The sequence below is a fragment of the Neodiprion pinetum genome, chromosome 2 (assembly GCF_021155775.2).
Source record: "Neodiprion pinetum isolate iyNeoPine1 chromosome 2, iyNeoPine1.2, whole genome shotgun sequence".
Taxonomy (NCBI): Eukaryota; Metazoa; Arthropoda; class Insecta; order Hymenoptera; family Diprionidae; genus Neodiprion; species Neodiprion pinetum.
This window is the reverse complement of record NC_060233.1, coordinates 903,385-1,476,594: the sequence shown is the minus strand read 5'-3', so window position 1 is coordinate 1,476,594 and position 573,210 is coordinate 903,385. Positions and strand designations below refer to the sequence as shown.

The following is a 573,210-nucleotide window of genomic DNA, read 5'->3' as shown; positions in this document are numbered from 1 at the left end:
CCTCTTAACGCATTTGCGGGAAATATCGAGGTCACAAAGTGATGACTGCCCAAGGGAATAATCTTCGACTTTATTCCCTTGTGACATAATGTACTGTTAGGGCTGTGCGGATGTTTCCCCTATGTATACATGTATAGGTTATTCCATCATTTATCCCCCGTGCCGTGCACTGTATACGTATACACGCGTGTGTTTGTGTGTGTACGATATCGCACTTCACGTATGCAGACGCGTGATACGTACGCCAATGCACGCGTTACACGTCAGTGTGTATTTGACGCGGTTCGCTGACCAATTTAATAATTGTTGACTGATTCACTAACTGCCTATATCCCGGTCCCCGTCCATGCGTGCACCGAGATCCGAGATACCCGCTTATTCGTGTAGTATGTTCAACATTATACCTATCCTACCGCCTGGCGTCGTGATTATTTAATAGCCTGACCTGCAAATTTCGATATTGTGTTACTAGGATCGTCGAAGAATCCTTCCGCTGTAACTTCTGTCTTCTCAGTGTAAACGAATTTCTTAATAAGTCGAAAGGATTTTCTTTTTTTTAACAAAAAACGTGATTAAACAATAGTTATAAAAGTATCATCGTTATTAATATACGGAAGCTAGATTGGTTTCATGTGTTATGTAAGTAAAGAATTTCTCGTGCTATGCGGAAAACGATGTTTAATCAACGAATTTTAACACTTCAATGTATACTTCACATCGGAGAAGATCACGTTATTCTATCATTTTTTGTTACGAAAACATTAATATTGCTTTTTCGATGATTCTAATAGTTAAGCAAAATCTCGTATTTCACATATGCACCTGTAAATTGTTATATACTTTACAATCTGCCGATGTGGAAAACAAATCTGTCTCACGGTACGATAAAAGAATTCATTTACGAATGAAACGATTCATTTTATTCTTAAATTTTCAATGAAAAAATAATACACTAACTATACGTTTCTGACGTTGTTATTACGTAACAATGTGCGTTTACATTTAAAATTTAGGTTTCGAAATTATTTTTGTTAGCCTAGTTTCAACTTGATTATAGCTTCAGTCATACTTTCCGAATATTTCTTTCATCACGTTAACGTTTTTGCATATTTTTCACGAAGACTTGTACGACGTCCCACGCATCCGTGAGAAATTTTTATTTCTATTTTTTTTGTTTGTATTCGATATTTCATTTACGATTGATCGTCGAGTACGCCGAAAATCCGAAACTCATCCTCAACAAAATATACAGGGTGTCCCTAAATTGCCTCCCACGGACTAGCCAGCATGATACCTCGTTAAAATCCAACCGAGAATTTCTTTTCCGGAAGCTCGTCCGACGCATAGTTTTTGAATTATAAGCGATAGCGCTAGGCCAATCAGAGTGCACCATTTCATCTAGATTTGCCGCCACGGAAATTGCTGTTTTGTTCGGCTGGGTGAATTATTATTATTCGTTTACGAATTAAATATCGGCACCTCCCCTCTCTCCCTGTTGTACCCCTTCTCGGGCGCTGACCTCGGTATTGTTGCCGCGGACACGCTGCCGGCCGCACATTCATGGGCGCACACTTGTGTGAGTAAACAGAAGCGCATCCTCAAGCATAAGGGGTACAGCAGCGAGAGAGGGGAGGTGCCGATATTTAATTCGTAAACGAATAATAATAATTTACCCAGTCGAACAAAACAGCAATTTCCGTGGCGGCAAATCTAGATGAAATGGTGCACTCTGATTGGCCTAGCGCTATCGCTTATAATTCAAAAACTATGCGTCGGACGAGCTTCAGAAAAAGAAATTCTCGGTTGGATTTTAACGAGGTATCATGCTGGCTAGTCCGTGGGAGGCAATTTAGGGACACCCTGTATACCGTCTAACCAAAGAATCCAGCAAGGGGTATTATTCTCACCTTCGACACTTTTGATCCTTGTTTGAATTTACGTACGAACGATAGGCACGGTGTAAAAAGAAACGGTTTCGTTCTTTTCTTTATTTCTTTCATTTTTTTTTTTTTTTTTCTTCTTCTTCATTAAAACTTTTTTGCCTCCTTCTCGAAAGAAACGATTAGTACCTAATGAATCGTGCATTACTGCACATTATAAATACGAATCTCGTATACTCTTCGCGAGTGATTGGCGCGTTGGATGGCGGTGAGCAATTACGTACCATACATACCTTGTTGTTCTATGTACCTACGTATGCATACGTACACACTTTGCACGTAACGTGTCTGTATACATATACATGTATATATATATATATACACACATATATAATTATGCATGTATGAATGTAAGTAAGTATACCTAGGTCTAGCATAGGTTCATATAATAAATGATGATACAACGTTGCGCCAGCGTTAAACATATTCAGCTAAGTAACGCTAAGTGGGTCGAATTTACTCGTCGACTTACTTATATATATACATGTATATTCCACTTCTACTTATTATTTCTTCCACTACTTTATATTCCCCGCCTGCGTGTCCAACGTATAACTACATTATAAATACGTATCCGCACCACCGGGTATCTTATCATCGCGTATATATATATATATATATATGCACACCTAGTGACAGCTGTATACATACATACATACATATATATTGTTAGAAATGTTAAAATCACCAGTTTTAGGCCCCTTTCTAATGATCCAGTACAGTCGTAATAGATAAAAGACGTATAAAAGCTTTCGTATGTCAGAAAATGCATAAGGTTGCTGCGTAAAAATTAACATTATTGTAAAATCAGTCCTGTTTTAGACATTAAACTGATAACACATATCGCTAATGTGTAAAAGCATTTTTCTCCATCATTTAATTTCTGCTTGTTTCGGTCACTTCTTTATCGCTCCACGAATCGGTATTTATTTTATAACGCCAAGTCCGTTACATTATATTTGTACGAATATGTACACGCGACTATGCACGTTACGCAGTGTGCAAGTCGAAGAGAGATATAAAGAGAGAGAATATAGAGCGGAGAGAAAAAAACAGAGAAACAGTATCATCCTGTGAACACACACACACACAAACATTTTTATTTTTTAAACATAATTATATTCGCGTTATATACACAGATATATTTATAGATAAATTTAGGTAACGTTAGGCAGCTTTTATGACTAAAAGCTCCAGAAGTTTTGCGCCTTGAATGTGTAAAACTTTGATGCAAAAAGACACTCTACTATTGCTTAACTTTACACAAATAATTAGAAATTGGACAACACAATTTCCGAAAGTTAGTTTAATCAAATTTACGAAGCATAGCTGAAGTTTGAAGAATTTTCCCTGACAATTCCCAGTTTCTCCGATCTGTCGCCACCCTCCATATTCGATATTTCACGCTACTGGCGGAAAAATTTCCAATAAAACCGAACCGAATGGACGCGTGAAAACAGTGTTAAACACGACGAGTGCCTCGTAGAGGTAGGATCCCTTAAATATTGACGGCTCAATTACCCACCAGTCATTAATAATCCACCCCCGAATGAACAGACCGCAACTGCAAGCCGTCCCGTCGCTTCGGCACGCTGCAAGTATTCACCCCGGCTTCCTAACGTTTCCTTTTCCGTTTCCACGACCAAGACCGTAAGACCGTCCAGGTATAATTCATTCGTCGTCGCATCGACTTGGATTGGAAAAGTGAAAAACGGAACCGACTGTGCCTGATTTCGAACGAATTGGCTGTATTTTCGGTATGTAGTATAGTACATGTCCTACCGACCCGCAAAGTACTTATGATCACAAGTCCCAAAATCACTAGTTTCCGAGATACAAGCTTCGGAAGGGGGGTGGATGGATTTTTTGATATCCATGGATTATGCGATTTGTACGAATTGCAAAGCTTCAAGGGGGACTTGAAATCAAATATATCACTCGAAAACTGCACAGTCGATTCGCAGAGAGTCCGCATACGCGTGAAAAACAGGACAAGTCGATTGTTGCAAGAATCGAAGCGTCTCTTTCTTCAGGCGAAATCCGACGTTGCGTTTCCTTCCGGTAAACCAGCGAGTTCATGGATGGAATCAAGCACAGCTTTCTGCCTATCTTTGAGAATCGTCCGTGCAGTATTTTGAGTGTCTTGTTTGATTTCAAGTCCCATTGAAGCTTTGCAATTCATGAAAATCAGGAAATCCACAGATATCAAAAAATCTGGACACCTTTTTTCCGAAGCCTGTACCTATCTCCGAAACTACTGAATTTTGGGAGTTGCGTCGATGAGAAATTTTGCTCGGTAGGATGTGTACTGCAATACACACTGAAAATCCAACCAATTCGACCAGGAGCCAATTTCCATAAGAATTCTACGGGGTTATTTGTGCTAATCAATCAATTTCCTGCTATTCCTATCCACGCTGCACTTTGGTAGACACAATGAAACTTCTCTTAACGGACATTATTAATTATCCTGAATAGCGGACACGTCTCGATAACTGACAATATTTTGAGTCCGAATGGTGTCAGCAATTGGGAAGTTTCACTGTACCTGGCAGGTTGAACACACTCGATTTGAAGTTTTCGATCAGGGTGACGAAAATTCGGTATATGATAAGGTGTACAGCGACTGTGAGAAGAGAAACGTGACGGAAAACAGACTCCTGACAGTTGACAGTCTGTCGCAACGGTCAACATTATCTATGCCTGTGAAGATTTCCGACTGAGCCCTGTTTCTGAACTTTCGAGCATAACGAGGAATATGCGAGACTAGCGTACGTCGGAGGATCGATAGAAACACCCCCGAGGTCGTATACCATATACATATACATATATGTGTTTATGCTGTCATTCATCGGTATTATATATAGCGCGGAAGATAGGCTGTCCGACGTGTCATATATTATAAAAGTTTGTAGTTACGCCGGAGGTTATTTTCCCGTAGAATCGCATCACGGACAGGAAACGAACGGATTGAATCGCGTATTGACGATACCCTTCTTCTTCTTCTTCTTCTTCTTCTTCTTCTTCTTTCATACTGTATACGTATAATGCTCGGATGACTTTGATATTGCGTAAAAATATAACGATCCGAACCGCGGCTTGATCACCCTGATTTTGACAATCGGTAAACGAGCCATGACATCGCGAAGATACAATAATTTGAAAATTCATTCATTCGATGATCAAAGGAGAAAAGCACCTCATTCATTCCCTTTACCTATACATTTGAAACGGCAAAAGAAACCGTCAGAGTCTAGAGATAATGTCTTCATCAGGCACAGTTTACACGATTCGAATAGCTGAGAAATTAAGACTTCACAACGAGTCGATATGATATCCGAAACTTAGAATCGCTCTCTGCACGAAATTCATCGGCAAGGATTGTATTTTTGGACTACAAAGTCGAACGCGCGGCGAACCAACGTCACGATTCCTTACTAGGTATAAAAGTGTGCACGTCGTTGGTTCGTGATTTTTTAATTCATAAAAAAGGGGGCGGCGGTTTCCAACACGTCCCGGTGTTTTAATCGCTCTTGAAAGTCAACGCGTATAATCTCGATGAAGATGGAAAGAGAAAGAAGAGCAAAGCTGGCGGCTGTGCGTCTATTCTTTTAATTTCCCGCGTATATAAATTGCTACCAGCAGCAGCATCACGTTGGCACAGTGACAAAGGGTTTCCTCTGCTTCTTCTTCCTCTTTCTCACCCCTTTATCCACCCCGGCATGGCTTACTCTTTTCCTCAACTCCTCCCCCCGCAAAGTTTTGCGCCTCGTAACGCGGCCGGCTGTTAGTGGAGCAGACCAACAGCCAGCGCAAGACGCAAACACAGACGGAAGAATCTTGTAAAAGTAAAAGTGTCCGCGCACCGAGGGTCTCTCAAGAGCTTCAAGGCGCTTGCTTCTGTCCCTCTTAAAAACACGGAACAAGAACCGAAACGCACACAGCGTCAACCTGCAATCCCACCTACGATAGTCACGGAACCTGAAGGTACGTACACACCATCCAGAGCCACTCGTTGGCTCTCTCTCTCTCTCTCTCTTTCTCTCTCTCTCATTCCACAATAGAAGCAGCGAGTTAAAGAAGTTCGCTGCTGTCCATCGTTCGTTTTCTATTTTGAAATTATCATCATTTCTCTTTCCATCACGCTTCTACTATGCATCATCGCAAAGATTTAGGTCTTTGTTTGAAACTCGTGACGCCGCGATAGAAAGAGAACCGGAAAATCACTGGATGTAGATCGTTTTTGCGCGAATATATCGCTGAAAGCAGCAGGAATTAAAAGCATTCGTACCAATGAGCGTTACTTTGCTGCAACTGTAGATTAAGAATTACATGGTGCCTGGTTAAACATCCGTAAGAAATTCAAGGAGATTAAGAATAGAATATTACCAGGACACAAGAAAATTCGAGGATAGTTGCCGGGAGTTTTTAAGGACAAGTAAAATTCAAGGACATTTTCAAGACCACTAGACATCACGAAAAACTGCAACAAATAGTACAGTACAAACTTTCCAGCAATTCGAATTACACTATAGATAATGTTTCTTGATAAATTGGAGCTTGCAACAATTATCAATATAAAGTTTGAACCAACCATAAGATCAGGAACGAACGACTGCGGATAGTGTGAAAAAGCACATCATACCGCGGATAAACTTTTCCATGACCGTAAGAATCGATAGGCTCTATGAACTTGAACGGCTGCTAAATACCGCGTCGTCGAATTAGTATCGAAACTTGAAAGAGACAGACGATTCGCGTCGGTTCGTCTACCTTTACCACAGTCGAAACAAAGTCCAAGAAGTCGTACCAGCAGCATATACCGGGACAATCTCTCGATACTTGAAAATCAACCGCGCACGCGCCGAATAATTAAATCTCATTGGTCCGTGAAATCTTCCCGCAGCGATATTCTTGTCCGCGATGCAGGCGAGCCAACGTACGCAAAATGTGTACGTTTGAATTTCCAAAGAGCGTAAGCGTTAAATTCCGACCGTTCCTTGAAGAATCGACGTTCCGAACCGATAACGAATGCTTTCCAAACCTTTCCGAGTCACTGCCTCAATTATTCGAGATTCTAACCTCGAAAATTCGTATCAACTAAACTCGGGATGGCCAGCCTGCACGAACGGCCGATAAAACTCGCGCATGCGCGGTTGATCTTCAAGTTTCAAGAGATCGTGTAGGTATATATAAGCGCGTTTCGTCCTACGAGGACGTCTCTTCGTTCGTTCACGACGAGTGTTGTCGACGAGGACGTTACAACTCGTGCGATCGTCGATCATCTCGAACATCACCGCGCAACGACTACTCCAACCATGCACCGCAAACCATCGTACCGCTAGTTGTTTTACACGCGACAATATCGATGAGCTGACTCATATTTTGTCAGCGGGGAATCTCGCGGAGTTCTTTGGTCGCGTGAGCAATGGTCTTGGCTAACGATCAGCCGGTCTTATCGCGTAGCCTGCGGCGGCGTTTTTCATGATCAGGGTAACAACGCGTGCTACATACACGCGTACAATACAACGTCGTCTCATCGTTTCTATTCCTTTTCTGTTCTTTCGTTTTTACATCTTTCTTTCCTTTCATCCGTACGCCACGAAGCACGACTTTCGTTTCTTCACACCGCGCCAATCGTCGGTGTGATAAATAAAGTCGCCAAGTGATACAAGAAAAGGAAAGGAAAACGAGAGAAAAGTTGTCGGCACGTGGGAATCCCCACCCGAAATCTCGAATCCCGCGGCAAAGCGCAGGATTGCGAGTGAAAAGCCACCAGCCTTGAAAGAGGATATATAACGGGAGGAGAGGAGGCGTGATCAGACAAACTCGGCTCGACGCAAAGCGTGTTGCGGGCATCGGCAACGAACGTCTGCTTTCCTATTTTCGTCACGTTTTTGCCAATTGGTCCGCACGTTATGCATATACATCCACACCGTCCCAATATCCATGGCGCCAATCAACGCCCGTTTTGGCCAAGCGCCTAGCCGCCTCTCTGCACACACACACACACGGACACACGTGATGCCTGCCCGTTTAAAGCTCGCGTGGAAACCGCCCTCCCGCCCCCCAAACAATGAAAAATTAAAAGGAAGAACGCAAAAGCCTCGCTGCGGGCGGAACAGCGACGCTGCTCAAATATTCTTTTTGTACCAGAAACCGTAATATTTTATATATAGGCTCGCGATGTTCTCGTACACCTACTCGAGGTACTTTTTTTAAAACTTTTTATTTCCTCTCCTATCCTCTCCTCTCCTCTTTCTTCTTTCACCCAGCAGATCCAAAAACCCCACGTTCTGACTCTCCGCTGTGCGCACCCTTTATAACGCGCTAAAATATTCAAATATAAAATAAAACGGCAAGGGGTGGGGGGTGGTGGATGCCTGTGCAGTACGGGGAGAAGAGCAGTGGCGGTGTAGTCGCAGTAACATCGTTGTTGAATCGCGACGCGAGGAGGAGTACAGAGAAGAGAGAAGCGGAGAGGAGAGAGAAGAGAGCGAAGCCGAGGCAAATTGCATTAGCCAAGATTGCTGATGATAAAATGAAAATAATACAGAATGATGCGACGCGATAGCAGAAGCAAAAGCAACAGCGGCGGCAAAAGCAGCGTCGGGACTATGAGGCGAGGAGATGGGTGAGAGAAAAAAAAAAAAAGGAATTGAAAAATAAAAATAAATAAATTACAAGCGATGAGAGTGGAGGAAGAAGGAAAGGAAACGAATAAAAAATAAAAATATATAAAGACATAATAATAACAGCAATTAACGAAGAACAGTCACGCCTGATGCAGCAGACACGTATAATTGTACATGAGGAGTAAAAGATTGGACCGAGATAGGAAGAGAAGATAAAAAATAAAAAGAAAAATAAAAATGATAAAAACATATTTAAGTGAATAAGGTGCAAAAGGCAAGAGCAAAAAAACGAAGACGAAGAAATGACGGGGGATGGGGGGTGGGGGCGCTGTATTAAAATCGCGTTAAAAGTCCCCTGCACTTTAACGATGTACAAAAACATCGAATAAAGAATTACTTTCGAGGTGAGTGTACATATATATATGTATATAATGTATACGTACGTTAGGTTGGTCCTCATTTAGGGTGTTGACGAATTTTTCCCGTCCCACCTCACCAATCAACTTCAAATAATTCGAAAACAACCGCCTGATTTTTTCAGACTTTTTTACATCAGCTCTAAAATAGTCCGCTTTGTGATCCAAGTTTCTCACGGAAATCAACATGGTAAGAACTTTTTTTCTCGGTATATATATATTTTATTGTGAGAGGAAGAATGTTGAAAAAAATGTGCAACTGTGAGGTTATAGTCGGCATTGGTACTGCTATCTGAAAAAAAAAAAAAAATAAAAAAATACACATCATCGTACCAGCCAATTTCGACGAATTGCACACCCTCGAAATCTGGTTTTTTTTTTATTTAGAGGCAGTGCGATTCGTCTAGATTTCCCGGTAAGACGATGTGTATTTTTTTCAGATGGTAGAACTAACGCCGATTAAAACCTCACAGTTGCAGATTTTTTTCTACTCTTACAGTAAAATGTATACTGAGTGGAAAAAAGTTCTTACCATGCTGATTTCCGTGAGAAACTTGGATCACAAAGCGGACTTTTTTAGAGTCGAGGTAAAAATCTGAAAAAATTAGACAATCGTTTTAGAATTATTTGAAGTTGATTGAGGAGGTGGGACGTAAGAAATTCGTCAACACCCTAAATAAGGATCACCCTAACGTGAATAATATATTATGTATACTGAAATTGTTTCGAATCGGCATGTAATAAACAATTCGAAACTCCTGCGTGGTCTCGGCGAGGGAGGACAAGGAACCTCGTGCACCGCACTGCACGTTGAAGAAGAAGAAGAGAGGAATAGGCACGTTGATACAGTTCCAAAAATAACGATCCTCCCGCAACGCCTCGCACCGTAATTCCTACATTATAACACGTTACACGTACGCGGATATAAGAGCTACGCGTCACACGGTGCAAGGTAAATGGACCACGGTAAACGGAGATCGTGTAACGACCCGAGTTATCGGGAGTCTCGAATATCAGGTTTAACACCCAGATTATGGCCACTCTCTGGATTCGCTAACTTCAACGGTATTAACTCAGCACCCGAGCTGGAGATTTTAATTTTATAATCCAAAGTAGTTGCGAAAACGGAGAAAAACTTGATCGTGAATAAATCTTGAGATTGGATTCACGACGAGGTCAGAGGTGGAAGGAACATCCGTTGCAGGAGGATCCAACAACGAAATGAAATGTTTCTTCGGACTGGTGACGATGAGCGGCGACGATGATCGAAAGATAAAGGGAAATGCATCGAGAGGCAGTGCTGCAATGCTCTGTACTGATTGCGAATCCACAATACACCTGTTATCGGTCCGCCAATAACTATCGAGGTTTATTGTCGAATGCACGTGTGCCGTGGAGGGAGAGAAGGAGCGTACTTCGCACCACGCGGCATGATAATAGGTTAGTTAGCCGTTATCGATGCTTGGTAATAGACTCTACACGTTCATCACCAGATATTAATATTCTAATCGCGGTGTTATTACCGATACCTAGTCTGGCAGAATTTTACCCCCTGGATCCAGTGAAACGTTCGTCTTTCTTCGAAATTGGGTACGCAAGGTTGGTGTACCGGTTATTGACACGTTTATACCCACCTATCGATCCTTCTCTAATTTCCAAAATTGTCAAATTTTCGATGACTAACAAACCAATTGCTAGACCTAGAATTTTAGAACCAAGGATCGAACGGATATGTACAAACCAAGAAAGGTGAATAATTGGGACAGGGTCAATAACTGGTACACTTGCCTTAAACTCGCGTCGATGAAACGTCCTCTTCCTGTGCTCTGCGATATTGATAACGCGTCTGCACCGTGTAATAGTAAACTATATCGAGGGATAAACGGATAAAGGGATCAAGCCGCAGGAGTTACTTAATAACGGTATTAATTCGGGAAGGGTCGACCGTGCGAGAGATAAAATAAATTGGTTGGGCTGGGCAGCACATTGCCCATAGCGTGATGATCGGGGTTGCGAGATACGCGAGTCGACAAATTTCACCCTATAAGTACCGTCCTCTTGGAAGTTGAAGACGACGGAGAGAAGGGTGACGATATCACTGCAGAGTTTCTAGCAAACGGCGAGTGAATAATTAATAAGAAAAGAATCGGTGAGCTAAATAAATTGCTAACCGTCGAGAATCCCGCTGGACAAAAACATCTCTTGGATAAAATTCCCCCAAATAAATAAATAAATAAATTAGGTGTTAATAAAAAAAAAAAAAAAAAAAAAAACACGCATTCGCGGAATAAGGCTGCAATAATTTCGACACAAGTATTATAAATATAGATTTTGAATATCAGAAGGTTGGTTGCCGCGTCGCCGCTCTCTACGGCAAAGACATTCCGCGAGGACAAGCGCGGCCCTTTTATTCCGCTACGCGTAATTGAATACTGTATGATTCAATTTCTATCGGCCGGTCCCACCGTTCCTCCCATCCCAACCCCAACCCAGCACTCGAGTTCACCTTTCATCAGTTCCTACCGCTTTTTGCAACACCGACGTAGGGGGGGGGGGGAGAGGACAGACAACGACGGCGGCGTCGGCTGCTAACGAAATGAAATTTATTTGACATTCATACATTTGACAAAAGGAAAAAAGGAAAGAAAGTAAAAAAACGGAAAAAAAAGAAGAAAAAAAAAAGAAGGAAGGAAACTGGGGAGGGTGGTCCATCGACCCACGCCTAATCGCCCGGAGATGGATTGGCAGAAACGTACAACCGTATACGCGTACACACCGTTACGTATCACCATTGTTCGGCTCAGTGGTGACGGTGAGGTTGCGATAAAAGAAAAAAAAAAAAATCGTCGAAACTGCGAATCGTAAATTCGGGCATTTTTTTCCCAACATTTAGAAAATTAAAAAACTGGATTCGGATCTCTGGTCTGACGGTCCGCTGAGATTGTATTTCGGTAAATTGGAAATTGTATCTTTATTGTCGAAAAGTCACGCGAAACCGTGTGTAAGAAATATAATCGTATATACGCGTAGTGGGACGTGCAAGTCCGATGCTTTCAAGAACCTGGAATTCTTCTCGCGGCCATCGGGAGTCGCGGTTGCGGAGGAAAGGCAACCCGAAAGACGGCGTCGAGCCTACTTAAGCTGGTCGTAAAGACGACTCTGCAGGGAGTGGTGTGGTGGACGCGCTCGGCGCGCACCCGTCGATTATTCTAAGTATTGCTATTACAGGGTTTCCTAGAAGGGCAATTTTCTAAATATTTAAAACATACACCGCGTGCACACGTCAGTTCGGCTTATATTACAAGGCTCGAGAGAGAGCCTTCGTCGTCCTTCGAACAAAACCGCAAACGCGGATGGATGCACGTTATGCGTAATATTCCATAGTCTGCATCAGGGTGGTTCGTTTTTTCAACATTTATTTTTTTTTTTTTTTTTTTATCAAGGTGCTACTCGAAAAGTTTAGTGACTGAGAAAACAAAAAACCAATATATATATACAAGTCCGTAAGGTGTACGAGTAAAAATAAATATAAAATATTACAATAATTGTTCGCGACCTGTAAATATTTTCCTAATTTCTCCAAGTTTTGGTACAATTTTTTTTTTCAAGCTTTTGCAACAAATTTGTCGACTGGCAAATTAAAAAAAAAAAAAAATAACACAAAGTTAAAAATTTAACCACCCTAGTATACATCGTACCTCAGAACACTTTTGCAAACTCACAATAATTCTGCAACCTCTGATACAAAGTTGTTCCTTCACGCCGCCGCGTACGTTACAAACGAAATTAATTTTCCTCTGTGACTAATCGTAAATGTTTTGTTTTGGGTACAAAATGGCACCGGAACACATCGATCGTGCAGTTTTTTCTTTTTTTTTTTATCGTTCAGGCATACAACGTTTACATAAAGAATGGAGCAGCGGGCGCGTACCGAACATTCGTAAGTTACGGTTGCAGTTGGTGGGTATAATCTGCGATACCGGGTTGAGAATAAAAAGAGAAAAGGCTAATTCAAACGAAAACCGCGGGAACGAAGGAAATATGCACGAACGAAACCGTATCTCGCGTATTCGTGGGATAATATACGCTATCGGGTAGAGTTTGGTGACTCCTGTTCCAATCGGGGAAAAACGGACAAATTCCGCTTACCTGCGACAACCAACAGCGCGCAGGTTTGTACAAGCAAAGATTTATCGTTGAACGGGGTAATTTTTCCTGACGATCCTTTTTACCTTTTTACTTAGGAAAATATCGACAGAGGTATAAAAGTTAGCAACTGCATGTGAGTGTACACATGTACACGTATAGAAAAGGTTCAAACACGTTTCGGTTGATTGGATTCCCGAATGACGGAATCACAAATGAACCGCGCTCTCTCCTAATGTCTTGGAATGAAAAATCACCAAGCGATAGTAAAAAAAACTGCTCAACTCCAAATCCGAGTGAACATTTACAGTGATTTTATTCACTCCAAGTACTAGTTGCGTAGTTTTCTCTCCGGCGGAAATTTAGAAAGCTATTTCCGCGACGATCGTCACCGGAAGTTGGGAATATTCTGGACTGATAACGTTTAACCCGCGCTGTTTAACGTGAATCACGTGACCTCCTGTACGATCGGCCGATTCGTAGTCCAAGTCAAGGTCCGAGATATCGAGCCTCTCGACTTCATGAATAACAAATGAAAATCCCAGTCCCGATGTTCGACCCCAAGAAGCGATGGATTTCTGTGAGTCTCCGTCTTATCGTAGACGCTTTCGAACGGGAAATCGAACGATGAAAACAATGTATTGCAAAAATTTGTAAAAACTCACTCTTTCCTCCTCGCGTATCATCTCGGCAATCCCAGGTTTGATCTCGAGGTCATCGGCACCGGGAGCTGAGTTCTGTCCAGTTTGTTGATGATGCTGCTGTTGCTGCTGCTGATGCTGCTGCTGCTGTTGCTGTTGCTGTTGTTGCTGTTGCTGTTGCTGCTGCTGCTGCTGCTGTTGTTGCTGCTGCTGTTGCTGTTGATGGTGATGATGATGGTGAACCGAAAGCTGCTGAGATCCGATCTGAGCGTTGAGGGGGGGATGGGACCCGGAAGTAACGTGAGCCGACACGTGGTGGGCGACAGGATGGGATGCCTGGCTTGTCGGTAGGGGCAAATTAGCGCTCGTTGGGAGGGTTAGGGAGGCCGGAAGATCGTGGAGGCTGAACTGGGGTGTTACGGAGATACTCGGGGCTGTCGGTGAGCCGAGAGACCTCGGTGCCGAGGGATGAACACCGGATCCGGAATTCTGACCGTCGCCGGCTGCCGCGGCAGCGACCGCGATGCCCAGATGATGATGCTGGTGTTCGGAGTGCTGAAGATGCTCGTCGGCCTCCCTCGCCGGGCTGTTACCATTAACCGGAGAACGTTCGCCGACCGATACTCTGCGTCGTTTTTTCCTCGGTAGACCAGGAAGCAGAGGAACGGTCGTTGAAGACGAATTAGTCCCAGAGGCGGTTGGGCCCGATGATACGGACGAGTGTTCGTCCTGAGCATTGGACGGTCTCGAGGTGGTGAGTTCCTGCTCGTTGTTCACGTCCGCCAATCCCCGTATCTTGAGGCTCTCGGCAACCTTCAACAGAGGGCCGATCTGCTCCTGAGAGACGTTTATCTCACCCTTGTACATGAACTCAACGGCGGCCTTGAGCTCCGGCCACTTTATGTCCTTCATTATGACGATCGGATGCTGGCACGGGTTGTCGAAGAAGAGCGCCTGGAAGTACGGACTGCACGCCGATAGTACCATTTTGTGAGCCTTGACAGAGTGACCGTCACAGGCCAGCGTGACGTCGACGAAACTCTCGCTCTGCAGCAGCTGATCGAACACGTTCGTCAAGTTTGTCTGATAGTTGTTCCATCTGAGACAGAATTGTTGCGGCGACCCCGCGCCGCTCTGCTGCGTCATCTTTCGACCGATTTCAGGAGGATGTTATCGCCCCTCGGCCGAGGCGGTCCTTGATCCTCGTTCGTTGCACTCTGTAGCTTTGGTGCGGCAGCTGCGGTTCGAGATACTCGCCCTCTCTCTCTCTCTCTCTTTCTCTCTCTCTCTTTCTCTCACTGTATCTCTCTTTCACCTCCGATTCGACGACGAAGCCGGCGGTGGTGACTCGCCCATCTGTAACACGGTTCAATCACGTCTATAGGCGACGACGAGTCCGTTTAACCCCCGATGTATTCCCCCCTCTGTTGACACCCTCAACCGCGGACAGTCCGTTCAACAACACTGTAACGACATAACGTCACCCAGTTACCACGCATACGTACAAATATATCTCTACAAACGTCAACGATCCCTGTCACTCTTGTAGCAATTTTTCACAATTCGGAATTCACCGTTTCCGACATGCTTCGCAGATTTTTCATTTTCCGTGATCGTATCTTCGACCCGACTGGGGTTAGAAGAAAAAAAAAAAAAATTCCAAGTTTCTCACTTTAATAAATAATCACAAGCACGAATTCGCCAATGATGATAACAAAGTGAATATTATACTGTCCGAAAATGATATCGTCCTTACGAATACTTCAAGTTACACGAAAACCGAACGCGATATATATATATATATACACATACGTACATATACATATATATATAATACAAACGGCAAGCAAAACGATCACGATTTCTGATTAACGCGAGTCTCTCAACCCCTTCCCCGATACGTCTTGTTACTTCGCTTTGTACAATAACTTCGGTATGAAATTTTATCGTAATCTCGTTTACTGTCCTACAGTTTTGCGGCGTACAACCTACTGCGGGACTGCAGAAGTTTAATAAAACCGCGATTGCGAAGGAGGGAGACTGTGCGGCGGAGGTTAACAACGATCGACGATACCGACTGATACGGTCCTCCCCGTTCGACGAGCGCGCCGCGACTGAGCCGGGAGTAAAAAGCGCGCGGCGCTCGTGGTTCGCGGGCGCGTGGATGCGCGGCTGTCCTCCCCCCCCCCCCCCCTACCCGACCCGACCCGACCCCCTCCGCCCCGCGCACCGCTCTCTCAGAGAGGGACCGAGGGGGGGAGCAAAAGAGGGAGGGAGGGAGGCTGCCGCGGAGGGACGGAGGGCAAAGCCCCGCCTCCGAAAGACCGCCCCTGACGGCCTCTCGCCGGCGTTGCTTGACGCTGCTGCCTGCTTACGTGCAAGTTTACCGGCCCGCGATCGGAAAACGTGAACGAGAACACGGTTTATCAACTCTCGCGATACGCGTTCTTTTAATCCTTTCAATCAATGGTCGGGTGCTCGGTGTACCGTCTAAAAAAAAAAATTCAGATTTCCTATAGTCTTGTCAGAGTTTATTGTACAACTTTGGATGATATTTGTTTGTCTTTTTGATAACACCAAAAAGCCCCGAGTAACAAGTTTCGGTCAGAATCGTAGAGTTTTAAGTGGTTGCTTTTTTTTTTTTTTTGTTTTTCTTTTCGATTTTACGTCCGCGACGACGGATCCGCCATTTTGGATTTTAAATTCACGAGGGAGAAAAAATTCAGGCGAAGATATCGAGGTGAAAAATGTGCGACTGAAGGGGTTGAACCAAATATCTATCGCGACTGATTTTTGCTGATTGTAATATGCTGATTCGACGAAAATACGTGCATGTAATTTAGAAATACGGAAATCAACGGTGTAATTCATACATTTGAAAGATTTATGTTCACATGATTACGTACGACATGATTATTTACAATTTATAAACTTTACTTTGACTAGTTTGATTTCTAACGATATCCAAGATTTTCTATGACTTCTTAAGATTTCAAAGAGATTTCTGTTATAACCTAAAAGATTTCTCACGAATACCAATGATTCTTGAGGCAGAATTTCATTTTAATATTATTCTGATTTCATCGCGATTTCGGAGATTAGGAAATCATTTCGAATGACATTGACACCGTGATCCCTCTAGTGAAACACCCCCCTTGTATAGATTAATATTCCAACGAGGCAGGATTAGTGAAATCAGAAGCTGCTGAGAGAGGGGATTAACACTTCGAATAAACGGAAAAGAATTCAGTTAATTACCCGAGGAATTGCTCATCCGAAGTTGCAACTACGGCGGGATATTTGAATCACATAGTTTTATACATCATGGGTAGAAGGCAGTTGGTGTATATGCGTATTGTATGCCGCAAGAGCGTGCAAGTTCTGTACATTGCCTAAAGGTTTATTACAGCTTTACGATGTGTTTTAATAAAAATTTTGTGAATAAATTAAATCCGACCTAACCTGACGATTGTATTAACTTCATGACGAATTAAACGCAGAGTTGAAAAAACAGAAATTTAATGCGAAGTCTTTGGGTTATCGGCAATTGTTGAACGATGATTGTTGTCGTATTCCGTACACTGGATAAAGATAAAGTCAACTATTTATATAATTTACTCGACGCAAAATCATGGGGAAAAACAAGTTAGTTCGCAACAAAATGAGAATATTAAGTGGCGCGGAAGAGGGTGGAGGAATTTGGTGCCGCGCGACGTTGCATGAAACGAACGAAATGACGAAAGTAATGGAAACTTGTAGTATAAAGGTGGTACCTATACGTTGCTCGGCTAGTCATTACAGGCCAACGGTCATAAAGCGAGGATATATAGGTATTGTATGTATAACGAGAATAAACAAGAAAACGTCGTTGCACTTAAATTCTTGAGCTGTAAAACACAAGCCGAGCTATAATAAGTATAATATAACCTATTGTAGGTGTGCGCAAGTGTGAATACACGTGTGTGAAATAAATCCTCTGTACCTATAATCGGAAATATATCGTATGGAAGTGGGTACATACACAGAATATCGCTGCTCAAGCTTATAAGTTATACGTATATTTGTTATTCTGCAACGAAGACGGAGTTCACCGCCGTTGCAACAGCAGCAACGGCAGCAACAGCAACAGCAGCATCGGAATCGTTGTTGGAAATGTGTGTAAAGGTACCCACGTACGAACAAGGTCGACGAAATAGAGGAAAAGAAGAACGATGTTGTTTTTCAAGAGTGATTTGCAGTCTGTAAATTCGCGGGAAAAACGTCAAGAATGTATAATAATAACGATCGACCGTATATCACTTGGCTTGGGTTGAGTTTACACGCGTGGGTGGATATTATAGGTGTGAGTATAGATAGACAACCGGATCGAGACAGTCGACCATCGTCTCGATGGTTGTGCAAAAGTTGAAGAAAAGAGAACAGAAATGAACAAAAAAAAAAGAAGAAAAAAGAAAAAGAAAAAAAAGAGAGAATAGAAAATAAGAGGAAGGAGAGAGAGAGTTGGACGGAATAACAATCCACCGAAGATTCTTCGTCATGCTTGTCACTTTGAACAGAATTAATTACACGATCTTTTGGCTTGTAAGCGAGTAAATTCGGAACGTCATGCAGGATTTTCGGGGATTTCTCGATTTCGAGGCAACTGCAGTTATATTGCACTTCGAAATACTGCAGGCGCCAGCTTATGCGTCGAACTAGCGCGATGAAACTTCGTTATTAAAAAATTCATACCAGGATGAAACAGTACGCTGCTGCATATCGGCTCTCGAAAAGAGTATAACACGTTAAGGGTTTAGGGCTGGTCGGCGGTGTTAAAAAAAAATTGGCTATTTTAAACGACGTTTTCTTTCTTTCTTTATTAGCACGGTAGTGGAACGTATTTTTTAAAACAAATAATACCAAGTTATTGTACAATTTTTTGACTTTATTTTACAAAAATTGAAGAATTGCAGACCAATTGTCGTATTGTTTGTTTCTAACCCGTTTCACAAGTGATTTGCGATGACCGATGTAATTTAAAAACCATTCGATGGATTTAAATGAAATTTATACAGTTTATTGTAGGCATCAAAAACCAGTGCCTGATCGTAAGATTCTTTTTTACATTTTTTTTATCGAAACTTTTATTTTTTACAAGCAACCAACGAACGTTGGTTTTTCCCTTAAAACTTTTCAAGTAAATTATCAGAAGAAAAAAAAAAAAAAAAGAAAAAGCCTCGATTCTATCTAAGCAGTAAAATCGTTTAGTAAGGATTGAATAATAATTTTTCAATTATTGTAATAAAGAAAAAATATCGTTTCAATGTGAATTAATTTTTTTTTTTTCTTTAACGAGGAACTTTCTGTGCTTCCAATTAATCGGTAAAAGGCAGCTAAAAATTATCTCTGAAAATCACTTCCAAAGAATATGGAAAAAAAAAAAAAAACTAACCAACCCCTTTTTGGTTTTTATCTCAATTTCGTTTTTTTTTTTTTGTAGCCTAAGACTACTTTTTTTTAGCTACAACATTACAGGAAAGTGAAGAAGAAGAAGAATAACAAGAAGAAGGAGGGAGAAGAGGATGAATCGCAAATCCTTTTTTTTTCTTAATCCTGAATTCGCAGTCGACACGATTACAACGTCAGTCGAAGCGAGCAAAGCTAGGTTATACCTATAATACAGAAATGCGATCGTAAATTTTACGGAACCTAATATTCTTTGACTGCAAACAGTTTATACCTCACAGCTTTGTAGGCTATGAAGTTTGCTGTATTGTACGCGGCGTTTTCTTACAGAACCTACAGAGCTCTAGCTCGGCGACAACATATCCGTTAAAAAATCCTAAATCAATTTTCGCTTACACCGTTTTTCGAATTCCTTCTATGCAAGTTAGAAATCATTGATGACCCGCAAGGTTTCCGTATCTGAATTTTTGAACGTTTGGTCAGCGATAATGTACAATCTATAACCCCTGGGACAAAAACGTACGAGGAGTTTTGTTTTCCACCTTGTTGAATTCTCCAGATGAACATTTTTCGAAAAACTGAAAAAAAATCATACTCGATTTAAGGGGTTTTATTAAAAGTTTAATACTTTGGATCGCGGTACACTTTAAACTATAACACTGAGAGAAATGTTTCGATGAGTATTTTTGTTTCCGTTTCCTTCATTTCTTTAAATGTGCGTTATTTTTTTGACAAATTCTACATCTAGACGCAATGATTTTTTTTTCACCATGAGAAAATGGAATTGAGCCTGTAGTATGGTTCTATTTTTCAAAAAATCCCAAATTCGAAAAATCTTTATTTGGGATGGAAGAAAATGATGAAAGAAAGAAAGAGAGAAAGACGGAATTAAAAAAATCTTTGAACACGGTTTGTAAAAAAACTGAAAATAAATGAGATAAAATAAAACAAATTCGAAATTCCCCGGATTTTCCGATAATAAAAGAGGCTGCTCGAGTGGCTATACTATAATGCAGTAAAGGAACAACGCGGCGCGTGCTGAGCAAGTTGAGCAGCCAAAGGGAACGACGACGCCGCGTCATGACGGAAGTGCTGCAGGTCCCGTCGTCGTCTGGGTAAAGCTCTGCGAGAGAGACGTTGCGTGGGTAACGCACGAACACAATTTAATATAATCACCGACACAAGCCTCCGGCCCACATGGATGCGATGCGCGATAACATCCGAGGCAAGACGAACGAGCTTTGAAGACGTCGCGAAGCGAATTGTCGGATCAATGGGATCGCCTTGCGACGAATTTCAGTCTTCTGATCTTATTCAAGAGATCAGTGATATATAAGAGGAACAAGAGGAACAGTGACTCCTTTAAATTTAAACTTCCTTTAAATCTGTACAAGCTTTTCTTCCTCGCGAGCGACGATGATTCGTTAGCGGAAATTTTTTGCACAATAATTTACGACAAACGGATGAATAATCTCGTAAAGTCTCTGCAGTGACGGAACGTATTGAGGCGGGAGAATAGGTGCAGGTGTATTATTTTACACCACGCCGCAGCACACCAGCAACATAACGTAACGTGACGTAACGTACGAAGTGAATAATGAAAGAATTACGTCAATCATACAAAAGAACGACTGCAGCTTATACGATATTATACATAATATGTGGGTACACCTACTTAACGTAATCTACGTTGTGTACGTACACGCGTTGTAGAGATAGTATAGTATAGATATGTGCGGATAATAAAGCAAGGACGGAGTCAATCTATGCGATGGGACTGTCTGTACATGTATGGTTAAATTAACCAGCGCTATTGATGTGTTGGATAACGGATGTTGTACATTGCTGTATACGGAACGGTATCGACACCAAATTGGTAATCGGTGTATCGTCGAGTCAGATAACTGACTGGATGGAAAAATGATCGAGAACCAATAACGATAAGCTTGGAAATAAAAAATTGAGGTGTAAAATTGATTGCAAAGGAGCCCCTAGAATCCTTATGGAAATTGGCTCCTAGTCGAATTGGTTGGATTTTCGGTATGTATTGCAGTACACATCCTACCGAGCAAAAGTTCTCATCGACGCAACTCCCAAAATTCAGTAGTTTCGGAGATAGGTACAGGCTTCGGAAAAAAGGTGTCCAGATTTTTTGATATCTGTGGATTTTCTGATTTTCATGAATTGCAAAGCTTCAATGGGACTTGAAATCAAACAAGACACTCAAAATACTGCACGGACGATTCTCAAAGATAGGCAGAAAGCTGTGATTGATTCCATCCATGAACTCGCTGGTTTACCGGAAGGAAACGCAACGTCGGATTTCGCCTGAAGAAAGAGACGCTTCGATTCTTGCAACAATCGACTTGTCCTGTTTTTCACGCGTATGCGGACTCTCTGCGAATCGACTGTGCAGTTTTCAAGCGATATATTTGATTTCAAGCCCCCCTTGAAGCTTTGCAATTCGTACGAATCGCATAATCCACGGATATCAAAAAATCCATCCACCCCCCTTCCGAAGCCTGTATCTTGGAAACTAGTGATTTTGGGACTTGTGTCCATGAATACTTTGCGGGTCGGTAGGACACGTACTATACTACATACTGAAAATCCAGCCAATTCGATCGGGAGTCAATTTCCATGCGGACTTTGCGGGGTCCTTTCAAAAACAACATTCTGATTATTTTCTCCTGCAAATACAGTATTCTTCCCATTCTCGTCATTATTATTATCATCATGATCGCGATTGATTTTGGATCCTTGGTAATAGCCGAGCACCTGGATGGCCGATCATCGTTGCCACCACCAGACTGTACACTAACTGTAATCAGAGCTGGGCGCTCTAGCGTGGTTTTGTTCGATAGATTCGAAACCAACCACCCCATCCGAACCGAGAGGAGCAAAGCTATCGCACCTCAACGCCGACCCTCGTGTGTCTCTACACAGTCACTGCTGCGGCGGAAACACGCTTCGGGCAAAACAACCAACCAACCGACCAACCGACCAACCAACCAACCAACCAACCAACCAACCGGCCTTGGTGTCAAACATGATGACGATGCACAGCGCGGAAAGAAGTAGGGAAGAAAACGTTGCTCACGAGTCAAAAATCCAGAAGACCCCAGAGTATTCGAACAATCGTCAAGAAATATGAGGCTGAAATTGGCAACGAAAAGTCGTTATTTCACAATTGCAGGAACGTTTGAAATTCAGTAAATCGTAATAAGGCAGAACGTATATTCATATTTTGCAAAACTTGTCCAAGTCTTCAAAGTCGCTATAAACTTGCAAAGTACATAGTAATTTTTCCTCCAATGTTTTGTTACGTTAACGTTACTAACTTCAGCCTCGTCAAGGAAGAAGCCTTTCAGTATCCATCGATCGCTAACTGATAGACTTTTCGACCTGTACCTACCCCTAATTTTTATAATTAAACTGCAGAGAGAAGAAGTGACTCGTTACCGGTGTAAAATGATAAGCAGGAAGTCAAAAATTCAATAATCAGATCATAATTGCAATTGGAGCCGATAGTTTAAGATCGGAATCGCATCGGTTTTTGATACCTTTGAAACTAAAGACGAGACCAGTAAGTCATGCGATGACGATGCTTCGGGTACCTACGTACGTACACTGAGAAAAATGTCATTTATGTTACAGTAACTAAAAAAATTCAGTAAAACAGGTATCGTTAAAAAAAAAACTGTTTGAATATTGTTGTATTTACGAAAAACGAGGTACGCGTAACGATTTTGCGCTATCGTCGATCCTTTTTTGGTAATCGCAACGCAAAATCAGTTTCTTCGGTTTACTCTACTTTTTTAGTTGAACAAGGCTTTATCGTCAATTTACGTTGCACCAGCATTAAACTTTCGCAACAGCTGCAAGAAAACATAGCAACAGTGATCGTAATGAGAAAGAATAGTAACGGATACTAGACTTTCCTGTAACAGCTAGAAATCTAATTTTCATTTTCTACCTAGAACTATATTTTTCGATTGCGGTAAAAAATGAAAACATTCAAGGACTGACCTCTAACCGGAACTAAAAATTTCCCTCCATGTGTGCGTACGCATCGACATCGCAACCGTCCGACAACCGGAATCTCAGTTGAGTATTTTCGATTTATCGATGTAAATTGTACACAATATACGGGGAGGAATATCGTCGAGAGGAGGAGGACGAGGAGGAGGAGGATGAGGTTGGAATGAAATACGGATGGAGGACGTTACGCGGAGGGCAATGTATATATGCACACGGTGCACAGGGTGATGCAGGGGGTGTGCGAAGCACGGTAGACGCAACGAGTCCCTCGGCGATCGGTGAAGAAAATGCATTACGCCGCTCGACATAGCCGATCGGTAATGTAGCGGGCAGCAGCAGCCGGGTTGCGCCGAGCTTTGCGCTTGGTTCGCGGAACGTGATTCCGGTGCAGAATCGCCGGCTGGCTATCCGCACAATGTGAGAGAGCATAGCTGGCCTCTGGGCGCAACGCCCTCCTCCATCTATTCACCCCCCCCCCCCCCCCCCCAAAGCCCCTATTCACCTCCGCACCCACCCACCGCAAGCCTGTGTTAGATAATGACTGATTAGGTAATTAGTTGGCCAATATTCCCCCAGCCCCGAAACTACACAACCTTGTAGAGAGAGAACCCTGCACACCCTCGACTCCCTCTAGACGCCGCCCCGAGGCTGGTCATTACTATCAGAGACATGGTTCGCTTGGTGCAATGCTTATGATTAAATTTCGTCGCACACCGCGTACCCCTGACGCATATTTTCGCCAGTTTATACGTTGTACCGACCGTATGTTTGTTCGGTGATGTTTTTTTCGCTGTCGTATGTCAATCAAGAACCGTAGTCTCATTTTTACGCCCGCTTTAGAAGGGGAGGGGGGCTCGAATAAACAACTAATACAAACGTCAAAGAAAAAAAAAGAAGGGAAAAGAAGAAATTTAAACAACTAACGTATCATGCTTACATTGAGCATACGTGAATCAACGAGTGAAATAACCGAATCGTAACGCAGTCAGTGGTGAAAGAGTTAGGTTAGGTTTACCGTTACCGTCGATATGCAATCGACAACCAAAGAAGGGATTAAATTTACTTCGCAACATTCTTACCGGAGTAAAAAAAGCTTCTGGTATTCGCTTATCTGGGTATTTCGGTAACATGTTAGCGTGTACAAATCAACGAGTTTTTCGGCAATTTCGAAAACCGTTACACGCACTGAAAACGTGGTGTCGTAGATAAAGAGAAGTATCAAGGAAGAAGAACGGTAACGGAACCTCGTGTAGACTAAGACTAACAACTAAAAACATGGCGTCTGTTAAACGGCATCGTCATTCCACCCGTCATCCAACAAGGAAAGTATCCCAGATCGATATCTCAGATTCGATTTCTTTTGTAACATGTTATAGTAGACTGAAAACTAAGCGACACGTATTTTTTTTTCATCCGCCATTAAACATTTCAAGGGGGTGAAACGATCTTCGAAAGTAAGGCAAGTCAAGGCATAAAAATGAGACTCTAGTTCTTGATTGACCTACGAAACCGCAAAAAAAAAAAAAAAACAATATCACTATACAATAAGAAGGTCGAGAATCGTTTTCTACATGTATTTGTCCGTTTGTCTGCACGATTATGATGATTACGTACAGCGGAGCAACGAAATGAAACATATTTCAAACATACTTTTACCGTTACAGACATTTGGATCACCTGTCGCGGGTGAAGCGAAACGAGGCAAGAACTCTGCTGTAAATAGGCATTTGAAAAATCACACCAGAAATCCTTCCATACAATTGTATATATCAACGATGTGGAAATTTGAGGATACGAGTCGCATAAAGAAGCCCGACTCGTGCGTCCCACATCGTGCTTCTCGTTATCCAAACGGCAATTCCTTGAGAATGTGTTGGTGATAATTGACAAGGATACGACCATTCCTCAACCGAAATTCATATAGTTACTAAAAGATTGTCAACTCCTCAATTTAAAACCCATCGCCTGTTCTGTTTGAAAGTTTCGCAACGGTAAATTTCTAAGTCACTATCATTATATGTAATTCTTACGAAAAACTAACTGTTCTTAAAAGATTTCAGTAAGAAAATAATTGTAAATTTGACGAAATATTTAATAAACGTGCAATAATTAACAAGACTGACATCGATATTATAACCGTAGCTATACTGAAAATTGATCGTATTCGGTTAAGAAATGTTGTAATAATCTGTCGATGCATGTCGATTTGATTCATCTAATTGTAAGAAAGATTTTTCAACGTCACTTAAAACTGTTTTCCTAACCTGCGCATCATACGTTTTCAAGCATACCAATGCACCAAAAAAATTGAGAATAAAGTCGGCGTAGGTGGATAAGTCGATTTACGAAAATGGCGGGGCGAATTTAATCCGTAGAAATTAAGGAGGCAGCGGTTTCTATAAGTAAGTGAGTAACTATATACTTAATACGTACATACATGTATGTATATATATATATATATATATATATATGTATAATAGTGTATGTATACATATATGTATATAATATGCGTGGTGATGAAATCGCTCCGTCATTCAGACGACTAGGTCATAACTATTTAAATGGTGTGTATAGTAGAGAATGGTCCGACTAGGCGTCTGCAGGGAGGGGACTCCTGGGATAAATTATTACGTTAGACACGCCAAGTTTATATTAATAATACAAGGTACGTGACGGTGCTCGTCGCCTTGCTCGATTCTCCAGCCTTTATCCATCTCTCTGTTCACGCTTCTCTCATTGTATTCTGGTCATCCAGAAAACTGGAACACGACGATCATCCGCGTGGCGTTGGGAAATTTAAGGTGTCCAGTCATCGTATCTCTCTTACGAGACGCGCGATTCGTTATCCTGATATCGACGCCGGTATGGAAGAACGTCGCATATCAAATTGTGAAAGAAGAACGTGACGTCTCGACCGAGATCAAATTTTTCATTGATACGGCACTGGAATTTTTTTCTGTACGAATTATACGAATCATTTTTTTCCAACAGATTCAACAATCGTTTCAATCATTTTATCATTTATTTATCCTTCGTAATGAGTTCCATTATATGTGAAAGTTTCTGACCATTCCGTAAGACCAATGTAGGATTCTGTACAAATATCATTCCAATTCCGCAATGTGTATAATGTGTGTTTTCATTTCATAAATTGAAAAATTCAATGCAATTATCATATTATAGTTGACGAATATTCGTTTGTTCGATTTTATGTGAAAGTTTCTGGATCCTCGTTACGAAGGCTAAGTAAATGAGAAAATGATTGAAACAATTATTGTGTCTATTGGAAAAAAATGCTTCCAGTGCCGTATCGATGAAAGCCTTGACCTCGGTCGAAATGTCACGTTCTTCTTTCACAATTTGAGACGTCACGTGCTTCCGTACTGCGATCGATATGCACATAAATATCATTAAATACTTACCGGCATTACGAAGAGTCCTGTTCGAATATCCTCAGCGATTTTTTCGTTCCGGATCTCGCCCCTGCCACGTTACGCGTCTCATCTTTAATGGTTTCGATTGATGGAACGACCTTGAGCCGTTCGAATCTGTAACAATCAAACGATTCATAAATTCTAACGCATTTTTCAGTCGCTCGAATTAATTGTTTATTAGCGCCGATGATTAACCCTTTCAGTAACGCAATTTTTCTTGCCACGAAAGTGCAATTATACGTTTTCTATGTATTTTTCGAGACTGAACGCGAATGTGACGTCAAAAATTTTATAAAACTAAAAACAACCCCTAAAATGAAGCGAAAATGGGGTAAATTATAAATAATGTTTTAGATGGTGTTCTTGAATGATATTTATGTCAAAATTTATTTTGAGACAATACGATCTTAGTCCGAGAATAGATGCAACCCCCAATACTATCTATATACATGCAAAGGAAGGGTGAAAACTACCCCTATATGTATTGAATTTTCTAAATTTAATGGTCACTCTCAGATCTCTGTTTTTCAACCAATGAATTCCAAGCGTATTTAGCATACGCGTATTATCAAATTTCTCCGCTAACGAATTACATTCGTGAAAATACTTTTTTTTTCATATCTTTATTTATAACAATTGTAAACAATCAGGAATTCACAAAAAATCCCAATCGTTCCAGCCTTTGAGTATTTTTTTAACCTGAAAATGCAAAAAAATTCAGGATTTTATATGGAATATAAGAAGAAAAAAAAATACCAAAAAACGGTGGAAAAAAGGGTGCCATTATAGTGGCTTGTGTGACTGAAAGGTCTAGAAGCGTTTAGCATCGATTCCAATTTTCTTTTTCATCCCTACATTCACACCACGAATAAGAAAACCATCTTCAACTCATAGTTTCACTCGTAGTCTTCAATGCAGTGTATTTAAACGTTACGCAAATGGTACAATCAGGGTTCGTACGGTTTTTTCAAGTATTCCAGCCTGAACGTAAGATTTTTTCATTAACCTTTCGGGAATATGTCACCGCGATTGATATAATTATTTTTACACGTTAATGCCAATACCTCCAACATAATCTAGTGTGTATCTTTCTGCCTGATTATCAGTTTATAAACAACAGCCTGCGATTTTCCGTAAGAAAAAAACGAAAGAAAGTGTTGTTATTATTATTATTAAGTAATATACACAGTACATTGTCCAAAAACGAGTTTATATCATCGACAGAATAAAAATGTCAGTTTTGTTTTCGAAATTCCCTGAGTTTTCCACTTTTTTCCTACGCGTACGAGCAAAAATAGCAAAAAAAAAAAAAAAAAAAAAGAATACGACCAGCAAGTAGGCGAAAACACAAAGTTCCGCTCTTCTTTTCAACAGTTAACAGTTTTCCTTTACCATAGGTATAATTTCTCTGATATTCACACAGATAGACCGTTAATTCAACGTATATCAAAACGCTCGGTGCCTAGTTTGCGGGGTATTATAACGCGAACGCATTAGACAGCGAAACTAGGAGGGAACAGGAGGATAACTAGACGTAGGAGAACAATGCAGGAGTTCGCCGGAACACGAGGGTGGAGGTGGTGGTGGTGTTGGTGGTGAGTGAGTGACCGACCGGGCGTCGTAGGATCGGGAGCAATAGAGAAGGCGGTGTGGAGAACAGGCAGGAGGAGGAGGCAGGTTGTAACCGGAGTCGCGCAGCAGCACCGGCAGAAGCAGAGATCAATACGCATAATAGGGCCTATCTATATCGCGCACACACAACCTGTGCTCATTTACTTAATTGTGTTCCATACACCGGTGTGTGCATATATATATATATTATACATATATATATATATATATATATTAATGCATTATTCGACGTCGACGTGGAGGGTGGGTGTCGATGCGCAGGCGTTCGGCCACCGCTGCAGGGGTCAGGCCTCGAGGAATCGAATGCATGCTCGCATTTGGTGTCCTTCGACTGATAATCAGCGTGCCGGCAGAATGTCGAGGAAATCCGGAAGAACGGGAATTTGCATGGGTGTGAAAAAAGCGGGAGATATTTGGGGTTTTTTTTTTTCATTCTCTTCCTCACTGCCCTCACAGAAAAAACCCTCAAATTGAGGGTGAATTCGTACGCTCAATTTTTTTCCTATCGGAATTTAGCATTAGTTGAGGGTTTTTTCTGTGAGGATGTTGAATATTGATAAATTATCGATGTTGAGCGCTGTGTGAAGTTTATGAAAAATATAAACAAGTACTAGAGACAGTCGATACTCTTAGATCGATGTTTCTATCATTTAAGATTCGGAAGAATGACTGATCCTGATCTTCCATTAGTTTCGCAAAATTGGAGTGTTTGCTGGTTGTGTTCGGTAATTGAATTTTTCAGCAATATTGAACTGAAGGAAAAATTGGACTACTTTAACTTACGACGGAGACAACTGATGTCTAATTTTTAACTAATTTGTGTGAAACAAGTAAGTTTGTTAGTAACGTTAGGTTTAACTGAGTCGTGGAGAGTGTCTACTGTTGTCTGACAAATCGAAAAATGTCAGGAAATTTTATATGTCTTTGACGCTAGACACTCTAATGAATTACTATTCTTGCGAGTAAAGTGTCACTTTTTCGACAGTTGTGGCGCGCTGTAATTCGTTGTAAATTCGATTGCTGATGACAATAGAAACGCGGACGTCAAGAGAGGAAGTAGGCTGGACTGTGAGGGGAGATGTACTCGTAATTACGCTGTTTAATTACAGTATATTTCCATCTTTGGTCAATATCGTACCACCATCACTACCACCACCGTCGGGACTCTCAACATCGATAGGCATGGAAAGAAGAATAAAGAAAGATAGATTAGGAGAAGACATCTACTGAATTCCAAAATCGAGACCTATCCACATATCTTTGAAAGAGAAATATAACCGAACGATACTCGAATTCTGGCCACTCGATGACACAAGTCGAGGAAAAAAAAAAAATAATTCGAGTTTCTATTGAGATAAATAAATTTAGATTCTATACATCGAATAATAAGTAAGACCTTTATTTGTTACTTGTCAAGTTTGTCGAGACGAGTTTCTGGTTGATAGCTAATATGGGTGCCTGTTCGGAAAAAAAGCGATTTCACAAAGATGTGATGGACTTTATCGTTATTAAAGTTATCAAGGACGGTACGATGAGAAAATGATGGGAGGATTACGTTTGAGGTTTGATACGAGAAGTACGAAAAATATTCATTTTTAAACTTTGTTTATCAACTTTTTTACGTTTCTAATTTATTATTAATTATTATTTTTGAGTGAACGTGATTTAAGTACGAAACTGAAGTTTGCTCAGTCGTTATTTACAATAAATGTTTGTGAAAATATGTAATTCTTCTTAAGATCCTAAACATCGTTCTGGTTTCTACAAAAACAAACTTCATCTAATAAAACTGTTTCTTCATTTGTTATTTACCTACGTAGATGTAATCGAAATTTTCACATCTCGAACCGAAACTGAAAATTCGTGTTGACCGATGTAATTTTCCACAAAACGTTGAGAGTATGAAACCAGAATTAAAACAATACGACAAATTGTATTTACAAAAATCTACCGATCACGAATTCCGATCGGAGAATGTCAGTGCCGATGATTGTGGTTTCGGTTTGTACCGCGGTATAACAAGGCTCGCGTAAAAGATCGAAAGAATTCGTACGTGTAGATGGAAAGCGCGTAGGACAGGCACAGAGAGAAATGGCTTTCGGCCGCGAAACGGCAAAATGTCGACCGCAATTATGCCGTAATTAACTTGGGGGAACACACGTCGTTCCCGGAGCGCGTACAGGTGGTTGGGGATTTTTGTATTTAGCGGTCGACACCGCGGTGCTGTTGCTGCCGAAGCTGCTGCTGCTGATGCTGGTGTTGCCGGTGTTGCTGCGTGTCGATACAGCTGAGTTTACACGCGCGGCTCGGCTGCATTATGCATGTTTGCGGTGACAGAAGAGAATTTAAACCAAACTGGACCCCTCGCGTAGGTGTATACCGCCACCCGCAGGACGAAACTCGCACTTTCCCACTTTCCCTATCACCGCAGAGGGAGCGATGCATGCACGCCTAGGATCGAAAAACGAGACGGAAATCCGTTGATGTGTGCGTATGTTATATAATTGATTGAATTAACGGAAGCCAACTGTGCGAAAGTTACCGCCACTGTTTAGGTTCCTTCTGCGGGGCGGGGTTGAAATTGCGATTTTATTTGTGGCGAAACCTAAAGTAGAGTTATCGAACTTTGACAAAACACCAAAGATTCGAATGGTCCGAAATCCAACGTTCAAACTTCCGAATGGACAAAATGCCGAAACGGCGTGACTCCGACGAGTTAAAGTTCCGAAAGTGTGAAGGTGAGAAAATTCAAAGATCCGAATGTTCGGTGATTTTCAGTTCCGTGAATTTTGGGTTTGGTGAAATTTCACCGCTTTGATCTTTCTTTGTTTTGGATTATCGATATTTTTACGTTCGGGTTTTCGGTGTTTCTGATTTTTTACACCCACTCGCCCAGTAAACTACGCGGCCTGATTATATTTTAACTTTCGAAATTTCACTCCATCGAAACCTTACTTTTCGAAACTTTGTTCTATCGTAACTTGAATTTTCGCAATCTTGCATACCGGAACTTTGATCCGTCGGTTTTCCAACCATTCGAAACTTTGTTGTTTCTTCAAAGTTTGATTTCCCTATTTCAAGTTTCGCCACCAAATAATTTGGAACTTTAACGGCGTCCCACTCCTTCACTCACACCAAGGGTGTCAAGTCACTTTAATTCAAATCTGAGAAGTGATTTACGGTCCACGACGACTATCCGCTCTGCCGGTGATGCATACAAAGAATGACCAGTCACTGAGGCTACTCGGTTACACTTTGAGTTGCGTTTCACGTAGACATTGATTGTGGAACGTGTGGAATAGAGCGATGCTCGACAACGCAGCAAGGTAATCTAGTATCGAATCAAAATGCACAATCCTGTCGAATGATTTCGAATATTTGATAACGGGAGTGGAAAACGTCGTTAGCTCGGGCCGATGTTTGAAGGGTGCGGAGGTAGGTAGGTAGGTAGGTAGGTATACTACATAGCAGACGGCAAAACGACCGCATATTATATGCGTGTCCAGGACCATAACCTGAACGTGTATGCATAATACATCCATACACATTATACCCTACAGATTACAGAGACACGCATGTATCCCATTCCATTTCATCCCATCCCCGTGTACATATACAGGTATGTATAAACACACAACGTGCACAGTTACAGATGGCTGCTCACTGTCCACACCGGCAGAGTAGGCGTCCAGGGTACCGAATTATGATCATCGTCAGCGTAACGCGTTTACTACCGAATCACCACCGCGGCGCGGACGGAACCACCAACGGTTTTCAAATAAAATCGACCAATTTTCGAACGATATATATGAATACGCTTCCACCGGATGCCGATGCTCGCCCAGTGCCAACCACCCACGGAAATCACGACGAACGCGTGTCACGGATAGTAGTTGACTTGGTCTCTTCAAGGTCCTCGCATGGTTCCCATTTTTGTTTTCTTTTTCAAATTTGCGTATGGTGTGTAGTTTTTATACTACAGTGCGAAAATGCAATCGCCATTTTTGTTCCTACGAAAAATTCCTCATGCACAGACCTCGTCCCTTATCCGTTCGACTATCTACGAACCTTGGGATAGACCAGATAGCCGAATGGTCACGACTCCGGTTAATTTGGTCTCTTATACGTGGTCTCTAGAAAAGTTTCAGCATCGGGACGATGAAATAAGGAGGATCAGAATCCGTGCAGAGCGAACCGGCAACCCCTGCATTAATTTCCCGCGCGCGACTGGAAGTCAATGATATGGAAACAGTGGTTGGATTATTGTAGTGTGGTAGTCGAGAGTTAATGATTAGCGTATACCGCAACGTGGGTGCCATGCGAGCTGTGTGCAGGTACATCGTACACCTATCGGACCTTTGCACTCTGTTTTGCCCCCTGCCCCTCTTTGGCTTTCCTCCCTCCCTCTCTTTCTCCGCCTCTGTAAAGCTCTCTCTGGTTCTCTGTCGTGGCAGCCAATTGTGCATAGACCTACATACATCATCAGCAGCACCAGCAGCAGCAGCAGCAGCACCGCGAGATCAGGCGAGCGGAAATGAAAAAATACCGACATTAGCATATCAAACGATACGCTTGAATTCTTGAAAATAACGCAGACCTGCTGTACAAGGTACTATATCGTCATGTGTATAGTGATGCCTGTTTCTCCTCGCATATTATAGGTACCTTACACATAACCTATCCTCAAACATACGTATCCCCACGTATATTATAATATGTAACACACGTGCGTCGATAGTACAATATAGAGGTATAACTAGGATACGTAGGTAGGTTGGTATATGTAATATGTATAAACGACATTATACCTACCTACCTACCTACCTATCCTACCTACGTGATATTAGTTGAATTTTCCATTGTTAGTTGGGGTAATATAAACAATTGGCCTTGTCCATCTACCGGCTTCCGCCCGTCGCTCAAAACCTCCGACATTTTTATGGATCGCGGAGCACAGGCTTGCACCTACTCTCTCCTCTCCTCTTCTATACTCTCCGCTCCTCTCCTCCCCGACCAACTCGATTTAATTATTGTTTGTGGTCCGACTGGTTTAGCCGCGATTCCAGTTCTGCTACACAAGACTGTAATAAAAACCACCAGTTTTGCCTTCCTTTTCTGATTTTATTTGGTCTGGTCACTCGCGCATCGCCGGCTGGGAGAAAAAAGATGACGTTTCACGACCGACATTATTTTCATAATTTTTAGTTGCCAACAAGCGCGAGAAACATGAATAACTACTTCAATTGTATGAAAAATGACTATTTAATTTTATTTTCTGTATCAATTAAATTCTTACTCTTCTAATAATTCACACAATGGAATCGTTGGGATGTTGGTGTCATACGACATACGATTTGGGTCCTAAATTCGGTCCAGGATATCGTAGCAAATTAATTGACTCGATTTCTTTATATTATTATTATTTATAACATTAGTTATACAACATTGTCTTTCTTACCTACGTCGACATACATCAGGAATGACAAATATCTATACTTGGAAAATTATTATCCAAGCATGTGGCTGTAGGGGAGGTTGTAGGACGCAAGGCGCGTCTAACTAAAATATCATTCGTTAAATTTTCAGGAAATCGAACGGCCAAGAGAGAGTAGGTATAGGTACATATACATATACATATATATATACATATATATATATATATATATATATATATATATATATATATATATATATATATATATATATATATGTATGTATGTATGTATGTATATATATATGTATGTATATATAGGTTGGTTGCCAAGCCTCCCCCTCCCCTCGTCTTGCTTCTCCTCCTACACCTCATCCTCTGCCGTGCATCGCAAAGTAAAGCCTATACTATTACATGAACTATACTGTATGTACACATAAATGCACACGTATAAATATATATGTATACATATATTATATATATATATATAATACATGTATAGGTATACGGTCGAGCAGCTACAAAGCAGCATCCATTAGATATTTATTAACTTTACGAATTTATGACCGCCCCCTGGGCGCGGGAAGCTCGCGAACAGAACGAACGCGCGCGCGTTGCGCACACCGAGTAGAAACGCTAGTATTAAAATGAATTATTTAATATTAAACTTTGTAATTTTTAACCATATTATACGTGAAATAATTCACAAACCACTCTGCCTCGTTCTCCTTCTCCTTTTCCTTCTCTCTACCTCTCTCTCTCCTTTTCTTTCCCACCTGGTTATATTTCTGCTCTGTTATGTTCTATATATATCTGTACTAGGGTGGTTCTTTTAATAGGGTTGTTTCTGAATTATTGTACTCCCAGGGGCTTAAATGCGTACAAATTGATGGAAAAAAAAATCCCTAAAAATTTGAGCTCTCTATAAGAGATATAATTGTAGGATAGTCCGCTTTGTCATGGAAGTATCTTGTGGAAATGAAATGGGAAAAACTTGAGTCATTATGACGAATATACCGACTTTAATGGAAAATACATATTTCTGTAGACAATTGAACGCTCTGCAAAGAAGCTCGGATGCATTGAATTCGTAGATGAAAGAGTTCATACGTTAATTGACGTTCAAAGTTTAATTTATATAAAATTATCATTCTGTCAAGTATAGCTACGAAATGAACAATCGTGTTATAAAATATGTTGCATATTTCTTGTTGGTTACCAAATGCAATTACATTATTCCAAAACCTGATTGTACAATAAACAAAAATCAAAACTTATTTTCTACTAGTACTGATCGATAAGTAGATCTAAAAAAACATCTGAAAATTTGAATCTTGGTTGACATTCTGACCTGATTACAATTCTCTAAAAAAAAATATAATTTCCATTGTGAACGACCGATGAAAATTTCGAAGAACAAAAAAACGTTTGTCCCGTGTCATTTGATCACAAAGCGGACTGGACTATATCATTGTCAGAGTTGATATACATAGAGAGGTCAAATTTTCGGGGATTTTTTGTAATGCTTTTTATTTTATCAATTTGACAGCGTTTAATCCCCTAGGAGCATAAAAATTTCAAAACAACCCTATTAAGGACCACCCTAATCTCTCCATACGTATAATACATGTACCTATAGGTATAGTATAGGTATACTACAAGCCACTGCCTCGAGTTACATCTTTTTCACACCGTGCCGTTACATACTATACAGGTTGTACAAGGGAGGCACAATGCTGACGAACGAGCATCAAGCCAGCATTAGCAAAAGAGCTCTGAGCGTGGAGAGTTCGCCTCACAGACATACGATACACGTGCATAGGCACCCTGACACACACGCGCGCGCACAATGACGCATATAAATATACTATCGACGCAAAAATTCGTGGGTGCCACCCCCCAACGTTTCGCGAATAACAAAAACGTTGACCGAGAGGGTTGAGGCTGATAATTCGTTCGGCAATGGGGGAAAATTTTGAAATGCACGGTTCGGTTAGGGGGAAAAAGGGGACCGAGGAACGAAGAGAGCGGACAAATCAATCGCAAACATACTCGTGTGGCGCGGGCCGTGACCCACCTGCGTAGGGTAGGATAGGGTAGGGTAGGGTAGTCGGACAGACACACATCTCCGACGATTATAGGCGGGTTATACGAATCGACGTGCGTGTACAGTGGGTCACTATCTGCTGTAAGGGTGTGCAGGTTGGTTGGTTGGTTGGTTGGTTGGTTGGTTGGTCGGTTGTTTTCGGAGGATGCCAAATAATTCCCAACGTGCGTTAACACAACGGGGCGGAGGTTACGGGCACCGATATACCTACGTACGTGGACGCCTATAGGAACGAGGAGGCGGTGTGTCCCAGTGTTGTAAATCCGATGATACAGGCATATATGCTGACATTACAACGCTTTTAATTACGCCGACGTAAACCGCGTGTGGGCATCGGATCGGTATGTGCAGGCAAACGGGGTGAGGGAAAGGGAATCGAAAAGCCCGCCTACACAAGCAAAAAATCGAAGTATGATCGATGAATACCGAGTTTCCGCGATAGTCGACCATCATTTTTACCTGGGATGTTATCACTGGCAACAATTCATCCCGTTGCACGATACGGTACAAGAGAATATTGCCGACCTACCTGGAGGTATAAAGAGAGAGTGGAATCCTCGGCAACCTAGCGGCCTGAAACACTTTCCGGATGTATAATAACCGGGCAACAAAATTTTCATCTGTAATTTGAAGCGAGATAATAACAACGCCAATCGTACGCGGATAGGAGGAAGGAGAGCAGCGACGGCGTGGTTGTAGATAGACATGCAGACGCTATGTTCGAGTGATTAACCATTCAACGCAGCAATTCAAGTTGCAAATGTATTTATGAGATACATTTCGCGCGGTCTTTGTGTGCGTGGATTGCAACGCAACGTGGCGACGTTTGCTTGTGTGTAAAGGGTACCCGATAGTATAATGCGACAGCCAGTCACAATCGACTCGGAACAAGAGTTAGGTACATACCTACCATATCTGCGCACCACCCCGCATCGCATCTCAAAAACCATGAACCTGATTTCGATACCGCACTTCGTCAACTCCAGCGCACATCGTATCGATGATGAAATTTTCACACACCGTGATCGTTTGGAAATTTACACATGACCTTACAAGGCCAAAGAATGATTTACAAACGATCACGATCCTGGTTCGTAAATTTTGAAATTTTAAACCATGCCTAAAAGCGTTTTCTTTCTCTCAGATACACCGCTGCATGGTGGACAATTAGTCCGTCACGAGATTTTCCGAACGAAGAGGAAAATTCGTCTGCGGGAAAGAGAGGAGTCGCCTGCGCGACGAGAATAAAATTCCGATCAAGTGGAACGAGGATTCCAAGTGGTATGTCCACGCGCACAAGCTTCAACTATGACGCTTCTTCTTCCGCTTGCCGAGTTAATGAAAACTACGTCAGAACACCGACCCGAGTCGATCCTGTGCAGCAATAACGTCCCACGATCACAATCGGAATACATATCCAACGTGACGTCATATGGGCGCCAAATTCAAACGTAAATAACAACTCACTCTTTGAAAATAGTTCTTTCTTTTTCATAAATCTCTGTTCAGGTTTGCACATAAGCTCGATCTAAAAGAGAACTGTACTAAAATAGTATTGAACGATTTTGACAACTTTCGACTAAACAAACTGGCATTTTCAGCGAACAGAATATACGAAACTAAATAAGTAACCTAAAGTAACCTATTCACGCGGTGTCAGCTGTCAGATACATGAGCGCCATGTTACATTTCCGTGACGTCATCTTGGACACGCGCTGCAGACTGAGCGATAATCGGTTTTCAGTTCAATTTTCTTACATCATGCTTGTATTAAGCAAAATTCGTCTAAATCTATATACGAATAGATAGTTGTACATAAGTCTATATCTAGGGTATCGATGGCCCGTTATAGACTTTCTGTCATCCGGGACCTGCAAGCCACCCTCGGCATTGAGGTCGTCCAGTTTTGGCGTAACGGAAACACATATAACTCGTCGGTAGGTAGGTATATTTGCGAAAAGGGCCCCCCCTCGGCGTAGCAGCCCCGGACTATCTGGACGCGGGGGTTGCTGCAGGTTATATTGGTTGGCACCCCTGCGTCACCCGTGTGTCACCCCTCTAGTATTTTAATCCCACACGCGCGTCGGCGGTGGCCATGTTTTTTTATGCTCACCGAGCGTGTTTGCAGCCCGTCCCGATCGGTGCTCGAGCCGCTTTTGTCAAATGACAAATGGAATTGATTTTTTCGTTTTAGGTTCGCGTGTGTTTCATTTTTTTTTTTTTTTTTTTTTTTTGTTTTCTCTTTCAAATATGGTTGTTTTTTTTTCTTCTTTCCATTCATTTTTTTCCCTCCCCATACTCATCTGCATCTGCCCTTCAGATAACCGGACAACGTATCTCTGTACCCCTTGCGTTGATATGTGCATATATAATTGTGCACATTCAGTTTATTACGGTTTGATCAAAATATCATTTCACATTTTTCAGCGAAATAACTCTTCCCGTTGTTATTCTTCTTATTTTGATCGGGATATAAAATTGATTTCAAGGTAAATTTGCGTATACCGTCATTTCGCATTGTGTAAAATACATATTAGACGACACTGACATTGGTTGTGGTTGTTGGTGGTGGTCGCTCATGAATGCGAAACCGTAATTTTTCCTGCATTATACCCAAACGCATAAATACCTACACATGTAAATGTATACATATCTATAACGCGGATTGTATACCAACAGCGAATTATGATGAAAATTATACAATACACGTATTATTATTAACCTCATCCCGCACGGTTGACTCCACCTTATCGTGAACCTGCACTTGCAGCAGTGACGCGATTCCGTATACGTTATACCATACGTTGAATAACCATTGCGTAGGTGTGCGTTTGCCTGAAAAAAAAAAAAAAGAACAAAGTCCACCGGACATGAATATCTTGCGATTCGGTTAAAAATCGGCACGGAATTGTTCGTCTATCGGAATATATAATATTCGTACGCTAACGATTTACATTCTTAGAAAACCGTAACAAACTGTTGTTGAAGACCATGAAGAGTAGATATAAAGTTAACGATAATGTCTGGAAGAAAAACAGGAAACGCGAGTGAACAATGTACGTATACGTGGTGCGGCCTGCATAACATAGACGAACGAATGAATATGAAAGTATCTTTTAGCACAGAGCTAGAAAGAATTCATTGAATCAATAAAGCATACGGATTTCATAACTTCAGCAGAATCATTTGTATAATCAAGTATTCCGAAAGTCTAAATAATAAATTCTCTTCCTCTTCCATAATACAATACCGAGTTTCTCCTCTGTACTCTTATAGGAATATGGAAATATAACCTCAATTACTCTTTCACGAATTCGAGTTTTACTTATATCAGAATTCAGAGAATGTTTTTCTCCGTTTCGGTTTCAAACTGGGGATAAAAAATATGTCCTAAAAGCCGCGGGTATAATTCGGATTTACATTGCAAGCGGAAATTCTACGTAAGAAATAAAGAAAAACAAAAAAAAAAAAAAAATGACAAAAAGAATCAGAAAACAAAGAAATTCGTTGAAATTGTCCGAACATTAAACCAGCGCAAGAGATTCTACTTTTCCATATACGTGATATAATATTTTGGTAAACACAGGATTTCCCGGCGACGAAACCAGACGATACATGCGATATAGAGTCGCAGTAGCGTAGAACTATAGTTCGTCCTTAGCAATAAAATGTACAATAAGTATATATTTTTATTGCATACAGGAACGAGAATGACATGGTATATTTTCCCGTAGACAATATCACAACGACATCTTACCGGGGTTATATTATGTGCATATATAAGGTATAAGGTATAAGGTATATGGTATACTACGATTCTCCGTCGGAATGAAATGAAATCGGCGAAGGATCTTTATCCATCACTGCATACGTATATACGTATGTATAAAGTAGGTATAGTTACATTATACGCATAGATTTGAATTGACACAACCCTCGTATATACATACATATATAAATGCATATATATTTATTTATACGTACGACCGACTCGCAATCGCGGTCTGCTTCTCCTCCTCCTCCACCTCCGTTTATTCTTTCCCCTCTTCGCCTCTTCCCCTATTCGTATTCGCTGTGCAGTCGCAGCGTACGCTGTTATTATTTCCAACTTACATATTATATGCGCCCGACGACTGCATCAGCAAGTAATGCATTGGAATCATTCTAATGACGCGATCGTATACTATGCACAACGTCGAGTCCAAGGTTGGAATATAGTTCCTCATCGTCATCATCATCATCATCATCATCATCATCATCATCGTCATCATCATCGTCATCATCACCACCGTTATTACATAAAGTTATGACTATCAAAATATGGTCCAAAGTTTACAGAAATTATGTTTTTTAGCCAATACCAAAAAAGTGACGAATACAATACCTATGCGTATTATACTTTGTTCTCGTACCTAGCGTTGACTTTCCATCAAAAGCTCTGCTATATTGTATACATATTTTCAATCGTCACATGTCCACGGGCTCAAATGATTACCACGGCATCGTTGCATGTACACACACAAGTTTATACATACGGCATATATGAGGCATTCCGCGCCAACTCGGTAAACGGTTGACAATGTATTTTTTTAATTTCACCAAGGATTTTTCCTACGTTGGTACGATCCCTGAAAAACTTTGTGAAACCCTGAAAATTTATAATAGAATTTTGTAGAAAAAATCGCGAGTGTATTTTAGAACCAGTGAACCAATAAAAAAAAAAACATCAGTAATCAACTTGGAGATGCGGTATGTATTATAATAAATTTTTAACAGGTACGAAGATAGAAAAAACGATCAAAAAAGTAGACAAAATTATTGAAAAAAAAAGATATAAAAAACGACGTCCCGCTCTGAATTTTACGTGAAATTTTTTTATTTAGGGAACCAAATGTTTTTTTCTCTTGTTTCACAAAAATCAGTTTGGATGTTTTGGAGACTGGTTTAAGAGATCATAGGGTAAAGAGTAGTGATTAATAAAAATTGAAAACTTTTTCGATAAGCTTTTCAGGAGTTATACTAACGTAGGAAAAATTCTTGGTGAAATAAAAAAATGTGATTGTCACCCGTTTACCGAATTTGCGCGGAATGCCCCATGTATAAAATCGTTAGTACTGTAGCGTGATATAATATATTACACATAGATAGAGTGAATCGACGTATATCTAAATGCATACATATGTGCACGTATATACAGCATGGACAATGTATGATAGATAGGAAATATCAATAGGCAACGGTCGAGGTCGCGACCCCGTGGGAAAGACTGCCGTTGTATACGTTGTACACATGTTTTAAAAGGGAATGAAAGAGAAACAAAAAAAAAAAAAATTAAAAAATAAAAGAAAAACTAACGTACATGTATAAATAATTATATATATGCAACATTAATATAATGTGTCGGTTTGTTTTGAACGCCAAGTAATTTCCATTCGTTTCCTTTCCTTTCCATTCCTTTCATTTCACTTCATTCCTCGTTTGGAATATTATTATACACGTAAGGTATATTGTGTGTTTGTACATACATATGTTCAGGGTAATATACCTAAATACCTAGACTACAAATGTAAAGAACGGCAGGTCCCTGCGTCTTCATTAATTAATAGCTATACCTGTACTGTAACCTGCACCTGCCCCCTATACGTATACCCTGTAAAGCTTCGCTGCTAACACCGCGTTACGCAAGACACAAGCGCTATACGGTGCACTGCTGCTGCTGCTACAACAAAGTATAATCGACAAAACGATTGAACGTTAAAAAAGTAACGTTATTATGATACTACCGAAGCCAATACCGTTCGACGAGCTATTGCGACGCGTTACTTTACAACTCGATATGTACTGTTAATAATCCACGTGAACCTGATCGAGAGTGCAGGTACAGGTTATACCATTGACGACGAATTCCTAAGTGTATCCGGTAATAGAAATTTTGCCCTAGTTGAAAATCGTTTCGGAAGTTTGCAACATACTGTACTTTGCTGATAGATTGAGAACCACGGTGAAACTGTATAACTTGATCATTCTTTTTAAAGTACCTTACGGGGTATGGTATGGCTGTTAGACCTTGTGGCTTCTGTCTCCAACTGCATGTCGTCGACATCGCAACCTATTCATGAAGCGTTGATGTAATAAAAATCTGAAAGAATCAGCAGCAGGACTCGGATCATATGTACCTACCATCCTCTCGGGGAAAAGAGAACGCGAGAAGACGGATAGTCATAGGAGGACCGTCGAGGACCACCCGCGCGGAGAACGTGATCGTCTGCACCGTTAACCCTTCCTTCCAATTCTGCCTTGCGATGTATAGACAGGGAAGGAGAGAGTGAGAAAGAGACATGCGCGGACTCAGCTTCAACATCATCACCGTCGTCATGATCATTGGTCCCAGCAATGCACCTGCGACGTGGTAGTGGACGATCTTCTTCGTGTAACTCAAGTTGAAACGAACTCGTTCCAGGTAGATAGATGTAAGGTAGGTACAGTCTTACAACCGATCTCGTTCGAAAAATCAACAGTACAAGTGGTTTTGGAGAATGGAGAAGTCGGTGTCAAGTCAAGGCCATAACTCGCAACTGATGGTAACATGCAGACTGGGTAGACGTTTCTGCAGGACGCAAGTGTAAGTATGTAAGGAGGAAAAAAACCACATACCTACGGTTAATGGTAACCAGAGCTGCGTAACTTTTCCGTTGGTGTGATTGTAGAACGGACTGTACCACCGTCGGGCGTACGAGCGAATCACGCATTATTATGATGGCCATTCGCTAAATGATTTTTTCAATTTCTCACCGCCCACCCACCCCGCACTCACCCCACGATGCAGAGATGCGTTATTCCTTCGTATTCCTTGGAGTCCGCACGTTGCGGATGAGAGTCGACAAGCGAACAATCTCCGTCTCTTTCTTATTCCCGTCTCCTGCACCTCCTCGTACCCCGCATTATTATTTCATTATACACATAAGAACGTAATGGGAATAATAAGGAGGAAGTTATCAGAGGCATAATTCAAGACTTGCGACGCTCGACGATGAGAAACCTTCTGCACTGCGGCGCAATGGGCAGTCTTTCTTTGCGTGCGGGTTACACAGGCCTGATGTTTCACTTTTACGATCTTCCGACGCAATTGGTTCCCGAGTCGAAATTTAGCGCCAACTTTGAAGGAGCTCCTACGTAGGACTTGAAGATAGTAAGGTAGGTTCTACTTCAATGCAATATCAGACCTTAATTTGACGATAAATATGTTCGAAATTTACTGATTTGCCAAGTTTAGGCTCAAAGTGGGGTATGTTTGGAACCGCCTTTCACCCTCCAGAGGTAGGATTAAACTTGCTGGTTTGAAACCCTCCTCCAACTCAAAATCCTAGCCCGATGATAAAGGTCCATCGATTCTGATTGATTATGATTGAAATACAAAAAATACGATTGAACCGTATGAAATCAAATTAAAATCCCAATAAATACGAATTGGTTTACACTTGCGTTTAATCGTATTTTCTGTATATTCAATCAGTTTAAAAGGTTTCTGTATTCGTAAGAACGTTGAATAAATACAGTTGAAATGCGATACTTAATTTCCAAATGTTATTGAAACTCGTCAAAATAATGTCGAAATAGCCCTTGGATTATTCATTGTTTACACTCGAATTTCGCTGTAATAATCTATGTATAGGGGAGGAGTTACAGCTCCAATGGAGGAGCCGTAGATTGAATAACGTCAAAATATCATTCAATCGTCTATTCAAAGCGTAAAATTAGGGTTTGATACTTTAATTTTAAGGAGTGAGAGATTCGATGTACGGTTTGTTCTTAATTTTTTTTGGATTTCAAGGGTCAACGTAGGATTTATAGGCCCAGTTTCCTTCAGATTAGGTTCATACGAGTCTTGGTATGGAGAAACGTAGGCGCTAAATTTCGATTCGGGTTGTATCGTGGATATGAATGGAATCACAGATCGAGTTGCACAGTTTCAAGATCAATTTCTAACCATGCAGTTAAAAAGGTTAAGAGTACTTATCACACGATTCTAGTAGAAAATCCACGGTGACAAGATCCACACAAAAAAAGGCCTAAGAATGCATCGGACTTCGAACGATGAAATCAGTGGTTAGAATAAATCGTAACGAGGTGTCAAAACGACCAACGATAAAAAGGACATGCGGCACAAACACGGAACAGCGAACTTCTCCACCTGTAAACACGAGAGCACGTCCATCGAGGGATGAAATGGGATAAAGGGGATAAAGGGGATGAAGAAGGAGATAAGAGGGGAGGCGCGGGGCAACCCGGACCCTGCTCAACCCGACCCGCCGGCACCTCGAGCCCCGAACCGAACGAACTCGTTGACTCGACCCTGAATTCTAGACACGCCGCATCAGCAGCACCAGCACCACCAGGAAAATCCGTGAAAACTGCCACTTGTTGCTGGTACTGGTTGTGCTATACGTGCAGAGTATGTCCGGAGGGTGAGATGGGAGGTCGGAGGAGCGCCACGCGACGTGGCAAACGCCTTCTTATTTCTTTTTCACTCTTTCACTTTTCTCTCTCATTCAGTCTCTACTTCCGTAACGGTACCGTAACGCTAAGAATGGTTGTTCGCAGGTTGTAACTCACATACCTATTCCTTCGAGCACGTTGATGACGTCTTAAGGGGTTCAAACGGATGTGTCTCGTCCAGATGGTGACGTGCGTGCAACGGAAACTGCAATTGCCTCCGATCTCTGTTTCTTTTTTTTTTTTTCTCTTTATTTCCCCTTTTCGTCCTGCAACAGTAATGATTAAAAATAATTTACATTAGAAGTGTAAGGTAGGTATGTTAAAATTGAAAACGACATTTTTCTCCATTGTTTGTTCTATTTTGTTTAGGCGATATGTGCAGAGTTAATGTTAATCTGACTTTCAAAATGAAAATTGTTCGCTCTGCATTCATGATACGGGTAATGAATATCATGAAAAATAATTGCCCGGAAGGTAATCGAGACGAATCACCCTGTGTATAAAACATGTGATGAAGAGAACGAGAGAACGTTCGTTAAGATGGAATAAAAATATGGATTCCAGCTCTTCTCGCTGTGGAATTGAGCCGATCACTGCGACATCGTCACGTCAGTTCTGCGTCGGCTGTGAAAATAGTGAAAAAGAGTAACATTTTACTCGGTCGGTAAAGACTGACTACAGCATCCTATTAATGGACGTGAAAAAAGAGAAAGTATGTATAAGAATATATAATTGGAGATTTTCAATGCGTACATGAAATCATCGACGAGTATAGCCGGCGACGACGACGCGGGACAGACGCGATTTGCATGATCTGAATAAGGTGATAGCATACAATTTGGTATAAGATTTGGTCGAGTTCATCTTTTTTTTATTAACGTATATATACCTGTAAAAGAGTGAATTAAGACGATACGAGAGGGGAGAACGAAGAATTTTTGTAAAAATTCAAATCGCTGCTGCGTTCGAAGTACCCTGCACTTATGCGTCGGCTAGACTTGATAAATTCCCGATGCTTCGGAACGGAAGAGGCCCGCGGGCCCCTCGCGACGGCAGCAATCAACGAGTGGGTAATTCTCGTGCCTTCCGGGCCCTGATCCAACTGTCTGAAAGGACCGCCGAACCGCTCGCTCGGCTACCGGGTACCAGGCACACTGAAATTAGGAGGTAGCCCGGTGCCCCGGGTCCCCCAGGAACGGGTGCTCTCCACCCAATGGACGCACACACCTCTACATCGTGCAAGCAAGATGCACTGAAGTGCGTGCGATTGAGCCGCGTCGGACGTGAATTGAACGGCAACAGAAGTCAAGGAACATTAGGGGTGTCATGTCGTCAGAGTAGAAGTGAAATGTCAATGAGACACGTCTTCGTTTTGATCTCTGTACTAACGGGATGGCTGACTACCAGAATCGAAATTTAGAGCCTACGTTTCACCGTACCAAGGTGCATATGAACCTACTTTGAAGGAAACTGAACATAGAAATCCTACATTGACCCTTGAACTCCAAGAAATTTGAGAACAAACCGTACATCGAACCTCCAATTCCTAAAAGTTAAAGTACCAAACCCTAACTTTTACGCTCTCAATAGACGATTGAACCTATTTTAACGCTGTTCAATTCACAACTCTCTCATTGGCACCTGCAACTTCTCTTCTGTAGATATGTTATTACAGCGAAATTCAAACATTCACAATGAATAATCCAAGGGCTATTTGGGCATAATTTTGACAAGATTTGATAACATTTTAAAATTAAGTATCGCATTTCAAATGTATTCATTCAACATTTTAACGAATAGAAAAATCCTTTCAACTGATTGAATATACGGAAAATACGAGTAAGCGCATGTGTACACCAATTCCATTTATTAGGATTTTAATTTGATTTCATACGTTTTAATCATATTTTTTGTATTTCAATCATAATCAATCAGAATCGATGGATCTTTATCAGGGGGCTAGGATTTTGAGCGTTGGAGGAGGGTTTCGAACGAGCAAGTTTAATCCTACCTCTGGAGGGTGAAAGGAGGTTCCAAACATACCCTACTTTGAGCCTAATCTCGGTAAATCGGTAAATTTTGTACATTCTTATCGTCAAAGTAGGATCTGATATTGGATTGAAATAGAACCTACTTTCCTATTTTTAAGCCCTACGTAGGAGCTCGTTTCAAGTAGACGCTATACATATTTCGACTCGGGTAGCGTCCTCAGCCTGAGTCGATTCGAAGCAGACGAAATCGACACCAGCGCTTCAAAAGCCTCAATGTATATGTCGTTGGTTGAAGTGACAGAATCTGTTTCTGATAAGCTATCACTCACGTGACCCGTTAGTTCAACTTCATTGCAGCGTTAGTATCGGTCTTTGGGGGTTCTAATCGACACAAGCTGCCCCGTGTGCTGTAAACATCAGCGCATCTTCGTGATCCAGTAGCCGCGGTTTTCGGTCACTTTATCGTGTTCATCGTCGATTTTCCCACGGTCGGTAAGGAGGATGAAGATGAGGAACATCCCACCACGCATTCCACATTAACACCCCATCGTCTTGGTTCGGTTTCGCAAGGAGGCGAATCGGAGAGACTCGATACTGGCGTACATAGCGCATATGGTTCGGGGATGATTGATCTTTTTGAGGTTAGGGTTGGGTGCGGGATTGATGTATGCAGCATGCGAGGTAAAGCACCGCGGCGCAATGCAGTGCAGTACACTGGGCGATCCCACCGGTTCGTTGGTTGGTTGGTTGGTTGGTTGGTTGAACCGTATGTTTATGCCATCTCGCGCGAACCACTTACACGTGATTTATTATAAGAAATTATCCGAATGCTAGAAATACCGTATGATTATCCTCCCGTGATCCCCGCCGCCGTTCGTTCCTCCGTTGCGCTGCAACGTGCGTCGAACGCAACATCCAGTATATCGAGAAACAAGAACCTGATATGCACTTCTTCGATTTCTCGAGTGAACGAGTATCACTTTTACACGTAGTTCAAGGAATCAATGAAGAGTACAAGAGTTGTCATGAAAAAGTTGAGAGTTTTCACCTTGATCCTCAAATCCAAATATCAGGTCCAAATTTCATCATTTACGATGTAGCCACTCCCGAGTCCAAGTCAGAAAACCACTTCAAAACCAACTACAACCCTGAACAATCCGTCGGTCCGGTCCTCCCAATTCCCGCTATATCCGGTAAAGTTTCGTCTCTTCTTTGATCCAAAGTCGAGTCAAACAAACTGTCAGCACTGGGTACAGTCAATAAAGTTTGGCGTACTAACGCACGATGTGCACAGCAGATTGCTTCATCCTCTTTCTTTTCTTCTGTCTAAAGGCCAAAGAATAGAAAAATATAAAACGATTTTAAAAAGAGGCAATTTCGCGTCCCGAAGACGTTTGTCGGACCGACTAGATGTCCATGTACCTAACGATAAGAAACTGGTTACAGGTCCACAAGACAATCGAATATCTATTGTGATTCCTGTTTGTAGATTACTTCTACGAAGCAGCTGGACTTCAACATTTTACTCCATTTTTATTTTTCTTTTATTTGTCAATTTGAACAAGAAATTGGTGGGACTGTATAAAAATATTCTGGGTGCTTTGCTTTGAAGAAGAAAACTACGCGAGAGTAACCTTTCGTGAGGGAAAATGGATTTCCAGCTAACGTTTCCTGACAAGAAGATACCAAGGAGGCGTTCCTGTTTTCAACCCCGCATGCGACTTCATCTGACGACAAATCGAGACGAGCGCATTGGAGGTCCGAAGCATATTCGCGATGAGGATATAATATACTCACATACACAAACCTCGACGACGTGTTGTACATACGTATACACACATACATATGTACATACGTACGTACAAAAACGTACATTATGCAGCGATAGCTTTCCGTGGCATTCAACTAATTCTAGGCTCGAAGCGTTCCATTAAAGATTCAGCATGTAATTGCAGATGACCGGCGTAAGCCCGTCTCCATCCGGACAGACGAACGAACCTGAAACAGACGACCGTCGGACGGACGGACGGAATCGCAAACCCTTGCACACTGACTCGCTCTCTCTCTGTCTCTCTCTCTCTCTCTCTCCCCCCCTCACCCCGGCCGCTACGTGAGGCAATCAGACCACTGCGTACCGGAAAATCTATCTTAATCGCTCCTCTCATACCTTTGTGCACCGGTTGTGTACAAACCCATGTTCACGTACACTGGATAAAAGCTCCTCGAAGACAATTTCGCCGCTTGCCTGAATCCCACGATGATGGAGAACGAATGCCTACTATATGTATAGTCGACTCTCTCAACAAGACCGGTCAAAGGGACGTAGGGTAAGATATTTCTAAGAATTAGTAGAACCCCACAAACGAGCTCGACGTGCAATTATGGCACTTTGAACCAAGATTCTCGCAATAGGGCCGGCAAAAGTCCATAACAGCTACGCTTTTTTTTCCCAACATATCACTTTTGTTGCCGGCCATATTGCGAGGGTATTTGGAAAAATTGCTGCTACGCTTTGTTCAACCGAAGTTGCAGGGGAAGCTGCTGAGATCTTTTAAGGGGAAGCGACCCTGTTGAGAGAGTCGGCTGTATGAAAATTTGAACCTACGAAATAATCATGCTCGTTCCTTCTTCTTTCCACTTTTGATCACCTCTAGCGTCCAAAAGTCTTCAAGTCAACTTTAAATCGACTCTAATGGAATCAAGTTCAACGAACGTATGATCTACGGTGCGTCTGTCGTAGATCAAATCATTTTCGAGTATCGTATAGGTGTACTTTTCTTTCTTTCCTTTTCATCTATATACAGAGGAAACTTTACTTCCAACTTTGGAACACTACAGCGCACAGAAGACGACGTGATGATTAACCGTTGACGGCTGAAAAGTTTGAACGTGCCTTGAGATTTGAGAAGACCGTGTCATGTAGTCGCGAGCCGAGGAGAATCGTGATCAAGATATTGATCGGTGTTCGTGGATTCTTATGAACAAGAAGTTTAGTAACGGGGTATTGTGACGAACAATCGAAGAAGAGTAGGTAGAGAAAAAAGAAACAAGTTAATAAAAGAAGGAAAAACGTGTATCTAAATACATATCGCGCTGCTGCTGCTGCTCATAACGTTCCGTCGTCGTTTTGTTCATTACATACCTATAATACCAATGGCAGCCTGCAGCGGCATGCGTGCGTGCAACCGGCGAAAGTAACCCGCACACGTATGGATATACATGTGTGTACATGCGTGTGTGTATAATCGTTACAATAGAATAGTTATTGTTTCGCGGGTGCGGGCATAAATACCCATTTGCTTCATACATGCGGCAGCATACCGTGTTGTACTTTATTCAAATGGCACCAATATGTGCGCGACGCGGTGTGTGTACGATATAAAGTTATGTACGCATGTACAATAGTCGCATTCCGATCCTCCGAATAATCAGCATTGAAGAATACCACATATAATAAAGAAAGAACGAATAAAGGAAAGGAGTATATACCTGAAAGGAATAAAGTGGAAAATGCACTGCACTGCAGGCACGACTGACGGAGTATCAGAGGTAGAGATTTTGGGGCGGAGTTGACGTTTCGAATTTGAAAGAGTTCCGGAAACGACTAATATTCCGAATTATTTGGTGGGGAAACTTGAAGTAAGGAAATCGATCGTTGGAGGACCGAGAAAGTTACGAATTGCCGGAAAGCCGACGAGTCAAAGTTCCGAAAATTCAAGTAACGACGGAGAAAAGTTCCGATGCACCAAAATTCCGATAAGTAAAGTTTCGATGGAGTAATATTCCAAAAAATAAAATACACTCAGACAGCGTAGTTTACTCGACGAGCAGATGTAAAAAATCAGAAGAACCGAAAATCAGAATGACCACGATTCCGAACGTAAAAATATCGAAAATCCAAAACAAAGTATAATCAAAGTCGTGAAATTTCACCAAGCCGGAAATTCACGGAACTAAAAATCTTCGTTCATTCGGATTTTAGATGTTTCAGATTTTTAATTTCTTCACTTTCGCACTTTCATAACTTTGTCTCATCGAGTCTCGGACCATTCAAAACTTTGCTGTTTCGTCAAAGTTTGATTTTTTCACTTCAAGTTTCGCTGCGAAAAAATTCCGAACTTGGCGCTCTCGGAACTTTTCAAATTCGGGCATTTCAACCTCAACCCGAGATTTTGGAGAAACTTTTTCCAAAAAAGAGAAGAACAAAACTCATGCCACAGAGTTTATTATGCTATGTACCATTTTAAACGCTACTACATGTATAATCTAGAACATTGAAGATATAATTTGTAACAACGTATATATTATAGGTAGATACCTATATATACGACATGCAGCTGGTTGTTTTGTCTTTATTCGTCGCACGATCTTCCTTGGACTGCGCCTTTTCCTCTTCGTCTTGTTTCTGTTCCTCTTCTTCTTCTTCTTCTTCTTCTTCTGCTTCTCCTTGTTCTTCTCATGACATAAACAAAGTTATAACCACCAATTCCGAAGATGAAATATTATAAGTAATAACGTATAGTTCCTCTCCTCGGCCCGACTCGAGGAGCCAAGATAATAACACGATCGCTAAACTACAGCTGATATACAGGTATACGTATACATATATGTATATAATATAATACCTACGTGCGCGGCTATATATTGTATATACATATATATATTATATACATACGTGCCTACATATAATTGTATAATTATTATTAATGATATCGGACCCTTGTGCCTGCCCTCCACTCCCCCCATCGAACAACTCGTCGCAAAGCGCAAAATCGTAGTTACAGACAGTAGATACATGTTCAGGGTGAGCACTAAATCTCCATCGCGAAATTTCCTGACTTTTCCAGGTTTTCCAGACAAAAAAATCTTATAATTTTCCCTGACAAATTCGAATAAATTGACAAAAATGTACGTATTTTCCGTATAATTTTCTTTTTTTTTATGAAAGTACGAACCGTAACTTGGGTCAGACTGTCCCATATAGCCGATGAGCATAATATTTAGGATCATTCAAAGTTTGAAGAGAACCTTCTGGCGATGGTATAAAAATTTCTATCCTTAAGCTTAAAAAAATTGTGAGACGTACTTGTGTGAGAAAAAAAAATATAGCAAACGATTTCCCGACTTTCCGCGAAAACTCCTGACATTTCCTTGGCTATTAAGAGTTTCGAAATTCCACGACATTTCCAGGTTTTCCAAAATTCCCGGATATTGTACGGGTATAAATTTACCATGTTGAAGTTAGTAACGTTATCGTAATTATTCGCGCCGAGGAAAAACCGTTATTTCGCAATTTTCGAACTGTTTGAAATTCATTGAATCATAATAAAGCAAGATATACATATATTTTTCAATCCTAGTTCCTTGAAAAAAGTCATCGTAACAGTACGAAAATAATGATTTTTTTCTATCAACGTTTCTTTACGACGACGTTACTAACTTCAACCTCGTATAAATTTTCTCTAAACATAAAACGCAAAACGTTCTCTCGTCGTCGCGCTTCTTATTCTCTATTCGTAATCCGAACAATATTCAAACAGTTTTTTTAACGATGCCTGTTTTACTAAATTTTCTTTAGTTACCGTAACAAATGAAATGTTTCTCAGTGTACGATTCGCAAATCTTCTTTCCGCGGTAATTCGTAGATTCGAGACCGCAGACAAACGCGTGTTTTTTACGTCCGATCGAGAGTGCGGGCGCAAAGTTATAACTTATAATGTTTCATACGCCGGCCTGCAGGCTGCAGTATACGCGGACCTGCACCGATTAAAAAATCAAATAACAATATTACATAAATCATAAATCCCCGCAGGTAGACAGGCAGGTGGGTCGATCACGCCTATCGTTATAACAACCACTAAACGGCGCAATGGATATAATTACGCACGTATGCAGAAGCGTACAACATGTATAATACATATGTCCATGTGTGTGCATGCATGAAACGTATGTAAACCGATGCCAAAACATTGGGCGGCGATAATACTGCTCTACGATGAAATAATAATAACCTTATCTTTGAAACTTCGCGAGCGAATTTATACACGTTGTTATACAGCGATTCAGTGCAGCTATATAAATGCAGATATAATTGTATATGAGTGATTTATGAGTGAAACATTAGAAGAGGGGAAGAAGGATAAGATTTTTGTATAGGAGAGATAATTGTTTGATTAAAATTGATACATTTTTGAAATCCAAGACAGCAAAAAGACTTAAACATACGTCTAATGTTTTAAAAAGCCGGACAAATGCGAGTAGGATTCACGTCCTGAGGGTTCCATACAAACTTGATGTTTTTTTTTTTTTTTATTTGATATAGCTATAAATTAACTATTTTCGAACTTTTTCCTTCGCTTGTGCTACGAGAACTTGCTCATCTCCAAATTTCATGCTTCCAGGTCAACGAGAAGTTCCCTACAGATTTCGACGAGCGACTTTGCGAGTGTAAAAATCGTGACACAAATGGGCGTATCTTTCGATCGCGTTGATTTATAAGCTTGAATTTTTTACACCTCCAAGGGAACGTGGACCTCGGTACTTGATATTAATTTCAACTCGATACATCTACTCGTTCCTGAGAAAAAGGAGACGGACAACGAAACGATCCTGATAAAGGTTCCGTTTTTTCCTTTCCAGGTAAGGAACCCTAAAAGTTCCCGCAAACCTAAACCAGCAAAATCTACGAACGAACATTCGTTGAATACGAATTGTTGTACGATGCGCAAAGTGAGAAACAGGAAGAATGACGGTGGAGGGTGGAAAATGGCGGGCACCCTTTACTTTCCATTTGCCAGCGCGTGTTGAATTTCCTGCATCTCATCAAATGTATCTCTGCAGCGTGATCAGATATCGAGGTTGAGCATATATAATAACGGTTCTACCGCGTGGTATTATATGCCCATACCATGCAGAGATAGAGAGAGAGATAGAGATAATACAAGGGGAGTAGTTATTCAGCGGGGCTGGCCAACCGATCAAAATGGTATAGGAACGAATAATAAAGTATAAAGGTAGTGTAAAGACTGGTAGCGATCGTCTCTCTTCGAATACGTCTCGCGGATCGTTCGAGGATCTCTGGGATCGCGGGAACGAAAACCCAGAATTATCCACCGATTTTACCATCACGAGCATCTCGCAAACAGCGCATTAGCACCGCGTTTCTTCGCTGCTGATGCCGATGCTGTTGCTGTTGTTGTTTTGAATTTGAAACGGTAAGGCCGATGTGAAAAAAATCAAGTACCTAAAGGAGAGAAAAAAAATTTGCCAAGTTATAGAGTTAGGTATAATCTCTTCTCTTGCAAAAGCCAGACTCGATGGATAATTTCGTGTAATCGTTGCGGATCAATAAGACACCGCGATACAGGATTCAACGAATCTTACGGACCTCTGTGAACTTGACCTCTCATTTTCCAAAAATCCTCATTAAATGTTGCCCTCCGATCGAAATTGACAAAGTTACGAGAGATTTTCAGCAATCATTCTCTAATTTCAGAAATTCTTTTTTGTCAACTCGAGATCCGGCAGTTCTGACGGAAGTTTTGGGTATACGTCTCTGAGTTCTGTCGACGATTCTAACAAAATTTCGTAATCCGATGAAAATTGAGGAAGTTAGGAGTAGTATCTGGATTTCCGGATATTTTGTTTGTTCATTCTTTCGAATTTTCAAAACCTGCCAAAAATCGAAAAAAATTGCGTCGGTTTTCTGAAGTTGGCCCACGAGTGTTAAGTTCCATTTTCACTACCAAAATCGACAAAACTATTTTTCAAGCATCTAAAATAAGTCTAGAACTATTCGAATGGAACCTAGAATTCGAAATAAGAATTCGATTTTCGAAAAATAAGGTAAGCCAAGTTTACGATACACATTCGCCTACAATCATTAAATCATCTTGAATATCTATTGACCGGTTAAAGTCATGGAAAATTCCGTCTCTGTACTTTTTTACATAGAGCGTGAAATTTCCTACAAGATTCTATATTGAGACAGTTTATAAATTACCCAATTTTTCTACACATGTCAATTAAATGAAAGATGGAAAAAAAAAAATTAGGCACCTCTAAATATCAATATTGAGAGCTCATATTTGACTGAGATATTCTATTCGAGATGCTCCACCGAAATTTTGATGCGAGTTTGAGAAAAAAAAAAAATGAAATTTCTTTTGGCACGCCTAAATATACATATATACAAGACTGCGAAGGAAAAAGAAGTAGAATAATAATAATAATAAGAAGAAAAAGACGAAGAAACATCAGCATGAGCTCAAGATAGAAGCAGCAGCACGAATAGCTAATCAATAATTATTACCGTAATACACTCAATTCTTCCAACCGCCCCGCACTCTTTTCCTCCTCCTCCTCCACTGCAAAACCCGCGTCGTCGGTTATTTGCATATTTATAAGCCAGTGCAGTGTGCGCGGTGTAATCGCAGGCTAGCCTTTCTGCTGTTTTCGAGCTTGCTTCGAATCCTGCTTCACCAGCACCACCACCACCAGCAGCAGAAGCAGAAGCAGAAGCAAAAGCAAAAGCAGTATGGTGCTTGCTTGCTCGCTTGCCGTGCACAAGTGGGCGGGTAAAAAATATCGATGAAGAATTGTAAGGAAGAGGGGAAATAGAAAGAGAAGATATGAGAGAAAATAAGAAAAAAAAAAAATTGGAAAGAAAAAACGGGCATGTAAGTACTAAAATGAGAAAAAGAAGAAGAAAATACACCAACCGAGCAAGCAAAAGAGAAAAGGAGGAATCACCGCAAAATGGCGTAAGATTCGCAACGGACACGCGATCTCGTTCGAAACGTAACGATCCCCTCCTTTCAACCCCAACCATCCCAACCAATGTTAGCCCGATTCTGCACAACGATATTATACCTCCGTATGATAAATATATATACACGTATTACATACATGCGTATATACGATGAGGGGCGTTTCTGATCGAATGCAGAAAGAACGAACCAACCTCCGAACCCAAGTTTTGCCGCTGCTGTAATGAAACGCGTTTCGTATTTTTCTTATCAAAAAAAAAACCAAAATAAACTTGTCAGTAAGTCAATAAATGAAATATCGAGAAAATATTGTATGTTTTATACAGATACGGTGTTGAAGTTCCGGGATCGGGTGGTAAAAAATCTGAAAAACCGTAAATCAGAATCACCGGAATTTCGAACGTAAAAATACCGAAAATCCAAAACAAAGAAAGATCAAAGTCGTGAAATTTCATTCAGAATTTCGATGTTTCGGATTTTTAAATTTTCTCATCACCGAACCATTCGAAACTTTGCTGTTTCGTCAAAGTTCGATTTCTTAACTTCAAGTTCCGTCGCCAAATAATTCGGAATTCAGCGTTTTCGGAACTTTTCAAATTCCTATAATTTCAATCCCGCTCCAATCTCCCAACATTATACAATGCAAAATGAAAAAACCTCCCCAAAGGGAGAGAGAGAGAGAAATACCTCCTACTTTCAATTAATAACAATTCTCTAAACGAGACTGAAGAGCTCGCTAAACTCCGGAGGTTGTTTTACCGTATTCTAGATTAGGATGGAATTAGATGGCTCGGGTCACGAGGATCAGTGATACCATCACACCGCTCGCTCTTCTTCTCCCTACAGCATCTGATAGGTAAATCCTGCGATTATCCTTACTACCCTCCGAACCTCACGCACGCACACACACAGATATATATAATACAATAATATATATATATATATAATATATATACAACATGTATATAAATGTATAATATAGGGAAAGGGACGAATGTATTCGATATTCCGCGTTGTTAACAAGAAGGTGGGTACCTACAATTCCTACGGCACACGTGGATACTCGCCTGTATTGTATTACACGTATATTACACGCGTGTGTGTTACATACATACATATATATATATATGTTTGCAGGGGGCGAGGCAGGCAGCCGCTGCTGCTACTCGGCGGCCCCGATGCATGATTGCCGTTTAGATTTCCCCGGGCCCCGGGGCTACATACCCCTCCAATCAAACTTTTATTTCCGTTTCGCAAAAAGTGATTACAACCCGACGATTCTATACGGACAGCCGGGCTGCCGGGCGGCTCTGCATAATGTAATACACGCATCGAAATCCTGCCAAAGAACGTCGCTGTTCGATCGTAATCGTTCTGCGGGTATAAAGTATACGAAGAGAAACAAAAAACAAAAAAAAAAAACAGTTAAACATATATCAGACATAGAAGGCACGATTTGATTTTCAACTTCCCGTTTCGTTGCGTTCAGCGATAAAAAGAAGTTATCGCATTCGCTCTGAAAGTGAAATGTTGAGTTTTTGCTAAATCTCAACGTTTTTAAGTTCAGAAAATCACTTCCGATCATTTCAATGATTTTCGTCTCAATCGACGCGGCTTCTCCAGAATTGGAACTGATTAGATTTTGACTTTGATCGGAACGGTGCTTTTCCAATTGTTTAAATAAAAAAATTCCAAAACATAAAATAAACATGATATCTTGGGAACGGATCGATAGATTTGAATGAAAATTGATACGGTGAGATTTTTTGGCTCGCTGATCACGAATCTAAGGTCAGATTTACAAAAATTCAATTTCGCGTATTCGATAAAAACTGATGAAAAAAAAATTACAAAACATTTGGATTTTGATGAAAATTGGTACTCTTGGGTTTGTTGGGTGGCTGATGACGAATCTGAAATCGGATTGCGAAATCCGAAATGGTGATCCAATATGGTGGAAAAAGATCTAACAACGTTCCGATTTTGATAGAAATTGGTAGGAGGAAGTTTTCTGAATCACCGATAACGAACCCAAAATCAGACTACCAAAATTTGTAACGACGGATCCATTATACTGGTTGAAAATAAAAACAACACGTCATATTTTCACGTAAAGTGGTATTAAAATCGTTAATCGCGAACCTGAATTTGTAGTTCAAAATTCGAAATGGATATAATTCTTTTTTTTTCTCTCTCTCTATAAACTTAGAATCTGCAGTGGGAGAACGGGAAGTTCGATGTTGGATGAGGAAGTTTGTTAATCTTATATTTAAAACGTAGAAAAATATCTCCGCTACTTTTACATACAATTGAAACACAAACAGTTGTACAAATGTCATTAATTAATTTTCAAATGGATCCGAACTATCGAACACGTACCGATTGATTTTATAAAATTATTTCGAAGGAATATATACGACACGATCTACACCACGAGTTGCGTGAATTAATTTCATATTACGTATATAAATATCATGTACATAAATTAACTCTCTTCAATTCGACGTTGAATATACTTGGCAAGTGTTTATAATGAGCAATTTTTGGGTTTTTTTTCTTTTTCTGCTCACGTCAAATATAAGACTAAATTATTGAGAAATACTTCTCTCGACGTTTAAATAGCTACCTACTTACATACGTATACATACATATATAAAAAGATGACATTAGATAATTAATACGGTGTATTTGTCAGTGTCAAATCAATGTCAAATATAAATACTTTTTTTCCAGCGAAATAACTATAAATTTTGATACATTTGTCTTGAACTCTCGAGTTTATAATATATACGTAAAGATTTTTGGTAAACCGTACGTGCGTGCATGTATGTAATATATGTACATGTAAGAACCTACGTATGTACGATGTAGAAAATTACCGTCATAAATCCTCGGGTATATGTATAAGATTAATTATTCTTTACGATTATAAAAAGACATCTGCAGCGATTTATTCCTAATTCTTGTATAAATTGCTATATATTTGTCTAAATGCCGAATGCGAACGTGCCGTTTATACACGATGTAACGCTATTTGATCGTAGAAATTTATTCTCACGTAATAACAATAATGGCAATAATAAAATATAATTTACGCATCTGTTACACCAACGTCATTGGTGCCCGATGATGATTATGACGTATAATGAATTAAAATATGATTGAAAGAGAAATGATAATGAAAAAAATAACTGTCCGAACACGTCGTGTTGTTCAAAATCGGTGTAACGAAAAGAAAAAAAGAAAAAAGATCCATCGTGTATGTTCATTATGGGACCGTCCCTCGAAATCTGACTTTTTTTTATCATCTAGAGGAATTCCAATTCGTGTAGATTAGTTGGTACGATGATGTGTATAACTTCGATCACAAAGCGGACTGATTAAGAGTTGAGGTAAAAATCTGATAACATCAGGCAATTGTTTTTGAAATATTGGAAGTTGATTTTGGGGGTGGGACTTGAAAAATTCGTCAACACCCTAAATGAGGATGACTCTAGTGGCACTCTGTAGTATAGGAAAAGCCTCTGGACCTATTAATTATTATAATAAGTTCGCAATGCTTGATAATGACGGAAATGAAATGCATTATACGTGAGTATGTATAATATATATATACATATATATATATAATTCGCGACGGGGTGCAGGAGACACGAATATAAGAGAAGAGAAGAGAAGAGAGGAGCGAGTGCATCAGAGATGAGATGATATAAAGGGAGCCGGTTAAAAACGTGATTACAATATCTATCCCCGATCTAATAACCAATAGGAAATTCAAATTTAAACATCGCGGGGGGGCTGCTTCAGGCACACCCGGGGATGATAGAAGAGCCCCCAATTTCCTCGAGGGCACTACTCGCCTCCCGTGCATCTGTCGAACAGCCATCGACGAGAGAGAGAGAGAGAGAGGAGAGCGAGTCCCGCAGGGTTTGCCGAATCCCTATGGGGTCCCCTTTGCGGAGGGGTGAAAAATATTCCGTTTGATAAGGAGCGCGCGTTTCCAATAAATCGGCACACGCCTCGTTTCACATCGGCATCGTCACGTCTCGCGGTTTATGCTACGCGTACAACCGAGTGTGGATGCATTCACGGTATATAATATGCGGTTGGTTAGTTGGTTAGTTTCATCGAATTCAATTTATACGTCGGTTTTATGCCTTGTTGGGTCCCCGTGATCGTTCATCCGGCTGATGAGCGTACGGAGGATGAGGAGGCGGTTAAAGTCGGTAACCGTTAACGCAACGAATACCCAAGTCGGGAGATCAAATTTTTAAGGCATCGGGCAATTTTAAGATCACTTTTCACAATTAGTGTACGTATTTTGTTTATGATGGTTTGCTAAATTTTGGAAAGTCGTAAAGATGCGAATTGGCAGTTTTTTTTTTTTTTTTTCTAAACGTGCATCGTTACGGTAACGTTACTAACTTCATCCTCGTCATAGAAGCTGATATTTCTGGATACGTATACGCACCTATATATATATATATATAAATTGCAAAATGCCAAAAATATATGAGATTATACCTTGGAAATTCGATAGTTCACTTAAATGTTCCTCTGTTTCTGCGCGCGTGTGTGTTTTTTTTCTTCTAAAGACCGACCCAAGTTTTAGTTTCGATTTCGGTTATGTTCGAAATTAATTTTGTACCTACATTGCATTCTACAAATAAATTTATTTCGTAACAAATAGAAGTCTTTTATTTAATGTAATCGAATAATCTGTTACAAATCTAGGTAAAACACTAGATTTCAGGGTATAATAAAGAATTTAGTTAAATTTTAACTCAACTAGACAAGCTTTGATTTCGTTTACGGTTTTGGCCGAAACTAAAAGAGAAGGAACCGAATATTCGATTATTGTTTTGATTTAGGTTTCAGTTAAAAATCGTGTATCGTTCGGATACTACTTTTTGTCAAATGTTCAGCGGTACAAACTTTCCTAGGTTCCCGTTTTTTTTATTTTTTTTTCTTTTAGTCGATGCTAACGAAGGTCCGTAAAAGTGACTTCGTCGGAATGCAACAAAGTGCGCATTTGCGAGAATAAGTGAGAGAGTGAGAGGGAACGAGACGAGAACTGAACGTGTTAAATTCTAATATGTGTAAAGCTGACACAACCACTTGGGCACAACTAATCGAAACTTGTAAAGGTATTTAGTGCTCGTTCGTAGCTAATCAGTCGCCGTAATCCCGATTTTGTTGCTCCACTCCGCTAGGTACAGATCAAGCTAGAATGAGCGCAAAAACGCGTGGACAAAATATTTTTACAAGCACGGTATATTTTGTCGCTTATCAATTGCCATTGACTAAATTTTCCGCTAATCAGGACTACCTAATATCATCGCAATCCCTATTTCCGAGGATCTGTACCAAGCGGGGTGGTGTTTTGTCGCAGAGGTTGGAGCAACAAATTCGGCGGATTCTTTTTGTCACAAGAATCTACGTCGAAGCTTGATATTGAAATGGAATTTCGGCGTCATGCTCCGTATGATTATTCAAGGCACTTGGGAAGATTTTTTGCGATGACATCTCGCCGTCCTAATTAGCATAATTGAACAACAATTAATAAGCAGCAAAATACAGCATGCTTATCGGATATTTCCTCCGGCTTTATCCTTACCTATTCATCGTGACTGTTTGCTCGCGAACGGCTGGAGCAAAAAAATCGACGTTACGTCAACTAATTAGCAACAAAAAAAAAGCGCTAAATACCTGCACAGGTATACTTCGACTGGTTGATACCCAAGTGGTTGTGTCAGCTTTATATGCGTCAAATTCCACCCACCTTTGTACATCGTAATACGGATGTTCAAGAGATATCCGATGCATATTCGCGTCATGCGCTACAGTATTATACGTGAAATACAGGCCGATACTCCACTACACTGTACAATACACCCTCATATTTGTACAATCAGGCGCAATCAGTGGCATTATATTAATATTTATACGTTCATCTGACACCACCGACGTGTTTCAGCCCTCGTGCGAAGCCTCACCTCCATCTCTATCTCTCTACATGTATACATCTATCCATCTGTCTATCTCTCTTTCTCTATCTATCCATCTGCAGCAAGCCAATCAAAATCATTCGACTAGCATATCCCTTATGAGTAATGTCTGTAATACACCCGTTATACGCTGCAAGCATGGAATACGCAGGTCCTAAACTGTGTTAAAAATGATTGTTAATTTACTACACATTTACCGTAGAAGACGGTTTAAATTTACGAAATCAGGTTGCAAATTTACAAATTCGATGCAGCGATGTAAATTATTACGTATTTGTTTGAAATTTACGATAAAAATTTTTGACTTCGATAAAATTTGTAGGAAAAACACAAAAAAAAAAAAAAAAACAAGTAATTTCAATTTGTTTAAAATTAAATAAACGGCAAATGTATGGTGAATTCACTGTTCCGTTTACGAATAAAACTTCCAATACAGTGTAGGAAATTTTATACAGAAATTTTTAACAGTGTACGTATACCGGTGTTGCCAACCGTAAAGATCCTTGTTCAGATCTAAAGAAATTAAATTCTGTTCAAAGAAAGAAAATTTGTTTTTTCATTAATAAATATTATCGTTTAGGTTTGAATCTAAAGAGAATCCGAAGATCTCTGAACAAAATCTCAAAACCAGAAACGAAATCTCTACATATGGTCTGTGAAAACGAAACAATATAGACTATTAATAATCAACCAATTTTAAGATTCTTGAAAAGAAATGTGCACCAGTTACGTCGACGTCTGTTTTAAAATTATGTCACTGATACAACGGTTTTCAGATTACAGTAAACCTCTCTTCTTACCTCTCTTATAGATATAAAGAGCAGCTTAACTGTGCAAGTACGAAGGAAAAATATAATATAATAGGCATAAGATGCAATGTGTGCAGCTCCTACCTATAATAGAATTATAGGTATTATAAGAGAGAAGAATAAATAAATATAACACACAAAGCTCGCATTCGCATTCCAACCGAAATACCGCGCCGCTTTTTCTACATAATATAGGTTACAATATCTTTACCGCCGTTCTCCGTTTGTCAAAACAGTAAAAACTGTTTATCATCTCCCCCCTTCCCGCCTTTCTTCACCATCGGCGAATCGCCGATGAATTATCACCGGATTATAAGCTCGATGATGAAAACGGAGAGAGGCAGAAAAAAAAAAAAACATAAAAAAAATTGTATAAATATCTACAGTTTACGTAACAACTACAACGTACAACTGAAGACGATCGAAACGCAAAATCACCCAACGAAGAAAAAAAATTGGATTACGTTTCGACACGATCGTTGAGCCAATCATCGTATGATCGCAAAATTGTTAAGATACTGAAGTTAGCTACGAAACATCAGGGATAAATTCATTATTGCGCAATTTTTAATTCATTTCAGAATGACTCTCGATAAGTTGTCCTCGACAAAATACGAGTGCTTTTTGTTTATTAATTTTTTCACCAAATTTTAGACAGTCTAAAATTTGCGAAGTAAAGTACTAACTTTGACTTCGGAAATTATTTCACTTCTCAAACTTGGTCGCGATTTAACAAAAATCCTGAAATTTATTTCAGCTGTATACCGCTGGACTTTCAAAAGTTGTTTTAGATCTTTTGTTGACCTTTGACCTTAAATAACTTTTGAAAGAGTGGATTTATCGTAAAATCATAAAAGATCTTTTTTTTTAGAGCGTTCGATTCTCTAAAAAAGTACGTTACGGTTTTATCGGTAGACTAATAACGCTTTGAAGAGTTATATAAAATTCCAAAGTTTAGAAAATAAAAACAAATTTTCCCGTGTTATTTGAATGGGAAATAGAAAACCGCGATTAGACACGTCTAAATATTAATATCAAGAGCTGAAACTTGGACAGCATAAACTCGATTTCTCTTACACAGTCGAAGGTTTACCTACATATTATGCAACAGCAGGGATATAGCCAACGTGTTACGGTATAAGCTTCGTATTACATTTGTTGCTCGAGAGGGTCGCGTATCGATTATACCGCCCGGGTAATAACAGAACGTGACGTGAAAAAATAAGCAAGATTGAAAAAAAAAAAAAACCAAAAAAAAAAAAAAAAACTACAAAACATGAGTAATTTACTTAGTAAAATATAAAGCACGCCGGTGCAGAAGCGGGAGCAGAAGCGGCAGAAGCAAGCGAAAACGAAGAGAAGGCAAACACATTAAACATTCAAGGGGTATAATAACCTAACCTGCACCAAACGTGCGTTATGCACTATGCATATGCACCTAGGCGTAAATTGCACGCACGTAACTGTGTGACTGCATACTGTATACGTATACCAACTGAGCCCTGTTATTATACGTGTAAAAGTGTACATAAACTGAGCCTCCTCTGCTATAGAGGTTGGTTACTCCTTTTCTCTTTACCCGGCGCATTTGATCGTGCGTATGCAGGTACACCTCGTATATCTAGTCTGCGACAACGATTTGAGGATGATATTATTACGAGGATTGGTGCAGTTTCAATATTATTTATCATATTCGTCAACTCTGTTAGATGAATGATTATATAGAATGGCTTGGTATTAAATTGAAAGGCGAAAAATTGGCGAGGGTGAAGTTTTCAAACATGCGAAAATCTAATTCGTTGAAGTAATCGAAATGCGAAGAGTCCTCGGGCTATGGAAAATTGAAGAGATGGAAAGCCGAAGTACAAATAGACGATGTATAGAAAGGTGAAGACATGGAACGTTAACTGATTAACTCAATTCCTCCGAAATGGTGTCTGAGAAGATACATAAGCCTGTAGGATGTCAAAATTTTATAGGTAATCGCTTTCTCATTATCCAATAAGTTTACCTTCCTTGTATTAATCTTTTATTAATTTTTCCAAATAACCGATGTAACGTTGTTCATAACCTAAACATGTCGCGTAATCCAAAATAAATATTGTGATTAACATGATTCAATTAAAATTAAATTTTAAAAATTGTTTCTATCGTTCATCTAAATATATAGAAAATTGGGTAACGAAAAATTTTTTTTCTCCAAAACGTTGTCACTAACAAAGGTAATAGTCAAAACTAACCTACCTCGACGAATTGGAAATTTTTTACATTATTTTATGATTCTATTCCTGTACTCCTCGATACTTTTGACATTTTACACATTTATTTCAACACAATGCAAATTTGATCTATTCTTAAAAAATTTGATATTATAGCCTTTCTGTACTTCGATATCTTTAGTCTATACTCTCTAGCCCGATTTGGAAGAAATCATCATGATATTTACAATACAACGCGATGTTAGAGGATTTGGAGGAGCGTCGAGAACGACGACTTTGAACGATCAAGAGGCTAGAGAGCCACTCGTGGATCGGAACGGGAAAAGAGAGAGAGAGAGAGAGAGTTAAGGGGGCAAGAAGACAGGACTAAACAGGGGCGGTGTGGTGGATGTTGGGTGTGGAGGAGGACGCACACCGCCGCCCACGCCGTGAGGGGTGAACCGAACCAAGTAAAGCCAAGGAGAGGAGGGAGAGAGAGAGAAAAAGGGAAAAAGAGAAAGAGAGAGAGAGGCAGGGTGCGCGTGAATAATATACGCGGCAGGAGGCATTAATTGACACGGAGTAAAAAGTATCGAGCGAAATTGTAATATCCGTGCCATGGGGCAGCGGCGGAGGCAGTTAGAGGAGGGTGTGTTGCATATACATGCCTGCAGAGCTGGGCGACTTGTATTGTACGTAGTGTCTGAATGTAGGTACAAGAGCGAAAAGCCGCGGAGGAAATGTTTTACTAGCCTTAATTTCACTCCCTTCGTAGCCAATACGTCCGGGCAGTAAATTCAAAAGTTAGCCAGTCGAGGCGCCGCCACGCCCGCGGTCTGATGTTTCTGTTTTTAAACGCTCCGCGCGTCAACCACTCCGATCGCCTTGCTAATGTTTCGCGCCTACCGAGACGACCTTTGACCCCTGCCTTGCACCCTGCCAAGGAGCTCGATTTACAACCTTATCTGCACTTCTGTTAACCCTTTCGGTCGCAGAAGCCACTGCAGTGGCACTCTTTGTTTTTTGTGATTATTTTTATCATTTTCTTTGATATTCCACGCAAAATCCTGAATTTTTTTACATTTTCAGGTAACAAAAATACTCGAAATTTGGAATGATTGAGATTTTTTGTGAATCCATAATTGTTTATAATTGTTATAAGTAAACATACGGAAAAAAAAGGTATTTTCGTGAATTGTATGTATTCTAGTCGTTTTGGTGAATAGTATGAATCGCTTGGTCATCGGAAGTCGGATAATATCTGCATCAGGAATCAAAAACCAATCATCAGCTAAGAAAGGCGATCGATGTGATTACCGTCAAAATCGACTCACTTCAACCGGTCCCTTGATGTAAACAACAAAGTTTGAAAACTTCGTCAGTACGATGAAGAATTGCGATTCGAATGAATTGCATCTAATTTTTTAAACTTCCTCGACAAAGAAACTGAGAACTACACGGTTGATTCGACGTTTTATCTCTCACTTGACGAATTTCGCGTTCAAACGGCCTGTGGTTGTAGTTCGAAAGAAACCAGGAGATCGCGACATCTGTGAGGGACGACGAGAGTTAAGAATAGCCGGTAAGAAAGGGCGCGGATATGCGACAGGCTCGAACGATAAGTCGGCATCCTTAATTCGTTTGTTTATTTATATTGTTACAGAGATATCTAGAAGGGTTGCACGGTGACGGATAACGGCGTCGTTTTCAGTTGATAATAAACAAAAATTGGAAAAAAAACCGATCAGCTGAAACAGAGCGTGGACGAAGCCAGAACCGATAAATAAATAAACATACCTATAAACTGACATTGACAGACAAGAATATGAATAACGGTAGCGGGTAATATAATAGGTAGGGGGTTTTCAACTCACCAAAACGACGAAAGGGCCAAGCCGTGAAGAAACCGAATTCTTCCTAGATTTTTCTGGCGATAATTCTGCAATGAGAAATAAAGAAATGAACAAGCGTTCAAATAACGAAAGGACAAATAACAAACAAATAAAGAGGCGGAAAGAAATCTCAGCAGTGTCAATCGGCTCGACGCGGCGCGATAACATTACAAGGGGGGTCGGAGGGCGGGGGGCGAGAGGTTCGCACGCGACAACCACTTGTGGATTCGGATGGGGAGGGAGGCGTGATTTTACATCTAGTAGCGCCGGGTCAGAACAGAACGACGCCGAGGAGGCAGGCAGCATGTCGGAGGAGAGAAGAGAGAAAGCGAGAAAGAAAAAGAGAGAGAGCGAGAGAAAGAGAGACTGCCGTATAATAATGAAATAAACCGAGAAGCGGACGTGGGCGTGCTCGAGGACGGAAATTTCGCGTTTTCTTTTCTTTGCTTTTCACGGCGAAGAAGGGAGAGGGGCGAGAGAAAAATAAACAACATTGTCGCGGGCCGTGTCAACGCCATGTCAAATTTGTTTGGTCGTCGTCTCTGCGTGGGCGGGTTGGATGGATGCAGGTTGTATTGACCACCGCGATATTATAGCGACACGGAGATTAGATCGCGACATCGAGTATACGTTATTTGAAAAATTATCCAGGATTTTTCAACTTACCGGCGAACTGCGCTCACCACGAAACGATCTTCGCACCCTTAGATCCTCCTGGACGTTTAACTCGCCGGATTAACTCACCACACGACACTCTCTCGTCATCTCACAAGTGAACGAAAACACCACGCAATCACAGATCGATATACAACAAATGCAATTTCACGCGAGAGAACAACCGCGAATCGCGATCAGTTTGCCCTTTGCGTCGCTGATGTAGACAACTGCATGTACAATTGTACACATACGAACCAGTGCTGCCGTCCCACCATCGCACGTTTCGTTAGCCAGCCTGACGATGCGGACGAATCCGGAACTAAACAGCGACGCGGCATTTTCAACAACCTCGCATCGATCTCTCGGACACGTGATCCCCATTGCGTACCGCTGGGATTTCAAATAGTCGGCTAGCCGAGACGACTTCAACGGTTGATTACACTCGGATCTTCTTCGTTCTCACGAGGAAACCCACGGAACTGATATGAAATGGCGGTAAACAGCCTTGAATAGCAGGAATCTCGTTACTTTACCAAAAACAACGTCAAATGCTCAGCGACGAGTGCGCCGCGTTGTACGCGACGTCGGCACCCCCCATCCCCGAATTTCCACCTGGCCTTGGCTCGGTCTAGTGCCAGTCTGCAGTACGATTCGTTCGGCAGTCTTGCCTGGTTTACTTCCCGCTGGTGCCCCGTAACAACGCGGTGTTGAAAGCCGGTGGTCCAGCATAGCTTGCACCTGTCGAAATGTCGGTTCGATCGGGAAAATCATCTACTATGTACTGAGTACGTCGACCGTTCTGTTTATACTCGTAGCATTGACCCTCCATTCACCAACTGCCCCAGTTACGAGTTATGTACTGCGGCTAGAACCAGACTCTAGGCACACCTCGGCCAATTTTCAAACGTACATTAATTACGTAACGAGCGTTCGACGTTAGTATCGCTGATAGTTAGCTTCTGCCTGACATAAGAGCGAGAGCTGTCCTTTCGAATAATGAACCTATAGCTTCGAGCGAAGCGGCGCGATTCTTTGGAGGTGGGACAGACAGCTAGCGATCAATACCGCGATGCAATTCGCGATCGCAGTACCTTCGAGGTGGTCGCCGCTACTCCGAGCGCTGAGAGAGTTGAACTCAATCTAATTCGGTTACCTACCTTACACGAGCCAATAATCTCTCCGCCCTCCTCTCCCCTCCTCCGTCCACCCGTCGTACGCTTGAATAACAGTGATTGCTAGTCGCGTGCGTATTTTCGGTGCGACACAGCGGTGATTGTCACGCATGTTTACGCATTCACGAATAAAAGTAAACAAAGCAGGATCACGCGTCCGTTGCGGCTCCGAGCCGATAAATTCATCCCCTAACAATAAGTGGCAACATCGGCGATCTTCTTTTGTCACTCAAACGTTAAAATACCCCTTTTATTGTTAGCCTGCAGCGTTCAGCTTCAGAGTTTCTTGCGAATGACGAGCCGGCGTCTGACTCACGGAAGGGGAAGCCACGAGTTACGACAGCTGTCATGGAAAACGTTAACCGGGATGCAGGTGCGTTTGACTGATTAGGTACACTGCTTTGGTTAACGTGTCGTACTACAGTCACGGTTTCACGCTTCTTTTGTCCGTGTATATTCTTTTATTCCTATCTTGTATAATTGGTTTTATTCCAATCCCTGTACTTCCAGCGTTATCAAAGCTCCTCGCCTCCTTGGAAAAGAACAAGGCGGAACTGCCAAGCTGCACCGACGAAGAATTTGGCTTTCTGAGCGAACTGCTCAGATCAAAAGAGCTCAATGCGCTGGTCAATGTTCACAACAAGATAACCAGCAACTCAAAGGATGACAAATTTTTTCCTGTACTCTCTAATGCCATGGATGTCGACATCGATGTTTTGGATCTACTATCGACAAGGACACATGTATCCGAAGATTGCAAGGAACTCTTTCATCTATTGCAGAAGCCTCATATCCAGGTAGGATGTCATAACTACATTTGTAAGGTAGACAATTCGGAAATCAAATATCCATGTATACCCTCCTTTCCAAATATCAAGGCTTCGTGCGCGAATAAATTCAAGATCGAGGGGTGCAAAATTGTTAAACCTGTCCACTTTCCTTCTCGGGATTTTTAGTTTCTTGGTATTTTCAAAAATATTCCATTTGCAGGGCTTGCTGTGCGCTCACGACTCCGTTGCTCAAAAGGACTACTACCCAAGGCCGCCAGAAATACACGCGGAAGTCGACGAAGATGAAGAGTACGTCAAACTTGTACAGCTTGTTAAATCCGACGAGCCTTTGGTACGTTCAATTACTTGATTTGCTGGGAATCGTTTAGTTTCAAAAGAATATAAAGAGGCGAGATTATAGTTAGGGTTCATTTATTGCGACTGCTTTTCTACTAAGAAGACGATTATACATTAGCTTTCTCTCTAAGAGAAACACAATTGTGATTGAAAAGCTAAATATATTAACAAATATCTTTTATCATTGACAAACTTGCGTTGAAGTGTGGTGCTGAAGTTGAACCATTTGTGGTAAGTTCTTCACTGTGCTTTGGAAATGTTATTCTCGTTAATGAAAAAAAAAAAATATCTGAATCAAAATGTTTCAGAAATTTTGCTTTTCGTGTAGTTTTGTTTTACCAAAAATAAACTGGCCAATTTTTTTTTACCATTTGGCAACCTGATCGCATAAATATTTTACAGTACGTGCATTTTACAGTACGGTTTCGAAACCGTTGTGCTGCCAAGTTTATTACCCTTATAAACATAACATTTTACAGTCAATTTGAAAAATTCAAAGAATGCTTTGATAATATTGAACGATCGTTAAATTCTTGCGCTTCGAGAGACGAGTTGTGTTCTCTGATTTCACTCTAAGCTGCACAGTCAGCAGAAATAGTAACCGTCTGGTATGCCAGGCTCTTGTTCCAAGTGGAATGCTTGAATTTTAAAGCTGTTTCTCTTTTTGTTTATTCAATAGAATTCAATGCATGGATGGAAAAATATAAAACAAATAACCATACTTGTGCAGCTTGATCAATCGCATATTATTTACTTGATTAAAGGCATCGCCTAACAAAATAACCCTATATATCAGATTCTATTTTTTTATAGGGGGCGACGATAAGAAACTGCGAAGAAACCGGCAAGATCATCTTTGTTCGGATAATGCTGGGAGGCGCAGCGGATAGATCCGGCGTTATTCACGCCGGCGACGAGATTTGCGAGGTGAATGGTATCAGCGTTGAAGGAAAGACACCGAGTTATGTGCTGGAAATTCTGGTGAGCACACTTTTTAAGATTTCGTGATATTTAATAAGTACACGTCTCTATTTTTGCAATGTTTTCTTTTTCTCTCATTTAGAAAAATACGAAAGGCACCATCTCGTTTGTGATTATTCCAGCGGATAGCAAGTCTGGCGTCAGGGAAAGCAAGGTAATGAGGTATATTCTCAAACGAAAGCCTGGAACGCCTTAAATTTCTGTTCTAATTTCAAACTGTGTATATGTTGAGCCTAGAAGTAGTTCTTAAATACTCATTCGCAGGTTCGTGTTCGGGCACATTTCTCATACACCGCGGCTGATGATCCTTTCATACCTTGCAAGGAAGCAGGCTTGGATTTTGTCAAGGGAGATGTACTTCATATTGTTAGTCAGGACGATTCTCATTGGTTGGTATCGTCGTCAGGCGAGAAAGGCTGAAACAAAAAACTCTAATTTTAGGACATTACTTCAATTTCTAAGTCCTGAAAGCACGAATTAAAAAATGTCAGCAATTTCTCGAACTCCTCTATTCGCAAAATTGATAAAAACTCTACTGAATAATTATGATACAACATTGTATTTAAAGGTGGCAAGCACGACGTGAAGGCGATCGCAATATGCGAGCTGGTCTCATACCGAGCCGAGCCCTCCAGGAGCGAATCATCGTCTTACAGCGTCACATGAAGGAGCAGAATGACGAAACTGACAACATAAGTAAGTGGTACACGTTGCTGTCCTATTAATAGTTTGATTATTTAGATTTTGAAGATCTATAGGTATTTTTATTTATAGATGTATTTCAAAAAAAGACTCAGAACTTTGTAATAGTTTTATAAAACTGAGTGTATTCAAGTATGGATGTATATAATTTCATTGTCCCCTGGTTTATTCTAGTTCTAATAAAACTTCTTGTATATATAAAATATCAGCTGCAGTAGGTTATTGATCGTTACCTTATTATAGTCGAATGTGAAGGACGTGCTGCTGAATTATTATAGTACCTTTGGTGTTGCTTAAAAAGTTTTACAATCAAAATAGTTTCACCCGAGTGTTATTTCATTCGATCATCACAATTTGGTAAAGTTAAAGATTCTGTATTTCATACATGTGTGTGCCCGAATTTGTTAGAGTTTGTTTGATCACTTTGACACGTTCGAAAAAGTCTTCCAAATATGTTTTGTTTCTATATAGGACATGAATTTTGGCTAACTAATATATTTTGCATTTCCCAGTTACAACGATGCTTGTTTGTAGATATAAATGCAGCAATCAATCCCCTGCTTCCTTGTTTCCTAACTCTATCGATGGAATTTATAATGAGAGGATAAAATAACGTTGAAGATATTTGAAAAAAAAAAATAATTGAGAACTACTCTTAACAACAATTAATCACCTCAGATCCCTAACATTCGATTAGGTCTGTGTTCTGTTCCAGTGCCTTTGCCTGCCCTGTGCCCTCGTCCCCAGACCTCCTCGCACGTCGTGCCCACAAAGTGCAACTTGCAAGCTCTTAAGACTAAAAAGATCATGTATGACGTGGCAGAAAACGATGACTTTGACCGCGAGGAGATGCCAACTTACGAGGAAGTCGCCAAGCTCTATCCGAGGCCCGGGTCCTACAGGCCCATCGTTCTTGTTGGGCCTCCTGGAGTCGGCAGGAACGAACTGAAGCGCAGACTCATTGCTACTGATCCAGAAAAATACAGGACGCCAATCCCCTGTGAGTATATTGAAGAAAATAAATTTGATTACCATTCTGCAAGCATGCCTCTGCCAGAAAATCAATGAAATAAACAAGCCAGCTTCTGAAGGTCCGCGGATTTTCGAAATTACAGATAACCCTAATTACAATTTTATATCTCCCGTAAACAAACTGTCTCTACTGTGTAACAAGCACATTTATCAGTTTGATCCTTGCAATAGCCCTCCCTGTATTGTATTTGTGAATTTTAAAATATAAACAAGTATTTTTTTTCCTTTTTCTGCTATCTTGTTGTGTTAATATTTTATTATTCTATCAAAACTTTTTTTTTTCTTGTATCATTCGTGTATTAAGGGACTTCCCCTTTATTATGAATAAATAAGTAAATAAATAAATGACTCGAACAATTGTTTCCATCAAACAGACACTTCAAGACCACCCAGACTTGGCGAGGTGAACGGCAAAGAGTATTTCTTCGTGACGCGTGAAAGGATCACCGAAGACATAGCCTCTGGGAAGTTCGTAGAGTATGGAGAATATAAAGGAAATCTTTACGGCACAAGCAGGGAGAGTGTAGAATCCCTGGTGAATGCCGGATACGTTTGTGTGCTCAGTCCGCATTACCAGGCCGTCAAGATGCTGCGGAATCCGCAGCTCAAGCCGTTCGTTATCTTCATCAAACCACCTAAATTCGAGATCCTTAAAGAAACTAGGAACGAAGCAAGGGCAAGATCCACATTTGACGAGAAAAACTCACGGGGTTTTACGGTACGGAAATGAGTAATGACGGTCAACTCTACGATATTTTTCTCGCTTGTTTTAGCACGTTATTCCTCTTAATCGACACTGTTTCAGGACGACGAGTTCCACGAAATGATTCACCGCAGTGAACGAATAGAATACCACTATTCTCATCATTTCGATGAAACTATCATCAATGCAGACCTGTCAATGGCTTTTGAGCAGCTCGTAAACGCAATTATAAGAGTAGAAACTGAACCCATGTGGGTTCCGGCCTCTTGGGTCCAGTGAGAAATTTTGGAACGAAGAAGCCCAAGTAGCAGAAGCAATCCGAAGAGTTTGATACTGAGACGCGAAATCGAGCCGTTGCCGCAGCCTAACTGAGGTATCGTTTGAAAACAGCAAAATTTGGTGGCAGTAGTGGTGGTGGTAGAGAATTATGAATTACTAAAATTGAGGATGGAAACGGGTTGAGTCACATCTTGAGAATAGTTCAAAAGTTCGATCGTCAGTTTGGAAAATGATTCTTCTCTGTACAGAAATTGAATTCGCTTGAAAGATGAAAAAAGTGATATTTTCTGCGAAATTTCTAGGCTGCTGGCGTGCACGATTAATTGATCGGATTTATCATCGTATCCTGGATTTTTCTTACTATTTCGAGACATTTGCAAAAAGGGAAGAAAACGTAGTACACGTTTAACTAGACAAATACATATATATCGTATGGGAACATTCCATAACTTGAGGTTCGACAGAATCAGTGAAAGGGCGTTAAAATTAGAAACGTGCGAGATTAATTCTTTCAATTTACGAGATCGCCATTTGTTCGCGAGTTAACTAATTTTAAACGGATGCTGCGCTTAAAACATCGTTTTATAAATCAACGGTATGCTTAAAGTAATCCTAAGGTAACGTGTTGATATTACCAGCTGTGTTGAATCGTCTTGCAGTAAAAAGTTAACTAGTTGAGTAATTAACAAACTCATGCTAAACTCTTGTCGTTAGAATCCTCAATTATACCAATTGAATCATAACCCCATGAAAGAGTGTCAGGAAATTTTTGGGTACTTGATAATTTACCTATTTTCCCATCCAACTTTGCGTGTTAGAGCAGTTTGAACGGTAGCACGACGTTCCCGCATTATACGTATGGGTATTGAAATACGGATTAGTTGAGTCCGATGATCGCTTGTAACACATTATAAGAGAGTAAGGGGAGAAATATGAAAAACATTTACGTCGCGGTGTGTTTAACCAAATGCGAGATAAATTCATATTGTATTACTATTACCATCAGTACTATTATTATAATATAAATAATAATTAACTGACTCCATTGTTGTTGACTGTTGCCAAATGGATAGACAAAGAATTAAAACAATAATAATGTTAATAATAATAATAATATCCTACATTGTATTTTCCACTTGAAGTATAATTAGCTAATCGATGTTCATACATGCATAATGTGTCGCAGTATCGCTATTTTCCATACCAAACAATTCAAGAGGAACAAAAACCGATATTGCACCTTAATTAACTTCAAGTTTCGTCGGTATGACGGAATTCGTTGACTGTGAAACTCATCAATATATGCACGTTATCAATTGAAATATACAATTACAATTTCAAATATCTGACGTGTCTCGATTTCTCACTCTTCGGTTCGTTCTTCTCTTTAACCCCCAATCCCAAGTAATCTGTTATCTTCAAAATGCGCTACCATTCTTATTGTTACTGCTGTTGTAATTATTGTACTGATTGTGTTGTACCGCTCCACATTATAATTGAACCGATCGCATCTGTGACATATCGAGGGGGGGGGGGATATAAGAAGGAGGCCTAATAATAGATGACCTAGACACAGTTGGCCCGTGGTTTACGGGCAAAGGCCTCCAACGACCCGTGACATGAAAAATTGAATAAACTTTCAAAATCGTTCAGCTGATACTCGTTGCATCTAAGCATGTGTCTCTTTGCACACATGTATCGACTATTCAAGCGCATAATTTGCATTACAAACACCGTAAGCTCTCAAGCTATTATAATTCATACTCGTGACACAATAGCGCGGCGGCCTTTCCCCTCGCGATCTTGAATAAAAATCAATAAGAAAAAAAGCAAAGAAAATACCAACTTCGCAATGCACGCACTGGCCGCAAGTTAATCGATAATCGAGGCACGATACGGTCATTACAATGACAATTAGGTTTAAATTGAGCGCACGGCGAAAGAAGCGAAGTCCAATACGCGTTACGACTCTGATTGTGAGGCGTGTGTTTTCTTATCACCTCTGTGTGAAGAATTTGAAAACTGTTACCCCTGGTAGCGATGGCCACTAAGCTAAAAGTGATCGATTAATCGGGTCCAAAAAAATATTCGTACGTGACTCGATTGAATCGGTAAAAATTAATCGATAATTTCGTATTTTTTTGAAATGGCGCGTACGATCCCAAAATTTTGTAAACAGCTTCTTTTATCGGCGGTAGCCATTTAACTCGAAATCCCATATAACACACAAAACCCCATTAGGATAAACGTCTTCAACAGTCTTCAGTCAACGTATTATACCATATCAATTCTTAAGTATAGATCAAGCATGCACGGAAGAGATTGTCGACTTGTGTAGAAAAGTGAATGATAAGTGTGTAAACGAGAGAAAAAAAATTTCACGGAGCAAAGGCTCGCGTTGTATAATTACGCACGATCACGAAATGCGGCTGCGGACTATTCATAAGTAACCCATAACAATAAACGTAAACACACCGATATAATATTTGTATAAATATGATAACGATACAGTAACGCAAACTAAAATTGTATTTACGTATGTTATTATTTTCGGCTCACAGTATAACGTACATAGGTACATACTTATACACGTATATTATATTAAGAAGAGAATGGGATGTACGGCAACATTATTTTTATCCAACATTCGTACTTGCATACGGTACGTGTAACGCGGATTGCGCAATTTGCGCATCTTAAAAGATGTTTATAAACTTGGAGCCGGGGGGCGGCGATTTGAACGCGCACCGTGATTCCCAGATGAAACCCACGTATGTACCTCAGTTCTCGATCCTAACCAATGCCAACTGTTGTGTATGGTTTACGAATCGAATAAGAACGTGTGCTTAACGTGCAGTTAAATTACACGCGCGTATGCTTACACGTACACATGGACGTGTAGGTATACTACTCGACTTTTGGCTGAAAATAAACCGAAACTAATTTTAAACCCGCATCCCGAGTTGTACGTAGGTACAACGTACGTGTATTTCCAACGTACGTCTGACGTACTTATGTGTGTACAGCTGTACACAGAAGAGGTTACGCATCGTCATCCGGAGAATCGAAACACTCAGGGATTGGCAGCAACAGTCTCGCATACTCGTGTACGCTTATTTTGGTTTCTCTTCTTTCTCCGATTTAGTAATAGGCCTCTGAGCGATCGCGTTAATCTACGCGATATAACCAGAGCTGCGTGAGAATTTATTATTATTATTATTATAAAAAAAAGACTAAACCCGGGAACTGTTGACTCTAAGATTATCTGTCTGAAGATATTCGATTAAGAATGATCAAGAATAATCGATTATTTTTCAAACTCGACTAATCGACGATTCGATTATTTTTTCTCACAATCGGTTTTTGTTTTCTTACTCCTATGAACGACGCTATGTGATTAGAGTCAATTATTATCATCGTTTTACATACTAATTGTAAGTACACTTATTTCATGTAACTAGTGAAAGATGAATGAATATTTTCACCTGAAATTGAATAATATTTCAAATGAAACTATAAATTATCAAAAGACTACGGGCTGAAGTTTGCGAAACTTTGGTACCATATGCACCGTTTGAAAATAAGAATACGAAATAATCGACTAATCGATTTCCTTTTACCGATTCAATCGAGTCGTGTTCGATTATTTCTTTGGACCCGATTAATCGAAGCATCGATTATTTTTAGCTTCTTATTAGTGGCGATCGCTATATTCGATAGAAGACAAAATAGACTAAAATATGATGAAAAAAAAAACGATGAAACAACCGTGAGAATACCTCTATTTTCTCACCAACGTGTATCACAAGCGTTATTTATGTACTCGCGATGCGATTTCTCCCTTTTTTTTCTCACCTCCTTTCTTCCTTCCAGCCTACGTATGTATAACTATACTAGCGTACAACACGCGGAGTTGTCACCGGTTATAAATTATTACGACTCCCTTCTGCATATATTTTGGCAAACAACACATCTAGGCGTGCGCGACTCCGGCCACGGTCGCGATTTGAATATAGGTACATGTATTCAGACACGAGACATACCTACGTAAACGCATGGACGGATAGGTTACAGGCATACCTAACGTATTATACCTACACCCCGGTATTTATCTGCCTAATTAATATTCCTTCGATACAACGCCTCTCCCCGTTTCGTCCCTGGAACTCCTTGGTCGCCCCCCAAGGTCGACCCCTGGAAAACTCTCGGGGTCACCGCGATCCTATAACTTCCGATCTAGCCTTGCGGATAGCCAGCGGGTGGCTAAAGCGGGAAGAAAACCAATGTCCCATGATTCGATCTGATTCAATGCAATTAATGTACGACAGGTGAAAAATCATCTCGATGATAATATAATCCTACGCACACGTGGCTTTGAATGATGACACAGGTCGATGAAAGAAAAATATTTTTTTGTGGAGTGTCTATTGAGATGATACATTTCTATTCTATACATCGAATAATAACCAAAATCATTACTTATTACTCGTAAAGTTTGATTCTGTCTTTTTTACGATGATAAATAAGTCTTGAAGAGTTTTTGGTTGATAGCTAATATGGGTGCCTGTTCGGAAGAAAAAGGAAAACGTTTTCACCAAGACGTGATGAACTTTGTCGTTATTAACGTTATCAGGAGCAGTATAATTAGAGCACGATGGAAGATTACGTTTGGGGTTTGATACGAAAATGTCCGCATGAAGAAGAATAGAAGAAGTACGAAAAACATTCATTTTTAAACTTTGTTTATCAATTCTTTTACATTCCTAGCTTATTATTAATTATTATTTTTGAATAAATGTGATTTAAACGCAAAATTGAAGTTAGCGCGGTTATTATTTACAATAAATATTTCAGAAAATAGGTAATTTTTCTTTAAGCAAACTTTTGTCTGATAAAACAATTTTTTCATTTATTATTTACGTAGAAGAAATTAAAATTTGACAACTAGAACCCAGACTCAAAATTCGTATTGAACGATGTAATTTTGATTTAGAATTGTTTTTTTTTTTTTCAAAAAATCATACAGCTACATGTATCACCGTAATTTCATGTTTTTCGCCATAGGTATACACATTTCCAAGTGATCAATATCGCGTCGTTGGCATTCTCTTGCGTAAACTCGACTCCACCTGCAGTTGCGGAAGAAGGAAAAGAAGAAGAAGAAAAAGATGAAGACGGGGGTGACGAAAGGAGAAGAAAAGAGGAAGGGGAGGAAGGAGAGGAAGGAAAATAACCATCCCAGATGTCTATTTCGGGAAAGGCGATATACGCACGTTGGAGTATAGGTACAATATACTTGCATACCTACGAACCCAGCGCATCACGCGTGTGCTTCGCGAGCTTTATTTTGCTACACGGGCTATCGTAAATACTTGATACGCAGATGTGCGCAGAGTGAACCTACAACGCGACGAGTGAAGATTTAAATTTAACACGGTCGGTACAATACTCCCGCATCCTCGTGATGGACACTCGCGTGACTCCGGGGTCGAAAAGTCTGCCTGAAAATAGAACCATTTAGTTCGGAAAATTATGTAACTCAAGCTGTTGATGAAAGGTTTTATACACGCGGTACCTGCAGGCGTTCCTCGAGTTTAAAGCGTTGTTACAACGTCTATATTGCAGCCGATCGGCGCTTCTTTTAATTCATGACTTACCTCGATTTCGAATGAAAATAACAAAAATATTTATCAAAACGCCGTCGTACATATTCGAACAATTTTCTCAGGTGCGGCGCGAGAATATCCGAGATTAATTAGAACCCGGCTTCGTGTTTTATCGATAATTTTACAATGGAGCGAATGTAGCTTGCCGCCTGGCTCGAGGCGAGGCACCTGTTCGCGGCAGGCACAATGGCAGCCCATTCAGGATTCTAATTATCCCAGCTAACGGTTGTTGGAAGTTAGAAATCGACTCTGGTTAAATGTGAGGACGTTAATTGTTGTAGAGAAACCGCGAAAGTGTGACGAAAGGAAGTCTACGAGGATGTAACACCTGTTATCTATGAAACGAATGTATAGACGAATTTTTTAAGCGTAAAGAATTCAAATTTCTGACTCTGTCCTTAACCCCTTAACAGTCAGGCGAAAATGAGATTTACGTGCCACTTTTGTGTTGCAAAAAAAAAAAAAAAAATGTGGATTTATCCTGTTATTCAGCGACCTAAAAAACTATGATTTACCAAATCGCAGTCAAATCGATGTAGTAAAAACATGTTTTTTGTTTCCAATGCCTACATATATGTCATGACACCAAAGTGGTACGACTTTTTTCTGCCCATATGTTTCTGACACTGACAGTCAAGGGCTTAAAAAGGATGCCTGTACTTATGCATATGCTTATGCCTGTAATTTTCAGATGAAATTAAAGAGCGTCATTGAAATATTGGTAAAACATTCGTCAAGGATTGAGCAACAAGTTTGACTACCCGAGAATTATTGTACAGAGATGTTATCACGAATCCCCGCGAATTAGGAACACATCCCTGGGTTGTCCGTTCTGTATTTTGTAATTAAGTGAAACATCATCCTTGAGGTTGGGATTTAGGACAAGCCGTGTAGCACACCGAGACCTACACGCGCCCGTAAAACGTGGGTAAAATGTAGCAACTAGTCGTGCATGGCGATTTAGTTATGCCGAGAATGGCAGGCGTGTGCCGGTAACAACCGTCTATAACAATCAGGCTCCTGTGTATATATGCAGTATGTATAAGCATGATTACCCAGCAGTCAGGGAGAAGTGGGTTGAGTGTAACTTTGCATATCTACACACCTATCCATCCATCCATCAATCTATCTATCTATCTATCGTGGCTTTATACCCTGCACGCCCATATTTACACGTGCTTGCGTGCCTACGTGCCTCGTGCGTGCGTGCGTGAGGAAACACGCGGCGGTGGTTGCGTAAAAAACGTCCGACACGCCATCGAAGAGGGTATATTACTCACGGTACGGAACGCCAAGCATCCCCCCCATGCACGGCACGCCATGTGTCAAAAGGTTCGAGGTATGCGACGGTTGGGTGTTGCACTGAAATCATAATTAAACGGGCCAAAATGAGGATAAACTTTCAAAGAACGAATAATAAATTGGACGTGATAAATTCATCCGCAGATGTCTGTACGACACCGAAACAAACTGGCGTTAACAGTCGGATGGTACGAGGAGCTAATCAGCTGTTACAATATTTTGGCACCGAGATCAAAAGAGGGCAGACGGCACAACTGTTCGTGATAAACCGCAGTTCGGACCCCGAGATGGGCGTGCGGTGCAACGTAGTTCGTGTTTAAACTTGGAGAAAGTCGATTGGGAAGTTTTATTCAGCAGGAACTAATGTGGATCCATCGGAGTCTCAAAAATCGGCACACCGTGTGCAGGAATTCTCGAATAGGAAACGTTTCATCAAGTTGTGACTAAAGTGCGAACCTTACGGATCATTTGGGTCACGGGGCTGATTAGAAATCACGAGTTCTTGACCTGTGAACCACGAGGGCCATGCTCCATAAGTCAAGGGCCTCGGGTCACCGGGTCGGGTTGAAGGACCATCGGGATCCTTGGAGAAATGCAAATCCTCGCAGGTTGAACAACGGTACAATAAACGTACATGCGGATAAATAAGAGTCATGGATTTTTTAACCCTGGATTGAAGTCGAATTCGAGGAAATTTGAACGCCATAGTTATTCGAGAGAATTGAATACTCGACTAAAATATGCCCCACACTCCTGAGTCATCTGCAGTTGTGTCACCGAACTTGGCAGCGGTTACAACGAAGTCACAGCTAATCAAGTGGATCCAGGTTTATCAAACTTGGAAACTCAAGGAAAGGAGAGTACATATCTGAGTCGAAATTTAGCGCCTACTTTAAACCCTACGTAGGGTTCATAAATTTTCATAAGAACGTTGAATGAATACAGTTGAAATGCGATACTTAATTTTCAAATGTTACTGAAACTTGTCAAAATGATGTCGGAATAGCCTTTGGATTATTCACTGTCAACACTTGAATGTCGCTGTAATAACATATCTATAAAGGAGGAGTGACTGGTTCATTGGAAGAGCTGTAGATTGAATGGCGTCAAAATATCATTCAATCGTTTACTGAGAGCGTTTAACTTTGAGGAGTTGGAGGTTCCATGTACGGTTCGTTCTCAAATTTCTAGAAAATAAAGGATCAATGTAGGATTTCTGGGTTCAGTTTCCTTCAAAGTAGATTTATATGACCCACGATAGAGTCAAATTTAGGCGCTAAATTTCGACTCTGTTATATTCAGTTTCCGGAAGGGTGCAGAAGAAATCGAGGAGCCTATTCCTTAACCGGGATTCGATGTTCTAACCCGATAGGTAATAATTCGTTTTCTCGAGAATCGATAATTTATGGTACTGGAAGTACAAGGCGGCGTCGTATCCGCACCCTTGTTGAAGGAAAGGCGATATGACGTGTGTGCGGAGAGAGGGTTGTTTAGAGAGAGGGTCTACATACAGGCGCAGCACCTTGGTGCTAATCGCGCGTGCGTGTCGCGTGCGGCGGGCGCGAATTCCACCCTCGTAGACCAAGGGTAGACACCTCCGTACTTCCAGAGCTGCGAACAACAATCCAAAGTATCGCCCCTCAGACGCGGAGTGCCGCAGAGTTGCTCACCCTCGTTGTCGGATTGAGGTTCCCTCGATTCCGTCTCTCGGAGTCTTCGGTTCTACGGTTACAGCACAGGTCTGCAAAATAATATTTTTTTTCAGCTGCACGGAATGTTTTCGGCAAATATTATGTTTTCGAATGTGGTGAATCCAAAAATTACTTACATTTCCCTCCGTCACGTGCAGTATTCTTGCTAAATACAAGGTGTTTGCATAAAAAAAAAAAAGCGTAGCAATAATGAAAAACAAATTTAAACAAACAATTTCTTTACGAAATTTATTTAACAATCCGTGTTTATTCTTTTCGCCTATAACGAAACCTTTTCGTCTTCTCTTTTATACACCTCCGAACACGCTTACGCTTTCCATTTTCTCCTTCCCTGGTTGTATTTATTCTTTACATCTCACTCTAATACACATTAAATGGAAGTAAGATATCACTTTTGCACAGGACTTTTAGAACCAAGAATAAGACACTAGATTTCGAGTTAAACGAGAGCTTCACTCTAAATGAAACTATGAACGCGAGTTGAAGCAAAAACCTTACGCGATGTAACTTTTTGAATACTTTTCCCTGTTTCAGTGAGTGAAAATCTATAATAAACGGTATAAAAAAACCTGTGCACTTTTTTCGTTGCAGACCTGCGAGAGGGAAGACCTGAATCGTAACCGGCCTCCGTCGCGACTCTTCAACTCAATTACGCAATTGCCCTCGAAGCCTAACGCGATTACCATTCTCGTATTCAACGTCAACAATTTCGACGCGATGCGAAAGACAGTGGAAGGCTCCTTTCTCTACGATACCTCAAGTTTCGGATGTTCGTTCACGGGAATCACGGAGCTTTCCTGAGACAATCATACAACCAACGGAGTCGTTGAAAGTTTTCTCGTATAAAAATTGTCCGATCGAATTAAGCAGTGCGGAGCTTGATTTATCGTCTACTCGGGTTGATTCGCAGCGCGCAATAAAAGCCGTTCGCGATCCAACCTCTACGGATGTTTGCACCGCAACGGAAGAGTGTTTATTATTGCCTCGGAGGCGCGAGAACGGCTAATTAGAAACGGCCGAAGCCCCTCGGGCTCGAATTATCTCGAGGTATTTACTCGATCCAGACGCTGTGCGGGTCGGCACCCATTGTACGCGCAGCTCTCAATCAATTGATCAAATTTGCTCAGCATTACGGTAAACCTGTTATAACGTAAACTTTTGGCGATTTCGATGCACGTGACGTAGGAGGTGAAACGCGTAATGTCACATCGACGCGCGCAGTGCGTCCTCCGAAGTATAACAGGTGCTGCATCGAGACGCGCTTCGCTTATTTAAAAGGTCGAGATGGTCGTCAGCGGAGGAAGAATGAAGGAGAGGAACAGGTTCCTGCCTCCCGAGGGCTTCAATGATCAATTGAAAAGGGTAAGTCGTTCAACAATCCTTGCGTAAAGATCCACGGAGAATCTAGTCGTCGTAAAACAAGCGTGACCATTCATTGCCATTGCCTGTCGTCTTGAAGGGTTTAACCTGGTCGCAGGAGGCCGAAATAAAGCGAGTTTTCGAGGATTTTTCAACACGTTGGGGTGACATTTAACTTCATTCTGATATTTTTTATTTGCGAAAATAATGATTTTTAAAGCTGATAGAGCCGATCTCCGGGAGCACATCTAAAAAGGCGTCTTGCGGTGATGAAGATATCTGTTGACCGGATCGTGTAAAATAAGAAAACAAAAACTATTTACTTAATGCGAGGTATTATCTGGTCTTTGATCGAAGGAATAAGAAAAATATTAATTTTTAACAAAACGGCGGGTTGGAAAAAAAAAATTTCGATTTTCCATAAAAATTTTCACCTCAATTTGCTTATAAAATGAAAAATATTTACCGGCTATAAAAAACCTTCGATCGAGGACTGAAAAATGTACCTATTCATAAAGCATGTGTAGAAATTTGTGACTGATCGGTTCAGCGGTTTCCGAAAAATCTTGCTCACCGACTTTGAAAACATAGTTTTGAGAAAAACGCGTTCTAAGTTTCAAAAACACTTTCAAGCACTCCCGGGTGTGTTTGCAAATGTGCGCGTAACTTTGAGAATATTTGTCGAATCGACATGAAATTTCCTGTGCATATACTCGAATGTATGTACATTAGGAAAATGAAAATAAAAAAAAAAAAAAACGTCGATTTGAAATCGACTGAAAACGGTAAAGATGCGTTGTTTCTCGAACTCGGACGTCATTCTCCCCACATTCAGGCTCTGGAATCAGTTTCCGTCGCGTGAAGCTTAATAATTGGCGTGCGCACGAATATCGCCTGGTAGGTTCGTACATAAAATAAGCTGTTTACACCCGATGTTGGTTCTCAAAAGAACCAGGGCTCGACCGAGAAGATCGTCCAGCGACGGAGCGCGACTGCGAGGTTTCAGGAAAATTAAAATATCCAATTCCCAATAACAAACCTGGATCGATCCCGAGACCAGGTCCCGAATCCTCTCCTATGATCGGCTGGAATCTTTCCTCAATCTTATCGGAAAGAAAACGGAGCCTGGTCGCAGGTTCGAGTCCTTGAATCGTGACCTCTGACCCCGGTGGTTTAGTTCCCGCTGATCTTGGCACGGAAGAAATCCTCGTTTCTATTTCCAACTCCATCTACTTGGCACGAGAAGGATTTCCGATCGGAGCGTGCATGCTTTTGACTTTTTACTGCAGCCCGTCGCTCGTACGCTGAAAGTGAATTATCCCTGAAGCCGGGTCTCGGGTTCTCCCCGGATGAACTTGGGGGAAAATTTATGGTGCAGGTTGCGGGTCGACGTGCGATTTTCGGGGAGGATGAACCCGGAGGAGGAATCGCTGGTGTCGCTTAGGCGCCGGGGAGAGGAGAGGAGAGGAGAGACAGGCACGTGCTGAGCGTGACCACAGAAATAACGCGCACGTGTTCGCAGGCTTAATACTAAACCCGAACGTATTATACGAACAGAACTGGGCGCGACTCGCGATGCCAATGTGCAGCGTGGTAATTATAGGACATGTAGGCATGACGGTTTGTTTGCGAGGGATCCGGTGAAAAGGTGCGGTTTTGTTACTCGGATCGCTATCTTTCTCGGCAAGGGTATTTCAACCCGAAAATCCAATGGGGAATAGTAATTACATTTTTCTAATCAGTCGTGGACAAGCCCGTTAGGATGATTAATTTTTTAACTTTATGTTCCTTTTTTTCAAGATGCTACTTGAAAAATTTGTGACCAATATTGAGAAAAAAAAAATTGGCGTCAAACCTGGAGGAAGTAAGAAAATATCTAGAGGACCAATTATTGTAATATTTTGTATTTATTTTTATGTGCACACCTCACGGACTTGTGTGTATATATATATATATATATATATATATATATATATATATATATATTAGTTAATTTTTTCGTATCGTGTTCCAATTAATCATTGTTCATAAAAATCATTACCGAAAACGAAACAAGGACATGATGGTAATGCGATAGTCCTATTTCGGTAACAAAAACTGTTATCCAAATTTCTACCAGACGATTAATCTTTCGGATGAAAGACGAGAACAGCCAACTGCGGAATTGTTAGACGTAGTTTGCCGTTGATTGGTGAACGATTAATTGGACCACGATGCAAAAAAAAATAAACTAACATATATATATAAGTCCGTAAAGTGAACACGTAAAAATAAATAAAAAATAGTACAGTAATTGGTAGCGACCTCTAAATATTTTCCTATCTCTTCCAGGTTTTACGACAATTTTTTTCTTTCAGTATTTGTTACAAATTTTTCGATTGATTTTTGATTAAAAGAAAAGCTCAAAAATTAACCAATCTAATGCCCGTTCCAGATACTTTTGAAAATCTTTTCTTTCTTATATGCATCTATATCAGTTAAATCGGTGCCAAAGTTTTTTGTTTTCTTTCCACTTAACCGATAACTAATCTACCGTACTTCATACAGTCGGAAGTTTCCGTCGATTTGGTAAACTGATATGGAAGAACGAGAAAACCGTTTAAACACAGTTTTTATACGTAAATTTAGACCGATATCGATCAGAGAGACTGGGAGAAGACGCGAATTTCGAGATACCGATCCGATGCACGCTGATCTAGATAATAACAATCGTTTGCATCACGCGGTGCAAAAATGACGACGGTAGCGTATATTAACCGTCGTTTATTTTCGGATCCGTGTATGTAGTAGCATTAATCCGGCACGAGACCGCGGGGACGAAATCCGACAGGAAGAAAGGTGCCAAAAAATAAATGGGGGATCGGAAAACAAAACGAGAAGAGGAATAAAACAAAACAAAATACAGACAATAAAAATAAAAATACAACACCAGAGAGCGTGATGTGAAAACGCTGCAAGACTAGGATATATTTAGTAACTAAAGGTAAACAAATAAAAATTAAAATCGCTCATAGCTACGGTATTAAACGCGTTCATGTTGCAGCGCAAATATTATACAATATCGGCACGTGTATGCATACGTGTGCGTTATATCCCGCGGTAATAACCTGTTGCAGATTGAAAAAATAAACGCCGCTACTCTTTGGCAATATAAAATCGCAGATTATAGCTGCGGATGTTGGAATTATACAAGATGGATATTTTGTTTGTATAAAATTCTTGTAAAAGCGGCGTAAGAATCAACTGACGTACGGATGCAGTTAAAGAATACAAGAAAAAAAATTTCCCCCAATACATCCACGATACCCAATATCACGTCGTATCCGAAACTGTTTTAGCGTATCAGGTCGAGCTGCGAGTTGACCGATTTTTTGACGCTGCTGGGGGGGACGCGACGGAGGTTGAAATTGCCAAGGTTTTCGCGGTCTTCACGGGGGTCCGACTCCTTCTACCGCGGTCCCAAGAGCGGTGGAAAGGCCCTCGATTCTGGGACCAGATCGGGGTCCGACGGCACTGCTGAGCCAACAACGTACCAAGTAAGACGCCTCGATCCGTCTCGTTACAATTTACTTCCTCGCAAAAGTCATTGTTCGACGTTTGTAATATATACTTGGAGCGAGAAAACGACGCGTGCGCAAAAACCGAGGAGTTTCGAATTGCTTCTTTTTCATTCTTTGTTTTTTCTTTGCCGGCCCGCGATATTACACCGAGTTGCGCCTTGTGTAAATATAGCGCACGCTGAGAAGCGCTCGGCCAAAGAGAGAGAGAGAGAGAGAGAGAACCCACCACCGAAACTACCTACTACCTTCTCCACCTCTTCACCTCGTCTCGTCTCGAAGACGACGACGCGTGCAGAGTCGACCAGCACCCGGGGGACCGGAGTCAGATACTATCTGCAAAAGCGACGATACGCACGAAGTGCGCTCGCGTTTCGGTCCTGGTACCAATTTTTGTACCACTGTTCAAGTGCGTCCTGTGACACGGTACCAGTGCGATAACTTGCGGAGGCTGATTATTTTCTTCTCCTCCTAAGTCGTGTAGAAATTTGAGGAATTACGGGCGGCGCATCAAGCTCGAATATCCTAAACTTGCAGTTCGGTGTGTTGTAACTCTTCCGGTAAGTGTTCATTCGCTCAATGACACGAGTGCTCGTCGACTATTATTCGTTGGATGTGATTAACATCGTCCGAGTATTAAGTATGTTATAGACGGAATCTAAATGCGAGTGGGTGTAGAAATTGCGAATAATTCACAGTGCTAATCTCGTTGTAGGTACAGGAATTGTGGGTCGCACTGTTTGGTGATGAATTTAAGAGTGTTTTAAGGTATTTGACAGTGTCGCGAGTGTCAGCTGCGAGGAACAACACTGTTAATTAGCATTTTTCTCAATCTGTCACTTTCGCATTGACTAGCCGTTTTTTTTTTAATCGTCTTTGTTTTCAATCTAACGGATGCAGTAGGTACTTGTTCGAAAATGAGAATGCTGATGTTATGCTAATTCTTTTGTATTACAATGACATTAATAACGCGGTTTGAACTTGGGTCGTTAGTTCGTTGAGTGTAAAACTCGGTTTTGCCGCGTCTTATGACTGAGCGAGATTGATGAACGTAGGTGTTATACCTACGCGGTATTTAATTCCGACAATTTAGAGTCTCGACGTGAAGCTCATACGCGCACATATTCGCGGTAAGTACATTATACGGTGTCTCCGAACACGCCGGTGCTTTCTTCCGTCGTTCGGTATCTGCGAAAATTCGTGTCTTCGGCTCTGAATCACGGAAAACGCGTGAAATCGTAAAGAATTAAGTCGAGAAAAAAAATCAAATTTATCATAATAACCGCGTTTTTGGCACAGCCGCTGCTGGGAGTTTAATCGTCTAAGTTTGGCGGTAAACAGCTGGTGTTATTGTAGCGTAAACGTAATCACGGGTAAATTTTCATCGATCTTTGTACGTACACAGTTGCCTACGGATATCCGTCTACAGCTGCTCATAAATTCTGACATTTGCAATTCCCATCGAACAGGAATTCCAAATTCTAATTACTTACCGAATGCTTCCCAAGTTTCTATATCGGCTGAAATAAACCTACCGATGCCACGCCCGCGTGGGTTGCGGTGGTTATACATTACATACCCTATTCTTCGAATCGAGTCCCTCGAATTAACCGCGACACTCGTGTACGAGTCGGCGGTACAATTTTTTTTCCTGGTTTTATGATAAACTGTCTGGGATGGTCCTTTGAAAGGTCATTTTTTAATTTTGACACGCTCGTCCCTCAAATCGGCACCACATGATTCAAAAATAATTCCCTCTTTTCTTCAGATTTTTATCTCAACTCTAATCCGTGCCTCAAGAGGGTCGATTTCCCCTTCAAACTTTTTAGGGGCACGTCAAATCTACCGATTGGATTTAGATGAAATTTCGTGTAGCGGGGCTTTTTAGATCGCTGATTATGAATCTGAACTCATAATTTTTCAATTCAAAGTGGCGGATTCGATATGGTGGACCGACACCCCAAAAGTCACTAAATACTGTCATAATGGATCCACCATTTTGAATTTTTTAATTTCGAGTTCAGACTCGTAATCAGCCACTGCGAAAACCCCCGAGTACCGAGTTTTATCGAAATCAAATGACTTTGGATTTCGCTCTACCATATTGGATCTGTCATTTTGATTTCTCAAATTTTGAGCTCATAATCATCGTAATCAGCGACCCAAGAAACAAATATCCCGTGTCAAATTTCATCTAAATCCGTTCGGTATGTTTGCTGTACCCCTGAAAGGGTTGAATGGAATTAAAATAAAAATCTGAAAGAATCAGGGAATGATTTTTGAATTATGCGAAGCTGATTTGGGGGGCGAGCCGGTCAAAATTCAATGATGACCTTTTTAAGGTCCACCCTGAATTAAACAGAAGCCGTAATAGCCTATTTTCGATGATCCGAAGTGCCTCGGCCCATTTTCATCAGCTCACGATCCGCTCAATTTGCCAATTTTTTCGCCCAACTTTCACTTCGTCGTTTAAACGTTTGCAGAAGGTCCGCCGTATCATCGCCGAGCACAGCGAGCGGCAGAGTCGCTCATCCTCGCGACCTAAGGTTGGTCCTTCCTCGTCCTCGGGAGCGTCGAAGTCCAGGGAGTTGACCAACTACAGCATAGTTGCCTCGACTCGTTACGAAAACGCGCGGAACGGCCGCAACGGTTATACGGGCTTCTCCAGCTTCTCCGTCTGCGAAACAACAGCAGCGTCCTGCCAATCTCGTGCCGCTCTGAAAACCAGCGGCGGAACAGCCACCGGCCGAAGAAAGTCATCCAGGGTTAGAAATCACCAGGACATCGTTAACCTACCGAAAAAAAATTCCAACCTCCCTTTCGTCCCGGAACCGTCGAGAAGAACTCGTCAAGACAGCGTCAAGGTGACTCTGGTACGCGCCAAGGAGTCCAGGGACCTTCCCTGGGGACCGGTGTCCGTCGAGGACAGGAACGGTGAGTCTGAATTGATATCTGAAACGCAATTTTCATCTAGCCCTGGACTTTGGGAGGATATACGTTCCCTGTGCTGCTTCATAATTTTCAGGGTGTCCTATCGGGTACCAGAGAAGATTGCTCGACAAGGTTCCCCCGGGATACTTTCAGAGTAACGATATTAGGGAGCCGGCGGGAAGACCATCGTCTTCGAGAGGGAAAACGGCGCAGGTATTGCGGGAGAACGGAACCTCGACGGTTCTACCGGAGAGCTACAAAAATCGCGTGGAACTTCGCCGGTCGCCGAGCACAAGTCTGCCGAGTAGCTGGAAAAAGCCGACCCGTGTTGGCGTCAAGAAGTCCGTCTCCTTCAGCTCGGACACGAGCTTTCAGGAGAAGAAGTCCCTCTTCACTTCGAAGACTCACGCCCACGAGGCCAAAGTCTATCACAAAGGTGTTCTCCAAGGTAATCAACTTGGTCTACTCGAGTCGAAATTTAGCGCCTGCGTTTCACCCTACCAAGGTTCATGTAAACTTACTTTCAAAGAAACCGAACCTAGAAATCCTACATTGACCCTTGAACTCCAAGAAATTTAAGAACAAACCGTACATCGAACCTCCAACTTCTGAAAATTGAATTAAAGTACCAAACCCTACTCTGACGGTCTCGGTAGACGATTGAAACCTATTTCGACACTATTCGATCTACGGCTTCTTCATTGGACCTGCAACTCCTCCTTTACAGATATGTTATTACAGCGACATTCAAGTGTTCACAGTGAATAATCCAAGGGCTATTTCGACATCACTTTGACAAGTTTCAATAACATTTGGAAATTAAGTGTCGCATTTCAACTGTATTTATTCAACGTTCGTACGAATACAAAAAGCCTTTAAACTGATTGAATATACAGAAAATGCGATTAAACGCGTGTGTAAACCAATTCGTATTTATTGGGATTTTAATTTGATTTCATACGTTTTAATCCTATTTTTTGTATTTCGATCATAATCAATCAGAATCGATTAGGATTTTGAACGTTGAAGGAGGGTTTCAAACGAACAGGTTTAACCCCACCTCTGGAGGGTGAAAGGAGGTTCCAAACATACCCTACTTTGAGCCTAAACTCGGTAAATCGGTAAATTTTGTACATTTTTATCGTCAAAGTAGGATCTGATATTGGATTGAAATAGAACCTACTTTACTATCTTTAAGCCCTACGTAGGAGCTCGTTTAAAGTAAGCATTAAATTTCGACTCAGGTACTCTCCACTCGTTTAGTTTTTTGTTTTTACTCTTTATCTCTCATTTTTATTCCATCACTGATTCCCAATCTCGATCGGAGATCTATTCTCCTCGTGCACAAGTCAAACAGTCGATGAATTATTGCCCGTCGATAAACAAAGCCTCGAGGCTATTGACAGATCGTGTTAGAAAAAGACTGCCGGTCGAGACGTGTAATGATCAGTCTTGTCGAAGTCGACCCTTGATCGTTAAATTTCTTACGTCCGCAGATCGGGCATCGCCGATTTTCGAAAGCCTGCGAGACGCCGTGGCCACGTCGCCGTCGCCGACGGCCACGACGACGACGACGACGACGACGACGACCAGCACTACAACTGCAACAACGACGAACCTCGGAGGACCGTTGGCCCTTGTCAGGGCGGCCCGTGACGGTAGCAATTCGGCCCTCCGGCAGATGATGGCGAACGCAAGAACGCCGCAAGGCGGCAGGGAGATAAACATAAACGCGCTTGACGCCAGCGGCAGGGTGAGTGTGCGTTTTTTTTTTTAGCCCCCCGCCCCTCCTCCTCCTCCTCCTCATCCTCATCCCTTTGTTAAACGCGTCGCTATAAATACGGACCGATGAATAGCGGGTAAAACAGCGCTTTCGGAATCCCCACCAATGCGACACGCGGATTAATTCACATTAACCGAAGCCACGGGCCGTTTAAATATTCCGATCAAAGCGCTAAACGTGCTAAATGAACCGTGTAGCTAATTCGCGGGTGATCGTTGCAAAATCCCCACAGCATTAGTAGTCGTTGTAACGACTTTTGTCCAAGGATTACACGATTCGCAAACCGCATGCGGCCTCGTTAGGCGTATTATACCTATACACCATACGTGATTTTTCTATAATATGTACCTACTGTTGCTCATTTCTGCAGACCTTAATCGTCGTTCAATATATAAATACGCTCATTTCAATACCATGTTGGTCAAATTGTCGTACACCTTAATTATTATTCTGCAATTGCGCTCTGAGAGACCAAATTAATCTACTCATTGCTCTTTATACATACCTACCTTCTATTTACAATCTATGGTTCTTGACTCTGTGTAAAATTTTATCTTTTCAACTTATTCTGTTGCACACTTTGTATTCATTGTATTTTTGCCTTATGATCGTTAGAGGCCTTTGACAACTAAATAAACATTACATTACATTAAATTTTTTTGCCCCGATTTTAGACTGCCCTGAGCTACATGGCTGGGGATGGAGCTGCGGCGATGCTTGAGGCTGCCCTCAGCTTTCCGGAAGTCGATGTCAACCTGCCGGACAACGAGGGTAACACACCACTGCATTTCGCCACTCAGGCCGGTGAGCGTCAGCGTTATTCAATAATCATTGAATTAGTAATCTACAGATTGGTTGTATAACTATTTTGCAAGACATTGCGAAGAAACGATGTAAATCTTGCTTGGTAGCTTGGCGCAGAAAATTTTTATTGTGAAAAAATCCAAGGATATGTGAAATAGAAATGGGCCATTAAGAAAAAAAAAAAGAAAAAAATCACAACAAAGAGAAAAGAAAAAAGAAGAAATCATGTCAACAAGAAAACTGTGCTAAATTCGTGATCTGTCAAATTATTCTTGGCCAGGTTTCAAAATATACCTACATAGATTGGCTGCCCCATTTACGAATGATTTTACACACCGATCGCGGTCGCCTTCTAATAATCAAAAAGCGGGTCCGCGAGTTAATTTGACATTTCGTGGACTCTCGGGGAGCCCTCCCTCCCAGGTTGCCAAATTTGATGAGGCCTTTTATCTCGACGATTTTATAGACAATTTTCTTTTTTTCTTCGATGAGACCTTATATTTTCTTCGCACATTTTGTTTCTGAAAAAATATTTATATTCTAATGCCCAGCTGGGAATCGTTGACGGTTCAAGAGTTCCGCGAAAGCTCGGTTATAAACCTCGGCGCGGAGCGTAAATCAATCAATTTAGAAGGTGTTATTGATGTTTCCATCCCTCCTGCCTCGAGCTCTCTCAACGCGGTTCCTGCATGTAGTCTAGGCTTTCACCTCCTCCAATCGAATTGCTTTGTCGGCTATTTTCAGCCCCCACCAATCACATCGCCACGCGACTATCACACTATGTCGAGCAAACATTTCCCTGCATCTGTGTGCGCCTGTACAATCTGCAGACGCTTACCAGCCTACCTTCATCCTTCGTTCTTTTTTCGGCGCCCCGATAGCTCTTCCAAAAACGAAACTATTCGGCCCTGAAAATGCTCCCACGCTTCCGTTTTTCCTAGGACGGAAGTCATCGCCCTTATTACGCACATACTGAGAAAAAACCTATTTGCAACTACTCGGGTTTCAACGTTTCACCGATTATTCACAATGTTTAATCGATTTCAATTCTACCTGCGATTGCGCCAGCCTGTTTAACTTAACATGTAAATTGTGGACTAACGTCGACAGACAAATATCATTTTTACAATGTCAAGTTGAAGTGATGTAATAGGCGGTAAAAAAAATTCTCGTAAACATAAACAATAGACATGCGTTCGAAACTTTCTTGGCTTGACCTGTCTACGATGATTCCTTTGTCTGAATTTTGTTTAAGCTGTTTTTAGATTGTATACTAGCTAAAACAAAAAAAACTTTATTGAACACACTTTGCATGATTATTTCCCCAGGAAAGTAATTTTGGAGTGAAATCCTGGTAATTTCCATAGTTTATTATGTAATCGCAGCCCTCCGACGGTTTGTGCAGTTTCAATTTCTTGTCCCCTCCTCCGAGTACTTTCGAAGCATAACGGAATTTTACGATCTTATATTGTTCTCCAGGCCAATTAGAATGCGTGAGTATCCTTCTGCAAAGGTGTCCGGGGATAGAGGTTGACGCTCGAAACACTTTGGGATTCACGCCGTTGATGAAAGCCGCAATTCAGGGCAGAACAAAGTGCGCGAAGATCCTTTTATTCGCTGGTAAGTGGTACGGGTGCAATTAGATTATCTGAAAAAGAAAGAAGATCAAACGTACTCTTGCGCGCTGCGTATAAAGATATTTTCTTCAACTTTCTACACTCCAAATAAATTCCAGGTGCCAATCCAACCCTCAGAGACTACGGACGAGGCTTGCGAGCCGAGCAATGGGCAAGATTCTGCGGTAGATACGTTTGCGCCGAGGTAATCGAGCGGTTCGCGAGGCACCGACTCCTGGAGCGAACGACCTCGTGTAGATGGGGAAGCGAACCTGAGCTGGCGGCGAGAGTACTCCAGGGCAAGGTGAGTCCCTGGTGAAGAAGACGACGGGCTAGAAGAAAGACCTGACCCGCGACTTGACTGTTCACAGGTGACCCCGGTACCCACAAACCTGCCCCCACAACCCTCGACCCTCAAGTCGAAAATACGGAGGGTTTTCAGGACCAGCTCGGGTCCTGACAATCGCAGCTTTTCCCTCGTCTCTCAGCTGACCAGTGCTGCTCTTTGTGCAAGCAGCCCTGCGCTTCCGAGACCTGGTGAAGTGCCACCTGTTGTGAAGAGCCTGATCCGCCCTTTGAGCGTCCCTCAGCTGAGGTAGGACGATTTATTCAAATCAGGGTGACCACTGGTCAGGGAATTCTGGAAAACCTGGAAGTGTCATGGGATTCTGAAATTCTGGAATAGTTAGGGAAATGTCAGGGGTTTTTGTGGAAAGTCAAGGAATCGTTGACTAATTTTTTCTTCATACAAATGCATCCCACAATTATTTTAAGTATTAGATAATTTAGATGGAATAGAAATTTTTTTACCATCGCCGGAAGATTCTCTTCAAACTTTGAATATTCATAAATATTATATATGGAAAATACGTATATTTTTTTCAATTTTCTGTAAACAATTTATCCAAATTGGTCAGCGAAAATTATAAAATTTTTATCTGGAAAACCTGGAAAAGTCAGGGAATTTCGTGATGGAGATTTAGTGACCATCCTGTGGAAGCTGGTTTATTCATCTTACGATTTCGTTCTTCATGAGAGTCTCTCTAAACTTTTGATGTTTACAAGTTTGTCGCCAACAAGATCGATTTCTATCTATCTATGTCTCTCTCTTTCTTCATAACGTGTGTGATATTTACAGAATCACACTGGTGCCGTCGTCCGACGGCGCGCCGCTGGTGGGTTGTCGGGCGGGTGAAAAAATTCACACAAACTTTACGGAGAAGATTGTTTCCGAGAAGATTGAATCATCCGTGTCAAAGCCGCCCAGGTCGAAAAAAAAGAGCAAGTGAATCGCTAACGTTGCTTGTCTATCTTGCTGATTCTGGCGAGCAGCTCGGCCACCCAGGCATTACCACCTACCTATGTATAATACGGAGAGACAGCCAAACGGTATATGCCTAATTCACGATATATTACACCTAGTATAGGTTTACACTTTTATGTATTGTATTATAACTACTATTACTCTTATTGTTAGTCCCGTGCTCACTATGCAATATTGCTTATCAGTATCCAGCGAGCCCGAGCTACGTTGAGATAACGACTCGTATCGTGGTCCCATTATATGCATATATCTTATTGTATACCGGCTCGTTTTCAAATTGTAAACAACGAATGGCATACCTTTCGTGCCTTCAATTAGCCGTGGGTACAGCTTATACGTTTGAAACGATCAGTTATATGGTGCCATATATCAATTTACTCGTTATTTATTTTTCTGTCCTATCGATTTAATATTGTCGCAATGTTATATTACGCTATCTGTATATTGAAAATTTCGAGGTGACCTAAACACACCGTTATAAGAATTTGAAATAAGATTACCTCAAAGTTTCTCCAAGAGGTATTTTATAGTTGTACAAAATTGGATATTCTCTTAGGAAGTGAATGAATGAAGAGAAAATCGATCAGAAATTCACCCAATCGTAACGGATAAACATGAGTTCGCGTAGACACATCAAGTTGAAACACTGTCTTTGATCACAAAGACCCTTGATCTTCATTAAATGCGCTCTTGAAATGTGTATTCGCAATAAACTCCTCACAGCAGAATGTAGAGAGCTAAGATATAAAATAGTTTGCCTAAGCAAAAGTTACAGTATATACCTCAACGTTTTATCGTTTTGCGTAACTGAATAAACAGCAAGTATCTCGACATTGAATCCAAGACGTTCTTCAATTTGATTGAGATTGCCGTAAAATATCCGTTACAAAGGGTTAGTCATGGTGTAATAATGACTGCGTGATCTGAATGCGTAAATTTTACAGCGTACATCAGTTTTAAAACCGAGAAACGCAAAGGTATAAAAACGCGTGTGCGGTTGAGGGGAAAATCGAGAAAACGAAACAGGCACTCGTAGGGTAAACAAGAGAATTGCATTATTTTATAAACGGAGTCTATACGCGTGTGTAAATTGAACTTTTTATAAGAAAAAAAAGAATGGAAAATAAAAACAATTATGTTAAAATTAAAACACCGTGTTTTACAATACAGTTTAACAATACTTTATTATCCAACAACACGTCATCGTCATAAAAATAATTGTCGTTATTATAGGAATGTCGGATAGTGTATTGAGCGTTACGATTTTTTGCCGGCCTCCCCCTGCCGCAGTTGCATTCTTCGCAATTCTCAAGCAGGTTTTCGGTTCCGGCTCTGTCTCCGATTCTTTGCACTCGAGAGTATCTCGTAGGCCTGCTGTATTTCCATAAACTTCTCCTGCGCGACTCTCCTCTCATCCTCCGAACCCTTCACCTTGTCGGGGTGATTCTCCCGCGAGAGGCTTCTCCACTTGGCCGTCACCTCGCTCTGCGAAGCCGTTTGCGACAGACCCAAGACCTGGAAAGATTGGTTTTCCAAATATCAATCATCTATTAATCGGTGTCGAAGAAATCGATAACAATTATCGAAAATATCACAGAAGGTGGCGGAAATTTTCGGTTTCAAGTAGGGTGTGCCCACCTTGTACGCGTTTATCTCGCCCCTCGGATCGGTAAGGTCGACCAACTGTCTCCAAGTAGCCCAGAATCCGTGATGCTGGGCGTGTCTCCAAGTCTCATGCAAGCTGGCCTATATCAAATGCGAATAAAGAAGATGGTGAAAGAGTGGATCGAAAAAAGGAATGGAAAGAAAAATGCGGAAACTCACCTTGAGATCGAGCCAAATGGGGGACGTTAGGAAGTGCTTGACGGCTTCGGATATCTTGATCTCCTCGCCCTCGCTGTCAGTGAACCTGGCGTTAAATACGAAGTAGCTCCCCCACAGGGACGAGTAGAGGAGAGCCGCGAGACCGAGGATCGTCAGTCTGCGGACAAGGCCTCGCTTCTTCTTCGGTTTGAGTCGCCACCGCTTGCTCCAGGTGTCAAAGGAAAGCGCGGCGGTCAGGACCATCGCCGACATCCACGTGCTGTCGTCACCGAGGTAGGTCAGCGTCGGATAACAAACGTAAGCTGCGACCAAGGGCACCCAAATCGAACCCTCCTCGCGACCGACGTTACCGACCACCCATACCCCTGGATTTTGAGAGAAGATAATTGATAGTCTTTGTTTGATTGGAGAGACAAAACAAGAAAATCATCTTCGCGCAACTCGATTTACATGTACTCACCTAATGCGACGGCTGCTGGAATCAGGATCATCAGTGGCTTGAAGTTGATTCCGTATACCTCGTCCTCGGGGATTGCCATGTAGACCAGTTCGCCCCATAAGTAAGATATGACGACCCCGCCGATGAACCGACACGTCGAAAACGGTGGCTGGTTGCAAGAAAAAACGAGAATATCGCTGTACTGAATTTGAAAAATTTATCACTCAAATCTGTTATCGTATAAACGACCACTCTTTCTATCGGTCCGTATGAGACGGGGAGATACGCTTCGAAGGAAAACAAGCGCACATATTATTGCATGAGTATGTATAACGGCGTCGCAATTTCTGGGGTGGATGAGCTCGCGAGCAAAATTCTTGTTGGATCGTATAGAGTTTACAGATAATCTACAGATTGAACGAGAGAATTTCGATTTGAAACGACACGAGTTATGCCTAACAATAAGTTACCATCGGATGCGGATACATTTATATATATGTATACGTCGAAAACAAACAGACGTTCAAGAACATCAATCACTCATTATAATCTCGTAATATCATTTTATATGTACAACTCTGTAACGTCAAGTTACGGAAATTAGCATTTTCGCATCTTGTTTTCCCGGGTATACCAAGTTTTTTACAAACTGAAAAAACATGCGTTGTCGATAACTGCGTATCCACAGACGGATATAGATATCATATGAATCGATCTATATCGATTGTTTTTTTGTGTCTTACCTACAAATACGATTCAGATGCAGTTGGAGGAATTATGATCGCGAATGAAACGTAACTTGGTCACTGTAAACTGTTCGAGTTTAAAAGAAATGAAAGTTCGTCTAGATTTCCAAAACGGATCCATCCGTTCAAGTTTCACGATCACCCAGTGAAAAAAAAAGTGTATTCTTTGACGTTGAATACAAGGACCACATAAAATGATGTATTATAAAACTTTAAGCGAGGACTACCTTATTGTTGGTTCGGACTTGATTTTTGAACCACTCGATGTACTCCGGTTCGTTATTTGCGTCCGAAACGTAGCCAGGTATTTTGAAAAGATCCCTCAGCCAGCCGGCCCCAAAGTATCCGCCTAACGAGCACCACCATAAAAACCCATGGTCGTCCCTGCCGAGATAAAAGTGGTGCGCCCCGAAAATTCCACCGAAAAGCCAGAGCACGTAGGCCCTAAACTTAGTCTTGGCGCCAAGATTACTAGCGTTTACCTGCCGTTTTACAACCCGAGTACCATTCGCTTCCCCCATTATTAGTCCGTGCAATTAGTGTGCCGTTTGTGCGTTCTGTTTAATAATCCCCCAGTGAATCAGACTTTTATTGTCAAATGTGAAACCCGCTGACCTGCAGATTATTGTACTATTCTGTACGCGGTATTCTGTGCATTGCTTTCACATGCGTTCAAATTTTCGTGGGAAATGACAAATTTCGATGAATACTTCTTTTCGATGCACTATTGTAGACGCGCTGACAATTAGATACTTGTCGGCAGTTCCGATTTCGTTCAACTGGAGCTACCTCATCCTTCGTTTCAATTTCGCACTCACCTGACACACTGCGCTAAATGTTGACCGGTAAATCAGTTTACCGTTATTACAACAACCGTTCGTCGGAGCTGTATGTCATGTAATTATCGTTACTTTGGTTAATCGGGGGTTTGCAGTTTTCGGATGGTCTTCGATGCACGAAAAACAGAAAAAGTGAACAGCCCCGCACTAAGTACAAGCTACCGTCCTCATCCCTCGCGCATAGCGAACCGCATTTTCTTGATATACGAAACACCGTGCTTTGCGACGCGTGGCACATTGACACATAAGTGGTTGCTGGTCATTTCATAGAATGCACGGAACGTGGGCCGATCGCACTGGCTCAGGTCTGCTGCCGTTCGTTCATCGCTCCCCTTATGCATAACGGTGCTTTTTGAACTCCCCGCGTGACTCCAGGTGGCAGCACTGGTCGTGGAGTGGCAAGACCAACTAGGTATTTTCGTTGACTGATGATTCAGTATCTAGCGCTCGTTCATGCTTGTTAGAAATGAAAGCTTTTGATATCGCGGCCCAGGCGTTTCTGATTTTTTAAAACTGTTACTAGTGAACGAATACGGTGTAAAAATCGTTCGAGTGAGACTGATTGTGAGTGAATTTAATTTACCGCGCGGTAATATGGCCGCCGTTACAAATCTAGCCCTCCATGCCAGTTGTGTAGTCTGCTAGATGAAACTGTCAAGCCGGAGAGATGTCTCGCGAGAATAATTGAATCAATTTGTACCGCCAGCCCCGTGTTGAAAACGACACAAGTTACTCACGATGCTGGATAATGGAACCAGCGATCGTCGAAAGGCTCAGTCATAAGACTTGGCGGCGCCAAGCGAAAAAGGAACGGCGCAGAAGAATCCGGACTAGCCAAGCTCGCGCTCGCGACGCTGACGCCGAACGGCTTGACGCTAAACTAAAGGAGACCTCCGAGTATTTAAACTGGCTAGAATTCCAGCGCGCCGAGGAGGAACGCAGAGACAAGGAGGAAGCCAGGGAACACGAGATTCGGGAACGAGAGTGGCTCGAGGAGGAGGTAAATCATCTATTTTACACTTTTTAATCAAACATCTACAGTTTTTTTGTTTTTCCTACACAAGTATTTACATTCTCAGCGTAGGGCCGAGTTTCATGAAGCTGAAGTTAGTAACGTTAACGTAATGAAAAATTGGGCAGAAAAATTACGATTTTGCAAGTTACAGTGACTTTGAAGGTTTGGCTAAGTTTTCAAAATTTGAATATACGTTATACCTCTTATGATTTACTGAATTTTAGACTTTCCCGCAAATGTGAAATAACGATTTTTCGAAACTTTCATCATTACCATAACGTTACTAACTTCAGCCACGTCGAGTTTTTTTTTGTATTGGCGCGTTCTGCGATCATTAAAAATTTTGAAGATCGGAATATTTGTTTCTCTTTTTTTCGCTACTAGATTTATGTTAACTGGCGAGTAAAAATCGTTGTGAAAATCGATGAATAGTTATGATGAAGCTATTGCCGAGTTTTTGCGTTTCATGTGGAGCCCAGTGAAATCTTCGTGTCAATTCGTTGATTAATCAGTATTTCAGTCTCCTGCAATGTTGCACACGTGGAAAGACTCCTCGGAGTTAACGAAGCTCGTAGAAATATTCGAATCTTGAGATTTGAAATATTACAATATAATTATAATCATGTGGACATCCGAACCCGAAAACTATTTTATTGTGAGTTGATCAATTCTACCCACACGAAGTTTAAAGCGAGACGCAATCTAAGAAGTTTTATCCTCGCAATCAGTTGCGAAATATGCACCCTTTACACAACTTCGTATAACCTGAAAAAACAAACCAATGAAATTAGTCGGCCTTACAGAACCCTGAATGTAAAAATCAGATTATTAAATTTCATAGATTTTATTGCACTTCGAAAGAATTTTTTCCAAATGTCAGTGCAGTTTGAATTATTTTCCTGACGAGATTATTTCCATCGCTTCTGCGACATACCACGCTAATCGTACTCTAAAATTTACAAATTACAGCTTCGAGCGCAAAAAGAGTGGAGAATCCAGCAGGAGCGGAAGGCGAAAGCCCGTCAGGTGCAGCTGGACCAGGAGACGCGAATCCGTAAAGAGTACGAGGCTAAGCAGGAGGTGTTGCGCTTGAAGAAGGAGGAAGCGCGTCGTAAAGAGGAAGAGGAATCCGAGAGGTTGGAAGAGGTTCACCGCAATATCGAGGCATACATCGACGAAGGAAGATCTACGCCGGAAGTCCTTCGAGAAGTGACGAATTCGCAACCTGGAAAGGAACCCTGCCCGTTTTTCTCGAAGACTGGAGCCTGCCGGTACGGCGACACGTGTTCGCGGAACCACCAGCGACTCGCGCTCTCCAGGGTGCTCCTCATTCCTGGATTTTACTCGCATTTTTCGCTGGAGAAAAACTCAGCCGAGTACGACACGGACATCGCGCTCGAGTTCGGGGGCTCCGAAACGCGGCACCACTTCCGAGAATTCTACAACGACGTGGTGCCGGAGCTGGAGACCTTCGGCAGGATTAAGACCCTCAAGTGTTGTCGCAACACGGAGATCCATCTCCGAGGCAACATGTACGTCGAGTACTATGAAGAGCGGGCCGCGGCCAGGGCGCTGCGCAGCCTAAAGGGCCGCTGGTACGCGGGCCGGCAGCTCAACTGCGAATTCGCGAATGTCCAGTCGTGGCGTAACGCGATTTGCGGCATGCCGAAGTGCCCCAAGGGTAGGTCCTGCAACTTTCTGCATACCTTCCGCAACCCCCGTGACGAATACGACGTCAAGAGCCCCCAGAGGTCCAGGACGAGGCGGGGATCCAGTCACCATGACCAGAGAACAGCCTCGGCCAGATCTTCGAGGCCTGATCAGGAATCGGCCAGAGGCTCGAGCTGGATGCGAGAAGAAAGCTCGCGGAACTGGCGGTGGTCCGATTCCTCCGACTCGGGGGGAGAGACGCCAACCAGAGCGTCGAGGGCGGAGGAGAAGCGATTGAGAAGCCCACGGAAGAGACCGAGGGATGAGAAGTCGCGGGTAAAGCAGAGTAAGAAGAAGAGGACGCGTGGAGACAGGACGGAAAAAGAATGCGAGAGAAATGGGAAGAGTCGCGATACCACCGAGAAACGTAAAGACCGCTCGAAAGAAAAGGACTCCGCGAAGAGAACTGAGAGAAGCAAATGGGACGGTAAGAACTATGAATCCATGGACACTGAGAGTGAATCGGGCTACTCCGATTCTGGAATTAGCAGACGAAGACGACGGAAAGTTTCCAGGCGTAGCCGAAGTCGATCCTGGAGTCAGGATCAGCCCACCGAAGTATCGGCCTCGGAGGGCAACGAAAGGAGCAGCAAAACGCCGCACAGATAGTCGTGCACCTTGATCAAGGAAGAAAAAGATACTGTAAGCTGTCCGCTATACTCTACAAATGAAAAGTTTGTATAGTTTCGTGTTGGTTTTATATCGATATAAAACGTACATACGAATGGCTTCGTATGCAAATGGTGCTCGGCCAAACTGTTAAAGGTGACGGAAGTGCCGCAGAATCGGCTGCGAGGACACGGTGAAATGCCAATTTTTTGACACTGTATCCTCATGCAAACTTGGAATAAAGAATTTTTTGATTACACGAATAACCAAGGCAATAAAGCTTTCTATATAACCCTTTAATATTAACACACAGAAGAAACTGGAATACACTAAAGCCGTTTCATTTACGCCGAAGAGTAATGGGTTTTTAGCGACTTGTTTTATCAGCATCCCCACTAGAAATTCGAGTCTGCGAGTCTAAGTGTAATTCGCTTGACTTCTTCCCCTCCTCTCAGCTTACCCCAAAAAAGTGCTATCAGATGTCTAGATATTGTATCGTGAAACGTTGGAGTTATCAGTAATTCTGTCACTCTAGTCGAGGTAAGTAATCGTTCGCCCTTCTTACTACTCCTTCCGCGGTTGTACAGGAACAGGTATGTAATTATCACTATCAATTGCAATCTCTAATACAAAACTTGATCTGTAAATATAGAGAAGGGTGGACACTCATTTTCCTAATCCTGCCAGACCAGTCAAGAAAATGAGACGCCCTTCGGTTTGGCTGCTCTCCGTGGCGACAGCTGCGCTGCTAATTAACTCTGGAGATGCCTTCGGGTCCCGCAGTTTCTGGTTCGAAGGACTGCCGGATCCTCCAGCTGCCAGATCCGCCGGGACGCCAAGCATTGCGTGGATAGAGCAGCCAGTCGACCACTTCAATCCCCGTGATAATCGAACGTGGTCCATGGTGATTAAAGAACACTCTTTGCGTACTGTCACAGAGGAAAGAGTTCAAAAATAGAATTGGGGCCCTTCTGCTACCCTGAGCGATGCAGTTCAACTAGAAAAGCCTTTTGGAAGCCGCTCATTTCTTATTAGAACCCTTTCCTTCACTACGATTGACTCTAAGCCGCGAATAATGAGGTTCTTTCGCAGAGATACTACGAGAATGATCAGTTCCTTTCCGAATCGAATGCCCCAATTCTCATAATGATCGGTGGAGAGTGGGAAATCACTCCAGGGTGGCTGCGATCCGGTCAGATGTACAACCTTGCTTCGACTTATGGTGCGATGATGTACTATACGGAGCATCGATACTATGGTGAAAGTTATCCAACCAAGTAGGTATAACGTCTGCTGAAGAGATTAGCTGGCTCAAGAGAACTTGTTGTGAACTTTGTTCCACTCATTGATCATTACCATACTTTTATCTGGCCTGAATTTCAGAGGGTAAATAAGCACCGTCTCTCTCTATCTTAATATCCCAGAAAAATAGCAGCATTATTATGAGGCAAATTGACCTCGGTGTAATTGGTGTGTTGTTCATGTTCGACCATGAAATTGCTTCGCTGTCGCAGTTCCGTATTATTAGGCTATCATCAAGCTCGTGATTTAATTAATGCAATTTACAGAATCGCAATACGGATATGATTTGACTGTCATGTGCCGCACATGATCTGACACTTGATGCGATGAGCCGAAGCTGAGTTTGATTGATTAAAAAAAATTATACTACGGGTACCGACCCGCGTTATCTAATCGTGTCAATCTTGTTGCTTAACGTAGACAAGGCCCTTGCAAGAATGAGATCGTAATGATTTAACCCAGATTGTTTTATAGATACATATTGTATACTTGTATCATATGCAGTGATAGATGCGATACGAATCTGTATTTATCAATGAATTCTTAATGCCTAATGAAAATCACAATTTTGATCCAAATTATTTCAACCGCAATTGAAAATGGATATGCAATTAAAGTACTTTCCCGCAGTAACACGAGCTCCGAGAATCTGCAGTACCTAAACGTGGACCAGGCCCTAGCAGATCTGGCCTACTTCATCGAGATCGTGAAGAAACAGAGAAACCTTGAAAACAGTACGGTCGTGCTTTTCGGTGGTTCATACGCCGGAAACATGGCAGCTTGGGCTCGAATAAAATACCCTCATCTGATAAAGGTTGCTCTGCCTATAAAATTATCATCTTTACTTGACCGATAAATATTAACATCCCTTTGACATTGTTGACAGGGTGCTCTGGCCAGCAGCGCTCCCATTCTCGCGAAAGCTGACTTTTACGGTAAGCCCTCCAACTCGACCACTTCAGATCGTCTCAATCTACCTTACAATTGTTTCAGAATACTACGAGGTTGTCACGGTGGCTTTGTCCAGGTACAGTAGTCAGTGCTCTGTAGATGTAAACGACGCCTTCCTGGCCGTGGAAGAGCTACTGCAAACCAGCACCGGTCCCGAGACGCTGAAGAGATTTTTCAAGTAGGTGACAACCGAAGCCGTGCTCTTTATTTCCTTCCAATTCAAATATTACATCTTATTCCTCTTTCGAATTTGCAGCCTCTGCAACGACATCGATACGTCTTCCTGGCAAGATGTGGCTTCCCTGTTGAACACGCTTGCCGGGGTGAGTAGGTGGAAACAAATACAACGAGAGTTCTGGATACAGATTCCCATGCTGACATTTACCAACACTTAGTCAAGACACAAACCTTTTTCTAGAATCTTTCAGGGCGAGGGTTATTCGCACTCTGATGAATAAGGTCGGACAGCTAAATGATCGGAATTAAGATAAAATCAATTAGAGTGCAAATGCACCCCATCCTCGAACGTTTTAAAGAAAGGTTTGTATCTTGGCAAAGTGTTGATAAACGTCAGTATGGGAACATGTATCCAGAACTCTCCTTGTATCCCTAATAAGATACCCGTAACATATGTGTTGCGATCTCGTTTAAATTCGGCAGGTTTTCGCTGGAGTCGTTCAGTACGACGCGGTTGATTCCACGGGGCAGTCGAGCGTCGGAAGGATGTGCGACGTTATGACGGCGACGTATCTAGGCTCGCCTCTCCAGCGTTTGGCGTACTTGACGAGCTGGTCCACCTGCGTCGACACCAGCTACGCGAGCTTGGTTGAGGCTTACATCAACGAGGACTGGAACTCTTATGCAGCTACCAGTGCAAGTCAGTATATAGTTACTGCAGTATGCGCAATGACGCGATAGCCTGAGTTAAACATGTCTTCAATTTCCAGTGCGGCCATGGTACTACCAAACATGTACCGAGTACGGCTACTACCAAACGGCAAACTCCGACAAGTCCGTCTTTGGCACCCTGTTTCAGATTGAATTCTTCACCGAACTCTGCAAAGACCTCTACGGTGACTAGTGAGTCGGACGACGTAACTCGATTGATTCTTATCTTGGAACCGAAAATGGCAGATCTCTTTAAACGTTTACCGTGTCGATTTTCAGCTACAACGAGTATCTCCTCGACTCCGCCGTCACCAGGACGAATATCGTATACGGTGGGCTTAGACCGGAGGTGACAAACGTTATATTTACCAACGGAGATCTCGACCCTTGGCACGCGCTCTCGGTCCTCGAGGATCTGAACGAGTCGTCACCAGCAATTCTGGTTATGGGTAAGAGCAAGCGTTCAGGTTCACGATCATGAGCGGGCTGCTGTTTCGCAATTGTATGTTTAAAAAACATTGTGCAATGTATGTACAAACGTGGCTGTTCATATCATTGCGCTACCTCGACCCGCAAAGTTAATTCTTAATCTGATCGAACAGGAACCTCTCACTGCCAAGATCTCTACAGCGACCTCTCAACGGACTCCGCAGAGATGACCGCAGCCAAGGCCAGAGTCCGTGAACTAGTTGGCCAATGGTTATCCTAAGCCCTTTCTTCCTTTTCTATCGGCACTCCCTGGCACGATTTTTCGGCTTATCGTTATACATCTTACAATTTGATTTTTCTGTTATACATTGCAAAAGAATGTAAAGTTTAATATACGTGGAAAGAAGTTGAAGAGTAATAAATTTCTGTTCGACTGAGTACAAAGAAGATCATCCTCTAGTGGTCGGAGAAGAAACACTGAATTAATGTGAAATAATATGTAATAAGTCATGATGATTAAGTAGGTGGGTCAAGAAAGTTTTAAAGACACACCGTTGGAAGAAAAAAATCTTTTATTAAATCTAAAAACATATGTAAAAACACATTAAGTCGTTGTATTAAATTCTAAGCCTAATTTTACCGCGCTTCACGGAGCGAGACTTCTGTACAAATGCTTGTCCGGTGTGCTGCGATAAGCATTAATTATAATTCCACGGTAGAACGATGATATCTAGAGCCAAAAGAACGTACGTAACACTACTGCTATCACGCCAACGTTATAAACATACCTGTAATTACTATCTTATAACACAACAGTGTCAAGTTCGTTCCCAATTTACCGACCGATCCAATGTTCCGACGATCTATTTGGCCCTTCCCTACTCGTGAATCCAACGAAAAAGTAACGATTTTACCCGCTAGTTCTTCGTCATGATGTATGAAAAATCAATTGTTAGCGTCTAAGATGTTACGGTGCTACAGCGTGCGTGTATCTTTTGATTTTATGAAAGCCGTGGCTTTCTTTTGCTTTCCTTTACGTCAGTGAGCGAAGTCCTCCCGTACTATATATTTACTATTATGTGCAGCAATTTTTGGCGTCGACCCGACGCGGCGAAGCTAAGGCATGTCCTCCTATCTCATATAATGTTATAAGGTACAATACAAATGATATACAATTGTGATCCGTGAAAAACAACAAACTTAAAAAATATGATAATAACTCGTGTGATGTAAGTCTAACTACATTGTACTTTCCCTAGTCTACTTCAAGCTTACGGAACGACCCCGTTATCCCTTGTATCGAGTCGCCAGAACCAACTGCGGCACAACCGAAGCCCTGCTTCAGGGCCGACACTGCACCTTCCCTTGCCTTCTCGGAAAACATTTCCAGACGGACCCTCATCTTGTCGTGACTCAGGAGTGTGGGTCGAAGGGCAACGAGCTCCTTCCTCCATAGGTCTGAAATGTCATGAAATTATACAACTCTAGAAGAATCGAACGAACACTATGTTGAATTAAGATTGAAACTCTCGGGAGAAATTGGTCTCACCGATCATCTCCTTCATGGGCATGGTGCCACCGTACTCCTTCGGGAGGATACTCGTGTCCATCTTTTTGTTCGAAGCATCATTAAGGCTGGTGTAGATGTTGACACGCTTCTTGATTTTCTCCGATATCAGCGACATTCCAAAGTCCAGAGCGAACTTGACGGATGAATGGATGTTGATGGCATTTATCTCCTTGTGCCGCATCGGAATCGTACGCTGTGTTATCGGAAACAATTATTGAATCTTATAATCTTACACCTGGAGGTAGAGGAACGCAGAGAGAAGAGTTGGAACGAACAGTACCTCGCCGTTCTTAACTATGCGGACTGCTTCCTTGGGGGTGAACAGAGTCAAGTGTGGAAAGCTGACTCCGGCACCATCGGCAAAATGCACAAAGCCTCGCACCTGGCTTTCCTCATCCTCCATTAGCGCCTCGTAAGTTATCGCGTGGATGCGGCACATGTCAGCGTTGTTGTATTTATACGGGTCGAAAACCCCTGCGTCGGAAAATAAACGGCCAGCAGGATAAGACGATTTCTCGAACATGGTTAAACAGATTCAACAACAAACAAAAGAAGAGACTGATTCGTACCTGGTCTCGCGACGATCACTCGACGTCCCTTCCTGTCGCGACCGGGAACCGCAAAGAGGTACCTGCAGTGTGAATTAATTTTAATGTCTGGTCGGTAAATTAGCGGTTATTGCCAAGTATTAGCTAAAATTTCTATTCGTTTCCCTGTCTGAAAATGAACATTTGGAAATATGGGAAAAGCTACGTCGGTACCAATTACGGAAGGAACTTTTGGAATTAAATTGCAGTGACGCTAATCGCGCAGACCACCTACCCAAGTGCCAAGAGATCCTCGAGGACTGGATCAATGATGTCCAGATTGTTGAAAGCCGGGTGGTAAACTTGTCTGAGCAACAGGTATCGTTCGATGGCCTCCTGGGCCATGGGAACGCTGTACTTTTTGCACCTCAGGAACTTCAAGAGAAACTGACTATCTGTAAAAGGGTAGATGCGAAGAGGGAATTGAATAACGTGATCGTTCAGATTATCGTAAAAATTCAGTAGGACAAAAGTAAGCAAACGCAACAAACATTCCACAAGCTGTCTTACCAAGACGACAGTTCTCGATCCTGGGATTAAGCTTGATCCATTCTCTGATCTGCCTCAGTGCCTGGTCCCTGGAGTTCTTGTCTTCCCGAAGTTCCTGCTTCGCGACCTCCTGCGTTTCCCTAGACAGGGTGCAAACGTACTCATCCTCAGGGGTTACCCACTCGACGACCACCATTGTTCCGGAGTTTGACGGTGCTTTTGGAATATCGGCGCTTGGAGTTGGACGATTAGCTGTCAGCCTGAAAGTACAATGGAACATTGATATTAAGACTACTGTCTCATCGACCGCGAGCTGAGTCAATTTGTGCACGCCTACGGAAGTGGCATTTGCGATATAATGCAGAGGCACTGGCCCCAAAAGACCTACTTTGAAGCGGGCATCAGCTCCTGTTTTACCGCAGAACGAGTCGACTTTCTCTTTCCCGAAGGGAATGCCGCGGCATGTGCATGGCGAGTCTCGATGTGTATTAACAGAGTCCAGTTTACGACCCAAGGACAGGTACGAAAACACTTGGCGAAAAGTCCCGATAACGGGCCTGCTGACGCTTTTACTCTACCAGGGCTTGCCGATTTTTAATGACGTACGGAGCACGATTTACACGCGAATTACTAACTAGGAAATGAAAGTCCATCACCTATGCAAGAAGGTCTAGGCTGAGTATATTACTGAGCATCAGTCACAGTGATGTAACATCCCCTGAGCAATTCATGCATAATGTCCGCGAAGGTTATATGCAAAGGAAATTTCATGCCAAATGGCGCATGCAATACCATGAAAAAGGACAAGTGCCTCGGAAATTTCACTCCAGAATTTCTTCTCTCAATTTCTAACGCGGTAACGGATATGAATCTAAAATTACAATTCAACCAACAAAGGGGTCTCAAGTTCTCGTGCACGTCAAAATCGAATACTTATTTTGGCTTCATCAAGAAAAAGGAAATTGAAAACAGCAAGTCACATACGACCCAATTACACTTGCATACGTAATCTTTACAGGATAATTGCGCAATTCCGACAGTAAAATGCATCCTGCAACGACGCGTGGACTGTCAGCGAAGTACGAGAACAATGATAGCGTGTAAAAATTAACTGTTACGTGCTTCATTCATATGGTCTAGGGTACCTCGTGGTATTTTCGAAAGAAGACACGCTCAGCAGGCCTTAAACGCACGCACTATTCACGTAATATGCACTGCGGCGGGTAAAATATACCTACATATGAATAATCCCGTAACCGCTTGGGCTGATATAATATCTGTTGATTGTCTAATTGTGCAACAACTTTCTCCCGGATTATACAACCGCTTATGCTATAGACGTTCGTTCCACACGTCTCATATATACTCTAACGTGCGCGTCCGACGACAAATGCATAACCGCACCTACAGGTTTTGGCGTGTATTTTTTTTTTTATTTTTCTCTCTATCCTTCTTTCCCTTTCCGCATGATGAAACACTCGACTGGACCACGCAACACCTGACAAAGAAGGCACGCACCCGATCCCGTATGTAAATTTCTCGACGCTAACTTCGAAAATTATCATCTCAAAGCGGAGAGCGACTCTTGCCTTTTCGGCAACAATCCAATCGGCCGTCTCCTCAATCATGCAACAATACTGTCCCAGCTTTCGCCTGAATCTTCAACTATTTTCTATGCTATTGGTTTTTTTTCGTTTGTTCAAAAAATCAACTTTAACGTAACTTAATTACAATCCGAGCCATTAACTAAACCGCATTTTGCTACTCTCATCTTGTTGGGCCACCACCCTAAGCTCACGGCGACGATGCCGTGTGGGATTACATCATTGTTACGCGTTAATCTATTCCGAAGTCCTAACTTGCGGTCTCTGATACTTTCTACGCGGAAACAGGTAACATGCCCTACTTAAAAAATCGTGACCCACATTCTCCGGACAAGGATTGAGTTCATTGCAGCGTTTATAAAGAACGAATTAATTAAGCGCGATCATTAATCATGATTCAAGGAAGATACACCTCTGATGCGCTTTGTCACATCAATTAGGCACCTTGAAAGCGTAATGAAGGCCTTATTGGACAGAAAATCGGAAGGGATACTCTGGGATACTCTGTAAGTGTGATAAGACCGTGGTGGATTAGACGGAACGTCAACAATCGGTATCGTTATTCGATGCACACCGATTGACGCAGAATGTGGGCGCATTATGATGCAGGATACATCGTCTTAATTCAAATAGTCGCATTGTTTCGTGATTCGATTGCGAATTGATTTCGCCCTATGACGTTCATGCAGACATCGATTATTCGACAACGGTGAATAATTTATTAAACTGCCGTCAGGTACCAAAGGCTGTGATGTGCGATCAGCTCTACATTAATGGCTTCGAATCGTATGCTATTCATACGCATGGATGGTATCGCTTCATGCATGTATTGCGGTACTTTAGTCACGATTCTGCAGACAGCCGGTCTCGATTACGCAACCCATTAAACGGCCCGTGGTTGAATTTGCATGTTTCCGTAATAGAAATCCACGAAGATGAAACTGGGCGAGTGTCTTTGAGTGTAGAGAAAGGATTTCTTTAAAAAAATAAAACGCAGTTACAGGCTTGTTTACATTCGACTAGTTTTCTCAAACAAACCCATCTCTCTTAATGTTAACAATGTTTCACATCAAGCGATTAAATTGCTTCGATGTATTAAATAGCTTTTGATCACACTCTTTTCGTACTTGAAACAAAAATCTTTTTTCGGATCAAACGAATCGACCTCTATTCTTGATCTATATGGTTGTGATGAAAATCGTTTGTATCGTTGGACAAAATCACGATTCTTAATGAATAAAGGCAAAAGACCGTCTTGGGAAAGGTACCAAAATTTTCTTCGAAACACGTTTATATTTATAAAACAAATACTGACAATTAATTTTCTTCCTTTCGAAATTCTTATGTAGGACAAAAAGTTTCATCTTCTACGTTCATAATCCGTCAGTAAAGCATCACTGACCATAAAATGTCGACTACAGCGAATCACAGTGAAAAAGTGAAGCAAAAAAAGGCAGTTTACGCACATCGTATATCACACACGAGATTTGAACTGTCATACGGTATCGTCACGTTGGCCGTACTACTTCTATGTACCAAATAACGATATCCCGAAGGTGGCGATAAAATATTAGCAAATACTGAAAAATCACACCCCCCTGTACTGGTACATCACACTCACGGTTGTAAAAAATGAACCGGTGAACAAGTAACGATTGTGGAAGATGATGCCGGAGGTGAAACTATGATATGCAAGGCATGCCAGTATGGAACGTGCTTATCTATATTTTTCTCCCAGTGTTCACCTACCTCGTAACGCGCACTTTGACTTTGAAGGAACTTCGTAGCGAGTAGGAAGCGACTGCCTCTTTCGCGGGCACGCTGGACTCCTTTTATAATTTACCGGACTCGCCACCTTTCTTTCTTCCTACCCAGCTTTGACAGAGCCTTCCTATCCGCGGTGCGGGGAGCAAATATGTAGTAATTCGCTCTTCCAACTGGAGACTTAGCCAACACAAGCTCAGCTCCGTCGTAATTTACGGACACTTGGCCATACCGATTACGTATTCTCCTTATTACCCGTCGTCCGTTACCCTCGCACGTAAACATTTACACTTGTGTTACCGGTTTATTACCTGCCTTTGCCTCCTAGGGCAGCATTGTGCTCACCGCGCTTCCACCAGTCGGTTTAAGCATACTAATACATACTTGTTATGAAAATCTTTGACATAAATTCTGACACGCTGACTCAACCGGTCGTCGAAGTTTTAGCTAAGCAAGCATTAATTATTATCGTTTCACGGAGATTTACACCTAAAATTCAATACTCAATGCAATTCCTGCAACGAAAATATAACTTTACGCCTAAGTAGCGGCAACTTGATTCGCGTCGATGTTAAACTGGTCCAAGCTCTGCGTCACTTCCGTTCTCCAATAAGGGGCTTCATCCGGGCACCTGATTCCGAGTTTTTAAACAAGGTAGTATACATTTCTTTTTACGGAGATACCGTATTTGGATTTCAACTGATACGAAATCAACGTTCGTGCATTATTTTTTCTCTAACTTACATTCGTTATTTTCACGTTCCGCAGCTTTGCTCTTGACATAACAATCGTACTGCAATGCGGAAGCGAGAATCGGTTTTACGTTTCCGTATTTTCTTGTAATAAATTTGGGAAAGCTGTAATGATTAGAGAATTGAAAAAAAAATAAAAAAAAAAATAGATCGCAGCAACGTCTGGTCCGAATAAAAACCTGTGGGAGAATCCACCCTCGTATCGAATGTCGCAAGAGCGGAAACAGGCCGAATGATTACGAGTTTGAGGAGCATAATCGTTGCATGCGTAATATACGCGTTAGGTCAGCCTGTCTGCCACGCACAATATGGACTTGCCCACGTATCTACATTACGAATCTTACGAACATAGGATCCTCGGTTACGTGGATATTATAAACTCGTGCATGTGGATCATGGGTTTCTTTTTTATTACGCTAGCAATATTCTAGTCCGGGTTACCTAATCATTATAACACTGGAATGGACATATCATTTAAGTATGGAGGTACGGAGTAACAGCGTCAAATGACGGTGAAAGTTGACCGATGCACCGTTAAAATCTCCCATCACATTTTACTCGACGCCAAGATCGGATGATCCTGATTATAGTTAAATTAAACACAATCAGAAGTTTTGGGAGTTCAAACCCGATACAGAAATCCATGAGGTGGCTTCGAAGCAGCCTTCAAGAGGATTTGAAATCACTTCGATCGCAAATTGTCCCTCCAAAATAAATCGAATGGAACAACCGACAACAGGGTGGTTTGTATATCAGATAAGAATTAGAAACTCGAAACGCCGTATACTGAATTATCTACGGTTATACAGATCGATTTTGATCTCATTGATAACCGGAGAGCGTATACGCAAAGACGTACGTTGAGAAAAGGCCTTATTGACACCTCGGTATAAATTCGATGGGTAATTATACTATGCGCGAATGGAATTCGCTCCTGCACAAGGCGCGAGTAACCGAATAATCATTCTGCTACGTCTTTATATTCACGGTCAGGTTTTCTGCAGACTGCTGATCGTCGCGTTAGTTGTAACAATTAAGTAACATGCGTAGACAAGGCAGACGGGAGGGAAATTGGCATGCAAAACAAAGTCTGCACTCTTATGAATTAGTCAAATCGTTTCTCATTATCAAGTCCTGCTGCCCATTCCGATCTCGATATAAAATCATTCAGCAAGCTCAATTGGGCACGCAGATTTTGCTTTTGAAACGTGTACTCGAACCTTATAACCTTCAGTTTGTGTCTGTTATACAAAACGTCATTGATCATCATCAAGCATCAAGTAATCGATCACAGCTAAGTCACAAGCGATGAACAGCTGGGATCGAAAGCCTTTTCAAATCTAAGGGTCGATTATTTGAAAATTACGTAATTCCGGGTCTTATGAGAGAAAATCTTAGATCCATGTGAACTGTACTTCCTAAAAGTGCCGTACTCGTTTACTTCTGCCACATGATATCGGTACATATATATGAACAGTTTGTTTTGCCATCCGTTTTCTTTCCGATGGTTTGAGAAGCTGGTTTGGACGAAGTGGTAAGTAAATATCAACTTGATTCACGCAACATAAATTTTGACCGCTTATTACCAAAATTAACTGCCTGGAGAAATTTCTCGGGCGACGTGGAGAAAAGGGTTGATCCTTATTGTGGCGCAAAAAAGACCAAGTATAATTGAATTACCGCGATCGAGATTAGCATATCGGATGACAGTGACGTGAAATTAGGTGACTGGAGCCGCGGGCTTCTCTGGCGATCTGATATAACAGGCTATGGACAATTAGGATCTTGGTACATAGATAAATACTGGTCGAATTTCCGGGGTGGCTAAGCTGCGCGATTATGTTAGACCGTCTCTATCTATACCAATAGACCTTTACGCATGATATGACTAGGCGACGTTATTCAACTGATTGTGAGCAATAAAAATTACGTTACTCTAGCTCTCGAATCGCTCGAAGTGAAAGGTTCGCGAATATTATTCTAGGTATGCGTGTACCCGGTTCTTTCTTTCTCGGTCCTTGAAATATCCATTCGGACTTGAATCTCGTTATTTTTATACATACCGGCACGGTATCTGTGTCCAGATGAAAAATAAAAAATTGCAAAAAATAGAAATTGCAATATTTACGACTAACATAACACGCGCGTTGAATCTGAAGGCTCGTTAGCGTCTTAATTTCCGCCTTGCGAACTTCCAGTTTCTTTACGAGAGATTCTTTGTACATTGCATCAATCTTACGCGACTAAATTTTGAAGGAAATAGCGTTTATACTTGAGCTAGATAATGACGAGTAACTGTTGAGGTAACGAAGTAATGGGTACGGAACGCAATGATTGGTTTAAAAAAAGTGACGTTTTTTATTTATAAGAATCGATATTGTATTGTCGATAACAAACAACTTAGTTCACAGCTATACTTAAACTTTGCTTAGAAATGTCTTTTATCACTCTTTATGATGCGCACACGCAGTATCAGTATAATATCACCTAAATTCTATTTAGAAAATATACCCAAAAATATAATAATTGTACAATCTCTATGTTAATAAGACCACACATTCGCCATTTTTTTTAGTAGTAACTTCTTTCCAATTCGTCTCGTTCGGTTTCACACAAACATGAGGTGGATAAATTTCTCACAATCGCGTTAAATCAGGCAGGAATTCTTAACAAGTTGTATACTTATATTAGTTATATTAAAATTCCAAGTCTTTGATAATTGAGCAACGTACTTTAATTTACTACTTACAATTAGTGCATATTGGATCGCGAATTGAAAGAAACTGATCAAGATATTTAAACGTTGTTGAGTACGTGGTGCTGAATAATAAACGGTTATTACTAATTTCTATAATTATAATTAGACGGAAGCTCGAACACTTTTTGTGAAATCCTTGATACGCTTTGGCACAATGCTTTCTATGGATAAACTGATAATCTGGAAAAAAAACGCCGAAAAATATCTTAATAACGGACACAGAATTAAAAAGACCTACACGGCTCAAGTAACGAAAAATATTGTTCTTCAAAAGTTTGAAATATATCTAAGAAAAAATTATGCGTACGTCTTAACTGCAACGTAGAACAACCCTGACTTGCCATTATAACAATTTATTATCAATTTATACGTACTTGATTTTAATCATTAATTATGTAGCATCGAATCTTTGGTCAAATAATTGAACCTTCGTGTAAGCTTCCTTGCACCTGTTGTCGACAATTTTTAGACCGTTCTTAATGTGGTCGATTTCGCTGTCAGCAAGGATAAGATTCTGCGAGTATGTTCCCTGAACTCCACTAAAAAAGGACCCTGATTTTTTTTTATCATATATATACTATATCTAGTCATTCCTAAGAGGCTATTCGATAATTTTTATCGGGTTACGAACGCCAAGATGCAGAATTTAAATTTCAGCGGAAATATTGCGTCAACGGCAGTTTTTTACGTTTCATGATTATAGGTTCTTTCATTCAAATGCCACAATGTCGTCGATGTCACTCACAGATAATAATGAGCCAAGAGTCAAGGTTATTTGCTTATTTTATTACGGGATAGTCGCTCATTGAGCTTCCACCAAATTCACGAATTCGAAAATAAGATTTTCCTAAGAATTCAGGAAAAAATACTAACATTAAAATTGTATAAATTAAAGCCAAAATATCGACTTTTTCTTTCAAAGCAATTTAAAATGGTTCAAATCCTAATCGATTTCATTCCATCATGCCTAAATAAGCCACCGTGGAGTGCAAGACAAAGTATCCGCTAAAATTTTTTCCATTTCAAAGCGATCTGAAATGAAGAATCGATATCTAAGCTCGGTAGTTACAATTTCAGTATTTTTTTATCTTGAATTTTTAGGAAAATCGTCATTGCTCACGATTATATAAATTTGATAAATCATCAATGTCCGACTATCTCGTAATGAAATCAACGAAAAGGCAGTGACTTTCAATTCAGCACATCGTTCCATAAAATTTCAATCTGAGTCTATACGTCAAGAACCCCGACTAATTTCGGCTGTATGTGAGGAAAAAAAAAATTGAGATGTCTATTCATAAAAATCGTCAAACTGAAATCCCAGAAATTAAGAACTGGGCGATCCACACTGCGTAATAAATTTGTAAAAAAAAAAAAAAAAAAAAAAATGCAAGAAAGTGAAAAATAATATCTAAACATCGATTTTTTTGTCAAATAATTGAACCTTCGCGTAAGCCCCCTTGCACCCACTGCCGGCAATTTCCAAACCGAGCCTAACGCGGCGAATTTCGTCATCGGAAAGGGTGAGTTTCCGCTCTTTGGCGGCTTCGGCGATGCACCTGTCGACGTCATCGCTGCTGAGTGGTTCGAACGTGACGACATTGACGTTCAAATTTTTGCTCTTATAATAGTCCTGAATCTCTTTGGTACTCCTCGCGAGATCAACGGTGTGCTTAAGGTCGTCGTGGATTTCGTCAACGTTAATCACTTGGAGAATCAGCAGGCAGTAATTGCCCTGCGCTATCCGCGATGCCAATCGCGCCGCGAAATCTGACGCATCCGCGATGTCTCTGTTGCTCAAGTTCTCGATTACAATTAAATTGCATCCGCAGTCGGAGAGCAGCTCCCAAGCGTACCTCTCCATCGGCTGTAGGCGGGGGATGTAGTGGAAAACGTTTCTTCGGGCGGGAAAATTCTCGCTGATAATATGAGCTGCGTACGATTTCCCGATCCCCGTTCCTCCGATCAAAACGACGATCTTGAACCGGCTTGATTCCAGGGTCGTCAGCTGGACCCCGAGCTCCTGAACGGCCTTGGCCTGGCCGAAGACGCGGTTTTCCAACTCCCTTATCGTCTCGGCGGGGTCGAAACGCTGGACGCAGTCAAGGTCGTAAGACTCGTCCCGCGATATCGTTACTCCGGCAACGATCAGGGCGATGGGAAAAAGAACGAAGAATGTCGTCTGCCAGAAATAGTAGAACCTGGTTTTCCTCCCTTGCGTTTCCGTCGCGGCGACTTCTTTCGAACGCACGAGAGACCGCAGCGTAGATTTCGTTCGTTGATAAGCGTCCGACCTCGTCAACCCCTCCGCCTCAGGTTCCTCGGCTTCCGCGACTTCCTCGACTTCCGCTGCTTCGCGTCCGGTCGACGGACCCTCCCGGATGTTGGACAGCTTCGATTCCCTGAGGATGACCTTCGGCCGAACGTTGGAAGGCTCAGTCTCCTCCTCGTCGAGCTTTTCAGTCTTGATAGCTGACGGATCGAGGATGACGACGGGAATCGATGGCTCCGTGTAGCTGATCTCCTCGATTTCCATCGGCTCCTGACTTTCGTCCAGCGGTTTGTTAATCCTCATCGTAGCCCGACTTGTTATGCTTTTTACGGTCCGGGGAAGCGGCAGGATCACCTGGAATACGGCGCCGAATTCTTCTCGGCTCCCGCTCGTCGCGAGGTGGGCAAACCTGAGAAAACTCTGATCGATTATGGGTGCGTAGCAGTAAGCTGCGAGGACGCAATTCTGCCCGCAGGAGCGTTGCTGCGTCAGGGCCGGGAGTTTTCGACGTTTCGACGAGTTCTTGGTGCTTTGATTTGTGTCGGCAGGCAGTCTTAGAGCCGCGAAATTACTCTCCATAACATCGAGGAGGATCTGAAAGGCCTCCTGCAACAAACGCGCAGGGTCGTCGTAACCGTTAACATAACCTCGTGCCGCTCAGAGCGCACATCATGTCAACCCTAGCCTAGCTCCCTCGGCTACTTCTTACTTCCGATATTCTGGGCCTGAAAACCCCGGCCTGCATTTCGTTTTCATACGTGGGATACTTATGGGTGTCCGCTTGCGAAAAACACTTTTACCTGGCTGCAAGCCGCCTGAGGCTACTCTCGGCAAAGTCTATTAACACGCTTGACTATTTTATCTACAATTTGTTATACCCACACGGCCTAAACTGATTCTACGAATTCATACCGCACCGGCAACAACACAACCGCGAATTATTAAATACGTGACATGTTTCAAAGTTTCGTCCCAGAACAAATAAGAATCATGACTGGAACTCAACGTAAAGCTGAGCTACAGTTCTTATCTTGGCCGCAGTTATCGCATCTATCATTACATGGTCGAAAGCACTGTTGTCCCTGTGAGTGTTTAGATTTTTCCAAATATAACATTGGCCATTTCCAATGAGGAAAATAACTGCTTATTCTTTTGCATTCGTATTTTTTAAAAATTTAAAGCTCCTTATTGCGATGGTCCCTTTGCGCCATGTTTTTTGGCTGCTTCGAAAGCGGATATGGAATCGTATAATTACGACTCTGGCCACTCGGATCAGCGCCAAGATGGCTAAAAGTGTCATGGCCTTTTCCGGTTCACGCTTGCCGCAACGAAGACGTGAATAAAGGTGAGGGTATTTCGGTTAAGAATAAATGCTAATCTGAGTTCCGTTTTCGATTCATCGGAAAGCCAAAGACCCGCGTTGTGCAAGCGTGTTAAAAAATGTTTCGCTGGATGTGCCATTTAACCGTCTAAATACCGACAGGCGCCGCATGATCTTACCCAGTGAATCGCTCGAACCATGTGGTGTTTTTGATTTTCGTTAAATGTCGCGTGAGGGGCTTATTCGATTTATACTTTGAAGTTCCGAGACAGTGAATACGACTTAGATACTGAATTATACGCCCTGGCCTGCGCAAGCACGTGCACAAGATTTAAGAATAAAACTGATTTTTCTAACCTGTTTTCTAATTATTTATAAAGCGACGTTCTCGTTTTAGGTGAACCATGGCGGATATAGAAACGTTCGACGATGTCGTAGTAACAAATTTGGAGGCTCTGCCGGTCGCTCTGTCCGCTGAGTTGCCAGAGATCAAATTGTTCGGTCGGTGGAACTGCGATGACGTTCAGGTCAGCGACATGTCCCTTCAGGATTACATTGCGGTCAAAGAAAAGAACGCAAAGTACCTGCCACATTCTGCCGGTCGATACGCTGCCAAACGTTTTCGCAAGGCGCAATGCCCCATTGTCGAGCGGTTGACCAATTCTTTAATGATGCATGGTAGGAACAATGGAAAGAAACTCATGGCTGTCAGAATCGTCAAGCACGCCTTTGAGATCATCCATCTACTCACAGGCGAAAATCCTCTGCAGGTAATATTCATTTCACATTCATCGTTCTAATTAATATTAATATGATTCAATAAATTGGAAAATCATTGGATGGGTAATTTTCTCAATCAAATATCAATATGGATAAATGACCCGCGACGCTGAAGCTGGCAGCAAAATGTTGTAATGTTTTTCCGAATAAGGTAGCAAAGTTCGAAAATCAAAATTGTGTGAAATACCTTGAATCCCCGATACTATTATAGAATTATGAGATTAAAACCAACCTGCGGTTTTCTATTTTCCAAAAAACGTTCAACACATTTGCTTGCTAACTCTGGCTGCTAGATTCAGCTTCATAAATTATCGAATTAGCATTTTTCAAAGCTACAATTGGAGTTGACGTCGTTGGATTTGATCACATCAAAATCTGTAACTTGAAACAACTTGAAGCTGAACTTAAATCAAAGAATTATTGTTTCTTAATTTGAACTTGGTTTTTCAACACATATTCATGGTCTTGTGTTATTCCTATTGCTTTAAGTTGCATTGCTTAAACCTTAACTTTATAATTTTTTTCTTATTTTAAAAGTAGCACAAGCTTATGTCACACATTCCTGAATTATTTGACATGTAAACTGTGTACAACATATTTCTTAGTTGTCAATACATAACATTCAGAATTGAACATTCTCGGAGAAAATTAAATAATGATTGCTCAAACTAGTATGTATACAGTATTTCCAAATAGATGCTCAGCGAAGGATTTTCATTATATTAAATAATGTGGATTTAACGTTACTCTTGGACCAAAGATATCATTTCAACAATAATTTTGACAGCGCAGAGTCACTACTGTAAAATAAAGAAACTATAATTTCAAGTGCAGCAAAGGCACATTAATTGTTTTTAAGTTTTATTTCATGCTTATCTATTAAACTTTAGGTTCTGGTGACTGCGATAATAAACTCTGGACCTCGTGAAGATTCAACCCGTATTGGTCGTGCGGGTACGGTGCGTCGTCAAGCGGTTGATGTGTCACCACTGCGACGTGTCAATCAGGCGATCTGGCTATTGTGCACGGGCGCGCGTGAAGCAGCTTTCCGGAATATCAAAACAATCGCGGAATGCTTAGCCGATGAGCTAATCAACGCAGCAAAGGGATCATCAAATTCATACGCCATCAAGAAGAAGGATGAACTTGAACGTGTCGCCAAATCCAACCGATAAAACGGCACTTACTTTATGCTGTTTGTGTCTATCAAATTTTTATTGAGTATCAGACACCTGCGGTTGTTTAATAAATAAATAAAAATCTCAAAAAATACAAGGTTCGATTATTTACATGAGTTACTATATCAATAAACGCTGTACCCCAGCAATCGTAGACTAATCCAAACAATTAATAGCCAATACGTATAGAAGCTACTTGGATGATTCTTGGGAGTAAAAATCAAAACCCGTTATCAAGGATCAATTTTAAATTAAAACCGATTTTTCGGAATGTATATACATTTGCTTGATTCGCGATCATTTCAAAAAAGGCCCCAGTTTTCGAAATTCTGCGACCGCTGAATATCGTGCGAATAGCTCACTTAGCTGGACGTAGTTAGTAAAAAAATCGCTTGTCGCTGATAGTCAAACAGATGCCCAGTCCCATATTTGCATAGAGTAGGCCATCTATGTGAGCACGTAGTCTCGGGACTAGATATAAAATCGACCCTGGGTGAGTTTCCCGCGAATTGGTATAAAAGTGGTTGTGGCTGGCGGCTTTGTTTTTGTCTAGTATTATTTCATCAGTATATGAAATAAAGTGTTATCCTTCTACTCTGTAACAGCACGATCTAAACTAGCTACTGATTTGTGGCGGTTCATTTGCTAGTGATTTAAAACTAACATCAACATCATGACCACGTTCAATCTAACCGAAATACAAGAACAGCTAAACAAAGCCAGTGAAAAAACTCCTGAAAGTGGTGTTTCGTTTAATGGAAAATCACTGAAATTAAACAGCGAAGCGGACGGTAAGTCGAACCCTCTTCATACTCAGCTTTAAACAAACCAATTATCGTTCACGTAAAAGTCCGCGTCATCCTCGATGCTCAACGTGCTGCTTCACATAACCAAACTTTTATCAGACGCCGGTTCTCTCAGCGAACTCTACCTACCCTTTTATCTACCCAAAATACCTCAATCACACCAAATTTGACCCATTTTTATTAAATAATCACATCTGCTCACTTTCTGTGTTTTTAAAGCTGAGGAAGTCGTCAAAGCAATTGAACAATGTCAGAAATTGGATTACCTCGACTTGGAAGGAAACACGCTTGGTCCCGATGCGGCCAAGGCAGTGGCAAAGGCTTTGGAAGCGAAGGGTTCTTCGCTCAAACGAGCCCTGTGGAAAGACATGTTCACAGGGCGGATGAAGACTGAGATTCCTCTTGCCCTGGAATATCTAGGTACAGGACTATGTGCAGCCCAAACTCGCCTTGTCGAGCTTGATCTCAGTGACAATGCGTTTGGCCCTGTCGGCGTTAAGGGGTTGGCCACGCTACTCAGCTCTAGCGCATGTTTCACTCTACGTGAACTCAAACTGAACAACAATGGACTTGGAATAACGGGAGGAAAAATGCTAGCCAAAGCTCTTCTAAATTGTCATGAAAATAGTTCTAAGGAAAACGGTAATAATGTTTGGCACTTCGGTGTTTTACATTTATATAAAAGTTGATTTAAAATTTATCTCACTTGCTTACAGTGAATTGTGATTTTTTTTGTTTGCTTAAGTAGGAACAGCACCATTGGCCTTGCGAGTCTTCATTGCTGGACGAAACAGACTAGAAAATGATGGAGCTGCAGCACTGGCTGAGGTGTTCACAAAGCTGACTACCCTGGAAGAGATATCGATGCCACAAAATGGGATTTACCACAAAGGGATAGCTGCTCTAGCACAAGCGCTCTCCGTCAATCCAAGATTGAAGATTTTAAACCTCAACGATAACACAGTTGGGCCAGAGGGAGCACGAGCTCTAGCAAAATCCTTACCGAACTTGCCAGACCTGGAAAAACTTAATCTTGGAGATTGTTTGCTCAAAACACGGGGAGCCTCAGTGCTGGCTGAAGCACTAGCCAACGAAGGCGCACACCGCAATCTGATGGAATTGAATTTGAGCTTTAACGAAATAGGCGCGGCTAGTATCGATGCAATAGTAGCGGCCGTTGCGGATAAGCAGGAATTGACGAGCTTAGTACTTGATGGCAACGTTTTTGGTAGCAAAGGAAGAGAAAACTTAGAAGGAGCACTTATTGCTTCGCAAAAACTATCGGTTCTTGGGAGTCTTGAGGAGAATGAATCTGAAAGCGAAGGCGATAGCGAAAGTGGAGAGGAAACTGAAAGTGAGGACAGCGACGATGAAAACAAGACTTCTGAAGTAGAAAAGGAAGACGATCAAGAGATATCAAAGATCGAAAAGGATAAACAGAACGTGACGGTTCAGGACTTTTTGAAAAATCCAACTGCTGAAAACCTTCTCCGACTTCAAGGCGACAAAATACAGTTGTTCTTGGAACACGCTAAGGTATGTGCATGCATCACATCCATATCACTATTTTTTCCATTTCTGTTCAGTTCTTCGCGATTTTTTTTAAAAACTTTAAAATCATTCTGTAAATTTTCAGAGTCAGTCTGTAAACGGACACGAATCTCAAAAAGAAACATATGCTGAAGTGCTTATTAGATCTATAATGAAGGTTTCTTCGTTGTGTGCTAGCGGCTATATGGATGCCAGAATAGAGGCAGAACGAGTGACAGACGGGCTTTACATGGAATTGTTTGCATATGCGACAAAAACTGACCAAGTTTCCCAACTAAACAATGTTTTTCTGATTAATTTGGGCTTGATTAAGGTATTTCATATAATATGTGATATAGCAGATATTTTTTGATGTAGAAGAGAAGAAAAATACTTGGTAAATGGATCCAAAATTTAATACAATAATTTAATTAAATTTCAGAGTGAGGATAAAACTGCTGGTAGAATTGATTGGAATCTCGAGGGATGCTTTAAAGCATTGGAGAAAATAAGCACCAAGGATTATTTTCTAACAGAGACTAGGAATGCCCTAAAAGTATTCATTGAACTACCAATAAAAACTGGAAAAGTCAGGGTAGACCCATTTCAGAACGTTAAGGCTTCTCTCAAGAAGGTTCTCGACCAAATATGATTGAATTAAATTAGTCTGATGGCGGAATGATTCATATATTTCCTGTACAAAACATTAAATATTTATTAATAATTCGTAAGAATTTATTTTTATACATTAGGCATTGTGGTTTTATGGTAATAGGCACGCGGTTGATTATCAGTGAACCAGTGGTGAGAGATGGTAGCGATAATACGCCGCGAAATCAATAATTAATTTATATAGCAATGTGCCCTAATGTACTGAATTTTGGCAGCAGATTTTTATGCTGAATGCGACGTCAAAAATACGTATGTTTTAATTTAACAATTTTAATTGTCATTCAATTTAAATTTAAAATACAAGCTTTCAGCCTCATTGCATGACTGTAACACTATTTTTTTAAACGGATATTAACGATTTTACAGATTAAAACATGTAAGAAACAAAGAAATTTTTCAATTGCTCAATTCGTCGTGATATCGGCATTTGTAACATGATACTACAACTTATTTGGGTAAAAAAAAGTGTTTTGGCTTATTGTTGAACTACGACATTTCCTACTATGTTAATTTATTCCGACTACAAGCTTTAAAATTCAAAAAGAATTATACTGCACAATATTCTTTTTTCTCAGAAAGTCCAAAAATGAACATGGATGAGGATTAATTAATTACATTTTGGTCATTTATCACTACTGAAATATATTTATATTATCTATATCTGAACACAGTGAAATCACATCACATTTTCTCATCGTACTCTATTGTATAAAAATAGTATGTGTAAATTTCTTTTCCTTAAAACTGAACATCTAATTGAGCTTGGATAGAATTAATATCAAAGGTAAACATGTATAAGATCATCGGCTAACTGCCTGCATAACGGACATCGTAATGGGTGGGATAATAGTTGGGTGCAATTGGTGCAAAGGCACAAATGTCGGCAAGGTAAAAGACACACAGATCTTGCTTTTCCAAAGCATACTATACATAGTTCAGTCTCTTGTAATTTATAGTTATCTTGTCCTTGGCGCCTCCTAGCGATTGTCATTCCTCTTTTGACTCTTCTCCATGTTGTTCCTGCCCATGTTAGGAAGCGTCTGTACATTCTAGTCTTAAACATGAAGTACCAGTAAACGAGCAACCTAATCCCATTCACCGCTATTATCATTAAACCACATCCCACAACAAGGCCGGTCAGTACTTCGAGTGTTTCAATGTCTCCTGCGTGTTCCGTCAATCTGTGCCCATAAATTATTCACCATTAAAAATTTTTAGATCAGCTCATTCTCCAAGTTAAAAACCATCCGAAGATCAACCTACCTTTCTCCGACGTGCAATGTGAAGGAACGAAGCACTTTGAATGCATGCAACACCGAGTCAGCAAGATAGAATAAAAATAGGGGTGGTAAGGAGAGCAAAAACAGGCAACTAGATCCTAGGAGGAGGAGTAGCTCACGTATCGAAGTCAGGACTGCTGCTATTAACGAAAATGGGGCCCAGACAACCCTTGCAGCAGCTGCGACGAGGAGAGACAACATGTGCACAGAGTAATCGGACGCAGTACGAATCGTCTCCTGCACGACGCAAAAATAATCGTAAATGTCTTTTAGCCAGAGCGTGGATCCCTCATAGAGTAGCACGCAGACGGCATTGAAGGCTTTGACAGCGTTCACCAGCATATCTACGAACGAAATGCCGGTGTAAACAATGAACTCGCCGGTCCTACTACTCCCAACTAGCCACCAGCGTAGGGCTACACCGATCGTCGAGAGATCCAGCATCCTCACGGTTATTTATTTTCCGATTCCACCCTGAAAGAGGGACGGCTTCCGCCCGTCGCGGGTCTTGCTATACTACGATGTATAGGGTGTACATTTGTTCGAAATTTGTAGGTTAGAAATTTGAAATCAACGGCCCGCCGCCCCGAAACCAAGAATTATACAACGTGACGAACACGATACATGGCAGGAAGTCTACAAGCTCTATAGACTAAAGGTTCGTTGGTAATTAATTGTACGATTTGCAATGATTATCGGGAAGGTTGTTAGTTGGTTACGCCGGCACTATAGATCACTTACTTATCTGCTGTAATATCAGGTGACGCTCTATCATGCGCTCTGTGGACCCTCCGTTACCACTCAATTTTTATACTTCACAATACTTCCACACAGCTGGCGCTCATTAATAGACCTAAAGTTTATGCTCAATGAATCCAATTTCGATCTATCGCAGTCTGGTCGAATTGTTCAAAACATTTGATTCTACTGATTGTAATTTCACATGTCGAAAAACGTACGCAAAGCTTGTCTCACCTGAGTTTAGTTGTCATTTACTTAAGAGTTCAAATTCATTTTGATAACGGAATAACCGCACAGTAATCCTTGGCCCATAGAACGATAATTGTGAGTATAAGTATCCAAAAATTCAATTTACAATTCGGGTTAACAAAGATAACCAACTTGGTTTTATCCTGCAGGAGTCAGCTGTACGGGAACAAAAGACTTTGGGCAGTTAGGAGAGGCAGCGGCGTCAAGGAGCCGCTTTATATTCTTTTGTGAGCTCTTGATTTGGTTACATGAGGTACATTGAGCAGCGAAACAAGATGGGCGATCTTACGATGATAAAATTTGAAATGCCTGAACCATTGGTGGCTGAAGTAAAGAGTGAACTTGACGCAGATTCCTGTAGCAGTCAAGAGTCAAAAGAAAGATTGCGAACTGCACTGGTATACTGTGAGCAGCTTCTTTTTAAAAATAATTATATTACTGCGCATCATTTGGCAGAAATAAAGGATGAGCATATCCAAATCGGAGAGAAAATTTACAGCAAAATTCTAGAGGTTCTGGATGAAAATTCACTCATTGATGAAGACGAGTTAATTAGTGTTGAAGAGTCAGATGAAAAAGGCTTGTTTCACGAGGTCAAAAGTTCCATATCTGGATCCGCATCGGACGATGAGTACGAGCCCGATGAGGAAAACACAAAACCGGATATTGATCACGTGCCACTAGAGTACAAGATAAAGATCGTTAATATGGCAAAATCGCACCCAAAATGGTCGCTGAAGACCCTCCAAAAAAAAGGAGGATCCCGCTTGAAAAGAATGAACCAACTAACAGTGTGGGAGAAACAGATTACCAGTGGTGGTACCACCAAAGATAAATACAAAATAATCGACTCTTGCACTTACAATCGTTTCATGAAAGCTCGACAATCGAACCAACCTGTTACAACAAGAAATTTGCAGCAATGGGGTCTCGCTGCTGCCAGCCAACTTCCGGAATTAAAATTCCAGGCTTCCGAGTCATGGGCGAAACGTTTCAAGCAACGGCACAAAATTCGACAACGAACAATGAAAAAGTATGTACCGAAGAGAGAAACTACTGACATCAAAGAAACTGGAAACGGGCATGGGCTTTGATACTGAATTAAGACAAGGATTTTGTCATTCACACTGACTAAACAGGTATTGAAATCATATTCATTACTACTATTCGTTGTTTGAATCATATTTTGTTTACAGAAATTGGGGAAAAGTTAGTATGCATAATCAGTATTTTGTATTATAGTTGGCTCATTTTCACTAGGTTGTCAGTACCAGTCAACTCTTAATTCAACCCCCGCCAAGCTAGAATCAAAGGTGGTGCTGATTAAATGAAGACACGAATAAGGTGATGCATTTGAATATGGTACAATATGCTGCCAGCCTATGCGGAAAACTGCTTTCAACCATTGTTCGTGTGTGCCAAAGACGACTTGCAAATTTAGGCCCAGGATGCAAAAATCAGCAGACGTGCATGCAAAAAAATATTCAAACGTTATGATATCAGGAGATGCTGTAATACGTGTAATATGCTGCCAAGTTATACAATGACAGAACATCGTTCATAAACATAAACCCAGTTTGCTTCATGATAGACGATTTGAAGAATCCACAGAAAAAAATCCAGAACAGTAATCTGAAGTAAATTGAATTTAATACATATAATTCAACAATATTATATATATATCTTTAATATGTTTAAAAAAAAAAATGATATACAAATTTCTGTTCCAACGTTTTCGATTTTAATTTTTCCAAAACCGGTTAAGAACCACATTTTCCTGCCTGCACCTGTTACACCCCTAGTCATGGCCTACGCGTATACTCAAGATGGACCTACTCAGCGTTCCATGCAGGTTCATAGAGTTTCCTTGTGATGATGAAATTCACAGAAGCCTAAGGGTACAGGGCTAAAAGTAATTAGAGTAATTTTAATTAAAGTACGTGGTGCCAGAAAACTCATTGCAAAAACTGAGATAATTATAAGAATTCTGAAAATCATTTTTATTTATCAAGTACCTGTGACTTTCAGATTATCAAAGGGGTAATTTTACAATTGCATTAATTAAACTTTCAATAATGTTAACATACATCCTATAACATGTGTAGAAATATGATAAATCATATTCTTTGTGAAATGTAACACAATGTAAGATGGCGGCGGCGTCACCGGTGAACTGCGAATTAGCCGCGACTGTAGCAGTTAAAAGACGTACTGTGGTTGAAAGCAGTACCAAACAGGGAACCAGTCGGCCGATAGCAGATTTCAGGCTCTGTGCAAGGCAATCGAGGAATCAGTTGTAAACGCCAAACGCAATTTGAAATACCTAGAGAAATACAAAGTCATACGTCGTCGGAAAATCTGAAGAAGCTCCGTCGATAAAAAAGTGCTTGTGCAACCTCCCGCGGATTCTGATCCTTAAACCGGAAATACACGTTATATCTTGTTAGTCGTTCGGCGAGTAGTCGAAGCTTGTGCGGCCGAGGAGAACGGAAATGAAAATGGCGGTCTGTTGAGAGAGTAGCGTTACGTACGAGAATCGTTTTGCGGTTTAATAAGTGGGATTTTCTTTGTGATAGTTTGGAAAAGCCAAGATGGGGTGAGTTGGACATTTAATTCTAATCCTAATTTGGCTGGATGTACCGATTAGTTTTCATAATTGCCCTCGTATCGCTCGTAATACGCTCATGTGTTTATTTTGGCTGCCCCGAAACAAAATACATTCGTTAATTCATCGTAAACTTCTGAGAAAATCTAATCATTTTCATTGAGACTGTTGGCGCAGTTATTTCTCGTCTAACACCTCCGTTTTTTTGTACTCATACTTTAATATAATTTACCACAATTCGAACATACCTAATTATATCTGGACCAAACCTAAAACCTAGCAATCTGCGATCTTAAAGGTCAGTTTATGCTCCCCAATTCTTAATGTCAAACAAGGAAACCGAAGAGCAGACAACCTTATACTTTAGCTCAGATCTGATATATCGGATTCGGATTTTAATCCACACGTGCAAATGACTCTTCACTGCTGTTGTGAATCTTCTCAACTATGTATTAGGTAGTCAATATCTGTTATTTCTTAATTATTAATAAGCGGTAGCTTAGTTTGATTCCCTACTATAAATTCTGTGATCTGTTTTACATTGCTAGAAGTTCGGACTTGGAATGCATTGATCCAAAAACTGATTCGATGGATGAGTCTGATATAGCGGTATTAGGCGAAATGAAAAAAAAGAAGAAGAGGAAGCACAAACATCACAAGCACAAGAAGGACAAAACTGTGGAGAAAGAGGAAAGGATTGATCGGCAAGAAAGGTAAGACTATCAAGCATTTCTGTAATTTTAGTTCTGAAGATAAATAATAATGATTGTTATACCTGTAAACAAACCATACCTAAATTTTTAATAGTTTTTAAAAAGGGATTATTTGACACAATTATGATAACGCCAAGATATTGTTATGCCTGCATATGTCATTGTAGAGTATGTTTTTTAGAAAGAAACATAAAAAGCACAAACGTCCAAAAAAGAGCAGGGACAATGAAAATGGTTCTGTTGAAGAAAAGCCACTCCCAGTTGACGTCAAGTCATCCAACATCCATAAAAATACAAATGTTCCTAAAGGGACCAACATGAATGGCAAAGTGCAAGCTTCGCAACTTGAGGTAGTTTCCTCTGAGGAAAGTGAAGATGAAAAACTAATCGACTTGGATTCGGACGAAGTTGACTGTACTATTATCGAAGACGACATTGATCTCGAGGAATTAATGAAACAGAAGGTAAAATTAGTACATTTGTCCTTCTCTCAGTAATCATACTCATAACTCATGTAGGGTTATTATTGAAAAATACGAATCATGAGTGATAAAAAAAAAAGAATGATTATTGTTGTTTTCTTTACAGGAAAGACTTCAGGCATGTTTAGTGCAATATTTATCTGATGATTCTGAGAAAGAGGGTAAAACTCAACTGCAGGAAGGTGTGATGAAAGTGGCTGAAACACCTGATATAATTCTAGTCGAAGATGATAGCGAGGATAGCATATGCCGTAAGAAGCGTCCAAGGAGTAGATCAGAAAGTAGAGAGAGAAAACGAGTGCCCTCTTCAAAACTTGAGAGGCGTGTAGTTGTTGATATGTCCCGAGACAGACGGGGTCGCGAGGAGGCGAAGGACAAAAGACGAGATACTGACCGCAAACGAGATGACAAAGTTAGGGGTAGAGACGAACCAAGGCGGGAAGACAGGACATCGAGAAAGACAATTGAACGGGCTAAAGAGGATGCAAGACGTGAAGAATCACGCAGGAGACTGGATGACGAGAGGCGAAAAGAAATGCTCAAGAAGGAGGAAGAGCGCAAGAGAGATCATGAACGAAGGTAAATTAAGACCTCTGATGTTATTCAACTACCGAAGTTTTCGTAATGAATATAGATTGATTTTTATTACAGGGAAGAAGAGCGCAAACGTGATTCTGATAGGCACGCTACAAGGCGAGAACCTTCACCTCGCAATGGATCCAAGGCCAGAGACATAAGGTCAGATTCGAGACACCGTACTATAAAATCAGATAATCACGATACCTCAGGTGGTAGGGACCGGTTCTCTGGTCGAGAGAAGAGGGATAGCCGAGAACGTCAGTTGAATCGTGACCATCAATTGAATCGGGAGAGACAAGGAAGTCGGGAAAGAAGAGACAGCAGAAATCACGATAGAATACGTGAAAGGTCAAAGAGTAACAGAAGGTCTAGAAGTCCCATGAGAAACAGGAATGACAGAAATGACAGAAATGAGAGAGCCGAGAGGAATGAGAGAAACGACAGAAATGACAGGAATGACAGGAATGATAGAACTGACAGAAACGACAGAGATCGTCTGGACCGTCATCGAAGGTCTAGATCTATCTCTAGAAGCCGTAGGGATAGAGATAGGCATGGACGCGATGGTGAGCGGGAGAGGGACAAGAATGGCAAACGAGACAAAAATGATAAGTACAAGGATTCCTTGTCAGAGGGTTTGAAGGTAGAACATTCGGAGAGTTCCAGTGAAGAGGACATCAAAGACATTGATATCGAAGAAGAGGAAGATGAGGAAGCAATTATCGAGCGGCGAAGGAAGCAGAGAGAAGAACTCCTGAAAGTAAGTATCCAGGTTCCACAATTTATCGATTTTTACGAGAAGAATTTATGTAGAATTTGGTCGTGCCAAAGCAATCGAGTAGGCATGCATCCACATTGTGTTACCCAGATTCTTATATTGTGTATTACAGAGGTTAGGAGGGCCAAGCGAAGATTCAAATCTCTCAATGGAGTTGAACACAGTAGTTAGTTCACCACCGTCAGACAATGTGTCAGTTGAGTCCCACAAATCAGTAGATATTATTTCAAACAATAATGAATCAAACTCAGAGAGCCACACTCCACCATTACCAGAAAAACCAAAATCACCTCAACAATCTATGAAAAAGCGAAAATCCAGATTTAACACTGTCGGTGGTGAAAATAAGGAGGAACAGGAGGAGATCAAACCTACAGAGAAGTCAAAATCTGATGAGAAACAAAATCCTAAAAAAAGTAACGAGTGGGACATGTTTGCGGAAGCCGACAATATTGGTGATTTTAACGTAAGCCTGACACTTTTTTGCATCCCATATATTTCATCTATCCTACTAATTGTTCTAGAACGTTTCGCATCACAATTTTTTTACTTTGTTATTTCAGAGTCCTACAGTAGAAGGCAAGAGGCCTGGTGGCCCAGATAATCCAAGTTTAACAGACAATTGGGACGATGCCGAAGGATATTACAGGTTTGTTCAATTTATTTTGCGTATTCGTAGTTTTTGTTATTCATCTTGATTATTTTTGTGCTAAAAATTGTAATATTTTTCAGAGTACGAGTTGGAGAAACACTGGATTCTCGCTATATAGTGTACGGTTATACCGGTCAAGGTGTGTTCAGTAACGTTGTCAGAGCGAGGGATTCTGCTAGAGGGAATCTGGATGTGGCTGTAAAAATAATCAGAAATAACGAAATAATGTGCGTTTTGAAGACACAATAAATACTATTTCGCATACCTTACATTATATCGTAACCAATGATACTTGTTATTGCAGGCATAAGACGGGTCTCAAGGAGTTGGAGATTCTCCGGAAGCTAAACGATGCAGATCCCGAGGATCGATTCCACTGCCTGCGTCTTTTCAGACATTTTTTCCACAAAAATCATTTGTGTATGGTATTTGAACCTCTGGCTATGAATTTGAGAGAGGTGAGCTATTTTCACGACATAAACTGAGATTCGCACATTTTTCAATTGTTCTCTGGTACAGTTTAATACATTGAAATAAATCTGGTTTTCAGGTATTGAAAAAATATGGAAAAGACGTTGGTCTTCATGTAAAAGCGGTGAGATCGTACACCCAACAGTTATTTTTAGCATTGAAACTCTTGAAGCGTGCTAATATATTACATGCTGATATCAAACCAGATAATATTCTAGTCAGTGAAAGTAAATTGGTGCTAAAACTTTGCGATTTTGGTTCAGCTTCGCACGCCCATGAAAATGAAATAACGCCTTACTTGGTGTCAAGGTTTTATCGTGCACCGGAAATAAGTAAGTATCTTTTATTATCGAACTAAGAACAATTGTAATCCACTTATAGTATATGCACAAATACTTGAGAAATGTACATCTTTGAATTGCAAAGCAGATGCCCTATTGAAATTGTATTGCAAAGTTACCGTCGTGGCTTATTGACAAGGTAAAATCTCGAGTAGTGACAAAAGTTTATAGTAAATTGCAACATGCTGTTGTCATAAGATTTTCATGAAATATTTTCGATTCCTTATTCAATTTGTTTGCTTCAAAGATAGATAGGGATACCTCGTTTCCCCCTTAAGACAAATTGATTGATGTAAATATTTTCTAGTTCTTGGTATACCGTATGATTTCGGGATTGATATGTGGTCCGTTGGTTGCACCATTTACGAACTCTATACCGGAAAAATAATGTTCTCGGGAAAAACGAATAATCAGATGTTGAAGTTTTTTATGGATCTGAAGGGAAAAATGCCCAACAAACTTATAAGAAAAGGTACCTTCAAGGATCAGCACTTCGACGCGAACTGCAACTTCCTTTATCACGAAGTGGACAAGGTTACGGAAAGGGTAATTATCCCCAATATTAATTATTTATTTGACAATCTAAATTGTCCATTCCTACGTGTTATTTATTTAATCATGAGCAATAATATTCAAAACCTTTTGCCCATGGTCTCACAGATTTGTTTCTTTCGTTTTTTTTTTTTTTTCAAACTTTTTTTCGTTTGTACATGTAACATTGCTATGAGCAGGGAAGGTGGTGCCGCTCCTCCTGATTAAACTGAACTGCAACTACTGATGCAACAAAAATAATAGCAGCAAGCGACTTCCAACAAGCTACTTGATGTTAACTGATAATGATAATACACATGTATATAATCAGAATAGATTTATCTGAGTATCGATTATCATTTCTTTTATGGAAACTGATTCGGTTCTATTTCAGGAAAAAGTTGTAATAATGTCGACACTTTCCGCCAGCCGTGATCTTGGCACCGAATTGGGAGGTAATTCCCTGCCACCTGAACAAAGTCGTAAAGTCGGCCAACTAAGGGACCTGTTGGAGCGTACCCTGATGCTGGATGCCGGAAAACGCATAACCGTGAACCATGCTTTGGCTCATCCTTTTATACAAGAGAAAATCTAGGTAACCCCACGTGTGGGGACCTTCCTCGACGGAGATTTAATTAAAACGTTGATTGAAAATCTTTATTATTCACTGCTACAACTGATAATCAGTACTAGGAGAAAAATCGTTGAATATCGATTACTCTACTTTATAGTAATGGCACTCGTTTTTAAAAATGTGGTAAATAATTATGTATTCCAATGTAAAATCATTCATATTTTTTTTTTCTTTGTGGAAATAGGTGGAACCGGACGTTGCTATTTTTAAACGGTTTTCGTAAAATTGTTCGCGGTGTTTTCACAATTTCAAAATAATGTACAATTATTATTTACCGTAAGTTACATGACGAGGGAGGTGATTAGGGATTCTATTCCCGTTAACATTTAACGATTACTATAATAAAGTAATTAACACTTGCATCCGTATAGCCAATTATTTTCACTTGGCCGTTTTTTCAATGACTAATAAGTCGACAGATTCACACGTTTGTACAAGATGTGGTTCACATATATATTTCTACGTTCAACTATCAAGTTCGAATATTGTTCTTTTCTGTTTAACATCAATTGCCGACGAATCATTTTTTCCATTGGATACAAACACAATTATACCGTCATTGTCTAAACCCATTGATTGAGGTATAGAAATATTTTCGTATTCTGAAAGGACAAAGTACATGAATACCGGAACACTTTAGAAGTCCTATTCTCTAGATTAGACTGCAATTGTAAATGTACCATACTCTGGAATGAATATTTTCTTGAAGTTTGAGGGAACTTATAAAAGATGCGAAAAACGTCTACCTTATTAAACAGAGGGAAGGTAGTATAGTCCAGACTTCCGCATGTAGACTCTAATGATAGTGCGCAGAGTATTGGGAAAGAAATTACATTTTTTTATATAAAATTGATCGAAATTTTTATCCATTTCCATGAAATGTTGAACATGGTACATAGTGTAATTTTTACATAGAAAATTGTTTTTTCAGATCGTAAAGTCTCGTGTAAGTTCCACCTAATAGTGTCTATATAAATCATGTACAATATACCTATAACTGAATAATATTTTCGTGCCGTTTACATACTTTATTTATTTAAAAGAATGTAGTGGAAAGAATGACGGACAAAGAAGTTAGAAAAATTCTCTGTCATACAATACAGAGGTTCTGCAATACGAGCCGCACATTTTTCAACGTTTACTTCATTTGAATTAATTTCATGATTTTTTTTTTTTATACTTATTTTTTTAAACCATTGACTACAATATGTTTCTATTTCGAGCATTAGCGGTGAATTTTGGTGTACTAACAATACATTGTATAGTAAGTAGTACTGTAGTTGAAATAAAAAAGAAGAAAATAATTATATAATACATACATAAATACATACATATTTGAAACAGCAAAATATAATTAAGATCGTATTGACCTGCATTTTAATTTCAATAGAATGAAATTCTTCACTACTACCTTACTTTGTTAACTAAAGGATCTAAGAATTTTACTTTGTTCTATACTACTTAATTAATCGTTTACATATCTTTTCTTCAAAGAGAGAGGTTTGAAATTCATTTCGGAGCTTTTTAATAATAAGCTGTTATATCTGGTTTATACCTCTCAGTTAAAACGTTATCTGAAAAGTATTGATGATGGTCGATCAAATTGGATTATTGAATTTATTTATAATTGTATTAATTGTATGATCATAGATCTTATCAAATTGAGAAGAGCAAAACAGAAAGTAAATCAACATAATTGTATTTACTATCAGTGCTGCTGTTACTTGCACCGAAGAGAAAAAAAGCATATATAAAAAAAAAAAAATCGATCTCGGAAAGCACTTTAAACGTTGCAAAATTGTACGAAGCTGCTTATGTTTCAGATGAGTCTTCGATTCAAAATCAGCATTAAGTGTGGACGGACCTTTCAAGGGCCTTTAACGCTGTTCCCGTTGCAAGGTATTCATGGGGACTGCCTTATGGGATATTTATTATATCCATTTTCATATTTGCTGTCTACCTCAACAAAAAAAAAATTATATAGATACGTACTACAACTAAAAAAACACCTCATTTCCAATAATGAATCATTTTGGATGCACGAAATTTTCCATTGAATCTATTATTTCGTTCAGGAAAAAACAGTAGTAATTACAATTTTTTACAAAAATATTTTTAATTTTACAAGGAATGTTAATGGAGCTATCTCAATTTTTGAAATAGACTTGTATCCTGCATTCTAATCGCAAGAGTCTTATCTTCACATAAGACATGTAAATATTACTACACAAACATACGAGTGTCGCTGGAAGATGTTTGAGAAACTCGTTGAATTACGGAATTATTTTCTCACATTCTCTCGTAAATTTATTGCATTTATTTTGCGACGTTAAGTAGTCAAAAAAAAAAAAAAAACATCGATTTATCGAGAACCTGAATTGAGCTAGTAAAACAAACACCAACATGTATAACAGATCCCATGCCAATAAACTAAAATTAATAATTACTTGTGATAATCCGGCTCCTTCATAAATTTGATCAATTAAATGGCCACATGATTCTTTCAGTTGAAAAGAAATTATTTTTCAACATTCGCTTTCACGACTTTGAACAAATAATTTGTACACACGTAATACCACTAATATTTGCGTACATAAATTTGGATGGATTTGGTACAGAAGTAAAGATACCATGTCTTCCCAACTTGAACTTTTTTCTAATTTGCTATTTGGTAATGTTTCACTTATAGCCCTCCCTGAGCGGAGGGGAGGCAATGGAAGATGATGGAATCTGGTCAAATCTCCTGGCTGTCTTATCCCGGTTTGATGACAGCTTCGACGGCAGATAATGCATATCTACCAAGTTGAGATCGTCAGATGTATAACTTGAATGACTTTGATACAGGTTTTTCTGAGTCAGTGTAAGTCATTAGGAAACACGTGAGTATCCATCTGCATACAGGTGAGGTGTTAGCCGAAACAAAATGATCGTAAGACAGTATTCTTTCATTTACTTGAAGTTATGCCAAGTCGCGCATTTTTCGTGCCTTGTGAAAATTTCTAAATTATTACTCGAGCCTATTTAAAATACATCAATTCACTGACTGATTACATTTTTGATTTTCAGATGAAGGAGAGAACTACATTTTTCGTAATGAATGATGGAAGTTAGTTTCAAACGAATGAAACTAAAATTTCTAATTACCAACTAAGTCTGTCTTGACGAATAATGGTTGAACGCATCATAGGAAACTTCAAAAGCCAACTATTATGCACTCGTATGCATTATAGAATACACCAATCGACACTGTGTGTGCATTTTAGTACAATATAAGATCGGCAGATTTGCCTCACCTCAGTCATGACAGAGGTAAACTTGGTAGTCGCAGAGCAAAGAATGAATCTTTGTTATCGTAAGATTTATCATAATGTAAATACATTTAATAATGTAACATGTGGATTCAGATGATTATAATAATTTTTATCTAAATTTCGTACTATACTTTTTTCCCGACAATTAACCATTCGATTAGCTAAAGGCTTGATAACTACTGTAGATAGTAATTGCAAAACACTTTGGAGTGGGGGAAGTATTTGATTGATTGGTCAATGAAAAATGAAAGATTGTAATGATTGCTTCATACCAATGATCCATTTTTATTTCGAAGTACCAGTTACATTTTACTTATATGAGGTATAATGATAGTTATTGGAAGAATAATTTAAAATACATATATCTCTGGTAAAGTATGTGGTATCTTTGTTTCCTAATCTTAAACAGGGTATTGCCCTTCGTACTACCGCACTCGCACATTTTAATTGCCTAGTTTCAACTAGGAAAACATTCTCAGGTAGCAAGTAATTCACTTCTTTTTCTACTTATACAGGATTATGCAATCTATCTGAATCGGACATTACATCGTTTCTCCTAAGTCAAAGTTACAAAAATTAGGATACCAAACTGGGACTAACTATATTTCAGTAGTAGTGAACTATCGGTACTTGTGTGGTACCTAAATGCAATAAAAAAGTGACGCAAATTGCATCTCAGAATTGGAATATCAATTGGAATTTATTTGTTGTAATGTGGCTATTTTTGTGGTAACAAATATCATAGAACCAGTTTTGATTTGGTATCGAAATGTTACACCACTTTGTGACGAAAATAAATTACAGATCTATGAGAAAGACACGAATATTATCTAACTGAGCGATCGCTCAGTTTGTCGTTAATCTCGTTCCGGATAATACTGTACTAATACTTTAGTTACTTCATCGGCTAATTCTTGCGTCGATGCGCACAATACTCGTCTGCTCAGCACGTCGAATGGCCCTCCTAAATATCATCAAACAATATTAAAACCACAAACAATATGTGAACAATAGTTGTTTAAATCAGGATTAAATGATGCAAAATTGAGAAATTTGCGCCACTCTTACCACTCGGATCGATGCAAACACCTCCAGCCTCTCGGACAATAATATCACCAGCTGCGATATCCCAAGCATGAATTCCATATTCAAAATTACAATCAGCACCACCGAGGGCTACCATGCACATGTTTAGCGCAGCAGAGCCCAAAGCTCGTGTTCTATAAAAATTCCATTCAAGTGTTCAGTAAACATAAATATATTCATCATTTGAGTCAAGTTTGCTGGTGCTTTGCAGTACATACCCATGAATGAGAGGTGCTAGAATAGCTAAATTTTCCATGACAATTTTCATTTTGGCTGGATCACGACTAGTACCCATTTCAAACATAAGAATGGCTTTTTTCATTTCTGAAACGTGTTTTGTGAAAAAAATTTAGTTGTTGATTCAAGCTGGGAAAGATAATTGTACAGTCAGCGATATTTTTTGGTAAGGCTTACCTTTCACATCGGACACATGAATTGGTTTGCCATTTAGAAATGCTCCTTTTCCTTTCCGTGCGGTAAAAAGTTGCTCCATGACTGGATTGTATACCATTCCAATTTGGGGAATCTTCTTGTCTACTAGTGCAATTGAGATACATGTGTGAGGAAATCCATGAACGAAGTTCATTGTTCCATCGACTGGATCTATGATCCATGTTGGAGAATCTGTCAGTTCTACTTTTACTCCAGATGCTGTTGTTTCTTCGCCAATGAATCTATGAGTATACTAAAGGTCTAAATACCACCTTGCAGCAATTCTTGATTATAAATTACAATATATATTGCAATTACCTGTGGTCGGGAAATTTGGAAGAAATACCATCCATCAACAACTTCTCAACTTGTTTGTCTGTTTCAGTTACTAAATCAACATCGCAAGACTTGACTTCAACATTTTTTGGTCGAGAGATGGTCTCTTTTACAAGCTGTAGAGGTAATGTTTGAACAAAAATGAAATTGTCAATGATATAATAATCCAAGATTGCAAATGTATTGCAACATTTCACAATTTCTTTTATATTTAATTAGACAGTACTATATGGGTAGGATCTTAGTGTCTTAGTCTATATTTCATATCAGTCATTCCATCACTTGTCCAGTCTAATCGATGTTTATACGTAAGTATTTCCTAAAGCTTATAATTAGATTACGTATTATGAACATTTGTTACTTACAGCACCTCCTTCTTTAACTAATTTAAGAACTAGATCGTAAATTTGGTCGTAATCAGCCATTGTTATATTCAGTACTTTTCTTCTTTTTTCGTCAGACCCTGCGAAAATTTGAGAAGCTGTAAAAAATTATGCCTGGTAATAGTCGTGAAATTTTCGTGTATATACGTACTGTACGTGTCCTACGCACGTACTGTCAATGGAAACTACCGGCTCTACTGTCCGCTCAAACTACGTGAATGGAAATAAATCCGATCTGCGCTGTGCAGTGTGCAGTCAGTCTTATGAGTCTTATACAGCGCGTAGTAAGCTAGCGCCCTCTAAATTATTCTGACGGTTTGTACGATATACGAACCAATGAGCCATGCGTTATGGACGTTGACTGAAGATGTATAGACTTGAAAATTTTCAGTTTCAGAATCGATATCCTTGACCCTTTACGGACTAATTAGACCCGCAGAAACGGAGAAAAGACACGAAGAACGTGAGGATCAAAAGCAGAAATTAGGAAAGAAATCTTTCTTTTTTCGGCAGTAACTCTTGACACGTTGCTCGTAGCGTTTTCGGACTGCACCCAATCGATTCCCCTCGCAAAATTACGTCGATATGGTGCATCAAAGAATTTATTCCAGCACTTTTCAAAATCGCGAAAATTTTCGCCAAAAATGCAAAGGGGTTAGTCTTGCTTATTTTTTAGCCGAAAAATTTTTGGTCCCAGATTCGATTTCAATGACCCTTTCTGACCATTTGGACCCCCAGGAAATCAGAAAACGCAGCGAAAACAGCGTGGGATCAACAGGAGAGAAGTTACGGAGGAAAAAGCACCTGCTGGAAAATGTCGAAAACACAGGTTCTCGTTTTTCGGCTGTAACTTTTGATGCGTTGATCGCAACGTGTTGGGACTGCGCCCAATCGATTTCTCTCGCAAAATTACGTCGGAATGGTGCATGAAAGAATTTATTCCAGCACTTTTCAAAATCGCGAAAATTTTCGCCAAAAATGCAAAGGGGTTAGCCTTGCTTTTTTTTTAGCCGAAAAATTTTTGGTCCCAGATTCAATTTCAATGACCCTTTCCTGACCATTTGGACCCCCAGGAACTCAGAAAACGCAGCGAAAACGGCGTGGGATCAACAGGAGAGAAGTTACGGAGGAAAATGCACCTGCTCAAAAATGTCGAAAACACAGGTTCTCGTTTTTCAGCTGTAACTTTTGATGCGTTGATCGCAGCGTATTGGGACTGCGCTCAATCGATTTCTCTCGCAAAATTACGTCGGAATGGTGCATGAAAGAATTTATTCCAGCACTTTTCAAAATCGCGAAAATTTTCGCCAAAAATGCAAAGGGGTTAGCCTTGCTTATTTTTTAGCCGAAAAATTTTTGGTCCCAGATTCGATTTCAATGACCCTTTCCTGACCATTTGGACCCCCAGGAACTCAGAAAACGCAGCGAAAACAGCGTGGGATCAACAGGAGAGAAGTTACGGAGGAAAAAGCACCTGCTGGAAAATGTCGAAAACACAGGTTCTCGTTTTTCGGCTGTAACTTTTGATGCGTTAATCGCAGCGTATTGGGACTGCGCCCAATCGATTTCTCTCGCAAAATTACGTCGGAATGGTGCATGAAAGAATTTATTCCAGCACTTTTCAAAATCGCGAAAATTTTCGCCATAAATGCAAAGGGGGTAGCCTTGCTTTTTTTTTAGCCGAAAAATTTTTGGTCCCAGATTCGATTTCAATGACCCTTTCCTGACCATTCGGACCCCCAGGAACTCAGAAAACGCAGCGAAAACAGCGTGGGATCAACAGGAGAGAAGTTACGGAGGAAAAAGCACCTGCTGGAAAATGTCGAAAACACAGGTTCTCGTTTTTCGGCTGTAACTTTTGATGCGTTGATCGCAGCGTATTGGGACTGCGCCCAATCGATTTCTCTCGCAAAATTACGTCGGAATGGTGCATGAAAGAATTTATTCCAGCACTTTTCAAAATCGCGAAAATTTTCGCCAAAAATGCAAAGGGGTTAGCCTTGCTTTCTTTTTAGCCGAAAAATTTTTGGTCCCAGATTCGATTTCAATGACCCTTTCCTGACCATTTGGACCCCCAGGAACTCAGAAAACGCAGCGAAAACAGCGTGGGATCAACAGGAGAGAAGTTACGAAGGAAAAAGCACCTGCTGATAAATGTCCAAAAATACGTGTATCGTTATGGGCCGTAACTCTTGATCCGTTGCTCGCAACGTATTAGCACTAATTGTAAGATAGCACCACCTTCCTATTCATTCTTGAATTCATCGAAACTCAACGGTTCACTCTATTTAGCCTATCGAACAAACTGGTGAGATTTTATTTGTAACTTATCGAGATTACAAGTATGTGACATGCGATGCTGGGTGAACTGTGGTACTGGCATTTTCCATGAGCAATTAAGTATGAATTTTCAGTCGAGGATTGTTAGTGTCACCTTAGATGTGTTGAAATCAATCACATCAGGTGTTGTGACGCATTTATAATTCACCGCAATTCGGAAATGAAAAGACCGGACACGTATGTTAGTCACGTCAAAATACCCCATGTAGTCATCTTTCACTCATGACATAAGTACGCGAAATAAATACCAGGTTAATTTTTATTACCGTTTCATCATTCTATTCCAATAAACAATTTTTATCAGAAGTGGGGAAAAAACAACCGCCTGACGCATCGCATTTCTGCAACCTGCGATACACGAATCATTCGGATCCTGCATACACCGACCTGATGATGGCGGACCTTGTTTCACTTGTTGTTTACAATTGCGAAGACCGTGCTACTCGGAACGTTCAGTGAAGAATATATCTTCAGGCAACGCTCGGAAGGTGAATGCAGCCAGCGTCATGTCGAAATCGGTAACTCTGATTTTCTGCGATAAGTTCTCAACTCTACCGTTGGAACATCTTAGGGAACGCAAGCGCACGACGATTTTCGGATGTCACACTAAAGCCCATTAGGGCAGCTGTTTTTAGATTCTCCAGTCAACGTCATAGCCAATGAGATGGCGATGTCGCTGCAATGAATAGCACCCAAACGATTGCTTGGGTTTGTTATTGCAACAGGGTTGACCATCTACACAACATCGCATGACACAAGATCGACTTATGAAAAGCTTATTTGCAAGTTATTATATTTTTTTCCCCCTCGGTAAAAATGTTTATCCACCTAGCGAACTAAAAATAACAAGTATGTATAGAAATAATAAATAAGTTATACCTTAGCACCGCGTGATAGCCTAACGCAATTGTTCGAAGTATCCCACTGCCTCAATTTGATGTCAATTAAATATATTTCGGTTTGTAACCTTCTTGGGTGGTTGAGTGTGTTTGACGTGTGCGAGAGCGTACGCAACTTTGATTCGTTTAATCAACTTTACGTGCGTACGTATCCACTTTATCAATAACGAATATAATTACGGCTGTAGTATTATTCAGTCGATTGTCCCGAACTCGAGCAGCCAAGATACGTGCCCAATAAGACATTGCACGGACGATAATTACATCCACTTTAATGTAATTTAAGATCAGAGTCATCCAAGAGCCTGCCATCCGAAAGCTTAATCTCTCTTTCCTGGAAATTTAATTATTGACGTAATTCATTGAATGGTAAATATTACCGTGATAAGATTGCTCATCTATTACCAGAGAATTCAACCAGCGCACGAAATGTCTAGGATTCTTTTATCGAACACTTATCACTGTCTGCTTACTATAGATACAGATACATTGCATCAAGATTACTCACGCTTGCTTTTTATTCCAGTTTACGTCACTTGCGTTTGCCATTTCTCACTGGTTGTATTTCAGAGTCAGGAATGAATGGATGTGGCTAGGCTACATCTAGGAGATAGACGAGAGGTGTAATGTGTCCTTTAAGCAGTGTCGCCTCATGGCTGACATGCGTTATACCTCTATGCCCCGCGATTTATCCAACGACTCCGTTGCTGCTCTGCGAATCTCCGAGGCAAGTAAATCCAATTATTTGAAGAACCGTACTCATTTATTAACTGTAATAATCGTACGTTTTATTTGATCAGCCATTAAATGGGTCAGAAAGAGCTGCAGGAAAATTGGTGCACCTTGATTTGTTGTTTTCTATATTCGTATGTGTTCTCACTTATTTTGTTGAATTTTGTAACTTGTACGGAAACATTTTGCTTCTAACGTAATATGATTTGACAATGTGTGTGCGTTGGCTAATAACACCTCTTTTTTGAATTTCTTACTTGTCTGAAGTGCGGGCCTCTGGATTGTCAGGATAAATCATTTATCGGGGATACTAGTTCTCCTAGTGGTCCTCTCTTGCCTTGTGACAAGGACCAAAGAGACAAAGTACACAAGGATCGTAAGGAGCATCGAGAAAAGCCCAAGCCGTACAGAAAGTATTCAGAGCTGACTCCACCTACAGTACAAAGTTGCTACGATAATTATGGGTTTGTTCACTGTTCATTGTAACTTAGGTAAAATATAACGTTTAAATCATTTTTGCGGTTTGGATTTTCGTACATTAACAGACTGGTTTTTCCCACTTATGTCGTTTCCATATTTTTATTCCACTTGCACTATTCTTACTCTGCCTGCCTAAATGATTGCTTTGACTGATCTGCCTCGAAAACATCCGAGCGTTACAACCATTGTTGTTATATAGACAAAATGTTTTTAGAAGTTCAGTGGCATGTAAATCTAATTCTCTACCTGGACGATGCAACAGCAACTCACCTGTGGCCAACGTTACAGTTGCGACGAATGTACAACCGGAGGATTTGGCTACTCAGCTGACGCTTTTAGACTTGAGTGCGTTCAGATCGATTCGACCAGAAGAGTTGTCGAGTTGCTCATGGAACAAGAAGAACAAACTAATCGTAGCACCGAATGTAGTTGGCTTCACCCGAAGATTCAATCATGTAGGTCATTGCTAATTCCATTATTCAATCGAATTTGTTGAATTTGGATATCTTGCGCTCAGTGCAGTTTAAAAATTAGTTTCTATTGCATTAATTATTACAATACAATTACATTTTCAACAGGTCAGTTTTTGGACTGTCCAAGAGATTTTGAACGCACCTACGCCTAAGCAACGTTCTGAAATTTTAGTACATTTTATACGTGTTGCTAAAAAGTTGTACGACCTAAACAACCTTCATTCTCTATTCGCTGTCATCTCCGGATTGCAAAGTGCTTCCATATACAGGTGAGCCTTAAAAATAATAACATATATGAAATTGATGCCTATTATCATTATAAAAATAAAATAATTTCGTGAAATGTAAAAAGTCTGGCAATAATTTGTTGATTATCGAAAGCTATAAGATAATACGAATACTGTTAGCCCTTGTCATTTGTGTGTTTTTCGATAATTCTGGTGAGTTTTTAGCATAATTTTATCAAATTTTAGATTAAGTAAAACTTGGGCCTGCCTATCAAAAAGAGACAAAACGACATTTGACAAACTGGCCGAAGTTTTCAGCGATAAAAATAATTGGACGAATCTCAGAGAGCACATAGATTCTCTTAAACTACCATGCATTCCTTACCTGGGCTTATTCCTGACCGACCTCGTTTACATCGATATGGCTCATCCCGCATCAAAGGTAACAATGAATTCACGTTACTTTTTAACAAATCTCTTCAAGCATCACGCGTAAATCTGTCTTGATTTTCAGAATAATGACAATCATCAAAGAACACTGAAAATGAACAACGTGCTAAGTAGAGTAGAAACATTTCAAGCAAGTGAATATCCAGGCATTGCAGTCTTGCCAGAGGTCCAGCGATACTTGAACAGCGTTCGTTACATTGAAGAATTGCAGAAATTTCTTGAAGACGATCATTACAAGTAAGTTCGGCCATACAATCCTTTCTACTCCACTTGCTTTGCTTCGCTGCATAATATCTCTCATTATCACAGATTGTCTATGAAACTCGAGCCAAATTCACCAGCGCCATCGTCTAGCAGTAGCAAAGAATCCGTTGGTGATGTTGCCGCCGCTGTTGCAGCGCTTTCTCTATCACCAGCCAGAGGATGCGCAGGATCCTTAAGACTACATGCAGCTTCAGCTGCAAATAAATTTGTCCCTGGTCATAGGAAGTGTAGGAGTCTTGGTACAAAGTGAGTATTACCCCAAAGTACGAACCTGTTGTACGAATATAATCACACCCACATATTCGGTGTGTGAATTATACATTGTGCTGTTGAAAGTTTTTATAATATTTCTAAAACTCGTCATGGGGTATCGTTCTAGCATAAGCATCCAATTTGGTAATTTGCAATTTAGCCAATAATCGAATCACCTCGCTCAAAGTCGCTATGAGGTTTTTTTTACGTTTTACATGTTTCACCATTACATCTGAATCGCATTCTATCAACTCACCGCACTCATTAATAAAGACGATTTATATAATTTATCAATGTACAGTTCCGTTACACACCAGGATGCTGATTCTGTTATTCGTTGTCTTACTTGATAGGAATAAGTCTCGGAATAACAATATGTATTAGCTCTTGTATATCAATGTAATTGATTGAATAGATTCCGTAGCACGAGTCTTCCACGCAACTTCCACAAACAAGGAGGACGAATGGGGCCTAGCTTGGTATCCGCTGGGTGAGTCCCAGTGCCTTGCATAGGATCTGCGTATAATGTGAACTGTGCGAACATTACAACTTAAGCTTATCACATGTTTGCTTTTCGTTTTTTACTTTTCTTCTATCACTTACTTAATGGCTATGTTCGTTTTGTATTCTTTCGTCTTATTTATTTAGCTTTGCATGTGATGTACATTATGTTACGACTCGTTCGGTTGTTCTGTGTAGGAATTCTGTGTCTGAAAAATTTCAACTTGAATTAAACTATGACACCATTTAAATTTACGCGTGAAAATGATAATGATTAGCGCAGTTGCCGATGGATTGTCCTCGTAATTACTGTATAGTCCGAAGTGTGTGTAGACGATGTTCATTAATAAAAGTTGAATTTCATGAGGAAATTCAACACTCGTGAAACAGTTGAAGAAATCTTACTCAGAGACATTTTGAGCAAAATAAACCTCATTGGAGGACAATGACAACCAATGTTAAAGGATGGATTGGAAAAAAATTTTTGTAAATTAAAAGAACTAATCTCTGAATAAGGATTCTTCTCTCTCTAAATTCAATGATAGATGGTACTAAAGAAAATGATGCAAGAGAAAAAAATGTACTGTTTTGAAATGTATAAACACAATGCAATGGATTAGTTTTACACTTGAATGTCAAAGGTGCATGTTCGTGTCATTAAACAAAAATATATCTGCGATAAAAATTTAAAGATTATAATTCATGGAAATGTTACAGTATTTTCGGAAAGAGTTCAGCGGTGCCATTAGAACCAAGTCAATTAACCGTGAGACATCTCCTCGACGATTCTGTACTAGAGGAGCCAAATTTGCATCCGCAAGTGGTAGATTTAGAAGAAAGCTCACCGAGTTCACCGGCAGATGCTTTGGATGATGACTGTAGTTTACTTTCAAGAACAAGGTACTGACATTAATTCAATGAACTAATGTTTCAACATTTCCAATGATGTCCGGATACGTCATTCAAAATCTACGTTAATTGTTTTGAATAAAATTACAGTTCATTGGCTTTATCACCGCACGAGTTGAGCGGGTCCAAAGAACCTCGTTGTGGTCTGCAGGGCTCACTACGACGTAAAGTTATTTTGCGAGATGGTCGTAAGCCTGCTGTTACAACGTGGCAAAAATATTGGGTACAAGTATGGGCATCGTCCATCGTCTACTTTTCGCCAAAGTGTTTCAAAGGGTCAGCATTACCTCGGTCTCTGTTATTCCAATGCTTTCGGAACCTAGAGCCCTAACTTGATAATGAAAAGAAGCAAATTATTGCTGATTAAATAGTACTCTAATGAATTCATTCATTTCAGAAGCGACAGGTCTGATTTTAAGCGTGAACCATACAAAATGGTGTCGATTTTGGGATGGATAGTCGAACCATTGGATAGTTCCTTACATACGGATGCATTTTTACTAACAGACCCTAACAAAGGTGAGAATAATTCGAAAGTTTGTGCGTTGAAGCAATATGTACATTTATTCGACAAAATTCATATTCATGGATTGGCTCAATCATTTAGGTAACGTCTACAAATTCCGCGCAGGGTCAACCGAGGCGGCCGAGCAATGGCTGAGAGAATTACGAGCCACAGCGCGTGGCGCGACTGATAGAAAACCAATACCCGCCAATCTCATGTCGTTCGAATGAAGTCTTTATTTTTCTTTAGTTCATTTACGCAAGATGTTTTATATCGGTGGAAACTCAACGCCGCAGTTTTTTCATGCTCACGAATTACATGAAACTTGCGGAATTTTACTCGATAAATTTTCGTCCCACTATACTTCCGACATAACTCATATCGACGATGTTGTTTAGTCACATACACAATACGTATATTTTCCGATTTTATAACAACATAGATAAAATCTATTATACTACATACATAATACCACTGGATAGAAAACTTCATTAAAAGTCGCCAATAGCTATTTTTGTCACAATATAAAGCTTTGTGCCCGTTCAGAGGGAGAGAGAGAGAGAGAGCTGGATGGGGAAATAATTACCGAATTGCATTATTTGCAAATTTTTAAACGTATCCTACGGACTAAAAATAATTATCAATATTTTACTAATCATTGGTTTCGTTATTAATAATTTACCGTCGGTTCTACACATACAAATGTACGCGTATAGGGATGATGAGCTGAAAGCAATATTGTGTACAGTGTTATATTCCTAATATTATAATAGATATTATAGGGAAGAATGATACTCGTCGACATATCCGATGGTACGTATGAAGATCTGCACGAATCGTACATGTTGAAAGCGTATGTTTTGACTGTTGCTGTTAAGATTAAATTAATTTTACGTGTAAATTAGATGTTAGTGCAGTTAGTTGCAGCTTTAGTATATTGCCAAGTTGTATAGGAGAAATTTATTGTGTTTGTTGATTTCACTTTGTTTTTTCTACTTTGCTTCCTGTGCAACCGTACTCTGTACACTTTGCGTTGTGAGAAATATATCGTAAACGTGATAATCATTTTTAAATCCGCTGACCTGCTGCGATATTCTTACATTATATAAAAATAAATCGATACACAACTATTTTCAAAATAATCGTAAAAGCCCGCTAGCTGCAAACCAAGTTGCCAAAGTGTTTTAACTTTTACTAGTCCGTAAAAATAAAAAAAAAAATTGAATTGCCATTTCCGTGGAATGCGAAACTGTTGTCCGCTTTATTGTAGAAATTTTTATCGCATAAATGGTAACTGCACTGTATATTCTTCGAGCAGCTTTTTGATTGATAAAATGAGAAATTTACTGTATCAAACGCTGATAGCTTGACTCATATTTTTCACCATAATTAAATTCAAGCAATTAGTGGAGATTTGAATCACATTCGTAATACGCTATTTCATGTCAGATAAAATATTTTATTAACTAAATAAAGAATAGCTCACGCCTATTTTCGTTTCAGTATGAGATTGTCGCAGTGTGACCAATCGGCAGCTCTGGCATTGTTTTTCAAAACGTTAGATAAATAATCATCAATGCGTATATTTAACAATCTGTAATTTTTATGATAACTTTTTAAATATGACTCTTGAACTGCAAAATTGTCTTTTAAGAAAATTGAGTACAAGGTAAAAGATACACAATACATTATAATGAACAAAAAAGAAAAATATATATATATATATCTTCAAGCTTGAAACACTGCGACCGCAATGTTCTATGCGATTGTTACATATACATGCAAATTTAGGCGTACACGTTATAAATGCGGTGTTACTACTCCACAGCTTCTACTTCACTATTAATCTATATTGTATATTGATTTGTATTATACGTATATATGTTATACAATATAGGTATTTTAGCAATAATGTACAGCCTGATGACAAATGTTGCAGGTGACCTTGCCCAAAAAAAAAAAACTAACATGACACATAGGTTTATCGTTTATTGGTACTACATAATTATTACTATTATTATTATTATTATTATTATTATTATTATTGTTACTATTATTATATTATGAAAAGTTTTGCGATTTTATTCACTTTATCATTGTAAGTTGCGCACCTATTCTATCATGACGTGCGTATATTCAATGTTGTTCCATTTATGTATATTTGTAAATGCTTACTGTGTAAAACGGAATATGAGGAAGAAAATGAATCAAATTGAAAACGGAAACGAATGGGGGGGGGAAATAAAACATATCTGTTAGCGGATTGAAAATTTTAAAAGTTAGATGAGGCCGATTAGTGTCTTGAGACTGTCTTTGATACAAATCACTGTGTGTGCTACATATCACGTTACGTTATCACATAATCCTTAACATTTATTGCTATGATTAATTGTTTGTTGTAGTTGTTTATATGTATACATACTATATATATTATTTTCAATGAACAGTTCACATGCGTGCATACGTAAATACGAACCACGTAGTATATAATTGACATTGTTGAAGACTGATTCAATAAACGACTAGGAAACCGATGGGATAATATTTTAGCGCAAATATAGATACAATGTTTCCTGTACATCAAAAAGCAAAAGAATTGTGAATGGCGAATGGTGAAGGAACTTAAAAAACAGGCAACCGTATTGCCTTCGTTTTTTTCCAGATCTATTATCATTTTAATTTATCCCGGTCGCGTAATACGGAAAAGTATATATTTATAAAACGAGGTATGTATACGTATAAATATAATATCGTTTATTGTTCAGATGATTAATTTAATTTTCATTAAAGACATTTAATTCCAGTACAAGCGTAAACTCTAGCTCATAAATCATTCTTATACTGTGTAATAATTTCATCTTAAATTATACATAATAATATATTTGATCAATTTTACGAACTAAGTATTGGGATCCAACATATGAGAATATGATTTCTGATAGCAGCACATATATTGTTGTGAAAAAATCTTATTCAATGATAAAATTAGAGATGTTCTTTGGATTTTCTACCTTGTATTAACTTGATTTAACAGAATACGATCAAGACATTTGATCATGAAAATATAATATCATCACCTATTTATTATTGCCGTATGTTAGTCAGGCACGCCGGCATGTTGGATCCCATTAGAAGCGTTGTTTTTGCGGTGGAATGCATTGATCCAACGAGAAAACGTAATCATATGTATATAATAAGTACTCTATGTATTATAAGTAGTCACGGAGGTTCTAAAGAAAACTTCGTACAACGACTTCAAGGATCAGGATTAATCAAAATCAAAATGGACAACACAACGAACCTATGTCGTCGAGATCGATGCATACCCCGTTCACCAAACACACACTACGGGACAGAATCAAAGTACGGATGCTCGGCTCGTCAAGATTGAACTCCGTTTTAACCAGGTCGTACAAATTTTCCGTGAAATTTTGCGGCACCTCCAGAGCCTGAAACATGATTGAAGGTAGAGTTGATTATGAAGCAGAACCTTGTACTTGCTTGCTGTGCACGAGATGAAAATATTCAACTTGATACAAATTGTTATTTGAAAAAAAAAAGAACTCACTGCGGGTTGAATAAATAATAAATAAGGAAAAAAAAAAAAAAATAAACATACAAGTTTAAAAGAAAACAAAATATTTGTTTTCAATAGACAAAAATCCCTCTACACCTGATTTTGTTGATTTTATTCCAAGATAGATATAATTATAGGTACACGTATGTAGTTGTGTGTACGGATTGTATGATTTGTCTTTCTCGTTTACGGCAAAGATTATTCTTAATGAAATATAATACACAATAATTAAGCTGTCTGATCACGTCTTATCTCGACTTTTATCCGCGACACGAAAGATTCGTTAGGCTTTGGTCTCGTGATACTAATTTGGATTGGCATACATGACGACGATGTGCAACGTTAGGAGGATGTCTGTTCGATGAGGAAGTTGTGGTACTTTTATATCACAAGTTGATTCCCATTGGGGAATGGGATTATACGACTGACCAAGCTATGCAATTTACAATTTTATACTGTACGGGTGAAGAGAATCAATGAATCCACCTGCTATAAATTATCCAAAAAAGTCAACTAGTCAACGTTTGATCAACAAATCGCATTGATGTACACTTTTGTATACGTGCAGCAAGCTGCGGATACATTAAATATACTCCAACGCGGGTATGAATAATTCTTTTAAACTTTCTACAAAGTCTTGCAACATATTCACGCGCATAAATGATTTTAGATGAATGTTTAATTGTTAATCATTCACCGCAGGATACTTACATCCGAATAGTATATATATATAAATTACCTCAAACTTTTGTACTAGTCCATCCGGAATGCCGAGGTCGTCCGGAAAGTTTATCACCAATTCCTCATCGCGGAATAACATGTTTCCTTTCTTTTCCATAAATTTTTCCGTGTATCCGCGGCTTAGTTCAAAAGTTAGATAGTCCGGTTGTTCTGCACGTGACGGATGATATTATGTTACACCTTTCAACGACCCGCGTGGCCGTCACTTACTTAACAAAATAACAAATTTTCTTTATTTCATTACGTTTGCTCGGCGACTTACCATCTTCAGGTAGCCCCTTGAAAAATTCACGCCCAGGTAATACGACAGATACATCTCTGAGGGAGGCTGCGATCGCGGCTGCCACCCACACCGCCATCCATATTGCTCCAAGGGTCGCTTTTGCCATCTGCCGTCGCTTCGTTTTTAAACAAAAATCACTGCAAAAGGCAAGAGACGAGGTATAATATTAGTATGAAATACCCGAGTAGAAATTTAGACCCTCGTGTACGCCTGGAAATCCTACGTTTCGTAGGACGTAGTAAAACCTGTGAAGGATTAACTTTATTTTAAAAAGAGAAGCTATTCTAGACATAAACTTGGCCGATATTTCCGTTTCTTCGACGTTCAGGTGCAAAGTAGGACATCTTTAAAACCTCTACGGGTCCTCCGTATCCTCTAAATCCTCAAGACGTCTACGGGTCCTTTACCACAGAATGTATAATTTCAGTCATTGAATATTAAGATCAATGCTTCCGTAAATTCGATGAAAAAAATACTCATTACTTTGATGATGAGTAACGCGATTTAAATTCATTTTTCATACTCTGACAATTCTCAATTGCGTTATTTAATTCTTAGGGTGAGTAAAATCTTAGGTTTGGGGCATTATTTATTATTTTGGCAACAGATGACGCGTTAATATTTGAATTATTACACTTTGGCAACCTTGGTCCCTTATCGCATCTAATTATTCCGAGTAAGTAGAATAATACAATCACCAATCCAGACGCTATTGCTGTACTTTTTGAGGACCTCAAGACATTAAACAGGCTCTCATATCAGACGAGCATCGCACGTAGTACCGGAATAGATTATAATAGGACGTTAAGGTCCGCAAGGGGTCCAACGGTGAAAAATATAGCTCACTAAAGGTTCTCAATAGGGCGTGAGGACCAAAAAGTATTCTAAATGGTATCTGTAGGCTTACGGTAGGGTTTAAATTTCGACTCGAGTAGGTACGAGACAGATATAAAGTGAGCAAAATTGATCAGATCGCACAAGTCTGCGATGGTTTCCCCCTGACGAAACTGACAATAAGTAGTAATATCGGTAGATATTAGGTACGAATCTATGAAAAAAATAGTGAAAAAATTCGATCAGGCAAATTTTCTGCAAAATTTCTTTTTCTGTTTTCTTAATACAACCCGAGTATTGACATTTAAATATTCATCTATCCTCAGTGCAGTTGTTGTTTGTGGTGATTTTAGGTACATTTAGAACAATACGTAAGTGCAAGTAGAAAAAGATTGAACAGGAGTTGATTTATCTAGTCTCGTAAGTCTTGTTTAAAACCAACGCCGTTCATTTTACAACTAAACATTCAGTTTAAAAAAAAAAAAAAATCTGTTAATATGCATAGTTTGCGTAAAAATAAATCTCTATGTGCTGTAAAAAAACTAGCGCTGTATTTTAATTCATCGTACCTGAATACCTATAAAAAAAAAAGCATTATCATTTTAAGGGGAAATTAAAAGTTACGATTCGCAGGCCTGTGTTATCTTCGTCAGTTCATCGGTAAATTATTAAACTGCACCGAATTCCGTGTAACATTGGTAGGTGTGAAGTAGGTATACTTGAAAAGTTTGAAATTGCCCACTGCAGTTATACCAGTTATATGGCCCTGAATAATTCACTCACCTTCTTGATATCGGCGCTGCACAACGTGCGGAATCAATAGACCAGCGTCTGCCGTAAGATTCAGAATATAAAGACCGCGGATGCACAAAGCCAGGATATTGACTTGGTCATAACGAAATCGTATATATCGTCGCGTATCAGGTTGAGGTGCGACAAACGGCGACTGTCTACTTTGCTTCCTTAATCCCGCGTCGTGACATCTCGATACATGTGTGATTGATTGGGCCTTAGGTGCCCATCCGGTGTACGGGCGTAGGTGCGACATGTTTGGTCATTGGAAATCTGTGCAGTGTCATCGCAATACGACACGAGATACTGGCTGCAACAAATTGTCGGGCGGATTGGCAATACGGAATGAAATTAAGGGGAATAGCGATTTTTTTTCCGACCCGCGTACAATAGACGCCGGATAAAGAAGTTATTACAAGGCAGAAACGTACGTGGCCGCCGCTTAAAAGTTGTTATCATGAATCTCTCTAAAAGTCCTGGGCTAATCTGCCATTGGTATCCTGCGGCCTTACACACCAAGTTTCATACGTATACCCACGCGGAAGCGAAAGAATAATACATGAAGGTTTAAAGCCACGTCACCCGGCTAACTTTGTTCCCTCATGATCGTCGATTTTCACGTATGAAACTCACCGGTATAAAAGCCTGCAGAGCTTGCAGACTCCTGCCAAACTGTAGGTGTATAAATCCATTTAACTAAGATTTTAGTCGAGTCTTTTACGAAAAAGTGCTGTTGGGCTACACCTGATGCCGCTTCGTAGTTCTGGAATCAAGTGGTATACGTCTTGTTGCGAGTATAATAGAACTGACCCTTGCAGTTCGGTTCACCAGTGTTTCTATACTTTTGTAGTATCGTACAGCCACTTTTCTCGGTTATTATAGATCGCATAGGTCTCCACCCAAAAAACCTGCACAGGTTTATTTTATACTGTTTCTTACAGATTTTTATTCACTCAAACCGGGAAATATACTCAAAAAGTTACATCGCCTCAGGTTTTTTCTTCAACTCGTGTTTGTAGTTTCGTTTATAGTTGAATTCCCGATTTTTATTCGAAATCTGATATTCTAATCTTGGTTTGAAAAATCCTATGCAAAGGTGATTTCTTACTTCCATTTAATATCTATTAGAGCGAGACTCAAGAATAAACACAAACAGGGAAAGGGAAAATGGAAAGCAGAAGCGTCTTCGGAGGCGTATCAAAGAAAAGAAGAAAAGGTTTCGTAGGCGAAACGAACGAACACGGAATGTTAAATACATTTCGTAAAGAAATCGTTCGTTTAATTTTATAAGAAATATTGTTTAGTTCATTGTAATGAAATGATGGTGTCTTTCATTACTGTTATGCTTTTTTTTTTTTATGCAAACACCTTGTATTTAGCAAAAATAGTGTACGTGACGGAGGAAAATGGAAGTAATTGTTGGATTCGGCACACTCGAAAAAATAATATTTATCAAAAACATCCCGTGCGGCTAAAAAAAAAAAAATATTTTTCTTCATACCTGTGTTACAACAGTGATTAACCACTGCAGCGTGGATTTTCAAATTAATGTTTACCGCATTGAAAAAATATTTTAAAAAATGCATTCACTCCGAGGGCACATTGAATAATCACTGTGATCCCTGACTTGGTAAAATGGTTGAAGGCGAATGCACGTGTCACACACTTACACCTATCGTCGAATAATTATTTTCAGTTTGATGAATAATAGAAAAGGTATAGGTAGCATGGGGCGGGTGTGGATGACCGAGAATGGAGGTAGCGTGGTCCACCGCAACGGTTCGTTGGATATTAAACCGGGCGCTTGAAACCGCCATGAACCAGTATGAGATATCGTAGGTTCCTGGCGCTGTTCATCCGGCCATTCGCGCTAATTCTTGCTTCATCCACAACCCTGCAGTTCATCCGGCACACAGGCCAAGAACAATATCGTATTTCTTTGGTCAGAGGTTTGGGAGTCTGTAGGTGCAGGACCTGCTTGTCTCCCTTGGTCCTGTAGCTCCGATATTAAGTGCGAAAAAGTTCTCGGAGACCCGGAGATGGTTAGAGAAAAAAACGTGGTCACATTGCGTTGCGATCGTCTGGTTATATGGAAGCCCCGACGAAACCGAGCCGAGTAGGTACGAGACACAATCGCATGCATGCATGAGGAGTTTTTTCGACTGCGAGAAAGCCGATGGTTTCGGCTGGATGGCCTGGGGTAGCAAACTCGCCTCGTGCAAAGTACCGGCGCGTCGGGTCGAAAACCCGCCGTCAAGTGACCCACGGGGAAATCAAACCAAGGAATCTTCCGCTCATTTGTACGCGCCGGATCTTCTTATATCAGCAGGAGAAGAAGCTGAAAAAAGAAAAAAGAGAGTGAGGGAGAGAGAGAATGAGAGTTAGTGTGCCACGTTCAGCAGCGCCGCAACGTGTTCTTACGCTTGCTTCTTCTTTTTCATACGTGTAACGTATATTTTCGTAGAATCAAGATGAGGATGAAGTTAGTCTCGTTACCGTAACAAAGCATGTTTGGAAAAAATGGCTAACTCGCATCTTTATGACTTTCCGAAATTTAGTAAACCATCGCAGGTAGCACACTGTTGGCTATTAGTTGACTTAATATCGACAAAAATTCTGAGACAACTATTTCAAGTCAACTGGGAATAGGCATATTATCAGCCCATACTTCACCGTACGCTGGCTAAGACTGCGCGAGTATTCTCCGAAACGTCATGGCAAAGGCAACGTCCGACGTCAACTATTATTAGGTTTGCAGTTGGCTGTGAGCAGTCGACACAAAAAGGCAATAATTTGCAAGTTGGCTAATTACGTGGATTAATGGTCAGCTGGCGTCGAATATCAGGTAGCGATTAGTCAGTCTGACTGCCACCAGACGTTGACGTTCGTTCGGCACATGAATGCGATCGAATAAGCAATCGTTTGTCTGAAAAACGTCGAAAAGTTTTCACCTGACTTTCCAGTGGGAAGTGGAATAAGGTGACAACGGGTGGTCCGGTCGAATTGCCTTATGTACATGACATTTCAGAGGACATTCGTAAACGTGAAGTATACCGCATGTCAACTGCAAGTCCAGTTTTTTGACGGTCTATAGCCATTGTGGCCATTAAAAAATAGCCGACCTTTTGTCAATCTTTTGCCAGCAATGCGTCGACATTGTTTTAATTCGACAAAACGTCGACTTTTTTCAATCGAATGATAGTCAGCCTCTGGATAAGTGTGCTACCTGCGATATTCTACTGAACTCGATGGATATGGTCGAAAAGAGATCTCTTGAAGTGCGCAATAGAGAGAGAGAGAGAGAAAGGGTAGACCCAGAGCTGAGTACAGGGAGAATAAAACTCCGCGGTCAGTGGCCGTTGGCGTAAATTCATCTAGTGACTTGGTTTGCAGCGATTGAATTGCCTGTAAAATGAAGATTGAAGGAAGGATTGAAGGTCAACGCGCAGAGTTAATGGTGTAGGTATCCATGGTGACGGACCACAAAGAACGAAAACGAAAACGAATGTGAACGTGAGCAGAGAAGTTGATGCGATTTAGGGCTTAAGCCAAGGTATAAACTGAAGTAGGCTCGATTTACGGTTAATACCCGTACCTACGGGGATTTTCCTGTAAACTTTGACGCTATCGAAACGTGCTCCTGGTTCTTTCAGGTGCTTCGTAAATAGCCGTGTAGAAATTGGTTGCGACGTTATCATCGAGATCGATTCATTAGGCCGAAGTTAGTGACGTAAACGCAACGATACATCGGGAGAAAAAATTGTTGTTCAGCAATTTTAGGATGACTTTGAAAGAGTTGGCTTTTCAGAATGATCATTTTCTCAATCATTCGATTGCAAAAAGTCGACGTTTTGTCGAATTAAAACAATGTCGACGCATTGCTGCCAAAGATTGACAAAAGGTCGGCTATTTTTTAATGGCCACAATGGCTATAGACCGTCAAAAAACTGGACTTGCAGTTGACATGCGGTATACTTCACGCTTACGAATGTCCTCTGAAATGTCATGTACATAAGGCAATTCGACCGGACCACCCGTTGTCACCTTATTCCACTTCCCACTGGAAAGTCAGGTGAAAACTTTTCGACGTTTTTCAGACAAACGATTGCTTATTCGATCGCATTCATGTACCGAACGAACGTCAACGTCTGGTGGCAGTCAGACTGACTAATCGCTACCTGATATTCGACGCCAGCTGACCATTAATCCACGTAATTAGCCAACTTGCAAATTATTGCCTTTTTGTGTCGACTGCTCACAGCCAACTGCAAACCTAATAATAGTTGACGTCGGACGTTGCCTTTACCATGACGTTTCGGAGAATACTCGCGCAGTCTTAGCCAGCGTACAGTGAAGTATGGGCTGACAATATGCCTATTCCCAGTTGACTGGAAATAGTTGTCTCAGAATTTTTATCGATATTAAGACAACTAATAGCCAACAGTGTGCTACCTGAGTATGGCAATCGGTATCGGTATTGGTCTCGATAATGGTATTAGCTCTAGGTTGGTTTAATCGCGGACCTTTGTTCCATCACCGCCACAAGTGAATTCTTAATTCTTATTTCTGATTTTGTTCACTTCTTACTTGTCTATCTTATTCTTATTTTTCTATACTTCATTTCATTCCGTTTTATATAATTTTTAATCATTTTACGTTACTTTATCTTGAACCCGCACTTACGATATGCAAGCATCTCTCTGCTACCTACTCATTCGTAATTCTGGACCTAAGTATAAGCTAATTTTTGAAAATAGATTTTCTCTTCTCCTCAGTCTCATTGTTTATACCTTTGGGTTCACTGCCCTAGTACAATAAAAATCTCTCTCTCTCTCTCTCTCTCTCTCTCTCTCTATCTCTCTCTCCGCTCTGCGAGCTCACCCCTGCAACACCGGACGTATTACCCTTGTCTGCATACGCGGTGAGCCTAGACAGGCACCTGTATACGTACAATGCAACACGTATCGTGTACGAGTGTAAACTGTAGGTGAAACGTTGGAGGTGTAGGTGCGGGGCAGAGTGGCTAGCCCGGCGTAAACTCGTAAATCAATGCGTCCGCCTTCTGGTAGAAGTTATGGATACAGGTGTCTGTATATCACTTCGGGACCATTTATACCTTGTGGAACAAAAACCAGGGGGCATATACCGGCTACGTTGGCTCACGGCCGGGCGGCGTAAGAAAAGAGAAGCGATAAAAAGACAAAGAGCAGAAAACATGGGAGAGGAAAAAAAGGAAGAATGAAAGATACGAAGAAACGGATGTACGTATACAGGTATAGAAACGCGGAGCGGTAATCGTTACCGATTCACGAATCAATACCATATTCGTTTATTTTTCCGAGATTCCAAGCAATCCAAGCCGTCGTATAGAGATACAGAAAAATAACAGCCTAGATTCCGCTGATGTATCGTATACAGGATAGTCATATATATTTTCAGCTTTATCCTCGAGTCGATTACTCTCTTTTTCGCGCGCGATACAATTTTCCGGGAAAATAGTATGGGGCGCACGTCGCAGTGCAGCTTGATATATTTTTCATCTTACCGAACGGAAGCGAATCGGTAAATGATCTGGTTAACAGTTCCGGAATACAGCTTGAAATGTAATTAAAATTCGCGTAGATACGCGAGAACATTGTTATCCATAGTTGATGACTGCGCGACCATTTTATGAACATTGTTATAGTTGTAATTTGTAATTTTGCCCTTCAAGTTTGTTTAATCACGATTGTACAAATCGACTCTAGCCATACTCTAGTCGCTGCTAATAACTGCAAATATAATTACTGCGTATTTACGCCAGACCGTCGCAGCAAAGTCGTACGAAACTCTGACGTGGCATATACCTATCAAGCACGTAAAACATCCGCATCGGTGAGTGTGAATCGTATTTACACAAACATAGGTACAAACTACGTACGTAAACGTACAGGGAGTGTGGCAAGCGAAGAAATGGCGACAACTGATTAATCATCAGTTTAATTTCACGGCTCGTCGCCTCCCAGAAAAACAATGTCATTCGCGTATTAATATGATCGATTGCGTACTGCGCGTGTGGCTCAGACTAATTACTTATACGTATAAAGGAAACAATTGTACCGGGCATGACGCGTTGCTCTTTTCGCGGCTAATGCCCTGACTCTTAATAATCCCATGCAGGCGCTAAACGCATATCGATTAGTGACGTGACGGACTTACATTTTTAAATATCCCGCCATTTCTCTATGGCAAAGAGCTTTGCGGATTGATGTTTTCTTGTCTTATTAAATATTATTTTCACAATTTTTACAAGCAAAATGCGAATATTCTTCACTAATCGCTGATATCGATATTCGCGGCAGGCTGGGAAAAACGCACGGCAAGGTTCTCCGGGCACTTTTGTATTATTAGGCAAGGTCCCGCGATAACGAGATGACTATTCGGCGGCACCGTGGAGGGCAGGCAGACTTACTTTACTTCCCTGGGACCCGGGGGCCTGTCGAGGGACGGTGACCCAGGGGTGGCCTAGGGGCGGTTACCCTCTCGCCGCGTATCGACGTTTGATGGGGTTCTACGGGGCATCGAGATACGTCGACGGGGTGCCTTACACAAGCGATACCTCGTACGTACTTCTCCGAGTCTCGGTGTGTACGTGGTGGCTGCACCGGGATCAGCGGCGACAATGCATCGCATATGCTCACCGTATCATAGCGGAGCGCAACAAGCATGTTTATTCCCCATAGGCACCGGGATCCCCCCCCCCCCCCCCCTACCCTCTCAGATATTCATAATCCCCGTTCAATGCGCTTTGCGTGCTTTTAAGATTTTAGATCCGGGGCGCGCGGTGTCTGGTCCTGAAACAGGTTTACGCCACTCGCACACACGCGGGAGCGTGCATTTAATACACTCGCATCGTGGATCACGGACGATGCGTGCGAGGCGTTGGTCCGACGCTGAGTGCGCGAGATGGACAGCTGCGGATCAGCGGCCGTGTCTTTCTTCCCTTTGTTTCCGATTCTGCAAAGAGCGCGCCTCGATCATCAAAGCGTCACTTCGGAGCGTCGGTCCGACTTGAAAAATTATTGTTGCAAAACTGAGGAACGGTGCGCGCATGATATACAGGGATATAGGTGTACGTACGGTAAGCGTAGTTGCCCGAACGTTATAGCCGGCTTACGCGTATAGCGTAGAAAGAGTCAACGGCGTTACGTGGTGCAAAATTGTATCGCCGAGGGAGCGACTCCTCGTACGGGACGCGTAAATCCTAATATTTCGGTTTCAAGTGTGATTTTATACGCACTTTGTGCGTTCCTTACGGTGTTTTGCAAATGTATCGCAACCCTACGCCCTGGGTCGTAAATATTACGGGGGTCGATATATTCGCCAGGGATTTCCCGATCCCCGGAGGCTGCCGCCCGTTTCCGTTCTCTACTCCTCCCTCCCTCCCTCCCTCCCTCCCTCCCTCCCTCCCTCCTTCCTCCATGCCTCGTTCTCCTCTCTATCACCCCTTCGGCCCCTGTTCGCCCCTGCCACTCACCCTCTCCTTTATTATCTTCCCTGTCCTCCTCTGTCTCTCGCTCACTCTTCCGCTCACGCACTCCGAATACATTCTTACGCAAACAAGTATCCGTGCGTATCCAACGCATCGACGCTCGAGCGTTCCCGAGAGCAAACGGCGCCCGTATACGTGCCTACAAATTTGCGTTGATTCGCGAACACGTCGATTCGCAAGACTGGGTATGACAGATACCTGGATCGAGTTTCCTCTGCGAGAGCGCCCGCGAATTCTCGTAAGGTATAAGCGTACCGGTTATTGACACGATTGGACCAAATTGTTGACCCTCTTATTTTACGTGATTGTAACATGTTATAATTTGAAACAAATCAATTGCTTACAGAGTAAATGTAACATTTTCACGATATCGGCAAGAGTGTATAATGAGTCGAATAAAGGATCTGGTGATTTATAGTTCGAGGTACGTTGAAGAAAAAGTCAAAAAAAAAAAACAAAAAAGAAAAGAAAATGCCGACTCTATTTAACCCGTGCATATAATATGGTTTGTCGGAAATTATTAATCCAACCGCAAGAAGCTCGGGGCACTTCGCTAAGCTCGCACACGTAATATTTTTCCGAAACGTGAAAATCGTTTCTCCCCACGGGCTTACGGTTAAGATGATTACGAAGTCAACGGTAACAGGATCCAGTCCATAAGATCTCGGACCGACTCCTGGCCATCGTCAATTCTCCGAGAGTGCTTCTTCCTCTCTCGCTTTCTTCCTTATTCCCTGCTCTTATACCTATCCCACACATGCCAAGAACTGAACAACTCTCACCCTTATATATACGCTTACGGTAGATCTTCTAGCGGATAGACCATATATGCAGTGTATTGGCCTAATCTCTCGCTGTAACTGGATTCGCGAAACGCAGAGTTGAGTAATTATGCGAATTACACAATAAGCATGAATTACCCAATACACATATTACAATAGAATATACAATAGAAATTTATTGGGCCAACGAGAGAGAGAGAGAGAGGCTAACTATGAAGATAGACTTGAGACATTATAGACTAAGTTGACCCTCTAGACAATCGCTTATTGTATGGTAATCTTGCAACTAGATGCCATTAAGCCGAGATAGACGCTGTATGCTAAATATTGCATAAAGTTTTTTTGTTTCTTTTTTGTTATATTGTAATAAATATATTTTAAAGGTTACAAAGTGTACCACGAAACAAAATCCTGTCCCACAATCATCTTTTCAACATACCTACACATACCCTTAAGAAGCATTGCAACCATGATTGGTGCGACAGCTTCGTGGAATAAATATCATCTGGAACGGAAAATACAAACTAGTATAAAATACAGCGAGTGATCAACGATGGTATAAAATAGGTATTCGTCAAGTAGGTGGTAAGATCGTCGAACCATAATCCCAGCGGTCAATTCAAGTCAGGTTAACATTTCCATGATACTCCTATGGTTTCTCATACGCTTTCACCCTACTTGTATTTGACCGCTCGTAGCTCTTTTCGCCGGGCATTAACTCGACGCTGCAGCAGGCTCGATCCCCTGTTATTACTCGGTGTATAAATACAAATGATTTTAATACACGTCGTACGCAGACAATACGCGTGTTTCGTAATGTTTACGCGTATACGATCGGAGATAGTTCCGCACGCTGACGACGGAGTGGTACTAGGCAAAACGAGCATTTGAGCAGCTTTTGGGTGACGGGTCCGATACCTACTCCGGTGGGACCGAGAGCCGTAGTCGGTACGGTATGGATTCGGGGCCCCTTGGGTCTTCCCCGGGGCTTGTTTGCCCCAACAAAAGCGCATCTGTGCGATCCGATTCGTGACGGTCGGGGCAACCTGTTCGCAGATTGTAGGTCAGCCGGCCGGTGTTGCGTGTCGGAAATTCATTATCCGACTAATATAAACATATTGCTGGGTGTACATCGATCTGCCCAAGTTATGTAGGTATCTGCACACTGCACATGCGTTATGAGACATGTGAATAACGGCCGTGATATATCCGATTCGCGGCGCATCGCATATCAGTAAAATGCATTCGTATTTCAACACATATTTCATTCGCATGTTCGAATCTGTGAAATGATTACATCGAAACTTTATTGTTCCACGGACATATGAAATTATGGTATTTAAGGTGCGGAAATGTTACGGTATCATAGCCGGAGCGAAGCTACGTGATTAGACGAAAGTACATCACAGGCTCCATACATTTTATGCCGAGCAAACGACCTCAAGGAATTTTTAGCAGAATCCATGATTAAGAGGCTCGACGCTCTCCTTGTTGAGGGAGAGTTGAAAATGTAAAAAGTTTCGTCGAAGCGCGATAGTGTCACGAATTGTTTTTATTTAGTCGGAATAGAAATGATCGCAGTGATCCCTGAAGTCTTCAATTGCGTAGTTCACTTTACCGTGGGCAGGTGGCGTTCCGTTCTCGCAAGTAAATCACACTTACCTTCGCAGCGTACCGCGATACCGAAAGAAATGAAATTAATCACCGAAATTCATAGAGTATCGCAAAACTAGTCGAGACGGTCATTTTCATTATTACCAACCAAACAAACGGCTGTACGTTAATTCGTTTTGTTGCGGAAAGTTTCAGACTTCCAACTTAAATTAGATATGGTTCGGAAAGATGACGATAAAAAAAAAAATAAAAAAAGAAAAATCGACAAACCTGCTATGAGTGTAGTACCTATACAGCCGATGAATTCACGCAGTGCTCATACAAGTTGAGTGTGAGCTGGCGGTTATCGTGCCAACCGTAGGTATAATATATATACACATATACACGTATACCTAAAGGCGCGATCAGGATGCTGCGTTCCTTGAATCCTCCATTTTGTCTTGACGCGGTGCGCGCGGTTGCCAGGCAACAGCCCTTACGCTCCTCTCATTTATAATTCAACAGCCAATGCGAGCCACGCAGTCGTCCGCCGCCCTCCACCCGCGCCGCTTCGACAGAGAGCCGAGCCTCGGCAGCTCTCAAACACCGGAACGCCGAGACGCCGAGACGTCGCGACGCCACGCGCACTGCATGCACATCCACTCGCTCCAAGGGCTGCCCGCAAGCTCGCTTTTCACTTGCTCCCAGCTCCCCCCCCCCCCTTTACACTCAAAACCCGACCGATTCTCTCAGAATGAATTTTCCACCTCCCGATACGCATGCATAGGTCATCCCTCGGGTTATTCTCACTCAATTATCCGTCACGAATGAGCCCGTTCCAATTAATGCTGCTCGAAACGACGGTATAATTGAACGAAAAAATCGTGGCGTCAACTCTTAAAAAATATCATTCATGATTAGAATAAGATGTATCCGTCTCGTAAGCTTAGTTTCCAGTTGCGATGAACGATAAAAGCGCAAAGACCGATCTGATGAACTATAACGAGAAAAAAAAAATAAATAATGTGGTTTGGACTTTTACAGAATACTTTTTAGTTTCAATTTAACGGTATTTGATGTCAATCTGACACTATCCGACGTTCAAGTTCTGAATTGAGCATAAAAAATTATCCTGCGGTAGTCATAATTTTATACAGTGTACCAATTCGTATATAAAAAAGGAAGTGGCCTACACCTTATTTATACCTTCAAAGAAGGGAGTCACGATTCCGCGATCGGCCGATCCGCTCACTGTATGTATAACGTTTGAAATCTTCAGGATACCCACACTGTCAGAAAATTCACAGTGTCAATAAAAATAAAATTCCACACCGATTAGCGCCCCTGTAAAACTATAAACATCATCGGTGTAAATCGTTCGATTCTTGACACGAAGTGGTCTTAAAATCGCCACCAAAATGTTGTGGACCTCTGATAAAATATTTTCGATTTTACATTTAACGCCGGATTTCCAACGTTGTACCTTGCAACGTGTGAAAAAAATTGACGAATATAACAAACAAAAGCCCGGAAGACGGTAAGGGTTATCCTCGATCCGGGCAGCCTCGCCTACCCAACAACGGTCACTGCAGTCGCATTAGTTAGGGCTAACAACGGTGGCGAACAATCAAAAGCTGATGGGCCATGATTCGCTATGATAATGAATGATGAATATGTCATGAGGCGAGTGGGATGGCATCTCTCCCCCACCTCCGCCTCCGCCATACGTCCATCTATCTCTCTCTCTCTAGCTCTCTAGCTCTCTCTATCTCTCTCCATCTCTTTCTCCGGCGCCCTTCCTGAACCACCCGCTGCAGGATACTCCCGCGGATCTCCACCGCCGGGATGGAGGGAACAAATGAGCGTCCCGGGGGCGGGGGGCGGAGAACCGACTCTCTGCTATCGTGCCCCGTATAATATGCCTTCGCACTTGAAGCTCGGCTTAAACTCCTTCGCTCACACACACACACACACACCTCGACGCATTGAAAACACATGTGCGATTGTTTACTGCGTGTACGTGCGGTCTGCAGGTATACCTATACAATATATGCAGGTACACACACGCTCGTGTGTGTTATACGTTCTACGCCGCGGGGTTCTCTCTGACTCGACCGAATCTCGCCTCCCGTTGACGACGATTATCGTTGCAACATTTGCAACGGTTGCAACGATCATCCGTGAACGGGTTTGTTTTGAGCAACGATGCGTCGCACAGCCTGCGTCACCATGATCGAAAAAATTGTGCCAAACCGAAGACAATATTGACTGGCGTAGGTGGAACTCTCTGATCCGATCGCTCTCTGATCTCCTGTACATAGGTGCCTGTGTATACATATACATATGCATATATATATATATATATACACACCTATATACGTACCTAGCGCCGCGCATTTACTCTGCAGATTAGCAATGCTCTGTGTAGGTACGCCAGAGTGCGGCGAGCCGATCGTCCGTCATGATCCATCGATCCGAAATCCGAGTGGCCGAACTCCTGACGCGTCGGTGCACATGCATCGAAATGTACACATTTGCAGCCTAGGATGCAACGTGTGTGATGGAGGAAAAAGTGATCGCGACGCGGGTGTAATGCGCAATACTTATACAGGACCATGAAGGGGCGAATGAAACATCGTGGAGCGATCCGTTATACCGTAGAGTGGTTTTTCTGCATCTATCTATCTATGCTCGATCCTATTACCGCAGGATTCTATCGAACACTGCGCATCGTTATCAATGATAGAAGCAAAATCTGCTTACCGACTCAAAGGGAATCTTTCCGTCAGACCGTTACATTATGCTCATATTGAATATCTCGCTCGCTTTAACGCTCTTCGCTTTGTGATGTATTCCGTTGTTCGCATCCACCGCGTACTATAATCACAATGCATTTGCGAAGGGACTTCGCTTATATCCGTGCATGCAACTAATAGTAATCCGAGGGCAGCATTACGGTTTTAACTACATACAGAGAGAGAGAGAGAGAGAGAGAGAGAGAGAGAGAGAGAGAGAGAGTGAGAGTACAGGTTGTAATACCTGCCTACCCGCAGTTGCAGTACGGCTCGCGTTAATGCGAAACCCATTAAACCCGGAGTCTGATAATTTTCATACCGAAGAAATTTTTCCCTGAAAACTGCGGACCGGCAGCAAAGACCGTTTCCCAAAAATTGTCGGTAAAACTGCTTTCCAAACCCAGTTTCCGACCACATACGTGACCTTTAATTTGGACAAAAATGACCTCGTTGCCAGTACATTACACCTGCTCCTTTTCCAACGGAGATGCCCGGATCGAGCTTCTGCGGGTTCACAGCCGAGGCAGGATCCGCAGATTGGCAGGAAGGCAGAGGGCTGATCGGAGGATCGACCTGTGCAGTCAGACGACAATCCAGTGCAGTGGCAGGTGCCGGTATGTTGCGAGGTGCATAATTGATATCGCCAAAGCTGAACCGCAAGCCGTACCCTCGGCTTGATGTTCGACTGGCTGACCGGCAGCCTGCTGCAGTCGGGGAAAAACAGCTGATTGCCATTAGAAGCACACTGATCCGCAGTAACCTGCATAATTACGCGAGGTGCGGAATTCACGCGAAACGTGTTCCAGGACTCGCGAATTGACACTAGAGATATTGTTCCGGACGATTATAAATACCAGGCTGGTCCTTATTTAAGGTGTCGACGAATTTTTTCAGGAAGTATATCTGTTTTCAGGTAGCGTCACTATTGCCGACTAAAACCTCGCGGTTACAGATTATTTGGGACGTTATTACTCTTACGATAAAATACACGCTGCGAAAAAAAAGTTTCCTCTGTGTCGATTTCCAGAAACTTCGATCGCAATGCGGATATCATCTTAGAGTTGATCTAAAAATATTATTTAACGTTGACTCGGGGGGTGGGACGGTAAAAATTCTTCAACACCCCGAGTAAGGACGATCCTGATACAAACGTACGTACATTGAATTGGAATAAGAAGAACCGGAGGAAATTACGGTACCCTGAGAGATATCCCGCAACGCAGCCAGTTTATACGGTCGGTGTACAGTTTCGGATGAAAATTTCCAGTTCCCAGTTATTTTCCACAAGTCACCCGACGCGTGTCATCCGCAATTTCTACGCTATCGGTATCGACGTCCCCTGTTTTTCGACGATACGTGCCCCGCTAGAACCGGGACACCACGTACGAGCAGCCGTTGCGGGTGTTGATGCTCGCCGTGGTGTTGGTAGGCACTGATGCTGTGATATAAATTATAATTAGCCAAGCCTGTAATGCCCTCTGAATAAGTAACGAACAAGCAACAACAGCGGCAACCACCCCCGCCCGTTTAAGTCAGTGGCTCACAACCCGTTCCCTCCCCTTCTTTTTCACTCTCGCTCTCTTTCCCCGCGTGTAATAAAGTCACGTACACACGCGCGCACTCTTCCGCTCCTGCATCGTTGTCACTTTTTACCCGGAAAGCTTCCTTCCGCTTCAAGCTTGCGGACCCTCAGGCACGCGGCTCGTCGTTCCGGAAAATTTCACTCCGTTGTACGAAATTTGCCCGAACGCATGTCTCCGATAATATCTCTCCCTACACCGCATGTAACGATGCGATTTCTTTTCAGCTGCAATCGGTAATCAGGCGCGAGGTGAGAAATATAAGCTCAGCTATACACGGGGATTTTTCGCACGAGGCGAATTAATACCGAGCCGAGCTTAACGGCGGGGGGGAGGGAGCCAGCGAGCTTTTGGCGTCAGCCACGCCCCCGCAACCCCGCAGTCAGATTAAAAGGGTAATAATCAAATACGGTAGGCTTTATTCTCGGGCATCCCTCGTAATTTCGTGGAAAATATATATTCCTCCCCGGCGGGAGGAGGCGGTAACGGGAAGGGGAAGGGGAAGAGCCCGCGGGTTGCCTCCTCCCCCGTCCTCCCTGTTAAATGTAATCTGGCGTAGTGTTTGTTACTCTTCTTATACCGTTCGAAACTCTCGGAGCTCTCTTGCTTTTCCTCTCAACTTTTACCCCCCTCATCGAGCTCCGAGCAGGTCCTTCGGGGGTCCCATCGGCGTTGCAAGGTGTAGGCCTTTCTGATGCACACACACACCCGAGCAACGGGTACGTGGAGGGTACTTTATACACGCTGCTTAGTACATGACTGTACGTCCGTGTGCTTATGTATTTCTCTGCCGAGCACAGACGCTCGTACATACCTGTGTATGTATGGAGAGATATACGCGCGTAACGCGCACCTCCTCTCGCCTGGCTTGTTGGTTAGCTGGCTGGCTGGCTGGCTGGCTGGCTGCACCACGGCAAGGGGTTAACCTCCTCCATTATTCAGCCGTTCATTATATATGAATAAATTTTCGAGTAATGTCGAGATAAAGCAGCCAAGTTTTAGGTGCTCGCTACGCGTTGAATATTTAGGGGCTGCTGTCACGCAATACCGTTATGCTCATCTAGTCGCTAAGTTTCTCCGAGCGCTTCTTCTCTCCTCACTCGCTCTGGGATGTAACGTACCTACGGTGTAAGATATCTGACGGCTATCTGAATTCCCTTTACGAGAAATCGGATTTATCCGTCTCCTTCTTGTTCCTGTAATTTTTATCTACGTATGCTGTGTATGTATACTAGACGGTATTTTTTTAAATTTTTTTCTTTTTTTTTTTTTTTCCTCGTTACGTACGATTCGAAAAGTTAGTTTTTAGTCTGAAACCAAGCCTCGTGAAACTGAAACTCGGTAGCGGTAATGTAAACGGTGACACTCGTCCGATTTCAATTTTTCAAACACCCTAACCGAAATATCTCGAAAACTATGCGAGATGAGGGGACTGTTTCTGGTTTCATTTTATAGACAAACAAATTTCGTATAAGAAAGGTCCAGGCTACTATATACACACCTAAACGTTCACCCTGTATTCGATACGAACGTTCGAAATTGAGTGCATTGAATAAATGAACGAATTCAGTTGACTATCTACAAAATAAAACCAAAAACAGTTTCCCAACTTGTATAGTTTTCGAGATATTACGGTTAGAGTGTTTGAAAAATTCGAACCGGGTTAGTCACCTTTTAGAATTTTTCTAACGACTTCCGGTTTCGCGAGGCTTCGTTCGCGGCTAAAAACTAACTTTTCGAAGGGTGCGTAAGAAAAAAATAAAAAGACTAAAGTTAGAATAGCCAGTCCGATGCATGTATATATATATATATATACGTGCAGAATTCGCCCCCCTTTGCGGAGCGTTGAAAAATGCATTCGTGACGTAAATCTTAACGGATTCCTTTCTATTAAACCTAGCTAATGGAATCGAGAAGGTAAGGCTCGATAAATCCGTTCCCGATACCCTTTGTAATTTGAGATGATCGGCTTGCCTCCGTCCCCCATGGCCGTCGTCCAGCAACAGCCCGTCGTCCTTGCCGTTTTCCATCCCTCTCCGGCTCTCCGCCGACGCGAAGCGCTTCGAGGTTCGCGAGGAAAAGAAGAACGAGGCGAACGACGTAGAAGCCGGCGAATCGACCTCGGGAAGTAAAATTTCTATCCGTAGACGAAACTAAAGCCTGCGGGACAGCAAAAATTGCTTCCTGTTTCTGGCGCAGAGTTATCGGTACCGATTTTCTCCACTCGCCGCCACTTCCTGTTCTTCGGTCGTTCGAAACGTGTAATCCAGGCAGTTCTGTCAACATCCGGTAAACACCAGATAATCGTAATTTTCCAACGACCAAAGAACACGCAACGAGTGGCATAAATCGGTACTAAGAACTCCGCGCTGAAATCTGGCCCAACTTTGTATTCCCGAGTTTCGTCGTCTTCTCTCTCATTTCCTGATCGACCTTCCTTTGGTACGTTTCCTCGCGGAACGGGACCGGGACTCGAATCGGGATGAGCGAGGGACGCCGCGGCTTGCAAGGGTGGGGATTCACCGAGCGGCACAAAGCCTGCTAATGGATGTCCACTCCCCCCCCAACCCCCAAAGATACGTCTACCTTTTCAGCCGCCCAACCCGCCCACGTAATCCAGCGTAACCCGGCCGGAGGGTGGAAGGAGGAAACGGAAGGGGATGAGGGACGGGACGGGATGCGATGTGCAGGGAACGGAAAATTTCAGCCCAACGCACCGACGTCATGTGGGAGAAAATTTTCGAAAAGGGCCAAATAACGCGGTATACGTGCTCTTATTTCGCTACAAGGTAGGATTGAAACATTTATAAATATACACTTGGTTTGTTCGCGATGTGGCGAAAAAATTTTTGGCCAAGTCTTGAGTGAAATAAAAGAAGACGGGAAAATCTTTGCGAGTGAGACGTTTCACGTCAATTAATTAGCAGCTCGTCTACCTCGTAATACTTTTCGATGTTAATCATTTTTTAGTAAAATGTTCGTACCGACTGAAAAAGGTCTCGGATTTTATTTCAGATTTGTTTAGCCACCGGTGAAATTTGAAAAAAATCGAAAAGCTATTTCAGAAAACGCCATTTCTTTTTTTAATTTGAAATTATTCTATGATTGCAAATGTGATTTTCCAACACCACGCGATAACGGTATCTCAATATTTACTGGTTTTTTTTTTCTTCTATTCCCCGATCCAAACAGATCTCGGAATCATAATAATAATGTGATGCTGCAATCCGGTTATACCGAGGCATATAAAAAATCAAAAAGCAAAAACAATTCCGACATGGAAGAACTAAATACTTGCGAAAAAAATAGTAAGCAATGATATCCCATTATCGTGTGTTGTTCGAAAAATCACGTTCCGAATCATAGAATCGGTACGAACTTGTGAAAGATTAAAAAAAATGTCGTTTTCTTAATTGGTTTTGCAATTTTTCATAAACTTCACCGCCGGCTAAAAAAAATCTGGAAAAATTCCCGAGACACTTTTGAATTCGTGTAAGAACATCTTGCTAAAAAATGATGAAAATCGAAGGAAATGATTTACAAGGGCTGTCAATTCATCCTGGAACGCCCCGTATATTGGTATACGCGGTGCACGCGTATAGGTATAAAATATAGATGCCTGTAGGTATCCGTGATTTAAGATAGTCCGGGCCGCGCAAGGATGGCTCTTCGCGTAGCTTTCAAGAGCACGACCATACGTACGCATGTATGTACCGATATCATGCCGTTAATAATAAATTTCCCGCCGCTCCGACAAAACTCTATTGTCGGTTCTCTGAATTGTTGCGTGTCTCTGCAACCTTGTATCGTACATACGTATTCTACCTACGGTGGTCGGTGATGCGTGACGCGTGACGCGTCGGATATAAGAATGATTCCTATAGGTAGATAAGCTGCCTCGAGGTACCTACCCGAAGGTATAAAACGTGAAGGTACAATTCGGGATTCCGCACTAGGTTGATCGAAAAACAGCGGTATCACTTCATTCGGCGACTGCGGTTTGTTACTCCGGTGGCAAACAACTCTAGAAAAGTAAGGGATAGCTCAGAGACGTTGAAATACGCTGATCGGTATGTTTTTTTTTTTATATCTCACATCGAAGCGAACACGAAGAACGGAAAATAAATTTCTTAACATTTATTGTTATTTTCTTTACATTTATTTTGTAAGGTTGAGAGTGACTTTGAAAAAAATGGAACCCTCACGGCTGACACGTAAATATTATCTGAAACAAAATTTGTAAAGTGATTATTAATCCGTATGAAAACTGCTAACTTGCTGTGGAGGTTTTTTTTTTTTTTTGTTCTCGTTTTCCGTATTTTTATCAAAAATGATAAAATGGCGGCGGTTTGAACAAAAACATAGCAATATAAAGAATGGTGTGAAGAATGTTGTGTCCAAATTTGAGACGGATAGCTTGAAAACTCTTCTTTTGAGAGTGAAAAAGCTCGTTTTGAGAAAACCGTTAAAAACAACACGTAAAAAGAATATAATAAACGTTTAAAAATTTATTGTCTGTTCTTCGTGAGTGCTTTAAATTGACATACAAAAAAATCAGACTGCGTAGCGTATTTGACCGTCAAAAAAAAAAAAAGTCGCGAAAATTAGGTATTTCCGACTCACAATCCAGGCAACTGACTCGGAGGACTCGCCGCTAACGATACAATAATCGATAGAAATCGGGTCGGCCGCTGTGTGTATGTTTTTTTTATTGTCTTTTTTTCTCTTCTTTCGGGAGAAATCAAAGCCCGAGGCACTTAACCGCGTCTATAGAGACGACAGACGACATCCGACAACGAGACAACCGACGACGAGTTGGGAAGCTTTGCGGGATGACGGGAGAGGAAACGAAAGGACGAGGCGACCCGAACGAACGAGTGGAACTTCTGGACGAGGATCAGAAGCCCAGGGATGAAACGGGACAGAGGGAGAGAGAGTGCGGGGATAAGGGAAGGAAGAGTGTAAAAGCTGGGACTCGTTCTGTAACTCGCCCTACTCTAAACGTCACGCGTCACTATTTCTACCCGGGAAAGAAATGGGCTTTAATTTTTCAACAGCAGGATATCGGCCGTCCAAGCTGCGGCCAGGACGCGATTGCCAGGACGAATTCAGGCTCCTCTTCGTCACCCTCGATCGGATTAAATTGTAACCGCGTCAATTTTCGGCTTATTCGTCTTACACATCCACGTTTTTAAAATCTCTAATGGGATAGACGCTGCGTCGTTTGTTGTTGTCACTTATACAAGGCTTTCTATTTTGTATTCGCTCGTCGGACTTTTCAACTATTCTCCGGTTACCTGTAACTCAATTCGTTGCCAAAGTCCTGAGATGAGCTTGAACAGCACTTTGCAACAATTTGATGTACAGCTGACTGTTTGAAAATTGACGTTTTATACTTTAGTCTCAGAGTAAACGATTTGTACCAATAAGGTGATCAAAAAATCGGTACGCGTTTGAGTTCCGTCCACGCCGATGTTTTATACGAATAACTTCCAAGCACCAAAGCTCACTTACCAGACTGACAAGATGAAACTTTGTAAGCTAATCGACCTCAAATTTTCATCCAAAAATTTCGAAAACACAGCCGTTCAGAACTGCTTTTCAAAGAGGCAGTATTTTTGCCGTGGACACGATAACTCGTACTAGCTTTGTCTGAAATCAAGAAACCAAATATTTTCTGCCGGTAGGTGATTGATTGTAGCTTGTACTTGGACGAAGGATTGAAAATACAAAGTGAAATTTGAATTTTTATCAGAGTTGTACGCAAATAAATACAATTTTCGGTCAATTCAATAGTATTGCCTTGTAAGTAAAATTATAAACGAAGAAACAAAAGAAACCTCCGTCCAAGTAGTAGTTGATCCTATCTAGAAGAAGTGTGCAAGATTTCAATAAGACCGGTGCATTACTTTCTGAGAAATCGTGTACACCGGCTTTAAAACTATAGTTTTTAGAAAAGAACGACACAACGAGATCGAGCCTAACGAGAGGAATTTCGAAAAAGGCTCTTTCTCCTGGACTTTTACTCCAATAGACTTAAGACTTTGGGAAAATTTTCTCGACAAGTTGTACTGTTATTTAAAATACAAAAAACAAAGAACTGTATTTATTTCAAAACTCCCTTAACCTTCCGAACCATACGGTACGCACACCTACACGTTTAATAACTCTGCCAACCCGGACAAAACGAATGCGTGAACGGACAGACATAGGTAATAAAACTGCAGCCGCAGCGACTTGGGGGAGCGTCAGCCATTTATCTACTTGCCATCGAAAAGGCGCTAATAAGATACAGATGAGCATTTGGTGCGGGGTAGGATCGGCAGTCGAAAGGCCAGGTTGAGGCGTCCCTCTGTTTCCCCGTAACCCTCGCTGGTCCCTGAGTGACAGTAGACGACTCATAGGCTCTGTATTATACGGCTAGAGATTATCAACCTGCCGTATAGGGCCCCAACTCGGTGTCTCGAATCCCGTCGACGCTGCATCGAAGTTAGGCGGCGCACACAAACACGCGCCATGGCTCGCCGAGCAGTAGTCGGGGTTTCACGGGGTTTGACGGGGGTTGGAAGCGAGCACGCACGCGGGTCGCGTCCCCGTGGGACAAGACCGGCCGGTCTTTATGCTCGATATAATACCGCTCTCAAAACATACACACTTCACTCGGCGCCGCGAAGGGCGGCAGGAAGGCAAGGGGGGGTCGTTTCTGCCTCTCTTCGGGACTTTGCCGACACACACGTGGATATCCCGTGTCACGCACGCACGCAACACACTCGCGCGGAATTGTGCTTTGCGGCACACGACGCGAGAGAGGGAAATGCGGAGCCGCACAAAAGGGGCGCTCGAGTACCTACCCCTTTTTTCACCGTCCGATCCCAGAGACAGAGACGCGGCATTGTCCGCTGTATATTGTCGCTAATTACACGGTGATTCTTTCCCCCGCGTGTCAAGTCCCGTCGCTTAAAAGGAGAGTATCGGATCTACGGATCACGGATTTTCCCTGCAACTTCTAAGGGTGTTTCTTCGGACAGAAATACGGAAGCTTCGATGCTCGGTTCTGCCTATTCGCGCAATTTTTAATAGAATTAGGTCGTCGGAAATCTGCGATTAGAAATTTCCCTCGCGTAACAAACCTGTTTACATTTGAAACTCGTAAGAGCTGCTTGTCATGGAATATAAAATAGAGGACTGTGAAAATTATTAATATTTAAGGCAAATGTACGCGAGTGGTTTCATTTATTACGGTACTTCACTCGTCAAACTGATAATTTAATCAATTTCAACCGGACTGAAGAAACTACACACCGGCACTTCTTTATTTTTACGGCGACCAAACACTCCTTATATTTTCAAAAGAATCCGTGATCCGGAGGTATGACAATTGTCGAGAAATCCAAGTTCCTGGGGGAACCGATGTTTTTTACACATTACCGATACGAGCCTTAAGTTAATTAACACTTTCGGTAACGGTAAGGATGCTCAACGTCCCACCTCAAGAATTTTCATATCCTAGCCTTGTTACAGTTTATCGTTAATTCCGACTTTAGATTTGTGATCAGCGAGTCGAAAAACCCCCGAGTAACAAGCTTCGCTCAGAATCATCGAATTTTGCGGTATTTTCGATTTTACATCCGCCATCTTGGATTTAAAAACCCACAAATCCAGACTTCGGATTCGTGATCAGCGAGCCCAACAACCCCCGACTAATAAAATTCAGGGCAAAGTACCGAGTCGAATAAAGTGTTACTGGAAGGGTTAACTCGTTCGTCTATTTCCGGCACCCGTTCGGGGAGGTGTTTTACGCCCAACGCTCGTATCTAGGTATCGAAAATTTAAGGGGACGCAGCTGATTGATTAGCCGATCTGGTTTTTAATCACAAGCCACGCTTGACGGGCAAAGGTAACCCGAGTGGTAATTACGGCTGATCCGAGTAAAGAGTGCGGAAAGTAAAGTGGAGCGAAGCGTTAAGAAGTTAGTCTTCGAACGGGAGGGTCAAAGGAGATAATTCTCGGCGTGAACGCTGAGCGGGCGTCTTATCCACGCGCTTCAGTCTTGCAGGCAGCTCGGCAGTCTACCCTTGAGTCGCTCGAGCTCCTCCTATTTAGTAATCCCCGTCCGTAAGCCGCCCCGCTCGCGAGGAGTTTACAAGGAATATTTGAGTCTCCGCTAAGCTGGGATTAAGTCGCGGGAAACACCTTGATTAGCGGAGACAAGCTCAGGTTTTTGACGATGTTACGTTTAACGCCGGAAATCCCTTTTGACGTACTCGCTGCGGGAACCCGGAAGAGTCGCTGGATACTGTCGAAAGTCGATCGAAATTCGGACGAGTGTTTGCCGAGAGATATTCGGTCGCCGTTTGTACAGGTGGATCGAATAATTCGAAACCGTAGAACTTCTTGCTTATAATCCGTTTCAGTCCAATTTGTAAAATCAGGGAATTACGAGGCAGCTAGAATATAATTTCCACTACGGGACAAAAATTAATAATTTACCGACTGTAAAACATCGATAAAGAGTCCAAAGAACATTAAAAGAATGCACATGTCAAAAATTAGCTTCAAGTTTTTTCGAAAAAGGGGGTCATTAACGGTAAGTGTTTCATCACGTGGGGGGCAAAAATCCAAATTTCCGTGTCACGTAATTTTTGGAAGCTCCCTAATCCACGATGCTGCAGCGACTGGTGGACGAACGCGAGAATCTTGTGGCTTGACGTAATCGAGAAAACTTGTTGTTAGTGTAGTCTGAGAGAGGCGCGTGTAAAGTACAGGCATTTTGGGGAGAATTTTAATTGGGGTTGTTATTTTCGAGAAAGGCTAGGATCCCTCGGACAGTAAAGTTTCTTTTTAACGCTCGGTCGTTGGCAGGGTGGCCTGAGAAAAATTAATTTTTCCTTTCCTCACGGTCATATTTTATAATTATACGCGACAACCACCATCACCGTCTTCCCCCCCCCCCCCCCAAGTTGCCCGGGGTAAGTATCCTCCAGCGACAACAAAAAAGTTCATATTTTTTCAATTAAACCGAAGCGAGAAAAGGGGCTGCAGGGGCACGGAGACCGGAGAGGTGAAGCGAGGGTCTCTTCCTTCCTGCCTTCCTTTCTCTTGGGTCCTCCAAGCCCGTTAAAAAGCTCGTAAAATACCCCCTGGAAGCCCCGACGACCATGGAGTCACCGCCAAGCGACGGGCCGCGAACTCACGGCGGCTTGTTTCCACTTAAATGTAAGACAGGAGATTACCAAGTTTCTGTTACGGCAGGGGGATTTTCTTTTTCTTCTTGCTTTTACTTTTCACTCATATTTCGTCCTTCTCTCTCCCTCTCACCATCCTTCTCTTTTCTTTTCCATACCCCATGCCTGTTATAGAAGCACGCTCGGTGCTATACGATTCATGCCCGCGGGCTCAGGTTTGAATTGCGCGTTTAGGGCGTTACGGGCCTGCAAACATTGCAGGAAAAATTTTAATCAGATCAACCGCCAGCTTCTTACTAGGCTTCTACCTGCACCAACGGCAGCTGACGAACGAACTTCGTGACGTCGATGTAAAAACTCCACGCTGACGGTTGTTTGACGGAATAACAAACCGATCGGAGGCGCTGCGTAAACTCAGTAAATTGAGGCCCTCAGGGTTGTTGGGACAATCGGGTTGGAGACGGCAGATTCGAGCAAGCACTGCCTCGTGCTCGCCGAATCGTGATTTGAAACACAATGGCCACACTGTAAGCCGCCTGCCACATGTTTCGTCGAGGCCGCGGTGCACCGTTTGTTCCGTGTGTTCCGCCCGCACACATACCTGGGTACAGAGTGGACCACGCGACCCGGGGAACTGGTTCCAACAAGCCATAAGCCGTACTGTTCTTCGACGTCACGCGTCACGCATCGCACGGTACTTCCACCACCACTCCTGGCCGATACGGACGAGCGATCACCGGACCCTCTTTTCTCTACGGCTACCAACTCAATGTTTACACTCGACACCAATTAACGGGGCACGCGGGGAGCGAAGAGTGCGAGGCTATGCACACAGGCCCGTTTCCTTTCGTGTTCTATTACGGAGGATGGAGGTAAGGAGAAGTACCTCGCATGGGCTTCGAACTGAAAAGTCTCCACCGGAAAGCGGCGAGTAGTGGTTCAACGAGTCACCGGAATCGCGCTAATGAGCGATCAGGGTTCGATCTGATTGACCCTTTCTTTTAAGTTCGGATCTTTTGCTACAGCAACGCCATCTTGATTGTAATCTATTTTGGGGACATTTTTTATACACGGAAATAGTCCTCCTTGTGTTCTGTACACGTACACTCGCTGCCTCGCGACATTTTTCGTACCAGTCTAGTCGAAGCGTATAAATTCGTAATTGCAATTCTTAGATATCGTAATTTTGGTTTTCCGAATCCAAAATTTTCACCAAATTCCGCAGTGAACCACAAATTCGACACGCCGGCCGAAGCTACCGCAGAATCTGGTGGAAATTTTGGATTTAGAATAAGAAAATTATGGTAGGTATCTAAGAATCGCAACTTCGGGTGTTTTTTTTTAATTTTTTTTTTTTTTTAAACAGTGCTGGACTGGACTACACCGACGTGTTGCAGTTTCGCTTTATTTCGCGTAATTCACAATCGCTGGTTGACAAAAGTTATCGTTACTGGGCCTGCACCTTATACATTTGGCGATTGATGAGAGCTACGGTCGGGGTCGTTTGCTCGCGATAGAATCTGCGCCTACCTTCCATCCCTGCAGTATGTTCTAGTTTATTATACATACAGAGTCGATGTGGCAATTATGTAAAACGGACAGACTCGTTTTGTCTTCTAATCATTCCCATAAATCATGCACATCGCAACAGCTGTCCTCGTGAGTATAATTTCGGAAACTGCCACTCGTGCTTGTATCACAATATACATCAAATTAGATCGCGTTTCACATAGCTTAGAACTGTTCGTTTTCTCGCCCTTCTTAATTGGCGCCCGATGCGATTTCAAACACTTGTCACGTATATCTTCATCTTTGCTGGAAAGAGTTGGTCTTTCGCTGCTCGCAACTCCCTGATTTCATTCCTTTCTATTTCGTGAAAATAAAGCAGAAAGCAAAAGGGAAATGGCTCAGGTACGGATAATCGTGGTTGTATGAAAGAGGAACGGGTTGTTAAATTCTGTCGAGTACATGAGTGACGTGTGAAAATGATCGAACTCGAACGAGAGTTATTAATAACATCGAGATTTATTTTATACATATATATATATATATATACCGTCTATAGTATATATATATACTGTTAGTATTTATATTGTAGTCGAGAGCGTACTTATTGGAACAAAGTTCGACACGAAGTACGGTATATGAAAATGAGTCATTATATGGCACATGATATGTACATTATACGGTAGATTCAGGAGTAGAGTGACAGCTTCTCTGTCTTTCTCTCCATACTTTTCCGCCGTTGATTTTCCTCGGGGGATTGATGTTATTTTGCTAGTTTAATTTTTCTCTTTTTCTTTTCACAGAGTTACGCAAAACTTGGAAATCAGGCATAATATTTTCAACTGGAATCGTTCGCGTTCTTTTCATTTGCCTTGATTCTTTGTACGGGAAATTATCTTTCTCTTTCATTTACGTGCCAGATGGACTTCGTAATGCATCATTAATTGTGTGAATTGTCTTCGAAAGCAACGTGGCAAAGTCTTGACGGTTAATAACGGTTTCGTTTGCTTCGCCAGCAATGAGAGAGAGAGAGAGAGAGAGAAAATAATGCACGAAAGGCCGTGAAAGTATTTACAAAATCATTTTTCCCCGTTGGTAATTAGCTTTCGGGAGAATGAAAATTAGCTCTGACAGCTTGACTGTCCAAGTTTCGCATAGCTGTATTAATATGTATGTATATTATGTATACGTAATAGTTGTCTCGTTATACATACTATTAAGTTTCTACATTGTCAGGCAATTCAACCATGTAATAATGCTTTATGATATGTCTTTATTATATTCTTACATCTTTTAGCACTTGGAACCTTACTTATATCTACATTTACCTGTGTATATACATACATACACTCTGACGAAACGAATTTATTCGCTTTCTCGACGTGGATGCTAAAAGATATTACAAACGATCGAAGGAAATATTACAGCTAAATTTATGCAGCTTTCAAAACGGTTCTACAGCTATCAAAATATTTCACATTTTATACCACAGGTGAACGTTAAAAATTTTCAAATAATTGGCAAGCCGGTAATAAAGTCTGTAACGATTGCAAGTAACGTTGCCGTACATTGTTCGCTCGTTTTTTACTTTCGATTTTAAACACACGAAGCGTATAAGTAAGGTTCTAAAATTTGACGAACAATTCATTTTGGCTTTTGTCAAAATCGTGTATGAAAATTTAAATTACATAATCAATATTTCTATTAAAATAATTGGTTGGTGTCATTTTTTTTCTCCTCCTTCTACGCGTACAATGTAATTTAACTTACGTGTTTTTCTGCGTCTGCCTGCCTCTATGGCGGTGTGAGTCGATCGTGTTACGTGTACACATTCATCCTTTCTACACGGAATGTAACGGCGTTGATTCCGAAGGAGCAGAACAGCTGGGGCCAAGAAAAAAGAGTGATAGGTACGTACCTACGATAGGCATTGGGCAACTATAATATGCTTATACACAACTATCGCTAGACTTTTCAACGGTTTCGTCGAGACTAGACGAACATTCCTTACAACAAAATAACAAATGATATAGAAAAAAGATCGAAAACAAAGTTATATCAAATACGTCGATGTATGTACTGCAAGTTCAAAGTTTGAAAAAAATCAAGATATCGAAGTTTGCAAATTTTAAAGCGTCTCACTTCACGGACGAATGAAATAAACTACAAGCAAATCAAACCTGCGTACAAGCGATTTAAATAAAAACTATACGTCATACAAATGCGTCTATGTCTATACGCTGAGAGAAGAGAGAAAAATTGTCGAATCAACTGAAATAAATATTTATTTGCGTCCATTCAAGATGCGTTGGTCTGAACCAACTGTTTAGTTGGACTAGGTACCTAAATCAACTAGACATTTGGCTAGATCAAATTGACTCAAATGAATATTCAATTCACCGCCCGCGACCGCACATTTAGTCGATTCAACGACTTTTTTCTCTCAGTGTATGTATACGTATACTATATATACTATGTGTACGTATATTATATTGCACTATTAATTTTTTTTCCCCTTTAACTACATACATATATATATATTTATATATATATATATATGTGTGTGTGTGATTTCTGTATTTAATTTTATTTTTTTGCTTTTTTTTTTTTTTTTTTTTGTCGACTAAAAAATACTTAATCCTAAGCGCATATGTACAATTTAAAAACGACCTGTATTCTATTTCGTATTTATAATATTTATAGGTATTTAATATGTATGCGTGTGTGTGTGTCCGTATATTATACGTAGTTATCAATATAAATTTATGACAACGGTTTCCCCCGCAATATATTCGTATCGTCTCTTTGATCATCGTTTAGGTATCGCTATTGCTTAATTTCGTCGCCGGCATTGGATTAATTAATCAACGTCGATTACGCACGGCAGTAGGTATATGCAACGCCGCTCGCATAATGCGTAAGTAATTATTCCGGTTACGACAATGTGGATTTCAACGGCCGGACGTGAGATGCGATCGGCACGCGTGAAAGCGTTACGCGTTCGTTGCCAACCGGGATAAAATAAGTAAATCGTTCGATGGAGAGATATGATGCAGGATTGGGACGAAGCGCTTCTTAAATTCTCGTCTCGTCTAATTTCAGGCTAGATCCGATTACTTATACGATACCTCATACGTAAATACGCCTGTATATGTGATCCTACGTACACCGACCCCGTATATTATTTATATACATATACAGAATCTAGGTGATTACATTATGTCATAGTACATATATGTACAAATTTATGCATAGCATCGAGATCGCGATTTTCGATCACGCTTAAGGATCGATTAATCGTTTCTTTCGTTCTTCACCTTACTCGTTTAAGCTTTTAATTTATACATATACATATACATATATATATATATATATATATATATATATATATATATATATATATATATATATATATATATATATATATATGTGTGTGTGTGTGTGTGTGTGTATATATATATATATGTGTATATGTATGTATTATATGTACATTGTTGTTATATATATATATATATATAAGTACTTCGGATTTGAAGTGATTGATTATTTTTTTTTTTTTCAAACTTTTCTTTTCACTTCTATATATACTTCTACAACCATATATTTATTGTTTTATTTATCAGATTAATTTTCTAATAATAATAGTAATAATAATAATAATAATAATAATAATAATAATGATAATAATATTCTATGATAAATCTACGGTGTATTGCTTCATTATGATATGATACAGTCTTTTTACTGATTGTCCAATATCACTACGTAATTTTTATATTTATACATATACAACGTATATCCGTATATATACTATGCATGTATACAACGCATACGCTTACCGTGTAATTACGTATGGAGGTATACATATACATAGTGTATAATTGATTATTATTTTCACACTACTACACTGCACCGAGCGTCATATAATTTAAGTTATAATAATTGTTACGTGTTTAATTGTTTATTATATTAGTATATTAATATCACTTCCAGCACGGACTTTCCGCGCTTCGATTTTACAATAAATACATAAGGTATAATATCATGTGTTCCAATTTTTATTCTTTCGTTTATTCGTTTCTTTATCTATTTAATGATTACGTTTTGTTTCTCTTCATTTTTCGGCGTACCTTTTCTTCGCTTTTTAAATGACGCAATTTTTTATTTCTTAACGTTTTGGTGTTGTTGCTGTTGTTGTTGTCTTCATTCTTCAAATTTTATACAGTGCATTATTACGTTTTAAATTGTACTCTCCAAATGTTTAATCGTTTTAAATCGTCCATCGATATTATTAGTATATATATATATATATATATATATATATACACGCATGTACGTATATGCGTATATGTGTATATAACGAAAACTTAGTATTATTACCCGTTCACCCGCAAAATTTCAACTGCAAGCTAAGGTAAGGTGCTGCATATACACGCTACGTAGGTAAATTGTAGGTTTTTTCGTGTCTCGCAATTCTTACAACTGGTTACGATCGCTCGTCGTTCAGCCATCAAGGAGAGGTTATTGCAGTTTCAAAGGACCAAAAAAAAGGGGGGGGGGGGTGATTAAAAGTATAATATACCGGATCGATGAATATAAACATTGTTTCGTTGTTCTCCGCTAATTTAAAGCAAATATCTACAATCTGACTAGGAGGTACACAATATCGACTAGAAAGTATAATATTTCTTTACCGATTCGATCATACAATCTTAGACATAGGCAAGAAATACGTATCACAGGTCCGCAAAAAAAATATTTTTCCGTCAGCTGCATGGGATGTTTTTTGGTAAATATTATTCTGAATTCAAAAATGATTTCCATTTCCCTCCGTCACGTACGGTATTCTTGAAAAATACAAGGTGTTTGCATAAAACACAGCATAACAATAATGAAAAACACCATCATTTCACTACAACGAACTAAGCAACGTTTCTTATAAAATTAAACAAACAATTTCTTTACGAAATGTATTTAATATTCCGTGTTCATTGTTTTCGCCCACGAAACCTTTTCTTCTTCTCTTTGACAGACCGTTAAACAGGTTTGTATTTATTCTCGAGTCTCACTCTCGATACACATCAAACGGAAGTAAGAAATCACTTTTGCATAGAATTTTTCTAATCAAGAACAAGATACCAGATTTCGAATAAAAATCGGGAGTTCGACTCTAAATGAAACTACAAGCACGAGTTGAATAAAAAACCTGACGCGATGCAACCTTTTGAGTATTCTTTCCGATTTCGAACCCCTTGCAGTTGTTCGGTCGCAGACCCGTGTGATCGGGGATCGCAGTTTCACTTTCATCACCCGCAACGTTCTCGGCTGTAAGCGAGAGCGACCTACGCAGCGCGATAACACCTTCGGTCACAGAGGGTATAAATTCGGGGCTACTCGAGGGTCGGATCCAGGATATCCGTGGCCTGTGGCAAATTGACTATGGGCCCGCCGTCAGCCCTGACCGAAACTCCGTGGCGCGAGTCTAGGGCCAGCCCTGATACTCGCTAAGGGGTTCGGGCTTCGGTTCAAGGTTGGGCGGCGGGTACAGTCAGTTTTGCTGTCACAAGCCGCCCTCGGGTCAATGCTGGGCGGCGAACTTCATGCGCTTCTGCTTCTGCCGCTGGTTGCAGAACCAGACCCGAACGACGTTCTTCTTGAGGTCGAGCTTCTCCGCGATCGCGGCTATCTTCTCGCCGGACGGGCGTGGCTGGACCGCGAAGTAGGCCTCGAGGGATCGCTTCTCGGGGGCGGCGATGCTCGTCCGTTTCCGCTTCTTCTCGCCGGCCGGAAGTACCGAGGGCGCGTCCGGGTCCCGCCGCTTGTTCTTCGCCTGGGCTTCCGCCTCCTCGAGCCACGCCTGGAGGATCGGCTTCAGGGCGATCATGTTGTTGTGGGAGAGAGTCAGCGACTCGAACCTGCATATCGTCGACTGGGACAGCGCCCCGACGCCCGGGAGCTTAAGGTTGGCCAGCGCCTTGCCGACGTCGGCTTGCGTCACGCCGAGCTTTATGCGACGCTGCTTGAACCTCTCGGCGAAGGCCTCGAGCTCCCGCGGATCCGTGTCCGCGTCCGGGTGAAGACCGGCCGCCGCCGCCGCCGCCGCGGCCGCCGCCATCGCCGGGTGGTGGTGGGGGTGGGGAACCGTACCCCCTATGTTTGCGTGGTGGTGGTGTCCCATCATCCCGTTCATTCCCCCGTACACCGAGGGCCCGTGGATCCCCCCGTGGTGGCCCGAGCCGCCCCCCGAGCTGTCCGACATCGGGGTCAGCGTCGTCATCGAGTTCGCCGGGTCCAGCATGTCCAGGCTCTCCATCCCCGGGTGGCTCATCTGGAACACGTCGAATCGCTGGTCAATTTTTAGAACATATCGCCGGTTTGTCCCGGAGTTAAGAGATGTTGTATCCTTCGACGTATCGTGTATACCTACGATTAAGCTTACACATTGATCATTGACATCGTCATCCTGGCTCAGGATTGACCGATTGTAAAGGAGCTTCGATTTGTTAGAACGAAGAATTCGACCGTTCATAGCATTTCGCTGTTGTTCCTGAACCATAAAATTGCTTAGAACTTTGGGAAATTATGTACAATATGTATACTAGGGTGTGCTGAAAAATAAAAAATAAATTTTTTTTTTCAAACCTGCATCAAAACTTCGGTAACTTCTCAACTAGAATATCTTAGCCAAATATGAGCTCTGAATATTGATATTTAGAGATGCCTATTTTATTTTTACCATATTCCATTCAAATTACAGGTAAAAAAAATCGGATACTTAAAAAAAAAGTTTCTCGTAAACGACTCGACTTATAAAGTATCTAAATACTTTCACTTATAGGAAAATCGGTTGAAGTAATAAAAATTCTGTCTTGGTACTTGTTATAGAGTGAGTTTCTTATTAAATTTTTTTTTGCCACACCCTAATGTTCATGGAATCAGGCAACGCTGGGTCATTTAGAAACATTACCTCAAATCAATGAGTATATTGTATATACAGTGATTCCATCAACTTTGCGAACATTTCAGAGATCGTTCAAGCACAAATGCAACCTCTACGATAAATTTCCAAAGTTCGCTACGATTTCGTCGTCCTAATCAGTAGACAAAAACATACGATGTAAAATGTGATTCGACCCTTCGATCGGTACACCGTATCGTTGACATAAATTTTTAGCAACCGTCGCTGTACTTGAACTCGAGGGATATAATATCAAAGAAGAATACGAAGGAGTTATCGACACGATCGGAGTACCTGTAACTAATCAATTTGATGGTTCCTTCCGTTACATCGCCGTTACATTGAATTCTACGAAAAAAACAACACGCGTGCTACCTCAAAGGGAATACGGAAGAGAAGCAGTGGTAGCGGTCGGTGATACGAAAGACGGCAGTGGTTTAGTCGAGTGTTGGTCAGCCGTCCGCCCGGGAAAGGAGTAAAAGGCAGACGGCCGACTCGTGGCCACTTTTACTACTGCAGCCTGCAGCGTCTTCGCATTGAGCGGTGGTGATAAAGGCTCGCGTGAGTCAGCCGGGGGCTGGAATCGGCTGCTTATAGTACTTGCAGGCGGTGCTCCAGTTTCCTGAAGGAAATAACGGATACGCGAGTCAACCGCAAACAGGGCGAACGAAGCGCACGTAACCTGCATCGAGATAATCGCCGGGCTGCACGTTCGTGCGGTAGATCTGCAGCTCCGCGTCGACTTTGATAATTCAATTTCCGACTTCCCCATTTTCGCTCCGGGCAACGGCGCTTGGGAATTCAACCTGGAGGCGGAGGACCGCCGGTGCAGCAGTCGATGGTCTTCGCCACGCGCCTACGCGATGGGGGATACAAAGTGGAGGGGCGGAGAAGGGAATGGAAGGGAAGGGAGAGGTCTCGGCCTGGCTATCTATCTCCGCTCTAATCAATTTGTATTATTCTACCAGGGCTAACATCAACTCTTATTCAATCAAAAGTTAAGAGTTACCATTGTTCACTTTGACCGGGTAAAGCTTGTTCACCCTGCAGCGCGCTACGATCATCCCGTTTGTACGAGTGTACTACACGTTGCCTTTGGTGGTATATTTTCGTTACCGCTTTTCGTTCTAATTTGTTTTTCCAGGTGGTTTTTAACGGCTTACACGATACCCCGGGCTTATTTGCTTTACCCTAATTCACGTACGTAATGTACTTTTATACTTTACATTGTACCCAATTGCACTGTATATTACCTTGCGAAATTTATCCGAACATAGGTAATGTATACAAAATTGAAATCCCGAGTTCAATCAACATTACCTATTATACTTTACAGCCGTAATAAAACGAACGAGTTTTACTTTCTTCTTTATCTCAAACAATGTACGTATGACGAGTGAATAATAAACGATTGTCTACAAATTATTACCAAGCATCAAACCGTACTCTAAAATTATCCGCGTATGAAAAAATCGGAACATAATCAAGTGCCTGGTACAAATTTAACTCCTTCGTCGTCGGGGCACGTGCACCGCGATCCTCCTCGATCCGCGAAATTGATCATTACTCTGCACAGTAGCGAGATACACGCGGCGTCAACATATCGTGACACGAACTCTCCCCTGCAGGGCGCACATAGAACGGGGATCAGTTTGCCTTCCGCGTAATGGTTAGCGTTTTTATGGTGTTCAGGATACGCGGGAGCTTCGCGGCGTCGTTGCGTTACAACCACTACGCACAATTACGCCTGGCACGTGCGACCAGGAGCGCGTATACTACTACTATCCTATACATACCGTATATACCTACTATCTACATACATATACAACATATATATGTATATATACGCAGAGCGTCGCGACGCCGCGGAAGGAATAAGGCAGGCAGGCAGGCGCCCTATCCGCTGTGTAGTACCTACATCGACTCGCTGCGCGACCCCTTACAAATTATTTATGAGCTTGCTTCATATTTTTTCCTCGATCCGCCCCGCGCTGTCTTCTAAAAATCCCCGCTCCGAGTTTTTTTCCTCCTTTTGTACGATACGCCGCAGGTGAAATGTCTCCAAGACGAGACGTTCAGCTTCCGAGGCCCCGCGTCATGATTGCTTGCATTTTCCGTTTTAGTGTGTTTGCATTTTTTTTTTTTTTTTTTGTTTTTTTTTGTCGTTCTTTTCGCGCGAACCGGAGACGCTTCGAAATTTTCCCCAACACGCACTCCCGCAGTACCGCTGCAAGGGCGTTGCAGCCAGACTCCGGGGACCCCCGCAATATTTCATCATCACGGTGACGCGCCGCCCCGCTGCGACAGGGGTTGCAGGGTTGTGCCTGTCGCACTTCTGCACCGATCCCCCGAAAATACGCGTGCCTTATGCAGTGGACATGGGTATACGAAACTCGTTACAAGGGCTCGTGGGCACCGGGACAGAGGAGACGAATTACTTTATTGAATTCGCCACCGTGCCCCGCATTTCGTGAGCTGAAACTAGTGATGGAACGAATATTCGCATTCGCAAAACGCGTGCGAACGTTTTGCGAATATGATTGTCGCAAACGCAGCATATTTTGCTTACAAGAATTATGAAAATAATAATAAATCAGAGAAAGAACATTAGTTTGACGATGAACTTTTATTATAAAAGTTTGTCTTCACGTTTGAATCACACTTCTGACCTCAAAATTAATTTTTTACCGTTATCAATTTGTCATTAAATAATTCAACAAACAATCGGCTTGGTTCGGATCAGCTCGGCAATTTCCGGAATAAAATGCAAACGGTGATAATGTGTACCTGCGACTTGCATGGTGTGCCTGTCGGTCAATCAATCGTAAAACTCTTGGCCATAGAGAAGTGGCGCCATATTTAAAAATGTATATTCGCATTCGCATTGGCGAATACTCTAAAATTTGCGGAGCGATACGCGGATATCTACATGCGCAGATTTCGCCACGGTGTTTGATCGCCATCTGCTGCTAGTCGAGATCAGCGCTCGTTTAAAACGGCAATTAGGTGTAGAAAAAAAAGAAAAAATAAAATTAAAATAACTAAACAAACGCGTGAAAAATAAAGCGAAAAGCGGACTCGGAGAGAGCTCGGCGACGAGGTTATAGGTATACCTGTAACACATAAATCGTACCCGCTGCTTGTCACGCGACGAGCTGAAAAGCTTGTTTGTTCCCGATTCAGTCACGCCACGGTCATTGCAGGTACTTCTCAAGTCTTTTTTATCATTTTTTCTCTGTCATATCTTGAGTTGTTCTTGAAACAAAAAAAAAAAAAAAAAAAAAAACAAACAGATATCCTCCCGCCATGATTATAACCGCGGAGAAGTTGACATTTTTTTTCACTTGGAAAATAATCCGGCAATTTAGTGCGTACTTAACCCTATCCTAACCACCTTTTGCCAATTTTCTACCCCCTGAATCGTCGAATCGCAAATTGTCTGATATCTTGCGGCGGAATTAACTTTCGTAGATCGATGCACATGCGATGCATCGGCCGAAGATGTGGCGCCGAAGCTGCTTTCGGTCAATGTGTATAACAAGAATAACAGGGTCCATATATATATTAGACTGGCCTTTCAAACAAATGTTTATTCTGCAAGTTGAAAAATCTCAAGTTAACCTTGAAGAAAGAAGACGCTCATAGTTTCAATGCTCTATCTCAGTATTAAGAGGTGCCGGTAATTTTTTTTTTTTTTCCATATATTCCACAGACCAATTTCTAGGATATATGTTTCTTTGGACGTCACGTTGAATATTCCATAATGAGAGATTGAAAATTTTTGAATAAAGAGTATTTTCTTCAATCCCAGATTTATTCGTCTACCGTTTGATTTTTTTCTGAATCGTTATAAGATTTAAAACGATCAAAGTTTGAAAAGAAGTAAGATCTTATCTTTTGAGAAAAAAATAAACAAAATGCAAAAAAATTACCGACACCCCTTAATAGTGATACAGTGGACAAAAGCTTCGAGGATCTTCTTTTTTCAAGTCAACTTAAGTCTCTTCAACTTGGAACGTAAACATTTTTTTCAACGGCCAGTCTGATACGTATATTTGAGTGTCTGGTATACGCGCTTTCGAGAACAGCACGAACTTCAACGATTTCGACGCGGGTATAAGGGACGCGATGTATTGACAAGGAGCAAACAGAATTAGCCGGGTTCGCCGGGTGGTTCTCTTATTTGTTTGTGTTTGGAATCGCTTCTGTCTCTCTTTGTCTCTTCCCCCCCCCCCCCCTCTCTCTCTCTCTCACTCTCTCTATCTCTCTCTCTCGCTCGCCCTCCGGCAGTCTGTTCGTTTGCTCACCAACCGTTCGATCATCGAAAGAAACTTGGAAGAAATGGACTTTTCAAAGTACAGAGCAAACGTTGCAGATTAGCTATTATAGCAGCCAGGCGAACCGAGTGTAAAAGCGTTGTGTATCCACTCGAGGCTTTTCATCGTTGAAACACGATCAAGACCTGATATTAAAAGCTGCACCAGCTGTCGTCAAGCGAAAAGAATTATACTTACTGCGCAAAATATAATACAAATGTGTAGGAGTCGCGAGAATGCCGGGCGTTCATTTGTCGTGAAAAAAATGTGTGAATATTGAATGCGCGGAAAACAGATACGAATGAGTACAGTAGGTGGAACGAGAATGGAAGAAAAGTAAAAAACAAAAAAAAAAAAATCAAACAAATTAAAAAAAAAAAAAGTAAACCGAGAGTGAGCCATGAATAAGCTATCCCATTATCGCTTCCTCTTTTATTCAAGTGCCTCACTTTAACCCCGTGTCATTTCCCCGGTAATTTTGACGTGTGTAACATTCGACGTTTCGAAACCGGAAACCCGGTGAGCGAATGGCGAATATTTCCTCGAGGTAATAAAATAAGTAGATTATATACTTTGGTTTCGGACTCACAAAGAGATGTGATTGTACCTGGTGATGTGGCCGGTTGTTTGGGTGCGGGGTTGGCATGTGGGCACCGTGATGGTAAACCGCCACGGGGTCGTGCTTCAAGGGCATCGGGGTGCCCGCGTTGTGCTTTCCGAGGTCAGCAGCGAGGGCTTCCGCTCGCGAGAGAAGACCATCCTGAAGACCTCCGTTCAATCCGCCGAAGATGTCACCCTGGAATTCGAATGAAATCGGAGGTTAGCTGCTGCGTAACGGGAAAGCTTTAAGCTGAGCTTTTGAAGTGGCTTGGACTTAGGGCGCTCCTTATTATCCAGATCTGTGTTAAATCATTCGAGAGAAATCTGTGTAAAGCTTCAAGCCTCTGGGTCAACTGAAACGCGTGCCTCTAAGCTCCGAAAGTTTTCAATATAAAATACGTGTAGGTTTTATAAGCAGTTATTTCGTTTTCTTTGACTTTGGTATAAATTGGGGGACCGATTTAAAATTTGGCAGAGTCGTTGCTTGTAATGATAGGAACAAACGTTGAAAATTTCAAAATTTTTATAATTATTTTTCCCTTATTCCCTACAAGCCTGATAAAAGTGACGCTGTCGAGCTTATATATAAAAGGAAATACATTATAAAATTACGATAAAATTTTGAAATTTTCAAGCCTTGTTCCTATCATTACAAGCATCGACTCTGCCAAGTTTCAAATCGGTTCCTCAATTTATACCAAAGTCAATGAAAACGAAATAACTGGTTATAAAAACTACACATATTTTGCGTTCAAGACGTTCGGAGCTCAGAGACACGTGTTCCAGTCGACCTAGGGGCTTGAAACTTTACGCAGATCTGTTTTTCTGCGGGACGTCCCGATGAAAATTTTCCCGACTCCCAAATAAGTACCACCATAAAGCAGGTAAACGTAATTCGAATTCAGCATATAATGCGTAGGTAGAACCACGAATGCGGGTATACTCGTATTTATGACGAACCGAAGAAGCCTGCCGCGAGGGTGCTCTTCGATCAATGTTTCACGTGAAAACCGCCACCGGTCGTGGCCTGCTTCGATTATTTATGAGCTCGGGGCTTCTTTCCGTACAACAGTCTACCACTTTACGTCGTAAACTCTAACGGCCTGCAAACGGCCGGCCAATCCGCGGCCAATTGATACGCGATCCGTGCCTGTATAACGATCGTCGAATCTTGAATCTGATGAGGCGATCAAACATGGCTGGTACACGGGCGGGTTTGCGGTGAAGAGATAACGACCGGGTAAAAACTAATTGAACGCGTACCAACCGTACAGTAGTAGGGTTGACATACTTGCAGCCGGTGCTGCACGCAAAATTCACCCCGATGCGGAGGGCTGGGGTTAACGGTGATAGTTTGATTTTACGCTCTTCAAATATTCATGGACACGTAATTCATGACGCGGCGCTGATAATGCGGACAGACACAGAGAGACACTCGAATCCAAACTCTCCGCCACGTCGTACACGAAACGCTTCGACGGCCGGCACGCAAAGTTCGAGCCAGCGTTTCGTTCGTCACGGCGGTTAACCACGTCAAGGAATTACGGAGGTAGAATGAAAAAAAAAAAAAAAAAAACAAAAAAAATTACAAGAACAAAACAAAACAAATAATCGGCACAAAACGTAAACCGAGGCTGCTGCTGGACGTGAACGTGAAACGGTAAGAGAGAAGCGACGGATGGCGCGGGGTTCGGTCATGGAGATAAATACCAGACTTAAGTGAGACTTAACGGCGTAATAAATCCACGGGAGCGGTTGTCCCGAAGACGGAGTGCCTCCCGCAGGTTTTCCTCGCTCCTTCGGGGGATGTGGGGAAGAGGAGGATCTCCGACGTGCCTTTGTCCGCGTGTACAAACGCGGGGCGAAGAGTGAACCGGCGCAACTCCTGATACAGATTGGTCTCGTTAGCCATCGTAGTTAACACCCCGGTCTTCGGCGAACTTGTTGCTGCGGCGATCCTGCACACCCTCCGCATCCGGGACTAATAGAGTCATTTTTCGAAACCGGCCGAAGGCACGAGACGCCATCAACCTTAGACCCGCGGCTCTGACACTCTCCTCTCAGCTGTTGCCCCCCGAAATTAGCCAATTATCCTGCAGCCGAATCACCGTCATTCTTCACCACACCGCGCCTAGCTGTTACAGCTATCTCTTCAATTTCACCGCGCAGTTATACCGTCCAAGAAATATCCTCGGAGTCTGCTTCGCGGTTATAAGTTCGGAGGAAAGCGTTTCTGCACTTTTTCCTGAATTTTTAACGCTGTCTCTCGGACCGACGGATTTGTACGTGTATACGTGGATCGAATGTTTCTGAATTATAGTCATCGTCTCGGATTATTCGAATTCGAATTAATTATCAACAAGATTCGTGGATAATTAAGCGAAGTTAGCATCGCGCGAGTTCCTCTGCAGGAACGCTTTCGAACTTGATTAATTCATCGGGTGCATGGTTATCGAGTTACGGACAACGAAAAACTTTCAATATTCATAAACGAACACTCGTACGAATTAATCGAGGAACGATTCCGATTTATTCCGTCGTACGGAGAATCGAGCGGTGAAGTATAATCGGTTATACGTTCGACGTTATATAGCGTTGCGGCAATGTTGGAGAAGAAACGGCCGTCGTTTGCAGCGAAACATTTGTCACACGGCTCGTATCTCCACCGTTAGATATCGGAACGAGCGGCGCTACAGATTGAAGTTGTAATTCAATGTTTGAAGCAAATGAATGTTGTTAACTAAAATATCGCATCATACGCGGACTCGCAGTGATTGAAAAACTGAAATTGGACCTAATGAGTCATTATTTTCCATCTTCCAAATATGTTTTTCCCATTTTCTTGGCACGCGTTGGAATATTTTGCACTAAGATAATCGGAAAGATGATTCTTGTCGCTATCATTTGATATACATCGGTATTTTTCATATTCGAATAACGGTTCAGGAAGATACGCACATTTTTAAACGAAATCGTGAGTTGGGGCAAGTTTTCACACGTGACAATAATTTCGACTGTTTCGTCGTATTCTAAGTCTCGGTCAAGTTTTTCGGGATTTTCGGAGTTTTCGGAGTCTAGGTCGACTGTTTCGTGGTATCCAGGACGGAGAAAGGAATTATTACTTAAAAATAGACATTCAAAACTTGAGGTTCTCACATGAAAACAAGAAAACGAAGGTGCGACAAAAAGTATTCATAATTTTTTACCAGTGTTCGTCATTTAAAATACCTGGCATCACTCCGGGATTTCTTTTTTTTTTTGTAATTCGAAAAACTATATTCAGACTTGCTTCGGAACAACGACGAAATTTCTCCAGTCGCGCAAACGATCCATCCACATTGCCTCGCGTCCGAATCGAATGAAATTGTTATTTTTCAAAAAATTCTAAAACTCGGAGAGCAAAAAGTGTGACAATTAACTAGCACCGTTCTCCCCTACATCGAGAAGCGAGGCGTGTCTGGTCATTTTGCACCATTACCTCAATGATCTGGGGCACACGTCACTCATTATTTACATCGGATGATGAATTTTGTATAATCCGTCCCAGCCGAGTCTGAGCCGAGCGGCATAAATCAGGTTCGCGTTATTGGTCTGGCGCACAGCAAATGGGTCATAGCGACAGAATTGAAATAGACAATCCCTGCCGCGTTTTCTCTTCACGTCGCCGAGCCGCTCGCTTCGGACGAAGCGAAAGACGCTGCTGAGTATATGAAAAGAAGAGAACTATCCGATCCTCAAGTCCGCGGGCTGCGGCTAAGTGACACTTGGCTCTTTTTACGGCACTCAACTTGGCCCGTACCTTATACTCCTGGCGTTATCGTGTATCTAAATAATCAATTTACCTCCCGACCATAACCGTAACCGCGAGTTAGCTGCAGTTTTATGTCAGGCTCGTGTCGCTGGCGTCGTTCACAGACGTCTATCATCGACAAACATATATCGCGGCGGAGGATAATCAGGGAGAGTTCGAGAGAACGGAAGATCGAGTGTTGGTTCGTAATGTTCGTTCGTTTATATTTATTTACTTCTAAATTTGTCCCAGGCGAAAATGGCGCTCGTACCTGCGAGGCGGGCGGGGGCGGAAGGGATTACGCGGGTTCCCGGAGCATGAATATGACGGGGTGGCTCGAAGCCCGTTAAAAGCATCTTGGCTCTCTCTTCCCCTTTATAGCTCTCAGCCCCTGGACTAGAACCGCGTCCCGACCAATCGGAGAGAAAGCCCCCCGTCTCTGCTAATCGACTCGAAATTCAGGAGCCCGCTATACTGCAGCTTCCTCGCCGTCGTCAATTTTCCCCCACGTCCCGTCGTGCTTAAAGCCTTTGCGAATTATAAACCTCGAGGCGCGGCAAAAGTGTAGTGCGAAAAACAGAAAGAGGTCAGAAATTCTTCGCCCGACGTAGCCACGTTTTCCGTGTACTAATTGGATAAACAATTCAAGTTGCAAACATCAGTGCCAGACTCGATTGAGGGGTGATATACGCGCCATGCTGCCATTTTGTTATTAACTTCAATGAAGAAATTCTGAAACGTTCTTGAACCTATGAATAATAAAGTCCTCAAACTCAAATTGCTTCACGTATTTTCATTTTTTTTTTTTTTAATTCAAAAAATAGGTATGATTTTAAACCTTCTACGCTGTCAAGCCCCGTTTTTATTAATACCTGCATAAAGTTGACTCGTCTGAATTTATTATGAAGCCGAAGCTGCGACTCGTTTGCATCAAAAAATGATAGGCACTTCTCAAAGAAAAGTTGAGAAAACTGCACCGTTAAAAGTTTTCGTACGGAACTTTCTACACTGTATTGGAAGTTTTATTTGGATACGGAACAGTGTATTCACCACACACTTATCCCTTATTCAAGTTACAAATACAATAAATGTACTAAACATTTTAGTAAATTCAAATGACTTTTTTGTATTCTTCCTATAAATTTTAATAAAATCAAGAATTTTCATTGTAAATACGTCGCTGCACCGAATTTGTAAATATGCAACCTGATTTCGTAAATCGACAACTCTGTTGCACAGTAAATGTGTAGTAAATTTACAATAATTTTTAACAGTGTGGGAGATTTTTTTCCGAGTTGTAGAATTACATTCGTGAGAGTTACGATAATTATACTCACGTTGTGTCGCGGTGACCAGGAATTGCACATTATCGACGCGTCCTCCAGTATTCGACTCTGAAACACACAGGAAGAAAATTCCTTTTCAGCATTCTCAAGATAACGATGTAGATGGAGAGTTATGCAGTTCTCGAAAAATTCTCTGCAACTAAAACAGCTGCAATAATGCCTCCGTTTCAAGATTCGGCCGAAAGCTCGCGTGATGCGAGCTTGCGTGGACGTCGACAATATATAACCCCGAAATGGCTAGATCCACTTCTATCGGTGTAGATTAATTTATACCGTAGTACCTACAGCGATTCTCACTTCAATCCTTTCTCTCAAGATTATCATCTCGACCAGCTCGTAAGATACGAATCAATTTTCTCACTCCGTTTTCATATCCCTAATTGCGCTCCTCTGTGTGACAAATACAAATTGTTAGACAAAACTTTGGCAATATTTTGTGGTCAATTATATACCGTTACAAATTATCGTCAATTGTACAGTATTATACTGTTCGCAGTTAGATCCCACAGAAGGAAAACCTGGAAACCAATCGAGTCAAGTTTACCCCCCGAAATAATTGAGAGAAAAAAAATTCACCGATAAATCTAGCAAAGTTACAGTTACATTTATTTTCAACTTTGAGTAAAATCGGTTAGTATTACGCTAGAGGTGAAATTACTTTAGAGCCTAAGTAAAGTAAAATTCCGTGGGTTGTGACCAAGGGAGTGTAAGCAAGGCTCAGTCGGCGAGTATCCTCCTCTTCTTCTTCTTCTTCTTCTTCTTCTTCTTCTTCTTCTTCTTCTTCTTCTTCAGTCTTGTTCTTATTTTCCCCGCCAAAGTTTAACTTATAATTACGAAGATTTACCGGGGGCGACGAGTCAAAGTGTGAAATCGTGTTCAAAGTCCTCGCTCGCTCGTCGCACTCCTGGGCTTTAATAACAAATGAGCCTTGCCTGACGGAGTTGGAGACTCTGAGGCGAGTTCGGGGTCCATCCCTGCACGCGTTTTATTATGCTGCAAACCTGTGACCCACCCTCCCTCGCCCCTCTTCTTCCCCGACGTTGTTACGTGCGTCAACTCTTTTATTTTATTCAGGCACACAATTAGCCTGTTCGCATTTTTGCGTCCGGGGTGAAAAGAGAAGGAAATTTTACAATTTTTTTTTTTTGCCAAAGTTGCGTATCAAAACGCGTGTTGTAATCGTTTGTAAATAGGAACGGAGACCGTCGATTCTGGAGACTCGTCAAATGCAGATTAAGGTTTTATATCAGCGGATATCAGGCGCAGGACGCCGCTGCAGCCCGAGATATTTCGGTTCCAGGCGAACCTCATCATTATTTCAGGATAAAAACAAAGCCCCCTGAGAAGCCAGATAGCTGGCAACTGAGAGCCCAGAGTAAAGAGAATTCATCAAGTTTTCTAATGCAATATTCCGACTCCCAGCTTTGCTCCACGGGCAGCTGTATTAACGCGTGTACAGAAGCAACGTCTGCTTCTTACGACTCCCTTTTCCTTCTTCTCTTAACTCTTTACCGATGATTTTCTTGCAGCCCGATTGCACAGAGATGGAAAAATAATAATTGTGCAAGAGTAACAATCAGTTTGAGTTGCTGAGATTTTGATGCGTAATTGGAATTATGAACGGGTTCTTCGGAAATCGACGTGATATTCTAACGGAATTCAATAAGCAGGTATGCGAATTTTGCTAAGCTTCTATAAAGAAGCTGTTGCAGTCGACCCCGTTTTTAGATAACGCAGGTCTGCAAAAAAAATTAATATTTTTTTCAGCTGCATGGGATGTGCAAAAATGATTTCCATTTCTCTCCATCACGTACAGTATTCTTGCAAAATACGAGGTATGTTCGTACAAAAAACTATAACAATAATGAAAACCACCATCATTTCATTACAGCGAACTAAACAATATTTCTCAAAAAATTAAACGAGCAATTTCGTTACGAAGTGTATTTAACATTCCGTGTTCATTCTTTTCGCATACGAAACCTTTTCTTCTTCTCTTTGATACGCCTCCGAAGACGTTTCCGCTTTCCATTTTCTCTTTTCCTGTTTGTATTTATTCTCGCGTCTCACTCTAATACATATTAAATGAAAGTAGGAAATCACTTTTGCATAGGATTTTTTGGATCAAGAATAGGATACCAGATTACACGGGAATTTCACTTTAAACGTAACGACAAACACGTGTTGAAGAAAAAACCTAACTTGATGGAACTTTTTGAGTATTTTTTCCGGTTTCAGTGATTGCAAATCTATAAGAAACGGTATAAAAAACCTGTGCAGTTTTTTGGTTGCAGACCAGTGTTATACATCGATGAAGTTCGATCATTCCTGTTCACGCATACAAGGTGTACAACGCATCCCCCGACATCCATCCTTCACTGCAGCATGCGTGTATACCTGTATCTAGAGTTCTTTTTGAGCTTTGTCGAATTGGTTCGCACGTTTCGTCGGAGCGATTTGATTGGTCGGAGGATTGACGAAGAGGGATTGCCGGGAGGAGGAGGCTGCGAGGGATGTGGAGGGCTGATCGAGGGGATTCGGCAACCACCACAGGCACCATATACGAGATAGACCGAACGATCGGGAAGCGATCTACACGACGACGACGACGACGACGGTGGCGGTTTGGTAAAACTTCAAGTAAAAATCAGTGATTTCGTAACCTCACTTAAAAGACGCGAGGTTCGCTCAATAAAGCGGCCCTGATTGGCTCCGCTTCACTCCCACACAGTCCGCCCCTGCCGCCCGCCAATCAGATCCTCGGGTTCGCCTCATCGATCCACGCCATCCACCCGGCCGCCATTCCCTCCTTCTCTTCCTCTTCGTCCCCTTTCCTCCCTCCTCGCTCCACGGCTTCACCTCTCGCGCCTCTCGCCGTAATTCTTCCATTTTCTCATCCTTCCGGTGGGTCCGACTCTCCGATTCTTCTCTTCTCCGAGTCAACGAAACTCGTCACTTTCGGATACCGCTATTCAGCGACCGTCGGTCTACTCCGTAGTAGCGTTGTCTTCGTTTGGAGGAATTCGATAATACTCTGTCTGAAGACTTCCCATCCCAAGACTTCGATACAGATCTTCCTTGGCATCAACATTTTGCCACCTGACAACAGACTTCGAACAATGCAGATTCTGATTTCAGACTCGCAGTCAAATGCGGAAGTACAGACGCATCGTGTCTGCAGTTACAGCCTGTAGGCAGACTTACCTCGGAACGCTTTCGACTCGGGTTAAAATTCCAAGTTTTCAACCACAACAATCGAGTCATGACTTTGCACCTTCGGGAAAAGCGACGGCTGGGACTCAGGGTGCGAAATCCGCTGGTGCACGTATGACACGAGGACTTACAGTTCACTCTCATGATGAATAACGCATCATCTCTGGTCTGGCTGTATAGTTCACATTACCGACAGACTGTCAAATCGGGAGTCCAAGCGAATCAAACAGTCAATAGAGGAGACAGGTACCAAGCTTGGATAAATATTCGCGCTACGCTGGCTCCAACACCATTATCTAGGAATTTCGAATGTTGCGCATGCTTTTAAAGACGAAAAATTGATTCTCATCTCTGGTTGTGAGAAGACCATTCCAATGAATCCCTAAAAGGTGCAGAGCTTATTCGCGCGGTGCAGTTAACTCATCCCCGGGAGAGACGAAGGGTCTAGAGCGATAGTCGGGAAGCAATTATAACCGCTGCTCGGATCATCTTTACAGTCCACCAGAGCGTAGGAGGTGAGGTGGTGCTCTTCTCTCCGCAGTTTATTGGCCATATTGTAGCCACAACGTGCCTACGAAGGGTATACGCATACCTACGCCTTGGTACTTACCGTGCCAAGACCTTCGTGGTATACATTCACTGTTCGCGGCTTCTGCCTCGCGTCGAAGTGCAACAAACCAATGAAGGTCTGACTGTGTACCAGTATGGGTGTCGGTGACGCGTTACATGTAGTTGATTCTCGACGAAAGACCTTGTTATTCATCCGGCAGAGACAGAGGTCGAGAGTAAATGGAAAAGCTTGCGGAATCAAGAAACTGCACCTGCCTGGGTGCAGACAGTTATTGTGCAGCTCGCGTCGGCCGCAGGCCGTCAGAGGTGACGAATTAGTGGGTCGGTAGTCGGCCGTGTTCCGCCCGGTTTTACCCCGTTATTTATTCACGAGCGGCTTTCATCTCCCGCACGGCGTCGACCGGACCGCGTTTGCGCCTGCGGACACCGGTCGAAATGTCACGTAACGGTGGCCGTGAAATAGTCGCGATTCAACAACTCTCACGCCATGCTTACTCGCGATCCTCGCTCCCCCTCGTGTAACGTTGTATTTACGTGCATGCGTAACTTGCGGATCCCGCCGAAAGTAGGACGGGTCATACGATGCGGGGGGTATTTTGACGTTGAGTAACGCCGGAGCCAGAGTCGCGAACGTTGCAAGTAAATAAAATGAGTCCAACGAGACGAGTTGTAACCACGACGCTCTTCCGACGTTTGAAAAATAAGGGTGCAAATACTGCCTATGGCGCAAATATTGATGGCCTCGAATTGGATTTACTCGGTATACGTTACCACGTGACCGACGATACTTTATGCTCTGTACCTTTGACGCGCTACCGTACCTGGCAAACATCATGCATAAGTAGGCAACCGTCTTTGACGTGATCCCTCAACAGTCCGAGCACAATGGGTATAGGTACCTTACGTTCAACGTCAATAAAGTCAACACACACTGCATCGGCCTATACTCGCTGATTTCCAACTCGCCTTGGAATACCAATTCGAATGCAGATAATGCACCGAAAAAATGTAGATGATGCAGATTTTACATCTCCTCTGGTGAATGTATGAACAGCCATTTCTCGGAGTCAAATCTACATCGATTGCGGCAGATCTTGTACTTAAGCGTGTTGTAACTCTTGCTATTGGTATTCTAACTCTTACTATCGGATTTCTAAAAACGTGTTGTCAATATATTCACCACAGGAGATGTAAAGTCTACAATATTTTGCTTTCCATGTGCCATTGAAGGTTGTTTGAGAAGACTGCAATGACGCGGGCAACGGTTCGTTACCCTTGGCGAGAAGAGAAATGAGAGACGGAGACGGACGGCGAGGGGGACGTTAAAAAGTACGACGCGATGTATAAGTTAGGGGGGGGGATGCAGGGGTGTAATTGGACAAGTAGGTAATACACTTAAGGGCGGGCGACTATCGCAAATAGTGTATAACAGGTTGGTCACGCGGCGACACACGTGCCGACACGTGGCGTCGACACCCGAGTGCAATTCCCAGAGTTCATCCTTTCCCTGGTGTAGTCTGGCAGGGATGATCGCACTCTCGTGTAACGTCCTTCACGATCATCAGCCACTTCGGGTCCCACAGGATACACCCGGGAAGACGACGCGAGGGGAGAGTCAGGGAGGACATTTACGAAAATTGAAACGTCGATTTGTCCGACCGATTCAGCCGCCTAATTGCACGTCGAGCGGACTATGAAGGGGTTGAATTATAATTATCATACCGTCTTGTGTTTCACTGCAATTGTAATCCACCCCCCATTAAGCTCGGGGCTCAGTCTGGGGTCTTAATTGACAACGAGTCGAGTCGAACGATCGGTTTCTCGGTCGTTTCCAGTGTCTAGCACAATTTTCTTTCCACGCGTGCTTCGCTGCGAGTCGATTAGTGAACGCGTGTCAAACCAGAAAGCACGTGTGTCTGTTTGCACAATGTCGGACAACCTGCAACCGCGTACCTGCTACGCCCGCTTTGCCTAGACCTCTGTGAACTAGACAGGATATTTGTCCCGGGTACACGCAGGTGTTTCCGTCCATTCGAGCGTGAGGCCAGCCATCGTTGAGATAATCGAATACCCAACCCTGGCAATGAGCACTTCATTCCGTGTCAAGATATACGCGTCCGGAAACGTGTTGATGACCAAACGACGACGATATCACTTCCAAATGGGTCAAGGAAAACTTTGGATCGCTTCGTCATTCCTCATCGCCGTCTTCTTCTTCTTCGGCACGGTTAGCAGATAATGGCAACGTCTTATTTCATTCTCCTTCTCTCTTTATAGGGGTTGTTACGACGGGGCGGAGCGTGGAACTTCTTACTGACGTATGCATACGTGCGCTTCATGCGCAGGCGTATTTCTCTCCTACCGGTTGGAAAGGATGAAGTATATATAATATATAGAGAGTCAACGTTCGAAAGCGAGCGGCGTGCTCGTCGAAGCGTGACCGAACTGTTAAACGTCGAGTTTCCAAGTTTTTCTTTTACTTCTTTCAGCTTGTCTTTTTTCTTCTTCCTTATACACAATTCTTTTCCTATGTCTTTTACTCTTACAATCCCTCCTCCTCCGGTTTACCTACGTACAAACGTTCCACATCTGGTATCTCATACATATTTATCTTCGGAAAAATTTTTGCATCTTACTTTCCAGTGTCGACAAGAACTTCGAGGTGGAGAGTTTTAAGACGATAAGGAAAGGAAACAATTGTGCAGAATTACACCGCGCGATGACCTTTTACATTCACACTTCTTTGTGCGAATGAACAGAGGTACTAGTTTATATCGACGAACAATAAACTTTCTTTACCACGAAGACAATATCTTTTTTTTACCTCTTCTTTTCAAATTTACCAATTTCTCAGCCAAGATGAATCGTCAAATCTTGAATTACGTAAAAGTACTCTCTATTACGAACATCAATCGTAGGTGATAAGTGGAGAGGAGAAAGAAGGGAATCAAAACAAGGAAAATATCCCGTCGAGTAAATTAAATGGAACGATATTCATGGATCACATGTTGTTGTGGCGCTAAATAGAAGCGGGTGCACTCGCTAAGGTGTGACATACATACATACACAACACACACTGCATACGACTTACAAACAAACACAGATGCGTCGAGTGCGTAGCTCGCGTGCCCCTCGTGAATTTAGAACTCGTTAAATTCCACTCGTCGCTCGTCCTCCCCTCGGCTAAACTCGCTCAAGAGAGGGAAAGGGACGCCGGGAAACCTGCCTGCGATGGGGCGGGTATACCAAGGTGGGGAAAACCCCACGAGTATTATTGTAATTATACACTTACGTTTATTTCCTGTCTGCCCCCTCGGCTCACGCGGCATTACGCGGCCGCCACCATCAGCGGTATGGGTTATACGAGCTACGGTTGCACGGGCATAGATTCGATACCTACTCGCCCAATCGCGATCGACAAACGGTCTGAATGTCGATGAACCATCGGTGGTCGGGGAAGATTTATCCTTTCGAATAGACTCGGATCCGCGCAGATTCGGAGACAGACCCGGCGACTTGTACTTTTTTCAGGTACATGGGGTTCGTTATAGAAGCGAGGACGGAAGGGGGTTGTTTATTTACTCTGTCACAGTTGCATGGTATTTTGATTAACGTTGTATCGTTGCAATGTCGGAACATATTTACCTCGTTTATACATCATTTTTCAATAAAACCAAAAGTAGCTTCAAGTTCAACGTTTCACTTATTCGTGACGGAGACTCGATTGATCTCCGTTACCATTTTTCCCCGAATGTAAAGTATCGCTGTGTCAATCAATCCAGGTACCATTATACATAGATCAAAGATATGAATTATCAAACTTTGTAAAATGAAAAAATGTCCATACCGCAGTGCGGGACGATGCTGGGATGAATGGAGTAATTGTCTCTGAAAAAAAAAAGGGAAATCAATTTTGGATGCAACGCAAATGAGTAAAGTATTTGATAGAATACAGATACGCGAAAAGTTCGAGGCAACGAAACCAACTGACTCAATAACAATCTTGAAAAGTTTTCAATTTGATTCCATTCGAGTCTTCGCCTACCAATAACGTCCAATCTGCAGACGTCCTTCGCTACTTTTCCCAGATATGAAAACTCCGTACTCAGGATACATCAAGTACGGATCGTCTGAGACGAGTTCGAAACCGTTTCTGCGCAGTATTATCCATACGGAGAGGTATAAAATGAAACGAGTGTAACGACAATAGCAGCGTTGCAACGCGGGTGAGTAGCGATAACGAGAACATTATTAACGACGATGCTAATAATAATAAAGAGAGTTAAACCACGGCGGACTCTAAACGGAAGTAATACGGCCGGCAACTACCCGCGGGATAGCCACCCTCGAAGAACACCCACTCGGGCACGAAACCGCAGGGTCGGAAGGATGGGCATGTGCCGTGCGTGTATCCCCTTTTTACCTGCGGGAACCACGCACATACGGTGACTGGGTGATGTTGCGCCTCTGGACGTGTGTGTTTCCCCGGAATAAATTGAAGCGAGGCGAAGTGGAGTGGAGTGCCGCTGCTTGTTCCACCGGCTCCGGCACACCGAATTGCGTGACCGAGCCACCCTTGTCCCTTACTGCCCTGCCACTTATTAAGCGGATGTGATGGCGGTGTCGCTCCTTCCTGACAACCCGGCCCCCGTCAATTCGTTCCTAATTTCTTCGTTCTTATCTCGATATGCGAATCTGTCGCAGCGCCGAACGCGATGTTGACAAATAGAAAATAGCGACGTTGTATGGTGTAACATTCGTTGTCCGCCTAATTTGATAACCATCCGCGACGACGGGGTTCGTTTCCAGAGATTTTAATTGTTTGATTATTAGTACCGAAGCCGGCGACTTTGGTATGGTCGGTATGGAGTAATTCGTACTTGATGTATACCGAGTATGGAGTTTCCATGCCTGGGATAAATAGCGAAACACATCGGCGGATTGGACGTTATTGGTAGGCGAAGACTCGAATGGAATCAAGTTAAAAACTTTCCAAGATCATTATTGTTCGTTGCCTCGAACTTTCCGCGTTTCTATATTCTATAAAATACTTTACTCATTTGCGTTGCATCCAAAATTGATTTCGTTCTTTCTTTTTTTTTTTTGCTGAGAGAGAGAGAGAGAGCATTGTTCCATTCGTCCCAGCGTCGTCTCACACTACGGTATGGACATTTTTTCATTTTACAGAGGTTGAAAACTCATATCTTTGATCTATAATGGTACCTAGATTGATTGACACAACGATACTTTACATTCGGGGAAAAATGGTGACGGATATCAATCGATTCTCCGTCACGAATAAATGAAACGTTGAACTTGAAGCTACTTTTGATTTTATTGAAAAAACGATGTATAAACGAGGTTAAAATGTTTCCAAAGTGCGAAGATACAACGTTAATCAAAACACCACGTCACTGTGATAGAGTAAATAAACAAGCTCCTTCAGTTCCCACTTCTACAACGAACTCCGTACCTGAAAAAATTATTCATCGCCAGCTCTGACATTAGCTATTGCGGTAACCAATCCACGCGGACTCTCACAGCTCGCGGAGAGAGTTTGACGCTTCGTTGAATGCCTTTCAACTCGGTGTTAAAGCTCGAACCTGCCATTATTTTCAATTTGATAAAATTAACGGTGCAGTGTGTGTATAAGTATAGGTACGTATATGTAAGGTTCTACCGCGCGCGCGTTTCTCCGAGAAGAACAATAAATAAGGGCCAAGTGAGTAGTAAATATAAATCAGGAGCGATTGGATGTAAGCGGGGAGCGTTATGTGTCCCCAGCGTCCCGTATGTGGGTGGCGGAGGAGCTCTGCCCTTCCAGCTCCTTTCCTCCTCCTCCTCCTCCTCCTTCCTTTCCGCTTTTCCCTCGATTCCCAAGGCTGCAAGATCGAGAGAGTACAACTCGCTACACGTCTTCTTTCCACAACAGCTCGAGCACCAGAGCTCAGCGTCTGCTACTGGCTACATTATCCGTACGCAGAATCACCCGACAGTGCATATCGAATCGCACTCGCGTTTGAATCCGCGTTTCTGTAGGCGTGAGAAAAAAAATTGCATTCAATTATCGTCTCAGGGTCTGCAGTCGAGCCACGCTGCCTCGAAAAAGTTCGTTTTTTCCAAAAGTTACGGACTGCTCACGATCGATCCAAGAGCTTATACCGCATTCGCGAACGCGCTTACGGCGTCCTCGATCCACCTGCAGGGTCCGACATGCTCGGCGTTTCAGGGACGTTTATCACTTTTCCGATATTTTTCAAGTATTATGTAACCGCCGCGACGCGGCCATTTCGTATTTATATACGTACATACCTACGTACCAAGGGAAGCGGGGTAACCAGTTGCACTGAATTATGCGAGGCTTGTATGTATCTTCGATAATTCGCAACTTGTCGCCAAAGACCCCGAGCAGTTTTCAGGGATCGAACCCTCGTTCCGAGACGACGTTCGCCACTTCACCCCGTACATGAACATACCTCTTCAACTCTCGCCCTGAACTCCGAAAAACTCTGGCTAACCTCGACCGGAAGTTTCCGACAAATCACCGCGAGGATAACATAAGCGCGATGCTCGCTGTTCACGCGGTTCCGACCTCGGATTGGATCATTAAGCTGCACGTTTGGCGCGACTCGCGTCCCTGACTGTAATTGGCGCAAGCTCCCTGCAAAGTCCGTGCATATTTCTTGCAGACCGTGGCACGTGGTGCGTAATAATCCACCTGAGGGTCGCTTGGCGAGGGGGGAGGGAAAAGCTCACAGGTGCACCGGGTGCGTGAAGGTGGCTTTATGGAGGAGGAGAGTGCTTCGGAGACAGCGGACGTGTATCGATTATGCAATCACGTGACAAGTGCCCACAATACCGCACGTATGGCCAGTCCTACCAGGGGGGGTAGAGAGCAGCCTACATCACGCAGTCAGTTCCGACGTTAATTATCGAGCCACGATCGCCCCGCACATATGTTTGTTCCCAGATTTTTCCACCCGCGACAGCAGCGCTGTGCACCCATACCACCGCTCATACTCTGCATCGTGCACGGGACGCCGGAGAATTGGTGCCTTATTTTTTTGCCCCCATATGTCGGCTGCCTCGCCAACGATTCACGGTATTCGGATAATTGGTACCGTAATACCTACGGCGATATCGAGCTTTACCAGCCTTACGCGCCGATCACGTGCTTTTGGGTTTTTACAAACGGCGAAGCCAAGAAATTGTCGGGCAAGTCGTTTTCGCAAAGTCATCGGGTGGATCGTTCTGGGTTGGGTCGGGTTCGTCCACCTGAACTCAAACAAAGCCGCCTCCGCTGCCCGTGTGGACGGTGGGCAGAACAAAGTGGGGCTGAATCGAGTGGGATACTGTTTACTTTTCGTGGTTAATGAGTCATGACAAAGTGTGTACCACCCCGCTATAAAAGAAATCGATAATCACGCGGCCTCGGTGGCCTTGTTTCGTTTTTGCCAGTCTGATTCTCATGCGTAACGACACTTCCGTGTCTTCTTTTCGACCTTCCATTCCGCGGCTTTAAGTCGCAAAGTTTCGTGGTCATTGAACCGAATGCATGGATTTTACCATAATGACACAGGTCTGCAACCAAAAAACTGCACAGGTTTCCTATACTGTTTCTTGTAGATTTTCACCCACTGAAACCGGGAAAAATACTCAAAAAGTTCCGTCACGTCAGGTTTTTTCTTCAACCCGTGTTTACGGTTACGTTTCAGAGTGAGACTACCATTTAATTCGAAATTTCATATCCTATTCTTGATTCGAAAAATCCTATGCAAAATGCTTTTCTACTTCCATTTAATGTGTATTAGAGTAAGGCTCAAGAATAAGTGTTTTTTATTATTTTCATGCGTTTTTTTATGCAAATACCTTGTATTTTGAAAAAATACTGTACGCGATGGAGGAAAATGGAACTAATTTCTGGATTCAGCAAACTCGAAAACTGAATATTTATCAAAAGCATCCCATACAGCGGAAAAACAATATTTTTTTGCAGACCTGCGCGATCAGACTGCATCCGACCATGTTTTGTCATTGGACGAAATTTAGTCAGCTATTGGAAGACACGTTGAAGTTGCGGTTTTTTTCTTTTACTCGAAAAAGCTAATGATAACGGAAAGCGAGTGAGGCTGTAGGGGATTGGATCGGCGATTAAGTTCAGCCCCGCAGACCGGTCGAATCGGCTTTAGGAACTTAATGGAAATATCATCCGCTCTATTACCTGAAACCCGTTCCATTTACAGGCTATTCAACAATCAGTTGGAGGAGTTGAACGAACATTGGACGGGTATCCAGACGTCGGAGGAGACATTTCAATTTCGGAAAAACGGAAAGCCTAAAAACCTCTTACTATACTTCGGAAATTTGCGAGTAGCTTTCGAATCTCGATTGTTCTATTGAAATAAAATAAAAAAATGAGAAAAAAAGAAACGATTTAAGATCGGCGAATGAAAAGCTCGGAGCTCATTTGTCACTGCATGGAGAGGCTCGTTCGTATAGGAAACAGGTGCCAAGAAAATGCTCGTCTTTCGTGATTGCGGCCATCAATCATACCAGCGCACAACAAAATATATGTACATGAGTCTATCCACATATGCACACTCCCTCAATCTTAGAGTCGCACGATTCAACGTATCTCATGGAGCTGCGAGTGAAAATTGAATCGCGGCACTGATTTTTCAATATATTTTTCAAAATTGACGCAGAGAAATATTAGAAATCAAAGTATCGTCGTACTTTCAAAACTATCTAAATTTATTAGCCTATTCGTGATTCTAGATGGATGCATTGAACTATTTGAATGGAAACAATTTTCTTTGTAGTTTCATTTGACATATATATTCTTATCAACAAAAATTATTTACGGTCAATCGAATTTTATCTACCGACTTAGATCAACGAAACAAGTACCAAGTACAAGTTGCAGTGGATTTGTTTAGGGTGAGAAACTTAATTTGTTTCTTCAAACCTTCAAAACTTACTGACGGAAGTCGAAAACAACAATACAATATAAGTTTGAACGGAAAAACCAAAGATCTGTTAGATTGACGAAATCCATGCATTCCGTGAACCACGTGTATACAGCATAATGGGTTGAACGAAAGGTGACGAGCGGGCTCGTAAAGCGTGCGAATTGGTTTGAATAAATAAATGTGAAAATGGAAAGAAAAAGGTTCGAAAGTGAAACGAAGAAAAGGAAAAAAAGGATCAAAAGGAGAAAAAAAAAAAATAATAAAAAAAGAAAGAAAAAAAAAAAGAAAAAATCGTCAACAGGCGGAGACGCGATAAAGCTCCAAGTCCGTGCACGATTTGATGTACCTATATATCACATGTTCGGTATATAGGCCATTCCAGAACGAGTAATCTCATCTAGGCACTCAGCTCGCTGCGACGGTTTTTATCCTATTACGTAACATGAATAAACTAAAGACTGTGGAGACTGCGTCGCGGCGAAAGAGAGAGGAGAGAAGAGAAAGATGAAGAGAGGCCAGAGAGAGGAGAGAAAGAAGATGCTGGCGGGGCCGAACGGGATGCCGGGATGGTTGTCAAGCCCTCACCCTGATGCAAAGAGAAGCTCGAAGCTTTTCGCAAACCGGGAGAAAGGGGGCGATTGATGCTGTTTTCGTATCTCTCGAGTGGTATACTTCTGGCATATGGTACCGGTAAGCCGATATGTTCCGAAAAGTGTAACCGATTCGAGACGAGACACGAGAACGCAAAACTTTGTCTTCTCCTAAATCTTCAGCGAGGCGCAAGGGGAATTCAGGGTCTAACTATTAGGTCGGTAATGGGGTCGATAGTTAGATTATGGCCGCCATGACGATGTTGGTGAACAGACGCCATGTTTCGTGGGTTTTTAATCTGTACTATAGGTTTGCTGTTATTATTAATTTGCGTTTCTCCTTGCTCCTTTCCTTTCTCTACGGCCACGTTTCAACCACGTTTGTGTCTTTTATACCAGTACGGATGTTTTGAAGAAAAAATTGAAGTCCTTTTTTGGTAGCCGGATGTATTTTGAGAGGAATGGTAAACCTAACCTGATTATTTACAATTATTGTAGCTGACGATATGGCTCTATATTTTACCGGGTTCATTCGCTGGTCTGCAAAAAAATGTTTTGTTTTCTTTATCAAGTTTTCGAGTGTGCTGAATTCAAAAATTAATTCCATTTTCCTCCATCGCGTACGGTGTTCTTGCAAAATACAAGGTGTTCGCATAAAAAAAAAAGTAGAACAATAATGAAAAACACCGCCATTTCGTTAAAATGAACTAAACAATATTTCTTACAAAATTGAACAAACAATTTCCTTGAGAAATGTATTTATTATTCCGTGTTCATTCTTTACGCCTACGATACCTTTTCGTCTTCTCTTTTATACGCCTCCGAAGACGCTCCCGCTTTCCATTTTCTCTTTCCCTGTTTGTATTTATTCTCGAGTCTCACTCTGATGCACATTAAATGAAAGTCAGAAATCACTTTTGCATAAAATTTTTCGAATCAAGAATAGGATACACGAATTCGAATTAAACGGGAGTCTCGCTCTAAATGAAACTACAAACACTAGTCGAAGAAAAAACCTGACGCGATGGAACTTTTTTAGTATTCTTCCCGGTATCAGTTACTCAAAATCTGTAAGCAACGGTATAAAAAACCTGTGCAGTTTTTCGGTTGCAGACCTGTGTTTTTGAATGTCTGTGTTACGACTGGTTTATATTTCACTCTTTGTTTCACGTGTGCTTAATGCGAGGATTATTAATTAATTTTTTTTCTCTAGTTGGTCGTGTTATAATTGTTATTTAAATTTTTGAGATTGTAATAAAATTTAACATAAAATGGAAACTCTAGTTCTTAATTGACCTACGACATCGAAAACAAACTTTTATATCCGGAGTCTAAGAGTCTCGACGAACAAAGGAATAAAAAAAGACCTTCCGTTAGTATTCATTGTGTATAACTGCGGTGTTATTAACGAGGTTACCGCAGGATAGCGCGAGGGACCGAAAAGGAGACTGGAGAAAAAGAAAGCGAGAGAAATTAAATGGGCGGGAGGGCGCCGAGTCAACTTCGTTGTACATTTATTCGGGTGAAACTTTCGGTAATTCAATCTGTCGGCTGTTTAAGCTTTGCGGAGCTCTGCAGCGGCCTTTAATTCCAAATTGGGGCAATTTATCGGAGGGCATAATTTCGAAGATCGGTACCCATCCACCTACCTCTAAGTAAAATGCCCGCATAAATTGGAATTTATACCCAGGGATGAAATTGCGGGCCGCCCGCGGCGCGTTTGCGGGCTCGAAAGTATGATGCTTGGTTGTTTCCCTCTTATGTATTAGTTAAATGGATGTATAATTTAAGTAGAGCTCGTATCGCACGCGCACGCGATATTCGCCACGACGCTTATTTATAGAGATAAAAGTTGAACGGTTTTCGGTACAGTTCTCCTTCAATAATTATATACATAGGTACGCAAACGCATGAATGTATTATACCTTGTACGCAGGTATAGAACAACAATTCTGCGTTCGTAATTCATAATAATTGTTTCGGTAATTTGCTAAGCCGTTTGTCAATCGTCGAAACTACGAAACAAACTTTTCGCGTTGGCATACCTAAATGAAAATGACTGTGCAGCTTTCTTACAGGTTTGCTTCTCTTTTGCGACTCGATTTCAAAACTTATTCGTATATTGCTGAACAGTTGTTTGCGGAATGTATTCAACGCGGCAATCAAATATTACATTTCTCTTTACTTCGTTGTACACACTTCCAGAACTTGCACGAACGAGAATCATACATAAATGCAGAAAAACGAGAGTAAAAAAGAAGAAGTTGACCAACAACGAGTCGCGTGTTTGTACCGACGGTGAAAAGTTTGAAAATGGTAGGCGGAACGTGTCAAATGTATAAAATTGTCGCGGGTAATTCTATGCGAAGACAACGGCGAGACATCGGGATAAAAAATCAATGAAACCGAAGCATGATAATAACGGCGATAAGGCTGATAATGCGGATAATTGAAGACGTAATGCTTGAAAATAAGATGCGTGATAAAAACGCTGTCGTAATTATTTGACAGAGGATAAAAAATGGTTCCGAACCGCCGAGCTGTGATTAATTATCCACTTTTTCACCCAGCGAACAACTCCTCGGGCACGTGCGCTAGAATTCCAACGATTACTGTCGTCCTATAAGCGGGACATAACCCGAACCCCTGAAACGGCGAGTCCTGATAGCCGGCGGTCTCTTTAACGGCTGTAGGCCTATAGCCGTATCCTCGATTGTTAGAGGCGTTACAGGGAAGGAGCATAATATTTGATGAGTATCCTATCGCTATGAGGTATAAATTTTTTATCACAGGCCCGCTAATGCCGCGTCAGGCATCCTAACGATTTCATTTTCGCACCACCCCTTTGGCATTTCCTCCTCCTTTCAATTCGAAAATAGGTATCTCGGAAACTTGTCGCGCTGTTTTACGACCCCGGTTTTCCCACCCGTGATCGAATTGGTTTCACGCTTCCCGAGTAAAGCCCGAGTTTATGCGGTGACACGGGACTTCGCGAAAGAGAGTGTACCGAGAGTGAGAGAGTGAGAGAGAGAAAGAGAGAGGGAACGGCGAGGATCGCTATGCTCTGACCTATATTTCATTAATTGGCCGTGAATAATGTATCCGCAGTCTGCACGAGAGAGCTGGCGGCAAATTACATACGTCGCCGTCTGCACCGTCCACTCTGATCTTTGACCGTGGAATCCCCGTTGGTCGGGACAAATAGGAGAGACGTGGGGTTTTGTCGTGGCGTGGGCGGGAACCACGATTGCCTTCTAATTTGAGCCGCGGATCGAAGGATCCTTCGCGTCACATGCACACACCTTAGAGGTACCTCAACGGATCGGCGATGAGAAGGTCGTAGGTACTTACGGTTGGGTTCGGCATGCATCGCCTGGGCGGGGGCGGCATGGGTTCCGGGGCAGTTCGGTAGGGGGAGGGCGAGTATCGCCCGGAAGGAAAGCATCCTGGGGCTGTGATGGGCGCCCCGTGGAGTCCCTTGCTGCCCATCATCTTGTCCGGCGAGTACATCATCGTCGGTTATTCGCGCGGTGTCTTTCGACTCAAGGTACCGTGAAAGTTGTAGGCGAGTTACGAGGAGCCGGGATTTCCCCCAGGAATGACCGCGGTCCTCGAACCTGATCGTTCGAATCAAATATCATCCGTCCACTCCCGCATCTGAGCCCTTTTCCCTCTTCGTGGCCTCGACTCGCTCTCAATGCGCGTTGGACTCTCCGTCGACTGTTTGGGACTTGGTCCGCTTGGCCGACGGGAGGTGATAAAACGGGACCAAGGATTCAGTCTCGCCAAGCCCGCGCCGTCGTCGCCACTTCCATTTTCACTCTCTGCACCGAATTCCAAACTCGGTGGAATCTACGCCTGCTGTTCTTCCGTACTTCCTTCTTCAGCTTCCAACTCAACACATGATACGTTTCATTGATCACCAGGTTCGCGATGTAACAGTGAGACCGTCGAACCTGTTGTAGCGTTCCCGTATCTTCCCCGGGTTCATCGGCTCACCTCGATCTCTGTGTAACGCGATTCCGGAGACTTTGTTTCACCAGTATTATCGGTACGAACGAGGACAACTGTATGCGAATCGGCGAGTAGAATTGTGCAGGTAAAACACCGACAACCATCACTGTCTCACAAGTCTCTGGCCTGCACGGTATCTTTCCTCAACACCATGACGTATTTCGCGGTTGGGTGATTATGGTACCGCCCTTCAGTTCGTTGGCAATAATACACGCGTAGTTTGTAAACAGTACAACAATGTAGGGTGTTTCCGTGGTACCCACTTGAGATTAGGATGCCGTCTTGATCACACCGCGGTCGTAACTCGCGATACAATATCACTGCAACAGTAAACAACAACTGTTCAAACAATCGGCAAGCCTACCTCAACTCGTGCCAACCCGATGTAACGAACACCGTAACTGTCTCATCGCGCAAACGTTTGGTAAATGAGAACGTCGTCTCTCACTCTACAACCACGAAAATGAAGAAAAAAAAACAAAAAGATCAGCCCCCGATCGGGTGTGGACAGGGGCTCTTCTCAGCACTCGGTAATAATTAGTAAGAGCTGTATCAGCGGCACTCTTTGACGCGAGGACCGGTTACGAGGACTGCGCGACATGTTCTGCAGATAGATATCGTAACCCTAACGTTTCGCAACAAGGGATGAAACGCTCGGCGGCGGGGTTACCCGTCCGCGTACCGAATCCGGGGGTGAAACGGCGCCTCGGGGGACGGAGGGGAGGCGATATTTCCCCGCTTTGGGCGGAGCCTGATGTCGCCGCTACGCCGGCGCTTGAAAAGCTCCGATACCGGCGGCCATCTTGCGCCTGGATTGTTCGTGCTTTACCTACGCGGTTGTGCCGAGTCGTTCTTCCTCCCTCCTCCCGCCTCCTCCCCCTTCGCCCCCGCAACCTTCGTCCTCTGCACCCTCGTCAACCCTCCACGTTACTCTCCAAAATCCAACCCCGTCTTCGTCCGCGCATCGCCACCACCACCACCACCTCCATTCTTTCCGCTACTGTTACTGCTATCGCCGCTTCTTTTTCTGGTTCTACTACTATCGCTGCACCCCTTCCCTCTTTTCTTCGTCCCTGAACAACCCTTTTTTTTCATATGTTTTATGTGTGCTCATATCAGAGTGTTCATACGATGCCCTTGTACACATGTTGGCTGTAGGTACGCGTATTATCTGTCAGTTTGTTTACTCGTAATTGGGTGTCAGATAAATACAACCCGCGTGATGATATATGATGGGTTTTCCTTCGGTTTTCTCTCTTTTGCATTTTGCTACCGGTAGGTATACCAACGACTTTTATACCGCGCTGTATGTGCAGGATATAGGCCGGAGATATCCAACTGAGGATAGAAGTGGGATCTTCGACGATTGGTTAGAGCCGATTTAACGAGTCAACCGAGGCTCGCGGGATACGGTTTCGCAGGCGTTAAGAATTCAGATGATTGGTAAGAGACGTATCCGAAGTCCCTTTCGGTCCGGGGGTCAGAAATCTCGACGTCGAAGACATCGATTGGTATGTGTAGGTGTGATTGTACGTGTTTCACACTCGTTCGTAGGTTGAAAACCTGCAGATGCGACGCGGAAAAGGACTGCGTGTCAACGGATACGAAGGAGGAGAGTATAGAAAAAAATATCTCGGTTGTAAGTGCGAATGGGGTCTTTTGAAGAATAGTTTTCTTTTTCTTTTTCTTATTCTTTTAATGCACAGGATAATTTGCCGGTGGAAAAACCGAGAGAGGAACGACGCACAGAACACGGGGAAACAAAGATGGAACGACATGGCGCAGAAACGAGTGGAAAAGAAAACGTTCGATCGAATGGAAACACCTGTCAGTCGCACGCCGGAGACACTTATCCTACGACTGCGGTCGCCTCGAGAGTCCGAAAGGAAACAAGAACAAGAGAAAGGGAGAATAAACTACAGGAGAGCTATGCCCAGCCATCGTGGATGAAATAGTAACGATGTTAAACTGTAATTCAATGCTGCACGCATTTTACTTTATTTTATCTCTTCAGCGGTGTGGACAAAGAATTCGAGATTCGACGCCTACCGAATGTCATTTGGCAAAATTGAAAAACGTTATATTAAGGGGTTATATGGGTTTGGAAAGTTTAAAGAATCGATTTTCTTATTCTTAATTTTTTATTTCACAGTAAAACGCGTCAAGAATATTTCCCCAAAGTTTCAAGTCAATTGGAGTAAAAGTCCAGGAGAGAGGGCCTCTTTGGAAATTCCTCTAATTAGGCTCGACCTCGTTATATCGTTCTTTTCCAAAGACTGTATTTTACAAATCAGTGGATACGATTTCTCAGAACCTAATGCACCGATCTTATTGAAATTTTGCACACCTCTTCTAGTTAGGATTAACTGGTACTTGGACGAAGGTTTTTTTTGCTTCGATCATGATTTATTTTACAAGTCAATACGTGATGTAGAGTTTACCGAAAGTTTTACTTGTTTGCACGCAACTCTGCTAAAAATTCAAATTTCAATTCGTTTTTTTAATCCTTCGTCCAAGTACAAGCTATTTTCACCTGCTAACAGAAAGTACTCGGTTTTTTGATCTCAGCTAAAGCTAGAATGAGTTATCGTGTCCACCGCGAAAATACTGGGTCTCCGAAAACCAGTTCTGAACGGGTGAATTTTCCAAATTTTTGTACAAAATTTTGAGGAAATATCGTTAAAATATCGTTCTTTCGCATGCCTTAAGTTCGAATAAAATAATTCTTTAATTATATGTTTTTTTAAATTAGAGAAAACATCCTTTCTCTAAACCTTCGAAACCCGTGCAACCCCTAAACGTCTCGAAGGTCCAAGTCTTGCAATATTCTATTAAAATCTACCGCGCAACGATCTTCAATCTACAGCGCCGCGATGCAATTACGCAAATTTCCAGCCGCGCTGTTGTTTCGGCCGCTTTCACCACCACGGTCAAAATATCGTAGCACACGATCCGACCATCGGGCGAAACCATTTCCCGTCTAAGAGGGTACCTTGGGTACACAGATAAGACACATATACCAATCCTGAATCCAATCGACTTGATTTCGTTCGGCCAAAGTCTCGCTACTGTACGTACAGCGAAGCGACGAAGTAAAGTGATTGTCCTTGGCGGATCCGTTTGATTTTTCTCCGCCAATTTATCTCCCTCCCCATCTCGCGTCGTCCCGTCTCCCTTACTCTCGCCGCTTCGTAAAGGACGAAACTCACCCCCTCGCGCCATTCTCTTTTTCGCGGTTTCGCCTGCCCGCACACAAACACGCAGAAACTTGGCGCACACCTCGTACCTCTACGTGTTATACACCCCCATAGATGGACGCACGGAGTAGCCGTCGCGGCTAGGCCAGACCTCCAGGAGGACGGAAACGGGAACTGGAACTGGAACTGGAATGGGAACGAGAACGGGAGGGACGGTCCGTTTCCAAGGGACGACGTCGGAAGGTTCCCGCGGGGGCTGTGTTATCGCCTCGGCAGGATGACCAGGCCGCGCTGTATCAAATATTAAACCTACTTGCAGCGCCCCGGGTCATCCGCGGGTCGCCCTCGGGTCACCCTCAGGTCTCCCATCTACACCCGTCTGCTCGTCTGCCTCGAACCCGCGTCCCCGCGAGCCTCGACTGCGTCTGCCACTTATTCCTCCTCCGTCTCTTATCCTCCCCCCGCCCCTCGCAGCCTAGGGGGTAGGTAAACCGACGAATTGCGTGGAGGAACACACCGTCCGTCTCTGTCGGCGATGTAAGGTGCGTGCATACGAGTCACGTCGATTGCCTGCAACCGGGGTGAGATGGATCGGAAGGATTTCTCCTTTCGTCGATCGATCTCCTCGTTACCGTTTATCGATTCATTGTCGCTCGCGTCGCCACGTTAGAATTACACGATACTTGCGATACTGAGAACCACAGCGCAGAGTCTGTACTTATGGGGTGTAGATGAAAATTTTTGCAACTAGATGATAGTTGCGGATGTTATATCGCTGAACGTGTGTTTCCCGCGACGATAAGTTTGCCGAGTTTCGTGGATATACTTGGATGAATTTATATCGTGCGAGTACCGTCGGCGGGGGGGGGGGGGGGGAGGGATGAAGGGGGGAGCGAATCGCTACGCAGCCGAGCGTGTACCGCACGAGCGCAATGTATAATCTAAGCCATATGCCGTAAATGTGGCGGCGGGTGTATCATTAGGCAAAGCCTTATCCCAGTGCCTTACACAGCGCCGGGGGTGGCTACGCCGTGAACGTTGGTATTAACGAGTGTAATAATTATTAAATGAAACAAACTGCCGCGGCGGTCGGTAACGAGTAAATGAAAGTAACCCCGGAATTACCCGGCGATAATACCGCGTATTTGCAATCAGGCTAATGAGTATAATCAGTAACGGGTCGGTCTTGATGGAGGGAGGAGCGGCGCTACCCGCCCCCCTCGCTGTTTTACTTCCACTTTTTCCGCACCCTCTTTCGAACCACCTCGACGTTTTGCATCGCGTCGATTGCCGCCGATCCGGAAAGCTCGACGATCGGTTCGAGTATCAGTTGTAACGATGAAATTCGCAACGGTAAAACTATGAAAGCGCGTCGCCTGATCCATGCAGTGCGCATCCGAGTCGAAATTTACACCCTACCTGCATAAGCCTGCAGATATTAAGCAGCGCTTTATTTAGTACTTTTTGGTCCTCACGCCCTATTCAGAACCTCGAGAGAGCTGTATTTTTCACCGTTGGACCTCTTGCGGACCTTAACGTCCTATTATAATCTATTCCGGTACTACGTGCGATGCTCGTCTGATATGAGAGCCTGTTTAATGTCTTGAGGTCCTCAAAAAGTACAGCAATAGCGTCTGGATTGGTGATTGTATTATTCTACTTACTCGGAATAATTAGATGCGATAAGGGACCAAGGTTGCCAAAGTGTAATAATTCAAATATTAACGCGTCATCTGTTGCCAAGATAACAAATAATGCCCCAAACCTAAGATTTTACTCACCCGAAAAATTAAATAACGCAATTGAGAATTGTCAGAGTATGAAAAATGAATTTAAATCGCGTTACTTATCATCAAAGTAATGAGTATTTTTTTCATCGAATTTACGGAAGCATTGATCTTAATATTCAATGACTGAAATTGTACATTCTGTGGTAAAGGACCCGTAGACGTCTTGAGGATTTAGAGGATACGGAGGACCCGTAGAGGTTTTAAAGATGTCCTACTTTGCACCTGAACGTGGAAGAAACGGAAATATCGGCCAAGTTTATGTCTAGAATAGCTTCTCTTTTCCATACAAAGTTAGTCCTCCGCGGGTTCTACCACGTCCTGTCAAACGTAGGACTTGCAGGCGCACACGAGGGTCTAAATTTCGATTCGGGCAATTGACCCCCGCCCCCGAGTTAAAAGTTTGGCCCTACGTTAGACCAGCAGGAAATAAGTAAGGCCTTATTAAATCCTTTTTGGCCCTGAAATCCTGTTACAACCTTGACAGACCTACCTGCTCGATATTTGTACCTATCGTGAACCTTGACCTATTTTGGTGCTACATGTCCTAATCATCCTACGTGAAAGCCTATTTATGGCCTTGAGATCCTGGATGAGTATATACGGTACAATGAGCGTAAGTGTCAGAAATTTAAAATTGATGAAAAATTATTTTTCTGTACCGTGTACGCTTCGACCCGTTTAAACAATCGTAAAAGTATTTATTTTTTTAAAGTCACTCATTCTATTCTTGCACTACAACCCCCTCGTATTAGTTTATTAATATTACTCTTAAGAAAACGATTGTGAATCTTGATGAACTAAATGCGTGGAAACAAATCTTGCAGATAGTTATACTGCGATGATTAACGATTATTAGGAGAATTCGTAACTCTCAATTCGGAGACAACTTTTACATCCGCAAAAAATATTAGTAACGTTAATCTCAACTATTGGATATTTGAATTTCGTATCACTACTTATTTCTATCCATCCATAAATATTTAAATTAAACTCGATTATTATTGAGATTCTTGTGGCCAAGTTTTTTTTGTAGATGCCCCCCCCCCCTCCCTGCTAGCTACATTCAATATTGGAGGACATAAAGGATCTGTAGAGGTCCTGATGACGTCCTACTTTAGACCTAAACGTGAAACGAATGGAAGTATCTGCGATTTTTAGGACTAAAGTAGGATCACTTTATAATACAAAACATGTCCTTCGTAGGTCCTATTATATCCCACTGAACATAGGAGCGTCAGGCTTAACCCTAACCGGTGAAAAACACTGGGTGAAATTGATCCCAATTCCAAAAAATTGATATCCTGTTTCAACAATGATTTCTAAAAATCTAAAAAGTAATTAAAAAAAAAAAAATAACTAGTTATTGCTTAAGGATCGCAGAAAAAGTTCCATCAATTTTTCTAACCAAAATTTCCACGACTAAGTAACTCTACGAGTAGTTTGAAAAATGTTTGGGGTGAAATTTACCCAGAACGACGAATCAAGGTTGAAGAAGGCTAAAACTTTCCATACCATACGATTCGACCGCCAAATTATCGGCTGTCTCGTAGCCGACGATGCTCTACGTTTTCGACCCACCCCGCAGATTTCCGTGCATCGCACCGCATCGCGACGTTCAAATCGGGGGAGCGTTGATGGTGGAAAATCCGTCGATCCAGTGAAAATGTAACGTGGCTTTCGTTCGCTCGCTTCGGAGTGCGTACAGAGCGGTTCGACGTACGCCCGGAGGGGTGGTTGGTCGGAGGTTGTCTCGCTCCTTCCACCGCTCGGCGCAACCAAGTGTCCTGAATCTTTAAACCCCCGTCAGTCATTGTAACTGCTGATGCGAGGGGCTGTCACGTCGATTAGGTGAGATGGCGTGTATATCCTAGGTACGTGCCTATATACCCGCCTGCAAGTTCGCTCTCAGTTAGCGGCTGACGTCGCTTTCCCGCTGCAACGCGCGTCCGATTTCGCCTCGTCTGCCAAACTTTCGATCGCGATGATCCGCGCACGGGAAAAGCTCGCGATATACGCTGCGAACTCGACGTTTTCCGCATCGGGAACCCGTCTGCGGCCGGGAGCTCAGCTCTCCTCCTTTAAACTGCTCCCATAACTAATTCAACCAAAGCCATGCCTGCAGTTCGCCGATGAATGCCGGTCGTGGCTTTACTATACGCCTGTTATACCGTCGCCGTGAGGCCCTGGGGGCAACTAATCACGTTACGCCGAGGGTACAACCTATCGAAAATTCCCCGTCTTCGTCCGTCACCCACTCGGTCATATGTTGAAACCGTGCATGTACTCTACGGCAGCGCGGGCACGTGCCATTCCGATGTTTACCGCACTGCAGGCTATGTTAGGCCAACACACACCGTAAGTTGTACCCGCCAGTCGCGGGGTTACGTTGTCCGCGTGTAGAACGCGTTGCGCTGGCACATTGGGGTCGTCGAAGACCCCGGACGAAAATTGCTCGCTGTAACGAAGCAATTTCATATGTTTACTTGATTTTTCTTCGGGGTTATCCACTTGAGTGTCTTTTGGAAGAGAAAAATGTTACGACGTGAATTATCAGTTTTAAGGTAGTCAAAAATTTGAAAAATTTAATGAAAGACTTTTTTTATAAAAAAATTAATAACTTCATTTAATTTTCGACATCAAGAGATAAAAAAAATTCTGGATACAGTTATTATATACTATATAGTACTGTTGAGAAAAATTCAGGTTTACTATGTCAGCCGTAAAAAAATATTTATTTTGAAAAATGACAGCAAATATTTTTTTAACACGGAAATTGTTTGAAAAGCTTGTTTTTATAATCATTGACAATGAGAAGTCGAACGTAGATTATACGAAAACTGAAATAATGAAAAAGTAAATACACACAACTAAAAAAACAAAAAAAGATACGAATACTTTGCCCGCTAATAAATCTGTAAAAACAGTAAAATTAATTCCGGAGCAAAACACGCTTTCGTAACACAGCTAGCACCTTGGGGTCGCTGAAGACCCCCGTCTACTTTGCAACGCCGCTACAGCAAGACTGCCGTACTTAGACTTACCCGAATGACGCTCGAGGGAAGCGACGGATGTCATCTGTGAACAAATGGTACTATAAATCATATTTTCAAACTTTCAAGTTACGAAAATCTCGTTTTCAAGTAAGGAACGACCCCAAGGTGCCAGCTAACCGGTCGGTGCGTCCCATATGTATACAAATATATCCAGCGTATCTTTTCCCGCCAAAAGCCAAACTCTGGAAGAAGTTCCGGAAATAGCCGGAAGGCTGAATTGACCCGGTACGAGGACGGCGATACGTAAAGCGACTAGGCCGTTCCTCGTTTTGTGAATATCGTGTGACAAAGTTACTCCGATCAAAGTCCCCGAGGGGACGAGGAGGGCGGGCGAGCTGCAGGTTGGCGCCACGTACCGACCCCTCCACCGTCGAGCGTAAAGAGCGAAGGAAGGAAAGAACCAAGGCAAACTCCACGTCACCCTCTGGGGTGGCCGCTTTTGTGCACTTTTTATCATAATACACACCTACAGGGGCGGTTCAGCTGACGCTGCCGGTGGTGGTGGTGGCGCCTCGGGGCAGCCCCAGAGTGCTCGATTCGCATGATACTCAACGTACGTCCCGGGTCCCGCGGCCCGTACACCAACCTCTCCTATTCACCCCGATAGAGAGTCGCTTTGCCCCCTCGAGGAGCCGGAGGAACCAACGACGAGGCGATGGAATAAACTGGTCGCGATTTTCCCTGCATATACATTATATACCAGCCACCCTTCGCCTCCTCTGGCACTCTTACCGATCTCCTACCTGCCAAAAGGATCCATTGAACGGGATCAAAAACTCCAGGCTCTTTTGACAGGCGACACTCGGTGGTGTCGTTTTAATCACACCAGCGGGAACGACTTTCCGATCGTCCGATAAACCCCTTTCTCAACTTGAGTGAGAGGAGGGGTGTGCACATCGTACCCGACCCTGATGGTCGGAAGGAAGGTAGGAGTAGAAGGTAGGTATCTAATTTGGTATGAGAAAATGCCGGAGTCATCGAGAGTTGCGAAGAAGGAAGGAAGAGGCGGCAGGATCGCTCCTCTCTCCTCCCCCATCGGCCCATTGCTCTCCTAGCTCGGCATCGCCCTCGAGGAGCGAAACACGCGAAAGCCGCCAACCTTCCCGAGGTACGCGGTGCGCCGTTCGCATACTTATGCCCTGGCTGTGCACATAAAGTTGGGACGGGGAGGAAGGTGGAGCCGGTGGCCTCGCCCCGGTTCGCCCCGGCGGCGGTGAGGCTGCTTCTTCGGCGTTCGCCGGGGTAGTTCTTTCCCGCCGCCACCGCCGCACAAGAATAAGAAACGTGGGGCATACATAAACAAGCGGAGAGGCCAGGTTGCGGGGAGCGAGGCTCGGGGTTCGGATGCAGCAATTTAAAACGTACCCCGGAATTCCTCCCAGCGGAGCCGTAGAGCCGCCCGCTGTATTGCGAATTTCCTCTCCACTCGGCTCGCCCGCCTGCGCTCGGCATCCGGCTCGAATTTCCACCGTATAAAATAGAGAACCCTCCGCCACCTGCCTACGAGCTGGATTGAATTAGCCGGAATTTTACACGGATCGTTACCGAGTCACGCGTCATCCGGTCATCTACTCCGCACGCTGCACGGTCCCAATCGTTATTACATCGTAGATGCGCTTGTTCGAACTCTTCACCCTGTTCGTTTCCAAAGCTGCAAATTCGGGGGATATCGCTGCTCGTTTTTATCCTTGACATCGAAATTCTATCACGAGCATCGTTACGGCGTGGAAGATCGCGATCACGACGAGCGGCTATCGATGACCGCATCCACACCCAACAGTGACGTTGTTACGGCCTGTTTCGGGTTCGTAATCCGTCGACTTATCCGCGCACGTACTGAGGATAAGAGGAAATGAGAGGAACTTGTATTGAGGAGTTGAATGTTTGAGTATGTAATTGAATTATTGTCAAAGATATGGAGAGTGCAGTGAGAAGATGTCGAGGTGGGAAAAGGGAAAACAGGTCAATTTAGATGTTGGCCGAATGGAAGATTACTTGAAAGTGACTGTACGTATAAGGAAAAGGATGCAAGGGACTGCGTGGCTAGTTGCAGTGCACGAGTAGAGGAAGCACTCTGCTTAAGCGTTATAAAAACCGAAGCAGTGAGGTGATGATAAGAAGATAATGCAGGGTGTACTGTAAGGTAGCTGTGAAAGTGTGCAGGGAAAAGAATCCAAGGTCTGGAGGACGTAACGAGCTTCAGGGAGGCGCTCTCTGTAGAGAGTACAAAAAATGCAAAAAATTTTGGTCAATTCGCAAAAATGACGTCCCGAAAGCCTTTGAGCTTGACTCACCTCTGATCCGTTTGGTACCGAGTGCAGAAGTAAGTCGTCTAGCAATAATAGCTGTTAGAAACTCAAAATGAGTATTACAAGGAAGCTGAAGGACTTTTATATGGTGCTGGAATAGCTGACTAGTCGGTAAATTACAGAATCATAAGTTTTCCTCTTGCTGAAACTTTAAACGCGATTATCCCGAAACTTTTTTCTTTCAACAAGTTGAAAATCGGTGTACACGATTGCTCGAAAACTATTTGACCGATCAAACTCATATTTGGCACAATTTTTTACGTTACTTATGTTCAATTGATGTATCTAAGACCGAATAAAAATTGTCAAAATGAAACATGTTTTTCTCTGGGTCAAAGTTTGAGATCTTTGCCGAACAAATCAACTTTTTTGTTCTAAGAACTCTCCTTTAGCCAATTATCGTTACTTTTCCAATATTATTGGTTCATTAAGTGACCACACGTATTGTACACCAATCAATTTTTTTGCTCAGACTGCTTCAGATAGTCCTACGAGGTGCTGGAGTCTACATCGCATTCGACCTCCTTTCCGAACAGCTTCACAGCGACTGACTGTTACATCTCCGCCATTTTCCACTTTTACGTGGCAAGAAAAGAAATCGTTTTGAAAACTACAATGATCCAACAAAAAGTACCTATGAACCTAAGATGTATACATTCCTTACCCTCCCAAAAAAAAAAAAAAAATTCATCCAAATCGATTAAGATTTGACGTTTTATGTAGAGAGTGGTCTCCTTCATCGATCGCTGACTTTTAACCCTGGTATCAAAAATACAGTTTCTTCAGATCCCGATTACGTCGACCGAGATTCTTTGCAACAAAAATTGAAGTCTTCAGAGTCGCCAGTGAGTGAACGAACCGCGTCAAGTACGGATGACGAAATTGCGCGAGACGCCCTAAATGCGATTCCTCTCCTTATCCTCAGCCATGCGCCGTGTTTTAGATTTGTCGGGGGGCTCGGCAGGTTCACCCGACGTTGTCGCGGGCGGTCTGACAATGCATCGCTTAATCAAATACCGATATAACAATGGTGAATTTCAAGTTGTTTCACCGCTGAGAGCGATTGGATGTTTGAACGTCGGTGTCGCCCGGGGCGAACGTGTTTGCCGAAACCCCCGTCTGAGGCGGGGATCCGGGGGGCAGCCAGCCGTACCTACTTCGGTTGGCACGACGCGGAGTCAGGGGACACCAATTGGTGGTGGCAATTCTAGTAATGTACCCGTGGGGTTGCGACGAGGTATCTTTTACTCCGCGCCTTTCAAACGCCTCGCGTCTCCGGACAAAGCTACGCCACGCCACGTTCCTCTGTATTCCGTTCCACGTTTCGGACGGATAGTCCGACGACTACGGCTGAATGGTTGGAAAGAAGAGATGAAAAATTAAAAAACTCCGTTCCACGCGAATTCTTTCTTCTCTCCTCCCTTCGGTATCTACTGTACATACACCGTACGTGTACTGCAAGGATGCGATGTCGTCAGGACCACTGCACAGTTGTCGGACGAACGGAGAGGCGTAACTGGAATGAAGAATAGAGAAGAATCTGAGGAAGAACAAGAATAAGAAGAATAAGAAGAAGAAGAAGAAGCTGAAGCTGGGAACAGCAGTACACAGCTCCTGAATTGTTTATTAGCGAGCCCAGTGCCTTATACCTTTGTTGTATTTCTAGAGAAAATATTGCTGCTTCGGGCGCGAACGATTGCTTTATGGTCCATTTCGTTGATTTCTCGTTCGCTGTATTTTACAAATTATATACAACCCCCCTCCTCGTTCTCCCCTTTCGCCACACGTTTGAAAAACGGACGGTAAAACAAACTATTCCCGATTCTTCGGCGATACGTGCTGTTCCGCCGCGTTATTTACACCGGCAAGAAGAGAAGAGTCTATTTGCGTTTTACTTAATCCATTTACAATCGTAGAGTGTCAAATTCTTTGTAGGAATGGCCCGTCGTTCAACACTGCAGCTAATTCCGCTGTTACAAGAGCTACAATGATAACCAAGTGTATATCGTTCTCGGGATTGTCACTTTGCAATGCGTCATCTCGTGGAAAAATAATCGAACTAACGCAACCAAGCTGACAGCTGTTCGTTGACCGTGTTTTTTCGCGTGTTAAAACAGGCATACTTATAAACATGAGTAATTTGAAGGCCAAGGAATTACGATTTGCCTCGATTGAAATGAAAAACTTAGGTTATGCGATGATAAAATGGCGCCGACCATCAGCCGGCTCTGACTTCATGAGGACATTTTCCAACACGGATCATTCGAATGGAAACTGAATTCATTTTGAAAAACTTTTTCAAATAATAATAATAATAATAGTAATTCGACGGAGGCGTTACGCGGGATTGCGGCTCTTCGTATCGCCCGATCGAGAGAAATCCCGTTAATCTAATCGGAGAGGGAATTGAGTGGGGGTTTGGGGTTTAATTTCGGGTGGAGGGTATGTGGCCCCGGTGTTCCATCGCTTTATGCGAGTATCGCGCGCGAAAGTATGATTTCATGAATAGTAGATCGGTGAGGGAGGAAATGGAAGTGGCAATATTAACCTTGCTACTGCTGCTGCTTCTGACGCCGCGCAGTAACGCCGTGCGTTAAAGTATCACTTAAAGGAGGCTACGCTGCTGCAGCAGCCCGGCAAGCAAGCCGTATCAGATTTCCCGGCATTCCCCGTTCCCTCGCTGCCGCCCGGCCCCATTAATACACAATGAAAAAGACCGATAACTTAAGACTTGGACTCAGCTCGGCAGATAGCTTCGCTGCTCAAAGCCCAAGATTTCATTCCCTCCGATATACGGCTGTACGTACATCTATACGGAGGCTTCGTGCTCTCTCTCTCTCTCTCTCTCTCTCTCTCTTTCTCCGTCTCTTCATTTTTTCATCCCTTATACACGCTGCGCATGGTATATCGCTGCGAAAGACTATAACTTTGATTTTTCTGTTCAATTTTCTTCCACCGACGATATTCTTCTCCTTTCGTGCTGTAACGGAGACTGAAAAAATAGAATCAGAGTTACTAATTAATCTGAGAATAAACTTTTCAGTTTCATTAGTAAAATTTCATGACATTTCGTGACTTCTTAAGAGGTCGCATTGAATTTCATGACAATTAAAAATTTTCAAGTATTTTCGGTTCGCTAGACACCCCGGTGGTCGATACGTTTGTAAACGTGACTCGGTTAAACTACCGCCGCTTTTTCCGCTAACGTTTGGTTTTTCCTTCAATGTTTCTTCCTCCCCTCTGCAATATAACTTATACGTATACTCTGTGTAGCACTTGCCGCATGCCCAAGTGCGTGGAATCGTATGATGGTGCAGTGCAGGTCGTTCGGAAGGGTGGCGGAGAAAACTGCTCGACAACTCTCGCGAACTCGCGGACTCGGAGGCCTGTCTGTATTCTATCATACCGAATAAACCAGCTGTCTATTTCCCGATCCAACCCTCAGATCCATCAATTATTCAGCTCCTTCCTAGGTAGTTGTGCGGCACCGCAACAAAGTTCAACTTTATACGGCAAACTGCCCCCCGACTCGCCCCCCTTCCTCACTTGCTCGAGCCATCTTCCTCGCCGCGGTGCCCGATGTCCAGCCGCACATTATGCGCCGACTTTGATGGCCTTTTCCACGGAGCCTAGAAAAAAGGAGAACGATCTCAATGTACAAGAAACGGTCGAAAATTTGCAGCAAGATATTTCTGCACTGCAGATGCGCTAGAGTTGCTAAGGTCGGGTTTTTTAAATTCATGAACGGGGAACGCCAGTGATACGAACCATAACAAACAGGCGCCATGAATCTGACATTAACGTCACCAACGCCACCCTGGCGGACGTTGAAGAGGAAATTATCTTTCTCCTTTTTACTAACCGCAAATAAAGCTGAAAAGCATACGTCGATAGCAATCTTTATATGTGGGCTTCGCGGGTTTTTCTATAACCTCGTGCAGCGCGTTGGACTCTTTCTCTTTTTTTTATTTTCCCGTTTCTTGGCTCCTTGAAATACCTTCGCTTTTATATTTCGGGAACGGAGAGCGAAAACTCTTGCCCGAGTGATATATCGGTCGATGCAGGTTGTATCGCGGACATTGTCGCCAAAAGTTTGCCGATAGGTATGTATGGGATACAAATCGCCCCCGTATACATATATCCTGCAGCGCAGAAATAAATCGGGGAATTTGTGTGGGCGTCGTGGCTGCTTTTTCTCTCTTTCCCTCTTTCTCTCTCTCCCTTATTCCGAGGGGGTGGCTGGCCTCGATTTTAATCTTTCATCAGTACGAAAGGAGTAGTCGAAGCTTTCGTATTCCTTCAGTCTGTTCACACCTTGGCGCCCTGGGACTTAACTTTAAAAACTGAGATCTAAATAATGTACGATGGCGGCAACAGCGGTCGGTAAAACAGTTATAAAAACAGCCGTAACTACGTTAGAATCAATTATTTAAGATGCAGAGCTCCGTAAAGAGAGGGGGGTTGGGTTTGTCGTAAAAGGAGCTCGAGGAGTGAAGTGTCGCTGGGATGGGTCAGCAGGGTTCTTCCCCGGCTCCCTGAGATGGGATCAGCGAGAGGCTTGGTCAGGGGCAGAGGGAGAAGGAGGAAGGACCCGGTTGTAAAAGACCGCAGTTAAAACTTGCCTGAATTATCAAAGGGATGACCAGAAATTTCTTCTTCACGGCATATGATGCTTGCAAGCTTCCTTGCTTCACTGTGTGTCCATACCCATTGTTCGTCATACTTTCGAGTTTATGCGATACTGATAAGCACGGAGTGGCCGAGGTAAGGGAAACGAGATGTCACTCCAGGTACAATTTGATACAGAGAGCAGGGATGCATCAACGGCCTGATCACGTAACTGCGCTCCTTATATGTAAAAAATTTTCTGACATTGCACACTACACGGTGCCGGCTGATAACACAGATTTGCAACCAAGAACCGCACAGGTTTTTTATACTCTTTGTTTTCAATTTTCACTTACTGAAACCGGAAAAAACACTCATAAACTTCCATCACGTCAGGTTTTCTCTTCAACTCGAGTTTGTAGTTTCATTTAGAGTGAAGCTCTCGTTTAATTCGAAATCCGGTGTCCTATTTTTGATTCGGAAAATCTTGTGCAAAAGTGATTTGTCACTTTTATTTAATATATATCAGAGTGGGACTCGAGAGTAAATGCAAACAGAGAAAGAAAAAATGAAATGCGGAAGCGTGTTCGGAGGTGTATCAAAGAGAAGAAGAAAAGGTTTTATAGGCGAAAAGAACGAACACGGAATCTTAAATAAATTTCGTAAAGAAATTATTTGTTTAATTTTATAAGAAATATTGTTTAGTTCATTGTAACGAAATGGTAGTGTTTTTCATTATTGTTGTGCTTTTTTTATGCAAACACCTTGTGCTTTGCAAAAATACTATACGCGACAGAGACAAATGGAAATATTTTTTTGGATTCAGCACACTCGGAAACTGAATATTTGAGAAAAAAAATCCCATGCAGCTGAAAAAAAATATATTTATGCAGACCTGTGTAACGAAGCAACTCACATATTTTACTCCCCGCGATTCGTTTAGTCTTTCTTCTTTGACGATTCCCGACTGACGTCATTTCTGTCCCGCTCTCCGGCTGTGCCTTATACCCTTTGTTGATCGACTTAATTGAGTATTCAGGCTCTGAGGTACTCGAACGCGAAACAAGCACTCGACAAGGTTACTCGCGACCTCTCATAAGGATTATCCTCGGGTAGAGTTTAAAATTTTGCCTGCTGCATGGTTCCCATTGTAAAGTGACGAAGCGCGCACCCTATGTTCCAGCATCGCGTTCACAGATCGTTACAATCGTTGTGCGAACTCCGTTTGCACGATCTCATTTTTCGCACATTCCGATTGTACTTGAAATATAAAAGTTCGTTAACGCGCTTATACGAATGAGAAAATATTTCATGGAATTGAAATTAAAAGAGGAACTATCCTGCAGTCATAAAACACGGCTGATCAATACAGCGTATTCTGTACATTTTGCATTTTACCTATCACTAATTGTACGTTTTCGGTATACGAATAAAGCAAAACTTATATTTTCGGCGAATATAATCAACGTCCTTGCGTCGCGAGCCATTCTTTTCACTTAATAAATTGTTCGGTTCTCGAAAATACCAAAAAATGTCTGTTGCCAAATAAGAGAAGCAAGTAAATGACGAAGAAATAGCGCTCTTGAATCAGTCAAATAATACGAAGCATGGTCAGATTTTTATTAATCCGAGTTTCAGTTACCGAACCGCGGAATTTCAAATGGTCTTTTTGCGGCTCAAATAGTTCCTAATACCAGTACTGGCAGCGCTAAAATTCGGGCCATCCGGTGGCGCCACGTTGAGTGTAACCAAGAAACTATAAAATCCTCCTCACTTCTGACGCGTTTCGAGCTTCGATTCTCGCCATCTCGCCGGCTGTGTACAAACGTCAAACTTGAAGAAGCGCAGAGACGAGTGTTACGAGAGGTGGATCGTATGAATGTTTAAATCGTGAAGATATGATAATTGGACCTCTGGATGCGTGAGGAAATTGGAGAAACATGTTACCCTAGCCTCGTGGAACGCCCTGAAAACCAATCGAAACCCTGCGGTGTGCGAAATAGAGTTGTTCCGAATCTTTGACATAACCTAAAAACCACAACCAATCATGCAGAGAGAACCGAAACCGGGTGCGGTAAAATCTAACAGCGCGAAGAAGTGAGTTGAGATTGTTAATATTCAACTTCGCATTAGCTTTATCAACTCGATAAAACTCCTTTAGGCGTAAAGTAGAGTGTCATGAATAATATTTCGTTTGTTTACAATGAAATTCACGTCTTGGGCAATGCATATCAAGAATAAAATGTATACAGCATTTCGAAATTGCTTTTTCTAGAACACGAAATGCTGGCACACCTCAAAATCGCTCGCGTAACCCATCTCATGATGTCACAATTTCGGCGATGAATCGAACAACAAACTTTCGACACAGACCTACCATGGGTCCTGGTGACATAATGATCCCCCCAGGTAAATAGACGGAACCTTCGGCAAAGAATGGAGGAGTGTTATTCAACTGTTTCGTCTCGCTTCTCAAACCCGTGCCTTTTGTCTTCTGCTCTAGGTCTGGTGACGAAAAGACGCGTAGGTGCGGTGGCCAGACTCAACATGACCTTGGCCCAACATCCGTCACAGCTTCCCATGAAAGCGGAGTCCGAGTATCCTGAAAATGAACTGAGCCTTCTTTACGATAAGTACCTGCGAGCTACAGCGACTGAGATTCTAGTTAAGAAGAAAATTGCCGAAAAGGAATGTGCGATGACTGCTCAGATGGTTGCCGTTTCAAGCGAGAGACGCGTTGCCAAGGAGAAGGTCGAGGCGGCGAAACTGAGGGAAAGTGAATTGAGAAGCGCAAACCTGATGCAGAGCAGAATCGATGCGCAATTAACGGACATTACCGCGTCCTTTGGTAGGAAAAAGAAACATGAATAGTCAGATATTCGAATTTATTGTTAGGAGAGAATAAGCCTTGTCCTGCAATTAAATAAAATAAAATTTATCACTCTACAGATGACCTTCGGAAAAATAAGGTGAAGGAAAAATTATTGGACTTAAAAACGCTGCTCGAACCGTTAGACGAGCTGCAATGTCAGGGTATTGTCATTCCCAACAATCCAGAGGACAGCTGGGAGTTTTTTAAAAGCTTAGAAGACATTGGCGAGGTACTGAAGTGCATACTGGAGTCAAACGGCAACAAGGAAACCACATACCGGGATCTTGCGGACGGGTTACAGAATTTGACCGACAAACAAACGGAAATCGAATGCGTGAAAAAAAAGTACGATGCCTGGAATAATACGATACGTTTACAAAGTCGCTACGAAAATTCCAATCCAAAAATTTACATTCATTCTTCGATTTCAGATTCGACGATATTCTCTGCGGACTTCAAGTCCTCGTTTTAAAGGAAGCCTCTGCATCTTTTGCCGACAACGATGCCGACGTGTCTTGCAACGTTCTAGCAGACTGACATTAATCAATTAATTTCCACCTGTCTCAGTGCGTGTTCATACCGATAAAGATTATTGAAATATAGCTATTAAGAATTTAATATTATATATTTTGTACAAATTCTCCTTTTATAATAAATTATGTCCTGTATATCCGTCGAATTTCTTCTATCCCGTAAAGTTAAAAGGTGATCTAAAATGGGCCAAGTTGCGTTTGTATAACATCTGGTCGCTCTTGTCGTTGAAATACATCGAAACAGAATTACAAAAAAAAAAGGACCAAAATGGTGGCCGATGTGCGGATATACCCTTAACGAAATCAAGATTTAATATGATTGGTGATGAAACGAAAACGTTTTTCCCACCGTTTTCGTTCATAACGTAATTCAAATGGGAATAGTACATGCAACATTCCCCGTGCGAATTAATCGACATTTTAATCGAGTCTTCCGCTCGTGGCTTCAAGGTAGAAAAGAAAAATGACGCAAAATTAGAGAAATCGCCATTTTGGTGGATTTTGCCGGGCTGACAAGGATCGGGGGCGCCATCCGGGTCCCGCGGATTTCGCGAAAAACACATGATATTTTGCGCAGGCTCACCGTCTCGCCATATTTAATTTTTCGTTAATTTTTGCAAACATTTGGCAAGAATAAACCGCATATCGTGGCGAAAAGATGCGTGGAAAAAAATCGATGGTTTTGGAAAAATTTTTTTTTCAAAAAACTAGTCGTTTTTTTCGCAATTTTCACATTATTTTTAAACATTTTTACTGCGTGGAATTTTATTCTGCGCATGGAAAGCAATTTTGCCCAATCATAAATAGGGCTATTGTGGGGGGATAGAGTATGTTAGTGCATTTCATACATTTGAGTGTAATGGTAACCAGATAGGAGCAGCGAGAGGCTACCGGCCGTCAGCACGTAAATATACAATATATATATTACATTAAGCCTAATTTTAAATTAGAATATAACCGCGTTACACATCCTTATGCATATCTGCACGCCTCCCTCAATTTACTCTCGTCTTTTATCGGCACCAGATTTTCACCCTCTCCCCCCCCCCCCCCCCCCCTCCCCCGCGATAGTTGAAATTTTCACCCCTGACGTCACTAGCCCTATACACCTCGTCAACCATACCTCACCATGCACATAATCCAACCCTGCATCCCCTGCCCATATTCCTCTTCTCCTCTCCTCGCCGCTCTCCTCTCCGCTCCTCTCCTCTCCTCTCCTCTCCTCTCATCTCGGCCCCGCATCCCTCATCTCAGCTCTCTGCCGCCACCTCTCTGCCCTACCAACCCCGGCAGCCTGAGACCGCAGACACAAAAACAATAACAAATCGATTCGAGACGATGGTCGGGGATTTCTGTGTTGGGTTTTGGGTCGGGACCTCGCTGAGGGCGGAAGGGTGGCGAATCAGGGCGGGAAGAGGATGAGGCTCACTAATTAGGCTCTAGCTCTTTAGTATTTCCGTGTCAATCTATTCTCTCCCCTTTTCTTTCCCTGCTTTAGCAAATTTCTCCAAAATCATTCATTTTTTCACAAGACTCGTACAAGTCTTGTATGACAACAGCTTGCATCAGAATTGAGATTAAATTTCACCAAAAAACAATAATATATTCCTCAACTTGTCACAGAAGCTAATTTATTATCGATTTCTTATTCAATTCCTCACAATTATACCGCATTTATACACGTTATCGTCAGAATTACTTAATTTCCACATAGTCAAACTGTAGCACAAGATATGCAGATAAATCGAATGGGATAAAGTTCTGAGAAGCCCGTACCTCGGATCAATTTGAAATTTCGTATACCCATGTATTATGACTCGCTGATCGCGAATATGATAGTGAAAATAACCGCGAATTTGATTTACAAGGTCAAAACTCACGAAAACCAAATTTTGAAAAAGTATTCCTATTTTGTTTCGGTAAGTGTTGATCTTAGCAAAAAAATGTTTTATACAAAAATTGTAGCCTATAAAAAGACTGATCTTCAACGTTCCATACAGTTTTTGTGTGAAATCGTTTTATTTTTTTTTTTAATGGAACAATGCTACAATAAGTACGTTATTGCGCTCCTGTCATACGGAGGCTCAACTTATTTCAACCTTTGAGTTGCAACAGTCACTTTCCGCGTTTTTCATACGATTCGAAACACAAACATATTGAGAAAAAAAAAAAAATACCACACGTACTTCAAAGACCAAACTACAACCTAAGTAGACAATATCGAAACTAATGGAGTTTTGGCAAAACGTACATACTTATTGGAGCATTACTCCATTTTCCTCGAAAAAAAAAACTGATTCCAGCCAAAAACTGTACGGAACATAAAAGATCAGTCTATAATTTATGGACTAGAACTTTGGTGAAAAACATGTTTCTCCAAGATCAAAACTCATCGAAATAAAGTAGAAAAAGTTTTTAAGAATCGGTTTTCGTTAGTTTTGACCTTGAAAATCAAATTTTCGGGTATTTTCACAATCATATTCGTCATCGGCGAGTCTAAGTACACGGGTATGCGAAATATGAAATTGATCAAAGGTATGGGTTTTTCGGAACTACACCCACCGAACGAATATCGTATTTTCGAATTCTCATCACCTGCGAAGATCCCTCGAACTAACAAAACGTTGAAAATGAACCACCCGAAGATGGAATATGGGATCTGGAGTCTGCACGCCGCGGGGGGACTTTGGGGCGATCCGCGGCTCGCCCGAAGACACCCGATCCTGGGTCCAGGGGGTCCTGGAACACCTGGGGCAGCCTTCGCCTTGAACACGCTGCGGCGTCCGGTTGAGGGGATCGCGATGCCCGTCGCCGCGAGCAGCCCCGCTTATCGAGCCATGGAACTGGTTACCAGGACCCTCTCCAGGACGACGGAGCCTGTGCAGCCTGGCGGGGCTCGGGAACCACGAGACAACGAATCGAACATCGAAGAAAGACGGAGGAGCGACCGGGATGACGACGAGAACTCCAGTCAGGTGGGTAACGGAGATCGACGATAACTGCGGAGGATGAATCGGCCGAAATCACCGATCGAATAGCGATTCGAGAAAAGAGGGAGGAACCCTTGAAAGGAAATCTAAAAATGAACGAAATGAACAACATTCCTGGCTGAAAAACATTTCTACCGGATAAAAAACACCAGAGTCTCGTAACCTAATCGGCTTAAACATCCCGACCACAAAACTTTTAATTCCAAAATAGTTGATTAGTTTTGTTCGAATTGACTGACAATGAGAATCGTGTCTGTGACGTTGCGGGGATGTTGTTTCACTCGTGTTCAACGTCGTAGACGTGAGTAACATAAGTGCAGATTTTTTAACCGGTTTCTTTCCGTTATTCCAACTTTTGTTCATTCGGTTCAGCCGATTCATCCTTAATAAAGGGTGGGGGGGTACAGCTTGGCTCATCTAAAATCATGCTTATTTTTAGGGTTTTCTTTTTTTAAAAGGAATGAAAACACTTGGAGATATTTCAGTTTGTAGGCTTTATCATTTAAAGTTTGAAGAACATTTTCGAATTTTTTCATTGAAATTATTAACAAAATGGCGACATGGCGCATATCAATAGCGAACTGGCGCCATTTTGTTAGTAATTTGAGTGAAAAAATTCTAAAATGTTCTTGAAACTATAAATAATAAAGCCCTCAAACTGAGATTGCTCCGAGTGTTTTTACTTTCCTTAAAAAAGAGAATCCTAAAAATAGGTACGATTTTAGACCGTCCAACCTGTACCACCCCCTTAAGCCTCAGTGGTGGTCTTCTTCCATACGAGCGTACCCGGATGAAAACAGAAGAAAGTAGGTATAATTACCGCAACGCAGTTGGTATCAAATCGTTGAGGATTAACGACCAGTAATGGTTTCGATTTAAAACCAGACGGCCATACGACGTGTGATCAGAAATACGGAGGACCCGGGGGACGAAAGCGATGCGGAAAGTGTGAGCAGCGGTAACGACGAATCCCGGCACTCGGCGAACAATAATCTTCACCCAAAGCCCCCGGACGGGCTGCCGTGTCTTCTTCTGGACAAGGTTCGTCTGGGTCGCAGATTCCCTGCGGCGTTCCTGCCGATCACTCATGACTCGATCGATCGGTTTTAGGAAGAGGGTGTTCCACCGGTCCTGAACAGCTGGGTCCTCGGAGCGTACACGGCGATGCTGGGACGACTCTCGGCGGCGACGGCTGCTCTGGAGGGTTCCGAGGTGCCTCCTATACCTTCCGAGAGCGGATCGGAGAGCGACTCGTCCTCCTGCACCGAGAAGTAAGTCGCTAGAATATCGAATGATTGGTGATGCCGGAGGCGTCGGTTCGTATCCCACCGCTTCCACCAGTGTTATGTTCGTTATGGACTATTGAATGGGTCCCTTCCCACCGAAAGTAGGCACACCTGAAGGCTGCTCGTAGGGTAGGGAATGACGATGGATGTTCGTCGAAAGGTGTTTGTTTAAAAAATGAATTTCAAGATAATTCTATGACTGCAATTGAATATGAGGTCTGGAGACGCGTCTTTACAAAGTGTAGGGTTCTGAGTGAGTCAAGGTATCAAAACGGGAGATGTTCAGAGGAGGTCTGCGAGAAGCAGGGGGTCCCACATCGATACCGAGTGGATACTTTTCGGCTATGTCTAAGATCGTGGAGACGTCAAATATAGAGGGACAATATGAGAAGTGTGAGATTACGGTTAAGAGATAAAAGTGACAGTTCGGGTCTCCGCCGGTCGTAACACAAACATTAGGGTGGCTCATTTATTAACGTTTTTTTTTTAAGGCGCCACTCGAAAAATTTGTGACAAAGACTGAAAAAAAAAATTGTCGTAAGACCTAGAAGAGGTAGTAAAGTTCATAAAGCGTACACATAAAAATAAATAAAAAATATTACAATAATTGTTAGCGACCTATAAATATTTTCCTACCTCCTCCAGGTTTGACGGCAGTAATTTTTTCAATGTTTGTCACAAATTTTTCGAGCAGCACCTTAAAAAAAAAAAATTAAAAAGCGAACCAGCGTAACCAGTATCCTCTCCTCTCCTTCTTCAGATCTCGAGAGCTGACGAGACCGGGTCGCGGTTACTCCTGCGGTTCTTGCGAAACGGTTTCGGACACGCGGCCAGCGCTGAGAAAGCACATCGCCGACTGTCATCCGGCAATGTCGGCCCTGGACGCCGGGGAGTCTCGGAGGTGTCCGGCGACCGGATGCGACTTCGCGACCGGAAGTCGGTGCGAGATGGAGACCCACGTGGCGGCGCACGTGGCCCAAGGCATGTCGCCGACCGGGAAGAAGCGCTCGCTGGCCCTTCAGCGCGTCAGGTACAGGTACTTGAAGTTTCTACGAAGCGTTGGAGGCTTCCGGAAGCCCGAAACTCACCCCTACCGCAACTCGCGGTCTTTCAATCCAGGTACGAGAGGGAGGAATACCGTTGCTCGATGTGCTCCTACGCCTGCACCATCGAGAAGGCCTTCCAGAAGCACCTCAGGGCCCATGCCAAGGGCGCCGCGCCCGAGACAAGGGTCAGCTGTCCCGTTTGCGGGGCCGATCGGACCTCGGAAGTCGACCTCAGCCGGCACATGCGGAGGCACCGCGACGATCGGTACTTCTGCTGCGACATATGCATCTTCAGGACGGTGCAGCTTAAGAAGGTAAAGTCAATACTCTCTCTTCCTCTTCTTTCTCTTCTTCTTCTTCTTCATCCAGTCAAAATAGGTCCGAGTTAAAAATATTCGGGATACGGCTGCATTTTTGCGTCTGTGCGGGGTTCACGATCCTCAGAAACTCGAATCTGATGTCATTTTCGAGGCGCATAGCCGGCGTCTCGAGAAAACAGGAAAATTTGACGATTTTTTGCGTTTTCCTCAAAAACTGCTGTCGATAAATGAGAAAGAACTCGGTCATCGTGTAGAGCGGAAAATTCTACATCGAATTATGTCGTCACGTGTCGGAAACGGAATCGAATTAACAAATAAAAAAAAAAAAAGAAATTCTAATTTTTGGTGAAATAATTTCCCCTCTCCTAACTTGTTAATCCGATTCCGTTTCCGACGTATGTTAACATAATTCGACGTAGAATTTTCCACTCTACACGATGGTCAAGTCATTTTTCACCTATCGATAGCTGTTTTTGAGAAAAATGCAAAAAATCGTCAAATTTTCCTGTTTTCTCGAAACGCCGACTACGCGGCTCACAGTTGACTTCAGACTTCAGTTAACGAAGGTCGAAAACCTCTGTACACAAAAATGTTGCCATATCTCGAATATTTTTAATTCAGACCTATTTTGACTGGACTGTTCTTCTTCTTCTTCTTCTTCCTCCTCCTCTTCTTACGTACCTCCAACTCTCCCTCTCTATCTCGTTGCTTCTTTCAGCTCATTCAGCATCGAAGGATGCACACCGGGGAGAAGCCGCACCTTTGTCCACACTGCGCCTACCGGAGTGCCAGACGCGACAATTTGAGAAGCCACGTGCGTCGCGTCCACAAGAAGGAAAACCTCTACTGCGACACCTTCAGTCCCCGCGGCATGCTGCAGATCACGCCAATCGGTCAAAATCTGAGAAGTCCAGCCTCTTCACCGGCCTCGAACTCTGGAAGTGCGACTTAGGAAGAAAATCGGCAACAGGCGAGCACGTCGCTCACATCTCGGCGAAGTGATCTTTCGGCGTAAATCTTTAAACCGAGGAAATATGTTTCCGACTTTTTTCACGGGATTCAGGCGTTATTTTACGCCAAAGAATATTCGGCTGGCGTTTTAAGCTGGATAATCGATTCACGTGTAAGACACGTCTTATCTACATCTGTAAGTTTATACTCTCGCAGAGAGTTAGTTGGAGGAAAAAAAGGTGGAGCCGATACGAATAACGTAGTCACACAAAAAAAGTTTCCCGTCCGGCGGAGTGAACGACCGTAATTAAACGTTTTTGCACGCGCTAAATCCAAATCGGATCTAAGAATTGCACCGTCGTCCCCAGATTTTGAATAATCCTGCCTGAAAGATTCGTTCATCGACCTCGAACGTTATAAGATTTCTCGACGCGAAAATTAGATTGGAATACCCCATATATAGCTCAAAATCTAGGGGATTCAGCATGTGCAACCAATATACAGGTATGGTGGTCTGATCGGCCGGACAAGACGCTTTTTTGTGCGCCTGTGTAATCGTTGTCTCTCTAAAATGCGTGGAAGTAAAAACTTGGAAGGATGAATATTTGGAATGGCCGATACACCGAAGTTTCAAACATTCGAAAGTAAAATAACGAAAGATTTCGAACAATTCATCTTTCGTTATTTTTATTTTCGCATGTTTGAAACTTCGACACATTGGTCATTCCAAATATTGACCCTTCCAAGTTTTCACCCCCACCCTCTAAAATGTTCAAACTTTTCACGCCTGCTGGTAAGGTTTTTTTTTTTTTTTTCTTCATCTATCACTTAGAAACTGGCTCGATTCGAATACCTACCGAGTCGAGTCCCACATGGGTGCTATTTTATCGGGATGACACGAGGAGTATGATAGAAACAACTGCATGAATTGATTCAAAGTGGTAATTACAACAAGTGACGTGTACCTAGAATCGTGCATACATTAAATTAAGCTCAAAGTATTCGTAATACGAGATTACGAGAATTCTTTTGAACATACGGAGGTCGTCTTTTTATTGCAATTCATTTGCCAGCCGAGCTAGTATTTAATACTATACAAAAAAAAAAAGCACGGCGGAGTTTACGCGTGCAAGTTATTTGGAAAATATAATTGTTTTAACTCTTATTATACATAATATATTTGAGAGAAGTGAATTATGAGTATACATTAATATAAATATAGGTATAAATACAATTTTACACGTCCTAACTTCGTCAATAAGCAGTTTAACTATTAGCACGTGTCACTATAGTAAACTAAACAACTTCAAATTATCGTTAAAATTCTTATTATATATTGTGCAATAATGACGAGGCGTAGATTCTTTACAGCCGATCTGTAATAAAAATTGACCAGAGACGCGTTGTTGATTCTTAAGAAAAAATAATTTGGAAAAAAAAACGAGAAAACTTACAAAATTTCCTGGGTGCCGAAACCGCGACAGTTTTTGCTTGAATATTTTTTTTTTTTTCAACATACGATATTTGAAAACTGTCACCGAAATTTCTCTTCCCAATTTTTTTCAACTTTTATTCCTTTCTGTCACAATTTACAGTACCATCGGTATAAATCTATATCCCCAATAATCAATACCTACGAATGCCTAAATAACACGTTATTAAAACTTACATTCAATCAATATAAAAAGATGAAAATTAAACTTCACCAATACGAACAAAAGCGAAAGAATCGATTCATAAATCGCGTCTCTGGTCCGTGGGAATAAAAGGCAAGAACTACTTTTACCGATGTGTTTTGTAGAATTGAATTAGCAAGTGCATGCAACCGTCGATAACTTAACGTAAGCTAAAAATACGGACAAACAGAAGAGAAGAGAAGAAACGAAAGAATAAAAGAAAATGAATAGAGAGAGAGAGAGAGAGAAAATATATAGGAATAAGATAAAAGCAAATTGACAAGTATAAAAGCGAAATGGAATAACCCTTGAAACTTTTGCTGGGAAAAGAAATTTTCAAACTAACTTCTAAGTAAAAGTAAATATTTGTAAAGAATTTTTTATTATTCGCATCCGGATCGCGTGACGATGATATATTCGTAACGCGATCGGACGATATTATTGATTATATTATATATTATTATACATACATATATTAGTCATTATTATATGAAAGCTGCGAGATGGTGCTAGATGTCGTAGACTGGATAAGAGGGAGACTGAAATCTAAACAAGTAAAATACTGACAAGAGTCAAGAAGGACGATATATGAATAAAAATTGAAAAACGAAAAAAAAAGAGAGAAAAAAAAAACAGAAATATATCGAAAAGAATTTCGGCGGCAGAAATACTAAAAATGGTGGTAACAAAGACTGAGACTTAGAACTGATAATATGCCAGGGTTTTATGCGTTTATAAGGAACGAAATGAGATAAAAGAAAGTTAAATAACGTCGAAGGTACTGACTTATAACAAACATAAATTATAAGTCGAAAATTATCAATACTGCCCAAAATTATATGCAGTAATTGTCGAATTTTCACCTCCGATTAACAATTCCAGGCTTTGCGGAATGAAAAATGATGTATGATGATAATCGCGATGAGCCAGCGGAGAATGCAGAGAAAACGAACCACGTGGTTAAGAAATGAGATTAGTGAAAGTAGGATATATTAATAAACTAGCTGTAAAAGATATTTGGAAAATGGAAGGATACAGGTTTCACCATCTAACGATAAGAATGTTCGGCGACATCGTACATTGATTCCCATCAATTTGAAACATAAATTCTTAAAATTCGAAATATTTACAAAATTATCAAATGAATCGATATTTTTTAGAAAAAATATACATATATGCTTCTCCGAGTATATATTATATTCAAAATTACTAGACTAAATGACGTTATACGTATATATCAAGAATGATATATGTATAAATCTACCCAATTCGAAGAGACTGATTCGCGCGTAAATTGTATAGAAAGTAAAGAAATTGGCAATATACGAATTATACCAATTATTATTATTATTATACTAGATAAAAAAAAAAAAAAAAAAAATCATTAAAACCCTGGCAATATAAGGAAAGGTGCTATTTTTCAAATTCTTTCAATTCTCTGTACGATATTATATTATATTAAAATATGATACATACATACGCAACTACCAACGTAAAAATTTAGCTAATACGTAACAGAGTTACGTAATATACATTAATGTGTGTCAATTTTTAATGTGTTTAATTATACTTTAATCTGCATGCCCAAATCTGTCTAATTTATATCATACGAACACGGTGCTGCGATTTTCTGACAATTATATTATTACACTTGTAACATGCATTGAGATGTGTATTTAAAATACACATCACGGATCCGATGCGGTTTTTATCGTGTGGCAATATGCGTCGGTAAATTATTTATACATGTATATAATATAATAATTAGCGTAGATTCGACGTTGTCTTAATGTGTATGTAACATATATTTATTATTGTCGTTATTATTATTATTATTGTTATTGAATATTAGTACACATACATACATATATTTTCTAGAATGTTTATGTTTCTTTCACCGGCCAGTGTGATACACGTATTGTTACGGCATGCGTACACAGTTTTCAGATCTGTTCATTCGTTCACACAAACTTACACACTTGTAACATATGATTGCGTATTTAACGGTTCGTGCGACTATGCTTATTAAAATACATACAAATACACAGTCCGTCTAAGAGTGTAATATACATATATACTTGTGTGTGCGTGTGTGTGTGTGTGTGTATATATTTATATATTATACGGAATTTCTTGCGTGCCAATGTAACGTTTTAAGACAATTATATTTCATTGAAGTGTACGGGTGACAATTACGGTAATTTTTTTGCTCGTATTGTGAGAATAATTTCACATGAATTGTTGTAGTTACGCTCGTACCGAAAATCGAAGGAAAATTGACAAAAAAAAAGAAAAAAAGAAAGAAAAGAAAAGCAAATCAACGAAGGAACGTTTTAACCTAGATGTATTATGTACTTCAAATGTAAATACGAAATTAACGCTTGTTAAAGATCTTTCAACTGTAAGGAAACTTACAATTTTAGCCGTAAAGCGTAAGCCTCTCACTAAACATAAACGCAAGTCTCAAACACGGACACGGAAATTATATGCAATCTACATGGTGGTGTTTTTTTATTACATGTTGTAGCTAAAGCGAAATTTTAGTTTAGAAATTTAGATGATATTATATATTATCGAAACGGGCGTTCGCTTTGTTTTTCAATTCTTCGTCGCAAACAAAAGTCGCTGCTGCATAATTATTATACTCTTGGATACTTTGAAGAAAATCGCTGGCGAATTATTTTCACTGTAAATTGTTGGCATTTATGCAAGAATATTCTTGTGCGAATAGAAAAACGGAGATTGCGAGAAAGAGAGGAATATATGGGCAAGCAGGATAACAGGCAGAGATAAGATTCTTGTGTGCTCAGCAAATACCGTGTGGGAAACGAATTCTTAAGATATACAAACGTATAGTGCATAGTTCCATGTCGTTCTATTATATATTTCTAATCGCTCACGGTGTAATTTTTTCCCTGCGTCGGATACACTGAAAAAATTTTAAAATCAGCCCTACTTTCCACGCCAAAATTCCCGATATCGTGTAATTAAAAAAAGTAAATTTCACGCGTTTGATTATAAATTATACGTTTCCACAGCTACGACTTCCTTCGATGGATTTATTTAATAATAATGGTAACAATAACAACAAAAACAACAACAAGAACAACAAGAAAAATAATAATAACAATAATAATAATAATATTGTCTTAAAATTAATATACAATCTAAATGTGATAATATATTTACTGTTGAATTATATAATACCAATTACCATATAATATACATTGAACCTATTTATAAGCTGTACACGTTATTGCGTTATAAGATCGATCAAATCGATCAATACAAAAATACCGGGCAATTTTAGAATTCGTGTCCACTTACGTATTTAATTAAGGTTAACGTTGTGTCCCTCCAGGCTCGAGGATCGATTTTCACGGACGATGCGAGTATAATGTACACGGTGCGCGGTGGGGCATTTAAAGTGACCAGGGTGATTTTCTCGAAAACGAGGCAAAATCTGAAAAAAAAATTCAGTCGCGAGCTGTAAGGTTTTGAAATGGACGGAACATGGCGCGTTCGAATTTTTATCAAGTGGATGCGCCACGGAGATACGAAGGTCAGATTTGGTTTTTTAAACGGGATGGTGTGTTTTTTTATTATGAAAATGAAAAAAGTATTCAATTTCGAGTATAAAAGTATAAGCACGCCAGTTTCCTAAAATTGAGACTCGATAGGATATTTCAAAAGTAAGAAAAAGATACAACGACGAACAAAATTCGTTCACAACTTTGTGTTTTGACTGATAACTCTTGGTTCGATTTCAACTTTCCGATTCACGCAGGAAAAACAATGCCTCTAAGGTTTGCGTGATGTAAACAACTCTGTCAGGCATTAGATGCTTAATGCTACCTTTCAAAATCGAATCAGTCAAAACACAAAGTTGTAGACGGTTGTTTTCAAAAACCGGTGGTGTCGCAACGAAAAAAAGGAATCGAAGTGTATTGAAGTTTATGGTCATCGTTTCGAAAATTTGCTTTGATAAAATTATAAATTTATTCCGCGTAAAGTGGCGAACGGACATCTTTTTCTTATTTTTGAAATATCCCATTGAGCGTCAATTTTGGGAAAATGGTGTACTTATACTTTTATACTCGAATTCACTTCAAAACCTTACAGCTCTCGACTGAAAATTTTTTTGAGATTTTACTTCGTTTTCGAGAAAATCGCCCAGGTCAATTTAAATGCCCCACCCTGTATAAATAAACGAGAGCTAGTATGATTTCCGATAATTTTTTGCGACCCTAAACAAGGAATTTTCCTGCAACAGCGAAACTGCATCTTTGTAAGAGTATAATTTCTTACTTTTAATTTTTCTCTTATTAACACATGATTAGATATTTAGAAGTCGCAAATTCATGTAAAAACGCGTCGTCCCTTCGCCACGAGCCACCGGGTCGTTTATAACAAATCGCTCATCGAATCCAAAAACTGCGTATAATTAGTTATAACAGGTATAGAATTGAATTCGCCTTAAGCGAGAGGAGAAAGAATCGGTGCGATAGTTTTTCGTCGGTTTTTTTTCCCCCATATAAATTGAATGTATAACATATTATGCATAACACGTATTATGATATAATATTACACACACGAGTAAAATGAATCGATATGTGGATTAGTTTTAACCTTATAGGTAAGTTATACATGCATAAACACATGCATTATTATACATATATATATATATATATATACATATATATATATATATATATATATATATACATACATTTACATAATATATTTGTGTATTTCGATAATCGTTCAACAATTAGACTCACTAGTTAATTAATTGATTAATTAATTAATTACCGTCTGCGACGACTGCAATACAGCTATAATATTACACACTGTATAATAATTATTCAAATGAATAATTATAAAATACACAATCACTTACTGTAATAGGTACGTAGAGTAATATAAATTGTCGCAACTGAAGTTATGATATTATTTAAAATACGTTACGTTTCGAAGGTGAACAGAAGAAAAGTTGAATATACAAAAAAAAAAAAAGAAAAAAGAAAAGAGAATGAAAAAGAAAAATTTTCGCGTTGTGATTTAAGTATACATATATTATATATGCTATACTATACATATACGCATATATAAATGTGTATATAGTATTTATCTGTGCTGTACGAGGTACATATATAACGAGTACATATAAATATACATACATCGAAGACGCAGATCTGTCCACTCGGCTATTACTATTAATATTATAATATATAAATAGTATATAATAATTCAACGACTGCAAACTGCATATTTTTTCACATATAATAAATATTTTTCTATATTTTAAAGCAATCGATTCGACGAACAGATTTAATAACTTAACATATTCTCAGCACAACACGTATACGTAAAAAAAAATTTGTTCCAAATTTTTTCACCTCGGGTCATTACGCATGGATTATAAAACGGCAATCCGCTGTTCGATAATCCTCAACTGATCTTGCGTCTTCGATATGCGAGCGAGTTTCTTTGCTTGATAAATGTTTCGTTCCGTCGAGACGCGCTCGTTTTCATTTTACCGATTAATTGATTGAGAAAAAAGAAAAAATTTGTTGTAATTTTACCACCGCAACATTAGTATTAATTGAATAAATCCGAAAATCTTTATTACGAACTTTGTTACCGCATGATTCGTCTCTCGATAAATTACGCGATTCGATTGGGGTAATGAATTCGGCTCGGCGAGATGAATTTTTCGTAAAATATATCCGTATAACATAGAAAGTTGGCAAATGGAATTGTCTCGTGTTATTGAACGAATTACAGATTCGCGTAATTTTCACCATTCGTGACACAATAAATAATGTTCGTCATATTCGCGGATATTCACTTTGCCCCGTCTTCAGATACCCCCACGGATCATGTATTAAATACAACAAATAACGATTAATTAACCGTCAATCGTTACACAGCTGTATAATACAGGCGAATGCGTTATTCAATTTACATGTGGATCGTATTTGAATGAAAACAAAGTTTATTGAATACAAAGAGAACGTCTTGACTTTTCCACCCCTTCGACACGTTTTTCTTTTCTTTTTCTATTCATTTAGAAAATGAATTTCAAATTACACTCCAGAAAATAATTTTCTTTTCAAATTTTTGCGAAACTCGCGAAAACAAAGTAAGCAAACTTCTGTTTTAAACTCTTTGACTCCTCCGTACGATTAATCACCGACACGTGGTTGTTTATACCGCAGAACAACGATAGCTTACTGCGAATAACGGACCAAGGATAACTGTCGTGCTAAATTTGACCGAAAAATTCTCGACGTACGAATACGTGTGTACAATATTTACGTGCAAGCGAAAGTCGCGCGCTAGAAGAATGGAAAATTAGGTTGACTGCTACAAGTAACCGTACATATTCACCTGCAGTGAGAAACTTTTTATCGCCCACCCTACGAAAAGGTGATTCGAATAATGCGTGGAACTCTGAACAAGCATGAAAATATTATCTCGAATAGAGCATCAGGAGAAAAGAGAATATATGTATAAAGTAAATTGGAAGCGCAGCGGGTTTAATTGCTGATAAATTAAAGGGTTGTACCCTAACTAATCAGTCAACTAATGCCGCGAGTAAACGCCGCAGCAAGAACAATGGTTCGCAGTGCAAACGTCACACTGGGATAAAATTGATTAAGGCGTAGTACATAACGACGAGAAAGGATTCCGACATGCCGCTGCGGCAGCTGCGAGCAGAGACGGCTGTCCAAAGATCTTCGCCGTGGTTCGTCCTTCCAGAAATCTCGGTTTCCATCACGTCCCCGACCCTGATCAAGCTCCTTGACCATCAGAGAGGATCGATCAGGATCGAAGGCTGGAAGATCCGGACCTTTCACCTCGGCTCGCCAGCCCAACTATTGTTTTCACTTTGTTTGTTTTAAACAACAACCATGTCCCAAGTACACTCCGCATGTTTTCCTCTTTGGTTGTCGTCTAGTCTCTTGAATGGAACCTTCGCACTTTACTCCCACCCGGGATTCTTGCAGGAGCGGAACAGTCCAACTCCTGCGGACATATGGAATCCGAGTCGGTAAACGACACCCGGTACACGATGGGTGATCGGGCAGAGTCGACAACCTTGCGACTCGAGCGACCCTGGGCCTGTGGGTCTGCGGTTGAGCGATGACGATGCTTGCCGATTACAGTGCGTTGGTACTCGTGCCCGAGAGCGGCGTCGTTTGGTTCGGGCGGATTCGGCTCGCGTCGTTTTTCTTTTCTCCATGCAACGAGGAGATCGCTGCACTGGCACCAGTGACAAAAGCCCCACCGAAGGCGGCGCTTCGAGGCCGAATCGTCTCTACCGAGCTCCAGGTCCGGTATTCGAGGGAACGAAGTTGACATCGGCAAGCGACTGCTCGGTGGTTTCCTTCGACGTAGTCGCGGTGTTGACGAAATCGTGATCGGATTACAGCGAAACGAGTGCTCGCAAGAGGCGGTAAGGACGTCCAGCCCTCGCGCAATCTTATCTGTCAAACCGTGAAACCCTACCCGTAATAAAATCAGCGCTGTCTACGCGAGTGAAACGCACTTTGGAAACCCGTTTCGTTCAAAGAGGAAATCTGTCCTGGTAGGTACAAAATCTGAACCCGGACACAGCGTCGCGTCTTCAAGGGACCCCCATCTTTGCGGTTTGTCGTTGCTCTTGACCCGCGGAGAAAGAAACCGAGATTCTTACCATCCGACGTAGGAAATAACAGCCTCACAAAGTGTCCATGACTCGGATGTCGGGTTCCCCGAATTTAACCCATGCACTGGAGTTAATGAATCACCGTTCAACGGTGGTCTCAATTGCCACATAGCTGAGCGAGCATGTCCAGTGTCAGGTTCGCCAGTGTCACGTGAAGATTAACGTACCCAGCGGAACGGATCGTCTCTGAAAGCCATAGCAGCCGACAACCGGTGTAGGTACGCACAATCGTCATAAGACAGGAGAAGATTCAGAGCGCGACTTGGAATCAGCTGAGTCGGGTGACTCGTGTGGTTATAAATGAGTATTCCTACGTACACGCGTGCAACAGCCTGTATATTTAGATATTTGTACCAGTGTTGATACGTGCAGATTCAAGAGTCGATGTGATCTACACGCACGTCACACACACGCATGGACATCTGCTTTTACGTCTGGTTGGCTAAACGAACGTGTGCAAGCAAGCATTTTATCACCGCTGTGGAGTAGTGACTCATTCCCTCACTCACTCATCGCCTGTACATGTGTCTTTCTCCTTCTATTTTTTTCCACTCTCTCACTCTCTCGGTGGAATAGGTAACGTCGGAACGATAATGTTCCAGCTATAAATATAAAACGATCCGTCGTTCATCGCCGCGAAACACTACCGAGTCTGTTACGCCATAATTGGTATCACCATTGATCAATCTTTGGACTCCGAGATAAGAGAAACCTTGCGAACTTTAGAGAGGTGTCGCTGTGTCCAATTTCGTGTGAAATAAAAATCACACGAGCATCAGCGACTGTTCGTTCCGATGTAACATTGACTGGAACCGACTTCGAAGGAACCTTTAAATGAATTATCCACAATTTGTAATACGAACCACGTAATAACAGCGCGAAGAGGCTTGAGATGCGATGTGCGCAGATGATTTAAAAGTAGCTCATGCCTATGCAAACAAGCGGGCAACACCTAATTATCGTCGGTTCAAACACCGTGTGGACACTGCGCTTAGAGGATCATGGATTTTCGCACGCCAGGTTAGAGGATCGAGGAGCGATTGAATCGGGAGCCTTGAACGATCACACGAGAGACCGAAGAACGTTCTGCGACCGCCAAGTTCAACAGTGAATGAGTAAAATGGAGGCAAAACCAGTGCCGAAACCTCGCTCGACCTTGATCGCCGAGGGCAAGGGCACACGACCTGTGCCGGTACCGGCGCCTAGAAATCTGCACTCCACCACCGTGCGATCAACGCCGAGGTCAACGAGCTCAAGCGAGTCGAGTACCTCGGAGAAAAGCGATGAGGGCACGAAGTCCTGCACGACTCCTGAGGGCAGGAGCTCGGGGCCCGAGTTCTTCCGAACCCTGGGCAACTCGTCGAGGAATTTCAAGGACGAGATATCGGAGAAGATGACGTCGAAGAGCAAGGCGGTGATATCGAGCACTCGGAACGCTAGCCTGCGACTCGAGAAATCGGTTAAGAATTTGCTGACGCGGCGCCTGGCCTCGCTGAACAACGAAGACGGACTCGGTGGCGACGTCCCCGACGATATCGTCGACGCTACGAACCGGAAGCTCAAAGACACGATCGGCGCACGTCAAGATCGATGCGTCTCCATGCCGACCGACGACATTTTCAACGGTATATCATTCTACAGTCCGCTCGGGACGACCCTGAAGAGCGTGCGCAACGTCGAGGACTTGTCGACGGTCCGGTACAGCCCACCACCGCCGATTTACCCGCCCCCGCCGCTTCCGGAAGAGTCGATCTACGACGAGCTCCAGTCGGTAACTTCCGGGCACAGCAGTAGGTACGATACTCTCAGTTCAACCGTCTCGGCAGTTCGAGACCTCGACCTCAGCGACTCCTTCGACCTTCTCAGCTTCGCTCGAAGCCACGGAAGCGACTCTGACCTCAGCATGAACAACGGTGAGTCGAATTTAACCGAGAAAATCACTATCGACGGACCCAAACGACTGTCCAGGTCCGATTCCTGGACCTTTTACGACGCAACGCCGAGCGCCAAGCCCGGCGTTGACCTGGAGGCGATGTCGAGCCTCGACGAAGGCGTCAACGAACCTCCGATACAGGAACCAGTTCTGAACAACCCGCGAGCGAGCACGGTCTCGATACCGAATTCCATGTACGAGAACTGGCTGCCTCGGAAGCTGGACTCCGACCAAATCGTGGTCGAGTCCGGGCGGGAGACGAGCAAGTCGCTGCTCTTCGAGTTTGACCCTCTCGCTCGGGCCGACGAGAGCGTCTACAGCAACTACGAGAACAACGATCTGATGCTGCTGGAGGCTCTCCTCGCCACCAGCGAGTCGCCGAGCAGCGCCGGGAGCCTCGCCGACCTCCAGGAGCAGGAGGAAGACGCGGAGGACGAAGCCTACCACGAGGTCATCCAGCCCAAGGACGAGGGAGTCGATAATGCCGAAGCGACTGGACCGCCGCCAGAGCCCCCAAGGCGGTACGACTCCCTACCGAAGAACGATTACGACGAGGTCGAGATGATCGAAGTGCCGAACAAGAATCCAGCCCTGCTGCCAAAGCTCTCTCAGCTGCGTAAGAAGCAGCCGGCGGTGCCGCCGAGGAAACCTTCGATAAAAATTCACGTACAGAGGGAAGCCATCGGAGTTACAGAGGTCGCGACGTGTCCCGAAGAGGTGCCACCACCGAGTCCCCAGGTCGCGGAGGAGAACAGGACCTCGATGATGAGGAAATTGCAGAGGAAACTGAGGCACGACTCGGTCGCCAGCATCAGGCCAAACGTGATGAGCTTCGTGCGGGGCAGTAAGCTGCTATCCCGGAACCGCGACGTCCCGAAGGAACCCGCGATCGGGGGCAGGCTGGAGCGTCCACCGTACACGGGACACAAGTCGACGCCGCAAAGGGGGATCGTCTACAGACCCGGTGTCGGTATCGAGAGGGCGAAGGACTTGGTGCCCCGGGCCGCCGTGCTTCAGGATAACAAGTTGTCCTTCTACACCGACAAGAGCATGACCACCCTGAAGGAGAGCGTCCTCCTCGAGACGATTCACAGCGTGCATCTGCTCCAGGATGTCAAGTAAGTCAAGTACCGTCTCTATGAACGACTCGTCGGCGTCAATCAGAAGACCGACGCTTGTTCGCTCTATCGTCACAATTAGTTCCTCCATGTCCCTTCCTTCGTTGGGGGGAACCCTAATTCGACGGGTCCCCACGCTGGCCGTGGGAGAGCAAAGAAATTTTCACGCGATTCGTTGCTCTATTCGTTGTACGGAATTGATAGGGTTATGCCTGGTCAGGAGGACGAAAAAACGCGATTTTTCAAGGATTTTTCACGAAGAGAGATTTCAGTTTACTTATATCAAGACTTACATACGTATTGAGGCAGCATTGAACTTTATTCTGATATTTTTTATTTGTAACAATAATGATTTTTAAAGCTGCTAAAGCCGATCTACGTGGACGACTCTAAAAAAAGGCGTCTTGCGGTGAGCGATATATCTCTGGACTGGATCGTCCGAAATGAAAAATCAATAAAGATTTTGTTGATATATGGTAGGAGAAAAAAACCTTCGCTCAAGGACTGAAAAATATATTCATAAAGCTTGTGTAAAAATTTGAGACTGATGAGCTTAGCCGTTTCCGAGAAATCTGGCGCATCGACTTTGAAAAGATAGTTTTGAGAAAACCGCGTTCAAAGTTTCACAAACAATATCAAACACCGGGGCGTCTTTGAAAATGTGCGCGTAACTTCAAGAATATTTGACGGATCGACATGAAATTTTCTGTGCATATACTTGAATGTATGTACATTACGAAAATGAAATTTAAAAAATCAAGTCTTGTCAAATCCTGACTAGGTATAATATAAACTAGAAGTCTCCAAACGGAAGTACCAAGTCGTGAGGTTTCCTCGCTGCGGTTTAACCTCAGAATAGTACACTAATTTTTTTACCACCTAACTATACACCGGGGTACAAATGTACCCCACGCACCCCACCCCAAACGATGGTACCATTTAAAAAATTTTGAAAATTCGAAAAGTGTGTCATAATTTGACCTGAACCCGGCTTAATTCCGAACGATCCCGCTGCTTTGGCGGAAGATTTGAAATCACTGTGGGGAACATACGTACCGGAGAGTACCATGTTAGAGTTAATATCCCGACGATGTAACTTGTGTCAACGCGTTCAACCAATTGTAATAAGGTTCTGAAATGCACAGCGATGAAACCGATTCCCGGAACCGTTTAAAAGCTGTAAATATTCAGTTTGTCGTATCGAGCACTTGGCAACGGATAGATAAAACGGTTGAAATGATTGCGAATTAAGAGCATCCAGCCGAGAAGCGGAGCACTCTTTTTCTCGCATGGAGATTAATTTCTTGCATCAGGAGCGTTTCAGGCGAACTCGACCTACGCTTGACCTTATCTGTTTGAATTCAGTCCTCAATTTTTTTCCGAATTTCACTGGGCCACAAAAAGACTGTGAATTTTCTTCAGAATGTCTAGATCGGACGGTTTCGAGTTGTGATGTTTTTTTTTTTTTTTTTTTTTTTAAACGCCCATTTTAAGGAATTAACATTTTTCAAGTAAACGTAGCACAAAAACTTGAGGTCTGCAAATAAATTTCATTAAAATAAAATACCGGTAAATTCTAACCTTCGAAAATAATCTGAAATGTTACATATTTAAGTTTTACCAGAGTATTCACCAAGTTCATACAACTTTCCACATAGTTTTCAAATTTCGAACCAAACCGAGTATTTTATTCTAATGAAATTTTATACTCAGATCTCAAGTTTTACGATTTAAAAAATCTAAAAAAAACTCCGAGTATTCTTGTGGTCCAATAAAATTCAGAAAAAAGTCATCAGTCATTATATTCAAAGAGTTCGTTCGAATTTCTCGACGAAATCGGTACGGGAAAAGTGCAGGTTCGTAAATAGGTGTATCATCGAGGAGTTTCGCCGCAGCAGAGTCGACAAGAAATTTGAAAGTAACAAATCAGTTTCACCGTTACGCAAAAAATGCATCGACCGCGAATGAAATTGAAAGTACGCGGGGGTTTCGCCTGAATTTTTTCAGGACAGTCGACGGGGAAGCTGTTCACTGCGTGGCGATCAGCGGGGATGGTAGGCCTGGCGTCCACGTGTTCTACGTCAAGGGTGTAACGGAACGAAGAATTTGGGCCCAACGTATTCTGGAGGCTCTGACGCCAGTCTTTCCCGTTAGATACAGTTCCGAACTAGCGCGGGTGGGCTGGGCCTATGTCAAGGTAAGCCTCTCTCTTTCTCCCTTCCCTCTTTGCATCTCTCTCTCTCTCTCTCTCACTCTCACGCGAAGCGTCGGTAACGAAATTCGAAACGTCTTTAAAAGCAAGAAACCCTGTGCGAAATCTGAGAACTCGGAGTAACAATAATACTCGCGCAGGTAGGTACATACCTACGTACGGAGCGATCACTTTTCAAGGAAATCTACTTTCTATGAGCGATCGCGCGAGATGCAGAGAATCTCCCAGCCGCAGATTCGAGCTTCCCAAACCCGTGAATATTAGCAATTGGTTATCACCTGCACATCCAGGATTAACGTAAATGCAGTAAACAAGTCGTTCGAATCCACGATCCAAAATTGAAAGTCAAACTTCTTCGCAGGAAGGCGTTACCGGAACGTGGTTTCCTGCTTGGCTGCTGTTGCAACGGAGAAGCCTCTTCTACACGCGGTCAATGGATCCCGTTATCTTTGAACATCTGGACCTGCGGAAAGCCCGTTGCATAGGTAACGCTTTCTTTACATACGAGGGTCGAAGAGCGATGTCCGACTCGATTGTGAGTCTTCGTAGATTTCGTCTCGTCTCTCGCGCGAACTCTGGAACGAGATAAAAAAAACTTCGCTCTCACGAACGGACCAAGCGCCGGTTTGTTGCCAAGCGAAGTTCAACGCCGCATGGCATCAGACAGGACAAAAAGTAATAGTCACGGCCGAAGAACTCCGTTCAAATCGCCGTTACTTAGACAAATCGCGAAACTAGATCCAATGAAAATTGACGAATAACCGAGCAGATATGCTGTAAGCGTTTCCGTCAATTTGACAGGGCTCACAGCTCTGCTGTAAGCTTAAATCCGACGGTAGACGAACGAGATAAAGAAAGAGCGTTTGAACAGTACAATCAATCGCCCGGAGTCGATGAACTCACGATTATCACTACACGGACAGAAAAATACTTTCCCACAGACCTAGAACTAATCGAATTTACAAGAAACTGAATTCGACGGTGCAAATGTCACCGATAACGAATCGTCACCTCCTTACAATATCAAGGCATTGAACCCCTTCCACTTTTTATCCTTTTACCTCGACAGTCCTCAGAGAACACGAGGGACCGATCCCTGGGGGCGGAAGCGTTCCGGTCGTGGTTGTCGATGCCGGAGGAAAAAGTGCCCTACATATTGCAGCGCCGGGTTCGAGAGAAGGTCCTGCATGGAAGCACGCCCTCTACCAAGCGGCGACAAGCTGCGGTCCTGACATTGAGCAGCAGCAGCTGACGCAGGACAACGTGCCGGTCATCCTGGAGAAGTGTATAAATTTCATTTACACCCACGGTGAGCAGTTGGCATCGATAAATTATCTGGAAGTGAAATCAGACCGACACCGCGCGGTGTTTAACCGACACATGACAATCCCCAATTTGGCCTGTATAACCTGTACAGGTAGATGAATGTAGGTAACTTCCCGTGCACTGTCGTGACGTAATTCGTCATTGGTTTCCCGGAAGCATCCGACCACTCTCTGACTCAGTGCATGGAACACAACTAGACTAACAAAGGTTGCCCCACTCGCCTCTTTCACGCCTCGCTCTTTCCAGCTGCAGGACCGATGAAGGTTTAATGCAAACGTTGATTGGAGTCTATGTGGGGCGACCAAAACCCGCTCGTTCTACGCTTAGATTAACGGGCCTCGAGCTTGCTACTGGAATCAGATTTTTCCTACTCCAAGAGTGCAGCCATGCAGGTTGTGTCTGATCTCGATGTATTCTGGTCCGCAGGTATCATGTCCGAGGGCATTTATCGGCGCAGTGGATCCAGTACCGCTGTTGCCCGCCTCTTGGAAGCATTCCGCAAAGATGCGTGGGTGACGCAAATCACGAAGGTTGACTACTCGGAGCACGACGTTGCGACGGTGCTCAGACGATTCCTGAGAGATCTACCTGAGCCCCTTTTGCCCGCCGCCAGTCACGATTCTCTTTGCCGAATCGTGGGTGAGTACAGAATCGACATTGTTGTTACAATGAGGTAGAGTTTCTAGACCCCTGATTGTGAGACTGCGTTCGACACAAGTAGCGGAAAATTTTACCCTCGTCAGTCTCATCGTAAGAGAATTCTCACCTCTCAGTAGACGATACGACTCTGACGTGTATAACACAATGTTCACCTAGCGTACCGCGAAAACCAGGCGTGGAAATGGTGTCAATTATTTATTCTTACACCCAGGCATAGCTAACTTTCTCGCATCATTGCTAGTGAAATATTATATTTTTGTTGCTATATCTTTGCGATGCCAGCTTTTAGCGACGTGCAATGCAGAATCTCTCAACTATGTGAAATTGAACCAAGCACCGTAAAAGAATATTGCAAAGGAAGAAAAAAATTACCTAAAGATGCTAATGCCCCGGTGAAAATATAGTTCCGACTTCCGGTACACTAATACGATGAGTCCTCGCGGCAACAGTAGGTTGAATGTCGTTAAATTATAATCAACTAAGTACGCTGAGCCTGTTCGTGTAGGTATTCCATTATTCGTAAAACACGACAATGAGCATTCTGTCCCAATTGGCCTTCGACCGTTGGGAGAAAGAGCGTTCCGTTTCCCATAGTCAGTTTTAAATTTCTCATATAGACGTATACCAAGGGGCGACATTCTCAATGTTTGGTGAATCATCCAGAGGCTAAAAGAAAAAGTAAAAGGTCAATGCAAGTAAAAATGATCGGTTAACGAACTGTCCGTCTGAAACAACGAGAGGGACGCCCACGGCAGTGACCTGGGCCCGTTCGTTCAGTTCTACGCAGCGGCATGGCGTCCATAACAGCTGAGTTGAACGTTCCTTTGACGTGTAATAACTGCGCAGCGAATTAAAACCGGCGGCATTAGCATGCATTAGGAAAGCGCAGCGCAGTAGACCAGCGCGGCGAGGGGAACCCGATAACAATTCAATAAACGCTTCCTGCAATTACCACCAATTGCTTTTTATTTTATTATACGCACATATACTTGGACCGATTACTACGCTCCGGATCAAATTAGTATGCATTGTGGATTTCATCGTCTTCGAACGCCATATTGACATTACTCGACACACTCAGGGTACGGAACTGATCGTTATTCTTTCCAACCACTGCCATGCAGACATGAAAAACACGGATGAGCGGGTGGCGAACTACAGAAGCAAGCTCGAGAGGTTGAGCACCGTGGCGGGGGCGACGCTCCGCAGGATACTGGCCCATCTTCACTGCCTGAGCCAGCAGAGCGCGAGGAACCGAATGACCGTTACGAACCTGTCAGCAGTGTGGGGCCCCACGTTGATGCACGCCGGAGAGACTAAGAGCGACGATTGGAACCGGTCCGAGACGAGAGTGGTCGGGGACCTGATCGAGCTCTACCCGAAGCTCTATCAACTCTCCGCGGCGGACTTGGCCAGGGAGGCGAAGATCCTGGAGGTTCTGGAGCGGCACCACGTGTCCAACAATCGTCCAAGGGCGGCGCCCTCGGGGGACCTCAAGATCTGGATCTACGTGATCGCGAGGGACGGGGAATGCGTCAACGTCACGGTACGTCCAGAGTTCAACGGTCACGTTTCACCCTAATCATGCTCCGACCGTTGCAGCTTGGCCCCCACAAAACCGCGTTCGACGTGTGCAGAGAACTGGCGGACAAGACGGGCCATCAACCCCACGAGTTGTGCCTCGAGGAGTCGGCCCTTGGTGGTGACCTCGAACGTCCCCTGCATCACAACGAGAGCGTGTTGGAGACCGTCGCAAGGTGGGGGTACTGGGACGTCGAGGACAGAAAGGACAACGTCCTGGTACTCAAGAGAGACAGAGTCTACAAAGACATTGTTCCCTTGGTTGGTATATCGTCCGCTTCGATACGAAGCACAGTCATTCCATTTCATTCCATTTCATTCGTTACTCTCGGTGCCTTAAGAACAAGGAAAATCTCTGCGCGTCGGTTCATCTTTCATTGGGGTCAATTTAGCTGATCGCCGCATACAACGGCTCCAGTTTGAGCCGGTGCGCTAGAATACCTCCGGGGCAGAAGACTTTCTATTGTAAGGGATCGAAAGTGGGCGAAATTCAAGTTGCACCGGTGATTCTGCTCGCATGTTGCCGGATGTCTTTCTATCAAATTACTAGCGGGGTCAGCTAGTAACAACTGCATCGCAGCAGCAACAAAACCCGAGACACGCGGGCACCGTGAGTCATAATTCATGTATAATACATATCGGAATCGGGCGACCAAAACAGGATGTCGACCAATTAGGTTCCGTTGGTCGCAAGACTGTGTACGCTTATCTGTTTACACCGTGACACCGCACACACTCGCACATACGCGAGTGTTACATCAGTCATCGGGCCGTGTGCGCGTTGCGGACTGCCAGATAGCCGGACTGGAAGCTGATTGCGTTTTTTCCTCATATCGATTGTTTGTGGCGTTGCAGGTGAACCCACCAATGACGATATCCGGAGAGCTCAAATTTGCTGATAACAAGACTAAGAATTTCAAGAACTACTTGTTCGAGTTCAGCCAAGCCAAGCTCTGCTGCTACAAGGACAAAATGTGCGCGACGAAACTCCACGAGTGGAGAATCGAGGACATCGTTTGGTACCTGGGTCACGAATCGAAGCGCAATCCGCAGATGGGGTAAGCGGAGTAACATGTCAGATTAAGGATGTATTGGCTATACATTCTCAACCAAAAGTGAGTCTCGTCGACAATGTTGAATACTTTGTGACAAGATAAGAATCGAAAAAAATTCGACCGCAATAAAGATGATACGAACATTAAATTTGAATAATAATAATGCCCAGAAGTTGGCAATAAATTGCTTAACAACTTTTCACGGAATGTGTTTTTTCGTTATGTGAAATGAATTCGTTGGTTTTTCTGAATACATACGAATTTTTTTAAAATCTCATTATTTTCAAAATTTCCGTTCTCTTCAATATTATCGATGAGACTCAATTTTGGTTGACAATGTATAGCCAGTAGATTCTTGAGTTCTGATGCGACCCGGACAAGTCACATACTTGAATATCGTTTACTGTCGAGAACAGGTCACAAAACTGGAGAGCAATTTTTATAGAATAACTTAAAATTTTGCTTTATTTCTCTCTTTACCCAGGTGGTCCATCACGTTTATCGTGAAGAACGGAAAGCCCAACAGGTAAGACATCATTTGACACTCAACATATTTCAAGTACCTAATTATTGTAATAGTACCGAAATGATTTGTAGAATAAAGCACGCTCAAAAAAAAAACCTGAAGTCCTGTATTATTTCCAGGTGCAAGGAGACTCCCTTCTTCGGTTACACCCTTGCTGGAGCGTTGAAGGGCGAAGAGTACCGTTGGTTGGCAGCAATGTTGTTCGGGGAGTACCAGCTGAACCTTCGCCCATCCGCGGTTAACCTGATGGACCCTTGAATTAGTTCCTTCAAGATATTCCTCGTCGTAGGTATATAATCAAGGTTCGCTTACTGCCTTAACTTCAATCCAAGAGCTTCCTCAGTGCCTTACAAATCTTGCCCTTGCAGCGATTATAATGGAACCAATTAAAATTACAGTTAACCTTCAATTATTATCATTACGATCGTGAAATTGACTGACATGTTATGAACGCGATTAGTTTCATAACGCCTTGTGGGAAACTTACATATTCCGTATTCCTTTTATATTTAAATTTGTACATAGTCATTTTTATATACGTGATTTGCGAAGAAATCGTTCAATGTTTTGAACCTCCTCGTATATGTAGCTTGACGAATGATTTTGTTACCCGCAGGCTACAATATTTTTAATGTATTTTTAATTACGTTCACATGTTTTTAAATTTAGATGTATATTTGACATATTTAATGGTAAGGAAAATCCATTGCATTTAAAGATTGTTGAAATTTTTTATCGGTTAGTTTTGTTTTCTCTTTTCTTTTTATCGCTAGTAGATCGGTGCTATACGTATAACGGTACAATAGTCCTTCTTTACATACCTATAGTACACTGTAATGGTAATGAATAAATCTGATGGAAAGTGTTAATTGTTCGATTTAACACCAAAGAAAAACGTTACATCGTTGCGGAGTGGCCAGCAGAGCGGCCAGTATTTTAAAAAAGATATTTGAATTACTGATGAGTGAGTAAGAAAAAAAAAAGATTTCAAATAACGTATAAATAAGTAATCATATAAATAAAGATAAGGAAACGACTGAGGAAAAGAAAATGTTGACTTTCTGTTCTTCCCAGTGTGTTTTCTTGTTTTAATGTATACGAAGAAAAAAAGTAGATAAATAAACTATTGTTGTCAATTCTGTTCGATTAATTTTTATAAATATGAAGAATAAAATATTGCTTTATACTGTACTATATGTATAAAATATGTAATTATGAGTCTAACGTAGTTATGAAAAAAAAACATTACTAGTATACGAATACTTATATCGCCGAGTATCGACATTTTTTTTGTCTCTTTTAAATAATAAAGTATTTTCTAAATATAATTACGTTAAACATATTATTGAGCTGCCATTTAATCTTACGCATTCAACGAAGCGTTACAATAACTACCCTTTTGCATACACACACCTAAAATATAAACGTGTACGAATTATTTATATAGATATACCGGGCACGTAACTAACTGCAGAGATTCGAAGTGATAAACAGAATTCAAAAATAAGAATTTAGAATAACGACCAAAACAACAAAATTTCCTTAGCTTTGTTCAAGAGATATTACTTGTGGAAACCAGTCTAATACCTATAATGAGCATTTATGAAAACACCTCAATCTAGTTGAAACTTCAAAACTATACCTAACAGTTACACATGTAATTAGGTACACACTACCACAGGATAAAAATAGAATATAATTACCACATAATACCATTAACTTTGAAAATAATTCATAACAGTATTTGGTCCATCAGTATAAGGTATAATGCGTGGAGTAGTTTAGCCCCTCCCCCCCTTCAAGAAAGATAGAATAACTCTAGCTTTAACGGCAGAATCAATTTAAATCATTTAAAAATCGATTCGCAACGAGCGTATTGTTTTAAAACTGGTTAAATAATCTTAAGATATGAGGTATGACGTTCGTTTTACAAAATCATGTTACATCAAGTTAATTTTATCCCACCCCGTATAGAAAAAAAATAACTTATAAATACATGACCGTATATCCTGGAAAATGCAACTACGGTATAAGCATAGAGTCAATGTGCGAGCCATAACGACCAAAGTCCGTCTTCTCTTTTTCACATCTTTCTCTTTCATACGTCGCGAAGAGTAAAATTGCGTCAGAGACATGAAAAATAGTCGATGAATCAAATAAAATTCACGCACTGGTTTCTCTCAATCATCGTCCGTTCAAATTCGGATTGTAAATGGGCCTGTTAAGGATGCGGCCTGGCGCAGGGCCGGTTCTGACCTGGGTGTACTTGTTCCTGTTGTCCCTGGAATCCGTCGTGCTCCAATGAAGGTAGCAGTACCACCCAGCGATAATGGCGCCGAGGCCGTTGCAAGTCGCCGAGAATATCAAAAGTATCGCCAGGATGCTCTCGACCTCTGGACAGCTGAGGTCGACGTACCGAAGAATCGGTTCAGGAACGACGGTGAAATCGCCTCGGGGACGACACGAGCAAGTTTCATTCAGGTCGCGAGGGGTGCAATCGGTACGGGCCAAACGGGCGAGATGCATGGAGGAAGACACGCAGGCGACGATACCCGCCAGAGTTGCGAGTCCTGACAAGAAGACGCTGAGGACCTGAAATCGGTGAGAAGAGGATGAATTTCCTCTGGACGAGAAGTATACTCATTACTCAGGTATGGAACAATCTGTGCGCCACTCAATAAGGGGTTATACCTAGTCAGGATTTTTCAAGACTCGGTTTTCGTTTTTAAAATTCATTTTCGTAATGTACATACATTCAAGTACATGCACAGAAAATTTCATGTCACTCCGACAAGTATTCTCGAAGTTACGCGCACATTTGCAAAGACGCCCCGGAGTGTTTGAAAGTGCTTGTGAAAGTTTGAACACATTTTTCTCAAAAAAAAAAAATCATTATTCTTACAAATAAAAAGCATCAGAATCAAGTTCAATGCCACCCCAATATGGATATAAATTTTTATATTAACAAATTGAAATGTCTCTTCTTGAAAAATCCTTGAAAAACCGCTTTTGTCGGCCTCCTGACTAGGTATAACCCCTTAACACGGAGCGTCAATTTCATTTCACCTTCGCCGAAGATATGCAAAATCCGTGACTCGAGCCGGTATACTCGTTTCTGAAGCAGCACAGCAGAAGAGATCCGAAGCATCCGGAGAGCAGGAGCTGTGGTTGACACATAGACGGATATTTATTACTCGCTCGGTTCACTGGATGCAGCAGACATTCATACTCACGGGGATTCCACTCCAGTAGGGGATATCGGTTATCGGCAGGTTTGGCGCCCACACCAGAAACCAAAGCGCCAACGACGTGACTGCCATACCAAGGATCAATTGAACTGCGGCCAGACACCTGGCGAGCACCCGGTGCACCAGCAGCGTTGGCTGGGAGGATTTCCGTGGAGCTGTTGATGAGGAGGCTAGGGTTAATGGAATTCACGACTTCGTCGTTTTACGAAGGGCGGTAAAACCGCGCAGATCAACTTGGAGGTGCAGTCATCAAGTTTCCAAAACATACTCCAACCGTATATTTCACCACACGATGTGTACGTGACCTTTCGCATCTTAAGATTAGCCAGCGATATCACTTCATATTATTTACGCATTACTTCTGAAACGCGAATTGAGAATCACGTCTCCGGGTCAAGGATGCCAGATTATGAAGTATTTAACAAACACGTGATATACCCCGCTTTTATATCAGTCCCTTTCTCGGGAGTTTCTAATTTAATTCAACACTGTGAAATCATGAAATGCCTCGCGATCAGGCCTCGCGGTCTTTGAAAAGGCAGCGACAGCCAGAGAATCTGGTCGATCCGTCCTTGCCTTGTACGGATAGTAGGACCCAGTTTCTCGCTGCAACTCCTCGGCAGTCCAGCGACTTACTCGGTTTACAAATACGGGTACGACGTAACGTGCATTAGCCGTCAGGTTAATTGTACACACCGCGCTGCTGTCCACCCGCAGGCTGTGTTAACCACACGGCGGCGACGATGTAAAATTTACGCTTCGGTTGTGGATATAATACCTGCGGGAAGTTTTGTAGGTAGGTAAGTTACAGAGTATACCTGCACACTCTATCAAGAGGGGTGAAAATTTGAAGGAGTTCCATTGTCCTCAAACAATGGAAATTTCCGCCCAAGGAGGAGAGCAAACGACACGACTACGCACGAGCAAAGCTCGCACGAAAACAGTTTCTTCAAATAATACCTTCCATGACGCGGTACACCCGCTGATCAGGTCAGGTGCCGTTTCCTATGATGGGGTCTCAACGCTACGAGTGATGAAAACGAGGTCTAATCATCGCCGCAGGATTCCACTATCACCTTATTGTTCCTTTTGCGTGCCTAGTGTCGATTAATATCGGATACAACAATACAATGCGGATCAGGAAAATTCAGGAGGACAATCTCTATTGTGTCTAATCGTGAAGAGACTGATCTATGGTCTACAGGTTAAACAATCGTGGTCGCTTTCGATGATCAATACTTAAGATCCACTATTGCCAAAGCGCTGTAGACTCTAATCTTCCGTGACTGATCGCCAAAGAGTATCTGTAGCACAAGTCCAGAAACGAAAGAACCTTTTCACTCGGACAATACACAGGAAAAAATTGTTAAAAATACGTTTGAAAAAACGGAAGCCTGATTCGTTCCCTTAGCTCTTTGGGAGGTGCTGGAGAGACTGATGACACGGAAATTGAAATGGAAAGCAAGTGTGCTACGGTGCCAGTTAAGGCGGTGCTTAAAATATATACCTAACATGCATTCAGAAGCAGCAACTACAAACACATGCAAGCAGAAGCACGTGTTCTGTGCCAGTCCATTTTTCTCGACGTATCTAGATCCGTACTCACGATTTTTTAAAGAGTTTAGAACGGATACCAAGATGTATAATTATCTCCATCAGTCCTTCTGAATTATCGTCCCGCATGTCTGACACCGCGGACTAATAAATCCTCCTCGTGTGTTTTTCCATACATATCGTGCGTATATTAAAATTGATTCAACGTACATTATCGGTTTCATTATCATCAAGAAACTCGTCGGCTAACAATTTCTTAAAAGTATAATGTGCTAGGTGCATGGAACGTCGGTTTTAGTTGGAGAAAGTTGTCGCTTTTGATCAGCTAGTCAACACGCAATGGCTAATTATACCGACGTAAACATTCGACGACGACCTAATTAGTGCGCAAGGCTTTGTCAACACCGTTTGCGCACGCGCCAAGCGAGTAACGAATAGTTAATAAACGATTACACCCGTACCCTTCGAGGCTAATGACGCCTTGGCGAGGAGTTGAAGTGACGAATAAAGTTCATTTCGGTATTAACAACCACGTGTCGTAGGATACTCGTAAAAGTAAAATATAAGGGCATTAGCTCTGACTGCGTATCTATCAGATTTTTCAAGTAATTTCATCAAAGGTACAACAGATGTGGCAAAGCATCGAGCTGACAAAGAATACAGACGTAGAAGAAAAGTGCTCAGTCACACCTGGCTGGGTTACACGATCAGTCTTTGAAAATTGGAGCAAGCTGTGCGAACCGAACTGGGGAGTACAACGATTTGTCGTCTCGTTTCGTTTCACATCGATTCCCTAATTGCTCGACTGGCTTCGGTTCCCGAACGTAATTAGTCGCTCGGTTAGTGCCTATGCTGCATTCTATTGGTCATTCACCGTAAACTAATTGCAGTACGCAAACAGCAATGTCGAGGATGAACAATTTACACGGTTTGCTGTACACAAAATATTACATTTTTTGTCACCAAAGCGAGATGAATAACAAAGAATCGACATGGAAATTCTCCGTTTCTCCGCTTTTCTCTACTATAATAGAAAGTCAAACCCAGATAGCACACTGTTGGCTGTTAGTTGACTTAATACCGACAGAAATTCTCAGTCAATCATTTCAAGTCAACTGGGAATAGGCATATTATGAGCCTATCGTTGAGTGTACACTGAGTAAGAGTGCGCGAGTGTCTTTTGAAATGTCATGGTAAAAGCAACATCCGCCGTCAACTATTATTAGGTTTTCCGTCGGCTGTGAGCACTCAAGACAAAAAGGCAATAATTTGCAAGTTGGCTAATTACGTGGACTAATAGTCAACTTTCGACAAGTATGAGATAGCGATCAGTCCGTCTAACTGCCATCAAACGTTGACGTTCATTCGGCACATGACTGCGCTCGCATAAACAATCATTTGTCCGAGAAACATCAAAAACTTTTCACTTGACTCTCCAGTGGTAACTGGAATAAAGTGACACCGGGTTATCCGGTCGAATCGCCTTACACTTGGTATTTCAGAAGACATTCGAGAACACGAAGTATACCACATTCCAACTTTAATTCGTTTTTCGACGATTTATAGCCACTAAAAAGTAGTCTATCTTTTGCCAACAATAGATTGGCCAGAACGTCGTCCTTTTTTAGTCGAATAATGGTCAGCCTCTGGGTAAGTCTGCTACCTGGGAAAGCAATACGATTCGAGTCGTCGGTTTCTTCTACCTGATTCAGGTTAGTCTGGCCCACGACACACGCAGAGGCATGTAACTGGCACTTTTCCTTCGATCCGAGGAATGCGCGGTATACGTCGCTTATTGTTTTCGACGAGTGTTATTGCATTCTCTGGGTTGTTGTTTCCAGCTAATCGTACGTGTGTGCCCCAACTCATCATCGTGCATATATTCCAAGTGTTTGTCTTCCTCCGTTCGTTGTACAAAATCACTTGCAAGGATCGCCTGGGGTTTGACTCTAATTAATGCCTGATGGTAAAACAACGTGATGCATCCGCAATCGGGCGCACACGATGACTAATTACTCGTAGCTGAGAGAATACGGATCGCGATACCACAAAAGTCCCGATATCCTGTTATCCTTCCCAGAAGGACGCTACGTCATAAGCAAATATCCGCTGCAAACAATAAGCGCTTGACTCATTGTGCAGACCTAAGTCCGAGAACTGCTTTGTCGCACGTCACGACCGTCGGACCTAATTCGTTCCCTTCAAGTGAAAACCCTATCCGACCTTCGAGATTTTCCGATTATTTCGAAAAGCGAAAACTGCACACTCCGGCGATCCCGACCCTGGTGAAAATTTCTACTATTACGAATTTTTAAAGAAATTTTAACATTCCGTATTATTTCTTTCAAAATTGTAAATATGCATAGTTTTTCGTAAAGAATTATGAATTTTCGTGAAAGATTTTAGTACCTTGTAGATTTTTTACTGAAAATCTACAAGTTTTTATGAGAAACTATGGAGATAATTTACAATTTTGTAGAAAAAATTGTTTCCGTACGAAATGTCTCAAATTTGCTAAAAATTCGTAGTAGAAAATCGTAGAATTCACTTTCACCATGGGAAGGTCGGTGCACTCACCGTTTCCGGTCCTGTTCATCACGATCATCCGGCTGTGCCTGAGGGAGTTCCGGGTGGGTGTGTGTCGGCCAGCGATCTGCGAGGTGGTCAGGTTTACCGGAACTGTCGTCGACAGGCAGGTCGCCATAGAAGGCGCACGCCCGAGCTGAGGGTCCCCCTTTTCCTTTTCGAGGCGGAAGATCTTCCCGATATGCCCGGTCGACACGGCACCTGCGTAGTGATCGAGATTTGCGATTCATGTGTATTTAGCTGTACCTACAGTTACGAGGACCCTGACGATGAGTCCCGGACGGGGCTTTACTACGTTAACGTAACGAAATATTGAAACTAAAATCATTGCTCTGAAAATTTAGAACGACTTTAAAGGAGTTTAATTTACAAAATCTGAACGCACTTTGCTTTTTAAACAATCGACTACCCGATTTGAGACGATTCTGCTGTTGCGAAATAATGATTTTTCCTAATAATCAATCGTTACGTCAACGCTACGAAATTCACTCTCATTTTATATTACCGATCACTTTTGGGCTCTGGATCCTTGTCACATTTCCGGCACTGACCGCGCTGCTCACTCGACTGTTCCGCGACATCGGCAATAACGACCCGTCGTCTCGTACAACCTGATTCAAATTCCCCGCGCTGACGGCCGACGAAACGCACGGCGGCATCACAGGTACGTCCTGTAAATCGAGAAACGATTTTCATTTTAACGAGGTGTTTGGGTATTCGTAAGCGTGTATCGTTTTAGCCTGTGACGTGTTTTATTTTTGATGTTGTGTACACGAATTGCTCGATATAGAAAGTCGAAAACAACGCTCGGCTAGTCTCTAAATTCGTTGTTATTGTTTTCGGCGCGAAACTCGACCGACACTCTCGACGTCTTTAATGAAATTAATAATTCTCAAAGCACAATTTCTGTTTTTAAAATATTTTCTCCAAACATGAAACACGTTCCGAAGTTTCAGGCTCGAACAAACATGCTTCGTCTTGCTTTCGTTCTCCCTGTTTCTCGATAACTTCAACTCTGGAAACCAGGATGACAGTCACAGTTTCAACAGGTTTTTTCAAACCCAAAAGAAAATAAGAAATAAAAATAACCAGCGAATCTGCGTATCAAAAACACTTTCAAAAACACGTTGTGAACTTTTGTTTCAATTGCGAATAAAAAATGATATTTTTTTTACAAGCTTACATCGTATCTTCCCGTTTCGACCGCCCTCCTTTGCTTTTAAATCGTTACATCGGAAGTGGCCCGAATTTCAAAATTTACGAGTCAACTCGACACAACCGAGCGCAATTGCGAAGTATTCAATCCTCACCTTGAAATTGTCGTAGAAACTGACTGGTCGACTGCGCGGGACAAACTGACCCCCGTCTCCGTTAACGGAGTCGACGACATCCCCCGTCGGCAGCGAAGCACCCCGAAGGGGCTGCTGCGCACGCATATCCGATGTCATTCCGTGCTGTAGCCGGCGTCGAGCGCTTCAAGCTTCCTGCTTCCAGTGCAGTTCAGGGGCTATTTTTATTTTCGGAAGGCGTCGCGTCGAGGAGTTGGCCGATGATGCCTCGCGGTTAACAAGTAACCAGCCCCGTTACTTATTCCGAAAAGCTGATAGAACCCGGCTAAAGACCATTGAAATTTCCGGTACTACCCGGTTTGTACCGGTGCGGAATCTTCGCCTGTAGCTGCATCTTCGTCCTCTTCGTCATCTTTCTTTCCTGCCCCTGATCCCCATTATCTGCATCCACCCCTTCGCCGCTCGTTATCTTCGACTTGAGATTGCTGCGAAGTTGCACTGTTGGAAATAATCGGTGTTAAGGTGTAACACCGTTGTGAAAACATTAAAAAATGCACAATTGTTTTTTTTGGGGGGCAGGGGGGGTGGGATGGAAGAAACGATAATGAGATAAGAATGTTTCAGGAAGTTGTTGGGCATGTATCTAAGTATAATAAAACAAATTAATGTCGACAAATTTAAAAAAATTGACTACACTGAAGCCATTCTCGCGAGACATGCGGCATGCAGTGTAACTGATGCAAATTCAAATTTGGAAAAAAAATCACTCGATCGATATATTAATAGCTATAGAAACGCGTATGGAATTTTCGATAAGTTAATTTGAACATTATTTATCAACAAATAAGTGACCTTCTTTGGTCTCAAATTGAACATTTTCATTCAAATATTCACCAATTACCTAAAAATAAATATTTTAAAAATCCCCCACGCATTTATCTAGCTATAGTCGTGTAGATTGAGCAGTTCTTTTTCTAGATTCAAATTTGCACCAGTTACAGAGTAGCCATTTTTAAACGTTTGTTGATAGTAATTTTTTGTACTATACTCAAATATATGCCTAATAACTCCCTTAAATATTATTATCAGACTACCTTTTCTTCCAGCAAAAAAAAAAGTGATCAAGAAAGTGCTTTTCTTTTGTTTTTACACTGGCGTTACCCCTTAATGGTCGATTTTTGATTCTAAATGATTTTTCCATCTCTCAAGATAACTCGCAGGGACATTTTCATTGATATAATATAAATTTGTGGCGCGCGTTGCATCCGCTGTGCTTCCGAGAGATGGATTGGATCGGAATGACGAACGGCACCGGGACGAGTGATGGATGCTGGCAATTATAAACGGAAGCTTTCTCGTATATTGCTGCTTTCCTACCAAACAAAGCGAACCAGCCGACAGTCAGGTTGATCCATGTTCGTAGGTGCGACACACGCCTCGAATAGTCGCAGCCAGCATCGACGGTGACGTATCTAAAAGCCACGTGCCCGGGCCACGTGCGCGAACAATCCGTCACCCGGAATCCCAGAAATACTTTACAGGGAGTGAAGCGCGAGCTGAATATCGCTCTCCCTCAGCTGCTGTCTGCTTCCATTTTCGAGGAAGAGACGGAGACCGATAATCTCGACGGTTTTTCACCGCGATTATCGCCGTATATACTGTATCCGCGTTTTCTCATCGTGTGGGACGAGGAGGACCACGCGTTGCGCACTTAGCCGCTGTTGGATTCTCCGACCTTAATTGGGAAACGAGCTACATCCAGCGCCAACGCGAAACGCTTCCGGACACTTAGCGCTGCACGGAGAGGTCAAAAATCTGCGCATTCAAACATTGCTGTGTGGAGCCTGAGGAGAACAGCGATTGCACAAACTTACAGATCTGTACGTATATTTTGCATTTATTGGTCTTAACGTGACACTGTTCAAACTTCACTCTCAATTTAACGTGGCTCGGTGTTGCCTAAAGATGAATGTAAAACTGTTGCAATTAACTCTATCAAGAAAATTCAGAACAACGCTAAATTCGAGTACGTATATTCGCAGTGTTTATATGTATAACAGGTCAGGATGTATAGTTATACATATAGTCCGTAAAGTGTACACGTAAAAGTAAATAAAAAATATCACAATGATTGGTAGCTACGTCTAAATATTTTCTTACCCCTTCCCGGTTTTACAACAATTTTTTTTTCAACATTTGTCACAAATTTTTTGAATAAAACCTTTGAAACAAAAGATAAAAAACGAGGGACCCTAATATATACGTGATATACGTATACGTATGTACGTCTACTTCGGTAGGTATAATGGGAATTGGCAGATTGTCAACGAAACGGTCTTTTCGAATAAATTCGGAAAATCGCACATGACGCTGTACAAGTCGCATGCTATCCCTGATTTCTAAACGTCATTTTCTGCGAGTCCGGTTTTTTCTTTTAAATTTCCTCCAATTATAACATAGACGTAAGGTTATGAAAGAAGTGATAAATATAAACCCGTTCCGCGTGACAGACGCATCTACTGTAACCAAACACCGTTTGTTCAAAGAGTTATTTTCTCTTTCCGTCTTTCACCTTCTTTTATTCATTTATTTCGAACCAAGAGGCGTTTATCCTTTATTCATTCTATTTCTAAAAGTAAATAGTACGTATTGTCTACACTTACATCATACGTTGTATACACACACACACACTACACGATGCAAAATACTTGTCTGGTATAATAGCTAGTACGGTTCAGAATATTGTCACTTACACATCTATATGTCTAGGTCCGTATGTATATGCATATATTTATTTCCGTACACTCGTTTAAACCTGGGTATGCTATACCCACGTTCATTACGTCGCCGGCTGCATTCCGATTCAACGCAGCACGCGCTCCGAAACGCGCCTCGCTTTTTCATCCGTACACATTGGCTTCTATATATACTTACATAGGCATATCCGTGCACCTATATAGGTACGTACGTATAAATGCACACGTCACAAAAGTCTGACGAATCGCATGCGGTAACGCGGTATATAATAAAAACCTAGATTTCCATTCATATGAGTGAAAACAAAAACCTGTGACAATAATCCCATACCGTGTATATAATCTCACAATGCGTGTACAATAATTTATACCTATAATTTTTTCTCCACGGAATCAATGATCGAAAACCCGTCAAGCAACGCACTGTGCATCAAGTGCAGTATCAAACGTTGTTTGTACACTTGGTCGAAATTATTTTTGGTGTATAATTAGCTGTGAACACTCTGACCGTGCGTGATACCGCAGTTTTAATTAAAATTCACGATAGAAAATTTGGAGAAAGAGCTCTGTGACACTTTGAAATGAAAAGTTGAAACTGAAAGTTGATTGCTCGACGGGACGCGAGCCGTTAAAATTCGTCGCGGCTTCGAAGGCGCTCCGACGACTGAACGTTCCGCGGTTGCCGGTAACTACGGAGGACTGAGGACCGAGGAAAGAGTAGAGAGGAAAGAGGACGGAGGGCCGAGGAAAGAGGAGCGAGCTAACGGGCCCCTCCAAACGCCTTCCAACTACCACAATGTCGTGTCCCGTACACCCACACGAGTTACACAAACATGCCCCGCATCGCTGATGAAGGAAATTGTGAAGAATCGCGTCGACCGAAGAAATACTTCAACGGTATTTTGTTCACTCGAATTTTTCCGCCGATTGGTAAGAAATGGCGCCTGGGTGAATATGTTAGTCATTGAAACCTCGCTGCCGGGTTCATTAGGTACAACAGCGCCATCTGGGTCTCACCTCGCGTTTTTCGATCCAATTTTCGGACCTTTCCCGACTGGATACTTCAATTTTCATGGGTAAACCACGCTCTCGGCGACTGATAGAGAAAATTTACTCATTCAGTTTTATCGAAAAATGGAATTACTCGATTTTTGAACTGGTATTCCAGGTCCCGCGAGCCAAGTTTTGGAATTACACTTGAAGATAATTTGCTCCAAGTGCAAAGGATCGTTGAAATTCCGTGGCTTTCGAGAATGTATGTGAATTTTTTATCGCTCAACATTTCGGACTATAAACGGATGTTTCAGGGTATTCTCGAAATGTCATTTGAATACAACCGTTAAGACGAAACTATCACCTGAACAATGTTCTTACGCAAGCATACGAGGCGTATAAATTATCTCGAACATCACCTGTCTGGCTATATGCTCAACTCGGCACACACTCTGCGCACGCCTACACCTACGCAGGTACACAAACGTCGGGAATACAGCACTCGGCGAGCGCCATTCACGTACAGTCGGTGCCCAACGCACAGCGCCCACCGGAGGCTACTGGACAGTTCTCAGCCGACTGGTCCACCTTGAGCAGTCTCACCTTCCATTCTTTAATATCTTATTTGTGTCTCAATCTAGGCGAGAATCAAGTGGCTCTGAATCGTCACGGAAGAGCAATCGCTGCCACACTAGGCGTTCATTCATCGAACAGCCGCTCCGTGTGGCCCATTACGATTCGCTTCGGACAATTTTTTTTCTCTCTCCTTCTTTTTTCTTCTCGAACAGCCGACTTGAGTCACCCTGAGCAGCTAGGATAACCTTTCTCCGCACCGCGAATCGCGTAGGTTTCTCAACACATCGATTTACAGAAATCATGTTCAGGTTTTCGCTCCGTCATTTATGCTCACAGCTTCGCGCCCATCTCGCAAGGCAGATGTGGATTTGTAATGCGTCAGACCTCGTGAAAGCGTGAATACAAGTGCACCTATCTCTTGGTCTCTGCACCGCGCGCGTGTCCCTGCATTTTAATCGAACTCATTTAAAAGTCGATCCCCCTCCCCGCCTATGTCCACGGGGCAATAAACGCTTAGCGCTGCGCTTGTGAATAAAGCTGAGAACCGGGAACCCACGCTTTTCGATCCTTGTCAGCGCCGCATACGCGGCATACCTACACGCTGAGAACTTCTACGGGAGGCCCTCCAAAACGAAGAGATAATGACGAGATGCAGAAACTATGCGTCCTCTATCCCTCCCTCCGCGTGTCGGTATTCAAAATCGCCCTAGTTTGACTCAACCCTCTGATCCTGCCTGTCGTTTTCTGGTGGCGAACAGATCGTTCTGCGTCAGGTCCCATCGAAATATCTCATTTTTCGGATTTTCGATGGGGTTCGACTAGTCTTGAAAAAAATCTCACAATTACCCCTCAGACGGTAAGGAATTCCTCAAGATGGGCCCGCTTCTCTACCGCTTCTGACTGCAGCCTCTCTGCGGTTGAAAAGTCGCAGTCTGGCGCCGAGTTTCAAACGCGCGATTACGGCTGAGTAGCTCTCAAAGCTTCCCGGAGTTATGGAGGGCTTGAAAAGCTGCTTGGGAAGGGGATTCCTCGAGGCGTGATAGCTAGGGGATAACGCGTCCATTTTTTCATCATCTCTTTCCTTCTATTTTCAAGCGCAAATCATAAACTGCACGCATATGCAGCTTGCCAGCACTTTGGCATATCGGGGAAGAAAACCCACTGCAACTGTGCCATAAATATTTGGTAACGCAACGCGGACATAACTCATGATCAATGCACACCTTTTTATGGCCGCTAAAACAATCACACTCGGAAAGTGTGTAATATATCTGGACGAATATAATTAGTGATGAAGAAATGAGAATTGCAATTTATGCAAATGTAAACTCGTTAAGAAATTTGAATACCTCGATCATTACCTGCATCATGGCGAGCTGATTTATGACACACTCCTATATATTATGCTATGCACAAATGTGTTTGAACTTGTGCGTAACTTCGTCATTTCATGGTCGAACGAATTATCTCTGCTTGCTTGCGATAGAGAGCCCTTGGCACGGCCCTGTAATCTAGCATGCCGCACTCGGAACGGACTGCATGTTTATATTCCCATCACGACAACACGAGCACTTGAGATATCAAGCTGCAGGGATCTTTTGTTAGGTACATAGTGAGAAGAATTGGGGGAGAAGAATAACGAAAGAACGTAAGAAAGAAATAGTGAAACAAAAGAATGCACGCCAAGTCGCACGCGTAACAAACTAACAACGAAATTCTATACACACATATAAGCTCTGCGTTACGTAACCTGAGAGAAAAAACGTATCTTTGACTTACACAAAGCGAAATCCGAGCGCTGCAGTAACTGGTATGTTTATGAAAACGTGTGCAGCATGGTAGGTACTGCGCAGTGCATGCGCGGTCACCTTTCAATATGCTGTATTACTGTCATTATCATTTATTGTTGTATGCATAATACACGAATGTACGGATACGTTACAACAACCTTATACCGTATAGTTGGTTCTCCTGTATTCTTGAGAAAGAGCATGCCTAGAAAACACTGTCATTATCATACGTACGACACGTAATCGCGTCACCGTAATTATCCGAAGATTTCCACATTCGGGGAACATGAAATTAATTTATGCCACGAAAAACCCAAATTTCATGGTGCATTGGAGTGTTGTAATGGTCTTAAGCTCCGAAGATACAGTAAATAGTTGAAATTCTTCCATGGTGAACACATTTCTTCTAATGAAGACTAGGCCGATAATCTAACGGCAATCACATACATACTTGCGAGTTTCTGGCGAGCCGTGCAATAAATCGTAAATGCAAACGGACATTCGTGAAAAGGATATAATGCATTCTTACAAGGCAAGAACATGGGACAATGAGATAGGTGAAAGGAAAAGAACCGGTAAAGCGTTAGGATTGGTAGCGTGGCGGTTGACGATCCTTTTCGAGGTGAGCTCACTGAATGTTGTGACTCGATTTTGAATGAATCTATCTCATTTGATATTACTTTCCCTAATTTTAAACAGCAGCATGATAAAACAATTCGCACAGACTTGAGGAAAAGACACGCATTACAACATACAAATTTATCCAGTTATGAGACGGTGGATTTTACCGCCATGCTATGCATTAAATAAAAAAAGATAAACAGGAATTTCGAAAACATGCGACTCACTCATGCCGCATCATGATCTCATCGCGTAGGGCGTCTTACCGCAATTACATTGTCCTTCGCTCAGCTTTTGCTACAGTGTAATCAGCTCGACGGTAACATTTTGTACAGAAGATCACTAGATCAGGTGTACTTCAATGTAATGAAAAACGAAGGTTTCATTTTTTTGACAATTTTTACAATTTCAGTACGTATTCTGAATCCGCCTGTATCCCTGCAACTGAAATCACACTGAAGTACGACCCGGTTGCCTAGACTCAGACACTTATTTTCACATGAATACGCCAGCGTGCAGGCATTTAGATTTACGCAAACGTAAAGCGCAGTTGCTCAAAATCACACGTCTTTAAATTTGTACAAAATTCTCTACTGCGTGCATAGACACAATATGACTCCCATCGATGGTTGCCGATCAAGATATCACAAAACTGATTAATAACGTGACAACATTGTTTTTAACTGGAGTTCTTTGTCGTATCTATCGACATTTAATGAGATATAGCGTAACAAACAAATAAAGAGGTGAGATTACCTGGAGTCATCCACGATTGGCGCTAAAAACGTCCTTCGAAATCCACCTGCATCGTATACTTGAATAAGACGATCGTGTCACACGCGCAGACTGATTACTGTTTCGAAAATCGAACAAAACTGTTTTAAATACCGCAAGCACTTGATTCGCAGCTTCTCATTTTTGTTGAAGGAGGCTGTTTCAGATGGCCAAACCGGTAGCCGAACGAATACGATGCAAATCGAACCGCCGAATTTTGTTCGCCCGATAACGACACTAGTACTCATTGCCAATACCGGAGTGTGACACATCACAAATGTACGCTCATTTTCCGTGCGTTCTGCGTGTTTTTTCAGCTGATAGAACAAACTAGCAACAATAATACACGATTGCTTACAGCGTCAGAAGATTCGGTCGTGAGCGATGACAAACAAGATGGCGGCTCGATCTACTGTCGATTGTTATTCTATGACGTCACGAAACCCATCAAAGTACAGTAAATCTATCGTAAACACATGCCGTGAATGCTGTCTAGATAAAGTTGACAGAATGAATAATAGATATATATTTCCACGGTTACAACCGATAATAATATTCCATTATTTATATACCTATGCTGAAATTCCTTCCCAGCCAAAACCAGACCAGTCGCATTGTTCGACTGCGACTTGGAATCGTCTAGAAACTCTGTACTTGCAACCATCTTGAACAACTTCAAGCCTAACGTCTTCCCAACGATGTTTATCCCCGGAGTGTCAAATGTCGTTGCACCGAACGATTTAGAAGTTTTTGAAAACGTTTTAAGGAGCGGTTGACGCCACATCTAATGTCCGTATTCAGCTATTAGAACGTGACCTGCCTTCTGTTGACTGATTTTTACACTTAACGAACGAGAGCTTATACTCAAAATTATCGAATCGTCAGAAATAGTGAATCATTGTACTCTTTATTCCACCGGATTTTATACAGCATATGTAACCAAGGCATATTGTTACATCAATTTAGCCGAGACAAAGTTACACAGTGTTCGAAGCAATTCGAAGGTGACTTAAATTTCGGGGCCTAATTGATAGTACAATATTGTGCCATTTGTAGCGTCCCGATCGATCCTAGACCATTAACTGATGATCATGAAAGATAGATATAGAGGAACGATTCAGCAAGCTTCGATATAAGAACTCCCTACAACTACCGGCTCTGTCACATTGTGATTGTAACCATAAGAGAATCTGTAGATAGAGAGAACTACCATTACCGCCAAAATAATATCCGTGGCCTGCTACCTTTACCAATATTTAATCAACGCTTAAACAATTATAGATTGGAAATAAACGTGGGAACGATTCGAACCATTCGAACGCAATTGATGAAGTGCAAACAGTCGGTGGTTTGGCCGTCAAAGTTAAGCCGGCAAGTCAATTTTGAACTAGACAGTGGAATCGTGTTGCTTTAAACGGGTTCGAAGTTGAACAAAGTCGAACGGACGAGATGTGCGGGCGTACGGTATGGTAAGTTGTTAACAAGTTCTGGTACGCCAGCTCGGCTAATTGAAATAATTGGCATAATTGTAGCGCATGAGACGCTGTTCCGGAGTGCCTGGTATTCCAGAACTCAGACTTGTGGCAGGTGTATACGATGTCAACACTGCTTGACATGTTTCTCATTCTGTTTCAGCACCTTGGACGCCGTGGAGATGTGCCAAGCCTGCCAGCATAAAGGTTCGGCGGGAAAATACCGCTGGACTCGCTGGCAGGCGGGCGATGCCGGATCTGGAACTGGCTACTGGCCCTCGTATAATCTCGCCCCGAGGGACGTACTTCCGTGCATCGTTGCCGGGCGATATTTCAATGTTGAGGAGGAACGAGTCCTACATCCTATGGTGTGGGGAATTATACCTCGATGGGTCAAGGTCAAATTTCCAAACACGCACGACCCTGACTGCCTGCTGGGAAGTGTCTGTATCTATATTCAAGATTTTTTTTTCCTTGTATTCACTTTGTTTAGCAGGGCGACTATAGGGAGTACAATATAGCACCCTACAACGCTCGCTACGAAGGCTTGTTTGAATCCAAGGTATATTCTCATCCTTTGTTACACGGTCAACGATGCGTGATAGTATGCGATGGTTATTACGAATGGAAAACAAGAAGGCAGACAATCAAAGGAGTCAAGCAACCTTTTTTCATCTACGCTAAACAGGATGAAGGTGTCAAAATTGAAGATCGTCAAACTTGGAAAGCCGAATGGTCGGAAGATGACGGATGGAAAGGAATCAAGTTATTAAAAATCCCTGGGATATTCGACACATGGTTGTCGGGAGAGGTATTGAATCTTGTTACAAGTTTATAAAAGTCCACTAATGATCGTTGCCCAATTCTTTGATGACATCATTCTGGAACCTCTTCAACGATACCCAAGCGATTAGATTCAAACAGGTTCTTATTAATTAACGAAAACTTTTTATAGAAAAAAATAGTATACAGTTGTTCGATGATAACTACCAATACCGAGGATATACCGTCATGGTTGCATCACCGGATTCCCATGGTGTTGGAGAGTGAAGAAGAAGTGGCAGTATGTTTTTCAAATCATAATGAGATAATGGACAAATAAAACGAATAGCTTGTTACACATTAATGTTAATTATTCGCATCCAGGATTGGCTGGACTACACAAATGTTTCAATGAACGATGCGTTGGAAAAGTTACACCATCCTGCAATAGATTCTCTTCAATGGCACCGAGTTGACCCAAGGGTGAATGACTCACGATTCAATAACATCTCTTGTTACAAGCCAATCGTCATTGAGTACGTAACAAATTTCAAGTAGTTTAGATCTATTTAGTAATTTACGAATTCATTTCCTGCTTTCTAATATTATTTATTAATTTTATTCTGTCCAGGGAGAAGAAAGACGAAGCTTCTTCATCCGGCATGGTGGCTTCTAGGCTACAAACTGGAAGTACAAGTGTGGAAAATAAATCCGAGATTGACGCCGGCAATGATGAATCACCTACCAAACGGTTAAAATCAGGCTAATTATTTTCAACCGAAAGTAAAAAAACATGTACCATAGCATAGTTTTTAAATCAGCATAGAGTAAATACGCTCCTATGTCGCAAGAAAAACTTTCTCAGGAAAAAAAAATTCGTTAACATTGTCATAGGTAGTAAGTAAGTGAAACAGTACAAATACCAGTTATTTCAGCTGTGTACAATTAATTGATAATAGAAACGATGGATAGTGATAACCAAGCGACGTTGACAGAGAATCTTCCTGCTCTGTGTTGCGATGTACTTATTTTTCGTATTTTAATAAATTATAAGATTTACCGCAAAGCTTCTTGAGATTTTACATTGGATATATTCTACTTGTTACATTTTGAATCCAAAAGAACCAAAGGATTCATCCAATTGGTCAGTATTAAGAAATCCGTCAATCGGGTTCTCACTTACGAATAACTGTTTTAATATTCAAATCTCCCGCTCATTTCGAGGTGGCGTTGCATTGTGGCGAGTTTTGCGGCGACTCCCTGTTAGGTCTATGCGAGACACCCGCCGTCCCCGAGATGTCAGCACCGGTAAATTTGCGTTTTGCGTTGGCAGGGGTCGGCCTGGGCCTGGTGGACCTGAGTGCCGTGTGTTCCGTCTGAATTTAACTGCAAAAAATCGGATTTTCATATGGCTTGTCGAGCGTAATTATTTTCGGAAAGCAGCATTAAATTGGGAGTGATTTGTCGCGGTGATATAAAGAGGAAGAAAACTGCGCCAGACAAAATGACCAGTGAAACGAGTGGGACGAGCAACGTAGAGACGGAATATCTGGAGATCAACTCGAAAGAGGCCTGGCCAGTTCTCTATCAGGTAACCAACAAGAAATGTCTCATTGCTCATTGTTCCCTCCCGCTTTATCTTCTCCTCTTTATATTACTCGAAAATCAAAACTATCCTCGTTCAGTTGGCCACCTGACCCGAATTATTATCCCTTAAAATCAACGCACTTATTAAGCGTCAATTCCTCGCCGTTTTTAGCCACGCGATATTTTTTTCCTTTTGTCCCTTACTTCATCACCCGAGAATTCCGCTATAATCTACTATTACCGGAATTCCGCTTCTAGCACACACGTAGCAACAATCTCCTACCTACATCCGTACAACAAAGCTCCTTGTCTGACTGGTCGGTACGTTGCATGCAGCCTTATTACTCCATACTTCAAGTCAACCTACTTGCGCTCATTATTTTACAGATAGTTTCACGTCAACTAATGCTTTATATGTTTACAATGGGAATTTTTCCTCCGGTTGATTCCTCTTCGCCGCGCTTCCCATAGTACCTCCAAATCTTCTCATATATTCACTTATCGATCGACTGGGTACTCACCTTTGCATTTTACATACTTTACCTTCCAAGTATGATTAGTCTACCCCTATATTTTACAGCATATTCGCAACGAATGCGGGAACTATGCCTACACCTGTAACGAGTCGAAGAAACCACAAAACAGAATATTCAACCGATACAGAGATGTCGCGCCTTATGACCATAGTAGGATTATTCTCAAAAAAGGTCCTTGCGACTACATCAATGCTAACCTCGTGCGGGTGAGTGTCCTATAATTACAACATATTCGTTGTATTATTGTTCTATTATGTTATTTTTTTAATCGATCGATTCATACGTCGTTATCATTCCATTGTTCTTTCATGCAGATGGATCGTGCGCATAGGCAATACATTCTGACCCAAGGTCCCTTGGCCAACACGTCAGGACACTTCTGGCTAATGGTATGGGAACAAAATTCAAAGGCTGTACTCATGCTAAACAAGGTTATTGAGAAGAATCTAGTTAAATGTCATCAGTATTGGCCTTTGGAAGGATCTTCTAACCACATAATGATGTTCCCAGACGTTGGACTTAAAGTAGAATATCTTAGCAAAACTGACGCGTCGCATTACACGACCAGAATATTGAGGTACTAGGCAATTTAGATCTATAAAAACGATAAAACATATTTTGTAACGGTAACTTTATCTACAATCTTTCTCACTTGATGTTATATTCACCAGACTTATTTGCCATAAAACTACGCTATTTAAGTTTTGGTTTCCAATCCTTCGGATGAATAATTTAATTTTTATTTGTTCAACAGACTGACAGATGTGGAATCAAAGGAAAGTAGAGAAATTTTGCATTTCCACTATACAATGTGGCCAGATTTTGGCGTTCCTCAAAGCCCTACGGCCTTTTTACAATTCCTTGCTGACGTCAGGCAGTCTGGTGCTCTGGACCAAAACGTTGGCCCCCCTGTGATTCATTGCTCTGCAGGGATTGGGAGGTCCGGAACATTCTGTTTGGTTGACTCTTGCTTGGTATTGGTAAGTCAAATTGGTTAAGTGCAAACTGAAATTTGTTTGCCCGTGTTGCTAATAATAATCTTAGTGCAAGTTCAAATTAAAATGATAAATTATTCTTTTGCTCGTCAGATAGAAGAAAATGGTCTGAACTCTGTCAACGTTCGAGATGTTCTGCTAGAGATGAGACGGTATAGAATGGGCCTTATCCAAACCCCAGATCAATTGCGCTTCTCTTACGAGGCGATAATAGAAGGAGCTAAGCAGCTGCCGTCCAACAACGTGGTAACTAATACCAATTCACGGTAGCACATTGCTATTAGTTATTTGTATGGTTTATTGAGCGGATCAATAAATTCATACAGTTTTCCATCTTCGCTGATCTGTGATTTGAACTGTGTTTACTTAATTGGCTATTCTCTGACTTGTTCGTAGCGACTCTGATTAATTTTCATAATTATTCCATTCACTTTCTCTTATCTCGCTCTAGAATTTTCAAGTCTATAGCAAAGTTGCCAACAGTTTATGACAGCCAGATAAGAAAAGTCAACAAGATAACATATTCGAGAACAAAAACTCTCAGGAAATGAATTTCACATCATAATTAATGTGGCGATATGTAGTTGACTACTGCTTATTATTTCGACATAAATTTCCAGATATGAAAATCAAGTATGCAGCAATTACCCAGAACATTTTCCAGCATTTTAAGTTGTAAATGACCGCTGCATATTTCACTCTACTAATAGCATTGTACTACTGTGGCGCTTTCAATTGTGTTAAAAATACTGAATGATCTGTTCCTTGCAGAATATCAACACTAATGAGGTACGAAATAACTCATATAACCCAGTGGAGGCTATCTGTAATTCTCTACTCGAAGAGGTGGAAGAGGACGATGAGGAAGATGAGGAAGACGATACGCCTCCACAGCCTCCACCGAGAGGAGAGTCACTGATGAAGTCGGAATGGATACCCAGTCCGACTAGTGACAATGGTACTTTGTTCAAATTGTATACTGCATGACTTTCATCAATGAATAGTTACTATAATCGTGAGCTGAGGTCCAAGATGAAGTGTCCGTTCCCCTTCCTAATACATCCGCTTCTCTCAATCAGCAGATATCAGCAGCCCACCAGACAAACCGCTGCCGTGCGAACCTCCGAGCTACACAGAGCCCAGCACGAGCCCTCCACCAGCAAACCCTGCTCTTGTCGCAAACAATTTGCACGATCAGAATAGCGACAACGTCGCTCTACCAGGGGAACTACATAATGATGGAGAAAATTCCTTCAAAGCCTCCAGCCCACCATCCAGTCCAGATACGTACGTATTTTTTTTGTTCCTATTAGTACTTTGTGACAGTCATAATCTGGAATCAAATAACGCTTGAAATGCTTAATTTCCCCCAAAAAAATTTCTTTGTCTACAGAAAGAACGAGTTGCGGCAGCGTAATTTGGCAAAGAAGGAGAAATTGGCCGCTCAGGTACGAGAGATGAAGCGACGGCAGAAGGAAACCGAAGAATGGCAGCAACTCAAGAGGTCATTATTTAAGCCCCTTTCAATAGGTATAGGTGCTGCGATTGTCGGTGGGGGTGTTATCGCATTTTGTGGTTACTTATACCTTCGCGGATAGGTAGAGAATAAAAGTTAAATTTAAACGATACACATACGCGCAACCGGAGTTATTAGTCCTCGGCATAAATTAAAACCCATGTGTGTTTCGGGGGCAGTTACTTCTCTATAATCCGAGCGTAATATTCAGTCCAGTAAACCAGCAATGGATTTAATGACGCGGTGAGTTTCTTCGATATTTTTATTAAGTCCAATGCTATTCAAGAGCTTCGTCACAACGCATTTATCCGATCGCGTACTACTTCCGTGTGTTATATTAAAAGCGTTGATACAACGACATGGAATTATTTATTGAATATACATAAACATACGCACATATTCGACTCCATTTTTATCAGACTATCGAAACCACTTGCAGCTTGATTAGTTACTTTGCTGTATAAATTCGATTTTTGAAAAAAGCTTGCAATATCGCATAAAACATTACCACTCAACCGGGTTTTAGACGTTTTTACTATTTCTAATAGAACTAGCCGTATTTTTTGCTTCACATCTGTTCTCAATTTTTTTATACCATCATGGTGTAACAGTTATGGGCTGTTAAATTTTAAACCTAGTATACTCACAGTGATGTCAAGTGTTGTTTTGTTTAGATAAATCTTCTAATTTGTGGCTCCTATTTACAAATCGTTGCATTATAATAGCCGAATCAGTGAAACATATGCAGTCATCTGTGATAAGTCATAATTTCAAGTTTAAAGAAAATCTTTGCCCCAAAAGCGGCTACGATTTTGTTAATAGATTTGCTTTGAGCAGTACTTAGCTGCTCAGATGCGAGATCAGTCTAATCATACGATCAATTCCTACTGACAACGAAATAATGTTATTCACTTTCTAGAACTGAGTATTTTCTAACTTGTTATTACGAATTTGAAGAGTGGACATTTTTTATGTCGGTATATTACCCTAACGTGAGTTTCAATTATCACGTTTATTAAGGATACCAGTGATTCGCCGTTCTACGCAGTACGGTACCCAACAAATTGGCTAATTTATTATTGAGAATATGAAGCAGGTTGGTCGTTTATACACGGGGCCAAGCCATTGAACTTGAATAAGCCAGTCGGCATCTCGGTGGTAGTTAGATACGTAAAATCATCTATTGAGATAGGTATGCTAACCAGACTTTATAGATACGGAAAGTAACTGACTCTGAAAACACAAACGTCGTAAGAACGTCGCGAAAGACTGATAAACTCTGTAAAATTGTATGAAACCTTTCTATTTGTATTTTTATATTGTGATTCGCCCGTGTTTCTGCAGAATATTGATTATGAAAGAATCCGTCATGATGATTCATCAATGAATTAATTTTTCTAAGAATTATTGAAACTCGATACTTCTTCGTCGAGTCCACTATGCAGCAAATATTATTTAACTATAAACCATCAGAAAGTATCGATTCAAGTACACTATATACCAAAAGAAACGACTCGATACGCTGACCTGATATACACCATTACGTAGAGAAAAGATGGTTTTATACGAAAAAGTTGCTGCGACATGCAGTGTATCCCTGAAGATGAAAGAAAAAAAACAAAAAACGGAAAAAAGAAATAAATTTTTTTCGTCCCCTAGCAATAAAAGCACTTAGAAATTGGTGAAGTACAAGTTTCTGGCTCAGTCATCGAAACTAATTTGGAATATCGAACTGCCGTTAAATTAATGACTGATCTTCAACAGTTGTATGTTGACCATTGAAACGAATTAAAATGAATGTAAGTATTTAAGTAGTGAAAATTGAAGATTTCTTTTCATAGTTATCGTCGTCATTCAGGGTAACAAAACCGCTCGATCGATCGATTGCCTAAAAATTGACGAGTCGTTGTTAATTGATACTAACTATATTCCCGATAAATTTTCACTTGCTATTTAACTTATACAGACCTAGGAGAAAGAAAGAAGATAGAAAAAAAAGAAATAAATAAAACGATGAAAATAATAGACTTAATTAAATCGAAGGAAAATACTTTAATATACATGAACACTAAACTTCTAAAACGAATTTCGGTATAGATTAGGCGTTATTATGCACAACTTGTCACGCGGAGCAGAGATTGAAACAAAACATATGAAATAGAAAAGCTACAGTGATATGATACGTGGCAACTTGATATTTTGGGGGGGGTGCTTCTCATGCCGATTATATCTTACAAATAATACACCTACCGAAGTTCAACTACGATAATGATTTAAGGTCTTTGATACAAGTAGTGACCGAACATTCCTGAAACTGAAAATTTATGCTTTAAAATACCAATCAGTCTCAATTAAACAGGCTTGTCCAAGCTATCTATAATAATATACGGGAGAATAAACTAAACCTCGTTAATTTTGAGCTGTGAATACGAATAATATTATAACGATTACCGATAAGTAATAATTACATTACTGTTTGAACACGTTTATAATTATCAATTTAGGTACGAAAATTTGATTTCATGATGTACAAGATTATTAATTTTTTTTTTTTTTTTTCATTTGATTTCTTTCAATTTTCTCCTTTCACGCCGGAGAAGCCGGATTAAACTATAGGATTGCCTTCCACTTGCCGAGTGGATCGACAACTGCAAAGTTATCTCTCAATCAAATTCACTTGTATCCTGATATATTTTTATCCCTTTCGAATGAGAGAACTCGTGCAAACCTTAACAAACCACGCAATAAATCTTGTTACACTGTAAAAAAGTAAAGGTCAAAGGAAATTGCAACATCTTATGAACTGATGATCGATGCGCGCAATTTTTGTTTTTGCATTTCCAAATAGAAATCTACTTATATATACAATTGAACATATAATTTTAGAAGGAACCAAAGTTCGCAAAGATGGACTTCGTTATCCCTTTATATGTATATGTAATATGTACATATATATACATTTTCCAACAAATCTTAATTTTGTAAATAGAATACGCTCGTACGCAAGTCTGAAACATGTTTCAATTATTATACTGAAAAAGAAGAAAAAAAAAAAAGAGAGAAAAACAACAGATAAAAAAAAAAAAAAAACACAAACGAACATAAAAAGGCCTAGTTTTGTAGTACATATACACCTATATTCGCGATGCAAAATGAAGCATATGCGTTTCACCTGAGACAAAAAGGCTATGTTACATCATAGTTTACACTATATTCTCATTGATAATCTTTGCCTCTTTATTTTCACAGATAATTGCTATATTATGTACCTACTAAAATTTTATCGTCAAGAGTGTTAACCCGGGATAGAATTTTTTCTAACTGTAACTATTAACTGCCATTTCTATATGTTGAGTGTCACTCTGTTTTTCTAATTTCCAATCGAAATGTTTATGCTATTTGGCGTAATACGATTCCATGTTTTACTTTAAAATTTATTTCCAAATAACTTGGTTGGCTACTTCTTAACATGTATACGTGTAGATTTTTCTTTTTTCTCCTAAAATTGAAGCAAAAAAATTAATCAAAAACCAAATTTCCAATCAATGCGAATCATTATGGTCATATTATATCATTGATCATCCTTCCCTTGTATAAATTGTCGAGAACCTTAAACATTAAATTAGACACATTCTTCGTGCTTTCATTTCGCTTGCGCCAAGCATCCTTGCATTAAGAGGAAATAAGAAAAGAAAACAAAGTACATCATAAAGTAGAGCAATTTTTATTTTGTCTATTAATATTAATTAAATAGTGAAATAATTGATTGAATAAATTTAATTGAAAAAAACAACAAAGAAACAAGAAAAAACACAAAATATAGACTTACGATTTTACAATTACGGATAAAATAGCACTATATACATGTTTCTTACTACTAATATTATTATTATTATTATTACAATTATTATTACTATTGCCACTATAATGTTATTACTGTGATCATCATTAATAACATCGGTATGGTTATTATTATTATTATTTCTACCGACGTTTTATTATTATTATTTTCATCATCATCATCATCATCATTATCATCGTCCCCCATCATATCACGATATTGTATATATACAGTAGCGCTCAGAAGTATTTTGATAATATAAAATTCGTAATTACTTTGATCAATCGTTTGTCTTACTTTTCTTTATCTTCACTTTATTTTCGAGCAATCGAGAGTTAATTTTTAACAATTATGTAGAACATCGAATTTCTTTCAATAAATAATATTATTGATTTTTGTAGTTTATACTTGCATGTAATTAACTCAATTACTAGCTTTTGTCAAAATACTTCTGAGCGCTACTGTATATAAAAATATACATACGTACGATCATCATTCAGGTACAAAATGCATTTCTACTAAAATAAAACTCGAACAGGAAACAATTATTAGTGAAACGTAGCAAAGTGCCTATGCATTTACGTATGCATACCTGTGTATGTGTGTACATTGCTTGTATGACGTATAGTTCTTGCGTGAGCTGTTGAAATTCCCACTGCAACGGTGAACGGAAAAATAATTTGATAAAGCATGCAAAAGAATTATTATTATACTTATATAGATTAAAGAAAAAAAAAAAAACAATCCTTGACAACCGACAATACTGACTGTTAAAATAAAACTGGCACTCGAGTAGAAAGATTTATCTATACATTTTTTTTTTTTTTTTCGGAATTATTCTTTCGCGAATTATATTGTGCAAGTACATATACGTTACAAATTTGCATATGCATACAAAAGTTTGTATTGCGGAACTGTTACAATGGGGTGGCAATTTTTTTTATTTTTTGCTTCAAATTCTCTCCCATGACAATATATTATATTATACAGCGGAGACTGAAACTAACACTTCACATCATTATCGGTATATCGATGTTCCATGTTGTTCCTGTTGTTGTTGTCATTGACCCTAGAAGTGAATAGTTTTACTTCCTGATCTGGTAGAGTGTAATTTCCAACTTGTACCTACAATCGTGTGTGTCATTGTTGGTAACAATATTGTAGAGTATTAGAAGATTAGCAAGCGATTTTCCTAGGAAAGACGGAATGTAATTTACGAGAATTTTCACACTTCCACGGTATAAATACAAACTATACAAACATAGGGAGACCTGATAAATTTTTATTTCATCGTCAATTTGCAGGCTGATATATCCGTTATAATATTTGCGATAACGTTATATATATATATATATATACACACACACACATGTATAATTAAAGAAAATTGAACGTCTATTTTATGATGATAATATAGAAACGTGTGTAGCCTCATTAATTATTATTATTATTTTTTATTTTTTATTCTTTTTACCTCTCTTGTTTTCTGTAATTTCTATTCGCCGTTTCAATCTCTGATACCACATGTGCGTACACACATTCTAATATTATCACTAAAGCCGTCGAAAAATTTTCGTTAAAATTATATTTAGATTTATACACATTGAATGCATCTACATATATGTGTATACGTAACACCATACGTGTGATAAATTATTATCGTTGCGATCATTATTGTTATTATTATTATTATTACTATTATTATTATTATTATTATCTGAGTATTCATTCTGTTGTTAAATATAAGGTAATATATAGTATACGGTTTTGCATCTACCCGAATCTTCTCACGGAGCCTGTGATCTTCAATCTAATGATTTCTTTCAGATCAAAACAAAGCGATACCGTCGAACTGACAGAGAGCGTACACGAGGAAGCAGAATCTTCAAACTAAGGCATCAATCTTTTTAAGTTAATTAAAATAGGAAGAGACTTGTGTTCTTTTTCTAACTCGTTTTTTTTTTTTTTTTTTTTACTTCTTTTCCCCCCTTTAGTAATCTTATTTTTCTATTTTTAATTATTTTCCTCTCCCATTCCACGAGAAAGAGAAACTAAACAAGAACGGACAGAAAAATATACATATATATTTGAAAACAAATGGATGAAGACAGTATTTATTTAATTAACATAAAACCTTGGTAATAGATGGTATAAATAAATCATTTAATTTAAAAAATATGCAAAGTACTTGAGTGATATAAAGATGTATTGTACATCGATACGGTTCTTACATTCAAACTACTTATACAATTCTCATGGCATATATATACACGATATCGCTAATTTAGAAAAATTCCCAAATCACTGCATCCCGAGTGTGTAAAAACTATTTTCTCGATTGTTTGAACAAGCTTATCGTTTATCGAACAAGCGATCGTTGATATTAGTTTTATCTGTTAATACGCGACTGGCATTAATGCGGCAACGTGTCTCTGAATTCGTATTTTCTTTTTTTTTATTTTTTCTCGGTTTATTCATTTTTTCTTATTTTCGTAAACTGCAACTTCATTGTTCAACGCAAAGCCAGCAGTAGCAACGAATTTCACTCGTAACGTTGACGGTTGACACGTCTGGCGACACATTATGTATGGAACATTTCTATCCCATGTACAATAATTCGTTCGATAATCCATCCATATGTGTTTGATACGAAAGTCTTGTCGCGCAAACGGTAAACTGAGCGAATTGTGGCATGGTGAAGGTAGCCTCGGTGAAACACAGGCTTTCATGGATAATTGTCCTCGTAGCGATATTGTGCTGCATTGCTGGTTATCCTCATGCGGAAGCTGGCAATGATAATAATTCGTTACTCACGTCGGAAGAATCGAAAGATCCCGGAGTGACGCACAGGAAGAGATCCGCCCCCGACGATCATTCGACGATAAAACCAACATCGTTCGATACTCCAAATGACAACGCGAGCGAAAATTTATCGCGGTCTGATAAAGCCGATCAAGTATCCGATTTCAACCGATCATCCAACGTTGATAATACGGGTTCTGATACAAGTACAACCAAATCTGCTGCTCCTCACATTGCGCCGGTATACGGACTCAATTTTACCGATTACACCGATTCCGGATCAACGTTAAATCGTCATGGAAAATTATACGGAGAGCAAACTCCGGGCATTGTTGAAAGTCATCGGACAATCACTGCGACCGATCGGAATCCGCAGATTTTCCGCGAATTTAATTCGACCGATCATCGGCTGGCTACGGGACTCGGTTATACAACCGTGAAGAATCGGGCCTTCTTGAATTCCGACAAGAAAGATGAAGCAGTTACAAATTCTCCGGCACTGCTCAAAACGGCAATGCTAACGTTGATGGATTTGAATGGACCGGCTATCGCAGACGGCCTGGAGAATGAATACCGAATGAATTTCGAGCACATCCGGGTTAAACGAGGATCCGGCGATTCTACAGATTCCAACGACAAATCGGTTCACCGAGAAGATTTTGGCACCAACGAACCTCTTCGTCGGGACACGGCTGTCCGGTCTATCGGAAAGAATGAAGTTGATCACGAAATTCCAGTCTCAAGATCGTACCGGAAGGCCGATGTAGAAAGTGCGAAAGGATTCGGCGGCAGTGCCGGGTTCCTTGAGTCATTTACGAAACTTGGGAATCCCTTGAAATCCGGGACGAGTTTAAACGGACACTCGAAACGGCGGGAAAGAAGATCCGTTGCCGCTTCTGGGGGCCGGAGAGTCAGGAGAGGGGGGCCGGGTCGAAAGGGAAAGCACCGGAAGAAGTCTAAAAAGAAGCAAAAGAAGCTCAGGAAGAAACCAGAGAAACGGAGCAACTCTGCTCCCGGAGGCCGTAAGAGAGGTGGAACTTCCGGTCTGGTTGCTGACGGACTGCAAGTCGAGTCGCACGTGGAGAAGAGAGATTCGGGCGAGGCTAGGTCGGAGAGAGACGTGAGAAAGAGGGAGGTGGACGGGGAGGATACCGTCGATGGGAAGGAAGCCTTGCGAGTTGAACGGGACGAGGTGAGCGACGATGGAGGGAAAGTTTCAAACCGTACGTTAAACTTATGTCGGTTAGGTGGCGGCGAAGAGGCGAAATATTACAACGAGGTTCGCGAGTTCGATGAAGCGGAGCGTGAAATCCGCGCGTCGAGGTCCGATTCGTTGGAAAAAATCGGGAAGGAAAAAGCGGCGAGGTCCGTCGAGCAGATCAAGGAACTGGTCGACAAGCTGATCGGAAAAGTTGGGGAGCTGGAGAGGAACCTGCAAATCGGGGAAGGAGGTAAGAAGAGGAGGGTCGATACCGGTTTGCAGGGGAATTTTACGACAGCGGGATTTCGGAGTCTCGACGAAGCTGCGGGGTTGAAAAATTTGACTAAAGACCGCGGCGATTCGGCGGCACGTGACGAGGAGAAAATCACGGACGCAATCCGGTCTAAATTAGACGTTGAACTAGCGCTGAGCGATGCGCGGGAAAAAAGTCGAGGGGAAATTTATAATACTAGGGAAGGAAAAGGATCGACTGGAATACTTGGCCGAAGTGAGGGTGTGGGAATGGGCAGAGATAAACGTAAGTCGTACAGGAAATGGGACAGATGGACGGAGTGGAGCAGCTGCAGCGTAACCTGCGGAAAAGGAAGACAAATTCGGTGGAGACACTGCGTTCACGAATGCACGACGGCGGAGACTGAAATGGAAGAGAAATCGTGCCAGCTACCTTCCTGCGGTCCGGGGAAATTCTTGGGAATATTTTGACTGTGTGTCGAGTCGAGATCGCAATTGAGGAAAACCGCTGGCTAGAGCTGCGTCGCTGTGGGTGCCTTTCATATGTATTATAATTTACGGTACACAATTTTATACGGGTATGATAAGAGGCCTAGAAGTGCAGGCAACAACAAAAAGGTTTTTAATATATCATGTATGCCATAATGAGAGAGAAAAAAGAGGACGAAGATAAATTAATACTCGCTGTGCATGTATAACTTCTTTTGGAAAGTATAAAATTATACATCTCGAACAGAGCGGTATTCACGCATCCGTATACTGCAATTCTATAACCTGACGTATTAAAATGCATCGCACGTTGTATTTATGCATATTTTCGTCAAGATATGCTGCTGAAAAGTATCAAATAATTTGAAAGAATTAGACGTCGACTGAATACTGTTACAGACGACGTCGATTGAAAAATATTCAGTTGAAAATTTTCTCTTTTCAAATTATTCCGTCAACGATCGTACTCGTGAAAAATTGAATTCACGCGCCACTGCTCGGCGTTCGAATTTCAAATATTCGAAATCAATTGGCACCCCGCCGAGGGTCATGACGTCACGCGAGAACGGGGTTTGTCGGTGACTTCCAAGTCGGCCAGCAGAGGGCAGGAGGGAGGTTCTAGTTAGCGACGTTGGTTATGAAGTGAATCACTCGGGCATAGAAATTCGAATAAATAGAAGTAGGCTGCTGGCAGCCAGTAGTGAAATATCTCTATGTCTGTGCGTGTGCCGCAATGTGCGAATGACATATTAGGCAAAATCGTAACTACAAAGAATAATATTACGTGTTGGGGTTGGAGGAGGTTCGTTTAATGAAACCCTCCTTGTATGTAATCACCTATTCAACACGTAACCGTCAGTTAATTAATCCGTATATAAACATAGCTGCTCTCTCGAATGGATACAAAAACTTGAGGTGATCTCGGGGATTATCACAGAAGTACTCGCAGTTAACGTTCGTGAACGTTAATAAAGGGGGAACGAAAAGAAAACATATCGCAGTGCCTCTCTGATCCGCGACAACTGGACTCATTTGACTCGATCATCGGCAAGCAAGTTGTTGCCATTGTGCCCACCAACCAACCTCGATGTGGTTCACGTGTTAATGGTACTGCAACAAACAATTTTCACGGGTGATCTAGTGACTCGCCCGTAATATTAACGTAATAAAATGAAAATGCGCGAGACGAAGTGTCAAACGAACAGACACCGATTCTCCGTCATATCGCGTCTTGTGAGCGTCGAATTTGAAACTATGACGGATTCCCCCTCTCGTTGATTAACCTCCTTCCTGCAATCCGCTCCCGCTGCCAGGTAGAACCACCGTCTATCAACAATCGTCAATAAATACAATATCGGCTGTCTGTCGCCGTTCCAACGCTAGCACACATTCAAAACATACAAACATAACCTAAAAAGTTCGCGGGATGGGTAACTGCCTATGCAAGGATACTCAGGACGAGTTGGAACCTTACAGCAATCGTAATCACAATGCGCAAATTGGAAACACCGTCATACCAATTGCCAACGACACAGTCGCCGCCGGTGACGCAGCAACCGCTTCTCCCACGTTCAGGTTCCCAGCATCTGCAAACGTTGACAGATTGGTGCTCGAGACCCTAGGAGTCATCGGAACACTCGTCGACAAGTTAGTACCAATTCTCATCTCTTCATTCTCTCGATATTCACAAGCATGCTCTGACTGCGATGAAATTTCTATTCATCAGCGAGCAAGAACCCCCTCCGGCGATGCTGAAGCTCCACGCCATTGCAGACAAGGAAGATGGGTGGATTCAGGTCGTTAGTTCCATGGTGAACGTCATACCGATGAGCGATCCACTGGGACCCTCGGTGATTACTTTGCTACTGGACGACTGTCCTCTGCCTTCAAAGGTGAAATGCTCACTGACTTATATTTGACCTGACATTGTACAGAGTCAGATATTCTGAAAAATTTGTCGTTCCAGTTTACTTATGTTCGTTTGTTTGGTGTTTTTTTTTTTTTTTTTTTTTTTTTTTTTCATATATATATATTTGATCAGACAACTCATATTCTAGCCTTAATGACAGAATCTGGTTTTGTCAGACGAGCTAGTAATCAATTGAGTTACCAGACCTCACGGAAACTGGTGGTTGATTGGTTGCGGTTTAATCTTCCCTTCATGGAAATTAGTATTATAATATACGACGCATACGTGCCACATTGATTATAGCTCGATCTAAGATACGAAGATCTCATGACTGACAGAGCGTCATTAAGCTGCGACATATTTATCTCAGATATAGAACATAATTTACCAGCTGAGTATATCGTTTTCTGAATTGTTGAAAGATTTTATTGCCCAGTAGCATAAAGGCTACATTGACTCACATTTCTCACTTTTCCTTCTTTATGTTCACTGAAACTGGGAAGAAAGTCTCCATATCGTTATCTACATTTTAACATTAATCGGGCTTTGGTGCTTTTTGTTTCAGTCCCATGTCGAATGTATATACATGTATATCTACTTTCACCCTGGATCAGTGGTACAGAATTGGTCTCATTGACTATAAATCATATCAGCACACTCTCTTATTTCTTTGTATCCACTCGTTTTTCCATGTAGGATTTCTTTTTTACCTTATGTTTCCATTCAAGATGGAAACTGTATTAACTAAGTAACTAATTCCATAAATTGTTCAGTCAAACGACAAACACCCTTTGCACACTCCTAAGTTATCGATTCTTTGCGTAATGTGTTACAGGACTCAGTGTTGAGATTGTCGCAAATGTTTCAACTGTCTCAGAAGTTTGGAAACAAAGTTCAAACTACCGCAACGCAACAGCGCAATATTTGCGTTGTGCTTGGCTGTATAGCAGACAAATTAGCAGGACCAAGTAGTATAGCAATATTATCGGACGCCACCTTAGGCTACCTCGTGTCAAATTTGGTAAGTCAATATGACTCTCTAAGATCTCTCAGAATAAACACTTGGGTTCACATTCATCTTGTTTCAGAGAAAAGATGTCGACCCCTACGTAGTGCTTTTTTCGTTAATTGGATTAGAAAAATTTGCCCAAACTAGTAAGTGACACATGCCAGTTCCGTTTCTAATAATCCAACATCATTGTCCAACATAAGTTGATATCTTTGTTGGATCAAAATTTATTTATGACGTTAAAAATTTTTTTAGGTGAAAATAAAATAACGATAAAGAAAAGATTGCTAGCTGAGAAAGGAAATCCGTTGTTAGAGCTTGAAAAATGGGTCGATTCATCCCATTATGTACAACGGCAAGTGGGCTTCTGTGCTCGTTGGTGCTTGGATAATCTATGTGAGTATAATTACTGGAATTTTTACCACTTGGAAATAATTATTTGTTGAAATTTGAGCTACCAACATTTCTTGCTTACTCATACATCATTATTACCTTTTTTTAATACACTGCAGTTTTAATGGAGGGCAGAAAGTACTCCCACGACACGGTTGACACCACAGGTATAAACGTGATGTTGAACACGAAGGATGTAAGCGAGTACTTGAAGATTTCCCCAAACGGTTTGGAGGTACGCATAATGTTTGTCAAATGAAAATTATCCTCTTTCTTTTCTCATCTGTACTTGATGAAGAGCTCAACATTTTTCACAAATATATTTCAGGCACGCTGCGATGCGTACTCTTTCGAGAGTGTCCGATGCACCCATCAAGTCCACTCTGGCATTTGGTACTATGAAACTTTGATCATTACACCAGGTGTTATGCAGATCGGATGGGCTACAAAGGACAGCACGTTTCTTAACCATGTAAGTTACGAGATTGTAGAAAATATTCCAAAACACATTTTTATTTGTTTTCTGTTTCCTTTTTTGTTTACGAATTTTGTTCCATTCATCATTTTATTCTGAATATACCATACAGGAAGGATACGGTATAGGCGACGACGAATTTTCTTTAGCCTATGACGGTTGTCGGAGATTAATTTGGCACAATGCTAGGAGCGAGGCGCAGCATGACAGGCCATGCTGGAAAGCTGGTGACATTTTAGGCTGTTTGTTGGACTTGGTCAAGATGGAGATTATTTTTTCAATAAACGGCTTCCCTCTCAAGCCCTGTACTCAAGTTTTTAAAACAGCAAGGTCGGTATCATCGTTCTTGATAAAAATAATCGATACATGTACTCAAATATTCGTAAATTGAACAAAGTCTTCACCAATTTACACATTTTAATCGTTTTTAGGTCTGGATTTTTTGCCGCGGCTAGCTTTATGTCGTTCCAACAGTGCCTGTTCAACTTTGGCAATGTATCCTTCAAGTTTCCACCAACAGACAGAAAATATCAAAAATTTAATGATCATGCAAACTTGACTGCCGAGGACAAAGTCGTTTTACCTCGTCATATTTATTTGGATCAGCTAAGGAAATTAAGCGTGAGAGAAGACTCGTGCACTTTGTGCTTTGATCAAAAAGCCACTGTAAGGTTGCTGCCCTGTGATCATAGGTGACGGTTCTTTTCTTTCTTCTATACGTTCTCATCATTCGCATTAATAACTGTTGTTCATTTTCTCACAGCCCGAATGTTTATCCTTTCAGGGGATTCTGCCAAACGTGTTCGAGACAGTTGATCGAGTGTCCGATGTGTAGAGCAACGATAAAAGAGGTTGTTCCTGACAACACATGACACCCGTGAAACGATAATTAGCATTTAATAATTAACATTTACTACCGTTTGTTTTTCTCGTGTAATATAAGTGATACAAAAATACGCAAAGGATTCGCTCCGCAAGATAATCATTTGCGTTAAATTGATATCCGGCGTTAAGCCGTGTATTCAATACATGAAGCATTGTATTATTTGATTCATTTTACATTAGTCACGTTTCGCGGTTTACAGTATTTCCGCAGGAGTGAAGGACTGAGAATTTTGCTATCGGTAAAACCAAGTAGAGAAACACACATGTGGACGTGTACGGAAAAAGAAAAGAAGCCAGGGAGCACTAGCATATCTCTACGAGAAAACTTCGCTGTAATTCGCGTATTAACTTTCAACAGTTCCTAAACTATTGTTTGATATTACAGTGGAAAATTTTATCTTCGCATGCGAGGAGTTCATTCTTGACGCTTATAGTATTATGTGATATGATCTAAAGTTTGAATCGGAAGTCCTTGTCTTCTCATACGTATACATTACATATGTACTTACATTGTAATTTAATGATATGTGAATGCAGAGAAAATTCGCCCTATCGCTGTTATATCTCCGAAAACACGACGTCCTACCGATAGATCGTCTCTTGAGAAAGATAATCATGTGATTTCTCAAGTATAAATATATTTTTAAGCTTCTGAAAAATTTGTATAAAAACAAAAGATATATATATATACGTATATATATATATATATGTATGCATGAGGCATTCCACAACATCTCGATCAAGATTCTACGTCGATATCTCAGATTGGCTTTATAGTTTTTTGTATGAAGTACGTGACGAAAAACGCAATCGCAATTTTTGCAGAATTTTTCAACCCAGTGTATCTGAAGTATGATTTGAAAACTTGAAAGAAAAACCCACTTTCTAAAATTTGAAAATATTCAGAAAAATCTTATAAAATATAACAAAGTTTTTGACACTTATCAGAAGATGGAGATTTCATAATTTTAAAAGACAAATAAGAGAGTGTGGAAGAAAAAATTACTCTTTTATTTGATTGCATTTTTGACATAAGAATAAATATAAAATCTCGTTATAACACCTCTCTGAATAGATATTTTTCGGCCCATATTATAATGAGCTTTTATGTTTATTCTTATGTCAAAAATGCTTAAATCATACTTCAGATACGCTGGGTCATAAAATTCTGCAAAATATTAGGCTTGTACTTTTCATCGTGTACTTTCATACAAAAACTTATAAAGCCAGTCTGAGACAACGACGTAGAATCTTGATCAAGATGTCATGGAATTCCCCATATATATATGTATATATATGTGTATATACTTATAAATGTATATATATATACACACAGAATGAATTATATTTAACAAATAAATACAGATTATTATACGGATACGTATTGTATTCTTGGGAGGATATAAAAAGAAAAAAGACAAAAAAAATATATGGTCGAAAACTAAAATTAACCTTTTACTACAATGACGATTCCACCCACGCATTCGACGACACGCTCCGAAGTTGATGAAGACATGCTTATTTATACTCGCAAGTGGATCTTTTTGAGGGAAAACGAAGTTGAGGTAAAAATAACCGGAATAAATTATTCACACTGTCGAAATATTTGAAGAAAATGAAAATTCTAACCACGGCAACGTTTTCATCGCGAAATACGATAATAATTCGTTTACTTATTATTTAAAATGCGCGCGACGGGCGAAGAAGAATTTGTAAAACGTGGAGGAGGCACGAAGCAAACAAGTGACTGTTACATTGCGGCGATAGTCGCGTTTATCGGCGCGGGCGCAATCAAACGTAAAAAATATCGATCGTATCGATAGGGTCGGCCGTTGAAGAGAGGGTGAACGATCGTCGCGATTCGTACGTATCGAATACTCGCATCTCGATTCAGCCAATTGCGTGCGTTCAAGCGCAGTAGTTTGTTACAACATGGCGGGTGAGTGAGGTGCCTTTAGACGGGACGAGGTTCTCCGAAAACATGAACGATATGTCCATAACCCGTGGTGTTTGTGGGTTTCAGATATATCCTATCTCCAGAATGAAGACCTCGGAGACACGGACGAGAGTGAGTAGACAATCATTACGCAATAATAGCGATTTAAGCCGAACGGTTAGCAGACTCGGACGGCATGCGAGGTCTTTCCTGCCTCCCGTGGCTGTGACCGTGGCTGTGGCTCTGACCGTAGCTGCGACGACGACGATGCGAGTTTGTACCAGCAGCGCTAGACGAACGTGCCACATTATCCGTCGCTCGATTACCCTGTTTTCATTTCATCTATAATTCCGCCCTCCTTTGAGGTTAGATTACGCGACGTTTGACCCGACCGACGACGAGTGTCATCCTCGTCCTCGCTCGTTTATCGCTCTGTGCCAATGCGATGTTGTGTTGCCGCCGCCGCCGCCGCCGCCACCGCCGCAGCTCACGGCCACGGCGACGTCGACGAGGATCATCCAGTGATTATTCTCACACGCTCGCGTCGCTCATGGCGAAATAAAAATTCTCCGGTCTGCCGGCGGGGCGGATCAACGCGTTTGCGGGGGAACGGGATGGGAGGGGGGGGGGGGGGGGGAGTTTACGCGGGGGAGGGGGAAGGAATCGGTAGCGTTTTATCAAGCAGGTAGCGCTAGAGGCGTCTGTCTCTCTCTTGTCCTACGACCGCTGCTTCTTCCTCTTCTCCAAAGACTATTTCTAGGAATGAGATAGACTCCATGTGGCTCCGGTCCTCGTACTACCGACTCTTTACGCAAAGAACCTTCGGCAGCGCCTCTCGTCCTCCTCCACCTCCACCTCCTCCTCGTCGTCGTCGTCGTCGTCTTCTTCGTCGTCGGACAGGAGAAAATGATAACGATTCACCTTTTCATCTTTCTGGTCTGATTACCGTTATTAACCGCCCCCCCCCCCCCCCCCCTCCTCCCCCTCTCTCCCCTATCCCTCCCACCCGCCAACGTGCAAACTCCCGGTCGATCCGCGATACCCAAAATTTCGTCTCGCTTCGTTGCACGGCTAATTCTTTGTCATTTACACTTGCGCCTATGCCGTGCGTGTGTGCATATATAAATATATTCGTGTGCGTGTGTGTGACTGTGTGTATATATCGGCGTTATTATACTTGGCGAAACGCCCCCCACATTCGTCGTCGACTAGCTTCTTCTTTGTAGCTCTACGTAGGTACATGCCAGTAGCGCGTCCTGGTCTATTCTCTCCATCCGGACTTGAACTTGTCGAATACATATACGTGTACGATGCGGATATATATATATATACACCTACCTGTGTGTAACTCGTAACGCGTATATATATACACATACACACACACACACACGTATAAATATATATATATATATAGACATATGTATGCACGTGTGCTTTCCACGAAGTGATAACAACCAACGAAATAACTTCTCGGGTCGTTAAACTCCCGACTGACTCGGTGCAGCTCGGGTCGCTGTGTATAACAAAATAGACTTTATTGTAAGAAACAATATGTAGTATGACGACGGTAATCCATCCCGTGAATATATGTATTTCGGTAAATCGCAGCTGCGAATTGTTTACACCTTTATAAATCGTCGAAACCGGGGGATGGGAAAAAAACGCGTGTGAAAAATTCTAAGAGAGTTTGGCAATATCGCTAAAACTTACCCTCACCATTTATTCTCATTGTCATTCGATTGCTTGAATTTTTTGGTTTGTAGATTTGTTGAAAGTTCGAATCCTCGGTGCCATGCTGTAGATACTTGTGTAAACTTGATGGGAACGTAGGGAACAACGAACCTCCGTAGCCCCGAATTCCTCCCCTCCCTCCCTCTCTTCCTGGCCCCGTCCGAAGCTGCCATCTCGTGTCGAAAATTACGAAACACGAATTGGCTGTTCGAATGCCAATTACGATTTTCTCAACTGCAAAAATTTATACCCTCACCACCGGGAAACGCATTCTGTTCACGTATACGTAACTTGGAGTGTTTCATTATAAAAAAAAAAATAATAATAATTTTTTTTCTCCAGTGCTGCTTCTTCGTAAAAGTGTTGTTTATGACGATAAACAAATCTTCTGCAAATTTGAGCTCGATCGGATAAGATTTAGCGGTCACGCTTTGGAGTTTTCGTTTTTACATTGAAATAAAACGGAAAAAAGCAATGCTCAACTTGAATCACCCTCGATTTCGCGTGAAAATATAGACGAAAATGAAAGATATCAAGAGACCTTTATTGTAGGGCAACGATATTTGGTACAGAAAAGGTATCCGGATATTTTCTTCAATTTTGCACATATTTTGAGAATTATTGTGACTCGAAAGTGGTGAAATTTAAAAAATCAAAAACAATCGTATTAAATTCAAAGAAAATAAAAGTTTTTATTATTTTTCATTTGCCTCTATATTTTATATATTTTCACGATAAATCGACGGGCTAAATTTTATCCGATCGGGCTCGAATTTGCAGGGGATTTGATTCTTTTCATCGTAAACGACAGTTTTATTACAGTTAAGAAAAGATTTTTTTTTTTTATTTTTCGGTAAACCACCCCAACGCACCTACAGCCACTACAAACGTTCCTCGTGCAGGTCGTCCGACACACCGACGACCTACATAATGTCTCGCCGCATCATCTCTCGCAGTATTCTCGACGACGACGACTACGTCTTCGGTCCCGTATTCCCTTCATTCCTTATTTTCCGTCTCGTCGTCGAATCTCTTCTCTTCCTCTCGTTTTCCGCATCGTGAATCGGCATTTTCGAAAATAGAACAAAGCGCTACGAAATACTGCAGTCAGGTACCGTTTCCTTCTGCTTGATGCGACGCACGTGGTCGAGTCTGGATGCAGACGTATAATAACAATAATAACAATAACAATAATAATAATAATAATAAATGCGCGGAAAATCTCGCCGAATCACTCGTGCTGTAATTCTTTATATATTCGCACATATTTCTATACTTTTTCTTTGCACTCTCGCAGTGAATTTTCTTTTTTACTCCGATCTATATAATATTATATCACGCGATCCATACTTTTCCTATATGTCGCACAACAGATTACATGTGGAACTGATTACTTTTTTTTTTTTTTCTTTCTTTATTCCGCGCCTTGTGATTATATATATATTTACATGTGTGTATCAAGTTCGATAACGAGCCGCGTGTATAATACGCATGTGTATATATATATATATATATACAACGATTCTCACGTCTCGACAATCTGCACGCATCGCCCGAGCTTCAGACTTACCGTATAACGACACGTATTATGAGATCACGTATAAGATATATTTTCAATGGTAAATTGAGCGGGTTTGCAACGTACGACGGAGAGATTCGTAAAAAATAACGTTTTTCCGCCGATCGGCGATCGATCGATGATCGGAAGGAAATGCGAATCAAGTTCCCGTAAGTTTCTGCGACACGGTATACGATACATAACGTCTGGGTAATGTATGCGTAATCGATCATCCGAAATCCAAAATGGTCTCCGTTTGGTTAGCGGCGCAAATAGAAACGGCGCGTGTGGCATTATCACCGAAGAGAGACGACTTCGGTGGCTCTCAGGGCCGATAAAACTGTCTCGGCAATGAGAATGAGAGAGAAAGAAAGCGAAACAGAGACGCGGCCCGCCACGAGTGTCTCCGACGGAGCTTACATTACGCCAAGTTCAGCTCTTGCGACGCCTTCCTCGCAAATTTTTCTACCTCGTCGTATAACAACGGCCGGGCTTTTGCCTTTCCGAAGGTGTAAAATTCGTCGCTGATCCGTCGCTCGCGTTTTACGCGTAAGCAGTTTGGTTGGAAAAGTAATTCGCAACGTCTCGCGGACCAAAGACGATGCGGCTGAACAATTAGTCCCAGGGGCCTGACCGCCGACTGCGCATAACGTGTGTACGGGTTTGAAAAAAACGCTTTGCGCCGCTTCGCTGCTTCTGAGACGTACGGAGAGAGAGAGAGAGAGAGAGAAAGAGAGAGAGAGAGCTTTGGCTGCGGCATGCCGAGTATTATAGTCATGGGTGGGTACCGCGGCGCTCTTTATCTGACATTCCGGAGGTCGGTTATCAAGTTGGCTTACTTATTAACAAGCGCCGCGACGACGACGACGACGACGAGCGCCGGGACCGGGGATTCGAAAGAACCGTTCCTCTTGTGTGCAGTCGAATTACTTATGCCGCAGAGGTCCATGATCCTCCTCCTCCTCCTCCTCCTCTTCTCTCTCCATCCTTCGAATTCGTATTTAAAACGCGCCGTGTTCTCCTTTAAGCCTCGTCATGGAACTGCAGTCGTATCCCGATGGTTTTTGGTCTCTCGCCCGCCAAATAAAAAAAAATAAAAATCTCATATTATTCGTACCAATCAATTTTTACACACGTACGCGAAATCTGCGGCATTGATCGGTAAACGCTTCGTGCTGTAACATATATTTGAAGTGGAGAATTGAAAAATACTGTAAATGCGATTGTTTCGCAAAGAGAAAGACTTTAAATTTCTATGCCAAGTAGGTACATAGTGCACGAGCTTACCTGTGTGCTTGATAACGATATTTTCCAAAGAAATTGTTTGGTTTATTTATTTGAAAAAAAAAGGAAAGAAAAATAATACTTGTACCGTAGCCGCTTGTACGATTCTTCGTCTTCACTTTTATGTTTAACGAATCAAACCTATGTATACAAAAAGTAAACGTTTTATCGTTGAAATTTTTCCACTATGATCATCAGTTTCGATTGAATGGCCATTCGTACGAAAAAAAAATGTACATGTTTTTCAACCGACTCGTAATCCGTGTTATTATCCAGTCGTGAAAATATCGACGTATTAAAATTCCGAACTTTTTCATTCACTGCCTTATCCTCGATGCACCCGCATCCTGTAATGATATGAAAAATTGTACAACGCGAAACGGAAAATTGGGTTTTTTATGCAAATTCTAGACACGCCTGCCTTATAGGACCTGACACACTGACTATTAAAAGTCATTGCATGTCTAGATACTAAGCATTTACCGTATAACTGTACAAAAGTATTGTCGGTTTACGAAATCAGGATGGAAATTTACAAATTCGGCGTAGCGACGTAGTTAATTGCTATGTCTTTTGTTTCAAATTCACAATATAAAATTTACACTAAATTCGAGTACCCAGGTAGTAAATTTATTGTATTTGTAAACCGAACAAACAGTCAATTTGTGTATGGCGAATTCACCGTTCCGTATCCGTATAATAATTCTTCCAATACCGCGTACTAAGTTCCGTAGAGAAATTTTTAACAGTGCAGAATCGTTTGGCACGCTTATGATATCCTTTTGCTAAACTGTATTACACGTACATACATACATACATACATACATACATAAATCATCCGCGCGATCATCCCGCGGACCCCGTATTAATGGCCGACGTTGCAGACTGAGAGTCTAAGCAAAGAGCAGCCTGACTCGCGAATGAATTTTTCGCGCCCCGCAATTCGCGTGCGACGCTCACGTCCGCGTAATTTAGCTAATTATTATCCGTACTTTTTTTTGGATCGGGTTAATATAACGAGTCTGCAAAAAAAAATATATATATTTTTGTTCAGTTGCGTGGGATGTTTTTGGTAAATATTCAGTTTTCGAGTGTGCCGAATGCAAAAATTACTTTCATTTCATTCCGTCACGTACAGTATTCTTGCAAAATACAAGGTGTTTGTATGAAAAAAAAACACAACAGTAATGAAAAACACCGTCCACAATATTTCTTATAAAATTGAACGAACAATTTCTTTACGAAATTTATTCAACATTCCGTGCTCATTCTTTCCGCCTACGAAACCTTTTCTTCTCTTTGATACACCTTCGAACACGTTTTCCGCTTTCAATTTTCTCTTTCCCTGTTTGAATTTATTCTCGAGTCTCACTCTGATACGCATTAAATGGAAGTAAGAAATCACTTTTTTGCATAGGATTTTTCGAATCAAGATTAGGATACCGGATTTCGAATAAAAATCGGGAATTTAACTCTAAATAAAACTACAAACACGAGTTGCAGAAAAAACCTGACGCGATGCAACTTTTTGCGTATTTTTCCCGGTTTCGGTGAGTGAAAATCTGTAAGAAACGGTATAAACAACCTGTGCAGTTTTTTTTTGTTGCAGTCCTGTGTAATTTTCACGTTTCCTACGTCATAATATTGTATACATGTCGTATGCGTCTGTGGGTGTGTTTTTGATTGCGGGGATCTATTGTAGACGTATGAAAATCGATCAAATAATAGGCTGCATGAAGGACATTTCGCTTATATCGAGACCTCATCGCGAATATTTAAGTCTGCGTACGTGATATAGAATTATCGTGCATATGCACTTGCAATTTTGTCAATTTAGTTCACTTTTTCTTTCTTATGCCTTTGTTACGAATTATATTACAGGTAGATGAACGGGAAATTAATCCGCACGGTTGACAAACATTTCTAAGCTGCATACATATGTGTATAACATGTTACGTATAGATTGTGTATTATACCGATATTTTCAAATCGTGCGAGTCGCATGACGTTTCAAAGGATCGGTAATGGCGAATTTTTTGTTTTATTCGTGAAATTGTTAAAACATCGTTGATCAGCGAGAAAGAATTTCGCCTGTCGAAACGACTCGATTCTTATTTTCCTATAACTCGAGTCTTCGATGATTTCATACCGCGGTAAAATCAGACCAATAAATAATTACCTGATTTCGGAAAATGTGTCGACAAAAATTTCTATCCTCCGACTTTCGGCGTTTAAAAATCCTATAAATCAACTTTCCGTTTCTTTAAAAAAAATCGATTTCTCCGTCTTTGTAAATTCTTACCCCCGCCCCAAAACGTCGCTCTACAAAATATCTCGGCGGCTTGAAACCAGCAGAATGCACCCCGGATGCAAGTGCATCGGCATCGGCAGCAGCGTCGTCGTCGAAGGCAGCAGGTTTAATGGCACAGCGGGAAACAGGCGGCGAGGAGTTCCTGGAATCAGGGTAGTCCTAGAAAACGGGTTTCCGGTTCGCCCTGCCCGAGCCGAGGCCAACATGCGGCGGCGTGAAACCCGCGCCCTGGGAAAAAAAAAACCTAAACTTTTCTCCTAAATAAAAAATTCACCCTGCATGCCTCGCCTCTCTCTTTCTCTCTCTCTCTCTCTCTCTCTCTTTCTCTCCCTCTCTCTGCGCAGGATCGGGAGCGCCAGCTTCCCGGATGGCTGCGGGACGCCTACCTGTTAGGCACATGCACTAGGAATAAATATACCTCACCTACCTTGTACGTGGACGTTGGATTGTGTGTTTTCTTATTCCCCGAGCATTGCCTGCGATTAGATTTTGTCGCGCGTGACGTGATTCGGGAATCGGGGATTTGTCGGGTGGACTGTCTGCACGGTCCTGGCCAAATCAAGGTGTCGCGAGATGAGGAGTGAAGATTACCGAGAGGAAACGATCATTTTTTCCCCGATTAATCGAGTATTGCCGATTATTTTTTGAACCACGAACCACGCTGTGTGATTAGAGTCAAAATATTTGTTATAATATGCGAAAGATGAATGAATATTTTCACCTCAGAGTGAAAAATATTTCAAACGAAGCTATAAGTTATTAAAAAAGTTTTCCGCTTGTTCAGACTACGTGGTGAAATTTACGAAATTTTGATCTCACGTGCACCGTTTCAAAGAAAAAAAGAAATCCGAAATAATTGATCGATCGGTCAATTTTTACCGATTCAATCGAGTCGTGTTCGATTATTTTTTTAGACTAGACTAATCGATACGTCGATTATTTTTAGTTAGCGGCCATCGCTGTTAAAGAAGTGAAATTATAACGAACACGTGCGTTGATCAGGTTCGTTGAGTTCAATCAGATCGAAACAACGTCTCCCTTAACATTGAGGAATGGAAAGAAACTCGGTTATCAGGGAGATTGGACTGCGAAAAATGCATAATTTTTGTTTAAATCGAACTTTCTTTGAAAATAAAAAAATACTCGGTGATTTTGTTGAAAATACAATCTTAAAAATAAGATTCGACATCGTAGAATTAAATCGAATGAATCTAACGGATTTTTTTCAAGCATTTTATTACACAGCGATTTGAAGTAAAGCATTGATGTGTAAACTTTTGCTCGTGACTCCAGTATTTTGTAAAAGGTATCAATTTTTGGCGGACCGACACCTTGAATGCCGAGAAGCAAAAAAAAAAAAAAAAAAAAAAAAAAAAAAAAAAAAAAAAAAAAAAAAAAAAAAAAAAACAGCAACGGAATTGAAATTGGGTTGGCAATTATTAACAACTTTTAATACGTCGTATGCTATTTTCTCTTCTTTTACATCGTACGTCCAATTTTATAACACCTCGTTTCGTTTGTAATTAAATTATTTATACTATCCGAAAATCGCTTAGACTTAAATTTTTATTGAGCTCGTACATTGATAAACGAAACGATGTCGAATAAACACAACCGGTTATCTTACAACGTGTAATTTTTTTGTGCGGAAAATTTGTTGCGACGAGACCTGTTAAGACACTCGTGTACAAATAATTTACACAAATCTTAACGATCCGCAGTGAATTTCCTGCTTATACACAAACGCGTATCGATCACGAAGTGAAAAAATAAGTTGTAAAGAAGGAAATGTTTTATCTGTCTATCACCGTTTTCCTGGATGTCCTGCGGTGGTCGGCAGCCTTTTTTGTATCTGCAAGCAACGCGGAATCTTGATAATCCCGACGACAGCCAATCCCAGATGTTGACTTCGAGAAAGGTTGCGAAAGATACGCGGAACAATATATAATAACCGGCTACGGCGTCTAGCTCGATGGACGAGAATATTCGAGCTATTTTGAAAAATAAAGTTTCATTTTTCGAGGATATAAAACATAATAATAACGAAAATCGGAAGATGGAGAAATTAAACGCGGCCTTTGAACGGCGTTTCGGCTAATCGAGCGCGCGTAAATTGTTTATTTCATATTTATCACACACACCGCAAATTCGATCGATACTTTTACGGGTTGCGTTTAATCGTCGTGGATATTTGGATGAACAGTCACCCTGTTTTTTGCTTCTATCTTTTGACGTGGCCGGTGAAACGAAGGATGAGATGAATCATTTTTCCGCAGAAAAATTCATCCTGCGCCGGATAATAAATTATACATGACGATTCAATTTACGCGGCGTTATGATGCATAAACTTGAATCATAGAAACTGTTTTCCCGTGCCGATGACTCTGCGCGTACTTCGAGTCATGCATAAAATATGTATATCATAGCTATTATTTTATTTCTAACACAAAATGACAAGTTCTCAGAAAAACGCTGAATATGCGTCGGCCGGGCTGCTGCAGTAATTACGCAGATCTGCAACCAAGAAAATTACACGTTTTTTTTTTTTTATACTCTTGTGTACGCAAAATACGCAAAAAGTTGCATCGCGTCAGGTTTTTTCTTCAACTCGTGTTTGTCGTTTCATTTAGAGTTAAATTCCCGATTTTTATTCGAAATCCGGTATCCTGTTCATGATTCGAAAAATCCTATGCAAAAAAGGGATTTCTTACTTCCATTTAATGCGTATCAGAAGTGAGACTCGAGAATAAATTCAAACAGGGAAAGAGAAAATTGAAAGCGGAAAGCGTGTTCGAAGGTGTATCAAAGAGAAGAAGAAAAGGTTTCGTAGGCGGAAAGAATGAGCACGGAATGTTGAATAAATTTCGTAAAGAAATTGTTCGTTCAATTTTATAAGAAATATTGTTGACGGTGTTTTTCATTACTGTTGTGTTTTTTTTTTCATACAAACATCTTGTATTTTGCAAGAATACTGTACGTGATGGAATGAAATGAAAGTAATTTTTGCATTCGGCACACTCGAAAACTGAATATTTACCAAAAACATCCCATGCGGCTGAAAGAAATATTTTTTCGCAGACCTGCGTTAATTCAACACTTTTTCAGGTATAAGTATGTAGAGCAATAATAAATAAGGACACGCTTAGTTCGCAGGGCGATTTTGTTCGCGATTGTTGATATTTTTGCAACCCGAATATGCTGCACGTCATGCACCGCATGTTAGGTATGAACAATAACGCGTGAATCGTATATGATTCAGAAACTCGTGACTCGAAATTAATCTGCCAGTATAGCCGTTCGCTGTTATGACGTGGCCGGAAGAATTGCTAAATTTTACTACTCACGAGCATTCGAATTTAATAAACTTGTCATACATTCCGGAAATTCTTCAAACATAATACATCCGGGATATTGTAATACATACATATCTTAATGCCTCACGATAATTCGGTGAAAGGTAATTAGTTATAATAGTTTCACGATATTTTTCAGATTGAGTCATCGGTCTTAGAAACGATCGTTACATTAATATCCGCACGATATTTCAATCGAAATGATTTCCAAGAATCTCGATCACCGATGCGTTGCGTTTATAAAAAATAAATTCAATTTCAATCTGTCGATAAAATTTTCTCACGCTTGCAGTGAAATTATTTCCCCGCCGAGTTGATTGTGCAAAATTTCAAGCAAATTGTGCTCAAATGCAATTCGTTGGGATGAGGCGATTCCGCGGGTAAGATGAAGACGAAAATAATTGAAAGAAAAAAAAAAAAAAAAAAGAAAAAAACGAACCGCAACATCGCTCATTGCCGTAGCATTGTGCAATACGCAGTTACATTACTTGTAATACCTACAAAATTTTTCTCTTCTCGCTTCGACGCGAAAAAAAAAAGAGATAAAAAGAAAAACCCGCTCTGCACGTAATACGCGGTGATCGTGTATACAAGGTACAAGCGCACAACGCACGCAGATCGACGAACACGCTGATATATATTCTAACACGCGGTCAATCCAAGCCGCCATTATACGCGACGGTGTTCGAGAGCGGCGGCCATTTTCCGATCGCAAACTTTAATACACGTATACCTATAATAGACGCTACGTACATTCGTAATAAACTACGCGCCAAACTTACACGTATCTTTGTTGCCTGCCTGCGTGTGTGTAAATTATGCTTGGGCTGTTTCCGCGCGTCACGTGGAGCCGTGTGAGAAGAAAAAGTGCGCAAGACCGTATTTGTTTCCTCATTTTTGTTTGCCGATTTCTTTTTTTTTTTTTTTTTTTTTTTTTTCCAAAATTCGAAACGAAAATATTATTCCAAATGGCGAAACAAGAAAAATCCTGTCAAAGTTTGAGCTGTTGATATTAATATCGGGAGAGGTGCATCGTCGCGATTTACTATTTCCCATTCAAATAACATGGAGGAAATTTTTTTCTCTTTCTTTCTTTCCCCTCAACTTTGAAATTTTACAGCTCGTCAACGAATTTAGTGTACCGAAAAAACCGTAGCGTATTTTTTTTTTTTTTTGCGGGAATTGAACCCTCTACAAAAAACGGTCTCTTGTAATTTTTTTTTTTTTATTTTGACAAATCTACTCTTTCAAGCGTTATTTCTAAGCTCGTTAAGTAGCTTCCGAAAGAGTAGATTTGTCAAAAAAAAAAAAAAAATACACCAACGCCGTACACCGACGCGTTGACGAGTTATAAAATTACAAAGTTTAAGTGTAAAAGTTTATTCCCGCGTTATTTAAACGGTAGATAAAAAATCGCTCCGAGGTACGTCAAAAATATTAATATTAATAGCTCAAACTTTTCACCGCATTTATTTTGTCTCGTCGTTTGAAACCGTATTGTCGACTTGAGTTGAGAAAAAAAAATTTTTTTTTTTTTCAATTAATCAAATAAACGAAGAAAAAATAAAAACAGACGATTTTGTTTTACAAAGTCTCTCGGCGCACGCGATACGCGTAGCATAGGTGTAGCTAACCGACCGTGAGCCAACCAATGGCGCTCCCTGGTGTCCGAAAAACGCGTTAGCGGCGCGGCGGCTCGATTATTACGTAGCATTCCTCGGATTCCTTCTCCCTCCCCCCTCCCCGACCCTCCCAACTTCGTATCCCCACCCCGCCTGATTCCCCTGACGTCCTTCTCCCATCCATCGATACTCTCTCTCTCTCTCTCGCTCTCTACACCGCACACATCTTCGTTCACACACGCGTAACACATATTATATGTATACATATACGTAAGCATGTATACGTAGGCCGTAAGAGAGAAACTTGGACGTTGATAGTCTTCTTCTTCTTCTTCTTCTTCTTCTTCTTCTTCTTCTTCTTCATAGTCGTCGTCGCCCTTGGCACTTTGATGCACAATCGTGGTGGACTTACCGCATGCTGCACGCTTAATGCACCGATGATGGCCACGCTGTAGGTTCGATTTTACTACCAAGTCACGGGCGTTTGTAATGAAAGAATTTTTACGTCACGGGTAGTCGTTGATTAAAAAACAGAAACTTTTTATGGGGGGTGATGATGATGCGGAAGATGTAATTATTGCGTTTCTTTTTATTGTTTGTTTTTGTTTCTCGTCAAACATATTCCGTAGAAAATTGGCAATTTTTTTTTTCTTGTGAGTATACAAATCGCATATGTATGCAACACTCAATTTCGCACAAAATCGTACGATTTGTTTTCAATCATTCGTTCGTTCGGAGAAAACAAAAAATGTCATATACCATTTTGCCTTGTAGGAAGGATAAAACAAATATTTATAACAGTAACTGACGCAGTAAAAAAATAAATGAATAATGATAATACTTGCATGAATAAATAATGTACGATATTAATTTGCTTCACCCTGTTATACGTTATCATAATCTTATATGCGTACGTATTGTGTTTGATTATATACAAAAGGAATATAGGTATCTATGAACAATCAAAATTTGCAGTTTCTTATACGTACGTTTGATCCGTGTATAATTTCCTCATAAATTTCATTATTATATCGATGTAACGTGTTGAAGAAAGATAAGAAGAAATGAAAAAATTATAAAGGTATTAACATACGCGAATGTCGATACATCTGTACGCGTGTGTTTGTAAACACGCTTAGGTATGATCGCTGATATTAAGAGAGAGAGGCAGGCGATACTTGGGTGTTAGAGGTGTAGGTACCTAACTCGTTGGTCCGCGTGCACGTCACCACGTGTGATTCACGTGAATGAGCGAGAGAGGGAGGGAGGTTTCACACTGACATTCCGGCTGGTGAACCTCGCGATGTATACGAACTACGATTTTTTACGGAAACGTATAATACGTGATGATAACTGTTATTTCCTATACTGTACGTACGCGCATTAGACTGGGCCAAAAAAAAACGAATTTGCCTAACGCACATGAGGGTGGTCCTTGTTTTGGGGGTCGGAAAAAATTTCATTGGGACGCACCCCAGAAAAAAAAATCTGCGTCAAGTTTCAAGCCCCTAGGTCAACCGGAACACGTGTCTCTAAAATCCGAAAGTTTTAAACTTAAAATACGTCTAGTTTTTATAACCAGTTGTTTCGTTTTCTTTGACTTTGGTATAAATTGAGGAACCGATTTGAAACTTGGCAGAGTCGTTGCTTGTGACGACGGGAACAAAGCCTGATAATTTCAAAATATTATCGTAACTTTGTAATATATTTCTTTTTGTATATAAGCTTGACGGCATTACTTTTATCAGGCTTGTGTACGTAAGGGAACAATAATTATAAAATTTTGAAATTTTCAGGCTTTGTTCCTATCGTCAGAAGCAACGACTCTGCCAAGTTTCAAATCGGTCCCTCAATTTGTACCAAAGTCAAAGGAAACGAAACAACTGTTTATAAAAACTACACGTATTCAACATCTGAAACTTTCGGAGCTTGGAGGCACGTGTTCCGTTTGACCTAGAGGCTTTAAACTTCACACCGATTAAAGACTACGGTGCAATCTCGCGACTAATGCCAATTAGCAAGTCAGAATTTGTAACATGCAACGCGCAACGAGTGTGTGGTACGCGACCATACGTACGTACGTATATCGGTAACGCAACGTACAGTTACACATTACGTACGTGATACGTTATTACAAGTTACGCGTTGCGTCAAGTGGCGTGTCAGCGTTAGCCCCGCCATGCATGCGCCTGCCTTTCTTCTCCTTTTTCCACTTTCACGATCGGTTGTGTTGTACGAATGCACGCGTGTACGTACGTACGCGGATCGTAGTAGACGCTGCACGCGCACCGTCGCGTCGTCGTGCAGCCCTATTCATTCATAAACGACTCGAGCTCACGAGGAACGTGACTAATGACCAATGACTAATGGCCAATGATCAATGAGCAACGAGCAAGGAGCAACGAGCAACGTTGTAAATCGCCCAGATACACCTACTCTCTTCTCCTTCGCTTACAATACTGCACTCTATCCGAGTACATCCATCCATCCACCCGTCCAACTCCATCCATCCATCTATCTGTAAGGCGCGTGCCTCTTTAACCCTCTCCCTCTCTCCCACTGATCACGCATACACATCCGTGCAAACGACGATACAACCTTTCGATTCCGAACGCGATTCAGACGATATTACGAAGAAAATCTATCCGCCCGACATACCCAACGAAACGTATTGGCGTAAGGTACGTCACACGCGCACGCATAACGCGACACTCGCGTGCACGCGTGTGTGTTACGCACATCGGCGTGAGAGACATCCGGGGTGTTTACGTATCCGTTTAACGCCCGTCTCGCCGCGTATCGATGAAACTGGCTTTACGTACCACCGCACCTAACTACACGTGTGTCCGTGCGCGCGTGACGAAGGTGTTCGTCTATGGGTAGACCTATGTTGCTGGTTTTAATGCCTAGACGACAGAGAGAATCGAGCCGCTGTAGTAGGTACACCACGTCACTGACTCGAGGCTCTTCTTAGGCTGCGGGTGGCCATCTTGCCTTACTCGAGAGACGACATCGATTACGGAACTTTCTCATCCAAGTACGCCTTACCGGATCAACGTACGATCTCCCATCACACGTCCGGCGTCCGTTAGTTTCGTTTCATATCTGTGCGAACATGAATGATACAGCGATAACGTTATATACGACTCGATGTAACCATATACGACGATTTATTTGTTTCTTTTCTCATTATTTGCTCTACCTTCTCTCCCATCTATGCGATTAGTTTTATATTACCTGCATTCGCACGATCAATTAGAATTATATTGCGTCTGCCGATTCGCCCTGCGGGGGGATAAAATATTTTTTACGTTTCTTTTTTTTTTTTCCTTCAATTGTTTTTCGTTCCATATTTAGGTACGCCACCGTTTATCGTATCGTGTACGTGGACGTCGTTTAAGATTTTGTCGAGATCAAATTCGTCCGCGTGCATACACAGGCCTCTCAGACCTTCCTCGCGTCCTCTTCCGCGTTCCGTTTGTGCACTTGACCTTGAAACCCTCTCCGCGTTGAACGCGGATGCAGCGATTCGACGGTGCGCGTATAAATATAATAATAACACGCGTATTGCGGAAAAAAGGAAAATTTTCATGTTGCGTAATACGTGTCTGTGTATATATATGTATATATGGTATATGAGTAAGTCGGGAGAATGCGACGACGAAAAAATAAAAACAGTTAAAAACGTGAATACCTTTGTTTAATTGTTCTTTCTTTTTCGTACTTCGTAACTCGTTTCTCTCCGGTAATACGTGTAACTCTTTTTCTCTGACGCCTTTTTTCATATACGTTGTGTCTGTGTATATATACATATATATAACGCACGTAAATATATTTCCCTGCCACGTACCGCTTTCGGTCATTACAATTGCCCTGGATTGATTTTAACGCTCGTCCTATAAAAATAACGTATATATGTGTAATGTAAAATGTATGCGCATATAATAATGCGTACAGAAGAGGACGAATTGTGTACGATGCTGGTGGATAATAGTAATGATAATGGTGACGATAACAACAACAACAACAACAATAATAACAAAACCGATGAATTAAAATCTAGACAAAAATCAAATAAAAAGAATAAAAATTTACACGCACGCACCTTGATCAACGGCGCCGTATGTGTTATTATGATACCTACGTGACGTATGATCGTAATGTGAGGAATTTCCGGAAGTCAATGACCGGCTTGAAAAATTGGGTTAATTTCTGCGTTCACTCGGCTCTCTCGCACCGTCTCCTCCCCCCCTCCCCTACTCCCTGTAGGTTACTATACCTCTCACCGGGCACTTTTTTCCCACCCCCTCCCTCTTCCCCTTCCCCCCTTTCCGCCCCCCTCGCCGCCGACTCCCCATCCTCGCCGCTCTTTTCCGCTTTTCTCTCCTCCGTCCCGTCCGCAGCTTCCGTACTCCACGCGTAGGTATGCACACACGTGGTGGGTTGGTTATATGCATTTGCGTAACGCAAGACATCTCGCGAGTCTGTGTAAAATCCTCGTTATTATTCTCGCGTCTACTCGAGCGCGCGCTATTATCACGGATCGTTGCAGAAATTCCGCGACAACGATAACAGGCCGACTATGTGTGTATTGTAAGCGTGGACATCCTTCACGCATCCTCGATCCTTCGTATCTGCGTGTAATTATATGTCGCGGTCTATTGCTTGATTTATTTATTTATTTATTTATTTATTTATTTATTTATTTATTTCATATGAACGGTACAGGCCCGATAACGCAATGTACGGTGGTGTGCAAAAGTATTCGTACAGTGGATAAATTTAAATCAAATAAGGAATAATTGTTTTATTTTAATTAAATTTGTTTTATCAAACGCGTGCTGTTTTGTTTTAATACCCAGACACTGACGCGAACAAACATGTATAAGAGTGAAAGATAAAATAATAAAGATGCGGAGACAAAAACGATTCAGTATCCACGATATTTAAGTTACTAGATTATAAAAAAAAAAAATCACCGTCTTCTAATTTTTACTTAATGATTTTTTTTAAGGAACTAGGATTGCCAAACATTAGTATACATCGTTTTATTACGGTTTACCGAATTTCAAACGGTTAGAAAATCGCGAAGTAACGGTTTTTCTTTCGTCAGCGTGAATCGTTTACGAAAACGTTCCCAACTTCAACAGACATGACTTTGATCCTTGGTAGCTGGTTGTAATACACGAATGAAAATTGAGGACAAGAGCTTTGACGTAGTTTAGAATAGAGAAAAATAAAAGCGAAGTACCGTTTCTGTACTCGAAGTGCGGTCGATCGCGAGTAAAGCTTCACTGCTGATACGTTACATCGTACAGCAATAAATTGAATACCTACGTACGGAAGGGATTCGCAATTACCTAATATGCATAAGTACGGATATTATACGTGTAATAAGAAGTAGGGAATGACGACGATGACGATGATGGGGACAAAGTGCGTTTGGCCGTTGATAATGATAATGATGATGATAATGATAATGACATCGATAACTGGGTGAGGCGCGAGGCGTGTATTATCATTATGTATATACAAGAGTGCTTCTTGTTTAGGGTGTTTACGAATTTCTCCCCCCTCCGCCCAGCCCCTCAATTAATTTCGAAAACAATTCGAAAACAATCGCGTTATTTCTTCAGATTTTTACCTCATTTCCAAGATAGTCCTCATCGTGATCCAAGTTCTTTATGGAAATGACACGAGCGAAATGTTTTTTCTCAGTAAATGTATTATTGTTAGAGTAATAATGTTATAAAAAAAAAAATCTGTAACCGCTAGGTTTTAGTGGGCATTGATGCTACTGTCTGAAAAAAAAAAAAAAAAAACAAACCCACATCGGCATACGAGGCAATATAGACGAATCGCATTTCCTCTGAATAAAAAGAAAAATTTCAGATTTCGAGGGTGCGAAATTCGTCGAGATTGAATTAGAGTCGAGTTAAAATTCTGAAAAAAATTCGCCAATTGTTTTTGAATTATTTGAAGTTGATTTGGGGGATGGGGAGGAAGAAATTCGTCACACTCTAAACAAGGAGCACCCCGACACGTCATATACATCTCTTTATATTTTTATCTCTGAATTTGTCTCCGAGTTACGTCGTTTTCGTGCTACCCAGGTGTATCCACCTTTTCTCACCACCCTGTATACATACAAAATACCGTACAGCAGCAATTCGCTTTCTCGAACGCCTTCTTCGAAGCGACGATTATTCCTATCCTATTCGATCTCTCTGTTTATTAAAAAGGGGTTCCGTTTTATCGCTAGGCCGCAGAATCCTGATTGCGAGCCACTGCTCGCCTCGCCGTTTGTACGGACTTTGGTGCTCCAGGCATACACAGGCAGGCATAGAGGCAGGATCGGTAGCGCGAGCTGCGCCTGTCGGCGATTAAGCGAGCTGCCGCCCTTTGACCTCCGGCCTATGACCGTCTGGAGTCCGCCGCGTGCATTCCTTGCCGCTTTGTCGTCCTCTATTTTTAACGCATCGTTCTTAACAATGTTCCCACCGTTCTTAATTCGGAGCAGCTTCGTTTCGTTTCAATCCACCCTACCACTACTGCTACTCTTTTATTATTATTTACATATTGTATACGTGCAATAGTAAACGCCTCACGGTTGCATGATTAATTAATACTGCAAACACGTCTCTACTCGTTGTTTTGGTTCTTGATACCGTACATCGCCGAATCTCACGCATTTAGGTATTGCGAAATTTAGAACACGCGAAAATTTAGTAACGAAACGCGAATTGTTCGGAAATTGAGATTTATTTTCGCGCGTTTTATATTTCGATATATCGATCCTACCAAGTTTTCGCATCCAACCTTTGACGCGAGGGGGTGTCGCAACAAGTCGCAAGTACAACCACCTCTGTGTTTAGAGGATAGAAATCTCGTAATCGTTTCTACCTCGCGTGACGAGGCTTCTCCTCGAATCTCGTCAATGAAAATTCTTCCTTGTCCAGCCCGGGTGCAGTAGCCCCTCCTCTCCTCTCCTCTCCTCCCCTCCCCTCTCGCCGACAAGCCGACCTTTTTTTGCGCCTGTGTGCACGCCGAGCAGCGAGTGCAACAATAACCTTTGTCCTCGCTGCAGCTCGTAGTTCTCTCTCTCACACCGTCTACGCACGCAGCTCGCTCGTTTCCCTCCCTCTCTTTCATTCTCTCTTTTTTTACACGCGCGGCGCGGCCGGTGCATTGAGGAAGCCACGTTTATTCATAAATAAGCCTCTCGCCATACGATGACGCGGTTACTAAACTTAGCCCTCCCTCACCGGCGCTATGCTGCACCTACATCCACTCCGTGTGCGTTTTTTCACCCACGACGTTACTCCGCCAACTCGAACGTGACCCGCGTTGTTTTTGTTACCGTTGTTGTTTAATATCGATTCGCGATTACACGCAACAATTGTATCCTTCTATTTTCGCCCGTCGTAACGCGAGTGTCGTACTTAATGTTCGGTTAACCTATGTAACAGAAGGGATGGAAAATGAAAGAAAAATAGAGAGAAATCACTGATCGGTAATTACACACGCATCGATATGTAAACCTGTTGTTTCTTTTCATTCGTCGTTCTTTCCCATCCATTGTCAGTATCGATAACGGTAACACCTAGCTATACGTAAGAGAAAAAACACACACACGTGTTCGAGGAGGAAACGCCGCGTGCTCGGCGGATGCTCGACGAAACTCGGATCCCCGTATTTTAATAAATTGTCGCAAGCCTTCGGGCCTCTCTTCTCCCTCTCCTCCCTCTCGACTGTCTGACGTCACCGTTATGCCACCACGAATATACGCCGAACACCGTATATACACAGGTATACGTATACATGTATACGTGCGTGTACAACGTTGTATGCTCCGCTGCAGTCCATGTACACACGCTCGGCGTCGTCGACGGAATCAATGAATGACTCCGAGCTACGAGCAGAGAGAGGGGGAGAAAGTGAGCGAGTGAGGGAGAATAAGGAGCGCTGCAGCGCGGCGATGGTATGCAACGGGTATTAAAGAGGCGACTACGTACGTAAACCCCGCACATCCAAGCGAGAGAGAGAGAGAGAGAGAGAGAGAGAGAAACGAAAGAAGGTGCAGAGAAAGATAAGGAAGGAGGAAAGAGGAAAATAATAGTCAACTACGCGCACGCGCATGGATTGATTTACACGTAAATCTGTGTGCGTGTGTGTGTGTGCGTGTACCTGTACTATCTGTCAAGTAGTAAGTAAACTCCGTACACGTACGATACATAGTAGGTAGATAGGTATACTTATACTTATACTTATAATATGTATCACGCAACGTCTGCAGGTAAAACAACAACGACAACGACAACAACAACAAAAATTAATATCATCCCGCACCCACTCGCTCACCCGCTGATATCGTACGTGTGTAGAACGTAGTCGGTATACACGTAATACCATATCCTCCGATACGAGCCCTTATCTTCAACCTCCTACCCGACGTGCAGTGTTTTTTTTTTTTTTTTCTTTTCTTTTTCCTTTCCTTTCTTTTTTTTCTTCCCTTCGGCGCAAGAACGAGCGGCGCGCCCAACCCTCCTCCTCTCCCCTCCCTTCCCCTCACCGACCTCCGCGCGGATCCCGATACCTACGAATCCACGTACCCGTACGTACGTACAACGACGTTTAGCACACGAAGAGACGCGCGCACGCGCGACCCCCACACCTGTGACTGAATCCCCCCCCCCCCCCGCCCACTTCATCCCCATCGCGAGCGCACCGTTTATCGATCGCGGGCGTCGACGTCGACGCCGAACAGTGGCGCCCTCCCTCCTCCTTCGCCCTCTGACGCGCTTCCGCCGCGAGATGAACCCCCTCTCACCACCACCACAGCCGCCCCCTCGTTCTCTCGCCGATTCGCGCGCCGACACCGCCGCACCTATCGTCATCAGCCCTGCAGCCTAGTATATTTCTCTCGGCGTCGAGCCTAGGAGGAGGCCGCGCAGCTCGCGAATAACTTTTTCTCTCTCTCTCTCTCTCTCTCGACAATCAGTGTTTATTCTCGTCTCGTCTCGTCTCGTCGTCCAAGTCTTGTTGCGTGCCGTGACAACATGTACGTTATACCCACGTACGTGAAAAACTTGCAAGAACCTTCGCCGCCGTTACGGACCGAATTAGTGTCGTTTCTCGTGACCGCTCGCTGCTTGCACCGACACTCTTCTCGTCTCGCCTCACCTCGCCTCTCACCCTGCGTCTCCCCGTCGTCGTCGTCCAACGCCACCGTCGTACCAGTGCGATACGTTACGCGATCGAGGTATGTCCGCGTGGGGCGAACCTCGGATCGACCTCCCCCACCTTACCCCCTTACCTACCCTTGTCACGCCTCCCGGGGTTCGTCGACTCCGGTACACCTTACGGCGTCATTTTACAACGCGGTATCGGGATCACGCCGGATATTCTTCGCGTATTCGAGTACCGCGGGTTAATAATACGTATGTGTGTACGTGTAGGTGTACGCACGGAGCACACACCCTAACCTTAAACCTAACCTAACCTAACGCAACCCCGAGACTTGAGGCGACATCAAAGTGCGGCGAGTGACTCGAGTGATGATTTTTCCCGATTCTTCTTCTTCTTCTTCTTCTTCTTCTTCTCTTTCTTCTTATTCTTTCCTTTCGCGTCTTATCTTTGTCTAAAACAGTGATTCGGACTGATCGGAAACACATTTTTCTTCGATCACTGATCGCGCGGTATTAATCATCGCGGTGAAGCGATTGTTGTTGAGCATCTGGAATTGATAATATCGGATGATAAAATGACTACATCGGCTGTTGAATGAGAGTGCGTGTGTTGTACCAGTCGCTGCTGCAACGGAGACACGCAGAATTTGGAAAATAAAATAACGCCGAGGATGAAGAAGAAGAAGAAGGAGGAGGAGGATAAGAAGAAGACGAAGGCGAATGACCTATAGCTGGTTCGTTGGTGCCTGCGTCTCTCTGAATAGAAGAATTGTTTGTGTTAACGATGAAGATTTCTGCCAATTCGTCGCCGATGTCGTGTATTCATGACTGTTTAAGTAATAATTCAGTGCACGGAACGAAGAAGGTTAAACCGAATCTGTCATCAATCCGTCAGACGATGTCCATAAGATTATAATATACCGTACTACGATCACTGTGCATCGAGTTGTTTGTTTGCGGTTTTTTTTTTTTTTTTTTTTTATCTCATTTTTTGTTTACTACTTATTTATTTTTATTTCACTATGAAACATTACTCCACAGTTCGAGATCCGTAAACGACGTTTAAAACGTAATCCATATAGCCGGCCGGAATTTGTGAACGTGGAAATGTATTTGAATCGATGACGTGTTTTAGATTTTTATCTTTTAATTTTACGCGAAGACCGACAAAAGTTTTTCTTAAATATCCGGAAGTAAAACAATAATCGCATATCGGTAAATCTCGTTGCGGTGATTGCAATTTATGTATAAAAAATACACACAGTGTCTTTTTGCAGTGTAGTTTTTAAAAATTGTTAATTCAACGATTAGCCGAAGATATAATTCAGGATATTGTACGTTAACGAAGCGTTATATGACGCATATAAATATGTTATAAAACACGACGTACATGCAGTGATATTTTATTTTTTTATTTTTTTATTTTTTCCTTCTTTTCTCCTCCTCTACCTCGACACAATGTGGATACGTGAAGAAATCTCCGAGATCTTCAGACGGCGAATAGGTGAGCGTGGGAAAAATACCTCCTTTCACTCTCTCGATAATATATGCCTCAACCCTACGGCATATTGTAAAATTATAAAACAGGCAGGGCAATACTCGTTTACAAATGACAATAATAATCGTCATAATAACGGTAATGATTAAATAATAATAATAACATCAACAACAACAACAACAACAACAATAACAAACGAGCAATCGAGCAGCGGAAAGATGCGTTACGTACAAAATCGTTGTCGATCTTAAAGAAACAAAAAAAAGTACACGTACATGTATTCTCTGCTCTCCTAAAAACACGTCGCAACTATACTTCAATTATGCTTTTTCTTTCAACTACGTGCATCATCAGTCCTACGGTTGTTTCTGGTGAATGGCTATAATTGCAGCTGCAGTTTTGTTGAACGAAAATTAGTAACGCTTAATTATATCGAAGCCTAGCGGGAGAAAGTAATGCAACAGGGATATATATATATATATATATTATACATACGTATGAAATGATTTCATAAAAATTCGTCAAATTTAAATGAAGAACTTGTTTCGAGTACCTGAAGAATTATCGAATAAACGTAAGTTGTCGTTGTTTGCGCAGTAATTAATTTTTTTATTTTTTTTTTTGTACAGAATGTAAAACGAAGTTGTTTGAAAATTAAAATCCTGGTAAATGGCATCTTATTGCGGAATAAAAGCTGGATAATCGTGGGGGGAGATCTCTTTGAGCAATTGCATAATGCATATCGTACGCATGATGCATTAGCGATTTTCAACTGTTGAGTTGTCTCGAGATGCGGGAAGCAGGAAGGGAAGGATCAAGGCTCTCGCACTCTGTAGGTACGAGCCTTCGCCCTAATGGTTTGTTATTGATCTTATACCTCCGCGCCTTCCTTCCTTCCTTCCTTCCTTCCTTCCTTCCTTCCTTCCTTCCTGGTCGTCACAGCGGCAGATTCCTCAGTTACAATTATTGCGGCTTTAGTCAAAATTACGTTAATTTTTCGTTTTTTCACATTCATTATTTATTAAATACGCCGTGTAAATCGGTTTTTTTCGATCCTGATCGAATCTCCGCGTTGTTCCGTACGTGTTCTGCAATAATATCCAACCGCTTGTGTATAAGCAAGTTTTGAAGCAGTGTTCGAGTATCGTGACGACGAATATTGGCGCGTCGTAAGATTTTTTTTTCCCTAAATTTCTTCATTCATCCTTTTTGCGCTGTATAACCAGTCCTTTGATTGAAATACATATTGGACACTGTAATATTTTTCATTTTTCCATGTATCCGGACGTATATATTTGTATCGAATGATTTTTTCTTTAAATCTCTCTGCCGCAGTTCCGTTAAAAAATAAAAAAAAAAAAAAAAAAAAAAAACTAGGGTGGTCAGTGGTCCGGGAATACTGGAAAATCTGGAAATGTCATGGAATTCTGAAATTTTGAAATAGTCAGGGAAGTGTCGGGAGTTTTTGCGGAAAGTCAGGGATTCGTTTACTATGATTTATTTTCTCATACGGATAAATTACATGGAATAGAGATTTTTTTACCATCGCCGGAAAGTTTTCTTCAAATTTTGAATATTCCTAAATACCTGTCACTTTACAAACGATTGTGCGCTTCGGCTACTTTCATAAAAACAAAATAAAGGAAATTAAACGGAAAATACGTATATTTTTATCAATTTGTTGTAAACAATTTATCCGAATTGGTCAGAGAAAATTGTAAGATTTTTATTGTCCGGAAAACTTGTAAAAGTCAGGGAATTTCTCGATGGAGATTTATTGGCCACCCTGAAAAATGATCATTTGTGAGTATTGAAAACTTTGATATCCTTACGTTTCCATTCGCTTTCGATACCGATTACAATTTCTTTGTCATTTGTACCTCACACTTTATCCTAGTTATCCATAACGAGTTACCGAATATATCGTTCCAATTTGTAAGAGAATTTCCGTCCACGGAAAAATGTCGTCGGGGTGTATAATTTTGCAAGGGAAAATACGAATCGTACTCCGTGAGAAACGAAATGACAGGCACGAAACTAAATACTGAGATCCGTTTCCCCGGCTGTGGTAGGTAAGAATGATCGATCAATGACGATCATCTTGTTCCGCCGATCGTTTCAATTATGCGTTTCGAAGTAGCGTGCCGAGACTTTTCGCTTCGCCGCGTCTCGCCAGTTCGGTTCGTCGATCATCGTTCGATACGCCGATACATCCACGTCGTTATCGTTATCGTTATCGTTTGCCCGTTATCGTTGCCAGGTATACCTATCGCATCAACACGCATGCACGTGTGTAAGAACGCCGCGAGGCGTTAACCCAGAAATCTTATCCACTGCTTATTTTTCATTTGCACTTTGACAATTTGATTATGTAGAAAGGAATGTAGCTGCGGTATATGTATGTACGTTTGTGTCATATTCGCGGTCGACGTTTAATTTTAAACGATTGTTTATCCCATTCTTTTGCAATTCCTAGTCGTTGATTATTGAATTGCAGCTGCTGGGCAGTAAAGAAATTTCTCTCGTCTCTGCATTGGGTAAACAAATCACATATCAGAAAGAGATAGACAGAGTACGTAATTGAAATTAAAATTTGGAGAATTGTCGGCACTCCCGCAATTAATTGTTACACGTTAATGAGTCCGTGTAACGAGTGTTTGTGTTTTGCTGGGAAAAAACATTATTTCCGCAAATTTGAAAAAAGCGTGTGTTTTTTTTTTGTTCTTCAACATTTTTCACGCGTTATATTTGAAAAAATATACGTATACAATATACGCGATAATCAATATTATTGCAATAGGTACAAAACACAAAATATGACAGTTCGTTTTGTGATTGAAGTTTCTTACGGAAATCAACGTGTGTAAAACTTTTTTGCTCAGTATATATTTTATTGTTGGAGTAACAATGTTCCAAAAAATCTGTAACCGCGAGGTTTTAGTGGTACTGTTTGAAAAAAAAATTCACATCATAATCCCAGGCAAACTAGACGAATCGCAGTTTCTCTAAATTAAAAAAAATAATATGTCAGATTTCAAGGGTGTGAAATTCGTCGAGATTGCGTGGCACGATGATGTGAATTTTTTTTTCAAACAGTACCACTGAAACCTCGCGGTTACAAACTTTTTTTGAACATTATTACTCTTACAATAAAATATATACCGAGAAAAAAAAGTTTTCTCCATGTCGAGTTCCATAATAGACATCGATCACGATGCGGACTGTTTCAGAGTTAGACGATGTAAAAGTCTGAAAAAATTAGGCAAATTTTTTTGAATTATTCGAAGTTGATTTGCGGACAAAATTCGTCAACATACGTGACAAGCAGCACCCTAATATATCCATATATTATATATATATATATATATATCACGTATAGCTTATAACAATCCTTTTCACTGAAACCCTTGTCCAGATTTGACTGGACGTAATCCGGTGTGAAGGTAACACGGGCAAAGAGGAAGAAGGCAGTCGCTGGTCTCGAGGAGAGAACAACGCGAATGTGTAGAGAGGAGAGCGGATAGATAGAAAGGGAGGACATGGAGAGAGAGGGGATGAAATGGGGTGGGTTTACTATACGGTCCCAGTCCGGGATCAATACTCTTGCGTCTTGCGATCATTCATCTTGCCACGCCCCTACGCTCTCTCCCACGCGTACCTTTTCTCTCTCTCACTCTCTCTCTCTCTCTCTCTCTCTCTCCTCTCGGGGCTGCGCCTTTGCCGTCGCCACAACTTCATCCCCCGTTTTCCCGACGCACCCTGCATGCACCGCGTCGCGTAATCGTCGATCCCACTCATCCTCCCCCCCGAACCTCATCTCCGATACTCGAATCGAGTCCTGTTATTGCAACCGTTAAATAACTGAAACCTGCAATGGTCAATTACTCGCCGAATGTTGGATAATTTCGATTTCTTTCAGCTGCTGGGAAATTAATAAACTCGGGAGGTTGTTGCGTTACGGTTGTTGAGATTGGTGGAGAAAAAATGAGATTTTTTTTTTTTTTTTTGACCAAGATTCATTTTAACCGGATGCATACATTTTCATCACGTTGAAGTTGGTAATTTTTTCGTTGCGATTTCATGCTCAGGGAAAAATCGTTATTTTGCGTTTTTGCAATCGTTGGAAATTCTGTATTACTGTAACAAAGCACAAAAATACTCATATTTTCAACTCTTAGGTTTTTCAAAGTCGTTATAAAAATAAGATACGCAATGATTTTTTTCACCGATAACGTAACTAACTTCAATCTCGTACATTTTCTATACTACACGAGCCAGGCTTTAAACTCAATTCGCTGGTTTCTTTGACCTAGGTTTAATTTTCGGATTTATAATTTATTCAGCTACTGCGAATTGCGCAACAGTTTTACTCGGTTATTTTCCCACAACCTTGGCCCTGATTCGGTATACTCGGTAACTTTGAGACTTTCGAGTAGCTCTTCGGTTACGGTGGGTACTCGAAGTCTTGAACATCATCCACCACGTCGCCGACGAGAGGGACGATATTATATTACATACTCGATAAAATCGCTGTGCTTGAATTCGAGGGAAAAGTTAATCCCTCGATATTGTACCATCAGCAATTAACAACAAGTGTTCGTGTAAAACAGCTTTCCCAGGTAGCTTATAACATTAGTTCACACGATACGTAAAACTTCTCGAACCGTTGCCGCCAAGCTTCCAACTTAAGGGGGTATTCTAGTGTAGAGGCATGAATTTGAGGTGTTTTTTGAAGTACTATAAACAAAAAACAAAAAATATTTTTACCATCCATTTTTTTATCAGGCGTTTATTATTATTTCACGATTACAAAAAAAAAAAAAAAACAAGTCAAAAAATACAAAATTGAAAGTGCTATGAGTTGTTGAAGTGGGGGGTACAAAAAAAATGGCGCGCCAATGTTGTCACGATTGCAAGCATTTTCAAAATCAGAAAAAAAAAAAAAAAGATTATTAATCTACATAAATGCAGCTATCGTTCTAACTAAAAAAAAGTCGAAAAAAAATTTTTTTTTGCCAAATTACGGCTGTCCGAAAAAATAATACGTTTTTTTTGACTTTTTTGGACGTTTCTGAATTTTTTAAAAATAGTAAAAATTATTATTTCGTTATAATAATAGTTCGTGCGATAGAGACATGTATTGAGAAGATTCTCACCAAATTTCAAGTAAATCGGTTCAATAGAACTTGAGAAATCATGTCAACCGTTTTGAAAAATGTAGTTTTGAGAAAAACGCGTTTAAAGTTTCGAGTAAAATTCGTTCCAGCCGAGCCAGTATTGAAGACGTGTCACTAAAATAGCTATATCTCTGAAAATAATTGAAATTTTGACTTGTCCTTTTAAGGACACATTCTTGAAAGGTTAAGCTTTGAAAATATAAAAAAAAAAATCGATTTTTTCAAATTTCTACACTAGAATACCCCCTTAATGCATATAAATCAGTTCAATCTCGTCGCTTCGTTCGTTGAAAAATTTCACCGTTTCTACGTGTTCCCAGCTGTGGCAGACAAGGACGACGAGGAAATCGGCAGCGAGGCTGAAGACTGCAGCAGCGACGAGGGTGTCGGCGTCGATGGCGACGAGGGTGGAGGCGCCGATTATCCTTCCGCCCTGGTGAAGCTCCAGCTGGAGGCGGCATCGCCGACGATCTTCAACCGGTGAGTCCCAAAGACGTTCGTATTTAAGTTTGTAACGTGCATCTCCTCGGGGCGGGATTGAAATTCCGAATTTGAAAGGCTGCGAAAGCGATGAATTCGACATTTTTGCGTCGCGAGACTTGAAGCGAAGAAATCAAACTTCGACCAAACATCGAAAGTGTTTGAAAAGGCGTAAATCCGACAAGTCGAAAGTTCCGAAAGTGCGAAAGTGAGAAAGTTTTGAAATACTTCAAAATGATTCAAGATTTTCAGTTCTCCAAATTTCTGGCTTGCTGAAATTTCATCGCTATGATTATTCTTTGTTTTTGGATTTTCGATATTTTCACGGACGGAATCGTGGTTATTCTGATTTTCAATTGTTTTCATTTCTTTCCACTCATCCGTCGAGTTAAACCACGCTGTCCGAGTATATTTTAATCCGTCGGAATTTTACTCTGTCGAAACTTTATTTTTTCGAACTTTGCTCTATCGTAATTTGAATTTTCCGAAGTCTTGCATTTCGTAACTTTTTGAGCCTTTGGCTTTCCGACCATTCGAAGCTTTGTTGTTTCTTCAAAGTTCGATTACATTACTTCAAGTTTCTTCCCAATTAGGCGCTTTCGGAACTCTTCAAATTCGGAACTTTAACCTCGTCCCCCATCTTTTGGCGATTATTATATATAACTTTATGAAGTTACAACCCCCCCCCCCCCCCCCAAATCATCGTCATCGTAGTATATCAAGTTCTTGTCCGGATCTGCGAGAGGCGAGAGATTATTGGTCGATTATAGATCGCTTTCCAGTCTTTTTCGAATTGCACGATCTTCGTCCTCCGAGGTATCATATCTCCAATATATATATATGTACGATATACACACGTACGTGGATATACGGCGATATGGGTTTTTCTCTCGTCGATTTTCCGCGCAGCTGCGGAGCCGCGCGTGTATCGGAGAGGATCGGGTCGAGGGCCACAAATTTATCCCGTGTTTAGGAATAGAATCGAAGGCTGCAGACGGGAAGAAGCAGAGTCAGAGGAAGCTGCCCGCCGCACATCGGGTATATTTGGCTTTGCGAGGGGTCCTGACTGACTGACTGCCTGCTACCCACACGGGGGGAGTCGTGAGAGAGAGGGAGAGGGAGGGAGGGAGGGAGGGAGGGAGGGACCGAAATGTCTTTATACTTATTTGTGGCGTAGAGACAACTCCGACTCTGCACAACGCAGCTATACGATATCTCACGAGGATGAAGTCGGTTACGTTACCCTAAACTATGCGTATGTTTTGGGGAAAAAAAAAATCGATAATTCCCATCTTTACGACGACATTCGTCATTTAGTATACGTACCCCTTGTGATGAACGAAACGTGTGTACGCTGGATTCGGAATTAAAACCAACTACCTTGAATGTCACTGAGAATTTGGATAACCGGGAAAAATTGGGGAATTTTGAAAATTAGGATGGGAATTTTAAGTCTGTCGGTGAAAGAAACTGTCGATCTTACGAAAACGTTCCAAATTTTTTTTTTTTTTTTCTCTCTCTCTCTGTCTGTCTCTATATCTGTGGGACAACGTATATGACCTGATTCAACTTGATTAATCTCCGTAAGCACGTGTTCAGTAGTATCAATTATATATTGCAGTTCTTTTTTACATTGTTTTGACTGGACTGTACCCGCTACACACCTGATACATTCTCAATCTTCTTCCTTCTTCTCTTCTCGATATCGGGCACATGTCAAGGAATCTGTTGTGTCTATGTCTAAGATTGAAACAACTGTGATCTCCTTGATATCTGGGCTTTCAAAAGAAAAAAAAAGAAAATAGATAAACAAAAAAAAAGAAAAAAAAAATCGTCTAGACGAAGGTGCAGCCTTGCTAGACTTATATATATGTTGGAAATGACGCATAACGAAATATGTGTGTACGCACACACACATATATATACATATATATATATATAGGCCTTCCTCACCGCAAGTCATTATATAAACGTGATTTGGGTCATTTTCTTTTTTCATTCTTTCCTTTTTTTTTCACTTCTGCCGGAAGGTCACATTGCTGCGTATCGTACGACGCACAAAAAAAAAAGACAGCCATTATCCGCATATTACACCATTTAAAACAGTCGTTTCACTAAATTTTCTTACCTCTTTAACAAGTGGAAAAATTTTCTAAAGTCTATATATATTTGTTGGCTTTTTTTTAATTTTTGTTTTTTTTTTTTTTCCTTTTACGTACCCTTCGAAAAATTAGTCCTTAACCTCGAACGAAGCCTCGTGAAACTGGAACTCGGTAGCAAAATTTAAAAGGTGCGTCATCCGGTTTGAATTTTTTCAAACGCTCTAACCGAAATATCTCGAAAACTATACAAGTTAGGAAGATGTTGTTGGTTTCGTTTTGTAGATAATTAAAGGTTCTTTTTAAAAATGTCTTATCATTTGTATCAGCTTAGAACATGTGTAAGATAAAAATTAGTTAAAGGTAATAAGCATCTTCATTCGTTCAATCAATGCACTCAAATTTAAATGTTCATATCGAATACAATATGAACATTTTAGGTGTATAGTAGTCTCGACCTTTTTTTTTTTTTTCTAGAAATTTGACTATCTACAAAACGAAACCAAAAACAGCTTCTCAACTCGTATAGTTTTCGAGATATTTCGTTAAGGGCGTTTAAAAAACTCAAACCGGATTAGTCACCTTTTAAAATTTGGTCACCGAGTACCGATTTTCACGAGGCTTCGTTTCAGGCTAAGAATCAACATTTCGGAGGGTGTGTAAGAAAAAAACAGTTGAAAAAAAAAGAAGAAACCACCCCAACATATACATACACTGAGAGAAATTTTTAGTTCCGGTTTTTAGAATTTTGTAAAGAAATGTGGCAGAGTACGAGGTACGCTATACATATACATATACATATACACACACGCATATACAGATCATCAGCATACGTAGGTTCTTGTATATAAGAAGTCCGTCCAGACGAGGACGCGCTGGCGGAGGGTTAACGCGGCCAAATATACGCGGTGTGTCAGCGTCGCGGCGCGCGGCGTCGCGACGATTCGTCCCTCGATGAGGTCAACGTCATTTGTTCCATCCTCCGCGCGTTAACGCCTGCACTGCCGATTATTACCTGTTGCCCCGATATTTTTCTCATCGTACCTTATTATTTGTACCTTGCAATTTTTTTTTTTACCCTCATATCGTCGTATATATTCGTCGCGACCAATTTTTATTTTTCTTATCTTCTCCTATTCGAACTAATGTTTTAGTCGATATTGCGTATATGTTGTTATTGTTTCGTGCGATGGATAGGGCTTAAAACAAAAAAAAAAAAAAAAAACACAAAAACATGAAGGTACGAATTTTCCACGGTTTACGCACGTAGGTATAAACATTATCTTTTATTACCGATTTTTTTTTTTTTCTTCTACACGGAAAAATCTGACAAACTTTGATTAAATTTTCGAAATTTCATTAGAATTTTTATGCGACTTTGACCCAAAATCAGGGGGTGAAGAAAATTACAGACTAGAATAATTTTCTTAATTACGCAACAGGTATAAAATTATTGTCAATATTTTCTTGCTTCATACTACAAGCTTCTGAGTTTTTCACGGCTGCGTATTGAAGGTAAAATAATTTACGATTTTCCACCGCAGCAACCTCTGAAAATTTTTTTTTTACGTTAGGAGAAAAATTTTGTGAAAAATATGAGCGTTCTAAGTTATGTGGAAAATCGCGATCTGTTGATTTTTTATTTTTACACGTTTCCGAAATATCACTCACATCGATCACAATATCAATTCACTTCACAAACAAGACCCACGCATGTAAATATCAAATATTCGGTTGATGTCTGAGAAGTGTATCAGACGATCTTTTCATTGTCATCATCGATCTGATAAAATAGTCAATAATTCAATATGAAATCGTAATTTAAGAGTAAATAATATTCCCGATTGCGATACATCGTTGTGTTTATGGATACTGATATTTGATTTGAATACAAACGTTTGGAAAGAAACAATAATTGAAGCGGCGCGACGTGTGTATCTTCGCAAATTCGAAACGCTGTATAAAAAAAAAAAAAAGAAAGAAAGAAAGAATAAAAAAGTTTTTCAAGTTTTCGGCAGAATCTTTTTCTTTTTAACCCAAACAAACTTTTCGCGGGGTAAAACACGGTTAAAAATTGTGAATTTTTTTTTACTTTTTATTTTTATTTTTTTTTTGTTTTCTATCCACGAAACACCCTACCGCGTATTATGTGTACGGTATATGTGCGCGTAGGTATGCACGCGTATAAATATAAAGAAGTTTGGTAGCCGAGGAGGGAATGAATACATGCAGGGCTAAATTTAATTCGCGATCGGCCGAGCCGTCTAGATTGCGTCTAGACAAGCCGAGCCGAATCGTGGGCGCCGCAGCGATGTCCCATCAGCGTCTGTCACTTGCGCTCTATTTTCACTCTGTTTCGACTCTATTTTAGCGAGACCGAGATTTCTCTCTCTCTCTCTCTCTCTCTCTCTCTTTTCTTTCTTTTTTTTTTTTTTTCACCATACCGGCACGTATTACACACGCCTCGTGCGATTATTGTTTGGCGTTTGCACTTGTTGTTGATTGTGTATTATTTAAATACTCGATAAGTAGGTGTTGAAACGTGTAAAAGTATTTGTTTGGTACTCTTTACCTGCGTTAAAGAAAAACGTTGTACCGGGTACGCAGAAAGTGAAATTCAGTGTTTATGCGATTCCGTAATCAGCAAAAAAAAAAAAAAAAAAAATAATAAAAAAATTCGTACGTTTTAGTTAGTGTATATATATATATGTATATTCTTTTTTCACATCTAGTCACTTATTCCATGTATTTGTTTACTCGGTGACAATTTTCATGCTGATACAGGAACAAATTGATGTTGAGACTATGTTTGAAAGCAGAGAAAATTTATTTTCGTACAAAACTGCACAAATTTTTCTAATGTCTATGTAAATGTGCATGCAGAATTGTTAAATTATATATCACAGGTATCCAATCACACCGATCGTGAACAGTCTACACTTGTATCGCATTGTTCTGTAATTGTCCAACGAAATTGATACGTCCGTGTGTAATCTTTTTTTGTTTTTTTTTTTCTCATTATCCTCCGAACTAAAAATTCGACGTTAATTTCATTACGAACTTATCGATGTATTTGAAAGCCTGGAAGATGGACAAAGAATTGGGAAAATTTCTCGTACACCTAATAGGGCAACAAAGAAACGAATTAGGCGCGATAATCGGTCCACGCAATCCTACGACCCGTATTCATGTATATACATATACATATACACACACACGCGTATGCGTGAAATAATACAAGCTGCTCGCGTACGTGTTCGATACACACACGCACTATACTTGGTTTGGTTATCCCAGCAGGGATCTGTCGTTATCTTGGCAGGCGCCGATGAACGGAATACCTACGAGGGCACGCGCCGCTTCCTCCTCCTCCTCCTCATCCTCCTCCTCATCCTCCTTTTACTTCTTCTGTTGCCGCCGCTTCTCCCGATCGTCGAACTGCTGCTTCTTCTCATTGTTGGCTGACCATCTGCCCTCCTCCCCAACCGTGCCGTTTCTCGTTGTCCCGATGACGATGGTTTAATTATTAATTCGTTCTCCGGTTATGCATACCTGCGTGAAACGGCAGTGATCTATGAATATATAAGGATATCGTACAATCGGTCTCCGCATGATCGTCGTTTCAAAACGAAGACATAAGTAGACGTAGAAGATGTCGATGAAAAAAAAAAAAAGCACGTACGAGCAGTATTCCAACATACTTTTATAGTGCTGCTAAATTTTCCACACGCTCTCAGAATTTCGTTTATCACGTAATCTGGAAAATTTGGAAAACCTGAAAATTGTTGGGGTATTTTTAATTTGGTCATGGAAAAAAAATTGAAAATATCGGTCTTTTATCGCGGTAATCGGCACAGAGTTGAGTAACTTACTTAACAGAACTGGGAAAACGTGAAATTTGTTTTTCCCCCACGAAAAAATGTTTCTTCTCAACCACCATCTTGCCGTTGCCGCATCTTGCGAGAAAAAATTCTCGCTGTAATATTAACGCGTGTAGCCGGCAATTCGCGAGACTTACTCTATACCTCATTCTTATTCACAGTCGTAGGTATAGGTATCGCAACTCACGACGAGCGTACAATTGTAGGTAGACATATACCTGTACGCCGGCAGACGGCGGCTGCATGACGATGCACCGCGTTCCGCGTCCTGCGCCTCCTGCAGGTAAAATGCAGGCTACACCTGGACACCCCACCATTCCCTCCCCTATCCTATCCTACACGGTGGTACTAAACTTCTTCATGTACCCCCGTATTGCGTACAGGCGTGTGCGGCGTTATGTTTATTATTGTGCATACATGCACCGAATTCGAGTAAGCTCATAGGTGTACGTATTCTCCGCGTGTAACGTCACCACCATCGTCATCATCGTCATCATCGTCATCGTCGTCATCATCGTCATCATCGTCATCATCGTCATCACCACTACCAACGGTCGGGCACACGCGCCGGTTCGGCTGGCTGGCTACTCTCTTGACGCTTTATCTCTCACCTGCCCCCAGTCCCATCATCCCCCTTCGGTGAACACGCGTTACCACCATAGACCCAACCTTATAACAACCCGTTTCTCAAACGTCGCGGATACGATACGACTCGATTCCTGACTGCGGATGAGAAGTAGATATAGAGAGAGAGAGAGAGAGGAGAGAGGTAATTGGATGTTTGAATTACACTCGTACAGAGATATTGATTCCAATTCGACTTATTTTTATTTAGAGTTTCTTTTCTCTTCTTTTCTTTTCTTTTTTTTGTTTTTTTTTTTTTTTTGTTTTCGAGATGAAACGGAAAACTTCTCTTATGCATTCTTCGTATTTAATAATGGTTGTTAAAATTACTCTCTGAGTATTACATTGTACGCAAATGACAACGTCGAGTTACTTGTATCCCGACCTGAAAGCTACTTACGTCGCTCAAAGCTGGTCACTAATTTTATTTTATTCTACAATTTCTCCGGTGTCGCCTATAATGTGTAATTTTATACGTTCACCACTCTCGCAGTCATTTTACGCAGGTATACGTGTCTCGAGGGTGGTCCGAAGGTGTGGAAAGAAAAAAAGATGAAAGAGAAAAGGTGAGATTTGGCCAAAGAGATTCCTCGTCGATATGTCGGTACCGCGATGTGTAACAAACGTAAAAAATTCGAGAAAAGCTATAGGCCTGTAAACCGCGAGTGCTTTTCTTCGACTTTACCAGCTTTTCTCTGGTATTCGAATCCGTTTCGCGAGCCTGACGCGAATCGTCGTACCGCGAGAAAAGCGTTGGTTTTCTCCGATATCGCGGCAGATCGAAACCGTTTGTATCATATACGTAGCGGAGGTGATGGGGCAAAGCTATGTCTACGTTGCGTACATCTTGTGCCGATGTAACGAAAACATTTTATATAGTTTTTCTACGTCGATTCGATGCAGGCACCGTGTGAGAGACAACTTCGACAGCGACAGCTGCCGAACGATTCTACTGGAAATGTTAAGTAAACCAGAATACGTATTGACGTTAATCAGGGTTTAGGGTTTGGTCAACGAGCATCATCCACGTTTTACACGATATTGGTAGAACAGAAATTTTCGATGAGAAATTGACAAGGAGAGTGGCTTGAACAATGTTTCAGGTAAGACTTTGCGCGTGTATCGTTGCAGGGTGTGGAGAATTTTTATTTTTTCATCAAAATAACGTCGAAACGTGGAGACTAAAAAAAAAAAAAAAAAAAACAATGACGGAATCTTTTCGGAGATTCTATGGTACTTGAGGGTGCTGTGTGTATACGGATGGAGTTTAATGTATTGTCGAGAAGCGAAGGAAAAAGATGATGAAAATTCTGACTGACGTGTATCGTGAAAGCTGGTCGATATAGAGAGAGAGAGAGAAAGAGAGAGACAGAGGGATCGAGAGGGATGAAATGGGATGGTAAAAGCTGTAAAGGCTCGTGCCCGTCGACAGCTGCCATCCCCGTCCCTCGCTAAGCGACCGTCGACTCCCCGATTCACATCGAGCGAGTTTTAAAATTCGAACCCTGGTGTAACAAGGAGAGAAGACGAAAAAGAAGAAGAAGAAGAAAATAATAATAATAACGATAATAATTCTCTGCTCTACATACCTGTGTATATATGCATGTGTGGATGCAGCTCGTGTCCGAAGCTTTGCCCGGTCCGATCCGATAGAACCCAAGATTTAGGTACACCGGGGTATATTTAATGCAACCTGCACCTGGAAAAATACTACCTAATACCTATTGCTGCACCGTCGGGATTTATATACATATATAATATGTAATAGTTGAATTTCTTATCTTACCGTAGTTCGCTTGTTTTTTTTTTAATGTAAATAACGCAGGTCTGGAAAAGAACGTTTCATCTTAGCTGTATGGCGTGTTGTTGGTAAATGTTATGTTTTGTTCGAGTGCGATGTATCCAAAAATTACTTCCATTTCCCTCCGTCACGTGCAGTATTCTTGCAAAATACAAGGTGTTTGCATAAAAAAAGCATAACAATAATGAAAAACACCGTCATTTCATTACAATGAACTAAACAATATTTCTTATAGAATTTAACGAACAATTTCTTTACGAAATGTATTTAACATTCCGTGTTCATTCTTTTCGCCTATAATACGAAACCTTTTCTTCTTCTCGTTGATACACCTTGGAACACGCTTTCCGCTTTCCATTTTCTCTTTCCCTGTTTGTATTTATTCTCGAGTCTCACTCTGATGCGCATTGAATTGAAGTGAGAAGTCACTTTTTTGCATGGGATTTTTCGAATCAAGAACAGGATACCAGATTTCGAATTAAACGGGAGTTTCACTTTGAATGAAACTTCAAACGCATGTTGAAGAAAAAACCGGACGCGATGGAACTTTTTGAGTATTTTTCCCAGTTTCAGTGAGTGAAAATCTATAAGAAACGGTTTAAAAAACCTGTGCAGGTTTTCGGTTACAGACCTGTGTACCTAATTAAATACCTCATCCTGATTCTTTGTAGCTGAATGCAGATAAGTGTAATTACCGAATGAGGACAAAGTTGGCAACGTTGCAGTAACAATGCATGTTTAGGAAACATCGTTACTCGGCCCATTTAGCGTTGTTTGAAATTTAGTAAACTATGATAGACAAAACGCACTCATATATTTCGGCAAGTCAACTTCTGTGAATCGGGAAAATTAGTATGTAAAATACGGACTTCGTGCGTTTTACTTACCGTTAGTCGTACGATTGACTGCTACTGGATTCCATGTATTACCCGCATCTCTCGATATTGCGAAAAGTTTTTACCTCTCGTTGCGCCAAATATTGCGAACTAATTTATCCTCGTTAAACATCTCTGCTTAAACGAATTTTTGCCGACCAAGACAAGTGTACACCCTCTTATTTTCCAAAATTGTGAATCTTTCGATTCGTCTAAAACGAATCGCCAGAGGGTTGGGCATTTAAAATTCATGTTCCAGGTAATTTTATAACCAGGGATCGAACAGATACAACGAAAAAAATTGAATAATTGGACCAGGGTCAATAACCGGTACACGTACCTTATGCTTGTAACATCCGGCGCGTCTTCATCTCGCTTTCAACATCCCTTACCTACGGCGAAGAAGCTCATCGCGCCGCCACCTGCGCTCACTTCTTGTACCTACAATGTTGTTGGATACAGAGAGAGAAAGAGAGAGAGACTTACGCAATTAAAGCGTAGTATCGTGCCGCAGGCTGCATCGTTGCAGCAGGCAAGGTGTGCAGCTTAATACCTCCGAACAACCTCCTCGTGCGTTAAGGTTTAAGATCGAGGCGCGCGCGCTCGGCTTTCTCGCATCTGTCCGATCCTCGGAGAAAGTTTCTCCATTATCTATCATCGCCTAGGTACCGACTCGGTGTAGCTTCTTCTTCTTCGCCCCTAAAAAATCTTGGACATCTGTTCTCCGGGAGTTCAACACCGCACGCGTCTTTGCCTTTCATGCACGGAAGGGAGGGGAAAATTGGTCTGTTTCTTTCTCCACCTATTCCTTAGCTCCTCACCCTCGCACCTCCCACGGCACTCGACGGTGTTCTTATATTTCTTCCAACGTTCGATACAACACGCATGCGAATAGTTCGTACCGCCGTACCTACGCGGTGCGGTAAACGCACTCCTCTTGCATCCTGCTGCAGGCCCAGGTGCATGCTGCGGGAGCGAATGATCCTGACACATGGGTGTCGGGTATACGGTCAGATATGGGTATACCGTACCTGCGGTGTATACCGGGGAATAAGACACGACGGTAAAATGTATTAGGGAAAAGAAAAACGAGGAGCCAGAAGGCGATGCGGATGCATCTGCTCGGGTCGGACGTTTGTGCATCGCGCCTATACGCGCGTGTGTGTGTGTGTGTGTGTGTGTGTGTGTGTGTGTGTGTCTGTGTGCACGTAAAACTTCGCTTCTTTAAATTTTGTCCAATACGCATGACTTCTTTCGTTCCCCGTTGTAACGTCGTTATATTATACGAACGCTACGTTGTATTCGGGGTGGTCGGTGATCAGGGAATTCTGGAAAACCTGGTAATGTCATGGAATTGGGAAACGTCAGGAATTCGTTTGCTATAATATTTATTCTCATACAAAATGCGTCCGACAATTTTCTCAAGCTTCGGACAAATTACACGGAATAGAAATTTTTTTACCATCGCCGGAAGGTTTTCTTCAAACTTTGAATATTCCCAAATATCACCTTGCAAAGGATGGCGCGCGCATCCTCTACCTTCGTAAAAAAAAAAAAAAAAAAAAAGGAAATCAAATGGAAAATACGTATATATTTATCAATTTGCTGTAAACAATTGTCGGGAAAACTTGGAAAAGTCAATGAATTTCGCGACGGAGATTCAGCCGCCAGGCATTTTATACGCCGTATTTGAAATGGGCGCAGCGACGTTTATACCGCCGTTTCACCATGGCTCAATCAATCCTTGAATCGGGGGTTTTGTCTAGTAGCCGGTACAGTTTTTCCCCCCTTCCTCGTCCTTTTAGATATACGTATAGGTATATACCGCGCAGCCTGCGGGAATAACGGCGATGAATTTATGTTCTCCTAACCCGAGCCAACCCTCCAGGTTTACCCTGCACGGTGATCCTGTCAGTGCCCCCCCCCCCCCCCCCCCCCCCAAAGCAGGGAAAATTCCCGGCCGATTTTCCAGGTGCACATTTCACGTTTCTATAGAATTAAGAGGAGGTATAACGATCGAGCGTCAGACAGACACAGGCGGTATATGAGGATGAGAAAAACAAGCCTCGTCAAATTCTCGGCATTTCTATCGATCTTCTCTCTGTACGCGGGTTTGAGTCTTCTTCTTCTTCTTATACATATTGTCGTCAAACTAATCCATCCATCCATCCATCCATCCGCGCATCGGCGATAATTCAGCCGCGGCTGAGTTCGGCTCGGGCACGCGTCTCGAGGCGAGAGGAGTACCCGAATATAACGAGAGATTTTCGAGGCCTTTTACGGGGCACCGTGCCTCGCTGCATACGCCTTATGCCGTCGTGCTGAGAGAGAGAGAAAAGGCACAGCCTCGAAAACCGCCAGGTGCTACGCCGCGCCACCGCTTCGGGGGCCAAGGCTATTGTCCTCCGGAAATCGACGCGTCTTCCATAAGGCTGCCGAGGAGGAGCTCCGGCACCATTCGCCACCTTTCTCGCTCACTCGCTCACTCTTTCTCTTTGCTTCCTCGACGAGAGAAGCTTTGTTCGCGTTAATTCAGGCCCTACGACAATTACCAAATACCGAACTTTCGCGGCATCTCGAATCCGTTGTAGGTTATAGGTGGCGAAACAAAATGTTCCCGTGCACGATTGGAGAAAAATAAGTATCGTAAAATTTTTCAATTGATTTTTAAACATTTTTTTTAACGTATTACCGGGTGGAAGAAAACGACAAAAAAAAAAGCAAATTAAAATTATCAATTAAATTTTGACGTGACAATTTAATTGTTGAAATCAGAATAATTTTTGTCATATTCGGTAAAGGAAATCTAACAAATAACACGAATGTAAAGTAGTATTGCTGAGACGGTGTGTTTGGTTAAATTTTTCTAACGGTTTATGTACAATGACATATTTGCGAAACTTGATTTGAAAGAATCGTGATAAAGTTTTCTTAAATACGAGAATTAATTTATAATGTACCGTTGAACCCGATCCAATATATGAATGTACACTGTGTACAAAGCTTCGTTGGTTCAATCATTTTGACCAAATGATTCAAGTCGTTGTTAGATTTTTTTATACTGAAATGGTTTGTATTTTTAGGCGTTTTTTTTTTTTAATGAGAATTGTTTCCGAGTAACACAAGTATTTATATCACGTGGAATATCATATGGATCGGTGAAATTATTTTATCGTTTCCGAGTGTTTTTGACAGCTGAGGAGTAACGGTGGATTTGAAAAATCATTGTGAAAAACTGCAGTAAACGAATACTTATCGTAATAATTCAAACACCGTCGTTATAATCATTTTTATTTCCCAGGTTTACGTGTTTATTCGTTATTTCGCAAGTGCAGCTGTTTTTCATCATTATCATCATCATCGTCATCACCGAAAAACAATTTTTCGTCACCTGACCAAATATGGTCACATACGGATAAAAAATTTCTTTGATCCCAAACTTAAAAATAAAAAAAATTAAAAAACATCCGATTTTCATTTAGCTATCTATATATAGCCAATTGATCGAATATTTTTCCCGTCGCGACGTTTTCACAGGCATGTCACTGCAGAAATGAAGAATCGATTTTCGATTTAACTTAAATCAATACAATATCAATTTATGCTATCAAAGTATCAATTATTATCATTTTCTTACGTAGGAAGTAGGTACCTGTTCCATGTAATTAGTGAAATATACATGAACATTTTCACCCGAAATTGAAAAATATTTTCAACGAAATCATAAATCGTCAAAAAAAAACCTAAGACCACGCACTGAAATTTATGAAATGCACCGTTTCGATAAAATAAAAATTAAAAAAAGAAACAAAAAGAAAAAAAAAATACGCAATAATCGATTAATACTCACGAGATTCAATCGATTCGTGTTCGATTATTTTTCCGCATCGACTGTATTTAGCTGAGCGGCCATCGCTAAGAGTGAGTGCGCGCCGTGGCTGGCCACCCCTGCAGCAACGCGGCGGTCCGAGCATAATAACGCATAGTAGAGAGTGTCTGCAGCGCGTAACGTAACGTAACGTAACGTAACGTAACGTAAAGTGGCGTAACGTGGCGTGGCGTAGCGTAGCGTAGCGCAACGTGGACCGGAGAGAGCCGACTCGATTATTTCGCGTTGAAGCGAACGGCGCAGGTGACGCACCAGGTGGATGGCGGCAAAGACGGGCACGAGGGCGGGAAACGGCGCGTGCTGCCGACGTGGATTCATTCCTGCAGCGCACCCACCTTTCCACCCTCCTCCCTTCTTCCTTTCTTCCTTCTCGACTCATTTCGGACAGCACGCGCGGCCCTCGACGTCGAGGCTAATCGGCTCTCCTCTTTCCTCTTTCCTCTTTCCTCTTTCCTCTTTCCTCCCGCACCGCGATTCTTCCGCCCGGTTTCCACCGTGCAGAGATCATCGTCCACCCCGATCAGAACTACGGCTGACATATGCCGCCGTTTCTAGTTTCGGTTTTTTTTTTTTGGTTTTTTTTTTTCTTAATTTTATTATGCTGGATCGACGCGACGACGACGACGACAACTTTCCGAGGTATCGACGGAGGTGACTGTAGTCAGTCTTTACCGACCGAGTAAAATGCCATCTTATTTTTACCGTTATCAAAGTATCCGTTTGCGTTGTATTGATTGTGTGGAAATCACGCGGTAAACGCGATTATTTTTTATACTTTCTATGCTGTGGTAAAAGTTTACAAAAAACGTTGTTTTCTTTTTTTTTTTTTTTTTTTTGTTTTTTCTCAATGCGGACGTGACGAAAGGATATTTTTTTCTGCAACAAGTGGCAATTCGATTAACAGGAACGCACGTTCGTTGGTATTACTGGCGAGTAGAAGAAAAAAGTTTCTCGAGGTTGTTGTTCGGCATTTCGTGTAGGTACATACAATTGTGCGGACTGCGGCATTTTCACATAGATGATACGGATAACAAGCTTTCGAAAATATGAAAAGTAAATGACATTCAACTCTCGGTCGGTAAAGACTGAACCAGAGAATTCTCTTCGGCTAGCCGATCTGCAGTATTCGAGATTCAAGGGGTAACACTACGATAAAAACAATAGGACGGCGCTTTTTTGACTCCTTTTTTTTTTTTAGATGGAAGAAAAGGTAACAAGATGATAATATTTAAGGAAGTTATTTGGCATATATTTAAGTATAGTACCAAAAATTAATATCAAGAAGTGCAAATTTGAAACTAGAAAAAAAAAAAAAAAATTCACTCAATCCACATGTTTATAGTTAGAGAAAAGTGCTGGGAATTTTTAAAATGTTGCTTTTCGTGTAATTGGCGAGTGTTTGAAATGAAAATCTTCAATTTTTTACCAAAAAAAAAAAAAGAAAAAAAGTGCGCTTGATTGTTAATAAATAATGATTAAATTAACTTATTGAAAATTCCCTACGTATTTCTGCAGTTATTAATGTGCAGATTAATTTTTTTTTTTTTTTTTTCAAAATTTAAATTTGCACCAGTTTCACTACGTGCCGCATGTCAGGCTCCAATGTCTATCATTATTGAATATTCCTTGATAACAATTTTTTGTACTATACTTGAATACGCGCATAAAAACTTTCTCGAATATTGTTACCTTATTACCTTTTCTTCCGTTCAAAAAAAAAATCGTGCATCTTTTAGGTTTTTGACAGCGGTGTTACATTCCTCAAATAAACTCGTCTATAATTTATAAAAACTATACACGCAGGAAGGTTGATATCGATTCAAAATCGTTTCACAGTTACTATTAAAATAGCTGTGAATAAGATATCGGCAGGGATGCAGGATCGTGAGAAAATTTATACACACCGCAGCAGCGTTTTGCGTTTGACAAATTTCTCTCTTCTTCTCTCTTTCATTTTCACTTCTTCTCGCACCTCTCTCCCTCTCGTTTCGATCGGCATTTTCTTACCTCCTTATCACATTCACTTTCTTCCGGCCGTATGAGCGTTCGTACCTTATCCTTCACCTCGCGTCTAGGTTCGTTCGCTCGAGGTCGGAAGGGAACCCGAAGGGTGCGTGCGTCACGATGCGTCGCGGCGCTCGGGCGTCTGCGTCAGTTTCGGCCCATCGACCCGCGCCGTCATCCGGGTTTCTCTCTTCCCGGCTAGGCTGCGTAGGCGGCGCGACGATCCTCTTTCCCCTCCTCCCCCATCCCCCTGCCCCCGTTTGTTTTCTTTTTTTTTTTTTTTATTTTTCTTTTTTTTTTCACCTCGACGCTTTTCCGCATTCTTTTCCGTTTCCTTTTACACTTCACCCTCTTGTTTTATATTATCTGCCCGCCCGCAATACGCGGAATAATATCATGCGATATTCGAAAATTGTATAAGATGACGAAATTTGAATGAGAAAAAAAAAAAAAAAAAAAGACAGAGCTCGCGAATCTAATTTTCTTTCGTTTTTTTTTTTTTTACCAGTTTGCATAATTTATTGGAATATCTATAGTACGCGTGGCTCTTTGTATACGTATTATAATATATATTTTTTGGAACAATTGAGTCTACCTTGCGGAAACAACAATTTTCCCAATATTATCCAGACTTTTCGCGCGTCGTTATGTTCATAATTCTACTATACGAGATACGGGATCACTTGAGAATTTCGGTGTATGTATAATTTGGCGTTTCACCGACCTTGTAGTCGTGGATAATTCAAAGGTTGTACGAAGTGCCGAAACGAAGACAGAAATTGCTCGTCGAAGTGGAATCGATAAATCCAATCCCCGTTGCTTCGACCGTCTCACTTGCCGCGTAGATATGTATTTGGTAAATTTTTCATATTAAATATCTTGCACGATGAGGAAAATATTATTAAATATCCACAGTCCGATGATCGGTTTTTCGTTAAATATTACATACACTGAAAAGCGTTTAAATTTGGTCCGTATAACGTTACGAAATATTATTTATTGATTGTTCTTACGCGCGTACAATGATAATAACAATGATAATGATAATATTAATCGTCGTATACGCGAATAATATACATATACAAGTCATTCGTTTCGTCGAAATGAGAAGTCTAAGCGAGCAAGCGAGTGAGCGAGGATTTTGTGAATGAACGTTGTTATCATTGCCCTTGGCCACGACCCCTCGGCTTGATAGGAAATCATACACCGCATGGCCAGCGGCAACCGATATCGTTCGCTCTCTGTCTCTTTCATAATATTATATTAATACTTGTTCTGTAAACGCTGAGCGAGGCTTTTCCTTCCTTCGTGCTTTTTATTTAACTTTGCACATGCAGTAAAACAGTTCCAAAAATTTCAAAGACAAATTTCAGGGTTAAAAGTTATCGATGGTGAAATACGCGGTAATGTATATAAGAGACGTTAATATGTGGAAACCTACGTAGAAAGATGGAGGTGGGGAGGATGAGAGAGAACGAACAGCATGTGAGTAAAGTTTGTGAGAGGAGTAGGTGGCCTTTTCATCTCGTTGAGAAAGTAGGTTACAAAAAAAAAAAAGATTATCGTAAGTTGAAAAATAAAGCGAAAATACGAAGTAAGTATGCGTATGATGATATTCTGACGTAAGGTAAAAGGAGTAGAAAATAAGAAAGATTTAGCGGTTGCTTTAGGAAGGTGGGCGAATAATAAGCGATTCGCAACAATCGTCAATATGTATATATAATTTAGGGTGGTACTTATTTGGGGGTCGGAAGAATTTTCATTGGGACACCCCCTAGAGAAAGAAAATCTGCGTCAAGTTTCAAGCCCCTAGGTCAACCGGAACACGTGCCTCTAAAATCCGAAAGTTTTAAACTTAAAATACGTCTAGTTGTTATAACCAGTTGTTTCGTTTTCTTTGACTTTGGTATAAATTGAGGAACCGATTTGAAACTTGGCAGTGTCGTTGCTTGTGACGACGGGAACAAAGCCTGATAATTTCAAAATATTATCACAACTTTGTAATATATTTCTTTTTGTACATAAGCTTGACGGCATTACTTTTATCAGGCTTGTGTACGTAAGGGAACAATAATTATAAAATTTTGAAATTTTCAGGCTTTGTTCCTATCGTCAGAAGCAACGACTCTGCCAAGTTTCAAATCGGTCCCTCAATTTGTACCAAAGTCAAACAAAACGAAACAACTGGTTATAAAAACTACACGTATTCAACATCTGAAACTTTCGGAGCTTAGAGGCACGTGTCCCGGTTGACCAAGCGGCTTAAAACTTTACACAGACTTTTTTTCAATGATTTGTTACAGATTTGGGGGGCGTCCCAATGAAAATTTCATCCTGATACATGTTATTTATATCTTGCCAGCATTATTTCTCGTTCGGTTATCGAAGGGAAGAGAACGAAGAAGAAAAGATATTTCCGACACAAGTTTGGCCGTCTGCAGGTTCCAACTTCGATGACGCGGAGATGAAAAATGTCCACTGATATTACATTTGTCGCGTGACGCGCGTATCGTTGTACAGTGACGTGTGCGTTACACGTCTTTAAACGCCGCCGGTTCGTTCCTTACTTCGATTCAATGTCATCGCGAGCCAGTCAACAACAATGTGTAACCGCTAAAAATACTTCTTGATGGCCGCCATTTAATAATATGTATATATATATATATATTATATATATATTCACACCTATACATATAGTTGAACTTACGCCCATATGTACATATATACGTGTGCGAGTGTTTGTATATATATATATATATATTTCTTTTACACGTATGTATATACGTATATGTATAACATCACAAGTTATCTTTTCCACCTTTTTAGAGTGTCGTTGAAATTGTAGGTTTGAATTTTCAATACAATCGTAACGTCAATCCTAATGATAAACGTATAGAATCTCGTAGAAAAAGAAACTTGATATTAGGACCCCTTGGTCAGATTTTACAATACTCAAATTTCGTGTGGCTGCTGTTTTCGGGACAAATTCGACTTCCTTTCCAGTTCGATAATGCTGCTGGAAACGTTCCTAACGGACTACTCCAGCACCTTAAGAGGTTGTCGTGGACGATTAAGACGTTGACGTGTTTATACATATATATATGATTATATACATGTAACGCAAAAAAGGGCTTAATAGCCCCGTTCTATACGCAATTCCGAACAAAGTCGTTCCAGTAAATTTTCATTTCACGCAGCAATAAAGAAATGGTACGGATTCGACGAATTAATAACGATGGTATAGAACAATTCTGGTGAAACGTTATTACCGACAATGGGTTAAAACCTCTGTTATCGAATTTATCGCTTCAAATTCTACGGAAAACTTCTGCGTACGGCACAGAAGTTATCATCTACTCGACGTATAAACTGTGCAATTAATTTTCTTCCGGTTCACTGCGCTCGACTTTCGCGTATAGATTCTATTTCACTTGTGAAGTAACGCCCGTGCGATTACTTGTTGCTGAAACATGAATGAACCGTAGAAGTTTTACGATGAATACGTACGCTAATATCGTTCTTTACTCGCGTCTGCGATTTCTTCACCCCGTAATTACGGACGACTACGTCGTTGCTCGAATAAGCGAACTTTGCGCATCGTCGGCGTAACAACTGCGTAACATAAAACGAGCCCAGCGTTTTCCTTTCTAACGAGAAACGCAGCGTTCTATTATTTTTCTAGGTCAGGAACCGAGGTGCAGTCGCGATGCGTGATCTGCCTGCTTTACGCCGCGTTACACCGAATTATACGTATAATACGCAATGTTGTTGCAATAACGAGAATTTCCGTTCAAATTTCTACAAACAGCGATCAGCTTCGACTGAATAAGTTTTCGTAATTTGCGAAAGCCAATTTTCTTTGCTGTTCTTGGAATTCTTTTATTTTTATTTTCATTTTTTTTCACGAATTTTTACTTGTCATACGGGAACTTGTAGCCCAGCATGGCTACTTTGCATTACCGTATATACATATAAATAGTCACGATAACGCAGATGGCATAAATTTTCTTTGCTCGCAGTATAATTGTTTTCTCGATGCGCATGCACGCGTGCTCTGTGGATATTGATTTTCAAGATTGCAGCTGGTTATTGCACAATTTTCCATAATTTCGTTTCACACCCTGCAGTTTTCCACGTGTTGTTTTTATTTTACTCCTTGACTTCGTTTTTCCGTTTACCTATAATACCTACCTACTTTGAAACGCTCTCGCGTGAGAGAGAAAAATCTCCGTTTCACGTTTCGTAGTCTTATGCCCGAATGTCACATGCAACGCGTTCAACCTTCGGTCCCGTCTTCGGGGCATAACCATCCTCTGGCACCTTACCTTGGGTTAGTTATAACGTAGAAATACATTCGTACTCACACATAGATCAGTATTCACATAGGTATGTGTGTGTGTGTGTGTTATATATATACTCGAAACTAGATGTACGTACAGGCACAACGTAAGGTGTGGTGCACACTTCGATCATGCACCGAAAAGAGGAGGAGAAAAATAGAAGAAAAGAGAAGAAAAGTCCGCCGTAAGTAAAGTGGACTAAATAAATATGCGCTCTTTTCCTTTCCTTTCTTTCTTTTTTCTCTCTTTCTCCTCTTCTTACCCGTTCGTTAACCGTACGAAAGCGGATGTGACGACACGCGCGCGCTTTCCACTCGTCGCGATATATTAACCCCCGTTTTCCATCTCTGTCTCTCCCCCCCCCCCCCCCCCCCTCCCTCTCTTTTTTCGTGGCACAGTTCGCGTTCCGTGCGTATATACGTCCGTTACGCGTACGTACGCACTGGTATAGATAGCGATGTTTATAGTTTGGTGAAGTAACGCGAGGCGGCGCTGACGCGGCTGTTCCATTGGTCGGCGTGTGGTGAAGGAACAGTGTGGATACAACCAGTGTAAGCGTGGCGGAGAAGGCGTTGCGGCGGCGCGCGCAGTGCCTAGCGAATAACCGCGCCGCGTGCCTCCGTGAGACTCGGAGAGACGATTCATCGGTTGGATATTTTCATAAAATTATTCCCGTTGTTGATGGTTCGTTGATTCGTTGGTTGGTTCGTTCGTTCGTTCGTTTGTTTGTTTGTGCGTGCGTGCGAGCTGCTGCCATGATACCCCTCGATTCTCGTGTCTCTCGTGTCTCGATTGTAGAAAAAAAAAAAAAAAAAAAAACAAGAGAGAGAGAGAGAGATTGCGCGCGCCCCCTGTCCAATTCCCAAAGTCTTCGCGGATAGTATCGTGTTATTATTTCTAGTGCGACGCAAAATCTCGAACGCGGTTACCTTGAAAAATGTGTTTTGCAAGGGTAAATGAATAACAAGGTATAAACGGATGATTAACGATATTTGTCATCAATTATCGACGATGAGAATTACATGTATTGTTCTGTAATACTACACGAAGTGCTGTTGCGTGTAACTGGAATAGAAGATGGGAGAAAAAGAGAATTGGTAAAAGAAACGGAAAGAAAAGTAAAATAAATAAATAAATAAATAAATAAATAAATTCTTCAATATGCTTGTACATATATTATAAACTGAGTGTACGGCAGTGAAGTGACTATTAGAAACATTAAAAAAGTTTTTGCATCGTTCTTTGAAAGTGTGGAAAAAAAGAGAGAGAAAAACATACGCGTAGAGCTAGCGCCAGTTTTTTTTTTATTTTTTTTTTTTTTATATTAAGTACCGTCTGCAAAAATAAAGTAACACTTGACACGTATCTCTCCGCGTGTCGTGTGCGTGTGTGTGTGTCAATAGGTATTCAGTTTGAGGCTAACAAATGAAAAGAGAAAAAGATGAAAAAAAAAAAAAACATACAGTGAGAGAGAGAGAGAGAGAGAGAGAGAAAAGAAAAGCACGCGGTGGTGTTGTGTAAGAATCGTCATCGACGACGGTCGTACGTAGTAGTAGTTATGCACGCGTGTGTGTGCGTACGTGTTACACGTACGTACACCTTATGCCGCCTACCTACGCGCAATGAGCGAAAACCCAGCGCGTTATCGTGTATACCGTGAACTGCGTCTCTTGATCTGCGCGAACGGTCCTCTGCGCAACGGCGCTAACGTCAAGTCGAGCATCGGCGGTACCGTTTCGCCTGCCCTCCCCCCCCTCCCTCCTTCGGCGACTACACGCGATTCGCGTACAACACGGAACGTACGTACCTACGTACGTATTACCTCCTAACTCGATTCTCGAACAAATTCACAATCTTTCACACGTGCGTAGGCATACGACAATGTAATAATTTAATACGTATATAACAGGCGTGTAAGGGTGTGGTATACGACGCGAGGATGCGCGGCCGTTACGATGTACGTGCACGTCATGTGTATTATCATGTGTACTTACATTATGCCTGTAATATGCGTTTACCCAGCTGTAATATTCTATCTCCGGTATCGTTTTACACGGAATGCAATGGTCATCTTTCTCGTCGTATCTCTTTTTTATTTATTTATTCATTTACTATTATTATTATTATATTAATATTGTTGTTGTTGCTATTATTATTTTCATTATTACCACGACGCTCAAGCTTGTTTATTGGCTAAGTTTCGTCCCAAGAGAGAGAGAGAGAGAGAGAGAGAGAGAGAAAGATATGGGCGAGAAAAAATTAAATGATCATACTTTAGAATGATACATAATACCTACCGGAAATGCAATATAAACTTGGAACGAGTTGTGAATGCGGGCAGACATATATAGGTATAATGTGCATACTGTATATATGTATATAATAGACAATGATGCGTGTGGAAAATCGCGATTACTACAGGATGACGAGGAGGTGGAAGAGGAGGAGGAGGGGAAGAAGAAGCACTGGCTATAGCGAGAAAATTGAGAATTTGATACTCGAGAAACGATGTATGGTCGGACGAATATCGCACGCGGAGCGATACGTGTAGGCGGAAAATGAAGAGAAAAAAAAGTGTGTGTATAAAAAGAAGACGACTGCGAATAAAAAAAAATGGTTGGGCGGGGGGGGGGGGTCGACGACAAAGAAACTAAAACAGACAACGAAGAAACGAAACGTACAGAGAGCATGTAGAAAAAATAAAGAAATGAAGGGATACAAATTGAAAAGAAAAAAAGGGAAACAATTTTTTTTTTTTTTTTTTTTATCCTCTTATAAATATGGGAGGAAGAAAAAAAGAAAAAACCGAGAACCGCGCGCCGCATGCCGAGTGACGTATTTGCCGACGACGCACGGATTTGCGCAGTTCCGAAGCGCCAGGCGACAGCTTCAAAGCGTGCGAACCGCTCGTTCGTTCTCTTCTCCTTCTCCTCCACCTTCTCCTCCTCCGCCTCCCTCCATCTTCTTGTTTTCCTCCACCACCTCCTTCTCCTTCTCCTTCTCCGCCGACGCCGCCACCGCCGCCTCCACGTCGTTTTGTCGTCGCATTAAGTAAAACGTGTCTCGATTCCACCGCGAGGTTCCGATCAACGATCATAGTATTTTATGTATATTATACGTTACGTTACACGCCTAGAGAGATTCGCAATCCGCAGAAACGCGCGTGGTGCAAGTGCAGTGACCTCGGTGTCCGACTGTGTACACATATTATTATTATGTAACGTGAGTAAGTGACTTGGATTATAATAATAATCATCCTTGATATATTAGGTATAATAATGAGGATCACCGCGTCACCTTTGATTTTGTCGATATTTTACGAATAACGATAAAAACAACAACAACAATAATAATAATAATAACAACAGTAATTATAAATTGTCGGTAATAATGTCGTGATTGTTGTACTTACGTATATTATCATTTTCGACTCGTTTCTTCGCGCGCGGATGTGTCTGTGGTTGTGTTTTATATCTGTGTATTATTCACAGGAATAACATATATTGATACGTATATACGTGTGTGCGTGGATGGATGGTATCATTTACAAAACGTACAGGCCTTACATACACCAATATTACCGTGAATCTGAGTAATTTCGGAATGAAATGAAAATCAATGCGGGATAACCGTCATGCAATTATGCTTATAATTTAATAATGTCTATTATTGGCATCGTACCCGTCAATGTATGTAAGGAAAAAATACATTCATTCGTTCATTTCTTCACTCGTTCAACGTGCATACAGCCATCTACGTAAGACGGGCGTCGCATCCATCCATGCCTTATACCCTATCATCCTAGCGCGGAACTCTATATTACGTCAGATTGCGAGATTCTAACTACGGAAATATACACGCCGTCCTAGGTATATATATACACATATATACGTGTGTGTGGGTGTGTGTGTGTTTGCGCGTCGAGGCGTTGGTATATATAAATATGTGTAATGTGTATGTATACAGATGTATATAGAAATTCGACGGGTTGCGTTGCTCGCGTTTGACTGTATAATAAAAACTGTTTAGTGTTTTTATTATACATTTATACGTACGCATTCATGTCGGGTATTATGTTTGTATATTGGATCTATAGATGGTCATATATAGAACGATTTAAACTCTGCGCTGAACCTGCACCTTATAGAACTTACGGTGTATATATATATATATATATATACACATATGTAAACGTACATAGATGTAGGTATAAAACTTGAATCGTATAGGAGAAGAGTAAAAACGAAAGGAATGGAATAACGAAAATGAAACGATAAGCCCGAGTTATGTTAAATACTATATTATTAATATGTATATCGACAGCTATTTTCTCACCGAGCAGTAATCGACAACATATTGTTGTACGATATTATATCCTTAGGTATAAACGTATCGCGTATTATGTTGCAAGGCCAAAATCTATCGCTTGTATAATATTGGGATTAGGGGTCAGAGTGTGAAAAAAAAAAAAAAAAAAAGAAAAAAAGGAGAAGAAGATATCAACATATTGACGGTAAATACTGGTTATCCTCGAAAATTTGCTGGTTAGTTTTGCAGAAAGAGAGAGAGAGAGAGGGAGAGTGAGGGAGAGAGAGAAATAGATATAGAAGGGGGAAAAAATGGACAACGCTGGTAGACTCGGTGTAAAGAAAACTATATACTTTGTAGGTTAATTTTTTTCTTCGTTTTTTCCTCCCCCTTCTTATGTACATTCAAAAATATCTCGTTATATACATATACATATATGTATAGGGTTATATAGTATATAGGGTTTAGTGTAATAATAATGATAATATATCGGTATACATCTACGCGCGCGTGTGTGTGTGTATATATATATATATAGATACGTGAGAGACGCGCCGCGTGGGTAGAGCGCGAAACAAACGAATGGCGCGTGGCGCGGCGTTGATACCAAAATGGCGGCCTTAAAGAAAATACACGAGATATGCCGTCGCGCGCGGGCTGTAGTCACGCCGTTTCCTACGAGTTGATGATCCTAGCCGTGTACCAATTCGTACACGCACGTATGTATGTGCGTATGTATGCGTGCAACGCCACTTGCATCTGTGAATTTTTACGTACGCCGTGTTGCCGTATTCGTACGGAAGTGTAATGTACTCGCGCAGGTGTGCGCATTATGCCTGAAATCGGTGTGCGGTCGGCGAATAAAATGCCCGTGTGTTTCTTAACTTGCGTGTGTTCGATTTTTTTTTTTTTTCTCTCTCTTTTCTCTTTTTTTTCACGAATCTCCGCGGTGTGATATTATTACACAGAAATTGTAGATCGGAAGCAAACTGTAAACGATGACAAACGTTGAATGTAGAATAATGATAAACTATGATGAAAATAAAAATGGAAAAAACAATAAAATGTGAATAAGAAGACGAAAATGAAAAACTTTACCCCTGCGATTATTTGAAAGATTGTACTTGTGTAGGGTAATTATTGCACTTGATTAATTAAAACGGCGGTTATTCGCCAGCGAATATATTTATATACGTTTAAAATTATTAATTCAGTGCCGTTGTAGAATTTACGTAAAAAAAAAGTTTTTAATATATTTAATCGTACAGTGCGAATAAAAAACTGCATCTCAAAGTAATTGCGAATGGCAGGAAATAAAAAGAAAAACAAAAAAATTATGAAATTAGAAATTGTCGACGACGGTTACGATAAAATGAGTGCATCGTGTGATATTGTTCACCGCTTATACAGGCAAACTGGTATCATCTACAGCAAAATGGATGATAGAGAGCGGTTTGAAGATCATCGGTGCAAAATAATAATCATGGTAAGAATTGCGTCAAGTTTATTTCTTCGTCGTAACATCTAAAAATGAAGTGTAATATAAACAATGTTCGTTTCTTCTGTTTCTTTTTTTTTTCCCCCTCGTGAGAATTTATAGACTTTCGACAACCATATACTTTTTTTTTCATACTCCTGTTTCTACATTATCTATTTGTCTTTTGTATTATACATTGTTGTAAGGAATATTTCAAATTTCTACTGCAACTAATTTTACGCATAACAGATTTGTAAAATTTCTAAAAATGAGTTCGGATTCCTAATTGCGACAATTTGCCATCATTTATCGCTTAAAAATTGACGAAAATTTCACCTCGCCTTCTTCTTTTTGCACGTTTAAGGGAATGAATGCCTTAAAACTTGGGTTAACTTGTTTTCGGTCTGAATAAAGAAATACTACTTTGATTCTGTACGAATTATTTATCCGACAACGACTGGAGATGCGGCTGACGTGAGAAAATGGGATGCGTTGTTATTAAACTCGTATACAGTATCGATGTCGCATTTTTCTTTTTTTCAGATAGAAAACAAGTTTGCCGAAAGGTTAAGAAATTTATGCATTTTACTGTAGAGACGTTAAGCGGTATAAAGTCCCCCACCACCACTGCCACCATAGTTTCTAGACCATAAAGTTGAAGTTAGTAACGTTAGTTTAACGATGGATGTTCATAAAAAATCGTCACTTGGAACTTCTTAGGATTCTCTAAAATTCAGATAATAAATAATAACAAAGAAGACATGCTTAGATTTTGAAAAGTTATACTTCTTGGAACGTCGTTTGAAAATTGCAAAACAACGATTTTTTTTTCCACGATGCTTCGTTACGTTAACGTTATATTAATAACTTTATTCTTCCTGCAGACCTGTACATATATATATATATATATACGAACGTGATGCAGAGTGAATTTCTAACGACCGAATGGTTCAATGCGCATGCGCTGGAAATTAGAGTGCCGGATGCAACGCGTCGTTTCGTCAGGGCAGCCAACATTTTTGAGGTTACCTAAACCGCGGCGCGACCTCCGATCCGAATTCACGTATGTTGGTCGCCCTGACAAAAGAACGTTGCTATCGCTCTTGAATTTTCAACGCACACGCATTAAACCATTCTCGATCGTTAGCTATTTCACTCTTTATTACATAGTAGTATATATACATAGCATCGTGTCGCGCCTTTCCCTGGTTCATTGATAAAACCGAGACTACTCGCTGTGCACGGAAGGGCTGTTGTTGCGTATATACGACGTACGTACGTCACTGTCGGATGTCTATCTATGCATGCATGTAACGGTCGGCGAAGGGCAAGGGCGGGAGGGGGGGGGGGGGGGAGGGGGAGGAGGGCCTGCTGCAAGCATGTATAGCAGGCTGTTTGCGGTGCAGCGGCAACGAGGCGTCTTCGTCGTCGTCCTTAGTAGTCGTAGTCTATGTTTGTTCAACTCGACTACCGATGCGGTATGCGAGAGCCAGAGAGAGAGAGAGAAGGAGGAAGAGGAAGAGGAAGAGGAGGAAAGCAGCTCACGTAGAAGCATCGACGATCCAAGCGATACACGCAGCTTAACAAGTTACTATCAATGGACGGACTGACACTGCAGGATGACAAGAAGACGAGACGAAAGGAGACGAAATTCGGGGATAACGATAATGCCGCAATGACGAAGATATACGATATACGTATACGTACGCTATACACCCTCACACACCCCGCTGCTACATTAAATCGCTGGGTTTGTGTCTGCATACACATATATCGGATTTTTGACGTAATCGTCGCGCGGCAAACGCTATTGAAACGTTTTATAGGTTTTCTCTCCTCCTTCTTTTTATATTCTTGATCTTTCCTTTCGTTTTTGTATCGTGGCCCCCGTGTACGGCGTACATATATAATATACGCGTGAATATCTATCATTATTTTTTTTTTTTTTGTCATCTTGTTTCATTTTTTTTCATCTCCTCTACTTCTCTCTCCGTATCTCTCATTACTTATGTCCCTGTTTGTTAATGTTTCGGTTATACAATAATGTAACGTCCAACTGTAATCAATGAAACGCGTATTACCGGCTCCGTGTACGGTCCGCGTTTTATTCGTCTATTCATCCCGCCATTGTGATAACTTTCGTACATGCGTGTAGTAATTATTGTAAATACATAATCTGACAATATTCAACACCGACACAAGTGGCTAATGATTGTATACCAGTGTTGTGCATCACTGATATACTTTCTTTGTCAAAAAAGAAACGAAGAATTGGAAGAAGACCGAGTGTAAAAATTTTTCTTTCATACGCGTGTATTAGCCATGTAAAATGACGTCAACACGCAACAACTATCGTGAATATTACACAATGAACAATATTTTGACCCTTGTTACGAATTGCAATTTTCCCCCATACGTATCGAAATTATTTATATATACGGAAACGAAATGCAGGTGTGCCGGAGGTGTGGGTTAATCGGCGGTCATTATCATGAAAGTTTACACGCCGTGTGTAATAATGTTGATCCGTCTCTTAAGTGTAGGCGAGGCGCGATGTGTGAAAGATAAGTAGAGAAAGATCGAAAGGCGTGAGAGAGAAATGGGCGTGTGTTGTGTCGGAAACTGGACAGTAATAGAGATTGATAGCTTGGACGATGTGGACGAAATCGATGCTTACGATACTACCAAGTACCTTGTACCTAAATTGTATCACGCGGCAGCTATTACGTCTAATATACATTCGTACGTTAGGGTGGTTCTTTCTTTTTTTCACTACTCCTTTAATCTTTTTGTCCCAACAGATCGAACTCAAATCGATCCGTCAGAAACGTTTTGAGAGGTCGGAAAATAGAATTTCCGATTTTTCCTTATAAATAACGTATTTGGATGTATAAATTTGTATACAATATTTTTTTATATATATTATATATATAGTAGATAGTAATATAAAATCCCTCCCCCCTCTCGGGAGCTGCTCGATATATATATATATATATATAGAGAGAGGTATTATATGACATCTGGCCGAGTGTCGCCTTTCTCAACGTGTGTCGATCGGTTGTATGGGGCCCGAAATTTATACATGCAGATGGTTATTTATTCCTCGATGCGGCTAAAAATGATTATATTTTTTCATCAACACCATCACGCTTGCCACATGTCGAAGCGAAACTCCTGGATCCTCGCGTTTCTTCTTTAGCTTTACGTACACACCTCGTACGTATCCTTAAAGCCTTTTTTTTTCCACGTAACTACACTTCCCTTAAAACTTGTTCGATTAATTTTACCGAATGCAACGAAATATATCGCAACGTCTCCTTGGAATAATTTTCTGTACATAGAACACGTCTTATATCGTATAAATGAATTGAGTCTGTCGGAAAAGCAGAGAAAAACGAGAACAAAAAAAGAAGAGAAACAAAAAGAAAAAGAAAATTTCTTCCGGCCAAGTCGCTGCAGTCGACAACGACGTGATATGCGGTCGAGTTTGTTGATTTCATAACACGGCTCGACAGGTGATTCTAATTTCTACGGCTCTGTCTGTTGTACAGCCACCTGCGGTGTGCGGTGCGCGGGATATAATATATCCTGTAATTATTATCGCAGGTGAAATTGTGGTTACAGTTTCATACGTTCGGGATAAACAAGTGAGATTAGTCAATTACACGGGTATGCGACCAAAAAACTGCACGGCCTTTTTTCTTTTTTCTGTTTTTTTTTTTTTTTCTCTATACCGCTTCTTACAGATATTCACTCACTGAAAACCGGGAAAGATATACTGAAAAAGTTACATCGCGTCAGGTTTTTTCTTCAACTCGTGTTTGTAGTTTTATTTGAGAGTTAAACTCCCGTTTAATTCGTAAGTTTCCAACAAAGAAGTCTGCTCTTTTATACTCTCGGTGATATTTTTAACTTTCTGTATTTTAAATTCACTTATAAATTAAATTAAATTAAATTTCTCTTATAGTTAGCGGTGTAGTATATTATACTCAATACCTGACGGTTTCTATAATAGTAACGCGTGCGTGCAGCGTGCGTCCTGTAGGTCGATCACGCGTGCCTGGCACCATCCCTCGAACCTCGGTCACCAATCGTTATATATCCACCCTTGCCTTTTTGCCCCCCCCCCCCCCCCAAGCATGCACATTGATTCTCACGCAGCTTAGGTATACGTATACGTGTATGTATGTACAAACCTACGGGCTTTGACGCGTTTTATTTATTTATTTTTTTTTTGTTTTATAAAAACAAACTTTGCAAACTCGTCGAAATTCGCTTTCACTGCATTGCGGAATACGATAAGAAATCCACTCGCTCTGAATCTGAGCCTTTTTTTTTCTCTCTCTCTTTATTTCATTCGTTGGGAGGGTTTTCAATTCATCTACACGGAGAGAAAAATCTGAGAAAAATTACCCTGCTGTTACTAATCGTGATGTAAAAGACACCTAATTGCAGTTTTTATTGATGCATGTTACAAAAATTATGGGTTTTTATGAAAAAAAAATTACTGCCTCGCTTAGGAACTATGTATCTCGGTAGCGCAAAATTTAAAATGTGACGACGCATTTTTCCGATGCAGCACGGTAAGAACTGCATTAGGTGTCTTTTACATCACGATTACAGTAACAGCAGGGTAATTTTTCTCAGATTTTTCTTCTTCTCCGTGTAGATTGTCTGGTGTGATGACGATGGGAATTTTTTTACGCTCATTGAAATCTCGCGGTTACAGATTGAAAAAAAAAAAAAAAAAAAATACATCATTACTTTTTCGATAAAATATTATACCGTGAATATGTAACGAGACCGAAACACGTGTATTAAAGTTAAGTTGAGATACCTAATTATTCTGTAAAAATTAGGGAATTTGTTTCGAATTATTCGGTGCTGATTTTGCGGGTATCTGACAAAAAATTTATCCGAGTCCCGAACAAGGACCTGTACCTACCTACTCTAATATATTTACATCGAAGAAAAATCCTATATACATGCGACAATCGGTTTAACGTGTACAACAGTGAGGAATTTGTTGGTTCAAATTTCGCCCGTAAACGCCAGCGATCGAATATCGTTCATACGGGTATTAAAATATCAATTAATCTTTCATTTCAAGTCCATATTGCACGAATATTAAAAGAATAAAAAAAAAAATAACATCAACACCGGATTTGTCCCATCGATTTATTTCGCTGCAGCAACAACATTAATAAGCTACCGAAGAGAATTTTTTATTCCTTATATTAATCGTTTGTAGTTTGAAAATATGAAACAACAGTTGTTATAATTACGTCTGTTTAAAAAATAAAATATATATATATGTATGTATACTATTCACCCGTTACGTATACGTAACACAACTTTATTGCAAAATGTGCAATTTCATTTTCGAAAATTTCGGTACGATGTAAATAATGTGAAAATAAATTGGACTCGCGATTTCGCAGTTTTATTGCTAACTGCTCGCTTTTTCACCGTTATTTGTCCTGACGTTATTTCAATCTAACGGCTAGAGGGTGCGTCGGAATTTGCGGTCGAAGCTTTTTGAAAGCCGAGGAATCGCGACCGGGATTGAAACTCAACGACAGGCCGCATCGCGAGTAAAAGCTCAGAGAGCTCTGCTGCTGTGGGATCGGCGCCGTATCAATGGCGGATCGCGCATTTCGCCTCTTCGCTATCTGCAGGCATCGTCGTGTGGTATACCTATACCTATACCCACACCTAAAAACTCGGACGTCTGTGTGTGTGTGTATATATAGCTTCGCAAGTCGAGTCCTCGCTGAAGATATTTCTTTACTTCGTTATATATTACACATATATAAGGTACGCGGGCATCCGTGCCCGAAACTTTTCGGCTTCCGTTTGTCTCCGTTGCGTCGCTTACGGACAGACGTAGAATATTTGCGAGAGGAGAGCGGCAAAAAAAATATTAACAGAAATATTTTTCTCGATTTGTTTTTCTTTTCCTTTTTTACTTTTTTTTTTTCTTTTTTTTTTCTTTTTTCTTTTCTCGATCGCGATTTTAAACAGCGATATTTTTATACGCGCGAATAATTATGGTTACCCTATCGAATAGTTTGTACAGCAAACGCCGCGTGTATTTTGTGCTTATAGTATTTATTACCTATATATGTTATAAATATTAAGAGACAGTCGCTGTGAATTTTTCGTAATCAATTTTCATACCTACATTGTTGGGAAAATATAACTAAACTTCATGCCCCGGAAGATTCACTTTATAATTTGTGTTATTTTGTTACATTTCTGTTGGTGAATGTGACACAGAAATTTTTTTAATCTTAACGTCTGAATTGTCTCGTCAGCATTTAATTTGTAATTTTCACTTTATATTTTCACTTAGTCGTACACTAAAAAATGGTTAATTCAATCTAAAAATCTTAGTCGAACAGTTGGAACATTTTTATTCTTTCATGCTTATAATCGTACATTCTTTGTGTATTTTTTATATATATATATACATATATATATATAATTATTTATATATATATCGACGCCTCTTACGAAAACTAGCATGTTTCGGTTATCACCGCGAAAACTATCGTGTCTCGATTAGTGAAATAAGGATTTTTCAAAGATTCGTTCGCTGCGCGGTGTAACAACTGTTATGCATCTTATCGGAGTTGACTAAATCGGTGTTTTTTGGATTTTTGTACACAGAAATACTACACTTTTACTAATTTGCTTTAAAACGTGCTACTTTTCGTAAGTGGCGTCGATATATATATATATATATATATATTAGACTGGTTTGAAACATCGACTATTATTTTTTTTTTTTTTCTCAAAATTCTAGGGGGTTAAAAAACATGCCCGTCAAAAGCGGAGCTGTTAATATTAATATTTAGAGCTGGCTTACGGCAGATTTCTATTATCCATCTAAATAGCATAGGAAATTTTTTTTTTTTTTTTTTTTTTTTTAGAATTTTGTAGCTCACAAACCAATTTCAATCCAATTAAAAAATTTGTTTCTCAAGATATGGAACGGAAAATTTAAAACTACAATGTTTGAAAAGGAATTTACCATTGAAAGTAGAATTGATTTCAGTGAGGTTATTTATCATTGAAAGTAGAGCTTTACAAATTAAAAATTGTTAACTGACTTCCTTCCTCACAGAAAATCACAAACTATAGAATTTTCAAGAAATATTTGATGATATTTAGTAACAAGTTGCAACATTTTGCTCCGAACTAAAAAAAAAAGAAAAAAAAATAGTCGACTTTACCGTAAATTGAACTTCGAGCTTGAATAACTTTGGAAGGAGTCGATTTATCAAAAAATAATGGGAGACACTTTTTGTAGAGTGTTCAATTTCCTATAAAAGTACGTACGAGTCATTTGGATTTATTTATTGGTTTGCGAGTTATAAAATTCGAAAAAAAAACAAAAAAAAAAATTTCCTTCGCCGTTTAAATGGAAAATAGAAATTCTCGACGAGCGACCTCTGAATATTAATATTAAGAGATCCGCTTTCGACAGGCATCTTTTTCACCCGCCCGAAAGTGTTTCAGAGGCGAGTTTGAAAAAAAAAATAACAGTCGATATTTTTACACCAGTCCAATGTGTGTATTACATGTAAGTATGCGTTGTGCGGAAAGTCAAAGAACTTGGCCGGATGATGCATAACTGCGAAGTCAATACCATGTACAAATCGGGCGATAACGAGGTTTAGGAATACTCGGGGGCGTCGTCCTTTTTCCCTCCGCCGGGGAAGAAAGTAAAGAGGCGGAATCGTCGTCGTCGTCGTCGGACGAGCTGCTGGGGTGCGAATCGGGAAGATCGGCGTCCCTGTCATCCCGGTGCGCACTGCGGGGGAGATGACGCCGACGTGAAATTGCTCGACAAAATGAAATTTCAGTACGCCGGAGGCGTGTCTGGACAATCGGGAATCCAAGTGGCCAAAACCAATCTGCAGACTAGCTCGTCAACCAATTTATGTACATTGATTACTTTACTTGCGGGAAATTAAAGGCGATCTCGCGTATCGATCGTTCGATCGTTTGCCGATTTTTTCGTACCTCTGGCCGATCTGATTTCTTTGCACTTTGTTGTCGCGGTGTTTAAAATTATTCGCAGTGTTCAAGTGCGACTTTCGGGACTTTGTTGGGCGCGGTTGAAATTACGAATTTGAAATGCCTCGAGAACGAGGAGTTGCGAATTTTTTTACGCCGAAACTTGAGGGGAGAAATTATTGAAATTTGATCGAAATGTTGAGAGTTTCGAACCGTTCGAAAACCGACGGTCAAAATATACCGATAAGGGGTTAAATCCGACAAGTCAAAGTTCCGAAAATGCGAAAATTTCGCGATCTGTAACATCGAAATTTCGAATGATCCAAGATTTTTGGTTTCATGAATTTATGGCTTGACGAAATTTCACCACTTTGATCTCTCTTTGTTTTGGATTGTCGATATTTTTACGTTCGGAATCCTGATCGTTGTGATTTTCGGTTTTTCTTATTTTTTACACCCACTCGTCGAGTAAACTACGCTGTGTCAGTATATTATAATTTTTGGAATTTTACTCTGTCGAAACTTTATTTTTCGAAATCTTGCATTTTGGAAGTTTGAGCCAACGGTTTTCCGACCATTAGAAACTTTGTTGTTTCAAAAGTTTAATTTCTACACTTCAAGTTTCACACACCAAACATGTAATTCGGAATCAGGCGCTTCCGGAACTTTTCAAGTTCGGAACTTCAACCCGACTTGACAAGGATATTTGCTGTATTTCGTTTTGTTTACACTCAAATTCTCACAAATCCTCCCACTCTGATTTCCGCGGGTAAAAGTCAAACGGCCAAGGTATTAATTTTTCAGAAACGCGAGAATCCAAGACCAAGAATTTCCATCAACAGGTACGGAAATTAGTCGGAATGTCGAAGTGCGAGCAAAATGTAAGAAAAAGAAAATAAAATAAAAAGAATAACTCATGGCATTTTAGAACCGTATTCGAAATTCTTCTATTTCACAAACTGATGTAACGCCAACTTTTCTAACAATACGAAATTCTTTATTCGCGAAGAGCCATTTCAATGTATCTAAAAATTCGATATATCGCGACTTTCGTGAATCGCAACCACTTTACTTTTCAATCCCGACTTCTCATCGAGCACATTAAAAATATCAATCTGCGCGTTTCGTTTTTGATGAAAAAATACTCGAGCAATCCTTTATGACCGTCGAACCGCAACGCTCATTGAGACACGCATTGCTGCTAGAATACCGTGGAAGCCTTAACTAATCCCGATTGGGGGGCGTAATCTTCTTTTCCCCGGTTCTTCCCTAGGGAATCTCGATTATACGGAAGTTACACACTTTACCTCCGCACGGTCAATTTCGACGACGCGATCGGCGCCTATTCGTCTTATCGACTTTACTCTACCGTAAGTTTCAAAGGTCGCAATGTAACCATCTGTCCGTAATGGTATCCAAACGTAGCTGAGGTTGAAACGATAGAATTTGAATCGACCGATTCCCCTTTTGCAAGCCTAGTCGCCTCCGAATTCCCGTGGACAAATTTTTTTTTCGAGTCAAAGACACCTTTTCGGCTTAGAGATCCGCCATTTTGTTATTAGTATCAATGAAAAAATTGCTAAATTTTCTTGAAACTACAAGTAATCAAGCCCTCAAACTCAAATTGCTCCGGGAGTTTAAATATTCTGTAAAAAAAAAAAATGAAAGGAAAACAAAAACCTAACCCCCCTCCCCTCCTCCTTCATCCTTAACAAAAAAGCTCGGCCAGCTTCCTCGTAAATTCAAGGCCCTCGTTTTCTCAAGAAGAAGAAGAAGGTGGTTCTGCTTTGCGCAGGGCACAACGAGCTCCACTCGTGATCCCTTAGGAACGCCGCTCGGCGATACGTACCAAACAAAAAACAGACAACCCCACTCGAGTCCTACAACATACGCATGTAATAACTGATTTCGGTTTCCGTTTCCCCTACCGATTCTCGCCGCAAGCTGTGATTATTAACCCTCTGGCCAACGATCGAACAAACATGCCGCTGCGGGATATCGAACTTTGAAAGTTTTTCTCCGTTATACGGTCTTTTGTATCGCGATTAATTCGGGGAATGAAATTTTTAAATGCTAAACAAATCGTTCCTCAATCGAACCTGGAATTCATTTTTCACACGTATAAAAATTGTTCACAAGTTTTCACAGCATTTTGCAATATGTAACAGATTTCTTTTTATTTTATTTTATTTTATTTTCTTATATATATAAACAATAATTATACTGTACTAAGGTGTTTTGTTTTTTCATCGATCTTTTGTTGGTGTGAGTGTTGTTCGGGGTATAACGTCCAATATGCAGTCGTTATGTTATACACCTATGGAAATAACATTGAACATAAGCCGATCGTCTCCGGCTTTTTACACGTCTCTGGATTAGAAAGAAAATAATTAACAAGGTGCGTTTAAACGATGAATATTAAGGCTCGGACGTGATTGCGGCAGGAGCTTAGCGAAGCTTTCCTTTACAATGACAAATAATTTCATCGAAATCTCACCGTATCAGTAAATAAACAAGCGGCAGAAACGCAACACATGCGCGTGTGTGTGTGTACACGCATAAAAGGAGAAAGGTCTAACGCAGGCATCGCGCAAAACATACACATTACCTACACGTCAGATACACGTAACTACGCTACAAGATACCTCTTACGTAGACGATGATGCCGTGCCGCAGGTGAACGTATGAAGATGGAAGAGAGGAAAGAGCAGAGAGCATGTCAGAGATACTATTACAGCAATGATAATAATTCGAAAGTACAGGCCAGGGTTACGACGTATGCGTGGTACGTACGCTTACGTGCAACAGCTAGAGGATCATCTCCTCTCCTCGTCGTCTCGTACGACGACGACGATGATTTCCGCATGGCGCGTATACGCGTGGTTTGAAACTAGGAAGCTGCGCCTAGACGAGAAGGTCCTTGCCGCACCGACCGACGGAGGACACGAGGACCAGGACAACGACGAGCAGAGGTGGTGGCGCAAGAGCGGGAAGGCGAAGCTGATTGTGAGAGAGAGAGAGAGAGAGAGAGAGAGAGTGTAAGGATGGCGCGTAGTACGAGGGAGAGAGGGAGGGAGGTTTGCCGTTGTCCCCGGCGGTGGCGGGGGAGGGGCGGGGGGGGGGGGGACGCAGAGGTATGCGGGAAACGCTTTCCCTGGTTCCCACGCCGCGGTCTCTCCCCCCACCCCCGCCACAGCCACCGCCGCTCGATGTTGGATCTCGTATCTCGGGTGTGTAGGGAAGTCGGCGGTGGTGGGGGGGGGGGGGGGGGAGGAGGGGGGGGGGGCGAAGACGCCGCCGCCGCCGCGGTCCCCGGTTGTGAGCTCCCGCTCCTGCTCCTGCACAAGACGCTTGCCGCTTCTGCCCGTGGACCGCCCGAGAGACGATGCTGTGCCTGCCTGCCCGCTCTCGCGAGTATCGCGGCGGTGGAAGTAAAAGAGAAGGAGGAATTAAGAGAGTGTGAGAGAGAGAGAGAGAGAGAGAGAGAGAGAGAGGTGCAGGGAGGCGACGCGCAAACGAGAATAGGGACGACGGATTATATTATAGTTGTATGGCTCGTGTGCGTGTGGATATATATACGTATATATATGTGTGTGTATGCATGTACGCCGGAATCTTCGGCAAGAGGAGAGGACCACCCTCGTGAACTTGTGATATTCTTCTTCTTCTTGTTATTTTTTATATTTTATTTTTATTTATTTTTTTTATCGTCCCTGTTTGTTTGTACAACATTAATCCGCAGCCTCGTCAAGTTTTATACCCTTGGTGTTAATTATCGTGCGCGTAACCCTGACGCGGTGTTATTTTTCGCGTCGTTGTTGTTCTTTCCTGTTATTATTGATATTATTACTATCGATGTTGGTCGTTGTTATACGCGTCGTACGAGTGCAAATGTTTGTCGGTATATTTGCCACGTGTGTCACTCGGCAAGGAGTCGGGGAAGAAAAAGAAGAAGGAAACGAATGATCGTTATCCGACGATTCGAGCATAAATGTGATACGCGCTTGTATACTTACGCGAATCAGGTGTAAAACGCAGGTTAGGGTTTGCAGATTTTTACAACGCGCAACTCGATCTTTGTTACAATTAACCGTGAGGAGGAAGTTTTGTTGAAAATGATCGGGAATTTAATTCATTCCCTGGATGTATGCATATGTGTGTATATATGTAGCAAGTTTCGAACGTTTGTGATTCGATGCTGCCTGCGGGGGTTTTGATCGAACGACGACGACGACCCCGACTACACTCGACGGATCCCCCGCGTTGTTCCAACGCCGCCGGTGGCTCGTGTTCCCTTCGTTCTCTGGCTAACTTCACACGCGTGCATACGTACGTGCGTTGACACACGCGCGTAGGTACACGGATACGCGGTCAAAGTAGACACACCTTGGCCGATGGTCATTGGCTCGGCTTCTCTCTACGGACGCGCCGTGTTCCACATAAATATATAATGCACACGCGCGCGCGTGTTGGTACGGATATCCTTGTAGAGACGACACACAACGTCCACCTTGCGAGCGCGGGGTTAAAGACGGAGAAAGAGAAATAAGGCGAGGCGCGGGGAGGAATAAAGGGACGAGGGAACATATATATATATATATGTATACGTATATACACGGAGGTATACCTATACGTAGGTATAACCTACACGGTGCAGGGGCCGCGGCCGCATTCCACGAGTGTCCTCTTCTCTTCCCTTCCCTCCCTCGTCCCGTCTGCCTTCCTCGGAGGACTCGAGGCTGTAGGAGGCGAGGGAAAAGGGCAGGAGGTGTCCCTTCCGTCAGACAGCGGCGCCACCGGCACCGCGCCTTCCTCCTCCTCCTCCTCGTCCTCCTCCTCCTCCTCCTCTTCTTCTTCTTCTTCATCTTCTTCTTATCGAGTCCCGCAGATCTTCGCGCTCATCGAATTATTATACCTACTCAGTTGTGGGGATGTGAAATGAAAATCGGATACAGAGTGCCTAGTTTCCTTTGTACAGGTACTTTAAGGGGGTATTCCAGTGTAGAGGCATGAATTTGAGGTGTTTTTTGAAGTGCTATAAACAAAAAACAAAAAATATTTTTACCATCCATTTTTTTATCAGGCGTTTATTATTATTTCACGATTACAAAAAAAAAAAAAAAACAAGTCAAAAAATACAAAATTGAAAGTGCTATGAGTTGTTGAAGTGGGGGGTACAAAAAAAATGGCGCGCCAATGTTGTCACGATTGCAAGCATTTTCAAAATCAGAAAAAAAAAAAAAAGATTATTAATCTACATAAATGCAGCTATCGTACTAATTAAAAAAAAGTCGAAAAAAAATTTTTTTTTGCCAAATTACGGCTGTCCGAAAAAATAATACGTTTTTTTTGACTTTTTTGGACGTTTCTGAATTTTTTAAAAATAGTAAAAATTATTATTTCGTTATAATAATAGTTCGTGCGATAGAGACATGTATTGAGAAGATTCTCACCAAATTTCAAGTAAATCGGTTCAATAGAACTTGAGAAATCATGTCAACCGTTTTGAAAAATGTAGTTTTGAGAAAAACGCGTTTAAAGTTTCGAGTAAAATTCGTTCCAGCCGAGCCAGTATTGAAGACGTGTCACTAAAATAGCTATATCTCTGAAAATAATTGAAATTTTGACTTGTCCTTTTAAGGACACATTCTTGAAAGGTTAAGCTTTGAAAATATATAAAAAAAAAAAATCGATTTTTTCAAATTTCTACACTAGAATACCCCCTTAAACGCGATGTTGTTACGTGCGTGTATCTACTCCCGAAGACGCTAAGCGGTCATCGTTTCGAATCCGCATTGGGGAAATTCATTCCAATTCTGTTTCACGCAACGAAACGGGAATGCCGCGAGCGTCATTAGCGAGAAATACTAATTCGCAGCCTCCGGGGAATAGTGGGTTTGATTTTATTCGGACGTCGGACGTGTCGTCGGGACGATGAGACGTCCGTCAAACCTGTTTCGTTCGGTATTATTCGCCGTAATACGGATCTAGTGGATACTTCTCTGGAAAAAACAAACAAACAAACAAACAAGATTCGTTAAATATCTAAACAGTTTTAGAATTGAACGAAGCCTGTTAATCGATAGACTAAATTTCATACGAATCAGTCTGTTCGTTTTCGAGTTTACCTGTCGGAGAAAAGAAAAAAGTTGTATTTTTGCCAATACCCGAAAAAATCGAATCGGTTTTGAGTTAGAAAGTATCCAATCAGTTGAGTCTAGATTCATACGTAATGGAAAATTGCGAAAATTAATCTGCTCAAAGTTCAGAGGTTGATTTGAAAACATACGAAACGTAACGCGAAAATCTGTCGAAACCTTGCCGTGAAAACGGGACATAATATATTTCATTTCAAATATAATTGTATAACGAGGACATTTTTTCTTTTTTCTCCGTCTTCTACGAATATATACCCGATGTACAAAAAAGAGCGTGAGAAGCGAAGAAGACAATTATAGAAAATAATAATAACCGTCATGGTAATAAATAAACGAAGAAAAACGAAATATAACGAAAAATGATCGGAAAACGTTTCAGAAACATGTTTATGTGTCCTCTCAGTTCGAAAAAGGTGCATGACCGGCACGGGCTCGGATATAAAGGTACATGTGTATGCGTATATGTATAATACACATCTATACGTATAATACCGCAGCCTTTGGCCCCTGCAGACGAATTTTTATCATTCCTGGCTGGTCTGGTTTGTTTTTTCTTCTCATTTTATTTTTTATTTCTTCTCCTCTCTTTTTCGTTTCGTTTTGTTGCTCGTTTTTTTCTTTCCCCTCTCCTTCCTCACTTTTTTTTCCCCCCCACCTTCCATCGTGCTCGGTTTTTTTTCTTTTTTTTTGTTTTTTGTTTTTTTTTGTTTTTACTCTTCGCGCTTTGTTTCATCGTCGATTCGTATTGACCGCATTTTTGCGCCACGGACAGACACGACGCGATGCTGCTGCTGCTGCTGCTGCTGCACCGCAATGCGTAAGAGAGTCTGCCGTGCGTATACTCTGTGCATACATGTGTGTGTATATACGTATATATAGATGTGTACAGTGGGTATAAGTTTGCTCGTGTGTTTGCAGCAGCGACTTGTGAGAAGAGACGCGCTCCGATGCTGCCGCACGCATACGCGCAAACATTTTGTTTACTTCGCTCCCTGCAGTTCTTTGAAACGAGCGGCACAACCTCCTCTCCTCTCCATCCTCCTCCTCCCCCTCCTCCTCCTCCTCCTCCTCCTCATCTCGTCTCGTCTCATCTCATCTCCTTCTCTCTTCTCCCGCAACGCGTTGTACCTGCCTACCTGCCTCAGCTCGCTCGGCCAACACCCTCGCACATGCATACGTCGTTCGTATCCCCCCTGTTCGTTCTCCTCGTCCTACGATTCGGTTTTCTCGCTTGCACGCGTCTACGTGATACACGTGTAAACGCGACTCGGATGCTTGCGGTTTTCTCTACGCGCGAATACCAACTCTTTCCTCCCCTCCCCTTATTATCATCATTTTTATTCTTATTCCTCGTCTCTTGGTCTTCTTCTTCTTCTTCACCTCCTCCTCCTCCTCCTCCTCCTCCTGCTCCTTCTACTTTCGTCCGTTAAATCCGCAACTTTGCACGGTCGGTAAGTACCCCGTGAGAAACGACCGCGAGATTTTCCCGCTCGTTTTTTATTACAATCAATCAACGAACCAACCAACCAACCAACAGGCACTCGAAATTTTGCACGAGTTAATTTTGTCAAGAGATAAAGAAAAACTTTATCGGTTTTTATACAGTGATATACGTATACAATATTAGCTGCGATCTCCGGATGGAGTTTCAAATTATTATAAATCATTCTTTTCTTATTTTATCATATAATTTATAATCCTTATTACGTGTAAAACAAGCGCGCAAAATAATCACTGTTATATGTACGGAGCGGTGAAATATTTTTGCGAATCGTTGAATGTGCGATTTAAAAAAAAAAAGAAAAGAAAAAAAAGAAACCCTGCATTGTATGAGTAAAACGAAAAATTTTATCGACGACAAATTCATATCACGTATGGACTACAGATCGATTAATTTCATCTCGTCCGATTGAACGCGTTAGTTCGAATCAATTTGTTGTATTGCACGCGATTGAATTCGGGTTAATAAGGATATACCTACCATAACGACCGTGGAATGTATTGAAACTCCCGCGAATTCCGGCTACAATACGAATAAAGTTTTACACATTTGCTAATCGGATGATTAGGACAATTATGTACGACGATCGGTATTATCGATAGCATCGCGCTTTTAACGGTTATCAATATTTTAAGAAACGAGGATATTTTATAGTTTATACAGAAAGAAGATCACCTTTTTTTTTTCTTATTACAATTACGTCGTACAATTAATATTAAACTTGAGCAAGTTTATTTTTTGCTAAAAGAAAAAAAAAAAAAAAAAAAGTTGCTTTTTAAGTGAAATTACATATTATTGCTTGTATTAATTAGAAAACAAATTTGTCCAAGTTGACAATTAATTCAATGATGTGATTTTATGGCGGTTGAAACGCTTGACAAAAAAAAATCGTAATTTTTTTTTACAAGATTTCAACTCGATACCTTGACAAAACTTTTTAAAGAGTTTTAGCTGTCAAAAAAAAATTATACGATACTTTCTTACGTGGAGCGCGTTAAAACTCCCTACAATAACATATATCGGACATTGACGTGTATCGCCTCGTTACCGAGCTACAAAAATTGCAAAACAAGTATAAAATTATTTTCTCCTGTTAATTGAATGAAAAATTCCGTTCGGGAACCGCTATATATAATTATAACGGGCGTCTGATTTCATATTCTATACAATTATTAAACGCGTGACTTTGAAAATAAGGGGGGAAAAAAAAAAACAACATATTCGACCTTTTTTTTTCTGCCAGTCTAGTTATACTATGTCTATAAATACGACTCGGTATGGCGCGCGGGTTCACACGGGGGACAAAACGAGGAGGATATAACTGCATCAGCGGCAGAAATACTCGTGTCCTCTCGACTGTGGTGCATTTCGGAGGAGGATGGAAAGAGAGAGAGAAAGATTTCTTCGACGCATGCAACAACAACGGCAAAGACTTCTTCCTCTTCTTTCTCATCTTATTCTTCTTCGTCTTCATCTTCATCTTCTCCTTCTTCTTCTTCTTCTTTCCTCGCACCCCCCTCCGCCCCGTTCCTTTCCCCAAAGATATATAGCAAGGAGGGAACAAATGAGGTCCTTCCGAGAAACGGGCCACCGACTCGACGAGCCCGGAGCGCCCGAAGCGAGCTCTAGAGGGGTGAGAAACACCCCGGAGGGCGACGACGGCTACCGAAAATGCCGTGAACGTGAAGTAAAAAAAAATTTTTTGAAAAAAAATAAAAAATAAAAAAAAGGGGGGGGGGGAGAGAACTTTGCTTTACCGCACGTATCGTACCGTTTACGCGTCTGTAGGCGACTGCGATACGAGCGGTCGATCGGCGTTTCGGAAAATTTTATAAAATACTTGGGGATTAATCGCGAAACGCAAGAATTTTGTACGGTACCTACCCTGCTTGACAATCGGATGTTGAGGGATAACAAACACCTCGTACACGATATCAAGGGTCATTTTTTCGACATTTATTTTTCAGCAAGGCTCGAGGTACGAGAGTTTTCTTCTTTTTTTTTTTTTTTCTTCTTTCGTAATCATTTTTCTACAAAACGCGGCTTGTGAAAAGAAATTTCTTTGTCTTTTTTTTTTTCTTCCACGAGCGAACACCCGGACATTGCAATTTTCAATCTCTACGCGGAACAAAGAGCGAAAAATATTTTACAGAGGGTGCGAAAATTTAGCGAAGCAATTACGTAGGATTTATCGGAAGATTTTGCATTTTTAATGCGAACGTCGGGTTCGTTCGTACGCGTAACAGGAAAAAAAAAAAAAAAAATATCTGGAAAATCGTAAGAAACGCACATTTTTCTACGGTTTTCGACGATGTACCTGCAAGCTGTTTGAGAAGTGACAAAAATGATACAACTTGTTTCTTGCGAATCGTCAAAAAAGTTGTACAGAAGTTACGAAAGTTTCGGAATTTTTTCACCTTAGATTAAACACAGACTGCTGGATACAAATGTAGTAGAAAAATTTTATCGATATACGAATTCTGAATTCGGGTAATCGATAAAAAATAATTGATCAGGTACAAAGGACCTGTACTTGTATAATAATATTGAGCATTGATCAAAGGTAAGTAGGAACATGCGAAATGTTTAATGACTTGAGCCTGGATAAATATCGTGTATTGAAAATTACAAAATACACACGTACGATACAGGACTAATGGAAAAAATATGGAGTAAAAAATACCAAGCTACTGTCGAGTATTGTAGAATACACTTTATTTTGACACAAACGACGTAACGTTTTTTCCATACTTTAGTTCTTTAAGCCAATATTAGATTTGCCGAAACACATCTACACCAACGGGGCTCTTTAGTTTATAATTGTAATTCAGAGTTTAACTGCATTCGTTTTTCGGATCGCAGCAAAGCGCATCCCTTTGGCAAAGACGCGCTGGACCCGCTAGCGCCAACCAAAACATCCCCCTCGAACCCCCCGTCTTCTCTTCTTTTCTCTCCTCTCCTCTCCTCTCCTCTCCTCTCCTCTCATCCTCGTCGCAAGCCGCGTTCCTTCCTCCCTGCGGGAGGTCGTTGATTCTCGTCGGAGCCTCGAGAGTTCTCCGTCACGTGACCGTCTGCATTCTGTGAGCTTTCTGTGAATGACTTGGGTCCGTGTTTCGTGGTGGACCAATCGGAGGCGGCGCGAAGATGAAAAAGTATGCAGAGAGAGAGAGAGAGAGGGAGAGGGAGGGAGAGGCAGGCGGGCAAAGCCTGGCTATATCGTTATTACAACTTGGTGTTAGATACGTACTTTTTCTTTACCTCGGCTTCGGCTTATTTCCTTGGCTGAATTCTCTCGAATCGTATAAATGTTGAGATCGAAATTAACGTGTAATTTATTTACGTAATTTATCTTGTAGAAAAAGAAAAATCACGTTATAAATCGTAAAAACCAGATCAAAAATCAATTATAGTCGACTTTATACGATTTTTGATCCAGTATATATTTAACGATTCGTACACTTGTCATTTATTACGTTATTTTTTTTTTTTTTTTTTTTTCAACACATAAAGATATATTTTTCTAGAATTTACAAGACAGATCGTGTTGTGAATTACAACGTTGATATCGACCGTAACACCTTACGATTTATCACACGAACGTTTTCGGCAGGTGTAAGACTGCGGTTATAATATGCACGAAAAGCGCGTCTCTTTGCCGTAACTTGTACGTATCATAACCGCTTCTCATTCTTCCTCGCACATATATTACTTGTATAATGGCTCCGTAATCCGCTCTTCGTATATTTTTGTATAAAATTTTATACTCACGTATTAGGTATAATGTGCAACTTCCCAATTGCTGACGAGGTTTCGAGCTTCTTGTATATATTTCGTCCACCGCGTTCAAAGTATTACCGTCAAGATGGCGCGTTGGCAAAAATTCAATACACAGTGATGAAATTCGCCTCGCGAACCGCGCCTTTCGTATCAAATTTCAATCCAAACCTTATTAATTACACTTCGTTGTTGGTCGTGTAATAAGGCATTAAGAAATACACTAATTGTCATACCAAAGCGGAGAATTAAAAACATTTACTCGATAAATAAATGTGATAAGTAAATGTTAGCCTCGCGAAGCCGCAGTTTTCTGCCGACTCGACGATACGCGTTTCTTTCTTTTTATTGGGATAAATTTTTACAAACCATTTGAGAACGTAAATTGTACTCTTTACATGCAACGGATGCACTTTTCTCATCGTCGACGCGTCGAGTTTCTTTACAATTTATTTAGAATATTTTATTCGGGCGAAACTTTGCGCGAAAATAGAAGCTCGAGTTTGTTGTGTTCGGCGCGGTCGAAAATGCGCCGTGCGAAGTAGAACCGTGCGCAAAATGGCGGCCACATAAGCTCTCGAAACGTTGGTAAGAATTCCACGGATCGTTGGTGGAATATTTATTGCATACGGGATGACGCTTGAGTTTTAGTTTTTCACTTCTTTTTTATTCCTTTTGTTCCGAATTTACGGTTCTTTGAAATTTTGCGATAAAAAAATATATCGTTTCTTTTTCTTACTTCTTTTTCTTTTGATTTTCAATTGTTAGAGATCGTCTCAATTCGGACTTGAAACATTCCCACGCTTCCGTGTGTAATTTTGAAAATTCTACAATTTGGTTACTTTCGCACAATCGTCGACTCGGTCGTCTTGCGAGTGGGAAAACTGAAGAGAGGAAAAAGGAAAAAGAAACAGAAAAATGAAAAGAAAATAACCGCAGGTATAAAAGTTTTTCTCGGAACGAAAATGTACATCACGTGCGTATATATATATATACCTACGATGACAATGGCGGAAATGAGAGGAAGGAAAAATCTTCTTGGAAAAAGTGTAAAGAGGCTGCAAATCCGCCGGTCCCAATAAGATCCCACAACCCGATGATGTTAAGTGTCTATATGTATACATACAATTTTGGTCCTGCGAGAAAAGAGAGAGAATGAGCGGAATGAGCCGCATAGAACTGCGTTTTTCTCTCCCTTATAGAGCCCTCCTCCTCTCCCCCCCCCCCATAGAGAATTGGTCTAGCAATAAATAATCTTAACATATTTTAGGATCGGGGGATCGTCGAAGGCGTCTCGAGCCTTCCCAGAAACGAAGCCGCTGTGTGGTTTCAAAGTTTCTGGGTGGCGCTTAGCGTGTGAACGGGGAAAAAATCAAAGAACTTAAAGAGAAACGGCGGCGGCGGCGGCGGCGGCGATGCTTGCATGAATGCCGGGGGTGGGAGGCAAAACAAAAAGGGGAGGGAGGGTTGAAAAAAAATTTAAGGAGAGTTAGAGAGAGAGAGAGGGGGGGGGGGGGGGAGTGAAAAGCAGAGGGTGAATCTGGGTCGCAACGGCACTCGCTCGTATTTCAAGGGCTTCGGGACGACTCGCGCTTTCGGAACATAATGCGAGAGATTAGCGTTTCTGTTTTTCTTCTCTCTCTCTCTCTCTCTCTCCTCTCTCATTCATGCGTGCCCCACGTTTCCGACACCTCCTCCCGCGGCCCTGACTGACCTGCAGCCGTGGTAGCAGCGGCGACATTTAACAGCCGGATAAATAATCGTCTTGATAGGGAAAACTCGACGACGACTTCCGCTTAAGCCTTACATATTAGTGTAGGTACATCCTATCTATTGCGCTCGTCGCCGTAGTAGCGATGACCGCCGAGATGAGCGTAATCGATGCAGCGATTGATCGAGGTGAAAAAATTAAAAATAATCGAACACGACTCGATTGAATCGGTTAAAATTAGTGGATTAATCGATTATAACGTATTTATTGTTTCTCCCGGAACGGCGCATTTGTAATAAAAATTTGGTTAATTTCAACACGCAGTTCTAATGGCGGAAAAGTTTCGTTGATGAATTATAATTTCATTTAAAACAAGACAATGACAATAATCGATACTTTGTTCACATGACAAGGTATTTTGATACGCGGAAACTCGGTTTTTGTAAGATGCATCAGGTGTACTTACCGCAGTCAACTGATTGTGAGAAATGTGCGAAAGGAGGAAGAGAAAAGAAATTGAGAAACAGAAATGCCGTGGGATGAGTAATCGATGCAAGAGTTCTGACGAGTTTATTCACACGTCAGAAAACTGTACCAATTGTAACGTTGGTTTAAAAAAAAAAAAAAGAAAAGAAAATCGGAAACTGAGAAGTTTTCATTGAAGCAGTTCAGTACAACATTTATTAACGTTGAACGTGGTTGCATTATCCGATAGGTATCTTTTGTTGATATCAATTTTAATTGATATAACAACTCGATTTGTTCAACATTTATTTTCAATTATACATGTATGATAAATATTTCAAAATATTAAGGCGTTACTCTGTTATATCGGCGACCATTTAAGTGAAAACCCAACTTCAGGCAATTCGTCAACGATTCATCCGTAATTTATGGAAATTGGGGGATTGTTTTGTGTCTTCCAATCGCGGGGAAAAAAACATCGCTTTTGACTTTTTTTTTTTTTCACCGGACTTTACACCCGATCCTTACTGTTTTTAAAGAAAAAAAAAATGGGTGCGTGTACTTATGTACGCGCGTGAGAAGTTATACTTCTTTGGCATCATTAAAAAATACACAACATGTCAAAATCTTCTGTCACACAATGATAAAGAAAAGAAGTATGTAATAAAAAACAATAAAACAAATAACGGATGTCTTACATTATATTTAAATAATCTATTAAATTTTTGTCACGAACTTTTTATTAAATGTTCTATTAAATTTATTTCTTTATTTTGTAAATATTAAAAAACCAATAATAAATATTCAACATTGATAATTTAATAATATTTAGTATTAATTATATTAAATAATGATATTTTAATTTATATCAATAAATAATACATACGGATAACTAACCTCAATTATATTGGAGCACTTGAAAAAGTATTTTAGCACAATTTTTTCACTAATATTCACAAACAGTAAATAATATTAATCCAAATATTCAATTTAAATCACTACTGAATATATTTTATTGCCACATGTATAATTCGCACTTGTATGAAAGTAAAACACGTGTTGTGACTGTAAAAACTAAAACCATGTGGATAAATATTTAGCTTTTTTTCGAGACTTAATGAATTCGGTTGAGTGGGCAACTTCATCCTGTTAATTTTGTGTTACAGTTTTGTGTTACAGTGATGCGCGCGCATCGTGAAATTTCACTCTCATCAGTTTTTCATGACGCGCCTAAAGAAGTATAACTTCAAAAAAAAAAAAAAACATTCATCGAATTGACAACGGTTGCCCGTTTGTCGGATGGCCGCAGGTGTTTCATGATATAATAGTAATAGTAATAATAATAATAATTAATAACATCATACATTTTGATAAAAATTGCACAATCACATATATTATATATAAATATGCGTGTGTGTGTATATTATTCAATTATTCTCTATTCTGCCATGCTGGTGCTGCATCGCCAGGCGATTTCTAAACGAAGAAATTTCTTTACTCGTACATCTATAGGGTATACGATCTTATCTTGAACTGATCGTAAATTTTGGTCGTCGAGTTATGGGAAAAGCCTCGGGTCCCGCTGGCCGCGCCGCAGCGGCGACTGATTTTCTCTCTTTTCTCTCTCTTTCTCTCTTTTTTCTCTTTATCTATCCGCTCTTTCCAGCCTGGTATAACGCCGTACTTTACTGCTACTATCCCCCTCTTCTCCCCGGATCCCGGAGGAAAGAACGGGGCGTGTGAACGAAATTTGAACGGTATTTTGAAGAAGAAAATCCAACAGAGCTACATACATATATATATATATATTTTTTTTTTTTTTTTTCTCGCAAGGGATTATCTCACGGACTTGTCGACTAATCTTGGTCCTCGGAGTTGAAGAACTTCACCCGCTTAATTTATCACCCCCGCATAAGTCGCCTGATGCGATAGAGAACTGCAATGCCTGTCGTTTGTACCTTGTACCTGTTATGGTTTTTCTTTTTTTTTTTTTTTTTTTCAAACTGTATCGTATTCGTACGCAAATGAAAATTTACGCGAGCGTTGGAAGTTTTGTCAAAAAATTGTTTATTTTACGGAAGCTTACAGTACAACTTATACTTGTGATTTTCTTTGTGCTGCTTCTTCTTCTTCTTCTTCTTTTTTTTTCCCCCTCCTTCGTCGCGAATTATTTATACCGCAGCGTAATATATTGTAAGTATATACGGTGTTACAGAAGAGATTTGCAGATTTATCATGACGCTGAGATTCGAGAGGGGCTACTTTGGGTCGCTTCTGAGAAACTGCCGGGGCTTGTATTATATGTATATGTATGAAGGAGAAGAGGGCGCCGCGGCTTGAGAAAAGGTCCCGAAAAGAGGCGGGAACAAAAAAAAAATAAAAAAAATAAAACGTAAAGTAAAGTGAAGCGGAAAAAAGAGTAGAAAAACGGATGACGCGCATCATGGGAAAAATTGAGACACGCTTTTCGCTTCCTTATATATATTAGGTAAGGTAGACGGAAAAATATTTAACGCGGTGAATTACAAAATTTTTTTCGAGTCAAATTCTACATCAATTTTTGTAGATGTATATATATATGTATATAGGTAACAGAAGTTGCTGTAACTCTTACATTGTTATCGGATTTTGCAAATCTTGGCACGAATTTTGTAAATTTGACTTAAAAAAAAAAATACTACGTGCATATATTCATCACAGGTGACGTAAAATGTAAAATATATGGATATTTTTTGTTATTTTTATTTCTTTTCGCTGTACCCATTGTACACTCTGCAGTGCACGATGGTCACTGACGATAAGTTTGAATTCGTATGATATAGTTGTCTTACAATTGTTCAATGATGGCGGTTCGATTTCTTTTTTTCTTTTTTGTTTTTCTTCCGTTCGTCTACCTTTTTAAAAAGAAATCGAATCACAGATTATAAACGCACAATAACGCGGGATTAACAAGTCGAGGGTTCGACGATCGTTCGCGAAAAATATCACGTCGTTTTCAGGCAGCGGCATTTCTTCTTCACCCGCGGCGCGGGTATTAATTAAGAAAGTGTTGCGACAGGCGTACAGGTGGGTTATAGCAGCCTCTACGTCTCCCGTTTCGTACTTTCTTTTTTCCTCCATTTCTCTCTCTCTCTCTCTCTCTTCGCTAGACGTCGCTCCTTGTCCTAAACTCATCCTTCGTGCCTTTGATGTTCCATCATCTGCACATATTTTGCAAGATCGTGAGAGGAAGACGGTCACCGATCATTTTCCGAAACGCATCCCCCCCTATTTTTCTGGTCCAGTCGTCCGCCGCTGCTGCTGCCGCTGCTTCGTAATCGAAAGAACGCGCGGATGTAAAAATTATATCGAGACTCGGATACCGACGTATCCGTAAGGGATTGCTCACAGGGATGAAAATAGGACGGGATCGCCGGAATTATAATACCGTCGTTACCTTACGTTACACCACACTGGCTGTGCGTAAGATATACGTAGGCATACGTAGAACACATCGGCGGAATGTCGCGATTGCACAACGTTACACGGGGCTATAAGAGAAGAATGTGAACGACCCACATGTCGGATCTGGGTCAAGCTAGTCACAGACGGGCCGCCGTGTGCATGCATGCCCATCGGACACCATTACCGATATACGTGTGTACCAACCGATGATATCGGCTTGCAGCATTGTAGGTGCACGGGCATATTTGACGTTTCACCTAGAATTCGCTGATTGTGTATATGCGTAGAAAGAGAGAAGAAGAGGAGAAGCAAAAGATAGTTTAAAACGCATTACTGCACGGATAACAGTGAAATGCGCGAAAGCTTTCTTTTCTTATCGCATATACTTACCGCAAACGTTTTTGCTCGATCGACGACAGGCTTAAACACAAGGATATAACCACGCACGGTATATCGATAAGTACGCGTTGTAATTTCATCTGCATTGATACTTACCGCATCGTCGTGTGCGCGTGTGTGTGTGTATATATATACATATATGTATACGTATGCTATATATATACGTTTATAGGATGAGAAGGTAATAATTATTAGAACGATTCGATATGTGCGGGCAGGGAAGGGAGGGATGGTGGGAGGTCGGGTTTGAGGGCAAGGCACTTGAGCGGCGTTGTTCTCAGTCACCTCGGTACATAGATAATTACGACATTAACGGAGATAACGCCGAGGCGGCGAGGTATTCCAGGTACAGCCTCTCGGCTAATTAATATACAACTGCACCGGGCCGCGTATATACGCCGCCTCTGCGTGCGCGAGAGAGAAAGAGAGTGTGAAGAGGAGGGAGGAAGCGGACCGAGGCTGAGGCTGCGGCTGAAAAGACGGAAACAAATATTTGACTCGCGCTACTTTGGACTCCGCGCGAGAGCGAGGAGAACGAGGAGAGAGGAGAGAGTAGGTCCCGTACGCCGCAGCCCAAAATCGGGAATGTGTATCTCCTCTCTCTCCTCTCTCCACTCGCCGCTCTCTTCCCTCTCTCGAAACGTCTCGCGAGGTGTATACGTCGTGGGCACAGGTGCCCCATTGATAGGGTCGGCCCTGACTGAGCGGACATTCCACGGGCCCCAGGTAGCATTAAAGGAATGCAGATGGTATGAATGAGGTAGACCACGCCGCGCGCATCGCCGATGGACGGGCGGGCGAGAGAGAGAGAGACAGAGACAGAGAGAGAGAGAGAGAGAGAGAGAGAGGGTGGGGTGGGGGGTCAGTCCTCGGGATCGGTGAGGTGCATTCCACGTTACCACGATAATTAACGGCTGTATTCCCTCTCTCTCTCCTTCACTCTCTCGCTCCGTTCCTCGCGGCGTTCGTTCACTCGCTTTAAATACTAATAAAGCGCCGTAAGCCAGACACGTACGCCGTATCTAAATACACGTATTAATACCTGGATATTCGTTTTTCGCGAATGCCGGTTTCTGTACGCGCGTGAAAATTTGTCCGAGAAAATGATGTTTTTTTTTTTGTTTTTTTTTTTTATATATATATATAATTTTTCCGTCCGTAATCCATAATGATACAAGTCGTAAAATTGTACTGTAATATATCGTGTTGTTAATTATTGAAGGAATTTTTCATTTTATGTATATATGGATGTAAAGCTATCTATCACGTACATACGGATTTTCTCACAATTATATCTGACATTTGCGTTTCTTTTATCTTCCAGGTGAGTGTCCCGCACAATCCAATCTTAGTATACGTATGTGCATAATTGTATGGTCAGACTCATCGATGATGTGGTTCTGCAACCGTTTTAGCGGTGAGTTGAATTATCACATGTTGTCGTTATTATTATTGTTGATATCGTTGTTGTTGTTGTCGTTATTATTATTGTTGTTGTTGTTGTCGTTGTTGTTGTTATTACAGGCGCATGTATGCACGACAATATTGAGAGCCTGCATCTTTGATCCACATACTTGTATAATCCATAAATCATTGCACGTGCGTACATATACGATCGATGTTTGTCCGTTCGGTTTCGAAAAATTTCGCGTAAATATGTTCCGTTCTCGAATGCGGGATTCATCAACGGAAAAAAAAAAACAAACAACAACAACACGTAGTAGTAATGATAGTATTATTTTCATACAGATAATGATTTAACGTCGTTTTATGTAGGGCTTCTGACTCGTATGCATAATTTTCGCGCGAATGAAGGTACGCGTACTCTCTGTTATATACAGCGATGCGCGTGTGCGTACCGTGTATAAAAAACGTGGGGACACGACGGGAGCTTATCGATTATGTATTTTTAATCCGTATATCTGTTGCACCGGGCCGGAAAGGAAGTGTTTGTTTACAGACGATTCAATGGTTATCACTTTCCGAAACCCGGCCCCTTGACGACGGGGTCGTTCATCCGTCGTACGCAATGTCCGTACATATACCTGCGTTAGATGTTGTTATATCCCATAATGCGTATGTACCACGTACGTAGGATAAGGTATAACGTACGCGACGATCTATCAGTTTATCCGCATACGTGTTGTCATTATCATTAATTGTCATCGTAATCGTCGGATGTTTTTCTTCTTTTTTTTTTTTTTCTCCTCATGTAATATCAAAATCGTACGAAAGGAGGATTAAAAAAAGATCACATTATATAAAGATCAATTACCGACATGTTCGAACAGTCGACTTTTACCGGCGTGCGGCAATCCGTGCAATGTTGCTTTTTGTTTTTGTTTTTTTCCCTCAAATTTTACTACCGACCTACCCACGCAATCACGTGTTTTAAGTAAAAGTCTTGCAAGGGAAATCTTCGAAGTCGTTGAAAAAAATTTAACGCATCGGTAAAATTCTGTGACTAATAACTTCTCGACCGATAACATTGATATTACACGCGTACCGGGTCAGGCCGCAAGGCCCACGCTGAGGGCACGCACGGACCGAAAGCCGGGAGTCGGTCAGAGTCGGTGGTGCAAAGTCGAAAGAATCTCATTCATAGACTGCTGGCGAGCCATGCGGCGCAGGACCGCGGAGAGGAGAGGAGTGAAGATGAGGACGAGATGAGATGAGAAGAGATGAGATGAGATGAGATGAGATGAGATGAGATGAGACGAGAGGAGACGAGTGGCTGGAGATGCTCGCTCGGTGCTAGGTGGAAGCGATAGGAAACAGCTATTCGGCGCAACGCGCGGCGCGAGAGGGTGAAAAGCGACTCTTGGAGGCTCTTCGGGGCGCCAGGCAAGGATCGAGAGGCCCACGAGGCGAAATGAAATCCTTGCTTCACCCTGTGAGCTTATTCCCGCGAGTCGCGCACGGTGTGCGGCGTTAGGAGAGGAGCCTGCGGCCATAATTTTTATCTCTCTCTCTCTCTCTCTCTCTCTCTCTCTCTCTCTCTCTCTCTCCCTTTATTCTTTAAATTTTTCAACTCATTATTTCTTTATCCTATTTATTATTCTGTTTCTATTTTGCACTCTCTTCCGGTCTATTTAATCTCATCTGTTTTTTTTTTTATCTCCTTCTCTAGTCATTATTTGCAATTATTTTTTTTTTTCGTTACTTACCAACCTCAATTTTAACGCACGTTCATTTGTTGTTAGTTTTATTATTTTTAATGAATTTAATTTGTTTACATGAGCTTACTGTATGCCGCCCGAGCGGACTTGTCCCAGGGCGGATAAAAGCATCTCTCTCTGTCTCTCTCTCTCCTCTTCCTCTTTCTTTATAAATCGCTGTAATTCAATAATTTTGCCTGGGGGGGGGGCAGCTTTGGCGATATAAATCCATACCTATGTTTAGGAGTTCCTTTTATTTTAGAAATTTTAAACACTTGGAGCAATTTCAGTTTGAGGGCATTGTTATTTATAGTTTGAAGAACATTTTGGAATTCTTTTCATTGAAATTGATATTAAAATTGATTTTCTCTCTCTCTCTCTCTCTCTCTCTCTCTCTGTTTTCTTATCTATTCTTTTATCTTCGCATTTATAGAACTCTACCAGTTTTCTTCCTACAGTTGTCGGGCAATTAAACTCTGCACCGGTTTTTACCTCGCATTTTTAGACGCTGCTTGTACTTCTACCGTAGGACTCGATTATATACATGCATACACAGGCATGCACACGGAAACGTTCCGCTATCAGAACCTGCCCCGAGTGATTGCGGCGACCGCGAAGAGAGACCTTCCGGTCAGTCGAACGCGGGGGCTACGCGTGCATTTTAATATCCACGTTCACAAACTCGCCGTATTCAAACGGGATTTCAATCAGGCCGCAAAACCACATCCGTGCTCTGCCTTGCATATTGTTGCTATTAATTATTGTTCCTGTTATTAAGAGAAGAAGGAAGTAAAACTATCGGTCGTAAGGCAGGGTTTTTCCTTGTATACTCCGAGCGCGACACGCACGCTCATGTTTCCACACTTCCGGCAAAATTTCTTTCTTTTCCCGCAATGGTAATTTTATCCCTCCGCGCATACCTCACCTCTCGTTTTCATTAGGTACGGGCAAACGATTTCAATTGCCAGAGAATTTCGTTTCTAAATCCGAACGCGCAGGTATGCAAACGATGCAATTTACGGAAATTTAGAAATTACATTCTCGTATAATTAAATCTACTTTTCACTTGCAACAACAACAATAATAATAATAATGATAAGCGAGCCATGCGCGTAGAGTAAATTTACATTTATACTCTATACGCGAAGAGTGACGAACTTTTCCGGGAAATAAATAAATTTACGTAGGCGCGACGTGTTTCGTGTGTAAAAAAAAAAAAAAAAAAAAAACCAAAAAAAAAAAACGGAGAAAAGTTGGAAAAAAAATAAATGAAAATAAAAATGAACACATTCACGTACGCATTGCGCGATGCACTCGATACGTGCATAACGCAAGTCGAGAATTCCGCGCGGTTATAATTTACGACGGAATTTCAAGGTGGTGCAGGAGTAGGTAGCTTGGGGGGGGGGGGGGCTGTAAAAAAATGCCTCGAGAGGGAAGAGAGAGGGAGGTAATTACGGGTGTGATGGATGATGGGCGCGGTCTTATAGGGCGCCTCGCTTCCCTTCGTAAACCGAGGCCCTTTCATCCCCCCGTCGCGTAATTCTCGCCGTAATTTCAGCTCTGATAGATATCGCGATAGTTCGGTTCATTTCGCGGAGGATAAGATTTTGCATATGTATATTATACGTAACTGGCGGAAAGCTTTTATTAGCGATGTGCGTGTTTTCGTTTTAAATTTATGAAAGAGGATTGTTTTTACAATAATTTTGACCGACGCAGCAACGTTATTCATTCTGTGGAAGTACGAAAGCTCTTTTGTATATACATGCCTGTAAATATACGTCGGGCAAACAGATGATTTCACAATTTTTGACAATACATAAATATATATACATATATGTATATTAGGACCTACGTAATTGGCGAAGGGTATTTTTATACCGCGAGAATCGAAGCGACTACGTTGTATATTAAGCAAGCGAACAGAAATTAATTATTTTCGTATTTATCGGGTATTTGTTAAACGAGATGAAAAAAGTAGGAAAGGGGAAGAGAAAAGAAGGAGAAGAGGATAAGGAGAAATCTTCGAATCCTCGACAGAGTATATTCCAGGATTACCGCGTGCAACGTCGCACATGCAGAGCACTACATCTCTTATCGAGGTAATAAGAGGAACGGAGAAACGAAAAGAAATTACCTACGATCCGTTCGTTCGCGGCTTTCGTTTGTGTTCATCTCCCGACAAGGGGTCTCCCACCCCCTCCACCCCTCGCTCCCGAGAGTTATTTCAGCCTGTGTTCTCTCTCTCTCTCTCTCTTTCTCTCTCTCTATCTGTTTCTCGTTGTTTTCACGTTCAGCTTCGTCGTTTCGACCTGTGTTTTGTGTGTGTTGTTATACCGGTGTGTGCGCCTTCTGCTGCACCTTCGTTTATGCATGTATTCGTGCATGCTGCACACACACACTGCATGGCTGCGTTTTACCCGACGCAGGACCACAGGCCAGTGGTCTCTCGGGGGGCACTGGCCACGGACTCGATCCGAGCTTCTCTCTGCCTCTGCTCTCCTCTCCTTGTCCCGGTGCATTCCGTCAGCGGGGGGAATTCCTCCCGAAATTCCTTCACGCACGAACCAACCTGTGCTACTCCTCTCCTCTCCTCTCCTCTCCTTCTCTCTCTCTCTCTCTCTCTCTCTCTCTCCGTGATTTTCGTCTCTGCACGGTGCATGTTTCTTGGTTCTTTCCTTCTTTCCTTACTTACTTCTTTTCCTTCCTTTCTACTCTTTCTTGGTTTGAGCGAAATATCTAGGTACGTAGTAGGTAAGTTGTACATCTTCGCGTTGCATCCTCGTTTACCGACATGTGTTACCCGATGCCACCGCACACACTTCGTATTATACACCTCGTTTAACAACGCTGCAAGCTTTTTGATCTTTATTCATTTATTTATTTCTTTTTTTTTTTGTTTTATTTCCTTCATCACAAAACGATGACAGAGATTCGGGAATTAAAACGTCGTTCCTTATATTCCAACTTGTATGTAGAAATTGTTATAACGCGATACCGTCCGAAATTGATTTTAATTTTCGTTTCGGTACAATTTTTTATTTCTATTTTTTTCTTCTTCTATTCTCTTTTCGCAATTCTTTTGGATGCAAATCGCTCGGTAACTATAACAAAAAAAACATACGATAAAACGCAATTGATTTAAGAGCGTAAAAATTATTAGTCGGGGGATGATGTCCCTGGCAGCGCGTATGCATGTATTATATTATACGCTTTACATTCAAACGTACTCACGTTTACTTCCCCAGCTGTAATGGGTATAGATATATAATATAATATAGCAACGTTGTAAGCCAAGTTCGATGGTCCCGCCACGTTGGATCTGATAATTGAATCGCGGCTGATATCGGAGATTGAATTTTCGACCGGTGGAATTTTGTACCTGAAATACCGGGCCCACGGGGTTCGGCCCCCCTCCACTCCTCCCCGTCTCCTACTTCTCTGCTGCGGTATTAACAGACGGTTGGAATGTCCGTTCTCTGTATGTATTTCTGTATACCATACGTGTGTGTGTGCGTATATATATATATATATTTACGTCCCGCGGTTATTCGTATACCTATGCATATGTGCAATATACGTACCTCTATACTCGTGCATTTTACGCGTTTGTTCGTTCATGCGGTAGTATTCATACGTAATTTGTGCAATATTCCGCTGTACATACACCACGTGATGTGTAAAATGCGGCATGTCGAATCGTCGGAAATTTATTATAAAATTCGCGTATTTCGATTGTAAATAATTTTATTAATTATAATTACAACAACGACAATATAGATATAAGCGTAGCGGGTACAAATCTGAATATTACACCCGAATCGTGAATTAAGTATAAGTATAAATGCGAAAAAAAAAAAGAAATTCTACGGATCAAAGACAGAGTCAAAATTATGCTGGCGAGAAAAGGATGGAACAATAAAATTTGAACGAAACGTTGCACGGCGATTTGTTGAAGGACTTGGTAAAACCGTAAGGAAAACAAAAACAAAACAGAAAAGAAAAGTTTTCAAGAAATTATAAGTCAAGTTTCACGTTTAACCTATATAGGGAATAAATTAGGTGTACGAGTACAACAGGTAGGCAGGGGAGGATGAAGAGGAGAGAGAGCGCCAAAGTATCGGCCGGCGGTGCAGGTCCGAAAGTCTAGGAGAACACGCTCGTTCGTTCTCTACATAGTTCGTTCTTTCGTTCCTTGGTTCGTCGCACAATAGCAACGCACACGCACACACACACACACACACACACGCACGCGCCTCCCCGTTCTTTCGCACGTAAACACACAAGGGCGACGAGGCGAACAGCGGTGGGGAGGGGGAGGGGGGGGGGGGGGAGAGGCTCGACACAAGGTGCTACGTTCACATCGTTCCCCTGCGTGCCCAATTATCATATTGGGTCTGTTGGGCCCGAGCGTATACGTAGTGTGCGCATATGTATACAAGGAGGTGGTACGGCTATCTTCGTCCTTGTCGCACCCGCGCTGACCGACCACCCGCCAGCATAATGCATCCTAAACGGCGGCGCCTCAAAGATCGACGCGCCTGCCTCGCGCGCGTTTTGCCCTTCTCGAAATTCTTCAAAATAAATTAGATTCCGATAGGCGGGGACCACGGACCTCCCCCCCCCCCCCTCCCCGCTAACAACCAACCAACCAACCAACCAACCTACTCCTTGCTTCCGACTCTCTCACCCGTGGCCTTATACAAACCTTATTCACCTTACAATTCGTGGTGTATAAACCTCTTACGCACGGAATATAGCGGAGAAGTATGGCACAGCGCGTACCTGTATATATATATATATATATGTATACATGTATGTGTGTGTGTGTATATACCGTTTAGGCATTCGGTGCTGTACAATGTATGTGCAAGCTTGCAAGTTGCGTGTACGGTTGACGATGATTCCGTAATGGTTTAAGCAGGTATACCTTACTCCATGCAGGTATATCCCTGTATAAAAAGTTATCGGTACACATTTCGACCAGAGTATTTCATGTAAGTACCGTCGAGATTTTTATTTCCCGTGCGAAAGGGGAAATAAAGGGACGGAATCCATAAATGCGGTAAACAAATTTTTTTATTTATTTCTAAACAGATTTTATCAAATACCTACTACCTGTACATAGTTATCGTACGGGTAAAAATTACACCGCGTCTTTGCAGGCGATTGGACAGATTGTCGAAGTACGAAGTAATTACCGACGTTTGAAATTCCCGTTCGAATTGCGTGTAAATACAGTAGGATTAGTGTCTCGTGTGAAAAAAAAAAAAAAAAAAATTTGTACACGTTATTATTTTATTTTATTTTTTTTCCTCCAGGTTACGATCATTTTTAATAACAGCCATTTTCGCACGTGCTAGGCGGGTAGGTTATAACGTTAAATAACTGTTCGGATCGTATAATACCATACGTTCGAGGTGTGTAGGCGTCACCTGAGTGTGACGGCACGTGATCAATAGAATTGATTAATCGCTCTTCCTCCTCATTCTCCCCCGTTTGTGCAGCATACCGCGTAGTATAATTTACGCCTCCGCTCGTTCTAAACTGCAGCTTGCGCATAATTCCACAACCTGTAGAGGTTTGAAACCCCCGAAGTACTGCGGGAATCCGAAAAACTGTCTTTTTTTAGATTACGATTAGTTGTACTTTCTTTTGCGGAAAAGACGGACGAACAGTTGTAGAATTGAATAAAAAATATAAAAGCAAAGGTTTTATCTCTTGCTATTCCCCGACTTTGTAACAACGACGATTTCGTCGAGTCATTTTCAAGGTATAACTGTACTTGCAAAACCCGCTTTTCGAAATTCGACGTGCTAACGAGGGGCGGGGTCGAAGTTCTAAATTTGAAAACTTACGAAAGCGCCTAATTACGCGTTATTTGGCGGCGAAACTTGAAGTATGGAAATGAAACTTACGAAACAACAGAGTTTCCAACGGTCGGAAAGTAGACGGCTCGGAGTTGCGAAACACAAGATTTCGAAAATTCGAGTTCCGCCAGAGCTGAATTCCTAAAAATAATGTTTCTACGGAGTAAAATTTCGAAAATTAAAATATACTCACACAGCGTAGTTTACTCGACGAGTGGGTGTAGAAAAAAAAAAAGAACAACCGAAAATAAGAATGACCGGGATTCGGATTTTGAAATTTTCGCACTTTCGGAACTTTGAGACTCGGCTTTCGGATCGTTCGAAGCTTCGACGTTTCGTCGAAGTTTGATCTCCTTGTCTCCGAGTTTCTCCGCCGAGGGATTCGAGATTCGTCGTTTTCGCAGCCTTTCAAAGCCCAACGACAACCAACGCCGTTCGACGCTCGTCGATGCACCCGACGTAGGTAGGTATTCGGAGGCACAGCGGTGACCCCAAAGAGAACAGGCCGGCCCGAGGGCAGCGAGCCGTTCTTGGCCGCGTCCCGCAATCGGAAGCTTTCGGGAGGCTCGGGACGTGGCCTCCAACCTTGAAACGGTCGCTCGGCGTTCGATTCCTAGAAGTGCCGTGCCGCGGTTCCCTCGGGGTGGCATTGATCGACCGTATCTCACCCGCGCACATATACAGCTTAGTCGTGTGCCCGGGTATACGTACGCGGCGGAGTCGCTTGCGGACAAAAGCTTCTCCTCTCCGCGTGTCGGAGAAACCCGGCGCTAGGCTCCGAGGAGGGTTAACCGCCCCTCCGATACTATCTCTGCCCCAACCTTCCCTTTCTCAGCTTACCCGCCCTCGTCAACGTTTCTTTGCCGAAGAGAACCGCCGCGCCGTATCCCGTCCTCGACCTCCTCCTCTCACTCTCAAAACTACAACGCCATTGACTGGTTGTTAGCGGGCGATTAGAGCGTTACTCGAGCGCGAACAATTCGACGAAATTCGATCGATGATCCCCATTCGCGTCTAGTCAAAATGCGCGCATAATAAATGGCAAATTGCACGTGTCAAGCGCGCCAAACTCGGATCAATGTTTTTCTTACTTCGTGTTTATTTTTCTTACTGTTTGTTTGTTTTTTTTTTTTACAATTAAGGAATTAAAATATATAGTCCATGTTTCGCTTTTTTGCATTCATAGGTATATCGAAAGTTTGAAGAGAAAACTTGAATTAACGACAACAGTTCGCGCAATTAAATATAATTATAATTTGTCGAAGATGTTGGAAATAGGTAGGTGACAAGAAAAAACGAACAAAATATGTAGGTATATAAATGAACGATGTACATGAATGAAATTTTTACTCTTACATTCCGGTATCGTGATATAAAGAGCGTCGGAGGTGGGGGAGGGGAGAGATAGAGAAAAAACCTGTGGTTATCGTACACCTCGCTCTGTACGTATAGATTAAACGGTACGCGTATAACCGTCGCGAAGCATGGGAGGTGGATAGACGGAGAGAGCAAGAGAGAGAGAGAGAGAGGGAGGGGGAGGGAGAGAGAAGCCCACACAAGCCACGCCGGATACTCCCCGCTTCCGGTCCCACACACATTCGAACCTCTGTGACATCTCGAAGCCCGCGTTCGTGATGCACGACGCCCTTCTCTGCCTCCTCCTCCCACGGTTAGTAGACGGTCCCCGAACCCCCCTGCCCCCATAGTCGAGTCATTCACACCCGATACCGCTGCATCGCTTGCAGCTCGCCGATGATCCTAACTCCTCGAGACCCCGATATCATTCCTGCTTCCTTTTACTTATACACACGTTATTCTTTGCGTCTAACGCATAATCCTACGCAACGACGATTGTTACCGATATCTTTGTCATTTTTACGACGATTATTTGTTTTTTTTTTTTTTTTTTTTATCATTTATTGCCGTATTATAAGATTCTCCGTGCGCGTAACGTGGCGCAGCGCAGCGGCGAATCGACGCGCGAAATAATTCGTGGCGACGACACCGCGCCCAAAAAGCCCCGAGACTTACGTAGGGCAAGGTAACACTCGACACGATATTTTAGATACATACGTGGGGGGGGGGGGGGATGTAAGGTGTGGTGCAGAACTGCACGGTATCGCGGATGCAGGCAGGCAAGCGCGAATCTTTATGAATGTGGCCGCGCGAGGCAGCGGCGGAGAAAAAAGAGCGGTTGGTCGGAAGGAGGGGGGGGGGGGGGGCGAGATACTACCGTATACCCAGTACTCACCACCACCGTCACCACCGTCACGACCGTCGTCGTCTCGACCACAACCGCAAGCACCATCGTCGTACTACGTTGTGCGCGCTACGCGTTTCGTGTGTCGCGATTACTACCGACGCTCGGTGGTTGTGTGTGGTAGTAGTGTAACGTAAAAGCAAGCACCAGCAGCAGCAGCAGCAGCAGTCGTCGTCGTCGTCCATTATTCTACTACCACTACGGTTACCTCTGCACTAACGTGTGCGCGCAGCAGCATGCATACAATCGCACGTGGTTTGCAGCGGTACGGGTGGCGTCAGTCTGCTGCTGCTGCTTGCCTTCTTGCCGAGTTCAACTCAGGGGCAAACCACGAGGGGAATACCCTGCCTGCCCCCCCCCCCTCCCCCCACCACCTCCGCCCCTTACCCTCGACACTTCGCCCCCACCACGCCGTCGCGCTCCGTATTTTCCCCTCTGATAATTATTACGTTCACGCGACGATGACGACGACGACGACAACTACGATATTCATTGATATTTTCACTGAGCTACGCCGCACGGCCCGGTTTTTCTTCACTCGCATGTATTATGGTTCCGAATGATTTCTTTTCCTTTATTTTTTTTTTTACCTTTCTTTCTTTCTTTCTTTCTTTCTTTCTTTCTTGTTGATGCATTCCCGATCGTCGAGTCTTTTCGAAAAACATCGCGTTCGTCGTTCGCACGCATGCTTCGGCTCTTTAGATTCAACTGTTATCAGCATGGACCGCGATATTTTTAGTTCTAAATTTATTCTCAATTCTCGTGATGGCTGCCGAGTTGTACAGTTTAATACCGTGTATCCTCTGTGGCGAGTGAATATCATGCTCCATCTTTGTAAAGTTTCGTTGAATTTTCTTGTATCGCCAACGAATGCCGTATAAATGAACGTGATTGTCTAAATTTAAATTATTACGTATATATTCTTCTGTTATATAATTCGACAAAATTGGGGAAAAACAATATCAATCCGTACGTGTTTTGTAAACAATTCCGTCAAGGAGGAAAAAAATTGATTCAACTTACGTCAAGAACATTTCTCCGATAGCCGGCTTCTTTATCGATAAGCAAAAAAAAAAAACAACACGGTTACCCTTTAATCTCATTCATTTAGAAATTGCGCATTACGTGCAGATGATAAAAAATGGGTTAGATAGTTTTAAAAATTTACAGGCTTTTTTGATTTCAAATATTACCTCGTAACATTACTTCTAACTTCTGTTACTTTCAACGCAGTGACGTAATTTGAAAATTAGCAACTGTTACGATACATTTTTCATTCGCAAACATTCTCAGCAAACTTGAATTTGTCAGCGATGTTTACAATAGCAAGAAAAAAAAATTTAAAAAAAAAAAAAAAATGGCGCTCAACGCGATCGCTGCCGCTGCGATTTACAGATCAAGCTCCCCGACCCCGATGCGAAGCCCGCGCGTCGCTAGTGTCGGCCCTGAATCCCTGGTATACGGCATCCGCTGGAATGCACGCGACCAAGGAGGTCTCTTTGGGATCGGCGGGGCTGGGGGCAAGTCTCGTCTCTGCATATACCTATATACGTATACGCGTTTGTCCCGCGCCTCTGTAACGTGCGTGCGTGCGTGCCTGCGTGCCGAGCATACACGAGCGCACGCACGCGGGCGCGCTCATATACACGAGTGCGGGACCGTTAATGAAACTTGCAGTTCTCGGAGGCACGCTGCATGGTGCGTCGCATGCAGTCAGCCGCGCGCAGCCTCAGTGACGACGCCGACGTCGTCGTGCCCGGAGGGTGGTAGTGGACATCCCTCCCTCCACCGTCAAATCCGGGCCAAGGAACCGACGGCCCTCTACTCCGAGAATTCGTGAGAAAGAGACCCGCTGTCTCGAAACACGCGTGTCGGTCACACGGGATACCGACCCTGACCGCGTGGAACTTTTCGTGTACTAAAAATAAATAAATGAACATCTTTCGAAATGACGGACGAAGAGCGAAAAAAAAAAAGAAAAAAAGAAACGAGGCGTTTTTTCCACCAATCGGGTGTGATCCTTTCGACAAGTTCATTCACGTGACGCGACTCGTTGAAGAACACGCAGAGGTGTAACGTAGACGTTGTGGGGGAAAAAAAAATATGAATTACATAGAAATAAAAAAAAAAAAAAATTAGGTAAGAAGAAGAAATAGAAATTCTGACGTATCCAAGTAAATACGGAAGAAACCCGCATTTGAGAAGTATCCGTATTCCGCTGATACGGACCGCTCGTTGTCGGGAAAGGATCAGAGTCGTTGAACGATGAAAAATTTCCAGCGTTCGTCGGACGGGGCATTCTCATCTGGCGGCAGACAACGGTCTCGCAACGGCGGCGGCGTTTAGCGCGAATCGCTTAATTTCGCCGGACGTACGTACGTACGTACCGAAGGATAGAAGCGAAACGAAGGGAAGAGAAGAGAAGAGAAGAGAAGAGAAGAGAAGAGAAGAGAAGAGAAGAGAAGAGAAGAGAAGAGAAGAGAAGAGAAGAGAAGAGAAGAGAAGAGAAGAGAAGAGAAGAGAAGAGAAGAGAAGAGAAGAGAAGAGAAGAGAAGAGAAGAGAAGAGAAGAGAAGAGAAGAGAAGAGAAGAGAAGAGAAGAGAAGAGAAGAGAAGAAAAGAAAAGAGAAGAGGGGGTTTGCTCCGCGTCCGTCCGGCGCTCGGCTAGCCGATGCAGGCAGGTCTGTCGTTGGCGGCGGCGTTTCTGAGAAATAACGGGTCTGCTTTATCCCCTCCCCCCCCCCCCCCGTGGCATCGTCTCTCTTCATCTCTCGAGATCTCTGCCGCGACGCGTCTTCGTCACTCTTCTCTTCGACTCCGCGTGCGTGCGTGCGTGCGTGCGTGCGTGCGTCAGATCCGTGAACGAACGGAGGAACGTAGGAACGGTGGAACGGTGGAACGAAGGAACGGACAAACGGACGGACGGACTGGCGAGCGAGCGAAGAAACGAGCCGAAGCCCACCGTAGTATCCGACTCGCTCGCCAGAGTGTGTTGGTGTTGAGCGTGGCGCGCCACCGATCATTCTCAGTGTGGGACGGGCCGCGTCGCCGCGCAGTTCTTCCCTTCGTCGTTGAGAGAGAGTGTCCGTGATACTCGGTTCGCGTTGAAACTACGACGACGACGACGACGACGACCGCGGCGACAAGGTTTCGACTCTCGGACCGTCGACGACGACGAGGTCGAGAGAGTTTGGCCGTAGTTTTTCCCGACTCCGCGTTGATTCTCGTTATCATTCCCGGATCTACCCCGCCTCGCTCTATCTCTCTCTCCCTCCTCCCGCCCTCTACTCCCCCTTCCACCTTCTCTTCTTCCTTCCCCTCCGTCGTAACGTGTCTGCGCCTACCTCGTTCCCTTCTTTCCTCGCTCCTTACGCGCGGTTGACAAGAGTGCGCGTTGTGCGTTATTAAATACCGTTTTTCGAATACACACGTAGTCGCGGAACGGCTTCGTACGGTACGGTACGACACGACACGGGCGCGATTATACGCAGTTGATGTGTGTATTTATGTGTATAGACGCATACGCACTACTCGCACGCATTTCGGAATGTGTGCGTTTGTATGTATGTATCAAGTGCTACGTACGTAAGGTGTTGTAAAGAGTTTTGTGTTCCGTCCAGTGAGCGCCTTCCTCGCAACATACGCGAGCTATATACGATGTAAAACGATGGCAGGCAGGCAGGCAGGCAGCTGCGCTTCCGTCAATCGACTCGAAAATTTGCGTGCGTCAAACGGTTCTATAGATATGAGACATTGAACCGAACGAACTTTTATCCTTGGTTATTTTACGCTGGGGATCACGAATGTTAGTTTTCTTCGTTAAAACGATGCCTGACGGATGTTACCCCGGGATAAGGACCTTGCGTTTTGTCGCTTATCCGAGGAAACGGAGAAAGAATGTGCGAGGAGAGAGAGAGAGAGAGAGAAAGTAAACGACGAGTGATCGATTTGAAGTGCGAAACCAAGAGAGAGTTGCAAGTAATATTAACGAATGTGTGAAACACGTGGGTCGACGACGATGACGTCGACGAACGCCACCATCGTAGCGGTACACGAGCGAAGCTGCCGGAAGGAGAGCCGGAAGTTCAAGCGCGTTCCAGGAGGCTACTTTCAACACCACCGGCAACGCCAGCCGTTCCTTCTTTTTTTTTTCTTTTTCTTATCCCCTCTGTTTCCGTTACTTTTTCAAAAGTTTCTCCCACCTCACTCCGTGTTTTTCGAGAGCAATCGATCAACGAACGATTGATGATTACCGCTGATCCGGTTATAAATACGCTTGCACGGTTTACAAGTAGCAAGAAAAAGTAGAACAACCTTGATGCTTAATAATAATTATTTATCTGTTCGAAATCGTGACTATGGTGAAAATTTACACGAACGGTGGAATTGATAGTAGTTCGGGAATGAAACGCGTTACGTAAAAATAAAATCTACGATCAACGTGTGTAAAAAAAAAAAAAAAAGAAACGAAACAAAAAAAAGTGCCGACCAAGCTTTCCATCTTTGTCGTTGATTTTTACTTGTGTATATAAATAATTCCCTACTTTAAATGTCACGTTAGTGTTTCTTATTTTTCATCGTTTTCCTTGTTTACCCTGAACGACGAACGATGACGTAGAAGGCGGGTTGGGGGAGTTTAAGAAACAAAAAAAATATATATGTTTATACTAAACAACCGTGATATACATACCGACCTAATCCAACGAACGGACTTACGTATTGTGTTTGCGTGTGTGTTTACATCCTTTCCTCGAGGACGAATAACAATTGTAGCAAATAGAATTTGATGAGGGAATCCGAGTTGACCGTCGTCGTAACGGTCCGAAACAAGTTGCTCCTCCTGCAAGTGTTGAGATTCTGGTACAAGACTGTACACGGCAACAAGTTCGTCCCCTTCCTGGTTCACCTTTTTTTTTTTTTTTTTTCAAGTTACTCCACGAAGGATTTATCTTTGATAATTTTTTCTTCTCTTTTGCCGAGAACCGGAGACGTGATTTCATCTCTGAGAGAGAGAGAGAGAGACAGAGAGGATCGCGAGCATCAATGGCGAAACTTTGTGCACGTATAAAAAAAGTGCAAAACAAGATCGACGAAAGCAGAATACGATCGGGAAAGGGGAAAAAAATAAGAAGACACATAGCTTTAACACAGCAGCTTCGTTCATTCGAAGAGAGGTACAGAGAAAGAGAGAGGGAGAGAAAGAGAGAGGGAGAGAAAGAGAGAGATAAAGAGGGAAAAGTCAGCGAGCGCGTTCACCCTCCGAGCCAGCGGCTGGTGACGGTGGTGGTGTACGCACGCCACTTCCGGTCTACGGCAGGAAGCGCTCCGCACACGTGTCCTGGTTCGTTTTGTTCTCTCCTACTTCTACTCGTTTCACTCCTCCTCCTCCTTCTCCCTCTTACTTCTTCTCGCGATCCGTTTCCACTCCTACCACGCGACTTTTTCCTCCCGCCATTCCGCCATCCACCCTCCGTGTGTGTACCCGGCACTAACGCACGACGCCGTTCTTTCCCTCTCTCTCTCTTCCTTCCTTCGTACTCAGTCCCACCCATCTTACTCTCTGCTTTGGCATAGTCAGCCTAAAGGATCGACTACCCGTATGCTCGGGACGCCGCGTTCCGAACAATCGGCGAAATGTTAGTCGTGTATAACGCGACTAGATATGTCGATAGAGGCATTTCGACCATTGATAATACAAATTACGCGTTATTAAACAGCCGACAGGTATCGGAAGAAGGAGAGAAAGGCGTGTGCGCGGGAAACAATGTGTGTACACGTATCTACGGACGACGAAATAATTTGTATCGTACGAAGAAGTGTTTTTTTTTAGTGTGCATCGTTCGTCGTTTGTGATTGTTTGATGATGTGCGCGTGTGCGTTGCTGAATATTATACAACATACAATATATAATATATATATGTATCGTGTAACACTCTGCACAGGTGATGAAAATGATGATCTGGGATTGACTGACAAAAAAAAAAGAAAGAAAGAAAAAAATAATTGGCACGAGAGATGAAGTAAATAAAAATGAGAAATAAAAATTAATCTTCTTTTAATTAAAATCCAAACGATTGCACACTGCCATTGCATCGATATAATATTACGTACACGGACGTGCATTTATAAAATACAGTGAAGATGTTGAACTTTGAGCGTACGACGTTCTAAATTCTCATCGGCGATGCCGAAATAACAAACTCTCGACTACCGTCGTGACTACAACCGCGCGATTTCGTCGTACAGTGATAGATAAGATGGTAAACAATTTCCGAATCATTGTTTGTTTGCTCGATTTAATCGGGAAGACTAACGTCATCGCCGCTGCTGCCGCCACCGTAAAGCGCAGCTCATCATTGATTCAGATGCTGCTGCTGCTGCTGCTGCTTCATCGCCACGTGGTACGTACACGCTCATTCGCTGCTCGCTACACACGCACACACACTCATTCTCTGCTCGATCGCGCACGCGCGCGCGATTATATTACTTATATTTCAAACAGCGTGATATAAATTCAACTAGGAATGCTTGGTTGGGTTTCTGTACCTGTAACACGGTGTGTACGATCGATCGATAACGGGATCGTGTTCGTCTGAATGTTTTCTTTATTTTTTTCCTATTTTCATAAATCGTTTGAATTATTCGTTCGATATTACTTAATGCGGTTAATTGTCTATATTCTCTGATCAAGGAAGAGGTTACGTAACTATCACTCCCTCCGACAAACTGGACAATAAAATGTATGTGCACGCGTGTGTGTGATACACGTGATACACACGCCTATGAATGGAATTTCGATGGTGCATTCATATATTTCTCACAGCGTGAGTCGTCGTCTCGCGTGCATTGACGCGCCTACGTTGGCTCCGTATCTTCCTCTTCTTCTTCTTCTTCTTCTTCTTCTACCTACTATACCGGGGGTCGCCTAACTCTCCCTCTCTCCCTCTCTCTCGCTCGCTGCTGCTGCTGTTGTCAGGGTTTCTCAACTTGGCAAGATATTAATATGCGTATACACGAGACAAGAAACAAAACGTTAAAAACTATAAACGGAAGATTTTTAATTTTTCCGCCGGGTTCAACGCTCATCCCTTTCCCCCCCGCCCCCTCCCTCTCCTCGCGTTATGGCCATTTTTTCTTCTTCGGCACAAAACGTGCAACACGCGTATATTTATTATATAGGTATGGGGGGGGGGGGGGGGGGGGGGGGCAAAAGAAATGGACATAAACGGGAAAATAAATTCAGAGACGATTGAAATCGAGTTTCACAACGTGCGGATATTTTATACTTGTGTAATATATAAATATATATAAATAATTGCGGGGAATTTTTTTACGCTCAGTTACGTCGGGTTTAATCATAATAATAAGGGGAGAGGGAGAGATTTTAAACATATGACTTTGAGTTTGCGGTACTTGTACACCTCGTCGCTTAACGGTACTTGCCTACCTACCTACCAATCTATATATCTCTATCTAGTTACCGCGTACCGATGCAATTTTTTTTTTCTTCTCTTCCTGCAATTTTTGTCTCTTATTCTGTTTGTATCTTTCTCTGCTGCAAAATTTCTCTTAATATTTATGTTTTTCGCGAAAACGATACTTCGGGTTTTCGAAGAATCTAAAGTCCCGTACAATTTTCATTAGATACATTGAATGAAAAATCTATTGCATACATACACGCGTACAATGTGTAATTTATTTCGACACAATGTCGGTATACCCTCTTACATCTAGGTGTAATCGTTTCATTGACTATTATTACATTTTCTGTGCCGAAATATCTCTTAATTGTGTAACTGTAAGTGGGATGAAAATTGACGAGTAATTATTTTATTGTTATTACTCGTGTTATTCTTTTCTCTTTAATCGAGGGTCGCGTAGAGTCTGATACTAGTGTATCAAAAAAAGGGGGGTAAAAAAAAAAAGAAAAGAAAATACCAACCCCGAACAATTACAGTAATTGGATCGTACGTGAACGTAGCCAGTAACGACGACGACGACGACGGCGTCGGCGACTGCGGCGCCGCCCTGGAGTAGGTATAGAATAAGGAGGCGGCGTCGGCGAAGAACTCTCCGAGACTTTAAGTTCATCGCTCCCGCGGATGTGCAAACATAACGCGAGCTCCTCGCCGCCGCCGCCGCCGCCGACGCGTGCACGCAACCGCCTCGCCGACTCGTCGTTGCTGCTGCTGCTGCTGCTGCTGCTGGTGGTGGTGATGATGTCGGTTGGCCCTTCGAAGCGAGCTACGAAGGGAACCGGAGACCCAAGACCGGGAGGGAATTGGAAACCGACGTCTACCTGTAGGTTAGGTAAACGCCAAGACTCGTTGGAGTTAAATGATGCAGGTATATCCGTGCGTGGCGTGCGATCGACGGTCCAATTCTTTGTCCATCCGACGACGACGACGACGACGACGATGACGATGACGATGACGATGATGATATTGTTATTATTACTCGCGAATATACAAACGTTACATGTGATAACGGGGGGGGGGGAGGCAGGTGATGTATATAACAATAAATCACACACGTGTGGTGCGTCGTAATTAAATAATTGTAAGTGTAACGGACAAGTTGGCTCTCTTGGCGTTACATCTGATCCCCACCCCCGCCCCTCTGACCCTCCTCCTCCTCCTTACCCCCTCCGCGAGTATTCACGCGTATTACCTGCGCATTGGTATAACATGGGCGTCTTCTCGCACGTACGTCACTGCAAACCGACCGACCGACCAGCCAACCAACCGACGACGTCGACAGTGTTTTACGACTTCCTTGTAGTACGTTATATACGTGAGAACTTGTGTACGCATATACATGTGTGTGTGTATATATATATATACATATATGTGTATTTTATGCATACAGATGTGTTATATACACGTACATGCATATCCGTATGTTTGTATACGCGCGTCACTCGAGGTCACTGTACATAATGTGATTGGAAGAGGAGTAGGGTCTGGATGTGTGTAAATTACGCGTATTATACAGATATATTATACATACTATACATTATATGGATGTAAGAATGCGGTGGAAAATCGCGAACGGTTTTACTGCAGAGAGAGAGAGAGAGAGAGAGACAAACCTTCTCGACTCACTCACTCGCCACCCTGCGTATCTTGTACGTGTGTATGTATGCGTGTATGTGTCCGGCACCGACTAGAATGTGTAGCATCATCGACGAGGAGCGAATGATTTATACAGATTTATTACGGGTTTAATATACGGTGTGTTTATTAATACGTAGATAGGCGTGCGCGTGCATACCCGTATACCTTTTATTACACCTCGTCTTCTTTTTCATCATCCTTCGCGATTCGCACGCGTCTCATTCGCGGTTTATCCGCATGCACGCGTGTATGCATTCGTAAAAGGGTCCCTGGTGTGGGTCACGTGCGTCGACGACGTCTGGCGGCCCCGGCGCGGCGGCGAGCTGCAGTGGCTCTGTTTACACCGGGTACAGCGCGGCGGGGCCTCCTCTCCTCTCTTCTCCGTTCCATATATATATATATATATATTTTTTTTTTTTTTTACTTCTCTCGAGCAGCATTTAGTGCAGTGGGCGGTGGAGGTGCTGCTGCTGCTGCTGCTGCTGTTGTTGTTGCCGCTCTCTTCGCGTACGGTGATACAGCCTCTGATACTGCACTACTACTACTACTACTACTACCAGGAGCAGCAGCAGCAGACGTAGTGAGAGAGAGAGAGAGAGAGAGAGCGGACCGCCGACGCCATGACATGGCGGAATGCATGAGAATTTAACTAAGTCGGAGGAGCTAACGCCGCTATATCCTCCACCCACCCCCACCCTCCTTTATTCATTCTTTTCTTTTCTCATCCTCCTCTTCCTTTTCCACCTAATTTTCTACCCCTCCTCGTCTTGTTGTTCTGGACGATCGCATTAACATTTATATATATATATATATATATTTATTGGACGCGTCGAATCTTATCTATCTTTATACGTACAGAAGGTACAAATGTATAAAATATTATACGGTGTTTTACACGGTAACACGCTGCACGTAATATCTTTATACACTCTAGTGCACGCATGCAGGCACGGTCGATGCCTCCTTGTTGACGTACGCGTCGTCTTATCGTCTCCTCGTCAGCCGTGTTATAACTATTACTATTGCCATGACGACGACGACGAGGATGACGTGGGAGAGGGGGTGATGTTCGATGTCGTGTGTGGACGCACGTGCGTCCGATGCGTGTTGCGGTTTTGTCTGTAGTAACGACTATGTGCAAATATGATATTGCGGATTAATTGTCATAACAGGTACGTATAACTATGTGCGTACTATCGCGGTTTCGAATTCCGAGCGGTTTTTTTCCCCTTCCCTCCCCCTCCCCCTCCCGCGCCTTATTTCTATCTCTTTCTTCTATCTTTCGTTCGCACGTCGCAGTGACGATTCATTCAGAAAAATTCAAATGCACCGCTTATTACGCGCTGCTGCGTTGGTAATTAAGTATAATAATTTTCTTCTTTTTTTTTCTCACTTGTAATCTATTCGTGCATTTCGTATTTCCTTTTTTTCCCCCATCATTCGTGTTTCACGTATGATATTTATGTATACATATGGGTATGTATCTTTTCCGTAGCTGTGCCGGGTTACACAGGTTCATTCGGTGTAATTGTATCTTACGTATTACTGTTCGTTGATTATTATTGTTGTTATAATAATTAAAACGCACGATGCGTAATGTAAGATGTTTTAATGTTGGTGAAATTTTTTATGCAGAGTAAAAATCCTCGGGAAGATTAGTTGGGTCGTTGTCACTGGGTCATAGTTTTTTTTATAATCTTTGTTTTTTTCATTTTCTTTATTTTCATCTTCAATCCTTCCAGTTCCGTAGCTACACGGTTTTGCATCATCATCATCATCATCATCATCATCATCATCGTCATCACCACCACAAGGTGGGGATACGCCTTTTTACCTTTACGCGTGGTAAAAGGTCGTATAATGGCGCGTACGTCCTTATACCATCAGACACGCGGTGTATGATGTACCTGATGCCGAACAAAGGTTCTAATATATTTTATATGTATTCAAATTATGACCGTGCACCCTGATAATCCTTAACACGGTAATGAAAATCTCTCTATTGCAAACGTTGCTGTGTTCTCAGAAATCATTGATTGAATTTCATATTGGATTTTTACAACCTGTAAACAACATTCACGAAGACTCAAAGCACGGTGTTACAAATACATATTGTGAATGGGTTTTTTTTTTTCTCCTATGCGCAAAGTAATGCCGGTTAAATCTTTGCCAAGGTACGGGAAAGAAAATAATATACACACACACACACACATATTTTTAACCGGGAAATTTGAGAAAAAGCAGGGATTTTTTTTCCGGTTTTCTTTTTCGTCCGTCTTGTTTTGTTGATATTCTTTTATTTTGGTACCGTTATTTCTCTTTTATCATGATTTTCTTTCCCTCGCCGTCTTCGCCGTCCTTCGTCGTCGTCTGACCGCGTATAGAAATTCCTCGTTTTCTCCAGACAGTAAACAACACCACCGTGTACCTACCTACCTACCTACCGACTGCAGCAGTCGTTCGGTGCGTAGTAACCACCGGCTCGCCGACACGGTGCACCGACCATTTATGCCACACATACCGCACGTTTGTATCACCTATCCAGTGAGGAGATTTTTCGAATCCCTCGGAGGTCAGTGGCGTTATCGTTATCGTTATTGTTATTATCGTCGGCGGTGACGTTACCTCTACCATTACCTCTGTACGCACGAAACGAAGTTGGAGAAAATATTTGTATTTAGTTTTTAAGGACAACATACTGTTTTACATATTACGAGTATTCCTGTATTTTGTATGTTTTAAGGGTGCGGGAAACTAGTTCATTGGGCTGATCGAAGTATGTCTGAGGACAGACGTTGACGTGCAGGTCGATCAACAATGTAGGATCGAATCAGGAATGTGAGAATTCTATCAGTCGAATAATTCAGGATGCGGGTTATGTTTGTAACGGTGGAGAAAATCCATATATCGGTGATCGACTTCGATCCGGTTACTTTTTATACTGCCAGCAACATTGACGCGAGCTGTTAATTGTCGTGTTATTTATATTTCATTTTTTTTTATCTGAACCCTAACCGCACGGGAACAACGTTTAAAAAATAACGAATCGGATCGATTTTCTTTGCAAGCTCTTGAGGCGCTGCGTTATCGTCAACGGTAGAAAATACAAATCGGGTTTTTTTTTTGTTTTTTTCAAGTAACCGATCCTTTCACTTCATATAACTTATAACTAATCGTACACCAGTGGGGGAAGTATTACTTGTATTGTCTCGGACGGGAAGATTGACGAATGAATGGATGGATGGATGGATGGATGGATCGATGGATGGATGTTCTACAGTCAGGATGGTCGTTGAGTAGTCAAAGTTCCTACTTGAAGATAATCGAGAAGAGGAATTGGGCAGCTAAAAGAAAAAAAATAACACGAGTCGCTTTTTTACCGCTTTAGGTATCATGTCAAGAAAATCGTAGGCTCTCGTCTCGGTACGTAGTTCTTGACTCGTTGAAAAGATAACTTTCTAAACACTGTCTGCTGAAATCGATCAAATATGAGGGTTTCGATCGATGATTGATAATCGAGGTACACTTGCGCGTTACAGTTACTTATCATATTACTACAAACAGCAATCTGTCGCGAAGTTTATCAAAATATTTAAATAATATAAATTGTTGGTTTTTTTTTTTTAAATTAATTTTTTTAAATTATTCCGTTATTACGCGTTGTGTAAATATTTGAGGGAAAAGAGGAGAGCTCGTGCGTGATAGCGAAGAACGCGGCAGGCGAACGAGTGAGTCCCAAAGAGTCACTGTTTGGGGCACGGTGGAAGTGAAGAGATAAAGACGAAGAGGAGACAGAGAAAGAGAAAGAGTCATTCATAATTCCTCGTTGTTTGATCTTGCGTCTTTCTCGCCGTCGTCGTCGTCGTCGTCGTCAGGCAGAGGTTACGCGAGGTTAAAGTGAGAAAGACGGCAACGGGGTCAGCGGCCGATCGGTGCAGCTATGCGCTCGTGTTCGTAGCTATGCATACATATATTTATTATGTGTATAGGCTCGGTCGGCCGACGCGGATATCCATCCATACACGCGTCGACTCCGCTCAGCCATGTGTGCGCGACGCATCCTTAGCTTTACCGTATGTTACATATGCGCGTACCTATATATATATATATATATATATTTGTGTGTATATATACATATACGTACGCGTATCGCGTGTACAGGGTGTTCCGAAATTAGTTGGCTGCACTGCGCCGAACAGCATCGCAAATTTTTGGTCAAATATACGTGGGTTGTTGTGGCGTTGCCACAGGGTTGAAAAAAAAAAAAAAATTGTCATATTTCACTGCAGCAGGGGTAGATATGTGTAATTCGTATTCATATGTTATTTCTCCAACGTGTGTTTACGTTTGAATTATTGCATCTTAATTTATATATCTACCGCAGTTTCGTATCGATGCTCCAGTCTCGTTGCTTAGAGACGTGTGTATACCTTTCTGGTGGATAGTCAGCGGGAGGAAAGAAAGGAAGGAAAAGAAAAGAAAAGAAAAGAAAAGAAAAGAAAAGAAAGAGTCTTGTTGCGGATACGGATTGTATATGTGAGCTCTTAAGTGCAGCCCGTAGAACCTACCAATCCACTCTCGGGTCGAATAATTAGCGCCTACCCTTCGGACTTTTTTGGTGCGTATACCGCGGCGTATAATATACACCTAAGTACCTATACCGTGCCTGTTTAGCGGGCTGAATTAGTAGTTGCGAGTGTGCCAGCTTTGCACTAATTGTAAGGCGCTTACAAAGAACCGTCGATAAGTAGCTGTGTGTGTGTATATATATGTATATATATATACTGTAGGTACAATATATTGTGCGAAAACTGCAAGTAGGTAACGGTCATTGTCACTATGCCTTTATGTACACACGTAGATATGTGTAATGTACAATTTTGACATACGTGCGGTTTTTTTTTCTTCAACTTTTACGTTATCCTTATGCATTTTTTTTTCTCTTTGTCTTTTGCGAGACGTGCCCCTCGAACGTCGTACGTGTTGAAAGTTTGCGAAACGTACGTTCGCAAAAGAAATCTGTCTCCAGACAACCTGTTTTTACGACTCATAGATGCATTGCCCTGGAAATATATCACTCGACCTCTGTAGATGCGACATAATAGACGGAAGAAATGTGAACAGCGGTAATATAAATGACGGTTAATTATCCTGCCGGCAAATCGATGATCATCCAAGAGTTGAAATTCCTGAAAATCCTCGTCACTCGCGCATTCGTAGTTTATGCAAATAAACTATGTGTGCAAAAGCTCCCTCCGCGTGCCTTCGGAAGGTGTGAAAGACAGACAGACTACGCGGGAGTTGTAGTTGTAGTTTGCGGTCAGTCAATGCAGGCAGACGGACAGACAGTCAGGCAAGCAGGCAGGCAGGGTGCACGGTGACAAGGCCGAGATCATATTCCCCTCGTCGTCGTCGTCGTCGCCTGCGTCGGGCGTCGAGGGGGGAGCGGAGGCGACTATACACGATACGGCACGACGACAGATTCCACACGCTAACTGCGGCAGCGGCAGCGGCAGCACGTCGCGGGCAGACCGGGTCACGTGGTTGACGACGGGACGACCAGTTCGCGCTGTTGTTATACCGCTCGGGGATCGTGCCGGGCGGCGGGAACACCGCGATGTGTGGGGATTGGGGCGGAGGTCCGTGGGGCTGGGGAAACTGCTCCGCGAACGTCGCGGGGGACGCGGGGAAGGGAAGGGCGCGAGAGGGGAGAGGCGGTGGCGATGTCCTCACGAAGGTCACGGCCGGGAATGCGGTTCTCGTCGGTCGCGCCAAAGTCGCGTAGTACCGACGATCCTGGTCCGCTGCTGCTGCTGTTGCTGCTACTGCTGTTGTTGTCGTCGTCGTCGTCGTCGTTGTTTTTGTTGTTGCTGCTGCCGCTTTTCATGCTTTTGCTGCAATTCTTCGGGGCACGTTTTGCTTTTACATTGCACGCTTACGACATACACGTATAATATCAATCATAATAGTAACGATAATAATAATAATATTGTTTTATACCGAGACGTAACGGACGTATAACACACCGCTGCGCATTCGTTGTGATATATTTGTATAATCTAATGGTTGTGTTGGGATATCTGTTTTTTAATGTATCACGCATGGCGTACGATGTTCATACGACGTCGGTCGTATAGCACGTATGTTGTACAAGCAACGTGCGCACGCTTGAGCGAAACTGCGAGATACGTATTCGAAGTTATTGTCAGGTAATTCTGTCACGATTGTCTTGAGTGTTGTAAAAAGATACGATTTGCAAATGCGTAGTATGCAATTTCGTTCCTTGGGTAAAGACACTGACCAGTCCCTTCCCGTCGCTTTTTATAAAAAAAAAAAACAAAAAAACAAACTTGCGACAGCGCAAACATCACATTCTTTGCAATCGCCAATTTTCTTCCCTTGTCATACGACATCCTGCATTTTTAAAACTTTTCACGTCCCGTTAGTATTTCGTCATTTTACCGAATACCGTAAGTCGGTGATGATTTGCAATTGCGGGTGCATAAATTTTCTGCAGTACGCTCATCTTTTTTCTCGTTTCTTTTTTGTTTTTTCACCTCACTTTCCAAACCACTTTAATTTACTTGAGCTGAACTTGTCGCGTACTAAGTGGGTTTTTTTTTTTTTTCTTTTACAACCTTGATATATCGCAGGGTAAACTTATTTCAGATGAAAAATGGGGGAAGGAGCAAGGGTGGGACAACGATAAAGTGATACACGTAACGTTTATGTGCACGTGTGCATGCGCAAGTGTATATATGATGAGAATAGGGAGAGAAAGGCAAGCTGGCTGGCTGGCTGGCGTTGCTGTACCAGCGACAACGTTGTGTGTTGTACGCATGGTCGGTTCGGCGAACTCTCCGTGTCCCTGACCCACCCCAATGGCTGGGGATGCACCGGTCGTCGATGGAGACGGAGGGAGAGAGAGAGGGAGTGAGATGAAAGGAGAGAGAGAGAGAGAGAGAGTGTAAGAGGGTGGGGGCCGCGTAGCGTCGTTGTATGCAGTTTTGTTGGGTCTCTTCGTCCGTTCGTACGAATCAATACGACATTTTCCCTCATGCGACGACCCCACTCCACCCCGTACACGTCTCCACCACTACCTTGTGCACAGTTTTCCCTATTGCTAGAACGAAATCGAGCGGACCGCTATGGACCGTACGTCACTGCAACGCTGCGAGAAATCATCATCACTCACAAATTTCTGAAAGAAATTCTTTCACCTTCGTAGTATTGGAATTTTTTTTATATTTCTTTTAATTCGATTTTCCTTTCCTTTACTACTTCGTTAGTATTGTTTCAGGTAGCTTTGAATCTCGTTACACGTGTCGCATGATATAACTGTCCCATGATATATATAACGTGGTATATTAATAGGCACCGGGCTACTACACCGATGTGTAGATGAGATAAAAAAATAAATGAATAAAAATTGTTGCGTAATTTACTAGAAGCGATGAAAATTATCTCTCCTCGTGACGGATGATTGTGACGTAGGTGTGTACCTGATACGTATGTCGAAATACGGAAAAGCTTGCGCATCGTCGTGCAATCGTAAGTCTACATACCGCAATATTAGGCGATCGTTGAAAAGTAAATTAATTTTACAATCGTATCCGCGTCTCTTTGTCTCGTAACCCCATCTTCGACTTCCCGTGGCTGCAACAGACGAATTGAAACGTCGCGAGAAAGAGAGAGAGAAACGGACAGAGAAAGGTGGATATATATATGTATATATATATATATTTTCCGCAGGCAAAAAAGCTCCAGAGACGTTAAATTTCGCGAGTATCGGAGTAGCGACGGAGAGCGGGGGTGGGAGAGGGATGGAGGAAGGATAGTCGGTCTTGCGGAAAGCGTTGTGCTTCGCCCGGCTCGCCACGAGGTATTTTGCGGTGTGGCGTGCGGGCGTAGTGACGACGGTGGCGTCGTGGTGGGGGTCTTCATTCACCAACGCCGCCGCGACGCCAAAGGACCGACGGAACGTACGCGACGTAGGCGACTCCGGGCGACGCGCAGGCGCGTTTCATCATCCCCTCTACCTCCCACCTCTTCCCCGGGAATCGCCTCGTCGACGCCACTCGTCGTGGCCATGGCATCCGCGCTGGCTCTGCATACTATAACTTACTCGCGTACACGCCGTCGTACCCCCCTCCCTTCCTTCCTTCCTTCCTTCCTTCCTTCCTTCCTTCCTTCCTTCCTTCCTTCCTGCATCCATCCATCCTTCCCACGAAACAGCCAAACTCGCGATACGGAATCGCGTAGTACACGCAACTCTCTCCGTACTGTTTGTGCTCAATGTTGCCGATCGCGTGGGTACGTGTTTCCTACCTGAAATTTGAAAGTAAACTGCGCATGCGCGAGTTTTGTCGGACGTTCGTGCAGGCTGGCCATCCCGAGTTTTCACCTGTCAAACTGTTTCTGGCGGCGATGTCGTCGATGCGAATTTTCGAGGTTAGAATGTCAAATAATTGAGGCAGTGACTCGGAAAGACTTCGGAAGCGTTTGTTATCGGGTCGGAAAGTCGATTCTTCGAAGAACGGTCGGAATTTAACGCTTACGCTGTTTGAAAATTCAAACGTAGACATTTTGCGTAGGTTGGCCCGCCTGCGTCGCAGACAAGAATATCGCTGCGGGAAGATTTCGCCGACAAATGAGATTGAATTGTTTGGCGCGTGCGCGGTTGATTTTCAAGTTTCAAGAGATTCATGTAGAGTATATATATGCATGTGTATATTGCGACTGATCCGAAGTGGGAAAAAATGATTGACCCTGCAACGATTTATGCTAATGGCGGGAGAAAAATTTAAGCTTTGACTACCGCACCTCGGAGAGACTCGTTGAACACATACGTGTATGAATATCGTCGCATATACATCGTCGGTTGGATTTTAAGCTAACTAGAAAATTTTTGACGGTGGTTCTTTTCGAGTGATTGTACGGTGTAAGTGTATATTCGTACAAGCAGCTTGAACTGCGACGATTGTTTATGAAAAATTGAATTCGTAATGGTTTTGGGAAAATTGGGGAAGGGGGATGAGACACTTTCGATTAACGACGGTAATTTCGCAGTTTTCTAAAATCTCGGAGTAAACGTATACAATTATAAAGACACTGTTGTATATATTGTACCGACTGTCGAGAAAATGATGAAAATTTCTTTGTTTTTTTACTACGTTGTATAAATAATATATGTATAATATTGAGATAGATCACGTTAAATCGAATCATTTGTGGCAAGCCATTGCGCGATATTAATGAATTCTTTCAAAAATAAAAAACAATTGTAATTTCTTTATTTTACGCATATATAATGATGTTATGTATATTATCGAGTGAAGGATGAGGACATTTTCAAAAATACACAACCTTTTCGAATAATTCATGCCAAGTGTCGCGTCTCTTCTCTCTCTCTCTTTTTCTTTCTTTCCTTCCTTCCTTCCATTTCCCCTCTTTTTCATTTCGACAGTTTTCTCTCCCATGCCGCCGCACGGTAAAACCGCGAGGGGACTTTCTGCTCTTTGTGTCGACACCGGAGAGACGTCGCGCGTTCCATTTATATATTACGAATACACGCCAGGGTGTACAATCACCCTGCTCCCTCCCTCTCTCTGGCCGCCTGCACGGCGAGGGGAAAAGCGGTCGACGAATTTACGCGCACCTGCTCGCCTGCCCGTTCGTTATAAGTCCGTTCCCCGTCGTCCATGCGAACTATATAATACGGCATGCGGGGGTATTTTGCTGATACGCTCACGACTCGGATTACAGACCGAGGCGACGCTGTGTTTGTAAAATAGTAACAAAGTACGTACTTTCGCGCTTGTTCGAAATTGCGATACGTACCGGGACGATCTCTTGATACTTGAAAATCAACCGCGCATGCGCCAAATAATTAAATCTCATTGGTCGGCCAAATTTCCCCGCAGCGATATTCTTGTCTGCGACGCAGGGGGCCGACGTTTGAATTTTCAAAGAGCATAAACGTTAAATTTCGACCCGATAAAAAATGCTTCCCAAACCTTTCCGCGTCACTGCCTCAATTATTTGAGATTCTAACCTCGAAAATTCGCGTCAACCGCGGCGCTGGCCGATAAAACTCGCGCATGCGCGGTTCATTTTCAAGTTTCACTCTTTTCGTGCAATAACGAAAGACTGAAATAAACGAACCGACGCGAAACCTGCACTTGCATTGGAAATACATTCACCAATTAGCTATCGACGATTATATAACCAGTATAAATCGAACATGAAAGCTTTCGGTAATGATTGATCAATTTTTTTAATTCCACGAATCATTGCGCACATTCGTCGTATAAACCGATTCGGAATCGCAATAGCAATTCCATGTTTTATACTTATACAACCCCCGTACAGCGCGGGCAACATCATCTCACTAATATACCGCTACTTCATGCTGCGAGTGTGTCGTATATACGTGTTGCGCGCGTTGACTGGAGAGAGGGAGAGAGAGAGAGAGAGAGAGAGAGAGAGAGAGAGAGCGAGTTAGGGAATGCACTTTGACGCTGTTATACGTGTGTATGTATATATACATATATATATATAGCGTGTCGACGAGAGGTTAGCTTTGGCGCGTAGCGGCGCTGCATGGCGATGCAGCAGCAGCAGCATCAGCATCAGCATCAACAGCGTCGTTGCATTCCCCTGCGGTGCATTGACTCGTGCATGCTTCACCTTCCTCCTCCTCTACCCCCCTCTCGCGGTTCAGCCGCCGCCTTCTTCTATCCCGGCATAACATCAACAACAACAACAACAACATTCCTTCTTGATCTCTCCCTGCGGAGTCCCTTATACCTATTAATGGTATAGAGACGTTACTGTATAATCCCACTACCGGCAAACAGGCACCAAATGCCGAGTTTACTATATAAGTATATGTTGTACGATGCATTCCGCGAATTATAACCCTTCCCACCATCGCCATGCAGGACGTCAAAGGTAACGCGGTTAAAAGTTTGTTTGTTGTTTTTTTTTTTTCGTTCTTCATTTTCACACAAACACACACACACACATCTTTTTGTATTTTTGCTTTCATTTTTCTCGCAAAATTTTGCCGAATTTTACGCTCAAACCAAGTGTAGGACGATTTATTGGTACGTGCCGTGCTCGATGCGAATTGAAATTCTTGTTAAAGAAACTTGATGGGAAATATTTTTCATGCGATACGATTCGTTGGAAAAATTGGTCTGATAGCACAATACGCTTGTTACTGCATCATGGTGTTGGAAAATATGAATTAAAGAACAACTTTCATGCGAATCATACAAAATTCGTTTGAAAAACGATTTGATTCTGATACAAATTTGTGTAAAGAAAATACAGTGTCTCTGCGAGTGTTGTATAAATGTTCAAGTATCACGTGCGTCGGTATTTCTAATCGAAAGGCGCAAACTAAGTATATGTGGGGATTTTTTTTAACAAGTCATAAAGGAAATTTCACGAGGGTAAAAGTTACTCGATAATTTTTGGTATTTGGGTTCTGCGGACATATCTTGACTGACTTTTTGTGTCAAAATGTACGGAAAATCCACTTTCACGAAGCGCCCGTCATGCTTTGAGGTGCACGTATGTTTTTTTTTAGGTATACCTGCATCGGTGAGCGATAAACTGTGTACAATGACGTTTACGATCATTTAACGAATCGTAAATGTTGGTCGAAGTAGGAAGGAAAAAGAAAAAAGATACGAGTACGAAGGATAGAGGGAAAATAAGAAGAGAATCGTATAATTTTTCGTGTCATATCTGTATTAGCTGCTGAAGCCGTGTATTATTTACGTTTGTATCGAGGGGGATCACTTACACTTTTACAATGTATATACATATACGCGTGACAACAAAGCTGTGATCATTTGAAAGCTTGAAATTTCTAAATGTGAACTTTTTTAGTAACGATTTAGTCGCCCAGACGCCTCGTTATAGATTTAAGATGACGTTTATGTGCGACTGTGTATATTAATTAATATTTAACGCCACTGTACGCATATGAAATATGCATTTTTCAGGCTTGGCATGTGTCGAATGGACGGTGCGCGTTTCATGCTTTTTTCACATAATTTCAATTATCCTCTCAATCACTTGGGGCACGTTATTATAATTCTGCGATGCGTATACACGTAACAGGATATATATATATATATATGTATGTATAGAAACATTCGTTAAATACGGGAGAGATCAATATAAAAATGATTATACATATACACAACTTTTTAATACTTTTTATGGTTTCTTGTTATCGGTAAAGAGTTTAAAATTATACAATGTCAAATCTGCGTGTTTGAATTCAACTTTACGCAATGTTGCAAATTCGCATTTTTTTTTTTTGTTTTTCACTTTGTGTGTAAACGTTGTTCGTCAAACATTACGTCGATCACATCTTGTATTCAATTTTCAAATCGACGTTCGACTCTTGGTGGAAACCTAAAAATTTGTGAAATACCTACTCATCAATCGACAAAGTGTTTCATCGTGTATAACGAACATGATTATACCTTGTATCTTACATTATTTTCGCCTAATTTGCAGTGCTTATTATAGATAAAGCGACTTCTTGCACAGCTAATTGTAAGCAGTGTTACGTCATATATATATATATATATATATATATATATATATATATATATCCGAAAGCCGAAGGTGAGGTTCAGTCGAGGGGGTTGGATTGAGGGTATAAAATACCAACGTCATTTTGCATTCGCTCGATTTGTGGCGACGCGTGCGAATAACCTTCTTGTAGATAGATGCGCTTATATGTGTCGCACACAATAGCCGAATGCATTCCCAGCGTATTCTATTGTCAAATCAGTCGCGAAGGGGGGATTCGAGCGAGGATCATCCCGACCGATAATGACCGACATAAGATGTAATTCCCGGCTTTCCCTTTTCCCACGAGTAAAGCTGCGCTCGTATTTTTCTTCCCAAGATGCAGTTTTTCTCCGGGATTGCCTGAAGACTACCTGGAAAAACATGGAAAACCTTGGTAATCGTTTAGGGATTTTTGTGCTTTGTCTTGAAGAGTAGTCGATATTTGACGAAACGTTGATGCGTATAAAATTTTGTAATTTTGGCGGATTGTGTAGTTTGTAAAAATACGAAACATGTATACCTAATGCGTGATTCAGATTCGATTGAAAAACTTTGATGTACGCGCGAAGTATATAAACTTGAAAAAGTTATCAAAATTTAATTCGTAAAGACGGATTAATCATTTTAATTTTTAGAAGCAAAAGAGGTTACTCGAAGACCTGGAAAATTCGGGAAATCTTGCAGCGCCGAATTATCGGTAACTCTTAATTTCTTGAAATCTGAAAAAAAACAACGATAATTTTTTTAATGACCGTTATTTGTTCTTTTCACAAGTAGAAATCCACCGCATATTGGTTTTATATTTAAAGAAAAATAAAGACCGCAGCGTAATTAGAGAACCCCATTAATTAAACGCGTAACTAATTGCTGCTGATGTCAACGATCAGCATGTTTCTCTCGTTATCTTCTCTTCCTCGTCCATTTCTTTCTCTCCTTACCTCCTTCTCCCCCGTCAATGGGTACGTAGTGCGGTATTTTCTCCTCCCCTATTCCCTAGCCGTTTCTTTTATCTTTTCATTTACTTGTCAAATTTTTCAAATCCACTCTCCCTGCTTCAATTTCACCCCGTCTTTCGCTGCTGCCGATCGTGAGCATGGCGGCGAAGCCTCGAGGGGAAATTCCGGGGTCCCGTGCAGGACGGGATCCTCCTCGCAGCTCGACCCGGAAGGGAGGTCAAAAACCCTTGGGAAACCCCCGGTCCAGGTATATCGACTTCGCTACATACGTGCATACATAGATACGTTCGTACGTTACATATACCTGCGGGCAGCAGCAGCTACGGTAGTAGGTTAGGTTATTGTTGAACGGCCGATCGACAACCACCCCGGATTAGGTTCTCCAGAGTTCACTCTCGCTGATGAGGGTTATTTGGGCTACGTTGGAAACTCTCTGTCCCTCTATCCGTCCATCCATCCGTACGTCGGTCCATTATCCCGCTTGCACATAATTCCAGGATTAAACTAAACAGATTATCGTATCTACTCCTTTCCCACCTTCGTTAAATATCATATTATACATTTTTTAGGATGGACCGATGAAAACGACTGCGTTGAAGCGACAAGGATCGTCGGTGACTTGTGTATACCTGATAATTGTAATCGCGCAAAGACGTGTTGTGATTTTGTTGTCACATGTTCACGGATTTTCAACACCGCCCCTTTTATTTTCGTGATACTTGAACGCGACGGTTTATCATATCGGCGCGATTGTCGTTAAGGGGATCGTCGAAGTGCGAAGGGCTGTTTTTTTTTTTTTTTTTTTTTTTTAAGGTTTCTTTGTTTTTGGATACTTTATTTTTTTCTTTTTTTTTTCAGAGAAACCATTGGAATAACATTTCTCATAATTTTCACACGATATTTATCGACGTTTAAACAAACTTTATGATTATTTCGGAGACGAAATATTGAATGTAACCTCATGTAGGTACAGTACCCGGTAGAAGCGTACGTAGAAAAGTAAAAACACGTGTAGACATGATCATGACGTGATGCGCCTCTAAATTTTAATAGAAAGAGCCGAAACTTGGGCAGCATCGTTTTATCATCATTGCGAAGAATATTTTCGACTTGAGTTTTGTAAAAAGAAACGGTCGATTTTCCTGATACAGTCCTATATAAATATATATATATATGTGTGTGTGTGTGTAAAGAGAGGAACATGGTAGGTTTTGTGTCCGCGAACCCCTGAACGTTGAACCGGAACGTCGTTCCCATGGCGCGATTTCACCAAACGGGACGGGGGGGGGGGGGGGCGAGGGGGGCGAAGACTCGACACTCCCCATAGCCGCCGCCAGTACCTGCATTTACATTAGCCCGCGGGATTCTTACTCCGGTCTTCTTCGCACGATCTTGGTCCTTACCCGCTGAATGCGGTGCATCGTCGGAGATTATACGCGGTCGTTTCGGGTCAACCGAGGGTCGCGAAATCGTATATAATGCAACCCTGGAGGCGCCAGGTACAAAGCCAAGGAAACCCCTCCTCGAGCCTCGATGGGTGCTGCGCTGTTTCTTCGTCTCTTTGCCGTTCTTTCTCCGATTCCTGTTTATTTCGCGCCACGCGAGATTCGACGAGTAAAAAGTCACGACGATTATTTATTATACCTGACAAATCGTTGTCGAGTGTTGTTACGTGTGTCATTGTTATACATCGTGGAACGCGATTGGTTCTTCGAATAGTTGCTTTGTTTGTTTTTTATTTTATTTTCTTATATTTCTTATATTTCTAATATTTTGAGCGGTTTCTCGTGCGTACGAAAGAATGATTCCGATTTACGATCGGTTAACGGTAATGTTCGTTAATATATTAAATAATATTTTCTTTTGGAATATAAATTGTAACGAGTTTTCTTGCTAATTGAATTTCGTGTGCCAATGACTAGCGACCCAAGTGACGGGAGAAACGAACGATACGTTCGTCGTACGGACGTGTTAAATTTCCGTAGAAAGAAAGCTTGTTTCAGTTTTGATTTTGAAAAAAAAAAAATGTCAATCACTGGGAAACCATTAGAAAACATTACCGAACATCCGCGATTGAGGTGTTAATTTATTAAGATTGAAAAATCGAGTACGCGTAATATCGACAAAATGGTGGTTACTTGGAAGTTTGCTAAAAATTTATGATTTTTCCCGCATCTCTTGTACAGAGTTTGACACTCGATCTTCGAGTAGTTTTAGTTATATTATATCTAATCGTTTAATATCATTTTTATACAATTCTGCAAATGTCAAGAAGAAGAGAAAATTATTCGTCTTCTTTGTTTGTTCGTATTCGAAAATTTTGTCGCAAAATTTTTCGGCATTTTCACGAACGTACGAAACTTGTAAAACGAATTTTAATACGTATCGAGTAATTTCGATCGTTACCTACGTATTATTATATCGTTACGCGTTTCATACGTATTGTAAATATTCTCAGGTTGTGTAACGTAATTTACGTGTATAAATGTCGTCGAAGATTATTCTTCTTGATTCATTTATGACGTCAAAATGGCGGGCATCCCGATAATGTACGGCGTTGTATGGTGCATGTATCGTATGCCTACGGAAGACACTCGATGCTGCATTTCCGGCAAACCGATCGGCCTGGGATCAAGATGGAAATTGCAATGAAGCGACGATCGTTTCGCGTCGTAGCGTTGTAAAACGAATTCAATGCTTAGAGAATAAATTGTGTAATATATTTTGTTTAACGATGCTATATTCATATTTTCATACATTTCGAATAACGTTACAGATAATACGACGCAATTATAATTTAACTTTTGCGCATAACGCCAGCGCGCAAATTTTTCTTCTTTTTGATATTGTTTATTTAATTTTATTTTCACCCTTTTTTTTCTTTTTTTTTTTTTAGCCTGATTGTATTTTGCAATGTTGGAATCGCGCGCGGATAATTCGAAGTGAAAATTTCTGTTTATCGCGTTGAATATTTCTGCACTGCGACGAGAATAAATAAGGAAAAATAATAAGCAAATAACATGAATCTAAAGCTACAAAATGTAGACAAAATTTCAAGTGTTACAAAAATGGAAGTTCTCTGCGTTAGTTTGAGTGGAGCTCTGTAAGAATAAAACCACTTTTGAATAGTTGGCCACGTTTTTAATAACAATACTGAATACTTTTCAGAATCGTCAGTGTTATCGTTATTTAGTTTTCAAGAAAATGTACGCAAACGTTACCGAAATCCGTGAAAAAAACGTATGCAAATGCAGACAAACATTTTGCAACTATGATATGAAATTTCGTTTCATTCCTCAAAATTTCATTAGATCATATATCATAGGAACTTGAGAAATGTTATACCGACATTGATAAAGTTAAATTATAGTATTGCAATTTTTGCGTTTCAAACATTTCGTTTGTGTCAAAAACGGGGTAGTTACTATACTTTTTTTGCGGCGAGGACTTAATTGTCTGTAACACTCTAAAAAGAAAAAAAAAGATTCGTCCCTTTTGGTTTAAAGATCGTTTTTCAATGCTTGCGAATCAGCACCGCGACTTCTTCTTACCTCTATCCTTCGACGATCACAATCCTGCTCTATAATTTTCTTTAACCGCTCTACGATCATTGGTTTTTCTATAAAAACAAAAAATATAAGAAACAAAAAAAGTCTTGCGTTTAATTACCTCACCGTGTTTTCCATAATTATTCACGCGTTTCTGTACACTGAGAAAAATTTCATTTGTCATAGTAACTAGAAAAATTGACTAAAAGCAACGTAGTGATCAAGATCGCAATCGTTTGCAATAATTTCTAATAACATCATCGAATGATATTGCGACATTAATTTCGGATTAACAATAAATATCTTCGGCGACACTTGAGTTCGTCATCATATTCGGTACAACACTGAGAAAAATTTCATTCGTTACGGTACCTAGAAAAATTCAGTAAAACAGGTATCGTTAAAAAAGAACTGTTCGAATATTGTTGAAATAACGAAAAACAAGGTCCGCCTAACCATTTTGCGCTATCGTCGATCCTTTTTTGATAATCGCAACGCAAAATCAGTTTCTTCGGTTTACTCTACTTTTTTAGCCAAACGAGTCTTTAACGTCAATTTATCGTTGCACGAGCGGTAAATTTTCGCAACGGCTACAAAAAAAAAAAAAAATATGAAAGAACAGTAAAGGATACCAGACTTTCCGGTAACGGCTAAAAAAAAAAAACTAATTTTCATTTTCTATCTGGAACTATATTTTTCGATTGTGATAAAAAAAATGAAAATAGTCGAAAGACTCGGCGGTAACCGGAACTAAAAATTTCTCTCAGTGATACAAGTTCCTTGGTACGCAATCAAAAATCGCAAATTCGAATTCGCTCGTTCGCGTGCAAAGATATGGGTGGTGGGTATCGTTGTTGCTGCAATAAAGAGATCGGCAGGCGACTTTCGACTCTCGACTCTCGTCGTCGTCGTCGTCGTCGTCGGCGGCCATGCTTGCGCGGCCGCGGTGGGCGTTGACGGACGGTGACGGGCGTGCCGCGGCGCCCCCGCTGTCCTCGGCACCGAGGTTCGCCAACGACTCTGGAGAACGCTATCCCTACCATTTTCTGCCGGCTAATGCGGCAAGAATGCCTCGCTGTCGCGGCGGTGGGAGGCATACGAACGACGACGGCGGGGGGGGTTGCACGTACGTCATGCATACACCTATGTATACATATATATATATATATACATATTGTTACAGAGGGTGAAATCACCCGTTACTTACCCCCTTTTTAACGATCCAGTCTATACTGGATCGTCATAGATAAAAGATGTTCGTACAAAACTCTCTGTGTCTTTGAAAAGAACAAGGTTGCTGCGTCAACCAACATTATTGTAAAAACAGTCTTGTTTCAGACTTTGAACCGAAAACACGTTCGCTGCTGTTGATGCGCTTTTTCATAATAATTTAATTTGCGCCTTTGATTGATTCTTTACGTAAGCTCGCGGACCCATATTTATTTCGCAACGTCTTGAAAAACTATACATACACACACGCACACACACACACATATATGTATCCATAACGATATTTTAGATTTACAAGAAAAATTGCCTGTTTTCTCGAAACAATTATTGTTGATGACGATTAAACATACTTCAGTTTTGCAATTGAATTTTTGTATAAAAGTAATTTAATTGCTAAATCTGAAGGTAATTGTTTAATTTTAAATTTAACAGCAAGCTTTTGCGAAAAATGGGTAATTTTTGTATGATATATGTATTACAAAGAAAGCTACTTTTTTTTCCATCATTAGTCGTATGAAAGAGATCAAGATTTTCTATCATCCCAAAGCGATTCGAAGCAGTAAAGAAAAAAAAAAGCAAATCCGCACCCAAGCTATCGTTCGTCAGTTCGGTTTTTTTTATTCTTCTATTCGTGTAAGAATAAATTATCACAACTCACCGGTACCTACATCGCTTTCATGAGTTTATCGATTGTGCGAATATCTCGCGATCAACTTGAAATAATGATCCTCACCTTAATTTGAATAAGCGCAAAACTGTACATCGAAAGATTCACGATAATCCCGATTGTCTCTCCACCTTGTCGTGCACGTGTAATTTTTGCACACAGTGTATTAACTCAGATATTAGAAAAATAATCGTTTTGTAATGAAGGATGAAAAAATTAGGACGAATCGAACCTGTAATTGCACGATTAATACCGTCGATTATAAGATCAATTTGCGGTGAAGATAAAAAGAAAAAGAAAAAATTGAAACTCGTACGAATCTTCACACGCGTGTCGCTTTTTACCTACGTACTTGTACTTGCGTCGTTAGTAAATTTGTTCAAATAATATTCAAGATAAGATAAAGTACGAGCTGCTGCAGATCGCGTAATGCCTAACAATAATAATGATGCAATATTTGGACAATTACGTAATACAATAATTCGTATCGTCCTTTTTCTGCCATAGAAATATATCTGCAAATTATTATAATTGTAATTCTGTAATTCGCGACCGCGAATGTATGTATAAATAATTTTCAAGATTTTCATATCGTTGCACGTCGTATCCATGTATGCGTGTATGTTTTGTTTATTTTTTTGTTTCGACGTATAGGATATAAAATTTTTCTTCTATACAACTCGAGCACTTACCTCGCTGTACAGGCTGTACAGAAGTTTGTACGAAGGGTTCCCCGTTAAACGAGCTTGCCGCTTCCGGTTCGTTAGACGAGATACTTAACTTTGTACTTCCGGTCTTGTGTACGGTTAAAGTACTCGAAACCGCCGCCAGGGCGGCGCCCCTAGGCGGGTGCTTTGCGCCGAGTCGACGGCTCGTGAATATAATAATTATTACACGTACAACCGTTGCGTATTAGGGTTTGTTTTATTTTTATTTACTTTTTTTATAGCGAATTTAGTTTTTTTTTTTTTTTTGATATTATTATTTATTTACCCGTATGTTATATTTATGTATACCTACAATTTTACACGTTGTAATATCTAACGATATATTTATATATAATTAATATCTCAGACGCAGGTTCGTTCGCGTAAATTATTAATCAGGGTGTATAAAATATTTGGTTATCATGGTTTGAATGATGTGTTTGCGACAAGGAGTGAAATGTCGCGTGGATTTTTTTTTTTTTTTCCTTCTTTACTAACGACGCGCTTCTGCGTTTTTTGTTACAGGCAAATGGTTGGGCGTGTACTCGTCGATATATTCCGAAATGCGGTCGACACCGGGATCCAATTACCAATCGAAGAGATTATGATTCCCATAGGAAAAATTGCCGCCGATCCAGGTACGGATTTCCATTTTTCTGTCGAACTTGTCACTTCTATATACGTTGATGTTTTACCTATATTATTTTATTATCTTATTATTTTATTATTTTATACCTATCGCGAAAGACGCCCGCATGCGTCCCTTGGTTATTCAATACCGACAACGATGCTTTTGCGTATCATGTGACACGAAATTTATAGTACACATGTACGCATGCGTGTATGTGTGATAAGTGTCGCGTAGTAAAACGTACTTCGGCGCTCAATATTATACATATATACCTCTGTAGGAATACGCGCGGAACCGAGGAAGTATAGAATCCGTTAAAGTTTCACTAAATGAATAAAAAAAAACGAAAATAAAATAAAATAAAAAATAAAAGTTGCAATTTACCACAAATCAATACGAACACGTATGTACCGACCTACCTACCTACCCTACCTATTACCTAATTACACAATAGAGCCGCGGTATCGATAGCGGTGAAGGTATTACGTACCTGGGTATGTATGATATAATAGATAGATTCACGCATACACGCGTGTTGTGCGTTTCAGCAGCCTTATTACACGTTTAGGTGTACGTTGTATCCGAGGATATTGTTATTCTTACTTCGAAAAAGGTGAGAGAGGAAAAGATTCTCGCGGTTAGATCGTTGTGTTGAAAAAGCGCGGATGCGGTTATCGATTGTAATCGGCGATCGGAAATAATTGGAACGAACGCGGTGTGTCGGGAGAAGGATGTTACAAATGATTGGGAAAATTGCAACTCTTCGGATCTCGTGCGATGACAATAAGCCGCGGTCACAACTCGACTTGGCTAAACTCAACTACTTTTTTTTTTTTTGCATCGTCGTCGCTCTCTGTAAGCTGTGGTATGTATAATGCAGCGCCGCTAAGGATAGCAGTAGAGTTCCTTTCCCTATTGCACTCCGGATGTTGTTACAGCGGTCGCAAGGAAGGGAAGAAGACATCCGGAGTATAAAAACGTTCTGAATTATAACTTTCCGGCCTGCAGCACGCGCTTATGTATTACACTACTTACATATGCATACACACACACACACACGCGCACAGACATTTCGTATCTCGCGGGTTTAAATCGTAATTTGACCGCGAAATGGACATAGAAATAGAAATCGTACGCAGGGAAATGTAATCGAGAAAAAAGCAAGTCGCAATCCGAATTTTTATGCAAAGATGTTATACTCGATGTCCGATATTGCGGAAGTTGGAAAATTAAAGAATTATCCATCTTAAAGGTTCGCGATTATGAAACAAATCGTCATATCTTAACTATTACGCGTATCCCGTCATTTCGTATCTATATGTATAGGTAACAATTGTTGTAACGTTTTGTTTGTATATAAACAGTATGATATAACGACCGCGATTAATTGTGGGATTGTAATTAACATTAAAGATTAATAGTTGGAATTTTGAAATATACCATATATGTAATATGAAATTACGAGAACTTCTGCGCCGAATTGTCGCCCAGTGTACGGAACAATTGATAACTAAAACCGTTTGGCCAATTGTTTCTAAACTGAAGTTCGATTTGTACAATATTTATTCTCCGAGTTTGTAAAAAATGAAATTAAATGGTATTAAATTATACCAATATTTCATATGCTGTTGGTACGAAGACGGGAACTATTTGTATTTAAAATATGATCTATAAATAATACCTGTACATTTATATATATACATAAAATCGTTGGCTATAATATAACGAGTGTCGGCGATTTGGCCCATTAATTAATCGCACAAGACGCGGCGACGGCGGCTTCTTTGCGACATCGCGACTCCGCAGGACGTGCAGGACGTGCAGGACTAACTAACTATAACGCGTGTAACGTGTCGGAGGGTCGGAGGGAGGGAGGTGACGACAGGCTGCGCTATACTTCCGGTCGCGCACGTGCCACACCGGATGTGTCCAACGTGGGGTTTCGGGAGCAGCGGCCGAGCCGCAGGAGGAGGGGGGCAGCCATAATCTTACACACGCACACACACACGTATATTACCTGCTGCCTTTAAAGAGCCTTTGGACAAACGACACGATTAACGTATAATTTGGATTTCATTATTTCACTGAGAGAAATTTTTTAGTTCCGGTTACCGCCGAGTCTTTGACCATTTTCATTTTTTATCACAATCGAAAAATATAGTTCTAGATAGAAAATGAAAATTAGTTTTTTTTTTTTTAGCCGTTACCGGAAAGTCTGGTATCCTTTACTGTTCTTTCATATTTTTTTTTTTTTTTTTTTTGTAGCCGTTGCGAAAATTTACCGCTCGTGCAACGATAAATTGACGTTAAAGACTCGTTTGGCTAAAAAAGTAGAATAAACCGAAGAAACTGATTTTGCGTTGCGATTATCAAAAAAGGATCGACGATAGCGCAAAATGGTTAGGCGGACCTTGTTTTTCGTTATTTCAACAATATTCGAACAGTTCTTTTTTAACGATACCTGTTTTACTGAATTTTTCTAGGTACCGTAACGAATGAAATTTTTCTCAGTGTTGTACCGAATATGATGACGAATTCAAGTGTCGCCGAAGATATTTATTGTTAATCCGAAATTAATGTCGCAATATCATTCGATGATGTTAATAGAAATTATTGCAAACGATTGTGATCTTGATCATTATTTTGTCTCGTCAAAAGAGAAAAAAGAGGAAAGAGATATTATCCAAAGTGGCGGACAGACAGAGAGAAGTCAGGAGATTATGATGGACCGTAAGGAAGAACGTATTTTTTTTTTTAACATCCAACCTTCGGAAATTGTATCGTTCAATTTCTAATTACTTGTGCAAAAGGAAACAACACTACGTGTTTTTTTAAATCCATATTTATATATTCAATGTGCACAAATTCTGGAGCTTTTGGTTACAAAAGCTGCCCTACGTTACCCAAGTTTCGTGGGAATGAGTCGAGGGGATTTTGAATTTTTTTTTACGGGAAAAGTAGGGGAATTTTTTTTAAGAAAAAATTGTCGCCGCCTTGGTTATCTCTTTCTCGTATCCATTTTTTTATTTTTTTTTTTATTTTTGCTTACGATGTTCGTTTCATACGACATTTAAATTGTACAAACTCGATGATAGAATTTTTTTATTTCTCTATATGTAAATATAAATTGTTCGTACGTTAAGACACGTTATGTATCCGGAGCTTAAAGATTCGGAGCTACTGAAAGCATCGCGTATGAGAAGAGTTATTACCTACAACGAGTTTCGGAGAAACGGAATTACTATAATCTGTATTTCGCGTCTGCTTCGGAGCTGTGATCGCGTAGAGCTCTACGCAGAGATTGCGTTCAACGTCTATAATACTAAAACACCGCGTATTGTAATAGGAAGGTGGCCGTTGAGCTTCCTCGTTCTCGAAATAGAGCTTCGCTTCCCACGGATATGTTGGGACGTTCGTTTCACCTTCGCGTAACAAACGTAACGTTGTGTACAATACGTTACGCGCAGAGAGAACGATTCTCTCATCGATACTTTTATAATTACGGGTGTTGGAACGAATCGAAAAAATTGGTTTTATTTTTTTTTTTTTTATTCAAGTCGAAAGTATTGTTTGAAATGACAAAAAAAAGATTCCGTCCCAAGTTTCAGCTCTGAATATTAATGTTGAGAGAGGTGGGTCATCGCGATTTCTTTATCTCCCATTCAAATAATACGAGAAAATTTTTTTATTTTCTAATATTGGGAATGTTGTAACTCGTCAACGCGCCTGCGTACAGATGAGACCGAAACGTATTTTTGTAGAGAATCGAACGCGCTACAAAAAAGATTTCTTATCATTTTACGAAAAATCCAGTCTTTCAAAAGTTATTTAAGGTCAAATGTTCAAGGCAGGACCTTTTTGAAAAAAAAAAAAATAGTCTATTTTTTTTTTTGATACAGTACAATACGTGTACGCATACATTGACCGTCGTTGTAGGCAAGGCTCTAAACTTTTGCGTCCCATCTGCCATTTTTCTAACGTTGAAGAGAAAAGTGAGCATATATAGAAATTGGCGACTTGGTAAAATGGTTGAAAATTGTACAGATTTCGCACGCAAGACGACGACTGATTTTCATTTCTATATTGTCAAAAACAAGATGTGAGAAAATTAGAAAAGCCCGTCGTCCTGAAACTCGACGTCGTCGACTTGCGAGTTGAAAGATTGGGACTCGAGGGGCACCCGCTGCATGTCGGGGGGCTGATACGAAGCGACAGTTTACAGAGGGGTGCCAGGACAGCAAAAACGTCGCGAGCACGTGTCGAGGGAGGAATCGGAAGATGAAGAATTTTAGTCGAAGGGGGGTCGCCGGCGTAGTTACACGCGCTACCAAAATAGTCTCGGTCCAGCATCTTTGGCTCACTTCGCTCACTGCGCGCAGCCCTTGTATGTGGATGTGTATATATATATATATATATATATATATTAGGCACGGGCCCCCGTCTTTGACGCCTCGAAGCACGCGTCCCGGGCCCCCCGAATCCTTGAGATTTGTCTAAAAATATATAATTCCGCCCGCGTGTTTCTCCCTGCGAGATGATCCCCCCTCCCTCTGTTTCACATCCTCGCTCGCAGTGTCTCTCCGTGTCTTCTTCGCCCCCCCATCGGCAGCTTGGCTTCGCCACGTGCTACTCGTCCGGAATTTTTATAAATAATCTCTGCGGTGCGAGTCTGTGAGGATCTCGTAGGGGGGGGAGGGGGATAATAAAATAAGAGCAACCTTTATATACCTTATACGGCTGATGCAGCTGACGTTTACTCGTATCGAAGACTCGTCTGCGTTCTCTAGAAGCCTGTTAGGAAGGTATTAAATCACGGTTGATAGAATTTTTGGGGATGTCGGATTTTCGAGGCTTTTTTTTACAATCGTGCGGCATGTATTTTTTTTTTTTTTTTTTGTTATATTTATTCTTTCGGTAACCCCAACGTGTGAGAGATGGAATCGATTATCAAACTTTTTCAAACTATGTTAGAAATTTATTTTGCCGATATTGTAGGAGAACGGAAATTTGACGGTAAATTTGTAGAATTTTGCTGTTTAGCGCTCTAGCACTCGACGTTAAAGGTGAAACAGAGCGAGAATGCAGCTGCAAGTTGTATATTTGATATCCTGCTTTTGTCTAGTTAATCAACTTTTCTTAATTTAGACCAACAATCCGAGAGTTTGAAGGTATATTTCATTCGCGTACGGTTACCTGTTGTTGGGGGTGAAAAAGTATAAAGTCTGTTTACTTTCTCGTGCTTTCGAAGACAGAATTGAGTGTCGCAGAAAAATATGTTGCAAAAATTTGCTTAGTATTGAATTGCGAAACTTTACTCTGTGTGGCAGTCGCCATTTTGTAAAGAATAGCTAACAAAACTGATATATATATATGCCATATAAAGCAGCTGTTTTGGGAGATTTTTTGAACATTTTCCCGTCTTAGTTTGCAACTCGGAAGTAAATGCTGCAGCTGACGGCGAGTTGACAATTCTTATAAAATCGATTGAACGAGTGAAATTTGTACAAAAAAATCATCAATTGTTTAAACTAAACACGACGATACCTTGAATCATTCCGCAAGATAGCAAAAAAATTATTTTTTCAACCGCATGGGATGTTTTTGGTAAATATTATGTTTTTGAGTATGCTGAATTGAAAAATAACTTCCATTTCTCTCGATCACGTAAGGTATTCTTGCAAAATATAAGGTGTTTGCAATGTATTTAACATTCCGTGTTCATTCTTTTCGCCGATGTACGAAACCTTTTCTTCTTCTCGTTGATACACCTCCGAACACGATTTCCGCTTTCAATTTTGTCTTTCCCTGTTTGTATTTATTCTCGAATCTCGCTCCGATACATATTAAATGGAAGCAAGAAATCGCTTTTTTGCATAGGATTTTTCGAATCAAGAATAGCATACCGGATTTCGAATTAAACGGGAGTCTCGCTCCAAATGAAACTACAAACACGAGTTGAAGAAAAAACCTGAAGCGATATAACTTTTTGAGTTATTCTTCCCGTTTTCACTGGGGTGAAAATCTATAATGAACGGTATAAAGTAAAACCTGTGCAGTTTATTGGTTGCATACCCGTGTTGTTCGTAAGCCTTCCGCACTGTTACGTTGAAATATCGGGTTCAAGGCTGGAAGATGTTGTTGTTGCGTACCTACAACCCTAACCTAACGCAACCTATCGCAACCTGCGAGGTAGGAGAAGGCGGCGGATATTTTAAGCCCTCCTCGAGGTGCCCTGCTGGCGCTGTTTCAACGTCGAGCAGGAGGAGAGACGAGGAAGAATTGAGATAACGCGCCCCCGTTCGGTGATTGATAGCTCGTGGCTGCTGCCGTTTTCTTGGTCCTTCCTAGATCCGGACCGCCAACCACGTGTCCCTTCTTTCTCGCAGCCTCCTCTCTTCTCCTCTCCTCTCCTCGTCCAGCGATGGTGGGGACAGACTTCCTCCCGCCAAGGAAACGCCGCTGCATAGCATCGAAGGAAAGGTGCGCTACGCTCGTCCCGATGAGGATCCTCATGACGATGACGATGACGATGACGATGACGATGACGATGACGCTGGTGCGATCCCGTTGCGCCGTATGCACTCTACTTCGACTTCAGTCGCGCCCACGCGGTCGTCGCGAACGCATCGCGTTGAGCTGAGCGCGTTTCAAAATTTTCCTTTCATTTATTTCTCGTTACGGGTATGGAAATCAACGTATTTATTGAAAAGATCTTTCTGTATTTATTTACATTTATGTTACGTTCCTCGCGTGTAAAAGTCCATCGTCGCGTCGAGTGGTTTTAAATATCTGTCGTCCGCGGTTTTGGCGCTCTTTTGGAGTGAGAAGAGATTTGGTCGTTTTGCTTTTTGTTGTCTCATCGATGTAACGCGGTGATGCATATGTATTATATACACGTGTACGTATAAGATAACATTTGTATATTGTTCAGGGAATGTACGGCAAGTTATTCGATGAATCGGTGTACGATATTGAATATCGCTTACTATTTACTCACCAACTGCAATCAATTCATTGCAGCCTCTGTACCTTAATATATATATATATATATATATATATATATATATATATACATACATACATGTATATCGATATTCTCGCGTTTTTTGTTACTTCTTCAAGGTATGAAATAGAAGTAGAAAAGATATGAAATTTGTATAGAGTGGCGGGAAGGGGGGGATACGTGTTTAGATTCTGAACTATGCAAAATAATAACAGTTTGATGAGAATATGTAAATTTGAACAACTGGTAAATTTGAAAAATTAACGACGGAGCCAGGAATCGAACCTGGAATCTAGCGATGCTTTGCCGGAGACTTACTCCACTAGACCACCTAGCCGCCCTGACTCTGTTGTCTTTAATTTCTCTCATAACCAGCGAGTTCTCATCGGAAGCAAAGGATTGAAAGGGGTAAACATAAACATCTACACACTACAGTCTCCTTACATCGTGCATGCAGAAAAGAAATTCTTACTAATAACAGTTTGAATTCGAAATTTTCGATAACCGATTTTTGCAATCGTTCACTCTTCGTTCTACGTCCTTCGCTCTTGTTACGTACATGCGTGCCGAATGCCGATATGTATATTATATACCTACATTATTACAGTTTCACAGGCGTGGGCGTAGGTGATGTAGAGTACGCAACATTTCGGTACGCGTCGCATGTTCCAAAGTCAAAACTAGAGTTATGGGTGGTAAATACGTTTCGTATATATATAAGCAGAGGGTGCAAACGGGGCGTCGCGTCGCCTCGCCTCGTTCCCCCGACGAAACCCGCGAACACCGGGCCGAAGGGTATTTTGAAAAACTGTGCCGAGCAGATGTGCCTCCCGCCTGCGGGGTGTACCTACCCTATACACACGGACACACTTGTATCGTACGCACAGAGCGAAGCTGTTGCAACGCATCCTGACCGAAGTGCTGTTGCAAGCGGTGTGCAGAGGTGTCGGTTTTCCGACACGATTCGCCGCACGCACTGGAAAAACACCGAGACGAACGCGCGACCTCGATGAAAATTGAAGGAAAACGATTTTTCTTACAATATCGTCGTCGATTCGTTGTTCTTGGTGAAAAATAACGATCGACATTCGCGATTAATCGTCGAGCCAAGGCTGAGAAAGAAAGTAAGAAATGCGCTCGCGCGTTATAACGTAACGGAGGTGCGGCACGTGCAGGGAAGCGATATTTATACGTGCAGGATTTCGTTCCTATAGCTGATTGTGAGTGGATTGTAACGATGAGGCGATTTTATGCGTCGATGAACTCCTCGAGCAACGGTGTTCCAGGACGGTATCGGCATACGGTATTAGTCTTCGATAATTTGTAATTAATTTTCGTCCTGCACACGCTGATCGTGCAGACGACCTTTGAGTGTCGCAGACGGCTCCCCCTCCCACCGCACAACGCCCATCCTCGTTGTCTGTATAGATAACGTGCGATATACCTGTACCATAATTCTTCTTTCATTCATTTCTGTGCAGAAGCTACGGTGAGGTCGGAACTCGTGGAGCAGGTGCCCCACGTCGCGATGATATGCGAGGAGGCTCCCAACCGGTTTCGGCATGTACTTCCTCAACATCTACTGGGAATTGTCATCAAGTACCTCCGAGACGACGACAACCAGGTTCGCTTATTTTCAATCGATTTTAATTATACATTATTACGTCAGGGTTTCGCGTTCTTGCCGTCTTAACGAATCGAATCGAATCGAATCGTATCGTATCGTCCACGTCACGTCACGAGGGTAAATATTTCACATTTGTTCAATTTTTATACCATCGTGTGTGTGTGTGTGAATACAAAGCTCGCGACGTCATAATGTCTCTTTGAATTATTCTGACTATTATATACATGTACGTGATGACGTTAGTTAATTGCGGAACGCTCGTTTCCCCATTGGAATTGAAACTTTGGCATGACGAGATTAAGTCTGAATTCTGACTCCCGGTATACATACATTCAACAGGTGGGCAACTTACAATTCGATGTATGTATATGTATACCTATGTCCAATTAGGTGTATGAAAAATGGGCAATAGTCTTTAAAAGATCTTTATAAAGACGCGGAGTCGGTCAAAGCTGGTGCAACGGGATGAGGATTGAGGATTATTAATATGCAAATTGGAGTCTCTTAATTATTAGCTTCTCGTCGACGGTTATTAATTCGAAACACTGCGGACGAGCACGAGCATGAGGTTCAATATCCTACTCGTACGATACTCTACCTACTCCCACCTCCCTCCCTCTTCTCTTCTCTCTCTCTCTCTCTTTCTTTCTCTCTCTCTCTCTCTCTATCTCTCACTCTCGTACCTGTTCGCAGTATGTATATTAACAAATATTACATACGCGTATAACGTATTTCTCTATAATTCGAAATTCGTTCGCGCATCCAATAATACATGCACAAATATTGCACGTATAAGCGATTGGCTAAAACAGTATCGCGAAATATTTGAGAAAAGCATTGAGATTACCCAAAACCAGACTAACCGACGAAGATGATTTTAGTCACGTTTTTGTTACAACAGGCTTCCGAAAATATTGAAATTATAAGAAATATGGTACGACATCATTCTCAATTTTTACCCGATTTCAAATTTACCATTCGTCTTTAAACGGCTGGTGAAAGTAAACTTGTGATAATGTGGGTATTGTTGTTTATTATCAGGTTAGGAAAACTGCACAGGCCGCTCTTTTGGTACTAATGGAACGAGGACTGTTGGAAAAGGAACCGATTGAGGAGCTAATTTGTCCAGTTGTTTTGGAACTCTCGTTCGTCAACGATCCATCGGTCGAAATTCACACGGGAGCGATAGCCGTAAGTCTGAATTACCATTACACTACGATTATCGTGCAACTGCGTGTATATATATATATATGTATGTATGTATATGTATATAGGTGGTAATTTTTTACCATACGGTTTATTTTGTATGCACCCCTCCCCCCCCACACACACACCCTCCCTCCTCCCCCGGCGCTACGCCCATCGAAGCTGCCTAACACGGCGGATTCTGCATGAAAGACATGGGTAGTGAGATGTTCATCTCGCACCTGCGTCTCACTACCTTGTCTTTCATGTGGCGTTTGCCCCATACGATCAATCGACTTTCTTTTCGTAGATGAACAATTATTGAATAAAATGATTCGTGACTCGTTGAACGATCTTTGATGCACGGTTAAATGTTGCTTAACGATATTACGTTCTTGTCTTGACATATCTAGGTATATCCATATATATGTGTGTGTGTGTGTATATATGTATAGATATATATATTTATATATTTATATACTTATATACTTATATACTTATATATACATTTATATACGTATATATATATTTTTCGATTTTTTAAATCAGATTGTTGAATGTTCCAGTGCACAAGCGCGCAGTTATATGCAGATGCAGAAAATATAGAGAATGTGCAACAGTATTGCCGTTGTTGGTAACTATGGGTGATTGCTCTGTGATGATGATATTTGGTTTCGATGTGCAACTTTGAAACAGCGTGGGTGATAAAAAGAGCGAGAGAGAGTGAGAGAGACAGGTAAAAAGAGTAGGACAGAGAGAGAGAGAGAGAGAGAGAGAGAGAGAGCGAGAAGGGGTGGGGCGGGGGCGAGAGAGTACGACAGAGAGCTAGCGAGAGCGGGAGAGAGAGAATGGGGGGGAGACAGAGAGAGAGTGAGAAAGTGAGGGAAAAAAGTGAAAGAAAAGAGAGCACGAAAGCACGAGAGAGAGAGAGAGAGAGAGAGAGAGAGAGAGAGAGAGAGAGAGAGAGAGAGAGAGAGAGAGAGAGAGAGAGAGAGAGAGAGAGAGAGAGAGAGGAGAGGGAGGGAGGGAGGGAGGGAGGGAGGGAGGGAGGGAGGGAGGGAGGGAGGGAGGGAGGGAGGGAGAGAGAGAGAGAGAGAGAGAGAGAGAGAGAGGGGGGGGAGGGGGGGGGGGGAGGGAGAGAGAGAGAGAGAGAGAGAGAGAGAGAGAGAGAGAGAGAGAGAGAGAGAGAGAGAGAGAGAGAGGGAGAGAAAGTGAGAGAGAAAGAGGTTGTTCAAGGAAAAGCCCGGCATGCTTTTACCATCAAAGTTGGTTTGTCATAGAGATCGACTATCACAGCCAGCTTTGATGAGCAAAATTGTGTCCGATTTCACCTATTGCTGCAGATTTTTGCCGCACGAGAGGAAGTAAAGGTTCATTACGTGTGTGTCATTTTAAAGACAAACACGCAAACACTTTTTTGTGGTCCGATACATCAAATTGGTTGTGGAATGTTTTAACTCATATCACAGCCACTTTGATGAGCTTGGCCCACAAAATCAGTCGTCAATCAAACTACTAATTATTAATAATATATTCATACGTCAATATGTATACTGTTATCAGTGTAGGATATTAATAAATTGTTTAATTTCAATTATTTTGATTACAATCTTACACATCGCGTTACCTACGGATGCCTCAAAATTGGATTACTACTCGTTCAAGGAAGATTAATATCACAAAAATTGGTCCAATTTTCCTCAAGGATGCTCTTACGGTGCCTGATTATTTTGAACAGTGATCCAATCGTCAAAATGGTTGTGACGTGTTGTTAAAGATTCATATCACAGCCATTTTTGACGAGTTGGATTGCCCTTCTTATCGTCCTAGAAACGTAAAATACTTGGGTACAATGAATAAATCTGTACGTATATATGTACGCATAAGTATATACACTTACGTTGAAGATGACGGATATCATCCAAAGTTCGTCGGAGTGTTCGTGCTGCTCACAAAGTGGCTGTTGTATGCTAATTATTAGAGGTCATATCACAGCCAGCTTTGATGAGCGGTGCGACACTGAACACTCTTCTTTTGAGATACAAAATTCGACAAATACCGACACGAAGAAACCAGGACCTTACTCCGTTCGTAACGCTTGTCTGGCCTGGCTCATTGTTCCTCCCATCAGAGTGGTTGTGATGTGACCTTATGAAAATCATATCACAGCCAGCTTTGATGAGCGGAACGGTACGGTCGTGAAATTTCAACGTGGGACACTGTCGTGTGATAAAGACAAAAAGTAAGAGCAGTGAGTGAGAAGTAAAGTAGAAAGAGTGTGACAGAAAGTGTAATGCAATGTTTTGGTCCTACACCCTTTATCGGTCACAGAGAGTTGATTTTCTTATTTCATAGGGCGTAAATTATTGTTTGACAAAATTTTCTGTATATTATGGTTGCTTTCCAAATCGAATTCTACGCATACTTAAAGCCCTGTTTTTATTTCAATCTCCAGCTCATGTGCAAGATGGCTCCACTCGTCGGAAGAGAACTTACGGAGAGATTGTTCCTCGACAGATTCGCAAAGCTATGCTCAGATGATATTTTCTATGTAAGAAAAGTCTGCGCTGCTAATCTAGCTGATTTTTGTGCAGCCGTTAGTAAAGAGTCCATCGAAACGATACTGGTTAGTGTGGCGGTAGATACTTTCTTCAACCGATATCATTCATCCGTATTGAATCAGAAATTCCCTACTTTGTTCTTCTAATCTCTAACTGTCATATTTGTTTTATCTTTCAGCTTCCAAGGTTCATAGATCTATGCACGGACGATGTGTGGGGGGTCAGAAAAGCATGTGCTGAAGTTATAATGTCCGTTTCGTGCTGCGTGTCTCTCCATCATCGACAGCATACTTTGGCGCCTGTGTTCGCTGCCCTTCTCGGCGATGAGTCAAAGTGGGTCCGAATGTCTGCGTTTCAGACACTTGGGCCGTTCATCTCTACTTTTGCCCAACAATTTACAGCATTGGCATACAACCAGTACGGCGAGGTTGTCTTTACCAATCAACAAGGCATGGAGCTGAGATACAACAAGTATGTGGTATTTACATTTAGCTGGAATCAATATATTCTGATTGTGAGTGAAAGTTACGAGTTATCGTGAAAGATGTAGTCAAGGTCTTATTGGTATTGTGAAATTTCCTAAGAATAGCTCTTTTTCTTTTCGCTTATAGATTGTCGTACTCAAATCCTCGCACGTTAAACTTCTGCGAAACCTCTTCATTTGGTTGTTTGAGCAGGAAGTACGATGAATACAACGATAAATTTGAAGTTGAATTTTCACCTGTGAGTATGGTGGGATCGCGAAATCGGGATAAGGATGAGGACGGTTTCAAGCCCGCATCGGAAAGTACTGTCACAGAGGAATCCGGATCTAGTGACGACACGGACAAGTTCAACCCGTTTCTATTCTATTACATTTCCCCGGATATGCCGTTGGATTTGGACCTTGTCGAGGCTGGCAGACCCACGAATTCGGAGAATGGTAACGCAAAGGAAGAGGCCCCTAGTTTGGACAAAAAAAAGGAAAATCAGCCCGTTTCCAATGACAGTGTAAACAATGCGGATGACGATGTGAGTGGTTCTGTAAGCGTAGAAAATAGCTCGCAATTGCTAAACGATACAATTGATGTGCGGGACGCTTACGACGAGCGCAAAAACATCACCCAAAACGCGAACGGAAACTCTGGTAACAAGTGCAACGCGGCAGGTGACAACTACCAGTGCGTAGTGCCTCAGGTTCTCATCGATTACTTCGTTTCTATGACCGAAACGACGCAGGTTGTCCAGACTGACTCGGAAATACTGCAGCACTGTGCCTTCAGTTTCCCGGCCGTTGCCCTCACCCTGGAAAAGCATAACTGGCCACTTTTGAAGGATGCCTATCTTTCGCTGGCAAGCGCGCTCCCATGGAAAGTCAGGCTCACCTTAGCGTCCAGTATTCACGAGATTGCGTTAATACTCGGTGAGGATTTGGCCGCGAGAGACTTGGTACCGATCTATGACGGGTTCATTAAAGACTTGGACGAAGTTAGGATAGGGGCGCTTAAACACTTGGCCACGTTTCTTAAGGTTCTCAGACCCTCTGAGAGATGCCAATACTTACCAAGACTCAACAATTTTTTGGTCACCGATGCCGAATGGAACTGGCGATTCAGGGAGGAGCTCGCTAACCAGCTACTCGAAGCCGTCACTCTGTTCAATCCGTACGATGTTTCCAAGTACATTGCACCTCTCTCGCTTCATCTACTTGTCGATAAAATCGCAGCCGTTCGAACAGTCGCCTTAGCCTTGGTAAGATTTAAGTAATATACCGTAATTTTAGTCGAGTATAACCCTCAGCTCGTACGTCATAGGCGGTAATATAATCTTGGGAAACAAGAATACGTACAACCTTATAACATTCTCTTTCACGATTCCGTTAGGTAACGCAGATAATTTCCCACCTGTCGGTCGACGAAGCTCTTGTCACAGCATTGGTGCAGGAACTTGGCCACATGTTACCGCGTTCGGTCAAATGGACGCGAAGGCAAACGTACGGAATTTTGTGCTCTCAGTTGATAACAAACGGCGCAATTACCGCCGATAGATTTTCCAAGGAGATGCTACCTCATCTGATCGACCTCTCGTGGGACACTGTACCAAACGTCCGGCTAGCGGTCGCTAGAACGTTAGCAAGAAACGTTGCCACCCGAGGACGTGAGTGATGATAAATATTTCAATGCAATTTTTAAGTAAAGCCAGGTATTTACTCAATAATGAAAGAAAAGAACGACAATAAAAAAATTTGTTTCCCTTTTAATTTGCAGCCGAATGGCAGGGTGGACCGGAACAAGCGGAGGCTGTGAAAACGAAATTGAAACACTTGAGACAAGACGTTGATCGCGATGTTCGCGAACATGCTATTCTAATCAGGACGCAATAGCACTTGGACAAGGGGTTGAACCCCTACCTTGGATGGACAGTGCATTTACCTCGACTTGTCGCGTAGCATTCGGCGCTCCTACCTGCGATTTGATTCGGTCTCTGTGATTTTTTTTATCGTTGAATGAATGTACGCCAAAGCAACAAAGCTATACCTGTCCAATTTTGAATGCGAGATACATGTTTTATTTTTGTTTTACTTTTATTTTTAACTATCTTCTATTTTTTCCGTTTATTTTCCCCTCTCCGTCTGTCCTTAAATTTATTGTTTTCAAATAAATCAATATCGATGCTACGGTATCTACCAATGCCGAGCTGTAAAACTCGACGAGACACAAGTAGCGTAGATAGAAAGGTGTATAAAAAGTCATTTGCATTAGAATACTTGATAACGAACCGGATTTCTTTCACCTCTCACTTCCGACAATTTTTTTCTTTCTTGCTGTCACTCATTCTTTGCAAGCGTTGAAACTCGTATTGTTTCACGATTTCCTGAACTACCGAAAGTACATTGAAATGACGAATTTATCCGAACATTATCTGACTCGACTGTTCCTTTTTTCGCGCCACTGCGATGCAATCCTCTCGTAACGAAACAATGAGCAAAAGAAAGAAAGAAAAAAAGAGACCAAAACATGAAAAGATACGAATCTTACGAAAAATATGTTCGTGGACCGGCAATATATCTAGTATAATATGTCAAGCGTCTGGAGTCCGAATGAAAGCTTAGGCTTAGTAAACCTACTTCAGAAGATTGGACGAAGACATAACTCTAAGCTCAAGTTTTAATTGCCTACTACTACTACCACTACTTTATTATTATACATAACTATACCGTCTAGTGAACATAAAATACATAATACGTAATAATTCGAGTTACTGGCGAACTTGATATTCTGTGAGATAGGGTAAGATATCGACTTCAACATTACAAATCCTCGAGAATGATAAACTAAAAGAACTAAATAGACAAACTCGGATTAAAATAAAACACTAAAAAATCTTCAAGGTATTCGAGCGTGCATCATTGTGACCGTCATAGATAGAACTTATAAGATTATCAAGCCGTCAAGGTATCGGGCGAAGATTTCTTACTATCAATAATGTTTCTATTAAATAATCCGAGTTACTAGTTGCTCTTGCTGAATCAATACATATGCACAGACGACGAAAACAATTATCACGCATTCTTATTAATAATTATCTTCTCTTTCCTTTGTTCTGTGTTACCTTTGTCGCGCATCTATGAGAAAGTGCAACTAGTAAGCGAACAAATTTGTGGCATTAGTGATCTTGAATTTTTGACACTTAGTTAAGAAACTTAAGGTCTTGTGCAAAACGGCTGATATTAGTAATATCCTAGGTGATACGTATGCATCGCAAAAACGAGAGCAAAAATGATAAACAATTCCGTAGGTGAAACAAATTTTTGGAAATAATTTTATTCTAGTTAAAGCAAATTATTACCATCGGAATATACAACAGGATCCGACCGTGAATTAAAAATAACAGTCCTTACTTATAGAATTTGTAATAATAGTAAGTTATCCGGAATTGTCAAGTTTTGTATGTATCTTAGGCGATTCACTGGTTCTACTATACCAATTCATATAATGTTATTGATGGATATCCTAGCCGTTATAATAATATTATTAATAATAATAACAATAACGATGATAGAAATAATAACGATAATAATTTAGAATATAGAGTACAGGGAGGCACTGAAAATGGCTGTATAAATAATGTACAATAAAGTGGTAAGGAACGAAAGAAACGAAACACCGATACGTAGCTCATATAAATATTATAATGCCATCACTTGGAAATTTTTGTACGTGGAACAAACCAACCGAGATCACTATGTGTACCCCCCTAACATAGGTATGTATAGATATATTACAAACTAAGAGATATCGTCAATCTTTTAATAATAATATGATACAATAATTGATAGAAATCGACTGATGATGAATGGTGATAAAGAACGCCAATGATTGTCATACAACGATGTTTGACAATCATTGGGAAATGAATCCAATTTACGAAAACGTGAAACAACTGACAAGTATTTTTCATTTCAGCAACACTTGTTCATCAATGTGAATATTATGAAAAGTGTTTGTTTAAAACATTGTGTATAATATATTATTATGTATTTGATAATGAATGCGAATAGAAGAGAAAAGTAATGATAACAATAAACCTTAATCGATTTGTTACAAATATCATGTGCTGTTTTTACTTTTTTTTAGTAAAATGGAATATTTCATCAGACGTAGGTATCTGATGGCGTACGGTTTTCAATCTAACGATAAAATTGTTGATTTACGGTCTAAAATTGATACCATTGACTGTAACTTTTTCATATCTGATTGCGGACAATTAGTTGATTTTCGTCTTTTGAACATTTCAGGATTTAGGATTATTACCCAATTAACTGCACTTTTTTTAACCTGTATCTGCCGTGAAAATTTGAATACGAATTCTCTTATCCGTACTCTTCAATCAACGTTTATACTGGTTCGGCAGAAAGTTCTTGACGTTCGGTTACAACAGTTACGTAGAGCAGACAAGACAGCAGCGCGCCCGCAAAGCTGCAACCAAACGTACATAAATCTGCTTTTATTTCGTTACCGATGGCCATGCGTCATTGGTCTGCGTTCACTGATCGCGGAACGCACTATGCTAGTCCATGCGCAACGTGTTCTGTTTGAAAGTAATTGGGGATCCTTAGGCTCGTTGCTGGTACATTTGTGTAACACAAACATGTTTTTATCTTTAATTGTTACGGTACCTGAGGTTGAGAAAGAAATTCAGATGTAAAATCCGTAAATAGATAAAGTCTACAACTTGATACGTTAACTGGCGAGGACAGGTTATAGGTTATGTTTTCGAATATAGAACGTGTGAGAAGAACCCTGATTTGCGGTCCACCAGAATTGACGGAAACCTTTATGTTTGAGGTACTAATATCCCAGTTATCATTTTATCGATCAACTCAAAAAACGATAAGATCAATCCAAATGTTCTTAACACAGGGGGCTGCACATTGGGCGAAACAAGGAAGCCGCGTTATTTACGTAACTCAGAATCCGATCGAGTCTCTGCCGCCAAAATATCACGACGGCCCTAAACCATGTGTAGATACATTCCAATTAATCAAATTCATGTAAGTTCACACTGAAATAAAAACGGGGAATTCGACTGTACATAACGAGCTTAACTGTTTTCAGGTACCTGCCGGATCATAAGAGCTTGATGGAGCTTTTGGTCGAGTTGGACACTTTCGCTTCCCTACCGTCAGCGCTGCTTATCGACAAGCTAGATAATTACGCCGAGCCTACGAGTTGGCGGGGTGACTACGATGTGCTTCTCGCCAAAACGTGTTCCTTTATTATCGACGCGATGAACGCGTGTTCCCGTATTCTGGGGAAAAAAGTTCACGTCTGCGCCTCTCTCCGACCAGAAACAGTCGGCAAAGTACATTTCGTCTATTTCGATAACGTCTGGAAATTTTCTATCGACAATAACCTCGCCGACCCGATTATAACTTTACAAAAAGCGTTCTGCACGAACGGTGACCGGTTGTTCAAATTTCGCAGCTTGGAAGACCGGACTGTTGTTCTCAAACAAGTTTTAAGATTCGTTGACGAGCATTGAAGAGCGGGACTCTGAATTAATAAAGACGGTTTAGATTACAGCTACAGATTTCATTTCTTTTTTTTTTACATCACACTTAAGCATTCCACCAAAATGAATCGAGTGGTACGATCATAGTCAATGTAAGTGAATTTCAGTCGACATTTCTAGTGAATCGTTCAACAGTTTCCTCTGAAACTCGCGTAAAAAATTTCTTTAACGTACCGGTACTTCCGAGTACTCAATTTCACTGAAAAATTGATGGCCTAGAATCTATTTTGAACGGTTAGCAACGAGCGTGTAATATATTTCACTCGAACGCTTCTGAGAAATTTACGTCGTTTCATCTCTGAGTTCGTATGTTTCTGTTTATTGCAACTTTTCTCATAACTTCGAATTATAAATAACCACTTCGCCGTTGCCGTACATGCGGGTGAATTACCAACCACGCTTAATGGAATGTCGAACGCATCAGCAAACTCAGGGATTTAATGTAGTATTGTATATTTAATGTAAAATATTTAATAAGATAATTATTTACATGTTCGTTACACGATGTATGCTTGCAAAGAATAGGAAACGTTGAAGTATAAATGATAAATGCAGTAAAATTTTACGTCATTCCTCGCGAAGCCGTGTAAATGGCTTCCTCGTATCCGGCCGACCTGCATTGTTAACCTGAAGTGGAGAAATAAATGAAGTTCTCACATCTGCGTCTTTTTAACTTACATGTATACATAGGTATAATAGTTACCTACCGAAGTCGGGTGGAGGCAAGAGCATTTGTTTCGCTAGAATTGAAACGCGATAATCGGACGATACTACGAACATATATGGAATGGGTAATTCCGCTCGTTATGAAATCGCCGGTCGCTGATTTATATGCTTGTGTAACATACTTAAAAATTAATTTAAGCTTATCTTCGCATTCAGGGACTTCTGCCGGTTCGCCATTCGGCGATAAAATTATTAATTTGACGACGAGTAATTTCACACAACGGGTATACATAGGGATACAATATAATATACATTTACATGTATATGCCGGCGTCAAGCGTCAAAGTTGGGAATAAACAAGCACGTGGCAACGAAGAATATATGGACAAAATAAATCTAATAATATCTCCGACTACTTCCGCGTTCGCAACGAAGTATATAATATCCGAGTGGGCATTAGAAGCGTTCAAATTAAAGTCCACATCACACCTTTAGGGTGAAACGCACACGATACGACCTGCCATCCCTCTCTCCGTTTTCGTTTTCACTCGAGGTAGGTATAACATAGCCGACGAATGCGTTTCGAGCGGATCAGAGCTGCGCGGCGGTAGAGAGAGTCAAGCGCATCAACGCGGGCTGGACGGACGGCGTCCCATTGTCTGGTTCTCTCTTCGATTCTCGCGCGACGGTAGACCTGTTCGGTATAAGCCTGGTCTCCCCTGATTTCACCCTGGTTCTCCCGACTCGCCTGAACGAGGGCGATCCCCGAGATCGAGTGTTCAGGTTGCGCCGACTGCCGAAACCGACGAAGGGTCCAGCGTTTCAAACTCCGACAAGAACGGTCTCTCGATTTGCGAGCATTATACTTTTCATGGGCAGTAACGGGTAAATCCGAACGTTGGCGGTGATTCGAGGTCTGCGAAACATGCCTTCCTTTTCGGATTAAAGCCAGAGAATCCATGCGTTTAATTTCAAGATTACGTTGGCGGATGGTACGTATTTAAAGTTTGCCGTGATACAACGTTCGTTCTGCAACAGTTTGGGAGAGCAGAGCGATTTATTTTTCAGCCGCGGACATCGGGCCCGTTTGAATTGTGAGAAAGCTACTTGAACACCGGGTGACTTCCACCGGCGAGTGCAGCAGCGGGAGATCGAGAGTGCGGGGGCCTTAGGGCCCGGCGAGACCCCCGCATACCTGAGCGAACAGGTGTGCCAGAGGCCGGTGGAGCGGCTATAGAAGACTCGAGCCTGTTAACTTTAAGTTTGTTCAGTTTGTCGACGCCCAGATCAGGGACGCAGCTGGGACGGGATCACCTTCCAGCACCGTTGCACCTGGTCCTCGGGAATACAATATCACCCTGCACCAATCGCTCCATCACGCCCGACCATAATACACCGAAACCATGCAGCGCTGAACGCTGGAATACTTTTGCGACAAAATTATATGAGTATACGAAAATTAGATGCACGATCTAGAATCGACATTAATATAATTATAAATATAATTATAACATATAAATATAATTACACATATTACATATATAATGTACATGTATATCTTGTTTTCAGAAAGGACGAAGCAGGAAGAAGGTCTCTTGGACTTGAGAGGCTAACTCTTAACAACACATAAGAGGCCCGAAAGACCGGCGAAAGCTCGCTCTCCGTTTGATTCTCCTGATCGATTTCGTGCGAATAGCTACATTCCAGAGACCTTGGAACCGTGGCACACTGGAACCAGTTTCAAAGCAGTTCGTAAATCGTCCAGGATTAGGGACGGACGCATTTTTTCTTGCCGATTCCCCGGTGCCACGTTCGTTTTAATTAAGTAGGTATGATACAAAATCCTGCCTCAAGCGAAATAAATTACATTCGTATCTCTGTGTTTTTCGCGGGCCGCGCACGTATGTCGTAAACGTGATATGAGTATGTAAATAGAATTTTACAGAGCAAGTGGAGGGGAAGATCCGAGAGCGCGCAGTGTCAAGTGTCAGAAAACTATAGTTTTTTTTTATACATATACTTTGACAGAATTTTAGACCCTCGATATCTTCTTTTCGTTTCTTTGCATTATATACGTCGAGTACAACAACATTTATCAGGACAGATGGCAAGTTGCAATACTTCTCTCTGGCTTATCGTCTTCTTTTTATTACAGCCTTCTACTCGGAACGTGAGATATGAACGATCGGTGGGTATATACAACACATAGAAATATAGTGCAAGTGTAACGGTAACACAAAGAAGAAACCAAGAATGACGTAAAAAAGAAAAAAAAAAAAAAAAAATGGCAACAAATTTCTTATTTCATTCGCTAAAACATTACGAGCCCTCATAATTTTCATTTGCCTGCAGCAAGCGTGCGAATAAACAAAAGCAGAGCAATGAAACAAGGAATCCTGCCAGACTTTGTCCGCACAATCTGGTCGATCGTCCGAGCTGAAATCGTAAATATTTATCGAAGAGTGACCGCGATTTCGGAGGCTTCCTCTCGGTCCTATTCGTCTCTTCGATCTGTATAGGCGATAGGCAGAAGTATGCGGGATCGCGGGGGAGGATCGCGTCGGCGAGAAGCGGGGCGCAAGGGGTGAAAGAAGACCGCATGCAGGAGAAGAGCAAGAGCAAGCCTAACCGGGCCTGTCTCCGGCCGTCTCGACGTACCGCGCTACCAGCAAGTGGCTACCAAGTGGCTGGCAAGTGGCTTGCAAGACTCGCCACCACCACCACCATCACCATCACCATCACCATCACCACCACCACCACCACCACCACCACCATCATCATCATCAGAAGCAGCGGCAGCGGCACAAGCAGCAGTAGAATCGAAGCCAGTTGCTTCCTAGCGGTTGCGTCGAATGGACACGCCGCGCGATCGCCAAACCGTTGCCGATCCATCAGGTCTCGTGCCGCCCCAGTCGATTAGCGTAAATTTGCCAAGCTCTCGAGGTGACAGGCACCTTGTTCCACAGGGGTGCACAAGCCAGAGGTCAAAGCCACGGCGTTAGCCGAAGATGCGCGATGCCATCTGCGTCGATTCGCGGTGCATCGGTATCACTTGTGCAGTAGAGAGTTGAATCACAACACTTGATCGGAATTATCTATATCCACTGTTTGCGAATTGATGAGCTTTGAGGTTGAGAACGAATGAAATTGGAACGATAATAGGAGCGAGGTAAAATCAGTGTTCCCGTAAGTGAAAGCCCCAGAGAGAAGAGGAAGAGGAGGAGAATCGCCTTTATTGTCAACCTGCAGAAGAATCGTCAACTATCAAGAGATCCGGGATAATACCGGAGGCGGCGGAGTCCGAGGGGAGTGAGGAGGGCGGAAGGAGGCGGTTAACACCCCACCGGGTCACGATGATCCCTCGAAGACGACCTTCCGCGTGCGTCCTGCCCTTCTTCAATCTACTTCTTCTCGTCAACGCATCCGTAGCTATTCCCACCGCTAAGGTACGGGAGAACACCAGGTGCTGCTGGTATTGCTGCTGCATTCGTTGTTCGTTCTCGTTCCAACTTGAAATTATTCACACAATTTTGCATAGCAGCTGTATTAATATCTTTATCGTACTATTTTTTTATACAACTGTAATCTCTTTGCGGACTAACCGGTTGACTTCGGCGCAATTTTATCTCACACTTATTCGCAAATCTGCGCTCACGCATGTATACGCATCAAGGAATCTTCTACACGCGCGAATCAACTGTAAAGTCTGTTAAAATCGTTCGCGAAGTTTCATACTTCTCAAACGTATCTTCGATGCTTCTTCTGTACAAGCTTTCGTTTACGGCATCTCGAATACCTAATCGTAAATCAATTCGTCAAATCGATACACATATCAATATCGATAATTAAAATTTCAATCGTTTTTCATAACTGTAGGTGCAACGGTGGAAAATGTATGAATATAATAAGTACAATAATCAGGCGCAAATAAATTTAGATTTCAAAGGCTTCCGACGGTAGAGAAACAAACAAAAAAAAAAAAAGAAGAAAAATAAAAAAAACTCGACCAACTTCGCGAGCACATCGTAAGCAATTGAAATGCCTCAATTCGCCAAGTCATTTTTGTCCCCGCATCCGCGTCTCAAAGTCACGAGTGGAGCGTGCAAACGGAACGATAGCTCGTCCGCAGCGAGCTTGATATGGTTCAATAAAAAGGTATTAAATTCCGTATAATTGATGCCCCCCGTCCCATGAGTTATGGGCCAATGGTCTACCGCGATCTGTGCTCGAAGTAATTGCTCGATACATGCATGTACGTAGAGCTACTAAGCGGGTAATTACGAATCAATTACGGCGTTGCTTCAATCATGATGGGCAGTGATTGATTATCACCGGGAAAGTCGTTCCACTCTATCGAGTTGCAGGAAGTGCTTTTATACAAGCGGAAATACCGATGATTCCGAAAACCTGACTCATCCCGTTTGATACGCCGATTTTCTATGAAACTGTCTCGCCTCTCGCTTAACTCGCTTATAACTTTATTCGAGCGAACTCGAACAGAACTGGACATTGCTCACCGAAGAATTTATTTCTTACAACTTGCAATAATTACCGAAGGGCAGTACCTTATTCGTAAAACTATTCGTGTAGAGCTGGTTTTAATTATTTATTCATTGGTCATACTTCGCAAGGTGAAGTAAACTGAGTGTATACGTAAATACATATGTATATGTATATGTATATGTATATATGTGTATACTTATACACATACCGGCATTCGATATTCTCCGCAGTCAATAACAATGTTGTTCAGTTTCGCGTTTACATTGATCGCGGCAGTTTTCTTATTTACCCAAAGTTGACGAGAAGGAATATATTATTTTTTAACACCGCGGAGAAGGTCATCTCGCTGGAATCTTGAGTAAATTTATTCTGTCCTATCTGTAAATCTGGCAGCAAATAGACAAACGACAGTAGCTAGAAAGATACTCAAGGCAATCAAACTTCGTAGATAAAGAGAGAACGTACAAGGTATAACTCGTTCGTTGGCTCTAGCGCGCGATCCTCGTTTCGCATTCGAAAAAAACTTGTACAACTTTGTTAATATTTTCTGCACCGTCAGCTCGTAACCCCTCAACCTGGTCGAGGCAATCATATTAATTACAGAAATTGCACAATTGTATAAAAACGAGAAAACCAGCGTGCGGAATGAATCATATCGTGCAACGCGTAGCGTTTCAAGGGTGGCGGCATCGGTACGGCCGGTTTCGAACACGTGGATAAAAGGCTGGAGGAGGGACGTGAGCCTCGTCAGCGGCTACTTTCATTTCTGATTTTTCCCCTCAAGTGAGAACTCTCAAATTAGTCAGTTAAAACGCTTGAATACACGTTTCTCTGCCTGCCTTTCAGCCGATGCACATATATTCTACATATCCCACCTACCTGCATGCCTGCAGCCTGCCTGTTTGCCTACCTACCTGCCTGTCTGCCCGCCCGCCTATCTGCCTCCTTTGCCCACCTCCGTGAAACACCCACAAATTTATAATCGATACACCAAGGTATATATATATATATATGGTTGTAAAGAATAAGGGGCTGCCTTTGCACTCCACCCCCTCTACACTGCAAGGTTGCGGTGTGTCAATTAGAAGTACGTGTATAATGAAACTTTGATCCACGGGGAGTCCCGCCAGCTATTCAACTAACAAAAAAAAAAATGTGAAACTCACCGCTCGCAAAAAATATATCCCACAAAAAAGATTTTTTCAGCAGATGAAAATCGGAATTCCGAACCGCGCGGTGTTGCAGAACTAGCTATTGAAAGACCGCAAGGCGTTGGAAATAATCTCTGCACTTGCGGATACTGACAATGAAACGGATCGAGGGTCCGGTGTAAAAACGCACACAAATGAGTAAGGTAAAAAGTTGTTTGGAAGGTGGTGAGGTGAGCGTGTGTCGAAGCAAAGCCGGAGTTGCACCTGCGGAACGTCACGTTTAAAACGTATAATCACGTCCTTGCGAGCTCTGATCGATTTGTTCTGATTGTTTTCCCTGCGGCGCGAGATCAAGTTTTTTCAAGCGCTTTGAAAGAAGTGCGATACGGACAGAGTGCACTGTGACCGAATGTCCGGGGAGTAAGATTTTTTAAATTTAGGCACGTGCCGGCCCGTCAAGCTTAGCTCGGCTACGCGTACGTGAAAGTTGACCCAAGACGGATCGTATCGTACCTTGTGTACCGTTAGAAAGATCAAATACTTCTGTAATCGGAAATATGTGTATAAATTTATGGGTGGAGGTCGCGCCCTGCGGACAGGTGAGCTAAACATGTATGAAACAGCTGTTGTACGCACGTCGTTGAGGGAATACTTATAATACCTAATTGAGCTTGGCAAACGGAAAATTGGATCGATTGCAACTGGGAGCTGGGTATGTAATTTTGTATACATGTACAGAGACAGTTTCAGAACGGTAAATGAATTCCAAATCAAATTTTTATTCGTACGGTAAAATTGCTGTTCTCGTTTACCTATTTTTATCGGTAAAAGAACAACATATTCTCAACTAATCTACCACTTTTCATCCAATTTCAGATCATACACGTCTCGCGAACTTTTTTCACATTCTCTCATTATCATTCTTTCGGTTCTGCAAAGCCTGCTGTAGGGTCGACGCGACTCCTCGTCTAAAGTCGACCGTGATATATTTGAACTGTGAGAAAAATTATACGCATAGGTATACAAACACATTGTAATCGGTGTAATAATTATACGAAACATATGTATGTATAACTATGTCTACAATATGGGAGTATGTGTGCATAATGTGGTTAAAGCTACGCACGTTATACGTAGATCCCATTAATACATATGCATATATAGGTATATCCTCTATGCTGCTATAATCAGCGCGTCATTAGCACACCTTTACGTTTAGAAACGACGGGGCTTGTATACCCATCGTAATATATTACCAGGGTACGAATCGAACGATGGGCCAAATAGACGCACAGCCGCGTTACGTAATTTTCTTTTCAACCTCTTTATTTGTCAGTTATACCTGTAAGAAACACTGCGTTGAGTTTGCGAGGCTGCCCGAGGCTCCGTTTAACCCAATAATTGCCGCGTATTGCAGCCTCGATCGATTTGAAATATTCCTCGCAGTTTGAATAATAGGCAATTGAAATAACGGACCCCGCTCGTCTACAGTAATTATGTTACACCACGTAACTGTATCGACAATCGATTGTACGGTAATTCGTAAACTCGCTTGTGAATATCGAATCAAGGTAATCGGTAAAAGAGACTCGCGCAAAGTGCCTCGCAACGGTATTAAGAGTTGCAGTTTACGGCCGAGTAATTATATCGGGCTCATTACTCGCGCAATTATCCATTTCTCCACCCTAGTTTTCCATCGACTTTCCTCCCTGTTACAACCGATCGTTACTCGCATGCACCCATCCGCAGGATATCAGACGCGACACGCTCCGAGTAGACGTTCGAAATTGTCCGTCCCGTGTAAAGCGCAGCGTAGGAAATAAAGACTCGTTTAACCGAGGCCCGAGGGTGAAGAGACTGAAAAATTTGCCCCGAGGAGGTCGGAACCCGTCGCCCGGAGGAAGGACGCGAGGAACGCGCGATATCGTCGCCGCCTCCGAGATCCAAGAATGCGCCCGTCTAGAGGAACCTGTTTCGGGAGTCGGGACAGCGTACAAAATACACAGACGCGTATCCGATTTACCGCGTTACGCGTGTATGCGTGGTTAAATCACTCGTACACGGGGCGTGTACGGGATATAATCCACGTGATTTCGACGTTACGTATTATGTACGCAGGTATTACAATACGCACTTGAGCGTACAATACCGACGTTACATACGCAGGTACTCGTGCGTCTCTTGCGATATAGTACCTGTACGTAGGTGTCTATCCACTCTGCTGAATAATGCATCTCACGTGTGCCTAATACCGTGACATACGGGGTACGACAGTGGGTGCTTTATACCGTCTACCGTCGTGCGTACTTTGCGAGCTCGATTCATTTCTCGACAATCGAAGTAGGATACGGGGTTCGTACGAATGAAGAAACTTGACTACAACAAGCTTTCAGCTCACGAGGAAAACTGAGATCATAAAATCCACCTCGCGCCTGGCGAAACGGTTTCTCATCTTGACTTCTTCGTTTATTGATGAAAGATTTTAACCCACGACTGCGTCTTGCCGTACGACAGAGCGCGGTTGTGGTACGTATAAATGAATTACCGACGTTATACGTCACACGGGCCCCTGATGTTTCTATCGGTTATTCGACGTCATACGTATGCGAATACACGAAATTACCGTACATGTGTGTGGTCATGTGCACACATGCGCGATGATCTCGGGATGGAAGATGAGAGTGTCTAACTACTTGTACAACACCGTATGTATAACATATATCGTATATCTACCAATACATTCGAAACCTCACACAAAGAGGCCACTGTGACTCGGGAGTTGGGCTTGTAATATTATTATTGTTGTTCTCATTATTATTATTATTAATATTCCTATAATTACAATCGTCATTATTATTATTAATATATCTCGTCGTCTGGCAACCGTCGCGTCGTGTTCTCGCGGCAGGCGCCACCAAATCGCTTCGCGTTAATACACTATCAAAAACGATCTCTCGTATGCCTATGCGATTTTTGTATCGTGTATGCATGTATAACTATGTATATCCTAAGCATCCGCTTTTCATTTTAACAAATACATATCAACTTGTAAGAGAGACGAGTAATCTGTGGAAGAGGAATAAAAACTGATCGAACTTGAATTCGGAATCATAATTGAAACGGGGATTCTGTAACCTCGGACAAGCGCGGAATGGAAATACAATATACAATCAGCTGCATTTGGCCAACGGCTGAAAAGCATACTTATATGGTGGAGTGGCACATTTTTTACCTTTTTTTTTTTTAAGGAGCCACTCGAGAGATTTGTGACAAATACTGAGAAAAAATTGTCGTAAAACCGTGAGGAGGTGGGAAAATATTAAGAGGTCGACTTACCAATCATTGTAATATTTTTTATTTATTTTTGTGTATACACTTTACGGACTTATACATATGTATTAGTTTATTTTTTTCGTATCGTGGTCCAATTAATCGTTCATCAATCGACAGCATACTGCGCCTAACAATTCCGCAGTTGGCTGTCCTCGTCTTTTGTCCGAAAGATCAATCGTCTCGGAGAAATTTGTATAACAGCTTCTCTTACCGAAATAGGAGTCCGTAAGGTGTGCAGATAAAAATAAATTAAAAATATGACGATAGTTGTCAGCGACCTCTGAATATTTTCCCACCTCCTCCAGGTTTCGCGACAATTCTTCGCTTCAGTATTTGTCACAAAACTTTCGAGTGGCACCTTAAAGAGAAAAAAATTGAAAAATGGACCACCTTATTATATAGGTATATGTGTGTTCTGGAGATCTCGTTAATCGTTACAATTATATGGCGCTACCGCATTGCGATCGACGGTGGCGCCAAGCGATCGCGATCAGTTCGCCGGGCGCGTATTTACCGGTACGTAAATATAAATAATTTGCATTCGCATCGCGGACACCCGTAGTTGTTACGCATTCCGTCCTTACGCGGAGCTTGTCAGACGTGAAGTCTCGAAGACACCCGCGTGTCGGAGATGCGGTATGCGACTAGACGACCAACCGATCAGATAGACCAATGCATTGCACTGTGAAGCACGCGCGTTATGCTCGATTGTTGCTCTGTCTAATCTAACCACATCGCTGTGCCAAGGGGCAGCTATGCGAGGAAGGACACGGAGTGTTAACAAAGAATCTCTTTATCCTCCGTTATAATCGGTAGCTAATTGTACCACCCATTATTCTTATCCTCACAATAATTTTAATGCTTTTTTCACGAGCCCTGTCTGTCCACTACTTCATTAGACTTGCGATTAGTCCAAAGTTTACGTAATATAACGACCTGATAATTCGGACTCGAGCGTAGTCACCTCGACGCAAGTGCGTGTATCAATATGGCCGCCGTTGACACGCTTGGGATTCTGTTTCGACGATACAATCCTTTCCGGAACTCGGTAGTTATTGTGCGCTGTTTCACGCTCGACAACAGGACGGCAAGAAGAATATTGCTCTACCAGTTTTAGTTGGGAATATCTATTAATTTTAATATTTCAAATGGAAAGTGTCAGGCGTGCATGCGTGGTCGTCTGTATGTACATTTATTACGTGTAATAAAAACGATAACGACCTCTCACAATCAGATCGATTGCAGGGAATTCATCGTCGCAGTATAATGATCCTCATATTTCTGTCATGAGAAATAGCTTAGAATTCACGGTCTTCTCTCGAGGTGTTTCTACGCAAGCGTAGATTACACGATACGCGTCCACCGTTCTCATCCTCGTATAATATATCCTCCCTCTTATCTCTCAATCAGGTGTCCGGGCTCCTGATATTTTTACTCGGCTTGGACCTCGCGAGCTGCAGCAACAGTGTGAAATCGATGCGTTGAATCTCACATTCGTCGGCCGAGAGATCTGTAATCCGCCGAGTCTGAGCTATAATTACATATCGGGGATTATGCAAGGACGTTGACGCGATTGCTCGAGAGTAAAACGCACATCTTGATCCTCTTGATACGGGTAGAAGACAAATGTGAAATTTGAAATGAAAGCAGGATTCGATTCCCACCGTCTGCTAGATCTTTGGCCATTTCGGCAGCATAACGGACGATCCGAAATGCGGAATACCGATGAACTCGAGCTCTTCGTTATCTTCGAAAATGTAACGAGACTGCAGAGCTCGCAGCTCTGGTAAAAGAAGCTAAGCCGGGTTATATCCCGCATTGAGAAAGACCAGAATCGAGATTTCCCCTCGGAAATACACAGTATGATCCAGTCGTAAATATACATAAATACTTGAACCGCATGTTCGAGATCTGTTCTTTTCTTTGAATCGGTGTTCGTGTATACACAATGCAGGAACCCCGCGGCGGAGTCTCGTCCAGCATACGAGTTTAATCCTCGCTCGATAAAAACCGATAAAATGTTTATTTTCTCTGAAGCTTCTCCTGAGAGGAGTTCTCAAAATCATTACGCCGCTCGATCGAGCCAAGCTTCCAGGAAAAACAGCCTTTAAGTCTCCATCAATTTGGTTTACGCGATGTTTAGACAATTTCGCCAAGTTTATTAATCCTAAATCTCGCCGCTCGTCGAATTCTCATTTTTTTAACCGTATATTTGACTAATCGATTAAACATGCGTGCATTCGCGAAGCACCGCACCTCTTTCCAATATCTACAATTAATTACGTCTCGGAGACGCTCTCAACGACGACCGGCACTTTGTATCGAAATTAATCACCCCGATATAATACACAATAAACAATTACACATGATCTACGTGTGAGAATCTCGCGGTTCGCGCTTCGTTATTTTATCAGACATTCATTCGCATTATTTATCGCAGTGGTTATTAATCTCTTTTCCTATATAACAATGGAGCAGTCCGGTGGTAACAGTAGGATGAAGTCGCATAGTGCAAATTATACGGTATAATAGATGTCTGTTTTCACAGCGAACTCAAATGCTGATTCAATTTGGAATTGTGAAAGTTTCTGTAATGATTTCTATACCGTACTAGCTACTTACATCTGCATTAACAGTTGTAAGTGTTTGTCGCATCAACGTGAGGCTACACTATAAAATATCCCTGTATCTATCAAACATACGCCAAAAGATATGGTTTATTTTCGCATAAGCCGTGAATCAAATCGGTTTTCGCGATATTTATCACGCCCATCTAATAACCACCTGACCACTGGAAGCTGGGGAGAATATTTCACATACTTCGACGTGGCGCCGAGGGCATATAGAGCAATGACTAGATGCGGTCGGGGGGGGGGGGAACTGGTGTGCAATAATGTGCGTCCGCATCTGCATTGCAATTTAGAGAGAAATTCTACTCAACAACAAAAACAATGGTATCTGACTGTTTTTCTCACGTTATTTACTGCAGCGTAAGAACTGTAAGTACTGTCCAGCTAATATTCGTTACCGTACGATTTCGTACATAACGAACTGCGAGACGCGTGATCCGTTGGCGCCACTAGTTCCACAGGTCCTTAATCTCTGCCTAATTTCTAATTTACTCCCAGCTGAGCCTGGCTCAATTTCGTAACTTTTTTTCTCTTCTTTTTTCTTTTTGCACCGAAAACGAGTATATCAACCGGCCGGGTATGCCGCAGGTTCACGATCGGTATGCCGCTATGCTTGGCATGCAAAGAGAGACCTTCCCGACCCCCTCCTCTTCTCCTCTTGTATATTATATACACTCGAAAGTTTTTTTTCGCCGCGCGAGCAGCGCGATTCGGCACTGAAACGCATGCCTGTGTGGCTACCGTTACATCTCGATACTGTTGACATCATGGGTATGTGAAGTTCTCGTTTAAGGTTCCATGTTAATGCTTTATCGGAATTTCTGGTTCTCCGTAGGTGTTACGTCACACAGACATGTTGGTAATTAATAAGAAAAATCGAAGAAAAAACAAACGTTTACATTTCATTTTCATCTCCTTCTTTTATTACAGTATATTATACCCCAATTCGAGCGCGCGGTAACTGCCAACGCAGATTATCCAATGCTATGACCGAAGCACAAATGATATAAAAGCAACACCTGATCTTTCATTCTTGCGGTCAGCTGCATTTACTTCGTTGCGGGGATACAGGGACCAGTATATAATACGCACTGGTATAGGTACTTACTTGGTTATTAGTGTGTAGCGTGGTTTGTTCGTTAACTCGCGTTGAAGATAATCGTCTCACAGGTAATCGAGATTTTTAAATACAATTTTTAACTCGTTAAAAAGACATAGATCTGGAAAAATTGATCCCCTATAGGTACAATCCAATGGGATTTATAGAAAATTTCGATAACGCTTGAAATGTATTTTTGGGCCACAAACAAAAAAATTACGCGGTCGAAGTTGGTCTAACTTTATTCTTCCCTTAAAGGTTCCATTTTGCCAAACTCTCCCTTACGTCTATGCGATGCCTATATCAGCGTCGTTCAAACATGTAATAATTTGACAAGACAGTTGCTGCGTGATTTCAGGTTTTTATTTTTTGAAACTAATCTTTTCCTCCTGTAAGTTTTCACCGTGATTACAACTATCGATTTTCAGTTCTGCATTCGTCCGTACTTATCAGCAGCCAATTAAAAGACCATTTTTTATCCAGGGGTGTGTGAAATCTATAAATCTTGAAAAAAAAATACATATTACGTAATCCTGAATTGCAGGAGGATTGCAAGCGAAAAGTGACTGAATGCACGATGAGCGAACGAGCCGGTGTCGCGGTATGCGGTAGTGACGGTGTGACTTATCCAGATCAGTGTAAATTCATCTCGAAACAGTGCGAGGGCGCATCTCTGCTCATCAAACACTCAGGACCCTGCAGTCCAGGTTGGTATTTGGTAGATCCAATTTCGCAGCTTGAATACCAAGTTTCTGTGGCTTTTCCGAAGGCGAAACGACGACGAAACTATTCTTGCCATCGCTCTCTTCGACGTGATATAGCAATGGATAGACGGCAAGCTCTTGCGTCGATCTTACAGCCGAAACTTAATCGCAAGCGTGATTTAAATGGCGGCCATCTTGATTCTTTCATCAGAGACGCAGCCCTGCTTCGCAGCGCGGATTTCAACGCGGCCCGGGGCTCGGCCGCAGTGCCGTCCCGACGGAACCTATTCCCCGGTCCAGTGTCACGGAGAAACCGGCTATTGCTGGTGCGTCACCGCCCAAGGTCGGCCGATTCCAGACACCTCCGTGAAGTACGATCGTCCCCGCTGTCCGAGGGCCGGATCGGCGTCGACCCGTTCGGCGCAGAGTCGACGCTCTCCGGCCGCCTCGAAGACGCACAGGCAGTTCAACAACAGGCATCGGAACACCTGCGACAGATCGGAGAAAGTCAAGTTCAACAATAACCTAATCGACAATTTCAAAATCGAGTATAGAAGGACGAACATTTCGGCGGAGGGTGAGTTCAACCGGCGGTAATATTAAGATGCGCGTAAAAGGGTGGTAAAAGATCGTAATTAATGGACTTGTCGGACTTGCAGGTGATAAAAACGTGGAGCGAGTATTGTCCTGGAAGTTTATGACGCTCGATAAGAACGCCGACGGTTTTTTGGACCGGGACGAGTATCGGGAATTGCGACGGCTCGCGAGGAAAGCGGTTCGACCGAAAAAATGTGCCAGGACCTTTGCAAGGACTTGCGATTTGAACGGGGACGTGAAGCTCTCTCGGCAGGAATGGAGCGCCTGCTTGGCTCTCGACTTTACAAGTAAGTTTGACGCATGCTCTCCTGTATTCATCTGTTCCAAATTCTCTGTAGAGCATATCCTTATATTCATCGATTGTCGTATAGTAGTGGTAATGGTGCCAATACAATCTTCCTCTTGCACTTTGCACCCTTAAATACAATGAATAATTTTTCACCTTCAACTCATTAATATGTATATATATATGCTTGAATAACGTTCCTTCTTAATCCCTCCATCGCTTGCGGTTTCCTTTTTTCCGTTTCGCTTCTTGCCCAATAAATTTTTCCGAAAATGATTACCACGTCAAAGTTGGGATTGATCACACTTCGAAATCTTCCGTTGACGTAGATTTTCAACAATACGCCGGGTCGTTGCGTTCGCGAACATAAATTATTCCTATATTTATCACGCGAATTATAGTATGATGAGCCTGCATTGCAACGACTGAGCGCTTGTACAGGATGTCGTCTTAGTGCGGTTTAACTTGGCGTTAGTGAATCTTGCCGGAAGTTTGCCCACACGGCGCGGTTCGGACGGACTACGACGAAGTATTTGAACCAATTGACCTCGCCTGTGTCACGTCCGTGTGACAGTGACAGTCGTGCTGGCTGCACATTCAGCTCTTCGAGCTGGGATGGCAAGAGCGTAACATTGAAACCGCAGTAACCTCATCGCGATCCTTCTCTCTAAACTATTCTTTGTCACTGCACCTACGCTGGTAATAAAACACTATTTGTGGACGCTAATGTCATGCCCTTATGAAATCACCGTTAAATTACCACGTACGTACCATTTTGTTCACTACATACTTTTCACTCTCACGTGCTACCGACGGGGAAAAAATCATTCGTTGAAAATTTCACCATTTTCTATGATCGTCTTCTCATATGATTGGTTCTATCGTCAATTTCTCTCTTATACCTACTCCGGATGCGGTATGTTCAATTATGATCGTCATATTTGACGTGTCTTCGAGTCTTTTTTTTTAATACATATAAAACGACGACCAAACGTCGGGCTGAACGATGTCCGCTATAATATAGGTCTCTTGTTTAAGCCTCTTGTCACCCTCGAGGTATTCTTGAATCATCTAACCTACCAGACGAATCACTTACGCGCGTTATCTCCTTCGAAGAGTGCATCATTTTTGGTTCATCAACTGCAGACTGTGAAAGGGAAACTAATTAATTTATTGAAAACTTTGAATCAGCTGTAAAGATGACATTAATTTCTGAAATATCGATTCGATCGATTGAATTGAACGATTCGAAGAAAGCCTCAGGATTGAGAATTTAGCGTGGGCATTGCCTCTTCTCTCCTTCGATTTCCACGTCCTGCTGCCGCTCGTGCTTTACTTTGGGTTTTACATCTATTAACTTTTCATACGATAGGTACGTTTAATTTTACACCGTCGGTATTTAGCGAGCGTTGAATTGATAGTTTCATGCCTGGACGTATGTACACATAATGCCAGCCGTAGTATAGTATAATCTTACTCAATGCAGTCGCACTTTTTATACCTATGTATGTACTTGCATTATATATATATATATATATATATATATATATATATATGGCTTACGCACCTATAGTGTGTACATGTCTAACTTTGACGTTTGTACTTACAATTATAGTACTTTAGTGCTGTCTGCAGTATATAATACGTCTGATGTGTAGATACGGTAGTTTTTGTCGTACGAGGGATACTTTTTTCAGAAAATTAATGTACGATTAAAATATCTCGGAGCTAAATCACCATGTGTAGAAAATTAGCTAAAATCCAATATGCTTTTATCGGCGATCTCGACGTACCCTGTTACATGCATATTTAAACTTCGTGACCCATTAATGCCCCTATTGATAGCTTGAATGCCCTCTAAACCCGATAGAAGTTGAAATAATTCGACTACGCCTGCGTCGAGCATGCATTATAGTAGCCTATAGATATAGAAGTATAGATGATTGTTGTTGTCGTTGCTGCTGCTGCTGCTGTTGTCGATAATGTATTTAATTTTGAGCACTATAATACGCTGTAATAACTGTATCCCTATTTAAAATGCTGCTGATTATTGCAATATGTGAATGACATACACAATTATATAGGTAAGCCAGTCGGCTGAGTGACATCATTATTATCATTTAGTACGTTTGTTCTTGTCGCTGAACCCAGGCGCAGATGAGCGCGCTGAGGTCCCTGAGGCCCAGAAGACTCGCGCTACTGATCAAGGTAAATTCACAATTCCCTGTAACAATATTGACGTTGTTATTACCCCTTTAACGCCAATCTCCAAACCCAAGTAGTAAACCTGAAAACTGACGCAGCACAATGTGTACCTACCTTATATGTACTGTGTGAACCAGGATTCTATAATATACCAAACGCGTAATCATATACCGACGAATTTTCAACAAGAAATAATATACCATGAGTTTTTTCAACGGCGAAACGTTATGTGCGCCTGAGACAGGCAACCGGAGTCACACCTCATCTCTGGGTTGAGCCCCGTATCTCGCCGCACCATTGTCACGATGAATAACTGATATTTAATCACAGTCCTACTCCTAATTGTCTCATTATTACCTTAGTTCGTTGTCCGAATTCAATTTTTCATCATTTTTCAAATTTCCTAATATTTAGGTTATGTTGACAAATGATGTTTGACGTTTAGGATGACCATGGCGGGATACGATGCTCAACCTAAACGTCAGCTGTAACTCCGGCTGCCTGCCTCAGGCGCACGGATCTTTTCGTTGTTGGAAAGATTCAAGGTATATTTAATAATGCATATATCTATCGAATCCTTTGCTGTAGCTTCATGTACAAAATGATGCAAAGAATGTAAGTTAAAAATAATTTTGAAAATCATCGTTTGCAACTGCGCATCCCTCTGCCGTGTTACACCCTGAAACTTCGTTGGTTAAGGGGTGGATACTACATGCAGTTATGAGTCAGAGTTCAGTTACAAGTTGTCACGTACACCTCATTATATGTTTCCCATTAAACATCCAAGCCCTCAGATTATTGTTAGGGTTAATACAGTTTCCACGAGTAATTTATAATACCTACCGTTATGAGACAAAATTTCCGCACTACCCTCGTCCCAAGCTTTAAAATAATCAACGCGTCACCACCCATAGGTATTGGACACATTTCGCCTGTTGTACAATAGTATGGAAATTTTTCATCCGCATATACGAACGGTATCTCGTTATTGTTCACATAGGTATACGTATACTCATATTTATTAAGCTCTGTTTTCTTCACGAGTTACATGTATACATATAATGTAATACTCCTAATGCTTGAATACCATAATTTATTGCATGTACGCTTCATCACGATACGTTATAATATCTGCAACACACGTATGAACGTGTTTGTTGTACCTGTGAAATTTCATTCGGTGGTGACGGCTAGACGTGTGTATTACTCTAACACTAAATTGCATCAATTCCCATACAGAACTAACACATATGTATGTATTCACAATGAGCGTTTGAGATGCAAAACTCGAATGACTATACTACCAATCGTATTCATCGTTAATTTTATTTACACAGTACAGTGTATCTCATGCATAAAGTATGTTGATATGTTCGCAAAATATTTACTACTGAGTTAGTCCAGCAGGAGTATAATACGCTGCTAAGATTTCATATTTCTGTTCGATTTTCATGTAAGGAATTACTAATCCAGAACATTCCGTGTTCATCAGCTTTAATAGGCAATCCAGGGACAAATCGACCCATATTTACTGACGAAACTATCGATCCCACGGAGGAAACGGAAGGTAAGATAAAGTAAAAAAATAATGAATCAATGTTTTTCTACTATCATGCAGCGTATCTTTCAAGTGATTTTATAATTCTTGATTGGCAGCGAACGACTGCATCTCGGATAGAAATTCGGTGCTGGAAGATCAGAAGCAAATCGCAGAATCGAAGTTCTACGTTCCACAGTGTACGCCCGACGGACGATACAGTAAAGTGCAATGTTACTCTGGTTACTGCTGGTGCGTATATCAAGACACGGGTAAACCGATTCCTGGCACGTCGGTTAAAGATGCAAGTCCGAACTGCAATCCGGTGCCGGAACCGAACAGGCCAATGAAAGGTAGTCGATATGTCACCCTGATTTATTATCACCCAACATGTCGAACGTTTTTCATTCCATTTTCGGATCTAATCTAACAACAAGAATCAGCCTAACAAATTGGACAAAGTTTTTGCTGACTACTGTTCCCGGCGCCATATTGTCTCAATTCGAAAGTCTTAACGCCTTTCATGAAAACAATTTTATCTTGTGCGTTAAAAAACTAGGATGCCCTGAATTGAAGAAGCAAGCATTTCTTCGAGATTTGATGGACTTAATGCAGAAGAAAATGAAAGCTTCAAGCACCGAGTCGGACGAGACGACTCTGAAGTGGCAGACGTCGAACGAAGAGCGTGTCGCGACTTGGCACTTCGTTATGCTCGACAGAAACAAGAATAAGGTGAGTTGGGTGTAATAAGACGTGTGTTTGATTATGGACGAGAATTCTGTAAATTCATAGGTATTGGAGAGAAAAGAGTGGAAAAGCTTTCGTACAATGGTGGCGAACAACAAGCAATTACGAAGATGTGGCAAGAAGCTACCAAGGTACTGCGACGTGAATAACGACAGAAAAATCAGCATGACGGAGTGGTTGAACTGTCTTAACGCCCAACGAGTTATGCCAGGTACTGGGACCTAGTCCGGTTTTAATCAAAAGCAGTAATACACGAGAGGTTCTGGACGCAGATTCCTACTACCGACACATACGGACATCTTACCCAGGCTCAGAGATTGATCGCGGTGACGTCATCGCGTGGAAGTGTTGAGTTCGGGTAAGATGTCGGTAAGTATCGGTAGTAGGAATCTGTGTCCAGAACCCCCCTTGTATTATTACTATTACAGCTTCGTATAGGTAGTAAAATGGATTCTACGTATAATGAATAAACAATTGGTATTTCATTTTAGCAGATAGTCCGGCGAATACGCATACGGAAAGACCGATGAGGAAGGGTCCGAATCCGCTCGACAAGATCTTGATCGCCGATTAAGAGGGAAGAGCTTGTGATATAGAATGTTGAACATCTCGTCACGCGTCGCTTTAAAGAAATGTCCAGTTTAGATTTTGATTTTTGTTTCTTGTATTTTTTTTTTCCTTTTTCTTTCAAACCTCATGTTTTTTGATTGTGTGAGTGCATATCATAATATATCATTGTATGGTATGCGGGATTAATAACCCGTACACCGATAAATATTGTACACTTCGCAGTGAAATTATTTTTATATATATATATATATATATGAAGATCTATACGCATATACATATATCCAGTGATGCATAATGAGTTTAGCTTATAATTCGTGTATTAAACATACAGGTATATACAGATGTGTGTGTGGTTTATTCTTATAGTTATACATTATATTATATATTGTAATATTTATCGGTAACTGAAACGAGATGGAGAATTTTTTTCCTCATTGTCATCAATTTTTCTTCTTCAATTTTTTATCGAAGCACGAAGCATGTAGAATATAATAGTAATACGGTATATGAGTATTAAAGAGTGTAAAGAGAAAAAAAAGAAAAAAAGAAAAAAAGCGATAGAGAGAGAGAGAGAGAGAGAGAGAGAGAGAGAGAGAGAGAGAGAGAGAGAGAGAGAGAGAGAGAGAGAGAGAGAGAGAGAGAGAGAGAGAGAGAGTCAGCTAAAATGTACATATTAATATGTAGGATTCATACTTACCCATATTTGCAACAACATTTATAAGTATTGTCCAACACTAGACGACCTATAATTGCAAGCTATATTTAATATGTAACAGGGACAATGGAATATTACATGCAGATTGAAACGATCGTTACGTTATTATGTATCGAGTTCGGTTATCTGAGTAAACAATTGATCAATTAATAACAGCACGATTAGAGCGAGGCTGTTCTATTAACGACCAGACGTAGTTCCTTGCGTAGTGCCAATCACGAGAATACAGTTATAGCCAATCTGTACTAACACAAAGTCACACGGCTTGCGCGAAATAGATCGTACAGAAAGTGATATCTTAAATCTATATAATCTTGGATACAATTACGTACCGCGCGATCCTATTCGGTAAATAAGGGTACATTATTCCGTTATTCCGAGATAGGATTTAATGAAACGAATCGTTTTTGTAGTATCTTTTGATCTATATTCAAACGATGAACCAATTACCTCCCAGCGCCACACAGCTTAGCCATGTCGATTGATTAGATCTAATGCTCGTACTTTATCTTTCTCAATTGTACTACCCTTGCATTGCATTTCAAAACTATAATACTATACAAGTCATTCAACATCTCTAATAACATGTGTATTTTTAGTAATATATATTCTTATGATGTTGAAAATAGCATTTTGAGATCAGCGTCAGATTTTTTTCATATTTTTTTCAATGTTGTATCTTTTTAATTGTAATTTTTCCTGAGTCCTACAATGCCTAATTTTATAATAGTTAACTAGCTACTATTTGATATATTAAAATGTTTGATAATATACATGAACCTAGCCACCAACACCTCTTATTGCAGAATATAGATGAAAACTGCGCAGAATCGCTTCCTGTTCGATTATATTTATAAGGAGTGCAATAAACAATAAATTTATATACACTGTCGTGTTCACTTGTTCTGGAATAAATAAAGTTCGTATCTTCGAACAATGTAATACATAACCAACATCATCTCATCAAATAACATATTTTGCTACTTTCCACGGAACGGACGATTCAAATCGTAAATAAAAGTGTATTAAAAAATCGGCGGCAAGTCGAAGCATATAAGTGGAGGACAGAGGAGATTGAATGAGTGTAATTGAATTGATATAGAAAATGTATATTTGAGTATATTATTACACGTGTTAAATTAAAAAAAATTACAATATACATATAACAGTCTAATGTACACGAACTGGGCCAGATAAATCGCTACTGGTCCAACACTCTTGAAATGCAATCGCACGTTTCAGTCATACAGCAACGCTTTTTGAAAAGCGTTAGATAAATTCTATCTAACTATATCTAGGTATAATGTATTTGTGTAGCAGTGTCTGTTGCGTCTATGTACATTCTAGAATACGCGATCCTGATAACCACTGTCCGCCATACTCGAACTTGGTTTGGCAGGACCTCCAGGAACTGGGTGATGCGGGTGACGCATGTGACCCGGTCGTCGGGGCGGTGCTAAATACTCGAACATACTTTGAGTGTGCTGCGCCAACATTTTGCTGAGATCACAGGGCATTGGGTCGGTCCAGAAAAAGTCGTGATTCAGTGCCGAATCGGAGTCATACCTTTTGCTGGGATCGAGAATTAATAGTTTGTCTAAAAGGTCACAAGCAAAGGGGTCCTTGACATACGGCTTTAGTCTCTCCTTCACCTAGTACACATGAATTTGTCATTTATTGATTCAAGTGCAATTCTTCTTACAATGAAATTCGATTGATAAATTAATGTTTTAATTTTCTTATAAAATTCATGTACCTTTCTTTTTTGTCCTTTGGGCAATTCCATCTTGTTAAATAACTCTAAATTTTCTACACCGGGCCATACTTCGGTGGTCACAGATCCACATAGTTGAGAAATTAGCGTGAGCTGTTGTTGTTCAGTGTTTCCTTGCATAATGGGTGATCTGGATTTGATAAAAGTTTGACAATATGAATGCACTTCCATTAAAAATAAACTGGAAGCAGCCATAGCAAAAAACTTAATTCAAATCTTAAATCGTTTACCTAGTCCACATTTCCGCCATAATACAGCCCGCTCCCCATAGATCTACTGGTGGACCGTAATTTCTGTCTCCCAGTAACAGCTCTGGTGGCCTGTACCAGAGGGTGACAACACGGTTTGTGTAACGATTTACTTGACCGTTTTTATTGGCACTAAAAGCTCGCGCCAGTCCAAAATCTGCGAGTTTCAATATACCGTTTTTTGTTATAAGAACGTTGGCAGCCTTCATATCTCGGTGTAAGATCTGTGAATGTAAAAAACGTAATTAGGAGTTTCGGCAGATATAAATGATTTTCAGAGAAACATTAGTTGAATCTAACTTACCTTGTTACTATGAATGTAGTATAGGCCATTGAGTAGTTGTTGCATGACTTTCTTTATTTCACCCAAGCTGAATTTGACGTTTACATTAGATAATAGACCTGCTAGATCATGTTCGCAGAAATCGAACACCAGGTAGAACGTCGATCGATAACGGTTGTATTGAGCCGCTATAACAACAAATCATAGCGCGGCGCTGAGTATTCTGCAGTTTTCTCACAACCAATGCAATTCGATTCTGATGAACATACCTCGAGTTCTGCATATTTCAATTAAATTAACCACATTTTCGTGCTTCAGTAACTGCAATATCTTTATTTCTCTCAGTGCTGTGATAGGAAACTGCAATGATACCATATTAGGTAAATGGTTTTGGGGTTAGAATGGAATGATGCTTATGACTAACAGTCGCAGTACAATAACACGGTACAGGGTGTTGAATCTAGGGCTTAGGCACACGATCTCAAGTGTAAGTTATTCCAATTGTTTACGGGAGTCATGCCGAGTAAAAAAGCAAATGTACGACTAAGAGAACAAGGTCGAAGCTACAAGATGAATAATGCGGCTTGACGAAAAATTCTGATAGTTACCCCTTCTTTCTCGTTGTCCATAAGAACTTTCTTCATTGCTACGAATTTTTTGTTACTGTTCTTTTCCTTTGCTTTAAACACTTCTCTGTGAAAAAGTAATCAAAGATTGTAACAAACATAACCTTGGAGTGGGAGTTGTTAACATATGAATTGATCACGTACCCGAAAGTACCCTGGCCGATTTTAGCAACTTTTTCATATTTCGTTGATTCATCGCAGTGCGGAAAATCGAATTCTTCAATGTACTTCTCCTTTTCCTTTGTATTCATGGCGCGATAAAATATTTCACTTACTTCAAAAACTCAGGTCATTACAGTCACTACGTTTGGGTAAACCATTGAAAGTAATATCCGACAGCTATCACAACCACGGTTCTAAACGTTCTAAACCGTGATCAGAACGAACATGAACCGCTCCGTGGAGGCCTTAAAACATATACCAGTGGAGACGCTACCGCGCTTGGTTCCAAACCGCGGCCAGGGTGGATAACTCAGGGCCTCGCCGGCAGACTGCGCTGTCGTTTTAAACGGTACAGTCGACTAAATTATATTATTTGCGTTTGTTAAGAGAACATCAGAGTATGTACATGTATGTATTCTAACATGTATTCGCATTATTTTCAGATGGTTAATCTCCAGATTTCCACGAACTGTGGCTGTAAAACATTTTTCAAACATACAGGTATATTTTCTGGAATTACATGCTGAAATAAAAGCAAGAAATGATTGAAAAAATTAGCGATGTTGTCATCTAATTTTTTCAACAATTCCTATCCTCTTCCGCGCTTCATAACATTATTAGCGATTAAGATTTGTTCAGTGACGTGTCAATCCAACAAGTCATTATCCCTGCGGTATTCTAACGTTAGATTCGACGGTCATGGGTTATGTTATGTTTATTGAGATTGAGTTTGTTCGTGCTCGGCCGACTATGACGTTGTAGGTTTCTGTGCATTGTCAACATAACGGTCTAGTGTAAAAAATTAGCAGTCTCAGATTCTCATGAATAACCCAAGTACAATCCGTCATTGAGCCACTGCATATTTCTCCAGCTTCGATAGAAAAAAAACTCGATGAAAACACACAACACTCAACTGTTAAAATTGAAGTTACATACTTAAAATCTTCATGGGTATTAAATTGTATGTCTATTCAATTAGCGAAAAACCTAAGTGAAGAACATGTATTTTGCCCTTGTTTTTGTGGTAAAGATTACCACGGCAGTACATTACCACGTCATTACTTATGATGTATTGCAGGATACAGCAACCCACCAAATTGATCACAAGTACGATCAAACACGGCACGTGTATTCGCATTTGTTTCAAAAGTATAGACATACCGCTCGTCGCGCACTTCAGTGGCGGCCCGCTAAACTATATGCCATGGCTACACATTTGCCCAACAAATGAGTGTCTACTTTGTGGAAGCTGGCCCTCAATAATAAAAATAAGTGGTATAATATTATGTAGAATATATCATCATTAGTATTATGTATAAGTATACAATATTATGATTATGCTAACTAAACTTGGTAAAGCAGTATACATTGACACCTGAACACTTGTACTAGAAATAAAACACATTGAATAAACTGGAACTGAAACTTTGTAACGATGAGTTTGTGATTTTTCTATTCCACCTCTTGAATAACCCGGTGTCAATTTCATATTTTTCAGCCGTGAGTTATGATCCGTTGCTCGCAGCGTATCGGGACTGCGCCCAGTCGATTTCTCTTGCAAAATTACGTCGAAATAGTCCACGAAAGAATTTATTCCAGCACTTTTCAAAATCGCGAAGATTTTCGCCAAAAATGCAAAGGGGTTAGCCTTACTTTTTCTTCATTTTTGGAGCCGAAAATTTTTGGTCTCAGATTCGATTTGTATGACCTTCTCCTGACTAATTGGACCGCCAGGAACTCAGAAAACGCAGCCAAAAGAGCGTGGGATCAACAGGAGAGAAATTACGAAGGAAAAAGCACCCACTGAAAAACGTCGAAAACGCAGGTTCTGGTTTTTTGGCTGTAACTTTTGATCTGTTGCTCGCAGCGTATCGGGACTGCGCCCAGTCGATTTCTCTTGCAAAATTACGTCGGAATAGTGCACGAAAGAATTTATTCCAGCACTTTTCAAAATCGCGAAGATTTTCGCCAAAAATGCAAAGGGGTTAGCCTTACTTTTTCTTCATTTTTGGAGCCGAAAATTTTTGGTCTCAGATTCGATTTGTATGACCTTCTCCTGACTAATTGGACCGCCAGGAACTCAGAAAACGCAGCCAAAAGAGCGTGGGATCAACAGGAGAGAAATTACGAAGGAAAAAGCACCCACTGAAAAACGTCGAAAACGCAGGTTCTGGTTTTTTGGCTGTAACTTTTGATCTGTTGCTCGCAGCGTATCGGGACTGCGCCCAGTCGATTTCTCTTGCAAAATTACGTCGGAATAGTGCACGAAAGAATTTATTCCAGCACTTTTCAAAATCGCGAAGATTTTCGCCAAAAATGCAAAGGGGTTAGCCTTACTTTTTCTTCATTTTTGGAGCCGAAAATTTTTGGTCTCAGATTCGATTTGTACGACCATTTCCTGACTAATTGGACCACCAGGAACTCAGAAAACGCAGCGAAAAGAGCGTGGGATCAACAGGAGAGAAATGACGAAGGAAACAGCACCCACTGAAAAACATCGAAAACGCAGGTTCTGGTTTTTTGGCTGTAACTTTTGATCTGTTGCTCGCAGCGTATCGGGACTGCGCCCAGTCGATTTCTCTTGCAAAATTACGTCGGAAAAGTGCACGAAAGAATTTATTCCAGCACTTTTCAAAATCGCGAAGATTTTCGCCAAAAATGCAAAGTGGTTAGCCTTACTTTTTCTTCATTTTTGGAGCCGAAAATTTTTGGTCTCAGATTCGATTTGTACGACCATTTCCTGACTAATTGGACCGCCAGGAACTCAGAAAATGCAGCGAAAAGAGCGTGGGATCAACAGGAGAGAAATGACGAAGGAAACAGCACCCACTGAAAAACATCGAAAACGCAGGTTCTGGTTTTTTGGCTGTAACTTTTGATCTGTTGCTCGCAGCGTATCGGGACTGCGCCCAGTCGATTTCTCTTGCAAAATTACGTCGGAATAGTGCACGAAAGAATTTATTCCAGCTCTTTTCAAAATCGCGAAGATTTTCGCCAAAAATGCAAAGGGGTTAGCCTTACTTTTTCTTCATTTTTGGAGCCGAAAATTTTTGGTCTCAGATTCGATTTGTACGACCATTTCCTGACTAATTGGACCGCCAGGAACTCAGAAAATGCAGCGAAAAGAGCGTGGGATCAACAGGAGAGAAATTACAAAGGAGAAAGCACCCACTGAAAAACGTCGAAAACGCAGGTTCTGGTTTTTTGGCTGTAATTTTTGATCTGTTGCTCGCAGCGTATCGGGACTGCGCCCAGTCGATTTGTCCCGCAAAATTACGTCGGAATAGTGCACGAAAGAATTTATTCCAGCACTTTTCAAAATCGCGAAGATTTTCGCCAAAAATGCAAAGGGGTTAGCCTTACTTTTTCTTCATTTTTGGAGCCGAAAATTTTTGGTCTCAGATTCGATTTGTACGACCATTTCCTGACTAATTGGACCGCCAGGAACTCAGAAAATGCAGCGAAAAGAGCGTGGGATCAACAGGAGAGAAATGACGAAGGAAACAGCACCCACTGAAAAACATCGAAAACGCAGGTTCTGGTTTTTTGGCTGTAACTTTTGATCTGTTGCTCGCAGCGTATCGGGACTGCGCCCAGTCGATTTCTCTTGCAAAATTACGTCGGAATAGTGCACGAAAGAATTTATTCCAGCACTTTTCAAAATCGCGAAGATTTTCGCCAAAAATGCAAAGGGGTTAGCCTTACTTTTTCTTCATTTTTGGAGCCGAAAATTTTTGGTCTCAGATTCGATTTGTATGACCTTCTCCTGACTAATTGGACCGCCAGGAACTCAGAAAACGCAGCCAAAAGAGCGTGGGATCAACAGGAGAGAAATTACGAAGGAAAAAGCACCCACTGAAAAACGTCGAAAACGCAGGTTCTGGTTTTTTGGCTGTAACTTTTGATCTGTTGCTCGCAGCGTATCGGGACTGCGCCCAGTCGATTTCTCTTGCAAAATTACGTCGGAATAGTGCACGAAAGAATTTATTCCAGCTCTTTTCAAAATCGCGAAGATTTTCGCCAAAAATGCAAAGGGGTTAGCCTTACTTTTTCTTCATTTTTGGAGCCGAAAATTTTTGGTCTCAGATTCGATTTGTACGACCATTTCCTGACTAATTGGACCGCCAGGAACTCAGAAAATGCAGCGAAAAGAGCGTGGGATCAACAGGAGAGAAATTACAAAGGAGAAAGCACCCACTGAAAAACGTCGAAAACGCAGGTTCTGGTTTTTTGGCTGTAATTTTTGATCTGTTGCTCGCAGCGTATCGGGACTGCGCCCAGTCGATTTGTCCCGCAAAATTACGTCGGAATAGTGCCCGAAAGAATTTATTCCAGCACTTTTCAAAATCGCGAAGATTTTCGCCAAAAATGCAAAGGGGTTAGCCTTACTTTTTCTTCATTTTTGGAGCCGAAAATTTTTGGTCTCAGATTCGATTTGTACGACCATTTCCTGACTAATTGGACCGCCAGGAACTCAGAAAATGCAGCGAAAAGAGCGTGGGATCAACAGGAGAGAAATTACAAAGGAGAAAGCACCCACTGAAAAACGTCGAAAACGCAGGTTCTGGTTTTTTGGCTGTAATTTTTGATCTGTTGCTCGCAGCGTATCGGGACTGCGCCCAGTCGATTTGTCCCGCAAAATTACGTCGGAATAGTGCACGAAAGAATTTATTCCAGCACTTTTCAAAATCGCGAAGATTTTCGCCAAAAATGCAAAGGGGTTAGCCTTACTTTTTCTTCATTTTTGGAGCCGAAAATTTTTGGTCTCAGATTCGATTTGTACGACCATTTCCTGACTAATTGGACCGCCAGGAACTCAGAAAATGCAGCGAAAAGAGCGTGGGATCAACAGGAGAGAAATGACGAAGGAAACAGCACCCACTGAAAAACATCGAAAACGCAGGTTCTGGTTTTTTGGCTGTAACTTTTGATCTGTTGCTCGCAGCGTATCGGGACTGCGCCCAGTCGATTTCTCTTGCAAAATTACGTTGGAATAGTGCACGAAAGAATTTATTCCAGCACTTTTCAAAATCGCGAAGATTTTCGCCAAAAATGCAAAGTGGTTAGCCTTACTTTTTCTTCATTTTTGGAGCCGAAAATTTTTGGTCTCAGATTCGATTTGTACGACCATTTCCTGACTAATTGGACCGCCAGGAACTCAGAAAATGCAGCGAAAAGAGCGTGGGATCAACAGGAGAGAAATGACGAAGGAAACAGCACCCACTGAAAAACATCGAAAACGCAGGTTCTGGTTTTTTGGCTGTAACTTTTGATCTGTTGCTCGCAGCGTATCGGGACTGCGCCCAGTCGATTTCTCTTGCAAAATTACGTCGGAATAGTGCACGAAAGAATTTATTCCAGCTCTTTTCAAAATCGCGAAGATTTTCGCCAAAAATGCAAAGGGGTTAGCCTTACTTTTTCTTCATTTTTGGAGCCGAAAATTTTTGGTCTCAGATTCGATTTGTACGACCATTTCCTGACTAATTGGACCGCCAGGAACTCAGAAAATGCAGCGAAAAGAGCGTGGGATCAACAGGAGAGAAATTACAAAGGAGAAAGCACCCACTGAAAAACGTCGAAAACGCAGGTTCTGGTTTTTTGGCTGTAATTTTTGATCTGTTGCTCGCAGCGTATCGGGACTGCGCCCAGTCGATTTGTCCCGCAAAATTACGTCGGAATAGTGCCCGAAAGAATTTATTCCAGCACTTTTCAAAATCGCGAAGATTTTCGCCAAAAATGCAAAGGGGTTAGCCTTACTTTTTCTTCATTTTTGGAGCCGAAAATTTTTGGTCTCAGATTCGATTTGTACGACCATTTCCTGACTAATTGGACCGCCAGGAACTCAGAAAATGCAGCGAAAAGAGCGTGGGATCAACAGGAGAGAAATTACAAAGGAGAAAGCACCCACTGAAAAACGTCGAAAACGCAGGTTCTGGTTTTTTGGCTGTAATTTTTGATCTGTTGCTCGCAGCGTATCGGGACTGCGCCCAGTCGATTTGTCCCGCAAAATTACGTCGGAATAGTGCACGAAAGAATTTATTCCAGCACTTTTCAAAATCGCGAAGATTTTCGCCAAAAATGCAAAGGGGTTAGCCTTACTTTTTCTTCATTTTTGGAGCCGAAAATTTTTGGTCTCAGATTCGATTTGTACGACCATTTCCTGACTAATTGGACCGCCAGGAACTCAGAAAATGCAGCGAAAAGAGCGTGGGATCAACAGGAGAGAAATGACGAAGGAAACAGCACCCACTGAAAAACATCGAAAACGCAGGTTCTGGTTTTTTGGCTGTAACTTTTGATCTGTTGCTCGCAGCGTATCGGGACTGCGCCCAGTCGATTTGTCCCGCAAAATTACGTCGGAATGGTGCCCGAAAGAATTTATTCCAGCACTTTTAAAAATCGCGAAGATTTTCGCCAAAAATGCAAAGGGGTTAGCCTTACTTTTTCTTCATTTTTGGAGCCGAAAATTTTTGGTCTTAGATACGATTTGTATGACCATTTCCTGACTAATTGGACCGCCAGGAACTCAGAAAATGCAGCGAAAAGACCGTGGGATCAACAGGAGAGAAATTACGAAGGAAACAGCACCCACTGAAAAACGCCGAAAACACAGGTTCTGGTTTTTTGGCTGTAACTTTTGATCTGTTGCTCGCAGCGTATCGGGACTGCGCCCAGTCGATTTCTCTCGCAAAATTACGTCGGTATAGTGCACGAAAGAATTTATTCCAGCACTTTTCAAAATCGCGAAGATTTTCGCCAAAAATGCAAAGGGGTTAGCCTTACTTTTTCTTCATTTTTGGAGCCGAAAATTTTTGGTCTCAGATTCGATTTGTATGACCTTCTCCTGACTAATTGGACCGCCAGGAACTCAGAAAACGCAGCCAAAAGAGCGTGGGATCAACAGGAGAGAAATTACGAAGGAAACAGCACCCACTGAAAAACGTCGAAAACGCAGGTTCTGGTTTTTTGGCTGTAACTTTTGATCTGTTGCTCGCAGCGTATCGGGACTGCGCCCAGTCGATTTCTCTTGCAAAATTACGTCGGAATAGTGCACGAAAGAATTTATTCCAGCACTTTTCAAAATCGCGACGATTTTCGCCAAAAATGCAAAGGGGTTAGCCTTACTTTTTCTTCATTTTTGGAGCCGAAAATTTTTGGTCTCAGATTCGATTTGTACGACCATTTCCTGACTAATTGGACCGCCAGGAACTCAGAAAATGCAGCGAAAAGAGCGTGGGATCAACAGGAGAGAAATCACGAAGGAGAAAGCACCTGCTGAAAAATGTCGAAAACACAGGTTCTCGTTTTTCGGCTCTAACTTTTGATCTGTTGCTCGCAGCGTATCGGGACTGCGCCCAATCGGTTTCTCTCGCAAAATTACGTCGGAATAGTGCATGAAAGAATTTATTCTAGCACTTTTCAAAATCGCGATAATTTTCGCCAAAAATGCAAAGATATAGCCTTCATACTTTATTTTTCAGAGAAAAATCTTTCGACTCAGAACCATTTTGTGTGACCATTTCTTGACTAATTGGACCCCTGGAATGCAGAAAACGCACTCAGAAGAGCGTGGAACGTTCTTCGGCTGCAACTATCGATATGTACCGTAGCTCGCAGCGTATTCTACAGAGTTTGTTTATCAGCTGTATGAGTATAATAGCTATTCGAGGTATAAGATAATATTCCAATTACTCTATTTATTGTAGAATGGTAATGCATGTAATGCATTTAAGCGAGTCAAGTATTGTTGCCATTTCATATTATTATTCATTGTTTTGATGAAACGCCCTGGACATCCTCCATCATTTTCAGTATGGGCTATGCGGTAATAAGCGTATGAATAGGCGGCGTCTCAATCATGCACGAATTCATGGTTGTGGAAGCATGAGAATCAATTAGATTTTTTTCTCACCTTGAAAAATCGCTACGTTCTATGTGATTTACTTTTCGTTCCCCCATTTATTCCGTTTTTTCCACTGCCAATCAAAAATTCTAGATTTTTAAATCCTTGGGATAAAAACGCAACTGAGAACCACTGTCTCAACTACCTAGTTCAAAACTCGTGGCATTTCACCGTTTCGTCGTATCTATTTTCACTAGCGACCACGGTCTTTATGATCGGTCTGTGTACTCCGGCTGTAAAACCGTGCTCGAAAATGAAGCCGATGTTGTGAATTTTCGCCGCTAGCGCTAGTGAGGGAGAGGCCTACTTAATACGCATACACCTGCCTCGGAGATTGCAGCGCTCCGGTCTTTGGTGCACAAATTGAGAAACACAGGCTTCAAGTCGGTCACGCTGCGTTATATAGGAAGGGAATTGGAGTGCCCAAACCTGTTTATAAGATCGTGCTCGCGACCTTTTGCCACCAACGGCATGGTGTTTTTGCGTCAACTTCACGCCCGTGAAAATCCAGCCTCATCATCATAGTTTATTATTCACTGCATTTACCCTACTGCCATGGTAAATCTATTTCGCTTATCAGCATGCGTCTGCAAATGAAAATTAGTTCTAAGAATCTGTTTTGCATCAGATGGCGCCAACACTCTAAAAAACTAGCGTAAACTAGACAACGCTTTAAAAACGGGATATGATTGCGAGTAATGTTGCTAAACAAGGGGTGAGCTTTTGATTTCCCAAGTTCAATTTATTACGTACACATTGACAAGACGTTATAGGTGCGAAATTAATATTCGTAAAATACGATTAAAAACTAAAAAACTAAATTAATGTATCAATACAGGATAGTAATCCCCGCTTGTAAAGCCAACCATCTAACCTCAAAATAGTTAATCTTTACTGATTCAAAGCCACCGTTTCTCAAAAACACACTCATTTGTATCTGCTGAAAATGGTTGACTCAGACGAGGAAAACGACAGAGACATGGATCTGGAAATGAATATGACTGGATTTTTATTTGGCAACATTGATGAAGATGGTCAGTTGGAGGATGATATATTAGATTCCGAGGCGAAGCGCCATTTGGCTTCCCTGGGTCGCCTCGGCCTTAGCAGTTTACTGCAGGAAATGATTGCTCTAGACAATGAGGAACAGAATGAAAAAGAAAATGAGAAAGGAGAAAATGAAGATGAAAATAAAACACGTGTCAAATCCGAGTCTGACGATGTCAACTATCTAGAAAAATCTCCAACAGCGTTGGATTTCTCTGATATTAACGAATTAGCTGAAGACATAAACGAAGATGATGCAGAAGCGTCCTCCAAGAAACAGGATAGGGCAGCCAGTGACTACGATGCAGATGATGAGGAGGGAGTCAATAAATCTGACACTCAGTTAATGCCTCCTCCGCCCATTCCAGATGAAAAAGAAGCTCTGACCCCTGAAGAGGCAGAAGCTGCTCGCCAGCGTAAGCTTGAAACGCCCTTGGCTTCCATGCTGCCTTCCAAATATGCAAATATCAACGTTACGGAATTGTTTCCTGATTTTCGCCCCAATAAGGTCCTTAGGTTCTCGCGACTTTTTGGCCCTGGCAAACCTAGCAGCCTTCCACAAATTTGGCGGGGTGTTCGGAAACGGCGGAAAAAGAAGAAACACCACGATCCGAAGGATTCAGACTCGGGATCTGATCACGACGAGAGGAAACCTAAGTTCAAGGTACAATAAATATTGAAAAGCTTTTAATTAGCTGAAAATGTAGTTAGGTACTCTTCTACTAAGCAATTTTGACATTAGAAAATGTTTTAAAAGCTGTGAGAAATATGACAAATTTGAGAATTTAAGTCAATCTTCCAACAGGGGTGGAAAATGCATTACGCACCGACTCCATCACCAGATGAATGTATCCCAGATGATGAAGAAAAGTTATTGCTTCCCGTCGAAGACAAGGAACAAACTGGTAAAACTGGCGACATGGGAGACAGCAATGACATGGGTCCAAAAGTTGCAGACTGGCGCTTCGGTCCAGCCCAAATTTGGTATGACATGTTGGAAGTCCCAGAGACTGGTGACGGCTTTAATTATGGGTTCAAACTTGCGGAGAAAACTGAAGAAGTCTGCAAGTCAAAAGATGAGGATACATTTCCAGACGATTCCTTTCTTATGGTGTCTCAACTGCATTGGGAGGATGATGTCGTGTGGAATGGTGATGATATAAAACATAAAGTGATGCAAAAATTAAATAGCAAGAATAATGCTGCTGGTTGGGTACCTTCGAGCAGTAACAGAACTGCTCAGGCCTTCAGCCAGCCAGGAAAAGGAACTCCTGTTCCTGTAGCACCTAACGTTCGACTTGCTACATCGCAAATAGCGACTCCTCTGCACATGCAGTCTAAGAGTAAACTTGCATCGATGGGTAAAGGCAGCCAGCAGCAACAGCGTGAAGAAAACTATGACGATACTTGGTACTCTATTTTCCCTGTGGAGAATGAGGAGTTAGTTTACGGACTCTGGGAAGAGGAAGTTATCTGGGATGCTGAGCACATGACGAAAATACCGAAACCAAAGATTCTCACCCTAGATCCAAACGATGAAAACATTGTATTGGGAATACCGGATGACATAGACCCAGCTCTTCTTCATAAAGACAATGGGCCTCAACCTAAGGTAAAAATCCCACACCCTCATGTGAAAAAAAGCAAACTTTTGCTGGGTAAAGCAGGAGTTATCAACGTTCTTGAAGAGGATGCTCCGCCTCCACCTCCAAAGTCTCCCGATAGGGATCCATTCAACATATCAAATGACTCTTACTACATGCCTCGCTCTTCGGAAACAACATTACGCTTAAAAGTTGGCGGTGGCAATTTAATACAGCATAGCACACCGGTCGTAGAATTGCGAGCACCTTTCGTACAGACACACATGGGACCTATGAGACTGAGGAATTTCCATAGACCTCCGTTAAAGAGGTACAGTCACGGACCTCTGTCTCACACTGGTCCCCACCACGTGTTGCCTCTCCTCAAGCACATCAAGAAGAAAGCTAAGCAAAGAGAACAGGAGAGAATTGCCTCGGGAGGTGGAGATGTCTTCTTCATGAGGACACCTGAAGATTTGACTGGAAGAGATGGGGAAATTGTTCTCATTGAGTTTTCTGAGGAACATCCACCTCTGATGAATCAAGTTGGAATGTGCTCCAAAGTCAAGAATTACTACAAACGAAGAGCTGGAAAGGATCAAGGGCCTATGCGTTACAAATATGGAGAGGTCGCTTATGCGCACACCAGCCCATTTTTGGGCATCTTAACACCTGGCCAAAGTATTCAGGCTATTGAAAATAACATGTACAGGGCCCCGATTTATGAACACAATGGTCCAGAGACTGATTTCTTGATAATAAGGACAAGGTACAGCTGCTTCAAAGGTTGTTGTAGAAATAGAATCACTCTAATCACTGGTCTAAACATTGCCCATTTTTCAGACAGCAATATTTCGTGAGGGAAATAGATGCCTTATTTATTGCTGGACAAGAGTGTCCGTTGTATGAAGTTCCTGGTCCAAATTCCAAACGAGCAAACAACTTTGTAAGAGATTTCTTGCAAGTTTTCATATATAGATTATTCTGGAAATCTCGTGACACTCCTAGGCGAATCAAAATGGATGATATTAAAAAAGCATTCCCATCGCATAGTGAAAGCAGTATAAGAAAGAGACTGAAGCTTTGCGCTGATTTTAAAAGAACAGGTACATTTCACTCTGTATCTGCCTCGTAAAATTTCCTTACATATTTCTATCAAATTCTGCAAAGAATAGTATTATTAAAAAATTTGTGATTTGTTACCTTCGTTTTTTAAACTAGGAATGGACTCAAATTGGTGGGTAATCAAGCCAGACTTCAGACTGCCGACTGAGGAAGAAATCAGAGCTATGGTTTCTCCGGAGCAGTGTTGCGCCTATTTTAGTATGATCGCAGCCGAACAGAGACTTAAAGATGCTGGGTATGGTGAAAAGTTTTTGTTCACACCTCAGGATGACGACGATGAAGAAATGCAGTTGAAAATGGATGATGAAGTCAAAGTTGCACCCTGGAACACAACACGTGCCTATATTCAAGCGATGAGAGGGAAATGTTTATTACAGTTGGCTGGTCCAGCCGATCCTACAGGCTGTGGGGAAGGCTTTTCTTATGTAAGAGTGCCAAACAAACCGACAATCAGCAAAGTAAGTACGATGCGAACATTTTTTGTGGGGAAGTTAAACAAAATGATAATAATAATTTCTCATTGCTGTTTAGGAAGAGCAGGAAGCACAGCCAAAGAGAACAGTTACTGGCACAGATGCAGATTTGCGTAGGCTTTCGTTGAACAATGCAAAGGCTTTACTACGAAAGTTTGGTGTGCCTGAAGAAGAAATTAAAAAACTTTCACGGTGGGAGGTAATTGACGTTGTGCGAACTTTGTCGACGGAAAAAGCGAAAGCAGGAGAAGAGGGTATGACAAAGTTTTCAAGAGGTAATAGATTCTCTATAGCTGAGCACCAGGAAAGGTACAAAGAAGAGTGTCAAAGAATATTCGACCTGCAGAATCGTGTCTTGTCGTCGAATGAAGTACTCAGTACCGACGAGGGTGAGAGTTCTGATGAAGATAGTTCAGATATTGAAGAAATGGGTAAAAATATTGAGAACATGTTGTCGAACAAAAAGACCAGCACCCAGTTGTCCCTTGAGAGAGAAGAACAGGAACGACATGAGCTCAGAAAAATGATAATGGGCGACATGCAAGAGCAGGAGAAAAAAAGTAAAGAGAAAAAGAAAGACGACGAAGATGATGGTCCTGTGAATAACTATGGACCGCAACAAGGTAGAGTGCTAAAAATATATAGAACCTTTAGAAATCCTGACGGAAAGGAATTCACCAGAGTTGAGCTGGTGAGAAAACCAGCCGTCATAGACACTTACATAAAGATAAGAAATTCCAAGGACGAAACCTTCATCAAACAATTCGCAACCCTTGATGAAGCTCAGAAAGAAGAAATGAAAAGAGAAAAGAGAAGAATCCAGGAACAGTTGCGCAGAATCAAACGGAATCAAGAACGTGAACGCATGCTGGGTGGCCCTGTGACGAATTCTTTCAGCTCCTCAAACTTATTTGAACGTTCAAACCTGAGTACCCCGCCAGTCTCGTCGTCCAGTATCCTTCCATTAAGTAATTTTCAATCCTCTACTCTTTCCTCTAAGCATCCTAAGCCTGAGATATCTCCCTCTAAACGTAAGAAACCTAAACTTAAACCTGATCTTAAATTAAAATGTGGCGCTTGTGGTAACGTAGGGCATATGCGAACCAATAAGGCGTGTCCCCTTTACCAGAACAGCTTGCCTACTGCGCCGGTGAATGTCGCTATGACGGAAGAACAGGAAGAAGAAATCGAAAAGCAGCTTAATACCGATGATCAAGATTTGGTTAATGTTGATGGAACAAAAGTTAAATTATCTTCGAAGCTTATCAAGGTAGGTGTAACATCTTTTATTTTTAATGAGATATTCCGAAACCGTAGATTTATAAAAAAACATTACGCTGAATGTCTTACCCTAGCATGCTGAAGAAATGAAGAGACGTACTTTGTTACTGAAAGTACCAAAGGAGGCTGTTAGTGCACGGAAACGTCGTCGTGCAACTGGTGACGATCACTGTGATTATCTCAAACGTCAACAAAGACCGGCAAACAGACGTAGAACCGATCCAGTTGTGGTGATGTCTACCATGTTGGAAAGTATTCTGAATGAGATGAGAGATTTACCAGATGTTCAGCCATTCCTGTTTCCTGTAAATGCAAAAGTACGTTGATTCAGATCACATATAAATCTGTTACTTAGATTAAAATTTATAACATAAAGAAACCAGCATAGACAACCCTGTATTTAATATCGTTTTCAACTATGATTAAAGGTAGTTCCAGATTATTACAAAATTGTTCAAAGGCCGATGGACTTACAAACTATAAGAGAAAACTTGAGGCAAAAGAAGTATCAAAGCAGGGGAGAGTTCTTGGCTGATGTAAATCAGATAGTTGAAAATTCAACGCTTTACAATGGAGTAAAGAGTTCATTGACTGTGGCTGCCAAACGAATGCTCGACACTTGTGTAGAAAGACTCGGCGAAAAAGAAGATCGTCTAATGAGACTTGAAAAGGCAATAAATCCGCTCCTAGATGATAACGATCAAGTCGCCCTTTCTTTCATTCTTGACAATGTAGTTAACAACAAACTAAAATCCATGACCGAGGCTTGGCCGTTTCTTAAGCCGGTTAATAAAAAAATGGTCAAAGATTATTATAATTTGATCAAAAGGCCAATGGACTTGGAATCGATTTCCAAAAAAGTTACAGGTACATCGAACTTCTTTCACCGGAATTGTTAAACTTATTTTTTCCCCCTGTGATTTGTACTAAATGAAAATATCGCTTCTCTCCGTATATAGCACATAAATATCACAGTCGGCACGAGTTCCTCATGGATATTGCACAGATTTTGAAGAACTGTACACTTTATAACGGAAAGGATTCACCATTCACGCAAAAGGCAGAAACTTTGGTGAAAGCTTGTAAAGAAACTTTAGACGAGGTAAATTTTACCATCTATATTACTCATGATTCATTGAAGCGATGTGTAATCTACCACCATTCGTCTCTTTCTTTCAGTATGATGATCATTTGACGCAACTGGAGAATAACATTCTGTTAGTACAACAACGGGCTATGGAACAAGCGGATATTGATTCATCCTGGCTTGGTCCCGATGAAGAAAATTACACCATTGCCGAACCAGAGTTCAGAGGAGTACGTCGATACATGATTATGAAACGATGTGCCAAGTTTGCAAAGGAGAGTGACGAATTGTAATTTTTCTCTTTTATTCCAGAGTCAAACCAGCTCTCCAGACAATCCATTTGGCAAATCGATGATGGACGATTTTGATTTCGTTGATGTGGAGGGGGACATGGATGGAGAATTGGGTCGAAGCGGGCGTGCTAAGAAAAAAGACGTTCTCGAAGAAGGTAAGAAAACAAGTTCTGGAAACAAGGTGGAAACAATCGTGACATTACGACTGAAGAGGTTATTAAAATAACTAACTTGATTTTCGTGGATTCTACAGACCTTCAGTTCTCGAGCGAAGACGAATTCGATGAGGTGCCATTTGGAACGGACGAACAATCTGAGCAAACTGAAATGGAAGCATTGGAAGTTGGCGAAATGAGAGAAGTTGGCGAAGTACCCGCAGATGACGACAGTCAACAAGCCGCGGAAGCTATGGTTCAATTAAGTAATGTTGGATTCTACACTGGAGAACAACAGATGTTACAACAAGGTAAGTTTTTCCAACAGTTGAAACATATACATAGTCATTGCCAGTATTGTTAACGATTTTATTTTTCATTTTTCCCCTACAGAAGAGAGCATGGATGTTGATCCAAACTACGATCCGTCTGATTTCTTGCTTGCCGGTTTACCGTCCCGAGAAGATAAGGCTGTTGATAAAATTCAAGACGATCTTGCCGTCTCTGAAAGTGATGACGAGGCCCAGAATAATCGATTAGAAACTAAACACGAGATAGAACCACAACAGGAGGAAGATGAAGGAGGGGATTTATGGTTTTAAACCGATTTTAAGTTTCATCGTAGTTTCAAACTGTACCTGTATTATAATGATTTAAGTTTAAGCAAAGTCAATTAAACCACGATAAAATTATTGTTGCATTATGTATGTACATATAAAGTAAGTTGAGCATTAATATTCATATACCTATTTATAAGTAGTAAAAAAGTGTAGAACACCTAAGGAAGAATTAATGGTAACAAGATGAAAGTGAAGTCATATATATATATATACTTATGTCATATCAAAGAACCAACATTAAAAATTGTATAGAGTATTTTTTTTTTTTTGATGCTGTTTAGTTATACAATTTATGAGAACGTATCAACTATCAGTTAAATCGTATTAGTATCGAATTCTGTTTTTCATATAATTTTAATATATCTCGATCAATAATCAATGCTAGAATAATAATCAATATACAATAAAAAAAAAAAAAAAACTGCAAATACGCTGATGCAATAAAGACTTGTAACGAAAAAAAGAGAACATTTAAATTATTCTTACTGTCCCCCTCATGTGTATTCCGTAACTAAACCTAAGCCGTTCAAAATAGAAATATAATCATTACTGATATTGGATTTGTTTTTGGGTGATTTAGCGCTGCCAGTTATAACGTACGCATTGTGCGCGTTGTGATAATTTAGTGTTGTTGATATTCAACTGAAATCAGATAAAATTAGATTCCAAAATGTTACTACAATATTCAGTGAACACTCGAGGCTTATCTGCAAAATATGTCCGAATAACGATACTGTTATTGTGACAACAATGTCATACAATGAGTACAGTATATTCCATTGTGCGTCATCCTTTAATCTTTTCAGTGACAGAAGCCACTATAGTAGCACCCTTTTTTCAATTTTTTTTTTTTATATTCCATGCAAAATCTTGATATTTTTCAAATAGGAAATATCCGTAAACTTTAGTTTATAGTTACAGTTGGACTTATTGTCAGTCTGATCAGCCTAAAGGGAATCTGTAAGACAATAAATCGCCAACTGTAAAGTCAGTCTGGTATATTTCATGTACGTAAAAAAAAACAACGTACGTCAATCAAACGTCAATTTATAAAATCTTGACAGGGATTAACTAAGGAATAATGTGTTGATAATACAAACGGTATTGAACCACATTTGACCATGCTATAGATTAAATCTAGGCCCAATCAATCTAATGTTATCGTTACGTTCTCGTGAGATTTATCGTAAGTTAACAAGCATCATTACGTGCAGAGTCACTGATTTCTTTCAAGCTACGTCTTTGTACTAAATCTGTATATAAACAATGACAACTTACGTGATTTCGAATAGTGCCAAGATGAGGATTTTCATCGTACTTTGCTTGGTGGCGGCTGCGGCTCATTGTCAGGTATTTTTCGCAGTTTGAATTTTCGATCTTTGCCAGCACTTGCGTGCAATCTAAACTTTCTCGATTTAAATTAAACGTCGAAACATCATTATAACAATCTAAGAAACTTTCGGTATTTTAAGGTGACTAAAGTGGATTGGCATACCGTCAGTCCCATCGAAGTCTTTCCGAAAGACTACAACTTAGATCGTTGGGCCAAGAGTAAGTTACTCCGAAACATAGTACAGGTCTGCAAAATAAATTTTATTTCAACAGCATGGGATGTTTTTGGCAAGTATAAAGTTTTCGAGGGGGCTGAATCCAAAAATTACTTTCATTTCCCCCCATCGTCTACAGTATTCTTGCAAAATACAAGGTGTTTGCATAAAAAAAGCATAACAATAATGAAAAACACCACCATTGCATTACAATGAACCAAACAATATTTCTCACAAAATTAAACAAACAATTTCTTTACAAAATTTATTTAACATTCCGTGCTCATTCTTTTCGCCTACGAAACATTTTCTTCTTGTGCCTGTGCAGTTTCTTGGTTGCAGACCTGTGCAGTTTGTCGCAAATTATGCTTACATCGGGTATTAGACTCCCTCTGGAAAAGACCGTGATTATAGCAATCTAATATATTATAATTTTCAAACTGTCAAGTACTCGAGGATGCAGAGCGCGTAAATCCGACGCGTATCGTTGGAGGAGAAGAAGCTACGCCTGGACAATTCCCGTATCAAATTGGCCTTCTTTCCACCAATGCCGCGGGTTCGACCGGATTCTGCGGTGGTTCGATCCTAAATGAAAATTGGGTACTAACCGCTGCTCATTGCGTCGATGTTGCGGTATCCGTAGAAGTTATTGTCGCTGCTCACAACATCAATGAACCCGAAGAAGGACAATACAGAGTTCCAGCCCAAAAAATCGTCGTTCACGAGAATTGGGACACAGCGACCATTAGAAATGACTTGGCAGTGCTTCGGCTCGCTTTTCCTATCGAATACTCCGGTAAACTGATGTCATTGTTACTCTAATTCGTGAAAGCGGATACCTTAAAATTTAGGAGCATTTAATTAATGATTACTTTTGAAAATTTTTAGACCGTGTCCAACCAATTCGTCTGCCAAGTCGGTCACAGGTTGGGCAAACATTCGCTGGTGAAACGGGGATCGTATCCGGTTGGGGAAGGGATTCCGATTGTGAGCATTATACTCAAAATACGTATCTTATACCGTCTAACAACATTTATTACTTTTACTTTAGGTTTCAAGGGGTTATACCTAGTCAGGACCCCGAAAAAAATTGTCAAATGAAAAATCAAAAAAGATTTTGTTGATATAAGGTATTATCTGGTCTTTGATCGAAGGAATAAGCAAAATATTAAGTTTTACCAAAACGACAGCTACTCAAAAAAAAAAAAAAAAAACATTTCAGTTTTCCATTAAAATTTTCGCTTCAATTTGTTTATAAAATGGAAAATATCTACCGGCGAGCAAAAATCTCCGATCAAGGACTGAAAAATATATTCATAAAGCTTGTGTAAAAATTTGAGACTGATCGGTTGAGCCGTTTTTGATAAAAAAGCGTTCAAAGTTACAAAAGCACTTTCAAACGCTCCGGGGCGTCTTTGCAAATGTGCGTGTAACTTCGAGAATATTTGTCGCATCGATATGAAATTTTCTGTGCACATACTTGAATGTATGTACAATACGAAAATGTAATTAAGAATTAAAAAAAAAATCAATTTTTGAAAAATCCTGGGTAGGTATAACCCCTTAATTACCTGCAATCGTAACGATTTGTTGCAGCGTCCAACAGCGTCAGTCCCGTTCTTCGCTGGACGCAGAATCCCATCACCACAAATCTTGCGTGCAGCATATATTACTTTTTCCAAATCAACAGCGCTCAAATATGCTTGTCTGGTGAGGGAGGCCGCTCTTCGTGCAACGTAAGTGCGAAACATGAGTATCACTTCTATCTATTTATTTACCTTCGAACCATATCAATTGGAATTGCTTCACCGGTGTTATGGTACTATGACAACCACACACCTAACAGGTAGGCACGTCAATTCTCTTACTAATAAAATTTCATTTTCAGGGCGACTCTGGAGGTCCCTTGGTGATTGTTGAAGACGATGGCATCGCGACCCAAGTCGGTGCTGTATCCTTCGGGATCGCGCTTGGATGTTCTGTTGGATGGCCTGGTGTTTACGTTCGTCTTACAGACTACTTAGACTGGATCGTGGAACACACCGATAATGAAATCTTCATCAGAGATTAATCACTCGCTGATATTAATATATGTACAAGAATTTCCGTATACAATAACAATAGATTTAAGAAAAAATAAATGAAACTCATCCCATAAAGATTAAAGATATTTAGTCAAATAAAAATGTTACAAATACACATGAAAAATTAATTTCAACCCAATTGTACTGAATAAAATATACTAAATCATATATTAAAAAATAAAGTCTTATTATAAATATTAAAAATGTAATAAAACCAATATTGAATAAAAAAAATTATTCAAAAATTAATTTAATCTTCTTTGATTCCAAAGTGCATATATGTTACACATTCGTGTAAGTTTTCTTCGTCACAAGTATAAGTCCGATTCTAAAATCTTCATAGCATTTTACTATCTCGATTGACTGAACTACGATTTCACGTATATTTGCAGTTTTGAATAGTTCAAAACTCAGAATAATTTCATCAAGTTCATTATTATTTCACTATTTTCATGGCGTGCAGAATTCTATTTTATTATAATTGAACCAAATATTACGATTATATCGTTGTTATTTACGATAAAAATAAAAAATATCTACACGTGAATGCGTAGATAGCTTTAAAACCACGAAGTAATGATTAACAAACTGGATTTTTTGATTACAAGATGATACAGATCGAACACTGTGTACGAAAAATATACATCATTGGGAAAAAAAAAATTCAGATTGCGTTCTAATATTGCCAACCGATTTTATCCAGATCCGATATTTCATTCATTAGGTTATCGAGGCTGTGCCATGAGATAGGTGATTTCCGGCCTCTTATCGGCAACAGTTTTCGTATAAAAGTACGTGCCGTTCTTTGACGTATTACTACGAAAAAGTGACTGCACAATGAAGGTCCTCGTAGCGCTTTGCTTTGTCGCAGCTGTGGCTCAGGTATATTTATTCGAATCATGTATAAGTGTTCTTTCCGTACGTAGATCAGATCGAAAGTAAGCAGATTCACAATCAAGCTGCCTAGAATCAAGTCACGGTTATTGGCACTTCTGGTAGACGTCATACGCCCATTCCAATTCACGTTAACAGCAATGAATTCTGTATTTTCAAGGCCTACGACATAGACTGGAGCCAAGTCAGCCCCATCGAAGTATTCCCCCCAGACTACGAGGGTTTTCTCATCAAAAGTAGGTACCATCGATTATCCACCAATTCTACCTACACCTCCCCTCAACGTCTAATACGCAACTTTAACATTTTTTCAGAACTCAAGAATGTGACACCCTTGGACGCGAGCCGTATCGTAGGGGGCGAAGTGGCCACCCGTGGACAGTTCCCTTACCAAGTTGCTGTGCTTTCCACCAATGCAGCGGGTGCGACCGGATTCTGCGGTGGTTCGATCCTCAATGAAAATTGGATTCTTACTGCCGCTCATTGCGTCGATGTTGCGGTATCCGTGGAAGTTGTTTTCGCAGCCCAAAACATCAATGAGGATGAAGATGGACAGTTCAGCCGCACGTCCACCGATATCATTGTTCACGAGAGTTGGGATGCTGCGAACATCAGAAATGACCTCGCTCTGATCAAGCTTGCCGAGGCCATTGAATACTCCGGTAACCCATTTCTAACCGATTCGTAAACTGAATATTAAGGTGAAAATATGTCCCAAAGAAAAAAGAAAACACCTATATTTTCGTAAACTTTTTATTGTACGTTGAAATTAACTATTTCACTCCCACGACATTCATCGTGAACACTCGGACGTGATTATTATTTTTGCAGCCCCGCATAAACACCGTAAAGAATAATGTATTTTTTTTTTTGAAAATTATTAGACCTCGTTCAGCCAACTCGTCTGCCAAGTCGCTCCCAGGTCAGCGAAACCTTCGCTGGGCTGACCGGAACTGTATCTGGTTGGGGACGCGATTCCGACTGTGAGTATATTCGAAATCATTATTAACCATCGAGAGTGTATACTTGATGGGTATTTCCGCATTATCGATAATCCCTACGATCAACAGCATCGAACAGCGTGAGTTCCGTTCTTCGTTGGACCTCAAACCCCATCCTGACATACTCCGCTTGCCGTTCGTGGTACTGGAGCTTGGTCAACACTGACCAGATTTGTCTGTCTGGTAGCGAAGGCCGCTCTTCATGCAACGTGAGTATAAACAATGAGGAGTATTCGAACAAAGGTATGTAATACGTGAATTGTGTCATTATTCGTTTCAGGGAGACTCTGGCGGTCCGTTGGTCGTCACTGACACAGATGGTGAAATAACCCAGGTTGGTGTTGTTTCCTTCGGAATATCTCTTGGTTGCGCTGTTGGATGGCCTGGAGTTTACGTACGTCTGACCGATTTCTTGGACTGGATCGAAACCAACACTGGCGGAGATATCGTTATCAGGAATTAATCGCATGACTGATATTACGCATTCCACCGTTATAACGTCAAATGTACCACGGATGTAATAATTGGAATAAATGAATCAAAACTTATTGCCTGTGTCTCATTTACCGCGAAAGCTTACATATTATAAGCGTATATAAGTGAGCATCAGCATTAGGGCGGTCGTTATTCAAGGTGTTGTCGAATTTTTGCCAACCCATCCCCCATATCAACACTTCAAATAATTCAAAAACAAGTGCCTAATTTTTTAAAATTTTTACCTCAACTCTAAGATAGTCCGCATTGTGATCGAAGTTTCTTATGGGAAATAACATGGGAAAAACTTTTTTTTTCGGTATATATTTTATTGTATAAGTAATAATTTTCCAAAAAATCTGTAACTGCGAGGTTTTAGTCGGCATTAGTGCCACTATCTGTAAAAAAAAATCACATCATTATACCAGGCAATCTAGACGAATTGGACTGTCTCTGAATAAGGAACACCCTGATGAGCATACAATTTTTTTCGTTTTTTTACATCAATGAAGGAATCCAATTCGTAGATTATTGTCAAGTTTGACATTTAAGCATGAGTGTCTTTAAAGACAACTTCTATTATTACCAATCATCGATTAGAAATTTTAGGCAGCTCGAATACATAAAATTATGTCTATATATTTATTTCCGTTTTCAAGTTCTATCAGCTCGACTGTGGATGTCACTGAAAGTAATCTCTGTAGCTTCACATATACTCCCAGTTCTTTTTTTTCAGTTTCCAATTTCTATTCTTTTTACCGTTTCTAATTATTCATCTGTAATTGTAGCATACGCTAGATTTTTAATTTAAACAATTCTGAATTAATCATCGTAGAAAATAGTCAAAGAAATATTAATGTTGTCTAAACGCACAGTGATAAGGGAGAACTTGTCGAGAGTATTGGAATTATTTTTTTTGTGAAATTCGAGATTTGTATGAAACTTTCAAGCATTCTAAAAAATATTCTGTTTCAAGGTGAGATTATAACTGTAAAAATGTCTATGTCACTCCATTAGGGGTAATAAGAGTCATTATGTCCACCTAAAGGATAAAAAGAACCACAAGTCAACGCGAGTTTCGAAATTCCAACAAACTGTGAACGGCAAATAACATTACATTTCGGAACTATAACAGAAAAATACGATCCAATATTTATGAAAAGAAAAACGTGAAATGAAGCAACGATCATTTACGTGATTCAATTTAGACACGTTACATACATATTTGCACGTAATGCAGATTAGATCAATTTTTTCTTACTGATTTTATCTGTTCAATGTAATGTATAGATTCATCATGTTTTATCTAACTCGCGGCAGACAATCAGATGATTTCTTGCTCTTATCTCTGAAAATTTGCGTATAAAAGTTCACACCATTCTTCAACGTTGCACTTCTCAGAACCAACTACAGAATGAAAGTTCTTGTGGCTCTTTGTTTCGTCGCGGCGGTAGCCCAGGTATCACGTTATAAGTTATTGTTACCTGATTTTCTTGTGTAATTAATCCTCATTGGAAATAAGAATCGGATAGCATAAACAAGATCGAAGAATATTGTCTAACTCTTGCCTTGAAATAGTTGAAATTACACCCATGTTAACGGAAAAGAATTCTCTTATACCTTATTTTATAGGCCATCGATGTGGACTGGAACAAGATCAGCCCCATCGAAGTCTTCCCACAAGACTTGGCAGGTCCTTTGACCGAGAGTAAGTTTCTCCCTTGGATAATATTCCATGAAATGAACTGTCCTATTGGCCCTTGCAAGTAACATATCGACCCTGTAATTTTCTAGGTCTTAAGGACGTCAAAGACCTAGACCCATCTCGTGTCGTTGGAGGAGAAGAAGCTAGTCCTGGACAGTTCCCGTATCAAGTTGGTCTGTTCTCAACGAATGCCGCGGGCTCGACCGGATTCTGCGGCGGTTCCATCCTGAACTACGAGTGGATTCTAACCGCAGCTCATTGCGTCGACGTTGCCGTATCGGTAGAAGTCATTCTTGGAGCTCAGTACATCCGCGAAGACGAACCGACACAGGTGGTACTCCAAGTTGCAGAAATCATTGTCCACGAGAACTGGGACACCAGGAACATCAGGAACGACCTTGCCTTGCTGCGCCTTCCCGCGCCCATTCAATTCACTGGTACAATATTTTATGATTAAATCACGATTTTATACAAAAATTGAATTGCACGGAAAAGTTAATGGACAATTGGGTTCCGTAAACTTTCAGAGCGCATTCAGCCCATTCGTCTGCCAAGTCGCTCCCAGGTTGGACAAACCTTCGCTAGCGAAACTGGAATCGTATCTGGATGGGGAAGGGACTCCGACTGTAAGCATATAATACTGTTGATGTTTTCAACGCGCATATTCATTTTATGACGAACTGCAATTCTCATGGTGGATTACAGCTTCCAGCAGCATCAGTCCTGTTCTCCGCTGGACCCAGAACCCGATCCTCACTAACTTTGTGTGCACCCGGTACTATTTCTTCAGCGTTACCAGCGCTCAGATCTGCTTGTCTGGCAGAGGAGGCCGCTCATCGTGCAACGTAAGTGTAACACTGTGGTGACTGGTGACTGACGATCCATCGGTGCAGGTTAGATGGAGTTCAAAATCGATGCTTTTTTTTCAGGGAGACTCTGGTGGCCCGTTGGTGGTGACTGACAGCGATGGTGAAATCACCCAGGTTGGTGTTGTTTCCTTCGGAATAGCTCTGGGATGCGCTGTTGGATGGCCCGGTGTCTACGTTCGTGTCACCGATTACTTGGACTGGATTGAGACACACGCTCCTTCTGTTGCTATCAGAGATTGATTGCTAAAAATCATGCACTCCTTCACCGAAAGAACGCGGGATGACTTAATCTTGAATAAAAATTTATCCCACTGGTAATCTTCGAATGGACTTTAAATCTGACCAAGCAAATCCCTTGATCCATGTACAAAATGTATACTCCAGATTTTTAATACCGTAATTGCAAGACGGCATTACCTTTCTTTATCCTGCCTAAATAAATAAAAATTTTTAAGAAGATTTGAGGAACCGAAAGAAATATCTGATGGTCATCGTCGAATTTTTAGATTCTTGCCGAGTGCAATCAACCCATCAAATTTCTGACATAATCCTAATGGAATTAAGTTAACGATGAACATGTGCAAGATTTACTCACAATCAGTTTACCAACAATATCTAGCGACAATATTTGGCTATAACGATCTTAGATTCAAAGGTAGATAATCTTTTCTATATTTTGACTGTGTTCATTATCTCAGACGCACTTATGATTTGAGCGATGATAAATCAACAATGAGAAGTTCTGGAAAAGTGAGAGTTCAATGAAATGATGATCATGACATTGTGCATCGTCATAGTATGTCTAATAGGATAGTAATTACACTGAACACGGGTGTTGTATATAAAGTACAAAATTTTTATTTCTCAGCGTTTACCTGCATATAATTATTTAAGTTAAGTTGACTGGACTTCATTCTGAGGAAAAACAATTTTTGCGGCGTTTAATCAAGAGGAGAGATAGCTTGTGCAAAAATGTGGAGATCCCAAGCATCTATAAATCAATTTGGGAGTATTGCTAAACCCCGCAACCCCGGAAGATGTTGGGTTGACAATCGTTTCTTTCGCATCCTGTCTTTGATCTTTGTTAGCAGATCTTTCCAATGCCCGTTTAAATATTTCAGACAATTTGTTTGTATAATCAATAGCCAAATTCACCTCCGCCCGAGTCATGTAGATAAGGTCAGTGTTCCGTTTTTCCGTAACTATCATTGCTTTCTGTGATCCGGATATTTTACACTTGTCCATGCCGACGTCGTTTTCTTCACCTTTGAGCTCTGTTTCAATATCCAACGAAGCACGTGTAGGCAAATTCCTTTCAATGTTCACAGGCTGTTCGTCTTTGCTCGATGGAAAAACCGAGGAAGAAAAGGAAGAGGAAGAAGAAGAAGAAGAAGAAGGTGATCGAGAGAAAAGCTTTCCGATACAATAATCCGATGTGCTCGCATTCCCACTGGAAATATCCTTTGCGTCATCATCTGGTCGATTCATCTTGGTAACAGAATCATCCTCGGACTTCGTGGTTGACGAACATGTAGAAGACTTCGCAGGTTTTTCAACACTATGAGAATGACCAGAAAGGCTCTGCGAACTGCTTTGACTGTGCAATTCCGGGTCCACGATTTGATCAGTAATGAAAATATACCCGCCAACTCCACCAGTCTCAGATGTAAACGTTGAATCGTGCTCGTTTTTGATGATCGTTAGGTATTCATCCGTCTCCTCGTAATTGCCTACGACTACTTTATTGATCGAGGCCTCACGGTCGACGTTACTCTTGGTATCGGTCCATGAATTGCTTTCTTTAGAAGCGAAATAGGGACTGTTCAGGCTGTGTCCGTGCCAAGTACCATCGCTGGACGAGGCTTGGCTTAAGGTGGTTCTACTGGTCTCCGGGGATGTTCGGGACGAATTGTCGATAGACACTTGGAGCGATTCGCGCTGCGGAACCTGGGCAGAGTTTTGTCGAAAAATAGGATCGAGCTGCTGTTGCAAACTCACGGTGGTGTAGTTTTCATGCAACGGTACTAGCTCGGTGTTCAGCATGAACTTTTCTACTTCAGGGTTTATGTTGTTCTTGTAATTGATTGCAGAACCTAGGGGGAAATTCTGTCCGAGATCCAAAACGGAGCTACTCTTCGTCCAGTTCTGCAGCGTATGGCCCATCTTCGAAATCCATGGATTGAGGTCTTCGACTTGTGCCACTCCCTCTGACGAATCAAGGCTACCGTCTGACCGTTGGGACGTTGAGGTTTGACTACCATTCGAAGTCCTCGATGTGGGAGGATTCTCTCTAATAAGTTTGTCGTTGCGAACTTTGTTGGCGCTTGAATTATTTCTCGCTGTTATTGAGTTGTCAGATTTAATGGACGCTGAAGTATCTCGATCCTGAATTTCACCGGAATCTTGAGCATCGCCGACGCTGAATTGGAGAAATCGAATATGGTCGTATTCGGGTATACGATACTCTCCATTTTTGCCGAAAGCAATGTTGTGGGAATCGTAAACATTCTCAGATTCGTCAGAGTGGTCAGAAAATTCGAGATCCAGTTTTAGGTGAGAATCTTCACGGCTTTCGGTGTGTACGAATTTTGTTGGGTTGTCAGCAAACTGGTACAACTTTTCCATGCAGATCTCGTGTGCGTTTTGCTCTCGAGATTTCGAGTTGTAGGAGTGTTTAACTTTAGACTTAACAGTGGTGCTCGCGGACGAGACTGTGGCACGAATCTGGGACCGGGGTGCCGGCGAACCGACAAGAGTCAGATTCAACTCACTCGTTGCAAATTCGTCTTTGTTTTCGCGGTTGTTTATTGATTCAATTTTCTTCTCGTCCACTATTTTTTCACCGAACTTTTTCAAACCGGTACTACGTTTTGACGATGGCTTATTCACTACGTTTGAACGAACAATGAACGTGTTGCTTCTCAATGGCGATGCGGCGAATGAATTACGAGCGCTAAATTTTGCGGACATATTTTACAATGATAATTCAACGTGAGAAATGACTGATAAATTCGACTATTCGGTACAAGTGTTTTATGATTTTAAGAATCATCCGCGACACCGATAATCCAGTAAGAATTTTAACTGGATAATAAAGATGTTCCAACTTTTTCCCGTACTCTCAAGAACCGTACAGGCTCGTTGAAACGAACTAACGAACGCAAAGAAGGTCGCTTTGCACTATCGCTCGTACGAGACTCGATTGACAATCATAAAAATACCTAGCAACCTAACAATTTTTCCTGTAGGCGGAGATAACAAGTGTAATGACGCGTGCCAAACAAGTTGCATGGGAAACACGCATGAATGACGGGGTTCCATTGCTAGCGCATTCATTCTCTCGCTCGGTTTGTTATTAGGTTATTGATTATTTTGTGAAACCTATTCGAGCAGATGCGCAGCGGAATTCAAGAGTAATTATCAAAAGTCCAGACGTAAATTATAAAAAATTATACAATGCCAGACTGATGACTGATATTCAAGCCTTCGATGATACGGTATCAAATAAATCATTCTCTTCTTATTGACATGTGCGCTTAATCACTCAGTGGCAGTAATTGAAACAGTGAGATTTCTAATTTGATAATTTGGTTAAATCTACAACTAAGAAATTAGGTATTGGACAGGTGCTTCGGCAAAGCCAGATGCTATCCACTGAGCATGTCATATCAGGGAATCACAGATTTAAAACTTATAGTTTTCCTGCCGACTGTAAAACCGTTCACACGTGTGCCCCGATGCAGAAATACAATGTTTGTAGCTATAATCATGTCCGGAGAGATTTATAGCTTCATCGCATCTTTCAATTTGACGAAAGTGTACATTCCAGCTGGTAAAATGAATTGTGGTTTTTTTTTAACGTAACTACAGTCCAAAATTGAATACTACCATCAGCTTTCCAACAAACGGAAACACTTCCACAAACCGTATCGGGCCTCCCAGTCAACGAAGAACAGTTCCGGTTTGTCCCAGAGCACGTGATGGGTGGCGAAAGAGTAGTGAGACTGTATGGGTGGATTCAAATGTGGGGCCCATCGGGCCCTTTCCATCACTATCTTGTTGACGTACTGGTAGAACACCTTCGCACCGTGAATCCAGCAAAGTAGGGATAGTATGGCCACGACGCAGGCGTGGACGTGGAAGGTAACTTCCCGCCTCAGGTCGTCGCGCTCCGTAGTTAGATCTTGAAGATTCATGGCCAGACAAACGAGCGCCGCAGCCGTGAAGCCACAAGGCACTTCAATTGCGACGAGGCAAATGGTACAGTAGGACATTTCAAGATTGAGCCGAGCCGAGCAATGGTTTAGTATTCCCCTGATCAAGCATTCGTGAAGTTCGGCGCGGTTGTTCTTCAGGAAAATCTTGTCTTCTCGATGGTACGGGCTTACGTTCAGCTCGTACTCCGTGTCCTCGAAAAATATCTGTGGCGTTTCGAGCCGCGTTCTGTTTCCACCCCTGTCGATGAGGTACTGCATTACTCTGTTACCCAGCAGGCTGACCAGACGGCTGGAGGAGGCGATCATCCGTGTCAGGAGCGAGAATACATCCGGAGTCAGGGTGTCTTCGAACAGTTTCGTCGCGTGTTTGTAGGCCGCGTATTCCAAGCTGCTTCCAAAGTCTAAGACGTCTTCGTCGCTCACCGTTTGATCCACGGACCAGAAACACATGTGTCGAATCACGACGAGGATGTGATCATTTGAAAGATGCTCCAGGGTCCGTTGGACGCAGACCTTCAGCCCTTTTTTGAACTGCTTGTAGGGTGAGGTGTTAGCGCCTTCGCCAATACTGGCACGATAAATGCCGAGCAGTCTTTCCAGGGCAACGACAGTTGAGACGGTTTCAGGCCAGTCGTAAGTGTTCATAAACTCGTAGAGCGTGCAAACTATCGAACGCGCGATCTCGATCGGCGTTGTTGGCTCTTCAACTTCGTTCCAGAGCTCGTTCACCACTGTTGATCCGGATATTCCAAGACTGACCGGAGCAGTTATCAAGTCCAAAGACAAATCGGGATACTCGAAGAGGTTCTCTTCGTTCATTACACTGATCACAGCTCGAACGACTTCGGATTCATTCTTCTTCATAAACAGGCTCAACAGATCTAGGTAGGAATTCCTTGCCATTCGATACTGCCGACGTTCGTTCCAGTTGCAGAGCGATTCTCTGTGATAAAGAACATTTTGAAAGTGTATCAGTAACTTAATTGAACAATGCACAAGCTCCCTCGGATTTTGCGACTCTATTTCCTCAGGGGGTATTCTACGAATTATCATCCGTAGTTTTCTCAATCCTTTTTCGTAATGATTTTTTGTACGATCAGCATCGGCAGACTCGGCGAAGCAGTACCTACGAAGTCTCTCCAATTCGTCAATCAGCCTACCGTCGGTAAGGGGTGTCTCGAGAAAATTCAAGTGGCAGATGGTACGGCCATTGGATCCTGCCTGACGTCGCTTTGGGGATGTCATCTAATCCTTGATCGGAAGCCGAATGGACGACTCATTTTACTGCAGTGATCTTCTCCGGATAAAATGTGACTCCACATCTATCCTGTCGGACAACGACATGATAACACTGAGATTCGTCTTATTAACTTTTTCCCCTAAAAAAATCGAACGAAGATTATTGCTAGCATTGCCTACTATTTTCGAAGCAGCCACATCGCCACAAGATCGTTTTTGCACTATACAATGTGCGACAGAAGAGGAATTAACTCGGGCAATTATGATAGGAAATTGTATTTCACTGGTTTCTAAAATGGAAAATATTTTATTACAAGATTTAAAAATTCATTATCCTACATTTACATGCGTTTACAACGACACGATTCTCTCCCAGCTTTTAGACGTAGTATGGAGAGAGTACATCGACATTATGTATATATATGTACAGTATAATAATATTACACACCCGAAATCAGTATGGAAATCAGTTTTCAAGATGCGGTATAACGGTACAAGTTTCTTTCACCGAAACACTAACCACTGGATCTCATGTCAATACTGCGATTGAAAAATTCCAACTTCTGATTATGAAAATTAGTTGATGGAATGTAATTATAGTTTACATTTACATGCATGGAATAAAGTCTTTCCCGTATCTAACGTTATTATCGACATGCCTTTAAATCTCCGCCAACGACAATTAGGAATGCTCAATTCTTATATTGATTACTACGATAAAAGTCTAATAAAATATTTTGCAAAATATAAATCACTAATGTAATAATATGTATAAATATTTACATATATACGTAACTTGTATAATCTCACATCACGTTATAAATAATATAATGATAAACTCAAGTATGTATATGTCGTGTATGTGTAATTTAATACATATATAATATAGTAATATAACATTATTTCTCTCTTACATAGTTTGTTTTTTTTTGCCAAAATTCCTTTACCACTAGCCATATACACAATATGTATGTATAATGTTTATTGACAGGTAACTCGACCCACTTTCTTCGATTCATCGTACATCATTTTGAAAAGGAACAGACTCCAGAACGATTATTTCAATCTCAAAGATGCTTTAAATAACGTTTCCTGTTTGCTTTCTTCCTGCCAACAGTCTCCATTAATTCCTCTTCGCCTATTCATAAAATCAACGATGACTTTTTTTTTTCTCTTTGCTGACAGAATTTAAGCTAACTTAAATAATATCTGTATCTAGTCCTTTTTTCTTCCTGTAATGGTATTCTGATTGGTAACCGGGAGGGTGGTTATGGTTGCGAACTCCGGTGGGCATGAACCTTTCGGCGATGACTGCACATTTGCCGCGACAACCACGGTGTTGTTCGGCGCACCGATAATGGGATCGATTCAATACTTCAGAGCGCGATGTCAGATTATACACATATCCTTCATAGACCAATTGTGGGCGGCCTCGTGCGGATAGTCTGTAAGTTACTGGTTCCACAACTGCAAATGTTATATATATATATGTATATATTTATATATATCATACTTTCAGTACCTCAGATATATTGTTGTAAACATCGTTCTCTATAATTTTCAATTTCAGCAAAGCTACCCTCTTCCAGTCTCAAACTCTGAATAATGCATTGTTTCAGTCAGGGGTTACAATCTTATATGCAATTGGCTTACCGGCTTAATCTTAACTTACAAGTACAGGACAGTGAAAAATTTCAAGAAGCTAATGTCAAGGCTGGTAGTCGTTGAGCAGTCTAAGTAAATCTACGACAAATCTGTTAGTAAGTGAATTCGTTGTTGAATATTGATGACAATTAATTAAAAAGTAGGTATTATTATCAACACAAGAAAATTGTTAAAATGATGTAGTGAAAACTGAATTGCGAATTCTGGGAATAAGCTACAATTACACCTGCTGTAATACTGGGATGGTAAAAAAAAAAAAAATTATCCAAATTACGATTTTGCAGAAATAGAATGTTCTGAAATTCGCAGCGATTTACTACCAACCCTGTAGCGTGTACTTATAGCGTGCGTTGACGGAGTTTAAAAGATAACAAAACTTTTGTCGAGAAAAAAAATATGATACCGCAAGTCGATTAATAATAATATAAAGTATATGATTTACAATACCATTAGTAATCAGTCGGATTTTATAAAAAGTACCATTTGGACTTGAATACACTGGCGATCTTTGATTCGTGATACTTCCCATAGTATAAATGATAAGTAGTAAGATATTGTAGCTGCATAGGAACTGTTCTTTTGCACATTGGCAGCGCCCTAGACAAATTGCTGACAAATGGTAACCAAGTGTTACATATTCGAGGCAATTGGTAAACAATACGAAACGTTAGCTTCGATTTTCTTGCCGGAGGAGAAAAAATAGCAAGAATATTCGGATATTCGTCTATTATGATTGTGCGTTCCATTGATTCTTAATATTAAGTTATCTTCCGAAATGCAACGAGCTTTGCATTTCCCTTTATAGTTGTCTTGGCACCTCCAATAGGTTCTAATTCCAGGACCTCTGTTAATACTGTAGGCTGCATGGTAGACAAACCCATTCAAGTGAAGCCGTCGCAGTGCTCTACCATTTTGTTCTACAAAAAATTAATACGTCGTGTATTAATTAAGGCTCTATTATTGGACAAAACGATCAACATTCTTTTCAATTTACCAGATGTGCCAAATTTTTTTTTCCTTTTTCAAACGCGTCGGATGAAGGTAAGTGTACAATAGCTTTCTCTTCACTTGTATTCATTGAGCTGTAGGGTAAGATTCAATTCCCAACTTGGAAAATGATTACTGTCTTCACAGAAAAACTATAGCTTACAAACCCGGGCGCGACAAACGAGTTTTGAGTGATAAAACAGTCTCGTATGATGCATACACATAGCTTTATTTGTAAGTATTAGCTCTTCAAATGTATATATATATATATATATATATACATATATATATATATGTATATATTTATATGCCAACTCATAAGGTACATGTGTATATGATTGTGTACGATAGTCACTCAGGTAATGCCACGTAGTAGAATCAAAACCCGTAGGTTTTGTATACACAGCTAGATTTTACAATGGTTGATATACTTATAAGTATAAACCGCGTTCAGTAATTCCCTAATATCTGAGAGTATGAACCATTTTTCCAGCCTTGCTATGTTTTTCGATGGTTTTAAGATGAGAATCGTGTGGCGGAACTGTCGGCTGAGACACTACGGCACAACCATGTTTTGTGTAACACCTCGCTTGACATTTACCAAGCGACGAACGGTATATACATTTCCAATAAGTTTTGACACCCGCCCTGGAATGTACCGTGTAGATGTGACCTTCGTGAACCAGCTGAAGATTACCTCTGGAACTCCGTATAAACGACAAGAGGCCTGAGAACACCAATATACTAGTATCATTGTCTCACTCACCTTTTACTTGAAATGTACGCGCCAGGCACTTCTTTCAATGCATTTCACTATAAAAATTTGAATAATCGTCAGATGTTTCATACCTGATCTATCATTCTTTCAGTTATACGTTTACCAGAAGAAATTTTGCACCGTATTCACAAACAAATTACATTGAAATATGTTTTCCAATTGCCTGATGTCGATTTGAAATGTTGCTGTGATGCCTTTGTCCATCATGTTTCAGAACATTAATATTACTTTTCAACACTTATTTCGAATAACATGACATGCATAATTTTGCGAATTCTTCAGAGATTTTTGAAAGAGAAAAGGAGCAGATACTGTCTCACTGAATATGCTGAACGTTAGCAATATTTGTCAAACAGTATTTCGTGGGTGTCTAGTCGATTCTAAGAGTGGTTATAAATGAAATAACCAATTTTCCAGACTAGAAGCAAATCTTGCTTTTGGATATATCAGATCACGAGCTTCAAGATTCTCTCAATGCAAAACAGGTTTACGGTTACTGCATTGATTATTGGAAACTCTTATTGTTGGATTTATAGAGCCTGCGGTAATAGGAATATCACAAAAAAAGCTGCGAAATGGCACGGCGTAAAAATAATTGGCCAATTTATGCCAATTATTAGGGTTTGCAAGATTTACGGAAAGCATACTTTTCCAAGTATGATAAATAAGTATCATACATTTCGTCTAAAGATTGCCAGTGTACCTAAGGACCAACTATACCGCGGTTCCTTCATGAAAGCAGGTGTTTATGCAATGAATGAGATTACATGAGCTCTCAACAATCTGCTTGAATATGATTTTGAATATGAAATGATGTAGTGATCCTTGATACAGTTTGTTCAACCCTACATATGATTGGATCAGGATTAAAGGTACTCCACATTTACAATTTTACTAGATCTGTTACTTAACCGGATAACGAATACCTCAGATAGTAAACATCAAATGGATGTCAATTGTGAACTTTACTATCATTTATCCCAAGTCACTCTATCAGGAGTTCACATTAGCTATATTTTAGTATTGTTTAAAATACACAATGCAAGAACGTAGACTAGATGTTGAAATATTTGAAAGATATATTTGCTCGATGGTAGTATTTTTTGGTATCTTTAGAAGAGAAATTAATTATGTCATAAATTGAGTGTAATCGTAATGTAATCAACAGCAATTCATTTAAGTAGGGGTACGGTCAATTAAGTATATCTTCAAAATATTTCAATAACAAATACTGGGGTAACATGTTTCAGCAAACTTACCTTGGACGCCTTCTCCTCCTTGTGAACATGCCGAAGGCATTGGACTATTCATGGATGGTTGATCAGTTAGCTCACCACCACCTCCGTCGAGAAAACCTTAAAATGCCAATAATCAGTAAACACAATGGCTAAAAATAATATCAGCAGTTTTATTATGAATGATTAAGACAGCTTAATAAGAAACAGTTCAAATTCAATTAACAATTTCTTTTTAAATTCCGGGTTAGCTGGTAACAGTTAAAAAAAATTTTCCTTCATAATCACCTTTCTCTGCGTCATTTTGAGAGTTTAAAAACTGCTCCAACGGTTGGTCTAGAAAATATGGCTCGTCTGTTACGTCGAAATCCTCTGGTTCAGACTTTGCTTTAATACTGTGCGGACTCTCTTTTAAATATTCCATTTCTTTCAAAGCTGGAGGTGAGGTTCTGTTTCGTTTGGGGGTCAAGGAACGAGACCTCGTTGATTCTCGTAGCCTTTTTACAGGCCTATTTCCATCTAAAGTTTCCGAACACGTTTCACCGGTATTGGGATTAGAACAAGTAGCCACATCAAAGTCTACTTCTTCGATTAGTTCGGAAGGAGGAAGAGGCGTGTCGCTCTCTATCGGTGAATCCTGAAGAATATTGTTAGTCATTAACTATTCAGGGTGTTGACTTTGATTTTAATAATAAATGCATCAACAGTCTTGATAAACTTTGGTAAATTTTTTATAAAAAAAAAAAAAAAAAAAACAAAAAAGACCTTTAACGATTGCTTGAAAAAGAATTTACTGTTGTCATTTTGTTCAATCGATAGAATTCATTTTACAGTAACATAGGCGCCAAGCTTCGGCATTGTTCCAGACTTGGATAACATTTAATCAAATAAAATAGACTTACACTGTGGCTATTCTGGTCGCCGGCTAAACCTTTTATCTTCAGTGCTTCTGCGATTTTTAAGAACGAGGCTAGCTCGTTATGACTAACGTTTACTTCACCTTTGTACATAAATTTCAACAGCGCCTCTACTTGCGAGTAGCCCATGTCCTTTAAGACAACGACGGGATGAGTGCATGGGTTTGCCTAAATGCAATCAGAAGACTTAAGGAATCTCGAAATTTGGAGAATGTTTATAATTATCGAACGACATGCAGATTTCACAAATTGTTTTGTTTGTTTTTTTCCCTAACTGACAAGGATTTTTACCTTGAATATTTCTTTGAAGTACGGGCTGCAAACCGATAAAACAAGCTTGTGAGCTTGCAGGAGTTTTCCTTCAACGGCCAGCGTTACATCAACTAATTCATGATCGCTGAGATGTGAGAGGAAACCACAAGTTAAATTAGAGGTGAAATTATTCCATTTCAAAGAATAATCTGAATTGTCCATGTTCTTTCGATTCTTGGCCATATCTCGAGCTGAACAAAATTCACAGGTTGTTTATTGTTAAAGGAGTGTCTACAGAATCAGCGAAAGCTGTCAAGTTTACAGGTCAAGGGAATTAAGTAATAACAAACAAGGGCCATAAACGAATTTAACGCATCACAGGGAGTGAAATTGCGAACCGAGGATGTAATACGTATTACATTACGTATAATAATATCTGTTGTGTCGTGCAACGACGTATGTAGATCAGTGAAATATCACACCTGTGAGGGTATTCTGACTGTTGGAGCGATAGAAACACGTTGATAAGAAGATTACATTCGCTCCGATATTATTCCGCCCAAGGCATTTGTCTCTACCAAATGTTTACGGTAACTATTTCATAGTCGGGGGGGAAAAAAAATCGCCTGCCTGCCTCACCATCAGAATTTACCGTCGAGTAGTTGTCGTCATCATGACTGTACCGCGACCGCAAGCGAAACAAGATGATAATAGGAAAATAAAATGGCGACGATCTAGTTTGTTTTGTAACGATGTAGTACGAGACGGGCTAGTACTTAAAACGACGCCTCTGCCTGTCGGGATTTTTTTCTCCCCTCCAGATCGATAAGCTCTCGAAATAAACGTGTCATTGTAATTTGTATCCCTTGAGTTGGGAGTTTCCCTTCTCTAATCGGTATTCTTCTATCCGTCTATCGTCGCAATCACCGTAATGGATCTAGGCACGATCTCGGTGCAGGCCGTCGTACGTAAATACAACGAGTCATGTGTTCACGTGAATACACTGAACGTAAAACACACGACACACGCCTACCGAGTACCCATACATACCTATGCAGGTACGAAGATAGCACGCATGCGGCATATGCACTCTATACCCATGCATACATATGGATATGAGCGTGGAAATGCGATGCAGCGCCGTAAGATGGGTGTTTTGTTGTTTTTTAAATGTTTAATTTACGTCCTTCGGGGGCTCGGGCTGCATAGTTCGTGGAGTTGTTGTACACCGCCTAAAAACACAAATAAATGGACGCGAGTTTGTCGCTGATATTTGCACGATACTGCGAGACTGTTGGACCAGGAGAAGCTGTACGAAATACGAATGATAGTTAAATTATCAGGGAAAATGTATATGTCAATATTTACAAGTGAATGTATTACGAGACGTCTGATAATATAGAATGAATTACAAAGTTTATACTTTTTCGGAATTTAACTCGTAATTCATGAGTTGTTCAATGATAAAACATCTCCACAACCAGGACAACGCACCCAACTTAAATACCTGCAATCATCATCAACGTCAGGTATAAAAACCAGTCGTTAAACCACTTCTACCGAAAGAAAAACCTTTGAGTAAACAAAGAACATGATTCAGCTTCGGAATTCACTTTCAACTGTTCGATACAGTCAAGTCTCGGGGACATGCGAGATGCTTGACTTTGTCAATGAAAGTTATGTTCAATTCAATTCACGAAGTCTGATACCAATATCTGTGAGCTTTGTCCTTAGCTCCGTTAGTTGACAACATCTATCCTAATGAAATTTTCTGAAAATGGATGTCTCTTTCTTTCAGCGCAATGTCTGGCGAACAGTTTTCGCTAGTATGGAACAGCTTCCCAACAAATTTGTCTTCGGGTTTATATACCTTGCTTAACGACGAACAGCTTGTCGATGTAACACTCGCGGCGGAAGGTCAAATTTTACAAGCACATAAGCTGATTTTGTCAGTATGCAGCACTTACTTCAAGGAACTCTTCAAGGTTTGATTCTGATAGTCGAGAGTCGCTTGTTTCATTTCTAATGGAAATAACATTTAATTGCTCAATCTTTGCGGACTAAGAATTGTTAATACCTTGTTGCAGATGAATTCTTGCAAACATCCGATAGTTATTCTCAAAGATGTTAATTACCGTGATTTGTCTGCTCTTCTGCATTTCATGTATCAAGGTGAAGTTCGTGTCAAACAGGAAGATCTTGCCAGCTTTTTAAAAGTAGCTGAAACCTTGCAAATCAAAGGTCTCACTAAAGACAAGAGTGAGGTGATAATTTAGCCAACTATTTTTTTAGACTCCTAAACAATATTGAGAAAAAAATTAACTGAAAGAAAGTACCAGTCTCATAATGGTTCGTTTCAAATAGCTGTATGATTCGTGTGGCCAAATTTAGTGCAAAAAAAAATGAAGAGCGTTTATTGCAAAAAAACGCCTGTGTCCGTTAGGCTAGCTCTTAAGAGTTCTCTTCAATGTGTGAATGTAAAAAATAGTTCCAAATTTGAAATGTAAAAAAAGAAACGGCTGTTTACTGCACTACCCATGTCATTATTCTCTGTGAAATAAGTATAAAAAAAATTCTATTCCATTAGTTGAAACTATACTCAAATCATTGTTCACATATAGAAAGATAACTCAGTTACCGACAACAACGTTCCAACGCCTGGAGAGAATCATCAAGAACAATCTAGGGAACTAGAGAGTATTCTTGAAGCAGTATCGAACTTGGAAAGAAAGTCTCTTAACGATGAAACATTTGTGGCAACTCTACAGGAAGAAATTGCACCCATCCCTGAAACTAGTGAAACATTGAATTCGTCACAAGACCCGGTATCTCCTCCACCGATGAAATCTGTATATGATAAAGCTTCTGACCAACGAAGAATCACCCAGCCTGATAGTATTGTACGTGACATATTGAATAGAACATCTGAAGACTTTCAACAAATGGAAGAGAATGTCACAGACGAGCCATTAGACTATACCTCAGATATTGCTCGCTTGTCGAAAACGAAAAATGAACCGGTTGATTACACATCTGACATAGACTTCGACCTGGTCTGCAATAAGGAATTTGCTAAGCAGGAGAATTTAGATCGTCAGAACAGTAATCTACATGCACAAAGTAACTTGACAGCAAATAGTAAGTAGCGTAACATGCTCAATAAAAATCAAGTAACCTCGTTACTATTCTATTCAATTTTTCGTGTTGGCAAAGTTTTTTACCAAACTGTTTGCTACATACGTCCTTAAAGCTGAAATATGAAAACGAAAAAAAAATCAATTTCTCTAATTACAGAGTGTTTTGAAAATTCACAACTTCTTACTTATAATCCAAGCAACCAGGATGAACCTCTACGTAAGTTTAACATAGCTTTTGAACTTCTTGAACAATAAAAATGGCTGGACTTTATGCTAGTTTTTATCCCAGCATTCAGCCACTTGGAAGAAACTTTTGGTACGGATTTTTCATTCAATGGAGGTAACTACAGCCGAGGCCGCAAAACAGTGAAGGGCATCCCAGGCAGCAGTTTGCCTTTGGAAACAACACTGCGTGTTGTTTCTGAACTAGGGCCAACCATACGAGTCGAGAGAGGAAAAGTTATTCGCATGTATTCATGTCCGTGGTGCCTGCGTCACTTTACTCGTAAAGAGAATCTCAAATTACACGTTCGCTATATTCACGGACCTCTTGAAAGTCTGACATGTAAACTGTGTGGTAATAAATACAAAAATAGTAACAGTCTTCGCGTACACTCTTATCTCTATCATAATGCAAAGAGAAACAAACATAGTAAACCAGCACATGCTGGTATGTAAAATCAAATTTGTATTAAATATGATAGTTTTTGTAGTACTAGAAAACGCAAGACTAATTTGTTACGTTAAACATGTAGGAGAGCGAATAAAATTGTTATTATTATATGCTTACATACTATCATTTATCCTGAGTACCGTACCATAAGGATGAATAATTTCATTTTCAATTCAATTATAAGTTCTCTGGGCACAAATGGGCCAAAGAAGAATTCTAAGCAAGCAAAGCTCATGAGAATCATTCAACGTCAAGCAAAATATCTTTCTGATAGCGTGTTCTGTTAGATTGTCACAATTTTATCTGTACATTCCATGGAACTGGTAAATCTATGAAACAATTTTTCTTTATTTAACATTAATATTTGGCAATCAAGGCTAAAAATCAGAAACACGGTCTCGTTGAAACGTTCAAGTCTTCGGTCCCCTGTCATTCTATAAACCAATGCAAATAAACATTTTCAAACTCTTGCAACATACCTGCATTGTATTTTTATGCAACTTTGGGATAGCGAACAATTTTGTTTGTTACAAACAATTCTATGATGGAAACGTGTTTTTTAAAGTGAAATCTCGCGACAAAAATTCTGAAACAATATGAACCCTATTCCTTTATCAGGTTTTTAAAAAACTGAGAAATCTCAGAATGGAATTTGAGTGACGATTAATTACTGTTTGTTTATTCAAAAAAATCAGGATATATCGAGTTTGATTTTTTATTTATTTCATCGCATTCGCGTTTAATGTAGAAAGTCTCATACATGATATTTTGACATGAGTTTGTTGCTGATCTGCATTTTCACGAGCTTGTCAAGCAGAAGCTGTACAAGATACAATTTGAGACTTAATTCCCGTGTGAACGTATCACGAGATGCTTGATGATTTAGGATGAATTTTAAAGACGTTTGTTCTCAACTTCACTCCTAATTCATTACTAATTGTTCTAATGATGTAAAAGCTGTACAACAAGGTATCCAAAGACGGCAAGTAATGTATGAACAGTGATGAGAGTTGAAAAAGCGACCGCTGACTAGAAAGAGATACACAGGCGATAGATAGATAGATAGATAGATGGATAGATAGATATATAGATAGATGGATAGAGTTTATGTATGTATGTATGCATACATACATTATGCTGTATCATTCACAGGGTTAAGTGGTAGTGGCAAACAATAAAAAGAAAGAAGAATGAATATAAGAATAAAAAATAATAATAATTACAGAGAGAGCGTGGCTGGCTTCTAGTTCTGTCTCTGTCTGATGCGTAGTCGTAAACTCGGTAGAAAAATACGGATAGTGACTCGAATCTGCCCGAACCTGTCTCCTTCTAACCACCGGTCACATCAGCATTGAATAAAATCAACCTGATCTGCTATCCATCCAGCCATCAGATCTGTTCAGATCTTTAAAGACAACGGACGTAGCGTCCTAAGGTAAACTACAATTATCACGAACGTTAGGTATCAAAACAAGTCGTTCCACTGATAGGAAATACCTCGAGGAAATAGAGAACACGGCACAACTTAAGAATTTCTCTTTAAACTGTTGAATCGAGTCAGAGTTGCGTGGTGTGTGACAACCATTGACTTTGTCAAGGAATATTAGGTTCGTCAGTTGCATTCGGAAAGCTCGAAAACTACATCTGCGAGCCTTACCCTCAGCTTCATTAGGTGTAGACATCAATCCTAATGATATTTTTTTGAACATGCATGTATTTTTCTTTCAGCACAATGTCTGGCGAACAATTTTCGCTAGTATGGAACAGCTTTCCAGCAAATTTGTCTTCAGGTTTATACACTTTGCTTAGTGATGAACAGCTTGTCGATGTAACACTTGCAGCCGAAGGACAAATGTTACGAGCCCATAAGCTGATTTTATCGCTATGTAGCACTTACTTCAAGGAACTTTTCAAGGTTCGATCTTGATTGTTACAATTTTGCTGTCTCATCTTGAATGCAAATAACATTTATTCAATTGTTACTCGTTGCAGATGAATTCCTGCAAGCATCCGATAGTTATACTCAAAGACGTTAACTACCGTGATTTGTCTGCTTTGCTGCATTTCATATACCAAGGTGAAGTTCATGTCAGACAAGAAGACCTTGGAAACTTTTTAAAAGTAGCCGAAACACTGCAAATCAAAGGTCTCACTAAGGATAAGAGTGAGGTGACAATCTGACCAACCATTTTTTCAGACTCCTAAATAATATGACTATAAAAATTAATGGACACAATAAAATTATCAGCCTTGCCCTATTTTTTTCTAATACTTTTACGATTTGGGTGTAGAAATTTAATGAAGACTAACTGAAGAGCGCTCATTGGAATAAAAAAAAACACTGGTCCATCAGCCGAGATCTTAAATCTCTCTTCATTGCCTCAATGTTGCAATATACGATAGCAGATAAGCATAATGAATTAGTAAACATGGAATTCACAAAACCAATCAATTTTACCTCATCACCTCTATTCGATTAATTCAAGCTATACTTCAATCTTCAACAGGAAGATGGTAACTCAGTCACCATCAATAACATCTCACGATCAGAGCTTGGAGAGAATCTTCGGGAACAATCTAGGGAATTGGAGAGTATGCTTGAGACAGTACGAAAGTCTGAAAGAAATTCCCTTGACCATGAGAAGTCTATGATAACAGCACGGGAAGGTGTCTCACCTGTTGCTGAAGCCAGAGAAATGACAAGTTTGTCACAAGACACAATATCTCCTGCATCGACAAAATCTGTGCACAATAAATTTTCTGATCAAGAAAGAAACATCGAACCTGACAGTATTATATGTGATATATTAAGTACAAAAGATGATGATCTTAATCGAATGGAAAACAATGCTTCAGATGAGCAATTACACCATACCTCCGAAGTTGCTGACCTGTTAAGAACGAAAGACGAGTTCGTTGATTACACATCGGATATCGGCTGCAACATTGTCTGCAAGAGAGAATATGATAGCCAAGAGAATTTAGATGACGGGAATAGCAATCTACGTGCACAAGATAACTTGGCGGCAAATGGTGAGTTACGTTTCTATCGTTTTATTCAATTTTGTATCCACCCTTCTCCCTACGTTTTGACCAAACTATGCTAAACGAGTTCTTGAAGATAAAGTACAAACCAAGAAAATTTCGTTCTGTGATTGCAGAGTGTTTTAATTCTCTTGATCAACAAAGATAGAAAGATTTCATGCTGGTTTTTGTTTCAGCGTTCAGCCAACTGGAAGAAGCTTTTAGTGCCGATTTTTCAACCACTGGAGGCGACTTTAGTCAAGGGCGACAAACAATGGGTGCCCCAGGTAGCAGTGTACCTCTGGAAACGATACTGCGCGTTGTGTCCGAATTAGAGCCAACGATACGAGCAGTGAGAGGAAAAGTTATTTGCATGTACTCTTGTCCATGGTGTATGCGTCACTTTAGTCAGCGAGGCAATCTCAAAATACATGTTCGCTACGTTCATGGACCTCTTGAAAGTCTGACGTGTAAACTTTGTGGTAATACATACAAAAACAGCAACAGTCTTCGTGTACACTCTTATGTCCATCGTAACGCAAAGAGAAATAAACAGTAAATCAACACATGTCACAACTGGTATGTAAATCAAATTTGTATTAACCACTATAGTTTTTGTAGTAATAAAAAACACGAGATATGTTTTCTACATGAAACATGTAGGAAAGTGAAAAAATTGCTATTTTATATTTACTATCATTCATCCTGAGTACCGAAATGTAGGAATGAGTCATTTCATTTGTATTTTAGACATAATTTCAATAAAGACAATAGCCAAAGGGGACTTCAGCAGCAAGTATTCAATCTTACGAGTAAAGAGGCTGTCTTTTTAATTCTTCATTTCAAAATTTCCTGAATATTCTAGGAGTTTCCAGGCTATTTCAAAGTTTTCAGGGTACTTATAACAAAATTTCTAAATAGATTTTCACAACTAGATGTATACGTACGTGGCTTTCCGTGCCAACTTGGCAAGACTTTCAAAGTTGAAATTTTTGATCTGACTGCAACTTGGCTATCTTTTTACATTCTATGAAAAAAGATTCTTCATTTTTTCAAATTTTTATTCGTCACAGTTTTTGAGTAAAATTTTTTTGAAAAATTCATATTTTCTAAGATCCCTCATTTTCCTATTGCTTAAATCTTTGCTTTGACCACACGGATTTACCAAAACAAGGTGGTGAAATTGTTTGGGAGAAAATCAACTTTCTAGGTAACATATGTTGGAAGTGCGCTGGGTTCGTCTCTACACTTGATTCTTAATTAGAAATTTGTAAATTGAATTTTCGGGATGTATGTCCCTTTTGAAAAATGCGAAAAGGATCTCGAAAATGTTTGCTTCAAAAGCGAAACTTTCAAGGCCCGTACGATTGTTGAACTATGACCTCTTCATATTTATTTTGAATTTTGAAAACTTCGCACAATGTGATGTTTTTTACAATTCATAAGGTTTTGATATGTAATTTATTCTGCAATGGTTTTTAACTTTAGTTACACCGTGTATAATACCGTGTAAACAGTAAATATTGTATAAGGATTTTCCATACCATGTCACCAGACTTTGTTACTCGTCACTCAGAATTGTTTTAGAGTGTATAGTAATACCTTTCTTTAAGAGTAGAGATACCGATTTTCAGTTTTTTATATGCTGTTTGTCTATATTTGTATAATCGTCAAAAAATGGATGAAATGAAAAAAAATCGAAATTTCAACCGCAGATATTCATTTCATTCAAATAAAATTATAAACAATTTATTGAAACGCAGTGGGGATATCAAACGTAACGGAGTACAACGGTTTCTCGGGCTAATAGACACCCTGGTAACTGTAATCCTTCAACATCCTAAGACGTGTTTATAACTTTTATCAAAAAACTTATAAACTTATGCAATGAATACATAAATAAACGAGTTTCAGACAACGGGAATTGACTTATCTTACACCACATCCTTTGTAGATAAATACTAAACCACGGATATAAAAGCAAGATAATAACGGGGATATACACTTTCGTAGATCCTGGGTAACAAAGTGAGTCGATGCATCAGTAGTCACGCCTTACTTACTATACGTAGTGAAGCTACAATTAGATACCAGATTGGTACGATTGCAATTCAAACAATATTATATTCATAACGTTTTCTAGATGCATTGGACATTGCATTATCATAAGTGACAATGCTCGCACCACTTTAATTGTTATTTATCATTTTTCTTATTATTTTGATAGTTCAAGCGAGTCGTTCGCGATGGGTTATTTCGATCTTGCGAGATTGGGAAATTTCCCAACACAGTATGCAGAGGTGAAAACTGCAGTCACTGTTGACGTTTTGGAAGTTGGTCTCATTCTGGCTTTTGTTATCGTTGGTGTTGCTTTTCTGATCGCCGTGCTTGGATTCAGTATTATAAGAGTATGTATATTTTGCCGATTTACTTAAATTACAACAAATCCGTTTTACAGAGCAAGGCAATTTGAGATGATCTATATATGGTTTATTTCTTATTTCAGTGCTCGGCCGCTGCAGCGAAAATCATATGCAGTATTATTATCGGCTGTCTCTTGATGCGTAAGTCACCATACCATATATTACAATTAGACACATTGTAGTTCAAAATGCCTGATATGCTAGTATATAATTTTATTCATCAGTGGGGAATTTCGGCCAAGAGTGGGAAGTAGGAAGTGTAAAGAGTGCGGTACCGTATCGTGCTGGAAGTCCACACCAAGTAAACGCCAGCATCGGCATAAAATTGGGACTACGTTCGATAAATATCACGCTACGAGGTATGAAGCGAGGGGTTAATCACTTGAACACACCCTGACATCTATTGCAATCATTTGAAATCTTTTGAAAACCTATGATCTTGTAATCTGCTTTACATCAGATTTCAAGAGTGATTGAACTCCTTGTTATGAAATTGTTTTTACGTCTATTAATACACACTATTTTTTAATAAAGTCCAATTTCCTCGAGTATAATTTATATACTCTGTTATTGAGTCTTGGTGATCGGTCAATTATGTAAACGTATTTTTAGTTAACGTTTATATTAAGTAAATATTACTTAAATGTTCAACATCTTGTCTAAGATTAACGGAATTGGTGTGTCCTACAATATTGCACATTTCTAGTAATAGTCTTTTATAATAATTAAGTTCTTCACAGAGGATGTTTGTATTGTCGTAGCTAAAAGTATGTTGTTTATTGATCATATGTTTTGTTAGAGCAGTGTGACGTTCTTGAATCTCATGTACATTGCGTTGATGTTCTTTGATTCTGGTGTTTAGGTGGCGGCCAGTTTGTCCGATATAAACTTGGTTGCAATCATTGCAAGGTATTTTATACACAACATTGGATCGTTTGCCCTTGGGGATCCTGTAACCAAACATAATGTCAAGTTTCTTGGAAAAAATTCAAAAGATTTACAAATAGTCTTTGACACGGGAAAAGATAGGATCCCCAAGGGCAAACGATCCAATGTTGTGTATAAAATACCTTGCAATGATTGCAACCAAGTTTATATCGGACAAACTGGCCGCCACCTAAACACCAGAATCAAAGAACATCAACGCAATGTACATGAGATTCAAGAACGTCACACTGCTCTAACAAAACATATGATCAATAAACAATATACTTTTAGCTACGACAATACAAACATCCTCTGTGAAGAACTTAATTATTATAAAAGACTATTACTAGAAATGTGCAATATTGTAGGACACACCAATTCCGTTAATCTTAGACAAGATGTTGAACATTTAAGTAATATTTACAAACCGCTAATCTTCGCCCACACAACACATATTGTTTAACCTTAACTAGACACATAAAATTATTGTCCCCATAGCACAGTTTTTCTATATAATTTTTTCACATAATATTTTTCTGTTTTTCTGTATAATTGTTTATATTAGGTTCACCTTCACTCTGGATCATATTTGTTTCTCCCATCAGTCGTTATTCACCAGTTGACCCAATCGGTTCAACCAAAAATAATTTTTGTTAGACATGGAGAACATAGTCATAAAGATCCCAGCTCCACTTCTTGACATTGTGCAAACTAATTTTACTGCTAAAAAGACCTTCTTTAAAACCTTTTAATACAATGACATATAGACTGTGAAGAAACATAGTTTTTTAATCTTTTTAATTAACGACTTCCAACTCGTAACTCCTACATGTAAAACAACCAGAAGAGTGACAATGACTACCGTTACTCAAAGAACATTGTCTTCACAAATTGTAAATTATGAATTCGACTGCATCTCAGTCCGCTTACTATATTTTAAAAAAAAAGGTAAATAACACTCTAAGCCTATCTTTTTTCAATTAATCAAAATGTACTCACTGACCAATAATATATAATAGCCCTAAGAGTATTACATCTACAATATTTAATGTCTGATTGTACTTCTATTATAAAAAATTTTTGTTGTTCTTGACAGTTAAATAAATAAATCGTTCTGAGGAGGGGCCATATCCGGGCCGAAACGTTAACTAAAAATACGTTTACATAATTGACCGATCACCAAGATTTAATAACAGAGTATATACCAGGTCGAGAATACCTACTCATCATATAATTTATATAACACCCCTGGTTACGTGCAATATTTTTTCATCTTTTTCCTCTTAGCAAATACCGATAACACGCCATTAGAGGGTGAGATAATCAATTACAACGAGAGATTTTCATGGACTTGGGACCAAGGGAGATTTGGATTTGGCCCTTACGGTAATATGCTTTCTAAAGTACAATAAATTGTTACCTGGGTATGTTGTAACAGGATGTAAAATTCACTAAGCCACCAACTTTGCATCAAGTTACTGAATTTACGAATAACTTTACATTCTAGCTGGTTTGCTTCAACGAAGCTTCCGTGAGGCCCAACGAAAAGGTTTACCTATTCCAATTCTCTCGATCATGGAGTATTTGGTTGTAGACGGAGAGGGATTGAGATACGGTAGATTTTACAGAACGGCTGGGTGGTACACTCATATTCTAATGTGGTAAGGTTTAAAGAATATAAATTTTTCCTGAAACCTTATTGATAATAATGCTGATTCAATTTTATTCCAGGACTGCCTTTGCCACTTGGATTGTTACCAACATATTTCTAGTCAAATCGGGTTGTTACGCAGCCTATTTTCTCGCCTTGACCGGTGCATTGCAGATTTTAGCTTGCATCGTTTGGAGCTCTGTACGCAACCCTTACCCGCTAGTCATCCCATTTGAACATGGTGAAATAACTACATCTTATGGATCGAATTTCTGGATGGCATTAGTGTGTGGTACGTATAAAAAGGACAATACATAATCAAGTTGAGTAAGAAGTGCGCAACTCACTCTTACTCATTTTAATACTTTTACAGGACTCATGTGTTTATTATTTGCGGCTGTAATGTTTGTTATGGATCTTTGGTTTACGGAAGAGTTATCCTCTTTCCTTGGGCTTGATTCCATAGACGACTTTGATGATTGTGTACTCTGTAAGTACATCATGATTCGAACAGCTCAGTGTCCCTAAGGGACGTTTCACTTGGAAAGCTTACATTATTTCTTTTTAAATTAGCGGCCAATGAGGTTGAACTTCTGCGGCAAGAAATAGGCGGAAAAACGAATAACATGGAGATGCAACGTTTAACGATTCAGATGGATGGTCATGACCAAGCATCAACGGTATATAAATTATACTCAAAAATATTTCATTGAATGGGAAAAAATTACTTTCACTTGTTATTATATTTCAGAGGGTTTTAAAGAGACGATCATCAGTTGCGATAGCTCGGAAAAATAGATACAGATTACCGCCACCAGTTCCAATCCGTGAGACTTACGACAATGAGGACCCAATTTATGCAAACACTGCCAATCAGCCAGGGTAAACGGACAAAATTTTACTGTTTGACCAGCCTTTCCAGATATGTCATATAAATTTTTTATAACTTTCTGAATCTATAATTTTAAGTATAAAAATAAGACAAATTGCTATTTTACTATCCTGTATAAATTGAAGTTCGGTAATGAATCTTAATAAATTTCAGGGTTTCAATGCAGGGAGTCACAAACCATAGCCGAGAGATGCTGTATTTACCGTCGATGCAGTGAGAATCAAAGAAAATTTAATGTAGTCGAAGGTGAAGAAGAACTGCCAAGATAATAATCGACGAGTGTTTGCATTAGTTGAAGTTAGTGATGTTAATATGACAAAACATTGAAAAATATCTTTGAATTCTGCAAATTTGGAAAGACTTTGGAATAACTGAGTTTGTAAAATCTGAGTAATACTAACTTTATTACAGTTTACCGAATTTGAGATCATCCTGAAGTTCAGAAATAATGCATCTTTATATTAATGTTTCAAACGAGAATTTCGTAATGACATGCACACGTAAGAGCTTAGATTCTGTTTTTTATACACTTACGATGCTTAAGAATTATAATTAACAGAAAAAAACACAGATAAAATACAAAATTACCCCACATTTTGTACTGAATTTTGCATAGTTGATTTATTGAGTTAATGAATTTACTGTGTTCTGTAATTACATTTTATTATTTTTACAAACGATGTCTGATTGACAGGTAGAATTGAGTGTTAATTTTAAATTGAAAATACAAATATGTTGCGTCATCAATTTTCTGATTCTACTTTATCTTTACTGTCGCTGTAGTCCGATCCACCACGACTCTTTTCGTCCGATTTAGACTCTTTTTCCGATCTTTTATCCTTGCTAGATTTCTTATCGCTCTTTTCCCTCTCACTTTTCTCACTTTTCTCAGATTTATCCACATCACTCTTCTTTCCATTACTGTCTGACTTGTCTTTACTGCGCCGCTCCTTGTCTTTATCTTTGTCTTTGCTCTTCTCAGAGTATTTTGACTTTGACGAACGAGACTTAGACTTGGATCTTGATTTTCTGGACCTAGATTTGGATCTCTTGCTGCGAGACCGAGACCGGCTTCTCCTCCTAGTTGGCGATTTCTTCTTTCGATCTTTGGATCTGCTTCTGGATCTGCGTGACTTGGAAGGAGACCTTCTAGACCTCGATCTGGATCTATGACGCCCTCTGGAACTGCTCCTCCTTCGCGACGGTGACTTCTTCTTACGATCCCTTGATCTGGACCGCTTGGATCTGGAACGCGACCTGCGCCTATGACGAGATCGAGATCGACGATGCCTGGATCTGGACCTTTTCCTAGACCTGGATCGCCTGCTCCTTCCTCGCGACCTGGATCTTGATCTATGTCCACGGGATCCACTGCGACTTCGTTTGTCCTTGGAAAGCATACCAATCATAGGATCTATAGCAGCAGATATTAAATTATGAGCTTCTTTTACCCTGGACATGGCTTCTTCTATCTCCTTCTGTGCTGCCTCGTTGCTCTTAGCTTCAGGCTTGGCAATTGACTGGATAGAGTGATACAATTTTATCGGTTTCTCTGCCAAGAGTTTGCCATTCAACAACAGTGCAGCAATAACAGACGATTGTTCGGACAATTCGACCAAAGCATAGTGATCCGTGTCAGAGTCCCTGGTGCAAATTCTGAGGTATTTTATCTCCACACCGTTGCTGGCAAAAAAGTCCAACAATTGATCCTGTGAGACAGAAGAGTCGAGATTGGCTACCACCAAAGTTCGACGAATCTCTTCGATTCTTCGGCTGTCCAAGTGACCAGGCAAATGCGGGTACAACGGCAGACCATTGGACTCTAGCCTCGGATCGATCGTTGTTATAACATGATTCGGAGGATGTCCTTCTATCGAGTTGACAACATTAGCTGGAAGTTTTGGCTCCGATGGATATAAACCTGGAACAACCGTCCCGTTGTTGGTCAGTTCGAGTGCCCTTTGCTCATCAGGGATATCCCCATTCTGATAGGGTATGACTATGAGCGCACGGTCGATGAATACAGTGTTGGTCATGTGTTGGGCGACGGAGACGCTGCCCTGCTCGTGAAATTTAATATAACATATTCTAGACTGGACAGGAACCGCGACGTCTCTTATCGTCGGATACAACCTGATGTCTTCAATCTTTCCGAGGTAGCCAAACAGAGTTTGCATCTGGTCCTTAGTCGCCTGTGGCGCGATGTTGGTTACTTGGACCACCTTGGTCGAACCCACCGCCATATTCTCGGTAGTAGGTTTTCGTGATCAGCTAGTAATTAACAGTCGTATACCACGGTTATCACGTCAGAATGTTGACGGCTCGGTGCAACCGTGTTGACACAGTCAGAGCTCAATCACTTCAGTCTTACTTTTAGCTAGGATACAAACCATTGCAATTCACGCTTCACTATCGCTTAGTGCACAATGCTTTACAAATTACAACGCCGTTCGGATAGTTTGGAACGAACGGAACTGCGGAACGGACGCGCTCACCAGAGTTCTCTGAACACCGTTTAACCACAAACTACGCACGACGGTCGACGAGCATAGAACTTATATCAGCGAGTTACCCACGGTCCTAATCTAGGGACCTTGGAGTTACCTAGACGAATCAGCGCTGTAACGACCAGTAGCGACATTTTTTGTAAACGCTTGATCAGAGGGCAGCACCGCACTAGAGATGTTCCATTCTGAACATGGATTCTGAATCGATCTTCGGGAGAACCGATCTAATTGGATCTAATCCTTTTGGTGGGGAAAATCTATCTTTTCTATCGATTCTCCAATTAACCTTCGAATTTCGAGAGAATCAATTTTTATAGGCAGGAATCTATTCTTTTACTTACTCTCGGATTGCAGGTTTCGGGTTCCGAGACAACAATAGGATGAAAAATTTTATTAAACCGAGATACGTGAAAATATTCGAGTGCGATAATGCTTAAAACAAAGAATAACGAAAGCAGAGAGTACCCTACCTAAAAAATCCGACATACTTCTGTTGGATTCGACACAGATCCGACACAAAATCCGAAGTTATCCTCCAGGCGAGAGACAAGGATAGAAAATGTGAACGGATCCTATTCGGCTCTGTCGTAAATGAACTCGGTTTGCGGCTTGATGACCAAAATTTTATTTCGGAACATGTCCGGTTTCTATTCCCGCGTCCCGATGAACCTCCCCTACATGAAAAACCCGACAGATCTCTGTCGGATTCGACACAGATCCGTTACCAATGTCGGACACAAGTCGGACACAAAATCTTGTCGGATTTTTTTTGTAGTGTAGACGGTAGACTGTCTTAGGGTTTGGATTTTGGTTATATTTTACCCTTTAATTTTTAGTAGAATCGATTTTCACACGTCCGATTCTATATGCTCTAGGGTCGAAATATAAAGATCGCGCGTTGTTTGGCATGGTACTTTTTTCCACAAAAAACTTATAGTCAGAGATAATACAATTTAAGCTCATGTGACTGACTGTTAGTTATACCTGGTTATACTGCACCCTCAGGTATCAATGTTGCCGCGGCTTTGGCTCACGCTTCGGCCTCGACATCGCAGGGAATAAATCCTTCCAGCCGCAATCGTTGTAAGCTCTAAGCGTTCACCTTTATATTCATGTAGATGACACTGAATAAATGCACATTTTCGAGGGGAAAATCATTCAGAATCACTATATAGTTTGAATACTAAACGATGATCACAATTCAACGATTTATATCAATTAATAACGTTAGCCATGTGAATCCACCTATGGTATCCTAATATACATGCACTCATCGACGCGAATGATCACAGCGCGATACGATTAGATAGCTTTACGTCCCAAAGATTGAACGGAACTACGTGGTTAAATATACTGCACATGATAGTATTCACCGAGACTACATTTTGACGGCATGAACCGACTGTAGAGAAAATAGAGTTACATAAACAATTTAGAATTTTACCCAAATTTGGGTCACAACGACTGAAAATTGAACACATGTATTTTGTTAACACGAACCCTTTTCGTCGTTCGTTGGTACTGATTCTTTAACGCATTGACCCTACCGTTCAACAAATCATACATAAAACCCTCTATCAGCGATTACTTCGCAACATGTCTTTCACTTCAAACACAACACATACGAATAACACGAACGGTACGCCAAAAGCTGGTCGTTGAGTTGGTGGTAAAATGTCAAGATGGCAGCGCTTCGATCGTTTATCAATTGTTTGTACTACTGGAACAATTGTTTATAAAAGAACATAGGTTAATGCTTGGATTCACACTCACCATTATTTTTCTTCCGGGGGAGAATTTCTATGCAGAATACTTAACCAGCATGTATGCACTCGATATCACACCGTGTCACATATAAATTTAATCGAACTGCGATCGCAGAACTTTCGCGTATTCCGATGTTGCGTTTCGAACTTCAGAACCAGCTAACTTCGGTTTGCTACTCCCGTCATATCAATCGTATAGTTATTGGTTTGCTCTCGAAGTACATATTGACATACACGGATAGTAAACAAACGCTGTTGAGACCTGCCTCACCAGTAATTCTCTTACGCTTGGATACAAATTAAATCGTGTCCATGCGGAGTCAAAGTTTCGAAGCGGTAAACGGAAAACCGAGTTGAACTGAAGCACCGAGCAGTCGTATTCTATTAAATTGAAGAGCCAGCCTCATGAGGGATTTGGAAGTGAAAAAAACTGAATATCGAAGACATCGGATCATAAAGCGATCGCAGTGCATGGTTGGCTAGTATTCACTTACCAACGAAGGCTGCACATGATGCCAATTACCGACCGTTAACTGAAGAACTGACGAACACTGACGAACACACAGCCCAATTTGGCCATTAGCTTACAAAAGAACTAAGATGTCGCATAACTGATGTAACTTCGAATCCAATTGCGATCGTCAGAAGCATAGGGTGCTGGCAATATAGGAGTATATAAAGTTGACGCGAGTATGTTTGTCTATGGAATAGCAGAATGAGTAAAATGGTGGTTAGCAGCCGGTGAAAAGGTTTCTGTGTAACAAGCTAAAATACATCGTTTCGTCACCTTTCCTATGTCAGTGAAACACTGTTAGACGAATATGGCAAATCAGCTACTATCGACGGCGAATAAATTGGAAAAGTTTATTCTCAAATCGGTGCTAAACGGTCGTCGCGATCACTTACAGGTGCGTAATAAACTGACATAACCTATGACATAACACGCTAATATTGTTTCCCACTGTGCACGATTGTTATATTACGTCTGTTTGATGTTCAATATTATTTTTCGATAATTTAAGATTCCCGTTTTTCCCTCCCTCATTTGTAAACGTATTAAAATTTTTCACAAAAATTGCACAACATTACCCAATGTGCTTCTTATACAAATAACATCACCAGTTCCACACTCGCTGTTAGCTAACGCGACTAAAATGTATTATGGTTAAAAAGCTCTGTTACTACTCCAACTTAGCTCAGCTTATTAACGCGATCTGTTCACGGTTCGCCAGACTCATTACTATTATTTATTATTCCAGTTTTGGCAGAGGTTATCTGTACTGCAGTACGGTTCAAAAATACCTACCATCGAGCATGTTCAGCAACAGTGGCGACTATTCTGTGAGAAACCTCCAAAGGGATTTGAAAAGTTTTATAGAAGAAAGACTGGTAGCTATCACCTTCTTGTTTTTAACTTTGAATAAAATTTCCATCTTATTCTGGTTTTACAGTTACTCAGTTTCAACATTTATTTTTATGAAATGAGTTTAATCTCATATTTGGATAATGAGTGTGGGATTATGATCAGGTGGAACAAGCGAATCAGAGTTGAAGCTTGAAAAGGAAGCTCAAAAGAGCTCAGCGAAAGATGCGAAGGCCGCACAGAAATCACGCCCACCTCAAGAATCAAAACCGCCACCTCCGCCACCGAGCGGTGATCAAAAGCCACCCATCGGGTCACAATGGTCGTTTAAATTATTTGGGGAAAAATCACAGTCCGGATCCGGAGGAAAAATTCCACAGAGTTCGAATAAAGACCCGCTTATGATTTTCTGTGGGGTCGGGGCATTCCTTTTATTCGGATATTTTGCGTATTCGCAAATGGGATATAAAGAAATCACATGGCGAGATTTTCTCAACAGGTAATCGGTGGTTTATCTCTTTGGTTTATTCAATTTCAATCAACATGTTGCAGAGTAAAAAACGATTATATACCTCTAATTCATCTTTACAGCTATATGTCCAAGGGTATAGTAGAAAAGCTCGAAGTTGTCAACAAGAAATGGGTTCGAGTTCAACTGCTGCCAGGTCACGGTGGAGATATGTTTGTATGTAACTGAAGTGACATGTTATTTTCCTTTATCACTATAAATTTTACTTAATTACATCAGGAATGATGATTCATGAGATCTAATTATATACTAAATTACATGAGATTCACACACATGCATTAATGCCTTCCAGCCTGCTCCCTGGTTTGCTATTGGAAGCGTGGATTCTTTTGAGCGAAACTTGGAAAATGCTCAAGTGGAATTGAATGTTGAACCTCAGAACTACATCCCTGTTTTATATAAGACTGAAATTGAATTTGGGAGTTTAGTCTTTAGTTTAATACCATCAATTTTAATTACACGTATGTACAATTATTTTATTCAATTAAGCCTGTTTCAACATCAGCTAGTTGTTAAGCATGTAGTATACATTATTTGAAAATCTTTCACCCGTACTTTGAATCTCTTTCTCTGACGAAATGTAATTTTTCAATTTAGTTTTCTTATTATACATGATGCGACGTACTGCTGATATGATGGGTGGCAGAGGAGGGCGCAAAGGGGGTGGATTATTTGGCGGTGTTATGGAATCAACTGCTAAGCTCATTAACTCCAGTGAAATTGGAGTACGTTTTAAGTGAGTACTTACTCTGTGTTTAATTTCGAACTTGGCAATTGTCCAAAATACTGAAAATTAAATGATCAATGTGAAAATAATCGTTGATCATCAAAAGTGCGTGAAGATCAAATAAAAAAGACTTATTCACATTCAACAGGGACGTAGCCGGATGCGAGGAAGCTAAGATTGAAATCATGGAATTTGTAAACTTTCTCAAAAATCCAAAGCAGTATATGGATCTAGGAGCAAAGATACCGAAGGGGGCTATGCTTACAGGTCAATCTATTTAATTACTTATCCTGCTTCTTTTCCTACTTCTAAAGAAAAGTACCTTTAGTTATCTTACATGCAGGCAATACCTTTAACACAATTTCATCAATTGATTTTTTCATTCCCTTACTGCAATTGATTTCTTACCGGTCTCTGAAACTAATTATAGAACTTCACAGGTCCACCCGGAACTGGAAAAACATTGCTAGCTAAAGCGACGGCTGGAGAAGCCAATGTCCCCTTCATCACAGTCTCAGGTTCAGAGTTTTTGGAAATGTTTGTTGGAGTAGGTCCTTCCAGAGTGAGAGATATGTTCGCAATGGCACGGAAAAACGCACCTTGTATATTATTTATTGACGAAATAGATGCCGTTGGAAGAAAGAGGGGGTCAAGGAGTTTTGGAGGACATTCGGAGCAAGAGAATACGTTGAATCAATTGCTCGTAGAAATGGACGGTGAACTAACTTGAATTTATTATTATCTATGAGGCAAGAAAGTCTAGGTATGTTGCAGCCCGATAATTGGTTTATTAAAATTCGTTTTATTTCCGTAACAAAAGGGTTTAATACTACAACAAACGTAGTTGTATTAGCAGCCACAAACAGGGTCGACGTCCTGGACAAAGCTCTTATGCGTCCCGGAAGGTTCGACAGGCAAATATATGTACCGGCTCCCGACATCAAGGGACGTGCTTCGATTTTCAAAGTGCATTTACAACCGCTAAAAACGGATCTTGACAAAGACCAGCTAGCCAGAAAAATGGCGTCACTTACTCCCGGATTTACTGGTTCGACGAAATACTTTTTCTTTGTCATAATTCTTAGCGAAAAATTAAACATTGGCGCTGTCCATTGACAAACTGCTTACCTTTCAGGGGCTGACATCGCCAATGTTTGTAACGAGGCTGCTTTAATAGCAGCTAGAGACATGAACACTAATATCCAGCTGAAGAACTTTGAACAAGCTATTGAGAGAGTTATCGCTGGTATGGAAAAGAAAACGAATGTCTTACAGCCCGAGGAAAAGAAAACTGTGGCCTATCACGAAGCTGGCCATGCTGTTGCAGGGTGGTTCTTGGAGCATGCAGATCCACTTCTGAAGGTACTTTTACTTCACGGCATTTTGCGTGTTTTTAACCGTTGACTATCATCCAGTAAACTTGCACTCTTATCTCTTTTGGAAAGGTTTCTATCATCCCTCGTGGCAAAGGCTTAGGCTATGCCCAATACCTGCCAAGAGAGCAATACCTTTACAGCACACAGCAGCTCTTCGACCGAATGTGCATGACACTTGGAGGGCGCGTTTCCGAGGAGATATTTTTCTCTAAAATCACGACGGGTGCTCAAGACGATTTAAAGAAGGTATTACATTAATTCACGTGTAGAATGCCATTTTCAGGAGAAAATTGGACCGATTCTTGGCGAAGCGAGAATCGCAAATGATCCCTGACTAATCTTCAGTCATGTAATTCTACTTGAAAAATTTCTCGCTCTCTACAGGTGACTCAAAGCGCTTACGCCCAAATAGCGCAGTGGGGAATGAACGAGAAAGTAGGTAACGTTAGCTTCGACTTGCCACAGCCTGGTGAAATGGTAATGGATAAACCGTACTCGGAAGGTACCGCGCAATTAATCGACTCTGAAGTCCGCACTTTGATCGCCAGCGCGCACAATCACACACGCGAACTACTGAACAAGCACAAAGAAGACGTTATCAAGGTAATTTTGAGGGAATCAGTGAAATAGAAATGTTCACGGTGCTCATCCTTGATCCTTTCAGGTTGCCGAACGTCTCCTGAAGCAAGAGATCCTCAGCCGAGATGACATGATCGATCTCCTCGGGCCGAGACCATTCCCGGAGAAGTCAACCTACGAACAATTCGTCGAGGGAACGGGATCCTTCGAGGAAGACACAACTCTGCCCGAGGGACTTAAAGAGTGGAATCAGTCGAGGAGCGACTCGTCTGACCAAAAACCATCGGTTACCGAGGGCACCACAACGCCGCCATTACCCTCTTCAACTACCGCAGCAGAGACCCCCAAAGATCAACCTCAGCAACGATTGTAATTATTTCTCGAATTAGGTGATAGTCCGGTGTGTATCTCTTCGTACGCTGTATTATACTTAGAAATATATAATATACAAATTAAAATAAATAATTATTGTATTTTAATACGGAAAAAAAGAAACGATTAACACATTTACGATTTTTTGTTTGATTTCCTAATGTATGGAAATACCGCATGAAACGCGACGATGGAGACAATGTTTTGGCAACGCGTCATTTAATCAAATATTTACAGTTTTACAAATCTTTGTGCTAATAGTTGTTAGTTTATTCTACCACCGATTTATTTAAGGTAATGATGTTTGATAGAAAATTGAATGTTTCAATTCATGTATTCAATGCGTGTATTTTAATTGGCAAATCTAACTTTTTTTAATTCAAGTTCTGAGCTGGGATCAGCGTAATGTTATATCGACGTTTCTACGTGCAATAATACGTACTACGTGCGCGAATCATTCTGCATCCGGCTGATTTTCCTTGAGACGAACGTGCAAGGAGATGAAACGCAGGACAGACGATGAACAGAAAATTGTTGTTTACGGTTTTTACCAAAAACATGCGTGTTGGCTTGTCAAAAAAAGTACCAAATAATTGTAATTATATTGGACTTGATCGCATCTTCACCGAGTTTTCATTACACCCTCATATTTCATGCTATTCCTTGGTTGTAATTAAATTGTAGAGGTAATAAAATTTCGTTGATGAGGAATTGAAAATGTTGGGACCATTATTAAAGTGTTTCTTCTTTTTTTGGTTTTCGGATGTAGAGAGTGCTCGGCCATTCTGAGATTTCGTTTAATGTTTCTTTAATTTGTTCCAATTATTACGTCCGATCACATTTGACAGCTAAAATAATTCTTTTTAAATCGCGAATTGAAATCAATTCAATACAGAGCACAAGTTTTGTCATACATACAAATTTGGCACCTATACTATACAGAAATTAATCATATTGACACATCCAACAATTCCTAGTCGACAATCCGGGAAAGGGATAAGAGGATAAAAAATGTAATTTTTTTTCATAATCTTTGCCGAGTTGTAAATGATAAGACTGGTCTTGAAAATACAATTCATCATTAAGAGCGTCTTCAGATTAAAACACCTGAAAAAATTCCGATCTAAATAAGTAAGTTCATAGAGAGAAAAATACAAAGAACAGAGGCCGTAGATTTCTGTCAATGAAAACATTGAACAGATTTGCAAGCGGAAATGCAGGGTAGGACTGCAGATATTTGAGTGAAATTTGGTCCCGGATTGCTTGCAGAGAAATTGGTGAAAAGTCCGACATACTTGAGTATATGACGTATATGTATAATAATAATAGTATAAATGTGAAACGTGAACTCGGTTCCTTGTACGTTATTACAGTCCGCGTTTTATTTCATTTTGTTTTATTTATTTTTTGTTACTAAAGTGAAAATGAATCTTGAAATTCTACAAAACTATATTTACGATTTATTGAGTAAATATTTATATAATAATTTGCGAAATTACCACAACTTATGATTCTAATCACTATAATATAATATGATGATCAAATATTATACAATCACTAAATTATTGCTTTGTCGTACCTTGTATCACACTAATCTACACTCTATGTTTTATACATTATTATTAGCATTGTTTATTTATGTTTCTTTAGTTAGTAATTATTATTATCGTTATCGTTATTTTGTTTTTTTTTTTTTTACTTTTATTTCAAATTTTTTTTTTTCAAGCAAAGCTTGGATAATTAAGTTTTTCCTATATCGTGGATGTGGACTATCTGTACGTATAGACGTTTTTTTTTTTTTTTTTTGTTTTTTTTTGACAATACACACATTATATCGTCGATTTTGGTTCAGTTAATTTCAAAGGCCGCAGCTTTTCCTCGCATTATATAATCGGTATAACGATATTATTCGGACAACAGTGAATTAATTATTACATAAATATACGGGCATGTAAGTAAAACAATGAAATAATCTCGATGTAATTACTGTCCGATTCTAGTGTACGTTTCATCAGTTCATTAGCGACGTAATTATAACAATGTATACTTTCATCCACCGGTGAAAAAACATTATTATCTGAAACTCAGCTCATACTCTCTATTTGATGTATATAATTTATATACATATAAATAGCAGAATCAACTTTAGTGTCCATTCGCTTATAAATAATGGTAATAATAATAATAGTAATAATAATAATAATGACAATAGTAACAAAATCGCTATCATATTGCACTAAACTAAAACAGATCAATCAAATTGTATCTGCGTTTAAGAATATCAGTTCTGCAGCTTGCTATTATTTATGAGATTATTAATTCATCGCCGTATATTATACGCCCAAGTATTATACGATTTCGTACGTGTGTGAAAATGATAAAATTTACTCTAAAACATCATTTTCATCGTTCTATTTTTCAATACGTGCCCACGATGGTACTCAATACCAATACAAGTACTCGAAAGTTTCATTCAAACTGATCAGTCAATATATCATAATAATAATAATAATACACGTAATATAAACTCCGTACAGATTCTAAGATAAAATATGACCAACATCGCAATTTTGACGATGTACACTATTATTATTATTATTATTATTACTACTAATGTTATTATTGATTTTATTATTAATTATTATTATTATTATTATTATTATTATTATTATTATTATTATGCACTATCATCTAATATTGATAGTATTATTATTATTATTATCCTTTACCGTGATTCATCGTATGAACATATACATTCTATTATTATATAATAATTCTTGATTGACCATTTAGTTTAATTCGCTGTTGCACGTAGATATACGTCGTATTATGTAGGTGTGTACAATATATGGTATATTAATACGTAATATCGTATGTAAAAAACCGATGAAACTAAATTACAGATATTGTAACAAAGACTATCGTGCTATTAACGTGTTATTACGACTAGACATTAATACAGCCGGTTCATTATTCTTTTTTCCCTTTTCTCTTTTCTCAGTGATTCTTTTTTTTTCTTTCTGACTGTTCCATTCTCTTGACTTATCACAAATTGGACACAATATAATTATACAAATAAACATGTGTATAGTTATTACGAATAACACGTAACACACATCACGCATATCATAAGTATGTCTTCATGTTACACACACGTCGAGTTTTGGGTTTCATTTTGTTTGTCATTTATCATTGTAAAAATTAAACATAACAACAATCATACAAATATGATGCTATTGAAATACAGGCATAGCATAATTGCGCTTGACTAGACTCAGGGTCGTACAGACTAGACGAAAGTCGAATGTAAAAAAAATGTATCGAATAAATTGTGTAAAAAGAAAGCACAATATCCCGACTAGAATCATAAGTAAATCACTGTTCGACTAGAATCGTTTTTCACTCAGCTTTTATCGATTAAAGTACGTGTGCAATATAGTTAGAGTTTTATATCCGCAATCACTGCATTGCAAAACTAAATACAGTGCTAACGTGAAGCGAAATGTGGAACGAACATTGAAAGTATACTATTCCACGTTATACGATAGCGATAAATAACCAATCAAATGTTATTAGGTAAATATAATACATAGATAGATAGTAGACGTATCCAGCTACGATGGGGATACATACCTATTACATGACTATGACAAGAATAAACGGCGTTTGTGTCGCAGTAGTAGCGACTGTACTGTACAGGCGGTCTGACCGTACGATCCGCGTTCCCTTTGACTGTAAGTAGAAACACTCCGTACGTGGGCAGCCGTCAAGTCGGCCGAGCTTGCGGAATGAAACCACTCGAGCCGTTTCGACTATCCTGCTTGCTAATTATAATTAATTGCTGGTGCGTCGCGAATTATTATTATTGATAATAATATTATTATTATTATTACTGTTATTACAGCAATCATTATTCGTGCATCGTGAGCTATTAACGAGTTGCATTTATTACGGTGGCTGAATTCAGAATATAGTTTTTTTTACTTTTCTATGCGTCAATTTTAATGTTAAGGATTACGCGTTTCGTAGTTTTGTCATCTTTTTTTTTTTTTTTTTTCTTTGTTAATCAAATATTGCAGAGAGTGAAATAGAATAGTTGAGGTTTTGATTTTTCGTTTTTACACACTGCAAGAACGTTGAGGAAAAATTTAATAACAAAAAATCAAATTAAGTATAATAGGTTGCGTTTTTCTATAGTTTGTACGGCGTATAAGACGCGGTATTACTGCTCTGTTACCTAAACTCTATTACGTGTAGCAGATAATTGCAGTGTGATTCCGAAACAGCGTAGAGCTGAAGAAGAAGACTGCATGAAGTTTTGCTCTTTCAATAAGTCGACAAGCATTACATTACATACGTACACCGCTGTGCTTCTCAACCTTCTTGAATTCGCGACCCCTTTACAAGTAAAAAAAAAATCTGGCTACCCCCTAGGTCCACAATAAAACTATGTCAGTGATTTCAAAAACGACGTATTTAATTTTCCTTCTATCGAGACTATACCTGAAGACCTCCAATCCTTGCTTCTTCCTTTTACCTGGCTTGCGACCGGTTGAGAGGTTGAAGAAAACCGGTCTAGGGTGCGTCGGCGTCGTTGCTGCTGTCATCGCAGTTGTCGCGTTGACAGGCGGACTCGAGATGCTTGTTGAGATACGACTTGAGGGCGAATGACTTGCGGCACTTGGAGCACTCGTAGTTCTTGTCCGAGGAGTGGGTCTGCATGTGGGCCCTGAGGTTCGACCTGTCGGCGAAGGCCTTGCCGCAGTGAGCGCATCCGTAGGGTTTCTCGCCCGTGTGACTGCGCAGGTGTCCCTGGAGCAGCCAGGGTCTGGAGAACATTTTCCCGCACACGCCGCAGCTGTGGGCGAGCTTGTGGGTGAGGACGTGCATCGCGAGTGCCGGCATGCTGACGTAGGCCTTCCCGCAGTGGATGCACTTCTTTGCCGACTGAGAGTCGATGCTGCGGTGGGTCTGCTTGTGCCTCGAAAGGTTCGACGAGGTCGCGTACTGCTTGCCGCACTCGCAGCAGACGTACCGTCCCACCCGGGGCGCCTCGGGCGGTTCCGCGGCCTCCGCGGCCTGGACTTCCGGGGGCGGCTTCGGCTGGGCGCCGCGTTTGTTCCTCGACCGTCCGTCGGCGACGAGGAGAGTGTCGTAGGTGTAGGCCGCGGCCTTGACCTCGGCCTGCTCGCCGATCGTCGTCTGGACCTCCTTGTCCCTCGTCGTCTGGGAGTTTGGATTGTTGTTCTCTATGTCGCTGCTGCACTCGGAGGCCGGTGGCGTCAACGGTGGCGCCTCTAGCGGCTCGGAGACGATCGCCGGTGCCGGGGGTTCGCTGTAGGCGAAGAGGATCTCCTGCACAGGCGACAGCGGGACGAAGACGCCCCCCACCGTCTGCTGGACGATCGTCGCCGGCTCGTAGACGATGCTCGCCGGCTGGGGGTGGTAGAGGTTCCCCGCCAGGTCGATCGCGTTCACCTGGTAAATCGAGGGCTCCGGATGGTAGACCGTCATCTCCTGGACGTCCGTTGCCGGGCTCTCGACGACCTCGTGAGGACCGATCACGACGCTCGGCGTCGGCAGCGGTGGCAGCGATCTCGAAAGCTCCAGGAGGTCGTGGGCGGCTTCCGTTTCGGCCGCCGATCTGTCCCTGAATATCGGCATCTCGTGATCGGAGGCGAGGAGGAGACGAGCCTCGACTCGCCTCTCGGTTGTCGTCGTTATCGTCGCCGTCGGCGTCGTCGTCGAGGGTATTCTCCGCTCCGGGGACGGTGGAACCGACGGCATCGGATCGTCGACCCGAGATTCCGAGGTATCGGAGCCGGATCTCGACGTCGTCGACGTTGACGTCGACGTCGCCGTCGCACCCGGCACCGCGTCATCCTCGACCGTCTCGACACCAGCACCTGAAAAAGAGGGGGAAAGGAAATGTATAATCCAGCATTGTGATGTAACTGGCGCCGGTTATTACGCGGGGGCTTCGTATATACTTGTTGTCGAGGCTTAACCGTCCCGTGAATTAATTAGTTGACGGCTCGAAGCTCAGCTCCCCGGTGTGCGGTATATAAGTACAACGACCCGGTGAAATGTACCTATCCTTCATTATTGCGCCTAATTGTCGCCTAATTTCACCATTTTCAAGCTACTTGTATTTACACGTCCCGAGTATTCTTATAAAGTGGCAAGTATAGGTATACCTGTAAGGCTCCATAATTTACTTCTCTAATTCTTGTAATTCAAGTTTAACCCAAACGCTCCATTTGCGGCAATTCTTCAAGCACCAAACACTTGTTGCCTTTCCGCGACGATATTCGCGCGGAATACTTTAATCGGAATATGGAATTTCGATTCACCAACACACGCGTCTGTTTCAAAGGAATTGGCTGGTTTTTCACTATGTTATAGTACACATTCTTTCGGTCAAACGTTCTCACGGACACAAGTCCTAAAAATCAGTAGATTCCGAGATACAGACTTCGGACAGTGGGGTGTATGGATTTTTTGATATCCATGGATTGCGCGATCTTTACGAATTGCAAAGCTTCAAGGGGGACTTGAAATCAAATTTATCGATCAAAAACTGCACAGCCGATTCGCAGAGACTCCGCAGACGCGTGAAAAACAGGACAAGTCGATTATTGCAAGAGTCGGAGCGTCTCGTTCTTCATGCGAAATCCGACGTTGCAACTCCTTCCGGTAAATCAGCGAGTTCGCGGATGGAATCAATCACAGCTTCCTGCCTATTTTTGAGAATCAACCGTGCAGTTTTTTGAGTGACCCGTTTGATTTCAAGTCCCCTTGAAGCTTTGTAATTAATGAAAATCACGTAATCCACAGATATCAAAAAATCTGGACTCCTTTCTTCCGAAGCCTGTATCTCGGAAACTAGTGATTTTTGGGACTTGTTTCCGTAAGAACTTTTCATCGGGACACGTTCTACAACGTACTGAAAATCCGTAAGAATTCTGCGGGTTCTTTTCACACGGAAGCTGACAAACTTTTGATATCCCACGTTTTTGCAACGTGGTGTGTATTAGCGCCCTTTTCATAGATCGGCTGGATCGGTGTCGTGTCATAACTCACCTCGTAGAACATCGTTCGTCGTGGCGGCCGGTTGTGCGGTTTCGAATGACGGCACGGAGATTTTCACAGGCAGCGCGGGTGACGGTGGCGTTCTGCTTCGGCCCCAAGATTCGAAGCTCCTTACCGCGCTGCTCATGTACTTGTTGCACAACGCCTTCTTCACCATGTAACATCGCGGCATCTTGCGGTATGTCTTTTTCCAGCCACGGGATAATAACTCGAAGCTCGTACAGCGTCTGCTTCCCTATCGTTTTATTGTTAGTATATTTTAGTATCTTCTTCGGAATTGGTCCAACGTGTGTCGTTCAAGTGCCTTCGTTTCCTTATTCGCTTTATTTTCTTTCAATTTTATTACTTTTTTTCTCCCTCTCTATAAATTGTTAACATTATTTTTTTTCTCTCTCGTTTCTGTTTCTTTCTAAGTAGGATTAAGTCTATATTATCGTTGCACAACTCGAGGACGATATATTAGTGTAATAATTAATACCTTTTATACTTATTATTGACGAGCCTGTATTAAATCATCATGCTCTCAGCTATTGGCTTTATTAGTTATTACAGTATACGTAAATATCGGTTACTAGTTTATAGTTTTAAATCCTGGCTCTTTTTTTCATTTTCCATCTTTCACTTCATTTCCCTCCTTCTATATATATATATAATATATCATTTACATATTTTTGTGTATATGTATATTTATATATATATTTATATATTTATATGTATTTATGATGTATAAATGCAGTAAAGTTGCGGGGTAGTTGTTTGGTTACCTTGTTTCAGTATTGCTTTCGTTGTATTTACGGGTGGATGTTTTACAATAATAATGATGACAATAATAATACAGTAACAATAATCACCGATATGAATTGCACGAAAAAATTGTATAATGAGCAATGATAGATATTGTTATAACAATAACGATAACAACAACAACAACAACAATAATAATAATAATAATAATAATGGTAATAATCGTATTGATATAACGTTAAAGTCTTGACGTCTCTCTCATCTGCACTGTTTTCAGGTGCGTGATTTCAATCGTTATGTATATATTTATATATATATATGTATATATATATAATAAATACGTGGCACTCTGATCGACAAGGTTTGGTATGTCTATAATACAATAACGATGTATAATAGAAAGAAGAAACGGAAATTAGGAGGAGTAAAAGGAAAGAAGAGTAGGAAAATAAATAAATAAAAATAAAATAATAAACCGAGGCCCGAACAGCAGCCAAAGCCTGTATCTCGTCTTTCAGGAGAGCTTGTGCAGGCGGTCAAGCGTATTATATTACCCGATCGTTGTGCCGGCTGATCCGTAATTCATCGGGCGTGTATTTCGTTCGAAATTTGATAGATTTTCACTCGATATCTGCATTATCGATGAAGAAGTGTAATCAGGTATCGCGACGAGTTGCAAGTACGTTGGTATAATTATTGGTCGTTTAATCGACGAGATTATTACGAAAGTAGCAATATAACTGGCAGCGAGAATTGCGCGTTGCAAGTATTTCCCGTTTTCGATCTTCCTCTTCCTCCTCCTCAGCCTTTCGTTCCTCGCAAATTACGGGCGGCTGGCTACGCCTGGAACAGCGGTGCAGGCAGAAGGAGCAACAAGTTGGACAACAGGTCGGCGGCGCGTGTGGTCGATAACTCAGCCCTCGTCGTATAGCTGCAGAGCGGCGCGGCGTTGCGACGCAAGACGAGGCGAGGCGGTTCCAACAACCAACGGCAACCACCACCACCAACCACCACCAACCACCACCACCACCACCACAACCACCGACGGCACCACCGCCCTCGAATGGGAAAATTCTGCCCGCTCTTAGGGGCACGTCGCGCAACGATACGATCACAATTTTTCCAAACAGGCCGAATCACTCCGTTACAAAACGAGGTTAAACCCCGTACAGCCTGGCTGCCACCGATCGGGATCCTCTACTCAGCACCGCCCCGTCGTAGGGTTTGAGTATAAACAATCCGAGCAACGTTAATATCCTGCCGGTACGATCGGAGCCGCCGAGCCGATTCGCGGAACTCCCGTAAACGGGTTGTTCCCCGATCCGTCACACCTCGCAGGTCAGGACTTCACCCAGTAGTCCGGGTTGCCCCGGGTAAGGTAAGAATACCACCTGTAGGTGAAGCAACAATTGTCCGCTGTGTGCGGAGGGTAGCCCGACTACATGGCTTGTCCGGGTGTGGCTGGGGTGCAACTGTCGCCTCGCGGTGCCCCCGCGCCCTAGCCGAAGCGCCTGCGTCCTCGGCGTCGAAACGCTCGGCACCGGCGTCGCTCCCTCCCCCACCGCCCGCTCCTCATCGATTTTTCACCCCCGCGCGAGACGACCGGTAGCGAGAACGGAATGGGGCGACCGAGGGAGGGGCGCGAGGGGGGGGGGAGAAGGCGCAGGGGGAGCCCGACCAACACCTGTTACCGCAGAGACGGTCGCCGCGCGGACCAAGGTGGTAGGCGCGGGGGGCGGGCGGGGTGGGGTCGAGGGGTTGCGGATCGATACCGTGACACGGAACGAAGCGGCGACGCTAGCGCCGCGATCGACTAGGAGGGGAGGTAAGTCTGGTCGCGTGTTCCGGACGCACACCAACTTGTGCGATGGTTGAACGTGTAAGAGGTATAACATTTTCTGCGTAACATGTTATATATATATAATACATATACCTATGTATTTATATATACATATAGTATGTATTAAAACGTGCCGCACGCCCGTCGCTAGGCAACGACAAAACACGGTCGAGCTTTTCCCGTCCGTTTCTGCATATCTGCCGCATCATGCGCGTGCACAAGCGATCGCTTGATTCCGGCTATCTATGCAGCAGCTCACCCTTCGCCCGTCGCCCCTCATCGCCGCACCCCCGCCTCCAGAACCCGCGACTTCCTGCGGAGATCAATCTGATAGGATCATCCGAGGCGCCACCACCGCCTAGCTTAATGTAACGAGAAAGCTTTCTGTTTGGACGGTGGATCTTGTAGCTGTGTACGGATTGAAGGATCTTCATTCAACGATCGTTGTCGACGGATATATGCCAAGTTTGATTTTCTGCCTTGGTGAAAATTTCTGCTGTTATGAATTTTTAGAGAAATTGAGACACTTTGTACAGTTTTGTGGAAAAAATTGTTAATATGTATAGTTGTTGATAAAAATTTGTAGACTTGAGTGAAAATTTGTATTTTTTTCCGGGAGAAATCTACAGGATACTGCAAGTTTTGACAAAAATTGAAAATTATTTACGAAAAACTACGCATGTTTACAATTTTGAAAGAGATAATAAGAAATTTCACAATTTCTGTATGAATTCGTAATAGTAGCAATTCTCACCAGATTGAAGATGAAGGTGATTTTCTCTTCCGTCCGAAATGCTGTTCCACTAACAACACCTAAGCATGTACTGGTCGTCATTTTTTAATTTATGCCTGAGGATGGTCGGCAGGGCCCGACCGAAACGTCGACTTTTTATATTCACGTCTTTCTAAGTATTAAATTCTTCTTCTTCCTGACCGGAATTTCGACGAACCTTCATCTTCAATCTACCTCCTGGTCACGAACTTCTTTCCTAAATTCTCACCAGAGATAGGAACAACGTTTAAGTTCTTACGAATTCTCGGATTAGGTAATCATCCGGTATTCGTTTGATACTAGAAAGTTTCCAGATTTTTTTCACAAACTTCTGCTTTCCCAAACCGTAAAATCACAGAATCGCATCGATCCTTAACTTTACATCGTTGCAAGCTGTCGTATGATGCACTAACAACACACTGTCCAAGCGGTGGAGAAAGCCTGAATACTGTAAAAAAATCTGGTACAAGAAATTGTGTAGATTATGGTCAATTCCGAAGTTAACTGCTCGATAGTGTTTAATTGTCACGTGTGAGTCACACATATATATGCAATATTCAACGAAAATTAAATTTACAAAACCGAATCGAATAGTATGCAGGCCGATTGAAAAAGTATATTTTTCTATAACTATCTACGAAAAACTGCGAATCGTTGAGAAATCCAAGTTAAAAAACTATAAATCAACCCATATCCTATACTTTTGAATAGAAATTTCCATAAAAATTCGTAGAATTATTTTCACCACGGCCCTGGTAAAAAATTTCTATCACTACGAATTTTCACAGAAATTGTAACATTTCGTATTGTTTTCTCCAAAATTGTAAATATGCATAGTTTTTCGTAAAGAATTATTAATTTTTGTAAAAAATTGCATCATCTTATAGATTATTTACTGAAATTTTTTTTACAAACATCTACGAGTCTCTTACGAGAAACTATGCACGCTTACAATTTTGTACGCCAACAATTTTTGCACAAAATTGTACGAAATGTTCCAATTTCCCTAAAAATTCGCAGAAAATCGTCAGCAATCGTTTATACCAAGAAAGCCTCTCCGGCTTTCGACGATACGCCAGGGGTTCGGGGTTGATACTGACAGACAGAAAAAAAAGGAGGATAAAAAAATCGCCCCTAGGCTTGCTTAGCAGCCTTTCGCGGTTACTCGCCGCCGCATGCATCTCGGTGCATCGTGTAAGTAATGATCGTTGCTGCGCCATGCGGTTTCTTTTTACTCTGCGAGCTGGTTAGGCGAGGCGAAGCCAGCAGCGTCGGGACGCCCGGCGTCGTTCTACCCTCGCGTAATCCACCCCTCTTCGCCAGTCGTAGGGCTCGGCATGGCTTCGAGCTATCCGAGTGCACGTCTCGAACGAACTCCCCGACACCGGTTGTCGATTCGAAGAGTCTCTCAACTCCGGATCCACAGGTCTTCCGCTCGCACGTCAACGTCTCCGGACATTGACCTGGGCTGCATTCGCAGAAAATGTCATTCAAACTTTCAAATCGGCTTTCACGCAAGCTCGGAACGTCAAGGAGTTGCATGGGCCTCGAAGGTTAAAAAAAATGCATTTTTTCTCTCATTTAAAAAAAATATAATAAAAGAATTATTTGGTTCAAACTTAAGGCACTTGAAAGAACAACGTTTCAACGATATTTCATCAAATTTTCATTCAAAAGTTTTGAAAATTCAGCCGCTTATAACTGGTTTTCGGAGACCCAGTATTTTCACCGTGGACACGATAACTCGTGCCATCTTTATCTGAAATCAGGAAACCAAGTATTTTTTGTTAGTTGGTGAGTATCACTCGCACTTGGACGAAGGATTAAAAAAAGAATTGAAATACGAATTTTCGGTAGAGTTGCATGCGAATATGTACAATTCTCGGTAAAATTTACACCACGTATTGCCTTGTAAAATAAATTATGATCGAAGAAAACAATAAACTTCGTCCAAGTATTAGTTAATCTTATCTAGGAGAAGTGTGCAAAATTTCAAGAATATCGATCGGTATATACATATAGGTTCTGAGAAATCGTGTCCGCCGACTTGAAAGATATAGCTTTTAGAAAAGAACGATACAACGAGCTCGAGCCTAATAAAAGTAATCTGCAAAAGCTCTTTCTCCTAGACTTTTATTCCAATTGACTTGAAACGTTGGAAAAATATTATTAACATATTCTACAGATAAAAAAAAAAATTTCTAAATTTCCAAGCCCATGTCACGGACCGAGGGCGCGAGATTTTCGTTCATTTGTTTTTCCGGTTTCGTTGTTTTCCTCGACGCTTCATTTGTCCCGTCACATAACGGGCGCAGCGAGAACCTTCATTTTCTACGGACAATCGTTACGTGTGTACGTACTCCATACATACATAATTCCACATTCGTACGAATCGACGTACGTACGTATACCTATGTATTCGACTAGTTGCGTCCGACCCGAGCCGGAAAGCCCTTCAATATCTCGCGCCGCGAACCCGTACAATTTTAAGTAAGGAAAATACAAGTGCCTCAAATTACGGGTATGCGTTACGCCGGTCATTAAGAATCCTGGAAGTTTCGCTGAACAATATAAGCCCTCTAAATCTCCGAGGTGGGGCACTGCTGCATTACTGACAACGTACCGGGATCCGCCGTTGCTGGCAGGCAGCTTACAGGAGAGGAAAATTTCCGCAACAGGTCTGACGCAAGGCAAGGCATTAATACTGCACATCTATATACTATACCCACATCTATGCATGTACAGTTTCAAACGCAACAAACTTTCGGCAGTTAACCGTGAACCAAACGGCGTTCGATGTCTCTCCCAACGCATCGTGCGTTATAAATATATACCGCATTACCCACGCTATCGGCAATATCATCTTTAATCCATATATGTATATATATATATATATTCTCGCCACGCGCTTCTACCGTCGCAAATACCATTCTCCGCGTTTCCTCGCGTTACAGGTATAGGGTGTGTACGTGTATAGGTTAAGATTACGGTCGCTACTTCAAGTTCAAGGTTAAAAAATTTTCGTTACATTTTTCCATTCGCGGTTAAGTACGGTGCAGCCCCCTGCTTAAACTGAATCGGCTATAGGATCCCTGCTGGATATGATTTTTACGATGATCGACGAATTTTTATGGGTAATTGGGACATTTCGTACAATTTTGTAGAAAAAAGTTATTTTCGTACAAAATTCTAAATATCCATAGCGTCTCGTGAGAACTTGTAAATTTTCATGAAAATTTGTCTTTTTTAACTATTCCTTTTTTTCTTTAACAATTCATTACGAAAAACTGTGCACATTTGCAATTTTATACGAAATCTTCCAACCTTTGTAAAAAAATTCGTAGCAGTAGAAATCTTCACCATGTATAGAAATGACGTTGTTTTTTTTTAACAACCTTAGAAGAACACATTCAGGACATTTATTTTTACTGAATTCTCGCCGATATAAGCGAATTGGTCCACACCCCGTTCGTATACAATTTTTAGATCGTGTATACCGTACATACATACATACATACACCTCACTGGTGAAGAGGAACGAAAACTACATGCATACACACACACACACACACACACATATATATATATATATATATATATATACATACACATATATATAATATAGATGTGCGATAAGGATTTGGAAAGCATATAGAGAGAAGCGTGCGACATAAGAGCCGAAGCGGAAGCTGGGTATAAGCAATGGAACGGGGCCGGGGCGAGGGTGGGGGGGGGGGGGGGGGAGGAGGTAATCAGAACGCGTAATATATAGGGTCAACAGTCAGGAAGGCAGTGAGGCAAGGCAGACAGCCAGGCTACATCGAGGCAACAACTCTCCGCGCTTCTGCACACTCCCGACAACGTACACCCCCCTCCCCCCCGCCCCCACTCGATATATAACCGGGTGTGCGACGCGCGCGTGTGCCTTCAGAGGGTTCGCAGGGATGGAGGGGGGGGAGGGGGTTGCGTGGCACGTGGGGCGAAACCAGGTGTTGCCGCCGCCAGGCCGGGTCGATGACTACCCGGGGCGCAGGCGCGGTTCTCCGTCAAAGGAGAAGAGGGGGTGGGGGTGGTGGGGGGGGGGGCGAACTCGCCCCCGTGGGCAGGCGAGTCGTACCGCAACAGTGGGGTGGCACCACACGGCCGTGTGCTGGTTGAGAGTGGCTCGTGATATAGGCGTCGCGGGGAAACGACGCGGAGTTTTTGATGCTCGGGTGTTAGTCGGCAGCCCTGCGCCCCGGGTGATCCTGACGGAGAATTATATAAAGGGAAGGAAACGTATCGCGTTTTACCGCCGCGCAGTGACTGGAATGCCTCTCCTGGTGGCGGTGCAGGTGCTGCTCCAGGATAGTCCTCGCTGAGCCGATGACGAGCTCCCGCGGCCCGCCACCGAAACCGGCCACGACACAAGGACTGAGGAAACTTACATACCGTGCAAAACGCAGGCGACGACGCCGGCGTACGTCGATTGCCCGATCCTGGCGAGAAGATGCCGCGGTGTCTCATGGCCAAGAAGTGGAAGGCCTACCCCTGGCCCGACCGGGAGGACGACTTTGAGACCGTCGACGACGAGCCGCAGCCTCCTCATCGTCACCGGGAGGACGACGGAGCCCAGCCGTCGGAGGTCAACCAGAAACGGATCAACCCCGTTAGATCCGAGGCCGAGGACGAGGAGATCGACGTCGTCGGCGATGCCGACGGCAGGACGCCACCCCAGACTTGCTGGGGTCCCCACAGCCCCACCGCTGGAGCAACGGCGCCGAGTCCGCCGCCGTTGAACGCTTCCGGGGCGCTTTACTACCACGGTGAGTAGTCAGTCGCACATCATCCCCATTTCGATTCCTCGCCAAGGCCACACCCTGTCCTTTATTTTCTACGATCGCCGCTTGTCGATATTATTCCTACAGTCTCTGTAAATAAATCCACTTTCTCCTCACCGATGATCCACGATCGTTTGATCGACGCCGTTTTTTTAATCGCGCTTCCTGTTGCGGAGCGAAACGTGCATGCGGCACCAGGTGTCGGGAAAACCCCCCTCGCCTCACCCCCTCCCCTAATTCTTCACGAACACGGCGCATGTTTCGTTAAAGTAGTACGTAAGTTTGTACAACGCGCAACGTTTTAACCCAGTCCTTGGTCCTGCTACGACATAAAATCATCGTCGAACGACGAACGAGGATCTTCGAGACGTGCTAAGCAAAAATAATACATACATCGGGATCGAGTGGCTGCTGCACGACACTCGGCCTGCAACCTGGTTACATGCAAGCTCCTCGTTCTCGGCAGGCTCGCGTTCGACTCTATTGATTTTTTCCCCCTCGTGTTGATGACATGCACGCCTAGACACATCTACCCCTTAGCTGCCTCGGTTCTTCGTTTTCTTCTTTTTTTATTACTTCTACCTCTCAATCGATACAGGAAGTACCGAAATCGATATGCAGACAATTAGCCGTCGTGTGTACAACGTACCTTGACGGTCCACCCCTCCTAGTCGCTCTCACCGAACTCGTCCATCCCTCGGGCCCGAAGCCGCATTTATATCCGCAGTGTCGGGAGCGGGTAGCACCGTAAATTTAAAATAAATCTGAGGCCGCTGACATACTCGAAGGTATATTAATTCCTCATCCCTCTGCACGGACTTATTCGTCGACAAATCCAATCCGCTTTGCCTTCGGCATACACGCGTTTTTAAACCGCGCGCCATTTTTAAAACAACTGTTCAGCAGCCATCTTCCAGCGATCAAACTGTCTCTCTCTCTATGTATACGTGTACGATATACCTATATAGGACGTGCGTACACTAAATGACGTTGTATGCAACAGATATTCTTAGGAACATGATTAGGTAATCTTTGGGATCAGTCGAAGTTAATAACGATGGTCAACAAGCTAAAAATAATCGAACCCGACTCGATTGAAGCGATAAAAATCAATCGATTGATTCGTATTTTTTTAAAACGCTCCACATGAAAACAAAATTCCGTAAATTTCAGTACGTAGTCTTAACGGCGGAAAAGTTTTTTAATAATTCACAGTTTCGTTCCAAATATTTTTCAATTTCAGGTGAAAATGTTCATTTACCTTTCACCTTCACTTATTATATTTGATACTTTAATCACATTAATTGATATTGTATTGCGTCGTTCACGGGAGTAAAAAACAAAAACCGTTTGTGAAAAAAAAAAATTGATTTAATGAAAAATCGATCGATTTTGTTCATTCCTATGTTACAAACCATCCCCACGGGTAGTAAAATCGTGTCTATAGAAATTTTCTTGCCGTTATTTCGTTTCCGCTGATTGTGAGACACGTTAAATAGTACAAGGTTTGATGACTCGATGAAGCGAAGCAGCAACCCAGCAGTGAACGCGGCGGCCATGTTGATTTCGTGACTGCAGTACGGTTTTATCTTTAAATAATCATAGAACGTCGAAGGATGACGGTATCGAGCATGGTTAGTGAATTGTAAGATAAATTTCCTTCCCCCAAATCGCGTTGCCTCCTGTATCGTCACGATATCCACTCTGCACCGCAACCGACTTGTCTAGCAGCTGTCTTTCAATGCGAAACCGCGTGTTAGTTGGGTGCGTTCCGTATGAACCAACACGTGTCACGCGTCCCCAGGCTTGATGCCTCAAGGTGTGTACGTATAGACGTATGTTTTTCAATTTTCATGCATGTAGACGCAACGGTCGTTCGGACGCTGGGAAACAATGTATGGTGTGCCTTACAGAGACGCGTGCACGCACGCATACCGTGCAACTGAACGACAGCTGTCGCGCGTAGAGTTATAAAGCTGCGCTCGAATAATTGTTATGCAGTTTATACAAGAATGGTGAATCATGGGTTTTAAATATTCATAAATGTTGAATTCATTAGACTTCTTGAAGGGAAACGGGGAATAATCGCCCTGCTGCAGTCGCGTGCGTGTCTCGGGTGTGTCACCCACATCCTCCCTTCCTCCTTCCCATCAACCATCCACCCCCGAATCTTGTTTTCGGTTTTTGGGAAAGGGGAATATTGCGATATTCTTCGATTCGGACACGCCCGCGCGTTCAAGTCTTGAACCCCAACCCTATATGACGATATTCGCGAGCGGGTTTCTAATTGTTGTAACCGTTATATCGTGCGTTGATTGAGGCGGGGTTAAAGTTCCGAATCTGAAAAGTTTCGGAAGCGGCCAAGTCCGCATTATTTGGCGGCGAAACTTCAAGTACGGGAATCAAACTGTTACGAAACAACAAAGTTTCGAATGGTTCAAAAGCCGACGGCTTAAGGTTTCGAAATGCAAGATTTCCAAAATTAAAATTACGAACAGTAAAGTTCCGATAGAGAAAAATTTTGAAAATTGAAATATACTCTCACAGCGTAGTTTACTCACCGAGTGGGTTTAAAAAATTAAATAAACCGAAGATAAGAACGAACAGGATTCTGAACATGAGAATATCGAAAATCCAAAACAAAGAAAGATCAATGTTTTAAAATTTCACTAAGCCGGAAATTCACGGAACTGAAAATCTTGGATCAAGCAGAATTTCGATGTTACGGATTGTTAAACTTTCTCATTTTTGCACTTTCGGAACTTCGACCTCTCGGAAATTGGAGCGTCCTATTTCGGACTATTCGAAATTTTCTTAGTTCGTCAGATTTCTTTACTATAGGTTTCGCTACCAAAAAATTCGGAATTTAACGCTTTGGAACTTTTCAAATTCGGAATTCAACCCCGCATTCCATTAACCATTTGAAAACGATTTGAAGTAAGAAAAAGAATCGAGCTTTTGCTTGTAATTTTATAATAATTTTGACTGGGGTACAAATAACAAAATTGTCGTAGTTTAAGAATATGTCATAAATACAATACATAAACTCAATGTGCGATGATCTTGTAATCAGATTAACAAAAAGTATCGATCCGTTACTCAGCAATTTCGTCGAAACTAAACTGAGATTGCCAATAATTGTTATCAGCTGTAGAATTTGGTTGGATATAAAACAAAGATTTTGTCTTCGTAACGCTCCTTTTTCGTTTTGAAAACCTTACGCACAGATTGTAGCTTGAATATTTTTGTACCTCTTGTATATCGATCGGTGGCAAATAGCTATAAGCTGTAATTGGTTCACCGTTTGAATTCTTTAGCCAATAAACACCTGTAGCTATAGCTATATACGTTTACCGCTGGTACGCACACCTGTCTGTACAACCAGCAGTGTGTAAGGGAGGGTTTAATAGCAGTCAGCGAGGGGAGCAATTCTTTCAACCGTTAGAATTCCCTCATTTCAGATGTACTAATTCACCCCCGACTGCGTAACGCGAGCTTGCGGCGTAGCTTCGTGACATTAGAAAATATCCCCAAAGGTCAGAAGGTCCAAATGTCCTTGTTGGCTGAACTCGGCAAAGTGCGTGGTCCGGTTTTTTTCAATGCAGATGAAACAGATTGAAGCAAATGATATATATGTATACTTGTCGAAAATACGAATTTCTCCTACTATTCGGATGCTCTACCTTAACAGCAGTTTGCCCTGCCTTACCATAGTTCAAAACCCTGTTGGAAAATATCCCTCGATCTTGCTCGATGAGGGTTGAAACTACGGTAAGGAAGGGCAAATTGCTGGTAAGGTAGATCTCCGAAATGATCTGAGGATCGATTAAGTCAGTCAATCAGAGTAAGGATATGGGAAAAAGGGTTTGTATCTTGGCTAATTGTAAGCAAAGTGTCGGTAACCGAATCTGTATCCAAAAGGTACAAATGGAGATGCCTCCTTTCTTATTTTTACCTCGATCGCAAGTTCACTCCTGCAACTCGACGGCTGATTTGGAGCTCCGAAAGCACCAAAGCTACGCCCCCCTAACGTCTATGTGGTTGAAACAGATGTAGGAAAATATGTGTGTACTTGTCGAAAATTCGAATTTCTCTTACTATTCAGATGAATGAAATTTTTCACCGAGATAAATTATGCACGGAAGCAATAGCAGGGAGAAGATTAACGACCATATCGTGGAAATGAACGAACCGAAATTTTCGTTTAATCTAAAAACAAAATCTTTTCCTTTCCCCCTTGCGAGAGATTTAATCGCGAATTGATTTCACCGGGGGATAATAATTCTTCAGGAGAGAGGCGTGGAAAGAGGGGTTGGATAGCTACATGCTGTATGCCTGGGGTGATTTATAGAAGACTGAAGTGAAAAGCAGGGTAAGCGTTCGGGGAAGGGTGCCTGCAGTATCATTACTATCATATACTTTATACAGATACACCAACCGAAAGCTCGAGCATGATTAAATTCCGAAACGATTTCGCCGCTGCAGATCTTATCGAAATATAACAGACGTGGGAGATGAGAGTGCTGAAATTTCTCGAGCTAACGACGATGGTCGAACGAATTTTCCTCGATTTATTAACCGACCTCCACCCCACTTCCAATCCTAATGATAATTCATCCGTGGGTCGCGGTTATAATTTTCAATTCCGTCATATGTGTGAATATAGACGAGTATATATGTATACCCATATAGACACCCAACTACGTGCATGTATAAGTAATATAATTCGACGTTTTTCATTCTTTCTTTCTTTTGCGCTTCTATTTTTCTTCTAGAATTATTTCTTTCCCTCAATTCCGCCACTTTCTCTCTCTCTCTCTCTCCCTCTCTCTGTCACTCTTCCTCTTTTTTTATAGTTTTGTTTTCCCCCGCAAGTAACGGATTTAGACATCACGCGATATTCACGATATAGTGAAACCCAAACTACCTGCGGCGAAATTAAACAATCAATCTAAATCGCGCTCATTGGCGGCGAGTTACGTAAATAGGGTTATAGATGCGGTCTACTCCAGGGTGAAAATTGATTCGCAATTCCCTTGTGACCAACTCGTCCACGGTTGGGCGATCGTTTTTCATGCGCGCCGTTAAATCATATCGCAACTTTGCGAACTGATGAGCTCGCCCAGGCTTCACTCTAATGTCGTTTAATTTTCACCTCCTTTCGTGACCGTAATGATTCATACGCGCTCGGTGAGTTTTGCAAAATATCTTCTCTCGTCATTCTTCTTCCTCCTTAGAATACCGCGCAAGGACACTGATGTTTCAGATCGATTAGTCTACTTCGCGACAATAGAATGGCGCAGTTATTTCGTGTATAGGTAGGTACGTACTATCTATCATACCTACACACAGGTATAATGTAAGGTACACACAGAGCGGGGATTCAACCTGTAGAATCGTGTAAGCTGACGATAGCGATTCGTCTCGAGGTGCAGTTTATTGATTATCCGAGGGCAGAACTCTGCAGGAAGTCGGTGGCTTTCGTCCAACAGGCCGCGACGTCGACGACTCAAGATGATTTTTCCCGCCAAGCCTCTTAATGTCCGTCATTTTGGTGCCTGTTGCCATCAGTTTTTTAAAAATTTCGCTACATTCTCATTTTTAAACTATTAGAAGGTAGGTATGATCGTAAGAAGCTGTGCACGGTCTTCCGCGACTAACGAATATAGGAACAAAGCAAGGACAGTTCCGAGTACAGATTAGGTTACCGACACTTTACCTACAATTAACCAAGACACGAACCCTTTTACCCATATCTCTACTCTGATTGACTGACTTTATCGACCAATGGATCATACTGTTACTTTACGTTACTGGCAGTTTGTCCTGCCTTGCCATAATTCAAACCCATGTCGGGCAAAGTCCTTCGACCTTGCTCGATGGGGGTTGAAACTACGGTAAGGTCGAGCGTATTTCCGAGGGAGTTTGTCTAGTAAGAATTGAAACGATGATAAGGCAGAGCAATTACCGGTAAGGTAAGGCAACGAAATTATCCGAGGATCGATTAAGGCAATTAATCGGAGTAGGAATACGGGGAAAAGGATTTGTGTCTTGGCTAATTGTAAGCGAAGTATCGGTAACCGAATACATTCAGTTACCGATACAAATCCGTTTCCCCATAACACAGATTTGGTTACCGATATTTCGCTTGCGTTTAGCCGAGACACAAACCCTTTTTCCCGTATCGCTACTCTGGATATAGGTTCAGAAGATACAGATGGAGATACTTCCTTCCTCGTTTTTACCTCAATCGCGATTCCGCTCCCGCAACTCGACGGCTGATTTTGAGCTCCGAAAGCACCGAAGCGATGCCTCCCTATGACGAGGGTACCCAATGAGACCCCTTCACACACCTTCTCCTTCCACAGGTTACACCCCGGAGACATGGATCGGGCACGAGGAGCCTCCGAAGTACGCGACGCTGCGTTCGGCCGCAGAACTTCAGGGGATCGAGCCGTCGTCGCCTCGAGCGGAGAGTCCAGATGCCGTGGTACCAAGTTCCGGAGGAGGGGGTGGATTTCCGGCGGTCGTTCCGCCGCGTAAGAGCCTGGCGATGTGCTTCACGAGCACGGGAGTCGCACTCTCGCTGCCGCCTAAGAAGAAGGACATCTACAGACCGTACAGCCTGCAGTCGGCGTTGCAGCAGCAGCAGCCTGCGGAGATCCGAACGCCGGCGGAAGAGGACCTTTCCGCCGCCCAGGCGATCCTCGACCTGAGCGCCTCGCCCGCCGCACCCAGCCACTCCGTCTTCGTCCATACCTTGACGCAGCCGGACGTCGCCGCCGTCGCGGCGCCCCCGACGCTTCCAGTCCTCGCTTCGCCGTCTCCGGGGGACGCGGCAGGAGTAGGGGGGGCGCGTCAGGAGCCACAGTCGCCGGCGATCGCGGAGAACAAGACGGTCGCCTACACCTACGAGGCCTTCTTCGTGTCGGACGGGAGGTCGAAGAAGCGGACGGTGCAGAACGCGGCGGTGCCGGAAAAGGAGGCGACGCAACCGGACCGCCCGAAGTACACGTGCACGGAGTGCGGCAAGCAGTACGCGACCTCCTCGAACCTCTCGAGGCACAAGCAGACCCACCGCAGCCTCGACTCTCAGTCGGCAAAGAAGTGCATCCACTGCGGGAAGGCCTACGTCAGCATGCCGGCACTCGCGATGCACGTCCTCACCCACAAACTCGCCCACAGCTGCGGCGTGTGCGGGAAAATGTTCTCCAGGCCCTGGCTGCTCCAGGGACACCTGCGCAGTCACACGGGCGAGAAACCCTACGGATGCGCTCACTGCGGCAAGGCCTTCGCCGACAGGTCGAACCTCAGGGCCCACATGCAGACCCACTCCTCGGACAAGAACTACGAGTGCTCGAGGTGCCGCAAGACCTTCGCCCTCAAGTCGTACCTCAACAAGCACCTCGAGTCCGCCTGTCTCAGAGAAGAGGACGCCGCTCCTCCGGCATCCGGAAACAGGTTGTAGCGGCGTAGACGCCAAATTTATATTCTCAACTTTGTTGTAATTATTCTTCGTTTTTGTTTTTCTCCTCTCTTTAAAGAGCGTATCAGGTATCGTTATCAACGTTATCGCATAATGATCGTTGGCTATTTTTGAACCACGTTTAATTGGAGATTTGACGATTCACCTCGACGCTTATGCCGCAGGTGTTACAGAAGAGTCGCAGACTCGTCTGAAATGAAAATCGACCGCACCTTGCGAATTAGCTATTTAATTATTTATAATTTCGTGTAACATTTTCTTTCCCGCTATGCGCGTAACAATTAGCCGGTGAGATATCACACCGCTGGTGGGAAACAACGAACGGATGGGATATAATTGAAAATAATGAACGTGTAACGGAAGTAGAAATCGCGATGAAGAATTAGAAAGAAATTAATTAAAACGTTAAACAGTAGAATGTAAGTAGAAAAGTGCCAGTAGATAAATATTATATTATATTATATATATACATATATATCCAGGTATATATAATATATATAAATAGTATATTATATATTATAATAACATTAATTATGAAACGTCCAGTAAGTTTTAAGCGAGATCGTTAGGAAATGAAATAAATAAACTGCAAAATGGTAGATGAATGAAAATAAAAAAGCAAAAAAAATTTCGAAAAAGAAAACGAAAAGAACAAAAACAAAAACAAAAAAAAAAAAACAAAAAAAACAAAAAAATACCGGAACAGTGACGTCCACACGCTGCATCTAGTCTCACTCTAGTCGATTATATATATACACGTATATGTATAGTATTACATGCGTACAATTCGTCGTACGATGGAGAAAACAAGTTGAGGAAAAAAAAGTAAATAAATATAAAGAAAAAACCAGTTCGCGTCTAAATTACCTAGGTCACGTTGGTTGATAATTATTATACATGCGTACATGTTTATTATTATTATTATTAATTATAATGAGAACAATTAGCTGCGCCTAAATCTAAATTACATTACATACATCATGCATCGTATATACGACATTGTATGATATAGATGTATATGTATGTGCAAAATATTATACATAGAGTGTGCGTGTATACGTATACATGTGTATCCTTAGATGCGAGAATTTCAGTATGTATTATCCGCGTATGTATATTTAATATTAACGATCCATATGTATGCAATACACGTATTGCTGTGTATACACATATTTTCTAGAAGCAATATAAAGAAGTGAATAATACTGATAATTTAATGACGATAAAGATATAATTAAATAATCGATTACTTGAAAGGAAGGAAGGGAGAATGCGAAAAAAATAAATTAAATTAAAATATTAAAATATGCATAAGAAAAAAAAGAGTAATAAGGAAATGACGACGAATATATACAGTCAGAGTCAAAGCAATGTTTCGACACAACGAATTATAATTTAACGCGTAGACCGCAGATATGAAAAAATCGCATATTGAGTTTTTCTACGGAAAAGTAAGAAAAGAGGAAAATAATATATCCACACGTTTACACGGACACGTTTTCACGTAAATAATGCGTTGTTGAATGGAAAAAATAAAACGAAATAAATAAAGATTATAAATAAAAGCGAGAAACATCGAAAAATTAACAATTTCGCGTTGTGCAACGAATCGACACTATTATTATATTGTATTTGTAACGGTAAGTTGGGGAAACCTTTGGAAAATTTGACACTTTCTCCCAAACGTCTTATGATTTGATATTATGACCAAAAAAAAAAAACAGAGAACATGAAGAAACATAACCCAATTTGTTGACATTATCGAAAGACACGATTTTTCTGATACTTGAAAATCATCATTCTCACTTGATTTTTATCGAATTCGTTCCACAATTCTTTTTGTTACTGGTTTCCTGAGGGCCCGAACACTTCGAGCCTTTAAATTTTCCAACGCTTACCGATAAATAACAAAAATCATGCAAGCAGTGAAATACGAAAGGAAAACGTGAACGAAAAATCCATGTCAATAATCTTTTGCGTTACATGAGATTATTATAAGTTACGCGTTAGGTAAACATGCAAACTTAATTAAGATATAAATCATCCAACGCGAATGTTAGCTGTGTAAATTAATATAGACGATGATAATATGATATTGCCGAATGATTAATATATCATCTTAAAGTCTTAATAATAATAATAATAATAACAACAACAACAACAACAACAACAATAATAATAATAACAATAATAACAATATTAATCATAATATTAATAATAATAATAATAATAATCCTACTAGAGCAATATATATTAAGCAATATTTTTCCCTGAATTTCGCTCGCGCATAATTATATAAATTATACATAGATATATATACACTTAGATAAAACTATTTAAGTATCAAATATAGAAGAAAAAATAACGATACACACGCGTATTTGATATTATAATATATCCGTATATATTGCGATGAAGTTTCACCGTTAATACAGACATGCGAAAAGTTGTACAATATTCCACGTTATATCTAGACATTTGATGATTCCTCGTTAACATCCAGTATTTCTTATCATTATCATCAAGGCCATCAACGACATCGATGTCATCATTGTCATCGTTGCCATTATTGTCGTTTTAATTTTTATTTTCACTGTAATTGTCAATGTCATTGTTATTATTATTTGTAATTATTGATATTATTATCATCATTATTATTACAGTTATCAATATTATTATTCTGAAAATACAACGACGACCCGATATACAACGATCCCGATCGCATCTGCCACATGCGAGTGAAATTAATAATAATTATGTAGATATATACACAAATATATATTATACACACATACAAGTATAATTTATAGGTATAATATACAACGGTATAAATTATCAGTTGATGTATCGTTTTCGAATATGCATACGTAGCAATAATTAGCGATGAGCTTTACAATTGCAATTACAATTACAATACCAATACCAAAGAGTGTCAACAAGAATTATTATTAGATTAGTTTGTCGTTTTATTGCGTTATAGAAAATTTCAGTTTTACCGCTATTGTTTCCTTTGTATTATTTTCGCTGCTTCGGTGTGGCAACTTTTACATTTCGCAATATATTTATCTACGAATACAACAGTATTGTTGTAAAATTGATTATTCTTTTCAACGGAGAAGAGATGTACGACAGATAGTTATTACGCCCTACCAAAAAGAGAAAATTTTGTTTTCGTATTCCAAAGTGAGAAATGAAAGGGGTTAATTATGTTCTTCTTTCGTCTGTTGGAAAGTTTTTCACATTACGTATAATCACTCAAGCTCAAAAATCGGTTATGTAATGTATCAGAGGCGAGAAAATTTCGTGAGAAAAATCCGAAAACAATACGACCAAAAAAGGAAGGAAAAAAAAAACCAGTCAATCCAAAGAAAAATTCCTGGCCATTTTGCTTGTGATGTTTTCAGGGATATTTATAATAAACGATGATAATTACTTTTATTACAATTATTATTCTCATGTTCCATACTAAAACAATCGGTACAACGCCTACTTTATTGATTTACCACTTGATATGAAAATAAATATAAAAAATGTTTATCATTCCACGTAATTATTACATAAAAGCCAAGAAAAATCTGGAATAATAATAAAAATAATATGAATAATTTCGGCGATGGTTGTGCTATATTATTCGTGTTTACTGATGTAATAGAAATTCGTTTAATGAAATTGAAAATCGCGCAAATCAGCCCCTGCAGTATAATAAAAAAAAGTTCCTCGACCATGTTCGTCGATTTGTACACATAACAAATTGCCTTAGTGAAGAAAAATAAGAGAAAATGTAGAAAGAAGGAGTGACAAAAAAAAAAAAAGAAAAAAAAAAATAATAATAATACTCTAAACGAAGAATGTTTAACTTTAAAACAATAAAATAATAACGAACTGCAGTATTAAACACACATACATAGTAATTATATTATGTATAATATTTACGTATTATACATATACTAATAGTCCTACATTATACATAAATATAATGGTAACATTATAAATTGTAAATAACTATAACGTTCGGTAATAACTGTTCGTCCCTCTTCTTTTCAGCTCCACTTACTTATCCCTACAATTGTGATACTGCAAAATATTATACCTGTAGGTAAACCTGTGTGTGTATCCTAATTATTGCTTGTATCTTCTAACTTTCAGACTTTTTCCCAGCGTAAGCTGATCGATTCGCACTTACTTAATTTCCGCGGTACAATAATAATAAAAACAACAACGACAACGATATCAACGCTACCAACACGATCGAGAAGTAATATACAATAATGAGAAATGATTCGAACACAAGTAAGAAGAACAACGAGATTAACGAATAATAACAGTAACAAATATGCTGGAACGATGAGTGTTAAATTTAATAATAATAATAATAATAATAATGAGGAAAAGAAAAGAAAAGAAAAGAACAGCGAAGAAATTGAAGTAATAATTGTTGTATCGGGAAAAGATCGTGACTAATTTCTCCGCATCGTCGTCAAGACGGAGAAGCGTGAATGATGAAGAGAAATAAAAAAAAAGAAAAAAAAAAGAAAAAAAAAGTAGAAAAAAGTTGACTAAATAATTCGTTATAATAACGTTTAAAAAACACGACGATACACGTAGATCGGTAATTGTATGCGTATAATACAAACACAAACACTAACCAACTAATTAGCTTAATCAACTATTATACCAACACTATAAAACTATAAACTCTAAACTACTATAAAAATTCTCGCGATTTAAATTTGCTTCCACCATTTAGATTATTATACCATAACTGCATATATGCATTATATATATACATGTGTATATACATTTATATTAGGTATGTATATACGTGTATATGTATATATATATATATATATATATATATATATATATATATATATATATATAGATAATTGAATGAAAATCGTATCTAAGATATTTTTAGGTAAACTATACTAGTTATTGTTTCCTCGAAATTTTGTTCGTCTAATTGACTCAACTTCCTCTTCGCATTTACCGTTTCCAACTTATTCATAGCATCCTAAATATTCTCGAGCTGTACTCTCTCTCTCTCTCTTTCTCTCTCTCTCTCTCTCTCTCTCTCTCTCTCTCTCTCTCTCTCTCTCTCTCTCTCTCTCACTCTCACTCTCTCACTCGACTATTCTGCCTCTAATTGTTGTAAAATTTGGATAAATCAGGCTGTTACAGATCGCGTATTTTATGGTTACAGACACAACCATTTAATCGCGATCTACGATCATGTAATACGTATTAAAATTATTATTGCACATGATGTAATATGTGATAATATAGACAACAAACGTGAGAGAAGACAAGATGAAAAAATAAATACATGTATAATAATGAATGAGTATATATAAATTCGAAGAATTGAACGACGAGGAAAAAAACGTCGAAAGAAAGAAAAAGAAAGGAAAAAAAAATAAAATAAAATAATGCAAAACAACAAAATCGCCACGTAAACATTCAAGTTAAATTAAACTAAATTAATTAATGCAAAAAAAAAAAAAGAATTCCAGACTGATGCATTATTCCGAGGGAACAGTTTTGTTTAAAAAAATATAGATACCCGCTTGTTGAAACGTAGTATTATGTAATTAAATATACGTATAAACGTATAAACGTATTATTATTGTTATTATTATTATTATTATTGTGTATCAATATATATATATATATAATTATGTGTGTATATATATATATATATATATATATATATATATATATATATATATATATATATATATATATATATATATTACACCCACACACTCACCCACACCCACACACACACACACACACACACACACGCACACACACGCACACGCACACACATAATATGCGCTTGAATAAAAGCATGAACTTTAGATGACGATGTGTTCAAATATAATATTATATACATTAATTATTACATTGTAGTGATTGAATATTTATAACAGTTTGTTGAAACAATTATATTATCTAGCGTGTACGCGAGGTAAGGATCATAGTTGTAAATGCGTACGTATTAGAGTATGTATGGATATATACTTATATATATATATATGCATATATATGCATATAGTACATGGCTCACCGACGTTTTACGTTGAAACGGAATATAAATTATACATACATACATACATAATACAATATACCTGCATTATTCCGAGACAACGAGATTAATTCCCTATATGTTAAAATATGCACGTATATATGTATGAGAAAAGTATGACGTATTACACTTGTTTAAAATAATTAAGAGCCTGCGCACCTGGTTCAATCACCGTGGCTCACTTGTGTAATAAATCGGCTGTAGTTGGGCCGGTCGCATAAAATGACGATTAACATCGGTTGGTTAAATTTATTTAACACACCGACACAGGCTCGCAATCATATTAGGTCGTGTAATATATGTGACAGAAAAATGGTTACAACAAATCACTCCTAATTTCAATTACTTTTTTATTTATCGGAGTGGTGAAAAATTTCTTCATTTTTTTTCCCACTATACATATATGTATATCATGTATCGTAAATTTTTTTACCCCCTTTCGAACATTCCACCTAGGTTGTTGTGTGAATTTTAGAAAGCTGTGAACACTGTTTTTTTTATTTTTTTTTAATTTTTTTTCTCTTAAGAACATCTCATCCCCCCTTCTCTCAAAATCGAAACCCATCGATCAATAACAAATTTCAAAACAAAGTTTAACTGGATTAGATTTTCACCTAGTTTTTTTTTCATATTTCTAAAATTATGGGTTAGTTGAAGAACGTTTACTTCGCCGATACGATCGACAAATCGTTTACTACTATTGTTCAATTGATAAAAAAATAACCGGGTGAATCGAGTGTATTGTATATATATATATATATATACGTAAATATGTTTTTCATACATCCTGAAATAGATGAAAACTTGCTCGCAGACAGATTGAAATGTTGTTGTTGTTATTATCATTATTATTATTATTATTATTCAATTATAATTCAACGATACGATCACATAACTTAGCAACACACTCACACACACGCAAATACCTATATATATATATATATACATATATATGTATATACACACATTTATAGAAATCATTTATGTATACAAATATATAATAGTTATTATACGTAACTATATATATGAATCGCAATAGCGCAGCGACACCAGTAATAATATTATTAATATTAAGATAATAATAATAATAATAGTAGCAATAGTAGTAGTAGTAGTAATAATAATAATAATAATAGTAATAGCAGTAGTAGCGGTAGTAGTGCTAGCAGTAGCTACAACGATTATGAAATTATTATTGTTATTATTATTGTTATTATTATTATGCGTAACGCATAAGTTTATGTAAGTAACTATAATGATAACTATTATAACTGGCAAGAAATGGGTCCCCCTGTGGGCCAATATTCGATAAATATCGGTGTACCGCATTTGAGGCCAAGAAGAAGCAAAAAAAAAAAAGAAAAGAAAACAAAAAAGAAATAGAAAAAAAAAACCGTGGCACGAAAAAACAAAAGCAAAAAAACTTGAATAATTGTGTTTGAAATTCGCGTAAGTAAATTGTTATATACATATACATACATGTATGTTATAGATGTATCTTAACTAAATTATCCGTCCTGTGTATCGGACGGCGAGATATTAACAACAAGTGTAATTTAAACATGATCGCGAGATATTGATATATATATACATGTATATAATAACACGCATAGTATATTATCGTATGTGGTGAGGGAACGCTGAGTGAAATTATAAGGGAATAACTGGAGAGAATTTGCGGGAATGACAAGGCGATGTAAATTAAGCGACGAAGATCAATGTTAATAACAAAAAGGAGAAATAAAAAAAGGTAGGGAAGAGAAAGGAGGAAAAAAAAATTGCGATTAAAGAAGAAAAGGAAACAGGCGTGATTCCAGATCTTGTGCCGCTTATATATCAGTCTAATTGGTGTTAATTCGCAGATCAAATGAAAGAAGGAGATGGCAAATAATTGAAATTAAGGATGTATTGGCTATACATTATCAATAGAGAGTCAGTCTCGTCGACGATATTGAATACTTTATTATAAAATGGAAATCGGAAAACAATCAGCCGCGATAATGACGGTAAGAAAATTTTATTTGAATGACGATAATACACCAAAGTTATCGTTGAATTCTTTAAACAAAACATTGGTTAAAACATTTTTAGTCCTTTTGATATTTTTTTTTTTTTTTTGGTATGCGAAATTAATTTGTCAATTTTTCTGAATACGCATGAATGTTTAAAGAATGTTTTCATTGTTTTGAATTTTTCAAATTCTGTGGTTAGGAAACTATTCCTTCAATGCGTCGGAAACGTTTTAATTGTAATGTACAACGTTTTTATGAAAAAAATAAAAAATTTTCAAAATGAGAAATTACAAAATAATGCAAAAATTCGTTAAAAATTCAGGTGTATTCAGAAAAATCAACGTATTTATTTCACACGACAAAAAAAAAAAACAAAACATTTATTGAAAATTTGTTAAACATTGTTTTGTTTAAAGAATGTATTGATAACTTTCGGGCCTTAGTATTAATAAAATTTAATTTTCTTATCGTCTTTATTGCGGTAAATTTTTTTCCGATTTTCATCCCGCCACAAAGTATACAATAATATCGATGAGACTCACTTTTGGCTGAGAATTTATAGCCAATACATCCTTAAGTTGCAACAAGTGAGGAGAAGTTTGATAAAACGCCGAAATTTAACGAGGGAGACGAAATTAACTTCAATGTCAATTTGTTCGCCGGATTTCTGTAGATCAGTTTTCTTCTTCTTACGTTTCCAGAATTTATTTTCACATTAATAAATTAATAAAATAGCTGATGAAAGTAAACGTCAAGCCATTATTGCAACGCTTCACGCACTACTCGTATAATTATACAGCCATCGTTTACATGCTGCACCTATTTAAGTGTATATATATATATTATACAAAACTGTAAGAATTTTCACCAAAGAAATGCAGAAGAAAGTTTCACGCGCACGCGTTATTCCAACGGGCTTACTTTTTCCATGCAATGATATCACGATGCATTGAGTGTTGGATTATATTTGTCATTTATAACTTGTCAGTTCGGATCACGGTGTTTGATAATAATATTACTACCGCCTGATAGTCGGCAGAAACGAATTTTTGATAACGCGTAAAAATGTGTACAAGTATAATTTTATCTTTTGTGAAGAAAAAAGTGTGCAGAGCTGTTATATTTGAGAAATTATACATTTTTTAACGTAGGTTATACGTATAGATATACACAATTCAAAGATACAATAGAAAGCAAAGATTTTTAGCATTACTCTCATCTGTTTCTTATCGATTTTTTCCTATTTATTTACTGGTTGATCGGCCGTTTGATTTGTATTTGCAAAAAGTGCCTAAATTTCGGTGATCTTTAATAAAGCGCGTCAATAATATAATAACATTGTTGTACGCACAACATACGTGCGTGATATAAATAAATATTCTCGTGTCAATTAACGATTTAATAGACCCACGCGTATGCATTACGATCAATCAAAGATGTATTTATAAATGTAAAGAAAAGAAAAAACAAAAAAAAAAAACAAAAAAACACGTAACATCTGTCTGAGAATTATATCCCCGCGTTTATCTGTGAGGGAGTTATTATTATGTACAATAACCACCACGTCACCCTCGATTATAAAACGAGAGAGGAAGAAGAAACAAGAATCTTGACGAAGACATGGAAAAATGGAAAAATGGAATAATTAGAGGATTTCCAGTTGGAGTGAAAAGAGAAACCGTAACGGCGTGGAAAAGAAAATGGTCTCGCAGCGCTTAACCCTTTCAGTTACCGTGGGATATGCTCGACGTCCTACCTCAAAAATTTTTATATCCTAGGCTTATCACAGTTTATTATTAATTCTGACTTCAGATTTGTGATCAGCAACGCCGAAAACCACCGAGCAACAAGTTTCGCCTAAAATGATCGAATTTTGATAGGTTTTTCGACTTTACACCCGCCATATTGGATCCGCTATCTTGGATTTAGAAATCATCAAATTCTAACTTCCGATTCGTCATCGGCGAGCCCAAAAAACCCTCGAATAACCAAATTCAAGCCAAAACATTGAGTTGAAAAATATGTGGCTGAAAGGGTTAAGACATCGGTATTAAATGCAAGAAGTGCTATTTAGGATTGTACTGCAATTATTATATCTATAGGCCGAACTTATTATATTGTGTAACAAGGAGGCAAACTTGGTCTTTTCGGGCCGAGCGTAAGTTTGGTTGCAATACGAGTCGTAGGTGAACCGAAGACGAATATTGAAAATACGCGAGGCGAAAAGACCGTCGCCTCCTTGTTGCAAACGATTATTCATATAACAAGAGTATGTCGCGCGGGTTTTCGCGAAGCACGAAATTGAGGTTAGGGTCGGAGAACGTCAGATTTGTTCGCGACGGCGCATGCGCGGAGTACAGAAAATACCACTTTCCACTCCTAGGACGTAAAAGCGGTCTTTCCAGTACTCCGCGCACGCGCATTCGCAGACTGACTCGACCGTTATAGAAACGGTTAAATTGTGTTCGGAAAACACGCGTGGAAAAACGCGTGAAAGATGCTCGCTTTATGTAAACGCGTTTACTGGCAGGACGTTGACGATGTGATAAGCGAACGAAATACCTAACGAATATTATAGGCTACAGGATGTGCATCACCTTTTGCTTATTAGGGTAATATCGAGCGACTCGCGACCCACTGGTTGATTATAATTTATTATTGAACGCATTTATTATGAGCGAATATTGAAAATTCTTTCGGCTATGACTGAATTAGCGACGTTAGGTATTATCGAAGATTACATAATATACGTATAGAGTATGATATAGTGATACCCCACGACTGATATTTACAGGATATTGTTCCGAATGGACGTCCCACGGAAGCCGGGGTATTCAGAAGCAATAACGACGTAGGCGAGGATGAGCGTCTGCTGGGAAATCCGGCGACGCTCGTCTCTCGAGAAAAGAATTAATCAACTAATTAACTAATTAATACCCGTAATTTTTAAACGAAAATACACAAATTAAAAAAAAATAATAATTTAATAATAATAACATATATATATATATATATACATATACATATATATATACATATATACACATATACATGTATACATATAAATATGTATTCATATATAATTGATAAATAAAATAAATAATTAGGATAAAGTTGTAAGGTTTCAACAAGAAAACGGCAGAACTGTTATTAAATATTATAAAGCTGAAACATGCGGCGAGCAGAAAAAAAGTTGATTAGAAAGTAGATTAAATTTATTGATAGTATGCAAGTTATTATTATTATAAGCATTATATCGACTGCTATGTCGGCAGCAATTATGTAATGTACTATAGATCATTTGCTATGAAAGTTTTGGGCTTTTTTTTTCTACAATGATAAACGATTTGCGTTATCGGTACACGTACACGTACAACCCACACACACACACACACACACATATAAAAACGCATAATATACACGCATATACATTAGGGTGTGTTAAAAAAAAGAAATTTTTTATTTTGTTTTTCCACAAATGCGCATCAAAATTCCGGTACAACATCTCAAACAGTACATCTCATCGAAATATGAGCTCTTAATATTGATATTTAGAGGTGCCCATTTTGTTTTATCGATTTTGCATTTAAATAACACGTGAAGAAAATTTCAAAAAATTTTGGAAAGTGGAAAAATAAAAAAATTTTCCCGATTTTCTTTACGTGTTATTCAAATGAAAAATGGACGAAACAAAATAGGCACCTCTAAATATTAATATTAAGAGCACATATTTGGGTGAAAGAAACTATTTGAGATGCTCTGCCGTAACTTTGATGAGCGTTCGAGTAAAAAAAAAAAAAAAAATGTTATTTTTCACACCCTAATATACATACATACGTTACATCGTAACGCGGTGAGAATAACATGAGACGAAATGCAGAAAGATAACTACGTTACGGTATAATATGTTATGTTATACATAATATATTAAACTTTATAGTTATAATATGCATACTTATATAATAATCTATAGGTAGTTAATTAGACTACATATATATATTATACCGATTTCGCTGGTATTTTCAGTTGATGATATATATATTCATAGATAATTTTCAATAGCAAATCGTATCCATATTTTATAGCTTTTACTTAAATAAACGAAAATGAGGAAGCAGAGAGTGGGGGAAAAAACGAGAGCAAAAGAAAAATAGTGCAGTAACACGCATATAATAAAGTTAACTATATTTATAGAAATATGTTGATTATATTACGAGAGAAAAAAAATGCTGCAAAATTGCCCTTGACAAAAAAAAAAAAAAAAAAAAAAACGAAGACACGACACAATGAATAAACAAAAAATTATTTAGCTGATGATAATAAAATGAATAATAATAACAAATGACGATTGAGAACAATGATGCAAAGAAAAAAAAAATTTTTAAAATATATATCAACGAGTAGAAGCAGTATATAAGTATGATACTTAATTATTTATCGTTTCGTCAATAATATTAATAATAATAATAATAATAAAAATAATAATAATAATAAAAATAATAATAATAATAAAAATAATAATAATAATAAAAATAATAATAATAATAAAAATAATAATAATAATAAAAATAATAATAATAATAATATGAGATGTAGGTGATAAAGGTACATGGGATAATCGTCTGCATGATATTTGGACGAAAAACAATAACTTTAAGCATACAACACAATGTTGCAATGAGTTGATATGATATTATTATATTATAACGTGCATGAAATATAATAAGTAGGGCTGAAGCTGCCACTCGAGCAATACAAAGAGCAATATAGAGTTATGTAATAATAATGATACCAGCGACAAGAATGACAACAACAACAACAACAACAACAACAACAGTAATTACGATAACGATAAGTGAAACGAGATTTAACAATTGAACGCAATGTTGTTGCACGAGTGTAAGGTACACAGAGTGAATTTCTAACGACCGCACGGCCCGTCGTCTGCTACACTTTAACGCCCACGTGCTCCAATTCGTGAGCATCATGAATTTCGAAAACTTGGTACAGTTATGCTCAATTTGTAAGTGGGCAAAAATTTTTGAGGTTAGATACAGTTGGTCATCCTGCCAAACAGCCGTTGTAGCGCATGAGCGTGAAATTTTATCAGAAGACGGAGCGTGCAGTCGTTAGGAATTCACTTCGTATGCTAAACTAGAACGTAAGGCGCAACGGCAATGACACGCTGCAAGTATATTACTATTATTATTTAAATTACGAAGACACTTAATATATAATATTGATTATTATTATATATAGGTATAACAATACTCTGACAGTAGTGATAATATCGCCCGTAGTTGATAAACATTTAGCGAATATGTATAGTAGGTTACATAAATAATATAATAAATCATAGAAACATATAGATAATGATAAATATATATTATATTAATAAACAAAGTGTAATGCCGCAGTAGGCAGCACCCAGCTTTCCAACCGCGGTCCGGCCTCCGAAAAACGTTGAAGAAAAAAAAAAAAAAAAAGAAAATATAGGCAAATAATAATATTTATTTTAATACCTGCACGACCCCCCTTGTATATCATGTCAATGATGAAAATCGGCCCTACGACCTGCATTAATATACGTAAATGATTGTAATAACCGATACATTTCATGGAAGATAGAAAGAGACAAGTGTAGGGGTATCAAACGTTTTCCTCGTCATGATAGATCCAATCGAATCCAAATGTGTAATTGATTTTCGGATCATCGTTTGATTTTCAATATTATATCGTCGCTGGCGTGCGTCAATATGCGAATTGTTTCAAAATTTTTGCTCAAACGATGTTATAATAATAATGATAAACAGCGTAGGTATATATATATATATATATATATAATAATAAAATTATATATATAATACATAATATATATATAATAATAATCACAACGCCTGATATGCATTATACATATTATTATACACACAATATGATTATAATATATACATGACGATAGAGTTAAAAGAAGTTTGCAAAGTGTGAGGAGCAAAAAAAAAAAAAAAAAGAAAAAAAAAACCAACGAAAACGATAAATTGAATAGTACGTTGGACACACGTATATAGACATTATGATTATACGTATGTAGATTACGGTATAGATCCGTTGCCGCAGCGTTCTCGTATCATACATCCGATGATGATGGCTTATGACAGGGAGGAGGAGGTCAGGCCTCGAGAGGCACGCGACATGCCTGCGAGGTAGTGATATAGACCTAATGATATTATACAATACACAAGCATCGCGTAGCGATTAATTGTAATAACAATAATGATAAAAAGATTAGTAACAGCAACAACAACAACAACAACAATAACAAAAACAAAAACAACAACAACAACAACGAAAACAGCAACAACAACAACAACAACAACAATAATAATAATAACAATTGCTATGTCAATAGTGACGATAATATAAGTAACGAGATGTAAATTAATTAACCCGTAGACTGCTGACGTATTTTGCACGGTGCCTCGGGATGATTTTTTTTTTTTTTTTTTTATACATCTCATTCCCGTTTGCGGTCCATTCGACTATTCGTTAACGAGATTGTAATAATTTTTTTTGAAAAAGGAGGCGAAAAAACTAGAGCCAATTATCTACAGTCAATTATGTGTAACGTTGTACGTGTAAGTCGTATTGTAGTCGGAAGCCTTGAAACCTCGGTATGTGAAGTTAAGCCTACATCTCCGGATCCACCGATATATGATATCTCGAAAATATTCTCCGGCCTTTCCTTTTCCCCGTCAGACTCGAACCCTAGGTATGCATGTAACTAGATTAAATTTGAGCGAACGGACCCGCGGAACAGCGAATTTTATTTCAAATACGAAATAACGGTTCTTCGATTTTCGATGAAAATTGTGCCACGCGCACATTTCTCTTCTGGACTCGAAGGAGCGTAAGATCGAATATTGTCGAATTTTTATGAACACACAGTCCTTCGACGCAGGCAAGGTACGTTTTTTTTTTCGAAAATCGATTTACCGATTATCGGTCGTTCTTCCGTTTTGTAGGCTTGTTGAAAAAACTAATTTATCCCATCGCTGAAAACTGGATGGTTATACCTATACATACACACACACACACACACACACACACACACACACACACATATATACCGCCCTCTAGTAAATAAATATTGCCGTTTCATCCGAGGCACCAGTCGCAGTAGCACCTGTAGTGAAATAAATTTAGTGAGGCGAAAGGAGGAGGAGTAGGAGGAGGATGAGGAGAAAAAAAATATGATAAAATAAAAATTCCCAAAAAAATAAGTAAATTAATAAATTTCAAAGGATAGTGACGCTAGATGATTAAACTTTAAGCTTCTTTCTTGTATTAAGAGAAACTATTATATTATACATATATATGTATATACATATATGTATGTATATATGTAGAGATGAAAAAAAGTAAAACAAAAAGTTGAAAAAAAAAAAAAAAAAAGACACATATAACGAATATTTACATACGTTTGTATTATTTGTAACTCTAGTGCTAATACAAAACTCCGCATTGCTATCCGACAGTTCTGCGCTGAAAGGTAATATTATACAATTCGTGCAGCATAACGCGACTCGCTGGGTCCGCTTGGGTCCATCGATGTCGAAAAATATATAACATTATACAATGAATAAATTGTAAAGCCGACTTTTGATTCAATCTTATCAATCTTTCGCGCGTCGAGACACGATGCCTCTACTAATATCTCTCTTTCTCGATCATCACACTGTAAAGTTGGACCCTTTCTCCATGAGACATGTCCGTAACCTCTGTAAAACATGGCTTCTCACACACGTTGCTTGAACGGGGTGATTTTTGAAACAAATAACATAAAACAGCAACGAAAGAAAACGTAAAGAAATAACAAACAACCAAACGAATAAAAATAAATAAATAAATAAAAATCAACGAAGTCGAAGAGAATATGAGAGGTGAATAAATAAATTAAATGATGACGATGACGATGATGATGAAAAAAATAAAAAAAAAAAAATAAATAAGAAATGGAAAGAAAGAAAAAATAAAACGTTAATCAAGCATTGTTATCTATGTAATACAACATAGGATGTTTTGTATTATATTTTCATAATAAATAGACACGTAGAAAAAACGTACTAATCACATTTCGACTCATTTTCAATCTGTGCAAATATTCCTTCGCCGATCCCGTCTCATCTCATCCTAAAATCGATTTTTCTCTCACGATCAACCGAAGTTTTTTACATTCACGGACATCACTGGATTTTCCTTCAGCTCTGACGACCTCCAACCACGACGAAGGATGAGAGCGAATCGGGGTTTCACCCTTCTGCGTTGAGGCTGGAGGATTATATCGATACTCAGTCCTGGTCAATTTCCATAGAGACTGTCACGTTTCTGCTCTCGAGTCACTCCCACGCAGACAAACTGCCTTCTTCTCAACGAGACCACTGGAAGCCTATTTTTAAAAGTCGTCCAATCAGTCTACAATTTTACTCTCTCTCTCTCTGTCTCACACTCTCTGCCCGATAATTTCCCTCCAGCACGCAAAATGTTGTACGAGAAAACAGGGAGAAGAATAAGTCGAAGACTGTTGCGCGAGCATTCAACAAGTCAATCGGTTCTCCGATTTTCGGGGCTTTTAAAGAGTGTCTGAACTAAACGGGCGCCGGTAAGAGTCGATACACGTTTCCGAATGGTCGGAAAGTTCTTGAGTGTAACTCAGTAGTCGATGCCTCTACTAATGCTGCTGTGTGCTCCAGTTTTAATTTGATTTTAATGACCCGGATGTACAGGCAAATATACATTACAGGCAAACTGTACCTGGGCGTAATTTGGTGAGTAAAAAACCGATAGAGAGAGACTAGATTAGATTAGATTAGATTTATTAGAGGATAGGAATCCAGAAGTCAATGACTAGAGTTCCCGTATTGCCTAAGCATTATGCAAAATATACATATCAAGGTGATTATTTACATATGGTAGTAGATAAAATCTACTCGCATTACATCGCATTATACAAAGCTTAATATTATAACAATCTTATTGGTATTCGGACTAATGAAGTATACAAAAAGAAAACAAAGCAAGTATTAGTGTAATAAAAAAAGAGAAAAAATAACAAAGAAGGGCGCAAACAAAATTAGTGACTAATAACTAGCCTAGGCTACACACCAATGGTGTTACTTACAACCCTTTAGCACATTTAAATTTACTAAACAAATGGGCAAACAGATGCTGCCTAAAGCAAGGGCGTTCGTACATGTTCCTAACGCAGATCGGGAGTTTGTTCCACTTATCGGCGCACGAGACAAAAAGCGAATCACGCAAATAATTCGGACTTGCCTTAGAAATTACAAGATGAAGATGCGTCGCGCGCTTCGTTCCAGGATACCTTCGATAACAAAGCTTTACGACGTTCGGGCGAAACTTCGATTATACACGAGCGGACATTCCTGGAGTTACGCGGCGGGTACATGTAAACTACCTTAACAGAATCAAGTTCACAGCCAGACCGATTCTGGTTGACAATACAATTAACAACGTCGGATGCTTCAAGATCAATCGGAAAATCGTGTACAATCAGTCGCGGATTTTTTTTTGCATTCGTTTTTATCTCGAGTTCAGCGTCAGCCGCAGCTAGCTGTTCCCTAATTACATCAACATCAAGCGAGTCGCCCTCAAGTACCACCGCACTACCCCCAGTATAAATCACTCTTTTTACGTTCGTATTCAAACGTGCAGGATTAATAATTTTTCTGACAGCCTCATCTGTTGCTTTTGCCGTCGGAAACTTATCCTTTGCTGCCTCGCAAGGACCAATAGTCACACGAGTAGAGCGCTGAATATTACAGGCTTTATTACGATTAAGAGCGATAGAGTTATTACTACTATGACGGGCAGGAAGTGCCGCGATATCCGAAAAAGTACGAGCGCGGCCAACGGAGACGTTAGAAATTGTATCGGTAATAGAATCGCTTATTTTCACCATCTTTTCACACGAGTTCTTTAATGCATTTTCGCAAGAGCCTGACACACGCTCCACTTCGAGCTTACACAAATATGCCGAGAGAGAGGGAGAGAGAAAAACACGAAGCGGATCTTGGGCCAACGTTATCTTTGCCATTGATAAGAAAACTTCGCGTAAATGCAAATAAAGATAGTCATGTAAGTAAGCTCCCATTGTCGACGCTTCCTATCTATCTTTCGACAACGTGAGCTACCTGATTTAAAATCAAAGAGTTGCAGTGCGCGCTTCCATGTTTGCTCGTTAATAATTACGTCGTTATCGCTGCACAAGCGATACTTGTTCGTAATACCGTCCACGTTGAGAAATCTCAGTGCCAGAACAGTGAAAACTACAACGTCCTCGTACCTTTTCCCGAGTCCTGATCGATGGCGTAACTCGGGTAGTTGCTTCGAAGGACAGCGTTGGTCGTTTATCATTCATTATCACGTTTCACACGCTGACTGAAAGAAGAAAAAAAAACAAAAATAATAAAAAAAAACCACATGATTTTAGATAGAGAGAGAGAGAGAGAGAGAGAGGGAAAAATTTGTCCATTCATACAGAACAAATAGCGTCGTTCGACAGCGTCGTAAAAGCAACGCTGTGAACGAGCTCTTAAGACACAAGTGTAGTCGAAAATTGTTCCACAATACTTGTAGTTGGCGACGCGTGATCTACGTCAAGATCAGTGAAATCTCCTCTCGTTGTTAGACGTTGTTTACTCGGCTTTCCGGACTACGTTTAGTGTTCCTTTACTTCGCCTAGCGGACAGTGCGCTTGGCATTTAGTCGACGATCCGTTCATGACGTTTAGGTACCTGGAAAATCGGATCTGAACCTCTTCACACGTAAGTAAGCCTTCTACTTTATCAACACACTGGATGAATTTACTGAGATATTTGAAATTGAGAAAACATCGGGTCTTTGAAACAGAACCTCCCGTCGATTTGAAATGGTTATAATCTGATAACCGATTCCTATGACGCCGAAGGTAGTAAAATTCGAATGAATCTACAGTTTTCATAAGCCGGTGGCTGAGTTTGAAAATTAATTGGTAGAAGATTTTATGGTACCTGGCACGAATCCTCTCGATATCGTGAAATGATCGACACGGAGGTCACAGCGGTAAAGTTTCTTCGGTAATAATCGTCGGTGTCGCGGGATTACGCAAGTGTTTTTTTCGTCTCAAATATCTTGTCAGTCACCTCGAGAATTACGATGACACGGTTCGTTGGTCGGGCTGAAGAAATCGTACAACGTGTCTGCTCCGATTTCGATCGATGAAAACCGGCAAAAAAGGAAAAGTGTTTCTGCACTGTCGCAAGAGATGCGATAGTGTCAATGTCGACGACGGTCAATAAAACCGACCACACTACCCAAAGGTCGTTTCTGCTCGTAGACAGAGACCGGACCAAAATGGCGGACATCGGCCCGGAAGTCACCGTTAGAAGGCCCGTTTATCAGCTCAACGAACTGCAGCGCGTCTGCGATTACACGAAGCCCAGAACACCGAGTGAGTTGAGTTTAAACCAGTCGATAGCCGCCTGATTTTCCGTAACGATTTTTCCTTTTTCAGTCGGTAAAGCAGTCTCGAAGAAGTGCCGGAGCTTCAGCCTCGGCGATTTTTTACGCCGGACGATTCCTCTGACCAATTGGCTCCCGAAATACGGATGGAGACGCGAAATATCCGGCGATCTTGTCGCTGGCGTCACCGTCGCCGTTATGCACATTCCGCAGGGTATGGCCTACGCCATATTGGGAAACGTGTCTCCGGTGATCGGTATCTACATGGCCTTCTTCCCGGTCTTGGTCTACCTCTTCCTCGGCACGTCGAAGCACAACTCGATGGGTAATTCCTCTGCACCATGGAACAAACAGTCATCTATATATTTTCACACGAATATTTGAACTATTGTTATTGTATCTATCATTGTTATTTCAGCATTTGCCCCAAAGCATAGCTAGGGCATGATAAATGAATCTATTTATCTATCTATTTATTCATCTATCTATTCTCCCAATCATATCATTCAGCCAGATTTCTCCTCCCTGCCATCAGGTTCGTTTGCCCTGGTCTGCCTGATGACCGGTAAGATCGTCGCTCGGCACAGTTCACCGGGACCTACAGCCGGAAATGCAACCGCCGTAGATTTGTCTTTTCCCGAGGGAAGCGGCTGCTATTCATCGACGGAAGTGGCAACCGCGATCACTTTCACAGTTGCCGTTATCCAGGTACTCCGGCGCCTCGCGATTTTACCGATCGACTAACCAAATCCGATTTCATCCTCAGCTCAGCATGCACTTTTGTCGACTTGGCGTCATTTCCACCCTGCTTTCGGACACTTTGGTCAGCGGGTTCACCACTGCGGCAGCCATCCACGTCCTCACGTCACAGATCAAGGATCTGTTGGGACTGAAGCTACCCAGCCGAACGGGTATCTTCAAAATCGTCATGGTAAGTGAGGGCGATTCGCCCAGCCGAGAACACTGACAATTTTTTTCCCGTGCTTTTCAGACCTACGTCGACATCTTCAGCTACATTGAAAACCTAAACATCACCGCGACCATTCTGTCCGCAGTCACGATCATCCTTTTAACGTTCAACAACGAAGTGTTGAAGGTGAGTTGGTGGCCACTCGCTTCTTCACCACGACTGTTTAATTTTCACCCTTCTTGTCATCCCCGCAGGTTTTGCTGGCGAAAAAGTGCACGATTCCCATACCGATCGAAATGATAGCAGTTCTCGCTGGCACGATTCTCTCCACTCAGTTGAATCTGGCCGACGGTTACGGCGTTACGACAGTCGGGAACATCCCAGTCGGGTAATTGTAACGCTCCCATTCTCTCTATTCAAATCTCTCCTGTTCACTAGACAGACGATTTTTTTCACCCACGAAATCCTCACCGCAGATTACCACCGCCGACTTTGCCGCCACTGGAACTCGTTCCTATAGTTTTGGTCGACAGCTTCGTTATAACCATGGTTTCTTACACCATATCGATGTCCATGGCTTTGATATTTGCTCAGAGGAACAATTACGAGGTTGATGCAAACCAAGAACTCCTGGCTCAAGTAGGCGTTTAATTACCAAACGTAAATTTGGTTTATGCAGCTTCGTTTTATGGTTTGACTAACCCAAAACGTTGTAGTCTTGACCAACTTTTCAAGGTCATCTTCAAATCAAGGTTGGTCATAATATTGGCACCCTAACATCATCATCTTTCCGTGGTGCGTTTACAGGGTTCGGGTAACCTGGTGGGTTCCTTTTTCTCCTGTATGCCGTTCACAGCCTCGCTGTCAAGATCAATGATCCAGGAAACGGTCGGGGGTCGAAGTCAACTGGCCTCTTTAGTGTCTTGCGGTCTGTTGCTCTGCGTGCTGCTCTGGGTCGGTCCGTTTTTCGAGCCGCTTCCTAGGGTGAGAATACGACAGGAGACCGAGGGGTTAATCAATCGTGAAATCTGGTGTACATTTTCCGGAAATCTTGTGAAATCTTGAAAATCTTCTGTAATCTTTAAAATCTTTTGAAATCCCTGATATACTCCGATGTCTTTTGAAATCATCCGACATCTCTGAAGTGTTGTTTTGAAAAATCTTTTCAGATCTTTTGAATATTTTTAAGATCCCTCGAAATCTTTGTAATCTTGAAATCAAGCGTACATCAAATCGATGAGTGATCGACCCCTTGGAGGAAACGCAGACTCGACAGCGGGACAAAATTGACGCTGGTAATTTCCTCCGCAGTGCGTTTTGGCGAGCATCATCGTCGTCGCGCTCAAAGGAATGCTGCTGCAAGTCAGGCAGTTCCGGAAGTTCTGGTGCCTCTCTCGGGTCGACGCTGCCGTTTGGATGACCACCTTCCTCACGGTCGTCTTCCTCGACATTGAGTACGGGCTTTTGGCAGGTATGATCGTGTCGTTGGTTTCGTTACTCATTCTATCGATGCGGCCTTACGTGTGCAGGATGGGCCTGGTACCCGGAACCGAGATTTACCTCGACGTCAAGCGTTACAGAGGAGTGAGTATCTTTGGCGTGATATACGACGTTTTGGTTCCTCGTGTTTTGGAATTTCATAACGATTATTACCTCAGATCTTGTTTATCTCACCGGTATTTGAAAGTGAACGGTACAATATATATGATCTGATGTAATATTCGAAAGTGTCAATAAATCACCACCATCTTTCATTCGTACGATAATTCTTCCGAGCAATAAAAGCGATTTTTATAACCTGCTTGTTTTTGGGTACTGTAGACAGTCGAGTTGCCTGGGGTAAAAATGCTCCACTATTGCGGTGGGCTGAACTTCGCTTCCCGCCATCTTTTCCGAAACGAGGCTTACAAGATCGCCGGGGTTGTGCCTCAGAAGGAACTGATAAAGCGGTCGAAAATCGCGGCCAAAGAGACGACGAAGATCGAAAAAACCGAGCAAGTAGGTGATCACTGGTGAAAATAATTTCTACGTACCTAAGACTACGAAAAATTACCGGTCGTCGGTAGAAAATCGCAAAAAAGCCTGAAAGATTGTGGGTAATCGTAAAAAATCGAAAAATTACGAATATTTACGACCTTTTGTGAAAGATAGTTTCAATTTTGGAATATCGGCTTTGACCCACGTACCGATTAGGCGTTCGGTTTTCTGTATTGCTGGTATTCGAAATTTCAGAAGGGGTACGTCAACGGAGGATTTGACGAGGAACATGCCGACGGATTTTCGAGTACCGCCCCGAGTATCGTAAGAGCGACAAAAAAAACTCACAACTCCACTCTCAAGCTTGCTAAATTATGTGCATAATTACGGATAGTTTTGCACTATTAGTGCAGATTGCTCGTAAACGTTGTTCCTTTCTATTGCCAATGGAGTCGAATGCAACAACTTCGACCCAGTTTTGACGTCTCGGCACAATGCTCGATGCCAACGACTGCCGTTTACGCGAGAAAATTCGTTAACCTTGAGAGTAGATGCATAATCATCGATGCCATTCGGTCACAGCTGCTTACGCAAATTTTTTCCACAGTTGAAAGTCTTGATATTGGATCTCTCGGCGTTGACTTACGTCGATCCAGCCGGCGTTGGAACGCTTCGCAACATCATCGACGAGTTCGAGACAATACAGGTCGCGGTTTATATAACCGGATGTTCTGGTGAGCTGATTTTTTTTTATCACCAACTCGACCATAATTTTAACTTTTTTTTATCTGAACAGCGGGACAAAAATAGTATATTAATCCCTCTTTACTTTTCTCCCGCTTTTGCCCACCCGTGGGAATAATCTCCGACTTTATTCCCCTGTTACGTAATGTACTATTTTGTCTCAGCCATGGGATTAAGGTATTATTGGACGGATATTCCCAACCTAAAGTGAATCTCGGTGAGAATATTGAACACTTCACGATAAGAAGAAAATCTGAAAAAGATCGATCATAACCAAGTTGATAAGATATTTCTTTTTGAATAACAATAATGCCAAAAAGATGTTACTAAATTGTTTCATCAAAGTTTGTGCAACAAATCTTTAGTAGATTGTTTTGAATTTCGTGTGAAATGAATTCATTTCTATTTCTGAATACTTATGAATTGTTTTGGAATTTTCGACGATTTTTAATATGTAATTTCGTTTTCTCCAAAATTTTCCAACACTCTATTTACGAAACTATTCGTTCCACGCCTCTAAAACTTCTTCAGTGTAATATATAATCATTTATGAATATCTATCCAAGAATTTAGGAGCTTTTTCAAACTTTTAAAAATTCTCGAAAATGAATTTTTCAAAATCGCCAAAAATTCCAAAAAAATTCATAGGTATTCAGAAAAATCAACGAATTCATTTTATACGAAATAAAAAAACGTTCACCAGAGATTTGTTACACAAATTTTTGCATTATCATTATTCAAAACGAATGATCTTATCAACTTGGTTAAGATTGATTTTTTTCACACTTTTATCTCATCGCAAAATGTTCAATACTCTCATCGAGACTCACTTCCGGTTGGGAACATCCTTTCAGTAATACCTTAACGCTGCAGCGTTGATTTTGCCGTACGATTACAAACGGTTGAATGAAATCTGGGAGAAAAAGGAAAGATACCAACCAGATTCAACCTCTGGTGTGGAATTTAAACGAACCTTTAGGGAGAAAAAAAGAAAAAATAAATAAAAAAACACCCACGAGACACTTGGAAAGTTTAAGCAGCCTTAAACGAAGTTCACTTCCGCACGTATCCTGCACGCGAAATGCATGCAGGGATGCGGAAGGATTGCGCAACGAACGAATTTCGCCGAGTTCGTCGTGCGTGTATCTGCACGCATATTCGCGATTCCCTTTTCGCCGGGAATCGGTTTTTTCCTTTTATTTTCAGCAGCGTCTGCACGTACGCCTTGCCCGTCAATCTCGCTTCGTTATGCGGTCATTTCATTCGTTTCAGGTCCCGTCTACGAAACGATGAGAAAGTGCAACACTGCCGAGAGAAAGGAGGGTCACTACTTCACAATGTTTCCGACGATCGGGGACGCGGTGAACTTCGCACTTCACGAGAGATCCTTCACTCTGACCTCGGCACGCGATTCCTCGCTGATCCAGACCCACGAGATTCATCCAGACGAGGACGAATGCTGCTCGAGCAGATTATGACCAAAGCTCTTTTTTAGACCTAAATCGCGTTGCGTACCTGCTGTGGGAATCCACCGCAACGTAACATCGACATCGCGAAGTTCAATTTACTGGAGAAGAACGCTTGTGGCAGTCCGGATCAGGATGTTGATTTTCGAAAATTGAAATCAAGCAGGCTTGGAACGATCGCAATTCCGAGTCGTACGATAAAATTCTCGGTTGACCCTACCGGCTATAAATTCACCAACGCAGGCGATTATAGCTTGCGTAATCCGTTGGATAAATTGGTAACTATATGGATCGCGGGGATCACGTGACACGTAATAAAACGAAAGTGGAGTGAATATTTATCGAAGCTTATACGGCGATATCGTTTTATTTCCGGTGGAACGTACGCGTGTAGGTGATTTATTTTATTCCCGATGGGCATAATTTGCGAAGGTATTCGATTGCGGCGTTAAAAAAAGGCAATAAATAAAACGAAACTGCGAATCACAGTTATATCATGTCATAATACCATTTGCAGAGCCGTCTGTGTATAAATTGCATTCGGAATTATACATTATTATCATGTATCTATACGCACACAGATTTAATATCCTAAAAATTCTTCGGCTGTTCAGATTCGAGGAGAAAACTATATAATTACAAAATGTGATTGATAAATATTCGATTACAGATTACTCAATACGTGTGACATAATATAGGCGGCCCAAGTGGCGGATTCAACGTATTATATATACCTTGAAATCTACCTAAGTAGGTATATGGAATTATATGCCAGCACGTTACTCGTGTAACCAAGATTTCATCGCTGTTATGATTTACGCGTTGAACGGCAATTCATAGTCGCGTCTTTCGCAGGGCGCAATAAAAATTTTAAACCCGCAATATAGATGGGCCATCCATGTATAATTTTAATTATCGTTATTACGGTCGTTACGGTAAGATTTTATAATTAATTAGCAGCCCGTCATTCAAGATAATGGCATAAATTTGTTAAAAATATTCACGAATGTTTTACACTGCAATTTTATGCGATGCGTTTACATTACTTACGGAATTCGCACTCAGAGGTTGGGTTAAGAAATGAAATTAGATTGGAAATAAATATTACCAATACCAACAGTAACGAGATCAGAATTTATTAAGTCACGAGTATGATTGAAATAAAGAGAAACAAAATTAGAGAAACTACGATAATTTATTGGGGGTCTTTAATCAGGTGAGTATGTATAAATATTCGGCCTCACAGTAGATGATTAAAAGTGGTGAAAACCGAGACTTCCGGAATGACACTTCTTCTAATTCTAAACGTAGAAAGGACGAAAAAAAACTTTGTAAGTAATAAACGAAGGTTTTGCTTATTCGATCTATAGAATCGAAATATTTTTTTTCGTCGCCATGTGCGACAACTGCGTTTAAAATCGACGTCGCTTACTCGTTTTTATTTCACAGCGCGGTGACGGCCGTCATTGAAAAATCAAACGAGTTTAAGAGAAAATGATAAAACGAAAAATACAAAGAGAAGTGAAAATGAAACGCGGTTTGCTGCACCCAGCCCCGTTACATATACATAACACGCAGGCATCATACGCACGATATTCCGGCGTATGATACTTTCTATCGCGCGTTGATTTTTCTTTTTATTCTCCCCATTGAATTACACGATCAAGTTCCCGAGTCTCAGACAACTTCCGGCCGGCCCTCCTGCACTCGCCCCGTAATTCCCATGCCGACGAAATGGAAATAAACGAACAAATAAACAAATGTAATCGTTGTAAAAAGCTGGGGCGTTGCGAAACGTTTCTTCTTCTTCTTCTTCGCGGGCCGGGAAAAAAGCCGAAAACGAAATCCGGTCGGGTAATTTCCTAACAACGTTCCTGAATTATAGGAGATGTGACACGAGTAAGATGATTAGGTCACGTTGAAGTCTTTACAACCTTGCCTGCTGCAAGGATTATGAAAGACTTTCTCCGCGCCTGTTCCACCTGTCCACTCGACGAGGACACAGGCGAGTATAATGCAGGTACGGAATCGGCGACGATGAATCCGTTCCACAATCCCGCTACCAGTTACTAATTGGGCCGCAAATATGCGGATAGTGTAATGCCGCTCTTTTATTTCCCCGTAAGGCGCAAGCGGGCCGTACAATCCGTGATTCTCGTGTAACGTGCCGCGCCATTGTTGATACCTATAAAAAATGCCAACTGCGAGTGGAATTTAGATTTCTATTCATGCCGTTCGACGGAATTATTATTCCGGCCTGTCACAACGCCGACTTTGCAATCGGCAACGGGCTAAAGAGCCACGCTGAGAGACTCCGGGATCGTCATCGATTTCTGCTTTACTCGTACCTGCGACATTCTCATTAACCCTAGGAATTTGCATTTAATCTTCATTCGCGAAAGGTTTCTATTGCCGGCTTCGAATCTGTCGTGAATGGCAGATTATCGAAAGTAAGATGAAAATAATCGAACACGACGAAAATTTTTTTGACGATTTACAGTTTCATTGAAAATGTTTTTCGATTTCAGGTGAAAATGTTCATTTATCTTTCACTTGTTACATCGAACAGGTACTCGGTAAGTAAGGCAATGATAACAATTGATACTCTAATCACATAAATTGATATTGCATTGCGTCGTTAATGGGAGTGAATAGCAAAAATCGATTGGAAGGAAAAATAATCGATTAAACTCGATTGAATGGGAAAAAATGATCGATTTCGTCGTAAACAGATTATTTTTCGTCATTCGAGGTTTGCTCGGGAATCGTCGCGAATATCCGAGTATAATTTTGCGATTCGTTACTGTATCGCGTTAGAAAATGTAAATATTAATTATTTAATTTCCAATTTAAGCAAAAGTGACAGCGATGCAGTTTGAAGAACCGCGATTAATGATTATCCGTATTCGACGGTGAAAAGTAAACGCTTTTTACTATTTTCAGCCACATGAATATTTTTCATCACGAGTCGCACAGAGTTTCTGTGATAAATCATCGAGTGCGTGAATAATAAAAAGACGGCTCGTTCTTGCATTTAACGATTCATCATATCCTGTAGGTATGAATAGAATAATTCACTGCAATCACCGAGAAACATTACTTTTACCAATCAGACAACGTGTTAGATTATACAGTTTCTCGAACTACATTAACAATTTGCCTCGAAACGAGGTAAAACCAACGTTATATATATTCGGGTAGAAGTAGAATTGCGAGACAGTCGGCTGCCGCTGGTTTCATCGGCGGTAACGTTGTTAATAACGAATAAAGTAACGCACCGAGATAACGTTTCGTGCTCTTCCCTATCATCCCGTCTCGAAAAAGGAACTTGATTTTTCGTCTCTGTTCAACTATTGGAATTAAAAATAAAATAACAACAACCGTAACAGAGATAATATTTTTAATGTTTGTCGCCAAAAATTAGTGCAGATAAAAGTAAACCTTGCACGTATTGTGAAAACGGTCGACGAACGATCCGACCGGTCTCCAGAAATTCGATCGGAAAATCTGAGAGCAGATTCATCGACAAGTTTATTGGTAAGAATGAATATAATCGTAACTTAACGACGTACTGGCTATACATTCTAAACCAGAAGTGAGACTCGATGAGAATATTGGATACTTTGTGATAAGAGGAATATTGAAAATAAATCTACCACAATAAAGACGGCAAGAAAATTAAATTTGAATAATAATAATGCCCGACAGTTGTCAATAAATTGCTTAAGCGAAACATTATTCAATAAATTGCCAGGGAATAGTTTTCTTGTCATGTGAAATGAATTCGTTGTATTTTTTTTCAATACGCGTGAATTTTTGAAGAATGTTCTCAATATTTAGAAATTTCTGGTCTGGAAAATTAAAAATTTTGAATAATGGATGAAAAATCGTGAATTTCGGTTACATTTTCGTAAAAACGTTGCACAGTACAATTAAAACGTATTCGGGGCACCGAAGGAATAGTTTTGCAAATACAGCATGTAAAAATTTTCGAAGTCGTAAATTTCCAAGTGACGATAAAATTCTGTAAAAATTCTTGCACATTCAGAAAATTGAACGAATTCATTTGACAAACCAAAAACAAAAACATTCCCTAAAAATTTGTCAGACAACGTTTCGCTCAAACAATTTATCGATAACTTTTCAGCATTATCATGATTAAATTTCAATTCTCCGATTTTTGCCATATCGCAAGATATCTTGCAACATCGTCTGCGAGGCTCACTTTTCGTTGCTAAAGTATGGCGAGTGTATCCTTGATTCGAGGCAGCGTGCGAACGATACGAAAGATCGGTAACGACTTGCAGGTAGCGGATTTCAGAGGTCCGATTAAACCGGCCGCCCTCCCTCTGCGGCTTGACGGGCGAAAACGGAGGACCACGTGGAATACGAATATACGGGAAGAAGAATCGAGGCGCTCGAGTTACATTAAATATTGCGAGATCCTCACAGAGGCATGGAGACGGTCGTGTGTTCGGGCAGTTTCTCGCCGAGCGGATAACTCCAAGGAGTGTGTGCGTGCGTTCAGCGTCGTATCGGCCGCACACGCCGAACGCATGCGGAGGCTTACGCGCTTCCTTGTTTTACGTAAGACGTCATACGCAGCCGATGCCCGGGTCTCCCACCCCCGAGCTTTCGGCTAACACCGTCGTCTCGGTTCCTCCTTTATAAACACATCGAACGCGGCAAAAAGGCAGAACTGTATCAGCGTTCGCAAACAGTGAACAAAATCCTCGATTCCAATATGCACTCCTTCACCGTCGCCGTGAGTATTTCAAACGTACCTTATTCGCTGCTCGCACTCGCTTTATCGTATGTTGAAAAATTTGTTTAAATTTATTTTCAAATTGCATCAAGTGCGACACTTTGAATCTTTCGAATTTCTTCCTTTATTTTAATTTTTATTTTTTTTTATCAAATTGCTTACGTCGTTGGTTCGCCGAGTGTTTTTTTACCCGTGGTTCAGGTGTAGGTCGATTTTGGTCAAAAACTGCCAAATCGTCCCTTGACGTGCCTTACTTAGGAGGGTGGTTTTCACCCCCTCAAAGCGTATAATAACGGATAAAAAAAAATACTTGCTGCTTAGTTTTTAGTCTACTGTAATATATTCCGGCAGAAATCAAATCGGAGATATCGACTTGGGATACCTTTTTTGTTAGTATACCTATAGTTTGGGCCACATTCCAAAATTCTACGGACCACAAATGGTACAAAAGTTGTTTTCATCCAACTGAACGCTAATATTGAAAGAAATTCTTTAGTCGGAATTGTATTTTACTCACGAATCAAGTAATCCGAGAGATGACAAGTCGAATTTATAATCACAGAATTTGATAAAAGCGGCCACAAAAAATGCAATCATCCTAAAATAATCCGAATTTCGAACCCATGAAAAATGTACTTGAGAATTGGGTTGAACTTTTTTTCCGCAACTTCGTTGATTCGCAAATTGTGGAGTAAGGATAGGTGTTTAGGCGTCATAAATCAACGCACGTTGCCACATGCAGTCTGCATTCGTAAAAAAAAGAGTTTCGAACGAACGGTGAAATGCGTGAAAAATCTGACATTCGCGTCACGGTGATCGCCGCTGACTTTGCGCATCGTTTATGCAGCTGTTCACCAGAGACGGCGTGTCTCGATGAAAATTTCTAACGCATGATTATTTGAACACGTTTCAGCTGCTCGTATGCGGAATGCTCGCCGCCGTGAACTGCGCACCGGCACCGGGAGGCTGGGGTGGTAGTCAGTGAGTACGATGAATCAAGAACGATGATAACACAGGTCAACAAGAATTTTCATTCTGGGTTCTAAATGTCAAATTTTGATACTGATAAATGAAAAAATGGTTTAATTTAGCTAAAGTTTGTTTTCGTGGAAAATTATCTACATTCTGAAACGTTTGTTTTGAATGACAATAAAAGAAACTTCAGTTTTGCATTTAAATCACTTTTGTTAAAAAATAATGATTAATAATAAACTAGTAATGTAAATGAATTGATGAACAAAGTTCAAATATGAATATTCTTCGTCCGGACTGTCTCGTATCGAACGCCAAACGCAATCTTCCACCGTTCTTTAATTAGGCAGCACCTGATAACGTTAATAACGATAAAGTTCGTCACATCTTGGTGAAAACGTTTTTCTTTCTCTTCCGAATACGCCACCACATTAGCTATCAACGAAAAACTTCCAGACTTATTTATCAACGTAAAAAAGACAAAGAGAAACTTTATAAGTAACAAACAAAGGTTTCGGTTATTATTCGATGCGTATAATCGAAATTTATTTATCTCGATAGATATTCGAAAAAAACTCTTCTTTCTCTTCTCGTTGACCTGCGTAATCGGTGTAACTCTTCAAGTCCTCAGGATTAACCCGTGAACTTCACCCCCTCCCATAGCCAACACCACGTGATCCACGTCCCGTACCACGTACACAACGTGCATCACCACCACGTAAAGAAGATCGCGTACCCCGTTCACCACGTAGAGAAAGTCCCGGTCCCGGTCCATGTCCACCACGTGGAGAAGGTACATGTCCCGGTTCCCTACCCGGTCCACCACGTCGAGAAGATCCACGTGCCGGTTCACCACGTCGAGAAGGTTCACGTGCCGGTCCACTACGAGGAGAAGCCATGGTGGTGAGAAGGAGACAGTCTGAAAGCCGATGTCGAGGCGGCGTCGCCTTCGTGTGTAAATAATTCCGGTAAGTCGAATATCGTGCCGTTCGTCCGGTCGTTGTTACGTGAGACTGACATCCGTATTCCTGTTTCAGCCGATGCCGAATCGACGTCCCGGTTCATGTACATTTATTATACACGTAACGTAATATACTGTAATTGTAATTAGACGATAAGATTCACCACGAACAGTCTACATTCTATCGCATTGCTTATCCACGAGCTGAAATCAAACCGTGTCAACTACTTCAAGAACAATTCAATTAGCGTTAAGTGTATTCTGATATCGCAGTACAAAGTGACGAGAGAATCGCTCTGTTATACAAATTGTAACCGTAATTGTAACAGTTGTGTCGTTTTAGAGCAAGACGATCCGGAGTTCTGACGAGCTTTGGCCAGTTGACGATATAGTTATTTTATTGTTAGATCATTATTAGTGGTAGATATTTCTTTTTTTAAAACGAAATAAATACGAATGTATGGAGAAAATGTTAATATTGGTCAAGTTTTTCCACTTTCCCAACTCGGAACAAGTCGAACGTTGAACTTTACACGCACGTCAAGTTGAATGCTAAATCCAGTGGTGATAAAACCAAATCTGTCTTAGGAATTATGAGAATAGTGAAAGGAGCCGCAGAAAGTCGAGGCTATTCTAATCGGTCAACTCTGCATATTAGAATCAAGTGTTTGTTAAATCTCCGTTTAATAGCAATGAAACCGCGTCAATCATCGCATTTAAAAATTCCCAAGAACGTCGTTGAGGTGAAGTCGAAACTTTCTAACCAACGACACTCGCGTGGCACACGTATCAAGCTGTCGTTATACTCGTAAGACGCAATTGACGGGTGAAGGAACAACTAATTCACCCAACGAAAAGAAAAAAGAGAATAAAACGAATGCCCGACAGCTCCGAGTTATACAATACAACATAATCGGTCTGATCCAATCCGCACGAGCATTCTAACATTGGTCAACGGTCCGGCAAAATTCCGCGTCGGTCTTCCGCCGGTTGACCAAACGGATTTATAACTTTCTACGAAGCATTGAGCGTATATGTAAGTGTTTAAGGTGGGTAATTTATTGCGGATAAAAGAAACTGGAAGGCGTAGCATGGCAGTTGAATCGTTCATTATAATAACAGGTGATTATTTATTTTCCCCAACAGACAACACTCGGGTGGCATAATCACGTAGAACGATAACCTGGATGTAAACGGGCCTTACACAATCACTTATATACGTATAGAGTCAAATTTTAGAGATGGACCGGGACCTTTTGATCCCTCTCACCATCCGTGGGCCGCCTCGTAATCGGAGTGATCGTGGTGCCCGGAGTCGTGAGACTTGACAGGAATGTATATCTTCTTCGTGTGGGTGTGATGATGGGTGTGCATGAAGTGAGGCACCTTGATTATGAAGTGCGTGCTGTAACATCGATGCTTTATTTCACTTTGCGCCTTTCCGATAGCCGGACAACGCCAAATTCGATGGTCAAATTACATATTTCACAATTCAAGTTATCACATCCTCTGATTCCGAGTTCAAAGAAAAACAACTTACTGCTTGCCTCCGTGTCCTCCGCCAGGCAGCGGAACCGATTGTGTAATTCCAAGGAGGACAATCATCATTAAGGCTATCTGGAAGACAGAAGGACGAAGAGAGTCGTTAAAAGCGTTGAAGTGTTCGGTAATGCGCGGCAAGATTTGACAGAGCTTATCCAACAAGTAAGGTATATCAGGTTGATATCTCCGATTTGATTTCATCTTCAACATGTTATAGTCGACTTAAAACTAAGCGACACGTATTTTTTTTCATCCGCCGTTAAACACTTTAAGGGGGCGAAACCACCCTCCAGAGCAAGGCATGTCGAGGGACGATTTGTCAGTTTTTTTATTTTACTGTTGAGAAGATCACATTTTTCATTTCTCGCTATGAAAAAACGTTTCCAATTGAATTGGTTAAAAAATATTACGTTCTTGTGGGTAAAACTGCTAAAATCACCGGTTGACATGCCTTGCTTTGAAGGGTGTGTTTCGCCCCCTTAAAGTGTTTAATGACGGATGAAAAAAAATACGCGTCGCTTGGTTTTCAGTCTACTGTAACGTATTACAAAAGAAATCAAATCGGAGATACCGACCTGCGATACCTTACTTGCGAGTGTAGTGACTGCATATTCCATATCATTTGGAACGGGAAACACAATATATTACTGATATTTGATACGAAATCACTTGAAATATATTTGAATTTCTTGTACAACATAGGTACTGTAACAACGACGGTGAAAACCCACTTGAGTGTACAAACGGAGGTTCGCCATGACAGTGATCAGGGAGTAAAACGAGCAGCGATCTCTTCGCAGACACAATGTGCAGACTAAAATCGGTCCTCGGTGCAAGCCTTATAAAGTTACAAACGTAATCAGAGAGAGGCAACAAGGGAAAAACGAGTCTAGGTATAACAGACAACGCAACCGGGGAAGTTCTCCCTACCCGGCAAGTTTATTGTCTGCACGTTCACAGCGGAAGTTGTTGCTGTATTTATTCGTTAAAGTACGACACACGCGTCTTGTTCCGGCCACTCTCTCCTCGCAGCTCTAATTATCCGTCGGTTATTGAGTTTCCTTTCTTTATTATGCCCTCCGCCTCTTCAGGCATCGCATGTACTCGCGATAATCATACCCTGTGCAAAGAGTGTTCGAGTTGCTTGGGTTTTATTGTATTCTGATGCCGGCTGCATTGTCGTAGAGATCGTTGGATCGATTCCGAATCAGCGAACGCAGAGTCGGAGCTCGCGATCGGTTAGAAATGAGAAACAAGAAGAGAGAGAGAGAGAGAGAGAGGTAAAAACTGGGTGTCGGTTCTGAGGCCGTTAATCCGTCCAGTTGCATAAGGAGGTATCACAAAAATGAAATATCTCTGACTCTCGGGTGACCGGGTACCGATTTCGTACGTAGAATTTTTCACACCAGTTTCTATTACGTGGTTTCTCCAATAAATTGGAGAAAAAAACATCACGATAACGGGCAATTGGCCCAGTCATAAGAACGCGTTTATCCCCTTCATTCTACAGACGGGAATTTCACGTGCGGTGGTGAATTCCGCGCCAATGTGACGATAGGAAAGTGTTCCGGATCGTTTCGTTTTTTTCGTAGTTTCATGTACGTTTCAGCGTGGCTTCGAGGCTCACAAATTTCGCAAACGTATTGAGAATTCCTTTTTATTCACAATTCGGATAATTTGTTGGGTGCTGCTATTCGTCCGTACAGATATATACGGTTGTATGGTATTAGGTATGATGGATTACGTAAAAATGAAAGTATAACCTAACGTGGTTTGCTCACCGCGTGTCGGATTAATTACGTCGAAGTTTTTCTGGATACACGCGCCAGTCGAGGTTTCTTCGAAGCCATTCTATACTCGCATGACAATCCAGATTTTAATAGAAACGGCCATGTTAGAAGCCGATTGTAACCTCGATCGAACTGGTTTAGATTTTCTGAAACATCTGCATTTTGAGTTACACAGTCAGAGCTGTGATTCAAATTTCTTTAACTTCTCTGATAAACGTGATTCAGTCATTAGGCGACAGGATATTGCAGCTAATTGTGTCTTTATAATCGCCATGAGCTGTTGAAACCGTTGTGGTCAGTTTGTCAAAATCAATCGAGTTAGCAAGTTGGCAGCAAACAAGGACACGTAGGGAAATAATTCTGACGTCTATGACCGATTAATGGATATCTGGGTCATAGTGCAAATGCCAGAAGAACAACGACATGATTACCGAAGAAGTGCGCCTAATTGACATTTGGGTTTAAATTTCACTTCGCATAATTCAGGTGATTCATTGGTAAACCGAAATGCGTTCTAGCTTTCGGAAGTACTCGAATTTTTGTGAACTCGTCGCGACGTCAACCCGCG

At 41.2% G+C, this 573,210-nt stretch overlaps 40 protein-coding genes, 3 long non-coding RNA genes and 1 other non-coding gene across 107 annotated transcripts in view; 28 read left to right on the top strand and 16 right to left on the bottom strand.

Annotated features, from left to right (window-relative positions):
* LOC124213324 (protein bric-a-brac 1) overlaps positions 1 to 66,915 on the bottom strand; it is a 182,250-nt gene extending 115,335 nt beyond the window's left edge. For 4 of the 5 annotated variants that reach the window (XM_046614540.1, XM_046614542.1, XM_046614541.1 and 1 more), the window contains exon 1: positions 13,803 to 15,880. In XM_046614540.1, coding sequence (XP_046470496.1) covers positions 13,803 to 14,924 — 1,122 coding nt within the window. In that variant the 5' untranslated portion in view covers positions 14,925 to 15,880. Of the gene's footprint in view, positions 1 to 13,802; positions 15,881 to 26,686; positions 26,813 to 44,485; positions 44,631 to 66,012; positions 66,078 to 66,696 lie in introns of those variants that run through there. The other variant, XM_069133228.1, reaches the window with a different exon arrangement.
* A 421-nt stretch (positions 66,916 to 67,336) lies between these two features.
* Positions 67,337 to 74,027, top strand: metro (membrane palmitoylated protein 7-like protein metro). Of its 6 annotated transcripts, none has more exons than XM_046609699.1 (12): positions 67,337 to 67,472; positions 68,120 to 68,232; positions 68,370 to 68,656; positions 68,850 to 68,981; positions 69,191 to 69,217; positions 69,800 to 69,967; positions 70,050 to 70,121; positions 70,232 to 70,356; positions 70,536 to 70,663; positions 71,493 to 71,669; positions 72,076 to 72,419; positions 72,507 to 74,027. In XM_046609699.1, the coding sequence occupies exons 2-12, from the start codon at positions 68,208 to 68,210 to the stop codon at positions 72,681 to 72,683; spliced, it is 1,662 nt and encodes a 553-aa protein (XP_046465655.1). In that variant the 5' UTR covers positions 67,337 to 67,472; positions 68,120 to 68,207; the 3' UTR covers positions 72,684 to 74,027. The 6 variants fall into 6 exon arrangements, with proteins under 6 accessions (XP_046465655.1, XP_046465653.1, XP_046465651.1 ...); XM_046609697.1 differs by having other exon boundaries at positions 71,385 to 71,669; XM_046609695.1 differs by having other exon boundaries at positions 71,367 to 71,669.
* On the bottom strand, positions 69,045 to 86,607 carry LOC124211052 (uncharacterized). Of its 3 annotated transcripts, none has more exons than XR_006881366.1 (6): positions 86,528 to 86,607; positions 81,480 to 81,508; positions 81,163 to 81,392; positions 79,630 to 79,711; positions 71,531 to 71,667; positions 69,045 to 70,383 (listed from the first exon to the last, which is right to left on the bottom strand). It is a non-coding gene; the product is annotated as an uncharacterized lncRNA (long non-coding RNA). The 3 variants fall into 3 exon arrangements; XR_006881369.2 differs by lacking the exon at positions 86,528 to 86,607 and adding an exon at positions 82,119 to 82,320; XR_006881367.1 differs by lacking the exon at positions 79,630 to 79,711.
* LOC124211048 (uncharacterized) lies at positions 82,325 to 95,887 on the top strand. Of its 2 annotated transcripts, XM_046609693.2 has the most exons (10): positions 82,325 to 82,725; positions 86,061 to 86,258; positions 88,763 to 89,213; positions 89,305 to 89,658; positions 90,707 to 90,963; positions 91,668 to 91,797; positions 93,277 to 93,417; positions 93,533 to 93,717; positions 93,785 to 94,008; positions 94,552 to 95,887. In XM_046609693.2, the coding sequence occupies exons 1-10, from the start codon at positions 82,648 to 82,650 to the stop codon at positions 94,700 to 94,702; spliced, it is 2,169 nt and encodes a 722-aa protein (XP_046465649.1). In that variant the 5' UTR covers positions 82,325 to 82,647; the 3' UTR covers positions 94,703 to 95,887. The 2 variants fall into 2 exon arrangements, with proteins under 2 accessions (XP_046465649.1, XP_046465650.1); XM_046609694.2 differs by lacking the exon at positions 86,061 to 86,258.
* A 7-nt stretch (positions 95,888 to 95,894) lies between these two features.
* wus (TM2 and DnaJ domain-containing protein wurst) lies at positions 95,895 to 99,314 on the bottom strand. Its single transcript, XM_046609703.2, has 5 exons — positions 97,974 to 99,314; positions 97,022 to 97,169; positions 96,562 to 96,926; positions 96,376 to 96,483; positions 95,895 to 96,252 (listed from the first exon to the last, which is right to left on the bottom strand). The coding sequence occupies exons 1-5, from the start codon at positions 98,265 to 98,267 to the stop codon at positions 96,046 to 96,048; spliced, it is 1,122 nt and encodes a 373-aa protein (XP_046465659.1). The 5' UTR covers positions 98,268 to 99,314; the 3' UTR covers positions 95,895 to 96,045.
* On the top strand, positions 98,977 to 102,178 carry LOC124211050 (U2 small nuclear ribonucleoprotein auxiliary factor 35 kDa subunit-related protein 2). The gene is made up of 2 exons (XM_046609702.2): positions 98,977 to 99,585; positions 100,570 to 102,178. The coding sequence occupies exons 1-2, from the start codon at positions 99,334 to 99,336 to the stop codon at positions 101,917 to 101,919; spliced, it is 1,602 nt and encodes a 533-aa protein (XP_046465658.1). The 5' UTR covers positions 98,977 to 99,333; the 3' UTR covers positions 101,920 to 102,178.
* A 245-nt stretch (positions 102,179 to 102,423) lies between these two features.
* On the top strand, positions 102,424 to 106,379 carry LOC124212943 (thymus-specific serine protease). Its single transcript, XM_046613627.2, has 11 exons — positions 102,424 to 102,459; positions 102,572 to 102,823; positions 103,012 to 103,196; positions 103,852 to 104,035; positions 104,108 to 104,156; positions 104,215 to 104,350; positions 104,429 to 104,495; positions 104,833 to 105,049; positions 105,120 to 105,252; positions 105,340 to 105,509; positions 105,663 to 106,379. The coding sequence occupies exons 2-11, from the start codon at positions 102,620 to 102,622 to the stop codon at positions 105,767 to 105,769; spliced, it is 1,452 nt and encodes a 483-aa protein (XP_046469583.1). The 5' UTR covers positions 102,424 to 102,459; positions 102,572 to 102,619; the 3' UTR covers positions 105,770 to 106,379.
* LOC124212944 (alpha-tocopherol transfer protein-like) lies at positions 106,044 to 111,610 on the bottom strand. Its single transcript, XM_046613628.1, has 7 exons — positions 111,489 to 111,610; positions 108,157 to 108,395; positions 107,882 to 108,041; positions 107,629 to 107,690; positions 107,340 to 107,533; positions 107,039 to 107,252; positions 106,044 to 106,947 (listed from the first exon to the last, which is right to left on the bottom strand). The coding sequence occupies exons 2-7, from the start codon at positions 108,329 to 108,331 to the stop codon at positions 106,745 to 106,747; spliced, it is 1,008 nt and encodes a 335-aa protein (XP_046469584.1). The 5' UTR covers positions 108,332 to 108,395; positions 111,489 to 111,610; the 3' UTR covers positions 106,044 to 106,744.
* Positions 111,611 to 114,589: 2,979 nt separating this feature from the next.
* On the bottom strand, positions 114,590 to 118,280 carry LOC124212942 (uncharacterized). Its single transcript, XM_046613623.2, has 2 exons — positions 117,995 to 118,280; positions 114,590 to 117,891 (listed from the first exon to the last, which is right to left on the bottom strand). The coding sequence occupies exons 1-2, from the start codon at positions 118,028 to 118,030 to the stop codon at positions 116,425 to 116,427; spliced, it is 1,503 nt and encodes a 500-aa protein (XP_046469579.1). The 5' UTR covers positions 118,031 to 118,280; the 3' UTR covers positions 114,590 to 116,424.
* Positions 118,281 to 118,529: 249 nt separating this feature from the next.
* Positions 118,530 to 120,661, top strand: RpS5a (ribosomal protein S5a). The gene is made up of 3 exons (XM_046613634.2): positions 118,530 to 118,630; positions 119,004 to 119,376; positions 120,277 to 120,661. The coding sequence occupies exons 2-3, from the start codon at positions 119,011 to 119,013 to the stop codon at positions 120,559 to 120,561; spliced, it is 651 nt and encodes a 216-aa protein (XP_046469590.1). The 5' UTR covers positions 118,530 to 118,630; positions 119,004 to 119,010; the 3' UTR covers positions 120,562 to 120,661.
* A 377-nt stretch (positions 120,662 to 121,038) lies between these two features.
* RanGAP (Ran GTPase activating protein) lies at positions 121,039 to 123,624 on the top strand. 4 transcript variants are annotated; one of them, XR_006881777.2, is made up of 5 exons: positions 121,039 to 121,355; positions 121,590 to 122,012; positions 122,116 to 122,906; positions 123,099 to 123,234; positions 123,343 to 123,481. XR_006881777.2 is itself a non-coding variant. In XM_046613620.2 (5 exons), the coding sequence occupies exons 1-5, from the start codon at positions 121,238 to 121,240 to the stop codon at positions 123,550 to 123,552; spliced, it is 1,770 nt and encodes a 589-aa protein (XP_046469576.1). In that variant the 5' UTR covers positions 121,041 to 121,237; the 3' UTR covers positions 123,553 to 123,624. The 4 variants fall into 4 exon arrangements, 3 of the variants coding, with proteins under 3 accessions (XP_046469578.1, XP_046469576.1, XP_046469577.1); XM_046613620.2 differs by having other exon boundaries at positions 121,041 to 121,355; positions 123,007 to 123,234; positions 123,343 to 123,624; XM_046613621.2 differs by having other exon boundaries at positions 121,042 to 121,355; positions 122,119 to 122,906; positions 123,007 to 123,234; positions 123,343 to 123,624.
* A 527-nt stretch (positions 123,625 to 124,151) lies between these two features.
* Positions 124,152 to 125,644, bottom strand: LOC124212945 (uncharacterized). Its single transcript, XR_011176389.1, has 2 exons — positions 124,836 to 125,644; positions 124,152 to 124,753 (listed from the first exon to the last, which is right to left on the bottom strand). It is a non-coding gene; the product is annotated as an uncharacterized protein (transcript).
* A 75-nt stretch (positions 125,645 to 125,719) lies between these two features.
* LOC124212946 (uncharacterized) lies at positions 125,720 to 127,519 on the top strand. Its single transcript, XR_011176388.1, has 3 exons — positions 125,720 to 125,917; positions 125,992 to 126,981; positions 127,103 to 127,519. It is a non-coding gene; the product is annotated as an uncharacterized lncRNA (long non-coding RNA).
* A 794-nt stretch (positions 127,520 to 128,313) lies between these two features.
* Positions 128,314 to 137,057, top strand: Prp4k (Pre-mRNA processing factor 4 kinase). Of its 6 annotated transcripts, none has more exons than XM_046613616.2 (16): positions 128,323 to 128,438; positions 128,783 to 128,903; positions 128,996 to 129,160; positions 129,342 to 129,624; positions 129,749 to 130,221; positions 130,294 to 130,981; positions 131,112 to 131,465; positions 131,563 to 131,648; positions 131,732 to 131,878; positions 131,956 to 132,109; positions 132,202 to 132,454; positions 132,771 to 133,009; positions 133,389 to 133,589; positions 135,452 to 135,527; positions 136,318 to 136,488; positions 136,695 to 137,057. In XM_046613616.2, exons 2-13 carry the CDS (start codon positions 128,860 to 128,862, stop codon positions 133,587 to 133,589), a joined length of 3,087 nt encoding a protein of 1,028 aa, XP_046469572.1. In that variant the 5' UTR covers positions 128,323 to 128,438; positions 128,783 to 128,859; the 3' UTR covers positions 135,452 to 135,527; positions 136,318 to 136,488; positions 136,695 to 137,057. The 6 variants fall into 6 exon arrangements, with proteins under 6 accessions (XP_046469574.1, XP_046469572.1, XP_046469571.1 ...); XM_046613615.2 differs by having other exon boundaries at positions 136,318 to 136,507; XM_046613613.2 differs by having other exon boundaries at positions 136,318 to 137,057.
* A 143-nt stretch (positions 137,058 to 137,200) lies between these two features.
* Positions 137,201 to 139,469, bottom strand: LOC124212947 (inositol monophosphatase 1). Its single transcript, XM_046613632.1, has 7 exons — positions 139,328 to 139,469; positions 139,159 to 139,256; positions 138,776 to 138,909; positions 138,440 to 138,699; positions 138,244 to 138,349; positions 138,008 to 138,159; positions 137,201 to 137,903 (listed from the first exon to the last, which is right to left on the bottom strand). The coding sequence occupies exons 2-7, from the start codon at positions 139,216 to 139,218 to the stop codon at positions 137,797 to 137,799; spliced, it is 819 nt and encodes a 272-aa protein (XP_046469588.1). The 5' UTR covers positions 139,219 to 139,256; positions 139,328 to 139,469; the 3' UTR covers positions 137,201 to 137,796.
* Positions 139,470 to 142,248: 2,779 nt separating this feature from the next.
* LOC124211385 (Ral GEF with PH domain and SH3 binding motif) lies at positions 142,249 to 149,445 on the top strand. 8 transcript variants are annotated; one of them, XM_069133992.1, is made up of 14 exons: positions 142,402 to 142,559; positions 142,702 to 142,784; positions 142,986 to 143,142; positions 143,415 to 143,611; positions 143,842 to 144,082; positions 144,206 to 144,369; positions 144,574 to 144,769; positions 144,842 to 145,014; positions 145,087 to 145,287; positions 145,709 to 145,783; positions 146,512 to 146,694; positions 146,794 to 146,979; positions 147,101 to 147,222; positions 147,311 to 149,445. In XM_069133992.1, exons 3-14 carry the CDS (start codon positions 143,068 to 143,070, stop codon positions 147,436 to 147,438), a joined length of 1,941 nt encoding a protein of 646 aa, XP_068990093.1. In that variant the 5' UTR covers positions 142,402 to 142,559; positions 142,702 to 142,784; positions 142,986 to 143,067; the 3' UTR covers positions 147,439 to 149,445. The 8 variants fall into 8 exon arrangements, with proteins under 8 accessions (XP_068990094.1, XP_046466348.1, XP_068990095.1 ...); XM_069133993.1 differs by lacking the exons at positions 142,402 to 142,559; positions 142,702 to 142,784 and adding an exon at positions 142,249 to 142,365 and having other exon boundaries at positions 143,845 to 144,082; XM_046610392.2 differs by lacking the exons at positions 142,402 to 142,559; positions 142,702 to 142,784 and adding an exon at positions 142,249 to 142,365.
* On the bottom strand, positions 148,598 to 153,586 carry LOC124211388 (uncharacterized). Its single transcript, XM_046610401.2, has 4 exons — positions 153,427 to 153,586; positions 151,789 to 151,946; positions 151,525 to 151,676; positions 148,598 to 150,657 (listed from the first exon to the last, which is right to left on the bottom strand). The coding sequence occupies exons 2-4, from the start codon at positions 151,913 to 151,915 to the stop codon at positions 150,487 to 150,489; spliced, it is 450 nt and encodes a 149-aa protein (XP_046466357.1). The 5' UTR covers positions 151,916 to 151,946; positions 153,427 to 153,586; the 3' UTR covers positions 148,598 to 150,486.
* Positions 153,587 to 181,867: 28,281 nt separating this feature from the next.
* acj6 (abnormal chemosensory protein 6) lies at positions 181,868 to 213,361 on the bottom strand. 2 transcript variants are annotated; one of them, XM_046610399.2, is made up of 4 exons: positions 212,114 to 213,361; positions 195,409 to 195,465; positions 190,271 to 190,477; positions 181,868 to 184,735 (listed from the first exon to the last, which is right to left on the bottom strand). In XM_046610399.2, the coding sequence occupies exons 1-4, from the start codon at positions 212,273 to 212,275 to the stop codon at positions 183,986 to 183,988; spliced, it is 1,176 nt and encodes a 391-aa protein (XP_046466355.1). In that variant the 5' UTR covers positions 212,276 to 213,361; the 3' UTR covers positions 181,868 to 183,985. The 2 variants fall into 2 exon arrangements, with proteins under 2 accessions (XP_046466355.1, XP_046466356.1); XM_046610400.2 differs by having other exon boundaries at positions 190,289 to 190,477.
* Positions 213,362 to 229,531: 16,170 nt separating this feature from the next.
* Positions 229,532 to 231,273, top strand: LOC124212092 (uncharacterized). Its single transcript, XM_046611837.2, has 5 exons — positions 229,532 to 229,830; positions 230,009 to 230,142; positions 230,237 to 230,581; positions 230,683 to 230,950; positions 231,037 to 231,273. The coding sequence occupies exons 1-5, from the start codon at positions 229,781 to 229,783 to the stop codon at positions 231,140 to 231,142; spliced, it is 903 nt and encodes a 300-aa protein (XP_046467793.1). The 5' UTR covers positions 229,532 to 229,780; the 3' UTR covers positions 231,143 to 231,273.
* A 726-nt stretch (positions 231,274 to 231,999) lies between these two features.
* Positions 232,000 to 242,869, top strand: LOC124212049 (B-cell CLL/lymphoma 6 member B protein). Of its 2 annotated transcripts, none has more exons than XM_069133599.1 (7): positions 232,000 to 232,042; positions 233,784 to 234,113; positions 235,014 to 235,169; positions 235,239 to 235,399; positions 236,175 to 236,444; positions 236,534 to 236,774; positions 237,499 to 242,869. In XM_069133599.1, exons 2-7 carry the CDS (start codon positions 233,784 to 233,786, stop codon positions 237,730 to 237,732), a joined length of 1,392 nt encoding a protein of 463 aa, XP_068989700.1. In that variant the 5' UTR covers positions 232,000 to 232,042; the 3' UTR covers positions 237,733 to 242,869. The 2 variants fall into 2 exon arrangements, with proteins under 2 accessions (XP_068989700.1, XP_046467710.1); XM_046611754.2 differs by having other exon boundaries at positions 236,175 to 236,450.
* A 3,769-nt stretch (positions 242,870 to 246,638) lies between these two features.
* Positions 246,639 to 259,657, top strand: RhoGAP15B (RhoGAP_ARAP and RA_ARAPs domain-containing protein RhoGAP15B). The gene is made up of 10 exons (XM_046609523.2): positions 246,639 to 250,172; positions 252,180 to 252,369; positions 252,746 to 252,869; positions 253,454 to 253,693; positions 254,137 to 254,349; positions 255,495 to 255,916; positions 255,973 to 256,212; positions 256,807 to 257,009; positions 257,491 to 257,532; positions 257,652 to 259,657. The coding sequence occupies exons 1-10, from the start codon at positions 248,233 to 248,235 to the stop codon at positions 257,788 to 257,790; spliced, it is 3,753 nt and encodes a 1,250-aa protein (XP_046465479.1). The 5' UTR covers positions 246,639 to 248,232; the 3' UTR covers positions 257,791 to 259,657.
* LOC124210979 (uncharacterized) lies at positions 258,244 to 270,529 on the bottom strand. 4 transcript variants are annotated; one of them, XM_046609525.2, is made up of 7 exons: positions 270,378 to 270,529; positions 266,231 to 266,707; positions 265,426 to 265,591; positions 264,912 to 265,121; positions 260,766 to 260,935; positions 260,599 to 260,694; positions 258,244 to 260,124 (listed from the first exon to the last, which is right to left on the bottom strand). In XM_046609525.2, exons 2-7 carry the CDS (start codon positions 266,366 to 266,368, stop codon positions 259,717 to 259,719), a joined length of 1,188 nt encoding a protein of 395 aa, XP_046465481.1. In that variant the 5' UTR covers positions 266,369 to 266,707; positions 270,378 to 270,529; the 3' UTR covers positions 258,244 to 259,716. The 4 variants fall into 4 exon arrangements, with proteins under 4 accessions (XP_046465481.1, XP_046465483.1, XP_046465480.1 ...); XM_046609527.1 differs by lacking the exon at positions 270,378 to 270,529 and adding an exon at positions 269,983 to 270,005; XM_046609524.2 differs by lacking the exon at positions 270,378 to 270,529 and adding an exon at positions 269,337 to 269,683.
* A 3,571-nt stretch (positions 270,530 to 274,100) lies between these two features.
* LOC124210980 (abasic site processing protein HMCES) lies at positions 274,101 to 277,008 on the top strand. 2 transcript variants are annotated; one of them, XM_069133221.1, is made up of 7 exons: positions 274,101 to 274,171; positions 275,001 to 275,090; positions 275,355 to 275,589; positions 275,685 to 276,002; positions 276,147 to 276,254; positions 276,338 to 276,489; positions 276,585 to 277,008. In XM_069133221.1, exons 1-7 carry the CDS (start codon positions 274,104 to 274,106, stop codon positions 276,718 to 276,720), a joined length of 1,107 nt encoding a protein of 368 aa, XP_068989322.1. In that variant the 5' UTR covers positions 274,101 to 274,103; the 3' UTR covers positions 276,721 to 277,008. The 2 variants fall into 2 exon arrangements, with proteins under 2 accessions (XP_068989322.1, XP_046465486.1); XM_046609530.2 differs by lacking the exon at positions 274,101 to 274,171 and having other exon boundaries at positions 274,906 to 275,188.
* Positions 277,009 to 277,267: 259 nt separating this feature from the next.
* On the top strand, positions 277,268 to 286,526 carry LOC124212673 (Protein tyrosine phosphatase 61F). 5 transcript variants are annotated; one of them, XM_046612997.2, is made up of 10 exons: positions 277,269 to 277,544; positions 277,799 to 277,861; positions 278,121 to 278,282; positions 278,391 to 278,653; positions 278,831 to 279,056; positions 279,165 to 279,317; positions 279,843 to 280,029; positions 280,151 to 280,358; positions 280,465 to 280,575; positions 286,256 to 286,526. In XM_046612997.2, exons 1-10 carry the CDS (start codon positions 277,458 to 277,460, stop codon positions 286,320 to 286,322), a joined length of 1,527 nt encoding a protein of 508 aa, XP_046468953.1. In that variant the 5' UTR covers positions 277,269 to 277,457; the 3' UTR covers positions 286,323 to 286,526. The 5 variants fall into 5 exon arrangements, with proteins under 5 accessions (XP_046468951.1, XP_046468952.1, XP_046468949.1 ...); XM_046612995.2 differs by lacking the exon at positions 286,256 to 286,526 and having other exon boundaries at positions 277,268 to 277,544; positions 279,165 to 279,314; positions 280,465 to 285,209; XM_046612996.2 differs by lacking the exon at positions 286,256 to 286,526 and having other exon boundaries at positions 277,268 to 277,544; positions 280,154 to 280,358; positions 280,465 to 285,209.
* A 3,268-nt stretch (positions 286,527 to 289,794) lies between these two features.
* LOC124212672 (RING finger and SPRY domain-containing protein 1) lies at positions 289,795 to 295,271 on the top strand. 2 transcript variants are annotated; one of them, XM_046612992.2, is made up of 11 exons: positions 289,795 to 289,974; positions 290,057 to 290,819; positions 290,899 to 291,064; positions 291,917 to 292,102; positions 292,170 to 292,236; positions 292,346 to 292,486; positions 292,603 to 292,718; positions 292,812 to 292,955; positions 293,071 to 293,288; positions 293,390 to 293,650; positions 293,743 to 295,271. In XM_046612992.2, exons 2-11 carry the CDS (start codon positions 290,599 to 290,601, stop codon positions 293,828 to 293,830), a joined length of 1,608 nt encoding a protein of 535 aa, XP_046468948.1. In that variant the 5' UTR covers positions 289,795 to 289,974; positions 290,057 to 290,598; the 3' UTR covers positions 293,831 to 295,271. The 2 variants fall into 2 exon arrangements, with proteins under 2 accessions (XP_046468948.1, XP_046468947.1); XM_046612991.2 differs by having other exon boundaries at positions 289,795 to 290,819.
* Positions 295,272 to 295,776: 505 nt separating this feature from the next.
* On the top strand, positions 295,777 to 432,464 carry LOC124212668 (serine/threonine-protein phosphatase 4 regulatory subunit 1). Of its 7 annotated transcripts, none has more exons than XM_069133825.1 (10): positions 295,777 to 295,911; positions 323,822 to 323,981; positions 415,396 to 415,508; positions 423,986 to 424,128; positions 425,173 to 425,322; positions 427,772 to 427,942; positions 428,056 to 428,348; positions 428,489 to 429,608; positions 429,740 to 430,013; positions 430,124 to 432,464. In XM_069133825.1, exons 3-10 carry the CDS (start codon positions 415,400 to 415,402, stop codon positions 430,237 to 430,239), a joined length of 2,376 nt encoding a protein of 791 aa, XP_068989926.1. In that variant the 5' UTR covers positions 295,777 to 295,911; positions 323,822 to 323,981; positions 415,396 to 415,399; the 3' UTR covers positions 430,240 to 432,464. The 7 variants fall into 7 exon arrangements, with proteins under 7 accessions (XP_068989926.1, XP_068989925.1, XP_046468937.1 ...); XM_046612981.2 differs by lacking the exon at positions 295,777 to 295,911 and adding an exon at positions 318,150 to 318,330; XM_046612983.2 differs by lacking the exons at positions 295,777 to 295,911; positions 323,822 to 323,981 and adding exons at positions 344,189 to 344,591; positions 348,780 to 349,288.
* A 388-nt stretch (positions 432,465 to 432,852) lies between these two features.
* Positions 432,853 to 434,589, top strand: LOC124212676 (uncharacterized). Its single transcript, XM_046613000.2, has 3 exons — positions 432,853 to 433,204; positions 433,280 to 433,410; positions 433,475 to 434,589. Exons 1-3 carry the CDS (start codon positions 433,127 to 433,129, stop codon positions 433,899 to 433,901), a joined length of 636 nt encoding a protein of 211 aa, XP_046468956.1. The 5' UTR covers positions 432,853 to 433,126; the 3' UTR covers positions 433,902 to 434,589.
* Positions 434,590 to 435,213: 624 nt separating this feature from the next.
* LOC124212677 (uncharacterized) lies at positions 435,214 to 437,012 on the top strand. The gene is made up of 3 exons (XR_006881715.2): positions 435,214 to 435,589; positions 435,666 to 436,422; positions 436,753 to 437,012. It is a non-coding gene; the product is annotated as an uncharacterized lncRNA (long non-coding RNA).
* A 408-nt stretch (positions 437,013 to 437,420) lies between these two features.
* magu (SPARC related modular calcium binding-like protein magu) lies at positions 437,421 to 454,543 on the top strand. Of its 5 annotated transcripts, none has more exons than XM_046612987.2 (10): positions 437,421 to 438,043; positions 447,858 to 448,020; positions 448,229 to 448,594; positions 448,677 to 448,901; positions 451,025 to 451,108; positions 452,598 to 452,672; positions 452,762 to 452,995; positions 453,202 to 453,374; positions 453,435 to 453,600; positions 453,884 to 454,543. In XM_046612987.2, exons 1-10 carry the CDS (start codon positions 437,951 to 437,953, stop codon positions 453,961 to 453,963), a joined length of 1,659 nt encoding a protein of 552 aa, XP_046468943.1. In that variant the 5' UTR covers positions 437,421 to 437,950; the 3' UTR covers positions 453,964 to 454,543. The 5 variants fall into 5 exon arrangements, with proteins under 5 accessions (XP_046468943.1, XP_046468944.1, XP_046468942.1 ...); XM_046612988.2 differs by having other exon boundaries at positions 437,422 to 438,043; positions 451,052 to 451,108; positions 453,881 to 454,543; XM_046612986.2 differs by having other exon boundaries at positions 437,422 to 438,043; positions 453,881 to 454,543.
* A 1,224-nt stretch (positions 454,544 to 455,767) lies between these two features.
* Cdk9 (Cyclin-dependent kinase 9) lies at positions 455,768 to 458,007 on the bottom strand. Its single transcript, XM_046612999.2, has 7 exons — positions 457,750 to 458,007; positions 457,588 to 457,672; positions 457,249 to 457,339; positions 457,001 to 457,167; positions 456,679 to 456,920; positions 456,431 to 456,578; positions 455,768 to 456,326 (listed from the first exon to the last, which is right to left on the bottom strand). The coding sequence occupies exons 1-7, from the start codon at positions 457,854 to 457,856 to the stop codon at positions 456,018 to 456,020; spliced, it is 1,149 nt and encodes a 382-aa protein (XP_046468955.1). The 5' UTR covers positions 457,857 to 458,007; the 3' UTR covers positions 455,768 to 456,017.
* An 8,135-nt stretch (positions 458,008 to 466,142) lies between these two features.
* Taf1 (TATA-box binding protein associated factor 1) lies at positions 466,143 to 473,780 on the top strand. 2 transcript variants are annotated; one of them, XM_046611464.2, is made up of 13 exons: positions 466,143 to 466,385; positions 466,509 to 467,381; positions 467,523 to 469,069; positions 469,144 to 469,406; positions 469,522 to 469,883; positions 469,957 to 471,168; positions 471,254 to 471,496; positions 471,608 to 472,046; positions 472,139 to 472,281; positions 472,359 to 472,496; positions 472,579 to 472,714; positions 472,813 to 473,025; positions 473,108 to 473,780. In XM_046611464.2, exons 2-13 carry the CDS (start codon positions 466,617 to 466,619, stop codon positions 473,314 to 473,316), a joined length of 5,670 nt encoding a protein of 1,889 aa, XP_046467420.1. In that variant the 5' UTR covers positions 466,143 to 466,385; positions 466,509 to 466,616; the 3' UTR covers positions 473,317 to 473,780. The 2 variants fall into 2 exon arrangements, with proteins under 2 accessions (XP_046467420.1, XP_046467419.1); XM_046611463.2 differs by having other exon boundaries at positions 466,143 to 467,381.
* A 764-nt stretch (positions 473,781 to 474,544) lies between these two features.
* On the top strand, positions 474,545 to 477,153 carry LOC138190514 (brachyurin-like). Its single transcript, XM_069133996.1, has 6 exons — positions 474,545 to 474,684; positions 474,807 to 474,885; positions 475,330 to 475,677; positions 475,770 to 475,868; positions 476,478 to 476,617; positions 476,770 to 477,153. The coding sequence occupies exons 1-6, from the start codon at positions 474,601 to 474,603 to the stop codon at positions 476,950 to 476,952; spliced, it is 933 nt and encodes a 310-aa protein (XP_068990097.1). The 5' UTR covers positions 474,545 to 474,600; the 3' UTR covers positions 476,953 to 477,153.
* A 606-nt stretch (positions 477,154 to 477,759) lies between these two features.
* LOC124211939 (transmembrane protease serine 9) lies at positions 477,760 to 482,226 on the top strand. The gene is made up of 12 exons (XM_046611495.2): positions 477,760 to 477,847; positions 478,020 to 478,095; positions 478,174 to 478,521; positions 478,744 to 478,842; positions 478,930 to 479,069; positions 479,141 to 479,320; positions 480,704 to 480,793; positions 480,967 to 481,042; positions 481,129 to 481,476; positions 481,567 to 481,665; positions 481,745 to 481,884; positions 481,969 to 482,226. The coding sequence occupies exons 1-12, from the start codon at positions 477,803 to 477,805 to the stop codon at positions 482,146 to 482,148; spliced, it is 1,821 nt and encodes a 606-aa protein (XP_046467451.2). The 5' UTR covers positions 477,760 to 477,802; the 3' UTR covers positions 482,149 to 482,226.
* Positions 482,227 to 482,853: 627 nt separating this feature from the next.
* On the bottom strand, positions 482,854 to 484,878 carry LOC138190485 (dentin sialophosphoprotein-like). Its single transcript, XM_069133770.1, has one exon. It carries the CDS (start codon positions 484,876 to 484,878, stop codon positions 482,854 to 482,856), a length of 2,025 nt encoding a protein of 674 aa, XP_068989871.1.
* A 919-nt stretch (positions 484,879 to 485,797) lies between these two features.
* Positions 485,798 to 487,539, bottom strand: LOC124211931 (uncharacterized). The gene is made up of 2 exons (XM_046611470.2): positions 487,252 to 487,539; positions 485,798 to 487,068 (listed from the first exon to the last, which is right to left on the bottom strand). Exons 1-2 carry the CDS (start codon positions 487,368 to 487,370, stop codon positions 485,799 to 485,801), a joined length of 1,389 nt encoding a protein of 462 aa, XP_046467426.1. The 5' UTR covers positions 487,371 to 487,539; the 3' UTR covers position 485,798.
* A 112-nt stretch (positions 487,540 to 487,651) lies between these two features.
* Positions 487,652 to 510,345, bottom strand: LOC124211936 (protein tramtrack, beta isoform). Of its 8 annotated transcripts, none has more exons than XM_046611483.2 (7): positions 498,232 to 498,491; positions 494,249 to 494,430; positions 493,238 to 493,449; positions 492,932 to 493,114; positions 492,318 to 492,666; positions 492,054 to 492,149; positions 487,652 to 488,831 (listed from the first exon to the last, which is right to left on the bottom strand). In XM_046611483.2, exons 2-7 carry the CDS (start codon positions 494,301 to 494,303, stop codon positions 488,563 to 488,565), a joined length of 1,164 nt encoding a protein of 387 aa, XP_046467439.1. In that variant the 5' UTR covers positions 494,304 to 494,430; positions 498,232 to 498,491; the 3' UTR covers positions 487,652 to 488,562. The 8 variants fall into 8 exon arrangements, with proteins under 8 accessions (XP_046467439.1, XP_046467438.1, XP_046467445.1 ...); XM_046611482.2 differs by lacking the exon at positions 487,652 to 488,831 and adding an exon at positions 488,839 to 489,946 and having other exon boundaries at positions 498,232 to 498,506; XM_046611484.2 differs by lacking the exon at positions 487,652 to 488,831 and adding an exon at positions 489,953 to 490,743 and having other exon boundaries at positions 498,232 to 498,501.
* LOC124211933 (zinc finger and BTB domain-containing protein 44-like) lies at positions 494,157 to 497,112 on the top strand. Of its 2 annotated transcripts, XM_046611473.2 has the most exons (6): positions 494,157 to 494,727; positions 494,997 to 495,183; positions 495,286 to 495,462; positions 495,820 to 496,336; positions 496,493 to 496,552; positions 496,625 to 497,112. In XM_046611473.2, the coding sequence occupies exons 2-6, from the start codon at positions 495,001 to 495,003 to the stop codon at positions 497,011 to 497,013; spliced, it is 1,326 nt and encodes a 441-aa protein (XP_046467429.1). In that variant the 5' UTR covers positions 494,157 to 494,727; positions 494,997 to 495,000; the 3' UTR covers positions 497,014 to 497,112. The 2 variants fall into 2 exon arrangements, with proteins under 2 accessions (XP_046467429.1, XP_046467430.1); XM_046611474.2 differs by lacking the exon at positions 495,286 to 495,462.
* LOC124211934 (zinc finger and BTB domain-containing protein 37-like) lies at positions 498,155 to 501,889 on the top strand. 2 transcript variants are annotated; one of them, XM_046611476.2, is made up of 5 exons: positions 498,155 to 498,443; positions 498,737 to 498,923; positions 499,001 to 499,177; positions 499,516 to 500,041; positions 500,230 to 501,889. In XM_046611476.2, the coding sequence occupies exons 2-5, from the start codon at positions 498,741 to 498,743 to the stop codon at positions 500,589 to 500,591; spliced, it is 1,248 nt and encodes a 415-aa protein (XP_046467432.1). In that variant the 5' UTR covers positions 498,155 to 498,443; positions 498,737 to 498,740; the 3' UTR covers positions 500,592 to 501,889. The 2 variants fall into 2 exon arrangements, with proteins under 2 accessions (XP_046467432.1, XP_046467433.1); XM_046611477.2 differs by lacking the exon at positions 498,155 to 498,443 and adding an exon at positions 498,485 to 498,615.
* Positions 500,472 to 506,258, top strand: LOC124211935 (dual oxidase maturation factor 1-like). 3 transcript variants are annotated; one of them, XM_046611479.2, is made up of 11 exons: positions 500,472 to 500,611; positions 502,260 to 502,440; positions 502,539 to 502,596; positions 502,680 to 502,814; positions 504,670 to 504,768; positions 504,890 to 505,043; positions 505,114 to 505,325; positions 505,407 to 505,523; positions 505,607 to 505,713; positions 505,785 to 505,915; positions 506,079 to 506,258. In XM_046611479.2, exons 2-11 carry the CDS (start codon positions 502,279 to 502,281, stop codon positions 506,140 to 506,142), a joined length of 1,239 nt encoding a protein of 412 aa, XP_046467435.1. In that variant the 5' UTR covers positions 500,472 to 500,611; positions 502,260 to 502,278; the 3' UTR covers positions 506,143 to 506,258. The 3 variants fall into 3 exon arrangements, with proteins under 3 accessions (XP_046467435.1, XP_046467434.1, XP_046467437.1); XM_046611478.1 differs by lacking the exon at positions 500,472 to 500,611 and adding an exon at positions 501,992 to 502,130; XM_046611481.2 differs by lacking the exon at positions 500,472 to 500,611 and adding an exon at positions 502,036 to 502,060.
* Positions 506,335 to 508,454, bottom strand: Srp54 (splicing regulatory protein 54). Its single transcript, XM_046611472.2, has one exon. The coding sequence runs from the start codon at positions 508,166 to 508,168 to the stop codon at positions 506,669 to 506,671; it is 1,500 nt and encodes a 499-aa protein (XP_046467428.1). The 5' UTR covers positions 508,169 to 508,454; the 3' UTR covers positions 506,335 to 506,668.
* A 547-nt stretch (positions 510,346 to 510,892) lies between the features above and the next one.
* Afg3l2 (AFG3 like matrix AAA peptidase subunit 2) lies at positions 510,893 to 515,763 on the top strand. Of its 2 annotated transcripts, none has more exons than XM_046611465.2 (14): positions 510,893 to 511,106; positions 511,458 to 511,587; positions 511,727 to 512,060; positions 512,153 to 512,246; positions 512,383 to 512,551; positions 512,688 to 512,826; positions 512,966 to 513,084; positions 513,258 to 513,533; positions 513,638 to 513,865; positions 513,953 to 514,179; positions 514,263 to 514,439; positions 514,578 to 514,796; positions 514,858 to 515,141; positions 515,529 to 515,763. In XM_046611465.2, exons 1-14 carry the CDS (start codon positions 511,020 to 511,022, stop codon positions 515,548 to 515,550), a joined length of 2,505 nt encoding a protein of 834 aa, XP_046467421.1. In that variant the 5' UTR covers positions 510,893 to 511,019; the 3' UTR covers positions 515,551 to 515,763. The 2 variants fall into 2 exon arrangements, with proteins under 2 accessions (XP_046467421.1, XP_046467422.1); XM_046611466.1 differs by having other exon boundaries at positions 510,894 to 511,106; positions 514,858 to 515,172.
* A 172-nt stretch (positions 515,764 to 515,935) lies between these two features.
* Positions 515,936 to 524,435, bottom strand: LOC124211943 (protein escargot). Its single transcript, XM_046611500.1, has 2 exons — positions 522,228 to 524,435; positions 515,936 to 521,050 (listed from the first exon to the last, which is right to left on the bottom strand). The coding sequence occupies exons 1-2, from the start codon at positions 522,406 to 522,408 to the stop codon at positions 519,720 to 519,722; spliced, it is 1,512 nt and encodes a 503-aa protein (XP_046467456.1). The 5' UTR covers positions 522,409 to 524,435; the 3' UTR covers positions 515,936 to 519,719.
* A 5,288-nt stretch (positions 524,436 to 529,723) lies between these two features.
* LOC124211930 (prestin) lies at positions 529,724 to 563,789 on the top strand. Of its 3 annotated transcripts, none has more exons than XM_046611469.2 (14): positions 529,724 to 530,397; positions 557,391 to 557,504; positions 557,568 to 557,840; positions 558,051 to 558,223; positions 558,282 to 558,446; positions 558,507 to 558,611; positions 558,680 to 558,813; positions 558,902 to 559,064; positions 559,233 to 559,409; positions 559,737 to 560,009; positions 560,247 to 560,423; positions 560,658 to 560,726; positions 561,010 to 561,136; positions 562,419 to 563,789. In XM_046611469.2, the coding sequence occupies exons 1-14, from the start codon at positions 530,082 to 530,084 to the stop codon at positions 562,622 to 562,624; spliced, it is 2,472 nt and encodes an 823-aa protein (XP_046467425.2). In that variant the 5' UTR covers positions 529,724 to 530,081; the 3' UTR covers positions 562,625 to 563,789. The 3 variants fall into 3 exon arrangements, with proteins under 3 accessions (XP_046467425.2, XP_046467424.1, XP_046467423.1); XM_046611468.2 differs by lacking the exon at positions 529,724 to 530,397 and adding an exon at positions 556,406 to 556,839 and having other exon boundaries at positions 557,395 to 557,504; XM_046611467.2 differs by lacking the exon at positions 529,724 to 530,397 and adding an exon at positions 556,406 to 556,839.
* A 3,441-nt stretch (positions 563,790 to 567,230) lies between these two features.
* LOC124211942 (seven in absentia homolog 3) lies at positions 567,231 to 569,786 on the top strand. The gene is made up of 4 exons (XM_046611499.1): positions 567,231 to 567,377; positions 568,291 to 568,358; positions 569,013 to 569,317; positions 569,387 to 569,786. Exons 1-3 carry the CDS (start codon positions 567,357 to 567,359, stop codon positions 569,254 to 569,256), a joined length of 333 nt encoding a protein of 110 aa, XP_046467455.1. The 5' UTR covers positions 567,231 to 567,356; the 3' UTR covers positions 569,257 to 569,317; positions 569,387 to 569,786.
* The last annotated feature ends 3,424 nt before the right edge of the window (positions 569,787 to 573,210 follow it).

Coding starts and splice junctions, on each gene's coding strand:
- metro (XM_046609695.1), top strand. CDS start 68,208: ATGGAAAACGTTAACCGGGATGCAG. Junction 68,657..68,849: donor TGCAGAAGCCTCATATCCAG/GTAGGATGTCAT, acceptor TTCCATTTGCAG/GGCTTGCTGTGCGCTCACGA. Junction 70,357..70,535: donor AGTCAGGACGATTCTCATTG/GTTGGTATCGTC, acceptor TTGTATTTAAAG/GTGGCAAGCACGACGTGAAG.
- LOC124211048 (XM_046609693.2), top strand. CDS start 82,648: ATGGTCGTCAGCGGAGGAAGAATGAAGGAGAGGAACAGGTTCCTGCCT. Junction 89,214..89,304: donor GTCCGTCGAGGACAGGAACG/GTGAGTCTGAAT, acceptor CATAATTTTCAG/GGTGTCCTATCGGGTACCAG. Junction 94,009..94,551: donor TTGAGCGTCCCTCAGCTGAG/GTAGGACGATTT, acceptor TGATATTTACAG/AATCACACTGGTGCCGTCGT.
- wus (XM_046609703.2), bottom strand. CDS start 98,267: ATGGGGGAAGCGAATGGTACTCGGGTTGTAAAACGGCAGGTAAACGCT. Junction 97,170..97,973: donor AAGTCCGAACCAACAATAAG/GTAGTCCTCGCT, acceptor TCTTGCAACCAG/CCACCGTTTTCGACGTGTCG. Junction 96,927..97,021: donor TCCAGCAGCCGTCGCATTAG/GTGAGTACATGT, acceptor CTCAAAATCCAG/GGGTATGGGTGGTCGGTAAC.
- LOC124211050 (XM_046609702.2), top strand. CDS start 99,334: ATGGAACCAGCGATCGTCGAAAGGCTCAGTCATAAGACTTGGCGGCGC. Junction 99,586..100,569: donor GAGAGTGGCTCGAGGAGGAG/GTAAATCATCTA, acceptor TACAAATTACAG/CTTCGAGCGCAAAAAGAGTG.
- LOC124212943 (XM_046613627.2), top strand. CDS start 102,620: ATGAGACGCCCTTCGGTTTGGCTGCTCTCCGTGGCGACAGCTGCGCTG. Junction 104,036..104,107: donor AATACCCTCATCTGATAAAG/GTTGCTCTGCCT, acceptor CATTGTTGACAG/GGTGCTCTGGCCAGCAGCGC. Junction 105,510..105,662: donor ACCAGCAATTCTGGTTATGG/GTAAGAGCAAGC, acceptor CTGATCGAACAG/GAACCTCTCACTGCCAAGAT.
- LOC124212944 (XM_046613628.1), bottom strand. CDS start 108,331: ATGGTGGTCGTCGAGTGGGTAACCCCTGAGGATGAGTACGTTTGCACC. Junction 107,253..107,339: donor GCATAGTTAAGAACGGCGAG/GTACTGTTCGTT, acceptor CCGATAACACAG/CGTACGATTCCGATGCGGCA. Junction 106,948..107,038: donor GCCCATGAAGGAGATGATCG/GTGAGACCAATT, acceptor ATGACATTTCAG/ACCTATGGAGGAAGGAGCTC.
- LOC124212942 (XM_046613623.2), bottom strand. CDS start 118,030: ATGCAGGCCGGGGTTTTCAGGCCCAGAATATCGGAA. Junction 117,892..117,994: donor TCAGGCCCAGAATATCGGAA/GTAAGAAGTAGC, acceptor CGTTTGTTGCAG/GAGGCCTTTCAGATCCTCCT.
- RpS5a (XM_046613634.2), top strand. CDS start 119,011: ATGGCGGATATAGAAACGTTCGACGATGTCGTAGTAACAAATTTGGAG. Junction 119,377..120,276: donor CAGGCGAAAATCCTCTGCAG/GTAATATTCATT, acceptor ATTAAACTTTAG/GTTCTGGTGACTGCGATAAT.
- RanGAP (XM_046613620.2), top strand. CDS start 121,238: ATGACCACGTTCAATCTAACCGAAATACAAGAACAGCTAAACAAAGCC. Junction 121,356..121,589: donor ATTAAACAGCGAAGCGGACG/GTAAGTCGAACC, acceptor GTGTTTTTAAAG/CTGAGGAAGTCGTCAAAGCA. Junction 122,907..123,006: donor TGTTCTTGGAACACGCTAAG/GTATGTGCATGC, acceptor GTAAATTTTCAG/AGTCAGTCTGTAAACGGACA.
- Prp4k (XM_046613616.2), top strand. CDS start 128,860: ATGACTCTTCACTGCTGTTGTGAATCTTCTCAACTATGTATTAG. Junction 128,904..128,995: donor TCTTCTCAACTATGTATTAG/GTAGTCAATATC, acceptor TTACATTGCTAG/AAGTTCGGACTTGGAATGCA. Junction 129,161..129,341: donor AGGATTGATCGGCAAGAAAG/GTAAGACTATCA, acceptor TATGTTTTTTAG/AAAGAAACATAAAAAGCACA.
- LOC124212947 (XM_046613632.1), bottom strand. CDS start 139,218: ATGGCTGATTACGACCAAATTTACGATCTAGTTCTTAAATTAGTTAAA. Junction 138,700..138,775: donor TCCAAATTTCCCGACCACAG/GTAATTGCAATA, acceptor GTATACTCATAG/ATTCATTGGCGAAGAAACAA. Junction 137,904..138,007: donor TGTTTGCATCGATCCGAGTG/GTAAGAGTGGCG, acceptor GATGATATTTAG/GAGGGCCATTCGACGTGCTG.
- LOC124211385 (XM_046610392.2), top strand. CDS start 143,068: ATGGCTGACATGCGTTATACCTCTATGCCCCGCGATTTATCCAACGAC. Junction 143,612..143,841: donor AGTTGCTACGATAATTATGG/GTTTGTTCACTG, acceptor AAATGTTTTTAG/AAGTTCAGTGGCATGTAAAT. Junction 146,695..146,793: donor AGTTTACTTTCAAGAACAAG/GTACTGACATTA, acceptor ATAAAATTACAG/TTCATTGGCTTTATCACCGC.
- LOC124211388 (XM_046610401.2), bottom strand. CDS start 151,915: ATGGCAAAAGCGACCCTTGGAGCAATATGGATGGCGGTGTGGGTGGCA. Junction 151,677..151,788: donor CAAGGGGCTACCTGAAGATG/GTAAGTCGCCGA, acceptor CGTCACGTGCAG/AACAACCGGACTATCTAACT. Junction 150,658..151,524: donor GACTAGTACAAAAGTTTGAG/GTAATTTATATA, acceptor ATCATGTTTCAG/GCTCTGGAGGTGCCGCAAAA.
- acj6 (XM_046610399.2), bottom strand. CDS start 212,275: ATGATGTACTCGCCGGACAAGATGATGGGCAGCAAGGGACTCCACGGG. Junction 195,466..212,113: donor GATGCATGCCGAACCCAACC/GTAAGTACCTAC, acceptor TGTGTGTTTCAG/AGTCGAATACTGGAGGACGC. Junction 184,736..190,270: donor AGGTACAATCACATCTCTTT/GTGAGTCCGAAA, acceptor GACGTGTTCCAG/ATGAGCCACCCGGGGATGGA.
- LOC124212092 (XM_046611837.2), top strand. CDS start 229,781: ATGCAGAGAGAACCGAAACCGGGTGCGGTAAAATCTAACAGCGCGAAG. Junction 230,582..230,682: donor GGACATTACCGCGTCCTTTG/GTAGGAAAAAGA, acceptor ATCACTCTACAG/ATGACCTTCGGAAAAATAAG. Junction 230,951..231,036: donor ATCGAATGCGTGAAAAAAAA/GTACGATGCCTG, acceptor CTTCGATTTCAG/ATTCGACGATATTCTCTGCG.
- LOC124212049 (XM_046611754.2), top strand. CDS start 233,784: ATGGAATATGGGATCTGGAGTCTGCACGCCGCGGGGGGACTTTGGGGC. Junction 236,451..236,533: donor CTTCAGCGCGTCAGGTACAG/GTACTTGAAGTT, acceptor CTTTCAATCCAG/GTACGAGAGGGAGGAATACC. Junction 236,775..237,498: donor GGACGGTGCAGCTTAAGAAG/GTAAAGTCAATA, acceptor TGCTTCTTTCAG/CTCATTCAGCATCGAAGGAT.
- RhoGAP15B (XM_046609523.2), top strand. CDS start 248,233: ATGAGTAAAATGGAGGCAAAACCAGTGCCGAAACCTCGCTCGACCTTG. Junction 250,173..252,179: donor CATCTGCTCCAGGATGTCAA/GTAAGTCAAGTA, acceptor GAATTTTTTCAG/GACAGTCGACGGGGAAGCTG. Junction 252,870..253,453: donor GCGGAAAGCCCGTTGCATAG/GTAACGCTTTCT, acceptor TTACCTCGACAG/TCCTCAGAGAACACGAGGGA.
- LOC124210979 (XM_046609525.2), bottom strand. CDS start 266,368: ATGACATCGGATATGCGTGCGCAGCAGCCCCTTCGGGGTGCTTCGCTG. Junction 260,936..264,911: donor GATGAACAGGACCGGAAACG/GTGAGTGCACCG, acceptor CCTCATCAACAG/CTCCACGGAAATCCTCCCAG. Junction 260,695..260,765: donor CCTACTGGAGTGGAATCCCC/GTGAGTATGAAT, acceptor TGTCAACCACAG/CTCCTGCTCTCCGGATGCTT.
- LOC124210980 (XM_069133221.1), top strand. CDS start 274,104: ATGACAAACAAGATGGCGGCTCGATCTACTGTCGATTGTTATTCTATG. Junction 275,091..275,354: donor TGGCCGTCAAAGTTAAGCCG/GCAAGTCAATTT, acceptor ATTCTGTTTCAG/CACCTTGGACGCCGTGGAGA. Junction 275,590..275,684: donor TTATACCTCGATGGGTCAAG/GTCAAATTTCCA, acceptor CACTTTGTTTAG/CAGGGCGACTATAGGGAGTA.
- LOC124212673 (XM_046612993.2), top strand. CDS start 277,458: ATGACCAGTGAAACGAGTGGGACGAGCAACGTAGAGACGGAATATCTG. Junction 277,862..278,120: donor GCTCCTTGTCTGACTGGTCG/GTACGTTGCATG, acceptor TATATTTTACAG/CATATTCGCAACGAATGCGG. Junction 279,057..279,164: donor TTGACTCTTGCTTGGTATTG/GTAAGTCAAATT, acceptor TTTGCTCGTCAG/ATAGAAGAAAATGGTCTGAA.
- LOC124212672 (XM_046612992.2), top strand. CDS start 290,599: ATGGGTAACTGCCTATGCAAGGATACTCAGGACGAGTTGGAACCTTAC. Junction 293,289..293,389: donor CAAGTTTTTAAAACAGCAAG/GTCGGTATCATC, acceptor AATCGTTTTTAG/GTCTGGATTTTTTGCCGCGG. Junction 293,651..293,742: donor TTGCTGCCCTGTGATCATAG/GTGACGGTTCTT, acceptor TTATCCTTTCAG/GGGATTCTGCCAAACGTGTT.
- LOC124212668 (XM_046612981.2), top strand. CDS start 318,285: ATGTGGATACGTGAAGAAATCTCCGAGATCTTCAGACGGCGAATAG. Junction 323,982..415,395: donor TCGCCGACGATCTTCAACCG/GTGAGTCCCAAA, acceptor TTTTTGTTACAG/GCAAATGGTTGGGCGTGTAC. Junction 425,323..427,771: donor TTCACACGGGAGCGATAGCC/GTAAGTCTGAAT, acceptor TTCAATCTCCAG/CTCATGTGCAAGATGGCTCC.
- LOC124212676 (XM_046613000.2), top strand. CDS start 433,127: ATGTTTTCGAATATAGAACGTGTGAGAAGAACCCTGATTTGCGGTCCA. Junction 433,205..433,279: donor CGGAAACCTTTATGTTTGAG/GTACTAATATCC, acceptor TTCTTAACACAG/GGGGCTGCACATTGGGCGAA. Junction 433,411..433,474: donor TTCCAATTAATCAAATTCAT/GTAAGTTCACAC, acceptor AACTGTTTTCAG/GTACCTGCCGGATCATAAGA.
- magu (XM_046612986.2), top strand. CDS start 437,951: ATGATCCCTCGAAGACGACCTTCCGCGTGCGTCCTGCCCTTCTTCAAT. Junction 448,902..451,024: donor CTTGGCTCTCGACTTTACAA/GTAAGTTTGACG, acceptor ATTATCATTTAG/TACGTTTGTTCTTGTCGCTG. Junction 453,601..453,880: donor CGCCCAACGAGTTATGCCAG/GTACTGGGACCT, acceptor ATTTCATTTTAG/CAGATAGTCCGGCGAATACG.
- Cdk9 (XM_046612999.2), bottom strand. CDS start 457,856: ATGAATACAAAGGAAAAGGAGAAGTACATTGAAGAATTCGATTTTCCG. Junction 457,340..457,587: donor TGGACAACGAGAAAGAAGGG/GTAACTATCAGA, acceptor GTATCATTGCAG/TTTCCTATCACAGCACTGAG. Junction 456,327..456,430: donor CCAAAGGACAAAAAAGAAAG/GTACATGAATTT, acceptor CATGTGTACTAG/GTGAAGGAGAGACTAAAGCC.
- Taf1 (XM_046611464.2), top strand. CDS start 466,617: ATGGTTGACTCAGACGAGGAAAACGACAGAGACATGGATCTGGAAATG. Junction 471,169..471,253: donor TATCTTCGAAGCTTATCAAG/GTAGGTGTAACA, acceptor GTCTTACCCTAG/CATGCTGAAGAAATGAAGAG. Junction 472,282..472,358: donor GTAAAGAAACTTTAGACGAG/GTAAATTTTACC, acceptor TCTTTCTTTCAG/TATGATGATCATTTGACGCA.
- LOC138190514 (XM_069133996.1), top strand. CDS start 474,601: ATGACAACTTACGTGATTTCGAATAGTGCCAAGATGAGGATTTTCATC. Junction 474,886..475,329: donor CTTAGATCGTTGGGCCAAGA/GTAAGTTACTCC, acceptor CAAACTGTCAAG/TACTCGAGGATGCAGAGCGC. Junction 475,678..475,769: donor TTTTCCTATCGAATACTCCG/GTAAACTGATGT, acceptor GAAAATTTTTAG/ACCGTGTCCAACCAATTCGT.
- LOC124211939 (XM_046611495.2), top strand. CDS start 477,803: ATGAAGGTCCTCGTAGCGCTTTGCTTTGTCGCAGCTGTGGCTCAG. Junction 480,794..480,966: donor TCGTCGCGGCGGTAGCCCAG/GTATCACGTTAT, acceptor CTTATTTTATAG/GCCATCGATGTGGACTGGAA. Junction 481,885..481,968: donor GAGGCCGCTCATCGTGCAAC/GTAAGTGTAACA, acceptor CTTTTTTTTCAG/GGAGACTCTGGTGGCCCGTT.
- LOC138190485 (XM_069133770.1), bottom strand. CDS start 484,878: ATGTCCGCAAAATTTAGCGCTCGTAATTCATTCGCCGCATCGCCATTG.
- LOC124211931 (XM_046611470.2), bottom strand. CDS start 487,370: ATGACATCCCCAAAGCGACGTCAGGCAGGATCCAATGGCCGTACCATC. Junction 487,069..487,251: donor GAATTGGAGAGACTTCGTAG/GTACTGCTTCGC, acceptor TCTTTATCACAG/AGAATCGCTCTGCAACTGGA.
- LOC124211936 (XM_046611482.2), bottom strand. CDS start 494,303: ATGCATGGGTATAGAGTGCATATGCCGCATGCGTGCTATCTTCGTACC. Junction 492,667..492,931: donor GCGACCAGAATAGCCACAGT/GTAAGTCTATTT, acceptor AATATTCTTCAG/GATTCACCGATAGAGAGCGA. Junction 492,150..492,317: donor TCAAAATGACGCAGAGAAAG/GTGATTATGAAG, acceptor TGGCATTTTAAG/GTTTTCTCGACGGAGGTGGT.
- LOC124211933 (XM_046611473.2), top strand. CDS start 495,001: ATGTCTGGCGAACAGTTTTCGCTAGTATGGAACAGCTTCCCAACAAAT. Junction 495,184..495,285: donor ACTTCAAGGAACTCTTCAAG/GTTTGATTCTGA, acceptor ACCTTGTTGCAG/ATGAATTCTTGCAAACATCC. Junction 496,337..496,492: donor AAGTAACTTGACAGCAAATA/GTAAGTAGCGTA, acceptor CTCTAATTACAG/AGTGTTTTGAAAATTCACAA.
- LOC124211934 (XM_046611476.2), top strand. CDS start 498,741: ATGTCTGGCGAACAATTTTCGCTAGTATGGAACAGCTTTCCAGCAAAT. Junction 498,924..499,000: donor ACTTCAAGGAACTTTTCAAG/GTTCGATCTTGA, acceptor TACTCGTTGCAG/ATGAATTCCTGCAAGCATCC. Junction 500,042..500,229: donor AGATAACTTGGCGGCAAATG/GTGAGTTACGTT, acceptor TTTTTGTTTCAG/CGTTCAGCCAACTGGAAGAA.
- LOC124211935 (XM_046611479.2), top strand. CDS start 502,279: ATGGGTTATTTCGATCTTGCGAGATTGGGAAATTTCCCAACACAGTAT. Junction 505,326..505,406: donor CTGGATGGCATTAGTGTGTG/GTACGTATAAAA, acceptor ATACTTTTACAG/GACTCATGTGTTTATTATTT. Junction 505,916..506,078: donor AACACTGCCAATCAGCCAGG/GTAAACGGACAA, acceptor AATAAATTTCAG/GGTTTCAATGCAGGGAGTCA.
- Srp54 (XM_046611472.2), bottom strand. CDS start 508,168: ATGGCGGTGGGTTCGACCAAGGTGGTCCAAGTAACCAACATCGCGCCA.
- Afg3l2 (XM_046611465.2), top strand. CDS start 511,020: ATGGCAAATCAGCTACTATCGACGGCGAATAAATTGGAAAAGTTTATT. Junction 513,534..513,637: donor ATTGCTCGTAGAAATGGACG/GTGAACTAACTT, acceptor CCGTAACAAAAG/GGTTTAATACTACAACAAAC. Junction 513,866..513,952: donor ACTTACTCCCGGATTTACTG/GTTCGACGAAAT, acceptor CTTACCTTTCAG/GGGCTGACATCGCCAATGTT.
- LOC124211943 (XM_046611500.1), bottom strand. CDS start 522,408: ATGCCGCGATGTTACATGGTGAAGAAGGCGTTGTGCAACAAGTACATG. Junction 521,051..522,227: donor GACGAACGATGTTCTACGAG/GTGAGTTATGAC, acceptor CCTCTTTTTCAG/GTGCTGGTGTCGAGACGGTC.
- LOC124211930 (XM_046611469.2), top strand. CDS start 530,082: ATGCCGCGGTGTCTCATGGCCAAGAAGTGGAAGGCCTACCCCTGGCCC. Junction 558,612..558,679: donor TCAACAACGAAGTGTTGAAG/GTGAGTTGGTGG, acceptor TCATCCCCGCAG/GTTTTGCTGGCGAAAAAGTG. Junction 560,424..560,657: donor AGATCGAAAAAACCGAGCAA/GTAGGTGATCAC, acceptor TCGAAATTTCAG/AAGGGGTACGTCAACGGAGG.
- LOC124211942 (XM_046611499.1), top strand. CDS start 567,357: ATGCACTCCTTCACCGTCGCC. Junction 567,378..568,290: donor TGCACTCCTTCACCGTCGCC/GTGAGTATTTCA, acceptor AACACGTTTCAG/CTGCTCGTATGCGGAATGCT. Junction 568,359..569,012: donor GGAGGCTGGGGTGGTAGTCA/GTGAGTACGATG, acceptor CCCCTCCCATAG/CCAACACCACGTGATCCACG.